Below are 575,566 nucleotides of genomic sequence, written 5' to 3' on the forward strand. Positions count from 1 at the left end.
AAATGTTCTCATAACTCATTGCTGGGGAAGTTAAACTCATCTTGTGTTTCTCTACTGGGAGAGATCCCTTGAAGCTTGCACTTACCTTCTTCTAGACTACCTCCATGCATCTTTTCTCTTTGCTAGTTTTGCTGTGTATCCTTTCACTATGAAAATCTTAGCCATGAATACAAGTAGGTGATGAAAAACCTAAGAGTCCTCCTAGGAAATCACTGAACTGAAGGGTGGTCTTGGGGACCCTCCAACACAGACAATAGAATCCCTGTGCTTTTAATTATATGATAACATAAATACAAATTTAAGGATATCTGTAGAGAAAAGAGAAATATAAAAAGTGACCTAGGAGACTTGAAAAAAGAACAATATTGAACTTCTTAAATTAAAATTCAATAAACAAAATTACAGTGTTGGTGGTTCAGTTTAAACAGATAAGACAGCTGAAAATGGGATTTGCAAACTTATGATGGCACACTTAATTGGTTTTAAAACAAATATTTTCCACTTCAATATCTTTGGAAATTATGTGCATTTTATATCAATGGGATAAGAAAACATTTTGTCATAATTTATTTCTCTTAAAATCAATAGTGTCAGCCTGAATCTCATATGTTATATGTCAATCATATCTCAATAAAAAAATCAATGGTGTCTGATTTGATGAGATGCAGTAAATCAGAAGAAATTATCTAGAATGCAATACAAGAAAAAATGAAATGGAAAATACAAAAGGAATAAAACCTTGATTTTTTAATAAGAAAGATCAAAAGAGGCAGAAGAAAGAATAGAGCAAAATAGGAACAATACTAGAAAAGATATGGCTGAGAGTTTTCCAGACATGATGAAAATCACTATTAATTATCTAACTGCTGCATAACAAATTATCCTGAAATGTGACTTAAATAACAAAATTTACTGTTTTTTCAAAAACAAGATCAGAAATTCAGAAATGACTTAGATGGGTGATTATAGCACAGTGCTTTACATGAGGTTGCAATTAAGACATCTGCTAGGGCTGGAGTCATCTGAAAGCCTGACTGGGCTAAAGAATCTCTTTCCAAGATCAGTAGCATGGCAGTTGGCCGGAAGTTTCAATTCCTCATCACATGGGCCTATCAAAAGGGCTGCTTACAATATGGCACAATATGGCATTTTCCCCAGAGAAGATAATTCAAGAGAAAACAAGAGTGAGATACAGAGAGGAGCCAAGACCTAATCTTGGAAGTGACATACGATCACTTCTACCCTGTTCTATTGGCTACATGAACCAGCCCTGGTAAAAGTGGGAGAGGACTATATAAGGGCAGGAATGCCAGGAGACAGCAGTCACTGGGAGGTAGTCTGTCAGATTCAAGATGCCCAACAAATATCATAATAAGAAATGAAAAGAAGCACACACCTAGACACCTCATGGTAAAGCTACAGAAAAGAAATATAAGGTAGAACATCTTTAAAACGGCAAAGAAAAAAGATTATCTTCAAAGAGACAACCTTTAGAGTGAGAGGTGACTTTTCAACAGCAATATTGGAATCCGAGGGATGCTAATCTTTCAATCTGCCAAAATAATATACCTAGAAACACTTTCCTCAAGAATTTAGGTTAAACGAAGACATATTCAAATAAGAAATGAGAGAATTTGACTCAGTAAACTCTCATGAAAGAAACTTCAATAAAGGTATTTCAGGCAAAAAGAAAATTATGTCAGATGACAGGTTTAAGATGCAGAAAGAAATGAAGGGCCAAATATGATGAATTGTGCATATAAATCAGAAAGAATTTCAACTATGTAAAATAATAATAAGACTAATGTTTCACTGGGTTTTAACAAGAAGATAAGAGATCAAACAATAATATTTATGTCATGAAGAGAGTAATTGAAGTTAAATGTTCTAAAGTCTTTGCATTTTCTTTTTCTTTTTTTAAGATTTTATTTATTTATTTGACAGACAGAGATCACAAGTAGGCAGAAAGACAGGCAAAGAGAGAGGAGGAAGCAGGCTGCCTGCTGAGCAAAGAGCCCGATGTGGGGCTCGATCCCAGGACCCTGGGATCATGACCTGAGCTGAAGGCAGAGGTTTTAACCCACTGAGCCACCCAGGCACCCCAAGTCTTTGCATTTTCTTAAAGAGTGAAGGTATTATATATTAGAGTTTGAGAGATTAAAGATAAATGTAGGAATTTTTAGAAGAACCACAGAATGAATAGAAACAAAATGGATATCATCCAAATCATTAGTGGGGGGAAGAAAAAGAAGTAATAAAAAAATAGTTATTAAAGAAGATAAGAAGGTGTATGGATATAATAAGGAGGAAGGGGTGATGGGAATAGCGACTTATAGGTAATTAGAGAGTGCACTGTCTTTAGATAATTAAAAAGTAATAAATAAGGAAGACTAAACTGTAGTCTGCTTTTTATTTTCATTATATACCAACAATGCTAAATAATAATCTTCAGTAAAATTTCCTTACCACCAGAACAGACTGCTCCCACCACACTCCTTCTCCTTGGCAAAAAATTAATAAATAAATAAACAGAACAAGTAGGACAAGCAGCAAACCTGACTGCTGTCACTTGGTACATTTGTAAGATGAGACATTTAAATCTAATGTATTGATAATTTATATTAAATACAAAAGCACTAAATGGTCCAGATAAAAATTGTTAGACTGGATAAAAAATAATATCCTACTACCATATATGCTGTTTATAGAAGATACATCTAAAACATGATACATATAGTTGGAAATATAAAAAAGGAAAATATACACTGTGCAAAGTAAAAAACAGAAAAAAAAAGCTAGTGTAGCAATGTTAATATTGGACAAAATATAATTTGAAGCAAAAGCATTAGCAGCCATAGATAAATATGCTAAGAAAAGTTTTTTAATTCACCAATAAGATAAAACTGTAATATGTCTGTACCTAATTAATATTAGATCAAAATATAGAAACCATAAATTAACAGATCTATGATGGTGAATAAACAGGTCAACAATCACGGTAAGGGATTTTATATATTTGCTTTTTTTTTTTAAAGAGTAAGACATAGAAGATTTGGACAAGATTAACAAATTTGGCATAACAGATGTATGGAATACTATGCTCAACAAATGAATATATCATTTTGTTTATATAACATTCAAATACAGTAAAATTATGATTTAGAAATGTATACAAATGTGGGAAAAGTATAAAGAAAAATAGAAAAGGATCATGATAAAAGTCAGGAAAATAGTTACTTCAGGTAGGATTGTGGAGGAATAGAGGGATATCTGGAAGGGACAAATGGATGAGTGCCAGGAATGGCCAGCAATTCCATACCGACGGATAAAAGATTACTCCAGAGTTTGCTGTTGAAGAAAGAAGGCAAGGGGGTCAACGCTCAGAGACAAAAGACCCTTTGCTCTCACCTTTATTTGTGCTTCAGGATAAACATAAATCTTTATTACTCTGTCTCAAGCAAATGATGGTGCCAAGGGGTCTTACAGAAAGTAGAAGAATCTAATTATGGAAAAGATACTATGTGCTGATCAAGTTGTTCTACGAGTTCTGCTAAACTTGGCTTTAGGGGACAATGCATACATCTCATAGATCACAGGGCAGCTGTTTGGGCTAAGAAAGCTTTGGGGAAGGTAACTCCCTGCAGCATTCCTATGGCACAGTGGTCTGGCTGACCTAGGCATTCTAAAGGCCTACACCCTTCTTTGAAACCTTCCATCACCTCCAGGGACCACTGTGTTACATTTTAGCAAGCCGATAGTAGGAATGATTTCATGCTCACTGTTAACCCCAACAGGTGAGGTCTTCCAGGTTCTGCAGTGTTGTATTTAGAACATTGTCAATGTTGATTTGGGTAGTGGTTTTCATAGATGTTTACTTTAAAATTATGTGTCAAATTTTTATGCATTTATATATATACTTCACATATGTAAGTGATTTACATTAAAGACAAGGAAATATGGAGGCCAAGAAAATATAAGTAACTTGCTGAAGAATAAAGCTTACTGAACTAGGATTATAACCTAGACATTGTCATTCCCAAACTCTCTTTCTGCAAACTATTTTTCTTCTACTTTACTAAAGTAAAACCATAAAAGTCTTTCCCCCAAATTCAAACTTTATTTAACAGTCTCCACCAGTCATTTTGCACAAAGTAGCCATATGAAAATGTGCCTGCCGTCTCCTTGTTTGGCTTCAAGCAATTATTGAAATTTATATTGCATCTAAAACAACTTCTCTAGACACAGAGAAGCATACTGTGTGAAGGCAATTACCTGATCTGTCTCCCTTCTATATATATTTTTATCTTTATTTTTAATTGAAGTATAGTAGACATACAATATTATCCTAGTTTCAAGTGTACAGCATTATACAGCATTGGATAATTATAATGCTCACTGCAATAAATGTAACTACTCTTGTCACCATACAAAGTCCCCTCTCCCATACTGATTCTAACTTCCTTCTATTTCTCAGGCCCATCTATACTCACAAAGCCAAAATACCGTATTAAAGCAAGATCAAATATTCTACCCAATTGGAAAACTGATTAAAGTTGTTCTTTTAGCTACAGATTAGTGACTACGTTTAAGATGTACAAAGAGTTAAAATAATCTGTCAGCATAAAATCAGACTAAGTGGCAGAAAATTATTAGAGCAGATTAAAATTTTCTCTTTCTGTAGAGCATAACAGTACAATGAAATAAAGCAGGCTGAGTGAGTAAGTTTGCTGGTCAAATTGTATCGAATAATTTTGATTTGGGTACATATAAAAAGAGCTCCTCTATATATAGAATTTTATCTAAAAATTTTTATTTTTTGATAAAAATAATGTATACCCCCTTGTAGACGGTTCTTTCTTTTTTGTAACTAGAGATTTTTTAATAAACTATTTAGGGGTGGAGGGAACCATTGATCACTGTGGAACTGTAATTAATAGTTAAGATTCTGATTTTCTTAAAATAATCATACTAAGGATGGCAAATTCTGGGCACTGAAGCCACAAGCCTTTCCCTTCCAAACATAAGACAGATGCTACTTCTCTGCCCCAGAATCCTTCTCAAACAAGTACTTTGAGCAGCCCCCATCCATCTATTGGAGTTAGCACAGGAGTGAAAACCTATTAAACAACTATTCAAATTATTCCTTAAAGAACATGCCATGCCAAATAATATGTTGAAAAACAGAATGCTACGTCATTAAAATATATAGTATAAGAGTGTAGAAGATAAAACAGGGACGTTGGAGTCTAAGTGCCCTGGGTATAAATCCTGGCTGCATCCTTAATTTAATTAATGTCCAGAAACATAATAGGGCTTCATTACATGGTAACTATTACTCTTATAGTGAAAAGAGCATGGATTTTGAATCAGGCAGACTTAAATTCAAATCCCCATTCTTCCTTTACTGTGAGTTTAGGTAAGTTATTTACTCTTAGCCTGCTTCCTCATAGGCAAAAAAGGATAATAACTGCCTTGTTGGGTTGTTTTGTAATTCTCAATGCTAATGTGTGGAAATTGCCTAGAAACTGGTCAAAGCGAGGTGCCTGGGTGCCTGGGTAAGTTAAGCGTCTACCTTCAGCTCAGGTCATGATCCCAGTGTCCTGGGATTGAGCCCCTCATCGCATCGGGCTCCCTTTCCTGCTTCTGCCTCTCTCTCTGCCCCTACCCTCTGCCCATGTGTGCACTCATGCTCTCTCTCACTCTCACTCTCAAATAAATAAATAAAGTCTTAAAAAAAAAAGAAAGAAATTGGTCAAAGCTTGACCAATGATAACTTCCATGTTTCTAACATCCCTATTATTATTATTCTTCCCTCCTCTACAAAATAAAAACATATATATATATGAAAAATAATTGAGGGAATGGATGCCAAACTGTTGATGAGGTGAGGGTGAAGTGGGGAGGGAGAGAACTTGGAGAGCTCTCAATATCGGCAATTGTTATTTAGGGTTCATTTGTGTTTTCCAGCTCTTGATTTATACCTGAAATGAAAAACCAATATAATATTAAAACTTTAAAAATATGAAATGCTTATTAACTATACACAAAAAAAAATTTCAAATATTAATTCAACAGTAATAAGATAGAACTCCATATGATTGGGACACAGCTTAGCATTTGCCACCATTGTATAATTTTCATGTTACATTATTAGAGAAGTTTAAACCTCAGCAAAGTGTACACACACACACACACACACACACACGCACTTTACCTAGATTGAGATGGGAACCTCTCTTTATTCCCTCTTTCCTCTTAAGTTAGAACAAAACATGATCTATAGTTTGCTATTTTAAATGTAATTCTTTTTTAAATTATCAAGATAGATACTAATTATCATTTCTCATATTGTAGAGCATGTTTTAGACAAAATTTTGAGACCTTCCTCATGATTCCTCAGCATTTCTTTAAAGGATGAAATTTATTAATTAAGTTAAATTATAGCCCAAAATTTTCTTGATAGCTTGTCACCAACTTTGGAATGACTTCTCAAATAACCCAGGCTGGCTTTTCTTTAGACAACCAACTTTAGTCTGTTAAGCTTGCCTGTATTAGGATTTAACTAAATTTGAAAGGGAGGGATTTAAAAACTATATTTAAAGTATAAGGCCATATAAAATGTTCTGGATACATGTCCACCTATTACATTCTCCCAAGAGTTAGTGGAAATTGCTTCTTTTCCATACACACAATAGCCATAGGAACAGTCATTTTGTGCACCATTACCTGCCCTCATAGAATAGGTGTCTGCCAATGACAATTAGGTCAATCAGTGACCCAAAACTGGATCTGGAACAGAGATCACTCTATCTAGAAGTCTAAATTGCAACATGTTGGCTTCCAGGTGTTGTTGGCAGCCAATTTCTGTTGTGTAGATGGAGGAGCAAAAGAAAGAAAAACTTATAAGTTATATAGATGAGACTCAGAGAAGATAAAGCCTTTGAAGAACGCTGAGGGCAAAACAACACTCTCCCTGGGATCTATGTATCATTCCTATGCCTCTTAAGTTCCCCTTTGTGATTAAACTAGTTTGAGTTGGGATTCTCTTATATGACATCAAAAGTACATTAACTAACATAAAAATGATAACAGTCCCTAATATACCTATAATAAATTTATTTCTGGTTTGTAAAATTTTTCTGAAAACTTATTCCAGCCAGCCTTTCCTTCTGCTACTTGAAACTGTTATAAATTCCATGACTGGACTTGACATTCTTACTTAACTACCTGTTTACAAATTACTTTGCCTAGGATTTCCTATTAAAATGTGTTTTCTGCCAAAAAAAAAAAAATTATGTTTAGAAAAATGAATATATAAAGCAACTTTTTGAATAGAAATTTTGATATAGATTACAAAAATGCTGTTATTTTCTTCCTATCAAAAGGTAGAGTCTACCTTTCTAACTATTGAAGCTGGGTTGAACATGTGACTTACACAATGGGATATTATAGAAAGTGTTGCAAAAGACAGAAAAGAACTTACATATAGAGACTTGATTTCTTGCTAAGACCACCATATAAAAGAGCCAAAACAAGGTAGAAAATGACAGGCCAAATGAAAGAGAATCAAGAAAGCTAAGTCAACATCCCACCAACCCCTAGACTATCAGTGGAGCCATCCTAATCAGCCAACCTCTAATGTTAACTGATGGGCCTGCTGACAACTGATGCATGAGAGAGCCTAGAGATCAACCAACATGGCCCAGAAAATTGTGATATAAATTAAATGGTTGTGGTTCTAAGGCACTAACTGGTAAGGTGATTTTTTTATGCAGTCATAGATAACTAATGCAGAGATTTAAGCTCTTTTCCTATAGTGCAAAAGAACAAATTCCTAAGATTGACCAAGCTTCATTTAAATTCAGCTCAGTCTCTTAAAATTTACAATGCTTTTTCCCATGCCCTGAATAGTCCCCTGAACACCTTCATGCAACTGAGCCCCTCCCTCCCTCGCTTGCTCCCCACAAGTTTCTACTTAACTTTCAAAAATCAGCTTCTGAAAACATCATACACAAATAAATAAATTATTCCATCCTTTGTGCTATTCCTTCATAGTATACATACCTCTCTTGTAATATTGGTGTAATTGTGTATCTATTCCAACTTTTTTACACCATACCTCCACCAGGATGTGACCCTCTCAAGTCTAGGCCTTTGATTAATCCAGACATAGAATGATGCCTCAAAGTAGAAAGTATTCAATGTAGATATAGATATAGCTCTAGTACTTTATTGAATTTTAATTAATATACAATAAAATACATAAATTATTAAATTTAGACTCCATTAAATTTTGACAAATAAAATATACCATATAAGCATCACCCAGATCAAGGTAGAGTACAGAGAGCTTTTCCATCATTCCAGAAAGCTCCCTCCTGTTCCTTTCCAGTCACATCTCCCCATACTCTGAAACACACCCCACCACTTAGCATAGATTACTTTTGTCTGTTTTGTCACCTCCTATAAATAAAATCAATTTTGTGTTATTCTTTGTTTGGCTTCTTCCTCTCAATACAATGGTTTTAACCTATATTCATATTGCTCAATGTATCAGTTGTCTGTTCCTTTTGACTGCTTCAATATTAATTATTTTTTAAGGTTTTATGTAAGTTCCACTTAGTTAACATACAGTATACTCCACTTTCAGGTGTACAATTTAGTGATTCAACACTTCCATACAACACCTGGTCCTCATCACAAGTGCCCTCCTTAATTCCTATCACCTATTTCACCTGTCCTCCAACCCACTTCTTCTCTGTTAACCATCACTTTGTTCTTGATACCTAAGAGTTTGTTTCTTGGTTTGCCTCTCTCTCTCTCTCTTTTTGTCCCTTTGTTCTTTTGTCTTGTCTCTTAAATTCCACATAGGAGTGAAATTACATGGTATTTGTCTTTCTCTAACCGACTTATTTTGCTCAGCATAATACTCTTGCTCCATCCATGTCATTGCAAATGACAAGATTTCATTCTTTTTTATGGCCAAGTAATATAATATTACATTGTGTGTGTGTGTGTGTGTGTGTGTGTGTGTTTACCACATCTTCTTTATCCATTCATGAGTCACTGCAGCCATTAGGACACCCGTGCTGTTTCCATTGTTTGGCTATTGTAGATAATGTTGCTATAAACATCAGGGTGCATCTATAACTTTGAATAAGAGTTTTTATGATCTTTGGGTAAATACCCAGTAGTGCAATTGCTAGATCAGAGAGTAGTCCTACTTTTCGAGGAACCTCCATACTGTCTTTTAGAGTGGCTGTACCACTTTACATTCCCACCAACAGTGCAAGACAGTTCCCTTTTTTCTGCGTCCTCACCAATACCTGTCTCTTCTCGTGTTGTCAATTTTAGCCATTCTGACGGGTTAATTGACATCTCATTGCAGTTTTGACTTGCATTTCCTTGATGATGAGTGATATTGACTGAGCATCTTTTCATGTGTCTGTTGGCCATCTGGATGTCTTCTTTAGAAAAATGTCTATTCACGTCTTCTGCCCATTTTTAAACTGGGTTGTTTGTTTTTTTGGGTGCTAAGTTTTATAAGTTCTCTATGTATTTTAGAAATTAAGCCTTTATCAGATAATGTCATTTGCAGTATCTTCTCCCATTTCATAGGTTGCCTTTCAGTTTTGTTGATTGTTTCCTTCACTGTGCAGAAGCTTTTTATTTTGATGTAGTCCCAACTATTTATTTTTACTTTTATCTCTGTCATCTCAGGAGACATATCTAGAAAAATGTTGATATGGCCAATGTCAAAGAAGTTATTGCCTGTGCTCTCTTCTAGGATTTTTATGGTTTCAGGTCTCACATTTAGGTCTTTAACCCACTTTGAATTTATTTTTGTTTATGGTTTAAGAAAGTGATCCGGTTTCATTCTTGTACACCTGAAACTTACGAAATGTTATATACCAATTTTATTTCAGTTAAAAAAAGAACTGTTAAGGGAACTTTATTTTTTTACCGAGAGCATAGATAAACTTTCTTAATATTCTGGGCCATTGGATGAATTTTTTGGTTTTGTCAGTTTACCAAGGATGCATTTCTTTTAAGGGGGTCTTATCTTTGTTTTATTCTGTTTTTAATGGGACCACTTCTTTTGTGCACTTTCCAATGAAAACCAAAGCCTTTAAGCATTAAGACTACCCTCCACATCCCCTATACCCAGGGCAGCCTGAGTTAACTCATTAAATACCTCTTCTCTCTGTATTTTTGAAAACTGGGGGTTTCCTTATGATACCAGTTATGCATTTTAAAGTATATTTGTTACAGTTTATGGAAGAAAAAGTTTTAAGTACTTGTCAAGAAGAATTTTAATTTAGTTTTCCATATTTTCAATGCACAAGTCCCCTACTGATTTTTAAAATAAATTAAAGTTTTAATTTTAGATTCATTGATTGAATAAGAAAAACCTTCTGTAATAAATAACTTGATAGAGGTGTACCTGGGTGGCTCAGTGGGTGAAGCCTCTACATTCGGCTCAGGTCATGATCCCAAGGTCCTGGGATTGAGCCCCACATTGGGCTCTCAGCTCAACAGAGAGCTTGCTTCCTCATCTCTCTCTGCCTGCCTCTTTGCCTACTTGCAGTCTCTCTCTGTCAAATAAATAAATAAAATCTTTGAAAAAAATAACTCAATAGACTGTATGATTTGACTTGTACATCCTGAAAATATAAAATTATTTATTTTTTGTTCAAAAAATGGGTGTTCTTTGTCTTAAAAGGCAGAGTTTTCTTTTTGGTCACACCATTGCTTCAGAAATAATTCTGAATGAAATATTAAATATATATGTAATCATTTTAGGAATTTCTCAGATAATCCTCTAATCCTATAGTTGATTATATTTTTGAACTTTGGATATAAACATTAAAGGGTTGACAGCAGGCTTGTGACTAACCACCTCCCTTCCTGGGACCTGAGAAGTGGCCTCATCAGACTTCCTTGTATACCTACTCATAGTATTAACTAGTGGAAAGATACCAGAGAGTTCCTATATATGAAATGTGTTTAGTAGGGCAGTTTTGGTCTCTCTAGATTGCTTATTACGAATAAACCTGGAATTTATAGATTTATGTGGCATGGCTGGTTGGTGATTGGGGGAGGGGGAGGATGTAAGCTTTGTAAGGGAGTATAAAATGGAAATGTCCTCACATCAAACCATCTAACTTTTGTGAGAAATGCTTTTGAATACAATAGTCAAAAACTCCTTATATATCCAAAATCAAAATGTACCTACTGCAAGAGAAAACAAGCAATTTGGGATACTGTGTTGTTGGTTTTGAGTTTTTCAAAAAAAGCTATTTTGGCTATATCTGATGGTGGCCAGTATCCATTGAATAATTAGTGAAGTTTGGTATTAGGTAAACTTTATGATTCTGGGAAGTTGGCTTTGACAATTTAACACTTAGGGCAAAAGAAGAGTGTTACAGATATTAATTCAAGAACCTTTCCAAGTTATTTTAAGTACCTCCAACAACTTACCTTTTGTCAATAGAATGGTATTAACACAGGCATTAAAATTACAGATGAATACTTTCACTTTGTCTAGAACTGGGGTCTCAAAGTTCAGAAAATGGACAACTGGAAAGAATTCTGGAATGAGAGAAATGAATTTTTGGCTCTTTCTTTTCCACTGAATAGATCTCTTGCCTTACCATGGAAATGATAGGATTGGGCAAAAAAAAAGTTAAGTTTCCTTCTAACTCTAAATTCTGTGATTTCGTGTTGTTCTGTAGAGGATCTCTTCAGCCAACAAGAAGACAAGGGAAAGAAGAGTGTTGCATACTCTAGGTGAAGTGGCTGCTGGAATTTCATTGAGAGCACTCCAAATTTTTTGTACAAAGTTGCCACATTGCTGCAAGAGTATATGTTAAACTCTACCATGTAAAAGCAATCATTCTTCAATGTAAATCTGATCATAAGTCTAACTGAAAGCCCTCAGCAACTCCTTCTGCCCAATGGCTTAAAATCTAAACTCCTAACCACGACATTCCAGGCTCTTTATGATCGACTCTTGTCTACATCTCGAGTTTCACCTGCAACCCCTACTTCTTCCCAATCTCAGCTTTTGCCATAATAAATTATTTATGGTAACTTAAATTACTCTGCTTTTTCTTACACCATTACCATCTTTGCTCATATGCATGATTATCCTGCCTGAAATGCTGTTCCACTTCTTGTCTATCTAGCTCAAGCTGAGTATCTCCTTCTCCTGTCTCTTTTCCTTGTTTTAGAAGGTGTATTTATAGTGATGTTGAGTATGTTTTCTTGTGCCTGTTGGCCATCTGTGTGTCTTCTTTGGAGAAATATCTGTTCATTTCTTCTGCCTATTTTTAAATTGGGTTATTTGTAGTTTTTGGTGTTGAGTTGTATAAGTTCTTTATATATTTTGGACACTAACCCTTTATGAGATATATTATTTGCAAATATCTTCTCCCTTGTTTGTTGCCCCTATTGTGCTTTGGATCATACACACATCTCTACATTACTATTTCTCATTTTACAAACATTTTAGATCTGTTTTTCCTTTGCGAGTGTAAGAAGCTCGTTCAGGCAGAGGTTATACTCTGGCTACCTTAATATCCCTTGTGCATATTCTAGTTACTCCATGACTGAATGAATATGGAGAGGGGGAAGCTCTGCACTGAGTGTGGATCCTATTTGGGATTCTTTATTTCCCTCTTCCCCCTCTGCATGGCCCCCCTGCCTGCACTTGCATGCACACTCACTCTTTCTCTACAAAAAGAAGGGGAAAAAAGAGTAAAGAGTTTCTCTGTGGTAGAGGCTAAATGTAAGAAGTGGAGAAAATCTGCCTGAAGGAATAGAGATGTTATGGGCTCTTTTTTTTTTTTTTTTTTTTGATCAGTAGTGATTGTATACAAGACTTCATTTGGGCTGGGAGTCACATAGACTAATGTTGTTTGCTTTAATCTTACTGATTTTTAAGTTTTACATTAAGTTTATAAATGAATTTTAGTTTCATAGTTACATGAAAGTTGTAAGCTAGTTTATATCTAGTTTCAGGCTTGAACATATTTTTACATCATTCCTATGAAATTATTCAAATAACTGCTGGAGGATTCATAATAAATTTTCCAATTAATAGGAACAAAGTTGAAGACATGTTAAGTTCCTTTGAAGGAGCTTCAGTGGTGGGATTTCAGACATTGCCATTAAGTGATTTTGGATGGGGAGGACTTTCTAGGAAAGTTCTCGAATCACAGCCTTTGCTTCTGGGAGGGAGCATGGGTTGGAACCCTCTTTTTATCTGGCAGACTATTGGAAACAAACTAAAGGTTATACTTTTTCCTACATCTCCTAAAGAAAGTAACATTTAAATAATTCTTTGAGGTTCCTCTGAATTAAATTTAAAAAATCTGAATATTGCATTATTTCAATAAGACAAACTGCGAAGTTATAAAGAGAACAACTGGTTTATAGTAGATAATCTCAAGCAGTAACTTCAAACAACCAGAAGCTGTTTCCACGCCTCCAGCTTTTGTAGGGGGAGTTCTATTTTGGGAGAAGAGAATAAACTGATAATAAACCTGAACACTGGCTAATTTCTGAAGAATACACTGAATTGAGCACATTGTTTTCAACTCTGTAAGGCAGGAAGGTAAATAAATTAAGAGCATTTTTTCAACTATAAGGCTTTAGAGGAAAAAGCATTGGACATGTGAACCCAGTTTTAGTTATCTGTAAAACAGAAGCTAGAGTAACAAACTCTTAAGGATTTAGGGACAATTAAATGAACGACTGAATATATGACATATAAGAACTATCTTATGTAAGTTAAGTACTCAACAAATATTTGTTAATTAATTGAATAAAACAAGTGTTTTTGGAGAGCACTAAAATTTAAAATACTCTGCTTACTAAAGCGTATAAATGTTATGGAGTGGTTAACATTTGAGTTTTTACAGTATTTCGGGTGCTTTTCTTGCTGTTGTGGGGTATGTTAGAGATGACTAATAAATGGTGCCTACCTTGGATACATTCACATTCTTCAGAGAGAAGATGTATAAACAATCACAACTTGGGGTGCCTGGATGGCTCAGTTGGTTTAGCATCTGATTTTGTCTCAGGTCATGATCTCAGGTTCCTGGGATGGAGCCCTGCATCAGGCTCCACACCCAACAGGGAGTCTGCTTCTCTCTCTCTCTCTCCCTTTTCCCCCACCCCCATTTGTGCACTCTCTCTCTCTCTCTCTCTCTCTCACAAATGAATAAATAAATAAATAATCTTAAAAAAAAAACCCACAACCACAATTCAACTTCTGTGATGGAAGTGAGTAATGTTATATTAGTACCAAAGTGCAGGTAGCCAAGTCTGCTTGAGTGTGAGCAGACAGTAAATGAGAGTAAAACTCCACAGAAGAGTTAATGTTCATGATAGGTTTGAAGAAGGAGGAATTCACTAAGTAGATGTGGAAAGATAGCACATTCCATACACAAAAGACATCCAGTTAATCGAGGTATTATAGTAAATGATATTTAATGTGGCCAACATAGTACCTTAGTAGCCATGTAACAAAGATTTGTTGAGCTCTTTTTTTAATATTAACAATAAACATGAAATATATACATAACTTTCTTTATAGTAAATATGTCATAGTACATATCATTTCCAAAAGGGACCAAGTACACTGATTTTCTGTTCTTTTCATTTTTGTAGGGTTAGCAAAACACTAAGTTCAAAAAAAAATCCAAAGAAACTTCCAAATATTCATTTTTCTTGAGTTGAGGACATTAAATATTTAATGATCTTACAAAGTGGATTTATAGCAACGTATACTTAGAGGAAATTTTCCATCATACAATATGTATAACACTCTAGAAATATTTGCCAGTGTGATTTTATGTGATGACAAATTTAGAGTATTTAGATTTTTTTTCAGTCACCTGCAGGTATAATGTGACTAGATGTAATGCAACTCAGCTAATATGAAGAATTTCTAAAACTAAAATAATTTTAAATATAGTGTTTCATTTAGAAATGTTCTCTGTTTCTCTGATTATAATATTTGAATTCCTTTTAATTTATAATTAAAATGCATGAGCAGCGAATGTAACAGATATTAAGGGTAAAAATGCCTTCAGGAAATTGCTAATAACTAGTGGCATCTGTGACTAATGAATGCTATATTGGTTTAAACTGTTACTAATAGAATAAATGTTTGAAAAAAAATTCTTATGTTAGTATTTTATAAACAGTAATCAGGTCGTGATGGATTTGTTATGTGAATATGTACAGTGTAACTATGTGAAGTTTCCTCATTCTTTTATATTATTTTGAAAAGTTGATTATCCTGCTTCAGTATTTGTTTCCAATTATGGACTATCATTGTTTATTTATTTATTTTTTATCACCTAGTGAGCTAACTGAAAGCACTTCAGTTAATTAAACTCATGATCTACTGTTATGTAAGGAGATTAACAGTACGATTTATAAAGAAGCTTGTCTATATACATTTAGCTTTCTAGCTAAGCCACTTTTAACTGGATTTTTTTTCTATATTCTAAATTTATCAATGATCTGCACGTAATATTTTAGAAATTTCTGAGCTATTATAGATTGCTCTTAGTTCTAATTTAAAAATACATCCAACAATGAAAGTGATTTTGGGTTTATCAATAATAATTGTTGGTTATCTCAACAATAAAAGCCCATGTATATGAGGGAAATACATTAATCATCGACCCAACATGAGAATGTTATTACTTTTCAACGCTCAAATTTACCAATGGTGAAAACTTTGTTGGTCTCTTAGGTTGAGACAGGAAATGTAAAACATAGTAAATGAAAATCTGAGAATGATTATTAGTTCTTTATTTAGAAGCCAGAATCTATCTCACCCTTGGGTTTTAGCCTCAAGGTTCCTACAATCTGCTGGATATTTAATTTGGACTATCTTGTAATCACTTTATGATCAACCTACTTAAAAATAAATTTATCTTCTTTACCACCAATCTCAAAGCTCCTCTGACTTGCTGTTTTGCTGAAGGCACTAGCATTCCTTTATTTCCTCCCTTATACTTATTATATAAACTAGTTCCTTATTTCTTAGATTCTTTCTTTACAACTTCTGCTCCTTATTCTTCCTTCTTCAATCTCATTTCACCACCATATCTAAACACTTAGAGAAGGCTTTACTGTTGTAATAACTTCTGGGTTGTCTAGAAGAAGCTGCAAGCAACGCATTTGGAGTTCAGATGCCTACCTCACATGTGTTGGGGGAGGCAGAAATCCACCCCCAAAAGACATTGAGGAGTCCTGCAGAACAGTTGTTTTGAGCAGTGTTTTCCATATTTTTCTGTAATATCAAGTCACTAGTTTCATTGAATTTAAGTTCTGATATTGATTTTTAAATATCTCCGATGTTGAACATCCTAATGCACATGTTGGAAAATTTTAAGTCACTTATTTTTAAATAATATAAGATTTATAGAAAACGTACAAAAACACTGCAGAGAAATCAGTATCTGCTTCATTAAGATTCCCCAATAGGATCACATTTTACGTTTTACCACATTTGCTCCCTATCTGTCTCACTCTCTATATATATGCTAATTGTCACTAGTCATTTCCTGAACCACTTGAGAGCAAACTGCAAACATGATGCTCCATCACTCTGAAGTATTCCAATCTGTGTTTCCCAAACATGGGCACTCTCATATATGACTGCCATTCAAACCTCCAAAATCAGGGATTCAACATTGATATAACACACTCTATTTAAATTTTCTCAACCATGTCCCTTTTCCATTTCTGATCCAGAATCCAATACAGGATCATGTGTTGCATTTAACTGTCATGACTCTTCAGTGTCTTTCAATCTGGAATGAGTCCATCTTTTCCTGTATTTCATAACCTTGACAGTTTAGAAAAGTACCAGCCTATCTTTCCATGGGATGACATTGTCTATTTTTTACATCCTTGTCAAATTAATATTTTTGAAAAGTTTAATCAAATCTCTCAGCTAGCACAAGTCTAAATTCTACACTGACTCTCATATGCTTACACTTGAGTTTGGAGGTCAAGAATTTTCCAAATATTATTTGTCACTTATATGTCATTTATTGGATATTGCTACATATTTATGCTTATGTTCATCTATTTGTTGATTCATATATTCATTTATTCAGTCATTAGATGATTCAATAAACTTAATAATCAGAGACATTGAAAGCCAGTAACATTATGAATATTATTTCACTTACTGCTCATAATTCCTTATCAGACAGGTTTCATTATTGGCCCCAATATTCAGATAAAAAACCCTGAATCTTAAAGAAGTCAAGCAATTTGCCCAAAGTTGCATAGTTAAAAAACTGCAAAGCTGTGACTCTGATGTCAAAGCTATATATAGTGCTTTGTGAACTTATCTAATGAGCACTGGAGATGTAGAAATTGAGACTTCCTGTCTCACAGCTTAGTGGAGAATACGGGCATGCAAATACATAGTATTAAGTATCTAGATGCAGGGAATATAATTCATCCATTGTAAGTCCTGGCAATGTTTTGTAATACGTAGACATCCAATATGTCTGTTAAATAAATAAATGTATTAATGGGGAAGGGTTAAAAACCACCTTAATTAATTACTTAATTATACCTAAGATTTGTAAATGTATTTTAAATTTAACTCCATTTTATTTGAATATTCATTGAAAATAGCCAATATTTAAAACTGTATGTAGTTTTCGTTGGGGAGGGTATGTGCTATGGTGAATTCTGTGAAATGTGTAAGCCTGTTGATTCACAGATCTATACCCCTGGGGCAAATAATACATTATATGTTAATAAAAAAAAAACTATGTAGTTTTAAAAAGTGGTTGCAAACTGTCTCTACATATTCAGACAAATATGGAAAATTTTGATCATTACCAGTAAATCTGTAAGATAAATTATTAAATGAATCTTCTTGTGGGATGTATATTACCTGAGTTAAATTACTGCATTTAATTCATAATATACTTCTGAATTCATAACATTTAATTCATAACATACTTTCTAAATTCTCTACATCACTCTATTTCTGTAGTGTACTGCTAGCTATGTAATTTCACTTGTGTAAAATTTTGTTATGCCCATTCCTGATTTCACAGAACAACTGTAACTAATTTATTAATTTGAACTAGTCCAATCCTCAGTCCCTAGGTGGTGTCCCAGAAAGAAAATTATTTGTATTATTATGGAAATCTATAACAATGAGCTCACATTTTCTTAACATTTTGATATTTAATATATTTATTATTTGAATTAAGTTGAAATAGCAACTTGACTCATTAGAAAGAGACACAGTTGACTTATGAGGGAAAATAAAATATTTGAAATTAGAGAATGGGAATTGAAGATTAAAGTCCAGCACTTAAAACTGTATGGATTTGAGCAACTCACAGTTTATGTGTAAAAAGGAGATAAGCATGACTCTTTTTTAGTATCCCCTTCCATAAAAATCTTTTGATATTTAATTAAATGATATGTTTATGATAGTGATCTAAAACTTTGAAAATGCTTGACAATAGAAACATTTATTTATTTATTTAAGAGAGAGTGGGTGGAGGGGCAGAGAGAGAGAATCCTTAAGCAGACCCCTCACTGAGCCCAGAGCCTGACACTGAGCTTGATCTCAAGACCCTGATAGCATGACCTGAGCCAAAACCAAGAGTCCGACATTCAATAGACTGAGTGAGTCACCCAGGTGCCCCTACAATGGAACTTCTAATGATAATTATAAATAATAGGTTAAAAATTTATATTAGCACAAACTGAGCACCTTATATCAGGAGTGCCAAAAATAGATTACATTATGTATACACACACACACACACACACACACACACACAAACACTTAGTTGATAATATTGTTAACCCTTGTTATAATAAATCAGGATAGTTATTTTAACATTATTTTCACCAAGACTCTCTTAATATTTATTATAGAGGACCAGTAACTTATTCTATAAATGCATATCGAGACCACAATGAAATACCACTGCCTATGCACCAGAATTGCTATGGAAAAATGGACACTCATACATTACTGAAGGGAGTATAAATGTCACACCAACTTTAGAAAACTGTCAGTTTCTAATGTAGCTAAATACATATCTACACTGTGGCTCAACATTTCTACTCCTATAAACAGACCCAAGAGAAATGAATGCTTATGTCCACATAAAGACTTGTATGGTAATGTTTAGAGCAGCTTTATTCATAATTAGCTCAAAACTGGAAACAACCCAAATGTTGTTCATCAAGAAGATAATTAAAATTATTGTACCCAAAGCACTCTACACATTTAATGCAATCCTTATCAAAATACCAACAGCATTTGCACAGAGCTAGAACAAACAATCCTAAAATTTGTATGGAAGCATAAAAGACCCCTAATAGACATCTCAACCTTGAAAAAGAAAACTGAAGCTGGAGACATCACAACTCTAGACTTAAGTTATACTAAAAAGCTGCAGTAATCAAAACAGTATGATACTGGGACAAAAATATACACATAATCAATAGAACAGAACAGAAAATTCAGAAATGGACCCGCAACTATTTGGACAATTAATCTTCCACAAAGCAAGAAAGAATATCCAATGGGAAAATGAATGTCTCTTGAACAAATGGTGTTGGGAAAAGAGGAGAGCAACATGCAGAACAATGAAACCAGATCACTTTCTTACACCATAAACAAAAATAAATTCAAAGTGGGTTAAAGACCTAAATGTGAGACCTGAAACATAAATTCTAGAAGAGAACACAGACAATATCTTCTTTGACATTGGCCATATCGACATTTGTCTAGATATGTCTCCTGAGATGACAGAGATAAAAGTAAAAATAAATAGTTGGGACTACATCAAAATAAAAAGCTTCTGCACAGTGAAGGAAACAATCAACAAAACTGAAAGGCAACCTATGAAATGGGAGAAGATACTGCAAATGACATTATCTGATAAAGACTTAATTTCTGAAATACATAGAGAACTTATAAAACTTAGCACCCATAAAAACAAACAACCCAGTTTAAAAATGGGCAGAAGACGTGACTAGACATTTTTCTAAAGAAGACATCCAGATGGCCAACAGACACATGAAAAGATGCTCAATCAATATCACTCATCATCAAGGAAATGCAAGTCAAAACTGCAATGAGATGTCAATTAACCCCTGTCAGAATGGCTAAAATCGACAACACGAGAAGAGACAGGTATTGGTGAGGACGCAGAAAAAAGGGAACTGTCTTGCACTGTTGGTGGGAATGTAAAGTGGTACAGCCACTCTAAAAGACAGTATGGAGGTTCCTCGAAAAGTTAAAAATAGGACTACCCTCTGATCTAGCAATTGCACTACTGGGTATTTACCCAAAGATCATAAAAACTCTTATTTAAAGTTATACATTCACCCTGATGTTTATAGCAACATTATCTACAATAGCCAAACAATGGAAACAGCACGGTTGTCCTAATGACTGCAATGACTGATGAATGGATAAAGAAGATGTGGTATACTTAAAGGCATTGGGGAGGGTATGTGCTATGGTGAATGCTGTGAATTGTGTAAGACTGATGATTCACAGACCTGTACCCCTGAAACAAATAATACATAATATGTTAAAAAAAAAAAAGAAGAAGATGTGGCATACACATACACACACACACACACACACACACACACACATAAAACGTAATATTATATTACTTGGCCATAAAAAAGAATGAAATCTTGTTGTTTACAATGACGGGTGGAGCAAGAATATTATGCTAAGCAAAATAAGTCAGTCGGAGAAAGACAAATACCATATAATTTCACTCCTATGCGGAATTTAAGAAACAAAACAAATGAACAAAGGACAAAAAAAGAGAGACAGAAGCAAACCAAGAAACAAACTCCTAAGTATCGAGAACAAACTGATGGTTTCCGGGGGTAGGTTGGTGGAGTGTTGCATTAAATAGATGATGGGGATTAAGAACTGCAGTTGTTATGATGAGCACTGGTGTTGTATGGGTGTTGAATCACTATATCGTGTACCTGTAACTAATAGTACACTGTATGTTAACTAACTAGAATTTAAATAAAAATTTAAAAATAAAAAAAATTTAAAAAATTCTATTCAGTAGAGACTTGAGTTTCTTTTCTATATAAAGATAGAATAAAACATGGGAATAAAATAAGTCTCCACCTTCAAAAAGTTTAACTTTATTGGTTCAGAAAAAAAATCTGTGGTGTGTTAAGATATATATATTCTTTTTACAATTTATGAAATTAATGATCCAGTGGAATTAGGTAGGCTTATAAAACTAGGAATCACATATGTAGCTTTTACGATAATCCAGTGATTCGTAAGAAAATTGTGAATTTCTAGGAAGTTTTAGAACAAATTGCTTCTAAGCAACAAAATACATATGCTCTAAACTGTTTTTATCAAATTTACTGTCTCTATTACAGGCTGAATTATATTTTCTCAAAAATGCATATTGAAGTCCTAATCCCCAGGACCTCAAAATACGACTACATCTGAGTTGGGGTCTTTAAAGAAGTAATTAAGTTATAATGAGTTATAATGAATTATAATATATAATAGTTATAATGAGTTCACTAAGGTGATCTGGCATCACCTTATGTGATATGACTGGCATCCTTATAAGAAGAAGGAACTGGGGACACAAACATTATCAGGGGAAAGACAAAGTGAAGACACAGATAGATAGCTATCTATAAGCCAAAGAGACCTAGAATACTTCCTTCCCTCATGACCCTTGGAAGAAACCAATCTTTCTGACACTTTGATCTAGGACATTAATAATTCTTCCAAAATTGTGACAAATAAATTTCTGTTGTTTAAGTCATCCAGTCTGTGGTAATTTGCTTTGGCAGCCCCAGCAAACTAACATACTCTTTGATTAATTCTAATATAATCATCATTATGAATCTGAGATGAACATTTAGGCTAATGGGAATGCAAAGCTTCATTTTATGACTTTCCATTATAATTTCTAAGAGTTTCATTAATCTGATCAATTAATAAAATACTTATAAAAAAACCCAAGAAGGACAGAAAAAGGAAAAAAAAAATGTTATCTCCTGATGTAGAACTAGAGATGGGAACTTTGGGGGGAATGAACTGTTGTTCCTTATAAGCCCTTACACACTTATTATTTTTTAATCATTTACATGTTACTTTGATTAAATTAGATAGATGGAGATGGGTAGGTGGGTAATTAGAAAAGAAAAATAAATAAACAAACCAGTGGGCAGTGTGATCACATTTAAACACTTCAAATCAACAATGAAGTTTCGTTTAATCCTCCACTTGTAAACTATTCTCTTTTTTCTCTTTAAAGTTCATAAACAGAATTCAAATCACCCAAGCAGAAGTAATTTGCTGCTTTTAAGCCAAAGCCCTGACTGGCTACAGAGTTGCCTCTAGGAATTAACGAGAACAAAATCCTGATTAAACAACTAATTGGCTTGTCTACTAATGAAAAGAAAAACAAAGTACGTTGCTCTACCCTGAGACAGAGTCATAAAAACGGAAGTTTTCAGAACCACCTCAGAGAAAATGTTTAAATCGTTAACAATAAAATCCAACAAGGTGAAGCCTAGAGAAGGGAACGATGAGAATAAACAAGGTCCTGATCCAAGCAATCAGCTTCAGCAATCCACAAGACAGGTATGCTACTTACATTCCTAAATCAGTCTTGATTATCATCATTTTTTGTCTAGTGATTGATTTTTGTCCAGTGTTTTAATATATGCTGTGGTATATAAGATTGCTGTTTCACCTGCCACCATTTGGGTCATGCTGTTTGTCTTTGGAAGTTTATCTACATTGTTTTATACATACTATATATATTTGCTTTTTTTTTAATGTATTTGCTTTAAAACAGGTTGATAGATTTTTAGAAGATTACAGTAGGAGTTGGAAAAGCCAAGAAAAACTTCTCATTGCTGATTTACTCTTCTGCATAATTCAAAAAGAAATAATTTCTCAAATATCAAGTGGGCTATATGAATTAGTTTCAACAAAGAATGTTAAACATCCTGGCTGTGGTAAATTACAATTTAACAATAATTGCTTTAGACTCGGAGTTCCTGAAAAGGAAATAGTTTTGCCATTCAGGACAATTGGCAACGTATGGAGTTACTTTTGATCATCACAGCTCAGGGGTAGAGATGTTACTTGCATGTAGTCAGTAAAGACCAGAAATGCTGCTAGACATCCTAGAATGTACAGGGCAGCCCTTCACAATATAGAATTATCCAGTTCAAAATTTCAGTACTACCAAAGTGGAGGAACCCGGCTCTAGATAAGTTTTTTTCATAAGTTCTAGGTCTATTCATCTGTGAAATGATGATAATACCTGCTTCATAGCCTGTTTTATAAACTAGAGAGAATATATCTAAAGTGCATACTAGAAATTAGCAGCCTCCCTTTCAAGTAAGTGTGGCCCTATTGTGAGTTCTCTCTAGTGGAATGCGAGTGACTAGTGTTCATATGATAATAGTATAGCATCATATGATAATAGCATTGTATTATATAGGAAAAGGTCTCTATTTTCTAGAGACACATACTGAAGCATTTAGGGATCAATTATCATGTCTAAAATTGACTCTTAAACATTTCACCAATAGGGTGATGATAAAGTACTGGAAGGGGCACGTGGTGGCTCATTCTGTGGAGCATGTGACTCTTGATCACAGGGTTGTGGGTTCAAGCCCCATAATGAGTGAATATTACTTAAAAATAAAATATTTTTTAAAAAGAAAAAAAAATAAAGTTCATGGTAGAGGCTTCCCAAATAGCAATTAATATTATTATTATAATAATTTGTGTTTATATGATAAATATAAGTCCAAAGTGATAAATATATGATCAATAGTCACTTATAACTATCTATAGAAAATTTTCATAAATTACTGACTAGATTTACCTAAAAGTTCTGTGTAAAATTTTTAGAGCAATAATTATTTTCCCATCTAAAAGACTCAGATGAAGGATGTGAAGTACAAGCAGGAGTGTACCTCAGGGACTAAAATAGCATGGTCTAATGACTCAGGTTTAAATGAGCCTAGAGTATAGAAAACACCAAGATTACTTAGCATTTGCCCTGGAAAATTTGTCTTTGATTTCCAATTAACAATTGACTATGTTTGCACTGGAGAGCAGATATGGACAATGTGCTTAGCATTGCTTCATGAGAGTACCCTTGAATTTTTTCTAATTCTTATCCTAATATAAATATTCCCACATTTTGAAAATTATTTATATGTTTAAAAACTCATGGAATATCACAGATGTTGAACCGGTTATTTTCCTTCAGCTAGTCTTGTGTTTCTTGCTGGAAAAGTCACTTCAATGATATTTAATCCCTGCCTGTCATAATTATTTTCCAACAGAACACATAAAAATAACTAATATATTATTCTCTCAGAAAAAATATAGCTAACAATAATTACTATATGCCAGGGAAGTTGCTATCCTGTTCCATGTACTATTGTATTAAATCTTCAGAGTAACCATGAGTCCTGTTATAATTTGTTGCTTACACACAACTAACAACTGGCAAAGCTTGGACTGGAGCCCTGTTCTATCTGACTGTTGCACCTGAGAGCTAAATCTCTAGGCTATACTTCTTCAGAACAAATGAATTATAGTTGAATCAACTTTCTAAATACTCAACTCACTGGATAAAGGAATGTTAGAGAGAAGGCAAAAAGAACTGAGACTCCTTACACAGTTCTTTCCTTCAGAAACAGTAAGGTGGTCTTCAGCTTCCAAGTGTTTAAATTTCTTTCAAACTTTTTCTTGTGACTGAGTTCCAGTTTCACCACATTGTGGACCCTGAACCACCAAGGAAATGTTGGGAAAAAACAAACAAAAAAGACTGGGGGCATGACATTGCCTGATTTCAAGCTATATTACAAAGCTGTGATCACAAAGACAGCCTGGTTCTGGCACAAAAACAGACACATACACCAACTGAACAGAATAGAGAGCCCATATATGGAATTTCAACTCTGGTCAACCAATCTTTGACAAAGCAGGAAAAAATATCCACTGGAAAAAAGACAGTCTCTTCTATAAATGGTGTAGAGAAAATTGGATATAGCTATATACAGAAGAATGAAATTGGACTATTCTCTTACACCATACACAAAGATAAACTCTAAATGGATGAAAGACCTCAGTGTGAGACAGGAATCCATCAAAATCCTAGAAGAGAACATAGGTATTAACCTCTTCAATATCAGCCACAGCAACTTCTTTCAAGACAGGTCTCCAAAGGCAAGGGAAACGAAAGCGAAAATGAACTTTTGGGACTTCATCAAGATAAAAAAACTTCTTCACAGCAAAGGAAACTGTCAACAAAACAAAAAGGCAACCCACAGAATGGGAGGAGATATTTTGCAAATGATACTACAAACAAAGGGCTGATATCCAAGATCTATAAAGAACTTCTCAAACTCAACACCCAAAAAACAGATAATCAAGTCAAAAAATAGGCAGAAGACATGAGCAGACACTTCTCCAAAGAAGACCTACAAATGGCTAACAGACACATGAAAAAGTCTTCATCATCATTAGCCATCAGGGAAATCCAAATCAAAACCACATTGAGATACCACCTTACAACAGTTAGAACAGCAAAAATTGACAAGGCAAGAAAAAACATATATTGGAGAAGTTGTTGAGAAAGGGGAACCCTTTTACACTCTTGGTGGGAATGCAAATTGGTGTAGCCACTTTGGAAAACAGTGTAAAAGTTCCTCAAGACATTAAAAATAGAGCTACTCTATGATCTAGTAATTGTACTACTGGATATTTACCCCAAAAATATAGATGTAGTGAAAAGAAGGGCCATATGCACCCCAATGTTCATATCAGCATGTCCACAATAGCCAAAATGTGGAAGGAGATAAGATGCCCTTCAACAGACAAATGGATAAAGAAGATGTGGTCCATATACACAATGGAATATTAGCCATCAGAAAGGATGAATACCCAACTTTTGCATCAGCATGGTTGGGACTGGAGGAGATTATGCTAAGTGAAATGAGTCAAACAGAGAAAGTCAATTATCATATGGTTTCACTTATTTGTGGAACGTAAGGAATAGCATGGAGGACATTAGAAAAGGGGAAAAATGAAGGGGAAGAAATTGGAGCGGGAAAAGAACCATGAAAGACTATGGACTCAGGGAAACAAATGGAGGATATTAGAAGGGAGGGGTGTGGGGGGATTGGGTGAGCCTGGTGGTGGGTATTAAGGAGGCCACGGATTGCATGGAGCACTGGATCCATGCACGAGCAATAGATCATGGAACACTACATCAAAAAATAATGATGTACTGTATGGTAACTAATATAACACAATAAAAATAAATAAATAAATCCTTTAAAAATATAATACAAAAATATAAAAAAATATAGAAATACTGGAAAAGTACTTAGACTAAACACAGGTAGAACAACTCTGGTGTATATCCCATGACAGTAATACTGGAGAAGTACTTAGGCAGAATTCTGGTGTATATCCCATGACATTCTGATGGTACCAATTTATGGATGTTAACATGAAGCCTATGGGCATCACATTATATCTTAAAAGGCATATTTTGGGAAATTATTTGCATCTATTCTTTAGATGTAATAATACGTTGGTTGAGGAAATAGAGTTATTCTCTAGTTTCAAATATGCTAAATATTAAAGATGACAGAAAGTTAATCATTTTTATCAATAGGATATAACCTTTTAAAATGACATTTAAACAACAAGTTTCTGAAATACAAATAGATGTTTTGAGGCCTATAGGAAGATATTCAGGAATGAATAAATCGATTTACATTGTTCTTTTAAAGTTTCATTTAAAGAGTTTGTTCTTAAACCAAAATATCATAGGTGACTTCCATTGGTCAATAACCAATAAATCAAGATCTGCAAATTAAGACTATTCCAAACTCTCATACTACAGAATAAGACACCATTCACATAAATCAACATTTGTATACATGAAAAGACTATGATGGAATGTTTATGAATAACATCATAATATGATGTAAAAGTACTTGATTGAAGTCAGAGGGCTTTACCACTACTTCATAATATATCCAGGGATCCATATCTTTCTAGCTACTTAATCAATTTCCTACTCAAGAACATAAAAACAATAATAGCTGTCTTGCCTAACGCATATGGTTACTGTCAGGCTTAAATTAAATCATCTGATTAATTTATTTTCCAGTTTAAAATGTTCCTGACATATAGTGCCTATAAATAATGTCAAACGCCACATCAACACTTGTGAAATTCTCAAGGCCCTTGTCCCTGCCTATTTAGCTAGTCTTATTTTCTCACACTATTTCCCATTCAACCACTTCTACTTTAGTCTCCCCCAAGTATACAATCACACCTTGGACTACTGTTAAAGAGGCATCCTCTGCCTGAAATATTTTCCATATCCTGTTCATTCAAAAACAAAATCATCTTGATTTGTAATACTCTCCTCCCTTTCCTTCTCCTCTTGTAGAATTGACCATTCCACCCTTCTGTCCTGTTCTATCCTCTACAGACATTGTCTCATCACCTATAACATTTCCTTACATTTACATTTTTTAGTGTTTGTTTCCCCTTCTAAACTGTGAACAGCTTGGGAGTCAACATTTCCATAGTCTTTCCTTATATCTCCATCCCTGTAGGAACATCCTCAGACAAACACTGGCCACATCCAGTCAGACATACACACATTTCAAAGGAAAACTTAGAGGCTCAGACAAATGAGACAGAAACAAATGAAATCACAAAGAGAAGAAAGAAGAGAGCTCTGAATTAAGAAACTAAACTACTTTCTTCTCTCCCTCACTTTAAGTTCTACTACTAAAGACATAGACCAGAGCTAACACTGGAGCTGTGGGGAATGAGGACTGAAATTGGGTGGAACATGTGCCAGGGAGATGCAGCAACCACACAGACAAAAAGAGAGTGCCTGAGGCCAGCAAGCCGTGAAGGTTAGGGTTGATTATTCAATAGTAGAGCCAAGAATATTCATTTAAGTACAAGAATTATCATTTGTAGTATACCATAAACAAATGATAAACTTTGATGATTGGCTTGATCACTGAATGAAAAACTCTGTTATATTTTACATTTAGATTTCTTTTATGTAAATCTGTCATGTACAATCTTTATTTTGTTTCTTAAAGGGAGAAAACAAAAGTGAAAACAAATCTCTCCAAACCAAGATGAATGTGACTCCTGTCACATCTGAAGATTCACACGCCAAAATACAAGGTCAGAATCCAAATCTATAGGAAAAAAATCTATAAAGTAAAATGCATCTCTCTCTAAATGTGTTACCTTGACTAGGTAGATCACCTGGGGTAAACCATACTTGAGATACCTAAGGATCTGAATGTTTATAAAAACATTATTTCTTCATTCAGTCACTTAATATATGTTTTTTTAATACCTGCTGTGCACCAGGCATCAGTCTATGGACTAGAGATATAGTAGCAAACAATATGGGCCAAGTCTGTGTTAACATAGGCATATAATGAACAATGTAATTTCAAATAAGTTTCATGAAATAATAAAATTGATGTGGCTTGTACATGTTTAAAGTTTCAATGATCCTTTAAACTTTCTTCATTAAAAATCTTATCTACTCCTAAGGCTACCATAACTCATTCCTATATCAGTGATTCCACAGCAGGCCCAATTCCTTTTTGAAGACCATGTCCAATATTTTGTAAGTAACCATTGGACATATACACCTGTACATTCTGCTACTATTCTGTTTTACTATGAGTTATTTTATAGCAGTGATGGTTTCAAATCAACATTTCTTCTCACATAAAAATACAACCTTAATGGTAGGAAACCAAGGATCACATCTTTGGGATGACAAGTTTATTCTTATCTTTGTTATACTTTTTTTGAAGTGTATTTGTAAGCTTAATTTTTCATAGTTGGTAGTAAAAACTCTTGTGGAAGCTTCATTTAACAGAGAAGCTTTTTGAGTCGACAGGAAAAAAATTAGTTTCATTTAAATCTGCAGAGTTAGCATGTCTTCAAAGGCTTTAATAAGAATAACAGTTATATTTAAGATATTTTGTTTTGAAAAAGCAAAATTATTAGTGTTTAAAGATAGCCTTTTATATGTGCTTGGTATTTTTATATTCTTCACTTCAAAACATGCAGGTGCAATGTCACAATATCTGCAGATGTTGATTTCTGATTATAGAACTCTTATCTTCTGCAGAGCGTGGTTTAATTTTTATCTGCAATGGAAATGAAGAACGTAATATATCTTGGATTCAAATAGAGATAACTTTCTAAAGTCCTCTTTTGATTATAATCATCTTTCTTAGGCTTTCACTTCACTTATAGTACATTAAGTCCTTCTTTAAAAAATGTTTTGGTACCAGTAGAGGATATATAAATGACTTCCCTAATAGTTTATGATATTGGAAGGTGACTTAGTGTGGAAATGGATCAAAGTTAGGTGCCCATAGCTAGTATGGTATGGTAGGTTGACTAAGGGCTCTTCAAAGACATCCATACCCTAATCTCTAAAAACTATGAATTTTTTACATGAGGGAGAAAAAAACACTGATGTTACTAAGTTAAGGATTGTGAGATGGGAAGATTATCCAGAAGGTCTCAATATAATTAAGGAGTTCTTGTAGGAAAAACACGGGAGGGTCAAAGATAGAAGAAGATGGGATGATGCAATCTGAAGACAGAGGAAGGGACACAAACCAAGGAACACAGGCAGCCTCCACAAGCTAGAAAACAATAAACCAGTGTTGTTCTAAGCCTTTAAGCTTGTTTGCTTTAGCATCAGAAAACTAATCTATTTGGCTTTAAAATACTCTGTTCTTAATAACAAAAGAGAAATAAGAAATTGAGTTTTACTCCAATCAATAACGTAAATTCAGTACATTGACAGTACATAGTACTAGCAAGAGCACTGGTTTTAGAGTTTGACACGCTTGAATTCAAATTATATCTCTACCACTTAATAGCTTTGAGTGACCTCAGTCAAGACAGTTGACATCTCTGAGTCTCAGTTTGCTCATGTATAAAATAAGAATAATACTGTCATCAATCTTGTAGGTTGAAGGTACAAATTAAATTAGTTAATATATGTAAAACATTTAGCACTGAGGTTGATAAATTCCAATGTTGATAGAAGTCAAATAGTGTAAATGAGGATCACGCATGCTCTGTTCAAACAGTCCAGAGGCCACTCAGCTCCAAGCAATCACTGCCATGTGGATGAGAGACGAGTGCTGCCAGACATCAAGAGCAACTGCAAATACAAATTTTAACTTGAAATCTCCCAATTTTTAAATACCAACTTTTTTAAATGTTTGAATATTCTCTTTTTAAATTACTGAAATAAAAACTAAAATCTTGTCATATGACCATTTTGTGATCTCTAACCAACCACATGGTAGGTACTTGGTGTTATTCATGTATGTATTCATGTATGAACAGTGACAACCCTTGACAGAATTCTGAATCTTGCAATTCAAGATTCTTACTCTTCCCTTTCTTTCACTCATGCCCTCCATCCCATATTTGTGTTGCAAACAGACTGCAACTGCGCCAGATAGCTGTCTACAGCCAAGAGCTCTAGGTTCCAAGTCTAATAAATTTCCAGGTCTGCAGAGGTGCCCCAGGCCTTGCCAGTCCCCCATCACCATCCAAAATGATCTGCGCTGCATCTCAGCCAACTTAGTTTGGACAAAAATCTGGGAAGTTAAAAACCGCTCTAGAATTTAAAAAATACTCTAAAAAATGAAGTATATTAATTTTTAAAATATAGCAGGAAAAAAGAAGGAAAAATCCTAGCTTGTTTAAATAAGAAACCACTCTTTAATTCTTGATAATCACAGTTAACTTATACAAATTTCATTTGCCTTGTATGAAATAGGAGAATAGCCAGACTATGTACAGAAATTTAATTTTTAAAAATCAGTAAAGCTTCCCTGTATAAGATCAATCAGTTCCATTGTCATGCACAAGAGCTGCTATGGCTAATTTTAGTAGTATAGTCCACTTTCTGTAAGTGTCGATTCTACTCATCAGCCAAAAGAAAAGTGGGAATATAGGAGTAACAACAACAAAATGAATGAAACTTTTTATCAAAACTACTTAAGCATATTTTTCTGCTTCATCCAAAAAGAAAAAAAAAGGAGAAAGAAAAATCCCTTATAATGTAAACATTATTATATTACTATATGTAATATAGTAATATAATATAATATATATAATATGTATATAATATATAATATAATAATGTAAACATTATTATATTACTTACCATTATTAAACTTAATAAGAAATATTCTTTCAAAATGATACCTGATGTGATGATGAACAAAAGAAATGAGAAATGAATCAACACAGCATGTGAAATTTCTGAAAACTTGGTCCTGAAAAAAGATGAATTTGATGTTCTTTATAATTTGACATGATGAAGGAAAGTGCTAACCATGCGGATTTAGCAAGGGACAGGGATGTAATTTGGCAAGGGATGGAGCCTTCAGTGGCAAGGACTCCAGGGTAAGAAAACCTATGGATAACTGGAAAACCATTCAAGGGACAGAGTCAGCCCTAGGAGCTAATTGCTCTCTCTGCCTCTCGCTCATAGTCATCATGGCTTAATTTCTCATGTTTGCTGCATTTCTCTCTGCATATCTACTCTGGACTGCTCTCACTCCCATCTACTCATTTCCCAGTCTAAATTCCAGAGAGAATGGTCTGACAGACTTAGATAGCAACCATTATTCCTATTGGGCAGAGCCTATCATACCACCACCCAAATCACCAGCCAACTGTGGACTGACCACCTTCTTTAGATCAGGTCACCATCTGTACGCACAATCAGTAACCATTCCTATGTATAATACAAAACAGAGATGCCTTGTTAAAGGTGGAGAAGTAAAGAGATCTGATCAGCTAGGAGAAGCTAGCTGATCAGCTAGCTAGAAGACCAGACTCTTAACTGAAAAACTTCCTCAGTTTCCACCTATTTTACAAACTAAAAACGTAAGAGATTCTAACCAATGTGGATAGGATATTTTTTATTTTTACTTTTTATTTTTCTGATAAAATACTATATATTTTATAGTTTTCATGATTTAAATATACCTGCATAATTCAATTAAATCAAACTGTTTTGGGGCTTTTTTTTTTTTCCTGCTAAAGAATATAGATGATTTATAAGAAATTGCATTCTGCTTTCCTGATTCCTGAAGTAAATAACAGCTCCAGCATGCTTCATTTATGTCAATGCTGTGCAGATTTGAAAGAGTTAATATACTTTTTTTAAAGCTAATTTATCCCAGTCAAGCTGGTGGAACACTGTGTTTATATTGCATTTTTCTTGAATGGAGTCTTTATCTAATCCTCACAGAAATACCCATGACAAAAGTATTTCTCATTTTATGGATGAGGAAACTGTTATAGAAAAACAACTTATCCAGAGTCACCCAGAGAATTAGTGATGTAAGGATTAGAGTTCTGAATTTAGTACCCAGCACCAGTAACTCACCACAGTCTTTAATATAAACTGTACATTAAATCTATTTTCTAGATGAACTAATCCCAGTACAAAAGTACCTGAAACTAAGCATGACATTGAGGGAGGACAGGATCTGTCATTTTGCACAGTACAAAAGCTACCTTAGATGGATCTGTATTTTTTTTTGATTAATTCATTTCTTTACTTGTGATGATGTATCTTAAAATTAAAAAAGAAAACTCCCTAAATATAAAAATCTCTTGGGGCACCTGGGTGGCTCAGTGGGTTAAAGCATCTGCCTTCGGCTCAGGTCATGATCCCAGGGTCCTGGGATCGAGCCCCGCATCAGGCTCTCTGCTCAGTGGGGAGCCTGCTTCCTCCTCTCTCTCTCTCTGTCTGCCTCTCTGCCTGCTTGTGATCTGTCTGACAAATAAATAAATAAAAATCTAAAAAAAGAAAATCTCTTTAGGACTTTCTAGCACATTAAGGCTGAGTAGAAGACTTCTAACCTCCGATCCAATGCAAGGACCCCATCTTACCTTCTTAATGCAGTCTCCAGCATCTGTCTATCTACCTCCAGCAACAGAGGTTTCCCCGCCTCACAGAGCCATATGTTTCGCTGTGAGACAAATGTAGTTGTTAGAATGTCCAGGATTTTATTTGTCTGTTGTATAAATCCCATTGATGGATCTTTCTTCTGCCTTCTGCTAATATGAAATAATATACCAGATATTATATTATTAAATTAATTAAAATAATAAAATATATTAAAATAATATTCTCTTCTATACAACAGACCTTCAAAGAATCTGAATAACTGCTACATCACTAGTTGGTCTTCAGTACTTTAGCTAAAGACTCTAAGTTCCTTAACCATGCCTTATGAGATGGTTTCCAGAACTCTCACCTACTCTGATTCTCTCTCCTCTGGATTTTTTATAGATTGCATGAGCATTTCTAATATAAAATATTACATTTTTCAAATTGTGACATTTTAGGACACTTCCTCAGTTTCCATTTTATACACATCGGTATAATGTTTGCCAGCTTCCTCCATGTCATTTGACAATCCACAAAGATATAATAAAATGTCAAATATGGTCAAAATGTTATAGTTAAAATTTTTGTAAGAACACTAAATATCCTAGTAACAACAAAATTAAACACAGGCTGAGTCAAAAATACAATCTCGAGTACCAGAGACTAATCATAAATTATATGCTTCTTAAAACTGTTATTTACCATTTTATTGCAAATGTTCATTAAGATGAAAATGATAGTGTCACTTATGCATATAATCAAAGTACTCAGACTTAGTTTTTGTTAACTCACCTAACATCTAATTACTCAGATATTGTTGGTGTCTAATAAAAGATTTGTTTTTGAGACAGAACCCACAATGTATTTGGTGTTTTAAGAGTTAGAAATTTAACCAAGTGATATCATCATCCACATCAAACATTTCAACAAATGAAAGCATTTTCAAGTCTTTTCCTTTTTATATCCACCCAAAAAAAAAAAAAAAAAAGCCAACTGAACCAACACCTGTCTAATTCACAACCTTATTCCCAAATTAGGTTCTTTGGATTCCTCCTTTTCCAGCAATTATTTAGTGCCACTGATAAAATGTGGAAGGTTAATGGCTTTCTGCATCACTTATTTCCTCACTTGAAGATGGAAGCAGATGTTTCACACCTGCACAGGTCTCTTCAATGTGCTGCTACAAGGGGGGAAAGCAGTTTGAAAATGTATTATAGAGGTCCAGAGCGAGATGCTGCCAGGCCACAGACAGAATCAGCCAGATGTGGGGAGGGCAAATTCAGTCCTCATTCTTGCACATTCAGTAAAACCAACCATATCAGAACACTTTGATTCCAGATTTTACTATCTGCCATGGGCACACATTCCAGGGCAGAATTTGACTAAGTATACTGATGAGATCTGGCAATTGCTATGCAATGTGCAAAGAGCACAGTTGGCAGAAAAGACATACACTATTAGTTTGGGCAGCTACAAAACAGGGAATCCTGCTGTCCATGTGTGAAGCAGGGGAAAACTACAATGTGAGGGTGACAAAACTTCACCCAGATGCCAGACCAAGATTTGCTGTGTATTTTAGATTTCTTCCATGATGAGGATGATGCAAACAATCTGGCCATCTGTTCCCACAAACAAATAACATGTTGCATAGATTAAAAAAAACACCCACACTGACTATAGTTGACAGGGATCCTTTTGTTTTAAGTCCTCATGAGTATGTTTAAAGTTGTTCTGCTTAGAATCCAAGAATGGGCAATAACTGGTTTCTCATTTTCACCAACGAGCTATGATTAAGAATTTATTTTGTAATTAAAATGCTTATCCACAAAGCAAATTAGGCTGGAATTAATTTCTAAATAGCCTAAACTTGCCATAGTAGAAGCAGTGTCATTTTAGAAGGTGTTGGTAATGTCTAGAAAAGATCTGGTAAGATATAAGGATCTAATTAGAGTTAGTTTAATCCAAATGTTATGACAATAAACAGAAATTCCTTATTAGAAGAGGAAAAGAGAACTGTTACAGAATAGTCATTTAATTGGTACTAGCAGAAAAGTAGTACTGTAAATGCAATGCATATGCTATAGCTTGAATGAGTAATGGAAGTATGCAATTCCACTTATATTCATTTGCTTTTATAAGAAATGGTCAATAAAAGCCTCTTAAATACTCTGTTTTATAGATTATGCTTGTTTTATTCAGGAGGGATTTTTTATGATTCTTTTACTCATATTTCATGCTCTATTTCAATACTAATTTGGGGGCAGGGGTGCAGGTGCTCTTAGAAAAATATATGAACACAATGGTTCATAACCTTTTTTGACCCAGACTTCTTGGAGGAGCTCATGCTAACCTTAAATCCTCTCCATGTAAAAAATGCATAGGCAGCATATAGTCTCAAAAGTTCCAATCCATAGTTGCACTAGACAACTGTGGCCAGAGGTTAAGAACTCTGCTCTAAAAGATCTTGCAGTAATTACGCCAGTGTTTGTAGATATGGGAAAAAAGATTTGGCTTTCACTTTCCTAGGCAGCAGTATGTAGTATAATGCTAGAGATATGAAAAATGATTTTTTGTTAGATAAAGAGAAATAGGAAAATATTGCTTAAACCGAATACATAGGGAAAATAAGACCTTCTCTCTTATTTCTACCAAAAGCTTCTTAGTACAAAATGACATATTGAAAGTGCATTTTTTTTACTCTGAAATCTGTTCAGTACTGATAAGCTTACTAGTGTACCACATGTGCTTGTGTAAGAAGGACCCTATCCTGCACTCTCAGTAAGATTCTGTATTTGTGGGAATATTTCATTTGGCATATAGACTCTAGACACAGACTCCAAGAACACGATTACAGTAATGGTTCTTTGTATCCTAAGTAAAGTAAGGAATTTGGAGGTTTTTCATTTAAACATACTACTGTGGTTTCTGTCTTCTAGCCAGAATTACTGTAATTCTGAAATAAATGTAGGTAGGAGATACATAATGAAGAAACTTGTCTTTGGAAATCCAGATATTTCAGCTTTCTTAGTCATAAGCTTTTTAAAACTCTAAGTAGTGAGTCCATTTTGTGATTCCCTTTATTCCTGAAACATGTTCCTGAAAAGTTTTGTACTTTGGAAGATTTAAATGGATCATAGGAATTTTCATATTAAAGGACTTACGTGGTAAAAACTTTTGTGAAAGTAAGTGATCACACATGATTTGTCATTTTTTGTGAATCCAGATTTTCAATACTGGATTGGCTTAAGTTTTTCCAATTATAATGTATTACAAAAAATAAGTTATGATTTGAGCATTGATTCTAATTTCCTGAGCACAGTACATCCAATTAAAAATAAATTAGAAACTGTAGACAATGAATAACCATTAAATTTTGTTCATTCTATTTCTTTGCTCCTTCTATATTTTCTTTTTATATTAAGCCATTTACTTTCATTAAAATCTTCTCTATAATCCAAATATTTACCAGTGAATTGATTATTCTCTTGGCACACTACAATTTAAACTATTTTAATTAGAAATTGTATTTGTAGGCTTGAAGGGAAAATTTTAACTTTTGGACTAAAAATGAAGCTAGTACATATTAGTTTTTATTGCTTATTCAGAAAAGATGTCATAGCTAAAGATGATCAAAACAAAACCAAAAATTTTGTTTCATTAAAAAATTAGAATGCAAAATTCTAAAATAATGTCAATGATATCACTTCTCTCTGTTTTATTCTTCTGAATTTTATGAGGCTTCAGTTTCAGCCACAAATTACGAATAATACCATAGCAGAACTGAAATGCCTTTTGAATGATTATTCCTTATTAATCTCCGTTTAGCCAGTTTCAAAGAGAAATATACTAAATGAACCTTTTGCTGCATAATACACCAACTCTAAGTATACTTTTTATCAGCCTGAAGGTATCTACAAGTTAACTTCACCTGCAGGAGGTCCCACTTTGTTTAGCAAGAATCCTAGGGAAAGCATTCCTATGACTATTTTGGAGAAACAATAAGCATTTTTATAATTTATACTGTCCAATATGACTTATCAAGAGTGGTATATATTCTTCTGTCTAAATGTTGTTTCCTTTCCACAGATAAAATCTCCAAGAAAAATTCACTCAAAGATCTGACCCCAAGCCCTGACCATCAAAATGCAACAGAATCAAAGGGAGCAACGCCAGAGCAGAAAGAAATGGAGACTGGGAAAGAAGACTTAGTCAGGTGAGAACTGAATAAAATGCACATTATATGTTAGATATATTGTTCAGGCTTCAGTGAAGAAATCAAATGTGTATTCCCCACTTTAGCTGAACAAAGGTTAGGACAACAGTAGTCACATAAAACAGAAGAACTGGCTGAAAGTTAAAGGTTGTTTCTGTCCAGTTAACTGTCCCTTACTAACTAATCCTGGTCACTAACCAGGATCTCTAGACAACCATTTAGCTATAGGCCAGATCACACCAGCAAAAACATGGCAGTCACACGTCTGAGTCATTAATATCATCAAGGAAACAGCCTACATATTTACTAGACATGAATTTTTAAAAAGAAGAGATTGAACAAAATATATGATTCTTTTACAAGTTCACAAAGAAACAGCCAATCCAATTCTGTAAATATTTTATTGTTTAGTTGTTATTTCCTTTTATCTGCTAAAGAAAGTGTAGCATGATAACCAAGAATAATTACTGTAACAGGTAATCTTTATGCCACTGAAGAAATACAGTTTTATAAACACTTCCCACAAAATTATTGGAAATACCACAAAAGAGATGACGATTTCAATGTGAATAAGTGAATCCACAATAAAACACAACTAGGAGCCCCTTCATTTTGCCACTTCTTGGCATGCTATTATGTGCCTGCTGATCCAATTTGAATTGCTTAATTATAGTTAATATAATTGCAATAGGCTTATGGAATAATAAAAGCATACTCTTATTTAACAGGCAAGAAGACTTGTCATTTAAAAAGAAATTAGAAGTGCCTTTTCCTCCCCCTAAATCCCCCTCCCTACTTCTTTCTCAACAGCTCCTACACTGTGTTAAACCATGTGCTGCCAATAGGAGTTACAGTGACAATCTAGGACACAGTGTATTGCAGACTGAACAACAGGCATCAGAAAGAGAAGGTACACTTTCAATAAATACAAATTTGGCTATATATGGAATTAAATATGAGTTCACTCTATCACATGCATATACATAAAAAGCTGTTTAACAAAAATTAAACCTGACATACTATTTAGGCCGAGAGATGTTTAAACTCTGGGTTAAAGACTAAAATCTTATAACTGAGCTAAGTAATTATTTATATTATTTTTATAACTGTTGGTGTTTATAGAATGATTTGCAGTTCTTTTAGTGGGTCATTATTATCTTCACTTTACAGATAAGCAGTCAAGGCACAAGGAGGTTAATTAGCTTGCCTATAGTAATAGGGTCAGCTCAGGCAAGATTGGACTGCACAAGACTAAAATTCCTCAGTGGAACTTTTTCCTCCCTCTCATGAATACACTATTTCAATCAACAACTTAACCTCCTGAACCAATCTCTCCTTCTGGTATTTATTTTAGTATACTTAATTTTTTGTAATAACCAATGGTGATAGACCCGTTTTCAAAGGACTGAAGTGGAAGCCATAGCTAACATTTTAGGGATATATTGCTCTTAAACCAAATCCATTTCTAGTATTGTACTCTTCTAAAATATGAAAATGGAAAACTTTCAGTTACCCAGAAAGTGGGTCAATCAGTGTATCTCAAAAACAGAAAACTCCTTGAATGATCCTTAATACCATGCCTGGTCTGTCTCTTCCCCTGCTTTCCTATCCTTCTACTCCGGTCACAGTGGCCCTAATTCAGTCTCTTGTACCTGTGAATTGATTTCTTTTTTCTGGAATAATTGATTGTTCTTTCTGCAATATAGGCAGCAAAGTGCCTTGAGAATTATTGACAAACTGAGTAAATCCAAATTAGCTTAAAACTCTTTCTTTGTTGTTAGATGGCTGGTCACACTTTTCCTCAGGAATGAGTGAAAACCAGCTGCATTGAAGGAGCAACTTTAATGGGTCACTAAAAGTTCCATTGTCACTTTTGACTAATATTATGGGAATCCTAACATCCGAATACCATGTACAACTTTCCAAAGACTTCCTATTTCAATTTCATTGGCATTAATAGTACCACATCTAGAATCCTAGACAACAGGGTTTTTGTATATCAATAGAAAATATCAATTACAGGGCGCCTGGGTGGCTCAGTGGGTTAAAGTCTCTGCCTTCAGCTCAGGTCCTGATCCCAGGGTCCTGGGACCGAGACCCACATTGGGCTCTCCATTCAGCAGGGAGCCTGCTTCCTCCTCTCTCTCTGCCTGCCTGTCTCTCCTCTCTCTCTGCCTGCCTACTTGTGATCTCTGTCAAATAAATAAATAAAATCTTAAAAAAAAAAAAGAAAATATCAATTATAAAATGACTTCCAATTGATAGTGTTATTTCATAGTACTCTCAATGAGTAAAGATCATTTTGGTATTTGCAGTTATCAAAAATCAGCAGTATTTTTTCCTAGAAAAACATTAAGGATTTGATTGATTACAGGCAAAGGATGCTTGTGAGTGACTGCTTCTCACCTCAATTTTTGAATTTGCAAAAAATTAGATTATTAATAAATAAATTTAAAAGTGGATTTATTGCTCCAAGTTTATTTACATTATCTTCTACCTTAAGCCCCATATTGAATAGGGATTATGTGTCTAGGCTGATCAATAAATATTGAGGAAAATGCATGTTGTGGATTTTGCTGTCTCTGTGTGTGAAGCACAGTTTGATATTATTGATTATACCTTTAATTTTTGTCACATTCAGAAGATGGTCAGAGGTGGATACCAAGAGAACTAACAGTATATATATACTGTACTATATTTACTACAGTGTATATAGTAAATCTGTGGATATATTATATAACAGATTTATTGTAAAGAATTGGATCACATAATTATGGAGGCTGAGCAGTCCCAATATCTTCAGTCAGCAAAGCTAGAGGCCAAAGGGAGGCAATAGTATAGCTCTAGTCTGAATATGAAGGCCTAAGAACCAAAATTGTTGGTGTAGTTCCAGTCTAAAAACTGGCAGACATAAGACCCAGAAAGAACCAATGTTTCAGTTTTAGTCCGAGGGCAAGAAGTCCTCAGCCTGCAAACTGGAAGAGATTTCTAAACATAACCCAACTACTCTGGCAAGCTGATGATGGATTTCCAGTCCCCAGATCTGTAAAAAAATAAATTTCTGTTGTTTACATACTAACCAGTCCCTAATACTTTTGTTACAGCAGCTTGAACTAAGACATCACCATTCCCCAAACTCTTTAACATAGAGCCTCTGTAATGTTCCCTGTCTCAGATATTGTTTTCTAATAAAGGAGTATAGATTTATGTTTAACCCGAATTCTGATATTATGTCTACTTAGCTATTTATATAAACACAGAAAAAGGTGAGTATGGTTTATATTATTATTATAAAGATATAAATTCATAAAATAAAAATCACTTCTGTGATTTTTTCATCCAGTCTTCAATAAGATTCTAAATAAAGTTTAAAACTAATTTTCTAGCTGCAGGAATAATATTTATCTCAAATACATGTCAGCCCAGGAGGAGATATTCTTCAAGATATCCGAGTATTATATGTCCACAGTTCTGACTAGAATCCATTTGTATTAAACTAGCTTTCTTTCTTTATCCTTTCTTTTTATATCCTTTCACAACATTTTCTAAATTGTCTATCCAGGGAAAAGAAATTCTTTGAAATCTTCCCTGAAAAAAAAGCAACCAATTCATTATCTTGTCAGATGAATCATTTAACATCTGAAAGACATGGCGTTCACCCCTGGAAGGTCCCATTGATGCTATTTGTCCATTACCAAGAAAAACTGCCTGTTTCTGGCATTCCATTTCAGCACATTCTTATTTTTTAATATAAAAAAGTATATTTTGATGGACACTAATGAATAGCAAGCAAAAGAAAATGTGTTTTGCCTGGAAACATCAAATAGCTATGTCTGGAAAAGGAGACAGAGTTGAATCGCTGATAGGTTAAGTGGTTAAATGATGAACAAGCAAGTGAGTGAAATGTTCAGTGCCCGTGACTGGGGTGCACTGCAAGACTGACTTTTACAGTATAGTATATGACTTTTCATCACCATTGCTACCCATAATGCCAAGAAGGAAGGTTATTTCTATGAATAGTCTTCTTTGTTCATAATAGCAATCAGTCTCTATTTGGGTGGTTTTAAAATAGGCAATCATTTCACAGCAGGAACAATGAGGACAGAATAGAATTCAGAATCTTATCAGCACTCATAAACACTGCCGTTTATTGTCTTGTAGCTAGAAAAAGCAAGAATCACTGCAGTAAAGTTGCTTAAAAATCCATATGTGATTTTATAGTTGAAATAGAAAAGGAATGTCAGCTCTCAATTTTAACTAAAATAAAATATGATTTATACTTGAATAATTTAAAAGCTTGTGAAAAAGGAAATCAGTTACATATTTACCAATTTTATGTAATGCATAATAAAAAGGATAAACTGTTACTTTTAGCCCCATATTAAAATTTTCCTCTGTGATAACCAATACCTTTATAATTAGGCATTGCAAACACTTTTAACAACAGATTGGCATCTGTTTTTAATAATGGCGTCATTTTTAATAATGATTGCTAGTTGCTATTTCTAGCAATATGGCAGACTAAACATTTATAGAAAATTCTTTGGAGAGAACATAATTAAAAATACTAGATAAAATATAAAATCTACATTTGAATGCATGCCTGAGCTGGTGGGAAGTAATTCTATTGTTAGAAAGATTCACGAATTGGTGTTTGCTCTGAGAATTTATTCCAAACTTTTATGGCCTAGATCTGAGTTAAAATGTGTGATCGATGACACAAAACCTAAGGTTAAACTATATATGAGGACAGGTTGGAGACTCCTCCATAAAACTAGAATTCTAAAGTGTAACTCACTGGAAGGTAAACTATCTTCTAGAGAGAAATAGTCTTTGTCTATGTCCTGGCTCTGAGTGGATAAAAAGGAAAGAAATTTGAAATGGGGAGAGGAAAAGAGAGAAAAAAGAAGAGGAAAGGAGAGAAGAAAGGAGTGGGGACAAAAGGGAAGGAAAGGAAGAGAAAGAAAGGGAAGGAAAGAAAAAGAATTCTTAGTCATAAGCATTATTCAAATAAATCTGGAACCAGAATTCCCATTACATTTGTATCCTAGTAAGAAAGACTGAGGCTAAAATAAAATATTTAAAATGGTTAGGTTTGGGGGCGCCTGGGTGGCTCAGTGGGTTAAAGCCTCTGCCTTCAGCTCAGGTCATGATCCTGGGGTCCTGGGATTGAGCCCCACATTGGGCTCTCTGCTCAGCGGGGAGCCTGCTTCCCTTCCACTCTCTCCGCCTGCCTCTCTGCCTACTTGTGATCTCTGTCTGTCAAATAAATAAATAAAATCTTTTTAAAAAAATGGTTGAGTTTGAGAACTGAGATTCTGTCAAAAACAACAACAAAATTTGGGAAGAAAACGTCTTTAAAACCATGTCTCAAAGTATGCACACAGATAAAGTTCTAATGAACAAGAATTCACAATCAAAAATTACTAGATACATCAGGAAACAAATCATTGTGAACAATATAGCAGAAACAATAAACTTCAATATTAGACTCTTAATATCTGCAAAGGGTAAAATGATCAAAAACAGCACATAAAATAAGTATATTGGGGTGCCTGGGTGGCTCAGTCAGTTGAGCATCCCACTCTTGGTTTCTGCTCTGGTCATGATCTCATGGGTCATGAGATCAAGCCCCAAACTGGGCTCTGAGCACAGTAGGTAATCTGCTTCTCTCTCTACCTCTGCCCCTTCCCGCACTCTCTATCTCTTTCTAAAATAAATAAATAAATCTTTTAAAAGTAATACATTTAAAGAAATGGAAAAAAAGATTGAAAGTAAGGCAAGGGAACAAGATATTGTTAGAAAAGACAAGGCATTTCTGCAATTGAACTATAGAAATAAAAACTATAATCCCTAAAGTTAGGAAGTCATTGGGCCAGTTGGATAATTAGACAGAGTTGAAGCCTCAGTAAAGTTGATGATAGATTTGGGGAAATCACCCAGAATTGTACCATGGAGAGAAAAAGATGGAAAAATATGAGAGAGAGAGTAAGAAGCAGGGAGGAGAGTGTGAGGAGGCACAAAAATGCATATAATCAGAATTCTAGGAGAAAATAGATCAAATGGTAGAGAATCAATATTCAAAGAGAAAATACAATTAATGGAAGATGGTAATGCTCAGATTCTGTAAACCAAATGAATACAAATCAGCATAAATAAAATTAGTTAGGGGCACTACCCACCATTAGTGGGTTAAGTCTCTGTCTTCAGCTCAGGTCATGATCTCAGGGTCCTGGGATCATCAGCAGGGAGACCACTTCCCCCTCTCTCTCTGCCTGCCTCTCTGTCTACTTGTGTTCTCCTCTCTGTCAAATAAATAAATAAAATCTTTTAAATTTTTTTAAAAATAAATAAATAAAATCAGTTAATCCTAAATATATTTTAGTAAAAGTTAAAAGTGCAAAAAAAAAAAAATTTTTTTTAACTTAGCCAGAAAGACAATATAGACTACCTAAAATAGGAGAAGTAAACTAATATCTGACTTCTGACATTGACAGTAACAATAGTAACCAATAGACAGTAAAATGACTTTATCAAGATTCTAAAAGTAATTACCAACCTAGAATTCTATACCTGGCAAATTATTCAAAAATAAGGGAAACTATAGATATTTTCAGTCCAACAAAATGAAGGGAGTTTAGAAAAAAAAATTTTTTAAGATTTTATTTGAAACAGAGAGAGAGATCACAAGTATGCAGAGAGGCAGGCATAGAGAGAGAGAGGAGAAAGCAGGCTCCCCGCTGAGTAGAGAGCCCAATGCGGGCCTGGATCCCAGGACCCTGAGACCATGACCTGAGCCGAAGGCAGAGGCTTAACCCACTGAGCCACCCAGGCACCCTAGAAAAATTTTAATGTATAATGTAGAGAAAAGAAAAATGATCTAAGAAGGAAAGACTCAAATTGGATTAGTCAAAGAAGAGTCAGGAAAAAAAAGTTTATTCTAAATTTTTTCAAAAAGAAAGAAATTAAATACAAAGAATGTGGTAGGATAAAAATTGCTGTAAGAAAGAGTGGGAGGGACATCCTGGGATCGAGTCCCACATCGGGCTCCTTGCTCCGCAGGGAGCCTGCTTCTCCCTCTGCCTTTGCCTGCCACTCTGTTGGCCTGTGCTCGCACTCTCTCTCTCTGACAAATAAATAAATAAAATCTTAAAAAAAAAAAAAAGAGGGTCACCTGGGTGGCTCAGTGGGTTAAAGCCTCTTTCTGCCTTCAGCTCAGGTCATGATCTCAGGGTCATGGGATCGAGCCCCGCATTGGGCTCTCTGCTCGGCAGGGAGCCTACTTCCCCCCTTCTCTCTCTGCCTGCCTCTCTGCCTACTTGTGATCTCTGTCTGTCAAATAAACAAATAAAATCTTAAAAAATTTAAAAAAAAAGGAAAGAAAGAAATTAAGGAAGGAAGAAAGGAAGGAAGAAAGGAAGGAAGAAAGAGTGGGGGAGCAAAGTTCAAAGGTGGAGATCGCAACCCAGAAATTAGGTAAATGCAGAAAGCAGCAGCCACAGCTTCCCCGTGAATTGAAAACTGGAGACTAGCAGTAGAATATGGAGTTTGAACAAGGTTCAAGAAGCAGCTGTTGGTTCTGGGGAAGTATGCTCTGGTTTTCTTTTTTTTTTCTGGACATTTTTGTTTTTTCACATTTATACACACATTCTAATTGTTATTTAAATGCTTCTTTTAAATATACCTGATAATAAGAAATTTAGTGCACGTTGTTATTCATTTTCTTTTTTTTTATGTTCTCCAAAAATTTATTTTCATGTCTGTTATTTGGTATTAAAAATACAGTTTCCTTTTAAAAACAAAAGGCACACAGAAGTCTGGGTTCCAAAGTCAGGAGCAAAAGTTTAGTTGAATATTCCACATTATTAACTGAAATAGGTATGATTTCAAGAGTGTTATAATCTTTTTTTGCCAATGTGTTGTACATTGTGAATATAGTAAAATAAGGGCATCAGCCTTGTTTTCATACCATTCCAGGCTCCAATCCTGGGAAACCAGTCAGGTAACTCTAGAACATCCTAACAATATCAACCTTACAGGATTGTTGAGAGAATTCAAAGCAATAGTGAGTGTAAAACACTTAGCACATTGCATGATGAGTAGAAAATAATCAGTAATTGACAGTGGTGGCTGACATTGTTTTTTTTTTTTATTGTGTTATGTTAGTAACCATATAGTACATCAGAATCCACCTGACAAGGTATTCTCAAAAATAAGTTTCTCAGGCTTTCAGCCACTCTTAGTGACATGGGAGAGTGTAAAAAGGAACAGAAATACTATTGACTGAAAATAAACAATCCAGCACAGAGATTCAAGAAGTGAGCAAAGAAAATGCAAGCATATGAATAAATAGAAAAAAAATTATACCATAAAATAATCACAATAATGTCTAAATTGGGGGTAAAAAATTGAGATAGAATTAACTATCCCCTCTACAGTGAGGTGATTGACATACAAGAGAATTAAAAGTTTGACTAATTTTAGGAATTCTTAATTAACATGTTAAAATGCCTTTGAAAAAACCTAAATTAGTTAAAGTGGAGTATTTAACCTCCATATGCTATATTTATATGGTTTTAGTACCAAAGATAGTAGATGAGAGAGAGAAAGAGAAAGCACACAAACAGTTCTGCTAATTACAAAATGAAATTGATAATTCCATACTCCTAGAGAAAGTGATTTTAAAATATAAAACACACTTTTAAGTGACCTCTAGGTCAACAAATAAGTCATGAGTGAAATGAGAAAATACTCAGGAATGGGGTGCCTGAATAGTACAGTCAGTTAAAGTGACCAGTTTTGGTTTTGGTTGAAGACATGATCTCAAGCTTGTGAGACTGAGCCTTGTGATGGGCTCTGCACTCAGCCTGAGTCTGCTTAAGTCTCTGTCTCCCAGGGTGCCTGGGTGACTCAGCCTGAGTCTGCTTAAGTCTCTGTCTCCCAGGGTGTCTGCCTTCAGCTCAGGTCATGATCATGGGTCCTGGAATTGAGCCCCACGTCAGCCTCCCTGCTCAGTGGGGAGTCTGCCTCTCCTTTTCCATCTGCTTCTCCCCCCGCTTGTGTTCTCTCCCTCACTGTTGCTCTCTCTCTCAAATAAATAAATAAATAAAATCTTAAAAAAAAACCTCTCTCTCCCTCCTCCCTCTAAAATACATAAATAAATCTTTGAGAAAAAAAATACTCAGGAACAACAATGAAAACACTGCATATCAAACTTGAATAATAATCTGTCAGGTATTTTTTGTTTTGCTTTTCTGTTTTGGACTTTTTCTTTTTTCTTTATTTTTTTTAACTAGAAAATGTGTTTATAAAGTTCACTTGGAAAAATAAACAAAAATGACCAGAAAGACCCTGAAAAATAATAGTAATGGATGTGGTATTAGTCCTACCAGATACTAAAACCTATTTAAAATCTCTGTAATTAAAAAAAAAAGTGTGATATTGGCATATGAATAAACAAATAGAATAGAATAGAATAGAATAGAATAGAATAGAATAGAAAATATAGGCATATAACTAACAGCATGTAAAAATGTGTATCTGATAAAGCCATCATCAAAACTCAGCACAAAAATGGTAGATTCAAATAAGTGATATTAGAGTAACTGGATAGACTTATGAAAAAAAAAACTAAAATTGGATCTTTCCCTCATGCTACACATGAAGATAACTTCTCAATAGATCAGAGATTTAAATGTAAAATAATTAAAACATATAAGAACTAGACAGACAGGTTAAAATTTCTCTATAATGTGAAACATACATTAAGTCCTAATATTAAAAATTCAGAAATAATGAAAGAGCTTGATACATTTTACTACATTAAAAAAAAGGACTGCAGTTTTTTAAAAATCATAAACAACAACAAAAAAAAAGATCAGAAGCAAAAGACAAAAGAAAAAATCTAAATATCCAGATATGAAAATTCTCATTGCTACTTTCTGGGGGAATTAATAATTTTATTTTGGGATTGATGGCAGGCTTTTAAATTTTGTTTTGTGTTAAGATACTTTAAGATTGTCAATGGCCCAATCAACTTGATATCTCTGTGATATATCAAGTAGTGTGTCACTACTATAATTTCATTTTCCTCTTTTAAAAATGTATACCAGAAGTATAATGTACTTAATTAATAGCATAGAGTAAACCAATATATCATGTAATTCCAGGAGTAAAACAATGATCCTGATAGTCCATATGGTGCAATCTGAAGGTCCATCTTTACCTCAAAAAAAAGTAATTATTAGTAGTGTGTATATAAGCATATATTATAAATAATATTCATATGTTATGCATGTATTATTCAAATACATGTAAGTATATATTTGGTGGTAAATTACTTGCTAGAGATTCCATCCGTGCTTTCTACTCTAGAGTCGTTAGTAATGTGCCAGAAATGAGATGTGGTATGCCAAGATGAAACAGGCTAGTATTAGAAACAGCAAGAGTAATTTACTGATAGGTGGTTAGACATGAGTCAGCTGACAAGATGAAAATTTTGTGAGTATGCATAATAGCCTTGAGACATAACAAGCCTACAGACAGTTTGTGGTCCTGTTTTAAACTGTTCCGCTATTTATCATGGAGAGACAACAAATTAGTTGCCCAATACCGTAGAAAAGCAGATAAAACTTGTGTCTACTTTCTTCTTCTTTGCATAGAAAAAAGAAAATCAGACAATTTTTATTGTCTTATGACACCTAAGTTATGACTTCTTAAAAGTGAATCTTCATGTTTATCTAACAAAATGAAGGGAACCAAAGGATAATTGAAGCATTGATTGAAATTTTTGAAAATTTGCAAATGGGGATGCCTGGGTGGCTCAGTTGGTTAGGCAACCACCTTTGGCTCAGGTCATGATCCCGGGGTACTAGGATCGAGTACCACGTGGGGCTCCCTGCTCAGCGGGGAGCCTGCTTCTCCCTCTCCTCTGCCCGCCCCACTCATATTTTCTCTCTGACAAATAAATAAAATCGTTAAAAAAAAAAAAAGAAAGTAAATTTGCAAGTGGACAAATTCCGATTACTATGAAGCAAGCAAGACCATGAATAAAGTATACTGCAGGGATGGAAACAACAGGGCAAGCCTAATGAGAAAAGAGACAGGAGAGAAGAGGTTAGTAGGGTGAACTTAACAACTAGAGCTTCTTCCTATTGCAAAAAGCCAATCTGAGAGTTGCCATATGGAAAAGTGGGTCCTGTGATGCCAATATCATCTGATTTTTTTTTTTCAGGAAAACCCCAAATTCTAGAAGTCCGTATCTTGAATACTACCAAAATAAATTGAAATTCTTTTGAACTATAGGCCATAAAAACACAGCTACAGGTCATCAATTTACCATCTCTGCCTTGAAATAATATACTGTTTCTAAATGAATTCACTGTTTAAAAACTATAATCCCAGGGGCACCTGGGTGGCTCAGTGGGTTAAGGCCTCTGCCTTCGGCTCAGGTCATGATTCCAGGGTCCTGGGATCGAGCCCCACATCGGGCTCTCCGTTTAGCGGGGAGCCTGCTTCCTCCTCTCTCTCTCTCTGCCTGCCTCTCTGCCTACTTGTGATCTCTGTCTGTCAAGTAAATAAATAAAATCTTTAAAGAAAAAAAAATATATATATAATCCCATAACAGAATTAGAGGTGTGATCTATTCCCAATGTAAAGCAATTATAGAGAATAGAATTAAAATTAAAGAAGACAATTTTATGTCTTTAACAACTTTATTGCATTTCTTTCAAGTGTTGTTTTTATTGTTAATTTTTGGATTTGGGCTTATACTGTAATCTTTTTAGATATTTTATTTTATGTATCTTTGACATGATTTAATAAGTTGTCTTCCATGTGACTAGCACTCTTGTAGCCAATCTCTTTAATGCATTTATAATAGTTCGAATATACATCAATAGCAAGAGCTTAGAAAAGTGGTTTGATTGATTCCATTTTAAAGTTAATTGACTGATGGAGGCTGGAAGATCTGCTTAAAATAGGTAAAATGGAAGCTCCCCATTGTGAGAGAATAAATGGAAGACACACTGTGTTTCTTAAAATCTTTATCCCCTTGGGAAGAAGAAAGAGACTGGCCTGCCTGGGACTGGCACTAGCAGGAGACAAGAAAAAATTAAGGGGAAAGGAGTAAAGACCAGGATGGGGGGGTGGGACCACGATACCTCCCTACCAGAGGATAGCAGCAGATAAGAGTTGAGTCATTTGAGAAAGAAAAGAAAGAGCTTTCCACCTAGTGAGAGACAATTTCAGGCATGGGAAGTGGCAAAACCAGCACATTGGTTTGCAGCATATAGATTTTCAAGAAGCAGCAAAAATGCTCTGCAGGTAAGTTAAGAGAAGCAATCTAAAGTAAGCTGGCCTGTGAGGGTCAGGATGGGGAAATTTATAAGACTCTCCCATACTCTCTCCTCCTTTTCTGAGCAAGAAAGCAACTTGAATGTTTCCCAAAGTCAGCAAACAAAGGTACGGCGTCTTACTCATTTACTAGAGTGAGGCAATTGCCAGAAGGACAACCTTATCTCAAAATTTTGTCTCAAATGTTTAACACAGTGTCTAGCATCTAGCAATCAAAGATAACTGCTTTGTGAATAAAACATTGTGTGTTTTACTCTACTTCAAGTAGATTCCTAGAAGGGGAATCTCAAAGTGAAATACATAACATATTTTTCAATTCTGATGGAACTTTTATGAGTACAGTTTTTGCCTTAAATATTGTCCACATTTTAAATATAGGAATCTTCTTAAATATGTCTCCCTTTACTAGCCATGAAATGCCTGACAGTTCTTCCTTATATGGAAGGTAATGTTTTTATTTATTGTTATCTTCTTCTAGCATCCCATAGTGCCTGAATAGTTTGCTAGATAACAGACTAAAACATGAAACTAGGTGGTTAGTGTCTAATAATTCTATACCAATAAATGTTCACCCTAATTCTGCTGAGACAAGTAATACTCTAGTAACTAGTTTGTGTGCCAGCTGTCAGCTAGGAAAATCGTTTCTACCCAGCCCGATGATTCATATCATCTTAGTTGTTCATATACAACTGTTCACCAGTGCCTTTATTTGGACATCCAGTTCACAGAAACAGGGCTCTTTGAGCACAGCCAAGCACTAGTTATCGTAAGACATTGGCAGACATAGAATAAAAATTATGTTTTATAGGAAAAAAGCAGCAAGAGGATAAGTTGACAAAACAAGAGCAGTAAGAAGAGAAATTCCACATGCTTCCACGACCAAGTATAACAGGTGTCAGTGCCTGTATCTTTAGCCATTTATTCAGCCTTTGCTCCTTCTCGCTTTTAAATAATAGCAACAAAATGCTTCCCTTAGTTCCAACATAAGCACCCAGCAATTGTTCTATTTCTCTTCCTGCCTTTATAGCAAATCTCAGTTACCCATATTTATTTTTTTCTACTTCTTCTCTTCCTATGTTCTCCTGAACCTGCAATCAGAATTTGATTCCTTCATTTGAAAAGCTTTTATTTACTTTTATGAAAGTTTATATTGGTTTTGTCCACCTTTACCAAAGTCGGCAATGCCCTTTACACTGCCAAAGCCAATGGCCAGTTGTTCGTTCTAATTTTTTTGAACCATCAGCTGCAATACACAGTTAGTTGATCCCTCACTCCTTCCTTGAGACACTGTCTTCATTTGGCTTCCCAGATACCACTTTCTCTGATTGGTACCCTACCTCACTGGCCTCTCTCCCCATCTCCCAATGTCTAAACTTAGAAGAGCACAAACCCAATCTTCAGACCCTTTCTCTGCTCTACTTATGTCCCTTTAGTATATGATTTTATCTGGCCCAATAACTTTAAGCAACATTGACACTCTGATGACTTCCAAATCTATAGTTTTAGTCCAATCTCTCTCCCCATCCCCAGTTTGAATTCCAGTTGCCCACTTAATATCTCCACTTCAGTGTCTATTTAGAAATGTCAAAATGCATGTATCCAAAATCAACTCTTAATTTCTTTCACCTCTTCCAAACCTGTTCCTCCTGCAGCCTTCATTATCTTAGTATAAGGCATCTTCAATCTTCAGTCTTCCATTTGCTCACGCCAAAAATTCACCTGTTCTTTCTCTCATACAGTACAGCCAATCCAGTTGCAAATTGTGTTGGCTCTTCTTTTGGAATATAATCAGAATTTTATCACATCTCAGAACCTCCGCTGCTACTACCCTAGTCAGTCCATCATCTCTCAGCTAGCTGTTACAATATCTTCCTAACCATTCACCTACTTTCTATTCTTTGCCCCTCTGTGGTTTATATTCAACACAGTAGCCCAGGTGACTTTTGTTGAAATGTAAATCATCTCTTTCTCCTCCAGATCCTCTAATGGTTTCTCATCCCATATTGAGTAAAAGCTGAAGTTTCCACAATGGCCCATAGGGCTCAGCAATATCTGTCTCCCAGGCTACCCCTGCTTCTCTGACCCTAGATCCTACTTCTTTACCCTCTCTTTGTGATCCAACTACACTGGAACAATCTTTCCTCAGATATCTACATAACTTCCTCCTCACTTCTTTCAATGTTTCTGCTCAAATACCACCTTATTGGGGGGGTCTCCCCTAACCCCTATAGAAAATAGCAGTCCCTTTCACTCTATCTCTTACCCTGATTTGTCTTTCTTTATAGCCTTCATCATCACCTGGCATACTCTGTATTTTTAAAACGTGTATATTTCTCTCTCTCTCTCTTATAGAAGGTATAAGGTACTTGAGGGAAGGGCTTCATTATGTTTACTTCTAAATTTATAAATAAATGCTAAATGAATGAATGGGATCTCCAAATTACATAATTTTGGAGGGAAGCTAAGGTTTTTCCCATAAATTTGTGACTTCATTCTTAAATTCATAAATTTAAAATATTATAAAGTTAATTTAAGTAACTCCACATCTTTTTCTATGAATATATTTGATTAAATTCCATGTCTTATTTCACAATTATTTTTATCACAAAATACCACCAAGTCTTTCCCAAAGGCGCATAGCAAATTCATAGTTTAATGTGCTTTTAAGCTCTTTGGGGTCAATAACAAAATTGAACCCTCATGTTTTAACTGATTCCACAAGTATAAGTGTATGAAGTAGAAGTTACATATTCAATTTCCTCTCTGTAATTGTTGGTTTCAGTTGCGATCATTCTGATGACTCATGTGATAACCAGATTTGGAGAAAGCACTGTAATCAGGAGGTGATTGCACTAGGTGTTTACCTCAGAGTTTAGGGCATGACTTAAGACTTAAATGAAAGGAAAACAATGGTTTAAATCTGGACTTCAGTAGGCATCAGTCCACATAACAAAAGTACCAGAAAGTGGGACACAGTAAGCCTCCTGTTCAGGGCAAAGCTAATTGAAGAAAGGTTTTGCTTCTCCCCAAAATTAAGATACAAATGGTGGCCACATGAAAGGACTCTCAAGGCTGTTGCACTTTTACCCACTTGGAACTCAGTACAGTGCTTTTCTTGCACTAATGAGCAATGCATTTACTCACATGCTTTTAAAATTAGAATCAGAGGTATTTTTTAAAGTAATGAATGTTTTGCTCAAACCATACCAACATGTGTTTTGAAAGGAACTGGAAATGTAACATATGGTTCACATAGACCTTGTTCAGACATTAATCTGAGAAGAGGGGCTGTTTGCCTACTCGACTTCCTTAGACACAGTGATCTCTACTCAATCTAATTTCCTTATATCAGATATTTTATTTTCATACGAACCAAAGAAGTACTTCACTACCTACTTTATAAAGACAATTTTTAAAACATTCCTAAGGAATATAAACTACAATATGGAAGGAACTTCGTATTCTGATTCTTAACAACTATTTTTACAAGGAACTACAATTAAATTAAACAAGGAACTACAATTAAACAAACTTAGATCACTGTCACTGCAGGACCTTAATAAAGAAAATTCTCAAGTTAACAATCTTCAATGACTTGGTGAAAATGTAGCCAGGTATAACAAGTTTCTGTATTGGTTTCTACAGATCAGCATCTGGTTCTGCATCACCCATTATTCCTATTCCCTGACTCACTATGTCCCTACCATTTGGATCAACTCCACGCATAGAGGCAAATACAAATTTAGCAACTCTAGCAACTTACCTTCTCACTGCCCACCTGAGACCAAAGCCTCTGATGCCATATGTAAACCGTATGTTTGTGGTATGTGGCTCCATCTCAGAAGCTCAAAGTGTAACTCTTCTCTGAATACTTATGTATTCACATTGGGGGTGTCCCTGATATCCAGTCTTTCCTCAGTATTTGAATTTGACTACTTTTTGTGTATGCATCCCCTCTTCCGCTTACAATCAGAGGTTTTCAGCTTCTAAGGGCTTACATGATTAGATTGGGCCCCACTGGGATAATCTCCCATTTTAAAGTATATAGCCTGCAAAGTTCTTTTTGCCATTAACATAACATAGTCACAGGTTCCAAAGATAAGAATGTGGACATCTTTGGAGGAGCCATTTTTCACTTTTATTCACACCTGAGGCTTATTGAAAAATCTAAAAAATTTAAGTAGTTATGGACCCATAGTGTACTTTTGGCAGATAAATTCCTTAAAAGACTGAATAAGATTTAAACAATGAAAATAAAAACTCCTCAAGACTTGAGTTTTAATTGGCCAAAAGAAAAGGATGCCTACTCACTGACATAAATACATATGAGAATTCTACTCAAAGTGAAATATTGGCAAAGGACTTCAACAGATAATTAGAATTCTTAGGCAATTTGCTCCTTTCAAGATGCTTTTTGAGAGGTGTGGGGAGGGTTTTGTTGCCTGTGGATAGCTTTAAATGCTTGGACATGGGCTAGTTTAACTTAATTGCAAATTTAATTTTTAACTCTAATCTGTCCTTAAAGGTAGCTGCTAACACCACATTATACTTCCAGGGTTGCTAGTGACCCCTGAATGAAAGAGACCTACTACCTCCCTGCCATTCTCTCATACAGATGACCCTCCCCACCCTCCTTATTAAAAAGCATAGATGATGTTTTGAAAATCACTGGTTGTTTGAAACTCCCAATACATTTATCCATTGGAGAAATATTAAAAATAACACTCAGCTGCCAGAGTAGGCCTGTGGAATACAATTTACTTAGAACAGAACTGCTTGAAAAGAACTATAGAACTAATCTGTGAGAAATTGTATTCTGAGTTCCAGTTTAGAACACATCATGGCTATAGTGCCCCTGACGTGGAGCTCACTGTGTCAGCTCCCACAGTGGATCAAATCAGTTAGAGATCAATCTGCTAGAGAGAAATCTCCAAGTCCTTGATGTGGTTTCCAAAGCCTGGACACAAAGTCTTTCAGAGCAATGCCCACAAGGAAGTGGCAAAAGCTACAAGGCTTTGGAGATGAGGAGCAGCATGAGTCAGAACTTGTCACGTAGGGAGCCTAGTCTCCAGTGATTTACATCTTTCTTTTCTTTTCAACTTGCCCTTTCCACTGGCTCCATTAATGCCTTATAGCTAAGTTTTTAGCATCCCTTGCTAACAATATAGAAAAATACAGTTTAATGGATTTTTCCTCCCCTTCTGTCCCTAACATAAACACAATCCTTTAATAATTTTCAATCAGTTTTGACTGCTAAAAACAATAAAAGATATTATTTTTATAGCATTTTTTTGTTTTTCATAGTATATTTTACACCTGTCCACGATGGCAAATTTGAACAACTAGCATAAAAGGAAAGTAAAAATTATTCATAATTCCAAGACTAGATATATTTTTCAACTGACTCTGTTGAAAAATATGAATGAATGAATGAATGAATTCATAGAGTCAAACCAAAACGAGGCTTTCCTTAGGTGTACAAGCTCCCTGGCAGTAGACAATAGTCTGCTCAGCACTAGTTCCTACTATGCAATAGACTCCTGAACCAAAGCATGGATTAAATTAAGAAAAAGAGACACAGCAGCAATCAGTCACAACAAAATTTGAACTTAATTCAGAACTGCCTTTGAGTAATGTCAAGTTTTGTAGCCATAAACCTGCACTTACACTGCCCTCTAGTGCCCTCCCGGTAGATCTAATGCAGCATTATACGTTATTGAAATAATTGTAAAGCTGAAAAGAGATCAAAGGAAAACAATAATCAAGGAGTAGAAGAAATGGTTAGTAAAGAAATTCAGTTGTGTAGACTCACTTAATTCCTATTATGGAAAAATATATCAGAAAGCTCTTAATCTCTTCTCCTTCTTCCCAGCCTATTCCCATCCCCATCTCTCCTTACCAACACAATGCACACGTTTTCCATTCTGACCAGGCCTATAAGTGGAAGGGAATTGAGCCCTGTAATAAAGCTATGAATTAAGAATTATATATTATTTGTAAATATTTGGATATATGTGACAGATTAATTAGCCTACTTTGAAATAGGAATCTGTTTAATAGAAAAAGAAGAGGAATACAGTAAAGAAAAATGAAGATGACATCATAAATCACAAGAAAATGGAAGATTATTCAAAGAATTGTATTAGGTGGTGAGCTATTTGAAAAAAAAAAAGTGATTATCTTTAGACCCTCTCATCAGGCCAAGGGCTCAAATAGATTTCAGGGAAATGAAACTTCAAACAAAATTAATTTTTGAAAATTAAAGTTAGTCTTTATCTAATATATGGAGAACTGTCCAAGCTGGAAAATGACAAAGAAAAATGTTGTAATTCAACAAAACAAAAATTAAAACTTCTCTCTGTGTTAGAGAAAAATATTTGCATATATATAAAAAATATGAAATGTTCATACAAAGAGATGAGCAAAAGAATATAACCTCAAAACCAGCAATTAACAAGTGAAAAGAGTGACTTACAAGTAAATGCAAAACCATTCACCTGCAGAGTAACCAAAACCTGCTAATCAAAATTACATGCCATTGTTCAGCCTACCAAATTAGCAGAAATGTTGTTAAATGAGTTTCCAATGTAGAAAAGAGAGGGTAAAATAGACATTCCCAAATTTTTCTGACTCGTCTTTAGAAAAACAATTGGCATGTATCAGAATTCTTAGAAGTAGCAATACGCCAAAATATTCAGTGCCACCATTTTTGAGAATTTTAAGGAAATATCCTAAATGTGTAAAAAACTTCATGGTCAAAGATGATATTGCAAGATTATATGTAATAATACAAATGTATAATCATCTTAAAAATTAGAACAATACAGAGAAACCTTACAAATTGCACTACTGGTGGTTCTATCACACTGTAGATGGGATTGCAGAATCACTGATCGTCTTAGCCCTCAAAGATAATAACAGGGTCTGTCTACATGGCCAGACCCCCAGGGCAGTTGCCACTGGCCTCAAGCTTCATCTATTCACCTCAGCCTGTCTTAAAAATATTAATTTTCTAGTGTGCCATGATATGAAAAAAACTAGAAAGCATTTTACAGTATACACATTAAATATGGTTACTATGTAACTATTAAAATGTTTACAAGGAAATTCTAATTTTATAAAAATGTTATATTATTGGGGCACCTGGGTGGTTCAGTTGGTTAAGCGTCTGCCCTCGGCTCAGGTCATGACCTCAGGGTCCTGGGATTGAGCCCCGCATAGGGCTCTCTGCTTAGCAGGGAACTTGCTTCCCGTTCTCTCTCTCTGCCTGCCTCTGCCTAATTGTGATCTCTCTCCGTCAAATAAATAAAATCTCTTTTTTAAAAGTTATATTATTTATAATAAAAAGGAGAATAGAGATTTGTACATATCACCTAATCGCAAGTATTTTTCAACCTGTATATAGAACAAAAACTTTAAAAATACATCAAAATGTTAATAATGATTTTTCTTTGACTAGTATACCTAAAACTCCTATTGTTTTCTTTCTTCATTTTTCTGTATTTTCTGAGTCCTCAATAATAATTATGTAGTCACTTCTAACAATTAAAAAATAATTTAAGGTCTTTAACTGTAAAATATATAACAAGGAGCACAAAAAATAGGGCAGGAGAATGAAATTCCAACTGATTATCTATTGAATTTTTTTTTAAGATTTTATTTATTTATTTGACAGACAGAGATCACAAGTAAGCAGAGAGGCAGGCAAAGAGAGAGGAAGGGAAGCAGGCTCCCTGCTGAGCAGAGAGCCCGACGGGATGACAGGCTTGATCCCAGCACCCTGAGATCATGACCTGAGCTAAAGGCAGAGGCTTTAACCCACTGAGCCACCCAGGTGCCCCTGAATTTTTTTTAAATCTAATATAAAATGTCACGATGGTGATGGTCCAGTAAGAGAGCTATTTTAGACAATACACTATTATACTATGATCTTATTTTTACAATCTTTTAAATTACCTCAAGAAGTCAACAGAGGATCTATCCTGAAAGACTGAATATCTATCTAGACATAATGTAGAGAGGATTCTTGTTTAAGTAGAATTGGATTAGAAGACTTCTGAGACGTCCTTCAAAGTTTACCTTACACCCCAAATACATCTAACACTAACACTAAGAATAATCAATAATTTATATTATTGGATTATGTTAGATGTTCTGTACATAAATTTTGATTTAGATAATTATTAGCTTATAGTTGGTAAAATAGGGAAAAAGTTCATTTTCATAGATTATCAAAGTATAAGAAAATGACACATTCTTTCCAGGCTGAGGAGGTAGGGATTTTTGTAGAGCCTAGGATTTAATATATGCAATATTTTTTAATATTTTGAGTTACATTGAAAATGGCAATTACCCAGAAGTTGATAATCCAGATTTGGAAACTCTCCTTCACTTTTAGTATACCAATCCACCTACTTTGAGGCTCTACTGGTTTTGAGTTGTACCATAACCTAAAGGTGTTAGAGATGGGGAGAGAAAAAGAATTGGAATTTAAACAATTTAATCTAGTTAATTGTAACTGAGAGATTTCTTTGTAAATAGAAACTAGCGTTAAAGATATGTCTTACACTAAGAAAAATTACCAGAATTTTTACTACAACTACTTTTTAAATACAACTTCTCACGGAAATTCCCTAGTGATGAATTTCCCATATGGTCAGTTAAATGGTGCTGAGAACATAAGTGTTTGAAAATGGCAAACAATATACTTCAATAATTTCCAAGATGTTATATAAATGTCCTAGACAGAGCTGAGTTAATCACTGACAAATTTTTTAAAATAGCACAAAGAATTTCAGACATTTATATTAAAGTGAAATAACTCTGCAAAAAAAAAAGTATACATATATATGTATATATATCTGTATATATATATAGTTTCTCCTAGAATATTGCTCTTATTCTGTAGTAATTTGTTATGGAAATACTTAGGCTTCCTTTTGTGAAGATAAAATAAATATTTATAGCAATTAATTGTCTTTGTATTACAAAAACAAGAAATTAAACATGTTAAGAAAATTTGCAAATATCTTGCTATTTTATTTGGCTTCATTTTGATTGAAAGGGAAAAGGAAAGAATGAAGAAGGAAAGGGAGGGAGGGAGGAAAGGAGGGAGGGAAGGTCATGAGCATTGTACAAAAAAAAAAAAACAAAACCCCAAAACAGAAAAACTCCAACAATTCTAAAATTTAGCAAAAGACATTTAACAAAATGAGATTTGAAAATATGGAAAATTAAAGTTCTATCCAAACTCACAGCAGCTTTCAAATAATGAAAGACTTGAAAATTTTCAGTAATTTTTTTCTTTTATTGATGTGAAAATGAGGACATTATTTGTACTGAGTGAACATCACATATAATATTCAACAAGAATCAATAAGTATTAATAAATGTTCTATCAAAAATGGTACTCATATGCAGTATTTTGACATTCAGTAGTCTAAATTCTATTGTTTATTTGTAAAATAAGAGCCAATTAATTTACAATTAAATTATTTATAATTACACCAATATAAGATAATAATGGAGATGATTTTTAAATTCTGTTATAATTTCTAATATGAGAAAATATATTAATTCTCAAAAAGGAGTATGATTTAGAATTTGGAACTGGATCACAAAGTTTTACATGAATCCCTGGTGGAACTCTAGAATAGATTGTTAAACATGATTTTTGAGCACTTAGAAAATAAAATGGTAATCTCTAGATAGCAAGTGGAGGTTGCTAGTAAAGAAGTCCAGTCAACTTCATTTGAGAGAAGAATTTGACAACCTCAACTTTTTGTGTATGGGTGACTAGGATAAAACTATAGATGATAGAAGTCCAAAATCTATAAATGAAACAAAGTAAGAAAAGAAAGGTAATATATCTGTGATAGGGTCAAAAGAATAATAAATTGGAATAATAGGTTAATGGCACTAACAAATGGCAGTAAAAGAATGTGATTCTATTCTTCATTTTCCCACTTATTGTTCTTTTAGACTTGGACATATCTCTCAGTTTCTAGAAGCTCAGTGTCCTCACTGGAATGAAGGATAATTTCATTTGAACAGCCTTATTCATGGGGTTACAAGGATCAAATAAAATGAGAAAAGTATAGCATAGGGAATATAGTCAATAATAACATTGTATGGTGACAGATGGTGACTACACTTATTGGACTGAGCACTGAGTAATATACAGAGTTGTCAAAGCACTATGTTGTACACCTGAAACTAATAGAACATTGTATGTCAACTATTCTTCAATAACAAAAAAATGGTGAAAACTCTTTTGGAATCGTGAAATGCAATTAAAATATTTTTGAAATATACCAGATAGAGGTGTAGAGTTCCAAATAAAAATTTAAAGTATTAAATCACTTGAATGTAGACTGAGAGAGAGCCACATAGAAATTGCTGGAAGACCCAGTCGAGGAAAATGACTCAATATGAGTCAACTATTTTAAAACAAAAATAATAACAATAACATAATATTGCATGATATTGCAGAATGCATAACATAATATTGCAGAATGCATAGTACCACTCTTATTTGTGTCGATTAAAATATGTCTATAGTTATTGTTTGCTTCTTGGCATCACTTCATAAAAGGAATATTGACAGAATGCTTCCTGAGAAAGGCACCCACGATTATGATTAGGGGGGTCTCAATATCATACCACATGAAAACATCCTCAATAACATAGTATCCTAGCAAATTAAGACTCATTATGGGAAGGAAATGAAAATTGTCTTCAGATATATTCGTTCACTGTAAGGAAGAGGAGTTAGATTTGTCCTGTGTAGTTTCAGAAAACAAACTGAGGATCAGTGTATGAAATTTGCCTTACTCTAGTTCACAATAAAATTTTCTCAGTTAAGAGAATGAAAAGACAAACGATAGACTGCAAGAAAATATTTCCAAATACATATCTGATAAAGAATTATTACCCAAAATATACAAAGAACTCCTAAAACTCAACAACAGCAGACCAAGAACCCCATTATCCAAAACAAACAAAAAAAAAGAAAGAGCTGAGCAGACACCTCACCGAAGAAAATATACAGATGGAAAGTAAGCATACACTTGACATCATTGGTCATCTGGAACTGCAAATTAGAACAAAGAGATGTCACTATACATCTATTGAATGGCAACACCAATGCTTGCAGGAAGGCAGAGCCATAGGAACTCTCCATCACTACTGGTGGGAATGCAAAATGTTCCACACAGAGATTTATGATAGCTTTATTCATAATTGCCAAGAACCGGAAGCAACTAAGATGTCTTTCAATAGGTGAATGGATAAATAAACTGTGTATATCTACAGAATAGAATATCATTCAGTAATTAAAAGAAAGATTATCAAGCCACAAAAAGACATAGAGGGAAACTTTAATGCATTCTGCTAAGAAGCCAGTCTGAAAACGCTACATACTACATGATTCTAACTATATGACATTCTAGAAGACAAACTATAGTGACCTTAAAAAGATCAGTGGTTGCCAAGCATTCAGGGGAGGGCGGGAGGGGTGAATAGGTAGAACAAGGAACTTTAGGACAATAAAACGATTCTATATGATATGTACTGATGGACTTATATTAATATACATTTATCAAAACCTACAGAAATGTATAACACAAAAAGTAAATCCAAATGTAAACAATGGACCTTACTTAATAATAATGAATCAATTTTCATTCAATTATAACAAATGTACCACACTAATGCTAATGCACACTAACAGAGGAAAATTTGGGATGGGGTGGGTGGAGATAGATATATGGGAGAAGCTTTCTTTTCTTTCTGTTCAATTTGTCTCAAGACCCAACCTGCTTTAAGAAGTCATTTGGAAAAATAATAAGAAATTCTGTACATTTTTTTACTTAAGTCTTCTTAGTAATGAAAACTACTCATATATGAAGTGGGCTGCTTGCAATGATGATTACTATACCTGAGAAAGTTCAAAGAGAGATCAAACACCCATCCTTCCTGGATGAGGTAGACTTTTTTCTTAGAGTGAAATGTTCTACTACATGACCCCTAAAAGACCTGTTATATGCCTTTAATCCATTAGAAATAGTCAAGGTGCAGCTCTCATCAAATTACTTTGCTTCTCACTGCTTCTAAAGCCATCAGGAATCTGTATATTTCCACCATTTTCTCTCTCTTTCACTCATAATTCTAACAGTAGTGGGAGGGAAGGGTTGTTTATGTGTTTGTGATAGCAAAAAGATGTTCCCTTTCCAGGAACACCACAAAATGCTTTGTTTTCAACCACAGGTATGAATCACTCATATGCTAGTGGAATTGATTGGAGTTTGGTTATGATACCATGGTTTTTTAGATAAGAATCACCTGAAAAATTGATTCATAAAGATACTTCTCATATTTCATACCCAATGTTAAGCATCTGGCTCTATGAAGAGCAAGAGTTCCTAAGATGCAAAAAGAAGAATATTTGCTAGCTCCTTTTACCCAGCAATATGTGAATTTTGCTATATCTTAACAGTTGAGGTGTTACCCTTTGAAAATCTACTAAACATACACAAATATTTTCTCCAGAAAAATATATATGCACATTTTAAAAATTACATGCAATTTCAGGGGTTCATGGAATTTCTGAAACTAATAGAAGAACTGTTAAGTAGTCCATGAACCCTGAGTTAAGAATCCCTACAGGAGCTATTCAATACATAACTTGATAGTTCCCATCTCTATACCTTTACTCACACTGTTTCTTCCACTAATATGCCCTACCACCTGCCTTCTGCTGGGACACAAATTCTACTATCTGACCTCATTATAACTAACCAACTTTACACCTAAATACCAACCAAAACATTCCTTCTCTGGTCCTCTCTTTAATTCCCATGAGACCCAAACTTGTTCCTATCCCATCACTTCCCCCCATAATTTCCTCCATTATTTAAACCCACTGACCCATCACAAGTATCTCAAACCTATTTGCTTTGTGAAGCTCTGACAATTCCTTCCTTATCACTCATTGTGAATATCACATAATTCTATAAATGTGTTAGCATTCATAGCATTTTTTTTAATTTTGGTAAGAAATTATTAAGAAGTAATGTGACTTACCTTCTTAGTGTATCCAAATACCTCTCTCATAATGAGTACTCCATAAACACTTGATCACTTCTCCTTGGCATTTTGCACACTATAATTCAATGTAATATTGTAATGTTATAATATTAGTAATAATCAGTTACTAATGAGTAAATGAATCACTGGTGGATTTTTAAAAAAAAATAATTGACGTGAAATTCACCCATTTTAAAGAGAACAGTTTAGTAGCACTTAGTATCTTCACAATGCTATTCAGCTGCTACCCACTGGTCCATGTTCTCTCTCTCCAAATTCATCTATTCTGGATATTTCATCTAAATGGAGTCATGCAATATGTGACTTTTTGTAACTGGATTCTTCCACTTAGCATAGTGTTTTCAAGGTCCACTCATGTTGTGGCATGTAACAGTACTTCATTCTTTTTATGGCTGAATAATATTCTATTGTGTATATATATACTATATTTGTTTATCCATTCATCTACTGATGAACAGTCGGCTATTTCCATCTTTGGGCTATTGTAAATAGGAATATTATACATGCTTGTACATGTACTTGTTTAAATGCCTGTTTTCCATTATTTGGGGTATAGACGTAAGAGTGGAATTGTAGGATTACATGATAATTCTGTGGTTAACTTTTGGAGGCCCTTCTAAAGTGTTTTCTACAGCCCTTGAGCCAACTTATATTCCCAATAATGTACAAGGTATAACGGTTCTTGTTTCTCCACAACCTTGCCAACATCTAATTTCTACTTTTTGTATTATATACTTCCTACTAGGTATTAAGTGGTACCTCTGGATAATGTTTTTTGAAACACTGGGCTGTTTTGAACACATCTTTACACCTTACAGAAGTGAATTTACTGTGAAGCTAATAAACCTTGTGTTTCAGAATACCTCATTGAAGACTCTCTGTTGAAATTAGAATTCATAATTTCTATTATTTTTCTTTAAAAGAGCCCTGTAAGTTACAAAAGTTTCCAGCCCCACAAAACTTGAATTTCCTCTACATACAAGTAAATTAAAATATCTACCATTCATGAGTATAACAAAAATATGCCTATCTCCAGCAACGTGGTATATTCTTTTGCTTCTAGGGTCACCATGCTTAACTTAAGGGCTTTATGCAAAATATCACCTGAGTAACAAATTTAAGAACCTAGTGTTCCAGGTAACATGGCAGGAACCATAATAATTCCAGCCACTTATTAATCGCAGGTCACCCTGAGTCCAGGCTCTTGCTAGAAAGCCAAATATAAATTTCTGTTTCCAAGAGGATAAATACATAATTCTTCTAGCAATTACCTCTTTTCAAATATCAAATTAAAAAGAGCAAAGCCATAGAATGCCTGTAATATTTTTAAGCTATATTGTCTTTTACTTTACTTTTGTAGTTTGCCTGTCAATAGGAGGATTCTGTCACATTCACTAACAGAAATCAAGTTGTAAGTGCAAATTTATATGATTATTGATGTCCCTGATTTACATAAAAATCTGTGATGCACATTCAAAATCTGCACTGACTACAAATAGATCAAATAGTGAGCTTCTTCAACCATGCCCATATGATTTATGAATAAGTTTTACCGCTATGTGCTGTTATGCCCTTCAGAAACTAGGTTATTCGAATTGAATATTCAGTGTAATACAGTATGTGACAGACTATACAAATTATGTGCACAAGACATGGTAAGTAATTTTAGCTGTAAAATTTGATGATAATGTTCATCAGGAGAGTGCCCTGCCTCTCTGAAAAGGCTTGAAAATTTATGTTATAGTACCATATGGTGTTCTTGGTTTTCCACATTTTCCTCTTGAAAATTCAAGTGTTTTCTCATCTTTTATCATAATTTTATCCTGTGCAAAATATTAGCTTTACCTTGCATGTAAGCAAACTAAGTTTAAGTCACTGTCATTCAATTTTAACAAACTCACCTTCCAGCATGTATTGCTAAAGTAGGACCTGAATGAATAGATTCTCACTCAGTTGTGTTCCATATATCTTGAATATTCTCTACTTTTTAGAAGATATTCACTGTCAGACTAGTTTGGCTTTTTAAAATCAAAATACAAAACTCAAAACATTATTATTTATATATATTTATAATTATTTCCAGTTTTCTCTTCTACAGCTTTGTCATAATTTGTTTATAACCTTCTATCACCTATTTTCATGCATGCCTTCTCAGTCAGACAGGCTGGGCTTTAGTTCATCTGAAAAGATATATAATAAAGCCCATCTCATTGAGTTTTGTAGGAATCATGTGTGATATTGACACAGCTAACATTCAAGAAAACTGAGGATTTTCTGCCTCAAGAAGAGAAAAAAAGTACCTGAGCCAAGAAAAATTGAGGATCCTAACCAACATTTTACAGATTTAAGCTTGCAAGACTACTATTAATGGAACAGTGTTTCTCTTACCTTAATGCACATACAAGATCTGAAAAACTTGTCAAAATGCAGATTCTGTTTTAAAAGTTCTGGGACAGGGCCTGATATTTTGCCTTTCTGACAAGCTCGGGAGATGCTGATACTACAGGTCAGCAGACCACTCTTTTGAGTAGCAAGGTTATAGAACTCCAAGTTTCTACCCAAATGTGCTGAACTTAACTAAGCAGGTAGATGGTGTTTTTCAGGTTAATGATGATTGGTTGTTCTTTTTTTTTTTTTTTTTAATTTGGGGTTCTTGTAGATTTATACATAGTTGCATAAAAATATAAAACATAAAAATATAAAAATAGAAATTATATAGAAATCTCCCCCATGCCCTTTAACCAATGGTAATATCTTATAAGATTCTAGTACAGTGTTACAAAGGATATTAACAGAGATAATCCACTGATCTTATTTAGATTTCTCCAGTTTCGCTTGTTCATTTGTGGATTTGTGCGTGTTTTATGTGACATTATAGTGTGTAAATTCATATCACCACTGTCAAGATACAAAACAGTTCCATCAAGGATTTCTCCTGGAAAGGATTTGCCCTTTTATAACCACATGTGTCTCTTTCCCTATCCCTACCCTGTCCCGTCCCTTCCTCCTGACAATCACTAACGTGTCTCCATCTGTATAATTTTGTCATTTCAAGGACATTATATAAATGTAATCATAAATGGTATTTAACCTTTAGATATTGGCTTTTAATAAGTATAATTTCCTAGTGAATCATTCAAGTTGTTGTGTGCTTCAGTAATTTATTCCTTTTTTCTGAGTAGTATTCCATTATACAGCTGAACTGAGTTCAGCCATTCAGTCATTGAAGGACATCTGAGTTGTTTCCAGTATTGGATTTTTACACATAAAGTTGCTATAAACATCTGTGAAAAGGTTTTTGTGTGAGCACAAGTTTTTACTTCTCCAGGATAAATGTCTAATATATCATATGATAATTGCATCATGTAATTGTATGTTTAGTTTTATAAGAAACTGTCAAACTGTTTTCCAGAGTGACTGTACTATTTTACATCCTCACCAGCAAAGTATGAGTGATCCAGTTTCTCCATAACCTTGTCAGCATTTGGTGAGGTCACCTTTTTTTATTTTAACCATTCTGATTGGTGTGTGTTGATATGTCATTGTGGTTTTAATTAACATTTCCTAATGGTCAATGACACCATACATCTTTTCATGTGTTTATTTACCTTTTGCGTATCCTCTTCCATGAAATGACTATTCATGTTTTTACTTACTTTGTAAACAAATTCTTATTTTTTTAAATATATTTACTTAATTTACAGACAGAGAAAGAGAGAGCGAGCAGGCACACACTTGCACACAAGCTGGGAGAGGGGCAGAGGGAGAGAATCTTCAAGCAGACTCCCTGCTGAGTTTGGAGCCTGATAGTGGGGTTCGATCTCACAACCCTGAGACCATGACCTGTGCCAAAACCAGAGTGGGATGCTCAAACAACTGAGTCACCCAGAAGCCCCAAATTATTTTTATTTTTTGCTGTCATGTTTTAGTGTCATTTATATATTCTAGATACTAGATTTTTGTTGGATATGTTGTTTGAAAATATTTTCTCCCATGGTATTGCTTATCTTTTCATCTTCCTAATAAGAGTATAAGTTTTTAATTTTGAATAGGTGAAATTTTCTGTTTTTCCTTTTGTAGATTATGATCTTGGTGTCAAATTTAAGAACTCTTTGCCTAGCCCCAGATCCAGAAAAGTATCTTCTACTTTTTCTAAAAAGTTTTCTAATTTTATGTTTTATACTTAACCTTATGATCCATTTTGACTTTATTTTTATATAAAGTCTGAGATTTAAGTTGAAGTTCACTTTTTTGCCTTAGATGTCCAGTTGCTCTAGCACCATTTGTCAAAAGGGCTATCCTTTCTCCTTTGAAGTGCTTTTGCACTTTTGTCAAAAATCAGTTGGTGTGTTTTTAATGATGACATGAATGTCCTACAGGTCTGTCCCCAGCAGTAGATAACTGACAGCAATCAAAACTATGGCAGTGTCCCAGTCTGTACAAATTTCTTTATGAAAATATAATTACTAACTGAGCAGGAATGCTATTATGGTCTTCTTACATCATAAGGAAAGTCCCAGTGTAGAGCCAAGCTACTAGCACTGTTCTCTCACTGAGTTTCAGCAGTTATTAGCAACTTATAATTTCATCTTGTTTTTTACTAACCTACTACTAATAGACATTTCATCCCTTCATTTATTAGTTTAAAAGTAAAAATTACTTAAGTTTTATCCACATTCCTCAACACCTTCTTGAACATGTTTAGTTTGGCTCTTCAGTGCTTCAGATCAATTTGATGTCTCTTCCTAGCATTAAGAAGAAAAAGAAGAAGCTGTGAATTTGGCACTCAGAATATCCCTTAAATGTATGCACCGTCTTCTCCTTTATGTCAACATCAAACTGAATATTCATTTGTTATTATTTCTTTATTAGATACTGTTAATTGTGCACCTGAAATACAAATGATGTCTCTCTGCTTTCAGAGAAAAGAAGTTATGCAAATATTTTCCAATCAAGGAAATGTATTCCTGCTAACCATTTACTACTCACTCACTCTTAAGGAAGAATCTACCTAAAAACTTTGCCCTGTCAGACACTGAACCTCCTAACTTCTAGATGGGCAGGGACTGGGAACCTGGAGCTCTGGGGCACTAAGAGCTAACCACAATCACATACAGCCACCAGAGTGTAGACTTCTATTCTGCAGTCTTGTACCCATTGTGCAGAATTGTGACCTAACTCACTGTGCTGATGATTAGCACTCTGACTTCTACTCCCTTTCCTAGTCTGACTTGCTTACTATATCTGGTTTCTCTGAGGATGTCCTCTGATTTTGCTTCATCAACTTTTGAATGATTTGCTAGGTTTCCCTCTTCCTACAAATTATTTCTCTTCACGTTTAAATTATTGAATTAACCCAAATGGAACCCCTTCCTGCCAAGTACTTTCTATGTACATCTCCACTGGCATCTCTTTAAAAGAAACCAATCTCTGCTCTGAATCAGAAGATTATGCTTCTGTCTCCAAGCCACAGCCACACATACAGCTGCCAAGACAATGACAAATCTGCCTCAGGGTAACTGACATTTGTTTGGAGGCATTGAAATAGTTCCACATCCCCCTTGTCACATCTGCTTCTTGCTATCCACTCTCATTCCTAATTTTCTCATAGCAGGAGAAATTGCCAATCTAGTCAGAAACCAAGACATTGATCTGCTATGGTATGCTTAGTAGTGATTGGGATTCCTGTGCCTTAAAGGCAAGAAACCAGACACTAATCCTTTCTCTGGGTGTTTTTCCTCTTCTATGTAATAAACCCATCTGGACATAGATTGCCTCTTAGGGAAGATTTCCACTCAAGATACGTAGGTGGGTAAATAGACCCACACTCTGATCTACCAAAGAGCGTATTTCTCTTCAGCGTGTGGTTCCCAAACTTAGATTCGGGGCAAGATTTTAGCATCTACTTTAGCCTCAAGACCTAAACTGAATTTCTCAACAGAGATTTTTCCATAAATCTACATCTTCTACCAACTAAAATCCAAACTCCTTCATATTATTCCTCTTTTTAACCATTTTACCTTTTCAATTCTGTTCCTAATGTCAAAGGAAGAGGCCACTATGCAATACATGACACAAAAATTAAATGTATTGCTCGCTAAGCCAGACAGGGTTATACTTGGAAGGTAAAGTCTCCCAGAGTATAGCAAAAATCTGATTTTGTATAGGGTTTGGCAGTATGGAGTTCAAAGAAAATTCATTTTCCCTTAGAAATTTTGAGATGTTGCTTTATTAGCTTCTAGTATCCAGTGGTTCCAAAGAGAAATCTGATGCCAGTCTAATGCTTCTGAATATATAGGGATTTTTTTCCTACCTCTCAAAGATCTCAACACTTTTCGCTTTAATTTTAGTGTTCTGAGATTTATAATGGTTTGGTCTTTGTGTTTTCTCTTTTTTGTTTCACTTGGATTTGGTGACCTTTTTTAATCTGAAGACTTGCATATTTCCTCAGTTATGAAAAAAGGTTTTTCTATAATATCTTTCACTGTTTTCATTGCTTTTTTGTGGAGGGGGGGTCTGGTCAAACTCTTTATCTCCAAGTTTGGTTCTCTTTCAAAATAACCTATTCTGACTAAATATCTCACTAAAAATACATATCTTCTCTTATCTCCATTTTTTGAAAGATTTTATTTCTTTGAAAAGGAGAGAGAGGGAGAGAGCACGCAAATGCTGGGGGTGGGGCAGAGGAAGAGGGAGAAGCAGGCTTCTCACAGAGCAGGGAATCCATACAGGATCCAGAGATCATGACCAGAGATGAAGGCAGATGCTTAACCAACTGAACCATTCAAGTGCTCCTCTTTTTTTTTTTTTAATTAATATATAATGTATTATTAGCCCCAGGGGTACAGGTCTGTGAATTGCCAGGTTTACACACTCCACAGCACTCACCATAGCACATACCTTTCCCAATGTCCATAACCCCACCACCCTCACTCTACCCCCCTCCCCCCAACAACCCTCAGTTTGTTTTGTGAGATTAAGAGTCTCATGGTTTGTCTCCCTCACAATCCCATCTTGTTTCATTTATTCCTTTCCTACCCCCCCAATCTCCCCACGTTGCCTCTCAACTTCCTCATATCAAGGAGATCATATGATAATTGTCTTTCTCTGATTGACTTATTTCACTAAGCATAATACCCTTTAGTCCTATCCACATCATTGCGAATGGCAATATTTCATTTCTTTTGATGGCTGCATAGTATTCCATTGTGTGTGTGTGTGTGTGTGTGTGTGTGTGTGTGTGTGTGTGTGTATCACATCTTCTTTATCCATTCATCTGTTGATGGACATCTTTCCATAGTTTGGCTATTGTGGACATTGCAGCTATAAACATTTGGGTGCACGTTCCCCTTCGGATCACTACATTTGTATCTTTAGGGTAAATACCCAGTAGTGCAATTGCTGGGCCATAGGGCCGCTCTATTTTCAACTTTTTGAGGAAACTCCATGCTGTTTTCCAGAGTGGTTGCACCAGCTTTCATTCCCACCAACAGTGTAGGAGGGTTCCCCTTTCTCCGCAACCTTGCCAGCATCTGTTGTTTCCTGACTTGTTAATTTTAGCCATTCTGACTGGTGTGAGGTGGTATCTCATCATGGTTTTGATTTGTATTTCCCTGGTGCCGAGGGATGTGGAGCACTTTTTCCTGTGTCGTGGGCCATCTGGATGTCTTCTTTGCAGAAATGTCTGTTCATGTCCTCTGCCCATTTCTTGATTGGATTAGTTGTTCTTTGGATGTTGAGTCTGCTAAGCTCTTTATTGATTTTGGATACTAGCCCTTTATCTGATATGTCGTTTGCAAATATCTTCTCCCATTCTGTCAGTTGTCTTTTGGTTTTGTTAACTGTTTCCTTTGCTGTACAAAAGCTTTTCATCTTGATGAAGTCCCAATAGTTCATTGTTCCCCTTGCTTCCCTTGCCTTTGGCAATGTTCCTAGGAGGAAGTTGCTGCAGCTGAGGTCAAAGAGGTTGTTGCCTGTGTTCTCCTCAAGGATTTTGATGGATTCCTGTCTCACATTGAGGTCCTTCATCCATTTTGAGTCTATTTTCATGGTCCAGTATAAGGAAATGGTCCAGTTTCATTTTTCGGCATGTGGCTGTCCAATTTTCCCAACACCATTTGTTGAAGAGGCTGTCTTTTTTCCATTGGACGTTCTTTCCTGCTTTGTTGAAGATTAGTTGACCATACAGTTGAGGGTCTATTTCTGGGCTCTCTATTCTGTTCCATTGATCTATGTGTCTGTTTTTGTGCCAGTACCATACTGTCTTGATGATGACAGCTTTGTAATAGAGCTTGAAGTCCAGAATTGTGATGTCACCAACTTTGGCTTTCTTTTTCAATATTCCTTTGGCTATTCGAGGTCTTTTCTGGTTCCATATAAATTTTAGGATTATTCGTTCCATTTCTTTAAAAAAAAAATGGATGAGATTTGGATAGGAATTGCATTAAACATGTATATTGCTTTAGGTAGCATAGACATTTTCACAATATTTTTTCTTCCAATCCAGGAGCATGGAACATTTTTCCATTTCTTTGTGTCTTCCTCATTTTCTTTCATGAGTACTTTATAGTTTTCTGAGTATAGATTCTTTGCCTCTTTGGTTAGGTTTATTCCTAGGTATCTTATGGTTTGGGGTGCAATTGTAAATGGGATTGACGCCTTAATTTATCTTTCTTCTGTCTTGTTGTTTATGTAAAGAAATGCAACTGATTTCTGTGCATTGATTTTATATCCTGACACTTTACTGAATTCCTGTATAAGTTCTAGCAGATTTGGAGTGGAGTCTTTTGGGTTTTCCACATATAGTATCGTATCATCTGCAAAGAGTGATAGTTTGACTTCTTCTTTGCCAATTTGGATGCCTTTAATTTCTTTTTGTTGTCTGATTGCTGTGGCTAGGACTTCTAGTACTATGTTGAATAGCAGTGGTGATAATGGACATCCCTGCTGTGTTCCTGACCTTAGTGGAAAAGCTCGCAGGTTTTTTTCCATTGAGAATGATATTTGCTGTGGGTTTTTCATAGATGGCTTTGATGATATTAAGGTATGTGCCCTCTATCCCTACACTTCGAAGAGTTTTGATTAAGAAAGGATGCTGTACTTTGTCAAATGCCTTTTCAGCATCTATTGAGAGTATCATGGGGTTCTTGTTCTTTCTTTTATTAATGTATTGTATCACATTGATTGATTTGTGGATGTTGAACCAACCTTGCAGCCCTGGAATAAATCCCACTTGGTCGTGGTGAATAATCCTTTTAATGTACTGTTGGATTGTACTGGCTAGTATTTTGGTGAGAATTTTCGCATCTGTGTTCATCAAGGATATTGGTCTGTAATTCTCTTTTTCGATGGGGCCTTTGTCTGGTTTTGGGATCAAGGTAATGCTGGCTCATGAAATGAGCTTGGAAGTTTTCCTTCCATTTCTATTTTGTGGAACAGTTTCAGGAGAATAGGAATTAATTCTTCTTTAAATGTTTGGTAGAATTCCCCTGGGAAGCCATCTGGCCCTGGGCTCTTCTTTATTGGGAGATTTTTGATGACTGCTTCAATCTCCTTACTGGTTATGGGTCTGTTCAGGTTTTCTATTTCTTCCTGGTTCAGTTGTGGTAGTTTATATGTCTCTAGGAATGCATCCATTTCTTCCAGATTGCCAAATTTGCTGGCATATAATTGCTCATAATATGTTCTTATAATTGTTTGTATTTCTTTGGTGTTGGTTGTGATCTCTCCTCTTTCATTCATGATTTTATTTATATGGGTCCTTTCTCTTTTCTTTTTGATAAGTCTGGCCAGGGGTTTATCAGTCTTATTAATTCTTTCAAAGAACCAGCTCCTAATTTTGTTGATTTGTTCTACTGTTATTTTTGGTTTCTATTTCATTGATTTCTGCTCTGATCTTTATTATTTCTCTTCTCCTGCTGGGTTTAGGCCAAGTGCTCCTCTTATCTCTATTTTAATTATTGTCTATTTTATTTGTTTCCTCTCATATTAGTTTTTCATTTGTTTACTTTAGTGTTTCTGACAAAGTTGATTTTGCACAATTGTTTGGTAATTCTTGGTTTTTGTTATCATCTTTGTACTTGAAATTCCCCATAACCTGTGTAGATCAGTAGTGTACAAAAAGGGAACAATAGGAGGGGTCTACCTTGGAGGTAGAAGTATTTTATTATCAACATTATTCAGGATTATCAGCATACAGTGATAATAAAAAAGAAACTAACTTTCAGTCACTTCTAGCTTTTACTAAATTGTATACAGCCAATACCGCCCCTTTACTGCCTGCACCCAGAGAAAATTATTCCCACTCAACCCCCTCTTATTCTACGTCCTTACCTCACTCCACCTTGTAGTAAACCATTGCTATAGATTCTGTTCCATTTACAATTTTCTTTCTACAGTGATTGTGGGAAAGAACACATTGCCAAGAATTTACCACTAACTCATCTTCTGGACAGAGTCCACCCAGGTCTTCTTATTCTTGCAATTCACCTGGGATTCAGCTCAGCTTTTCAAGCCCAAATCCCATCTCACTGCTACATCCTGGAGGCAGTGACTTCTGCTTCTATCCACTTGGTGAAGGTTAGGGGTGAAAGAAAGCAACCAACTTCATTACTCTGAATGTTGTTCCTTATGTAATCATTTTAATGATTGACAGTGGCCCCTTCTCACTCCTTAAATCCACCCCCAAAACTTCCAGAAAGTCTCTTACTTTGCAACAAATATCTTTTGTCAGTGTTTGGGCAGTGTTTTTCTTCATTATTAACAGCAGTGTTGTACACATCATAATTTGTGAGAATTGAATGAGTTAACATCTCAACCCACGTGCTTTTTGTCTTTAAAAAACTTTTCAAATTTCTGTTTTCTAGCTAGCACTTTCCTGCTTGTTTTCCAGTATTGTGGATGTTTTAAATCTTTTCTTTTGTCATTTCTAGACATTTATGGCTTTCAGCCTATTATCTTGATTTAATTTTTCATCTGCTTCTAAAATAGTGTTACCCCTTTTTTTCTAGACATGTATGCATTCTGAGATAGTCTGCTCAGGCTGCCATAACAAAATCCACAGACTGAATGACTTAAAAAACTGAAATTTATTTTCTCACAGTTCTGCAGACTGGAGATCAAAGTGCTGTCACAGTCTCTGGTAAGACCTCTCTTCCTGGCTTATAGATGGCTACCCTCTCCCTGTGTCTTTACATGCCTTTCTTCTGTGCATGCAGAGAGAGCCCTCTTTTTCTTCTAAGGACACCAGTCCTGTTGAATTAGGGCCTAACCTTATGACCGCATTTGACTTTAATTACCTTTCTAAAGACCCTATCTCCAAATACAGTCACATTGGGGGATAGGACATCAAAGTATGAATTTGGAGGGGGACACAATTCACTTCATGGTACCTTCTAATCAATCAGTTTTTAATTTAAAAAAATCAGTTTTTAATTAAAAAAAAAGCGCCTGGGTGGCTCAGTGGGTTAAGCCTCTGCCTTTGGCTCAGGTCATGATCTCAGGGTACTGGGATCAAGTCCCACATTGGGCTCTCTACTCGGCAGGGGGCCTGCTTCCCCCCCCCACCCCGCCTACTTGTGATCTCTCTGTGTCAAATAAATAAATAAAATCTTTTTAAAAAATAAATAAATAAATAAAAATTTAAAATCCCAGAAATTTATTCAGAAAAAAAATTTTTCAAAGAATCTTTAAAGTCAATATAGGACATCTCATCTTTCCTGAAGCAACGTAAGTGCACAATGAATATCCATTAAATACATGAATGAGGCATTCAAAATGCACCTTAGAACTTTCCCAAGGCACCATTTTTCAGGAACATTCTTGAGCACATTGTTTGACTCTTTCAGGCTGCTACTATATGAAAAAATGATAAAAACCTAGTTGTTTCTCATTTTACTCTCAAAAAATACCTGAAATCATTAGAGAATTTAACATGTTTATCAACATGAAACATGTAAGTATTATGATTATTTTAGGTATGTATTGATATGTGTATTCATTCTCCTTCCTAATGGTTTAAGATTTGGGAAGGATTGCTATTACGCATGTTGGTGCATGTGTATGTTGATGTGTATGCATACATGTGTACATATGAGTCTTATGGATATAAATGTATAAACTATGTGATAATATTTTTATAACTTTTTTGTTACTTTAGTATTAAAATGTTTAACTTTTAACGACGTTAGGCACCACTATATTTATGGGCCATTACAATGTGATTCACTAACAATAAAAATAAATATCTTGGACACAACCTCCAGTACTTAGAGATTAACAGAGGAAAAGATCTAGAGAGTGGACTGCTGGCAAGGATTTAGAAATAAACTCTGGAGTCACAAATGTATTGTAGCCTATTCTAGACAGATCAAGAATTTGGTTTAAGAAATTGTGCATCATAACATCCATATGTACATTTCCATATGTACATTTCCATATGTAGAAACTAATGTGTACAAACAATACCATATGCACAAGTGAAATGTGATAAACAACTCAAAATCTTCACAGTATTTAGAGGTGAATATGAGAAAGGAGCCAAGTAAGACTTGGTTGAGTTATAACTATACTAGCCCAAATTTGCTTAAAATTTGTAGGTTTTATGGTCAACCACCAGATACATTAGTAATAATCAGAATTTTATACCAATTTCAGGTATTTTCATTCCAAAATTTACTCCTATAAAAATGTCATTATTCAAAGCAAGTTTCTTTTCTTCAAATGTAACTTTTGAGAACTGTCTGAATTTATCATTAATTATTTAGAAAACACAACAAAAGAAAAAAGACCTGCTCCTCTCTTCCCCCATATCTTCCTAAATTGGAATATAATATTCTTTGCCCAATCCCTATCTTCAACAAGACATGAATAATGGTTTTAAAGGACTTTGATCAACTGGAATTTTTAAAGACTTAAGTCACTGAAAAATGAATTGAATTCTTAATTAAGCATTAAGAATTCAGTTAAGTTTGCAAAAGCCAAAGTTTATTCAATGTTTTACTAGAAGGAATAAATACCACTTTTAGCTGAGCTTAGGAAATAATGAATGGAAATCTAAAATACCACTTCGTGAACAAAGGCAGAGTCTGTGCACCTTTACAAAATACTTATGAAGGCAAAAATGACAAAATTTGCAGTATCTGTGCAGCATGAGACACCACTGACCTCCGTTTCCAAACTCTTAGCTTCCCTGATTTTTGTGACATTTTTGTCTCTCAGATCTACCTCTCTAATTGCTACTTCCCAGTTCCTTATCTTATGCTATTCCTTATATGTCAGCAAATTACAAGGTTTGACCTGCCAGTCTTTTCTTTTTCTATGCAGGCTCTTACCAGTAATCGGATCCACTGTATAATTTCTGCCATCGCCTCTAAAAAGGTGATACCTCGTTCAACATCTCCATCCACCTCAGTTCTCACTGCTGAATTCCAAACCCAGATTCTCAACTACCTGCTTACAGAATGTATTTCAAAAGAATTTGTTCATCCACAAACATATACTAAATTGAATGAATTTGTAGTTATTTTATAATATAGACCTCCATCCAAGTTGCCCATGCAACATCACAGTCACCCACTTTGCTAACTTCCAAGAGTTGCCACAACAAATTGCCATAAACTGAGTGGCTTGAAACAACACAAGTTTATCCCCTCACAGTTCTATAGGCTACAAGCCTATAGAAATTCAGGTGCCTGCAGATCTAGTCCTTCTGAAAGTCTAAGGGAGAAACTGTTCCACACCCTTCTCCTAGCTTTTGCTGGTTGCCAGCAATCCTTGGTGTTCCTTGATTTGTGGTTCATCACCCCAATCTCTGCCTCCACTGTCACATGGTGTTCTCCCTGTGTGTCTCCTCCCTGCCTTTGCTTGGTCTTCTGTAAAAACACCAGCCGTCAGGGGCACCTGGATGGCTCAGTCAGTTGAGCAGCTGCCTTTGGCTCAGGTCATGATCCCAGGGTCCTGGGATAGAGTCCTGCACCGGTCTCCCTGCTCAGCAGGGAGCCTGTTTCTCCCCCTTTCACTGTCCCTCTCTGCCCAACTCATGCACTCTCTCTCTCTCTCTCTCTCTCACTCTCTATCAAATAAATAAATAAAATCTTAAAAAAAAAAAAGATACCAGTCATTAGATTAAGGGCCCACCCAATTGCAGTATGACTTCATCTTAATTTAGTTACATTTGTAAAGACCTTATTTTCAAATAAGATCACAATCTGAGGCTCCAGTTGGAAATGAATTTTGGCAGAACACCATTCAATGTAGTCCACTATTCAAACTTGAAATTTCCACTGTTATATTAACCCATATATTTCAACTCAGCTCTCTCCTTTCTTCAAGTCAGACTTCTTCCACACCACAACTAATAATCATCTTTCTTTTTTCCATTTTTTTTAAATATAGCTAATACTGTCCCTCTCCTGCTTAGAATCTTACTCTGCTTCTCCATTGGTCTCAACTAACCTTTCAAACCAAATCATGGATGATTTGGGATTTTATGTTAAAATGTTTGAGTCTTTATTACACTCCATAGAGCAGCAATTGATACACTTTTTCTCCAGCTGTATCCTTTGACTTGACTATTTTCCCTTTATATTGTCAAAGTGCCATTCATCTTTCATTGTGAAATCATCCCTGACTACAACCATCCATTTTACCTCATCAAAAGAAGTCATCCCTTTGTATTATACTAAAGCAACAAGTTTAAGCTAGAGCATATGTATCACTGAGTGTACATGAAAACTATCCAAGAGTCTTAAAAAATACAAGATAGTTTTAAAAGAATCAATTTCAAGATCCACATCTTACTTAGGTATTCTTTCTTAAAACTGATATCCCGAGTACACCCACAGACCACAAGTTTCCCTTTCCTATCTCCCCTTTCACAATGGATTTTCTCCTGTTTTGCAAAAGACAGACCTACTTCTAACCCATCCCAATATTACTATGATGCATTTGCCATGGAGGAGCAAAAGCTCCTGCAACCCAAGAACAATTGTCAAATATGTAATTTTTTTGGCCTATATCTCTAATTGAACTTCTTTTTTTTCTAATTGAATTTCAAGAAATGAGGACTACTGTGATATTATTTTTTTATCAGCTCTTTTTTAAAATGAGTGTTCTCTATACTCTTATCAAAAAAATTAAAAGAACAAATGTCATTCTAACTAATTTTTTATTCTTCCATAGATACATAAACAAATTTTAAAAACCTCACTCATCTCAATAATAGTTTCAGTAAGATTTTCCTTCTATTTTTCTTTACCAAAATTTATAAAATGTTTGCACATTTATGTAAAATATGGTTCATTAAGGAATTATGAGGAATAATTCTTCAAAAATTATAGTTAGTAATATGAATAAGAAATATCAAATATCACTCAAATGAAGCATAGTTACATAAGGCATAGCCATTGCTTCTCTCTTCTACCCTCATTTGTTTTTTTTTGTCTCATAAAAACACAAGTTTCTTCTTCTTTTTTTGCCTTTTTTCATTCAGTCACAAAATTACCTCAAGAAAAAATACATTCATATCTTCTGTGTATATGTAGGTAAGGGAGAAGATGGACAGGGATTACTCTACATGAGAAGCTGCGGGAAAAAAGATGAAATAAATTGACATATTAATGCTCAGCTAATACAAAAAGAAAAATATATAGCTATTGAAAGACAGCTATACATTTAAAATGCAGGCATGCTTTCTAATATAATTTTCAGCATTTTAATCATGAGGTAGGTTTGCAAAGTAAAAACTAGTGTGATTAAATGGCAATTATATGGTCAATTAGGGCTTATCGATGATTCAGGAAAAGAAAAAAACATGCTTCTTAAATCTTAAGGCTTGAGTTAGACATTTTAACAGTTTGAATACCTGACTTTTCAGTTAATGATCCACCAGCTCTCACCTTCACTTCTTATAGATTTTTTTTAGTGCACTGAGGCACATCACATAAGGTCAAACAAAAGGTTGGAGGTAGTGGGTTTATTTATTCAATAAAGATTTATTAAAGCCTATCTTGTCCTAGGTCTTGGGGAGTATAAAGTAAACACACATAGTTACTGACTTTGAGAACTTCAGTCTATGATGATGCCATCTACATTCATCTCTTCAAACATCCCATATACATTGATGAACACCAAGGTTTTGTCATAAGAACTGGATTTCCAAATATCTCCTCACTAGCACAATCAAGGTCCTATCACACAATGTCCTACAAATGCTTTGAATTAAATATATACGCACAAAAAAGTGATTTTCAACATACCTACTATATACAAATATCTCCTTTCTAAATTCCTTTTTATATTAATGTCATCTTCATAAATCTAGACTCTAGTAATAGAAACTTAGAAGTTATTCTTGATTTTTTATTTGGATTTATCCAAAAGACCCAGAAAGTTCAACTCCTTTCATTTCTGCCTCTAAATTATTTCTTTAGTCCCTCTCCTTTTCCCCTATCAGTTCTAACTTAATCCATTCACCTCTTTCCTTGTTTCCATGCATTTACACTGTTCCTCTTCAACTTTGCCCCTATTGCTACATCTCCAAAAATATCTTCTCATACCCTTCATTTGCTCAATACTCTGCATTGACTCCCATTACCTTACAGGTTAATGTCCAAACTCATAAGTATGTCATACAGAAACATCATAACCTGACTCCACTCACCTTTCCATACTGCCACTTCCACCATCCCTGGTACCTGGCTTCCTGCATGTACACATTCTGTTCTAGTCACATCACATCACATTAAACTATGAGCATCCATAGAGTTACTCTCCATCTAACTCATCTTTTTATTCCAGTATGTAAGGTAAAAGCTCAATAACTGCTTGATGGATGAGTAAACTCCTAGGCATGCTAAGAGTTTAAGAAGAAATCAGTAAAATGATATATATGACATTTCTTAATCAGAAAAAAAAATTTCCAGTTTTGAAGACCTAATGTCTTCCTACTTCTATATTTTCAAAAATATATCGGATTGTTCTTCCATTGCATCTCAGTCTTCACCATTCTTGAGAACACTTATAAAGCTCTTAGCGTGACATGCTTGAAGACTCTCAATGATGAAGCAGAACTTTTAAAAGAGCATAAATTATACTATAATAAGAAGGGAGGAGAGACACACTAATGGTATGGGAATCTCTACTGGATAGAGAATGGAGACTAGTGGAAAGGGGCTCATATTAAGGTCCTCTTTAAATACAACCCACATATTAACCAGTTCTAATGTGAACCCCATGGGTTCCAGTTTGGTGAGGTGGAAAGGGCAGATATGAATGTAAGGAAGTAAGAATGGATTAGAACCTATGTGGGCCTGTGTAGACACGGTGTCAGACTTCAGAAGAAAGGTGGAGAATGAGTTAGAAGTCTGAGGAAAACCTTTGAGGGAACTCAGATCCTTATGAAGTATACCAGTTGGTATATTATACCTCATACTAATCTGTTTGTATGTTTTCTTAGAAGGGAATTGGATTAAAGCATACTAGATATACTCCTCTTCTATCGCCACATAAGAAATTATCACAGACAAACCATAAGAGACTCTTAATCTCGCAGAACAAACTGAGGGTTGCTGGGGGGAGGTGGGGAAGGAGATTGTGGTGAGGTTATGGACATTGGGGGGGTGCTGTGGTGAGTGCTGTGAAGAGTGTAAACCTGGTGATTCACAGACCTGTACCCCTGGAGCTAAAAATACATTATATGTTTATAAAAAAATAAAAAAATTAATTAAAAAAATTATTACAAACTTCGTGATTTAATGTCTATTTAATACCTCACACTTCTGTAGATCAAAGGTCTGAATGACTCTGGGTGCTCTGTTTTAGGTCTCACACAGGTGAAATCAAAGTGTCAGCCAGGCCAGGCTGGGCTCTCACCTGCAGGCACCAGAGAAGAATCCACTTCCAAGTTCATTCAAATAATTGGCACAATTCAATTCCTTGTGATTGTAGGACTGAGGTTCTTGTTTTCTTGTTATCAGATAGCCAGAGATCAATCACTCTCAGCTCCTAGAGACTTCATGTAATCTTATCAGGGGGCTCCTTTGTTCTCCAAATCCAAAAATGGAGAATTTCTCTCAAGTGAAATCTCCCTTATGCTTCAAACTTCTCACTTTCTGCTCTGTCACTAGCTGGAGAAACTCTCTGCTTTTAAAGGGCTTATCTGATTACATCAGGCCCATTTGTATCAACTTCTTACCTTAAAGTCTACTGAGCCATATAACACAAACTAATTATGAGAGTAAAATCCACCATATTTATTGTCTCCAACATTATGCAAGATATTCACACCAAAGGGCCATCTTAGAATTCTGCCTACCATGCCAGGTGAAGTTTCTTTTCTTTCTTCTAATAATACAATTTAATAGCAGAATCCTAGTCATCAAGATCTAATATTATAAAGAATGGACATTTACTATTTGTGGATTCTAATATTTCACTAATAAATCTGTATTCCATCAGTACTATTTCCATCAAACTTAATTTTTGAATTTTTCTCTTCAGTCGCAGAAAGGAGCAGATAATAACATAGGGTGTATAACAAGGGTGAAAAAACTTAATCTCTTCCCTGTATATATGTCTGCATGGATCCATCTTTACCGCCATTTTTTTCCTCATTTAGTCCAAAAAGTAAACCATTTGGAGCCCCTGTTATAAATGAGTATGCTGATGCCCAGCTACACAACTTGGTGAAAAGGATGCGTCAAAGAACAATGTTCTACAAGAAAAAGTTGGCAGAAGGAGATATATCGTCACCTGAAGCCAGCCCCCAAACTGGTAAGGTTTGTTACCTCAAAGTACTGGAAAGAAAGAGGTTATGAGGGGACATGTATTTTACAAACGTCTTAGTTTGTGTTCCCCAAGAGCAGACCCTGAAACAATGACTTAGGTGCAAATAGTTTATATTGAGGGTGATCCAGGAAGGTGAAAGCAGACAAGAGAGATGGAGACAAGAGTTAAGACAATGAAGATGTATTAATGAGAGGGCTTCTTCTGTGGGCCCTCAGACTTGATCCAGTTAAAAAACTGGATCCCACTTAAAAATTCTCTTGAGAAACCTCCCCACTGTTTCCCACAATTGGTTGCATCAATTAACATTCCCACCAACAGTGCACGAGGATTCTTTTTTCTCCACAGCCTTGCCAACACTTGCTATTTCTTGTCTTTTTTGATACTAACCATTTTGACTGATGTGAGGTGGTACCTCATTGTGGTTTTGATTTCTATTTCCCTGATGCTGAGTGATGTGGAGCATCTTTTCATGTGACTGTTGACCATCTGTATGTCTTCTTTGGAAAATTTGTCTATTCAAGTCTTCTGCCCATGTTTTAATTGGATTGTTTGGTTTTTTGGTGTTGAGTTGTGTAAGTTCTTTATGCATTTTGGAGGAAGTGGCCAGGGTATCATTCCACCAACTCCTGTTCTCCATTAGTTAAGGGTTACGGCTGGGGCATGTTGCTCACTCTCCAGCACTTTAAGCAAGCCATCTGAGAAAAAATGCTGAGGGAGACTGACACAGGGAGCCCTCTGCAGAGGACCTTTAGACCAGGTGTTGCTTTGCTCATAGTATAGAAGCAAAGCAACAACAGTATCTGCTATGGCAAGTTTTATTGTAAATATTAATTAAGAATACCCCTGATAGGGGTGCCTGGGTGGTTCAGTCGATTAATGTGATCTGCCTTCAGCTTAGGTCATGATCCCAGTGTCCTGGGATCAAGCCCTGCATTGGACTCCCTGCTCAGCAGAGAGTGATTCTCCCTCTCCCACTCCCCCTGCTTGTAGGCATGTGTGTTCTCTCTCTCTCTCTCTCTCTGTCAAATAAATAAATAAAATATTTTAAAAATACCCCTGATATACAAAGCACCTATAAAAATACAACACTACCTTAATACACAACATAGCAAAGAACATCAATTAATCACATGGCAGACTGGGGCAATTATCAGCCTCCCTAGTAATTGCAGAAATGTCTTTATGAAAAATTAATAAGTACAATAAAGCAGACCACAAAAATGATATATATTATGGTTATATCTTTGTAAAAATATTTATATATGTATAGATAAAAATAGAAGAAAATTTTGTTGTTTGATAGCAGTTAAGAATCAAACTGTTAATTATATAAGATGGAGCTGAGGGTTTCCTTATAATTCTGTACAAGATAAAAGGGATTTTTAAAATAAACTATGTATTATATAGTATATATATATACACACTATATTGTATATATTATATACATTTATATAATAATATATTTGTAATTATATATATTATGTAGTTTCTTTTTTAAAAGAAGCTATAATAAATCAGTCATTATATTTTGATAAAGGTAAGTTAAAAAATATTTTGAGTTTTATGCATAACTTGAAAGATATGTGTGAGACTAAAGAGGCATGAAATTAAAACCTGTGGCATGATGTATATTTGTAATGATACTTTTCAATGTAAATCTAAAGGATTCTAACTTTATTTATGCTACAAAATATGTAAGAACTAGCTTGTTAAATGTTAAAATAGGATGTTAAAATATCCTAATTTTGGAGTGCCTGGCTGGCTCAGTCAGTACAGTATGCAAATCTTGATCTTGGGGTTGTGAGTTTGAGCGCCAGATTGGATGTAGAGATAGATTGATTGATTGATTGATTGATTGATTTCTCTCTTTCTTTCTCTCTTTCTCTTTCTTTCTTTCTTTCTTTCTTTTTTTCCTTTGAGAGAGAGAGACAGAGTACACATAAGCAGGAAGAGAGGCAGAGAGAGAGTGAGAGAGAAGCAGGCCCCCCACTGAGCAGGGAGCCTGACATGCAGCTCAATCCCAAGACCCTGGGATCATGACCTGATGATCAGGATCATGACCAAAAGCAGATGCTTAACCAACTGAACCATCCACGTGCCCGTAGAGATTACTTTAAATTAATTAATTAATTAAAATACGATATTTGTAACACCTTTGGGATAATTTACTGGGAAGCTTTAAATCTGCTGTTTATTTCCAAATTTCAGTATTTTTATTACCTGGATATTGTCATTAATGTAGCTATTTTCAAAGTCATAACACGCCTTATCTACCTAAATTGAGAAGGGAAGATTCTGAAATGTTCTGACTCGAGAAATCCAAGCTTTTCTCATTAAGCTAACCTAACCTCTTAAAAATGTGTTCTTTTTTTTTCCCTATAAAGCAAAGCCCACAGCTATACCATCAACACAAGAAAGTAATGCTAAGCTAAAAGAAGAACATTACTATCACATACTGTGTTTTAAATTCCAGAAGATGCCTCTGACAGAGTACTTAAAACGAATTAGACTTCCAAGAAGCATAGATTCATACACAGGTACCAACAAACGGTAGACTATCCCAGTGGGAGGGCTAGATATTACCAAAACCCCTGTAACCCAAGGTCACAGATGGCCTCCATTTCTCCCTAGTCCACATCCTGAATCCATCTAGAAAGCAGAATTTAAACTATATTAAATATGCAATGGATTGTTTGCCTCTTTCTGGTGAAGGGAAGATAAAATATTCCTGCCTGTTTTTAAAGGGCATGCCAGGATAATGAGGAATAAAATAAATCCATAATCATCAAAATAGATAAATGATTGATTGATTGATTAATAAAAATAAATAAATAAAAGGCAGTCCAGGTTCTATGCTGCCCATAATTACTTTTGAAAAGAAAGTCCCAAAGCATTCAGTGATATGTACACTGACACCCTTCACCCAAAAAGTCATTATGAAGTGTCTGTCTTCTTCCATGCCTTCATGTTGTTGATTATTCTAACTGAACAAATCCTTTCCTATGGCCTCCCTTGGGCAGAAGAAAGCAATGTGTAAAAGGACATAGACGGCCTTAATGGGCTGATTCTCTGCCCTCTCCAGGTCAGCCATACTTGGCAAGATGTAGACAAAAATCCATGGCAAGATGTGGCTTTTTGTCTACCTTCCTGGGTGACCCTGCATCTTAACTACCAGTGCACAAAGTGCCTGCTGCTGCATTTATCCAAACAGGGCATCTCTGGATTCCCTGGGTCTCTTCTTCCTTGATCCATGTAGCACAGTTACTTATAGGGACAGACTTAGAAAGGCCACCTGTCAACAAGAGAGGAATGCCTCTCTCCAATGTCAGAAGAGCTGTAAGATCACTCAACAAGCCTTGTAAAGCTCAGTGCTTTCTACTGTAGAGTCAGAATTGCACTGAATTTTAATAGACCCTCTTATAACAATTTGCTTAGCTCCAGACGAAAGGGCTCCAATGTTACCAAACTAATCAAGAAAATTATTTTAATGCTTGTTACATGCCATTTGGATTTTTCTAGATCGACACTATCTCCTGTGGCTTCTGCTCGTCACCATTGCTTATAACTGGAATTGCTGGCTTATACCACTGCGCTTCGTCTTTCCATATCAAACACCGGACAACACACACTATTGGTTTATTACAGACATCATATGTGATATCATCTACCTTTGTGATATGCTATTAATCCAACCCAGACTCCAGTTTATAAAAGGAGGAGACATAATAGTAAGTGTAACTGGGGAAAAGCAGAAACTGACAAATATCAGATTGAACTACAAAAGTAAATTTACAACACTATTTAATGTCTGACTGGCTATTTCTGCCTGTATGAGTGTTTAACCACTGGAAACCACCAATACAGTAATAACGACGACAACAACAACAACAACAAAACAACCATTGAGAACTCACTATGTACAGGGGACCATGAATATCCCTGTGGTTTAGTTTCCTCATCTTAAAAATAGTAATAACAATAGTACCTTCAAGATGTTGATGGAAAGACTAAATGAAGTGATGCCTGGAACTATGTTGAGTGCCTAATGAGTGTATATTAAATGTTAGCTATCACTATTATTCCAGCTAATTTCTTTATAATGTCTCTTTTAATCCTTTCAGTCACCCTATAATAAAGATATTATTAAGAGGAAGAGGAAACTGAGGCTTGGAGAGTGTAGGTAATATGCTCAAGGCACAAAGTTGAACAGCAGCTGAGGCAGAATTTAAATCCAGATCTTGACCCCAACACCCATGCTCATTCCAACTACACCATGTTAGTTCATTTGGCAAGTTTTTCAGAATTTGATAATATGTGAGGATAGAAAGATAAAACCAGGTCTGGAATGTCAAAACCATATACATATTTTACCTAAATAATGTTTAAAAATGTATAAATTATGTATGCAAAAAAAGTGACTTAATAAATATTTCTCTAGTAAGCACACCTCAAGTAGTCTGAATAGAATAAGGCAGGTATTATAACACTCATTATTATCACTCAGCGTCCTCAGGAGACAACCTGGTGTTGTGAGCACTAGGCTATAATATTTCTAGGACACAAACTTTACCTTGTTTATCATTGCATAATCAGCACTGAGCACAATACCTGTACATAGTGCAGAAAACAAGTCTTAGATCTTGATACTTTGGGTAAACCTAACTTAAAAAGAAAAGAAAAGCTGTCATGAACCTTTTAATCAGTGTAGGTTCACTGCACTGTCCAATATAGTGGCCACTAAAGAGACGTGTCTATTCAAATTTAATTTTAATTAAGATTAAATAACATTAAAAATTCATTTCTCAGCCACACTATCAATATTTCCAGTGTCTAATAATCACATTTGGGTAAAGACTACCATATCAGAGACACAGGATATTTTCACCATTGCAAAATGTGCTATTAGAGAGTGCTCTAACAATGACCCATCAAGATCTTCACTGAGACAGCCAGACCATAAGTAGGAAGCCACACACCCTGCAGACAGGTGTATATCACAAGCACATAAAACACACCTGTGGTTTTGTGGGTTGTCTTAATTAATATGGTATCTGCTGGCATCTCTTCTATTCACTCTTCCACGTTCCATGTTTATCACATCCTAATTCTCACCATGAAATGCGCTGACCTACCTCAGAAACTACCATTCTTACCCTTAGGAGAAATTATTTTCTCCTAGATTTATTCTCAGTGTTGAGTGAATTTCATAAGCAATCCAGTCAACCTAACAGAAGAATACATTTTCACAAGCACATACCCAAATCTCAAAGCCTCTACTCCTCAGCCCCTTCCCCAGCTAACTAGAAGGATGCTTCCTTTCCAACTGATGTCCACTGTAATATCCTCCTCACAATCTCAGTGGTAACAGCACAGAACAGACCCTCCAATAGCTCTGTCACAGTAGGAAGAGAAGACTGAGGGAATACATGGCTCCTTGGGTTCATACATATTCTTGAAAAATAAAGATGGGTTCTTTAATCTCCTGAATATTTTCTTTTGAGTCTACACACAGTGTTAAATTATCATAAAGCTGAAAGGAGAAGTTTTGGTTATTGTTTTCTTTTAGAAAAAAAAAATTCCTGAAGAAATCCTCTTATTATTTGAAATCTTCCTAGAAAGAAATTCTAAAGGCAAGAGCTATAGCTGTAGCAAGAATCTATTCAAAATAGCCCTTATGTGGACTTCAGAGCACTAGTCAGCTCACCAGTACTATCCCCAGAGCTCACTGGCAACTTGATAAATGATGATGGTGGTGTACAAATAAGAAGTAAACAACACACAAAAAAAGAGCACTAATTTCAACCTCCATTAGATGCACAAGGGGGGAGAAAATCAATGTTTGACAAATGGAAAATGACAAAATCAGTAAGGGGAGACTTATTTTCAATTTTCTAAAAGGCCCTTTTACACACAATGGAGTGTTAAAAACAAGAAAAATAACCAATAAAAACACACTCAGTGGGCTCTATTTAAAATGCATTATCACAAACTACAAATACAGAGCAGGAACTAATTGCTTTGTTTGTTCAAAAGAAATCTAATGGTTTCTTTAATTCAGAATAGGTGGTGTTAGCCTTTGAAACTTGATTACATTTTGGTAAGAAGACTATGCAAGTCAAGTACCCAAACTGAACATCTGACTAAATTTAGCTATCTATGCTACTTCTGGTACACTGTCAAATTATTCATTCACTTATTCACTCATTCATTCATTCATTCAACAATATCTTCAGTTGCCAGGTATTTCAGGGCTGGAAGATGGAAATATTAATTCCCCCAAGGCCTTGGAAAACATATAAGTAACAAAAGTGCAAAAGGCCACAACAGAGGAAATTAGGAGGGTTTACAAGTTTTGCACAGTATTCATTTGCAATATCCTTCTGAAAATGGTACTACACAAATAGAAGAACTTTGTATCAAAGACCAACAAAAGAGTCTCTTATCTGTAATTTCCTTCATAGACATCAGAAATAAAGCTGAAAATGACAATGAGGATTAGAGATATGAGAATCATACCCACAACATTGCTAAACCTACCCATCACGATTCATGGAAATGCTCAGTGCTGCCTGGTGACAGTGTCAATCAGACCTGATGTTGTAGTCAACCATTTTTGGTACTTCGTCTTCTCAGTTACTGTTTAGAAACTGACCTGAAGAAAATCAACCACTCCCTTCTCCATGCTCTGTACATTTTATACATACTTCTATTATTTATTTGTTAAATAATAATGAGGCTAATTATGATGTAGTAGAAACAAACAGACCAGGGTCAAATTCCACCTCTGCAATTTATTAATAGCATTACTTGAAGACAATAAATGTAACCTTTCAGTAAGTACTATCTTTTCATCCATAAAATGGGAATTATAGTGCCCACCTCATAAACCTATTAAGATTAAATAAGACAATGTGTACACCTAGGCCAGAGTCTGGAATCTAGAAAATGTACAGTAAATTGTTAAATGAATCAAATGAATGAATATCCATACATTTAACTTCCCGTAATGTCTCCGATTTGTATCTGTAGTTCTCTTTCTTACCTGATAGTTTCTTGAGTGTAAGGACAGTATCCAATTCATTTCCCTCTCTATCTTAGGAACTCAGAGAGTATATTCAAGAAATGTTTGAAGGAGGGGATAAATGGCAATTTTGGTTCAAGGATCTTCTCTCCTTGAATAATTATTTAATCTGCATTGTAGTTGCTTCAGATGATATTATTATTTTTGAAACACATCCATCTGTTCTACATGAAATTATGGCATTTCTATGAATTATTTATCAGAAGAGGTAAATATAATAGTACCTGTGTAGAGCTTCTTCAAAAACTATCTTTTGGAGGAAGACTTAGGTGCAGTCAGCATATCCTTTCTAAAGTAAGCCTCTCCTGAAGAAATGTTGCTTGCATAATGATAAGGCTTAAAAAGAGAAAGAGAATTAAATGGGTAACATTGGTTAAGTAAGTGCCTAATTGTTACCAGTAAACATGCTGGTCGTCATAAAACTAACGACCCCAAATTTAACGATGCCAAATTTATTTAGTGCTCCAAAGAAGAGATATTTTAGAATCACTAGATCTCATTTTTATCTAATCAAAAAGGTTTTCATTTCATTTACATTTATTCAATCATAGAATCATAGACAAACCTGAAAGTAAAGGGATAAAAGTGCTAAAAACATTCTTTCAGGGTTGGAGGAGAGGGTGGTATTTTAACTTTGTAGCACTTGAAATGTTTCTGTCAGTCCCAGATAAGCTTTGAAGGAGCTAACTGATTTTACTCAAGCTTGGTACATGATTCAGCTTAAACTTCTATCTATGTCTACCTGTGGTTCAGTAAGCCATTGAGTTTTACAGTAAAAATCATTAGAAGAGCATGTCTTATATATCTACTAATATATTTCTGTAAGATTTAGTATATATGTATGGGTAAAAATTACAGCCAAAATAGGGTGTGGGGAGCAGGAATTAGGGAGCTGGCTAATCAGTAGTTAACACTGCTCAGCAGAAGTTTAAAACTTCTGAACTTGGATAGTCTGGATGGTAATTATTAAAAGACATTACTTGCAGGCATCCAGGTTCTAATACTTTGGCCAACTCATTAATAGCACAAAGACTGTTCCTCCCTACCTATAACCAAAATCTAAGAAAGCAAATCCAATATTAGCATTAATTCTTTTAGGCCTGAATGGTAACAAATGCCTCTTAATCTATCACCTATCACATATTTATTGGGCACCTACTATGTGTTAGACATTGCTTGCATTAGAAACTGGAAAAACAAGACAAAGATATGGACCTCACCCTCAAGTAATTCAGCACATGAAAGACAGACAAAAGAAAAATGGTAGGGTTTGTAATGGGAGTCATGACAGTGATAAGCCCTAAGGGTTATGAGGCACAGAGAAAACCATGTGAAGGAGAGGACACCTGGTCCAAATCTTAATGAATGAACTTCAGTTATCTGCCCACCTCCACCCCCACTAAAAGGGAACAAAACATATGTTCTAAGCTCTGAAAACAGCATAGGAAAGTCATGAAAGTGAGAAACTCTGATGCTGAATAAAGTGGATGTGGGATGCTGTAGGAGGCGAGTGAGACAGAAAGTAGAGCCTTTGTAGACCATGAAAGGGAGCTTGTATTTTTTTTTTTAAGTCATGTCAAATCAGAGGATTTCGCATAAATGTTGATTGTTAAGTAATCTGATTTAGCATGATCATCTAGCTGCCATTATAGAATGGACCAAGGGGAACAAGTCTTAGGGCAAAAAGACCCATCCCAAAAGGATAGAATGGACATGAGGAAATTGTACTATATGCTGGCTAATTGAACATAATAATAAAAAATAATAATAAAAAATTGTGGAAAGGAGAATCAGTAGAATTGTTGCTGGATGGATGAGGGGGGCTGAGGGAGAATGAGTGGTCTGGGATCACTGACTGGTATAGATGAGGATGCTCATAGGATTACCCAAGAAGAGGAAGGGTTGGAGGTGGGAAGATAGTTAGGCTAGTGGGGAGTGGAGAGTGATGATGAATTCACGTTTGGTGTAAATTAAATCTGAGATAAGCAGCACTGCTAAGTGAAGACAAAAGGCAGTTGCTTGTCCAGGTCAATAGCTCCAGAAAGTGACATTAGGTGGCAGTAGATACTTGTAACCATATAAGTGGATGAAATTTTCTAAGAAGCAAGTATAAAAAGGAAGAGAAGAGAGCTGAGCCCTGGGGAATGCTGGCATTTAAATGGCTATCCCTAGAATCAAAAAAGGACACCAAAAAGTTAGAACTGAAGAAGTAAACCAAAAATGGCGTTTCAGAGTCTTTAGAAAGAAAGAGTTTCAGGAACAAATATCCCACCAAATATCAAATGCTTTAAAAAGTTTTATTTATCTTTTTGTTCCTTTATCTATTCATCCACTCAATAAGTATTTATTGGTTTCCTAATATATTCTAGCCACTAGCTATGTACAGTTGCTAAATGAAGTCAACCCTGTCCTGAGATAGATTACCATTTAATGGAATAAACTGATTTTAAATAAATGAGCCAAGAAATACATGTGTGATTTCAAAACACAGTAAATGCCATAAAAGAATGCTAAGTATTATAGAGGATTCCTTGGGCATGATCATGAGGAGGATGTTAGTGGCTGGCTTCTCATTGGCAGTCTTAATGGAATAAGAGAAATGAGCAAAGGTCAAATTGCCACTAATTTGCCATGGGTTGAGGAATAAATATGACGGAAAGATGCAGAATAAAGCAATGCAGACAACTTTCTTAAGAAGCTTGAGTATGACAAACAATAGATCAATAGCAAAAAGAAAACAAATGACAAGGGAGATTTTATTCTATTTAAAGAGATGAAAGTATAGAGCTATTTATTGGCTGAAATTACAAGGAACCAGTTGAGAGAAATAAGTATAAATATTTATTAAATTGAGAAAATAACTGATGAAATTGAGTATAATTAATATAAAATATAAATATAAAATTTCAGGTGGATTCAAATGAGTTAAAGAGACACTACAGGAGTTCTACAAAGTTTCAGGTAGGTGACTTACTGTTTCAGAATTGTTCAAATAATTCATTACCATTTTGATTTTAAGTCCCATTTATAAATTTCTTTTTTTTTTAATTTCCTTCATAGCCTTTGTAACAAAGTTTATACAGATGAAGTTCTAGGCAAAGGCAAGCCTAAAGTTTTTGCTTTTCAATAATTACATGATAGACTTCCATGAATGTGCAAGTGTGGAATTTAACATTTGGATCTTTATCAAGCACAACAAAATGTTAGCGCTCACATTTAAATTCTGATGAAAACGTCAGTAAAGGAGTATGGAGTATACTTTGTCTTGTCCATACAGAATGCTATCCTCCAATTCATGTACCATGATGATGTAAAAGTCTATCTAATTTTTTCTAGTCTTATTTCTTTCTTGTTCATATAAACAAAATTTTAAAAAGAAGCCAATTATGTCAATAACATGAAACCTTTCTTTCCTCAAATAACAGTATAATTGTATGGTTTTTTCACTCATAATTATTTATACCCAAGTACTTTGTTATCTTTTATTTGTTCCTCCTAACTATGAGAAATAGACAAAGGTTTGGGGGTTATCCAAAGTTACCCAATATGTATAGGTAAACTGCAACCTCCCATTTCAAGAAAAATACTTTTGTGGCCTCAGATTTTGTATAACAATACAAAGCTGGGGTTAGGTGTCAAATTGTCCCCATTGGTGATCTGTGGTGATTAAAATCTCTTTTAATTTGTTTTTATCTGCACCTAATTTTCTTTGTAAAAAAATTGCCACATACTCAGACATACTCATAATCTACACTACTTTGATGAACTCCACAAGAGGATGACTATTCTTAAGTGTCACAAAACTTATTCCAAATTCTTAATCATTTTCTTGAATTTGAATAAGTGCAATTAACTCATATATTTAATTTGGATGTATAAATGTAAAATTTTACGTTTAATTGTGGTCACTCCTTTTGAATTCCCTTAACACATCCTGCTTCTCTAGAGCATTGTATTATAGCTATTTTTGTGTTTCATTATTCCACTATTAGATTGTGTACACAGAAACATTTTACTTATTTCAACCTCAACATGTTTTGCAAAGTGCCTTGTACAAAGTTCAGTATTGGTCAGTTCTGACTCAATTCAACTTTCTACAATTCTATGAGAAATAAATCATCTTTAACAAGTTACATATTAATGTGTTAATATCAAACATGAGTAATGACTGCATAGATAATTCCAGTGGGCATTTGAGCAATTGGATACACAACAAGTAAAAAGACCACAATTCTGACGCATTAGTTCTAATACATTTCTTTTAAAAATTTTTAAAATATTATTATGATTTGAGCCGGAAAACATGGGTACCACCGCAGCTCTAGACAAGTCAACAGTTCCATGCTCCTGCTTTCTTGCTTATAAGACATTATTTTAGTAACTACTTTGTATACCTCTTAACTTGTTACAAACTCAATATCTGTAAGGTAAAATTAATGAGGTTTCAGGATATGATGTAATTTATAAACCAATACTTTCAGTAAGGATTTTTTTATAATAGCCAATGTGGTTAATTCAAACTGAAAGTTTTATTTCTTTTCAATAGCATGAAGCTATTGTGAAATTCTGATATGTAATTAACTACCTCAACCTTCCCTTTTAATATGTGTGGCCGATAACAGAAAGCTCTTAACTGTTCCTATATGTCTTAAATACATTAAGTGTTTTTAAAATGTACTCTGTTTCAAAACCATGGTTTCAAAACCAAGTAAAAATGAACGAAAATTAATAAATCAATGAAAATGAATAATTATCTTACATAGAAGAATTTCTTACTGTCATCACTACAATCAAGAGGTGATGTTGCATTTTCACAACTACCCAGGTAACAGAAAACCAGAATAATTAAATACGTGACAAATTTTAAAATACTTTTTTAGTTATAATAGTACTTTCAAAAGCTTCTTCTCTTGGAGTTACTGATTAATTGTAAATGGGACTGACCCTTCCCTCTGTCTTACCCTGCACACTATCTAATAGGTAGATTTCATAGCGGTTTATTGTTAGCAGTATCATCCCAAATGGAGAGCAATAGAAAGAACTGAGGCATCTGGATGAACCACCAACAATATAATCACCCCGAATACAGGAGAATAGGCTGAAACATAAAAATATACAACTGCAGGATGCCTGCGTGGCTCCATGGGTTAAGCACTTAAGAGTCTGGCTTCCACTTGGTCATGATCCTGGGGTCCTGAGATCCAGCCCCACATCCGGCTGCCTGCTCAGCTGGGAACCTGCTTCTCCCTCTCCCTTACCTGCCGCTAGCCCTGCTTGTGTGCATTGTCTCTCTCTTTTGTCAAATCAATAAATAAAATCTTTTAAAAATATATATATACAATTGCAGTTAATGTGCAGTGATCTCAAATAAAATCAAGAGTAGACTTGACTTTCAGCCCGAGTCCCATTTAAAATACATGTTAAAAATGTATTTTAACATTAGTAGCCATGCCATCTCTGAAGTGTGTGTGACACTCAACAAAAATTGCAGAAAATGCAGTGCCTAAAGAGAGCTCAGATGCATGAAGGTAGAAATGAAATACATTGGAAATAGTCTACAAAATCGTTTTCTTATTTTCATGATGCAAATATACCTTTCAGGGGCACCAGGCATACTACTGAAGGCAATTTTATATTAAACAACAAATAATTCATGGTGACTGGTCAGCTTATATATACATTGATATAAATCAATCCATGTCCAAAAAAGCACATAAACACAATATGATTGCGAATGTGTTTTTCCAACAGCTGGATGTTGCATCAGTAATGCCATTTGATGTTTTCTACCTCTTCTTTGGGTTTAATCCAATATTTAGGACAAATAGGATATTAAAGGTAAGATAACTATATTTAATTTTCTTTTATAGTAATGGAAGTCTTGAAATGTTTTTAAATGTCTGAAAAGTATAATATTTTTAATTTTTCCCAAACTGTCCGTTTTTCTGCCCTCATCAATACTATGAATTTTTTAAATTTTTTTATTCATTATTATTATTTTTTATAACATATAATATATTTTTATCCCCAGGGGTACAGGTCTGTGAATCACCAGGTTTACACACTTCACAGCACTCACCATAGCACATACCCTCCCCAATGTCCATAACCCCACCCCCCTCTCCCGACCCCCCTCCCCCCAGCAACCCTCAGTTTGTTTTGTGAGATTAAGAGTCACTTATGGTTTGTCTCCTTCCCGATCCCATCTTGTTTCATTTATTCTTCTCCTACCCCCCAAACCCCCCATGTTGCATTTCCACTGCCTCATATCAGGGAGATCATGTGATAGTTGTCTTTCTCCGATTGACTTATTTCACTAAGCATGATACCCTCTAGTTCCATCCACGTCATCACAAATGGCAAGATTTCATTTCTTTTGATGGCTGCAATTACTATGAATTTTTTTTAAAAAGGCAAAACATCATTGTTTCTACTGATGGAAGTTGCTCTTGATTGTTTTATTCTATATCTCACAAGAGGTATTTTTATAATCTATGATAGGAATGCCTTTATACTTATAATGCAACTATAATAAGAAAATGAGTCTTTCATAATCTTACATAATAATCTTTCATAATTGTGTTCTTTCCCATTTGTCTTTTTTCATTAGACAGTCACTGAATGCCTGGAACACAGGCAGTAAAACGAGAGATTAGGTTACCTCTAAGTTATCTTACTCATCTAAGATTCTATAATTCTAAAAAAAAAAAGCTGCAAACACTTTTAGTAACAAAATTATTTACATATTTGGATACAACTCAAATATCCACCAACAGAAAACTACTTAAACAAATTGCAGGACGTCTAAGTAATAGATGACTTTGTAACACAAGAAGTTAATAAATAAAAAGGACTGTTTTCTATTAATTTATACAGGAAGATCTCTAAGATAAATTGCTAATTAAAGCTAGTTACAGATAGTTTATGGAACAATACTAATTTTTGTATAACACAAACGGAAAAATATTCCATTTATTTGTATTTACATAAACAATGGAAAATTACCAAAACTGTTTAATAAAAATGGTTAACTGAGGTGGGGATGGGTGACAAGAGAGAAAATCAGAATGAATAGGGGCAGGAGTGGGAGCAAGTCCTTTTTGTTTTTTTTTAATTTTTTTTTTTTTTAATTTGACAGACAGAGATCACAAGTAGGCAGAGAGGCAGGCAGAGAGAGAGAGGAGGAAGCAGGCTCCCTGCTGAGCAGAGAGTCCAATGCGGGGCTCGATCCCATGACCCTGGGATCATGACCTGAGCCGAAGGCAGAGGCTTTAACCCACTGAGTCACCCAGGCGCCCCGGGAGCAAGTCTTTTAAAGGCATATATTTCCTGTTGTTTTTGAATTATGTGAAGGCATTACCTATTCAAAAAGATTTTAAGAAACATTTTCTAACTCGTAGCTTCATCAGACAACTCAAAGAAACCTGAGGAGAGTGAGGAGGTGAAATTTCATGTAAATCTTTAACAATAGCAACAATAGCATATATCCAAAGACAGCCTTCGTAAAAGGAACACCAAAGATTTTATAAATTTTTGGTGGTTATCTCTCTCACACATTGGAAAGACAACACAACACAACCTGGGGACACAGTGAAACCTGACGACAGCAAAAATAGCAGCAACCAAAAAGAAGCAGCAAATGCTCTTTGTTGGATACATACTTGGGGTTGCATACTTTGTTCAACTTAATATTCATAATTTTATTTATTCCTTCAAACAAATTCATTTTAGAGATGAAGAAAATGAGAACAGGGTGGGAAAATGTGCATTTTATCACATATTTTTCTGACTCCAAATTCTTCACTGTAATCAGATTGGCAAATAAACCTCAAGCTGAAGGGGCTTTCCTTCCATGCCCAAGCCCTTAAGGGAAATAGCAACTCTGAATTAGATGCATATATACTCATTGTATCTTTTTGAACAATGTCAAAAACAGCTAATTAATACTAATATTACCAGACTTTAAATTTTATTGAAATTAATACACATTTAATGCAACTTGCTTAAAAATAAAACTAGTGTTGAGCAACAGGACTTAACATGTATTTATAACTTCAATGGATTATATTATACTTTTCCTATTTTGCTTATGTCTTGAGTGTGGTACGATTTTAATTATTGTAAAATAGGGTTCTACTAGATGCTTTAAAAAGAAAAAGGGAAGAAATGTTTTTAGACTTGCTTTTCAACAAGCATTACAAACAAGACTATAACTAGAGAGTCAAGATAAAGCAAGAAACCCTGGGAGATTGGCACCATTCTAAAAAGTAGGGGCCAAAGGAAAATGCAACTAAACAGACCCTAGTTTGTTTGTTTTAGAGACTTATGAATGGAATCATTTTCAGTAACAAAGTTTATTTTACATAGTTTTATTTAAATAGATGTATTTAAAACTAACACACTTTTGGATTTCTTTTGTTTTTTTTCTACATAGTACACTTCATTTTTTGAGTTTAATCATCACCTAGAGTCTATAATGGACAAAGCATATATCTACAGGTAAAGTAAACTGCATATACTTCTGGGGGTGGCAGAGAAAGTAATGGTGCAATACTTTAGCCAGCATTTGAGAAGAATATGATCTCCCTGCCAAAGAAAACAGAAATTAATAAATAAAAATTAATTAATTAATTGAAATAAATAAAAATAAATTATTCTGCTATATAAAATAAAGGGTTATGTTCTAAAACAGACTTGAATATTTTGAAATGAGATAAAAGCATGAAAATCCTATTAGATTTTAGAAGAATACAGAACTAAAAATAGAATGTATTACCTGTTCCAGTCAGAACAAGTACAGATAAGCATGCTCCTTCACAAGTTGACTTTGCATCTCTGTCATGACAATTCATTCTAATCCGAATTTCATTCATTTGCTCTCCTGAACTTCACTTGCACAGAGACTCCTAGTCGCTATTAATCGTAGCATAAAGTCCCATGAGCTTTTCAGAGATACCCAGTTAAATCAGTCTAGCGTATTTTATGAGACTCAAAGTGGAGAGGTGACCCCTGAGGCATGTCTTTCAGGGGGTTGATTCATACCATCTGTGAAAAGAGAGGAAGGTTTTTTTTTTTTTACGCTCTGTCAGTCCCAGTCAAGACACTGCAGTTAGAAAACATGCAATGGCACCATCATTTTACACTGTACTAATGAGAGTTAACAGTTCACAAATTTAAAGCAAGGAGATTCCATGGAGACTTTAAGGAAAAGAAAATGTTAAAATAGGCTGTATTCCAGGAACAACATGAGCCCTTACTTTGCATTTCTTCTCCTTGGCAGAGTCATTCGAACAACTGGATATTTGCTGTTTACTCTGCACATTAATGCCTGTATTTATTACTGGGCTTCTGACTATGAAGGAATTGGAACTACTAATTGGGTGTATAATGGTGAAGGAAATAAGTAAGTTTTAATTTGAAGGAAACAATTTTATGGATTCTTCTTAACTTTTCTGTTTCAGTGTATGTGTTTTCATAAGCCGGTGTTTTTGGAAAACTATAAATCACAACCCATTAATGGCCAGTAAAAAGTTTTTAGATCAGTTTACTTTTAAGTGAAAGAGAGTAAAGTAGAAGAGAATAGAATAGAAATTATCAGTCTGTCATACCTAATAGATGTGTGTGTGTGTTTGTGTGTGTGTGTGTATCCTGGATTGACCTGAGAAATGCATGGATTATGCATACCTGGATTATGATCAAAAAAGTTTGAAAGCCTCTGCTTTAGACAACTGAGTGGTAAGGTAACTTTTAACAACTTCAATGCTGATTGTTAGTAATGAACAATGTTAATTATTTGGAGGGCAGGTGCAGTAGCTAATTAGTTTACCACTGAAGGGTTTTATGGGTTTATGAGTCAGCTATAACCACTAACTCAATTAAACACTTACAGAGTAACAAGGATCATAAATTAAACTTGACAATTAGATATGCAAGTATCACAGGAATAAAAGAAATTATTTGAAAATCTTAGGGCCGTAGAATTGTGATTCAATAGTAACAGCTGGGTTATTTAATAGTGAGATTTCCTTTTGGTAGATACAGGGGTCTGGCATAAAATTAACTCTCCTAACTTTATGCTCCAATGAAATGACATTGAGCATATTATAAGGCAATGTCCTTACTGGAAAAGGGCCGGTCCCAGCATGAATTTGAAGAGCAACTCACAGCAGCCTTGGGAAGGAAAGCAATTATAGGATAGAGCAAAGAGAGTGAAAATACCTCACAAAATTACACACTACCTAGAGTGAGCGGGATGCGTGTGAGGGATTATAACAACAGTCTTTGAACTTTTAATCAGAATTGATTTTAGAAATTTGGAGTCAGAAGACCCACTGATTAGGAAAACATACACATATACATACACACACACAGAATAACTATTCCTGGAAAGCTTATAATCAAATCTATTAGTAATTCCATTTAGAATATGTAGTTTTAAAGATTTATTTATGTATTTATTTATTTATTTATTTCTCAGAGAGAGAGAGAGAGAGAGAGAGACAGAGGCAAGCATAGGGAGATGCAGTCTCCCTGCTGAGCAAGGAGCCGAATGTGGGATTTGATCCCAGGACTCTGGGATCATGACGTGAGCTGAAGGCAGACGCTTAATCAACTGAGCATTTTTATATATTTTTAAGATAATTTTCTTTTGACAGTTATTAATATACTTACTATTCCTCAAAGTTTTCAGACAACACCTTCTATTACTATGCCCCTTCTATTACTTCATATTATTCTGTGACCTCATAAGCCCAATGCGTTTTTTACTTAGCTCTTTTGATGATGTCTGATGACCTATAAAGTGAAGGTTGCTTATGAGGTCACTGGACGTACATACTTTGCCCTCATTAGAATAAGGCAGCAAATTGTGGGTCATAAGTGAAGTATTGTGAACATTTAAAAAAAGAGTCAAATTTAATACCATTCCATTAATCCTCACCACAATAACATACCTTTTCATTTTAATAGAAGTCAAAGAGTCATTTCATTTATATTGAATAGGCATCCTTCTTTCAACTGCAAAACTTGATAAAGAAGAAGGTTTAGCTCAAAAGAAAAACATATGTAGTTAAGGTTATTTTGTACCCCAAAATATTCCCAGTATAACTTTGTTCTTTGTCCATATGTACCACGGTTTACTTATTTATGGGCCTAAATTTCCCAGTTTCCAGAAATGTCTTAACAAAAAAAAAGAAAAGAAAAAGAGTTTAAAAATAAACAAAAAAAAAGTTAAAAAACAAAACAAAACAAAGCTGTCATGAGAATCATGGCTTCAGACAGGGTGATGAAGGAATCAAAATTACTAGGCCTTGTGCTGGGGAAATTTAGGAAGACTTACCTCCCTTCATTCTACACATGAAAAAAATGAGACCAAGGTAGATGAAGGTATTTTTTCACAGTTTCCTATACTTCAGGTCATACACTAGCAAAAGGAAAGGAAAGGGAAAGGAAGGGAACGGAAGGGGAGGGGATAGAAGAAGGGGAGGGGAGGGAAGGGAAAATAATATACTCAATATTTTTGCTTTTATTGTATTTTCAAAATTTAAAAATAACTCTATACAAATATTGAACTCTGGCTAATATATCTGTTCTGAAGCACTGTATTTAGAAGGAAGTGCTTACTGTCTGCAAATTATGTTGAAATGCATCCAAAAAATAAGATGGAAGGAAAAGAAAATGGATTGCTGAATGGAAAATTGGAGGGATATGTGACAAAGTAGGTAGAGTAAAATGTTTATATAGTAGAATCTAGGTGTTCACTATAAAAGGTGGGGTTTCACTATAAAATTCATTCAATTCTTTTGAAAGGGAAGGGAAAATAAGGGAAGGGAAGGGAAAAGAAAGAAAAAGGGAGGGAGGGAGGAAGAAAAGAAAGAAAAGTCTTTACACTAGACACTATACACCCTTTGGATGTAACAAAACACCAGAACAGCAATGAGTTCAGTGGACCAGAAAGGAGATGAAAGCCATCTGGCAGCACAACAGGGAAGAGTCTGCAAGTGGATTCCACAGATGTGCTCACAGATGCAGTCTTCCTGTGTTCTTATTTCAGTAAGTCTAGGTATGCATAACCATTCACTTATTCTTTCATATCATTCAACAAATATTATTAAACTCTTATTGTGCTAAGTCCATAAATACTTTTGTGGAACTTACCTTTGAGTGAGACCATTCTCCCTCATACCCAGTACATCCAGTGATAAATTTATAGACATGTGGGACTAAGGTGGATAGCAGTAGTTAAGAAGGTCCACTCACAAAGTATTAAATTAGATACTTTTAAAAGTTACATGTTCCACTGTACACCCACCACAAAGGCTAAAAATTAAAAAGACTGAAAATGTCAAGTGTGAGGGTAAGAACAAGAAACAACTGGAATGCTCATATATTGTTGGAGAGAATGCAAAATAACAACCATTTTAGGAAAAGATCTGACAGTTTCTTTTACAATTAAACATACAACTTACACGTTGTATGTAAGCGAAAAATCTCTAGATTCTACCCCTGAAACTAGTGTTATGCTGAATGTTAACTAACTGGAATTCAAATAAAAACTTGAAAAAAATGTACCTTACAAACAAAAATTCAAGCCTAAATATTTACTCAAGAAAAATAAAAATATGTGTCCATTATAAACTTACATAAGTACATTGAAGAATGTTTATTCATAACAACCAAAAACTTGAGACAGCCTAGGTGTTCATACATAAGAGAATAAACAAACTGTGCTATATTCGTGCAATGGATTCTACTCAGCAATGATAAAGCAAAAACTGTTTTTACATAAAACAACATGAATAAATTTCAAAATCATTATTCTGAGTGAAAGACATCTTGCAGAAAAGTGTAAATATGGTAAATAAATAAATTTCATTTATGTGGAATTCTAAAACACGCAAAACTCATCTCTGGTCGAAAACATTAGAAGAGTGGTGGCCTCCGGGAAAAGGAATGACAGAACTTTCTAGAGAGATGGAAATGTTCTCTATCTAGATAAGTGTTTGAGTTACACAGAAATATATATTTGTCAAAATTCATCAAATAATATACTCAAGATTTGTGCTTTTATTGTATTTTCAAAATTTAAAAATGACTCTATACAAATATTGAACTCTGGCTAATATATCTGTTCTGAAGCACTGTATTTAGAAGGAAGTGCTTACTGTCTGCAAATTATGTTGAAATGCATCCAAAAAATAAGATGGAAAAGAAAAGAAAATGGATTGCTGAATGGAAAATTGGAGGGATATGTGACAAAGTAGGTAGAGTAAAATGTTTATATAGTAGAATCTAGGTGTTCACTATAAAAGGTGGGGGTTCACTATAAAATTCTTTCAATTCTTTTGTTTGAAAGATCTTATTAAAAAATGTTGGAGGGAGGTTTCATGTCATGTTTGTTTCACAGAAGAATTTCTATTTTCACACTAAATGTTTTTTATGGTTTTATGTCAAATTCTGCCTTACTGCTCTAACTTGGAACTGTATGTATACAGCCTATTAGATACTTCATGTATTAAATCAGCCAGATAGAATCTCCTTGAAAAGATCTATCTTCCTGCCATGTTAATATTAGAGGTGGACACACTTGACTAATTAAGCTAATCCTAGAAAAATCAATAAGGTGCCATCTAATTAAATTACAAATCTTACCTCTGGTTGTGCATGTCTGAGTATACGAGACATGACTGAGGAAAGATCCAAAAATAAACCTCAAAGCATTAGGGCAGAAAACTTCCAATTAACATAGCAGAATATTTTGTACACAAAAAAATAATAGTTCAAGGCTAACACTTCAGATTCAAAAAGTCAATGTCTATATTTCACATTTGATTCTTTTCTAACATCTGTAAATAAGAAAATGAAAGTAATTCATATTTATTCCTGCTAACACTGTAGTGACTTTGAAGGGGACAGTAATCCCAACATTTGTAATGGAGTTGGCCATGTAGGGAGAGAATCTAGACCCTGTCCCACTCTTGGGTAGTATTGGGTTCAATATATTTCCTTAATTTAAAGAGACCCACAAGTCCTAGGCCTGTGACCAAATGAAATCAGTAATAGAAAATTATAAATTGGAATTTTAAAAATTAAAATGCAATCTATAAAATTAATTCCATACTTCTTCAAGGTGGTTCTCTTTGACATCCAGCTCACTATAATGTTAGCAAGTCCAAAGAAATCTGCTAGAAAAAATTACAGAGTGGTAATATTTTTATTCTCTTGGCACAGTGGTTTCAAATCTTCCCAAAGAGTTAATTATTTTTCTGTTCCTACATCTGCCAGGTTAAAAAAAAAAAAAAGAAAGAAAGAAACTCATGTCCTTCAAAAGGTATTGAATTTCAGAATAAGTGATTTCTTTCTAGATCTGCTTTTGAATATTGATTTTAACTGCAGTTTGATTCTTTGCAAACCTCCAACTCCCTACTGTTTAAAAATCTGAAAACTATAAACTTTTTCACAAGAAAAAGACCACCCTCGTTCAAAGACTAATACACAATTACTTGAAGTGCAAATATTTACATGGCACACGTAATAAAAGAAATAAAAGCCAGACTAGGACCAGAATTCTGTAAAAATTACTGCTTTTCTGTGTCTACCCTAGAAACTAGAACTGCTATTTGGAATCCACAAAATCCAGTGCCTCCCTGCAGCAATATATGGAGATGTTGTGTATATATAGCAAATTTTTCTTCAAGGATTCAGTGGGAATAGCTGATTCAGACCATGTTATCAGAGCTATATGAAATATATCAAGTACTGTACCTAATGCACAAAAATTATAATAAATGTACAATGAGGTTGTAATACCAACTTTCATTCCTACCTTACTACAGACTCTATGAAACCCTTGGCCAAATGTAGCTAAGTCAATCTTAGAAGTTCTGTGCTGATCTTTAACATACTCTTTTCTGCTGCCTTGATTTCTAATTCTCTTCCTATCTGGGCTGTATTGATCCCAGTCTCTCTACTTGCAATTGTTAAAGTACAGAATCTTTATCAAGTATATTTCTAAACTTGATTATTATAGTAATCAAGTATATTGTTATTATACCTGATTTTCTTCAATACTAAATTTCTAGATGAATTACATATTACACCCAAGAGAAATTTCCCTTTCAATATTGAGGTCAGTATGCCTCTATCTCTGTTATGGTTATATATTCAATAATTTAATAAGTATGGGTAGAAAAGAGAGAGGAGGAATATATCTGCTCTATTTTCTATCAGTAAAAACAAGTGTATCTAAACTATAAAGGCTCTCCAATCTTTATAAATATCCTTGATCTCATAAATCACTAGTGTGGTAAAGATGCCCTCAAATTCTTTGCTGCTCCTCTCATTGTAAGGATTCTGTAAAAAGTACTGCTATCCTTTCCCTCAACTCTGTAACAAAAGATTAAGGCATTATGGAACTTCTAAGTTATAAGAAAACATAGCTACTGAGCTGCTAGAGCCACCATGTAAGAAGCCCATCTACCCTGAGACTACCATGCTATGAGGAAGTTCAAGCTAGTTGTACTGAGAGGCTACTTGAAAAGAGGATAGCCAGACAGACCCATCCATCCTAACCAATCCAGCCAAGGCTCAGAAATGTGAGAGAAGACACCTTGGGCATTCCAAACAAACATAATGTGTAGAACAGAGGAACCCAGTCAACAGTTAGAATCAAGGCCCCAGGTATTTGGCCTCAATAAGTCTGCCCAACTATCTCCAGACATTAAAGTCACCCCAGCTGAGGGTCTACTCATCATGGAGCATTAATGAACCCTCTCTGTTGGGTTTTACACAAATATCCAACCCACAAATTTATAAGTCTTAATAAAATAGTTGTTTCATAACAGTAAATTTTGGGGTGATTTTTTTGCAGCAAGAGATAAGCAGAACAGCTAGTAAATACCTTCCATTGAGACTAATTATTTAGCTATTTCATAATATTTATCAAGAAGTTTGTTAATAACATGGTATTTGCTAATGTTTCCTATAGAAAGAAAACCATGATTAGGAGGAAATGTGTTATAACTTAGTAGTAATCTATACTCCCAAGCATAGTGGTCTTTTAATGTAATAGTAAAAAGCGAAATGTATATGTTTTCTTTTCACAGGTATCTGAGGTGTTATTACTGGGCTGTTCGAACTTTAATTACCATCGGGGGCCTTCCAGAACCACAAACATCATTTGAAATAGCTTTTCAACTGTTGAATTTTTTTTCTGGAGTTTTTGTGTTCTCCAGCTTAATTGGTCAGGTAAATAGAGATGTGAATCCCTAGATACATAATGGTACAATTTTTGAAAATCTAATAAGTCTTTATGATTTTACAAAAGAAAAATCAAAATCCATCTAGTGCTTTCTTTATTTTTACTAATGTTCATCTATTTTAATGAATTGGAGGAAGATGTGAATGAGCCAAAACTGCCTTTCAGTTTTTAAACTGTTATATCTCTCAGAAGACCTATCCACAATGAGTGTCATGTTAGACTCAGAGAAAATCAAGTTTCTAAATTGACTTCTTGGAATTTCCTGAAAAACTTTAAAATCTCCCTTCTTTAATTAAACTTCAAGTATTGTCATACAGTCCCTAGATTAAAATCAACTTCAGAGGTTACTGAAACCAGAGGCTACTAAATGCCATCTAAATATATTTAATTAATAAGTCATTGGCTTATAAATGCTATACTATGACATCTCTTTGTCCTTATTTTCAAGGAATCACAGTCTGGTAAGAAAGTAAAACAATTGCAAATAACTATTGCAAGATAGTTGGCATTTGCAAGGCATAGAGTCCAATATCTTTGTGGACTCCCAGATTTACAAGAAATAAAAACCTGAAGAGCATAGCATTCTTAGAAGGTATACTTCCTTAGGAGGTACTCCATATACCATATGTTTGAGAACAAAAAAGTCATGTTGAGATTCGTATCCTGGGTAAAGAGTTAGGCAAAATCACAAAATTACTATCATCACTAGATACATCATTAGTTCTTACCACACTCACTGTGGTATGAATAAGACTCATGCTTTAACAAAATTTAGCAATAAAAACTATTTTTATAACATTTGAGGCTGACCACAATAGTCAAAACTCAACTCCTACACCCATGAATATCAGGGCCTGCTACCCATGGTAAGTACAAAAAGAAAGTTTGAAATCTCTATATTAGTTCAGAATAGGGAAGTTTCCCAGAAGAATGTATTTGCAACATTAAAAAAAACAGATAGGATCCAGTAGTTATAGACAGGTAGTCCAATCAATCAGAAACAGTGTGAAAGATGGCAATGATAAAACACAAACATGTTTGAGGAAAGCGAGTACAGAATGACCAGAGTGAATGATGCTTATAAATAGGTTAGAGATGTACCTAAGGACAAAATATTTTAAGGGCTCCAAATATTAAAGATACTGAACTTTATCTTAGTGGAAATAGGAAGTTACCCAATGGGACATTTTGAACAAAGGAGAGATTCAGGAAGATTAATCAAAATATAATATGAACTGGAAGATATGATACTGTTTTTAAAAGTAGGTTTAATTCCAGACTCTTGTGAGGGTTTTTTTGGGCAACCATCTTGGGAGAAGCTCATTATAGGGGTCAGATAAACGATGTGAAATAAAGAAATTACATTTTTATTGCAAAAAAAGAAAGTGGGTTTTATTATGGGGTGCGTGGGTAGCTCAGTTGGTTGAGCGTCCAACTTTTGATTTTGGTTGGGGTCATGATCTCAAGGTCCTGATCTCATGATCATGGGATCAAGCTCCACATTGGGGCTGGAGATTCTCTCTCTCTTTTTCTCCCTCTAACCATCCCCACCACTCTCTCTCTCTCTCTTTCTTTCTTTCTCTCTCTCTCAGGCACAAATAAATAAATCTTTAAAAAATAAAGTATGTTTTATTATTATTTATGTATGGTGAGGCCAACAAATCAGGAGACAACTGACCTTGAAAAGATAGTTTGTTATACAAACATACCCAAAAAAGAAGGGTCACAACATGACAAGGGGCCACGTGGGGAAGCACCAGGGAAGGAACAGGTGAAGCAGGGTAAGCAGATTTAGGATTGGCTAGTTTGGAGAAATTTCACAGGTTCTGGGGAGTAGAGGCTCTGTCTGGTTGGCTGGTACTTGGCTGTGGGGTAATTAGGTGGATCAAGTGAATAGTAGCCTGGAATATGAGAGTCCAATAAAGAAGACTGTTGGGAGTATAGCCTCTGGATTGGTTACTTTGTCTATGAAAGGTGCACTCCCAGTGGAGTTGTTTGCTATCTCTAGGAATTAGCTAACTCTGGGAGAGATAGTACCAGATATCAAAACATCAAAATACAGAAAATTTTAAAATATGGTTAAAAAGATATATAGGGATATGGGCAACTCAAGGCTGAACATGGTAACAGAGTGGAGAGAGAGATTGTAAAGGAAACTCTAGAAAATATTTAGGTTTGGGAAAAGCACATAAGCAGTTAAAAACTGTAAGTATAAAATATCATCATCTTAATGGCTTAATCATTACACTGACAATGATTGGATATAGAAAGCTGGCTTAGAGAGAAATGCAATTAATTTGAACATAAACAACAGAAATCTTAATATTCCTAGTTTCTCATAAAATCTGTGTGAGGTAGTCATATCCCTTGCTGTCTTACTTTTATACATGAAGCAACTCCAGTTCAAAGAGATTAAAAGGCATCCCTAATTCCTACATGTAATTCACAGTTGTATTGATAAAGCCATATAATATTGTTAGTAATAGTAAAATTTTAACATGTATTTAGCACTTACTATGTCCAAGACAATGTCTATAAAATTAAAAAAATTGTATCTTGCTCCTATTAAATTTTCTTGCTACTCTGAATATGGTCTTCGGACTAAGAGCAGAAGAGCCACTTGGAAAATTTAGATTTCAGACCTCACCCCAGAACGAGGAAGTCAGAATCTGCAATTTAACAAGATCTTCAGGTGATTTATATACACATGAAAGTTTGCAAAGTGTTGCTTTACACACCACACCACATCTTCCTCTACATTGAATTTGAGGTTCCAACAGGAACAGAAAGAAATATCAAGCCACTGAAAATGTACTAGAGTCTCCCCCCACCACCACAAAAAAGAGTGAGAAAGGAGATACAGATTTGTGTCTTAAACTCTCATAGTAAATACAAGATGCTGAGGAAAACAGTTAAAAACAAAAAAGGGACTGGGACACAATCTCCATGTATTCAAAATTCCCACATATAACCGCACCAAGTACTACATCCTGAATCTGATGATGACATTTTAACTACAGTATTCTATTCTCTGATACAACTCATAGAGACTAACATTTTCTCCCCCTAATCTGGAACACATCATAGAACGCATGTCTTCTCACCAATGCCACCAAAACCCAGTGCTGCTGAAGGATAGCGCATAAACCATTCAGATTACTGTCACTATAATTTCTGTGTCCTCAACATTGATCAATAATGCTCTTAATTATCCTTGGCTCCCAATTTAAAACTCTATTAAATCTCCAAACCCAGCCACTAATACTCTAATTCTCATGGCCTTCGGTGACTTGGTAATGTGTTCCATCTGTCAAGAATGGCTTGTAAAAAGGAGGTCTAGTAACTGAGGTTATGAAGGGTATTTAGAATAGCACCAAGGAGTAAGTCAGGGACTGAAATAGATGTATCCAGTTGGACTCTCTGCATAACTCCTCAGCAGATACTTTTGATAAGAAGAAAAATCCATTGACTCTAAAAATATAAACTGAGGAAGGCACCAAAATAAAAGAGCCATTTGAAGTAGACCTCAAAAGAATAAATAGTTTTTCTACAAGCAGAAAAGGCTCAGCTACTAGAATGAACGAGCAAAGTCTCAAGAATGTAAAAGTGAGACCCTGGTTTTCCTCCGTATTATAAACCCACAGTCAAAGCAAATTTACAACCACTTGCTTCCCTCTATGTGAGAGGAAGAGTCAAGCTATATATCTTTTTTGTGCTGAGACCTTAAAGATCAGCTTTTAACCTAGAGTGGGTTTTTATGGCTGAGTTATAAACATCCAAGAACTAAAACCTGACAGTTCCTTAAGTATTGTCACAGCAGTAGATGATGCTTCAGTAATTTCAGCACATTTCAACTTCTGCTGAATACTGTGCCTTAAGCATGATGAGATTTGATTTTATCTGTCTAAACAACACAAAGGGAAGTACAGAGGTTGCAATTTCATGATGAATTGAGTCCATAAAGCCAGACACACTGGATAATCTATGAAGGATGCTTTCAAAGTGAGACTCACAAAAGTAGACTAGACATTCTAACAGGAAATTGCTCAACTTTCTTTGTGTATACCTTGAATAAGCACAAACTGTATAATTTTTAAAATACCAACTAGCATCTTTGCAGTAATATACAGGTTTGCAAAGAAGATTGGGTGCAGTCACATGCATTATGTGACTGAATCTTCATGAAAACTTCACATGGTAAGTAAGACAGGTCCTATTGTTGTCCTTATGGGGTCAGAGGGAGGATATGATTTGCCCAATGTTTTATATAAATGGTTGAAATTAAGATTCAATATCAGTGTGTTAAAAATCAAGTAGTGCTTTGGAGTGGGATGTATCTCATAAAAACTCGTAATTCAACTGGGCTTTTAGTAACTCTTGCAGCTCCTCTGCCAGGTGTGAAATGACCGTATTTGTGGTTTTAGATGCAAGATGTAATTGGGGCAGCTACAGCCAATCAGAACTACTTTCGAATCAGCATGGATCAGACTATTTCCTACATGAACACTTATTCCATTCCTAAGACTGTGCAGAATCGAGTTCGGACTTGGTACGACTATACATGGGACTCTCAAAGAATGCTAGGTAAGCAAGGCAAATTACCAATTAAATCCCTGCATAGCATGTCCCTATAATGCAAGTTCTATAAGTTAGAAGCAGAAAGTAATTGGATTTGAGCAAAAGACTGGAAAACAACTAAATGATCTTTAGAGTATTAGTTTAATACCATGAGATTTTCTTTCACATATCCAAACATAACTTACCAGTTATGCAAATGCTGAAAAAACTATTCCTGAGGATGTGTCAAGTGAGGAAGAACAGCAAAAGAAGCACTAACAGGTTCCTTCCTTCTCTCTAACTGTAGATACTGCTCCAACTCCTTGGTTTAGGAGGAAACTAAGTACAAACAGTCCTTGGAAACAAGGAGTTATGTTTTTACAGAAAGGATATTCATATTTAGAATCAATATTGGAATCAAAATAAGGATATATCAATTCTTTTTTTTCTAAATGGTTGTAAGGAAACATCAAAAATAATCAACTCTCAGAAATTTGTACAACACTAGACTAAGAGTGGACAGATTTGTTTATGGGACATTTTATCAGCCTGAAGGCCCATCATTAAATTCACATACAGAAAAATCATTAATGTATTTGCATTCTTCTTTGAGTTAATAAGAAAGTAAATAACAATAATTTAAATTTACTCAGCATATTTCTTTTTTTTTTTTGATAGAATTTTTTAAAGATTTTATTTATTTGACAAAGAGAGACACAGTGAAAGAGGGAATACAAGCAAGGGGAAGTGGGAGAGGGAGAAACAGGTTTCCCACTGAGCAAGGAGCCTGACGTGGGACTCAATACCAGGACCCCGGGATCACGACCCAAGATGAAGGCAGACGCCTAACGACTAAGCTACCCAGGCACCCCAGCACAGTTCCTTTTAGATTTCATTCCCAGCTGAGCCATCTACCAGTTATGCATAATTGAACAAGTCACTTACAATCTTTCTGAATCTCAGTTCTTTTTTTGTTTCTTTTTTCTGCAAAGCAGGAATGAGAACACTTACCCTTACGGTTGTCACAAGGGTCAAATAAGATAGTGACAGAGCTCAGTGAGCTTTCAAATGCCACATGGTACTCATTATAACTTGCCATCCTCAGGATGTTAGAGCTGGAATCTACAGAATCAAGACAAAAACTAGATTCTTTTTCCATTAGGTTGTTCACTAGCCATGTCCAATAATCACTAAACTTTACATCTTAAGTTTCAGTAACCACAATGTCCTGAAACTATTCAGAACTATTATGTCATCAATAGTTAAAATACTACTTTTCTCCATGAAAGTGATAGTGTGATTTTGATACATATGTATGTCCAATAGAAGTAATAAAAGTATAGAATTTGATGCAGCTATTTATAAAAAGAGTTGGCACTTTATTTCCTTAATTTTTAAAATTTCTCTTACACTTACGTGATTTTTTTATTAATTATTCTGCTTGTGGGTTTCTGTGTTTGTCTTTGTAAAGATGAGTCTGATCTGCTCTGCACCCTGCCTCTCACCATGCAGTTAGCTCTCACCGTGGATGTGAACCTCAGCATCATCAGCAAAGTCGAGTTGTTCAAGGTGAGTGCTTTTACAATGAATACGAAAACACCATATCAATTTCTCCATAAAGTCAAAGCTCTTGCTGTATATGGCATTTATTATTTTTATTGCCTTATGTTTTAACACAATCAACAGTCTAGAATTTATGTGGAGTTAGATTCAAATAATCTGTGGGTCTGTCTTCAACAGATGACTTATTCTTTAGAAGCCACTCTCTCCTAATTGGTGTCAGAAAAGAGTTCTTCAGGCTCTTCTTGAATTAATTTAAATATAATTAAACTCTGTCTTTGCTACTATGCATGCCATTTCCCATTTATGAATGTACCTTGACAATGCGTGACAAACCCCAAATTAGCTCTGGATTGGCCTGACGTTCAGAGAATTGTGTCTAACCATGTCTTCTATTACTAATGTTTTGGATTTAGAGTTTTTAAATGGCCAAATTCAAATTTAGAGGCTTTTTTTGAAGATTTTATTTATTTGACAGAGAGAGAGATCATAAGTAGGCAAAGAGACAGGCAGAGAGAGGGAAAGAGGGGGAAGCAGGCTCCCCACTGAGCAGAGAGCCCGATGCAGAGCTCTGTTCCAAAACCCTGAGATCATGACCCAAGCCAAAGGCAGAGGCTTAACCCAATGAGCCACCCAGGTGCCCCTAGAAACTTTTTTTTTTTTTTGTAGAAAAAAGTGCATGACAGAAATTTTTTACTTTTGGATGTTTTTAATTTTACCATCCTCACCTCTTCTTATTGCACTGTACTGCATATAAGCGTTTCTCATTAACGTTTAATTCTGCCTGTAGTGTTCACTGATTCATCTATTCAATTATCTGTTCATTCTGTTCATTCAGTGGCATTTATTAAGTTCCTACTATGTTTCAGGCATCATTTTAGCCACTGGGAATACAACAGTTGAAAACAAATACTTGCACACATAGAGCTTAAATCCCAAAAGAGGGGGATTAAAAAATAAATATGAAACATGTTTGGAGGTGATAATGCTATGAACAAAATTGAACAGGCTAAGGAAGATTACCAGTCAAAAAAAGGCTGCTCTAATGAAATACAACTGAGTATTTAAGCAAAAGACTGCAAGAGGCAAGGAAGTGAGGCATGCAGATATTGGGGAAGGGAAGGAAGAGATGGACAGGACAATATTATAGGAAGACAGACAAAATGAGGCCCTGAGTCAGGAGCATCCTAAAGAAGCCAGAATAGCTGAAGCAAAGGTAGAGTGATAGGAAGCAAAATAGTCAGAAGACAGTAAAAGAATGGGAGTCTGGGGCATCAGGGTGGCTCAGTGAGTTGAGCTTCCAACTCTTGATTTCAGCTCAGGTGTTAATCACAGGGTGTTGGGATCAAGACCTATGTCAGGCTCTACGCTTAACACAAAGTATGCTTGCTCCTCTCCTTCCCCGCCTGTCCCTACTCCTGCTCACACACATGCTCGCGTGCGCTCTCTCTCTCTCTCTCTCTCAAATAAATTGGAAGGAAGGAAGGAAAAGAAAGAAAGAAAAAAGATAGGAAGGAAGGAAGGAAGAAAGAAAGAAGGAAAGAGAGAGAAAGGGAAGCTGGGACACCTGGGTGGCTCAGTCAGTTAAGTGTCTAATTCTTGATATCAGCTCAAGTCTTGATCTCAGGGTTGTGAGTTCAAGCACCCTATTGAGCTCTATTTGAAGGAAAGAAAGAAGGAAAGAATCAAAGAAGGAAGGAAGAAAGGGAGGGAGGGAGGGAGGGAGGGAGGGAGGGAGCGAGCCAGGCAGGGGGTGCAAGTTAAAGGAGGACCTTGGAGGCTCTAGGATAAACCCAGATTGTACTGTGAGATGCAAATGCCAGTGAAGAATTAAGCAGATGACTATTTAAGATCAGTTTGAAGGGATCTCCCACCTATAATGTGGAGAATAGACTGTGGAAACAAATGTGAACAGTGAGGAGACCAAAGAGTGGTTACTGCAACTATGCATAGAAGAGATGATCACGACCAGACCCAGAGTAGTAAGAGCAGAGTTGTTAAGAAGTGGCCAAATATTGGATATATTTTATATATATATAACATATAGTGTTTTATTAGTTTCAGGCATACAGTATAGTGATTCAACACACCCATACATCACTTGCCACTCATCATGACAAGTGTACGCCTTAATTCCCACCCTTATTATACTTTTGATTACAGCCATCCTAGTGGGTGAAAAATGGTATCTCATTGTGGTTTTGATTTGCCTTTTTTTAACTAAATTTTTATTTACTTTTTAATTTCTTTTCAGTGTTCCAGAATTCCTTGTTTATGCACCACACCCACTGCTCCATGCAATACGTGTCCTCCACAATACCCACCACCAGGCTCACCCAACCTCCCACCCCCCTCCCCTCCAAAGCCCTCAGTTAATTTCTCAGAGTCCACAGTCTCTCATGGTTCGTCTCCCCCAATATTGGATATATTTAAAGAAAGGGGCCAAAGTTTTTGCTGTTGCTTATATGAAGAGAGAGAGAAAAAGAGAGAGAGAAAGGAATCAAAGCTGACTCCATGGATTTAAGCCTGAGGAACAGGAAGAACAAAGATACCATTTGCAAAATAAGAAGTTTTTAAGTATAGGGTGAGGGGGAGAGAAACAGACTATTTTGGGATATGTTCATTTGAAGTGGGAGTTAGACCTCCAGATGAAATGTCATGTAGGCAGTTTGATGAATAAATCTAAGTTCAGGGGAGATGTCCAAGCTGGAGTAATAAATTTGGGCATATTAACACATTGATGTATTTTAAGCCGTGAGACTGGATGTGATCCTCTAAGATGAAAGTGAAGACAGCAAAAAAGATGAATCCAGACAGAAATCTATGTCTTGAAAATACATAATCAGCACCATTGGGGACAATATGAAGAAGCAGAAGCTGTATGGTAAAATGGTTGGGCAGAGTCACTTCCAGTGCTAGGTGTTTACCCCTGGCTCCATAGGATACCAGTGTTAGGTCAGTATCCTAGGACTCTTTTCTTGATATAACCAGATTTTCTTTTTAAGATTTTATTTATTTGACAGAGAGATAGAAAGCACAAGTATGCAGAGCAGCAGGCAGAGGGAGAGAGAGAAGCAGGCTCTCTGCTGAGCAGGGAGCCCAATGCGGGGCTCTATCCCAGGACCCTGGGATCAACACCTGAGCTGAAGGCAGCCACTCAACCGACTGAGCCACCCAGGCACCCCTAACCAGATTTTGATGAAGATATGAACCATGTGATTTTCAAATAGGCAGATGACACAAGGTAAAAAGGAACAGTTTAAAATGTGTTAGATTGCAAAACTTAAAAATAATTGAATACTTTAAACAATAAGCAAAGTCAAGATTAGTTTCAACAGCATAAAAGTTCCAAATTTATGCCTAAAATTGAAATATTACAAATATAAAAAGAGCCACAGTCAGTTTTATAATAAATTTTTTACACTTGGGCATTTTTGCTCACCTCTAACTCTGTATGAATCAACAGAGTTATGTATTACAATGTCCCAAATTTTTAACATAATTTGGTTTTCTTGATTATTTCAGCAACATATCACATTGCAAATAACCAGTTGTAAGAATTTTTGCAAGGTAGATAAACCAAGGGGTAAGAGGTAGGAGCTGAATAGTGGACCAAGGAAATAGTAAAAGGATGATTTTTTTAAGATTTTATTTTTTAAAAAGATTTTATTTATTTATTTGTGAGAGAGTGTGAGTGAGAGAGAACATGAATGGGGGAGGGGCTGAGCAAAGGGAAAATCAGGCTCCCCATTGAGCAAAGAGCCCAATTCAAGACTCCAAGGCTCAGGCTCCCTGCCAGGACACCGGGATCATGACTGACCCAAAGGCAGATGCTTAGCTTAACTGACTGAACCAGCCAGGCACCCTTGTAAAAGGAGGATCTTATAAATAACATTGTTTTATGATAATACAAACCAAATCAATGATTGCTTCTAGTGAGGTGTGAAAGCCACAAAGCTAAATTATTTTCACAGTATTTTAAAAATGTTATAACACTCTCTATACTTTGATGACTAACTTAACTAAGAATAGGTAACAACAATTGGCTCTCTTTAAAAAAAAAAAAAAAAAAAGCTTTAAGTTATATACCAATGACTTTTATGGGATTATCTCTAATTTGGGAAGTTATCGGTTTCTAATATCAGAGTATTTTCCTTTGTTTTTACATATATTTCTTTAAATCCATAAAATCAGCAACATCTGATTGAGAAAAAAGGTTAAATCTTCACATCTTATGTTAGTCATAAACTTAGATTCATTCTTTTCTGACATTTCCATTAAAAATACATTTTCTTCCAGAAAGAACCCATTTCCATTTATATTTCTATTTTTTTTCATTAACATATAATGTATTATTTGTCCTGGTGTAAAGGTCTGTGAATCATCAGGCTTACACATTTCACAGGCTCACCATAGCACATAACCTCCCCAATGTCCATAACACAGCCACCCCATCCCTATACCCCTACCCCCAGCAACCCTCAGTTTGTTTCATGAGATTAAGAGTCTCTTACGGTTTGTCTCTCTGCCGATCCCATCTTGTTTCATCCCCCCCCATAATCCCCTGCCCTGCCTCTCAAATTCCTCATATCAAAGAAATCATATGATAATTGTCTCCCTCTGATTGACTTATTTCACTTAGCATAATACCCTCTAATTCTATCCACATCGTTGTAAATGGCAAGATTTTGTTTCTCTTGATGGTTGCATAGTATTCCACTGTGTATGTGTATATGTATATGTATATGTGTTTGTGTGAATACACACACACACACACACACATATATATCTTCTTTATCCATTTATCTGTTGATGGACATCTAGGTTCTTTCCATAGTTTGGCTACTGTAGACATTACTGCTATAAACATTTGGGTGCACATGCCCCTTTGGATCACTACATTTGTATATTTGGGGTAAATACCCAGTAGTACAATTGCTGGGTCATAAGGTAGCTCTATTTTCAACTTTTTGAGGAAACTCCATACTGTTTTCCAGAGTGGCTGCACCAGCTTGCATTCCCACTAGCAGTGTAGGAGAATTCCCCTTTCTCTGCATCCTTACCAACATCTGTCATTTCCTAACTTGTTAATTTTAGCCATTCTGACTGGTGTGAGGTGTTATCTCATCATGGTTTTGATTTGTATTTCTCTGATGCCGAGTAATGTTGAGCACTTTTTCCTGTGTCTGTGAGCCATTTGGATGTCTTCTTTGCAGAAATGTCTGTTCGTGTCCTCTGCCCATTTCTTGATTGGATTATTTCTTCTTTGAATGTTGAGTTTAATAAGTTCTTTATAGGTTTTGAATACTAGCTCTTTATCTGATATGTCATTTGCAAACATCTTTTCCCATTCTGTCAGTTGTCTTTGGTTTTGTTGACTGTATCTTTTGCTGTGCAAAAGCTTTTGATCTTGATTAAGTCTCAGTACTTCATTTTTGTTCTTGCTTCCCTTGCCTTTGGTGATGTTTCTAGGAAGAAGTTGCTGTGGCTGAGGTCGAAGAGATTGCTGCCTGTGTTCTCCTCAAAGATTTTGGGTTTTATTTCTTCTCACATTGAGGTCTTTCATCTATTTTGAGTCTATTTTTGTGTGTGGTCTAAGGAAATGGCCCAGTTTCATTCTTCTGCATGTAGCTGTCCAATTTTTCCAACACCACTTGTTGAAAAGACTTTACCATTGGACAGTCTTTCCTGCTTTGTTAAAGACTAGTTGACCATAGAGTTGAGGGTCCATTTCTGGGGTCTCTAGTCTGTTCTATTGATCTGTGTGTCTGTTTTTGTGCCAGTACCATACTGTCTTGATGATGACAGCTTTGTAATAGAGCTTGAAATCAGGAATTGTGATGCCACCAACTATGGCTTTTGTTTTCAACATTCCTCTGGCTATTCAGGGTCTTTTCTGGTTGCGTATGAATTTTAGGATTATTTGTTCCATTTTTTTTGAAAAAAATGGATGGTATTTTGATAGGAATTGCATTAAATGTATAGATTGCTTTAGGCACCATAGACATTTTCAGAATATTTGTTCTTCCAATCCATGAGCATGGAACGTTTTTCTATTTCTTTGTGTCTTCCTCAATTTCTTTCATGAGTACTTTATAGTTTTCTGAGTACAGATTCTTTGCCTCTGTGGTTAGGTTTATTCCTAGGTATCTTATGGTTGGGGATGTAATTTTAAATAGGATTGACTCCTTCATTTCTCTTTCTTCTGTCTTGCTATTGCTGTATAGAAATGCAACTGATTTCTGTGCATTGATTCTATATCCTGACACTTTACTGAATTCCTGTACAAGTTCTAGCAGATTTAGAATGGAGTCTTTTGGGTTTTCCACATAAAGTATCATATCATCTACAAAGAGTGAGAGTCTGACTTCTTTTTGCTGATTCCGATGCCTTTTATTTCTTTTTGTTGTCTGATTGCTGAGGCTAGGACTCCTAGTAATGTTGAATAACAGTGGAGATACTGGACATCCCTGCCATGTTCTTGACCTTAGGAGAAAAGCTCTCAGTTTTTCCCCATTGGAATGATATTTGCTGTGGGTTTTTCATAGATGGCTTTGATCATATTGAGGTATGTACCCTCAATGCCTACATCATGAAGAGTTTTGATCAAGAAAGGATGCTGTACTTTGTCAAATGCTTTTTCAGCATCTATTGAGAGTATCAGATGGTTCTTGTTCTTTCTTTTGTTAATGTATTGTATCACATTGATTGATTTGTGGATGTTGAACCAAATTTGCAGCCTTGGAATAAATCCAACTTGGTCGTGGTGAATAATCCTTTTAATGTACTGTTGGATCCTTATTGGCTAGTATTTTGGTGAGAATTTTCGCATCTGTGTTCATCAAGGATATTGGTCTGTAATTCTCTTTTTTGATGAGGTCTTTGTCTGGTTTTGGACAAAACCATTTTATGCTGGCCTCATAAAATGAGTTTGGAAGTTTTCCTTCCATTTCTATTTTTTGGAACAGTTCCAGGAGAACAGGTATTAATTCTTCTTTAAATGTTTGGTAGAATTCCCCTGGGAAGCCATCTGACCCTAGGCTCTTGTTTGTTGGGAGATTTTTGATGACTGCTTCAATCTTACTGGTTATGGGTCTGTTCAGGTTTTCTATTTCTTCCTGGTTCAGTTGTGGTAGTTTATATGTCTCTAGTAATGCATCCATTTCTTCCAGATTGTCAAACTTGCTGACATATAGTTGCTCATAATATGTTCTTATAAATGTATTTCTTTGATGTTGGTTGTGATCTCTCTTCTTTCATTCATGATTTTATTTATTTGGGTCCTTTCTCTTTTCTTTTTGATAAATCTGGCCAGGGGTTTATCAATCTCATTAATTCTTTCAAAGAACCAGCTCCTAGATTCATTGATTTGTTCTACTGATTTTTTGGATTCTATATCATTGATTATGCTCTGATCTTTATTATTTCTTCTCTCCTTCCAGGTTTAGGCTTTCTTTGCTGTTCTTTCTCCAGCTCCTTTAGGTGTAGGGTTAGGTTGTGTACTTGAGACCTTTCTTGTTTCTCGAGAAAGGCTTGTATTGCTATATACCTTCCTCTCAGAACTGCTTTTGCTGTGACCCAAAGATTTTGAACAGTTGTGTTTTCATTTTCATTTGTTTCCATGAATTTTTTAAATTCTTCTTTTATTTCCTGGTTCACCCATTCATTCTTTAGTAGGATGCTCTTTAGCCTCCATGTATTTGAGTTCTTTCCATCTTTCCTCTTGTGATTGAGTTCTAGTTTCAGAGCATTATGGTCTGAAAATACACAGAGAATGATCCCAATTTTTTGGTACAAGTTGAGACCTGATTTGTGACCCAGGATGTGATATATTCTGGAGAATGTTCCATGTACACTAGAGAAGAATATGTACTCTCTTGCTTTGGGATGGAATGTTCTAAATATATCTGTGATGTCCATCTGATCCAGTGTGTTATTTAAAGCCTGTATTTCCTTGTTGATCTTTTCTTAGATGATCTGTCCATTTCAGTAAGGGGGTGTTAAAGTCCCCTACTATTACTGTAGTATTGTTGATGTGTTTCTTTGATTTTGTGATTAACTGGTTTATATAATTGTCTGCTCCCATGTTAGGGGCATAGATATTTAAAGTATCAAGTATTAAGTATTTAAAGGGTCTGTCCAACAAGAGGATCTAACAATTTAGTGTCCTTCCTCATCTCTTATTATAGTCTTTGGCTTAAAACCTAACTTATCTGATATAAGAATTGCCACCCCAGCTTTCTTTTGATGTCCATTAGCATGGTAAATAATTTTCCACCCCCTCACTTTAAATCTGTAGGTGTCTTTGGGTCTAAAATGAGTTTCTTGTAGACAGCATATCAATGGGTCTTGTTTTTTGTTTTGTTTTTTTAATCCATTCTGATACCTGTGGTTTTTTATTAGGGCATTTAGCCCATTTATATTCAGGGTAACTATTGAAAGATATGAATTTAGTGCTATCGTATTGCCTGTAAGGTGACTGTTACTGTATATTGTCTCTGTTCTGTTCTGGTGTGTTACTTTTAGGCTCTGTCTTTGCTTAGAGGACCCCTTTCAATATTTCCTGTAGGGCTGGTTTGGTGTTTGCAAATTCTTTCAGTTTTCATTTGTCCTGGAAGCTTTTTATCTCTCCTTTTATTTTCAGTGACAGCCTAGCTAGATATAGTATTCTTGACTGCATATTTATCTCATTTAGTGCTCTGAATATACCATGCCAGTCCCTTCTGGCCTTCAAGGTCTCTGTGGATAGGTCTGGTGACAGTCTAATATTTTTACCATTGTATGTTACAGACCTCTTGCCCCAAGCTGTATTCAAGATTTTCTCTTTGTCACTAAGACTTGTAAGTTATACTATTAGATGGTGGGGTATGGACTTATTTTTATTGATTTTGAGGGGGCTTCTTTGTGCTTCCTGGATTTTGATTCTTGTCCCTTTGCCAAATTAGGGAAATTCTCTACTATAACTTGCTCCAATATACCTTCTGCCCCTCTCTCTCTTTCTTCTTCTTCTGGGATCCCAATTATTCTAATACTATTTCATCTCATGATATCACTTATCTCTCGAATTCTCCCCTCTTGGTCCAGTAGTTGTTTATCTCTCTTTTTCTCGTTTTCTTTATTCTCTGTCATTTGGTCTTCTATATCACTAATTCTTTCTTCTGCCTCATTTATCCTAGCAGTAAGAGCCTCCATTTTTTATTGCACCGCATTAATAGCTTTTTTTTTTTATCTCAACTTGATTAGATTTTAGTTCTTTTATTTCTCCAGAAAGGGATTTTATTTCTCCAGAAAGGGATTCTCTAATATCATCCATGCTTTTTTTGAGGCCAGCTAGCACCTTGGTAATTTTCATTCTGAACTCTAGTTCTGACATATTGCTAATGTCCATATTGATTAGGTCCCTAGCTGTCGGTGTTGTCTCTTGTTCTTTTTTTGTGATGAGCTTTTCTGCCTTGTCCTTTTATCCAGATAAGAATAGATGAACAAATCCTAAAAGGGTATCAACAACCCCAGAAAAATATACACTAACCAAATCAGAAGGGATCTGAAACTGGGGGGAGAAGAAGGAGGAAGAAAAAAAAGAAAAAAAAAATATATATACATATTAGACTGGTGAATAGATCAGACCCACACACTTGATTTTGAGTGTATTTTGGTCTGTTAGAAAAAACTACCTCCCAAAATTTTAAAGAAGGAAAAAAATATATATACAAAAACAAGGGTAAACATGATGAAGGGATGGAATATAACTGTAAAGATAAAAATCAAAAAATATTCTAAAAAAGGAATTAATAAGATAAGAAGGTTGAAAAAGAAAATAAAAAAAGAAGAGGAAAGAATGTGATCAGGCTGGAGACTAGAACAAAGCCATGTGCTAGATTTAGGATATATTTTGATCTACTAGAAGAAATTGTATCCCAAAATTTTAAAGGAAAAAAAAACAAAACCTGTATGTATACAAAAAATAAAGTTAAATACAATGAAAGGATATGACTATACCAATGAAAATTTGAAAACATTTTTAAAAATGTATTGATAAGATAAAATAGTTAAAAAACATTAAAATAGAAAAGAGGGAATTTTTTTTAATTAGGATAAGAAAAAAATAAAACTAAAAAAAATTAACTTTGAAAGACTAAAGGATCATGGAAAAAAGCCGTGAATTCTTTGTGGTTCTTTCTCCTAGCTCTGGAGTACCACAGTTCTCATTGATTAGTGAACTTGGTCTTGGCTGGATGTTCTTGCTGATTTTCTGGGGGGAGAGGTCTGTTGCAGTGATTCTCAAATGTCTTTGCCCGAGGCAGAAGTGTACTGCCCTTGCCAAGGGCCAGGCTAACTATTCTGCTTGGGTTCACTCTCAGTAGCTTTTGTTCCCTGAACACTTTCCGTAGAGCTTTGGAGGACGGGAATGATAATGGCAGCCTCCAAATTTCCAGGCCCCGTAGGAGCCAAGAGCTCAGGGCCCCACTCCTCAATGTGCCCTCAGAGATAAGCAGTCAATCCCTCCCATATCTCTGGTCTCTGGCTGCACTCTGAGCTCACCCAGCCTGTGAACAACTGTTTCTCTATGTGGTGCACGACCCTGTTTGGAGTCTCCAAAGTCAGCAGATTCCTGCCTCACACTCCCGTGCTGCTCCTCCCAGAGAAGATAGGAGGGGGTCTCCCTGGATCTGCCACTTGTGGGGTCCCTGCTCAAAGAGCAGTGGCTCAACTGTGCCTTGGATCATGGGTTAAGGTAATCCCAAAATGAGAGCCCACTTCTTGGTTCCATCTCTGCAGCCAGCTTCTCCCCTCCAATACCTGGGAGCTCTACCACACTCAGGCCTCCCTGGTCTTTTTGTGACCCTGTGGGTCTTGAGACGACACTATCCCCGCAAGGGTTCCACCTCCCATTTAGCCTCTGGAGTGACATCCCTCAGTGGAGCAGACTTCTAAAAGTTCTGATTTTGTGCTCTGCTGCTCTCTCACTTGCCCAGGAGTTGTCCCCTTCCCCTGTAGTCTATCTTCCCATTGCTTCGGATTCACTTCTCTGCATGTCCTACCTTCCAGAAAGTGGTCGATTTTCTGTTCCTAGAATTGCTGCTCCTCTTCTCTTCTGTTTCCTGTTGAGTTTGTAGGTGTTCAGAATGGTTTGGTAACTATCTAGATGAATTTCTGGGACCTGATGATATTTCAGTCTCTTACTCCTCTTGCTCCTCCTTTCACCCACTTGCTCCTCCTTTCACCCACTCTATATTTCTATTAAATTTTTTTTAAAAAATCTTGCTCCTCCTTTCACCCACTCTATATTTCTATTAAATTTTTTTTAAAAAGTTATCTTTTTCTAAAGCTAAATGAAGTAGAAAATAAGTAGGTGTGGAATCTTTCTAATTTTATTTTTGCAAAGGCAGTCTTAGTAGATTATACAAATTTGTTATTTTTTTAAGGAGAAAATAGGCTGAATAGTGATCCTACACCCCTACCTCATAAATTATACCAAATTAACTCTTGTGTTGCTTCTGAATCAGTTACATACATTCACAGAGTGTCACCTATGCACTCAGGCTGAATGCACAATGGAGAGAACATTTGAAGTATGTATGCCCAAAGGATGCTTAGGAGTCTACAGAGTGAGAAGGTAGAGGCTCCTCGCCAGGAGCCTTCATATGACTTATTATTACAAGTGTGAGAAATTATAACCTGTTCACAGGATGAGAAGTTCTTTATGACCAGAGCATATGATAACCACAGACAAATCTAGAAAGGTCAGTTGAAGCCAGGCCCTGTAGTGTGGGCCCAATTCTATAAGCAAAGGAAGCTGGAAAGGAGGAAATTCACAGTGTACATTTCAGTTTTACAAAGACAAGAAATGGAACTACAATGAATAGACCAAAACATTCAAGGGTAACAAAGCATGACTGTCAACTGTCAAAAACATCCATATCTTGAATTCTTCCTGAAAAATGAATCTTCCATATCTTTAAAAGGTAGGCAGACAGGAAGAGAGAGAGAAAGAGACAGAGGGAAAAAAAACAGAAACAAAAACAGAAATCTGGCACCAAGATTGGAGGCTGACAAGCATGTTTTGTGCCTTCCCAATGTTCAAAATTAAGGGAAATAAAAGGTTCTTGAAAATCACTTAACTTACAAATATTTATTTTAAGATGTCTTAAGGAATATTTTAGGTTTTTAGCTTAGGTCTTCAGTCAAAAATTTCACAAGGACTTTTCTCCATTTTGTAAATTTGAGAATGGATACAGACGTAATAGAATTTGTTTGCAGTGCAGGATCAGAGAATGATTCTATGTTAAATAACCTTGCTTCAGTTTTTTCAAAAGACATATATCTGTTCCTTAAGTTTTGTATTATATTTAAATTTTGTTTAAACTGCAACTGCTCTCTCTCTAAAAAATAAATGAATACATCTTAAAAAAAAAAAAAAGGAGGGGGAATGCCTGGGTGACTCAATTAGTTGAGCAATTGAGCGTCCAACTCTTGATTTCTGCTGAGGTCATGATCTCATGGGTCATGGGATCAAGTCCTCAGTTGAGCTCCATGCTCAGCAGGGAAGCTGCTTGAGATTCTCCCCCTCTGTCTCCCTCTGACCCGCAGCTCGTGCACACACACACACACACACACATACTCTCTCTCTCTCTCTTTCTCTCTAAAAAATAAATGAATAAATCTTTATTAAAAATTAAAAAATAGGGGCGCCTGTGTGGCTCAGTTGGTTAGGCCACTGCCTTCAGCTCAGGTCATGATCCTAGAGTCCCAGGATCAAATCCTACATTGGGCTCCCTGCCCAGCAGGGAGTCTGCTTCTCCCGCTGACCTCTCTCCTCTCATGCTCTCTCTCTCTCTCTCTAATAAATAATTTTTATTAGAAAAATATTTAAAAATAAAATAAAATAAAATAAAAACTTCAAAAAGCACACTGTGCTTATATTCCTTTCCTTTTAGCCTTGTGAAGTTTGTGTATATATTAGTGGAGCAATGACTATTGTAATGCTTTAGCAAAAGTAATACAATGCTGGAATATCATAAATTATAATATGAACAATGTCCCATGAAAGTTGTCCACACTATACTTGATCCTTCAATCCTAATACTATCACCATAAACCTTGTTATACCCAATTCTTTTTTTTTTTAAGATTTTATTTATTTATTTGAAAGATAGAGATCACAAGTAGGCAGAGAGAGAAAGGAGGAAGCAGGCTGCCGTCGAGCAGAGAGCCTGATGTGGAGCTCAATCGCAGGACCTGGGATCATGACCTGAGCCGAAGGTAGAGGCTTTAACCCACTGAGCCACCCAGGCGCCCCGTTATACCCAATTCTTACATGACCTCTTTGTTAGTCAGGATAGTCCGGAGAAATAGAATGAACCAATAAGATAGGCACATATATAGAGAGAAAGAAATATTTGTTTTAAGAAATTGGCTAATATAATTATCAGAGCTGGCAAGTTCAAAACCTACAGGGCAAGCCTGCAGGCTGGCAACCCTAAGAAGAGTTAATGTTGCAGCTCAGATCCAAAGGCAGTGTGCAAACAATTCTTTCTTCCTCAGAGAACTTCTGGGTTTGTTTTTTTTTTTCTCTTCAGGCCTTCAACTGATTTAATAAGGCCCACCCACATAATGGAGTGTTTCCACACTTTACTCAAAGTATAATAACTTAAATATTAACCTCATCTAAAAAATACCTTCACAGTAACATTTAGACTTATGTTTGGCTAAATATCTAAGAAGGCTATAGCCTAGCCAAGTTGACACAAAATTAACCATCACAGCCCGCAAGCACTATCAGAGCTGTAGGGAATATAATTAAGTCAAAAGTAAGAAACCAAGCAATTGCTAATGGCAAATTTGAAAATTGATACATGCATCTTCTCAAAAATAATAATAGCTGCTCTTTATTTTTATTCTCACTATGTACTACACTGTATTATCTGCTTCAATACATTCTCTCAATTAATTCTCACAGCAAACCTCTAACAAAAGTTTTATTAGTATCCCCATTTTACACAAAGTGCGAACTACTTACCTGACTGAGGCCATAGATCTCAAAGCTGTGGGACAGGGTTTGAGCACAGGCTTTTCTTACTCCACAGTCTATGAACTTAACCACTCTACAATGCTATTTTTCAGTTCCCCACCAGTCCTATGTGAATAAATGATAAGATGTTGAGGAACCAGAAAAGTTTTCCTAGGGTCAAAAATTTTCACAGAATTAGTACTAGCACATCAGTTTCACACCCAGAAACCTAAATTCACACACACTTTGCTACTTTCTTACTAAGAAAAGACCCTCAATCTCATGTGTTTGTTTGTTTTTTTCTCTGTCAAAGCAAGTAGAATTAGAATCATAGGATTTTACTAAAACTTTGCTTCAATCAATTGTGGTTAATTAGTAAGATTTGCTGCTTCTACATGGGGTTATCAGAGCTTCCAAAGAGCTTCAAGATGAATAGTTATATTATAACATTTTCTTTAAATTTTTCTACAAAAAATGGCTCTCTTCCTCGCAAACTGCATGTTGTTACTGTCCTAGCGCGAGTATTAAGCTAATAAGGAACAATTCATTTCTATAAAGTTGGGAAGCTTTCTCTACTTTCTGATGATGTATTATTTTGATTTCGATTTTTAAATATCGTTTATCAAATCAAGTGCTAAGGAAATCGCATTTTGCCGCTACAACTAAATTGCCAGAAATTGGAGAGAATTTAATAAAAGTTCTATTCCGCCACCTAGTGACCAGAATCTTAAATCTCATCCTTTAGAAACAAAAAAAGCTTAACAGTAGGAAATCAGGGATCTAGAGATACCGAAATGAGAATGGAGGCACCACCAGACTGCCAAGGAAAGCACAATGTTTCTCACTATTTGCTGCTCTAGTAAAAATTCAGGACAGATCCAAAACAGGACACCTCACTGGGACCTGTGACTCATTGTGATTATGTGGCAAATGAAGCTTGAAAAGGTTTTGACTTCAGTGGTAGGAAAGAGGCAGGGTGGGGGTGACAAACTATGTGAGTGACAGACTGAGTCAGGAATGGAATGGAAATGACGTAATTATTTCTACTAGTCACACACAATCCCCCAGTAGTAACACCCTAATCAGATGTGCCATCACATATTTTCTCTGAAGGGTTTCAAATCAGAGCATTACAGTAAGACTTAACTACATTTCACTTTTATTAACTTTATTTTTACCCTGGTGGTATCAGTAATAAGACACTGTTGCTAGAGTTTTTAAAGTATTTTGAACAATGAGTTTCTGACCCAGATGAACTCCATTCAGCGACACGCTCTGAACAGTTTACTCTGTCTAAAGCGTGAGGCACTCCAGATACGACACCCACAGAGTCTCTGCTCTCCAGTGCCTCCCAATAAGGCAGAGAAATTCTAAATAATAATATTTAGTTTGGTTGTGTGATGATTATGTGACTCAAAACATATAAAGTGTTTATATCAACACCTGCCACATAGTAAATTCTGTATTTATTATTACCATATTACTAACTGGAAGATAAAACTGGTTCAATCACACGGGAGTTTCTACACTGGTAAAATCAGGTCCTTCATGTGGCCCTGCTCAAACCTATTTTCAAGATGGATTAGATTCATCCACAAGGTTGTGACTTCCCACTTCGACGGTGTGATACTGAAGCTCACAGAAAAATAGAATTATTGTCAGTTCTCAAGGAAATCTTGATGGAAAAGACTTTTACTAGTGTTTGCAAATAATGAGCATAGACTTGGGCCCAACATCACTTAGAACTCAGTAAGTTATGGCATAGTAACATGCAAATTATTTATCACATTTGACTTTGCTGCTCCCAATAGGAAAGTCAGTGGCATGGGCAACTGGATTCAGAATTCTCTGTTCTACACATATTACCCATCACTTCCTTAATAGGAATGGAGTTTAAGATGGGATAAGACACTTCCTTTTATAATAAGTAAGGGTAAGTTGGGAAAAGCCCTGGAGACTATCGTTTATACTTGAGGGACACCTGAAGTCACAGTGAATTATAAGTTACCGGGACTATCTTAAGTTCTGTTTCAAAAAATTTAAGCAGAAATAAACATAGAACTGGAGAAATCCTACAGGACTGAAAAGGTAGTCATTCCAAAAATAAATTTTACCGGCTTTTCAGTTGTGCTCAGAGCTTAGTCTTATTAAAAGAATTTTCTAAGTACAGGAAGCACCATCTAATTTATATGCTATGTTTTGAATTAAGTAAAAATAGAGGGGTACATGGATGGCTCAGTTGGCTGAGCTTCTGAATCTTGGTTTTGGCTCAGGTCATGATCTCATGGGCTGTGGAATGGAGGTCCCCCCTAGCCCCCACATTAGGGGTCTGCACTCAGGAAGGAGTCTGCTTGGGATTCTCTCTCTGCCACTCCTCCAGCTCTCATGCACTCTCTTTCTCTCTAAAATGAATAAATAAATCTCTAAAAATAATAATAAAATAAAAATAAAATTTCTCTATTTCTTTTCAAATCACCAGAATCTTTATTCAAATCTGTAATATACATTTATATAACACTGAATTTCCCATTTTTGAAAACGGAATAATATCTAACAACTTCATTTTATACATCACCACATATTTACATAGTGCCTAGCGTGCCCCAAACACTGGTGAGACATTGAGGGTACAGAAGTGAATAATACACAGGTCTTACCCTCAGTTGCTCCAAATGTAGATTTAGAAGACAACAACAACACATACACTTTGGTGATTCTCTTTCTCTGACATCTATTGCATGTGTGACCTTAGGAAAGTAGTCAATAGACCTCCTGAGCTTCCACACCCTCATCTAAAAACCAGGAGTGATAATATATTAATTAATGCCAGACATCACAGGAAGGTTAAAAGAATAAAACAGGTAAAGATAAGAAAATAGCAAAATTTAATACAAATATTATTAATATAATGTTAATGTTGATACTAGTGCAGGTACTCTCACTTTATTTTTAAAAACGACATTTATGAAACAATGACTGAGCTCTGACCTTCTGTAAATCAGAAAATTTCCTAATGGCCTCTATAAAAGAAATGGTGCTGCATTACAAAGTAAAAACACTAGCCCTGGGATGTAATTCTTTTTAATCACACAATAGTGGAACAAAGTGTATCTCAAGAAAATAATCATTTCTGAGGGGTAGGGGGTGGAGATAATTGTTGTCAGACACAAACTATAACAACTTCATAATGCAAATGGCATTCACTAAGCCTAAGTACGGATAAGAAGGACCTAGTTCTCGATCACAGCTGCCCCAAGGCCAATGGCACCTGTCCATAAAACAATTAGGGGACAAAATCACTTAATTGGTAAAACTTAAACTGTAAGTTTTTATTACATACAGCTGCTATGTGCCATTTACATAAATTGATACACACTCTATGCAAATGTGTTAATAAAAATTCATATTTATAACAGTTCAGATGGTTTTCTCTGAGGAAATCCAAGCTATAAGCTAAAAGTTATTCATGTAGGCACTTGCACATTTCTACTGAGGAAAGCAGTAATTGTTTGCTTATCTATTTTAGAGCTCCTCTCCTAGTTTGGTCTAACACTTCCATGGATTGGGTTTCCTTTATTAGTGCTTTCTGCCAGTGAGCTAACCTGAAGGTAGAAGAGAAAAGATGAAATGTGTTCTTCCTCAAATGGCATTCTGTTCCTACAGACGATCTTGAGATATGTGTTTTACTTCATTTTCATTAAAATTAATAAAAGTCAAGCTGACATCTCATCAGTTCTTCTCTCCAGTTCTAGTCTCCCACCTTCCCCAGAAGGGACCACTAAGATGATTTCAAGGGTATCCTTCCAGTCCTCATTTTTATAAATTTACTTTATATCTATACAAACATCAATGACTATTTTGTGTAGTGTTTTCATAGCTAGAGTCATATTGATTGTATTCTACATCTTGCTTTTGTGTGCGGCTCAATTTTTTGTTGAGTTCAATCATATCTATATACAAAGAAAGGTCTGATTTATTTATTTTAACCACTCTATGGTATTCCAACCTACAATTATTCAACATTTTTATCTGTCCACAGATTGACATTATGTTTTTTCCAATTTTTTCAGGACTAAAAACAGTACTGCCACACACATTTCTGTGTATTTATAGAACAAGAATTATGCTCATAGGAAAACATTTAAAATCATTAATAACTCCTATGAGTACAATTTAATACAGTTGGGAATTTTCATCAAAGTTCATTGTGATAGGAATTGTTCAAGGAATGAAAAGTTTATTTCGGCCTACAAATTATAACTAGGATCGTAAAAATTAATGCCAAAAAAATCAAATTGCACAAATGTAAGTAGGTTTTTTCAGTCTTCTGTTTCTGATCATTTACAGTGTTATTCTTCTCCATGGATATGACTGATTGAGAATTAGTTTCATCACAGTGATATTTCAAATGTGTTTATGCTTAAGAACTTCCAAGTATATTTCTAATGAATTTTCTCTAAAACATCAAGAACATGAACTTGCTTTAGTGAGGGAGATCCTACAATAAATCCGAAGTTTGTTTGTTTTTTTTCTAAGAATTCTTAGTGATCAGAACACCAATTTCCAAAATGAAATTACTCCAAACCAGTTACAGCTTTAAGAGAAATCAGGCACTGGAATATTAGCCATCAGAAAGAGGGAACATTTACCATTTACATCAACGTGGATGGAACTGGAGGTTATTATGCTGAGCAAAATTTGTCAGTCAGAGAAAGACAATTATCATATGATTTCACTTATATGTGAAATATTAGAAACAGGGCAGAGGACCATAGGGGAAGGGAGGGAAAACTGAATGGGAAGTCATCAGAGAGGGAGAAAAACCAGGAGAGACTCTTAACTACAGGAAAAAAAGTGAGGGTTGCTGGAGAGGAGGTGGGTGGGGGTATGGGGTAATTCGGTGACAGGCATTAAGGAGGGCACGTGATGTGATAACAATGGGTGTTTTACGCAACTCATAAGTTACTGAACACTACATTCTGAAACTAATCATGTACTATAAGTTGGCTAATTGAATTTAAATTTAAATAAAGAAAAGAAAAGAAATCAGGTACATGATGGTGTGCCTGGGTGGCTCAGTCAGTTAAGCATGCCACTCCTGATTTTGGCTAGGATCATGACCTCAAGGTCATGAGACTGAGCCCCAAATCCAGCTCTGCCCTCAGCCCAGGTGTCTTCTTGTTCATTTCTCACTCTCTCTCGCTCTCTCTCTCTCCCCCCCCACCCAATCTCTAAAATAAATAAATAAGATCAAAAAGAAAGAAAAGAAAAGAAAAAGAAATCAGGCACATGAGCTATATATTTATAGAATTTTTACTAAAAACAAACCACAATTTTTAGAAAGAAATTAATGTTTGTCATTTTCTTTAGCAAATATGATAACCTATGAGACACAGTAAGAATAAAACAGATATAAATAAAAATTATATACCTTGCACAAAACAAATACATAACAAGGAAAGAAAAGGTAAATTTTCCTTCACCTAAAAGGATCTTTCTGTGTTTTTGCAAATACAAATCATACCATCTTCAACAAACTCAAATTGTGTTATCCACATGAGCAAATTCTTGGTGCTTTCCCCTCTCTCCTGTCCCCACTCCCAGGAAGTAGTAACTGCTCCACCTCTTAAAAGTTTTATGGATATTTAACTGGAATATCTTATGACGTGATTCACTTCTACCATCAATTACAGCTTTTCTGTTTACTTAAAATATCATCCCAACTAGCTTACTTTCTTTCATCTTTCATAGCTCCAAGGGCATGTACAAAGGCTTGCTCATAACAGCCTTTCATCACTATTGGTTGGGCTGTATTAAGAAGGTATTCCTGTCACCGTTGGCCTTTTTTTTTCTATCCTGGATAACCAAAAGCTATATTTTCTCACATAAATGTTTAAAATTCTGACTTTAAGTTCATTTGAGTGCTCCTTACCAATGGCTACATGAAGATACTTCAATCATAAATTATTAACGTTCCTTATCAGTCAAATAGCCCTGAAGTCTAAATTTCAGATGGATCTAGGTCAAGTGTTTGCTACTGAAATGATTACGGAAAACTGGTGATTGCCGAAAGAATGATTATCCAATCCACAAATTGGGAGCGTGCCCTTTACGTCTCCTCCTCCTTCCTCTGCTCCTGACTATGATTAGTTCTCCACAAAATAATAATTCCCCTAAGGGATGGAAAGGACCAACCACAAAAGGAAAGCAGCTACATGCTAGCAGTTCTGAGAGAAAAAAATTAAAATATTTGGTGAAAGCAAAAGATTCCACACCACTATATAAAGTAACATTTTAGAAGCATCTATCAATTTTTCTTTAGCCTCTCATAGAGATAAATTATAATTCTTTGTGTACAACACAAATATACACGCCTATTCTAACAAATCAAATGTGTCTCTTACACTATTAAAGTGGATATGAACATCATTCACTCAACAGATATTGCTGTTGTATCCATTATGTACAGTTACTCTGCCTTGAAGAAGATAAATAAGTTGGTAAAGAAAGACAAACAAGTTTGGAAAGTTAAATAATAATATCAAACAACTGTATGAAAGATGTTATGACAAAGAAAAATGTTCAGATTTTTATTTTGCTCTAGGTCAGTCTTAATACTAATAATTATTATCACTATTATGTTATCATAAGCATTAATAGCAATCATTAATTAAACATTATATTAAGTTTTACATGAGTAAAATTTTTACCATTATGAAATGTATTCTTTTAACTCCCACTTAACAATTAGAAAATGTTCTGTAGTAATAGGTAGTGGAGACAGGATTAAAACCCAAATCTGGGGCACCTGGGTGGCTCAGTTGGTTGAGCCACTGCCTTTAGCTGAGGTGATGATCCCGGAGTCCTGGAATCAAGTCCCGCATCAGGCTCCCAGCTCCACGGGGAGTCTGCTTCTCCCTCGGACCTTCTCCCCTTTCATGCTCTCTCTCACTGTCTCTCTCTCTAATAAATAAATAAATAAAATCTTAAAAAAAAAAAAAATCTGACCAGGTTCCAAAGTCTTGCGTTCACACTATAGGTTTGTTTGGGTTTCTTCCTAAATTTTGGGTCAAAACCAGTCCACATCCATTGGCAATTAATATTTTAGTATTAACACAGACTTTTATTACTACTTATTTTCATGTCATTTTAAAATTATTTGGAATGTTGTCTTTGTAGCTGTATAAAAATTATTTTTTCTTTGTTATTTTTTTTCTTTAGGGTTGTGATACACAGATGATTTATGACATGTTGCTAAGATTGAAATCCATTGTTTATTTACCTGGTGACTTTGTCTGCAAAAAGGTGAGTGCATGGTATCTTTTGAATGCACAACTAGTAAATAAACACATTTAAGTTCAGATATAGGTCAAGAACATAGTTTAAACAGAATTTCCAGGGTGAATCCCATAGTATAGAAATAATTATGACAGAGTTTTATACAAAAATAATCTACTCTAAGTTCAAACTGGAACAAGACAATATGGATTTCATTACCTATAGGATATAAGTGTGGGAAGTCTGAAAAGTTGCTTTGTATAAATGTAAATCATCAACTATCACACCCCATTAATGCCAAATATTTAAAGTGAATAAAAAAGTTACAGAAGTGAAAGGTGGTTCTGCCCTTTTTATATCTTCAGCAAGCTATCAGTTACCTCGATTTAGCTCACCCAATTAGTGGATAATTAATGTCACATTCTTTCCAAGTTTACTGTAATTTTTATGATTACAAAAGTAATACATGCTCATTATTTTTAAAATGGAAAACACATAAAAAGCATAAAAACAAAAATTCCACCACCCAGAAATAATCACTACTCATATATTGCAGTCTATCTTTTATACTGATTGATGGATAGATAGCTTGTTTTATAAAACTGACATACTGTATTTATTTTTTATCATATAACTATATATCATAATTACATTTTACTATTCAGTTATCTTCTACCACCTTATTTTTAAAGTTGCATAATATTGTAATCTATAAATCAATTTTCAAATGTTTGCTATTATAAAATAACGCTACAATGAACATTTTTGCACATCTCTGGTGTCTAACTTAAGGGAGGAGAGAAGGAATGCTGACTTTGGGTTTTATATCTTGGGAATCTAAAGCAGTAGTGAAGTCAATAATCAGAATAAAAAGGTACACCTGGGTGGCTCAGTCAGTTAAGCATCTACCTTCAGCTCAGGTCATGATCCCAGAGTCCTGGGATTCAGTCCAACATAGGGCTCCTTGCTCAGCAAGGAGCCTGCTTCTCCCTCTGCCTGCTGCTCCCTCTGTTTGTGTTCCTCTCTCTCTCTCTCTGACAAATAAAGAAAATCTAAATAAAAATAAAAGTAAAAAATAAAAAATAATAATAATCAGAATAAAAAGTAGAGGAAGATGAGTAATTTAAAGAATGAGAAATGATCCAAAACCCTGGGGAGCTCACAAGCAAGTAATAGCACCTATATCATTCCAAAATAATGTGTTAGGTGCTATGATAGACATAAACCCAAACTGTTAAAGGACACAGAGTAAGGACACTTGTCCCACTGGGGTACTAGCAAGACTTCCTGGAGAAGATGGTATTCAAGGCAAGTCTTAAAGAATGAATTTACATGGGGTCACTTGGGTGGCTCAGTCAGTTAAATGTCCAACTCTTGATCTCAGCTGAGGTCTTGATCTCAAGTTCATTGGTTCAAGCCCCATATTGTGCTGGGCATGGGGCTACTTTAAAAAAAGAAAAAGAGTCAAAAAAATGAATTTACATGAACCAAGAAAAAGAAGAAGCTGGCATTTCAGATAGAGGAAAGAATTAACATGAGCTAAGGCAGAGGGAAACTCCCTGCAGAGGAAGTTCAGAAAACTACAGTAAGTCCAAAGTTAGAACATTCTAGTATTATTTATTTTAAAAAGTCAATATTTTTGAGTACTATGTCCAGACACTGTGTTGAGTACTAGGTATAATCAGCAGTGAGCAAAAAAAACCATGATTCTTGTCCTCCAAGGACTTACAATCTAGTCCAAGGGTATTCAATTCACAGTGTACATCAGAATCACCTGAAATTAGAAGCCTGGACTGCATCCCCAGCAATTCAGTGGGTTAGGGTGGAGCTCACATATCAAGATTTTTTAAAAGCTCCCAGACAATCTAAAATGCAACCAAAGTTGAGAATCACTGGCCTGATGGAAGAGACAAATAATAAACAAATGAAGTTAAATAAATACATAAACTCCAAAATATGCTAACTTCTATAAAAATGGAATTTGCTAGGGATGCGTGTGGTGCAACAGCACTTATTTAGATTTGAGGGTTGAGAAAGAGGGAGGTTGTCAGCCATGATCTTTATAAAATATAAAGTGAAATATTTATTTAGTAATAAGGTGGAGAGGACAGCATTTTAGATGAAGGCTTGGAGCCATGAAGTAGGACAGAGCTTGGCATATTTACTGAATGAAAGTAAGTGATCAACTGGAATGATGGTGTAAAACAAAGTTAAGAGTAGAAGATATTTCAAGGCATCTGGGTAGAGATACCTGGTGCACAGATAGAAAGAAATCAGTCTAGTTTGTGAGAGAGGATAGAACTGGAGGTAAATCTTGGGAACAAACATGGAAACCAACTTCATTAGAAGCTTAAGAAAGATAAAAGAAGAGGGCCAAGGCCTATAACTTTGGAAAATACCATTATTTATGGAGGAGATCAAGGAAGAAGAATCAAAGGAGGAGCTATCAGAGGTAGAGGAGGAAAAATGGAGGAGAGATTTTGACATAATAGTAACCAAGAATATGCAATCCCACATAAATTAGTCCAAGTTAAAAGCAGGCAGGTTGGTGATATGAAATCATTTTCACTGAAATGGGAAATACAAACCACAGCTCATTTTAAAGACCCCTTTAGGGCAGTGTTAGATTTGAAATGACATGGCCTTAATGCACCAAAATGGCCTTTCAATTTGTTCCAGTAACAGCAGGGACTGGAAATTGAGATAACTCATAGAAACTTTAGCACCCATGCCCCTAAGCAGTGCAAATTTGCTTAACAAAGTGTGAAATGCAGAGTAGATACAGCCTTCTCATTTCTAATTTCTTCCTCGCATACCTCCAGCACTCAATAATAAAAACAGATCAGTGAACACAAGTGAGGAAAGAAAGGAATAAGTAGGAGAAATAGCAGAAATAAGAACGCATGAGACTACCTGCCACATTGCTTTGCCTTTGCTTTTAAGAGAGGAGGATTTAATTCATAGTAGATATTGGCAGAGATGAAAAGTTGTTAAATTCAGCTTTGTTTTTGCTTATCATTTCCACAAATCACTGTAGGAAACAGGAAGGAAAAAAAACTCATATTCTATTGGTATTTGCCTTAATAATTGAAGGAATGTCAGGGCTCAGGATGAAGTTTGCTGACCTGCCTAATCTTCAAGATGACTCCCAAATATACTCAGTGCATAGCTTGAACCATTTCAGAAAAAACTGGGGAATTTTCCCAGAATTAATTGCAGAAGTAATTTGAGTGTCAGAATGCCCCTTCTGAAGAATATATTCTTCTAAACAGAAACCCTGAAATTTGAAGTGCTCTCTCACTAAGGGTTACCTCACTCTACATGAGGCTCTTGCATTTGTACACTTTCTCCAAATTAGTACATAAACCAACCACAGAAGCTTGGTTTGGTCTTAATTTTGCACATGCTGTCAGAACCTTGTTCTCTGAGGAATGTCTACTCCATTTGAATACTAATTAAACTTGCAGGAAAGGCTTAAATTAGCCTAGAAATATGCAAGAAATCATGAAAGTTTTGGTTCGTTGATTATGCCAGATCTCCTTGGAAAATTACTGAAATGATCATTAAAAAATAATTAAAAGTGCTGAACTATTTTTAAGTGCCCATTATGTACTTCTACCTCCAGTCAGATGTAATAACTGCCTTTGAAAAGTCATTCTAGTTCCCGGAGAATTACTTCATGAAAAGAATAAGGAATATACCCTTGTAGTAATCATTACTTCCTGGAGTAATCTCTTGGAAAACTAATATTCAGACACTTTTCCTTTTTTTTTAATAATTCATCATCATTTTGTTTTTTTAGAGATTTGTGTTGATACTGGATTTATCATTAGGTATGCTCTATCTGTACATATTCTACAGAGTCAGGTGACATACGTGCTGCTAGTTCTAATGCTATCATCTGCCAACCTTGTAAATTTGCTCAAGACACTTAACTTTTCAAGCCTCTACTACCAATTTTTTAAATATCTTTGACCTCACTGGGATTTTTGCAAGAATTAAATGAGTTAAGATCCCTGAAAATGTTTTGCAATTATAAAGTAGCATGTTCTGATAGAAGAAATGCAAGTATTAAAATAAGGAGTAATGTAAATATCAGATATTATTATGATTTTTTAAAGTACTCTGTAAATGTTAGATGTTATTAACATTGATATTATAGACATAATTGTAATAAGATCCATCTGTCTTGGAATTTCTACTTTGATCTATGTTTGAGAATAAATACATGCTTAATATTCTGCACAATGCAAAATTTAAAAATATTTGCTTTGCACACTTAGGAGATGCGCATTCTAGGCTTCCTTTTGCTTCTAATTACAGTCATGGAGTTTTGGTTAGTCAACCATGCTGATCTGTGCCTTTATTTTTCTTTCTGTAAAATGGAAATAATAGTGCTTACTTTACCTTCCTCATAAAGGTAATAGGAAGATAAAATGAGAAATTCAATGTCACAGATGTTAACTAAGAGGTAGAATCCGAAAATTTTAAATTTTAAATTTAATATGACAAGAATTAATATTCAGGAAAGGGAAACAACTGGGATGCCTGCGTGGCTCAGTTGGTTGAGCATCTCACTCTTCATTTTGGCTCAAGTCGTGATCCCATGATCAAGTCCATGTGGGGCTCTGCACTCAGTGAGGTGTCTGCTTGAGAGTCTCTCCCTCTGCCCCTCCCCTGACTTGTGCTCTCACTCTCTATATCTCTAAAATAAATAAATCTTTTTTAAAAGGGAGGGTGGAATGAAAACAAACCTTGGTATTAAAGGATCTTAAAACTTCACAGAAAATGGTTAAACTATATTTACCTCGTTCATAAATGAGTGCCTATATCAAAAGTCCTATGGTCAGCACTGAAACAAAGTAAACATTGCCTCAGCCATCACAGAGCATAAACTATAATCAACACTGTTTAATCCTGAGTTAATTTTAATGTATTCTAATCTTTCGAAAATATGGCTAACAGGAAAATTTAGTGAATTCAAATAACCAGTGCCCTCCTGAACCAAGTAAGTAAATTCACTGCGTTCATGCTATTATTTTATACCTCAGGGTGATCAAGACCCAATTTATTAAGACTTATAGGTGTTATTATCCAAATAGTTTGCCTAGTATTACGCAAACCAGCTTATTTAGAATTTAACAGCTTTTCTTGACCCAATTGCAATTTAGGTCTCTTATCTGATATATTTATTCTTTCTGGATTTTGGAGTGAGAAGAGATATTCAAAGAGGCCCACAATAACCCATTAGTTTGGTGATTTGCATGATTCAACAAAAAAGTTACATTCATGGCTTAAGATTTATTATAGCAAAGCATACAGTGTAAGAACAGGAAGAAAAAGTTACACATAGGCAAAGACTAGAAAAATCAGGTGCAGGCTTTCTAGGTCCTACTTCTGAGAAGATCATAAGGATACATTTTTCTCTCCAGCTGTAGACCTAAAGACAAAGAAAAAATGTCTCCACTTAGGGAAACCCATCAGAGTCTTGAGGTCAAAAGTTGTTAAATGGTGCTGGTCACATAGCTACATGACCAGCCATGATTCAGACTCCAAACCAGATACCAAATACACATCATAAATCTTTGTGTTTACATTAAACAATGTTGACAGCCTGGTATATCCTGCTACACTGCCCCAGGCATACAGCATAACACTATTAACCAGTGACTCTGTGAACATTCCAGGAGTTTAATTCTCAGGGCTTGAAAAAGCATCATTGCCCTGGCTCCAAGAGTCCCCAGAGATAAGCAAAAGAGAGTCCCCAGAGATAAGCAAAACTGAGTAAAACAACCTGATGCATTAACATTTTCTTTTCAATATGGAACAAGAATAATAGCTTAAAGGTCTCCTGTGCTCCAATTACTAAATTCAGACCTCAGTGTTACAGGCATAAGAGTGGAGTTGACCTTTGAAAGACTATAGCCCATGCTCTTTTTAAACACCAAGCACTTTCTTCTAAGCATAGCAGTAGCCACCAAAGCCTGGGTGACTATGGTTACAACCAGTTATTTCCTCTACCTGTGCTTGTCCCTGAAACTGTGTGCTGACTGAAACATCTTTACCTTGCCAATGGTGCCATACAGTGCTTACCTGTCTAGTAGTGGCATACAATGCTTCCATATTGGGAAGTATCACTTCCCTACTAAGTTCCTTTCATGTGATGTGTCCAACCAATATCCATAACTACCTCAAGTCTTAATCACTTTTACATTGATATTTCTTGCTTTTTTATTTATATTTATTCCTCTGGAACATTTTATATTTCTTAATTTGGGGGCATAATTGTCAAGAGTTAAGTAACTACCATTTCCTCTTTATATTTGGCATACAGGGAGAAATTGGCAAGGAAATGTATATCATCAAGCAAGGTGAAGTCCAAGTTCTTGGAGGCGCTGATGGTACTCAGGTTCTGGTTACTTTGAAAGCTGGAGCAGTATTTGGAGAAATCAGGTAGCTAAAAGATACATCATAAGTATTAAAGTCTATTATTTGTCATGAAAGAAAAATCTTGGGTCATAAAATAACTAAGCTTCCTGCTCAAATTTGACAAATGTTTGATTGTTCTAAGAGCATTGGCAAAATAAGGATTTTCACATTTCTGTTTATCCCTCCTTCCCCCAAAGACCTAGCTCATTCAGCTCCTTAGTGCCAGGACCTAGCCAGTGCCTGGCAGAAGGTAGATACTAAGTATATATTGAATATGTATATATGTGAGTGAATCAATGATGAAACAAGAGGTTGGGAGAGTTAATTGTTGGAAAACTTAAATTTCAGGCTAACAGAGCAGTTTTGAGTGGGCCAAGGAGGTGAGTAACAACCAGATTTTACAGGTATTTTAGGCCATGGTATGGAATTCATTTTATGGAATATGCATTTTGTTTTAAATACAAATGGATGCCAGTGGAGGATTTTAGGCAAAAGTGATACAATTTGAATTATGACTTTAAACAACCACTCTAACAGCTATGTGGAGAAGAGACAATAGAAGAGCAAGTATAAATAGAGGAAACCAATTCAAAGTCATTGTGGTTGTTCAAGTGAAAGATGATGGAGTCTTAAACTAGGATGCTGGCTCTGAAGGGGAAGAGAAGTGTGTACTGTCAGGCAGTTACTGACCTAACAATTTCATAGCTGCTAGGAAATTATCTTCAGGGTTCCAGAGAGATGGGCAATTTCAGATGACTTCATATTAGTATAAGAGATTTCCTGAGAATGTTGAAGCACGTTATATCTCTGTTAATAATGTGACCTCCCTTTTTAAAATGTTTTTCTCCTTGCTTAAAACAGAATGGACACTTCTGTGAGGGTCCTGCTTTGGGGCAGTGCTGGAAACACTTCTCAGAATATTCAAGATTTTAGTTATTTGCCTATTTTCTATTGCTTCCTTACTAGGAATCCTTACAAAAGTGATTTAATATTTTAGTGACTTAATAACCACTGTAATCTTCAAGGCCATAAAACATGAAACAGTCTAATCTGAAACATCACAGAAATTAATTAGCTGACCCCTCCCAAGGTTTGAGTGCTCCCTGAAGAATAAAGCTTTATAAATACAAGTATGTTAATTGCTGATACTATCATCACAGGAGGAAATACTCTAGGAGTAGTATCCAGGTGCTGCTGAGCTGCAATTGAAAAGAATCTTTAAGAATCTTTAAGATTCTTTAAGAATCTTAGATTCTTGACAATAACTTCTCAAATAAATCTCCTATTACCCATTTGGTTTCTAAGGCCAAATTGAAGCCAGTAGACCAGGCAAGCTCTATACTTGCTCAGTAGTCTAGTTGATTCAAGCAAAAGGAATTTTGCCTTGATTCTCTTCTTGGCTATCGCTGAGGAGAAACAGGGTGCATCTGGCTCTTTCCAGATACCCACAGGCTTCGTAGGTCCACAGCTGTAATATGCCCCTGGAGCTCTAGTTATTTACTCCAGTGATGGAAGCATGACTGCCAAACATCTAGATACTGGAAAGATCTGGTGATCATGTTTACTACTCAAAAATGCTGTGACCTTTGTTAAAATGATCTATATCCAACACTATCATACAGCTTTTTAAAGAAGGTTCTTTTTTCTGAGGCAAAAAAGAAGAAAAGAAGAAGAATTGAGGGCTTTCAAAGACATGTATAGTAATCTAAAAGAGCAAAACCCTAACTAAAATATAGATTTACAGCCTTTCATGGAGAAAACCCAGACCATACTTCCAATTAATATTGAAGAGTACAGACACCCCATTTTTAATAGAGAGACCTAGGGTCTGCCAAAGGATGGTTTTGTAGTATCTCTGACTCCATTGTTTTCCTTGCACATACAGTAAGTGCCAAGTCTTATTCACCAAAAAAATTTAACCACTTCCTATTCTCCTTCTGTTTCTCACCATTCTTGAAACACATATGAACTTCTACCATTGGTATCGTTATTGTGATTTCAATAGAATTTCCTACTGGTTTCATATTTCTTTGGAATATCCTCCCCCCTGGAAAATATCTACTCACTCTTCAGGACTCAATTCATGGGTCACCTTTGAAGCCACCTCTAATCACCCCCAAAACAACTAGAGGCTCCCTGTTCTCTGCTTCCATACTATTTTATTCATAACTTTATTATAGTAGTTAACACAGATTTAATTACACTTAATTTGTTCAGATGGATCTTCCCAACAGATGAAGTTATTAAAATATAATAACTAGAACTTTCCATCTTTATGTCACCAACAGCTACATAAAAATAATACAGTAAGCCAATACAGTAAGCAACATAAGTTCTTCCTCACTTTGTTCCTCCTCACAAGCACAATTAACAACTATTAGAAAACAAGACACTACTGAGAGAATCCTACAACATGTGGGTGAGGCTGGAGTACCACCTGCATTAGAAGGGAAGGGGCGCCTGGGTGGCTCAGTTGGTTAAGCAACTGCCTTCAGCTTAGGTCATGATCCTGAATTCCCAGGATCTAGTCCCACATCAGGCACCCTGCTTAGCAGGGAGTCTGCTTCTCCCTCTCTCTCTCTCTCACTCTTTCTCTCAAATAAATAAGTAAAATGTATAAAAAAAAAAAAAAAAAAAAAAAAGGGTAAGAGAAGTAACTACACAGTGACCACATTGCCCCTTCCCAAGGTCAGCATAGTATCATACAGAGGTTTCCCCTGAGCCTCCAGTTTCTCCAGTGTGAAAAGAGAACCCAAAGGGGACAACCATCTCCCAAGCATTATGGAGCCCCATACCTTGATCTTTCACCACAATGATTGCAGGAGAACCTGTGTCTCAACCACTGGGAACCTGACCGTGATGGAGAAGAGAGGAGAGGCTTGCAATATCCAGCAAGTGGATCTTGACAGACTAAGTTCATATATGCCATGCCCAAGTAGAAATCCCAACTAGCAGCTTTGCAGAACCAAACCAGGAATGCACTCACCTGGGAACTCAGCAGAGTGTGGAACCCTCTGATTCTGATCTTCAAACAAGGTTTGCAGACCTTAGAGCCCCATTTGCCCTTGTTCAGGCAAGGAGCTAAACCAGTCCCACCCACTATGGAAAGGTTTTTGGCCCCATCTGACCAGAAAGGCTAGTAACAACTGCTGGAATCAGTGTGGGCCAGCGGCACTCAAGCCAAGAGGCAGGCAGGCAGAGGTGAATGGTCCCAGAAAACCAGTACTGGGCATTGAGCATTCCCATGATATGCACAGGCAGAGGGATCAATTCATAGATTCATATTCAAGGCTAAAAGAGGCTTTTCAATTACAGGACCTACTTGGGAAATTTAGAATAGCCTAGAGCAGTCCTTTTCCCTCCCATGCAGGCAAGGGAGCTAAGGCATAGCCCTAACTCCTGTGAGTGCCTTCTGGCCCCATCTGACCAGTAAGGGCTGGAGACAACTCCTGGAAACTACGCTGGCCCAGTGGCACTGAAGCCACTCAATCGAGGTAGCCAGGCAGCAAAGCTAGTGGCCCTGTTCACTCAGGGAACTTGTAGTGCAGCTTGGCTTGAGTTAGCAAACAATGAGCTTTACCTGCTTTAAAGCTACTTTTCCCGCCGTGCCCAGGTAGGGAATCTACTGTCTCCTCGCTGACTACAACCTTTAGCTTACCCAACTAAGAAACCTAACCAGAGTACATAGGAGGCTACATAGCCCATTCAACTGCCCTACGTACAGTGGCACTTGAACAGAGAGTACAGCCCACAACTTCCCCCATCCAAAGGGAAAAATCAGTGGTCTCACCTGAGCAAGGAATTCAGTACACACTCTGGCCTGATTCAGGTCCCCAAACAATAAGCTGGGTTCAATCTTGCTGCCTTTCTACATCAGGGAAGCTCATTTATAGTTCCATCTACTACTGAATCCTGTACCCAGTCTAGACCATTTAGTAAGACTCACCAGAGAATCCAGGCAACCATGGAGCCTGTCCTCCAGCCTCACTTCGATAGAAAACCAAGCCAGCAGTCCTATCCAGCTATTCTCAGCCAATGGCACAATCCCCCATCTCCTTCCTTAGAATTTGAACAGTTGTATCACATAAAAATTGACTGTAATAGCATGCTATATCTGCCCAAGGACATACCAGCAGACACCCAGAAACCCAAACTGAACTGACTGGTGAAGAACTGAGTCTGTCAAAGCAAACCTGTAAAGTCTAATTATTCAAATGTGTAGATAATAATGTAAAAAAAATCAAGGATCATGAAGGCAGATATGACAACACCAAAGGAAATTAATAAAGCTCTAATAACTGATCCTAAAGAAATAAACATCTATGAACTGTCAAACAAAGGATTCAAAATAACCTTCTTGTTTATGCATTGACAAAATAAGAAGTTCAACCAGAGACGCGTGGGGTTGTGTCATCAAGAGTTCTTGAGACCCCTGGATGCTCTATGTCTCTCCCTGGTCTCACTGCACTAAGTCTATGCCCCTTTCTCAACTTGACCTCAGTTGGTTACATCGAATAAGAAGTAATAGTCATCCAAAAAAAAAAAAAAAAGAAGTAGTAGTAATAGTCATCTCTGCATTAACAAAAACTAGAACATTTCAGGATGCGTCCTCTGGCTCAGTCAGTTAAGCATCTGCCTTCAGCTCACATCGTGATCCCAGGGTCCCGGGATGCAGTCCTGCAGTGGGCTCCCTGTGCAGCAGACAGGCTACTTCTCTCTCTGCCTGCTGCTCACCCTACTTGTCCTCTCTCTCTCTCCCCCTCTCTCTGACAAATAAATAAATAAAAATCTTTAAAAAAAAAAATCTAGAACCTTTCTAAATGCCCACCAAGAGGACATTAAATACCCTAAATTGTGTTGTAGTTTTTAAATGGAAAACTATGGAGCCCTTAAAAATAATCCTATGGTCAAGGTGCCTGGCTGGCTCAGTTGGTGGAGTGTGTGACTCTGGGTCTCAAGGTTGTGAGTTCAAGTCCCACACTGGGTATAGAGATTACTTAAAAATAAAATCTTTTAAAAAGTTCAAACAAAGAAATAGAATAATGAAAAATATATATATATAATATAAATGCAAGAGTTGAAAAGCACATAATTGAACTGAAGAATTCAATAGATAGTTTCAAAAATAAATTCAACCACACAAAAGAATCAGTGATCTGTAGGATAGGACTTAGAAAATTACCCAGAGGAGCAAAGAGAGAAAAGAATTTAAAAAGTGAAAAAGGCCTACAGGAATACACAATGATATCTTGATACATTAACCCTTTATCATTATATTATGACCTTCTTTGTCTCCCTTTACCATTTTTAACTTAGAGTCTATTTTGTTTAATATGATTATAGCTACACTAAAAAAGGATATCTGCCAACCCATGTTCATAGCATCATTATTTACAATAGCCAAGACATGGAAATACCCTAAGTATCTACTGGTGGATAAATGGATAAAGAAGCTGTATTCAGAGGCACCTGGGTGGCTCAGTCAGTTAAGCTTCTTCCTTCAGCTGAAGTCATGATCCCAGAGTCCTGGGCTCTAGCCTCACATCCAGCTCCCTGCTCAGCAGGGAGCCTGCTTCTCCCTCTCCCTCTGCCACTCTCCCTGCTTGTGCTCTCTCTCTCTTTCAAATAAACAAATATTTTTTTTTTAAAGTTGTATTCAGGGTGCCTGGGTGGCTCAGTGGGTTAAAGCCTCTGCCTTCGGCTCAGGTCATGATCTCAGGGTCCTGGGATGGAGCCCCGCATCAGGCTCTCTGCTTGTCAGGGAGCCTGCTTCCCTTCCTCTCTCTCTGCCTGCCTCTCTGCCTACTTGTGATCTCTGTCTGTCAAATAAATAAAAATTTTTTAAAAAGTGTTGTATTCATATATGTATGAATACCCATATACGTATATGAATATAATTCAGCCATAAGAAATCCTGCTATTTGCAACAACATGGATGGACCCTGAAGGCATTATGCTAGGTGAAATAGATCAGGTAGAGAAAGAAAAATATTCTATGATTTCAGTTATATGTAGACTCTAAAAGAAAGGAAGAAAGAAAGAAAGAAAATATTCATTAAAAAGGCTTGGGGTTACCAGAGACAGAAGGTGGGGGGAGGGGAATTGGAAGATGCTGGTCAAAAGGTGCAAACTTTCAGTTAAGATTTTATTTATTTATGTATTTGTCCAAGAGATAGAGAGAGAGCACAAGTAGGCAGAGCTGTAAGCAGAGGGAGAGGGAGATGCAGTCTCCCCACGGAGCAGGGAGCCCAACGTGGGACTTTGATCCCAGGACCCTGGGATCATGACCTGAGCCAAAGGCAGATGCTTAACTGACTGAGCCACACAGGCACTCCCAAACTTCCAGTTATAAGATAAATAGGTACTAGAATTGTAATGTACAACATGATGACTATAGCTAACACTGCTGTATGATAGATAGGAAAGTTAGGAATAATTCCTAAGAGCTCCTATCACAGGAAAACTTTTTTCCTGTTTTCCTTTTTCTTTCTTTTTTATTGTACTTATATGAGCAGATGAATGTTAGTTAAACCTAGTGTAGTAACCACTTTATGATATATGTAAATCAACTCATCATGAAGTAGGGCCTAAATTTATACAGTGACTCATGTCAATTGTTTCTCAATAAAACTGGAATTGAAAAACTATAAATAAATATTGATTTTCATTTATATCCCACTTCCTTTCAAAAATAATTTGTAGGTATATTCAGTAATTTTTGTTTATTTTTTTTAAGATTTTATTTATTTATTTGACAGAGAGAGAGATCACAAGTAGGCTGAGAGGGAGGCAGAGAGAAGGAAGCAGGCTCCCTGCTGAGCAAAGAGCCCGATGTGGGCCTCGACGATCCCAGGAACCTGAGACCATGACCTGAGCTGAAGGCAGAGGCTTAACCCACTGAGCCACCAAGGTGCCCATATTCAGTAATTTTTAGTTAATTAATTCATTGTGATTTATAAAAACAACTGAAATTTATATCCAGGACCCCTTACAGCATAATGTGAAGTGTCTCAAAGAAAACCATGCATGACATGGTAAACAAGGATGGCCAACAAGAAACAGTTGGTTCCCTGAAGAGACTTACAAACAGATGAGACAAGGAAACGAAAGATTCCAATACCAGGTGATGAAATGTATGGATTACATCCAAAGATGGAGTATACACAGGATGTTAAGGAGTACAAGGCTTCAAAATGACCAGTGTATCCCTTGGATTTGGCAATTACTTGAGCTTATTTGGGAACTGATGGAAGACATTTCAGTGTTCCTCAAATGACACATGCAGACAATAATGTTGCACAAAGGTCAATGCTGGTAGTCCCTATTGTAGGATATGTAAATGATTTTTCACGTAATGCCTATAGTGGTTGCATGGCGGCCCCCACAGAGATATATCCATGCCCTAACCCCTGGAACCCATGAAGATAAAATATAACCTTACTAGGAAAAAAACAAAAACAAAAACCAAAAAAGGCTCTTTACAGATATAATTAAGTTAAGGATCTCAAAGACAAGATCATTCTTAATTATCTGGATGAGCCCTATTTCGAATGACAAGTATCCTCACGTGAGACAGAAGAGGAAAGACACACAGATGCAGGGGAAAGAGGGAAAGACCATCTGAAGACTGAGGCAGAAATTGGAATTATGTAGCTAGAGCCAGGGAATTCCTGGAGCCACCAGAAGCTGAAAGAGGCAAGAAAAGATTCTTTCCTAGATTCTTTGGAGGAAGCCCAGCCTCGCCAACACCTTGATTTTGGACTTCGACCTCCAGAATTGTGAGAGAATGCATTTTTATTGTATTGCCACTGGTTTTGCGGCAATTTGTTAAAGCAACTCCAGGAAACAAATACCAAACTCTTTAAATTGTTAACTTTAACACTTTTACGGGGGGGTGGGGGAGGGCATGCTTAATACCTCCTTCTACTCACCCTACATGGCCAGTGTACCTCTGAGACCTATCAGTCTTACCTCCTTGATAAATCTCTCATCATTTATATCTTACCATCTCCAATGCTCCTGCTTTGGTCCAGCCCACCTCCACTTCTCACTGGACTGTAGTGGCCTAGTTTGCTTTTCCTACTCCAATATCTACATCTTCTGCAATCCAGTCTCCACTCTACAGCCAGAGGGATCTTTGGGAAACACAGATATGATTGTGTCCCCTCCACTTCTGCTTAAAACAATTTGATGCTTTTACACTGTTTTTAGGAATAAGAACAAAGTTCTTATCCTGGCCTACAAATTTCTACAGAGGCTAGCCACTGCTCACCTCTCTACTCACATTGGATCCCACTCCCGTGCTCTCTTTAATTCAGGCTTCAGTTCCCTGAATATGCCACATGACATATGGCCTTGGGGAGTTTTTCACACACACTGTTACCTCTGTCTGGACACTTTCCCATCTTCTTTACTTAATCTCAGCTTCTTTCAGAACTTCCTATATTCTCCACTATAGGGACCTACCAGTTCTCTTTGCTATATGCTCTGGTCAGATGATATTCCTTTCTTTCTGAGAACTTATCCTTGTAATTAAGCCCTCCCTGGTGCATTTATTTCTTTGATGTCTTTTCTCCTCACTAATTTGTGGGCACCAGGACTATTGTGTATGGCTGTTCCAGTTGTGCTGTGCATCAAGATGACCAGTGAGGGACCATATTCCACTCCTGAGTCGTGATCTCTGCTATTGTGCTCTTCTTCATGCACAAATGGAAGCATTTTTCTGGCCCAGATTTACACCCACAGGACTGCAGGTGCCCAGAGAAGCTACATTTTTCTATTTTGCACAAAGGCACAGGTTTCCAAGGACAATAGCAGACACCACATTTGGTTTGTTCTGCACTCAATTCCCAGCCCTTAGGGCAGTGCCTGGCCCATATAATGACTAATAAATAGCTATTCAATAAGTAAGTGAATAAATAAATAAGTGAATGTAATTATCTTTCTATCTTTGCAAATGTACTAATACACATTCATTTTTGTCATGAATATGCAAATTCAGCCATGTGCCCTTTTAGTCAGTTTTTATTATTAAGAATAGCACTGCTGTGTTTATCTTTATAAAATTACTTTGCTTTTATTTCTTTTAGGTTTATTCCCAAAAGTGAAATAACTAGGTCAAAAGGTAGAAACATTTCTATAGCTCTCGTATTATATGGGCAGATTGTTTTCCAGAAAAATTAAATCAATTTACAATACAGCATGCACATGTAGCTATTTTTCCCTAACATCACTGGCTTTACTTTATTATTCTCATTGGTTTTGCATTTTAATAAGTTGTTTTAATTTGCATTTCTCTAAATAGTGCCTAGAAAATAATAGGCATGCAATAAATATTTTCTAAATGAATTAATGTTCTATGGACCTATTTATTTTTATAAATGTGATCATTTGTTTAACTTCCATTTTTCTTTCTTTTTCATCATCCTTTTTTCATCATATATAACATGTTATTAAGTAGAATTTAGACATTTTGATATATTCTTAGGTATTTTAGATAGACATTCTTATGTATTCTTATGTATTTTGATGTATTCTTATGTATTTAAATTTAAATATTTAAAATATTTAAATTCACATCAATTTCATTGGTCAAATCACCCATTCTGAGAATGCTTTTTTGATATTTACCTTGTATTATAGTGAAAAGTCCCAAAATTTTGAAAAATAACTTTAAACATTTTCCCCCTCTATACCGTGTTTGCCTATTTCTCCTGAACACTCAGTTTTTAAAATAAGAGTACCAGAGAATACTTCTAGTTCTTCAGATCATTTTAATTCCATATTCTTACACTTTATCAGAATAATTCAATTATCCCTTTCTGGCCCCCAACCCAGTGTCCCCAAACCCCCGTGCCCCCAAAAGCTGCCCTCAACCCCTCTTCCTAAAGACAGAGAAAGTAGATTCATTAGAAACATGAGCAAGGGTAAGATATTTTGATTAATATTGAGAAAGAAAATTCTTTATTTTTATTTTTTTATCTAACCTGTAAACACTACCTGTGTTAAAAATATATATTTATATTTTCACTGTATCATTTTGTAGGCCATCTCCTTGGTTGTGTAGCACTTTTTGCTTAGAGCAAAAAGCACACCTCATCTAAGTTTCACAGTATTCCTGTAAACAACTATATTATCAGTACCATTATTAAAACATGTATCCAAATATCCTAAAGACACCTCCTAAAGTAACTTTGTCCAATGTCTCTAATTCTATGAAGATCATAGTTTCTTACCACCATTTGGAACAGCAGGGAGGGGGTCAAGATTCTGACAGTCAGATTTCGGCATATCTTATTATACCAGCCTGACTGGCTTTCTCCCTTATTTTTTCTATTGTCCACGGCAAGTAAGTATGTGTCATTAAAATAATACCAATGCCTTACTGGCAGCACTAGAATTCAAGTGTAAAGAAAATTTCTCTTAATTAGTCAGCTCCAGCCTTACATTTGAATTCCAACAATGAAACTCATAGTATTTGTTTTTTAGTAAGTCACTTCACTGATTCCAGAACTCAGTTATTAAGTCAGTAGGTATAGGTAAGAACTTACATCACCAGATAGACATGGTCATTAATATATTGTTGGCTATTTTGACTCCAAAGAAACTTTTAGTAAACTACTATATAGTTTGCTTGATATGGTATTTTCTAACCAGAGTATCAATTACAGAGAATTCTCCTGAGCACTTGAAAGCATGTAGATAAACAGAGCACAGAATAAAATGTACCTTTTATTCTTTTTTTTCCTCTCCATTTCCTTAGACTTTTTACCTAGATTCTTCATTGTTCATCCCCTTCCTCTGAAGCCAATTCAACTCTATTATCAAGACCTGGGGGGAAAAGGGCTTTGTGTTTTGTATCTGTGAAATCTAAACTCTCTAACTCTGATGAAAGTCCACATACACAGATTTTTCTCAAACTATTCAAAAATAAATAAATAAAACCCCACCAAATTCTAGGTTAACATGTGTTTGCCTTGCAGTAGTTTTATGAATATCAAAGTATCTGCAAAGAGCAAGCAGCCTGGGCAGAGGTGACACTAGAACATCCTCTGATATTGGCTCACCTACAAAAGTTTTGTTAGAATTATTTTTAGTGAAGTGGTAAAAATTTTCAAGCAACGAAGTGTTTTCCAGTAATACTGAAAAGGATAAAAGAGTTTCTCAGAGAAAGCTACACAGGTGATCTAACCTCCTGCTCTCTAAATATCATCCACTTGGAAATTTGCTTAATGAGAACAGACATTTGAAGTTTTAATCTCTCACTCAGCATTGGATGTAATACTCTTTCCATCACCAGTATTCAGAGACAGTTTTATTTCTATTCTAGGAAATGATTCTTCTACATGGGAAAAAAAAAAATGCTTTTAAACTAGAAATATCTTTATTTTAGGAAACATTCTCATTTTTTTTACATTTAAAGCATTTGTCATTTGTTTTTTTTTTTTTTTTAAGAGTTATTAATTTATTTTAGGAAGAAAGAGTGCGAGTTGGGGGAGACGCAGAGAGAGAATCCCAAGCAGACTCCCCACTAGCACAGAGCCTGATGCAGGGCTCAGTCTCATGATTCTGAGATCATGACCTGAGCCAAAATCAAGAGTCAGATGCTTAACCCACTGAGCCACCCAGGTGACCTGCATCTGCCATTTTGAACTTCATTTACCTGTTTGAGAAATCTGTATAGGTTTGCATCCCAATTCCACAACCTATGAGATGTGTGACGCTGAGGAAGTTACTCAGCTGAGACTTCATTTCTTCATCAGTTAAAATGGATTAATAATAATATATAACTATCCCATAGAATTGGAAAGCATTATATGTATTAATACAGAAAAAAGAACTTGGGGGGTGCTTGGGTGGCTCAGTCGGTTAAATGTTGGACCTTGGGTTCAGCTCAGGTCATGGTCTCAGTGTTGTGCCGTTGAGCCCCACCTCAGGCTCTGCACTCAGCATGGAGTCTGCTTGAGATTCTCTCTCCCTTTTCCTCTGCTTCTCCCCCACTTACACTCTCTCTCACTCTCACTCTCTTTTTCTCCAAAATAAATGAATAAATATAATCTTCAAAAAAGAAAAAAAACTTAGAAAAGTGTCTAACTCATAGTAAGCACTCAAAAATATTAGTTAGTAGTAATACTATATTTTCTAGTCTGACAATCCTCACCCACACTTATCCCACTCCTAGATTATAAGCAGTTTATGGACAGATGTTAATCACCTTTATAGCCCCAGAACTTAGCATCGTATCTAGCTCATTATGGAGTATGATATTTCTACACACTCCTAATTTATCTCTAATTTCTTTTTTTTCTTTTCATTTTATACAGTGAACTCCTCACATTCTCCCACATGATAGACACCTAAGGCGTAATGTTCCGTACAATGTCAAACTCATATAGAAACAGTATTTATTGAAAGTCCAGCTGAGGGGCGCCTGGGTGGCTCACTGGGTTAAAGCCTCTGCCTTTGGCTCAGGTCATGATCCCGGGGTCCTAGGATCAAGCCCTGCATCGGGCTCTCCACTCAGCAGGGAGCCTGCTTCCTCCTCTCTCTCTCTCTGCCTGCCTCTCTCCCTGCTTGTGATCTGTCTGTCAAATAAATAAATAAAATCTTTAAAAAAAAAAAAAAAGAAAGAAAGTCCAGCTGAAAAAGGCAGTATTTAAGAGGGATTATTTGTTCTCTGTATATTCTAGGTACAACAAAAAGAGTGCAAGTTACCTGGAACGCATCATACTGATGCCCTTCCTCACCTACAGAATTATTCTTACTGAACTGGACCTTGGAGTGACACACAGCCTTTAATGAGGAAAATAGCACAGTTTTAGCAAACTTATTTTTGCATCTATCATAAAAATATGAGGATGGGGGCACCTGGGTGACTCAGTGGGTTAAGCCTCTGCCTTCAGCTCAGGTCATGATCTCAGGGTCCTGGGATCGAGCCCCACGTCGGACTCTCTGCTCAGCAGGGAGCCTGTTTCCTCCTCTCTCTCTGCCTGCTTGTGATCTCTCTCTCTGTCAAATAAATAAATAAAATCTTAAAAAAATATATATGAGGATGGTATTCACCATTTACATGCAGTCTCTCTACTAAGCCCTTCAAGAGGCATTCTTATCTTTCTTAAAGCTAAGAATTCATCTTTTTTGAAGAATAAAAGACTAAGAGTCAAAGTTGAAGCCCTCTTATAGCAAAGTTTGCATTTTTTTATGAATCCCATTTATGTCTCCATTCTAGTTTTTCTTTTGCTCTTCCATTCAATTTACTCCCAATTTATACCCCTCTGCATTCTACTTATCTGTGTGAATGCTTTCTGGATATGCTAGCTCTGCTTAAGAGGGCTGTGCAGGCTGTGCACTGCACAAGTCCAGGGAGCTTCAATCCATATGTGGCAACTCTTTTAGCTCTCTGTGATTTATATATATCACATACATCTGTATTAAATATATGTATATCATATACGCATAATGTGTATATATATGTATATGTGTATGTACACACATATATGATCTCCATGTCACTATTTATTCCTGACATTTACAGAGTTTTGCATATATAGGTCCTCTCATACTGAATATACCTTCTCTCTGACATGAACACATCTGATTTCATTCACTTATCTACACATTAGTACTATGAATAGTAACACTAGTACTATGATGGTTAATTTTATGTGTCAACTTGCCAGAGCTAAGAGATGCCCAGATAACTGATAAAACATTATTTCTGGGTGTGTCTGTGAGGATGTTTAGGGAAGAGATTAGCATTTAAATAGAGTGGAGAAAATCACCCTCACCAGTGCAGGTGGGATCATCCAATCCTTTGAGGCACTAAAAAGGTAAAGGAAAGGCTAACTGGCTCTCTCTGCTTGAGCTGACCCATCCTTCTTCCCCTGCCTTTGGCCATCAGACATCAACACTCTTGGTTCTTGGGCTTTCAGACCCAAACCTGGATTTACGCTATAGGCTTCCTCCAATCTCCCCTCAGTCCAATGACACCACCAGCTTTCCTGGGTCTCCAGCTTGCAGATGGCAGATTGTAGGTCTTCTCAGTCTCCATAACAATTCCCATAATAAATCTCCTTATATATATATATATATATACATACACATATATATAAAATATATATACTTAATATGTATATTAAACACATATAAATATATATACACACATATGTACATATATTTGTATATATCCTATTTGTTCTATTTTTCTGGAGAGCTCCAAGTAATACAAAGTTATATTTATTATTACTTACTACAGTTACACGCCACAAATTAGGAATTAAAATTTCTCAGCCAGAAATTTTACCTAATAACACTTTCTTCATAATTAAACACCAGGAGTCTATAAACACCTATTTCTCCCTAAAGATAATCAGATACTTATAGTAGGTAATAAAAGATGGCCTTGTTTCCTAAAAGAGTGATTAAGTAACCTGCTTAGAAATGTGTGTAATAAGGATATCTGGGTGGCTCAGTGGGTGAAGCCTCTGCCTTTGGCTCAGGTCATGGATCTCAGGGTCTTGGGATCAAGCCCCTGCACTGGGCTCTCTGCTCAGCAGGGAGCCTGCTTCCTCCTCTCTCTCTCTGCCTGCCTCTCTGCCTACTTACGATCTCTGTCAAACAAATAAATAAAATCTTAAAAAAGAAAAAAGAAAGAAATGTGTGTAATAAATGGTAGAGTTATCTGGTTACAAAGTCTATATTCTTTACACAAAATCATACTAGGCTTGAATAATTCTTCCTTTGCCCTCTAACTCACTCCACTGAATACATGGTAGGTGCTCAATGAATACTTATATGGTTGGAATAAAAATCAAAAAGATTTAGGGGTGCCTGGGTGGCTCAGTGGGTTGGGGCCGCTGCCTTCAGCTCGGGTCATGATCCCAGGGTTCTGGGATCGAGCCCCGCATCGGGCTCTCTGCTCAGCGGGGAGCCTGCTTCCTCCTCTCTCTCTGCCTGCCTCTCTGCCTACTTGTGATCTCTGTCTGTCAAATAAATAAATAAAATATTAAAAAAAAAATCAAAAAGATTTAGTTATTAAGTTATTGTCTAAAGTCACAACACACAGAGGTGGATCTAGAATTAGAATCCACTCCTTTCTTTCCTGGGCCATTACTCTCTTGGCTATTTTTTGACCTGCAGACACTTATCATTAACCTCCACTATTTATCCTCTAGTATGTGCTTTCAGAAACTATATGGGGTTGGGCATATTTAGGGATCTTCTTACTAAGCTATTTAATGCATGAAACTTTCCATTGGTGGAATGCTGGAGAAGCATTTTGTGGACAGAAGGAAAAAAAAAGGAGGCTATTTTAAACATTGCTGAGAGAGTTTGGGCAAAATCCATCTGGCAAACAGACTATTTCTTCTGTTCAAAAACTCATCAAGCACTCTAAACGTGTAACCTGTAGGCAAGTTTAATTAAAGCTTGAGAAATCTCAAAATAACCTGACATTTAAATATGTTATTTCCGTTCTGCTCTCATTGTCTGACACACACGGAGACATTCTTAGGCCCAAATTAAGCTCCCCAGTGCCATCTAGCCCTGCCTAACTACTGGATTACCCTGTGCACAAAGGCAACAGGAATGTAAATGAAATAATCTCATTCTATCATTGGCCTTCAAATACCAGCATCCATTTCACAGAAAGACAAGTAAGAAGATAGATAGGAAGTTGGATGGATGGAAATAGATTGATAGGCAGGCAGATAAGTAAAATTCATTCCTCTTCAATAAAAAGAAAAAAGTGAAAGCAAACTTGTCTTGGGAAGAACCCCAGGAAAGGAGTAAAGAATAAGTTTTGGGGGTGTTGTGCCTGGGTGGCTTAACAGTTAAGCCTCCAACTCTTGATTTTGGCTCAGGTCATGATCTCAGAGTCATGAGATTAAGCCCCATGTTTTGCTCTGAGCTGGGTGTGGAGCCTGCTTGAGATTCTCCCTGTCCTTCTTTCTCTCTGCCCCTTTCTCTTGGAAGGAAAGAAGGAAGGAAGGAGAAGGGAAGGAAGAAAAGAAGGGAGGGAAAGAATGAGGAAGGGAAGAAAGAAAGGCTGTTTTTACCATGGAACAAGAAATTTAAAATGTGAAGTCACCAAACAAAATAAGCAGTCACTTAACATGGTCAACATTTATGGATTCCAAATATCTTCTTTATGTATTGAGGGAGTATTTCCATTTCTAAACATCCTGGATAGACCTGGACCAAAGTTCAGTGAGAACTGCTGGAAAGAGGCTCTGTTTGATTCCTTAAGGTGGCCTAATTAGGATTTTTTCCTCCTTTTTTCTGTCTTCTCTGTTTTCAACTGAGCATTCAACTCTCCTCTTTTAGCATGTCAGTTATACTTCTTTTAAAGATATTTTAGTGATAGCCCTAGAGTTTGCAATATACATTTTTTTTCACTTTTTTTTATTAACATATAATGTATTATTTGCTTCAGAGGTACAGGTCTGTGAATCCTCAGTCTTACACAATTCACAGCACTCACCATAGCACATACCCTCCCCAATGTCCATAATCCAGCCACCCTATGCCTTCCCTGCCAACCCCCCCAGCAACCCTGTTTGTTTTGTGAGATTAAGAGTCTCTAATGGTTTGTCTCCCTCCCGATCCCATCTTGTTTCATTTTTTTCCCTCCCTGCCCCCCATGACCCCCCACTCTGCCTCTCAAATTCCTCTTGAATGCAAGCTGGTGCAGCCATTCTGTGATACACATTTGAAACTAATTTAAGTCTACCTTCACAGAACACAACCTACTGAGCAAGAGCCTCACACAGTATTCCCAATTCTTCCCTAGCAGCCCTTAAGTCATTCATTTCATTTATCCATTTTCTATAAATCACCCAAAGCATTGTTATTTTATTATTTAAAATTATTTTTAGATCAAAATTAAGAATAAGAAAACCAAAGATTTTAGTTTTATTTTACCTCTATTCCTTTTCCAATGTCCTTCCTCTTTTTATGTAGACCTGAATTTCTAACCTACATTATTTTCTTTCTTCCTGCAGAACTTCTTTCAACATTTTTGCAGAGTAGGTGAACTAATGTTGAATTCCCTCTGCTTTTATTTTTCTAAGAAAATCTTTGTTCTTTTTCACCTTGAAAAGGTAATCTCACTGTACGTAGAATTCTAGGTTGCTGATTTTGTTTCTTTCTTGTTTTTTTTACTATTTTTATTTTTATCAAAATACATAATTGGCATATAGTATTGTGTAAGTTATAGGTGTACAACATATTGGATTTAGAAATTCATATATATTGCAATATAATTACCACCACTTCATTAGCTAACTTCTATCATGTCTAGTTATGATTTCTTCTTTGTGGTGAGGACAATTATGATCTAATCTGTTAGGACCTTCAACACTATATTTCTCTCCCCTCTCTTCTTAATTGCATGGCCTCTCATGAAAAGACTGCTGATTATTATCCTTGTTCCTCTTATAGGTGTTTTGTGCCAATCTAAACTTATCAATAACCCAATGTTGTGGTTGGACTGGCCTTTCTGGTTTTTATTAAGATTGTAAGACACAAGGGTACCTGGGTCGTTCAGTTGATTAAGTTTCTGCCTTCAATTGAGGTCATGATCTCAGGGTCCTGGGATCGAGCCCTGCCACACTCCCTGAACAGGGAGTCTGCTTCTCCCTCTCCCTCTGCCACTCCCCCTGCTTACTCTCTCACTCCCAATCTCTGTCAAATAAATAAAATCTTCAAAAAAAAAAAAAAAAGATTGTAAGATGCCTTTCAGCAACAAACATTAGGAAACCTTGAAAAAGTACAAATTTATTACACAAGACCTCAAAAATTACACAGCCCACCTGATGCCACACACCAAGGTCACAGAGAGGGAAAGAATGCACAGACCTGAGGTTCTGCTTCTATTGGAGTTGAGAATGGGGGTCTAGGATTTTGTGGGCTCACTTTTTATTAGTGAATTTAAAATATAAGAGCAGAAATTTAAAGTATGGGAAGTGAAAAAAAAAAAAAAACAAGCTAGCCCAATGGTTAGTTATTAAACTAGATCTCTAAAACAAAGCCTCACTGGGGGAAGGCAGTCTGGCTTTTTATATAATTGGGTGGCTGGCAATGTATTTAGTGAAGATCAGCTTCTTTGAAGTGAATGCCTCTTTGAAATGGCAATCAAGCTTAGGTCAAGCACCTGGATTTCAAAAAAAGGAATAAAACACAACTGTCAGAGGTAGGTTTTTATTGTTGTGATAATCTTCAAGCCTCCTGGATCTGTGGTTTAATGTCTGTCATTAATTTTGGAAACTCCTTGGCCATGATTACTTCAAGTATTTTTTCTGGTATTAAAGAATGATGTATGGTATGTATTTATTTTATGTATATGTACACACAAAAGTTACATATTTACTTATACTTTTTGAAATTGTCCTATAGTTTTTGAAGTTTGGGAGCAGGTTGTTGGGGGTTTTTTTCATTCTTTTTTTCTCTTTACATTTTAGTTTGGGAAATTTCTACTGACCTGTCTTCAAACTCATCTGTTTTCTTGATTATGTGCAGTGCACTGATAAGCCAAGCAAAGTCCCTCTACATTTCTGTCACAATGTTTTTTATTTCTAATCTTTCCTTTGAATTGCCTTAGAATTTCACTCTCTCTCCTTACATTTCCCATCCATTCTTATATGATGTCTACTTTTTCCATTAGATCCCTTAACATATTAATCAGAGACATTTTAAATTCTCTGAGAATTCCTATATCTGTGTCATATCTCAGTCTGGTTCTAATGCTTTCTTTGTCTTGTTATGCTGTGTTTTTCTTGTTTTTTTAGTCTGCTTTATAATTTTTTGTTGGAAGCTGTACATGATGTAATTGGTAATAGGAACTGAGGTAGATATGTCTTTAGCATGAGGTTTTATGTTAATCTAGCTAGGAGTTAGATTGTGTTTAATATTTGCTGCAGCTCTAGGTGTTAGAACCTCCAAATCTCTCTGAAATGCCCTGTTTCTATCTCCCCTTTTGACTTTGGCCTTCCCTAAGTACACTTCCTCAGAGAAAGTCTGCATCTTGCAGCTACAATCCACTATTATTATACAAGAACCCCATTAGTTAGTTTTATGGGGAACAAAGAGGATGGGGAAGATGAAAAGTGAAGCTAGAGAAGCAAATAGAGGATATCCAGTCTAAAAAGACTGTGAGCTTCTGGAATCTGGGGTGGAATCTCATGGGGCACTGATGGCTACAAGTCCTTCATTTGAGATGGGATTTCAAAACAAAACATGTTGAAAACTGTTGCCACTTCCATCACCACCACATCTAACTTCCTCCACACAATCACCTGAACTCTCATCTTCATCTTTCCAAAGCAGTGTAAATGGTTAAAATATTTGATATCTATGTTTTTTTTTTTAAATTTTGGTAGAAGAAGACTGAAACTGGTGATAAAGATTCACTTTTCTCCTCTTTCAGCCTCCTAGCGGCAAGAGGAGGAAATCGTCGAACCGCCAATGTGATAGCCCATGGGTTCGCCAATCTTTTAACTCTAGACAAAAAGACCCTCCAACAAATTCTAGTGCATTATCCAGATTCTGAAAAGCTCCTCATGAAGAAAGCCAGGTATGACCTTTAAAACCCCGTTAGAGTTTGGGCAGTAATCAACTTTCTCCATGAGATGCAGTTAACAAACAACTATATATGCAACTATCTATTGAAAACTTATCAGATTAGGAGAAATGTTAGTGTTTTTGATAGTTTTTTCCAGAATTCTTACAGTACTATCTAAAGTAGCCTTTCTCAGGGCGCTTGGGTGGCTCAGTGGGTTAAAGCCTCTGCCTTCGGCTCAGGTCTTGATTCCAGGGTCATAGGATCGAGCCCCACATTGGACTCTCTGCTCAGCAGGGAGCCTGCTTCCCCCCCCACACCAACTCTGCCTGCCTCCCTGCTTACTTGTGATCTATCTTTGTCAAATACATAAATAAAATCTAATAAAATAAAATAAAGTAGCTTTTCTCTTCTATTACAGTGTGCTTCTAAAGAAGAAAGCTCCAGGCACAGAGGCAACTCCTCCAAGAAAAGGACTTGCCTTTCTCTTCCCACCAAAACAAGAGACACCTAAAATGTTTAAAGCTCTCCTGGGAGGTACAGGAAAAGCAGGACTTGCAAGACTACTCAAACTGAAGAGAGAACAAACCATTCAGGTGATAAGACAGAGTGGATGGAGGGCTATAACAGACTATTGGACTAAGTATACCCAGACAAGCTCCTGCTTTAATTCAATTTCAGACACTGGGATAGTTTGGATGCATCTAATGTGAATAATTACTACTTTATTTATAGCATTTATTATCTAAACTATATCCTCATGTATCATTACATTTAATACTCATGTTTTATTATAGATATTTTTAAAACATATGTATATATAAATACATTCAGCTCTCATTATTTGTATATTCTGTATATTTGCATATCTACCTACTCACAGAAATTTCTTTATAAACCCAAAATCAGTGTTCAACATGGTCATTTGCAAACATATGTATATGCAGAGCAGTGAAGAATTTAAGTTGACCAATGCACATGTTCTCAGCTGAGGTTGAACAGGAAGACACTCTACTTTCTTGTTTTAGTTCTCACACTGTAAACAAGTGACCTTTTCATGGTCTATTTAAGTGCTTTGTTTTTCTCATTTTTGTACTGCATAGAGCTAAAGTACTACCCTGTGTTCATAAGCACAAAAATGCTCTGATGTGCGTTACAGAGAAAAGACACATGTTAGGTAAGCGTCATTCAAGCATGAGTTACAGTGCTATTGGCCTTGAGTTCAATATAATGAAACAATATATGTTGAATAAATGTCTCTAAACAGAAATACACATAAAACAAGGTTATGTATTGACTTGTTGACAAAAATTTGTCAACAGAGGCTCATAGGAACTAAATCTTGCATTATCTCTAGGAGCAATGGTTCAGTATTTGCTAATTTTCTGTTTGTGGCATCTTTATAGAACAAAACTACCAAGAATAATTAGAATCAATTGCATATGTATAAGCACACATATAAACCTATAAATATATAACATATTTTACCAGTGAGCCAATAAATATTTTCACAAATATTCAATCACTTATATATCACAAATGTTAATAGCCAAAAATAACTTCATAGATTTTATCCAAGCCCTTCTTGTTATAGATGAAGAAACTGAACTCCAGATCAACTTATTTGGATAAGATCACAAAAAGTGACAGAGCAAAAACTATTACTCAGGTACTCAGACTTCTAGGCCTACACTGAGCTGCCTCTCAATTCTTAGAAACTTCAAGATACTCAAATGTTATTCTTTTTCTCTCTTGATTTTCATATTTCTTTGATTCTTGTAATAAGCCTACGAGGGCAGATATTGAAGACGGAGCAGGGATTCGGGTTTTCTGGATCTAGTCATGTTATCTATAACAACTGTAAGAAATGGGTGGCTGTGGATCTTTCAGAAGATCATTAAGCAAATATTATAAATCAGTCACACTCAAGAGACCAAAACTTGCCTCTCCTTTTTCACACACAAAGGCTATGGTAAAAATCAGGAATAAAGTATAAACCAAATGCCTCATTTCATCAGCATGGAAGTAATAAGTTATGTAAAAGACTTATGGGGTACTGAAATATAGGTCATTGTGTTAAATAAGTTTCCCAGCTTTACATGTGCACATTCATACCTTGTACAAACCTTTCTTAAACTGACCTGAAGCAACATCAGCAAAGAGCATAGTATATTTTTTTGCTATGAAATTTCTACAGATGATACTAAGCATAAGAGTTCCTAAAATCATAGAGCTCAAGCACCCATGGGACAAATGGAAAAGACTATATGAAGAAAGAGAGAGAAGTTTCTCCCTGAGATTCTCCCATGAGCTTATGCAGCAGGAAAACCATACTTTCTATAGTATTTTTATGGTATTTGGTTCACCCTTTTTTATTAGAAAATAAATATTTAAAATTTCATCTTCATAAAATAAATAAGTACATACTTTTAAGGCAAAAGCAAAGAATCCTGAGCACTAAGTCCAATAATTCAGAGAGCATAAGGACCAATGGGAAGAGAATTTCTTGTCAGGGACAAAAATGAAATCCAGAATTACTCTGTTAAGTCAAATGTGACAGCTCAACCTCATTCTTGCAGCACATCAGAAAGTTATCAAATGATAGTCAAATGCAAGGCAGACATGATTCCCACATTAATTCAGAGAATCTGTCTTGGTAGTGATCCTTAGCCATTGTATATTAATCAAAAGAGTCCAGTGTCCTTTATTATGATCTCAAAACCAATTCTTGTAACTGCTTCTTCCAGAAAACAAGTGAAATTTCTGAAGAAGGAGAGGGTAAAGGAGCAGAACATGAAAATAAAGGAAGAGAGCCATCAGAGAAAACACAGGACAGCTCTGAATGTAGAGCAAATTCTATTACAGCAGAAGAACCCCAGCCGATTACAAGCGGAGCTTTACCCGGAGGAACTACTCATCAATCCCTCATCATCAGCATGGCCCCTTCTGCAGAGGCTGGGGAAGAGGTTCTGACGATTGAAGTCAAAGAAAAGGCTAAGCAATAAATGTTTGATTATCTTTAGATATAATCTAGCTAATTCCCAAAGAGATTGTACCCAGGATTGTAGCTTAAATTAATGAAGGAAAAAGACCTTGCCAGGACCCTTGAGAAACCATAGACAAATCCCTAGCTTAGTTTCTAGGACTTATCTGAGAGTGTGATCTTGTACAGTAGTAAGAAGATTATTTCAAAACCATCCCTATTCTCTGTTGTCATTAGCCTTGTGCAATTGGTATTTTTCCTAATTTTATGTAGTAAGGTTTTTTCTCCCATTCTCTCTCGATGTTTCTTCCTTCCATTTTTATTATTTTGGTCTTGGCCCTGAAGTGATTCACTTACCTTTCAATTTGTGTGTGTGTGTATGTGAGAATGTCTTGCACGGCACTGTTAGTCTTGACTAAATGTCCTATGTATATTAATATTACTTCTCACTTGTAGGGGATTATGAGATTTTAGTAAAATGTTGAAAGTAAAATACCAGGTAATTTCCATGCAGACAAGGGTGATGAGTTACTCAAATAGCAAATCAACCCAGCAGCAGGGACTGAAGGGAAACATAGATAATGGAGTTCATGGATGTGAAATCTGACTTGCCAAAGTCCCCTAAAAAGCAATATTGTTCAGTGGTACCAACAAACCCACAGGGGTGGGGTGGGGGGGAACATGGTGACATATTATAGCAACATGTTGGGAAAATCATTCCCTTTGCTAAAGAAACAAACTAACATTTTCCTGCATACCAACTTGAAAAGCAACAATCTACCTAACCCATCCGGCTCCACAGACTCAGACTGGAGGAATCCCACGGTTCCCATCTTCAGATAAGCTAAAGTGACATTTCTCAGAGTCTTCCTCAAGCATTTGCTTCAAACGGTGCCAGACCTGAGCTTCTTATTGTTTTCAGCTTTAGTAAAAAGTGATGAGGTTAGGAAGGCAGACTGTACACATGTCAGATTGACATATCCCTACAATTTGCAGAACCTACATGTACAGCTGTTTACAAAATCTCCAAGTTAATTAAGTGCACTTTAGGAAGTTGTCCTCGTGAATCAGCTAACATTAGCATAATTACTAAAGTCTCATGCTGTGAGGAGACTAAAAAAGCCAGGCTGATGTCGGAAGTAATAATACATATAGAATTCCATTCTAATAAATGCCATTAGTGTATAACATTAAGTTCTGTATAATAAGGCTATTCCCAAGTCCCAGAAGGTGGTCATTGAAACAGCACTTTGCTGAGAGAGTTTTAACAAATCATATTAACCAAAAAGCCTATAACATAGATGCATTCCACAAACAATGTATAAATCGATCACTATAATAAATGTATCATTTGGTTGAGTCACCATTTTTTTGTTTTTGTTTTTGGGTTCTTTTTTTAAGATTTTATTTATTTATTTGATCAGGAGAGAGAGACAATGAGAGAGGAAGCACAAGCAGAGATAATGGGAGAGGGAGAAGCAGGCTTCCCGCTGAGCAAGGAACCAGATGCTGTGATCAATCCCAGGACCCAGATCATGACCTGAGCCAAAAGCAGATCAGCCTCATCCCTGATCTCCCCAAGGGCATGCTGTCTCCTGTGCGCTATCTGTATTTGTGAAACAGACCAGTTTCTACTTGTCATTGACATGCTTTCTTCCAGGACCAATCTCCCCCACTTATCACTGCCTACACAGTGTGATCTCCAGCAAATGCAAACTAAATCTAGCATTAGCTTAAACCAAACATCATTAAGAATGTGAAATGGTTGCCCTACTACAATTTTCTGAACACACACTAAGGCATTTGAATTTTGCTTTTTTTTAGCACTGTAGCCCAGCATCACTTACACACACACACACACACACACACACACACACACAAACAGAGAGAGAGAGAGAGCAGGGAGGCTCAGAGACAGTTGAATGGAGAGGGATGCCAAGGTCTCATCACACCACAAACTTATTCTTAGTTAAGGAGTTGCTCTTGGTGGCTGTGTCTGCGTGGGCCTGATACCCAATGACGATCTTCGTGGAGAGGCCCAGGCGCTCTTTGTAGACTTGCCCAATGTGCAGCACGCATGCCTGGTTCTCTGCCTCCCTCGTCCACACGGCGATCTTGTCCCCCTTGGTTTGGATGTTGATGACAGCCCACACACCTCCCGGCTGTGCTCCTCGAAGCTCTCCCCGATCAGGCACAGCAGAGTCTCCAGCCATAGGCGGTCCAGCTCGCTGTGGCACTGCTGCTTAGCGAGACTGACCAGCCAGCGGCCACCCCTCTTATTTCTGCTGTCTTCCCACATGGGCTCAATTCCATCCTTGAACAGGGCGTAGTCACAGCTGGAAGAGAGCTTACTGGCCAGCTGGATGTGACTGTACATTGCCCAGAAGTCCTCCACAATGTCAAACTTGGTGACCAGATGCAGGTTGTCCTGCCAGGCGCGGCTGTGGTCATTCTTGAAAAACCACAGCGCCCACCTGTTCAGCAGCGGGTATAACTCCAACTTGACCCCCTGGGGGGCCCCATCCTGGGCCTTCCTCCTCTGGGACAGCAGGGCCCCGGGGGGATTCAGAGCCCCCTCTGCCACCAAGACCGGCCCTGCTGCCGCCTCTTTCTCTTCCTTTTTCTCCTCCTTCTCCCCCACTTTCGGATTCCACCCTCAGCCTCTCTGGCAGGGCTGGTGGCGGCCATAAGGCAACCCCAATAAAAATGCTAAGGTTCGGGGCACCTGGGTGGCTCAGTGGGTTAAAGCCTCTGCCTTCGGCTCAGGTCATGATCCCAGGGTCCTGGGATCGAGCCCCGCATCGGGCTCTCTGCTCAGCGAGAAGCCTGCCTCCTCCTCCTCTCTCTCTCTCTCTGCCTACTTGTGATCTCTGTCTGTCAAATAAATAAATGAAAAAAAAATGCTAAGGTTCCCCCATGCTAAGTTTCAAATAGCTCAAAATAATAATAACTAATATATAGCATTGACTCTGTCCAGCTCTTGTTCTAAATGTGGTACCACTACTAAATCATTTAATCTTCTTAACCATCCTCCAAAGTCGTCATTATTCTTAACATTTTCACCATTTTCCAGATTAGGAAAATGAGACATAATAATCATTAACTTGCCCTAGGTCACTGAGAGTGCAAAGATTTCGTAAGTTAGGCTACTGGAAAGGACTCACCATGCTCCACAGAGCCTATTCATACCCACATACTCATATTCATACTCACACTCATCCTTGCTGTTTTTATTCAAAGGCAATGGACATAACGCAGGAAGAGGAAGACCCCAGGCAAGCACTGAGGGGTCTGACTGGCATCCCATGAACAAGCTTCCAGCCTTCTTAGTCACACAAGGATCTGATCATACTCTGTTTAAGGACTGAACCATCGAAATCTAGGCAAGGAACTCAGGTTGCAAGAGAGCTCAAAACTTTATTTCCCAGCAGAGGTCATAAACCCCTCTAGCCACACAAGGAAGGCAGGCTGACTAATCATTTAGAACAGTAGAAAAACTTAAGCGAAGAGCAACTCTGGGGGTCACAAAAGGAGTTGAGCCCTTGAAATACCACATCATAAATCCCATCACCCTTATCTTAACCCAAAGTCAAAACCCAGACATCCAGGGATCCCCAGAGGCAAAGACTGAGATTTTTCCCTACCACTTTTCTTGTTTCCCCTACACCTGCTAACCCACATATCTCTTCTCTGGATCCCTGATAGAGCCATGTTCATTAGTCATTTGAGAAGTCAACAAGTAGTCTGGTGACTAACTGGCTAATTGATGGTGCACAGATATATGAAAATTCTTCCTCAACCCCCAGCTGGGTCTGATCCCAGTAATCAATTGTCAAAGGTATAGTGCAGAATGGGCTGGTTACAAGGGATGTATCTTGAAAAGATCCCAGAAAAGGAAGAAGGAAGCAAGAAGTCTCTCAGCAGAAGTTCTACACTTCATAAACATTACATTGTTAAAGAAGTAAAGCAACATCTCTTTATACAAGTAAGTTTTTTTCTGTGAGTCAGAGTGTTTATTCAACAAGCAATTTCCTCTGACTCCCTGAAGGCATCTTCAAGTATTATTTGCTCAAAAGTGATTACAAAAATTACATCTTCTATTACTTTCACATGTAGCCCTCCAAATTCTGCACAACCTATAAGCTGTCCGGTGGTCCTAAAAAAAATGCCCAGGTCTGTTTTACATTGTTAAACTGTATCAACATGCTTTTGCTGACTAAAACTAAGTGGCTTAAAATAATAATCAGGATTCTGTAGGTTGCCAATTTGGGCTTGGTTCAGCAGGTGGTTCTTCTGGTCTTAGCTGGGCTAGTCCATGCTCTATAGTCAGCTGCTGAATTGGCTGGGGGCTGCTGGTCTAGAAGTCTCAGATGGATTGGCTTCTGTCATCCATATAACCTCCTATCCTGGGCTTGGAGGCTGCAGAGGGTTCCTAGAGAGAGAAGGCAGAAATGAGCATGGTTCTTGAGGTCTAGGCTTAGAATTCTGTTAGCCAACTCACAAGACAAGCCTACATGCAAGGGCCAGAGAAACAAAATATACCTCTTGACAGGAGGATTGCAAAGTCACATTGCCAAAGTAGTGGGTACAGAAAGGGGAAAGACTGTGGCCATTTTTGTAATTACCCAGACAGGATATTACCAGATAAAATACAGGACATCTAGTCAGTGAGTATTGTTTTAGTATAGGTATGTCCCATGCCATATGTAGGACTTATTTATACCAAAAAAAATTATTTATTATGTATCTAAAATTCAAATTTAATTTGATGCCTGTATTTTTATTCACTAAATCTGGTAATCCTACACACAGACCATGTCAAAAATAAACAAAACCTTTCTTTATCTAAAAGAACTTTGGGGTGCTTGGCTGGCTCAGACAGTAGAGCATATGACTTTTAATTTCAGGGTTGTAAATTTGAGCTCCATGTTGGGCACGGAACCTACTTAAAAAAGAGAGAGAGAGAGAACTTTGAACTTGAAATTACTGCTAAAGTGTATAACTATATCAAATGTTGTATTAGAATAGCCCAAAACCCTAAGTCACCCACAGAAAAGGAATAATTTGTACCCCTACTCATATTCTAGGAACCATCTTTGGTGAAACACTGCTCATAAATAACCCTAAAATAATATATAACAAACTGTTTCATTTTAGTTATGCATTAGATGATAAATTGCTACATGGAAGAGCAATGAGAGAAGAATCTGTACTTTCTGTAATTTGGACCTATTCTGTACTTACAATAATTCTTTTACCTTCCTATGAGGAATTTTTTAAATCTCTGGAAGATATTAATCATTATCCTATTCTGGAATTTATTATATCTAATCAAAGCAAAGGTACTTGAAATTCACATTTTAAGTACCTTACCCATACACTGTAGTAAAATTTGATGTTTTCCTCCATGAGTTTTTATGACTGGCTGTATTTTTCCTACTATAACTTTTGTGACTAGAAATGACAGTGCAAAGGTCAAATAAATGTGCATCGTTAAGCAATACAACCTGACATTTCTAGACAATAACTCCCTCAGATGAAGAAAGGGAGGCCTACCTGAAAGGTCACAGCCCCTCTTACTGTCCCTGTGTAGCCCTGGTCGTCTCTGCCTACTGCACACAATGATTCTGATACAAATTTACGCGGAGCCTATCTGCTGGAAACTTTAAGTAATATGAAATTCAGCACACGGTGCATGCTAAGGGTTATTAACCCGGCTTGTGATGCGGTTTCTCGCATCCAGCTTTAAATAAATCAAGCTCTGTTGTTCACACCAGAATCTTAGACTTGAAAGGGAATTTAGAGATTACTACAGCAAGGCCCCATTATACAAAACACGAAACAAAATTCTGTGCCCAGGATCATACCACAGTATGGCAGAACCCAAGGACAAAGATACCACATTGTTTTTCAAATGTGAAGATCATGGCCTAACTTGATAAAAGTAGTATCCACCTGAAGAAGGAGTTTTTCAAATAAGTATATTTCTCAAAATTTCATGGGGCACGGGGCCCCTGGATGACTCAGTCGTTGGGTGCCTGGGTGGCTCAGTTGTTAAGCGTCTGCCTTCAGCTCAGGTCATGATCCCAGGATACTGGGATGGAGCCCTCACATCTGGCTCCTTGCTCTGTGGGAAGCCTGTTTCTCCCTCTCCCACTCCCCCTGCTTGTGTCCCTTCTCTCGCTGTCTCTCTCTGTGTCAAATAGATAAAGAAGATATTTTTTAAAAATATTTTCATGGGGCAAAATGATAGGAAAGCCTGCCATGTAAGGACCATATTTATATTCTAAATCTGAGAGGAAAGTTTCAGACTTAACTTGCACTTCAGAAAAGTACCAACCACAGATTTCACTAAAACAGGAATATGAAAAATTAATAGAACTAGAATTTGACATCCCATTTGTAAAAGTGGGTAAAGAGATTTTGTTATGAAATAGAAAAGTTATGACAAACACGTATTCTTCTCCCTGTACCAACAATGTTTGCAAACCACACTGTTTTCTGACTTCAAGCCATAGACAATGTCAATTTCTTTGTTTGCAGTTTAATTTGCTTTCTTTACATTAGAAAACCCCAAGTAACATTCAAATATCAGATGAAATACTGAGCCACCTGTGAAGCCCTCCAAGATCTCCCCAGTGTTCTAGGTGCTCCCCACAATGAGAAGAAAATCTCCCCACTCTAAACTTCAACATTTTCTCATATAATTTCCATCCTTGCATATGCTCTAACACATACCTTATTCATTCATTTTTTCCCCATGTCTACTAAATGCCAAGTTCTCCTCCAGGCTCATGATGCAGCAATGAACAAAATAACAAACAAACAAACAAACAAAAAAACCCTGATTCTTGGAACTGACATGATAGTGGGTGAAGAGGACAAGAAACAAAATAACAAACCTAAGCAGAGAAGAGGATAGATGGTACTGGAGAAAGAGGTATAATTTTATTTTTTTTATTTTTTTATATTTAAAAGATTTATTTATTTATTTATTTGACAGACAGATATCACGAGTAGGCAAAGAAGCAGGCAGAGAGAGAGGAGGAAGCAGGCTCCCCGCTGAGCAGAAAACCCAATGTGGGGCTCGATCCCAGGACCCTGGGATCACGACCTGAGCCGAAGGCAGAGGTTTTAAACCACTGAGCCACCCAGGCACCGCAAGAGGTATAATTTTAAACGAAGTGATCAGCAAACACCTTACCGGGTATAACTGAATGAAGACCTGAAGGAGGTGAGGGAGCAAAGCTCACAAGTGACTAGGGAGAGTTCTTCAGGAAGGGGCAACAGCAGGTGCAAAAGACCTGAACCAGGGATATGTCAGGCACATTCATGTAAGAGCAAGAAAGCCCAAATGCTTGGAACAGAGTGGCCAAGGCAAAGATCAGTAGAAAAGAATTCTAGAGGGGCACCTGGGTGGCTCAGTCAGTTAAGTGTCTGCCTTCATCTCAGGTCATGTTCCCAGGATCCTAGGATCAAGTCCCACATCAGGCTCCTTACTTAGTAGGAAGCCTGCTTCTCCCTCTCCCTCTGCCTGCCACTCTGCCTACTTGGGTTCTCTCTCTATCTCTCAAAAATAAATAGTCTTAAAAAAAAAGTCTAGAAAAGGAGCAGGAGCCTTTGAAAAGTTGTTCGGATTAGTAACTTGAAGGTAGTGACGGTGAATGATTTGTTGAAGTTGTGGTACTATAGGGAATGAGCTGTAAAGTGCGTTGTCAATGGAAAATGGGATACTTGAGATTAGGAAAGGGTTTGTTGTGGGTAATAATAAAGTCTAGAGTGAGGACTGAGGTAAAGTGGAGGACAAGATTATCACAAATGAATAGAAAGTGATCTAAACTAATGATAAGAGATTCAAAGCTGGAGGTTTTAAAGAGGAGGGAGGGGTTATCTAATGCAGAAGGAAGGGCCAAGGAGGACACTTAACCCTGCCTCCAAGCCCAACTAGATCAGGAAGAGAAAATAACTACTTGAGAGGACTGCAGAGGTCCTCTCAAGTAGTTCTTCAAGAGTAATAGGTTTTAATTAGAGTAAAAACACGAGGGGATTGTTCAGAAAAAACACTGATAAAAGGGATTATGCTAATGAATGGCCCAGTTCCTAAGGGCAGAGTGGAAGAGTTTGAGCAGTTGCAGGGCATTGGGTTGTGGTGAGAATATGGATTGTACAGAGGAGCCAGAGATGGGTTGGAGGGAGGAATTTATGACCTGAGCTTCTTGTGAGGACTGGCAGGATCAGTCCTAACAGTTGCAGGACAGCAGGAGAGAGAAGTAAGTGCTGGGAGGAGGGGAAGGAGGAGCATCTGGCCAGCCAGAAGGCTCCTCTGTAGTCTTGACTACAGATGCCTAAAGGCATAAGAAGAAACAGTCTTACTTGAAGCACAAGGGGCCACCTCGCCTTGTTTATTCTTCTTTTACTTTAGCATCACATACTGTCTCCTTTTCCATATTAGATCATAAGCTCTTTGAAGTGACTAAGAAATTTTACTCATTTTGATGTTGCTTATTGATTGCCAGTACTAAGCTACTCGATAAATATATGCTCAAAAACAAGTCATACTTCTTACTGGATGGAAGGACTGGTTGAAAAAGACAAAGTATTTCCTACTCAATCTTCTAAGAACTCTCTAGGGCTCCCCAATTCCTGATATTCTTCTGAGTCTAGTCCTAGAAGACCAGGTGCTGTTACAAAACCTGTTGTGCCCAGACTGCTTGTGAAAAGGCCAAAGATATCATGGCCTCCCTTTCCCTATGGTAAGAAGTAAAAATTCTGCTTATAATGGTATTTCTCTCACTGATCACTTCTTTTTTTTTTTTTTTAAGATGTCTATTTATTTATTTGACAGAGAGCGTGCATAGAGCAAGGGGAGCAGCAGGCAAAAGCAGGCTCCCTATTGAGCAGAGAGCCCAACACAGGACTTGATCCCAGGACCCAGGGATCATGACCTGAACCAAAGGCAGATGCTTAACCAGCTGAGCCATCCAGGTATCCCTCACTGATCACTTCTTCTTCAGGAGGTGAGAATCAAAAGCCAAGCCAGAGTAAAATTCTCCAAGGACACTACAACCTGTTGTGAGTTTTCTGGGGAATGTAGCCAATCCTCACACGGCCATGCTTGGTGACAAATGACAAATGTCATGGTCTTGTTACAAGAAAGGATCTGGCAGTCCTGGACATCTATATCACCATGAGGTACAAGCCAGCCTCTGAACCACTAAGGAGTTGATAAGATAGGGGCCTAACGGATGATTTGAGGTGGAGACAGGGTCGTGGCAGGAAAAGCAGAGAATTCAGAAACTGACCTAGAATCAGAAACTTTACAAGTATGTGACCAAACAGCTGAGTCTCTACCATAAGGTGACCACCACTAACTGTCTCATCAGGGCCTCACCAAGGCAAAGCCTCTGTGGCCAGGCCTAAGTTTGGCGACAGGCATCCATCTGTCTGACCTAAAATGCAAGGCTCTCCAGTTTTTCAAGAACATAAAACCTGATTATATCGTTCTTTTGTTTAAGTTGATTCAGTGGCATCCCATTACCTTTAGCCTAAGCCTGAACTCCCTTGCATGCCCCAGAAGTCCTGCAGGTTGTAAACTCTACCAATCACTCCATTTCATCTCTCCTCTCTTCTACCACTTTTCCTCCCACACTTCATATTCCAGCAACTTTAAGTTCTTTCCATTCCTAAAACATTCAATTTCATACTTGCTGTTGACCTAACACCTTCTAAATGCTTTTAACCCTCTTCACTCAGCTAACTTTAAGGTCTTAGCGTACATGGCACATGCTCAGAAAAGTGCTCTTTGCCCACTAGATGGGTCAAGTCTCCTGCTACAATATTTTACATCATACACTGATCTCATGTCTCTGTAATTACTCATTTAATGTTTTCTCTCCCCCACAGTCCATTATTTCTACGAAGGCAGCAGCTGTGGCTACTTAAGTTACCATTGTATCCCCAAGGCCTTGTCCAATGACTGCAATATCACAGACGCAATTTAAAAAACAAACAAAAAAGTGAGGTGGGTATGCTGTCCTGCTGTCCTGCTTAACACAACTGATTGTGAGTGCCATATTTTTCAGGCTACCGAGCTATAAGCTGAGAACATTTCCCTTACTGCACCCAGAAATCTATCTTCAGGGATGCCTGGATAGCTCGGTTGGTTAAGCATCTGCCTTCGGCTCAGGTCATGATCCTAGGGTCCTGGGATCAAGTCCTAATCGGGCACCTTGCTTAGTGGGGAGACTGCTTCTCCCTCTGCCTATTGCTCACCTGCTTGTGCTCTCTCTCTCTCTGAAAAATAAATAAATAAAATCTTTTAAAAAAGTAAAAAGAAATGTATCTTGAATGCATTCAGCATCTTTTAAATGAATAAATCCCATAAAATAATTTTTAAAAAAACCCAAATGTTCAATTCAATAAAAGAGAATACAGGCCACCTAAAATACTATATTCACTTTATTTCTAATTTTTCTACTGGTTTTGATAACATTTAGAGAAAGGATAAATGAAAACAAGGCACTACTGTATCACATCAAGAAATAATTTTATCCAACGAGAATTCAAATGGAAGATATATTTAACATCAACTCATATATTAGTAACTTATATACTTATTATTAAGTATGACATCATTAAAGCACAAAATAGTCTCTTGCAATCCCAACCAGACTTCTGGCCTCCCTTATGTGTCACTCCCATGACTACCAACCACACACATAAAGAGACTAGGGAAAATTTATTGAAGATGGTTTTCCTGGAAATTCGTAAAATGAGAAAGATAAAGTATGTCAAATAAAGCATAAACAGCAATGGGGCCCAGAATTTACCCTGGAAAGGCTGCCTAAGGCACTACCAAAAAAACAGTTGTAAATCCCTGATCTGACTTTGAAATGTTATCTTAAAAATTTCAGTTTGAAGCACAAGATGACATGACCATACTAATTGGTATGTTATTTTCTCAGTAAAGGCATATTTGAAAAATATTATGTCTGTCCAGACACTGTTACCCCAATATGTGTTTGTAATACAGGTGTTTATATAAGGTGTGAAATCAACTTGGTTATTCTTTTAATGCATTTTAAGAACTAATGACACTTGAACGAATGGTGGCACTATAGGGAAAAGGACTATTTTTACATAAAACAATACTAAATCAGCATGTGATGAAGTGAATTGGTGAGATTGTAAGAATTTTACAAAATGGCAATTTAGAAACTTTAAATGCTTTCATTCAGAACTGCAAAAAAGGAATCAATTATTCTCATTTGCTGGAATCACAGTTCTTATGAATAATAACATCTACTAATGAACCTGATCAAGAATGAGTAAAAAAAAAATTAAAGATTGGAATGAAAAATAAAATTAAAATTGGAATGATTCTGGTTAAGACCAGAATACAAAATTATGAAGACAAAATCAATTTGACAGTGGTGATAGAAGTATTTGGCTGTTATTTGGCTCATGAAAACAACGAATGCTCCTGACCAGTGGTTTCGGAGTGACTCGGCTATAACCAGGAGCTGGTTAAGGAGACTGAGAAGGAGGCCGCAAGAGTAGGGCTCTGGACCTGCTCTGGACCTAGAGAAGCTCTGCTTCTCTTTTTTACCATACAGTGAGAATGTGTGTGTGTGTGTGTGTGTCTATTTTAAGGCTTCAATTTGTTAAAAAAAAATCCTGAAAACCACAGCAATATATACATGCTATTCCCCAGCACACAAAGAGAATTGAAATCAGGACATATGAGACAAAAAGGCTCTAAAATTCTGGAAGAATGATCAGTTTTCTTCTGACTTAACTAATGTTAAAGTGACTTGTCAACTGAGATATGCCACAGGGTACAGACTACTCATTAGGTACCTTCAGCTAATAGCACATATGCAGAGGCAAGCTAGCTAAGTGGGAAAGGAGGAACTGCTCACAGGAGCTAGACAATCACAACAACAAGCAGGTCTCCTCTTTGGCCTGACCTTGGCAACAAGCGGTTTCTGAGAAGCCAAAGTTCTTCATGGCTGAGAGCTCATCTCCTTTAGACATTTCAGAAAACGAGCTGTACGAGCTGTGGTACAAGTTTTCAATAAGACTGAAAGGCATGTCAGCAAGGCACTGGTGCATCCACTTAAGGACAGAGGACAAACACATAACTTTTAACATTAAATTGTTAGAGATGATTGGCCAACCTACGAATATGCATAGTACTTGGCACATAGGTCCTTTAATAAAATGTTACTGAATCTATTCTGAAAATGTCATGTTTGCTAAGTAATATGTTCTAAAGGGTAAAAATCAGGAAAAAAATTCTGCTCTAAAAAGAAAAAAAAAGGATGTAAAGTCCACTCTATCCTAATGTAGCAGTGGGGAATTTTTTTTTTTTTTAAGTTATAACAGGTTTTTAGGCTTAATACATACATTTTGGACTTGGGAAATAACATAATTAAAAAGCAAAAATTGATTATGATTAATATATAACCACTATCATGAGTTTAAAAATCAGACTAAAAATGTTACTAATAAAAGGGAGAAAATGTTTAAATGAATCTGCACAAATGTACAAATCAATGTGTGAAACCTTAGCAAGGAAAATATAAAAATTGTCTTTTTTAAATAAGTATTTCATTAGGAAGTGGAATTCTGAATTTCCCATTATATATTTGGTCCTCATAGCTTTCCTGGATAAAGCAGTCCTACACATTTTAATAAACTCCAATTAAAATACTCTAATAATGTTGAATCTAGGCTAACCTATCATCTACACAGATATAAAATTCTGAATGTCACATACAGTAAATGAAAAGGTCAAATCTGACTATGTTTATAGTATTCTACAATGAAAATAAAAAATCCAGGAAGGCAAATAAAAATGGCTTACTTACATGAGGTTCTTTTTATTTGTTGATTGTACATTTTGAGAATTGGATATATGCCTTCCCTTCTCATCCAGTATTTTTTAAGAAGTCTAAGTGAATGCATACTGTTTTATAAACTGCATTGTCAAAACTGCAGCAAAATTTAGGCAAAGTGAATATAGTTTTATCCCATGGAAAAGCACTGAATACAGTTACAGGAACAAATTCAGTATCATTTAATTTAAGAAGTTCTTGTCACCAGGTCGGTTATGTTGGTTTGTGAAACATATATTGCCTAGAACAAAGTACACCAACCTGCAAATCACAATCCAGCAATTTTCATTCTTTCTATTGACAAACATTCAGAAACAGTATTTTTACCATATGAAAGTAAACAACCACAACCACCAAATCAACTTTTCTCACACGAGTTTCTAATCCCAACAGTGTCACTGCAAGTCACTAGCAATCACCACATTATTGAGCAAAGATTAACTTAGCACTTCCCTCCAAAAAAAAAAAAAAAGTATAAAAAGAATGCTTTTTACATCATAAATGCTGGCGATGAAAAGCATGTAAAATAATAGATTCATGATTCAGGGTGGGAGAGGAATCCATTGCTCCACACAGCACAAAAGAATTCTGCTCAGGCGGCCATAGCTCTTTTCATTTCTTAGCTGGGTTCTTGGGAGGAAGGAGTTTATATGTGTTGAAGTAGCCCACCACCTGCTGGGGGATCTCTGCCAAGACACACTGAGCGAGCGCTTCTTTCGGAGCCTTATGAAAAAACAAAATCAGAGTGACTTTATTAGTAACCAATTTTTACTGGCATTTTGATAACAGACTAGGAATACCTCACCTGTCAGTAAAAAGCAGTAATTCCCAATTCCTAGGCTTATATCCTATCTTAGGAAAAGTCTGTAAAACACAGAATGAGCTAAGTAACCAATGTTACTTAGGAGTGCTATATTACCCAGTAATATTTATCAAGTCCTTTTTTGGTGCCAGCATTTTGGCATTTGATAATTATTTTTTTCTTTAACTTTTAAAGGTGGGTTTTTTATTCACTTGGTATTAATTTTTTTAACTTTTTATTTTGAAATAATGACAGATTCATAGGAAGTTGCAAAAACAATATTCACCCAGTTTCTTTCAAAGGTAGTTATCTTTCATAACTACAGCAGAATATCAAAAGCAAAAACACTGACAATGGTACAGTTCACAGGCCTTATTCAGATTTTACAAGCTTTATTTTACATGCACTTATTTTCACATGTGGATATAGTATTCTATATAATTTTATCACCTGGATAGATCTGTATAACCATCACCACAATCAAGATACAGAACTGTTTCATCATGACAAGGATCCCTAACATTAACACTTTTAATCACCTTCCCCCACACTCATACATTGGCTCCTGGGAACGTAAAAAAGCATAACCATTCTGGAAAAGTTCAACATTTTCTTTAATAATTAAACAGGCAATAATCATACGACCCAGAAACTGCACTTCTGGGTATAATAGAGAAATAAAAATTTATGCCCAAACAAAAACCTGTATATGAATGTTTATAGCAGCTTTGCATATAACAGACAGAAACTGAAAACAATTAAAGATGTCCTTCAATGGATGAATGGTTAATACCTACACCGTGGAATATTCCTCAGCAATAAAAAGGAACATATGCAGAAACAACCCTGCAGAAAATCATGCTGAGTGGGAAAAAAAAAAAGCCAATCCTAACATTTCTATAACATTTTTGAAATGACAAAATTATGGAAGTGGAGAACAGATTAGTGGTTGCCAGGGGTTACAGGGGGTTGGAGGTGCAAGAGAAGTGGGTGTGGCTATAAAAGGGCAACTTGAGGAGTCTTGAGAGGATGGACCTTCATTGCTTATCAATGTGTATACCCTGGTCATAGATTCTGTGCTGTAGTTTTGCAAGATGTTACCACTGGAGTGAACTGGGTAAAACAAAGTCCCGAGAGATTTTCATCAGATTAACTTCCAGTCTGGCAAATTCATAATATACTTGTATAGAGTTTTTCTGTTGTTACATACATAGGTAAAGATGAAATACATTTTAAAACATTCACAGCAACACCACTTATAACAATTCATCATACAGACGGCAAGAAGCATGCAAGTATACAACTTGAAGCAAAACTGCAAAATCTAATCAGGGCTCTTCAAACCAAAACTCCATGCATCCTCTAACCCCAGACACCTACTTCACTACGTGGTGATGGACTGGTGAAGGTCTGTGTTCAAACTCCTTACTGTGCATGAAGAATGAGGAGGAGTGGTACTCACATTCTGGAATTGTCTGAAAGGCACAAACTGGACGATATCTCGGATGGCTACCTCGCCTGATGGGGAGCGGAGACTCCCACCATCACCATCCAGAAACTCCATGGCACTGAAGTCAGCACCTCCTACTCCCACAATGATGATGGACATAGGCAGCTTGGCGGCATTAACTATAGCTTGTCTGGTCTCATCAAGGTCTGTTATCACACCATCAGTAATGATCAAGAGCACATAATATTGCTGCCAAGAAAGAAAGTTATATCCACTGAGCGGGTCAAGCTCCCAAACAATAAAAGCAATGGTTAAAAACATCTCCAGCGTGATGAGTCATTCAAGTCTCTTTCTTGCTCATTTTCCTTGCCAGTCTCTACCCAGGATACCAGCTACAGAAAATATTCTAATATTCTCTAATGACAAGGAAATGTATTCATACAAAAATTACAGGCTTATTAAAAATGAAACAGACCACAAAGTAGGGTTAGCATAAATATAAAGAAGTAAGACATCGAAACGTCAAAGATTAAACTTTTAGTGAGCATAGGAGTAAATACGTTAACATAAGTATTAAATATGTTAAAGTACTGATCAAGGGAGTAAGTGGTAACTCTGTTTCTAAAAGGTCAAGTATGGAAGTAGAATTGTTTATCAAACTAAAGTGCATTTTTAAAAAAAACAAATAGGTTTGGGGGGCGGAATCTTTCAATTCTCTCATTTCTGATAAACATTTTTAGAGGTTGGTAAAATATTACGTAAAATTGTAACTCCACCTTTTGGGTCATTTAAATCTAGAATGGAAACAAGTTTTATAATAAAGCTAACACATGCTGGGTGTTTACTCTGCCCCAGGCACTGTGCACTTTATAAGAATTATCTTAGTTCACATTTCAGCAGTCATATGAGGTAGTTATCTCTACCCTACTTTTGGATATAAAAAGTTATGAAGCTAAGAGAGATTTGGTATCAAGGTCCAACAGATAATGGTTATCTAATCCAAACCCTTTGAATACAGTTAGTGATTTTTCATCAGCAACTGAAATTGTAAATGTTCTCAATTTGTTAATTTGTTAAGTCTACCTTTGAAAAGGCAGATTTTAATCATTTCTTTTTAGTAAAACCTATTTACAAAAATTAATTCAAATGGCAGAGAAAAGATTCACGAGTATAAGGGTTATTTTTTTGTTGTCTTGTACTTAATGATCACTAATATAAGAACAGTTGTTACTCCCGAACCAAGGATAGCCATATGTTATTACTTCATTCTTTGTATATCAATGGGCCAAATAAATGGAAAAATGGCACCAGAAGCAACTACCAATCCAAATTCTCCTTGTCCCCTGGTACTATAGCACTTACAGAAGCTGTCTGTTGTTGGGTGGCTGCAGCAGCAAACCTGGCCACATGGTTTATGATTGGAGAAAAATTAGTTGGTCCATAGAGTTTTATCTGAGGAAGGCAGGCCCGATATGCCTCTACAATGCCTTGGATTCCTAGGCAAAAAAAAAAGCAGAATTAAAAATCCTCAAACACAATTTAATTGTTCATTGTTTACCATACTGGCTAATTTAATTAAATATATATATGTGTGTGTGTATATATATATATATGTGTGTGTGTGTGTGTGTGTGTGTGTGTATACACATCTATTGCTTTAGTTAAAAACTCTATATTCAAAACTTCCTCTTAAACCATGTATTATAAAACTTCATAGCTATGCTCCATTGCAAACACCTATAAACATTACCATCCTCCAATAAAAGACATTTATTTTCATCTCAGCCAAATTATTCATTAATCTACAGTGGGATTGTTATATTGCATAATTTTTGTATTTTAGGAATAAGACTTTAATGGGAAAAGAAGCATGAAAAAGTTGCTGCATTTCACAACTGACAACAAGAGGTAAGAAAAACGTATTGAATAAATAGAAAAACTTTTGCACATGTGGCCAAAGATTCTACAAAGTCGGATGGTTATAAACCTAACTGTTAATTGTAGTCAAGAGTTAATAGTCAATAACTTAAATGTTAAGCATGGTACGGGAAATTGTATAGTCATAAAAATTCATTTCCAGGTTATGTATTACATTTTGCTGCAGAAATACCAATGTGTGTGTTTGTTTATGCTGTACTGTCTGGGCCTGCTGGGATGCTGTATAGTGAAGATTGGGCATGGCCATTCAACTAGCTTTAACCAAGCATGTAAATGGACATGACATTCATGTCTAAGTAGACGTTTTAAGAGCCACTGCCTGTTTTCACCAGCGATCTGGCTATTTCCCTCTGCAAAGGGAGTAACACATCCCAGATACAGTCCTGAGTCCCAGAGAAAGAAGAAACATAGAGCAGACTAGCTATATGTAAAGGGATATATAAATAAACTATTTTATTTATATATAAATAAACTATTTGGGGGCGGACTCTTTCTCTCAATTCCTCATTTCTGATAAACATTTTTAGAGGTTGGTAAAATATTACATACATAAAATTGTAACTCTATCTTTTGGGTCATTTAAATCTAGAATGGAAATAAGTTTTATAATAAAGCTAACACATGCTTTATAAAATATACTATTGCTATTATAAATAGAAATAGAAATAGAAACCATTGCTATTATAAATCACTGAGGGTTAGATTGTTTATTACAACAGCACAACTTAATGGAAGCTAAGTGGCATTCCTGGTAAAAGCATTGCTAGTAAGTTTTAATGCAACATACGCGCCTGTGGAATCCAGCCCTTAAGTCAGAGTGTCCAGGATGCAGGTAAGATACTAGAAATCCTCAAGAACTTCCCCCATACTTGTCGAGATCATCAAGGAAATCTGCCTAAAAAGATTTTTAATGCAGGGGCACCTGGGTTAAGCCCCTGCCTTCGGCTCTGGTCATGATCCCGGGGTCTGGAATCGAGCCCCGCATCGGGCTCTCTGCTCAGCAGGGAGCCTGCTTCCCCTCTCTCTCTGCCTGCCTCTCTGCCTACTTGTGATCTCTGTCTGTCAAATAAATAAAATCTTTTAAAAAATAAATGTTACAGGAGAAAAAGAAAAAGATTTTTAATGCAAACCAAAACAGGTCTGTTGCTTAAAAGATCCCCAACAGAGCAGAGATCAAGAAGGAAAAGAAGTAGATACTTGACTTAAAACTTTCACAAGACCAACTCTCTTAACATTTAAGAGTTCTAATTCACTCCTCTAAGTCACTTTGAACTAAGGAAGAAGTCAGTCCAGTACTAACAAAAATAGTATTAACATAGGCCAGCAGTAGGATCTTACCACAATGATACATACTGCAGAAAATTTGTACCCAGAGCAATAATACTCTTTCATTTTTACCATCTCAGCTTGCTTTTCAATCTGAAGATATATAAACTACTAATTAAATTTCTTCACAAATATCAATTGCGTTGTTACTCCACTAAAATTAAGTTATGCCAAAATCCTTCCTTGCATTAAAGGAACATTTTGTTGGAATAATTTGTATTAGGGTTTATTTGTTTGTTTGTTTTTAAGATTTTATTTATTTGTCAGGGAGAGAAAGAGTCACAAAAAGAAAACTAGGTAGGGAATGTAAGTAAATCACAAGTAACAAACTAGTAACAAGTTTGAAGAAAAAAGACAAGGAACAAGACAATTAACAAAAAGACAAGTAAGAAAAAAACAAGTAACAAACTAGTAAGGTATTCAGTATAAAATCTTCCTGTTTTTTAGCTTACCGTTGCAATAAGGATTGGATGGATTAAAGTTCATTGGAAATTCATGTGAAACCTGCCAAAAGAGGAAAGGACTGATGAAGCCTGTTTTGCTTTTGTGGGAGGCAAATACTTAAAATAAGATTTCCTCTTACCTGCCACTGAGGAGGTATCTGAGCTCCAAAACCAAAAGCTGGAAACATTTTATCACTAAAAAGAAAATGTGTAAAAAACTGAAAGATCAATTTTTTTCAAAATAGAAAATTTTATCTTTACTCTTAATAAAACCTATAGTTTATGTTTTTTTTTTTTAAATTCAAAAATCTTAGGAAAATATAAAGATTAAACCCATAGTAACCACCAGAGAGAACCAATGTTAACATCTGGCAACAATCATTCTAAGTATTTTTCTGTACACTGAGGGAGAAAAATGTTTCTCTCTTTATATTTATAAAAATGGAGTTTGTATTCATTTTATAATATGCTATTTTCTACTTAAATACTATATATCATTTTGCTGAATAAATATGTAGATAAATCCATAAAGCTCTGAAAACCATAAGTTCATTGGCTTATAGCAAATGCATTTGGCAGCAAAACCTGACCTCAACTGACACGAGGTTATTTATAGCTTTTATTCATGCCACTGATTATGAATATTCATACATTTGGCCACAGAAACATGGTGCAAATGCCACATATAAAATTCTCACATTTTTTGTGCAAAATGTATGAATATTTGGTCCCAATTGTTTAGGGAGAAGGGATTATGCACCTGAATATATAACATCATGTGAATGGCTGCCATGTATTCCACCACTTTATGGATATTCTCCCCCAACTAATAAAGATCCAATGTTTTGCTACCACAAAACACTGTAATGAACATACTAATCTTTCTGCTAGGATATTAATGTATATTATCAGATATATATATATATATATATATATATATATCTCAGAAAAATTAGTATGCTCATTATGTTCATTATGGTATGGTCATTCATTAAAATATATATGTATATATATTTTAATTTACTCATCGGAGAGAGAGCACACAAGCAGGGGGACAAGCAGGCTGAGGGAGAAGCAGGCTCCCTGCTGAGCAAGGATCCCAATGTGGGACTGAATCCCAGGACCCTAGGATCATGACCTGAGCCAAAGGCAGATGCCTGACTGACTGAACCAACCAGGTGTCCCAAAAGGATATATTTTTTTAAGATTTTATTTATTTATGTGTCACAGAGAGAAAGCACAAGCAGGGGGAGCAGCAGGCAGAGGGAGAAGCAGGATCCCTGCTGAGCAAGGATCCTGATGTGACTTGATCCCAGGATCCTGGGATTATGACCCGAGCCCAAGGCAGACACTTCACCGACTGAGCCACCCAGGCGTCCCAGCTAGGATACTCTTTTTAAATTAGTTTTTAATGGTTCTTTTTGCATTGAGGATAGAACCTGAGTCAGACACATCAGGAGTATTTTTCCCAGTTTGTAGTCTGCCTTTAACTTTGTTTAAAATATACTTCCTTTTATAGTTTTGAATATTAATGTGAACAAATAAAATTTCTTTCATGATTTCTGCCTCTGCTGCCTTGCTTAGCCTTCCTCACTGCAAAATTATAAACAATTCACACATATTTATTCCTAGAATGTCCAAGGTTTGATTTTGATATTAAACTTCTAATTCACCCAGAAAGTCTTTTGGGGTAGGATATGAAACAGAAACTGCCACTCTCTATCTGTATCCATTCTCTCCCTTCTTAATAATGGAACACATGAGCTAGAGACCACACTAGCTCTGCTGCAGCTTCTCTGGGCTGCCTGTGGCCAGGTGGATAGATTCTAGTTAAGAAAATATGAGTAGAAGTTGTCATCAGTTAATTCTGAATCAGGATGCCCCTGGGAGGGAAGTCACCTGTACTCCCTCCCAGTTGCCCATCTCCTCCTCCCGCTGACTAGACAAGATTAGAAGCACAGCAGCTGCCTTGGACCCAGGGGTAGAATCTAGGACTTGACAATGGTAGAACTGCCCTATCAATCCTATACGATCTCTAGACTTGCAACATGAAAGGGAAATAAACTTCTGTTTGGGTAAATGTACTTTGTTTCGGGGGTGTCCACTCTAGCAGTTTGTCTATACCAAATAGTATCCTAACAGGGGCACCTGGCTAGCTCAGTTGGTGGAACATGTGACTCTTGATCTCCAAGTTGTGAGCTGGAGCCCCATGTTGGGTGTAGAGATTACTTAAACATAAAATATTAAAAAAAAAAAAAAAGGTACCTTAACATATACCAGTATGAGTTAGGGATCTAAATTCACTTCTTGTCTAGTTTAGCAGCTGTGACAACTCCTTTCCCCTAAAACGTCATCTCTATCACATACTAAGTTCACATACACACTAGGGTCTATTTCAAGACTTCTTGCTTTGTTCCACTGGTCATGTACTAGTTCTGAATATTAATAATATAGCTTTAACATGAGGGTTTCTTTAAAGATCTTATTTATTTGTCAGACTGAGAGAGAGAGAGCACAAGCAGGGAGAACAGTAGACAGAGGGAGAAGCAGGCTCCCCTCTGAGCAAGGAGCCCAATTCGGGATACAATCCCAGGACCTTGGGATCATGACCTGAGCTGAAGGCAGGCGCTTAACCGACTGAGCCACCCAGGTGCCCCTAAAATGAGTTTAAATATCTGCTAAAACAAACCCCCCTCATTTTTTTTTTTTCCTAAAAAATTTCTTGGCTATTGTGACTCATTTTTCTCTCCAGGAAGTTTTAAAAATCATTTTAGCATGGTTCGACTGCAATTTTGATTAGAACTGATTAATTCTGGGAGAAATTTTATCTCTTACATCATTATGACGTCTGCTATCTAGAATCATAGTGTATCTCTCCATTTAAACAAGTTTCCTTCTTTGTCCTTTAGTACAACTTTGTAGTTTTCCCTCACTAAAGATACTAGACCTCGCACTTAATTCATTCTTATTTTTTATTGCATTTTGAATTGTGATCTTGTATGTGCTATAATCTCTTGAATTGGCTAGTGAGGAATTGCTTGTTTTTAAATTTTACGTTGTATCTGACTACCTTTCTGAACTCTCTCTACTTTCTAATTTTTTTTTTTACTTGATTATTTTAGGTTTAAATTCATTCCTTATAGGTTTGCTAGAATTTATGTATGAAATTGTCTTGGCCTCGTGCCCTTGTGAGGAGTGGCTCTGTGACCAGCTATCCCACTCCTTCCATGATTCCAGGTCTACTCAGGCTCTTTAAATCAACTTTGGTAATTTGAAGCTTTTCTCCCCATCCCCCATCCCCGCAAAATCCTTTAATCCAGATTTTCCAATGTAATAACAAAGTTTTATATAGTATTAACTTCTAGTTTTTAATGGTTTTTTTCTTGAATTTATGCTTATACTCTCTGTCTCATTACTAATATTCTATGCACGTTTTTTCTCTTTCTTGGGGGTCAGCGTTGGCAGATTTGCCTGAGTTTTGTTGAACTTGCAAAGAGTCATCTCCTCATTTAATTTATTCATTTAGTGAGGTTTTTTGTTTTTGTTTTTGTTTTTTTTTAATTTTCCAAGTCTTTACTTTCAGTGTTTAGAAGAAATACATCACAGTACATAATATACAGTTTGGAAAGCATGTCTCTGGAGCACACAGCCCAGGCTCAATTCTATCTCTGCCAGTTACCAGTTGAGTGACCTCGGACAAGTTAACCTCTTATGCCTCAGTTTTCTCATCTGTACACTGTAGATGATAATGGATGATAACAGTACCTATGTCACAGCAAAGTATGAGGATTAGGTGAGTATCATGTAGAAACAGTATTATATTGTGCCTGACATGTCATAGCTAATTTATAGATAGAATCTGGTATTATTGTTATATCTTTATTTTTTCTCCTATTCTTTAATTTTATTTTATTGAAAACCTAGTTCATTTATATTCAATTTTTCTTGTTTAAAAATAAAAGCATGTAAAGCCAGAAATTGTCCTCTATAAAGACAGGACCACACTGTATGTTAACTACCTAAAATTTAAATTAAAAAAAAAAGGGGGGTTGCTCCTGGGTGGCTCAGTCATTAAGCGTCTGCCTTCAGCTCAGGTCATGATCCCAGGTTCCTGGGATCGAGCCCCACATGGGGCTCCCTGTTCGGTGGAAAGCCTGCTTCTCTCTCTCCCATTCCCCCTGCTTGTGTTCCCTCTCTGGCTGTTTCTCTCTGTCAAGTAAATAAATAAAGTCTTTGAAAAAAATATTAAAAAAAAAAAGATAGGACTATGTATAGTCTTCTTGGTGCCCCTATTTCTAAGATAGTCTGTTATTATACTTCAGTTTCTTCTTTGTTTTTGTTTTTAAAGATTTTATTTATTTGAGAGAGAGAAAATGAGAGAGAGTGAGCATGAGAGGGGGAAGGTCAGAGGGAGAAGCAGAGCCCTTGCTGAGCAGGAAGCCCTCAGGACTCGATCCCCAGACTCCAGGATCATGACCTGGTGGGAAGGCAGTCGCTCAACCAACTGAACCACCCAGGTGCTCTCAGTTTCCTCTTTGATCTAAGAACTTGTTAAGATTTTCTTATTTCCATATGGTAAATTTTATTTTAGTTATCCTTTTGTTAACTTCTAGGTGGCAGTCTGATAAAGTAACTCTGTAAACTTTTTATTTTTTATATAATCACCACTATAATTATGTTACTTTAAAATTTTTATTGTACTTCTAACTACTTTCAATTGAAATACTTTGATACTCTTATCAAACATGTCCATGGTTATATTTTCATTTTGGATTATAGTAACGAAGTTTTCTATAAAATAGTTTTTTTATTATATTTAATGACTTTTGTCTTAAATTCTACCTGGCTGATAGCAGAATTGTCACCTTTGCTTTAGATTTGTTTGCATTTGCCTGAAAATTTACCTCTTTAAATATCATAGCAGATTAATGAAAAGCTCCATCAATATATGTAAGGGCTTTAATCATAAAATAATAGGCAAAGGTAAGTGAAAATTTATACAGTGCCCTAAGAGATCCAGAACAAAAAATTATTATGGTGGACTTTCTTTTCTATTGTTTGGTAAACCTTCAAGAGGGCCTATTTAATCTATTCAAAAATCTATACATTGAGAATCTATTCAAATTTTTAGAGCAATCAGGTCAAGTTTTCTTTTGCCACTTGTTCAAAGTTGCCATTAAGAAAATAATTTGAGGGGCTCCTGGGTGGCTCAGTTAGTTAAGCATCCGACTCTTAGTTTTGGTTCAGGTCATGATCTCAGGATCATGAGATCCAGTCCCAAGCAGTGCTCTGCACTCAGCAGGGCATCTGCTTAGGATTCTCTCCCTCTCCTTCTGCCCCTTTCCCCCACTTGCATGCTGTCTCTCTCTCAGATAAATAAAACTAAAAAAAAGAAAAAGGAAAATAATTTGACAGTGACTGCCAAGAAATAGACATGTTAATAAACAGTGTCTATAAATGTTTACAAAATATGTCATCTGGACTTCAATTATACAGATAACTTATCCTTAATAAATAAACCCCAAGGAAACAGTTGACTCCAGTCAGCTGTTATATAAACAAGCTATATATAATATATTATAACTGATCACAGCTAGAGAGAAGAGGTCAAAAGTAAACCCTAAGACTGTCACAAGGAGAAAACTAGAAAAGAGAACACAAAAGATTTTAGGGAGAAAGTTATTCCCACCACACCCCCTTTTCTACCCCCAGTCAACCCCAGCAGCCCTATCACCACCAATTATATCAATTGGTGATTGATAGCAGATGAAACAGAAACTGCCCTTTCTGGAGAGCTATGAAAACAAGTGTTTTAGTCATACTCACGTATCATAATCTTGAATGACCAGTCCCACAGACCAGATAGCAGTCAAATACTCATTAACACCATTGGGGCTAATGTAATGAAGGGAGTCAGGAGACCTTGGGTCGCCATTAGAGCCAGTGAAGTCCACTCCCACCTGCCAAATAACAATCACAGCCCTTACTAAGGAGAAGCCATATGTTCAATGTCCAGGAGACAGACAGACATTCATCCCAGAGCCTGCTGCTGCCATCTCCTAACAAATGCCCAGGCCTACCAGTATTTCCACAGACAATTAAACAGTTAAAGCTTCAGCCTGAAACAACCTGCTGCTATTCATATTTTTTCTAGATGACTCAATCCATGAATTGTTATACCCAGGAGTTTAGACATAGGGCTTGTTTTGTAGGTTGTTTAACTAATGCTTTCTGTAATTTAAATTACTCCATCAGAAGGAACAGATCTTATCAACAAAGTTGAAGGCTTCCTGATGAACTTAGACAACCTGTCTGAGGAGACCATACTAAACGGCTTGGGTAAATTCCAAAGCCGGTTTTACAAGAAAATAAAGAACAGTGCGAAACTGTAGGAAAAAAGTAACATGTTTCAGCCTACTTTGAGAAAGTCAGTGTTACTTACAGTAAAATTCAGTTGACATCCTCCCATGATATAGTCAAGGAATGTGCACTCCACTGTAATCTAAAAACAAAGAGCAAACTCTCAAAATCAAAAATCTCTTACTGGGGTTCCTGTGTGGCTGAATTAATCGAGCATCCAATGCTTGGTTTTGGCTCAGGTCATGATATCTGGGTCATGGGATCTAGCCCCACAACAGGCTCTGCACTCGGCAAAGAGTCTGCTTGGGATTCTCTTTTCCTTTCCTTTTGTCCCACAACCCCCCATAAAAATAAATAAATAAATATTTAATTAAAAAAATCTCTTACTATACAAGAGATACAAAGAGCTCTCTGGCATATATTTTTAACAGTTTAGACACTGAACAGAACCATGATATAAGCAGGTGGAAACCACACTGGTATTTGAGTTTAAGTATCCCTGTCCCTACTTGTCATAAATCTGTAAGATCTTACTTTGAGATAATTAAAGCAATGTTAAGATTAGATTTTTTTTGTTTTAAGATTTATTTATTTTAGAGAAAGAGATAGAGAGCATGAGCAGGGGGAGTGGCAAGGGGTATTAGGGACAGACATAGAGAAGCAGACTCCCTGCTGAGATGAGAACCCAAGTTGGGGCTCAATCTCACAACCCCGATATCATGACCCGAGCTAAAATCAAGAGTCCAACACTGAACCGAATGAACCACCCAGATGCATCTAAGATTAGAATATTAATGGCCAAAGATGAAATACACTAACTTCAAGTTTTAAGAAACTAGTAATGAGTCTAATATGTTGAGAGCTTGATAATAATCAAGATTTAAAAACAAAAAACAAAAAACAAAAAATCCATTTATTTGTTGCAAGAAAGCTCGTGAATTTTTCGCTGTATTTATAATATCTCAACTTGAAATTATGACCAGGATAGATGCACTGGGTTAGATCATTTCTACTAATACCCTGGGAAAATACCGTGATGTTTCACATTTCCTAAAAATAAGAATAAAAGGGGCACCTGGGTGGCTCCGTGGGTTAAAGCCTCTGCCTGCGGCTCGGGTCATGATCTCAGGGTCCTGGGATCGAGCCCCCGCATCGGTCTCTCTGCTCAGCAGGGAGCCTGCTTCCCTTCCTCTCTCTCTCTGCCTACTTGTGATCTCTGTCAAATAAATAAAATCTTTAAAAAAAAAAAAAAGGAAAAAAAAAAACTTCAATATTCTTTGTCTTTTGCCAAAAAGTTATCAAACCTTAGAAACAAAGTTACTTGGAAAGATTTCTATACTATTTCCTACTCTCTTCTTTTCCCTAAGGGTGTCCAGATGATCAATTCACATTTCCTAAGATAAGGAAAAATTGTAATATTCTTGGTCTGGTTTAATATACACCATATTGAAAAAAGAACTTGAAATGTGATCTCATTATACTATAAATGGTAAACATCAACTAACCTCACACTGTTTCACACTGATAACACCTGAATTCTTGTAGCTTTTCTTCTTTTGCCTCTTTTTTTCATTTATGCATTCAAATTCCACCTGTAGGAAGAAAAGACAAAATATTAGTTCTTACTAGTGATATAAAAAAATGCCAATGTTGGGGTGCCTGCGTGGCTCAGTCAGTTAAGGGTCTGCCTTCGGCTCAGGTCATGATCCCAGGGTTCTGGGATGGAGCCTGCTTCTCCCTCTGCCCCTCCCCCTGTTCATGCTTGCATGTGTGTGCCCGCACGTGCGCTCTCTGTCTCTCTGAAATAAATAAATAAAATGTTTTTTAAAATGCCAACGTGAATTTAAATGAATGGCTTTTTTTCGCTTGGAATCGAACCATCCCCTGATATAGGTCTGCTGCAAAATATAATTTTGAAATAATTACATAATAAAATATGTGAAATATTTTTAACTGAAATTTGTAAAAGGCATTCCTAAGATTGTATACCTTTTAAAATGGTTCCTAAGGGAATAAATAAATAAATAAATAAATAAATAAAAATAAAATGGTTCCTTAGTATAAATTTTGCCTCTATAGATGATTTCCTTGCAAATGCTTCAAGTAACATTCTTTATTTTTTATAATAAGGGAAATAAAATATTACTTTGACCCATTATTTTCAAAAAAGAAGAAAAATATGCTGCTTAGAAAAAGAAGGGAAAAAAACCTACCATCAGAAAACAGAAATATATGGAGCCTAACTATATGGTAAAATATGCAAAGATCATCTTTTTCCCCTGGGGATACTTTCAGAGATAAAACTAATATCTTACATCTTCTTTCCAGTGTAGCTCCTTTCCCCAAACAGAAGGATCTTCTTTTCCACCTTCTAGCCACCTATCCATCCATAAGGCTTGGCTCAAGCTGCCCTCCTCTATAACATCAACTCCTATTCCAGTTTTCTATCTCCATTCATCTCTGTAAACTTCTACAACTATATAAAATTTAGTTACATACTTTGTGTTATTCTTAATTGTTTCATTTCATTAATTTTGTTTCATACCCGGGATATAATCACCACCAAATTATACCTTCAAATTTTCTCTATCTTGATCAACTCAATGAATGAGTTGATGAGTCACCTTTTCTGATGAATAGAAAGTAACTTATATACTTTAGACAGAGTCATTGCTAATTTTCTAGGAATCAAATATTAAAAAGTACAGTAGATACAACAATAAAAAACAAAATTATGTTAAATAAATTCTTTCATAGTTCAGGATCCTGCCAGACTTCTCAGTCATCATGATTATTAACTATTGAATATTTGAGATGCGGGAAAGCCCTAAAGAGAATTCTCATTGGTAAAAGACTGTGTTACTTCATTTCATTTATTCCCACTTTGACAGAATGTCTACCAAGTGGCAGGTACTATTCTAGGCACTGAAAACACAGATGATAAGATATGGCTCTGCCTCTGAAAAACAAAGCGGATAAACGTTGTCATTGCAGCAATATTAAAAGCTGCATTCTGTCGTGGAGAAGGGAAGGATCAAGATAGCTAGATTTAGAAAAACTTTACATGACCCATAAAGTACTATAGAGTTAGTTGTTCATTATCTTCTAAAAATAGGTCATTTACTGATTCTGCAAGGTAGCGACAAAGTGAAATTACTAAAACAACAATCCAGACCACTCCTCTTTAGTTCTTATTTAGGTAGCTTGTTTTATTTGAACTGTTCAGACTTTTAGCATTTTCCATTAGTTCTGCTTTTTAAAAAAAAAATTATTTGAATAGGTATTTACAGGGGCACCTGGGTGGCTCAGTGGGTTAAGCCTCTGCATTCGGCTCAGGTCATGATCTCAGGGTCCTGGGATCGAGCCCCGTATCGGGCTCTCTGCTCAGCAGGGAACCTGTTTCCCCCTCTCTCTCTGCCTGCCTCTTTGCCTACTTCTGATCTCTGCCTGTCAAATAAATGAAATCTTAAAAAAAAAATAAATAAAACTAGGGATTTTCAATCAAACCAAATATATTGTCTGAAGCTAAAGGAAACCAAACCTCTAACTATAAATATAAACTTATACTCCCAAGTATGGATCTTGGATCATCCAATTACTACACAAATAAAATCCACAGATTTCAGAACATTTTAGAACACAGCAAAAACATGGCAAACAGTTTGCCATACCAAGGGAAAAAATGAAATAATAAATACATGGCCAAACAGTAAAGTACATTCAAGTAACAAAGATGCAACTTACAGGTGAATTTCTGGAGGCTTCTTTCAGTTTTGTCATGGTGGTTTGAAATGTTCCAATGAGATCATGTGACCCATCATTATCATAATCATAACACTCTACCTAGAATTAAGTATAATAAAAATGTATAAAAATCAACCTCATTTTGTTTAAAAGGATTGCCTGCAATAAACGGGACTTACCAAGAAGTGTCCTATTGATGTAAAAAAGTGAAAATGTTTAATAGGAGAAGTAGGAACTAACTTCCTGGAGGAAGTTAGTGAACCACTTTCAAACCCCAGCAATACTTGCAACGGGGATCTAGGATAGATCATAGGCAGATGAAAAATACAGATACTGTCTAAATTCCACATTAAACAGTTTCCAGTTCACCTATCATGCCCTTTGTAAGAGCTGATAAAATCAAAATGGAATTACACCTTCTTTCTCATCCACTTCTTCACTTCGTTATCACTACACAGTGACTAAAAGCCATCAACTGCAGGAGGAAAGGAAGTCAGTATCCTAGACAACTAAAACTTGTATAATTAAATCCTAGATGATTTAGAAATATGGCAAATATATTTCATTAGCTGCAATCTGGTAAGGCTAGGGTTGTATTCAGAGTTAGACATGATGAAGTCAGATTTGCATCCTTCTGAAAATCACAACTCTTAGAATGAAAAAGAAAATTCAAGGAAAAGAGTACATTAACCACTGAGGAAGTATCTAGACTGGGTCATATTAACTCTTATTTCCATGTAAAACAGGGTGAATTCTATTCCTATCTATGGCTCTCACCAAATGCATGTTCTTTCTTAAAGCAGACGGAAGAGAACTGAGAGTACCTGATGTGCATGCAGCTTTGTGCCAAGTTGACAGCATAGCCAGAGGGTAAATATTCACAAGAATACCTGATTACTCATTGCAATGAGAATATTAAGATGGTGTGAACTGCTAGCAAACAGAGGTGTTTATCCAATTTTTTATAGTGCTTTGTAAATTCAGAACAGATTATCTCATTTCCTCATTTATTATGTGCACTGCACACATTATCTACACAGGCTTGTGAAGTAGGCAGAGGAATTAAATAGTGTTAGAAGATGATATGTTTTATTTGGTAACCGACATAGGTAATATAAAGCTGTGCTAAGGACACTTTTGAATTTTTCTAGAGATTTAAAATGAAAGCCTGTAACTGAGAGTACTTGCCAAGACAGTATCCTTTACAAAGTTATATTAATTACCAAGTTAAAAAGCTTAGGATTTATGTGTTCATCCAGAAAAGTGAATTATTTTCTTCTCGGTTCTATGAAAAGTGAACTGTCTGCCTATTATAACAGGAAGTGTTTCCTTCCTTACTAATATTTTGATTATTATTCCAGGGAGACTATAATCAATCAATAAAGACAAGGTCTAGAATTGCAATTTTGATTAACTGTAAAGGATTTTTATTTGTTGTAAACAGTTTGGTCTCTTACCAATTATGAGAATTTGATTCTTGCCTTACACATATCAGATATGTACTTTTTAAACCGAAGTCCCTTTTTCTGACTCTTTATTTAAACTGTGAGGGGAAAAGAAAATGAATGATCTTACTAATTTTTTTCCAGAGAAAGTAAAATTAAGATAAAGACAAAAGCAATCTTAGTATTATCACAATTTTACTTTTTAATAGATTTTTTTTATATATGGAAAGTAGAACTTGATTTTGTTTTTCCTAAGTAAGCTCTATACCCAAGGTGGGGCTTGAACTCACCACTCTGGGATCAAGAGTAGCATGCTCTACTGACTGAGCCAGCCAGGTGCCCCAGAACTTTGCATTTTAGATTTGCATTCAGAAAACTCCAACTTCTATCTAGGTTAAGATCAAGCTTTGATAAGGCCAATTTTATTTATTTATTTTTTTTTTTCAATTTTATTTTTAAAGAAAGTATATGAACACCTAAAACTCTTCATATGCCTGAGACTTCAGGGAATGTAAAAAGATTTGTAAGTTGGAATTTCTGAGAGCTCACTATAATAACTACATAGGAAAATTATATAGAAAAACCATACAGAAAACTATATAGGAAAAATTCACTGTTTCCCCATTGAAGGCAAATATTTGGTGCTAAAGAAAGATGTGACATTTTTATGCAGGCCTATGTTCAGATATAATTTCAGATAAATGATGTAATGATTTGCGTCTTTTAATTTCTCTCCTCAAAAATTCAAAAACTAGTACTACTGGCTGTTTCAAATACTGATACAGTTATCAGCAGTGCTTGTGACATTGAAATACATGCATATATACATATGCACCTATGTATATATGTAAGAGAATGCACGCACCACAAAATACTACATTCACTAAGGCATTCCCATTTTAGGCAGGGGGGCAGCATGCAGGATTATGTCTTTTATTCACTTGATCTCATGAGAATAATAATACATGCTGGAGTGATAACACTGGCACATTCACACAGCAGCAAAGAAACTATGGATGATTCTGACTCTATCCTCTGCTCTAAAACCCTTTACCACACCTCTAAACGATTTCCAAACACCAAGAGACTCACAGATGGATGATTTCATAATATTGCAAAGAAATACAGCACTAAAGAATGTAAAGACAGTCATGATGTGGGAAACCAAATTGTGTGTAGTTAACACAAACTGAGAAAGTTTTAAGAACAGAAGACATTCATCAGAGAAAACTCAGAAAATCAGTTTACTTACTATAATAAAATAGCCCTGTAAGCATGCCACTGTGCGAGAAAAAAGTTTAAAAAACATTGTTTCATTGTTAACATATTATTGCAAGCAACCAGTTATAGTTTAGGCATTTCTTTTCCCCAGCCTTTCCCTGTTTCTCAAGTCTAATAAAGTTTTAGCATATTATTTTTAATGTGAAAAGCAAAAGTTTTAGAGGTAGTATAATTATAGAAAGTAATTTTTAAAACTACTGTTCTACTATTTATTTTTTACCTAAATTTTCACCGTTATTTGAAATAACAAATAAATTCTACTTATATTGATTTTTAAAGTTCTCTGCCAAGTTCTCTGAGGACAAATTTTTTTGGATCTAAGGAATTAAGTCATTTTAATGTAACAGCATCTGTGCTTTATATAATGCTTTAGAAAACTTTCACTTTCATTAATTTAATCCTTCCCTTTTTTATAATATAGACATTATTTTCTCTATTGTGTAAGTGAAGAAGTTAGATGACCTGCCCAAGATCCCTTATCTGGTTGAAGGCCTAAGTCAAGACTTGGACTATAGCCTGAGACAAAATCTTATGCTCCGTGTCATCACTTTTCCTGTTTTTACCATATTCATTACCAAAGGAAAAAAAACTAAAACAAAAACAACAAACTCCACTTTGGTTTGCTGACAACTAAACACAAGAAGAGGCTTCTATCTGGACTCTTATGAGACTCCAGGATAATGTGTCTTAAATGTGTCTTAAAAATAATAAATATTTTTATTATGTGTCTTAAAAATAATAAATATTTTCTAATAAATGGCTATAAATTAAAACATTAAAAAAATTCTTAGATGCCTGATACTTCCTGGTCCCACTCTGCTTTCCTAATACTTTATAGTAAAGCCATCTAGAAGTTTTCAATGAATATCTTGCTCTGAAAATAAGCGATGGAAAATGCCACCACTATTCTCCTCTGCTGCTAATGGCAGAAGGAAGCTCTGGGTTTTTAGTCAAAGTAACATCTGCTTCTATTTGCAAGGGACATGCCAAAGGCAAAGATGGCAGTTAAAGTTTCCTATTTGCAGAAAAAAGGAATCTTATTAAAAGGAGGAAATATTTAAATTGGACATTTTATTTTTTTTAAATGAAGAGTAAAATGAAAATCACAATTTTTGATTAAGCATTAGGCCAACAGATCAGTCAAACGTATCTACCCTTCAATTTACTTATCAGAGACATTTCTATCTTAATATTCCTAAATACAAATAAAATATAATCCTTACAGGTATCTATTAGATCACTTACTTCTATTAAATACTATCTAATCAACTAGTGTGTGTGTATACATAACATATATATAACTTTAAAGTACCTTGATCGTTTTGTCCATATCTCCATAGCACAGGGAGTTAAGAGAGATTTTAAAAGGCCTCCAAACAGGATTCAAGTTATTTTTAATAACCTATAAAATGAAGATACAAAGACTAGTTAGAAAAACATTCAGTTCTTGCTACACTCTCACTAATCAACCTCCACCTTTTCACCCAATTTTTTCAATGAAAAACTATCTAGGACAATATTATACAAGTGTTAGAAGAAAAACGTGATAGATACAGTCTGAGAAAAGAAGAGAAACTACTTGGAAAATATATTTCACCCATTACAAGGTACACTTAGAAACTACAGATTGTTGATTTTGTGGGAAACCAGGGTTTTCATTGCAGGACACAGAAGATTCAAATTTGGAATAAGCAAGGATGAGAAAGAACCTTGCTGGGTTGGGCTTGAATTGAAGAAATAGTCTAAATTCATGATTTAAAATTTTTGTAAATATACATACACATAATAAACATATACACAAATACATGTTTCCCAGCTATGTCCTTTGAAAAGGCATAAGTCAAATGACATCTCAGTAGCAATGAGTACATCTAAGACTACTCTGTTAGAGGAACAGGGTTCCAAGAGAAAGGGCTCATTCCAGACCTGGGAGAGAGTGAGCATAATATGACCTGAGAATATAGTTTAATGCAATGTAAGAGAATGCAGGGCACCTGGCTGGCTCAGTCAGAGGAGCATAAGACTCTTGATCTCGGGGTGGTGAATTCAAGCCCCAGATTTGGTGTAGAGATTACTTTAAAAAATAAATAATTAAATAAATAAATAATTAAATAAATAAATAAACAAATAAATAAAAGAACTAAAGACTAATGGGGTTATGTTAAAGGGACCCAAAAGCCTTTCAACATCACTCTCCCTGGTCAAATTTGGGTTAATCGGAACAGCTAAAATGACAGTAGTGAGTTATAATATAATGAATATACCGTGTTATAACAGTCATGAGTCTACAATGATACCAAAAATAAAAAAGGAAGTGAGAGGAGAGATGAAAGAGGTGTATCTGCTATTATATGTAAAGGGATGAAAATTTTAGAAAAAAATCACTATTTTATAACCCCTAATATAAAAATTGACTTAGGTATGGATCATCAGTAGATGGGTGATACGCAAAAGAACAGTTTAATCATGCATTCTCAAAGTGTCACACCACAGATCACTTATTAATTACAAAGGGGAAAAATGGGACTTTATCATGGCAAGATCTGGTGGTCACTAGCTTAATCAAGTAGACAAGGTTGGCAACATCAATACTGGACAGCTTGAGACCATGAGTCCTCTGATGATACAGAGCAAGGTATACATACATAATGTTCTGGATGGATTTGTTTGATTTGGATATAACTGTAAGGAAATAGTAGACTTAGAATGTTGGACACACTGGTCTTCATTATTCAGGAGACTCAAGGGCATTAAGACCTAAGACAGATAGGGAGAAGAATCTTATATATTGGGAACATAAGAACCCAATGCAAAATGTGAAATGCAAAATGTGAACCTTTAATCAATCCTAGACAAAAATATGTGGAGGTATATATATATATCCCTCCATATGTGTGTGTGTGTGTGTGTGTGTGTGTGTGTGTATACACACACACATATATATATATATATATCTCAATCAACTGCAGAAATTCAAAGTTATATGATACACTGATGTTATAAATTTTAAATTTTGAGTCCTAAACTTCCAGGTGTAATTGTATAGGAGAATGCCCTTCTTCTCAATAAAAGCCTGCTGTGGTAATAAGGTGATGTCTGTAGCCTGCATTAAAATGGTTCTGCAAACGGGAAGTATATGTGTGCATGTCTGTGTATATGTATATGTGTGTCTGTGTGTGAAAGTGAGTGAGTGAATGAGAAAGAACACACATGCAGATAATGACCAGGTGGCAAATCAAAGTGAAGGATACACAGGTATACATTTTAGTGCTTTTTATAGGGTCTTAAATTTTTCAAGATAAAAATTTTACTGACAGGTCAGCATGGTAGTACCTCCACATGAAAAGAAAAAAAAAAAAAAAGAAATGAGTATGTTGATCTTGTATCTCTGGCTCTATATGTCTGAACTCAGATTGATATTTTTACAAGTACATAATTTTTAAAAATTTAGATTACTACAATTCCAATGGAAACCTCAACTCTACTTTTTCAAAATCAGATATTCACCTCTGTTCGATGAACCATGAGCCAGTTTCCATCAGATGTCTGCTTGTGGAATTCCAGGTATGGATCTGACTTTCCAAATAGATCCTACATTTAAAAAAAGTCAATTATTCTCCTCTGAAACCATGTGAAACCACACTTTATACATGTTACATGTTAGCAGTACCTGAAGTCTAACTCCATAGTACAGATATATAAAGTACAGTACAGTAATAAATACAAATCCCAGTCTTCCTCACAAACTTACCAACCTGCTGATGCCTACAAGGAGAACTACTAAGGCATTTGTGATAAATGCTCATAATCCTGTGTCTCACACCTTCACTTCTCAAAAAAACTTGAGAACATGGCTTTAAAATATGGTGAACAATAAGACCCATAATCAGTAAGATATGTTCGGGGCTTGTTTTCATTAGTAAGAGTATTCATTCACATAGCACTGAATAGTTTTACATAAATGACATCCCAAACATTAGCCATACTGACACCATGAGGGACAGCAGTTATCAGCAATAAAATGGATTCACAGGGGTTAAATGACTTTGGCAAGATCATACATCTAGTAAATTCATGGATCTGAGTCTTGATTTTATATCTTATTCTTCTATTTCCAATACTCTTCCACCAATTCCACACATTTCTTTACACACAGAAGGGAGTAGAGGTAAATATGTGAAGTGCATAATGGAATTATTCCAACGGTACAAAGTACATCTTCTTTTTCCACTGTAATTCACCACAGAACCCCAGTATAATGCTGAAGCACAGTGAGTGCTCAAAAATACCCTTATCACTAGCCTCAATACAAACACACACATACACACACACACAAATACACATACACACACATACACAGAGATAAAATTCTGGAAGATTGACCAAATCACTTTCAGAGGTCAAACTCAAGTGAGATTATAAATTATTTTGTTTTCTCATTTTTGTTTGCCCTTAATTCGACATTGTCATACTCTTTAGAATATACAACTTATTATTTGTTAAAATGAAAGGACACCTGTTAATTCCATAGTAATATATGCAGCTATGTCCCTGAATTGAAGATTTCTTGAGTCCTAAATTAAACGCAGTATTAAATTAAGAACTAAGATAATATTATTTCCTTCCTCAGCAGTTCAATGTCAAGCAAGTAATATATATGGTACAGTCAAAAATATAAACACGGGGCTGGGTGGGGGGACAGGAAGGACCTGGGAGGCTCAGTTGGTTAAGTGTCTGACTCATGATCTCAGGGTCTTGGGACTGAGCCCCATGTTGGGTTCCCTACTCAGCGGGTAGTCTGCTTCTCCTTCTCCCTGTGTCCTTCGCCCTTCTCATGCTCTCTCTCAAAAATAAATAAATAAAATATTTAAAAATATATATAAACATGGTGGGGGGGACTGGTTGGCTTAGTCAGAAGAAGATGTGACTCTTGTTCTTGCATCATGAGTTTGAGCCCCATTTGGGTGTGGAAGATTACTTAAGTTAGGAAACTTTTAAAATATAGATATAAATATAGATACATATACACACACACACACACACACACAAACAAAGGTTATCCAGAACTCTAAAAAAAATTAAGATTTTACTTATTTATTTGAGAGGGAGAGACAGCTGTCCCAAGACAGCTCAGGAGAGGGAGAAGCCGACTCCCCACTGAGTAGAGAGCCCAACTCAGGGCTTGATCCCAGGACCCTGAGATTATGACCTGAGCCGAAGGCAGACACTTAACTGACAGAGCCATCCAAGCACCCCAGAACTTTTAAAATTTAACCGTATCTAATAAGAATCTTAAGAATCAATGTGATTAGCCTCTCTGTAAACCATTTAATAAAACTAATAGCAGCACTATACACAGAGAAGTTAACTTTCTAAAAACACATTAATGTACCTTGTGTGACCTATCTTAGAAATAAACCAAAGAGAAAGGCAGAATATCATTATTACCATTTTGAAAGTCAGACAACAAATCTTTGAAAGTTCATTAAAATGTCAGTAGTAGATCTAAAGTAAGAATTAACTGACTCAGATCTCCAGAACATGTTAAGTGAAAAAAAGCAAGGTGGAGAAAAGTGTATATATGCATATCTAGAGAATATATATTCATATGTGTGTCTGAATGCACAACTATGGGGGAACGTGGGTGGCTTAGTTGGTTAAGCAACAGACTGTCGCCTTCGGCTCAGGTCATGATGTCAGAGTTGTGAGATGGAGCTCCAAGTCAGTATCCCCATTGAGTGGAGCCTGTCTAAGATTCTCCTTAGAATCTTCTGCACCGGGGCGCCTGGGTGGCTCAGTGGGTTAAAGCCCCTGCCTTCAGCTTAGGTCATGATCTCAGGGTCCTGGGATCGAGCCCTGAGTCGGGCTCTCTGGTTTGCAGGGAGCTGCTCCCCACCGACCCCCTGCCTGCCGCTCTGCCTACTTGTGATCTCTGTCAAATAAATAAATAAAATCTTAAAAAAAAAAAAGAATCTTTTGCACCTACCCTGCCCACTCCCCGCCCCCAACTCACATGTGCACACACACACATACACATGCTCTCACTCTCTCTACCTCACTAAAAGAAAAAATGGTATATGTATGTAGTATGCTACAGCTACCCAAGAGCTGAGGGTAGAGACTATAAATACAAATACATAAATACACACACACATACATATCTATCTACATAAACATATCAATACACATACATATATACATATATGTATATATACAGAGGCATACAAACACATACACACACAAAAAAGCCTTAGTTTTCTTTTAGGAAATTGAAAAATTAAACCATGAAATATAAATTTTAAAACATTATTACTACAGGGACAAAGGAAGAAAAAAACATAGACAGGGAAAGAAGCTAAATTTCTTGAAAATATCTTGTTTTATAGATTTGGCTTTGGAACCATACAAATCTCTTATATAATTATAAAACAAAGTTAAATTTTTAAAAATTGAAAACAATCCCTAAATATCAAAAGTAAAATTCAAATGTGTCATTGTGATAGAACAATAACTGAAAGATTTCTTTAAAACACAAGAATTTGAATATAGAGCCCACATAGAATATATAACCCTAAAGACAAAAAGAATTTCAAAGAGGAATGCCTAGTTGGCTCAGTCAGCAGAGCACATGACTCTTGATTTCAGGGTAGTGAGTTCAAGCTCCACACTGGGTATAGAGATAACATAAATGAACAAATAAAGTTAAAAAAAAAAAGAATTTCAAAAAAAGCTCAATCTGTTTTCAGTAAAAATACTGTTAATTATAATATGGATATTTTTATTCTGAAAGTATTAGATATTATAAAAGGCAAACAGAAGCAATTATGTTAACATCCTTAGGAACTGAGATTTTTAGCATAAGAGAAGGCAGGCACAAATATAGAATTAAAGAAGTAAGGCCCTGTAATTCTATATCTGAACTGGAAATAGTTGTATAAATTTATGATTTAGTTTTTCTTTAAAACAAAACAAAACAAAACAAAACAGTCTTTCCTCTAATTGTCTACTAAAAAGCCTTAGAAACAGTAAGTGGCAATAATCGACAATAAGCACCCCTAGCACCAGACTGGTCTCTAAATAACAATTTCCACTAAAATATAATCAGGCTCTTTTTACTCTGCAGTCTGGAGCAGAAATTAGATAAAAATAAGCCTGGAACATCTTGTCATGCCACACAGCAAGGAAGCTATCCAAAGACTCCTGGAGATGTGCCAATTGATTTCGGGAACAAACTTCAAGAGGTTTTCATAGGCCAAAGTCAAGATAATTTAAGCATCTATAGGAGTTCACTGATAAAGAGTTCATAGCAATACTAAAAATAAAAAACAACAAACAAAAACAAAACCCTCATTGTCACATTTAGAGGATGATAGGGAACCAACTTAATCTGTGAAATGGTATATATGAAGAAAAAAAATCAAACATTTTAATTTGCTTCCTGTACAATCATACCTCAGAATAAATACATACGGAACATGGGTAAGAATACTTTTCTCTATAGAAGTATCCTCATTAATAAATGAAGAAGCAATGATAGCATGAGAATCTCACTATTTAACAGACTCTTAATAAAATAATATATCTAGGCAATATAATTATCATCAATGTTCAGATGTCCCAAAAAGACAGGACTCAACAATGGGAGCCTCCTATAAAGCTGCCCTACCAACAATTCAAAATACCATCAGATCATTCCTCTAGACTCCGTTACCAGCTTACAGAAATCAGGAAATAAAGGTGGAGAGAAGAACATGTTAAATGACACCACAAGCATTTAATCAGTTATAAGCAGTGTTACAACTTCTATAGGACAAAGGAGTCCATTTCTTTATTGAGTAAGTTTCATGATGGACAGATGGATGGATGGGATGAAGGAAGAAAATGAGAGGAAATAAAGGAAAGAGAGAGGTAGGAAGAAAAGTAAAAGAAAGGGGGAAATGTATGGATTAAAAAAGACTGGAAACTGGGGCACCTGAGTGTCTCAGTGGATTAAGCCTCTGCTTTCGGCTCAGGTCATGATCTCAGGGTCCTGAGATCGAGCCCCACATCAGGTCCTCTGCTCAGCAGGGAGCCTGATTCCCTTCTCTCTCTCTGCCTTCCTCTCTCTGACTACTTGTGATCTCTGCCAAATAAATAAAATCTTTAAAAAAAAAAAAAAAGACTGGAAACATACCAACCAATTATACTATTAAAAGAATCTTTGGAGATACACCAGAATATTTATGGATGAAATGACATGATGTCTGAGAGGAGAGAAGGCCGAGAGGGGTGGTGATGAAACAAAACTGGCCATGAGTTATAAGTGTTGAAGATGGATGATGGGGACATGCAGGGTTTTTAAAGACTATTCTATTTAAATTTTTCCAAAATAAAAGTAGTCCCTGGCTACTAGTCTAAGATGTTTGCAAACTAAATTGTAAGGCAAATAAAAATGATTTTAAAAAATTGATTGGTTTATGTGATTAAGTATAAAATCATTCGAAGAATTATTCTAATTCATGCTATATACTAAGTTGTTGTATTATTATGTACTGCATTCATTCTTCATTAAAAATAAACATTGAGGGGCACCTGGGTGGCTCAGTGGGTTAAAGCCTCTGCCTTCGGCTCAGGTCATGATCCCAGGGTCCTGGAATCGAGCCCCACATGGGGCTCTCTGTTCAGCAGGGAGCCTGCTTCCCTTCCTCTCTCTCTGCCTGCCTCTCTGCCTACTTGTGATCTCTGTCTGTCAAATAAATAAATAAAATCTTTATTAAAAAAAATAAATAAAAATAAACATTGACTTTTGGAAACAAAGAGAAAAATCCAATAGAGCATGGAATTTCTATTTCTTTCCTTAAGGTAATCAAACAACACTGTCTTGAATGACTTTTACAATAACCTTAATGCTTTTAATAACTCTTCTTTTAAGCTAATCAAGCCCTTTGATAACACCTAGAAGAAAGAGGTAAAAGAAAATGGCTTCTGCTTAAACATACATAGGAAAGCACAATCTGGAAGTAACTAAATACTCTAAGTGATGCTTAGATGACAGAGTTAATAATACTAATTGCATCATTTTTTTTTCAAAAAGGAATCAATGTGAGGCAAAACATGATATCCTTGTAGAAATGTGCATCAGTTACCCACCTTATTGTCCAGTTTTCTTGCCTCCATTTCAAACAAGACCACTCTGTTATCCTTTATTTCTTCAGCTGAAATCTATGAGGAGATATGGTAAGTGAAAGACAATATGTTTTAGGGATTCTGATAAACTCAGAAGTACTGATTTATTCTGTTATCTGATAATAGATATAATCTGTACTAATATAAATGAATTTTTTAACCTTTTATAAGAAAAAGTACCATTCAGAAAGATTGATCATTATTTCTTTAATGTGTATAAAATATTTTCCCCAAATATGCCAAATCTGGATTACACAACTTATTTTTCAAATGCTGTTGCCCAAATTAGATCTTCCCTATTCCAGTGAAAAATCAAAGCCCCTGGGGTGCCTGGGTGGCTCAGTAAGTTAAGCATCTGCCTTCAGCTTATGTCATGATCTCAGAGTCCTGGGATCGAGGCCTATGTCAGGCTCCCCACTAGGGGACTCTGCTTCTCTGTCTTCCCCTCTGCTCACACCACCCCACTTGTGCTTGCTCTCTCCCTCTTTCTCTCTCTCAAATAAATAAATAAAATTTTAAAAAAGTAAAAGAAAAATCAAAGCCCTGAAAAACTGCATGACCCTATCTAAAGTATGAGCAAGTCATACCTAGAGGATACTTTAAATTTTTTTTTTTTAAAGATTTTTTATTTATTTATTTGACAGACAGAGATCACAAGTAGGCAGAGAGGCAGGCAGAGAGGGGGGTGGGGGGAAGCAGGCTCCCCGCCGAGCAGAGAGCCCGATGTGGGGCTCGATCCCAGGACGCTGGGATCATGACCTGAGCTGAAGGCAGAGGCTTTAACCCACTGAGCCACCCAGGTGCCCCCTAGAGGATACTTTAAATTGAAATGTCAGATCAACGTTTTTCATTCAATGTCATTGAAAAACTTATTCTAGTTAAAAACAAATTCCAGGCTATCATGACCCCAAGAGCTATAGAGCTAACTACTGTAATGTCCTGTCTCACAGAAGTCAACACCCCAAAGACACTTAAAATTCTTATGCCTCAGGAGATTTAAATTAGAGCAAAATAGTTGCTTAGGGAAATGCCCTCATAATGACAACCCTCAAACAGGAGGGAGCCAGCCCTCCATTCTCAGAGCTAAAGTTAGAAAATATTGCTCCAGGCAGTGATAACCTGGACAGAAACTCTAGAAGATAATTATTTTATCCTATTATTTAAAGATATTTATTTAATAAATATTATGTAATTTGAAATATAAAACAGTATAAAGCATATATTCATTTGCCTAGGACCAGTAATTAGCAACAGAAAAATCTGAGTGGGAGGATGGGCAGGAGAGCACGAGCACAGAAAAGATGGTTAAGAGTTGAGAGGCTCATGGGTGCCTGGCTGGCTCAGTCAGAAGAGCATGTGACTCTTGATCTCAGCATCATGAGTTCAAGCCCCATGCTGGGTACAGAGGCTTAAATAACGAAATAAAAACTTTAAAAAAAAAAGGGGGTTGAGGGGTCCAATGGTCATGGCATAATATAAGATTCATTTGGAATTAAATCCATTATACAGTTTCTGTCCTATTGGGGGAACTTTGTAGAGGGTCAAATTAATCCATTCAGATGATTAAGTCATTTCTCTCTAACTTGGGGATTTACACTTCCATGAGGGAGAGATAAGCATCACCAAGCTACATTTGATTCCATGAGCAACTTAAAAGACTCAAAGAAGGAATTCCCATACTGCATTTTCTCCTTCTTTTTGACCCAACGTATTTCCCATTTGTGATCATTGTAAGGCAAGTAAGGATGAAGGACAACATTTGGGATGAAATGATAAAGCATGGCTATAGAGTATTTGTCTGATATGTACAGTTTCAGCATGTCTTATCATGTTAAATCTTTTCAGGCAAAAGACAAATATCTTATTGTTACCGTAATGCTCCCTTTCCCTGCAGGTCTGCCATTTTTAAGCACCAGGGGTCGAGTTAGCTTCTTACTGGAAACAATCTGTTAAAATTGGAAAGTGATACAAAGAGCTATTTCACTTCAGTATGTGAATTTTTAAACGGAATGATTTCAAAAAAAGTTGAGTATAAAGTCAACTTAAGTCATTAGAAATGGAACCATTAAGTCCATGCCTTAAAGATTTAGAGATTATAAAACACATATTTAAAACCAAGATTTCCAAGGAGCCAGTCCTGGCAGATACGATCTCCCAACCACTAGTTTCTTTATCAATTACTTCAAAGTTTAACTTCCTCCCTGTAATGGAAAAAGAGGAACGGGTTCTCTTCATATATACTAATCACTGAGCTGAAAACCCTATAGATGAGAGGTGGGCCTCAGAACACTCAATAAATGAGATTCAACTTTTCAACTGATGCATAACTTGAATATATAACCCCCACAAAATATCATTTTTGATTAAAATAATATAGTAGAGGTGTCTGAGTGGCTCAGTGAGCTAAAGCCTCTGCCTTCGGCTCAGGTCATGATCCCAGGGTCCTGGGATTGAGCCCCGCATCGGGCTCTTTGCTCAGTAGGGAGCCTGTTTCCTCCTCTCTCTCTGCCTGCCTCTCTGCCTACTTGTGATCTCTGTCTGTCAAAAAAAAAAAAAAAAAAAAAAAATCTTAAAAAAAATAATAAAATAAAATAATATAGTAGACCTAGGTACTCTCAAATAGATGCAGCTATCAAATTCATTATAATTTAGCTACAATGCGGTTTTTTTTCCAAAAAAAATCAATACTTTAATTTTCTCTTTGACACTCTTCATCAAAGTTTTAGAAAACTGATCAACTTCAGCTTCATATTGTCCTTGAGACATAGGAAATACCAAGATCCCCAAACAGTACACGGAAAAATAAACAAATCTAGGCAATAATGTCACCCACTGAAAAACAATGAGTCTTCCCTCCTGAGGCCTTCCCAGCTCTATTACAAATGGTCATGATCTCTCTTCATTTTTTTTTAAGATTTTGTTTATTTATTTATTTATTTATGTGAGAGAGGAGCATGTGGCAGGGCGGGGCCAGGGGGAGGGTGCAGCACACAGAGAGGGACAAGCAGATTCCCTGCTGAGCGGGATCTTAAGACCCTGAGATCAAAACCTGAGCTGAAATTAAGAGTTTTACAACCAACTAAGCCACTCAGGTGCCCTGATTTCTCTTTAGAACTCAGACTCTGAGAAAGAAACAAAACGGTGAGCCTACAGGCACACCTCTACCCTGATCAAATCTGTCACATAGGAAAGACAGATAATTAAGTAACTATGGATGGATGGTTGATGATCAGGTAGAAGCAGTAGAGAGTACCGGGGTGAGCACAGGGTGGCGCTCCAAACTACTCAAGGGGATCAGAGGAGGCTTACTGGAGAGGAAGGCTTACACTGGTACACCTAAGGTTGAGGAAGATCAGGCCAGGTAAAGGGACAGTGTTGGGCCATCAAGGATCTAGAGGGATCAGTCACGTTAGTTAGAACATTAGAGAGGTTGCTGTTACTTTGAAAACATGTATGACTTAAGCATAAGAACAAAATTGTAGGGGTGCTTGGGTGGCTCACTCTGTTAAGCCTCTGACTCTTGGTTTAACCTCAGGTCATGATCTCAGAATCTCAGAATCTCATGTGCTCAGTGTAAAATCTGCTTGTCCCTCTCCCTCCCCATCCGCCCCTTCTGACACCCTCTTTCTCAAAAAAGTAGGTAAACAAAATCTTAAAAAAAAATTTTTTTTTTAAAGAAAAACCAATAGTACACAAAGCAGCTAGAGCAATGGTATTATTTACTGCAATGTTAAACGAAACACCCCAACTCAAAAGAATTAATGGGTTTTGCCAAAAACACATAGTCCCTGCCCTTATGAAAAATAAGATAAATTCTATAATGTTCAAACCAAACATACTAATATATGAAACAGGTCTGTAATGTGATTACATATATCTCAACTCTAAAAATTAAACTAATGAACACTTATAAAAACGCCCAATTCTCTGGTTAAAAATTTAGACACAATATACTGCAGTAGCTAATTATACTCACTTGTCCAAGGGTACATTCAAATTCTCCTAAGAAGTCATCATCATTCAGCTGGATGGTTTTGTTGTCAATGTCATAAATCCCAAATTTCAATTTCTGAACCACTTCAAAGTAGTAATCAATAACAAATGTCTTGGAAAATGTGGGATTCAAGCAATTCTTAATCCTTTCTGTGCGATCAACCTATACTCACCCCAAAACAAAAAGTTTTGTCAGATTAAAATGCACTTACATTTTAGCATCTTTATGTACTATAGGTAACTAAATATAAGCATAACAGATAGCTAAAGAAAGTTTCCATATGTAGATGAAAAATTCCACAATCAAGGACAAACTTGCCCCCGAAAAACTGCATTAAAATATGAGCTGTTTTCATTATTTTTAACAGTTGTAATAAGCACTTCACATTATCAAAAGAGCAATTCAGAATCCTCTTCACCTACAGTATTTAACATTACCTCATACCACTGTTGACCACTTGTATTTAAAAATAACACACATAAAGGGTCCGACTTTGACCCTACATCCATATCCAAAAGATTGTCACAGGAAACATTCAGCTCCACCTTTGTAACGCATTGGGCAGCCATCTTGAACTGTGAGAAAACCAGAGAAACAGGATGCTAATGAAATGGCACCTTTAATAATAAGTCCATGCATTCCCAATGAAACAGCTGAATTCTTAGGAAAAGCTGTCAAAATAGGATCCCGGAGTAAACTCGCTGGAATAAGACTGTTAATATGTGGGGCACCAGGGTGTCTCTGTGGGTTAAGCCTCTGCCTTCGGCTCAGGTCAGGGTCCTTGGATTAAACCCTGCATGGGGTTCTCTGCTCAGAGGGAAGCCTGCTTCTCCCTCTCCCACCACCATCCCCGTTTGTGTTCCCTCTCTTGGTGTGTCTCTGTCAAATAAATAAATAAAATCTTAAAAAAAAAAAAAGGGCAGAATTATCCCTTAATAAGAAACAAAATTCACAAATTCCCAATTTGCCTACTAAATACCCGACCCAGGTATTTTGTAAAACTAAATCAGATTTCTTTATTTTGTCATCTTACGTTGTCAAAATTATTAAGTGCCAAAATATACAGTGCTGACAATATGTGCCAAAGATCTAAAGATCAAGAAGTCACTGAAGCAGACAGAGAATAACTGACAGTACCAAGAGTGTGGGTCAGACTGACATTCCCTGGGCTTTGAAGGACTCCGTTAAGTGAAGAGAGAGACAGCACAGAGTAGAAAAGAATCAAGACATTAGAAGGCACAGTGAGGACACCTCATCATCACGTGTCACAGAAGTAAGCATCCATGTTGGGAGAAACCAAGCTGGACAGGAAGAGGGTCAAGTTTGGTGTCCTGAGAGCTAGGCTGAAGGACTGGGGGGAGGGTGGATAGGAGGTACTACTGAAAGTTCTCACATTGAGGATAATAGAATGAAATGGTTTATTTTTAAATGTCACTTGTGTCAGGGCACCTAGGTGGCTCAGTTAGCTAAGGGTCTGACTCTCGACCTCAGCTCAGGTCTTTGCTCCTTCCTCTTCATCACCCCGTATGATAAGCTCTGGAATCAGACAGATGAGTTCTCATCTGGATCCCACACTGACTTCATGTGTTACCTCAGGTGAGAGTCTCAACCTCCTTATAGCCCCTCGTTTTCCTCATCTGCAAAATGAAAATAGTATTTCTCATACAGTCGTTGCAAGGATTAAATGAGTGAGTATATTTAAATAGTGCCTAGTACATGGTAAGTGTTCCAAAGTTATTTATTACTATTATATTATTTTAGGACTACTTGCCTCCAGGTCTGATCTTCTCCCATATATCCCATGTTTCTTTTTTTTTCTTTTTTTTTTTAAACTAGTCTATTCCATGACGATTTCTCTAATGATTCCAAACTACATCAAGTCATTTGAATTCCTGCTGCAATAATAGTAATAGCTAACTACAGTATAGGAACAAGATCAAATCTGAAGTACATTTAGAGTAACACTTGGGTGAAATCCTGCATCTGGTAAGACCTGTGTGACCTCAAATAAATTATTATTTTTTTTTAAAGATTTTATTTATCCATTTGACAGACGGAGATTACGAGCCGGCAGAGAGGCAGGCAGAGAGAGACGGGGAAAGCAGACTCCCCGCTGAGCAGAGAGCCCCATGCAGGGCTCAGTCCCAGGACCCTGAGATCATGACCCAAGCCGAAGGCAGAGGCTTAACCCACTGAGCCACCCAGGTGCCCCAAATAAATTACTTTTTGAGCCTAGATTTTCTCATCAGTGAAAATGGAGATACTGTAAGTAAACTTACAAATTGGGCATGTGCTGTGCATCTCGCTTTCATATCTAACATAGAATCTATGGAATAAATGCTTAGTTGTATAATTTTTTTCTTAAGGTAATTTAAGTCTTATAAATTGTATGTCAGCTGTACCCAGGATAATGCAGTACCCTGTGGACAGATTTAGAATGAGTAAGGATTTCTAAAGCTCCTGAAGAACATGTAAAGAATTGTCTACCAGCAAGCAGAAAGCCCTCAAATTCCAAAAATGGAGAGAATTCAACAGAAAATGTATTGTATCTATGTGTGAAGTCAGCCTCATAGCAAAAAGACACAATACATCAGAGGAGCATTTTTTTTTCCCTAACAATGCTCATACAAGAGCCACGAAAACAATATATCAGACACACCCGATTATTTAGTAAATCGTTGACATTACATTACTATATTGCTGTTAGGACACAAATTTCCTCTATTAACAGCATTCCCCCATGAAAATGACTCTGAATGCAGCCTCATTTTTTTCGAGAAATTCATTATGGCTGAATGACAAATGGAAGAAATTACATAAACAATCAGGTCTGGAACCTTGTTAAAAGCAACATCCCCGATGATGCTTTTCTCAGTTCTTTTCAGTGTCATCAACCAGCACATGATACGCAATTTTTTTTAAAAAAGCAATAGGGCATTCTTTTATGATGGAGGAAAATAAGGCAAATGTTTTGTACCCTTTGAGTACGGAGAATAGGAGATTTGGCTGGGATAAGTGACCAGGCAGAGGAATGTGTGTGTACAACTAAAGAGTGATTCTACGTGTTTTACTACCCAAATGTAGGATGATAGAAAAGACAGAAAGAACCTCCTCCAGGAGTGGACAATAGCTTCTTACAACACAGATTACTTACTGGAGAATTGTCTAGTTTCTAAAATGCAAATAACATCTGGAAATACTAACCCTATCAACGATTCTCCCAGTAACTCTAATTTTCCTGAATCAACGTTATATAACACAGTTCAAAGGAATTAAAAATAAGACCTAATCATTGAATTTGGGCTGGATGTATGAAATTTAAAGCATATGGTCACTCCTATACCTGAAATTTCTGAGGTCTAGCTGAAAATTCTTAGGTCTTTTGTGCTTTCTCTTTTCCCATCTTTCCTTAGAGGTACTCCTTAGGTCTACTCAGTAAAGCAGATTCTGCCTAGAACAATTTCAAATCTCTCTCAACTATGGAGGTGTAGAACCTTCCCTATGCCTATGGTCACAATTTCTTCAGGTCTTTTTTTTTTTTTTAAGATTTTATTTATTTGACAGACAGAGATCACAAGTAGGCAGAGAGGCAGGCAGAGAGAGAGGAGGAAGCAGGCTCCCCACAGAGCAGAGAGCCTGATATGGGGCTCGATCCCAGAACCCCGGGATCATGACTTGAGCCGAAGGCAGAGGCTTTATTTACCCCACTGAGCCACCCAGGCGCCCCTCTTCAGGTCTTCTGTAGCTCTACCTGCCTACTTAACGGTCTCCAGACAGGCACTCCCACTGCCATCCTCTTTCTATTCATATCATGATTTTATCACTTCTGATTTAAAAAAAAAAAAAAAATCTGATGCCTGAGTGGCTCAGTGGTTAAGCATCTGCCTTTCACTCAGGTCACGATCCTGGGGTCTAGGATCAAGCCCTGCATTAGGCTCCCTGCTCAGCAAGGAGTCTCCTTCTCCCTCCCCTTCTGCGCCTCTCCACCCCTGCCCACCCCGCTTGTGCGCTCTCTCTCTCTCTCTCTCTCTCAAATAAATAAATAAATAAAATCTTAAAAAAATAATAAATTTTTTAAAAAATCATTACTGGCTATACAGAGTCTACCCTAGTCCAATTAGTTACACCTGGAATTCATGGCTCTGTCTACATCTGCCCCCAGCCTGTCATCTAAACTCGTCAAGATCCATTTCAAATGACATTTTCTCCATCAAGCTGTTGCTGATACCCCTGTAGGGCAGTTATGGTACTGATGCTATTTTCTTACCACTATTGTTACTTGTATGCATGGCCCACACTCTATCTACCGTGTGCAGAGGACAAGGGCCTGTTTTTTACTGCTTCCTCTGCATCCTGAAGCGTGCTGTCTGATGTTTGACACAGGTTTTTCATGGCTGAAATACCAGTAACTTTGGAGTCAGCAGAATTGGTTCAAATTTCCTTCCCATCATTTATTTGGGTGTGTCATCTTTACCAAATTGTCTGTCGGAACCTCAGTTTCCACATCTATAAATGGGGATAAAAAAATTACCTGACAATTGTAGGTTTATAGGGCACTCACATTTTTAGATATTCTATGAATTGTAGCAATTATTATTTTATAAACTATTCAAATACTTTAACTAATAGTCTAGCCATCAATGGCTTATTATTCAATAGTAAGACATAATGAAACTTTCTCATCCTTGTTTATAAAGAACTTCTTAGAAAAATAATAAAAGAATGCCTGGGATTTACACAAAATTAATTTGCCAGGCAGGCAGCCTTTCTTATAGATAAGTGCTAATTTTCCTAAATCCTCTCAGAAGATTTTGTTTAGCTGAGCTACCGCCCAGTTGGTGCATGGGGGATAGGGGACAGAACCAGTGTCAGTGACTCATTATTTGTTGTAGAACAATTGGGAGGGAGAAGTCAGTGCCCAGCCACCAATGTCTCTAGGAAATTTCACTCTTTAGCTACTAAATGAGGAGGCTGGCAACATTACAAAGTTCTCAAAGGTTCCTTCTGGTTCTAATACCATGATTCACTAACTGCTATCCATACTGCATCCTGCATGACCTCCACTGAAAGCCAGCAGGGTAACCTTGGGGCAGCTGGAATGAGGCCCAGCAACATCAGCAGGACACACCCCATGCAGTGTTTCTCAAATTGTGTGGCTCAGAACAGTAAAAGTGTCCTCCTCAACCTCCCTAAAAAAGTGGGGGAAGGGTAATATGGCAGTCAGTTTAAAAGCTGCCACTACTTGGAGGTCTCAGTCAAACCAACAAGTGTTTACATTAAGAGGTTACTGTGTGGAACACCTGGGTAGCTCAGTCGTGGGACATCTGCCTTGGGCTCAGGTCAAGCCCTGTTGTCGTTGTCAGGCTCCCTACTCAGCGGGAGGCCTGCTTCTCCCTCTCCCATATCCTCCCCCTTGTGTTCCCTCTCTCTCACTGTGCTTCTCTCTGTCAAATAAATAAGTAAAATCTTTAAAAAAAAGAGAGAGATTACTGTGTACCCATTATCATGCTAAGGACAGTGGGGACCTGATACAGCAACAGAAGACCTTGGAACTCATTATAATTCTATTGGGGAGTTCCATTCATTCAACAATTATTTACTGAGTATCTTCAATGTGTTTGGCCTGGGGTGGGGAAAGAATGCAAAGCAAAAGCAAAATACCTAGCTATGCACATATACACGGAAATAACACAAACAATATAAAACACTGTGGTGCAGAGAGAAAGCAATCAAAGTGCCCTCAGAGCTGGAGAAGAAATCTACAGATTTCTATTTTTACCAAGGATTAAAACTACACTCCATTATAAAATAATTTATATTCATGTTGCCACTTGCTACTGGATCATTTTTTTCCCTTAAAAATAGAGAGTGGGAGAGCGGAGTATGGAAAGAGTTAGTAAATACATGTGGCTGGATAATTTCTGGCTTTTGTTTTCTACAAAATTCTCAAAATGCTTCCAAATAATATATTATCTTCTGAACTTTACCAAAAAAACAAAAAAAAACCTAGTAAATTGGGCAAGACAAGGAATAAGTACTATATGGCAAGAGATCAATACACCAGAGCTAAGACTATAATATCTGGATTGTCCCAGAATGTTAATAATATTCAGTACATTGTTAACTTTTAAAACAATACATCGTGTCTACTAGAAAAAATAATAATAATTTGCCCAAACATTTAAATTACTTGCCCAAGATAAACAAGCTAATAAGTAGCAAGGCCAGAACAAGAACCCAGATTTGTTTCCCATCATGCCAGAATGCCCTGAGAGCACTAAGGCCTGTAATTAATCATTACTTAGTATAACAGCAATATTCTCTAATTAATTTCCCTATAGCTTTCCAGTTAGTATCTCAAATGTAAATATTCAGCCTGACACAAATTAACGAATATGATCTTACAAAATTAGAAGATTAATTTTTAGGCTACAACTATGATTATGTTTCTTAAACAAAAATAACCAGAATAAACAGTAACGGCCAAACAGTGGAAGAACTGGAATGGTGTGCATTTACATCACAGCAGTTCCTCCTCAAGACAGCACATTACACTGTGAATTACTTAGGGCTAAGAAAGCATTTTCTTCTTGCTAGAGTCTCCACAAACACAGATCTACATGGGGGACACAGAATCTCGGTGCTTTCTGAAGGCAGAAACATTAATTCTCAGGAATATACCACACTTAATAGCCAGAGAAAAACTTACATTAAAGGAATGTACGGTGAGCCTGCCCTGCATTTATTAAGAAAGTGATGCCCAGGGACACCTGGGTGGCTCAGGTGGTTAAGTGTCTGTGTCTGCCTTGGGGGTCCTGGGATTGAGCCCTGCATCTGGCTTCCTGAGCAGGGAGCCTGCTTCTTCTCCCTCTGCCACTCCCACTGCTGCTCCCCCTGCTTGTGCTCTCTCACTCTCTCTCTCTGTCAGAAAATAAATAAAATCTGAAAGAAAGAAAGAAAAGAAAGAAAAGAAAGAAAAGAAAGAAAGAAAGAAAGAAAGGGGGAAAGAGATGCCCACATTTTTAAAAAATACCTGCAATGGAATACTAGCCATGGGGATAGAGAATTAGAATTACGCCAAGCATTAAAGCACATAAACAGTGAAAAAGGCACGTTTTCTTTTTAAATGTTAAAAAGGGAGCAACGGGAAGGGTCACTGGACCAGGAGTGTGAAAAAAATGGAGTATAGTTCTCCATCAGTTCTACCATACGTGCCCCAAGGGCTATAACTGCTCTAGGCCTCTGGTTTTTCAACTGTCAATTCTAAGAGTTGAGCCAATCACTTTAAGTAACTTTAAAGCCTCTTCTAGTTACTATTCCATGACTAATTACAGTGAATATGAACTTGTTTAGGAAGTGGTACTAAAAGAGTAGAAAAATAAAAAGTAGAAAATAGCAGAAAATTTATAAGAACCAAAAAGAGAAATGTAAGGAAAAGAATAACATTTCTCAAATTCAGCTTCCATCTCCCACCACCAAAAAAGCTATACCTGAAAAAATATATATTAGATACTTCCCCACCAGTTAGGTACCTTTGCTTGAAATTCTTAAATTCTCTATGCCCGGATAACTTGAAAAAGTATAGTATACCAACAAACAGAACACCAGCCCCCAATCTATTAGGTACATGCAGCATAAAGAGGAAGCGAGTTTTACTACCATCTATGGAATCTCACATTATTAAACTCCCAGCTCGTATTACAGCAGCAAAAGGAACCAGCATTTCACCACCATTTTTAAAATGAATTTCCAGATTCTTGAATAATCCTGAATAAAATCTGGATAGCAATGCTATTGCTGATATCTGAACATGCAGAATTGGGAAAAGATATATTTTTGTATTACTCTTATTTTATTATTTTTTTAAAAGATTTTATTTATTTGTCAGAGAAAGAGAGAGCACAAGCAGGGGGAGTAGCAGGCAAAGGGAGAAGCAGGCCCCCGCTGAACAAGGAGCCCCAATGCAGGACTCAATCCCAGGACCCTGGGATCATGACCTGAGCAGAAAGCAGATGCTTAACCAACCGAGCCACCCAGGTGTCCCTTACTCTTACTTTAAACACAGAAAGCATGTGCAGTTTTACCCTGTCCTTACTGTTACAAAGTGAGCAATTAACTAAGGCTCCTTCCTTGATTTCTCTAGAAAATTCCTAAGATTATACTGATCTGTTCTATGACTCATAGCAGGCTACAGAGTTCATTTCACATGCATTTTCTGGTTAGACTGCTTTACTAATCCCAACGGCTGCTTTATACACACTTTATGTCACTGATTATATTGTCAAGCTTATCTAATGAACAGTTCATAGTATATGCACTGTTAATAAAAGTTAGAAGCAGTTGCAACATCGCAATGTTGCCTCACTTTAGGAAGCATGCATCTTGGCAAAATTAGCTACAAAGTAAGTATCTACAAAGTGAATCATCTTTTACCAAAAATGGCATTGATAAAAATCAGAGCTACATCCCCTAGCAGAAATTCCAGGATGCTCAGTTGAAAATGTTAAAATTCTAAGGGCTCAGTAAAGCTGCTGGCAGTTTGGATACTATAAAAAAGCAAATCGACCTGCTGAGACTGCTGTCCCTTGGTGTTCAGAGCTATTTAAGAACTCCCCACCTTCTGGAATCTCCTAGAGGTTGGGCCAGCCATCAGAACTTCTCACCTGTCCCTACTATCCAACTATGCCCAACTCTAAAAGCACGCTTCCTAAAACTCGGCTCCCTTCCTTCTCTTCCTAGCTGGGCCATACAATATTTAACTGGGCAAGACAGGCATTTCACATTTTGTCACTCTGTGCTCCTTTCCAGTTCATGGTGAACAATGACACAAAATAATTCTTTCAGTTTAAAGCTGGAACAACTACAACTACTTCATTCTTAAGATTTAAGTTTGTACATTGAACAGTGGCACCTGGCTGGGCTTAGTAGAGCATGGGACTCTTGATCTTGGGGTTGTAAGTTCAAGCCCCACCTTAGTTACAGAAATTACCTAAAAATAAAATATTTTTTAAAAAATAATAAAGTTTTGTATGTTGAGCAAGGACTGTTGAAATGTTTATACATTTCCTGATTTCAAGAATATTCCGTTTACAGTTACTTGGCACATAAATGTCAACTGGTTTTAACTTTCTGGCAACCCTCTTTCTATTTCCCAAACATGAATAGTTTAATAATACTATTCAATCACTCAACACATATTTATAGAGTATCTACTGTGGGTCAGGTCATGTTCTGAGGTGTTGGGAGAACAATGAACAAAACAAATAACCTGCCCTCCTGAGTTACACTATAGGGAGAAAGACGATAAAGAAGATAAGTAAATGGGGGTGGGGGGGACACCTGGCTGGATCAGTCAGTAGAGCACCGGACTCTTGACCTCAGGGTCATGAGTTCAAGCCCCATGTTAGGTGTGGAACTACTTCCAAAAAAAAAAAAAGGTAAATAATCAACCTAATGAAATTATATAAGCCTGAAATGGTGAATACCTAAAATGGGGAAACCAGTCTCTTCTGAACAACATATGTTATGTGATATTTGATTCACAGAAAGAGTTTATGTAACATATGTGTGATATGTGTGGTTATAAAGTATAACAGTCAAATAAACATCTGTAAAACCACTACCCATCTTAGAGTCTTTGCATCTCTACATCAAGGGCCAGTAAACTTTTTCAGTAAAGGAACAAAAAGTAAATATTATAGTTTTGGCTGGTCAAGAGGTCACTCATGGTCTCTGTCACAACTACTCAATCTGCCCTGGTAGAATGAAAGTGGCCACAGACTAAACAGGCATAGCTGTATTCCAATAAAACTTTATTTACAAAAACAAGCCATGGCCTTGATTTGGCCCACAGGCTGGAATTTAAGTCAAAGACTCTGAAGTGTTGGAATCACAGACTCTTAGAACATTGGAATCATAGGCTATTTGACCCAAGGGTCCTACAGCATTAGTTACTATCTGAATCACAGGATTCTAGAAAGTCACCCTCAAGCCTCAGAGTGTTAGAAGTATAGAGCTTCAGTCCTTAGATGTTAGAATCACGTAGATGGTCTGGACATGAGTCAAGGAGTTCTAGCCCTTAGTTGACCAGTATGGTAGCCACTGGTGACATGAGGCTACTGAGCATTTGAAATGTGGTGCCTCTGAGATGACTGAGCATGATTTCAAAGACTAAAATGAAAAAGAAATGTGAGAACTCTCAATAACTTTTTAGATTAATCACATATTGAAATGATTTTTAAATACATTTGGTTAAATAAAATATATCACTAAAAATGTTTTAAAAAGATAAGTTAGTAAAATATACCGTATGCTAGGTGTGAAAGTGCTAAAGAAAAAACGAAGCAGGGGAGGACTAAGAAGTACTGAAGCCGGGGTACAACTCTAGATATTTTATAACCTTAACTTGACAACACAATCGGGAAATACTTGTTTTGATTTTCACTTCTTTTCAAATAATCCTGATCCCTAAACAGATGAAAATGTGACCAACAAGTTCCTCTTTACAGTTGTAGATATCTATTTTAACGTGTACTACCATGTTAGAGGAACAGTGAGCTAAAGCTCAGAAACCTGAAGTAGCCTGATGAAAATGCGTATTGCAACCATGCTGTGCTTTGGTAATTTTCACAGGAACCAGACATAATACACCCCCTGGCAACAGGACATTTCAAAATGATTTGCTAAAATGAGTAGTATTTCCTTCTACTTTTCATGGGAAAACTGTATTAATATGCTATCCATCTAACTTATGTTGGTAAATTTGACCAGTAATATACTGATTTTAATTTTTTTAAAAATATGATTGGAAAAGCAATGATTGCCCACTGATAAGCCGTTAAATACTAAAAGAATACAGCTTCTTCAAAAGAATCCCAATATTCTTCCACTAGCCTCTTCAAATGTAAGCCAGCATAATCAACCTAAATGTAGTTATCATCATCGTACCAAATGTATATATAGCAACTGGCTTTGATTACATCAGACACTCAAGTAATGTAGTTAAATAAAATCTATGATACTTATAGGGGCTCATTTAAACCACCTTCTCAGTCTATCTTGCAACAAATCTTCAACCACATATTCTACCTAATTGTTGGCCTTTAACCTGCCTAGCGATCCTTATAATGTACATAAGAACACGAAGGAAAAACATTGGTGGGAAGGAAGCTAACCTGTAGGGTAAAGATAATAGTGGGTACATTAAAGGAATGTCCAAGTCTGGGGTCTCAAACTTATTGAGTACCACCAACAGATGGTGTCATTGATCCTTACTAAAAGATCCACCTAAGAAATTATGTTTTTGGTGATCAGTGGTGGCTCATTACAGATCTTCGAAGGTCAAATGTCATTGACTTGTATTTCATATCCAACACTATCGTTCTCAATTTTGCTGACAGGCATACTTTCTCGCATAATAACTCAATGACTGAAAAAAAATGAAAAAGGAGAAAAGAAAACTAACAATTGTAGGGAATAAAGCACAGCAATAGTACTGAGAGAGAAGGAGGATGAGGAAAACTATGTCAAAAGCTATAGCAAGAATTGCTAGGAGGTAGGATACAGTGTGAACTGGTTATCTGAACAGATGCTGCAAAGGAAATATTCAGGACTGCAGTGATAGCATTGGAAAGAGTATACAAAAAATACATGAATATGTGTAAACTTAGGGTGCCTTAAATTTATATGGAAATCAAGACCACTGTCTATAAAGTGTTTACAGTTAGAAGTGAAAGTAGAAGAGGTGTCCAGTCATTAGACAGCCCTAAAAAGACAAAGAATCCTTTTGTTTCCCCCATCCTGAAAACTCCTCTCCCTCTCCATTCTCCAGGAGCTAGATCTGACAGAAGAAATCCTGAAGGAGAACCAACTGCACACTTCATTGTGTCATCGTGCCAGAAATTCTGGGGAGTGCTGAAATTCAGCTCCCCCTTACATCCAGAGAGTCTCAACATGGTCCAGTCCCCAAAACTTGCTTTATTTGAATATTTTCAGCCCAGACTGAGATGCATTTTTCCAAAACATCAGCCAAAGGCAACTGCCTTTAAAAAATATCTCAGAAAGGCAAAAAAGTGGCCCCAGGTACTAAAGGTTAATCTACTGGTCTCACTATAATTGCCGTCATATATGTCATCTGTTCTTAGTTCTCCTTTCTTATCCTTCCTTGCTTCTCTCTACCTATGCTCTATGCCCACATAAGTTGTGTTTGGCTCTGGCAGGCAGCACTCAGAACTGGAGTTTGCAGACCCCAGATAATGACAACAGCAAGATACATGTAGCTATACATGTGGCAGGTGTCTTGCTAAGTGTATTACAAATACGATTTTATTTAATTCACTTAAAAATCCATATGACATAGGATGCATTTTATCTCTATTTTACAAATGCAGAAACAGGCCCTAAAACGTTAAGTAACCTGTCCAAGGTCACACAGCTAACAAACGCCAAAGCATACACTTGAAACCCAGCTAACTGTCTTATCCCAAGCAGAAATGTTCTTTACATTAAGCCATAAGGCCTGTGCCCAGAAATCATACAGAGACCTGAAATCCAGCCCTAGGAGTACTGTTTAGCACTTTTGTAGTTTGGTAAATTATTTAATCTGAGTCCCGAGTATGAAACAGAGTAACAATACCACCTAAGTCTGTGAGCATTAAATGAACTAACAAATACAAACATTTTCTAGTACAGTGTTTATGGGTCACTAGCCAAAAATCGCTATATACAACCCCGTATTCCTTTTGTTTCTCTATTTGATTAATTGAGGCAGCCACAAAAAGATTAAGCAGAAGCTGTGGGTCATCAACCAAGTGCAACGTTAATGGTCTGTATCCTCTGTCTCCCAGAGGTTCTGGCACTGCAAAACCAATGCAACTGCATTTCCTCCACGTCCCGGCTTGTAGTGAGTCCAAAGCCCTAGACAGAAGAATGTGGGAGCCAGAGCCGGAACAGGAGCTCTTAGGAAACCCTGTCTCACAACCTTCTGCTCCGCTATGAAATCAAGAGTTACCTTTTCCCGCCCCACCTAGCTGCTTCTCTTGGAACCCTCAGCGGCTCTGAAGCGTGCCTGCTCCTCCGAGCATTCGATTCTAAGCGAGGAACCCTGACCCAGCCCCTCACCCCACTGGGCGCTGCGGATTTTTCCAAGCGTGTCACCTCCCCTGGGCCTGAGGCCCGACCCTCCCTGCTGGGGTAGGCTGGCGAGCTGGACACCGCCCGCCCAGGTGCACAAACGCCAGGCCCAGGAGGCTTCTCGCGGCCCACAGCTTAGCCCCGAACTCTGGCTTCTCCGGAAGGCGTTAGCCAGCCCCAAGCCTCCCCAGGCTCGTAAGCTGAGGCTCGAGAGTCCCCTGCGCGCTTCGGCCGATCCCTCGCCGCACCAAGCCCAGGGTGCACTTCCAGCGCGAGGGCCGTGTGGGCCCCACCGCGCGGAGCCTGCGGGCCCGGTTTGTCCCCGAGCGGGCTCTCTTTCTCCCCCAAGGGATCTGTGGGTTGTTGGGGCCCCGCTACACCAGCCCCGAAGCAGACAGAAGCCCGCACTCACATCCGGCTCTCAGTGGGGTAAATCTGGCAGGGGTGGAGACCAGGCAGGCAGAATCCACTAGATAGCCGGGGCGCAGGGATTCACAGGAACCCGAGGCCGAATGGGCAGAGGGGCGGGGCGGGGAGGGGAGTGGCTAAGGTGAAGCTCCGCCCACTATGGCCTCGGACCGCCCAGTACTGACTCTTACCTGCGCCTAGGGAGTAGACCGGTGCTTCCAGGTCTTTTAGGAGATGGCTTTGCTTATATGAAGGCCCCAGCTGATTTTAGACACAAAAATGAATTGCTTGGTGCACAAAAAAAAATTTTCAGAAGGATAAACGAATTAAAATATTTGAGAAAATTTATACTACTATCTGAAAAACAGGGAAAAAATCAGAAATGCGAACTCCTAAACGTTCTTATTTACAACTTTTCAATGTACGCACTACCCGAGTCATTTTGCATCTGACTCTCATTTAATTCTCACAATTTTGTGACGTAGTTAGTGCCATTAACCCCATTTTGCAAATGAGAAAACTGTGATTGAGTAACTTGAAATACGATAGCTGAGTAATTGGTCTACTCGCCTGAAGTCACAGATTCTAAGTAAACTAATTTCAAAGCATCCTGCTTGACTGCTACTTGATGCTGCCTACAACTAAACAAACTCCCACGGAAAATATTGCTACACTTGAATACTAGAAATTGAGAACGTCTGCCCAAGGAAAACAGGGACAAAATCATTCAGCAAACACATGAGAAAAATATTTGCTACAAACCTGATATTTAAGGAAGGATTAGTATCTAAAGTATAAATTGATTTAAAAAAATAATAGAAAAATGGGGTGGCTCGGTCGGTTAAGCATCTGCCTTCAGATCATGATCCTGGGGTCTTGGGATCAAGTCCTGCTTTGGTCTCCTTGCTCAGCAGGGAGCCTGCTTCTTCGTCTGCCTGCTGCTCTCACTGCTTGTGCTTACACTCTCATTTTCTCTTTCCGACAAATAAATAAATAAAATCTTTTTAAAAAATAGAAAAATGAGCAAAAGATATATTTTTTGTAACTGCAGAAGACAGGGGCACCTGAGTGGCTTGGTCCCTCAAGTGTTTGCCTTTGGATCAGGTCCTGATCCTGGGGTCCTGGGATGGAGCTCCACAGCAGGAAATATTCTTCTCCCTTTCCCCCCTGCTCCTGCTTTCTGTCTGTCTCTCTCTCTCTCTCAAATAAATAAATCTTAAAAAAAAAAAATCGCAGAAGACTATGGAAAATGAAACAAATGAGGACTTTCCTAAGTAAAAAAAAAAGACTTTTAATCCAAAAAATGCAAAAAAAAAAAAACCAAACCACTTTTCAATAATTATATCATTGTAAGTGAAGATTCATTCATTTATTTATTGAACACCTATTGGGTGCCTACTACAGGCCAAACATTGTTCTAGACTTGTGATTAACTAGTGACATACAGAGTTTTCTATACTGGAAGAACAAATAAGTTATTAAAAACAAATGAGATGATTTCAGATAGCCATAAGTACCATGAGGAAAGTAATATAGGGTAATGTGATAGGGAGGACATTGGGGATAATGGAAGGTTTTTGTTTTGTTTTGTTTTGTTTTGAAGATTTTATTTTTAAGTAATCTCTATTCTCACCATGAGGCTCGAACTCACAACCTGCAAATCAAGAGTCACGTGCTCTAACGACTGAGCCAGCTAGGTGCCTCAAATGGGAACTTTTTTGGATTGGGTATGAGGGAAAGTCTCTCTGAGGCAGTGATATTTGATTGAAACCTGAAAAATAAGAAAGAGCAAGTCATTCAAAGATCTGAGATCACGGGAATGATAGACAAAGACAGAAAAAGACTTAGCAAATTGCAGGGACAGAAACAAGACTTTCATGGTTGGAGGACAGTAGGGAGAAGGAAGAGAATTGCTTTATTTTGTTTTTACTGAAGGTTGTAAAGACAAATTTGCTTTACTTTTGGTTCTGATTTTACATTTAAGTGAAAGTCCTCAGATACCACTAATTTAGGTGAAAGTTTCAAAATTTCAAGAATACATATCCAGGGCACCTGGGTGGCTCAGTGGGTTAAAGCCTCTGCCTTCAGCTCAGGTCATGGTCCCAGGGTCCTGGGATCCAGGCCCGCATTGGGCTCTCTGCTCAGCGGGAGCCTGCTTCCTCCTCTCTCTGACTGCCTCTCTGCCTACTTGTGATCTCTCTCTCTGTCAAATAAATAAATAAAATCTTTAAAAAAAAAAAAAAACGAATACATATCCATATCCATACCGAAACTTCCCGACTTTTGGCTCTACTAAAATAGGGAAAGAAGTAGAGATGAGAGTGGTTTTACATTTTTATATTTTTTATATTTTTATAGTTTTAGTACCCACTATGGCTTCAGCTCAGGTCATGATCTCAGGGTCTTGAGATTGGGTCCCATGTTGGGGCTCCTTGCTCAGTGGGGAGTCTACTTCTCCATCTCCCTTTGCCCCTCCCTCCATTCTCACACACTCTGTTTCTCAAATAAATAAACAAAATCTTTGAAAGAAATAAAATAAAGAAAAGAAAGATGAATGGAAATTAACTAAGTAAGAAAGAGTAGAGTGGGATGGGAGCAAGGAGGAGGGTGACAAGTGTAATGGGAAGGAATCCTGACAGAGAGAATATCATGTAGGGAGGTCTGAAGCTCATTGTAGAAAAGAAAAGATAGTGTGCCTGGAGTCAAGAGAGAAATATTACAGACTTACAGAAACTAAAGAAACATCATAGTTAAATGCAGCACATAAACATATAATCAGGATTTGATCTGATTTGGGGAAAAAATGGTTGCTATCTAGGACAGCTTGAGGGCAATAAACAAAATTTATTTATTAAATAATAGTATTCAGTCAATTTCAATTTCCTGAATTGGATAATTGTACTGGGACTAAATTAGAGAATATCTTTGTTTCTAGGCACAAAGCATCATGATATCTATAATCTACTCTCAAAAGACTTAGCAACAAAAAATAATAATTGGAAGATAATATAAATGTTACATGTAATATATATAAAGAAACATAAAGAAAATTTGACAAAATGTTAACAATGGCTGAATCTAGGTGAAGAAATGTGAGTTCCTGCAATTTTCCTAAGGATCTAAATTTTTTTTTCAAAATAGAAAATTTCATTAACATTTCACCCCATTGGGATGCCTGGCTGGCACCGTAGGTAGAGCATGTGACTCTTGATCTCAGGGTTGTAAGTTTGAGCCCCATGTTAGGTGTAGAGATTACTTAAAAATAAAATCTTTGAAAAAATTTACTCTGGCTAAGATATCAGAAACTCAATTTCAGGATTCTCATGGCATCCAGTTATATGAACATATTATTTAGGAATATTGAGGTAACTATCGGAAGAAATATGTAAAATGGTTCCCTCTGGAAAAAAAAGACTAAGGTTCAGAAAAAAGTTAAGAAGAGACTCCATATGTTTTTTAAAATATACTTTAAAAGCAAAGAAAATAAGGATATTACTAATGCAATCTTAAAGAAATGTGAGGGATTTAATGGAAAGACGTGGGGGCAGCAATCATATAAAAGCACTGGACTTGGAGTTCAAAGACATGGATTATAGTCTTCTAGTCTTCCAACAATATCTATTACCTATGTATCCTTGGTTAATCTATTTGAGCTATAGTTCTTTTGTTAATTAATTTGGCATACCCATTATTTCACAAGGTAGTTGGAAAGAACAAATGAAATAAGTATGTGTTATTGTACTATGTAATACTATATAGGTAATACATAAATGTAACCTAATTCTAAAAAACCTATGATTATCTTCCCTTATTGCCCATAAAAAAACACTTACGTAATCCGGATAGTATGTACTCCATTTGCAGCTCATGTTTTCACCCACATCAGTCTTGAAGTAAGATTCAAAACCTCTTTGATACTTCCCAAAATATTCCACCCTGGTGAGGGGTATTAATCTTTTTTTTAAGATTTTTTTAAATTTATTTATTTATTTATTTATTTGACAGAGAGAGAGAGAGAGAGCGAGAGAGATGACAAGTGGGCAGAGACGCAGGCAGAGAGAGGGGGAAGCAGGCAGAGACCCAACCCACTGAGCCACCCAGGCTCCCGAGAGGTATTAATCTTGCTAAATATTTTGAGGAGAAACTGAGGGCTTGTACCACACATCCCACGGCAAACAAGGTTGTCGCGGCCGGCGAGACAAATCGACCAGGAACGTGAGGGTAAGAGGATGGTGAAAAGAAATTAAGAGACAAAGAGATGGGGGCAGGAGGAGCACTGAGAAGGATGTCCAACAGTGCCGATTTTATTCCGCGTCTTACAAGCATTTATAAGGCAGACCACAATAGAAGGAGTAATACATCAGTATCTAGTCAGATAACCGCAAGTTCCTATTACAAGTTTACATTAACTACAAACAAATCTGGTGATGCCAGGTAGTCGTGGCTAATGCCTTTAGCTACTATTGATAAAAGAAGTTACAATCAACCAGGGAGTGGATTATGGGAAGTACAGGAACAAGGACCAACTAAGAATTTATGACCCTGACCACATTGTTCCCTTCTGTTTGGGGAAGGGAGTGAAGTCACATAGGCGAGCGCAAGACACATAGCACAGACCCTTTCTCAGTGCTACTGAACTTTCCTGTCCTTAACCCCTTATCAAGGCGTCTGGATTTAAAGGAGACACAAGTCAGGGCCTGGTTTGGGCCTCGTCTCAAGCCTTATTGTGGCCTCCAACACAAGGTCATCAACTTTCTCTCAAGAGACCTCCTCTCCCTAGTCTTTTCTGATGTGAAATGTTGTGGTTTGGAAGCAGTCAAGAAAGAATTATTGAGACGACTTCAGTGCAAAAAGGGTGGTTTTACTAAAGCACAGGGACAGGACCTATGGGCAGATAAAGCTCTCTGGGGTTGTAAGGAGAGGCTGATTATATACTTTCAAGTTGGGGGGGGGGTTAGTGATAGGGTAAGTCTCTAAGGAATTTGGAAGCAAATTTTCCAGGACCTGAAAGGGCTAGCTGTTAGGAAAAGGTCATTTAATACTGTCCAATAAAACCTTAGTCATGAGACCCTTCAGATGTATATTAGTGTGCTGTATGTTTTGAGGATGATTGCTAACATATATACATATATCTTGGGGGAGGGGGAAGGTATAGATAAAGGAAGTTTCCAAAGGGATTTTTATAGTGTCTTAGAGGTTAGGCTAATGTCAAACTAAGGTTGCCTGAGGTAGCTAAGCTCCTTGAGGGAGGTACTTGTCAATGGGCTGTAAGTTGTATGAACATTTAATTTTTTTTTCTTTTCCCTCTGTTCCCCACATCGTTTTCTACTAAGACCAGCTTGGGCTTCACATTCTTTATCTTCTCTGGCTTCTCTATCCCCTCAAAAACTCCTCCTCCTGTCAATCTCTTATTTGCTTTCGTTATGTGGAACAGTTTAATTCTTCCAAGTATTTATTTCCAAAAAGGACCGTCTATTACTCTATCTTTAAAGGCAGCAGAGAATTATAAATAATAGATCATTTTTTTTCTTACATACTTAAATTATCGGGTCTATCAGAGAATTTTCAGTTCTTTTCTGGTGATTAATCCTATGCCAAAGCCATGACAGGCCCCACAGGGTACGGGCAGAAACCATACAGCATGCAAAAGGGAACCGTCGTCTGGGCGCAGGCGCGAAAGGGCGGCAAAGTCCCACCCAATCCGGTATTCCCCTCCCCGTGAACCCGTGGACCGGAAATCGTTTAGCGGAAGAGGCGGCCTGGAAGTGGGAGGTCGCGTTTTCTCGGGGAGGATTGGGGAGAATTACTCTTCGCTGCGCTCCACAGCGGCCCAGAGGGGTGAAGGGTCAGTCCGCGAGTTGTAGGTCATGGCGCTGGCCGCTCGCCTCTGGCGCTTTCTGCCTTGGGGACGTCGCGTCTTTCCGGGACCTTGGCTCTCGAGGGGTGTTGCTGGCAGCCGCGGGCTGTGCTGTACTAGGCGACTCCGCGGCTCTGAGGTATCCCCGCCGACCTCCCGCTCCCCTCACTACTGGCTGGGCTCCGGCACCCTCTTGTTCAGCCTGGCTGCGCCGTATCACCACGGGGAATGTGGTGAACTGAGGAAGGTACTCAGGGCCAGGTGTTCCTGGAGCTCCCCAGTGACTGCGACGGACAGGTCCTCTCCCTTTCGCAAGGCTATTTCTCTGAAAACTGGGGTCGGAGGAGGAATGAGGCCTCCAGCCCCTTCTTCCCCGACAGTCCGGGAATCCTGCTGGTCTTTCCTGAGTGAAAACAGAGAACTTGGCGGGGGGCGGGGGTGGAACTTGACCGCTGTGAAAATGTTTACTTTTGGCGATACTGTACAGCGCCTAAGGCTCTTAGTCTCCCAGACTTTGAAAAGTTTGTGGTGTGATTTTGAAAATTACTGCGATTTAGAAGCAGATATTTTGTACTATTTAGGTTTAAAATTTTTCATTTGAGTCCTTTGTTTTATGTGCATAATGTTAAGGAAAGGATGTCGGATTATTGTCATCCTGTCAGTGAGAAGTGTTATTTTAACCACTTTTTAGAAGAGGAAACTGAAGTAAGGTTAAATGATGTATCCAAGTCACACAGCTAGAAATATCTTGGATTTGATGGCTGGTAAGATATCTACATGTATTGCATATAGTCACTGTGCTAAAAAAAAAACAACTAGAGAAGATAGAAACGGATAGAAAAAAATCAAGAGAGACTAGAAAAATTTTTAAGTAATAAAACTCCACTCTAAGCCAAAGGCAATAAAAAACATTCTTCCCTGGGGCACCTGGGTGGCTTAGTGGGTTAAAGCCTCTGCGTTCCGCTTGGGTCATGATCCTAGGGATCCAGTCCGCATCGGGCTCTCTGCTCAGCAGGGAGCCTGCTTCCTCCTCCCTCTCTGCCTACTTGTGATCTCTGTCTGTCAAATAAATAAATAAAATCTAAAAAACAAACAAAAACATTTTTCCCTAAATAAATTGAATTTTGGGGGAGTTGAAATTCATATTACAGCTTTCTAGTTTTTCGTGAGTTTTTGGAGCCCTTTTCATTTGTTTTTCTTTTTCCTAAATCTTTCTCTCAGCATAATGTTAATGAGTTGGAGATATGTTTCAGGAGTTTGTTGAGATTGGGGGGTAATGCTGAGTGGCTGAGATTTAATTTTTCTGTCCTTTTCTGTATGTAATCTGTGTTACAAAACACTTCTCTGAACGTTTATTTTTCAGCAGACTTGACTGTGCTTACTATGAATAAGGGTCTGTTCTAAGCTCTGGAGATACATTGAACATGAGAAACAGAAACACTTTTCCTCATTGATCTTACAGGTTAGAAGGGTAGTTGAGTAAATGTAATTAGTGCGAAGTGTTTGGAAAAGAGAAGCAAAGTTATATTTAACTTGATCTTGAAGGGAGGAAGGGGGAAAGTGTGAACAATTAGAGATGAGCTCTAAAGAATAATTGGAGATTAATGAGTAATGGAAGATGAGGAGAAAAGAATATTCCAGTGGAGAGAGTAGCATGATATAGGCCCTGAGGTAAGAAAAAGTGGTATTTTGGAGGACCAGAAATTATGACTGGAACCTGAAATAGGAGAATAAACAGATAAAAACCGTGGCTGAAAAATCAGGCAAGCGCCAGTTTATTAGTTATCTATTACTGCATAGCAAATTATTGCACAGCTTAATGGTTTAAAACAGCAAACATAATCTCACTGTTTCTTTTGTTATCAAATCCAGGTGAGGCTTAGCTGGGTGCCTCTGGCGGAAGGTTTCTCAGTTAAGGATTGAATCCGTGTTCAGCTGCTGAGGTTTCATTTGAGGGCTCAATTTAAAGGTAGAGGGAAAGTTATGCTTATAACCTCACTCATGTAGTTGTAGGCATGCCTTTGTACTCACTTGGAAGGCTTCTCGAAAGGCCTGCCTTAAGACACAGCAGCTTTCCCCATGCAGGCAAGCAAAGAAAACACAGGAGAGAATGAGTGTCAAAGATGGAAGTTACAGTTTTTTTTATAACCTACTCTGGAAGTAATATCCCCTCACTTTTGCATATTCTGTTTCTTTAAAGAGAGCCAGTAAGTCCAGCCTACATTTAAGGGAAGGGAATTACAGAAAGGAGTGAATATTAGAAGTACAGAAAGGAGCAATCTTTCTTCCCAGGATTCTTCCAGCTGGTTTCGGAATTAAATTGACATGAGACAAAAGGAACAAAAACCAAAGTTTTATTATGTGTACATGGAGGTCCAGTAGTAAAATTGAGACCCAAAGAAATGACCAAGGCAGGCAGTTTTTATACATCTTAGACTTAATAAATTTGTGAGTAATTGGCGGGATAAAGAAAACAGATGTTTGGGAGCTTTAATTAGTAAGGAATTTTAAGCAGAATTTAGGTTGAGGTAGTAGATTTGTAACAAGGCTTGTTTCTACTGCTTTCTAGGTTTTAACGTACCTATCTCTGATGATGAGGGTGTCTTTTTACTTCTTAGTACAAGGAGGGTTTTTCATATGGGAGATTTATTTCCTGTTTTCGGGGGATCAGAGGATGGTCTCAGTGTCGTTGGACCAGCAGTTTCCCAACTAGCTTCAATTAAGAATAATCAGTATACCATTGTGGTACATTTTGGGGTAGCCTACCCTGGGCCCTGACAAAAGGTAGGAATCATTTGGGGCCATTTTAATTAATATTTCTGTATATTTTTAAATTGAGATATAATTGACATGTAACATTAGTTTCAGGTGTATGACACAATGATACAACATTTGTACATATTGCCATATTTACACAGTAAGTAAAGTTAACATCTGTCTCTGCAAATTTTTTTCTCCTGAAGAAAACTTTTAAGATTTACTCTCTTAGCAAATTCCAAAAATACATATAGTATTATTAACTGTATTTACCATCCTATACATTACATTCTAGGATTTATTTTGTAACTGGAAGTTTAAGCTTCTTGGTCACCTTCACCCATTTAACCAGCCCCCTTCTATACTCCCCCTCTGGCAGCCATCAATCTGTTCTCTGTTTATAAGTTTGGATTTTGTTTTAGATTTCACAATGAGCTCATACTGCATTTGTCTTTCTTGTCTGACATATTTCACTTAGCATAATGCCCTCAGGGTCCCTTCATGTTGTCACAGATTGCAAGATTTCATTATTTTATAATTATTTTATAATAATATATATAATATATATAATAAATAAAATTAAATTAAAAAAAGAATGAAATAAAATAATGAAAATAAAATATGTAATGCCATGCTACTGCAAATTTACTAATTCCTTTCTGATTTGGATATCTTTTTTCTTTTCCTTCCTTTTTTTAAAATCCCTAATTGCTCTAGCTAGGATTTCTAATACCATGTTGAATAAAATCGAGAGTGGGCATTCTTCTGGTTGTCATTTTAGAGGAAAAACTTTTATTTTTAAGGATTTTATTTATTTGACAGAGATCACAAGTAGGCAGAGAGAGAGGAGGAAGCAGGCTCCCCGCTGAGCAGAGAGCCTGGCTCGATTGCAAGGCCCTGGGATCAGGACCTGAGTGGAAGGCAGAGGCTTTAACCCACTGAACCACCCAGGCACCCCTTAGAGGAAAACCTTTTTTGCTTTTCACCACTGAATATGATACTGCCTGTGGACTTGTCATGTATTGCCTTATTTATTTATTTATTTAAAGATTTTATTTATTCCTGGGGTGTCTGGGTGGCTGGCTCAGTCATTAAGCATCTGCCTTCAGCTCAGGTCATGATCTCAGGATCCTGGGATCCAGCCCTGCATTGGGCTCCCCACTCAGCAGGAAGCCTGCTTCCCACACTCCCCCTGCTTGTGTTCTCTCTCTCACTCTGTCTCTCTCTCTGTTAAATAAATAAATAAAATCTTAAATGAGATACCCACATATTTTTAAAAAAAGATTTTATTTATTCTTTAGACAAAGAGAGTGCACACATAAGCAGGGAGTAGTGGCAGGCAGAGGGAGAGAGAGAAGCAGGCTCCCCGCTGAGCCAGGAGCCATATGCAGGATGCAGGGCTCATCCCATATTATGTTGAGGTATGTTCCCTCTGTATCCATTTTATTGAGAATTTTATCATGAATGGATATTGCATTTTTGTCAGGTGTTTTTTCTGTATCTATTGAGATGGTCATGTGATTTGGGGCCTTCATTTTGTTGTGTCACATTGATTGGCTTGCAGATTTTCGAATCATCCTTGCAGAACCTTTGAATAAATCCCACTTGATTGTGATGTATGGTATTTTTAATAGATTTTTTTTTTTAAGATTTTATCTATGTATTTGACAGAGACACAGTGAGAGGGAACACAAGCAGGGGGAGTGGGAGAGGGAGAAGCAGGCTTCCCATGTGGTGGGGAGCCCGATGTGGGGCTCCATCCCAGGACCCAGGGATCATGACCTGAGCTGAAGGCAGACACTTAACGACTGAGCCACCCACGCACCCCTCAATGGATTCTTAAAAAATTTAATTCTAGTGTAGTTAACATAACAGTGTTATATTCATTTCAGGTGTACAATACAGTGATTCAGCAGTTTCGTGTATTACTAAGTGCTTAGCGAGATTAAGTGTACCCTTAATCCCCTTCACCTATTTCACCCATCCCTCCAGCCACCTCTCCTCTGTTGAGGAAAACCATCTGTTTTTTTTTTGTTGTTGTTCATTTGTGTTGTTTCTTAAATTCCACATATGAGTGAAATCATATGGTATTTGTGTTTCTTTGACTTATTTTGCTTTACCATTATACTCTCTAGATCCATTCATATTGTTTTAAATTTCAAGACTTCAGTATTTTTTATGGCTAAATAATACTACATTGTGTCTATATACTGCATCTTTGTTATTTGTTCGTCTATGAATGGACTCTTGGGTTGCTTCCTTATTTTGGCTATTGTAAATAATGCTGCAGTAAACATACATGTGCATTTATTCTTTTGAATTAGTGTTTTCATATTCTTTGGGTAAATACCCAGTAGTGTGATAGCTGGATCCTAGGGTAATTCCATTTAAAAATTTTTGAGGAGGGGCACTTGGGTGGTTCAGTTGGTTAAGCATCTGCCTTCGACTCAAGTCATGATCTCAGGATCCTGTGATCGAGCCCCACTTCTGGCTCCCTGCTCTCCAGGGAGCCTGCTTCTCCCTCTTCCTCTGCCTGCCACTTCCCCTGCTTGTGCTCTCTCTCTGTCAAATAAATAAATAAAATCTAAAAAATAATTTTTTTTTTTTGGAGGAAACCCATACTGTTTTTCACAGTGGTTGTACCAGTTTACATTCCCACGAAGAGTGCATGAGAGTTCCTTTTTCTCCACATCCTTGCCAAGACCTGTTGCTGCTTGTTTTTTATTTTAGCCATTCTGATAGATGTGCAGTGGTATCTCATTGTGTTTTTGATTTGCATTTTCCTGATGCTGAGTGATGTTGAGCATCTTCTCATTTATCATATTGGCCATCTGTATGTTTTCTTTGGAGAAATGTCTGTTCATGTCTTCTGTCCGTTTTTAAATTGGATTATTTGTTTTTTGGGTGTTGAGTTATATAACTTCTTCATATATTTTGGATACTAACCCTTTATCAGATGTGTCATTGGAAAATATCTTCTCCCATTCAGTAGGGTTTTTTTTAGTTTTGTCAGTGGTTTCCTTTGCTGTGCAAAAGTTTTTATTTTGATGTAGTGCCAACAGTTTATTTTTGCTTTTGTTTCCCTTGCCTCAGGAGACCTATCAAGAAAAACATTGTTACAACCAATGTCAGAAAAATCACTGCCTGTGCTGTCTTCTAAGATTTTTTATGGTTTCAGGTCTCACATTAGGTCCTCAGTCCATTTTGAGGTTTTTTTTATTGTGGTTTTTTTTTTTTGTTTTTTGTTTTTTTTTCCTGGTATGGTGTAAGAAAATGGTCCGGTTTCGTTCTTTTGCATGTAGCTGTCCAGTTTTCCCAATATCATTTGTTGAAGACGACTGTCTTTTTCACATTGCTTATTCTTGCCTCCTTTGTCATAGATTAATTAACCATGTAATTGTGGTTTATTTTTGGGTTCTCTATTCTGTTCCATTGACATATGTGTCTCTTTTTCTGCCAGTACCATAGTCTTTTATTTACTATAGCTTTGTCACATATTTTGAAATCTTGAATTGTGATACCTCCAGTTTTATTTTGTTTTCAAGATTGCTTTGGCTGTTTGGGGTCTTTTGTGGTTCCATCCAAATTTTAGGATTGTTTTGGGGCACCTGGGTGTCTCAGTCGGTTAAGTGACTGCCTTCGGCTCAGGTTATGATCTGAAGGCCCTGGGAGCAAGTCCCACACCCGACTTCTGCTCAGTGGGGAGTCTGCTTCTCAATCTTCTACTTTCCCTGCTTGTGCTCTCTCTCTCTCTCTCTGATAAATAAAGTCTTAAAAAAATTTAGGATGGCTTTTTCTAGTTCTGGGAAGAGTATTATTGATATTTTTGTTAGGGATTGCATTAAATCCATAGCTTGCTTGCGGTAGTATGGGCATTTTAACAATATATCTTTCAGTCCATGAGCATGGAATGTCTTTCCATTTGTTTGTGTTTTCTTCAATTTCTTTCATCAGTGTTTTATGGTTTTCAGAGTACAGGTCTTTTACCTTATTGGTTAAGTTTATTTCTAGGTGGTTTTTTTTGGTGCAATTGTAAATGGGAGTGTTTTCTTCCTTTCTCTTTCTGCTGCTTCATTTTTAGTGTGTAAAAGAGCAACAGATTTCTATACATTGATTTTGTATCTTGTGACTACTGAATTCACATATCACTTCTGGTAGCTTTTTTGTTGGAGCTTTAGGGTTTTCTACATATAGTAGTCTGTTACCTGCAATGAGTAAGTTTTACTTCTTCCTTACCGATTTGGATGTCTTTTATTCCTTTCTTTTTTCTGATCGGTGTGGCTAGGACTTCCAGTACTATACTGAATAAATGTGGTAAGAGTGAACATCCTTTTCTTGTTTCTGACCTTGGTGGACAAGCTCTGAATTTTGTTCCATTGAGTAATGATATTAGCTGTGCAATATATGGCCTTTATTATGTTGAGGTATGTTCCCTCTATACTTACTTTGTTGAGGGCTTTTATCATGAATGAATGTTATACTTTGTCAAATGCTTTTTTCTGCATCCTGTTGAAATGATCATAGTTTTTATCCTTCCTCTTATTGACGTGATGTATCATGTTGGTTGATTTGTGAATATTGAATCACTCTTGCATCCCTGCATGAATTTCACTTGATTGTGGTGAATGATTATTTTTAATGTATTTTGGATTTAGATTGCTAATTAAAAAAATTTTTTTTAAAGAATTCATTTATTCATTTGACTGAGAGAGATAAAGTGAGAGAGGGAACACAAGCAGGGGGAATGGGAGAGGGAGAGGGAGAAGCAGGCTTCCTGCAGTAGGGAGCCCAGTGTGGGGCTCAATCCCAGGACCCTGTGATAATGACCTGAGACGAAGGCAGACACCCAACGACTGAGCCACCCACACGCCCCTGGATTGCTAATATTTTGTTGAGGATTTTTGCATCTGTGTTAAAAAGGTATTACCCTGGAGTACTCTTTGGTAGTGTCTTTATCTGGTTTGGTATCAGGGGAATAATGCTGGCTTCATGGAATGAATTGGAAGCTTTCCTTTCTCTTCTGTTTTTTGGAAAAATTTGAGAAGAATAGGTATTAACTCTTCTAAATGTTGATTAGAATTCACCAATGAAGCATCTGGTCTTGGACTTCTGTATTTTGGGAGTTTTTTGATTAGTGATTCAGTTTCATTGCTGGTAATCCGTCTTCAGACTTTCTGTTTCATCCCATTTTTGGGAGATTATATACATTTCTTCTGGGTTGTCCAGTTTGTTGGCATGATTTTTCATAATCTTTTATAACCCTTTGTATTTCTGAGATGTCAGTTGTTATTTCTCCTCTTTAGTTTCTGATTTTATTTGACTCCCTGCTCTCTCTCAACGAATCTACAAGTTCTCAGTTTTGTTGATCTTTCAGAGAACCAGCTCCTGGTTTCATTGATCTATTCAATTGTTTTTTTAGTTTCTACATAATTTATTTCTGCTTTAATGTTTACTGTTTCCTTCCTTATGCTGGATTTGGGTTTTGTTGTTTCTTGTTTTTCTAGCTCCTTAAGATGTAAGATTAGGTTTTGGTTTTTTTTTTTTTTAAGAATTTATTTATTTATTTGACAGAGAGATCACAAGTAGTCAAAGAGGCAGGCAGAGAGAGAGAGGAGGAAGCAGGCTCTCCGCAGAGCAGAGCCCGATGTGGAACTCGATCCCAGGACTCTGAGATCATGACCTGAGTCAAAGGCAGAGGCTTAACCCACTGAGCCACCCAGGCGTCCCAAGATTAGGTTTTTTACTTGAGATTTTACTTGTTTTTTTGAGGTAGGTCTGTATTGCTATAAACTTCCCTCTTAGAATTGCTTTTGCTGCATCCCAAAGATTTTGAACTGCTGTGTTTTCATTTTCATTTGTCCCCATGTATTTTTTTATTTCTTCTTTGATTCCCTGGTTGACTCATTTATTGTTCAGTAGCACATTATTTAACCTTCATGTATTCGTGCTCTTTTCCAGATTGTGTGTGTGTGTTCCAAAAAGATACGTGGTATGGCTTGTCTTTTTTGGGGTTTCTTTCAGAGGAAATTGTTTGGCATGTAGCTGTAATTGGTGTCTCCGTGAGAGGATGGATGTTCAGGATCCTCCTACATTCCCGTCTTGAACCAAACCCATTATGGGCCATTTTAAAGTCTGCTTACTTGAACCAGATTCAGAAAACCTTATAAACAATGTTAAGTATTTCTGATTTTTATTCTAAAGATTACAGGAAACCACAAAAAAGTTTTAAACAGGGAAATCAATTGATCAAAATGATGTTAAAAAAATAACTTTGTCTAGGGTCAAGAATGGATGGGTTAGAGTGGATGCTATAGACCAGATAAGTGATGATTAGTATAGTACAGTGAGAAATCTGGTGATTTGAACTTTAATGATTATCATGGAAATGGAAGTAAGTGGATGCATTCAAAGTACATTAAGGATGTAAGCTTAGTGGACCTAAAAAATAGCTTTGATGTGGGAGTTCAAAGGAAAGAGTCAAGGAAGATCTCAAGTTTCTGGCTAGAGCAGTAGGATGGATGGTGATGCTCTTTACTGGAATAGGGCTATAGAAGGAGTTGGGGTGGGGTGGCAAAGAGGGAGATGAGAGGTTTTGGGCTATGTTTTGGTCTAGTTATAGTGACCAATAAGATAACTAAGTTGACATATAGCATAGATAGTAGGTGGATAGGTCTGGTGTTTACCTTCTGAGGTCTGAGCTGGAGATCCAGATTCAGGGGTCATTAACATATGATTGTAAATGAGAACATTGTAGATGTTAAAAGTACTTTATAGTAAGACTAGAAGAAGGCCAAGTACCTACCATGGGGGAATTCCAATATTTAAGAGAAGGAGGAGCTGACAGAAAATTAGGAGGAAAACTGGGAGATGGTAGGGACACATTCCTTTCCGTCTAGTGATGAGTTTGTATTTTGGAATTCCTTCTAACTTGAACTTAGTATAATTAGTGTTGAAGAAAAGTCTTATCTAAGAGATAGCCTCTTTGGTTTAACAAATACTTTTTGAGAATTTTTATGTGAAAGGCATTGTCAGGTATTGAAGGTGCAAAGTAAAATGGCACATTCAGGCTGTCTCAGACAGTTTCACAAGTTGTTAGTATCTTCAGGGGTCACTGAGTCCTGATTATTTTAATTGGTTTTTTAGTTCCAAAACATGATTTTTATCTGTTTTCTCACAGATGAGCAGAAAGCTGCTTTATATAACTAAATTAGTCAGAGCCCCACTGGAAAACTGTCACTTTATTAATTTACAGTAAGAAATACAAATGTTAGCTGCCCAACAGCGAATTTTCTCCACTCTCAGAAAGCCACAATATTGTTGAGCATAATACCAGCAAGGGAGTTGAACACCATGAATGTGTAGTTTTCTCAAGCTATAATAGTCTATGCAAACTTTTCATACATGTGAAATACCTGCCATAAAAATAGGGAACCAGGGGCATCTGGGTGGCTCAGTGGGTTAAGCCTCTGCCTTCAGCCCAGGTCATGATCTCGGGGTCCTGGGATGAAGCCCTCATCAGGCTCTCTGCTCAGCACGGAGCCTGCTGCCCCTCCTATCTCTTGTCTGCTGCTCTACCTACTTGTGATCTCTCTCCCTCTGTCAAATAAATAAATAAAATCTTTTAAAAAAGTAGGGAATCAGGAAACTTACTGATGATATCTTTAGTCTTTTTCTTTTAAGTACCAGCACCATAGATCACATCCCCAAACCCTCTGCTCCTAAACCTATCTTGCTTCTCTTTGGTAAATATGAATAAACTCAAGAAGTTAAATGTTAAAATTGTGATTATGTCAAATTCAGTTTTCCTGTTTTGCTGTTGATTTGTTTTGAATCCAGTTGTGTGTAATATCTTGAATATTCATGCGCAAGAAAGTAAAGCACTCAGCAAATTGGAATATGTTGGATTCCTCATTCCTATCCTCGATCCTTATGAAAAGTTAAAATATGGGTCAGATATAAGTCCTGCGAGAGAGTCAAGAATGGCTACAAGGTTTTTGGTTTGCTTCTTTGTTTTTTTAACCTAATAGAGGAAAGAGTTGCTTTTTAACATGAAAGGGAGAGTTGTGAGGTTGGTAAAGTTGAGGGAAATAGTACCTGTTTTGGCTAATAAATGTGAGATACTTGGCTGTGTTTCATGTGGAAATAGATGTTGATTAAGCTGCTGGATATATGATTCTGAAGTTTAGAGGAGTCACTCAGGCTTCATATTACATTTGTCAGTTTTTGGCACATTGATGGCTATTTAAAGACAAAATCACCAAAATGATAGAAGTAGAAAAAAGAAGGTCTGGGGACAGAGCCCAAAACACACCTGGCTAGGGAGGAACCAACCAAAGAAAAGCAGCAGCTGTTGAAACCAGAGAAAATGAATGATAGTAGTGTTCCCAAAGCCAAGTGAAAAGTGTTTCAAGAGTCAGACAACCAGCAAGTGCTGAGGGAAGGGGCTGGATGTATTACAGAGAAGCTTGAGGATGAGGGGGGAGGGGTTTACAGATATCTTTTATCTTGATTGTGGTGATAGTGATGGTTTCACGGGTTTATATGCATGCCTTAATGAATTATACATGTTATGTATATACAATTTATAGTATGTCCTTATATGTCAATAAAACTTTTATTTTTTTTAAAGATTTTATTTTATTTGAAAAAGAGTGGTGCACAGGTGGGGGTAGGGGCAGAGGGCATGGGGGAAGCAGACACCCCTGCTGGGCAGGGAGTCCATTGTGGTGCTAGATCCCAGCACCCTGGATCATGACCTGAGTCAGAGGCAGAGGCTTAACCGACAGCCACCCAGGTCCCCCTCCATAAAGATGTTTAAAAAAAATTAAACATCCAGGGGTGATTTGGTGGCTCAGTCAGTTAAGCATCTGCCTTCGGGTCATGATCCTGGAGTCCCTGCATCGAGCTGGGCATCATGCTTCCAGCTTCTCCCTCTGCCCCGTCCCTTGTTCATGCTCTCTTACTGTCTCTCACATAAGTAAATAAAATCTTAAAAAAAATTAAACTTCCATTCATAACTTAAAAAAAAAAAAGGATGTGATTAGCTGTCAAATACTGTTGATAGGTCAAGGAAGCTGAGAATTCAGAATTGACTATAGGAGTCCTTGATTACCTTAACTGCAATACCATGAGTGGGTGTTGTGGGGATAAAAGTGATTTGTGTGAGTCCGAGAGAGAAAGTGGAGACAGAGTACTGATAACTTTTTAAAAGTTTTGCTGAAAAGAGAAGTTAGACATGAGACTAAAGGGAGGAGTGAATTCAAGAGGAAGCTCTTTGTTTTTAAGGGAGAAATAATGACTTAAAAAGATATTATAGCTCATTTTTTTATCAGTGGGAATGAATTAACAGAAAGGGAGAAAAGGTTACTATCTTGTGAAAGAGAACAAACTGTTGTAGGAAAGAATTGGTAGAGTGATATCTGTATACTCCTTTGCCATTGGTCTTGAGAATTCTGGCCATAATACTGAAAATTAATTTACGAATCTGTTTGGATATGCTCCTTATTTTATTCATTGTTTATTTCAAAACTGTGGGTTTTGAAGATATCTTTAAATCCATGTACATTTTTATATGTAGTAATCACCATATTTGATATTTTTCATCTTGTCTGGTCTTAGGATTGGTACTTATTGTATATTAGTATCTCATATTTTATTTCATAGTTATAATATCCATGTCTCCTCAAATAAAACGTAGATCTTATAGTCCAGCACTTAGCATGACTGTTATTTTTAGATAAATTTCTATTGTTAGCCTTAGCCATTGTTAAGAATCTTTTCTTAAGAGTATGCTCTCCCTCTAATGTAACTATGTGAAATAATTTTTTTGTTTTTTATATTATTTTTATTAACATATAATGTATTATTTGCCCCAGGGGTACAGGTTTGTGAATCATCAGGCTTACACATTTCACAGCACTCACCATAGCACATACCCTCCCCAATGTTCATAACTCAATTACCCTCTCCATACCCCCCCCACCCCCAGCAACCCTCAGTTTGTTTTGTGAGATTAAGAATCTCTTATGGTTGTCTCCCTCCTGATCCCATCTTGTTTCATTTTCTCCTTCCCTACCCCCCACAACCTCCCACCCTGCCTCTCAAATTCCTCTTATCAGAGAGATCATATGATAATTGTTTTTCTCTGATTGACTTATTTCACTCAGCATAATACCCTCTAGTTCCATCCACGTCCTTTGCAAATGGCAAGATTTGTGAAATAGTTTTAGTGAAGAATTTGATGAAGTACATTTTGAGCTTCCAATATTCTATTTAGGATTGATTGCTTTAGGGGTAGAAGAAAATTGTAATTTTTTTTTAATTGATGTAATTTTTGCTTAAGGTAGCTGTTCCTTCAACATTTTGCTTTTGATTTAATTCTGACCATAATTGTTTCCACAGGTGATGGGAAATCTAGGAGCTTTCAAAAGAAGCCTTTTATTCTCAGCTTTACCTTATTTGGGTTTTGAAGCATACCAAGTATTTTCCCAGGCTGCTATGGTTCATGCCACAGCCAAAGGTAAGCCTAAGCTAAATATATGTACTACTTCGAGTTAATTATGTTTGTTATATTTTGTTAGTAACTTTGAGTTATTTTTGAATAATGAAACTTTGTTCTAATATTTCTGCTTTTCTCTCTATTCATCGAGTCTGATTTTATATGTATGTATTATATATATTATATATGTTTATATCTCTGTGAATATATATATGTGTGTGTATTTGTAATTTCTTACAGCAACTACAGCTTCTTCAGTGGGAAATACTCTTTTATTTATTTATTTATAAAGATTTTATTTATTTGACAGAGAGAGACACAGCAAGAGAGGGAACAGAAGCAGCGGGAGTGGGAGAGGGAGCCGGATGCAGGGCTTGATCCCAGGATCCTGGGGTCATGACCTGAGCCGAAGGCAGATGCTTAACGACTGAGCCACCCAGGTGCCCTGGAAATACTTTTTTAATACTTTGTAGTTTTATGGGACCTTTGGACTAAGAATGTTTTTTACATTTATAAGGGCTTGAGGGATTGGGAGAGAGGGATATAACACGGAGATTATATCTATATCTGGCCCTTATGACACAATAATTCTTTTGTTTCCTTAATTCCAAGGTATTACACTCTTCTTGATATAGTTAAGAAAGGCCCAATTACTTTGAGGTAAAAGTATTTTCTAGTATTACTATTTTTTTTTTTACAAACAAAATGCAGTTTCATATTAAATATCAAGTAACTGATTGAAAAATAGAAAAATTCTATCAGATTTCTTATTTGATATACTTTAGGTAAGTACATAACAAGACTTGCTATATTTAAAAGACGTTAATTAAACCAGTTGTGTGTGTTGACAGAGGCAAAATTTTAGTATATTAGAGAAAAATTTTTAATACATGTGTCAAGCTTTTTTTGTTTTTTATAGTCCCCACCTTTTAATCGTTAAGAAGTGATTGGGGAAAGAAGCAGAGATTTTATTTTGAATAGATGTTCTTATTAAAGTTGTAATAGATGAATATGAGAATATTAGGTAAAAACTGCTAGTCATTGATTTCAATTTCCCATGATTATTCTTGTCTTTAAAAGAGCAGATAAGGGGTGCCTGGATGACTCATTTGGTTAAGTGATTGCCTTTAGTTTAGGTCATGATCCCAGATCAAGTTCCGTATCAGGCTCCCTGCTCTGCAGAGAGCCTACTTCTCCCTCTGCCTCTTTCTCTGTTTCTGATGAATAAAAAAATAAAATAAAATCTTAAAAAAAAAAAGAGCCCATAATTGACAATTGTTTTTGTTTTATCTTTCCTTTTTTTTAACATATAATCTTTGTGATGGATAAAGTAGAGGACTTGGTTCCCTAGAGTTTTCACCTAACTTCAGTTCTCACAGCAACCTTGTAAAGTAGTAAGGACAAACTGTATTATGACGTGATAATAATTTTTTAAAATGTATCCCTGAGAGATGTGCCCAGTGGTTGCTGTTATAATATTTTTCTCTGTGTGTTTGTGTGTGTTCCATCTTAGGTGTTTTTTATTTATATTATTTTTGTTTTTCTGTCTGTTTTTTATTTTTTAATTTTTTTTTATAAACTCTATACCCAACATGGGCTGGAACTCAGGACCTGGAGATCAAGAGTCAGGACCTCTACTGACTGAGCTAGCCAGATTCCACGCATTATAGTATTAACTTTTTTTTTTAATAAATTTTTTTTAAGATTTTATTTATTTGACAGAGAGATCACAAGTAGTCAGAGAGGCAGGCAGAGAGAGAGGGGGAAGGAGGCTCCCCACTGAGCAGAGAGCCTGATGTGGAGCTCGATCCCAGGACCCTGAGATCATGACCTGAACTTAAGGCAGAGGCTTAACCCATTGAGCCATCCAGGTGCCCCTATAGTATTAACTTTTGAGAAAGAAGTTCGCAGTTTAACTTCTTCAAAGTCAAAGTGTCAGAGCAGAGATTAGTACTCTAATCTTTTTTTTTTTTTTGTCTGTCACACTTAGTTTCAGTGTGCTTTAGCACTCTTTCTGTACAGAAATGAGTGCAAAGATGTAAAATATGGCACTTTGAAAAGCAAAGCTGAAGTTAACTTTAGCTTTTAATGGTGATAGTCCATTTTTTCAAAAGTGCTTTCCTCCATTCCCTTCCTTCACCTCTTGAGCCAGCTGCTATGAGCTGGGCTGGGGGAGTCCTGCGGTCAAGCTGGAGACTAGGCCCTGTAGGAGCGAATGTCTTTTGCCTAGGGATGGTTTTGCGTCCCTGCCAGGTGGCATGCACCCCCCTAAGGGACAGTAGGTCCTTCATCCCTGTCTCCAAAATGGGAACTGTCAGGTGTGAATTTACTAAGAATTTAACTTCAGAGGAGACCATTTATCACAGTAAGATCTCTACTATAGGAACTGGATCAGTTGGCATAGCATGTGCTATCAGCATCTTATTAAAAGGCTTGAGTGATGATTTGCCTTTGTGGATGCTGATAAAGGCAAAACGAAGGGTGAGACAGTGGATCTTCAACATGGCAGCTCTTTCATGAAAATGCCATATATTGTTTCCAGCAAAGATTACCATGTCACTGCAAACTCCAACCTAGTGATTATGACAGCAGGTGCACGCCCTGGAAAAGGAGAAACATGCCTTGATGTAGTTAAGAGAAATGTGTCCATCTTTAAATTAATGATTTCCAACATTACCTGGTATAGTCCCCAGTGCAAAATGATAGTTGTTTCCAATCCAGTGGATATCTTAACTTACGTATCTTGGAAATTGAGTGCAGTTCCTCAAAACCGTATTATTGGAAGTGGCCGTAATCTGGACACTGTCCGTTTCCATTTCTTTATTGGGCAAAGACTTAGTTTCCACTCAGAAAGCATGGATCCTTGGAGAACATGGAGACTCGGGTGTAAATGTGTGGAGTGGAGTTAACATTGCTGGTATCCCCTTGAAGGATCTGAATTCAGATATAGGAACAGATAAAGATCCTGACTGGGAAAATGTCCACAGAGAAGTGATAACCTGTGGTTGTGAGATGGTTAAAATAAAAGGTTATATTAATTGGGCTGTTCGCCTCACTGTAGCTGACTTAACGGGAAACATTTTGAAGAATCTTAGGAGAGTGCATCCAGTTTCCACTATAACGAAAGGCCTCTATGAAATAAATGAAGTGTTTGTTAGTGTTCCTTGTATCCTGGGAGGGAATGGTATTGCAAACCTTAATAAGATCAAGCTGACCCCTGAAGAGGAATCTGTTTGAGAAAGAGTGCAGAAAAACTTTGGGAAATTTAGAAAGAGAACAAGCTTTAAAGTTTAGAGCTACCATCCTGAAGTTATTAAAGGAGAGATAGTAGTTGTAGGATTGTATATCAAACTTTTGATTGATTGATTGATTTGACAGAGAACACAAGTAAGCAGAGAGGCAGGTGGTGGGGGGGAGCAGGCTCCCTGCTGAGCAGAGAGCCCAGTGTGAGTCTTGATCCCCAGGACCCTGAGATCATGACCTGAGCTGAAGGCAGAGGCTTAACCCACTGAGCCACCCAAGCACCCCTGTATAACAAACTTCTGAATAAACTTGAATTCGTGTGTGTGTATGGTTGCTATTTGGTCTAGAAGAATGATGTATGTGTTTAGTGTGTTACAGAAATTCTGGTTCTTTTCAGCCAGTATATGCTAATTCTTTCATTCTGGCTGGCATATATATATATATATATATATATATATATATATTCATTTATATGCTTTTAAAAAAAAGTTATAACTTCCTCTACAAATGTAAAAGTTTATACAAATAATTCTAAATGTTAGTTCCAGTCCTAACTCCAGATGAAACCTTGATTTGACCTTAAAAAAATAACATTTTAATATTCCAAGGTATAACTTATTCTGAAAACTAAACTGGCTTTATTATAGATTTTAAGGAAAATTGTCTTATATTACAGAATCCTTCCTGTGTTTTCAAGCATATTTTGAGCACTTAGAAAGTAGATACAAAGAACAGAGTATGGATTTTGATTTAGCTTGCTTTGATTTTTCTTTAGCTTTGTTTTCTTAAATAAAATGTCACTTTATAATTAGTTGATTGGCATGTCCATTATAATTTGTGCGACTAGGCCAAAGTCCTTGAAAAAACATTAGTTATTGATAAAATACAGAGATCAGATTCTTTTAAACTTGGAAAATGATCCATGTTTCTGTAAAACTATAATTTCATCAGTCCTTACAAGTTTTACTTTGGCTTATATCTCTCTCCTATTTGCTATACTGTGATCTTTATTTTTCATATTTTTTAGGAAATGGTTTTCAGACAATTTTGCTCATCAAAACTGCTTACTTCTCTTTAGGGCTGTTTCATTCTCATTGAGGCCAATTAAAACATTTTTTTCCTTCTTCATTTATTGGGATACAATCATATTCTGAATCATTTTTAACAATTAAGGGCATATACATATTTTTATTTTTAGCAAAGTTCAGCAAGGTCTTGGGGTTTTTTTTTTTTTTTTTTTTGGTTAAACATTTGTTTATTTGATAGAGGAACACAAGTAGGGGGAGTGGCAGGCAGAAGGAGAGGAGGGGAGAAGCAGATTCTACTGCTGAGCAGGGAGCCCGGTGTGGGGCTCCATCCCAGGACCCAGAGATCATGACCTGAGCCAAAGGCACCCACTTAACTGACTGAGCCACCCAGGCGCCTCAAGGACATATGTATGTTTTGACATTTCAGTTGGTTGGGGTTGTGGGACTCTTAAAATGGTAACGTTTATATTTACCACAGGATAGGGCATATACCTACTTATCAGCCATAATTGAAAAACTCCATTAGGAAGTTTTTCATTATTTCTTTAAAATAGATAAAATTTAAAGCCCTTCAGGGTATGCCACTACAGTCACAGTACTCGTGTGTGTGTGTGTGTGTGTGAAAGTTCACTTGTAAATTGCCTAAAAGATAAATCAAGTGGCCCATCTTAAGTAAAGGTTGTTCATATAATCACTTCAATTGGCTCTTTTCATACACTTCCATTGATTCCACTTTGATCAGTCTACAGACCCGGGGTGAGTGCTCCTTCTTCTGTATTCCTTTGTAACTACTACAGGGCGTCTCAGGAGGTGTTGCTTCCAGTGCTCCTGAGACACAGTATTGTTGGTTTGAAAATTTGCCGTAAATTTTGATTATGTAGTTGCTACTTAGAGCCTTCTAGCATCAGAGAAAAATCCTCAAGTATCTGAAGAATCTAGATGTTCATTTTCTACTTTATAATTTCTATAGGGAGAAGTTTCCAGAAGTAGAACAATTTTGCTTACTTTGAGGAGTATTTTTTTGTCCAGATAGATCTCACGTGGCTGAGAATACACGGAGCAAGAAAACAAGTAGACCAAAGTTTACTAACTCATGTCATATCAATGACATTTTTAAAAATTCTGAGAATTACGATCTTGGGCATATTCATTTTAGGCTAAATTGAGATTTTGTACAGATGAATTAATGTCTCAGTTCATCTTGGGATATTCATTATTACATTTACTTTAAAAGTTTAGTCCATTTTAACAGTATGGTCTCTTTATGTCAGTAACATAGCTTATTTTTAAATATTTTCAGGAAAAGTACAGAGCATTAAACAAGCAAAAAAAACCCTATACAGCTGATTTGCAGATATGAGTGGTCTACATGCTCCCATCTAGTACCTATGTGAGTTTGTAGTATCAGAGCAAGTGCATTTTTTCCTGGTAAGTTGCACACTGTATGATTTTTGAAATTTCTATTTAAGAATCAAGGAAAAAACCCACATATTTAAAGCATAGATATTACAGCTTATGGTACTATGCTGTATAATAAAAAATAGATAAGTGATTTAAGATGTTAAGAAGGAATAGTATACACGAAAAGGATTTAAACTATTTTAAATTATTCACTTAATTTCTATATTTTTCTTTTAATTACGTGGGTGATGAGATGCAGCATTCCTAGATCATGTTAAGGACAGTAATCTCTATCAGTCTTCTCAGAAAGTCTGAGAAGAGTCAATGAATAGAATTAAATGTAACTTTGTTATTTACACATACCATGTATACATTCAAATATGCCACATCAATATATTTAATATTGTATAAGCTTTCTGTCACAGCAGCTGTCACAAATTACCACAAACTTAATAACTTAGAACAACATAAATTTATTATCTTACAGTCCTGTAGTTCAGAAGTCCAAAGTGGGTCCCACTGGATTAAAATCCACAAGTTGGCAAGGCTGTGTTCCAGGCTGTAGGGGAGAATCTTTTTCCTTGTTTTCAGTTTCTAGAGGTTTTCCACATTCCTTAGTTGAAGACCCATTTCCTCCATATTCCAGGCCAGTAATCATTTCACTCTGGCCTTGTTTTCATTGTTATACTTCCTCTGACTTCCTTCTTCTGCCTTCCTCTTCCACTTTGAAGGCCTCTTGTGATTATATTAGGCCCCCTGGCTAATCCAGGATCATTTCCTGTTTTAAAGTTAGCTGATGAATAGCCTTAATTCTAGTTACAAACTTAATTCCCCTTTCCCATGTAACCTGTATGCTTTCACAGATTCTAGGGGTTAAGATGTAGACATTTTAGGGCCATTATTCTACCTACCACAAATACTGATGAAGAATGCTAAGATTACTGTTTTCTCTTTTTAAGAATCTTTGGGTTTATGGGGCATCTGGCTGGCTCAGTTGGTGTAGAGCATGCAACTCTTGATCTCTGGGTTGTAAGTTTGGCCCCAGGTTGAGTGTAGAGATAACTTAAAAAAATAAAATCTTAAAAAAAAAAAATCTTTGGGTTGTTATAACCTTAATTTGGAGAATCAGCCACTGATAAAAATGTAAAATGAAATGGAAGCAAATCTAAGAAAATCAACCAGCCATATGAATATTGAACTATGACACCTAACCAGATTGAAGTAGGATTAAAGAAGAATTTGTTGTTGTCATTTTATTTTTATTTTTTTTAAGATTTTATTTATTTATTCATGAGAGAAAGAGAGGCAGAGGGAGAAGCAGGTTCCCTGCAGATCAGGAAGCCCAATGCTGGACTCAGTCTTAGGACCCTGGGATCATGACCTGAGCCGAAGGCAGATGCCTAATGACTGAGCCATCCAGGTGCCCTGTCATTTAATTTCTTTAAACTAGTTTTATAATTACATTATGATGTTAACTTAGTAAAAAGTACTTCATTTTGTTATTTAAAATTCAGAAGATTTTTTTTTCTCTTCTAGGCTTTAATTTTTCAAAAATTAAATTCAACCTGAAATATGCTGTTAGAGCATTACATTGCCTTAAAAAATATATATATTTTGTAGTAATGTATAAATAAGTTAATGAGTTGGTTGGAGCAGAGTGCTAGTGAGGTAATTTCAGATGCTCTGTGTAATTAAATTAATCTAAGTTTTTGATGACAAATTTTTCTTTAAAGATTTTACTTATTTGAGTGAGAGAGTGGGAGAGTGCCTGCATGAGTGGGGAAGGGGGAAGGGAATTGAGGCAGAGGGGAGAAGCAGACTCCCCACTGAGCAGGGAACCCAATCATGACAACATGGGGCCTGATCCCAGGACCCTGAAATCATGACCTGAGCCAAAGGCAGCCACTTAACCAACTGAACCACGCAGGCACCCCTCAATGATAAATTTGACTCTTTTTCCATAATACTGGTAAGTTAGGTCATAAAGAGAAATCTAGTGAAACAGTATGGTGTAGTCCCTGCAAATTAATAATTTTCAGTGCTGGAAATGGATGTTATATCTCGTTATTTTCTGCAATGGATGACACTTAGCAACAACAACAAAGAGGTTGTGTGGAGGGTAAGGGTACCATAAATTCCTCACAAGAAATTGCGTCTTCATTTTTGAAAACGTATCATATTTGGTTAGTTCCACAATAAGTTTTCTAATTTTTTTAATTTTTGTGGTTTCAATAAGTCACTTATTGTGACAGCTTCATCTTTATCTCTACTACACTTACGTCTAGATTCTTCAGAATTTCTGATCCTTATTTTTAGGTGATTTTTATATCTAATTTCTTTTGCTTATATATGAAAATGTTTCTTAGATTTGTTGCCGTTTGGCTTGGGAAAGCCTACTTTATTGTGTCTTTGTTTCATTTTTAGTCTTCAGAGTTGAAGAAATTCTTGAGCAAGCAGACTACCTATATGAGAGTGGAGAAACAGAAAAACTTTATCAGTTGCTGACCCAATACAAGGAAAGGTAGGCAATGTATGATAAGCCTGGGTTTGCAGTTTCCTCAAAATCTATGTTATTTAACAATTAAAACGATTCCTGGTGCTTGAAATTTTTACAGTTTTTGAAGTTTTTACTGCAAAATTTTTAGAGTTTAATTTATAGTATGTTTCTTACAGTAAATGATTCACAAGTGCCACATGTATCTCATCGATTTAGAAAAAGTGACTCTCCTTACTCATTTTTTCCATTTTGTTATTTTGCTTTGGATCATATGAGGTAGTTGTTGAATATATGGTTATCTATATTGTATATTTCTCATTTTTTAAGTTAATTTCTTATTGACATAGATGTAAATGAATTAGGATGTTTGTATGGCATCATTGTATAGTATGTGTGTATCACTTTAGAAGCAGTTTTTTAGAGAAACTAAAAATACCTTCTTTTTCTATTTTTAGTATTAGATTACATGGTATATAGATTTAGTATATAGATTACATTAGTCCAGAGTATCAGTGTGCTGTCAGTTTTTGGGAAAATGTAGGCGGAAGGAGATTCTGCCCGATAAAATAGGTTTAATAAGGCTAAATTGGCATTTCCAGACCACAAATCTACCTAATCCTAAACTAAAAATGTTGTCATTTTCAGCTACCTTTCTTAAATTCCTAAGATCAGTTCTCTCTTCATGACCCATCAATTTTGCTTCTTAAATGTCTGTAGATCCACTTTTTCTTCTCCATTTTCCCCTTAGTTACTTGTAGTGTCATGTTTGGCATTTTATAGACAATTCAGTAATTACTTGAAAAGTAAGTTGTAAGATAGTTACTCCATCTTTATTTAATTATAAATACACTGTTGCTACCTTTAGTTTCAAAATTTTATGTGAATACTGTTTTTTGTTAAATATATAATGGGCTTAAAGGCAAACATTTAATAAAATCATAAAAAGGAGTTTTAATGTTTTTAAAAATATTTCTAACTCTTAATTGTGATTACTATTTTATTTATTAACCATTTCTTACTTTATATAAGTATATTCCTATGGAAATTCTTCAAGGAGTTTAGTGCCCTTCAAATATTTCCATGCATCATGGCATGGATGACACATTCAAACATAAGATTTATTTTGAGATTCTGTTATATTCAATCATTTGTTAACACATAATTACCATACATCTATTATGTGCCAGTTACTATATTTGGGGCTAGGGATATAGCAGTTTTGTTTTGTAGAGCATGACCTGCTCTCCAAAGTTTGTGGATTTTATGGTACTATCTGAGCCAGTTAGTGAGTTGTCTGAAGTGTCTCAAGCCTTAAGTTATATGTTGAATTTTGTAATGCAAATAATTTAAAGAATTCATTCTAAGGAAGTTAGTATTTTATTTATTTATTTAGAGATTTTATTTATTCATTTGAGAGAGAGTGAGAGTGAGAGAGCACAAGCAGGGGTTGGGGAGCAGCAGCAGAAGAGGGAGAAGCAGGGAGCCTGCATCCCAGGACCCTGGGATTATGATCTGAGCCGAAGGCAGACGTTTAACTGACTGAGCCACCCGGGTGCCCCAGGAAGTTAGTATTTTAGATGATATAGGAGAGTTAATATTTATGTATAATACCGGATATTTTGTAGGAAATTTTAGCAAATAAAGTTTTTATGTGAAAATACAACATTATGAATAATGGCTTTTGATATTGCTATATCCTCACTGACCTGAAAGACCGTTACATGTATTCATTAGTGATGTGACTTTTGACAGTTTTTAAATATGAGCTAAAATGGTTATTTTATATTTATTTCAAATTAGTGAAGATGCAGAGTTACTGTGGCGATTGGCACGGGCATCACGTGATATGGCTCAGCTTAGTGGGACCTCAGAAGAGGAGAAAAAACTCCTGATTTATGAAGCCCTAGAGTATGCAAAAAGAGCACTAGAAAAGAATGAATCCAGTTTTGCAGCTCATAAGGTGAGGGGCTTAAAGTAATGCAACTGTTACCATGTGAGAGGTAGGTACATTGGTCTATACTTACTTATTATTCCTAATTTACAGAGGAAAGAAAATCTGTCTATTTTAAAGAAATTTATCTTTATAACATTTTTTCAAAAGGAAGGAATTTTTTTTCTTTGTATTCTTGAACATTTATTATAACTTCATTAGTGTGTTGATAAATTACTTTTGTGAATGCTTATTTTTAAACGAAAGTGTTAGTTGTTTCATGAATTGCCTATGTCTTTATTCCTAGTAATATAAGGATTTGACAAATGTTTACTCATTTCCCTTACATTATATATTTCCTTACATTATATATTTTGTATATTTTATATACAAATATACAGTGTGTCAAGAAGAGAGTTGTCCATCTCGGAACCTTGATTCCCCTTCAGCCAGAGCAAAAGGTGACTGCTTCATAGGCTTGTGGCTGCAAGTAGGACCCTGCAGTGGCCATCAGATCCCCTGTGGGGATTTCAGAGACACTGAAGGAGGAAGGAGGAGGACTCTTGTCTGCACCGCTCTAGACAGTTCTCCACCTTTCTCCCTCCACTCACTGCCACTAAGGAACCGCTCACCCCAGTGGTCCAGGAGGAGTGCAGGGCAGACAAACCAGAGCTGCACACATGGCCCCTTCCCCTCCCAAGCTCCAAGACTGGCAGGGTGCCTGTCACCTGAGCCCTCTCCACCAGGGGTCTCATTCTTCCTCTGGGGCTCTGGTGGAGGTGGGCATCCTCTGCCAGGCCCAGCACATCATGTGAAGAATGAATTCAGTGCCCAGTTCTTACTGTCAAGGTTTGATGTGGAATCACAGCTGCAGTGATACATACTTTTATCAGCGCTTGGTTGGTTTTAAATAAAATGCACGCTATTTTATTACGTCATATAGTACATTATATTTTTATGTAGAGGTGAGAATAGAGCAAATGGACAGCTAAGAGCTGGTATAACTTTCACATGTAACTCTGCTAGTTCTTGAATTTCCTGATTTAAAATGATGCTTTTCAATTGGCACTCTGGAGACACATGGGACATTATTGGTATTTTGTTATTAGGACATCACTTTATGATGTTGGACTGTCCTCAGTAGATCTACCAAGTCATGTGACAAGCAAATTTCATCTCCACCCATTTCCAAATGCTCCCTTTAGGGGCCAGTCTCCCTCAACACCCCACTAATACTGGTTTTTATTAAAAATAAAATAGATATGGATTCTTCAAATTTGTTGAGATTTGTTTTATGGCCCAGAATATGGTCCATCTTGTTAAGTGTTCTTTGTACACATGAAAAGAATGTTTATTCACCTATTGTTGGGAGTATTTTATAAATGTCATTCAGGTCAGTTTGGTTGATGGTGTTGTTCTTTCGTACCTTTTGTATCCTTTATGATTTTCTACCTACTTGTTCTATAAACTATTTAGAGACACATTGAAATGTCCAAGTATAATTGTAAGTTTGTCTGTTTCTTTGCAGTTTTTTTTTTTTTAGATTTTTATTTATTTATTTGACAGAGAGATCACAGGTAGGCAGAGAGGCAGACAGAGATAGAGGAGGAAGCAGACTCCCTGCCGAGCAGAAAGCCGGATGCAGGGCTCGATTCCAGGACCCTGAGTTCATGACTTGAGCTGAAGGCAGAGGCCTAACTCAGTGAACCACCCAGGTGCCCCTGTTTCTTTGCAGTTTTATTAATTTTTGCAGCATGCAATTTAAAGTTTCTATTGGGAATATAAACATTTAGGATTATTATATTTTCCTGATGCATTAACATCTTTATTACTGTAAAATGATCCCCCTTATTTTTTGAAATACTCTTGGTTTTATCTTCCACTTTGTCTGATACTAACATAGCAACTCTTGTTTTCTTTTGCTTAATGTTAGCGTGTTATATCCTCTGTCCTTTTACTTTTAACTGTCTTTATATTTAACATGTATGTGTAAACAGGTGATGAAGTCTTGCTTTTAGTTTTACTTATGTACTTCACATTATATAAAATTCATCATTGCAATGCATATACTTTAGTGGTTTTTCACATTTTCCCTGTGTTGTGCAACCATCAGCACTAATTCCATAATATTTCCGTTATCCCCAAAACAAACCCTATACCTTCTGCCAGTTAATCCCAATTCTCCCCTGCACCTGTCCCCTGGTAAGCACTAATCTACTTTATGTCCCAATGAATTTTCCTATTCTAGACATTTCATATAAATGGAATTACAATAGGTGGCCTGTATGGTCTGGCTTCCTTCCCTTTGTATAATATTGTCAGGGTTCATCCATATTGATCATGTGACAGTACTTCATATTCCATCGTATGGATATACCAGTTTTGTTTATCCATCAGCTGGTGAACATTTGGGGTATTTCCACTTTTTGGCTGTTACATACAATTGTATATAACTTGTATACAAGTTTTTGTGTGAGCATTTGCTTTTACTTTTTTTCTTATGGAGGTAAATTCACACAGCATAAAATCACCCATTTTATAAGTGCACAATACAGTGACATTTAATACATTTATAGTGTTGTACAACCATTACCTCTAGTTCCAGAACATTTTTATCACCCCAGAAGGAAACCCAGTAAGTCCAATTAAATAGTCACTCTCTGTTCCCTCTTAACTACCCTGACAATCACTAATCTGCTTGTTGTGTCTGTGGCTTTACCTACTCAGGATATTTCATAGAAATGGCATCATACAGTATGGGATCGTTTGTGGTTAGACATCTTTCACTTACCATGTTTTTGAGGTCCATCCACATTATAGCATGCATCAATATTTTATTCCTTTTTATGGAAGAATAACATTCCTTTGTATGGATATACCATATTCTGTTAACCTATTGATTAGTTGATGGACATTTGAGTTATTTCCACCCTTTTGGCTATTGTTTATAGTATAAATATACATCCATGTATAAGTATTTTTTAAATACCTGTTTTCAGTTCTTTTGAGTATATGTCTAGGAATGGATTTGCTGGGTCATATGTAATTCTGTTTTTTTTTTTAAAGATTTATTTATTTTGGGGGGCAGAAAGAGAGAGAATGTGAGCAGACTCCCTGCTGAATGCACAGGGAGCTTGATGCAGGGCTCAGTTGCACGACCCTGAGATCATGACCTGAGCTGAAGGCACTTAGCTCAGACACTTAACCAACTGAGCCGGCCAGGTGCCCCTATGTAATTCTTTCGGAAGAACTGTCAAATTGTTCTTTAAAGGACCTATATCATTTTACATTGCCACTAGCAATGTGTGAGGGTTCCAGTTTCTCCACATCCTTGGTCACACTTGTAATTATCCATTAAAAAAAGTTAAAACTAGTGGGTGGGAAGTGCATGGTTTTGATTTGCGTTTTCCTAATGAGTAATTATATTGAGCATCTTTTCATGTGCTTATTGGACGTTTGTATATCTTCTTTGAAGAAATGTCTATTCAAATTCTTTTTTTTTTTTTTTTCAACTAGGTTTTTTTCAACTCAGTTTGTCTTTTTATTGTTGAGTTTTAAGAATATTTTCTGGCATTTACTCTCTGGTTAGAAACAGGATTTGCACATATTTTCTGCCATTCCGTGGATTGTCTTTTTACTTTCTTGATGATGAGCTTTGATGCACAAGTTTTTTTAATTTTGAGGAAGTCCAGTTTCGTTTTCTTTGATTGCTTGTGCTTTTGGTGTCATATCTGAAAAACACAGATTTTCATCTATGTCTGTTTCTAAGAGTTCTGTATTTTTTAGCTCTTACATTTAGGTCTTTGATCCTTAAAAGAGTTAGCTTTTATACATGGTTGAGATAGGAGTTCAAATTCATTTTTTTGCATATAAATATATAGTTGTCCTAGCACCATTTGTTGAAAAGACTGTTCCTTCTCCATTTTCATCTTTGATGAAAATCAGTTGAACATAAATGTGTTGTTTATTTTTGAATTCTCAATTCAATTTCATTTGTCTGAGTGTAGACCTGTTTGTCTTTGTGCCAGTATCACAGTGTCTTGATTACTATAGCTTTGTGGTAAGTTTTGAAATAAGGAACTGTGAGTCTTCTAGCTCTTCTTTTCCAAGATTGTTTTGACCATTCTGAGTTCCTTCAGTTTCCATACATATTTTAGGAACAGCTTGTAAATTTCTGCAGAGAAGCCAGTTGGGTTTTTGATAGGGATTATATTGAATCTGTAGATTAGTTTGAGGAGTATTGCCATCCTAACAGCATTGTGTCTTCCTCCACAGATACATGTTGTCTGTCCATTTATTTAGATCTTTTTCTTCTTTCAACACTGTTTTGTAATTTTCAGTCTTCAAGTCTTGTACTTCTTTGGATTTAAATTTATTCTTTAAGTATTTTATTCTTTTTGATGCTACTGGAATTCTTGATTTCATTTTCAGATCATTTATTGCTAGCATATAGGAGTGTAACTAATACTTGTATATTAATGTATATTAATTTTATGTCCTGTAGCTTTGCTTAACTCATTTATTGGTTCTGTTGGTTGTTTTGTAGATTATTTAGTTTTTTTCTATATTATCAACATGTTTATAAATTATCCATAGTTTTCTTTTCCAATCTGGACACCTAATATTTCTTTATCTTGCTCAATTTTCCTGGCTAGAACTTCAGTACAGTGTTGAGTAGAAGTGACAAGAGTGAATATCTTTGTCTTGTCCCTGATTATAGGTAGGTAGCTATTAGGCTTTCACCATTTGCTATGATGTTAGCTGTGGGTTTTCCATAAATGCTCTTTATCGATTGAGAAAGTTCCCTTTCATTCCTAGTTGTTGAGTGTTTTTATCATGAAAGGGTGTTGGATTTTTGTCAGATGCTTTTTTCTGTGTTTGCTGAGATGATCATGTTGGTTTTTCCCCCCTTCATTCTATTAATGTGGTATCTTGCATTAATTAATTTTCATATGGTAATCCACCCTTGTATTTTGGGATAAATCCCATGTGGTCATGTTGTGTAATCCTTTTCATTTGCTGCTGAATTCAGCTTGCCATTATTTTGTTGAATTCTGCATCATAAGAGATACTACTCTTCAGTTCTTTTTTTTTTTCCTCTGATTTTATTGGGAAAGAATTGACATATTATTGTAAGTTTAAGGCATACAGCATGATGGTTTGGTTTGCACATATTGTGAAATGATTACTGCATTAGGCTCAGCGGATGCCTATCTTCTAATATAGATGTGATAAAAAGGAAAGAAAGAAAAAAATTTTTTTCCCTCATGATGAGAACTCTTAGGGTTTATTCTCTTATGAACTTTCCTATTATATCATATTTCAGTATTAACTGTAGTCTTCACATTGTACATTACATCCATAATACCATTCACCCTTGAACAACGTGGGGAGAGGGACGCTGATTCCTGTGCAGTTGAAAATCCACATAGAACTTTTGACTCCCCAAAAACACAACTATAATAACCTGTTGACTGGAAGCTTTGATAACAAATAATCAATACATATTTTGTATGTCTTACATACTGTATTCTTACAATAAAGTTATAAAAAAGAGACTATTCCAAAAGAAATGAAAAGGACAATAGATTTACATTACTATATTTCTCACAAGAAATCTGTATATAAGTGGCTCTTGCATGGTTTAAATTTGTGTTGTTCAACTGTATTTATCTTATAACTGGAAGTTTGTACCTCTTGACCACCTTCCTCCAATTCCTCCTCCCCCAGCTCTCTACCTCTGGTAACCACAAGTCTTACGATTTTGTTTTTTTTAAGATTCTGCATGTAAATGAGATCATACGGTATTTTTATTTCACTTAGCATAATGCCTTCAGCGTCCCTCCATGTTGTTGCAAATGGCAGGATTTCCTTATTTTTTATGGTTGAATAATATTTCATTGTGTGTGTATGTGTGCGTATACACATAGCACAACTAATTTATCCATCATTTGTTGATCTGTACTTAAGTTGTTTCCATTTTAGCTATTGCAAACAAGCTATGAACATAGAGATGCAGATATTTTTTCAAGTAGGTGTTTTCATTTTTTGTTTTTTATAAATTCCAAGTAGAATTGCTAGATCATATGGTAATTGTATTTTTAATTTTTGAGGATTGGCTATCCCAGTTTAGAATCCGAACAGTGCATAAGGGTTCCCCTTTCTCAACATCCACGCCAGCGTTTATCTCTTGATGGTGGATATTCTAACAGGGGTGAGGTGATACCTCATTGCTATTTTAATTGCATTTCCTTAATGACTATTGACGTTGTGTATCTTCTGTTGGCCTTTCTAATATCTTCTTTGGGGAAATGTCTATTAGGACATTTCTCTGCCCATTTTTAAATTGTTGGTTTTTTGCTATTGAATTGTATGTAATTGTATGAATTATAATTCAGGTATTAAACCTGTATTAGATATATTGTTTGCAAATATTTTCTCCCATTCGGTAGGCCTTTTCATTTTGTTGATGGTTTCTTTTCCCTTGCTGAAGCTTTTTAGCTTGATGTAGTCCTTTTTTATTTGGTTGCCTGTGCTTTAGATGACATATCCAAAAAATCATTACCAAGACCCATGTCAAGAGGCTTTATTCCTGTTTTCTTCCAGGAGTTTCATAATTTCAGGTCTTAAATTTAAGCCTTTACCTCATTTTGAGTTACTTTTTGTGAGTGGTATAAGATGTGTCTAGTTTATTCCTTTACATGTGAATATCCAATAATGCAGTGCTATTTTTGTAGTCTGCCCTTTCTTAATTGAATATTCTTAGCTCCCTTGTCAGATATTAGCTGACTATATATTCTTGGATTTATTTCTGGGTTCTCAGTTCTGTTCCATTTGTCTATTTGTTTTTATGCCAATACTATGCTGTTTCAATGAGTGTAGCTTTGTAGTTTAGCTTGTTCTTTTTTCTCAGGGTTTCTTTGGCTATTCTCTGTCTTTTGTGGTTCTCTGTAAGTTTTAGGTGTTTTTTTCTACTTATGTAAAAAGTGTCATTGATAATCTTGATAGGGATAGTGAATCTATAGATGGCTTTTGGTAGTACTGCTATTTTAACAGTATTAATTCTTACAGTACATGAACGTGGGTTATCTTTCCATTTACTTATATCTGATTTCTTTCAATATCATGCTAAAGTTTTCAGAGTAGAGATCTTTCATCTTCTTATATAAATTTATTCCTATTTGATTTTGATCCTCTTATAAATGGGAACTATTTCTTTTTCAGAAAATTTGTTGTTAGGTTATAGAATTGCTACTGATATTTGCATGTTAATTTTATATCCTGCAGCTTTACTGAATTTATTGATCAAAAGGCTTTTTTTGTTGAGTCTTTTGGACTTCTTATGTATAAAATCATGTCATGTGCAAATAGAGGCATTTTTACCTCTTCCTTTCCAAATCTGATACCTTTTATTTTTTTTTCTTGCCTGATTGCTCTAGGTGGACTTAAGTACTGTGTTGAATGAGAGTGGTAAGAGTGAGCACCAGCACCCTTGTCTTATTCTTGGTCTTAGAGAAACTTTCAACTTTTCATCATTGAGTGTGATGGTAGTTGTGGATTTATCACATATGGTCTTTATTTTGTTTAGATATGTTCCTTCTGTCTCTAATTCAATTTATTGGGAGTTCTTACCATGAATGGATGTCAAGTTTTGTCTTAATGTTTTTTCTGTATCAAAATGATCATAAGATTTTTTTTTCTATTAATGTGATGGATCACATTGATTGGTTCGTGTATGTTGAATTATTCTTGCATTCCAGGGATAAATCCCACTTCATTGTGGTGAATGATTTTTTTAATGTTCTGCTGAATTCAATTTATTAGTATTTTATTGAGAGTTTTTGCAACTCTGTTTTCTTTTATTGTGATGGTTTTGGTTTCAGTAACATTGGTGTCAGAGAATACTTAAGAAATGTTCATTGTTTTCCTGTTTTTTGGAAGAGTTTAGAGAAGCTTGGTGTTAATTTTCTTTAAACATTTGGTAGAATTTGTCAGTGAAGCCATTTGATCCTGGTGTTTGCTTTGCTGGAAATTCGTTTGATTACTAACTCTGTATATTACTTATTATTTGTCAGATTTTTTATTTATTCTTAAGTCAGTTGGATTGTTTCTTGTTTCTAGGAATTTTTTCATGTTTGGTGGATCACTTAATGTGTTCCCGTACAGTTGTTGCTACTACTCCCTTTTAATCTTTTATTCCTAGATTTATTACTGAGGTTAGTAATAATAGATGTATTCTTTGAGTCCTCATTTTATTAATTTTTCTTTTTTCTTTTTATGTTTAGCTAAAGGTTTGTAAATTTTGTTGATCCTTTCGGAGAATTAATTTGGTTTTGCTACTCTTACCCATTTTTCCTATATTTTATTTATTTCTACTCTAATCTTCATTATTCCATTCCTTCTGCTTACTTTGGGTTAGTGTGCTCTTTTCTTAGTTTTTTTTTTTTTAAGAGTTTATTTATCTGACAGATCACAAGAAGGCAGAGAAGCAGGCAGAGAGAAAGGGGGAAGCAGGCTCCCTACTGAGCAGAGAGCCTGATTCAGGGCTTGATCCCCAGGACCCTGAGACATGACCTTAGCTGAAGGCAGAGGCTTAACCCACTGAGCCACCCAGGTGTCCCCTTTTCCCAGTTTCTTAAGGTGAAGTTATTGACTGGTAACTTTAAGGTAGCTTATAGCCATAAGTTTCCTTCTGAATACAACTTTGCTGAATCCCTTAAGTTTTGTTATGTCGTATTGTTTTTGTTCTTCTCAAGGGATTTTTAAATTTTCCTTGTGATTTATTTGACTCATTGGTTATTTAGGAATTTGGGTTTTTTTGTTTTTTTGGTTTTTTCAAAGATTTGTTTATTAGAGAGCAAGTGAGAGAGATGGGGAAGGGGCAAAGGGTGAGGGAGAGAGAGAATCTCTAGCAGACTCCCTGTTGAGCACAGAGCCAGACGCAGGGTCTCATCTGGTCTCATGACCCCGATATGACCTGAGCTGAAACCAAGAGTAGGACATTTAGCCAACTAAGCTATCCTAGGAATTTTTAAATTTCCACATAATTGTGAATTATCCAGATTTCCTTCTTTTATTAAAATATTTTCATTTCACTGTGGTCAGAGAACATACTCTGGTTTCTGTCTTTTAAAACTTGAGACTTTTTTACAGCCTAATATATTCCCAACCTTGATCTCAAGGTTGTAAGTTTTTGCTTAATGAGAATGACTACTGAGGAATAAATATTCAGTTTTACCTTGTATTGAATGGAATATTAGTAGATTATATTCTTATATTATTTTATCTATTTTATTTATTTTTTTATTATCAGGAGACCTAGCTTTTATTCTGGCATCAGAATTTATTTTATCTAATATTGTTATATTATATTCTTATATTATTCTTACATGTTTTTTTCTTCTGTTTTTAGTGGTATGCAATCTGTATTAGTGATGTTGGAGATTATGAAGGCATCAAGGCTAAAATTGCAAATGCCTACATTATCAAGGAGCATTTTGAGGTACTGATGAATTTTAAAAGTAATTAGCTTTTTAAATAAATTTGTTTTACTTATCTATTGCTGTATAGCAAACCACCTAAAACTTAGAGGTCTAATGCAGTGACAGCTTATTTCTTAAAATTTTGTGTGTTAACTCTGTAGTGGTGCTTCTGGTCTGTTTGGTGTAGCTGAGATCATTCAGACGGCTGCCTTCACCTCAGTCTTCAGCTGGACAGAATGTACGAGATGGCTTCTTATATGATGGGATCTCTCCATTTTCCATTGCATTATTTAGTAGTCTAGCCCCAGCTTCATTACAGCATGGTAGCTGGCTTCCAAGAATGAGCATTCCAAGATAAAATTCCAATGTGCAAACTTTTATCAAGCTTCTGTTTTGCATCACACTTGGTAATATCCTGTGAACCTAAACAAGTCATGTGGCTAAGACCAGAGTATATGGGAGGGAACCATATGAGGTCCTGAATACCCCAAAGTGTGGTCTGGTATAAAATCAAACCCAACTGACAAACCACTCCCAATAGTAATAGTACTGTTTACAATAATTATCTCTGTGTATTTTACGTGTTTTTTTTTTTTTTTAAGATTTTATTTATTTATTTGACAGACAAAGATTACAAGTAGGCAGAGAGGCAGGCAGAGAAAGAGGAGGAAGCAGGCTCCCGCTGAGCAGAGAGCCCGTTGTGGGGCTCGATCCCAGGACCCTGAGATCATGACCTGAGCCGAAGGCAGAGGCTTTAAACCACTGAACCACCCAGACGCCCCTATTTTATGTTTTAATATTTCCCCTGAAATTACTTCTTTATAGTAAGTTCTCCTTAGATGTCACATATTCTCCAGGAGTTTGTGTATTTCATGATGTGCCATATACACTACCTCATTGTCCTAAACAAAACTAAACAAAAACTCTAGAAAAACTGCCACTAAAAATTCAGCTTATTTATTTCTCTTTTGATATATTAGACCACTTCAAAAATACAAAGGAAGAGTGCTGGCTTCGGCAGCACATATACTAAAATTGGAACGATACAGAAATTAGGATGGCCCCTGTGCGAGGATGACACACAAATTCGTGAAGCGTTCCATATTTTTTTTTTAGTTTAGTTTAGTCTAGTTTATTCTTTTTTTATTTTTATTTTCTAATATTCATTTAGAGTTAAACTTCAAGGTAATCCCCTTTCCCCAATCAATGCTACCCCTATAGGTATACCAATTCTTAATCCCCCTTTATCTTAGGAAAGTTGAGTCCTTTAACAAAGATATCAAGATAGATCCAGGAAGAATCAAAGTAACCTTCCTCACCCACACTGAGAATTTATAACCACTCTCCCATCTTTTTCTTCCGCCAGTGTTTCTGTGTATTTGTGTTTGTCCTGATAGTATATAAATCTTATACTTGGGGTTCTTTTTGATGAGGTTCTTCCTTTTTTTGCATATATATATATATATATTTTTTTTTCTCTTGTCATATACTTTTATCAGTCTTTTTGTTTGTCTGTTTTTGTTTGTATACTTCATAAATCTTACCTTGGGGCCCATTTGGGCTGAGCCTTCTCTTTTATCTTCCCTTTTTTTTCCTGTCTCTCTATTTTTTTCTTTTTCTTTTCTTTTTTCTCTCATTTGGGTGGAAAATCCTGATTGCTCAGAAGCATTCCAGGGTGCACCTTGACTGCACCACGGTCGATACATCCAGCTACATCCGATCAGTCATCTCTCACCAAAATGACTAGGAGGAGGAATGCCCAACAGAAGAAAAATACAGAGGATGGACCTTCTACAACAGAGCTAATGGCTATCAACATAGACAATATGTTGGAAAGGAAATTCAGGCTAACAATTATCCAGGCAGTAGCTAGGTTGAAGAAACCCATGGATGACCATACGGAATTGATTAGGACAGAACTGAAAGCCACCAGGGATGATGTTCAAAATGCTCTCAATGAGTTCCAATCTAATCTAAATTCTCTAAAAGCTAGGGTAACTGAGACAGAAGATAGAAGTAGTGATCTGGAGGATAAACAGATAGAAAGGATCAGGAGGAAGCCTGGAACAAACAGCTTAGAAGCCACGAAAACAGAATCAGGGAAATAAATGATGCCATGAAACGTTCCAACGTCAGAATTATTGGAATCCCTGAAGGGGAGGAGAAAGAAAGAAGTCTAGAAGATATAGTGGAACAAGTTGTCCATGAAAATTTTCCCAATCTCGTGAATGGAACCAGCGTTCATGTACTAGAGGCAAAACGGTTTCCCCCCAAGATTATAGATTCTCGAAAGTTTTCGAGACACCGGATAGTAAGAATGAGGAATTATAATTGTAGGCAGACCTTCTTGAAAGCAGCCAGGACAAAGAAGTTCCTTATATACAGAGGAAAGCCCATCAGAATGTCAGACCTGTCCACAGAGACCTGGCAAGCCAGAAAGGGCTGGCAAGATATATTCAGGGCACTAAATGAGAAGAACATGCAGCCAGGAATACTTTATCCAGCAAGACTGACATTCAAAATGGATGGAGAAATAAAGAGTTTCCAAGACCGGCAAGGCTTAAAAGACTATGCAACCACCAAGCCGACACTGCATGGAATATTAAGGGGAGTTCTATAAAAGAGAAAAAATCCTAAAAATATAATTGAACAGAAATATAGAGACAATCTACAGAAAGAAAGACTTCAAAGGTAAAACGATGTCAATAAAAACATATCTATTAATAATCACTCTCAATGTGAATGGCCTAAATGCGCCCATAAAATGGCACAGGGTTGCAGATTGGATAAAACGACAGGACCCATCCATATGTTGTCTACAAGAGACCCATTTTGAACCTAAAGATACACCCAGACTGAAAGTGAAGGGATGGAGAAGCATCTTTCATGCCAATGGGCCTCAAAAGAAGGCCGGGGCAGTGATTCTTGTATCAGATAAATGAGATTTTAAACTAAAGACTATAGTCAGAGATACAGAACTACATAATTCTTAAAGGGACGATCCACCAAGAAGATCTAACAATTATAAATATGCCCCCAATATGGGAGCAGCCAGTTGCATAAGAAAACTTTTAATCAATATAAAGAGTCATATTGATATGAATACATTAATAGTAGGAGATCTTAACACGCCTTTCTCAGTAATAGATCATCGAAGCAGAAAATCAATAAAGAAACAAGAGCATTGAATGACACATTGGCAGATCAACCTCATAGATATATACAGAATATTCCACCCTAAAACAACAGAATATTCATTCTTCTCAAGTGTACATGGAACCTTCTTCAGAATAGACCACATACTGGGTCTCAAATCAGGACTCAACTGATACCAAAAGACTGACATTATTCCCTGCATATTCTCATATCACAATGCTTTCAAACTGGAGCTCAATCACAAGGAAAAGTGCGGAAGGAACTCAAGCACCTGGAAGCTAAAGACCACCTTGCTTAAGAATGCTTGGATCAACCAGGAGATCAAAGAAGAACTGAAACAATTCATGGAAACCAATGAGAATGAAGACACTTCGGTCCAAAACCTATGGGATACAGCAAAGGCGGTTCTAAGGGGGAAGTACATAGCCATCCAAGCCTCCCTCAAAAAAAAATGAAAAATCCAGAATACACCAGCTGTCTCTACACCTTAAAGAACTGGAGAATCAACAACAAATCAAACAAACTCCACACATAAGAAGGGAAATAATCAAGATTAGAGCAGAGATCAATGAGGTAGAAACCAGAGATACAGTAGAACGTATCAATGAAACTAGAAGCTGGTTTTTTGAAAGAATCAGTAAGATCGATAAGCCATTGGAAAAGAGAGAAAGCCCAAATTAATAAAATTATGAATGAAAGGAGAGAGATCACAACTAACACCAAGGAAGTAGAAACAATCATCAGAAGTTATTATCAACAGTTATATGCCAATAAGCTAAGCAACCTAGATGAAATGGATGCATTCCTGGAAAACAGTAAACTCCCAAAACTGAACCAGGAAGAAACTGACAACCTGAATAGACCGATATCCAGTAACGAGATTGAAGCAGTGATCAAAAACCTCCCAAAAAACAAGAGCCCAGGACCTGATGGATTCCCTGGGGGAATTCTATCAAACTTTCAAAGAAGAAATAACACCTATTCTCCTGAAGCTGTTTCAAAAAATTGAAGCAGAAGCAAAACTTCGAGACTCTTTTTATGAAGCCAGCATTACCCTGATCCCCAAACCAGGCAAAGACCCTACCAAAAAGGAGAATTTCAGACCAATTATCACTGATGAATATGGATGCAAAGATTCTCAACAAGATCCTAGCAAACAGGATCCAACAGCACATTAAAAAGATTATCCACCATGACCAGGTGGGATTCATCCCTGGGTTACAAGGATGGCTCAACATTCGCAAACCAATCAATGTGATAGAACAAATCAATAAGAAAAGAGAGAAAAACCACATGGTCCTCTCAATTGATGCAGAAAAAGCCTTTGACAAAATCCAGCATCTGTTCCTGATTAAAACGCTTCAAAGTATAGGGATAGAGGGAACATTCCTGAACTTCATAAAATCAATCTATGGAAGACCCACAGCAAATATCATCCTCAATGGGAAAAAGCTTGCAGCCTTCCCGCTGAGATCAGGAACATGACAAGGATGCCCATTCTTACCACTCTTGTTCAACATAGTATTAGAAGTCCTAGCAACAGCAATCAGACAACAAAGAGAAATAAAAGGTATCCAAATTGGCAATGAAGAAGTCACACTTTCTCTCTTTGCAGATGACATGATTCTTTATATGGAAAATCCAAAAGACTCCACCCCCAAATGACTGGAACTCATACAGCAATTCAGCAACGTGGCAGGATATAAAGTCAATGTACAGAAATCAGTGGCTTTCTTAAACACTAACAATGAAAATACAGAAAGGGAAATTAGAGAATCGAGTTCATTTACTATAGCACCAAGAACCATAAGATAACCTGGGAATAAACCTAACCAAAGAGGTAAAGGATCTGTACTCAAGGAACTACAGAACACTCATGAAAGAAATTGAAGAAGACACAAAAAGATGGAAGACCATTCCATGCTCTTGGATCGGAAGAATCAACATTGTTAAAATGTCTATCCTGCCTAGAGCAATCTATATATACTTTTAATGCCATTCCGATCAAAAATCCACTGGTATTTTTCAAAGAGCGGGAGCAAATAATCCTAAAATTTGTATGGAATCAGAAGAGACCCCGAATCGCTAAGGAAATGTTGAAAAACAAAACTGGTGGCATCACGTTACCTGATTTCAAGCTTTACTACAAAGCTGTGATCACCAAGACAGCATGGTACTGGCATAAAAACGGACACATAGACCAGTGGAACAGAGTAGAGAGCCCAGATGTGGACCCTCAACTCTGTGGTCAAATAATCTTCAACAAAACAGGAAAAAATATACAGTGGAAAAAAGACAGTCTCTTCAATAAATGGTGCTGGGGAAACTGGACAGCTATATGCAGAAGAATGAAACTCGACCATATTCTTACACCGTACACAAAGATAAACTCGAAATGGATAAAAGACCTCAACTTGAGACGGGAATCCATCAGAATCCTAGAGGAGAACATAGGCAGTAACCTCTTTGATATCAGCCACAGCAACTTCTTTCAAGATATATCTCCAAAGGCAAAGGAAACAAAAGCGAAAATGAACTTTTGGGACTTCATCAAGATCAAAAGCTTCTGCACAGGAAGCAAAGGAAACAGTCAAGAAAACAAAGAGGCAACCCACGGAATGGGAGAAGATATTTGCAAATGACAGTACAGACAAAAGGTTGATATCCAGGATCTATAACGAACTCCTCAAACTCAACACACACAAAACAGATAATCATATCAAAAAATGGGCAAAAGATATGAACAAACACTTCTCCAGTGAAGACATACAAATGGCTATCAGACACATGAAAAAATGTTCATCATCACTGGCCATCAAGGGTGGCTCCCATCATAGGCAGATTCAAATTAAAACCACATTGAGATACCACCTTACACCATTTAGAATGGCCAAAATTAGCAAGGCAGGAAACAGCATGTGTTGGAGAGGATGTGGAGAAAGGGGAACCCTCTTAGACTGTTGGTGGGAATGCAAGTTGGTGCAGCCACTTTGGAGAACAGTGTGGAGATTCCTCAAGAAATTAAAAATAGAGCTTCCATATGACCCTGCAATTGCACTACTGGGTATTTACCCCAAAGATACAGATGTAGTGAAAAGAAGGGCCATCTGTACCCCAATGTTTATAGCAGCAATGGCCACGGTTGCCAAACTGTGGAAAGAACCAAGATGCCCTTCAATGGACAAATGGATAAGGAAGATGTGGTCCCTATACACTATGGAGTATTATGCCTCCATCAGAAAGGATGAATACCCAACTTTTATAGCAACATGGATGGGACTGGAAGAGATGATGCTGAGTGAAATAAGTCAAGCAGAGAGAGTCAATTATCATACGGTTTCACTTATTTGTGGTGCATAACAAATGACATGGAGGACATGGGGAGATGGAGAGGAGACGGGAGTTGGAGGGGGAGATGAGCCATGAGAGACTATGGACTCTGAAAAACAACCTGAGGGTTTTGAAGGGGCGGGGGGGGGGGGGGGGGGGTTGGGGGAACCAGGTGGTGGGTATTAGGGAGGGCACATACTGCATGGAGCACTGGGTGTGGTGCAAAAAACAATGAATACTGTTACGCTGTAAAGAAATTTTAAAAAAAGATTAAAAGCTGAAATTACCATAAATGTGTATAACAAAGTACAGCCATAATAGTCAATTTCCCCTTAAAGTATAATGTTCAGAGCCAAAAGAATTAAGTAGATGGTTTTGAAATAATAAAAATAAATTTTCTATAAATTAAAAAAAATACAAAGGAAGAGAATATGATGGAAACATTAATAGGTAGAATGCTAAATAAGCTAATAGCTTTTCTGAATTTTATGGTAATAGTCTCAATTCCTGTTTGACACAGTGGGTAATAGAAAAGAACATTGGACTGGGAGTCAGGACATCTAGCTTTTATTCTGGCATCAGTAGTATATATACACAGACTCGTGTATGTGTGTGTATGCATATACATACATATTTTTCAGTTTAATAATATGCAACTTTTTCACATTGTAAGACCTTTGAAATCACATGCATTATATAATCAGTGGTATCTTTTAATAGGCAGTGCTTTTTTCTTTTTAGTGATAAAAAATGATATGTAGTAATTTTCATGGTATCTTAGATTCTGTGAAATGTCATAATTTGCTCAGTGGCATTAAATAAATCACCTGAGTTATTGTGCCATAGTGTGTAGAATATATGACAAATATCTTCCAATATAAATCATGAAAAAATTGCAAAAAATATATTAGTGGAAACAGAGACTATAGATTATTTTTTAAAAACTAGTATTTTGGGACACCTGAGTGGCTCAGTTGATTAAGCATCTGCCTTCAGCTCAGTTCATGAGCCAGGTTCCCGGGATTGAACTCCACATTGGGCTCTCTGCTCAGTGGGGAGTCTGCTTCTTCCTCTGTCAATAAATAATAAAATCTTAAAAAAAAAAAATCGATGTTTTGCAGATCTCAAATGTGTATGTATTAAGTATATTTTAAAAATGATAGTATTTAGTATTTATATACTAAAAAGATCATTTATACTATTATTCCTAATTCCATTATTATATTTAAAACCATAAGGAATTATCATCTTTGGGTTATTTTTGTTGTTTTTTTAAGATTTTAAGTAATCTCTACATCCAACATGGGGCTCAAGCATGGTCCTCTGACTGAGCCAGCTAGGTGCCCCTATCTTTGGATTGTTTTGAAAACAAACTAATGGGAAGAATTAAAAAAGAAAGTGTTTGCTTGAGAGTAGTCTCTCTCAACCCATCCCATAAGAAAATTAAATTCCCCAAGGCATCCACTGCATGTTCTGAATTAACTTCTCTCCCTTGCATCTAGAATGGGACTAGCTCTGTACCATTCTTGGTAGATTGAAGAAAACAGTTATTCATACAATTTTTTGTAGGGTTTAATTTTCTAGTGGAACTCTAATTAGGAAAGGTTTCTTAGTGTATAAGTTGTGTATATTTTAAGACATATTTTGCTATGACTCATATCACTGTTTAATGGAAAAGTAAAATAAAGTCAGTGCTGATTCTTTATTCATATTAATGAAGCAAGATTTCTGCTAAGTCATACCTGGTTATTAGCCTTATTCTAGCTATTACCTCTACTACTGCTACCATTCATCAGCATCAGTAATAAATTAAGTGGTACTTTTGAAAAGTAAAATTATGCTGGTTATAGAAGATATTACTGTGTTAAGTACCTCCTGTTACTTGCTCATTTAATATTTAGCACAACTCTATAATGTAGGTATATTACTCTATCAATTCTATAAAACAGCAAACTCAGGCATGGCAAGAAGAGAGAACTTGCCAAGGTGAAAACTTGGAGCTGTGATCTGAACCCTGGTAGTCTAGCTTCAGAGACCCTACTGGTAACCAATACAAATACTTCAAAATGTGTATCTTACACATTACTGACTGAAATGAAAATGTGGGTTTACAGAAAAACACAAGATAGGAGGTCTCAGGTTTTTTTTAGAAGGATCTCTTATTTTTAATAGGATTAACATTAATCTGAGATGTTTCTCAGAGACTTTCAACAAAATAATGGGTAAAAGGAGAAATAGTTGCTTTAAAGTTGTTCCGTAGTTGATGCTTCACATTAATTCACATAGGACTTTCATGTAGTAAATTGAAATTAGGAAGACTATCAATGTATTACATTGTACATAATTATTTTACTAATAAATTCTGTAAATTAGTATTTTTTTTTCCTTTGTTGAGTATAGATGAAGTTGAACAAAACGTACATAAAGGAAGAAACTTTGTAAAAGTATTAAGTACTTTGTTCTCCTTTAAGGAAAGAATACCATTTAGTCCAGTATTCATGTAGAACTTGCAAAAAAGAACCTCCTTATTTTTCCTCTAATCTAGAACATTGAGAACTATAGATTAGTTTTCAAAATCAGATTCATTTAAAAATTTCATGTTTTTTCTCATACTGATAAATCCTGTTAGTTGCTGAACTTTGTAAGAGTTAACTCTAATACAAGTCATTAACAGTGTATTGAAATGAATTTAATCACATTGAAGAATGAAGAGGGGAAAGAATTGGTATTATCATGGAAGAATTGAAATGTAGGGTTGCCAAAAAAAATTTTTTTATCATGACTTTTTCAGCAAACATAGTACTCATTTGTGTTTAGAAAACAAGTATGATTGACTTTCTTATTTCTTGTTAGAAAGCAATTGAACTGAACCCAAAAGATGCTACCTCAATTCACCTTATGGGTATTTGGTAAGAACATTTCTTTAAATAAATATTTCAGTGGTAGTTACTATGATCTTATTTTGTAGTATATAATACCAAGATGTAAAGTATTTAAAAGTATTTGGCATTCATGAGTGTTCAGTTCATTATATTAACTAGTAGTTGTGATGTATCACTAAGTTTGATTGTGATGTTAACCATTGTAACTCATTTAGAAATATATGTTAAAATGAAAAAGGCATTAAAATTTTTGCTAGACTGAAATTCCTTTTGTTAGGAAAGACTGTTTTTACTTACAAGGCTAAATGAAATTGGATTAATCTAACTATATGGCAATACAGTTCGATGCCCTAAGAGGGTCTTTGCATCTTCAAGGCCTGTCAAATACAGTCTGACTCATCTGAGGAATAAAATAATCTGACTTTCAGTATCTTTCCATTTGTCCAGTGTATAGCATTATTTTGCTGGTATGAGCAGCAAACTTGAGACAGGTTTGCTGCTGTTTTCTTTGGGTGGGTGTAGTTCGCAGACCTGAGTATTTTATTGTCTTATAAATAAATGGTGTAGACAGCCCTGTATCTGATTTTTTTTTTAAGATTTTATTTATTTATTTGACAGATCACAAGTAGGCAGAGAGGCAGCCAGAGAGAGAGAGGAGGAAGCAGGCTCCCCGCTGAGCGGAGAGCCCGATTCGGGGCTGGATCCCAGGACCCTGGGATCATGACCTGAGCCGAAGGCAGAGGCTTAACCCACTGAGCCACCCGGGCGCCCTCCTGTATCTGATTCTTTTTTTTTTTTTTTTAAGATTTTATTTATTTATTTGACAGAAAGAGAAGGATCATAAGTAGGCAGAGAGGCAGGCAGAGAGATAGAGGAGGAAGCAGGTTCCCTGCTGAGCAGAGTGCCAGGTGTGTGGCTTGATCCCAGGACCCTGAGATCATGACCTGAGCCAAAGGCAGAGGCTTAACCCACTGAGCACCCAGGGACCCCCTGTATCTGATTCTTAAAAGGATTCTTAAAAAGGAGTTAAATATCCTTCAGGACAAAGGACAATATTAAACTAACTAATGATAATGGCTAGACAGTGCTAGGGAGTAACCAAGAATGAGATACAGTTGCTCCCTCAGGAGTTCAGACCCTTAGTCAAAGATGCAGTACTTTTTTCCCTACCTGTATCAGAAAGTTGTCAAGATCGTTGGATGTTAATCATTTGCCTTACTCTTTTTAGTAGGCAGACTTAAATTGTTTTTTGCCATTGTTATTTATACATACCATGTTTAGTTTTGTTGGTTTTTTTTTTTAACTACTCTTAGTTTTTCTTACCTAAAAAAATAGGGGTAATGATCCTAACTTATTTAGTTCCTTGTAAGGAGTAAATGAGAGATAATCACCGAGCACCTGGAACAGAGTGAGCACTGAGTGATGAACAACAAATACTGTGTTTTCATTACTAGTGCTGTTGCTTACTTGTATTTAATCACAGAACACATCCTAATTGATGGATCAATATAAATCAGTCTGGGTAATTCATTGGGAATATTAACCTATTGGATGTTATGTAAAGGGCAAATTGTTTAAACATACCAACAGAAGAAACTATCTTTTTATCTGTTAAGATGCTTAGTTTTTCTGTAGGAGGAAAAAAGATGCAACTGAGAGGTCTGTTTTTTCTCTATAGGTGTTACACATTTGCTGAAATGCCTTGGTATCAGAGAAGAATTGCTAAAGTGCTGTTTGCAACTCCTCCTAGTTCCACCTATGAGGAGGTAGAGTGCTGTCCTTTGTTAAGTTAGTACTGATTTCTTAACTGCAGTGCCATTCTACAGTGTCCAGATCTGCAGCTCTGAGCCGTGAGGCCTTTGAGCATGTTTCTAACCATCCAGTGCAGCAATCTTATCACAAAGGCTTAATACTTATAATCAATGACTGGTGAGTGTTTTATTTAGGTGAGTGGCTGATGATTCTGGTATAATGTCAGTTGTAATAGCTCGTGCCAAAAATCTACCATTGTTTTCTATTTGAAATCCACACCGTATAAAAGTCATAAAATGGAATAAATTCAGCAGCTGTTACTCAACATGAGTTTTAGATACGTGTTCTACACATTAACAGTAATTTACCTGGGAAATCACGTATTTGTATAGATAAAGGAAGAGTAATTTATAACTTTTTTAGAAAGCAGGGTTGCAAGGCTTATATGCTCATATTTTTAAGGCCTTTTGCTTTTCTTGTTGAAAATAAAATTTGAAAGGGATTTCTGGGCAAACACTAACTTACACCACTAAAATGTTCAGAGTAAGGAAATAAGGCCACTGAAAAAGCTTTCCTAGTACTTGTATCATGACAAGGAGCTATTTTTTCTTCTGGCAGGCTATGGTGTAGAATTTAATATTAAAATATTTAGCTGATGGGCGCCTGGGTGGCTCAGTGGGTTAAAGCCTCTGCCTTCGGCTCGGGTCATGATCCCAGGGTCCTGGGATGGAGTCCCGCATCGGGCTCTCTGCTCAGCGGAGATCCTTCCTCCCCTCTCTCTCTACCTGCCTCTCAGCTTACTTGTGATGTCTGTCAAATAAATAAATAAAATCTTTAATAAATAAAAAAATTTAAAAAATAAAAATATTAACTGAATATTCAGAACACAGTTGGGAATATGTATTATTAAAAATAATGTATTCTAAGGAAAAAAGATACATTTGGCTCTACTATAACAAATCAGTTATGTTTCTAGGAAATCATACTTTATAAAACAGCTTAAGTGGGACAAAAAAGTTTCAGACTCAATAACATTTTATGTTTGAATTTCAATAATAAAGGACTTTTAAAAGTTTATTGGTACAACCTATGTATCACTGAGTAAATTTAGCTTTTGATTTTACTAAGTTTTTACGGGTAGTGACTGTTAAGACTTAAGAAGGATCAAAGTAGCTGAACTGCATATGGTAATGTTCTTTCTTCTCTGCACTTGATGCTGGTTTGGTTCAAGTTCTAAATAGCAATCAAATTATTACTAGAAGTTGTCCATCTCCTGTAATCTGTGCTCTGATGATTTAAAAACGTTCAATTTTGCTGTGTTAACTTTCACTGTTGATAAGTTGACCTTTATTTTAATATGTTTTAATTTACTTCCTGACTTTTGAAGAAATATTTTTTTAAATATTGATTCTGTTTTCATTATGTTTGGACTCTTCGTGTTTTTAACAGGCATTAGGCTACTTTCACAGGGCAGAGCAAGGTAACATTTTTCTATTTCATATACTAATATAGCTAAAATTGTATGAGTGCTTTATAATAGGCATTTTTAAAACAAAAATGTTACTTATTCTAATATACTTCTCTTTGCACTAAACATTATCAAACAATTTTTAGTCTTTATTTTATAAAGATCACAGAGTAAGAAGTAGACTGCTACTGAGTTTAGAACGACAGTTCTGGAATGGTCCTTTATTTGATATGATTCAGCTTTCTGAGAAGAGGCTTTGACAAGTTAACTGTGTTATTCCAAGATTATACAGCCGTTTAGAATCATTAATTTATTTAAATGTTTAGTTAAAGTTTTTTTTTGAGGTATAATTGACAACATTAGTTTCAGGTGTACAGCGTAAGGATTCAATAATTGCACATGTTGTAAAGTGATTATAAAATCAAGTCTAGTTAATATGTCACATTACAAAAAGTTTAATTTTTTTTCTAAGATTTACCCTTTCTCTTTAAAGAGCATTTAGATGAGAAATCTTGTTTTTAAAACAAGCCAGTTTTTGCTTCGTTGCAAATATTGTCGTCTTTTATGAAGTTTCATGTCACTCTGGCTTTGAAGAAATGGCCAGTGTACAAAACTGACATCAGCCATCCTAAGTTCATCCTTTTTAATATTAGTAGCACAAACTAGAAGAGTAAAGGACATAAGCATATGTTACGAAATACACCAAAAAAAACACTGCAATTCTATTTCTGTAAAATTAGAAGAAAATTAAAGCCTGTGTATTAGAGAGCCTACTCATATGGACTTGTTCAGATGCTTTTAGGATAGCAAAGCATTTATTTTTTTAATTTCTTCTGAAGAGTGGTGTCTGAATGTTAAACCATGTTAGTAATATATTCTTGTTTGTTCTGTTATGCCTTTTGCTGATAACCTCTTATGATCATAGTTTTTATATCATGAATATGAATCTGGGAATAAAATGTCCTCAAAGGGATTTAGAAGCATAACTGCAAAATAGAAATAGAGCCTTAGTGAATTTTAAGAAAAACATGGTCAGTAACTCCAGTCATCCTTGAGGTTTTAACACTGTAGGTCAGTTCTTCCAGGTGGTCTGAACCATATCTGGTTCAGAAGCTCCTCCTAGGCTCTTAAGTACCTGTTACTTTTCTCATCATAGCCCTTATCACACCGTAGTATGAGTATGTGAGTTGTGAGTATTGTTTACATGTCGAAGACTAAATATGGGGATGATGCAGACTTTGTTGTTTTGCTCAGTTTTCCTCAGTGCTTAGCATAATGCTATTAAATTTGGTGAATGACAATATTAAACAGATGAATGGATGAACCCTAAGGAAACCTTAAGTACATCTACACACCACCTCATAAATACGTTCAGATTAAAGAAGTAAAACAATTTTGGGTTAAGGAGCAAATGGAGTTAACCATAAATTATATCCAGGGAAAAGTATGCATTAAATATAGAAGGTCCCAGTTGATAAGAGGAATCTGTATAAAGAATTAATGAAGTTAGTGAGACTGTCCCATGCTTTCATCGGCTTTTTGTTCAGTTTTCCCTGGGCCAAGAATGTTCTGTTTTTCTGTTAAAATCCTGTTCAGCTGCCAAGGCAGCCCAGATGTAACTTCTTAGTTTCTCGTTGGTTTCTCATAGCACTTTAAAATGTGTACATCTGTCAAAGCATCCCTTTCATTTTTCTGTTACATTTTAATCCTCTTTTGTCTCTCATCTTCATGATGGATTTCAAAAGAACAGAGTCTTTGTTAAATCTGTATAACCCACATTTAGTAAATATTAATCAAATGTATGTATGTACACCTGACCCTTAAACAATGGTAAAGGGGTACATGGCCACCTGCATAGTTGAAAATCTGCATATAACTAACTTTTGGTTCCCCTCAAAGCTAACTCCTTAAATATTCTACCACTGACCAGAACTTTAAACAGTTGTTTAAAATGTATTTTGTATGTTCCATGTATTATAGACTGTATTCCAGTATAGTAAGCTAGAGAAAATTAAATGTTAAAAGTAAGAGAAAATACAGTTGCAGCACTTTACTGTATTTATGGGGAAAAAACCCTGCATATATTTGGACGTGCATAATTCAAAACTGCATTGTTCAAGGGTCAACTGCATATATATCATGATTTCATTTGCTCATACAGTAAGTATGTATTGGGTCCATGTTATGACCTAGGTAATTAGGATATAGCAGGTGATAAAAGACATTAATAAAAAGAAAACCCCTGTCTGTTTAGAGAGGATACATTCTGTCAGGTACTTCAGTTTCTCATCTATTAAATGGAGTACCTACTTTATAAAATTGTATAAAAATGAGAAATGTAATAGAATGCCTAGCACATTAAGAGACATTGAATAATGGTACTTAACTAATATTTGAGATTGGAATAGTTGAACAAAAGAGAATTCTAGTTAGCCTAATCTTATATGACCACACAAATATATTATTGGAATTTAGACTGAAGAAATTAACAACTCTATTCATCTAAGATAAATTTTTCTTTCTTATGTGTAGTGGATCCAAATTTCTACAGCAAAAACTTGCTGCTTTTAGGAAAGACCTATTTGAAGTTACACAATAAAAAGCTTGCTGCCTTCTGGCTAATGAAAGCCAAGGACTATCCGGCACACACAGAGGAAGATAAACAGGTAAAGTATCTCCAATAAATTAAGGCAGGGGCACCTGGGTGGCTCAGTGGGTTAAAGCCTCTGCCTTCTGCTCAGGTCATGATCTCAGGGTCCTGGGATCGAGCCCCGCATTGGGCCTGCTTCCCCCCCTCTTCTTCTGCCTGCCCCTCTGCCTTTGTGATCTCTGTCAAATAAATAAAATCTTTAAAATAAATAAAGGCAGATAGGTTTCTGCTGAGGGACTATTAAGTAAGGGTGAATTAGGAACAACTTTAAAAGTATAATTTGTCTAAATGTATCTTGTTGAAAACTGTTCATTTTGAACTCATTAACATTTCTATTTCTATATAGTATTTAGTTACTGTCATAGAGATTATAAATTACTTGCTGCCTTATTCCTGTTTGACATACGTGACAGATCAAATAAGATTTCTACAATAAAAGGCACATGATGTGTACTAATGTGGACGAATTCTCTTAAGAGTCTCACCCAGTTCCTGTTTTATTCTCATAATGTGCTGTCTCCTGGTGGGAACGCTTAGAAACCACAGCCCGCTTTATGAACTTACTAGGTTTTGCAAGTTGGTATCTATGCCATACTGTTTATTTATAACACATATTTTTCCATTTTAGATACAGACAGAAGCTGCTCAGTTGCTTACAGGTTTCAGTGCCAAGAATTGAGAATTTTTCAGAGAAGAAAGCCCACGAAATATCTAAGAAACATTGCCTTTTCATGAAATTACAAAGATAATATGTGAACTGTAACTGTTCTATGGCTGTTTTCTTTTAATGTGACCACTTAACAAATTAAATGTACAAAATTCTAAGTTTCTTCACAGACAACAAGGCAAAAGAAATAATTACCAAAAAATTGGTAGAGACTTCTCCCTGGCTCAGAGGCAGAGATACTGCACATTTAGGACACTAGCAATACAAAGTGGTGTAAGATTTCTGAGGAGGATGGATCACATCAGAATGGGAGATCAAGAAAAGAAAAAGCTTTGTGGAAGAGGCTTCTTTGGGGGGTGTGCATTGCCAAATTGGACTGATGCAAAGTTGAGATCTTGCAGAGAAGGTGCAGTGAAAATTAGGAGGTTAGGATGTTGAGGGTTCTTGGTATAAAGTAGTTAAATGATGGATCTTGGAACCAACCTGTGTAAGGAAAAAACTTAAGTCAGGAGAGGACAGAAAATGGAGTGTTTTTTTGTTTGTTTGTTTTTTTAATGTGACATGGTCTTACAAGTGAAGGATTGATTTTGTTACTTGACTAAGCCCAGATTCTCTTCCCTAATGTGGTGAAAGGAACACAGAACTCAGGGTGAAACAGAAATGATGATGTTTTACATAGGCAGGACCGTATTATTACGTGAGGCTGCAGAACTGTTTATAAAAAGGATTATCTTGAATCCTTTGAATCACTTAGATAAATCAAGAGTGCGTGCATAGGTGGGTTTTCCCCCAAGGGAGTTGGGGAATTGTAAAGTTAACAGTGAACCGTGAGGGTGTGGGCTGTTTGTGTTGTCATGCATATTTTCAATCAAAAAGGAAAATGAAAGTCCTGGACTCTATATACCCATCTCCAATTGCTAATCTTCAGCTATATTTTACTGGTTTTGTGTGTGTGTGTGTGTGTGTGTGTGTTTGTGTATTTCTAAACTTTTGAAATTGTAGACAACATACTTCATCCCTAAGTACTTAAGCATGCATTGTCTCAGAATAACATCCTTCTAAACAAAAACCCATTAGCACAACAAAAAGTTAACAGTAATTCTTTAAAACCATCTTCTGATACCAGCCATATTCGTATTTTCTCAAATGTCCCAGGAATGTCTTACCAATTTTAAAAACCAGGATCCAATCAACCATACATTGTATTTGATTTTCGGCCTTAGTTTTTAAAACTCTAGAAGAATTCTCCCATTTTTTTTTTTAATCCCACCATTCATTGATTTTTTTTTGAAAAGGCCAGTCATCTTAGATTCTCTCTCATTCCAGATTTGCTGTACCCCACTTTGGGAACCACTGTTTCATCTTTTCAGTGACTCTAATTTTATGTAATTTGATCTTCTTTCCCTAATTTTTTATCACTTCTCTGATTTTTTACCTCTTTCCGTTTCATTTGCTTGGCTCTTTGAATTTCTGTCTTCCATGTCTCTATTGTTTTCTTCCTCAGATACCTTTTGTCTTCACTTGAGATGTTTGTCTTTTTCTTCCATTATTTCCCCTGATTTCAATCAGCAGGCATTTCACATTTTCATGTAGTTTGTCCAGTTCTGAGTTTTTAAATTTGAGTTGATTTTGATTTTTTTAATTTTTAATTTGATTTTTTAGTTTTGATAGTTACTTACATTTAATTCATTAGTATATTGTGTTAAAGAATGTTTTCTTCTGTTTTGAGTATCTTCATATGAAATTCTTCCTTTTCACTAGAGCGACTTTCAGTATTTTCTGGTGTGTGTGTGTGTGTGTGTGTGTTTTGTGTTACCTGCAATACCAGGTATCAAATGGGAGGTGAAGGATTTTGATTTGTTCAAGAATAACCTCTATGAAGGAGTTTTTGTGAAATGAGGTATCTTTCAGTAATAAAGCCTTTTATGGGTGGGGTCTGTCTTCTGATACTCTATAATGCTTAAAAAATTGTTTTGCTTTGTAATCATTATAGATTCATAGGAAGTTTGGGAGTGGGGAGGAAATAGAGCGGTCCCAGAGGTAAACCTCTGCCTCCAAGTTGAAAATCAGGTTAATTGGTATAGCCCATAAATCTTACTCAGATTTTACTTCTAAATGCCCTCACTTGTGTATGTGTTCTATGTAATTTTGTCAGTATGTGTTTTTTTTTAAACTGCGGCTACAATCAAGATATGGAACTGTTTCACCAAATTGTGTAAATCCCTACTGCTATGCTAGCCCTTTATGGTCACATCCATCCACCACTTTTCCTCCTTACCACCATCCCTAATCCTGGCAACCACCAATTTCAATACTGTTATATAAATGGAATCAGATTATGTGACCTTTTGAGAACTGGCCTTTTTCATTTGATGTAATTTCTTTGAAATCCATCTGCATATAGTCAGTTGATTCTGTTATACTGTTGATTATATTTCATGGTATAAATGTACCCATTTAACCATTCACTGAAGGTCATGTAGGTTGTTTCCAGTCTTTGACTCCTATGAACATTGGGTACAGGTTATATTAACACCCAGGAGTACAGTTGCTGGGTCCTAATTTATAGAGCTATTATCTTCCCTTTTTCCCCCCTTATAAACTAAGGGATAGCTAGCTCCCTTCACCAAGATGCCATACATTCCTAAGAGTCTGATTGTGTGCACTTTGTCTCTTCCTTTTGACTTCCCAGGGGTCTGATTCACCAGGTCTTACACTGGTTCTTGGCATTTCCTCACTCACAGTTGAGACCTATTACTTCTGGGAACAAATCCTCGGACCCCATTATTCTCCCTCCTGTGCAGTCCCTACTTAACTGTGTGTGTTCCAGATGTGACTGCTAGCTGGAGATGCTTATTTCCCCACACGCATGATGTGAACGTAAGTTTGTAGTCGTCTGTCTTGTAAACATATTACCGACAAGGGCTATAGGTAATTATAATTACCTCGCCTTACGGATATGTTTACTTCCTTTATAAAAAATCTGAAAGCTCTCCATTAATAGCAAAATTTTCCCAATTGAGAATTTAATCCAGTGAACTATGAATTTTGTAAAAATGACTCACTTATCTATAAAATAAGCATCATTACAACGAAGAAAAAGCAAAAACACACCAAACCTTAGGAGTTGTGAGGATGAAAGAGAATACATAAAGTATATACTGTTATCAGTAAGTATTTTTAAATGCAGTTATCTGATTGTATTCTTCTTGGCTGAGATTTGGGAGAGAAAATTTGGACTTAAGGAGATGCCACTTTTTCAGTTGTACATTTTTGCTTCTGTTATTTGAGGGTTTTTTTTTTTAAACTTCATGAGGTATTTACCATACAACTTATTTTGGATTCTGTGTACCTGGGCATTACTGTACCTTAAGTTTAATAGGAAGAAGAAATAAAAGGAGGGGTGGATAACTTTGCCAAGGGCCATGAACTTTTAATGAATGCCTTGTTCTGACCCACTGCACTGCCCTGAGAATGGTCGACTGTTTTATCCTTTGAGGAGTAAACAAGTCAGTAAAAAGCCTCCTTAATGTAGAAGGCTTCTCTGATACGGTCTGGGCTTTTTCCTTGAGACCATTTATCTTAAGTTTGACTTTAAAGTTCAAAAGATTAAGAAGGAACTGGGAGTATTTACAAGACCACCTTTGTTCTCTCATCTACATATTTAAATGAGAGGATTTTTGACTTCCGCAATATCATCCACCAGGGTTCAACAAATACTCAAAGTCCGTACCAGTCTTACTCAGAAGGTTTAAGATAGGAACCACAGTTGAACCAGCAAGTCAATGTCAGGACTCCTTAACATTTTAGAAGATGAGCTTATAGCAGCAGTCTGTTTAACAGAGCATTCACACAGCTCCAAGAACAGGTCACAGCTCAGGGACCTCAGAAGGGACATGCAGTTATGGATTTCCTCTGGCAAATCCAAAGGTGTGGTTTATTATCAAGTAGGAGATTTCCCAGTCCAGATGAACTTACCAGTCAGGGTCATTTTTAATAGAAATAGTACTGCCTAATAGTATTTTGACACATAACCATGCCATCTAGTTTTAAAAAAAATAGGCAGGTGATTAACTGAAGGCTGTGAAGTTAAAAAGTTTATTAACTCTTTGAGCTTTAACTGCCACTTAGAGCTGCTTTCCTAGGAAGACAGACAACTAATCTGATTGATGGAATGAGAAATTATGTTGTGCCTCTTATCCATTCATTGGGCTCAGTTTGGTGGTGGTGGTGGTGGTGAGTGTACTGAAATGAAATAATATGAATTTGTCTCTGAGCCTCATTCTTTGCCTGTTTCATTTCAGGCATAGTGAGCCTGTCTAGCCCAGCACAGGACAAGGATGGGAAAAGAGAGAAGGTGAGAGGAAACCCACATCCTTGGTTTTCTCTCACCGCCCCTTGAGTGTATGAATTAAGATATAATAAAATCCTGCCAGTAGGCTTGGTTTTCTATTGAGTTTGAAAGGTGGAACGCTCCGAGTTCTCCAAAAGAGCCTTCTTCAGAAAGCTGGTTTGGTCTCTGTGGGTTCTGTGTAGCCTCAACTGGTACACAGTAATTTCTTACCTGAACTGAGGGGGTGGGGGGGGCCAGCACCCTGAAAGCCTCCTGTCTTCAATTAAATCTGGTAAATGGTATACTCACATTCTCACCTCCACTGAATGATGTTTATCAATAACTTCTGTCATGTCATGCAAAATTCATTGAGCAGTGGTGCTTTCTATGGTAAAATTTAAGTAGCCACTTTGAAGACTGGTCATCCTCTATCACATAATGTCATATACATTAGTATTTGTTTTTAATGCTTTATGCTTCAAGATAGCCCAGTGTCAGATGAGGATTTGGGAAAGGAGTCTATTCAACATAGTGGATCACTGCCTTTATTTCGTCTTTACTATGAACTTTGAATAGAAGTGCAGAACACGATCTAGTATGTAGAAAAATAAAATTTTGGCAAAACAAAAACTGTTTAGGGAAATTAAATTGTATACTAGTATTTTCCATATGTACTTAGCAGTTAAATATGTTACAGATAACATTGTAAGATGTCAGTTTGTGGTTATAAAAAAATTTTTAACTTCCTGAAATTTACACTGCATATTGAAATGATACAAATGGAAATTGCAATTTTTGTTAATAAGGAAGCCCAGTTTTGCTAAAATAGCATTAATATCATTCACATCAGATTTTAATTTGTTATACATCTTTGTAGTTCAGCAAATGCCCTTGATAATGAAAAATTAAAAAGTTATTAGGACAAAAATAATGATCTATGTAAAAAGGGGGGTGGGGACCGAAAGAGTCTTTAATATGCCTATATAATTCAGATCATAAAATTTTCATGAATTTAAGAGGAATGAGGATATATGAACACTAATAGAAAATAGTTTTCATTTGCGTGTTCAAATGCTTATACAACTCTTCAGTCCATCTGGTTTTATAAAACCAAAACTCTGAACACAAAGCAAAAATGTTCACATTACCTTATTATATGTTCCTAAGTATCAAACTGCATCAATTTATTATGAGTTAAATTTAAAGAACATCACAGATTTAAAAACAAAAGTACTTAAGTACCTGATTCTTTTTAACTCCACAAATACCTAGCATCCCAAAGTAACATGTAAACAAACCTCTTTGCTGCTTAATGAATTCTTTCCAATCTCTAGAATAAACTAAATGGCATCAGATATAGTGTATGACTCACATGTACATTATGGTTTCATTCATTACTTTGTATTAGTGATGTAGCAAAGAGGGAAAATTTTCAACTATTGTATTTATTTAAAATGAGCTGACAGGTTCAAATGCCTGTCTTCAGAAAAGCCAGCAGCATTTTTTAACATACTCAAAGTAAGATTTGGCCTAAGCCGTTAATACCTTCCTGAACAGCCATGCAACTAAACACCCTCAAAAGGTGTTATATAAGGGAGAAGATCATGAAGCAATTTGTACTTTTTCCTCTGGATACTAGAAACAAGGTAAAGCAAATCCAGATTATTTTTTGAATGAACGGCTGTCATGTTTAATATACTCGGAGCTCTATAAAACTAGAGCCACTATCTTATATGCTTATATAGATATACTTATTTTTAATAAAGTCTCTTGCTTGCTTCAAAATTTAAGGATGATCTTTTTCCTGGTCAGTCACTTCAAGGGAACAATAAATAAAGTAGAAAAGGATGAACTGTTTTGCATATTTCTGTGGAAGAACGGAAAACATTTATACTTTGAGAGGTTCAGAAAATTCACTGTACAGAATGAACAGCTTATATATACACTATCTGTGCAATTTTTCTTGGCTGGGGTATTTAAATGCAAGAGCTCCTCCAAGACAAGAAGCCACATTCATTCTTGTCCAAATCCCTCTGTCTCTTCTATTGCAAAAAGAAGTTTTTCCTTTAGTTGTTCATAACTCTTATATGGTGGTAGATCCAAGCGATTAAAACTGAACAAAAACAAAAACAGATGTGTTTTCAATAAAACAAACTCGAGAAAGATTTCTAATACAATATTTCTTAAAGCACATTTGAAAAACTAAATGGATAGAGGAAGATACAAAAATTTTGCTGGAAGTATTCTAAAAATGTACTACTATATTATTTAATATTAACATATACAGATTTCTTATGGCAAGCTACTAAAATGAAGACGTACTCATAAAAATATTTTAACAATTCCCAGAGAACACTGGAATTACAAATTCACAAGTCCCCCTAACTTCTCTTGGGTTTTTAAGAGAGTCCTTTTCTTTCATTCACTTACCAGTTATTAAGAATCTATTAGTTATTTTTCTGGGAACTAGTATAGTGATAGAGTGCCAATAAAGACAAACTTTGGTCTTTTCAATCCTGCCAGACTCAAAGAATTCCCTGTGCTGAGTTCAACTGGATTTGGGTTGACGGGGTGGGGGGTAGGGGGTCCAATTCCCACTCTTAAGTGTCCAATGAAATAGCTCTAATGTAGTTACAATCTTTCTCTATTTTCATTTTCTCATATAGAAAGTTTTAGGTTATCCAGGTTCCCTCCTACCACCCCATCAGTCCCAACTCCTCTATAAGAGTCAGAACACCTGATGAGAGCCTTTTGAAACAAGGCAGCCAAATAAAATGGTGTTCTCAGACCACTTTATTCTCTTTATATGAGAAAATTAAATGGTAGCCATTAAACAGACCATGTACTTTCTCCCCTCCCCCCACTTCATGCTTCAAGGTACAATGACAGCAGAGGTCAACAAAATATCTTTCAGTAGAGTCCTAGACTAAGAATCTGTCACTTTCGAGTTCTTACATCTTTCACATAAAGCCTTGTCAAATTCTGTCATTCTTTCATCACATAAAGCCTTGTCAAACTCATTCTTTCTACTGAATCTCTAGCCTTCTACCATGGCCAGAAATACTTTCCTCAAAAGACATGGCAGTTTAAAAAAACCTTTGCTGTGCTCTCTTTGGCAGCACATACACTAAAACTGAAACAACAGAGGTTAGCATGGCCCCTGCACCAGAATGACATGCAAGTTCGTGCAGTGTCCCGTTAAAAAAAAAAAAAAAAAAAAAAAAAAAAAGCTTTGCTGCTTCTAATTCCTATGGATTGAAGGTATGGGGGAAGGAGGCCTGCCATGCTGTTTGGTACAGCCCCCTACCACTTATTTAATGTTCTCTAAGCATAACACATACTTTTCTGTCTTACGACATGTTCTATAGCTCTTTCATAATGTGGATACCTTTTCTCACTAAGAATCAGTCCAAAGGTTACAACTTCCTTCCAAGAATTATCCTTTCCATAAATTCTTTTTATTTCTATTTTGGCACTTACTTTGTATGATGACTGGTTTCTTACATTAGTTTCTAAAACCCATGAGGGGCAGTCTTCCCTACTCTCCCAACATTGATCCATTTAGTAAATGCTGAATTGAACTACATAAAAAAGTAGATTACTTGAAAACATCCAAAACAGGGTTCTGTTTTAAGACATCAGCGACAGGATGGAGACATACTAAAATCTATTCATCTTTTATTAAGTACTTACTATGTGGCTATCAGAATACTGTTTTAAGTTTCAGTTTAGCTTTTCGTTCCAGCTTTAAATCAAATTTGCTATTTTTGTCTATAAAAAGGGAAGACACTAATACCCTTCCAGTGGATTAATGGATTAAGGAAACAGTACCCTGTTGGTTTGCTGTATCACTGTATATAGTCGAAGGGAACCACTGCTCTGCAAGTTAACCACCTCAATAAGCAGCAAAGCATTGGAGGTGATAGCAGAACTCTGAGAATTATCAAGACTACTTTTCACCATAGACTGTAGCACTGCTTACCTTAGTTACTACTAAAAACTCGAGTGTCTCTGGATCCTCAACAGTATTCCACCCATCTGAATGAAATCCCCACCTCTTCCCTGTCCTCCACTCAGATATTCCATCCTTCTAAACTTCTGTTTTATGATTTGCACTTTTCTACAGTCTGAGTAACTCCTCTCTTGCCTTAACTAAAAATCCAGCTAGTCTGAAACATAACATTTCTGCGGCCAATCAACAAAACTTTTCCCCTCTGAGGCATACACAGTCTAGCTATGCAACCTTCTTTCTGAACTTTTTGCTCTCCTCTGTTAACTTCTTGGTCCTATTCCTTTCATTCACTGAAAGCTCTGGCACCTGGTTCATGTCTCCTCTCATTCTCTTGGATGATATGCAACAGCCACGCATGGCCTTCCAGTTCTCATCTTCAGTGACCTGTTCCTCTATTTGTTACTAACTTCAAGATAACACCTTGAACCTTGTAAAGGAAATTTCTAATTAAAGGAAAGGTCTAATTAAAAACTCTATTGTCTTTACAGCTTCCTTCAATTAAAATGGCAACATTAGCCCGTTACTTTCTCACCATCCTAGCCTGTCTTCAGACTCTTCCTATCCTTACTTTGTACTTAATCCACAGCCCCGCCTTATAACCAGTACCTTGCAAATACTTTTAAATCTGTCTGTCCCTCTTTTGAACTTACTAATCAAAACTCCAACACCTTATGAATTCACCCTTCAAGTGTTTCATTCCTGGGACCTTAACAGCTGAAAGTTACTGGAGGGGAGAATACTACAACTAGACAGATGGTGTCACTTTATAAAGTTCCAAGTAGGCAGTCCAATGTTGTGCAGCATTTTTAGTCGTATTTTGCTAATAAATCTGACAGCTCTTTCTCTTCAAAAGTTTTTCTTTCTTCATTCTTAGCCAGTGACCTCATCTTACACTTTGAGAAAAAAGAAACCAACAGTGGTAACTATAGTTTACATCAAACTTTTCTTCCTCTCCTATTACAACAACATAAGTGTTCCTGTTTGATATCAAAGTCCAATTCCTTAGCTTATACTAAGCATCCCAATTCTTTTCATCTTTCTTGAACAACTATCTCCTTTGGTTATGGACCTCTCCCCTGCCTCAACAGTTTCTCTTATTGGATTTACCAGTTTAATCTAGGCTGTTGTTCTCTATTTTTCATTGTTATTGTTATGATCCCTTTCCACACTTTATGTGTGCATTTATTTTGTTGCATTGTATATGAAATTTTGTCCCACATAGATATGCAGTTAGAAAATAAAGATGTACTCCAGTAATTTTTTTCAGGTAACTGTGGCTATTATTCTTAGATACTGTATTAATTTGACAAGGTAACACATAATAAAGTTCTGAAATCCTAAAGAACTTTTTCTACCTACTTCCATAAAACCCAATGGTTTATCTTATACTCTGAATACATCTTTTACCTATGTGTGATTTTTTAACCTCATGCACCGGTCATTTGGAAAGAACAGTTCACCAAGTTATAAAGTATTTCCAAATGTTGACACAGTTAATTATGTAATAGAAAAAAAAAAAACTACATTGGTTAAATACCACTAATCTAATCAGAGAAGTTTTGAGAAGCTTTCAAGCTCATGGTGGGTGATATCTTTATGTTTTCCCAAATTTTAATTTTTACCCAAAACTTCAGCTTTCGTTATAGCCAACAAATGCTGTCTGTTGTTTTCTTTGAAGTGATAAGCTTATTACTTCATTAGTTTTCAAGAAAATGTCTGCCAAGTAAACAGTTTTGGCAAAAACAGCGTTCCATTAAAAAAGCAAGCTGGGGGCGCCTGGGTGGCTCAGTTGGTATCATGACCTGCCTTCGGCTCAGGTCATGATACCAAGGCCCTGCGATCAAGACCCGAGTAGGGATCCCTGTTCAGCGGACAGCCCACCTCTCCCTCTCCCTGCTGCTCTGCCTGCTTGCGCTATCTGTCAAATAAATAAATAAAATCTTTAAAAAACAACCAAAACAGCAAACTGGTTCAGCTTTCAACTCAGCTGCTAAGATCTTTCCCCTCCAGACAACCACAATTCTCATGTGTAGAAGTGCTTTATGCAGGCTTCCCATTCTGTCTTACAGTATATTAAAAAGATACATACTCAAGCATCAAGATTTAATTTTTCTTTCTTTTTTTTTTTTTTTTTTTTTTTTGCTGCTTCAGAAGAACAATCATGAAAGAAACTGGCTCCCCCTAACCCCTTGCTTTTAACTGCAGGTGTGCAGTGCTGAAGAACAGAGACAGCATTTTGGTGCCACTGTCTTGATTTTTGCTGAGGCACCAGCATTTTTACCCACTGTTGCTTTTGTACCTGTGAAGTTCAAGTGTCAAACAATAAAAAGGCAAGTAATTGCTTAGTATGAAAATAGTTCTGACCTCCTGAAAGAACCATGTATCTCCTAAAGCTATCCTCATCTTTCGCCTGGATGACTCTAACAGTTCTGTCAACTTATCTCCCTGCCTTCAGTCTTGAATCTGATTCCCCCCTCCTCTGTTGCCAGAGTGATTTTTCCTTAATCTCATTAGTTGCTATTTAAGCCTCTTCAAAGGCTTCTAATTGCCCCTGGAGTGAAATCTAAGTTCCTTATAATAGCCTAGAAAGCTCTACATAATTTAACCTCTGCCTACGCTTCTGAATTCTTTTTATCCCTACCTCCCCTCACGACTGCTATTCACACCAGTCATCTTTCATTTCCTTGAAAAATGATTTCTTACTCCAAGGTCTTTGGAATGCACTTTTCCTGTTCATTCCTGCAGCATGTTATTTATCAGACTGAAGCATTATCCTTTCCGAGAACTCTCCCTGACCACCCAATCTAGTAGGTTCCCTCTAGTTCTTTTTATTTCCTTTGAAGGACCTTCTTAGTATTCAAATAGTTGACTTGTCATCTGTGTTCCCTTCCCCCAGTGGAGTACAGACTTCATAAAAGGCACTTTATTCAGTCTTATTTTATACATAGTAGTGATTCTAAATACTTGTTGCATCAATGGATACATTTCTTACTATAGTAACCAAGTACAAATCATTCCCAAGTTAAAGAATCCCGTATTAGTCTATTCTAAAAACTGAAATTCTAGCTACTTTAATGAGTAGTAACTTACAATGGGTCTCACATATTTAAAAAAAAAAAAAAAAAAGTTTCTGTGGCCTTCGCCTTCCTATTTAGGATTCATGAACTTACCATGTGTGGCTTCTTGGTAACCAAGTGTCTTTGCCAACTTTTTCAATGCAAAATTTTTGAGGCCCATTACTTCCTAAACCAGGAAAATAAGACAGAATTTATCTGGTTCTTTAATGTTTTTGGTTTTGACAACAAGTATATAACACAATATGTCACATAATCCTATGACTAATACAGAATACAATGTAAATCACTTCTGTCTAGAGAAGCTTCTTAATGCTGCAGAAATCCAGCAATAAGAAATCAGGGGAAAGAGAAGTAGCTCTAAAGAATTTTGCTCCCTTCACAATCACCCTAAGGAGCAAAGCAATGGCCAACCAGACTAGGTAAGCAGCTTCCATTTTTGTCTTATAAATGTAGTTGATAATAACCATTAAGTAGTCTTTCTTCTGGTAGATACCCTATAGAAAGCCAAGATGAATATCCTTAAATTCAAGTCTATTGTGTGTCTAAAGCCATTATTATCACAAAATTATCTACAGAGAAACTGCAGTAAAATTGCATTTACCCATGAGCTCAGCAAATCCTCCTAGAGGTAAACGGCAGGTTCCAGTGACAAACTGTAATAGTCGCATCCTTACTTCATTGTCTGTCTCCTTCACAAACTGTGTAACAAAATCAAACTTACTTTAATATAAATACTAAATTATTTCTAGTACTTAAAATAGTAGACACTTAAATTAGTCTTAAATTTCTTCGAGAATTTATTAAGGTTAGGCATATGTTAAGTACACTATGAATCTTCAGTTAATCCTCACAAGTATAGCACTGGTTATCCACTACTATTAGTTTTACATCCATCTTATGGAGAGGAAAGTGGGAGGTTCAAAAGGTCATACCACTAAAAGGTAACAGATGTTGATCAGCTATCATATTATAGCTTACCAGCTATTTGGGGCTCCTGCCCAGCTCTGTACCTATGCTTTTTGTGTGTTTAGCACTTGCAGTACTATTTGGAGATCGATCATTAGCATCCCTACTGTATAAATAAGCAAACAGAGGCCTCAAGAGATAAAACTTTGTCTTTCTCAAACTGCTAGTAAGTGGCAGAACATCTGAACTCCAGTCTCATCGAGCTCTGGCCCATTAATCCTGACCTGGGTCAACTACCCTCCTCTCCGATAGGTTACCAAAAACGAACACTTCCCCAACTGCCATTCTCAATAGTCTGTGGCATTTTCTCCCACCAAATGCTATTTCCTCAATTCTCTGGATTCTTTGTACTTGGAAACTTAAACGATGCATTTTGTTAAAATACTTGGTAAATTTACTATCTTTTCAAAGAGTGACATAAATGTGTAATGTAGTGGAATACAGATTGAATTGGTCTGAGTATCTTGTAATAGAAGACAAGTGAATTTATGGGCCAGTCTGAGTAGAAATGTATCTTAAAAAATAAAAATTATAAAAAGTAAAAATATAATTTAAGGATAAGACAACAAGTGCTAATGATGATCCAAAACATTTCTGTATAGAACTGTGCTGAGGTACACACTGAATCTAGACACAAGAAACAAAGCTTATTACCACATCTGGCTAAACCAACCCTTCTCCTAAAACAAACCTGATCTGGAAAACACAACTATTCACTTGGATTTACACGACCCTAAGCTCAAGCTCCTCAGGTTCACAGATACAGATGTCCAAAGGGAAAGTCAGGGAACATGAAGGAGTGAAAAAGCTAGTAAAGAGCCTAGAAAGGAAAATTGTAGACACCTGCATGCATTCTGTATGTGATGCAATTCAGATATTTTAGGCCTGAATATGGATCTAGTCCTACTTTTTCATTTTTTATTCATTTATTATTTTTTTTTGCAAGCTCTATGCCCAGCGTGGGGCTTAAACTCATGACCCTGAGATCAAGAGTCACATGCTCTACCCACTGAGCCAGCCAGTCGCTCCTTGTTTATTTATAACAGGTAACAGATACACATAGTACACAGTACAGAATTCAAAGGTAAAAGGTAAACAGCATCAAGAGCAGCTTTCATGCCTCGTGGCCAGTTTTTTCTCTACCTTTTCAGAGATAATGTATTCATATACACTTGACTTTGAACAACACAGGGATTAGAGGAGCTGACCTCGGGTGCAGCTGCAATCTTTGGAAAACCCACATACAACTTTTGACTCCCCAAAATTTAATTAATGGCCTATTGTTGACTGGAAGCCTTGCTGATAACATAAACAACACACACATATATATATATAGTATATACTATATTCTTAAAATAAAATAAGCTAGAGGAAAATTTACTAAGAAAATCCTAAGGAAAACACACTTACTGTGCTGTACAAAAAAAAAAAATCAACATATAAGTACACTGGCATATTTCAAACCCTCAAGGGTCAACTATTCTAGCATATACTTTGAATATATAATGGCACATTATATGCACACCTTTCTTTTCCCTTTAAATTGTATAGAAACATCTCATTCTCCAATATTTTTGTTAATTTGCATTAAAGTAAAAGAATGATTACAAGGTTCAGAATTATAGAACAGGTATATTATAATTTATTTACTCAGTCCCCTCCCAGTCGACATTTAGGTATTTGAAGTCTCTGTTAGTATACCATTAATGGTACAAAAAGTACTCTATCTAGTATGTGACATTTTGCATATGTTGAAGTATATCTATAAGATAAATTTGCAGAAGTGTCTTACGAAAAGATTCCATTTCTGGAAAAGTCCTTCTCTAGTAATAAAATCCCAGGCTTAGATTTCACTTGAAAATGAAAGTTTAGCATATATAAGCCTGAAGTTCAGTCACTGAATTGCTCTAATGAGTCTTAATTAGCGGATTTTTGTGAAGAATATCCCTGGCCTAGAGATTTTAAAATTCTTTAACACACAAAATGCAAAATCTAATAAAGTGTGCTTCAGGATTAGTATGCAAAACTTGGATGAGACCACCCTATTATAGTTTAAGCTAAAATACCAACAAAAGAGAAAGGGAGTAAGGGAGAGAAAGAAAAAAATAAGTAATTCTTGGGCATTATCCTCTAGATTATTCTAATTCTTTAGCGTATTATCGCCTTCAAGTAACTGCACTGACTTTCTCATTAAAAAAACATACTACTGGGAGGCCTGGGTGACTCCACTTTCGATCTCAGCTCAAGTCTTGATCTCAGGGCCAATGGTAAGTTTAAGCCCCACACTGGAGTCCACGTACTTCCTCATGTACTTCCACAATTAACTAGAATTTATAGAATACTTTGATACTATTAGAAGAAATATGCTATACCTACAAGTATTACCACTGAACTACTACTTAAAGAAGATTCTGTCATTCATTCTCCCAATTGAGAAAACAAAATAAGCAATGGAAATTCCTTTAACAAATGTTCACATATTCAACTTCTGATTTATAATTCAGAGACTAGAAACCCTGTCCAAAGGCAGTTTCAGTTTAAAAAATGAACTGTTTTTTAAACCACTGTCTCATGAGAAAACATTTTCTTTGAACCCTTTGTTTCAAAAAGATAAAAGCAAATACCTGCCAAAACCAAATGATTTGCTTGCTGTTTCTTGTATAATGTCGATACACAGTATTTCTCTGCCAATCTGCCAAGTCAACCTCCTGCATGCCACACAACATCACCTGGGAAATGAGCACAGTAGCAGATCAAGTACACAGTTAGTGAAGAGAGTAACTGAATGACTCTGACTTTCTAATGAATGCCGAGGCACATGCCTAATTATGTGCAACTAGGTGCACAACAACTAATGATCACAGTAAGCAGGTCCAACAAAATCTGTAGCAATTTAGAGTAAGGATTCTTTGGTATACTTTATCTTTTCCATGTTTACTGAACTCACACTGAAAGCATTTAAAGTTATTGTTCTTCAAGAAAAACATTAGCTATGCTAAAAAAAATCTCTTACAAAAAAAAAAAAACAAATTAGGTGTCCAAATTATTGTTAAGTTATAAACTTAAATATCTGGTTCTTTTTTTCTTTTTAATCTATGCTACCTTCTCTATTTAAAGTTAAAAATAATTTTTCCAGGCTTTGGGAATAAAATAGTCTATGTAAAATTTTCAAATAAGCCCAGTGTATTACATATGGAATGAAAGCTATTTTCAGCATAATGAGACAGTCTGATACTTATTTCCTTTCTCATTAACTTTGAGCTACAATTTATATGCAATAACATGCAGGTGTTTTAAGTAGAGTTAGATGCATTTTGACAGATACATACACCTATTTAACCACCACCACAATAAAGATATAAGATGCAGAATATACCCATTAGGTCCCTTTTTGCAGTCAAAAACACCATCTTCATCTTTGGCTCTAATATATGTATGTATGTATGTATGTATGTATATGTATGTACATACATATGAATATATGTGTTTTACTTCACTTGAGTAAATACCTAATAGTAGAACTGCTAGGGCATAAGAGGCTGATATATATGTTTAGCATTATATGAAACTTCCAACATCCCCAAGTGGTATTTCACTTAGTTTTAAACCGCATTTCACTGATAACAAATGAGTATGTTTCATATGTTTACTTGTAATCATTGGTTCCTTTGTGAAATGAGTCTTTGACCAGTCCAGAAAATTTTTATCTTTTTACTGAGTTGTAAGTTTTTACATATATTATATATATGAAATATATAGTAATATAATGAATATATATTATATACAAAATTTTTATATAAAATAAAATCTATAAATCTAAAATATGCAATAATTATATATGATACATATTATATATGAAATATATAAAAATAAAACTATATGAAATAACTAATTTGTAATGAAATCTAATACTTAATTCCTCTCAATGTTTAATGTAATAATATATGTAATATAATGTGTGGCTAATTGTTTTGTGTTCTTCCCAAGAAACTTCTGCCCATACTAAGATTTTTCTCCTTTTTTTTCAGCTTTCATATTTAATATTTACATTTATGTTTTAAATTAATCTTTCTGGGGCGACTGGGTGGCTCAGTCGTTAGGCATCTGCCTTTGACTCAGGTCATGATCCCGGGATCCTGGGATGGAGCCCTGAATTGAGCTGCATGCTCAGCGGGAAGCCTGCTTCTCCCTCTCCTACTTCCCCTGCTAGTGTTCCCTCCCTCACTATATATATATATGTGTGTCTGTCTGTCAAATAAGTAAATAAATAAATAAATCTATCTTTAGAAAGAGTCTTTCTTCCATGGGCTAAAATTGGGGGTCAAGGGGAATTTTCCAATATATAGACAGCTAGTTGATCCAGAAGCATTTGTTTAAAAGATTTTCTCTTTCTCCACTAAAAAAAAAAATTAGCATTTGTGTTGAAAATCATACACCCACATATGATAAATATATATGTGGGTCTATTTCTGGATTCTCTCAGTGTTCCACTGATGTATTTGTGTATCCTTTCAAAAATACATTATCTCAATTACTGTGGCTTAATAACAATTTTTGAAATCAGATAGTGAAATCCCCCAAGTCTATCCTTTTTCAAAATTAATTGTGGAATGCCTGAGTGGCTCAGTTGGTTAAGCGTCTCCTTCCACTCAAGTCATGATCTCAGGGTTCTGGGACTGAGTGCTGCAATGAGAATCCATGCTCAGCAGGGAGCCTGCTTCTCTGTCTGCTACTCCCTCTATCTGTGTGCACCCTCTCTCTGACAAATTTAAAAAAAAAAAAATCAGCTTATCTAACACCTTCGTATTTCCTTGTAATTTTAGAATCAGCCTATCAATTATTACAAAAAATTCTTCCAGGATGCTGACTGTGATTGCACTGAACATACAGATCAATTTGGAGAGAAGTGACATTTTGTAATATTGAGTCTTATAGTACATAACATGTATTTCTTCATTATTAAAGTCATCTTTAATTTTTCTGAACAATGTTTTGTGTTTTTAGGTATAGAGCTCTTGCATGCTCTTGTTTAAACTTGTTTATTTTTTGGATACTTTATTACATAAAACTTTAAGATTTCAATTTCCAAGTGTTGCTGGTACACAGAAGATATACTTGATTTTTAAATTACTGGCCTTCTATTCTGTACTCTTGCTAAATTCACTGTTATTTCTAGTAGGTGGTTTTGTTTGTTTTTTGTTTTTTTTTTTTTGGTAGGTTTGTTAGGATTTTCTAGGTTGACAATCATGTTATCATCCATGAATAAAGGCCACTTTTTACTCCTTTCCAGTCTCTATGCTTTTTATTTCTACTATTGTCTCACTGCACTGGCTGGGCCGTCTGGTACAATGGGGAATATAAAGGATGGGGTTAAGTTGCCCTCTTCCCAACCTCAATATGAAATATTCATGGTGTCACCAATTAGAGTGATGTCAGTGTGTATCTTTTTTTGTTGATGCCCTTTAACAAAATGAGAAAGTTACCTTCTAGTCCTAGTGTGATAAGAGTTTTTACAAAGAATGATTGTTACATCTTCTCAGTTTAAACAGATTTTAACTTGTAAAGAGCCAAAACTATGATAACCATTATTTGGAGTAATGATATGCATGTCCATTACTGTGGTATTTTTCATGGTTAAGAGAGATGATGACTGGAAGTAAAAGAGCAATAGACTAGGAATAACAATCAACATAAAGCAAAACAACAAAAACATCCATATTTTCTCACAGCTCTGTACTATGAGCTAACGCCAGATCAGTAACCTATAAGAGCTTTAGTTTCTTTATGTGTTAAAGGAAATTATCATATGGCCCAACTATTTTACAGGGTTATGTGTGAGGCAACTGTAAACTCTACCAAAGGCTATATAAAAGTATGCGCCTATTTATATCCTTTTACGTCTACTGTCTTAGTTTCATCTGTGCTCTAATGTTGGACTCTGGCCATGACGTTGCTCTTTAACTAGGTGGGCCTCTAAAATAGGAGCTTTTAATGGGTGTATGGAATATTTTACGTATATGCATTTTAAAGACAAAAATTATTTTCTTCAGATTCTTAATTCTGTGATTAAAAAAAGATGAATAGTACTCTAAAAAATATCTTCCATTTTATTCTTCTGATGTGTTTCTGCTAATCTTACAGTCAAGCTATTAACAGAAAGAGACGTTCATTAACCAGATTTACAGAGTCTACATCATCATCCAGTCTCAGTCCTGATTTTCATGTACTTGCCGGTTTCCAGAAGGCTAGTTTCTATATAGGAATATTACTGTATATAATATGTAATGCTAATTTTTCATATGCACATTTGAGTGTTATGAACAAACCAAGTTTCTTAACAGAGAACTGAAGATGGCTAAAGTTAAGATATTGCATCCAAAGGAGGCAGAGAATACCAAGGAATACCCTAACAGCCCTGCCTATGTTCTAATCTATATGGCAAAAGAAGACTTAAAGAATTCACTATAACTAATCATTAGAGAAATACGAATCAAAACTACAATGGGGTTATCACCTTACATCCATGAGGGTTGGCTACTGTAACAAAGCAAAGCAGAAAATAACAAGTGTGGGCAAAGATGTGCAAAAATTGGAATCCTTGCACACTTTTGGTAGGAATGCAATATATGGTATAGCCACCGTAGGTAACAGGGGTAGTTCCTAGAATAAATACAGAATTACTTTATGATCCAACAATACCACTCCTGGGTATATACCCCAAACAACTGAGAACAGTCTCTAAGAGATATGTAAAATATCCATGTTCATAGCAGTATTATTCACAATAACCAAAAGGTAGATGCAAACCAAATATCCAGTGACTGATGAGTGGATAAACAAAATGTGGTATATACATATAATGGAATACTACTCAGCCCTAAAAAGGAAAGAAATTCTTACACATGCTACAGTATGGATAAACTATGATGACATTAAGTGAAATGAGCCAGTCACAGTAAGCTGAATACTGCACGAGGTCACTTACAGATTATCAACAGTAGTCAAACTCATAGTAAGTAGAATGATGGGGCCAGGGAAGGACAAAAGGGGAGTTGCTTAATGGATATAGAGTGGCAGTTTTGCAAAATGAAAATCCTTAAGACTGGCTGCACAATAATGTGAGTAATCTTAATATTACAGAACTGTACACTTACAAATGTTCAAAATGGTAAATTCTGTTATGTGTATTTTACTCTCTCCCATCCCCCAGAAAAGAGTTTCTGATATACTTCTAAAAAGTCTAAACACAATTAAGACCACTAAGAACTTATGACCTAAAGAAACAATCTTTGGGGCTACTCATCAGAAAACCAGAATTTCAGTAAGTTCCTCAAGTTATTAATAAGGTAACACTCTTTAGGCTCCCTAACAACAGGCACTGATTAGTGTTTTGTACCCATGACATCATTATGATTAAGAGAACTTAAGACCATCACCCCATGCTAGGATTTCAATCCCCCCTGAACACTGGCATGAATAAGAGGATTCAAGACTATGCCACATCATTTAAAAATGTGTGGACATCCTCCTGTAGAAGCACAAAAACAGTTCATCCTCCCAGTAACATTTCCTAAATAGCATAATAAAAAAGCCTCACCTCTAATTCTTTCTCATCAAAGTACTGCAGCCATTGAAGAGGGACGACTTCATTGAAACCATCAAGGAAGGCTTTGGTCTGTTCCTGCACTCCTCGAGAAAAACGCCACTCTGTCATTAAACTGCAAATAAAAATGTTATTTAAATATAATTTGTCATGAGAGGTGAAAGCTTAGAAGCACCCAAGTACTTCTGAAATTCCTTCTTTTTCCAAGTATATATATATATAACACAATACATATATATGTTGATGTTGTGTATGTAAGTAGTTTTAAGAGTTAACACATGCTTCCCCATGAGGAAATCAGTTCCAGCACATCAGTAGCTAAAAAGGATGCTCTTCAAAATAGGAAGTTTTTTGTCAGTGAAACAGCCACATTTGAGCACTTATTTCCTGTACGTGTGTAAGCAAATAATCCCAAATAGTGTGTGCTGACACAGTAAGGGAAAGGCTACAGTCACTCAACAGGTTCTCATTCCATCACCAAGGAAGACCTGAGAATGTCTGAAGCTGGAGAACTGGTTCTCTACATGCTCATTTTATTAGAGAAAACATGAAGATTTCCTAACAGAACAGAAAAAAGAAGATGAAAATAAAACATTCTGAGGAGACATAAAAAGCAGAGGTCGAGGAGGGAAATGTAATGAAGCAATAAGGAAGAGAATCTGTATGACAACGCAGAACCTCCACAAGGGGCCTCTCACTGATAGTAGTAAATGGGTCTGGAGGTCCCTGAGAGGAACAGCACAGGCTACTGATGAGAAGCCAGCGATAACCAGCAGATAAAAGAAAGGCAATTTATCCACATTCCTCTGCTTCTTGGGTCATCTTCTCTGCTAAGGCAAACCTTTCATCCTTGCCGCCTCCACAACTGTTATTTATCAAGTACTCGTCCTCTTTTGCCCATGTCCTCAACTCTACCCCTCTTCCCATTTACCCACATAGGTGCTCAGACTATTATTTTCCAAAACCCTTCCTTCAACCCAGTATTTCTTTTTAATTATTCTCTCTCCTCTCTTTACCACCACTCCAATTAAAAGAGTACTCTATATGTCACTGCCTCCACTTACAACCTCCTGTTCACCCAAATTTTAAACCACTGTAATGGTCTGGGACTTTCAACATCTTTCCCAGGGGGAAAAACAAAACAACTTTCTTCATAAATGTCACCAAAGAGCTCTAAATTGTCGAGATGCCCTCTTCAAAATTACTCCCATCACATGAACTTCCTGAACACTGGGCATCAGCATTCCCAAGCCTCATGTAGTTCTTCTTTGGTCAGTATCACCATTCCTGATCTGATCTAACTTTGGCTACTCCTTTGTTTTCTTTACCGGTTTCACTATTCCAGAAATGTTTATCACTGAGATCTCTGCCTTCTTTTCTCACTATTTACTACCTGAAGATGCTATCATCAATTACCTGTTTTAACTATCAGAGAAAAGCCAGTAAATCTTAAATTCCCAAATCCTGCTTTCCTCCTAAGATATTAAAGTCCTCTCTCCTTGGACATCCTGCTAAAACATGCAACTATTAACCAATCCAGAAACCTCAAATACTTCATTTGCTGGTATTTTCCCTACTACATGTAATTGGTCATGGAATCTGAACTATTCTATTCCTGTAATATCCTCAAAACTCCATTCCCTCACTTTCATCTCTACAGTATCTTGTTTCAGGCCTACAATACTCAATTTCTAGGAGAATGAAAGAGCCTCTGTGTTCTGATCTCTGAGTACTTCTTCCATTCATTCATTTATCCCTCCCAGTTTGTCCTCCACAAAGATACCAGAATAAGCCTTCCAGAAACGATTCTGATCATCCCATCTTGATTGTGGTTAGTTTTTGATCACTCTTATACTAGAGCACATTTAGGAAATGGAGATTTAGATAACCATCATTACACAATAAGTGAAGAAAATCCATATGGTGCAGGATCATGGAATTCAAGGGAACAAAGAGTTTCAAGACAGAGGCTGTGGCAGGTACTGTGAAAAGACTAAGTTAAAGAGGAAAAGTGAGCTGGAAGAGCAACTGAGCATCAGCCTGCTGGGCACAGGCTGGCTGAGGAATGGGCTTCGCTACTACCTGACAGAGCACCCTGGGTGCTTCATTTAGAAATAAAGAAACTGCACAGTCTTTGCAAAGCCCTTTTTAGCCCCACAGTTCCATAAATTTTGATCTGGACAAAGGTGAGAATGCTTAGAGCAAGCAGAAGTGAGAGAGTGAAGGTCACCATACTGTCTTATTTCAAGAACACTGATACTGTCGAGAAGAACTTAAATAAGGCAAAGAAGTTATTCTAGTACATTTGAATTTTTGAGTCCTGTCAGAGTAGAGAGCCATTGACAAAAAAGGATAAACGGAAGGAGGAATGAACGTGCAACAGCTTCCCAGAGGAGTGAACATGGGGTCAAATTAAAGGCACAGATAGAGGAGTTAGTTCTGACATACTCCAGAAGCTCTAGAGATTAAGGTCAATCAGGTGTATCACCTTACCCGATATATTCATCTTTGTTCTCCTCAGTCACCAGGATATTGGAACCTCCTAACTTCAGGTCATGCGAAGTAACCTTTCCCAAAATTTCCATGTCAACAGAAAAGTACATTTCTAAGCCACATTCTTCAATGTTGTTATCTCTGGGTGATACAAATGTATATCAACTGATTAACATGGTATCTAAACTGACTTCAAGAAAATGTGTTATTGAAAGATAAATCTTCAAACCTTATCCAGATAAGGGAGTTGTAAAATTCAGTATCAATAGATTCCAAATCCTTAATAGTCAATTTTTTACTTAGCATACGCTTGTAGAATGGTAAAGAGAAACCAGTATCAATAAACTTCCCATGAAAGAGTGCCTGCCAAGAGAAATAAAAAATTTTGCTTAAAAATTTATAAAACAGTATTTTTCTTATTCAGAGCACAATAACAGAAATCATGAGGCTTCACAGGCCAAAATAAGCACTTAATAAAAGTAACCAGGATAAATCATGAAAACCAAAATATTATGTAAAATGCGAAGTATGAAGCACAAATTACAGAGTTATATGACTTCAAACACTTAACTCTATCATGTCCTATCAATAACTGTCAACGAGAATGGTAAAAGAACAGTACCAAAACCGCACTCTTTCTAGTATGTTTTATAAATTAAATTAGCCTAAATGGATGCAGAAATACAGATGGAGCCTCAGGGCTCCTGTGCATGCACCTGGCAAGACTGACCTCATCTGCCTTCCTCCTGCTCACAACAGCCAACACAGGAAGCACCAGATCCCCTCACACCCCGACTCTCACCACCAACTGCCCATCCATCTCAATATCCAATTCCATTTCTCACACCTCCCTAACTCCCAAAACCATCTCTATGCTTGCCTTCTAAAGCTCGTGATCCATCATTAACAAAATCCCCCACATACTCCTTCCCCGAAGATACTTTAGCATCTTGATTTAACAAACATCTTTGCTTCCACCCCAAGTCCTCCCACAGGGGTGCTGTTTCTCTCCCATCCCCCTCATGTCAACAGCCCTGGAAGTAGGGCAGGTGTTGCTCATTACTAATTCCTTCTCCCCAAATCTGCCCATCTTAAAGCTCATAGCTTCATACTTCCATGAGTGGCTCATAGCCACATCCCTGCACCCACTTTGCTGCCACCAACCCTAGATCTCTGAGTTTCTCCTTATTACTCCCTCAATGCTGTGTTCTACACCACCATCATAATTTTAGACATTTCAGTATCTACAATGATGATTTGCTTAATACCCTTTTTAGTCCTTTCAGTAACCTTAGTCTTTCACTTAGCTAAACATTTTTGACATCAGATACTGTTACTAGCAATAACAGCATTCTTTCACAAACTCAATTTCAACCAACACCTAATTTCCTAGCTTACTGCCTTTTGCAGTGATATTTGCAATTTCTGATCCCCCTTGGATCTAAACAATACATGCAACCTTATCACTATCTCTCAGCTTCTCAACAAAGTTATTCTCTCCTTATTCAGTTTTGATTCCAGCATCAAATCACTAAAATTATTCCAGTGTATACCTTCAAACCCAGCCTCTCCTCAAAGAAATTCTGGCAAAATCCAAAGCCCAGGTAAACACAACCCTTAACCTACTGCATGCCTATGCCTGGGTATTGGAACATGCTAGAAATGCATACACAACCATCCTGACTAGTTCATGACCAACAACCTCCAGCAGGAACTTACTGCTGCCTGATAACTGTATTTCCCCACTGTACTCTCTCCCAGGTGACTATTATTCCTCACATACTTTTCCCTACTCTTCACTCTGAGCTAATGATCTTGCTTTCTATATCACTGAGGAAACAGAAGCCACCAGAAGAGAATTTTTGTGTTCCATCACATCTGCTCACTACTAGCATCTGAATCTATATACTCTATTATCTCATACTTCTATGTGTGCCACACAGATCTCTTCATCTCTCCTACTCATTGTCACTGCTCCCATATTCCCTATCCCTTTGACTTCATCAAATTCTTTCTTATCATTATCTGCATGTAAATGTTTTATTCTCATGACATTCCCTGCTCTAAACCCTTTTGTGAATTTCCAGAAGTCCCACACAGTACCTTTCAACCCCATCTCCCACCAAATTCTCTCTCATATACTCTGTTCTACACATGCCATTTTTCAATCAAAAATATAATTCTCAGTCATTAAGTGGCTGCCTTCAGCTCAGGTCATGATCCCAGAATCCTGGGATCAAGTCCCCACCAGGCTCCCTGCTCAGTGGAGACCCTCCTTCTCCCTCTCCCTCTGCCTCTGCCTGCCACTCGGCCTACTTGTGCTGTCAAATAAATAAATAAAGTCTTTAAAAAAAAAAAAAAAAACAAAAAGAAAAATATAATTCCACACTGGAACCTTTTTTTTTTTCCTGTTCCTTTATGTCTAGAATGTTATTCTCCAAGATATATGCATCATTCAATCCCTTGCTTTCACATTTCTGTTCATGTGTTACCCCCCCAAGAGTCCATCTCTAATCATGCCATATAAAAAAGCAACATTCCTTTTCCCTCAGCACATATTTATGTGTTATTCTGTCTCCCTCTGATAGAATTTAGATCCCTGAGAGCAGGGACTGTGTCTTTTTATCATGGTCTCATCTCTGTCATACAATGATACCATAGTCGATGCTTAATAAATATTTGCTAAGTGAATAGACAGAAAGTACAAATACAACATTTCTGAAAAGACAAGAGTCCCACAAGAGTTTCTGCAAAGCTCTAAGAACTCCCAAAACATCAGTCAAGTGCAATTGTTAATACAACTCAGATTTTCTCTTTATTCAGAAGTAGTCACACCATAATTAAACTTTAATTTATAAAATAAAAGGACTTTTAAAGACTAAGTGGCTGCATTGATAATCCTTGTATTCCTAATCTTGATTTCATACAGGTACTCCAAAAATATGGTACTCTCCTTTCTACAAACTTCCTTGGTAACAGAATGTGTGAATACACATAACCAAGGATAACATGGATCATTAAGTCCACTCCAAAATACTTCTGAAATAAGTTTAAATAAGTAAATGAATAAATAAATAGAAGAAAATAAGAACTTACCATAGCAATAAAGCGACCAATAAAACAGAAGTATGAAAGATGGTCTGGGTTAATGGTTGATGCTGGATTTATTTGAAGACAATAGTTGTTCTTGCCAGCATACTCAAATAAGCAATACATGGGGTTCAAAACTTCATGTGAAAGCAAGAAAAACCATTCTCTAAAAGAAAGTAGTATTATTTTTTAGCATTCATACATACATGAATTTAAAAACAAATCTTAAATACACCCATACACACATCATCTCTCTGCTCAACAGCCTTTCGTAACTCTGCCGACCAATTCCTTAGCCCTCCAGTTAAGTCCTCCTAAGATCTGGCCCTCTACTCAGTTACCTGCAGTTCCTGTGATACCCAACTACAAACTTGGTGCTACTCACAGGTAACAGGCTTATTTCTCTGCCACACTTTTGCTTGGGTATGTCTCCTCAGTGTCAACTCAGCCTCGGTAGGTCCCACTTTTGCTTTCAGTCCAACTGAGACTCATCCCACTTTCATCATATTTGTTTGTATCAATCACTGAACGCTTTGTGGTACTGTGATAACAATCACAATATTACTCATTTTCCTGCACAAGACCTGCCCATCAACGAGACTAAAAGCTCCTCAAAAGCAAAAGCCATGTCTTCATATACATTTTTGTATCCTTTTTGTATCATAGGCATTCTAGGATCTACCTGCAGTCGGTTTTAGTTAAGTATCTGCTGCTGATACTGACATACACAGCACTGCTGCTATGCAACCGTTTTAGTTTTATTGCCAACAAATTACAAATGGAACTAAAACTAAAAACATGGCATCTTTAAATGTGATAAGCATTCTGTAACTTATTTAGCAAATAAGTTATTTAGCAAAGTCTAATAATGAAATCCAACTAGATAAAAGAGGAGTAATTCATATCACAAAATAAGCCCAATCTGCAAGACTTTCAATAGTAATTTCTTCTAAGCAGGGTTCCAAGCTCAAATGCTTATAGTGATCAGTACACATGGCTTCTTTCTCTGTATGGGCTTCACATTCTCTACTTAGCCACAGTCCCCTCCATTAAGGAAGAATCCTTTCTAGGCAGATAATCACCATCCTTAGATGACAGTGCCATGGTGTGCAGAGTGAAAAAGTGTATCTCGCCCACAGGGCTGAATCAGCTATGCAGATTCAGCCAACTGATGCCATGTGAGAAGGTGGGAATGTGGGTCTAGGGTTTTTAAAAAGAAGCCAGAAATCTTGATTCTTAAGCATAATCTGGTGATTTTCTCTAATGCTGTCAAATAATGGAAAAAAATTTAAAATCACAATGGGAGCCATTATTACTAAATCTGGCCTGGAAGCCCATTCACAAAAGCTTTTCTAAAGCTTTAAAAATACCATCTCAGAAACTGCCTGACTGGTAGAGAAGAGAGTCTTTTCCTAAACAAAATCAACTAAGAAACGATAAACACCAATTCACAAAAACTAAATCCAGTCCCAAAGTAGTAGTTGAACCAAGTGACTTCCCACTGTGACAAGGCTCAGGTTAAAACAGGCCCCCAGGGGAAAGGACGGACAGATCTGTGATAATGGGTTCAGACGCAAAAACAAAACAGAAACCTAGAAATAAACTTTCTAGTTGCTGCAGATCACTTTTAGCAAACAGCAGCCCAGAGAAAACTGAATATATTCAAAAGAAGAAAGCCTATACTTGGTATCTGACCTATATACCCTGACATTGAAAGGAAAGAAAGAAAAATTATAACAAGAAGTGGAAGAGTTCACTTTCAGCATATCCTTTACTGTACTCTCAAATAAACTAAAGAGATAGTAGAGGTTAAAAAAAATTATGAGACAACAGATGATGTAGCAGAGCCTAGAGAAGAAAATGAAGAAAACAGTAAAGCCACTAATGAAGAAAAATCACATTAGAAGCAACAAAATGTAGGGTAGTACTGCATACAGTGACATGAGGACAGGTTTGAGAAAATAAAAAAAAACTGAAGAGAAAGATAAAAATAATCAGAGAAAAGATGACAGACATGTAAGACTGACAAAGAAGATTCCACATACCCATGATTGATGTTCCTGAAGAAAAATGGAACAAATGGAACAGAAAAAATATTCAAAGACATAATAGAAGAAAATTTCCCTTAAGTTAAGAAAGATCTTAATATGTTCCTAAGAAAAGATATAAAACAATCACCAATGAAATTAACGAACTTCAAGGAAAAGGACTGTGTGGGCATCCAAAGGAAAAAAAAAAAGTTTCCTACAAGGGGCTGGCCTTCTACTTCACCTGCTGTAACATTCAATGGTAGAAGACAGGGAAGTAATGTCTACAGAGCAGTCAAGAAACTACTGTTGCATAAGAAATTTGTACCTAGTGAAGCTGTTTATATATAAAAGCAACAGAAAACACATTTTCAAACATGCAAAACTAAAGGAGTGTATCACCCTTGTGAACTCCTAAATAAATCAAAACATGAAAACATGAATCAAAACTAAGAATTCGGGAATAAGAAAGTCATGTTACCGAGTAACTGAATATATGCATTAAAACCCTCAAAATATAAAACTAAACCCAAACAGCTGAGGTAACTCTAAGTACAGACAAACATACGAATGTTACAAAGTCAGACACTGTAAAAAATAAAACTGTATTTCATTTCTAAGGTAGATCTTTTTAATATCTGAACATTCCTGAAATTGAGATAAATCACAATAGATGTGATATGATAGGTAGTGTTTCTTTTCGAATAAGCTTAATAATGGACTAGCGAAGAAAATATGCTAATTAACCAACTCTGATAATTCCACAAATATGCTCCCATCTATCTCTTTTTGCCTGCTATACAGAAATTGTGATTTTGTAATTCTGTACACCTCTGAAATATTAGTTTAAAAAGATCTGTTCCTATGAAAAGGTTTAATTCTTTTAAAAGGTTTAATGAGGGTGTTCTGCTAAAAAACAAATTGTTGTCAAATTATATTTGGGCAAAGCAAAAATTTTTATATAGTTATTCATTAAAAAAATTAAAAATTAAAAGGATTTCCCACTCATATTGCTTCCCATTTTCTACTGTTAACAACGTATTTAATGAATGTGAAAAACTATTCTCAAAAGGACTGAGACTGGATTAAAACACAAACATAAAACACTGTTACATAGCAAAAATTCAGAAACAACCTTATGTATGCTGATCCATTAATTACGGTATCTACATAAAACGTAATATTACACAGAGATTATTGGCACCATCAAATAAAGGAGTATTATTAGCTCCATATAGGATATGAAAAGATGTCCATGAAATACAAAACAATAAAATCAAGTTGCTATATTGTGCATATTGTATGATCATTTGTTTCAAAAAACCAGCAAATATTATATTACACATACATACAAATTTTTATATATGCACAGAAAATGTATAGGATAGGATAACCACGATAGTTATAGTAATGCTTACCTCTAGAATTGCACTAATATTTTTTTTTTTAAATAACTTTGGATTGCTACTGAGAAAATGTATGTTCTCAAGAATACATCCATTGCATACAATGGAGACATACTTATTTCAAAGCAGATGTGTGTTTTTTATTTTACCTTGCTAGACCACCATAATCAAGTCCTTCTTCTCCTCTAAATATTACATATAATCGCCTTCTCAAGTCATAGGGTTTTAATGCCATAATCTAATTAAAAACAAAAACATGGATACTTAAAACACTCATACACAGCATAAGCTTCTTCCAAAACAATTCAATTTAAATTTCATCTGCATTTCCAAAATTATACATTTCCTTATCTCATACAACAATGCCTTTAACTCGAGATCAGCTGATGTGTTCCATGAACTAGTAGATATATTATACCTTACTCTATTAAGCTTTCTGTAATTCACCTTCTAAAATCTCTTTCCCCTCTTCTACTATTAAATGGTAGTTCTACTTTGGGTTAGTGGCAAGAGAGAAAGAGTGACACAGAAAGCTTTTAAGTTTATAAAATATCCCTTCCCCTGTTGCTCCTCAAATTATACCAAAATCTTATAAAAAGTGATTTGCAAATTTTTCAACATTTGATGAGAAGCAAAAGAGCTTGTTTTGAGCCCTGCTTATACCACTATTCCATTTCTCAGTACTAAAGGAACTCAGCTAAACCAAAGGATTTATATGATATGTAAACCCAATTTTCATAATCCTTAAAAGCTTACAGTAGGATTCTAGCAAACAGGCTTTACTTCTGGATAACGATTACTTCCACCACACATGTCAAAACCAAAGCCAAGACCGCCATGTCTGAGTGACAGCAGAGCTGACCAGCAGGACTTCGCCTCATAGGCAGTCACGCTTGTCAAACAGACCATGCTTCTCCCCACACCAGAGAACAAAGCAAAATAAAATCTTTCATGAATCTGGATGATATACACTTACTACAAGAAAGCTCAAACAGCTTATAACAAGCTAGGAATTTGTTAAAACTCAAACCAAAAAAGTTTTGATAACAACTGTATTACGTATTTTGCCCAAATTCCAACAGCTAGTAAAGTTAAGTTAGAATTCGAACATCTCTAATTTTTGAGTGCCGCTATTTCATTTTGGCTTGTTTATGTAAAACTCCCTGTGTACTTGTATACACAGGGACTTTCAGTTCATCATTGTAATACTTTGTGTGTGGGGGCGGGTGGGAATGAGAAGACTTAGGAAAATTCTCCACAACATCAGAAAAAAAGAACTGATAATATTTTGATTTTTTATCTTTAAATATTCTGCAGATGATTCAGGAAAGGCAGACACATTACATTTAATTCATTCACCATTGTTTACTGAATACCTCCTATGTGCAAGGCACTATTCTAGATACTGAGCATAACAGCAGTAAATGAAGTGGCTGGTGTTCCCATGGGAGCTCTGGTAAGGGAGACAAAATGGGTCACGCAGTGCTACGTGTTACTAAAAAGAATACATAAAGGGCTAGAATGGGACTATGAGGGAGGTGAGCAGGGACTCCCATCTTAACTAGTGTGGCTCAAACGAGGTCTCTCTGGGATCATAATCTTTAAAGTGAAAATCTTTAAAATGAAACCTATAGGAGGTATCAATGAACATTAGGATTACTGAAGGGATACTTAAATGGAATAGACTATCTATACTGATTTAATTTTAATTTGGTAGTATTATCAAGACTTAAGTTTGAGTTAATGAAGTCTTAGAAAAGTAACTGTCAGAATGTGTCAACTTGTTCCAGAAGCTGTTTAAGCTTCATTTAAAATGGACTTAATGGTAAGAGTTATCTCAAAGGAATGTTGTGAGGATGAATTAAATGAAATGATACTTGTTAAGAAGCCAGTGCCAAACATATGGCAATCACTTGCTCCATGATGGGGTTTATTATGACTATTATTATAAGGGACACTCAGTAAGTGGCAGTCATGGTTTAAAATTTCTAAACCCGAACTCCCTTTATATACATAGAATATAATTGTTTATTCTGATAAAATCTTCCTTACCTGTTGGAAGGAATCTTCAAATAGTGTCTGCCGGGATACATTGATCTTTACATGACTGGGTAGTGCATTAGACTAAAAACAAAAATAATACCACGATATCATGTATGGTGTAGTAAAGGTAAGTATAAAGATAAGACTAAATGATTATGAACATAAGATTTATTTACCACTGTAGTACCTGGCACAAATAACGGAAGTGAGCAAGTTTCCACCTAAAGCTGCGTTCATAAGCAATCTGTGGACCACCTTTAGTTCTAAAGGAGAAAAAAAATATATATATATTAATCTGAAATAAAATTGGATATATAATATTCAGTATGAAACTGGAGTATACCAGAGTCCTAGAAATGACCACAGGAAAGTTATTTGCTGGGAGAGCAGATACGTTTGGTGGGCCAAGAGGCCTGCGCAGCTCAGACACACACAGAGAGCAAGACTGCATGCATGTATGGGTCTTTTGTAAAGAAGTCAGTTAAACGAAATATTAAAGTTTATTACTGACTATTTAAAAAAAAAAAAATCAAACCTTTGATAATACTTAAAACTAAGGAGGACAGAAGCTCTAGGTAGAAGAGACAAGAAAGGAAATTCTACCACAACTTATACCTAACCTCAAACTGAAAGAAACACTGCTGAGATGGTATGCAAAGCAAAAGCAATTTCTAAGAACAAGGGACATCCAGGTCACACAGCTCAACTGATCACTGAGGGAAGAGGCAGAGTGGGTGGTATGGAGGGATAGGTTCGATTCACACTGAGAAGGCCTGGGTATTCTGCCTTTTGAGGGAGAACCTAAGATACAAGCACAAAGACCTTTCATGATCTTAGGGAACATTTTGGAATGGATGGAAAATGTTCTCTTATGTTGTTAGGTTCAAGTGAATTCACTGAACAAATATCTGTGAAATATATAGTATTACCTGACATTCTTGTAGCCGATTAGAGTATTTGTTAATAAAATAGGTAACAAAACCTGTTTTTGTGGAGGTTATATACCAGTGAGGTTATATACCAGTTATATACCAGTGAAGACAGACAACATACAAAATAAAGAAGTAAACTATATATGCAGTGTGTTCGAAGCGGATAAATTTTTTTTAAAGATTGTATTTATTTATTTGACACAAAGAGATAACAAACAGGCAGAGAGGCAGGCATAGAGAGGGGAGGAAAAGCAGGCTCCCGGCTAAGCAGAGAGCCTGACACGGGGCTCAATCCCAGGACCCCAAGACCATGACCTGAGCCGATGGCAGAAGCTCAACCCTCTAAGCCACCTAGGCACCCCAAAAGGGAGTAAATGTTTTATCACTCCTGCTCCTCAAAGAGGAGGAGGAGGGAGGGAGAGAGAAAGGGAGAGAGAGACAGAAAGGCAGTATAAAAAAGATATGGAGTGGGGCGCCTGGGTGGCTCAGTGGGTTAAAGCCTCTGCCTTTGGCTCAGGTCAGGATCCCAGGGTCCTGGGATTGAGCCCGGCATTGGGCTCTCTGCTCAGCAGGAAGCCTGCTGCTCCTCCTCCTCCTCTCTCTCTCTGCCTACTTGTGATCTCTGTCTGTCAAATAAATAAATAAAATCTTAAAAAAAAAAAAAGATATGGAATGGTACAATGAGAAGTTTAAATTTCTGAAATGGGTGAACAGTGCTGAGTTCACGGGCAAATTAGTATTTGAGCAAAAACATGGAGGGCATTAAGTCATGTACATATTTGGGGAAAGAGCAGAATAAAAGCTAAGACCCAGAGGTAAAAGCCGAGGTGCTTGAATAGCACCTGGGGGTGCTACTGAATAGCTAGGGGGCCCGTGAAGCTGAAGGAGAGTGAATGAGGGGAGAAAACAGAGATGAAACTGAAGCAATAACAGGTCACATTCTGTAAGGCTGTGGAGGCCACTGTGAGGGCTCTCCTTTTCACTACGAGATGGGAAATCACTGAGAAGGTTTTGTATGAAGGAATGACTTTATACTCAATAGAGGGGGGAAAAAAAGTCAATCCTGTTGCTGTACGGAGAATTACATTATAAGAGGTGTGGTAGAAAGCAGAGAGACAGAGGCACCACTCCAGCTGACCATGTGGTGGCAGTGAATATGGTAAGACCTACGTGGATTCTGGACATACTCTCAAGCTGAGGTAGCTAGAAATGTATTGTGTCAAATGCTCCTAAATTAAATGAGACAGGAACGTAACCAACCCCTGAATTAACAATTAACAATGGTGATGGAGATCACTGGTGTCTTAACAAATTCAGGGTCAGTGGAACTTCCTTATAGTCTGTTTCAAAGAGAAATTAGAAACAGCAATGTAGAGATAATGCTTTCAAGTACTTTTTCTTTAAAGGGCAGCAATAAAATGAATTTTCAAAGAATTTAGAAGGTAAAATGTTGTGTTTTTATTTGTTTTTTAATCTAGGAGAAATACCAGTTGGTGAGACTTAATTCAGTAGAAGAAAAACTGATGATGGAGGACAGCAAGATGGTAACTGCTAGAGCAATTAAATGGGAAAGAGGGGGGAAATAATCTAGAGTGCCAGCAAAGGGACTGGTCTTTGATAGGAACAATGATAGTTCATCTACAGGATCAAGAAGGAAAACAGATGCTGGGAGGTGAGCAGATGTGACCGTAGGAATTAGCAAAACAAACAAAAAACAAACAAAAAAACCTTTTATGGTTGCTTCTATTTTCTTAGTGATGCAAAGATATCACACCTAAGAGTAAGGATGAAGGTGAGCTCTATTTTAACATATTTTTATCTGGAAAATTCAAATGTGTTAACATCTCATTCCTTTACAAATTATAGTACCATAATATGCAGTTAAGAGCACAGACTCTGTGAACAGACTGCCTTGGTCTGAAACCAGCTCCATTCCCTTCTGTCTGGTTTTGCGCAAGTTAGTTATGCTCCATAAGCCTCAGTTTCTGCACTGAAAAAGGGAAAATAATAGTATCTCTCTCAAGGGGTCATTGGGAGATAAAATGAGCTAGTTTATACAACACTCTTAGAGCACTACGCTGCACACAGCAATCATGAGATAAATATTTGCTAGCGTTACTATTAACACATTATGTGCTACAAATTCATTCTCTAGTCATGTAAAGCAAAAATGGGTATACCAGGCCATTACTTACACAGGTTTTCTTGATCCACAAAGTACAATCTGTTGCTAAACTTGAGACTAAATTTTTAGTATATGTGCTGCAGAAGTGAGCACTTGAGGCTAAATTTTTATGTCCTCATTAAATAGCATTTAAGAACTTCAGGTTTTCACTTACACAGATGATTTCCCATTGCGAGGATCTTTGAATGTTGTTGTTCTTGTATTATGATCAACAAAGTACCTAACACCTTCCCGAGTATACCTAATTTCCCAGCCTTCTGGCAAGGGTTCTTCATTCTGTAAGCTAAAAGATAACGTTACAGTCAGAAGGTGAACATCTTCTAGGTACTAAAAACATTAGAATCAAGGTTTACTTGATTTTATCCATAGATCTATGTAAGATGACTTGGTTAAGGCCTTAGTACGCACATACCCTTGAGTTCTGGGATCTTCCCACTGGGTTGTTTTTGTGTTATGATTCACAAAGTAAACCCTGTCGGTTGAATCCACTCGTTTTTCTAAAAAATAGAGTGAGCACAGCATTTAATCACTCTTTACTATATATACCTTTAGATATTTTTACCAACAACATATTAGCTTACCCCAGCCTGGTGGCAAAGGCCCATATGGGTCATTTTCTGCAGCTAACATTGAAGCCTGATTGGAGAAATGGTTGGAGGGAAAAATAAGAACATTAATATAAAAAGCAGAGATAAACTAAATACTTGATAGAACCATATTTCATAGTAATTTTCTAAAAAATATAATAAAGGAATGTAAATATAGTGATTTCAAGATACAAAGTACATTTAAAAATGTCATGAGTTAAGAGGGGCCCATCAGTTGATAAAATCATTAGTTTTTCTAAGATGATTTAGAAATAATATACTGAGATTAATATTTTAATTCTTTAAACATTTTAATTTAATTAAATTTCAATCTAATAATTATTTTTTAATTTTTTTAGCCCTTCTATAATAACTTGTTGGGAGTGAAATGAGAAGAGCATATAGAAAATTTGTGGTGTTTAAATGAAAAATATTACTTGTTTAAAAGTAACAACAATAATCACAGTTCCCTGTAAGACACACCTATTAATAAAATCAACATTAAAATCCAGTATCATCTTTGTACAAGTAAACTTTTATCTCAGTATTATATCTTTTATATATTTATAAATAAACATTCATGCCTACATATATTATTGCCCAGAAATATATTCAGAAGAAAATATAAACATTGCACTATCAATTTAAAAGAACGATAAATGTAAAAATCATCACCTGAAAAATTACATCTTAATGACAGTTATACATAATATTTTATAACCTTATAATAGATGCTGTTAATTTTACCTAATATCCACTTCCCACACCTCCTTCCATGACACTCAAATCACTGTTTTGTTCGAGACAGCAATGTGTCCATCTAATATTCCACTCCCAGCCTTCCTCACAGCTGAGTTGGTAGAATGACCAAGTCTAGCCAGGGAGTACGGGTTGAAGTCCCTGGTAAGGACACCCCTTTTCAAGTAAAAAGGCAGGGCTTGCAAGATAAAAGCCATCTGCCCTTCTCACTCCCCTTTCCCCATCTTCTTGTGTACGCTGGGGAATGAAGCCCAAAGGGCAGCAGCTCTGTATGACTGAGGTAAGCATGAAGCATGGTAACGATGCACAAAGAATCTGGGTTAACAGGTGGCATTACTGAGCTAATGTATGCATCAGCCTGGACTTTTATCCCAGACTTGTGCTATACTTAGATAATTACACCTCAACCCATTTAAGGATGTTCTCTGCAGAACACACTTCTATTACAACCCTATGACCCGATTCTGCCCTGTTTCCCAGAGGCTTTCATGTATACAGCTAAGATGACCCAGAACAAAAGCACACAGTACCTAATTTCTTGTTTACTATATACAGCTAAACAATGAAACCTTACTACAGATTTCTCTACAAGTTACCAAAGAACCAGCTGGTGGCAGCAGGAAATGCTATGTAAGCTGGGTTGGCCCCCTCCCTCTCTGCTGGCTATAGATCACCAGGAGAATGGGTCAACCTGCAAATGAGAACTTATTATTTAACCAGTGAAGAAAATGGAGCTGAAAGAGCCAGCCTGAGGCAAGATAATGGAAAAGAGTTATTTAAGTTTTCTTTTTGTGTCTTTCCTATTTCCTCCTTATCTGCTAGCCTCTATGTTTCAGGTTTTCAAGTTGCCTCAAAACACTCTCTAGAGGTGTCCGGTACTTAAAATTTGTATTTTCCACTTCCTGTGATCAAACCTATTTAATGAAGATTTCTCTTTACCCCAAGTCTTCTTGCGGGTGTTTGCTTTGGCAATAAATGAACCATCAATTGGTCAAATTTTCAAATAGCTTAGATATTTTGGACAACACTGTCTCCAATCCCAGGAATATCTCTGGTACGTCAAACACATGAAGCGGTTTCTGACAATCTGGAATGGGAATCAGAACAGCTGGAAAATGGCAAGACTGGTCTTAAATAAAATCAGGAGCAAACAAAATGATTATAATTAAAGGCAAAGAACTGGGAATTAGTACAGCCATATTGTTTCATTAAGAAATTTCCCTTACAAACTACCACTTAAAAAAGACAAAAACTGTAATATTGCTAGTAAACCAGAATTAAAAACTTAGTATGTATGTATGTCAGAATTATTTATTAAAGAGTTAATAAAAAAATACCTTGCAGTGCAGTCTATAACATTTAAAAATCACCGAAGTAGAAAAGAGCAAATGCCTGGAGGAAAGAGCTATACTGACATCTTACAATCTGCTCTTACCGAATAGAGGTATCTCTGGTTGAACTGTTGCATAGCTCCTTGCAACTGGTTCCGCTGAGACTGCCACTGCTCAAAGTTTCGAACAGACTCCATGGTAGGCCGCTGCCAGGTTGTTGTTCTGGTGTTATGATCCACGTAATAAACTCTGCCACGATCATCGACTCTTCTTTCCCAACTACCACAAACAAAACAAGCATTAATAAAAATTAAACAGAAACTGGTATTTAGTTAATACTTCACTCATATAATTTAAAAATCAAAGACACAACATCTTTAAAATTTCAAATATGTAACCTGCTTTTTGGGGGGCTAAATTGCCTTCCCATTCTACTACTGTATGATTTCTGAGAACTGTCTAAAAAAGGGGCCAAAGACTGAATAGTTCCAGTTACCAATCTGGCTAGCCTCTCTCTTTCTGGTTAAGAAGCTACTGAGTGTTCACTGTACACCTAGCAATCTGCCCCTTAGCACCTGCCCAAGTTCAGGGCTGAAACTCGATCCTTACAGGTCTTTCATCTTCCTGCTGTTATCCGGCTGCTGAACACAAATGCAGATTCAATCATGTCATTCCACCTATCACAGCCCTCCCACATGGCATTAAAATGAAACCCTTCACCATTTCAGCCTCCTCTACCCTAAGATCTTTCAAGGGACCTACATGAGAGTCAAATAACTACTTGCTGGTCCCAAGTGCATAGTATGTTTCCCTTTATCATCTCTTTGTCTGAATATTCCCTCAAAACAAAATGCTCTTTCCTATTTCACCACCAACTGAAGTTCTCCCCATCCTCCCGCATTCAGATAACTGTAAGTCAATTTGTGCCATTGATCTTGTTATGTAGCTTATTCGAGGGACAAGGCAAGCCTATAGAGTTCTACTTGCCCCATCTCAGCTCCCTTGCAAACACATCTTCTCTGTGCCATTAACTCAATGATTTAAAAATCCTTTCAGCAACAAGTCACACAAAAATAACACTTATGCTTTGAATTTTCTGGACTTAGAATGTGTGCTACATTCGTTAACTTTAAGTTACATCTGGAAGGACAGATATTCTGAGTGAGCAGCAAAGACAATAAGGAAGATACTGTAGGAACAGGCAGAATGGTTTTTTTTTTTTTTTTGGTATGTATGTATATATGCATGTATTTAAAAGATTTTATTTATTTATTTGAGAGACAGTACAAGCAGAGGGCGAGGGGCAGAGGGAAAAAGCAGGCTCCCTACTGAGCAGGGAGCCTGATGCAGGGCTCCATTCCAGGACCCCAGGATCATGACCTGAGCCGAAGGCAGATGCTCAACAGACTGAGCCACCAGGTGCCCCTCAGATAGTGTCTAAGAATATAAATAATATAATTGAACTAGCTATCAGCACAATATGTATAAGGAGTTATGAAAGATAAGAACACAAATGAAAAGGAAGGTCTGTTTGTGAATGACCATGAATGACAGCCTAACAGCATGAATTTATTTAGCATGTAATAGAAATGTTTTTATTCATTTAAGCCATAATGTGATACAATTTTAGCCATAATGTGATACAATTTTACTTAGAGTAATCTTTTAGATAACTTTGAAGCACTTTCACATCTCTTGTATCATTAAATGTCATTGTAATATACCTTAGATCACTATCTCTGGAGAACCATACATACAAATTTTCCTAAATACACCTTTCATTCCTTAAAAACTAATGACAAGCACTAAAACTGGATCAAAATTACAAGTACTCTCAGTAACTCTTGCCAATGTTTGACAATCTCTTGAGGAAGCCCCTTCAGACTAACTGTAGAAGAGATACAATATAACAAATCTCATTAACTGAAATGATTCACAGAAGTAAATGAAGGAAACAGAACATGCACAATGAAGAATCATTAATAAATAACTTTAAGAAATCACATGTATGATAAAACACAACTGGAGATGCATAAAGCTGTCACATTACCCTGGAGGTAAAGGTTGTGGCCTCTCCCATGTAGTTGTTCGAGTGTTATGATCCACGTAGTAAGTTCTACCATGAGGATCTTTTCTCTGTTCCCACCTTTAACAAAAATGCAAAACAAAAATATAAGATAACTAAGATAATCTGAAAAATCATTCCTTATATATGATCAGGAAAATTACCAGTAAGTCTTACTTTAAAAGGATACATATACACACACACCTTAAAAGGTGTATATATATATATATATATATACACACACACATATAAAGTTTCTTTTCCCAATTATTAGTACCCTTTAAGTTCTTATTCCTTTTCTATTAACAGTATTGGGAATAATAAATATAGTTAGAAAAGGAAGATAAAGTACTACCTAAAAGTTTTAAAAAGTTACTAATTTATAGAATTTATCACAGAAAATTTATCATCAGAAATTTATCATCAGAAAAGACAAATGTAGGTAGGGGCGCCCGAGTAGCTCAGTAGCTAAAACGGTTGCCTTCCACTCAGGTCATGATCTCAGGGTCCTGGGACTGAGCCTCGCATTGGGCTCCCTGCTCAGCAGGGAGTCTGCTTCTCCCTCTCCCTCTGCCATTCCCCCTGTTCATGCTCTGCCTCTCAAATAAATAAATAAATAAATAAAAGACAAGTTTAATCACAAGTAGAGGAATTTCCAGCCCAGTATCACACTCAAGGCACAAAATGTTAATGAGGTAATTATCCACTTTTGCTAGCAATTTAAAAAATGCACATCTAAAAGATTTTAGGAGAAACTGCATTAAAGAAGTATGTGGTGAAATTGCTCTATAATAATTCTTCTATATGCATACAGTGTCTTTTTGTATACAACTATCTCCCTCTTGTTTTTGATAAAACTCCTCAGTTTTTGGACATCCCAATTTCATCTTTTTCTGTTCCATTTCAAAGACTCAATCTCTTATTTTCCCCACTCTTGTTTTCTCCCCTGTGATTCCTGTTTCCTCCTCTCCTTTCTTTCTATAATATGGTATAGAAGAAAAATGTTAAATATAAAATATAAAAACCTGCTTATTTCTGATTTTAACATTCTTGTTTTCAATTGAAAGTAGAAGAAATGGAAGTATTTTTCTTTCTCTTAAACCCAGGGACCCAATTTAATTTGATTCTTTATGGATTAGAGAGGTCTTTAATAATTAAACACCCCCTTTTTTATTTAAAGATGTTTATTTATTTTAGAGAGAGAAACAGCAGAACAGGTGGAGGGGCAGAGAGGGAGAGAGAATCTAAAGCAGACCCCACTGAGCATGGAGCCTGACAAAGGGCTGGGTCTCATGACCTTAGTCAAACTCAAATCAGACACTCAACTAACTGAGCCATCCAAGTACCCCTAAATTATTTTCTTACACAACAATTACACATATTAAAGGTATTCCCTAAGCAAAGTGCACACATATACACATACTTTAACGTAGAAAAGGCATGTAAAAAAATTAATAGTTTGCTTAAGCTGCATCCAGTAAACATAAGTTATAAAATGCTTCCAAACTAACTCAGGATCATGTAAGTTATTAAATTTATCTATTAAAAAATTACTACTGCTCTCTGCCCTTTTGTGGCCACCGCTGAAGCACCAGGAGCCAAATGAAGTTCAATCCCTTTGTGATTTCTGACCAGAGCAAGACCCACAAAAGGCATTTCAATGCACCTTATCACTTTCAGAGGAAGATCGCGTCTTCCCCTCTTCCCAAAGAGCTGAGTGAGACAGAAGTACAGTGATCGATCCATGCCCGTCCAAAAGGATGATGGAGTAGAGGTTGTGTAAGGACACTACAAAGGTCAGCATGTTAACAAAGTCGTCCAGGTTTACAGGAAGAAACACATCATCTACACTGAACAAGAATGGCGAGTAAAGGTGAATAGCATGTCCATGTGGGTATTCACCCTAGCAAAGCGATTACCACTAGACGAAAACTGAACAAAGACCGCAAAAAGATCCGTGAACGTAAAGCCAAATCTCACCAAGTCAGGAAAGACAAAGGGCAAATATAAGGAAGCAGCAACTGGGAAGATACATACATAATGAAGTACGCTTACATAGGACTTTAAATAAAAAACTGTTGAAGTGGAAAAAAAAAACAACAAAACACTGTTGTATAAAATCCTATACTGGAACAGTCATGCTACCCTGTACTACAAAAATTTAGGTATTTCTTACAAAAAAGGATTTCACTAAGAAACTCCTGAAATTTCAGATTTTATTTGCTTTAAATAATAATATAAGTTCATGGGAGGGCAGGATTCAAATATGGAATTTCATTTTAAAGACATTTCAGGAATATTTGTAACACATAACAATGGGCTACTGATTTGTATGAAAGGTTAACAGCCCAAAACAAATACCTTCAAAATGTATCAAGTTTCAAGAACTTCCTGATAATGGTACTTCTGCTATTTTTAGATATTAATTCTAGTAATCAGTCCTTGGGTTTTTGTTGCAATTTCAAATTTCTAGGTTCCCATCCTTTCTTTACAAATACTTGTTACCATGTTTAATTCAGCTTTAATTTTTATCAAAATTATATATACTTTTACATAGCTGTATACCCTCATAGCTACATACATCTTCATACATAGTCTACAGGGCTCACTACAAGAAACAGTGCCTGCTGTCCTCTTAACTTCATTTCCCACTCCACAAATGCAACCTTTTCAACTGTTTTTAGCCAATTCTTTCAGTATTTACCTCTTTTCACATTAGTAAGCTTGCTCTACAATTTAATATTTAATTTCAAACAAAATATATTGATTTCTCACTGTGAAAAATGAAGCTGGAAGTCTCTTTTCTGCACACATATACATACACACACACTCTGTAACACTTAACCCTCCTCTGACTATTCCAAACACATACACATATTGTGTCCTTCCCCTTACAGTTATGCGATATAAAACCCTCCTGGCAGCTGAGTCATGGAACACATCATCTTTGTCTCCTTTCCTCCCATTTCCGTATTTCCTGTATTTATTAATTTAACTCCAAATGCTTTTCCAGCCGCATAATGTCCTCTCAAAATATTCAGGCTCATTAGGCATTTATCAATCACAGTTGCCACTTGATGAGCTGCTGGTCTCGCCCAGCCAACTGTGAAGACTGAGGTACACCTGCCCTCTTGGGTTTCCTTTCACCATCATGCTGGTGATCCCTTTCCCTCCCTTTCTATCAAGACACCTAAGATTTAGAACCCACGTCTTTTACATTCAGTAGCTAATTTTAGAGAAACAAGAGTCCTGTCAGCTTCCTAAGAGAGAATACACAGGAAATAAACTTTGGAAACCAAGGATGTCTGAAAACGTATTTATTCTATGCACACACTCAACAGTGTGGCTGATTACAGAAATTTAGATTGCGTTTAATTTCCCTCAATGTAAGTTGCCTAATAGCTTCCTGTGTTGATTCTGAGAACTCTAATGCCATTCTGGTAAGTATGAGATCTGCTTCCAGTCCCTTTTTAAAATCTCTGGAAATTTAAAAAATTTTTTTCTTTGGCCCCAACATACTAAAATTTTCACAACAAGGCATCTTAATACAGATTTATTTTCACTCGTTAACCTGATTTTGGTGGGCCCTTTTAATAAGAAAATTTATGTCCCTCATATTTGTTACGGTTTTAAGGACTTCCTCCCATTTTCTCTCTTTTTGGAACTTTTCTTACTAGACCCTTTGAATTGGTACTCTAAATTTTCAATTTTATTTCTTTTATTTTAAAAATCTTTTTGTTGTTTTTTGGGAAATTTCTTTACCTTTATTACCCAAGTCTTCCAATGAGATTTCTAAGAGCTTTTGGTTCTTGAGGTATTCTCCTTTTACACCTCCTTCTTTAATGTATCTGTTCTATCTACTCTTATGTCTCTGAGAATATGAAAACTGACTGGGACCTTTGTGTGGTTGGGCGCAGATTGTGGGATTGACTAAAGAAGTAGAGAACAAGGCTATTTCGTTAGAGGACAAATAGGTATCGGTATTTTTAGTCTTTTTAGGATAGGGGTTTCAATAGAAGATAATTTCAATCTGGGTGAGAAGGTAAAATCCTGGTGTCAATATTCTGGGATTTGAGTAGGTAAGAATGCTGAGGTTTGCAAACTCACTTACAAATTTTATTCACTTACTAATCTCCTAAAGGTTCACTTATGTCCCAATTTAGCACAGTTGCTGCCCTCAAGTGTGCCTGGTGTTCCCAAGGGTAAAGAACTTCCAGAGAAAACACCTGTAGGCAAGATACTAGTCCGGGCTGCAGGGAGGAGAATTAAGGATTTATTTCTCAAAGTGACTTTCAGTCTTGCTCTTTGTAGTGCCATCTTTACTACCACTTCCTACCATATCTGATGGTGCCAATGCAGAGACCAGGCCTGTCCCCCTTGCAGGCCAGAATTCAGCTCTCCTGGGTTTGCTAGGTCAGCTCCACTTAATCATTTTCCAGGTGACCGCAACCTCATGAGAACCTGCAGAGAAGCATCCAGCTAAGCCACTTCCAGATTACTAATCCTCAGAAACTATTTAAGATGGTATGTTCTGTTGCTTTAAACTGCTAAATTTGGGGATAATTTGTTAAACAATAATACACAAGGAAATACTATAAATCCATTCAACTCTTGATCTCAGCTCCAGTCTTGATCTCAGAGTCTTGAGTTCAGGCCCCACGTTGGGCTCTACACTGGGTGTGCAATCTACTTAAAAACAAATCATTAAGAACTTTGAAAAGAATTAAGGTAAACCTACAAATTTAAAGCGATAAGCTTCATGAAGGTTTAGGTTTAAGTCTATATTGCTCATCAGTGTAAAAATAGCACAGTACCTGCAGAAGTGCTTAATAAATACTTACTAAATATGTGCTGAATGTGAGTTGTACTGACATGGACATATAACCAAATTTTAAAAAGCACTACCAGGTATTTACCTACAGGTTACAAAAGCACCTGGGTGGCTCATTCGGTAAGAATCCGACTCTTGATCTTGGGTCAGGTCATGACCTCAGGGTGCCAAGATCAAGACCAACACTCGCTCCACGTTGGGCATGGAGACTGCTTAGGATTCTCTCTACCTCTGCCCCACCCAACACTCATACTTCCTCTAAAACAAAAACAGACTTGAGGGGATACATACATCCTGATGTTTATAGCAGCATTATCAACAATAGCCAAATTATGGAACAAGCCAAATGTCCACTGACTGATGAATGGATAAAGAGGAGGTAGTAAATATACACAATGGAATATTACTCAGCCATCAAAAGGAGTGAAATCTTGACATCTGTAACAACGTGGATAGAGTTAAGATGGTATTAGGCTGGGTGAAATAAGTCAGTCAGAGAAAGACAAATACCACATGATGTCACTCATATGTGGAATTTAAGAAACAACTGTCCCCAGACGAACAGTGGGGGAAAAGAGAGGCAAACCAGAAAACACTCTTAATTACAGAGAACAAACTGAGGGTTACTGCAGGGGAGGTGGGGGAGAATGGGTTAAGTGGCTGATGGGTATTAAGGTCAGGACTGTTGTGATGAGTGCTGGGTGTTACATGTAAGTGATGAATCACTAAATTCTATACCTGAAACTAATACTATACTTTATGTTAACTAACTGGAATTTAAATAAAAACTTGAAGAAAAAAAAAAGGCAACCAAAAAACACTGTGCAGAGTATTTTCTTAAAATAATTATACAAGTATATACATAACAGTAATTTACATAGCTACTCACTAACCTCTTCACCTATTTCTATCTCTCCTCATAGAACCTGTCACTATGTGACATTATGTTGTGTGTGCAAGGCCCCAGGCTGGTCAGCCTGCTGTTACACATACTTCACAGCATCAGAGGCTTAGCCTCTCTTGGCCCTCTGAACACCCAGGGCCTAAAGTCTGACACAGAAAAGCTCTTAAATACTTACTACTGGAATAATATAGGGACACCATTCTCTGAGTGTTTTTTTTATGACTTAAAATATTTAACTTGGTCCATGTCTTGGCTTGTGAGCAGGAATACATTATACTATTGGGGGGGGGAAAAATAAACATAACCAAGTGTTCCATTTATATAATGAGCTAGGAAGCTCTATTCTAGTTTTATCTCAGGCAAACTGCAAATATTTCCAACTTAACATTCAATGAATATTCAGTAAGCTCTCATGTTGGAGCCCAAAGTTGGGCTCAATCTCACGACCCTGAGATCATGACCTGAGCTGAAATCAAGAGCTGGACACTTAACTGACTGAGCCACCCAGGCATCCCTAGCCAACTGTTTTTAATTTTTCCAAAATAGGGGTTCACTTCCAAATTTCAGTGTTTTTGCTCCTAACAGAATTGATCTTCCTCAAACTTTTTCTATAAAGTGCCAGATAGGAGTATTTTAGGCTATGCAGGTGAAAAGACAAAATCAGTAATATTATGTAGGTCCTTACATAGTAAGAGCAAAAACTCCTGTCATGCCCCACCTCATTTTTCCAACAGCTGGTCCAAGAAGAGATTAACTTGCTGAGCTGTCACTCCCAAAGTGAGATTCTACCTCTTGGGGCACAACAGTTGTCACAACTGAGTCCCCAGTGTGTAGGTGGTAACCAAGGCCTTGGGCAGCAATGATGGAAGAAGGTACTGGTAGGGGAAGGGGTGGTGCAGAGCAAAGGATGATACTCTGGATTGGTCTGGGTGACTCACAGTGACAGCCTACTAGAGCTATACCCATGGGTCCTAGAAAAGAGGTGGGCTGGAACTGACAAGAGATCAAAATATCCCAATAGTGGAAATTCATGAATACTTCCCAGTAGGTACAAATTACTTGGCTGAATGAGACTTCGCAATAAAATTCTTTAATTTTATGGATCTACATGCTAATTTATAACTGCCACACATCTCTTCAACCGTAATACTCACCTTTCTAGTATTTAGGTATAGTCTCTGTGTCTCACTAGAACATTATATATAAATTTTCAAAATCTGCTACTGAACTAAGACCTTGCTTTAAAAAAAGTAAATGTGGAAGAATTTGGTGAAATGTATTATAATAAAAATTACCACATTTAGTTACTGACTGAATAACTATTGGTTTCAAACTTGGATAATGGAATAGATAGGAAGACCTGCCTTCTCATAAACTACAAAGGACAGTTACCTCATTCTCTTCTCTACTGCTAACCACTGTGTCCAGACTCCTCACATCAGAACCTGATTACCCTTTAAAGTCTCTCCAATTTAAACAAATAAACAAACTTTAAAATCTCTCCCATTTTATAAAACAAAAACTAACCCTCAGTTCTCTATCTCCTCTTGCACGTTTCCACCAACCAAGCATTCCTTACTCTGTGTGTTCACTGGTAAGAAAGCTTTACATACTCTCTTTAAATGTTTTCTACACACTTCTAACCCTCCCGTTCACCCCATCACAGAGCACTCTGAATACAGCTCTATTTCCCAGAAACTGCTTTGTCAAAGGTCAACAATAAATCATCTCTTTGTTGTTAAATTCAATCGGTGCCTTTCAGTTCTTATCTTACTTGAAATTTTTAGTAGTTTTTGACCTTGTTAATCGTTTCCTCAGAAACATTTACAAGCCAGGGCCTTTGCCCAGTTGCTCACTCACTCAAAATCATTTAATCAGGCACAAATTCACTTATTTAACAAAATTTATTGAGTACCTGCTATGGGGCAGGCATGGTTTTCGGAATGAGAAGTACAGAAACGGACAAAATAAAGCCCTTTCCAGTCCAGTGGAGAGAAAATGGACAAGACACAACTACACGTCATGTGGTGATTTAAGTGTTATGAAGAAAAATAATGAAAGTTATGCTGATTAGAATAATCCTACTCCAAAGTGTTCATGCTGATTCCACCTATATTAAGTACTGTAACAGGGAAAACTGATCTTACATCTATAGTGGAAAAAAAATCAGAACAGTGATTGTTGAAAAGGTACTTAGAGAACTTTCTGGGATGATGGTAATATTCAATATCTTGCTAAGGGTTTGGGTTAACCAATGTATGTGTTTAAGACTTGTGCATTTCCTTCTATGTAAACTCTACCTAAAAAACTTTAAAAATACTGAACTCTAGGGATGCCTGGGTGGCTCAGTTGGTAAAGAGGCTGCCTTTGGCTCAGGTCATGATCCCACCGTCCTGGGATCGAGTCCCACACTGGGCTCCTTGCTCAGAGGGGAGCCTGCTTCTCCCTCTGCCACTCTGCCTGTGTGCTTTCTCTCTCTCTCTCTCTCTGACAAATAAATAAATAAAATATTTAAAAACACTGAACTCTAGTTAATGATATACAAGCTGAAGTACTGAGGGGCAAAAAGTACTGCTGTCTGCAAATCACTGAACTGCATCCAGGGGTACAGGCCTGTGATTCATCAATCTTACACAATTCACAGCACTCATCATAGCACATACCCTCCCCATCACTCAGCCACCCCATCCCTTCCATCCCCCTCCCCTCCAGCAACCCTCGTCTGTCTCCTGAAATTAAGAGTCTCTTACGGTTTGTTTCCCTCTCTGGTTTCATCTTGTTTCACTTTTCCCTCCCTTCCCCTATGATCCTCTGTCTTGTTTCTCAAATTCCTCCTATCAGTGAGGTCATATGATAACTTTCTCTGACTGACATATTTCGCTTAGCCTAACAGCCTCCAGTTCCATCCACACTGTTGCAGGTGGCAAGATTTCATGGATTTTTTTGATGGCTGCATAATATTCCACTGTAAAAAATACATCTTCTTTATCTATTCATCTGCTGATGGACATCTAGGCTCTGAAAAGTTAAATGGACAGAGATGAAGACACAGGATAGCAAGTAAACAGTAAAAGGTCAATTACAGAATCTACTGGTAGACATCAGGGTGTTCACTGTCAAATGCTTTACATTTTTCTACAGGTTTATAAATTTTCCTAGTGAAAAGCTGGGGAAAAATAAGGCAGGGTAATGGGATGGGTGCAGAGGGGCCTGATTTAACCAGGGGGAACCAGAAAAGGCCCCTGGAGTAAGGTAACATTTGAGCAGAGACCTGAATAAGTCATGCAGGTATCAGAAGAATAACATTCCACACAAAAGTCTGAGCAAATGCAAAGATCTTTGGGTGAGATAATGCTTGGCCTAACACTCAAGCATCATTTCCAGACTGAAATACTCTTCTTTCAGAACACTCGTGATTCCACTGGTAATTAGATATACAGCTGAGTAAGTTACAAAGAAAGGAAACACAGGAACTAGGAAAGCTTTCTTTCTTTTTTTTTTTTTTTAAAGATTTTGTTTATTTATTTGACAGACAGAGATCGCAAGTAGGCAGAGAGGCAGGCAGAGAGAGAGAAGGGGAAGCAGGCTCCCCGCCGAGCAGAAAGCCTGACGTGGGGCTTGATCCCAGGACTCTGGCATCATGACCTGAGCCAAAGGCAGAGGCTTAACCCACTGAGCCACCCTGGTGCCCCCTAGGAAAGATTTCTGAGGAAAGAGAGAAGATGATGTAAATGTGAAAACTGCTAACTTGGACAACTACACAAAGACCTGCCTAAGCCAGAAGAATCAACCTTGGTTCCACTCCTCTAGTCTACTACCTCCTCACAACTACTCATCTTACGAAACTAGCGTCCACCTTAATGCTATTTTAAGTTTTCACCTGGATCAGAAGCTTCTACTTTTCTTTGTTTAAAGCAACTTTTTTTTTTAAAAGATTTTATTTATTTGAGAGAGAAAGAGCACGCGAGCAAGGGTGAGGAGCAGAGGGAGAGGGACAAGCAGACTCTACGCTTAGTACGGAGTCCGATGCAAACCCAGGACCCTGAGATCATGACCTGAGCTGAAACCAAGAGTCAGATGCTTAACCAACTGAGCCAACCAGGTACCCTTTTTTGATGACAGTTCACAGAATAAGAAATATGTTTTATATAAATATCTCTGTGTATACTAGACTGCTATTTATTTGCAGAATTTATACACACAAACCCACACCAGAAAAATAAACTTTCTGGAAACAATGTTTACTCTTACTACAACTAACACTTCAGTATTTCCTATTCTGGTCTACATTGATTTACTTCAATTATGTGTTCAAATGCTGGCCATAATCTGCTAATGGGGTACAGCCTACAACTTGAAAATCACTTATCTAGGTTACCACAAAAGTCTCCTAACACGAACATCACATATGGTGGCGCTACAGGCATGGTGAAGTATTTATTTGGACTCGAGAGAATTAAGTTTCTGAGCTTATTATCATTTTAAATCATAATGCCTGCTTCTCTCATTTATAAACCAGCCTGGTTGCTATCCTAACTTGTCTCCTTGACTCCTAAAATCTGTCTGTACCACTGCTAGAATGAAATGACCTAACTAAAACGCAAAAAGGACAATGCCACGACCCTGCTTAAAATTCATTATAATGTTCATTCATGGTTTTCAGGAAAATACTCCCACACTCTTAGAAAAGTATACAAAATTCTTCATAGGACTGCTTACTCTTTAGTACTGCATATGTCAACTTCCTCGAATGCTGAACTCAAACTAACAAAATACTATTTCCTGAATTCTACTTACACATTTTTATGGATGCCAGAGATCTGAACATGAGTTGGCTCTACTGAGAATGAAGCCTTTTACCACCAGCACTTACTTACATTATTGCTCTGCTAACTCCTAACCCTCTTTTAGACATCCACTTAACCGTCACCTCTTTCAGAAAGTATTCTTTGATCTCAATAGTGTAGGCTACTCCCCTCAAATATCTCTGTGTATGTTCCCACCCACAGCCTGCTAAACTTAGGTCTAGCCCAGCTTCAACTGTACAGTATAGCTGCTGCTTACTTATCTTTACCCTCCCATCAGACCATGAGGTTCTCAACAGCTTCTTAAATGTACCTGTCACAGTGGCAGAAACATGAAACTAGGATAAATGATTAAGCTGCCAAAGACTGAAAACAAAGAACAAGGAGAGATTTTTGAGAGAGGTCTGAAATGCTGGCAGGAAAAGGGGGGATTTCCAGAAGCAGTTGAAAATGAACTCTGAAAAAGGTCTGGCTCAGACATACATATTTGATAGTTACATTGATGGGAAAGCATGACCGCCAACAGAGGAAGACAAACGTGCAGGCAGAAGAACAAAGGCTAAAAAACCACTATTAGGCAGTAGGCAAAATAAGATGCAGCAGCAAAAACTGAGAAAAACAGTTCAGAAAATAAGACAGGGCCATGAACACAAGGACTATGATGAGAAACGGAGGACAGTAAGATTAAGACCTCTAGCAGTGCAGTTTCCACAGCTCTAAGATGAACCATGCTAACTGCTGAGAGCTGTGCAGGAAAGCACTGCATCCATACGTCTATCACAGCACTGTCCAACTGTACTGCATCTATGGTTATAAGTCTGAGCCATGAGAAATAAACTTTTTGAAGTCAGAGACAAGGAATGATTAAGTCATATTATTATCATCAAAGCCAAGTAAAGAGTCAAAAAAACCTGTTCAGTAAATCTAGGAGAGATGACCAAATGGAATACACACACAGAATAATTCTCTAAAGGAAATTTGGGGAAGCTAGATATTTTCAATGGGAAAATTTAAAGGGAACTAAGAATTATTAAGCAGCAATGAAAACCCAAGTTTGTAACAGAGGTAATCAGAGAGTTAGCTGACTTTTCCAGCACTCAGTACTAACTGAAAAAAAGGATGGCTATATTGGGGCCTGGGGAGCAGACCATAAGGGAAGCTAGAGAACTGAGGTAATTATGTAGTATTATGGTCATTCTTCCCTAGAAGTAAAAATAAACCAAGAATCAAATCAAGTGTGTCTTGCACATTAACATTAGGTTTTTTCCTTCCCCTTCATATTGCACATACTTCATTAGTAATTGTTCTCAGTTTTAAAAAGTACTTAGTTTGTGGCAAGTAAATTTTATCAATCAGATTCCAACTTTGATTTCAAATTACTAAACAATGGAAAAATTTTATATACATGTTCAACAGTCCTATTATTAAAAAGTTGCCATTCAAATGTAAGTCAAACTTCTAAAACATATATTTAACATACCCTGATGGCAAAGTTTCTGTGTTGGTACTTCCAGACTGTTGCCGTACAGGTTCCACACACCCATCTGGCTGTCTTAATTTGGCTGCCTCAAAAGCAGAATTATTTCCAGAATTAGAGGCAGCAAGGTCTAAAGTACTTCTAGTTTCAGATCCAAATGCTACACTGTTAGAAAGAATACATTCATTGTTTTCTGAGGAAGTCAGTATTTCTTGAACTGGAGGATCTTCAACAGTAGTATTAGTGCAATTTGAAGACAAGGCAGTTTCTTCAGATACTATTGCAGTACCCGTGGTGGAAGCATTATCGGTTGGTGCAGATGAGGATGATTCTCCATTAACTGAAAAGAGAAAAATCAGTAAGACGAACTATCTAAGAATGACAAAGCAAACAACTCACCACTTACACTTATTTGGTACCTAATTTACTCTGAGTAATGTATCAGGTACTGATGAAAATAAAGTAAGATTGTATTTTTTCTTGCTCACATTTTAGAGATGAACATATAAATAATAAAAATTTAAGAATAAAGTTGACCCTGGAACAACACAGCTTTGAACTATGTGGGTCTACGTATATGCAGATTTTTTCCAATTAATATAGTACAACTCTTCATGATTTTAACATTTTCTCTACCTTACTGTACTGTAAGAATACAGTATATAAGATATATACAAAATAAGTGTCAATTGACTGTTTATGTTACTGGTGAGGCTTGACAGTCAACAATAGACTCTTAGTAGTTAAATCTGTTGGGGGGACTCCAAAGTTATACAAAGACTTTCAATTGGCAGGGGTTAAGGGGTGGGGTGATGTTGGTGCTCCAAATCCCTTGTTGCTCAAGGATCAACTGTGTATATACATACACTAATAGCTTTAACTTAAGGAAAAGAGAAACCAACATGAGTATAACATGTTCTTCCTGCAAATGATCAATTTTCGAAGTCTGCATGGTTTATATAAAAACTTTAAATGATCCCTTTCAATCTCCCTTTTCATATGCAAATGGAGCGAATATCAAACAGGTAGCTGATATCAAAAATGCCAATGGGGGAAATACACAGTGGCATTAATTTAGTACTACAGGGGACTGCCAGAAAGATCCAGGAATTCATTCTACACTTTCTGAAGAAATGACTCAGTACTGGGATCCACTAATACAATTTTCTTAATATTCTTTTTAAATGTGACTGCTGAATTTCAATTATGTATCACTACTAAAGTGAGCCAAATTAAAACTATAAAGAGAATAGATTATTGGCCAAAATGAAAGAAAATTCCACATAAAATTCTAAATGAAATGGGGGAGGAAGACCTAATTAAGAGTAATGGACTCATCAGGTAGATTTTTAAAGAAAGAAAAAGATTTAAACACTGGAAAGGAAATGTATATTAAAGGAATTAAACTATAATTACAAAAAAAAACAAGAGAATGAATTAAGTTCTGTCCAAATATGGGGGAGAGAGTGGCTTTGGAAGAAAAAAAAAAATACAACAAATAAAATATTTATAGTTACCCTGTATCAAACACTGTTAGATAACACAGAGAAATGAAAAGAGAATGTGCACAGAGAGACTAAGTTCTGGTATCTTGTATATGGTGCTCGCTTAAGAGAATTATTTCATTTAATATTTACTCTTCAGCAGTACAGAAATTAATTTCTAAAACTGGAAAAGCTTAGCAGTAGTCTCTTCAAAGCAAAATAACTTTTTAATGGGAAAAGAGGAATAATTGATAAAAGATAATCCAGCCCAAGAAGAGTCATAAACCTTTATGCATACTAAAACACAGCACACAAAACACAAACTGTTAGCAACAAAGGAAGAAAATGAAATATTAAACAGCACCATTCAGTTGTTCATGGCAGAAACTTCTCTTCTACAATAATAATTCAACAGTAAGTGCTCTCAGCTCTTCTATTTGGACCACTACCTCCTGGTCCATCATTTTCTGCTTTCAATACCACAACAGCCTCTTAATTTTAGTCTGCCTGCTTTTTCTCTTGCCCAACAACAACTCATTCTCCAAATGACAGCCCAAAGAAATCATTTCCAAAACATGTAACTGATCTTTTCACTCCCCTACTTAAACACACCAGTGAATTCCTACTACTACTAGAATTCCGAACTCTTTAACCACAGCCTATACAGACTACATTAATCTGCTCCACAGCTACCCTTGATTTCTCACAATGGCCCTTCCTTCTGTTCCTTGAATAGAGCGAACCCCTTCCCATTCTGAAGATGTGCACTTGCAGTTCCCATGGTCTCTGAAATATCTCATGACTGGCTTCTCCTCATCATTTAGAGTTAATGCTCAACTCCATCTTCAGAAAGCACTTGAGGCAGTGCTTGAGTACCTTATTTAATGCTGTTCCTAACCTGTTTAGTTTCTCTTGTTCTGAAATCGTTTTATGTATTTGTTTTTATTTCTTTTCATTAAACTCAGAGGGTGAAAACTTCATCAGACTTGTTTACTCCTGTATCCCCCAACTGTTACAAAAGGCCTGGCATATGAAAACAATAAATATTTGTTGAATTAATAAATTAAAGACAAATCATAGAGGAAGAAATGAATTAAACATATCTCCCTCAAAACTATGCAGATTAAAGAGTGTTAGTAGAAATGTTAAATACATGAAGATTTAATAACACAATATATCTGACTTAAATTATAGTTAAAAAGTTTCTTACATACATATTCTATCCAAACACTAAAAATTTTTAGAAAAACTGACATGTCAAAGACCAAAAGAAAATCCCTAATTACACAATAAGGAGGCCACATTCTAACTACCATAAAACTAGAAACAAGTAGGATGCCTGGGTGGCTCAGTGGGTCAGGCATCTGCTCAGTGGGAAGCCTGTTTCTCCCTCTGCCTGACATTCCCCCTGCTTACGCACGCTCTCTCGCTGATAAATTAAAACAAACTAGAAATAAACAATATAAATACAACATATTAAAATGTTTACCTAAAGTCTGACATAACTTGCTAAACACTTTTTAAGGGTTATCTTATTGGGTCTTGAAAGAATAATGCTGAGACAGATACCAGCTTTATTCCCATTTTACTAGTGAGAAAACTGATACTTTTTTGTCCATAAAAATTATAGTTCTCCCCCAATCCAGAATCAATTTCCTTAAACAATAAACTACTGAGTTAAAGAGGAAATAATAATGAAATTATAAACTTTAGGGAAATTAAGGGCAATGAAAACACTTGAATCAAATGCTAGTGGACAAAGCCAAAGAAGTATCCAAAGATACAAGAAAGAATGGCAATAAATGAGCTTAACAGTCAATTCCAAAGCCAGGCAAGAAAAGTGGTACAAGGAATTAAAAGAACAGTAAAACAGATCAGAATTTCCAAATTTACCTGCTAAGAATCAGTTGAGTAGGAATGCTACAAACCGCTTTATATCAGTAAGTCTCAAATACATAAACTACAGGGGGCCTGGCCGGCTCAGTTGGTAGAGCATGCGCCTCTTGACTCCTGAGCCCCACTTTGAGTGCAAACATTGCTTTAAAAAGAAAAAAAAAAAAAAAATCTTAAAAAAAAAAAAAAAAAAAAAAGCTAAGCTTTGAAATATATTAACTAAATCAAAAGAAAGAAAAATTGAAAAGACCCCTCATAGGGCACCTGGCTGGCTCAGTTGGTGGGGCTTGTGACTCAATCTCAGAGTTTGAGCTTGAGGCACACAGTGGGTACAGTGATTACTTAAAAATAAAATCCTTAAAAAGAAAAGGAAAAAGAAAAAGACTCATCACAACAGAAATGAAAAAGGTGATATAAGATCTAATATTATTCTACCAAAGAGCACAAGACTCACTTGAGTTTTCTAAGAAAATTCTATGAACCCTTCAATGAACAGATCACTCCCATGTTACTTAAAATAGTACATTAGGGGGGCACCTGGGTGGCTCAGTGAGCTAATGCCTCCGCCTTTGGCTCAGGTCATGATCTCAGAGTCCTTGGATCAAGCCCCACATGGGGCTCTCTGCTCAGCAGGGACCCTGCTTCCCCCTCTCTCTCTGCCTGCCTCTCTGCCTACTTGTGACCTCTCTCATGTCAAATAAATAAAATCTTTTAAACAATAAATAAATAAATAAATAAATAAAAATAAGATAGTACCTTAGGGAAGAAAAAGAAAAATTCAGTTTCTTAATTTATTATGGGGGAGTAATACAACTCTAAGGTTGAAACTAAATTAAAAAGATGGCTCAATATTAGGAAATTATGTTAGGAAATCAACTATGTTATTAACACATTTAAAAAAAAGCCACATGACTATTTTCAATACAAACAAAAAAGCATCCAATAAAACCTTGATAAAACACCTGATAAGAGGAATCAAGAGAATTAGTAATCTTAGTTATCCATCAGAAACTCACAGTAAGCATCATATATTAAGACACTAGGAGAATTTAAGACATTAGGAGAATTTCCATTAAGGTCAGGAACAAACCAAAATCAGAAACAACAAAGAGGATCATAATCACCACTCTAATACTGCTGGGAAAAAATATTGGAAATAAAATGATGAAACTCATTCACAGAGGTTAAGTTTATTTAGAACACTACAAGAATCAACTGAAAAACTCTTAGTACCATTTGACCAAAATATTTTAACACAATAACCCTATGTAAGTTCAACATTAAAATTATACTCAAGACCTACCTAAACAAAACCAGAAAACATTACTAAGAGGCATTTTAAAACACAGAATGGATGGAGAGAGACATAATCTTCCCTGGATGGGAAGATTCAGCACTGTTAAAAAAAAAAATACTAATAACAATTAACTCCTTAAAATGCAAATACTGGTAAGGAAGGAGAGCAAGAGGAATTCTCATTCATTGCTAGTGGGAAAACAAAAAGGTAGAGCCACTCTGGAAGACAGTTTTGCAGTTTCTTACAAAAATAACCAAACTCTTATTATATAATCCAGCAGTCACAGTCCTCAGTGCAGTTAAAGTAAAAAATTTATATCCACACAAAAATCTGCACATCAATGTTTATATCAGCTCTCTATGTAACTGCCAAAACCTAGAAGCAACCAAGATGATAAGCAAATTAGAGTATATCCACACAACAGAGTATTATTCAGCAGTCCCAGAAATAAGGTATCAAGCAATGAAAAGATATGAAGGACGCTGAAGTGCATATTGCTAAGTGAAAGAAGAATCCTAACTATGTGACCTTCTGAAAAAGGCTGAACTATAGAGACATTAAAAAGATGAGTGGTTCCTAGGAGTGTGGGGAAAGGGATAAACAGGTGGTGCACAGGGAATTTGGGGAATGGTAAAACAATTCTGTATGATACTGTACTGGTGTGTACATGACAGCATTTATTTTCTTTGCTTTATTTATTTTTAAAGTAGGCTCCATGCCCCAGGGTGGAGCCCAACACAGGGATGAACTCACTACCCTGATATGAAGACTTGAGGTGAGATCAAGAGTTGAGCATTTAACCCACTGAGCTACCCAAGGGCCCCAACAACATGCATTTCTTAAATGTCACAAAACCCATATAACACAAAGTGTGAGCCTTGATGTAAACTATGGGCTCTAGTTCATAATAATGTATTTATACTGGTTCATTAATTATAACATATATACCACAGTAATGCAAAATACTAATAGCGACAATTCTGAGTGGGCATATCTTTGATTGGAGAAATTATTTTTGATATGTATCTGTGGTTCTCAACTGCAGACGTATTTGTCCGCCACTCCAAAGACATTTTAGCAATGTCACAGCTAGGGGAAAGAGAGGATATTACTAGCGTCTAGTGGGTACAGGTCAGGAATGTGCAATACATTAGACAGCCACCCACAACACAGAATTATCTGGCCCAAGATGTCTTAAGCCCAATAGGGCTTAAGTTGAGCAACTGTGATGTGTATGTAAAGAGCTGCAAGCAGTGCCCTGCAAAATAAACATCTGTCTACACTAGCTGCGAAATAAATACCTGTCAACAAATGATGAAAGGATGAGTGAAAGGACAAACTACCAAAAAGGCAAAAAGGAAAGGGAAGGTAGAGAGAGAAACAGAGGGAGGGAAGTCAGGATCATAGGCTCTTTGCTCGTGAAAGAATGTGGAAAATTTTATGTAAGCTAGTATTTAAAAATGTGACAGGTAGGATAGAAGTTCATGCAAAGCATTTCCTTCTCTACAGATGTAAGACCATACCAACTGACTTGGGTGGTTTTTTTTTTTTTTAAGTTTTTGTACATTTTTTAAAAAAGATTTTATTTATTTGTTTATTTCTTTATTTAGTGAGAGAGAGAGAGTACGGGGGGTGGGAGGGGGAGCCAGAGGGAGAGGGAAACCCAAGCAGACCACAGGCTAAGTGCAGACAAGGGCTCGATTCTAGGACCCTGAAACCACCACCAGAGCAGAAATCAAGAGTGGAATGTTCAACCAACTGACTGAGTCACACAGGTGCCACCCACTAACTTGGTTTCTTAATGAATGCATCCCAATCCTTACTTTCAGCTGTTATAACATTTTGTTTACAAGACATATCACCCTACTTTCCCGTTTAATCCTTGAGAAGTTTCTCTTGTCTTTTATGATAGGCCCCTCTCAAAGCACCATGCATCTGTCCTTACTATAACTGTTCAAGGGAAGTAGAAAAAGGCAGAAATGCTGGAGTACTTGAATATCATTTTTAGTCCCTTTTAAAGGCGTGACAAAGAACTGCTTCTATATATGAACCTTAAGTTTCTTTAGTCAATTCACGCAAATGTTCGAGGGGGCCTTTAGGGATGATGTGGTTCTTTATCTTGACTGCAGTGGCAGCTCCATGAAGCCAGACATGATAAACTGCACAAAACTAAAGGCACACACAATGCAAATATAACTGGTGAAATGCAGATTTTGTCAATGCCAATTTCCTGATTTTAATACTGTATTATAGTTATATACTGTATGTTAACACTGGGGGAGGCTGGTGAAAGGAACATGGGACCTCCCTGTACATTTCTTGGCAACTTTCTGTAATTATCCCAAAAGCTATAAACAAAGTTTAACAAACGTGAAATCAGTTAGTTCTGCCTGAAACTTACAATACTGAGCACTGATCTATGTTATTAATAAGAGAATAATTATGTATTAGAATAAGTCATTTTGCACTAGAAGTTTTGGGACAGTGGGAAGTTGAGAAGAAAACTATTTTTCTTAAGTACCTACCACCATTCAAAGACTATGGCAGATATTTTAGAATATCTCATTTACTGTTTGAAAAAAATCCTACCAGGTAGTTAATTATTACCTCCTTTTTATAAATGGAAGAGCTAAATTTTGATATGAAATTTGTCCAAGATCACACAGTTAACACATTAAATGATAGACCTGGGATTTGAACAAAGTCCTATTAGAAGCAGAATCTAATCTTTTCAATCATGACTGCTTCCTTTCCTAGCTTAAAATAACTAATATTTACAGCAACTAAACTTACAAATGGACCCTGTTAATCAAAACCCAAACGAACAGGAGGGAGGAAAAAAAATCCCCCCCCCAAAAGTCCTCTTGTATAATACCATCTCCGGTAAAATGAAATTATTTGTCTTAAAACTCCTTAGCACAGGCCCACAATCCCTTATCTGAAAACCCTGGGGCCGAGTGTATTCCAGAATCTGTAAATTTTCAGAATTTAGAAAATTAATATGGCACATTTGTTCTATATTACATCACTATGTGAGCAGATTTTGGGGGTTACACATTGTCATCACACAGTAATATTTCTGCGGCAAAATAGAGAGATACACCACGCATGATAAACTATGAATACCTTCAAAACAGTTCTAGTCATTTTGCCATCAAAGGAGTTTACCAAAACATCTTGATGGTTTTAAAGATTTTAGGACTTCGAACTGTAACTAAGGGATTAAAACATGTAACATGTTATACACAGAATATGCACACTCCTATTCCGTACCCACACTCCAACATGAAAACTGATTTTAAAGTTCTAGATTAAAAAAGGAATACAATGTTTGCACTGATGTCTTAAAGACTACTACCCCATTCCTTGAGAAGTACCTGAATTCATCCTCCTAAGAGATGACTGATCACACAAAACACACTGGCAGAATGGTTGCTACCAACAGAGGAGGTTCCGGAAGTCTTTGTAAACTGGCCAATAGAATGATGACAGATGGGATTGTTTTGTCAGATGCCACCAACAATTATCAGAGGAGGTGAAAACACAGTCACTAAGTTGGATAAGGGAATATTATTTGAAGCCTATCATAGTATGAAAGATGAACAGTACAACTTTGCGACACTATAAAAATCACACACATCAAAGTGAAGCAGAGGGCAGAGAGCTGAGAGAGCTCTTCTACTCCCTAGCTGTATTCTCTCTGTGCCTCAGTTCCTCCTGGGAGAAAGGGAAAGACTTTAGTATCTATTTCAATTATTATGGTGAGCACTTAATCAGTAAACAGACATACAGTGTTTAGAACATATATAGCACAAATATTAGAGATTATGATTTCCTATGTTTCCTAGCATTTAATGTGAATGTTGTGGCAATTACTTACAATGGAGCCTTCAATTCTAGTTCCTTATGTGTTTTAACTTCACCTTGAAATTTCAGGCAAGGATAAATAAGAGAAGAATGGGCCTAAAATTAACTGGCAAGCTGTGGAATATATATATATGTGTGTGTGCGTGTATATATATAAATGTATGATCCTTATTTATATCTCTGGGGAGATATAAATATCCCCAGCTTCTAATATTATAGCAATGGGGGTGGGGAGCCTCGGTAAGTATTCCCCTCCTTTTGCATCAGCATCTGAATATACCCAAACACTAAACTATGCAACTAACCAGTGGTCAATAGGTATTTTCACCAATCTACTCAAACAGCTAAATATTTTAGGAAGAAAAGCTAACTTACCAAATTCCACAGAATTTAAATGGAGGATGATGACAAGAATGAAACATAGTGGTGATACAAGCCTTTCTGAAATGAGCATTCATCATTCTTGTATATTTCATGAATCAGGAGTGAACTTAGTAAGTAACTGGCCCTTTATCTAATTACTTCCAGAAATACCTGTGGTATAAGCCTAAGAATCTAATTATAATATAAGTGCATGCTTAGTGAAATGTACTATTACTTCTAAACTGAATATATATTTGGAATACCCTCCTAAATAATCTGGAAAAATTGAAGTTATTCGAAAATATTTCAGGTATTGTGATCTTTAAATTCCTAGCATAGAACTAAAGATTAAGAAAGAATATACAGTAGGAAGTGTAGGCACAGGTTCATAAAGTTTAATTTAGTTTTCATTTAAACAACACATTATAGGAGCGCCTGGGTGGCTCAGCCCCTGGATGTCTGCCTTTGGCTCGGGTCATGGTCCCAAGGTCCTGGGATTGAGCCCCACATCAGGCTCCCTGATCAGTGGGAAGCCTGCTTCTCTCTCTCCCACTCCCCCTGCTTGTGTTCTCTCTCTCACTGTCTCTCTCTGTCAAATAAAATCTTTAAAAAAATCCCAAAAACAATGAGTCATAAATCACCATGCTTACCAGTGTCATTGGCAGGCTCAGATGTGAGTGGTTTTGGAGCTGGTGTGGTTTTGGGTCTGGCAGCAACCTGAGACGGAGATGAAGGTGTGCTGTCTCCATTAACTACATATGAACAGCATGAATTTTGAACTAGAGTGCTTGTGGGTGCATGATTATCTGTTCCACTAGTACCTTCAACAGCCAATCTTTAAAAAAAAAAAAAAAAAGATGCTTTCTTTAACAAGTAAAATTAAATAACTTTCCATAAGAATTGTCATTAAGAAAGATTTACCAAATTCTTAATATTCAAACAAAGTGAAAGGTAAAAAGAGTAATGAACAAATGATATAGCATGCTTTTATTACATTAAAGTTTACATTACTTTCAGTTCCAAGTGTATCCACACTGGCAGGTAACTGTACACTCAGATACACAAATACACTAAATCAAAATGAATTCAGTCCCTCACAGTAATGATCAAGTCATACTTAAATATTTAAGTCTAAGATTAATCTTTTTTTTTTAAATGCTCTAAAAGTATTTTCAAAAAGCTTATGGAACTTTAAAAAATCAATTCCAACCTACTGTAATTTTTAGAATCCTGGAAAATAAACTGAAAGGTCTTCAAATATTGATTAAAAATTACAATGTACTGGCACTAAAATAATGAGCACTTGAGAATCAGAAAAGCTAAATATTATACTACAGAGTTAGAAGGATCTATAGTACATACATGAACTGCAAATAAATAAATAAATCTCCAATTACAAAATTGAACATTTTAAATCTTACTGGCAGTGGACAGGGAGTTGGGCGGTATCACATAAATAAACTGTTTCTCCAAATACACAGGCTACCCTATATGCACCCCCTCCACAAAGCAACCTTAATGTTTTTTAAAAAGACATAATTATATCAGGAACACCTGGGTGGCTCAGTAAGTTGAATGTCTGCCTTCAGCTCAGGTCATGGTTCTGAGATCCTAGGATCAAGCCGCCCCACACTGGGCTCCCTGCTCTGTGGAGAGCCTGCTTTTACTTTTCTCTCTGCCTTCACTAGTGCTCTATCAAATAAATAAAATCTTTAAATAAATAAATAAATAAATCAGATCAGATCATGTCCCTAAGCCCTGCCCATCTATCTCAAATCTCTTTCTCTCCAAGGTTCCCCCGGCTCAGCTTGCAGCAGATATACTATGTATCAATTTTACTGAATATGAAAACATGCTGTAAAGTCTTCAAATGTTTATGAAAAATTATTATACATAGGCAGTAATATTATAATGATTATAGGATTATCAAAAAAAGGTTAAATATTATATTCTAGAGCTGGAAGAATTTGTAGAGCATAAATTAACTAAAAATAAACTCACGGTCTTTGCACTTGCTATGCCCTCTACCTAAAATAATGCTCTTCTGTCAGAACTCTGCATGGATAGTACATTTTTGGCTTTTTAATTGTAGCTCAAATGACATTTCTTTAGAGATGATTCCCCCGACATCTCTCTTTAAAATAGGCTCCCTTCCATTCCTGTCACCTTATCCTATTTCAAGGACTTCACAGTTCTTATCACTATCTCCAATTAGTTAATTTATTTCTTCACTTGTTTACTATCTACTTTATCCCACCAGAATGCAATTTCACAGAACAGGGCCAGTACAAACATGTGAAAAGTATCTGATGAAAAAATAACAAATGAATAAATGCCACTCTCCCTTCCTTTGTCACTTATATATCTGGAAGGGGAGGTCTTCAGGAAGTTTGGACAGGTGAAGTCTGAAGGAATCTCCCAAGTGATTCCTATGATTTGCACAGCCCTCCCCGCCACTCAGCAAGAATCAGTGACCCAGAAGTCTAAGTAAAAGAACTCATGTGAAGATCTCCTGTAGATCTAATCTTTCCTTCAAAATGTCTTACTATATGCAGTAAACAACATCAGGTTTCAGACTGGTGGTGATTCAAACTCCTTTACCCATCTAAAATTGTATTTCAAAAATTATAAAAACAGATGTGATTACAGATACACACAAAAAAATATTTTAATCTACCTAATTTTTCCACCCTTTTAGTTCTTAATTTTCTCATATGCTAAGTAAATACATTTATTTAAGCCAAGTATATTTTCAGAAGATATATTCATCTGTTCAAGTGCTCTATAAGAAATTCAGGAATAATGTTAGTAATTCTGTGTATTAATAGAAGCAACACTTTGTCATACACCAGTATTTTTTTTAAAGTATTCCTTTTTTTTTTTTTTTTTGAAGATTTTAGTTATTTGAGAGAGAGAGAGAGCACAAGCCAGGGGAGAGGGAGAAGCAGGCTCCCCACTGAGCAGGGAGCCCAATGTGGGGTTTGATCCCAGGATCCTGGGATCATGACCTGAGTCAAAGGCGGATGCTTAACTGACTGAGCCACCCAGGTGCCCTATTTATTTAATTTTTTAAAAGATTTTATTTATTTGTCAGAGAGAGAGAGGGCACAAGCAGAGTGAATAGCAGGCTGAGGGAAAAGCAGGTTCCCTGATGAGCAAGGAGCCTGATAAGGGACTTGATCCCAGGACCCTTGGGCTCATGACCTGAGCTGAAGGGAGACGCTTAACCGACTGAGCCACCAGGGCATCTCCAGAAAGTTTTTTATTAACTGTCATCAAATGTGAATGCAAGGGAGTTTCTGAGATGGCAGGGTGAGTTCTGAAGAAAAAACTAATCTGTGGAGCATGTACCTTATAGTGATCTACAGGAAATTGCCAATTGAGACAGCAAAAAGATATCCATTTTCCACATTATCTGAGTCTATCTATTTACTGATAAAAATATGCCTAAATACAGATTTTAAGAAGCCATTACCAATAAAAAAGAATGAAGGACTGATACATACTACAACATGGATGAACCTTATGCTAATTAAGAACAGCCAGTAAGAGAAGGCAACATATTGTATGAATCTATTCTTAAGAAATGGCCAGAATAGTCAAAGCCACTTGGGACAGAAAATAGATTAGTGGTGCCAGGAGATGGGAGGAGAGAGGAACAAGGAGAGACAGCTCATGAGTACAGTCTCTTTTTGAGGGTGATGAGAATTTCTGAAATTAGATAGTGGTGATGTACCAAAATCTACTGAAGTATATATTTTAAAAGGGTAAACCTTTTGGTGTATGTATTGTATCTCAATGAAGTTCTTACTTCTTTAAAAACTACTTAAAAAAAAAAAAAACTACTTTAAAAACTATTATTTCTTTAAAAAATTTTACAAGAATTCAAACAAATGACAAGTTTAGAAAGAAATTTTAAATTCTATGGCAAACTCTAAACTAAGGTTAAAATGTAAAACTTTATAATATGGAAAATGTTACATTACCTTGCCACAAATACTAAAATAAAATATTCTACCTGGAGGTTGGTCTTGTTGAAGGGTCTTCATTTTCATGTAAGGCATCACCATTTTGCTGTATTTCTACTGAACAACAAGAAAGCAAGCAAGCAGGTTTTTATATACGTCTTGCTGGGGTTTTTTCCTCTTCAAATTTTAAGAACACATAAAATTATCTTACTGGTTGGAGATGAGCTGCAGTTTGTTAGATTTTCTTGCTCAATCACCAGTCCATCAAGCACAACTGTTAATTCACCAGTTTGCACTATGCCATTCTTGTTTTCCAAAGAAAGTTTTAATTGTTCTTTCACTCTTTCCACTAGGGAAAAAAAAATCTTAAGTTAAAAGCTTTTGCCACATACAAAATGATGTGTTAGAAATCAAAACTACACATCAAGAATTACTCTAGTTCAGTACTTGATGGCTACATGTGGGAAGAATTATTCCACTTTTATCTGTAGACCCTTCTATATGATATCAGGCTCACTCTCTTTCACACCAAGTTGAAAGACTCCTTGCCCCTCACCCAAGCTCTCAATGTCATCTTTAATTGCTCATCTGCACTGTATAAAGCACAGAGAACATATAAATATATGCATATAATGCACACAACAATTACTTAAACTTACTCTTCAGCCCATAAGACGTGTGGTTAAGGCAAAATTTCTGCATGGAAGCCAGGCAGTCTGGTTACTGATTCCAGCTACTACTTTGAGTAAGTAGTCAAATTATAAAAAAGCCTCAGTTCCAGTCATTATAAAATGGAGATAATAAAGGCATCAAACTAAAAAGGACTGTCAAAAAGCCTAAATGCAAAACCACACAAAGTTCTTCGTACCACACTTGATACATGTTAAGCACCCAATAAATTATAAATACTATGACAATAGTTTATTATTTCTTTTTCATAGAAGACCAAATATTTCCTTCCTGTTTTAGGATTCCTAGTTCTTACTTAAACTCAAGGTCATTTTCTTTTGACTTCTATTCCACAGAAATACAAGTTTTTACTGATCCCTTTACTATTCAAAATGAAGCCAATTACTTCAGTCTTATATATTTTTTTTTTTTTTCATTTTTTTCAGTCTGGTATTTACTGGCTCTCTCTGCAGCTTCTTGAACCATGGAATATAGTTCTTCTTAGATTATGTCCTTAACTTTGTTCTTTCCTATATTTAACAAATTTGAGTCCCCCTACATTGATCAAAATGTCCAGCATAAGCATAATTATCCAAATACAGTAAAGACAAAAAAAAAAAATCTGGAACCACTATAATCACTGGACAGAAATTCTTTGCAAAAAATTTAAGAACCATATAATAAAAGAAGACCTTTTAGATTGCCTACCCCAAACTTTATACCATCATAAACCTCATTTCCACTGCGCATCACAAAAATATTAATAAAGGCGATTAGAGACTAGACAAAATACAAAAGTGTGGAAAAAAAAAACCTACAAAAGCATGAATTTCATCTTTACCTAGATTCTAAAAATCTATATCTGAAGAAAACTATACTGACCACCATTCTATTTCATTTTTGTCATCACTTTATTTAAAGTATCTGGAATGTGGAGATTTAGTTCTTGTTCCTAAAATATTTAGCTTGAGTAGATTCTTAAAGAATACCCTTTCCAAAATCCCTTTAGCGTAGGCCTCTTGGTGGTAAATTCTCTCATTTCTTAATCTGATTCTCATCTTTAAAAGATCTGTTGAGCACACTATTTTATATTGATGATAATCTCTCACTTTTTGAGGATATTTTTACCACTATCCTCTTCTTTTACTGCTAATTCTGTAATTCTAATTTATAAATCCATCCAAATCATCTCTTTCTCTAAAGCTGTTTTTTTGTCTTTGGGGTCATGCATTTCACTTGCTGAAATCATGACTTGCTCTTTATCATTTTGCTTTAGATATAATGGACTGAAGAATTTATTTTTCACTGTTATTCAAACATAGCCATTAACTCGTAAAATATCTCCTCTACTCCATCCTCTATTGCAGGGTTTAGCAAACTGGCTGCAGGCCAAATCTGACCACCTATGTGTTTTTGTGAATAGTTTTATTTGAACACAGTCATATTCATTCATTTACATATCTTCTACGCCTGCTTTCCCACTACAATGGAAGAGCTGAGTATGTATGAGACTGTATTACCTGCAAAGCTTAAATACTTACTATCTTAGCCATTTAAAGAAAGTATTTGCCAACCCCTGCTTATAATGGCTTCTTCTTAAAATTTATAATCTTTGGTGGTGGGTTCATTCTCTGATATTAGACTAAGAATAATATTTGGGCTTTAGTACTGTCAGGGTCTGTTTCTAATTCTGTCAGTGGTTTGAGGGCACCCCCAAGAGTCAAGAGTATAGGAGTCCAAGCTCAGCTCCCCTATCTGATTAGCCAAAAGCTCAGTATCCTGAAAACTGCTATCAGCATCATCCACTATTCTAATTCCAGTTTGTAAGATTTTCCTTGCCTTTATTAATTATTATTATTATTATTATTAGGAAGAAGAGGGCCTTGAAGAACACTTTGTCTCTTTGTAAAAATCGTTAATGCCACAAAAATTTGTTCTATCCGGGACATATTTGCTCTGCAGCAGGAGGTTGTTTACAAACACCTAGGCTTCCACAATTCTGAACTACTGGATATATTCACGATTCTGGAATACTGGGATATAACATTTCTGAGTCATAAAATTGGGAGGACTATCACATAAATAGTTCCCATCTACACGTGCATGTATGTATGTTGGCAGGGGGAATAACAGTATTATTCTAATATATAAACAAACCAATTCAGACATACTCATCTATTCAACATATAAATGCCCAATGTGTACCAGATACTATAATGAAAAAGCAGGATAAACACTGACCAGCCTAAAGTAAACCTCCATACCATTACTCCACTTAATTCTTTTAACAGATGTATCACCAGAATTTTGGGGGAGGTGGAGAGGACCTGACCTCCCCAACTAAACTGAAGTCTCTGAAAGAGCAGAAACTGTGTCCATCTAATTTAGTGATGTATCCTCAGTACCTGACAGAGGTAGGTGCTTAATAAATTTTTTTTTTAAGATTTTATTTATTTATTTGACAGAAGGAGATCACAAGTAGGCAGACAAGCAGGCAGAGAGAGGAAGAAGCAGGCTCCCTGCTGAGCAGAGAGGCCCAGGCAGGGCTGGATCCCAAGACTGGGATCATGACCTGAGCCGAAGGCAGAGGCTTTAACCCACTGAGCCACGAAGGCACCCAATGTTTTAAAAAATTGTTAAGAAAGGACTGTCCTCAGGAAACTTACAATTTTACAACTTTTAATCTATAATCTGATTTTTCCTCTCAGACATTCTTTCTTAGTTTTAGTAGGGCAAAGAACAATCTAAGCCTTTGAGAAGCTAGGTATACAACTAGATGATTTAGTCTTCTATCACCAATTTGTAAAACAAAACAAAACAAAACAAAACTTACACTCATTCTTTCCCCAAGGAAAATAAAGTATCTCCAAAAATTTGTTTTTTAAGGTGTTTCACATATTTAGATTTAACTCAGTCATATTCTGAAGCCATTTTAAAAAACTGCTATTATCTACTACTAAGTAACAAATTACCCTTTAGTCACTAAAAATAACAATAATCATTTATTAAAGCTCAGTTTCTGAAAGCTAGAATTTTGAGAGGGGCTAGAAAATCTGCTTAATTGATGGCTCATACACATAGCTAACAAGCTGGTGCTGAAAGCTGAGAAGAGGACTCAGCTCCTCTCCATTTAGGTGTTTCTATAGGGCTTCTTGGATCTTCACAATGGTAATTTCTAGGTACATAATCCAAGAGACCAAGGCAAATACTGAAATGTCTTTTATAACCAAGCATAGGAGGTCCTATACCACTACTTCTTTTTTTTTTAAAAAAAAGATTTTATTTATTAATTTGACAGACAGAATCTCAAGTAGGCAGAGAGGCAGACAGAGAGAGAGAGGAGGAAGCAGGCTCCCTGCCGAGCAAAGAACCCGATGTGGGGCTCGATCCCATGACCCTGGGATCATGACCCGAGCCGAAGGCAGAGGCTTTAACCCACTGAGCCACCCAGGCGCCCCTGTCCTATACCATTACTTCTATCATATTCTGTCACAGACCATCTGATTCAATGTGGGAGGGACCACACAAGGTGCAAACACTAGAAGGCAGGAATGCTTAGGGCAGGTTTTGAGGCTGGCCAACACACACATGTGTACGAAGAAAGTAGATAAATGAAATACAGGGATTGAAAACCATTCTCTGAGCATAAAAAATGTAAGTTGGATAAACTTTAAGGATGAAAAAAATTATAAACTTCTGTCAACCAAAACTAATAAAAAAGTGGCAAATGATTAACTGGGAAAAAAAAGAGCTTTTATAAGTCAGTGAGAAAACAAGGAACAATGAATAAAAAAATGTAAAAGGAATACAAGACAATGACAAATGATGAAATACGAATGATCAATAAATGTGACTTTAATTATTAAAAAAACACTGATAAAAATAATCTCCATTTTTAAAACCCATTAGCATGGCAAATATTTACAAATGGGCACTTTTATATGCTTCATTGTACGTACAAATTAGAGTAATGGTTTCAGGAAGGCAATGAGACAGCTATGCACAGCTGGAAGCTTCAAACTGCTCACTCCCTCTGACCTAGTCATTTCAATCCTAAAAATCTTTCTAAAGAATAGAAATGCATTTATATCACTGGGTATGAGAATATTATTTGTTCAAAAGCTTGGTTTTAACATATTTTAGTCTGTGCTGATACGAAGTAAATTTAAAAAAAGAACTTAAGACTTAGAAAACTAAACAAATTAGTATTACCTAAGTAAGATGAAAGCAAATTTTTAAATAAAATTAAATTTGACTTACGCTCTGTCCTCTGTCATAAATGACATTTCTCTGCTGTGTCTCCCTACCATTCAATGTAAAGGGATAATTTTCAAATTATCTGATTACTATAAATCACTTGGGACATAATTCAATTAAAAGTGAACTTAATGGATTTCAAAATGCTTTCCTCAACAAAAGCTAAGTTCTTGGTTCTACTAAGACCATAAACAAAGAAACAAAAACCAACACAGTTGAGTCCCCAGGATTTGAGTGGCAGCTATCTGACTCCTCCCTCAGGTGTTTAAAGTGGCTCCATCAGTCTCAAAATTGAAATACCAAGTTCTATACACACTCTGATGTGGATATTAGCTATGCTGCTCTTACATTTTTCACCCATGAATGGTGACAAAGATTCTCTCCTTAAGCAAACTCTAATCAGACTCCTCTGAGTCATCCTCTTGAGTGGGCCTCAACCTTGGCCTATAAAAACTGCAAATGCTCAGCACAAATGACCTCATCCATCACTTCTCCCCACATTGAAAAACTTGAACACACACTAACAGAGCTAAGGATGATCGTAGCCCCACTTGTACTGCCTACCTGAGAAAATTCAGGGCTGTTAATAAAAATTTCATGTTTGTTCCAGTCTACACCTGTGAGAGGACTCTGACACCCCAACCTTAGAGCATTTACTAAAAAGGGCTTACAATAATGAATTCTTCCACTCTCCCTCTGTGATCTACAGCTCACCCTTGAACAATGCAGGGTTCAGGGGCACTGACTCGTGGTACAGTTGAAAATCCTCCTTTAACTTTTGACTCCCCCCAAATTTAATTATTAATAGCCCACAGATAACCAGATGCTTTACTGATAACAGAAACAGTCAGTGAACATATATTTAAAATGATATATATGTATTATATACTGTAATCTTACAATAAATTAAGCCAGAGAAAAGAAAAATATAACTAAGAAAACCATAAAGAAGAGAGAATGTATTTATGGTACTGTAATGTAAAAAATCCAAAAATATAAGGGAACCCGTACCATCCAAACCTGTGTTGTTCAAGGGGCAACTGTAATGTTATCCTCTATAACTTGGGAGTATCTTTGTCCACGATGTGAAAGCCACTCCTCGGAAATGTAATCATCAGGAAGGACAGGGCTTAGGACTCACTGTCTATGTGGGAGAAGAGAATTCCAACCAGCAGAAAAAAAACTGGCCTAATCACATTTATACCAATAAACCCTTCATCATTTTTTACTTCTCTGACTCTACTTAGCTTCCACCCATACCCACCCACTCCCCTTTTCCTCACTGTCCCTTTGAAATGCCCAGTTACCGCTATACAAATACAAGTTTAGCTCAGATCAAGCTGAACCGTCTTCCTTATTGCAACAGTGTATTACTGATTAAAATCTGTCCTTATCATTTTAACTAGTATCAGGCTTTATCTTTAATAATGGAGGGATTCTTCCTTCGGAGTTTAAGAAATAGTGGGATTGAGAGAAAGAAATGTATCTCGGATATCAGTATCCACGGCTGATGACATAACACATACCTCTGCAGAGCCAATTAAATAACTTCTATAATTTAGAATGGCATCCGCATGATCTAAAAGCATAACTAAAGGTTGGAGTGCAAATAAGTGCTTAAACCTACATAACTTCTCACACAATGTATCAGAGGACTGCATGAGCAAAAACTCTGGTCATTATCCAACCAGCTTATGACAAGAAAAAAAAATGAAAGTTCACAACTGGAAGGCCTGCTGAGATTTAAATGTGAAGAAATGAGAACTTCCCTAGTAAGCTCCTACTGGGTATTTTGGGGGAAAATATAAGATGATTTTAGGTTGGTTTAGTTGCGGGTTTTAAGGCTATCACAACTTAAAACAACCATGAAGGCCAAAGAATTAAGTATCTTCAAAACTGGGAGATATTATCTATTCAAGTCAATTAAGCCTCTACTCTCACCTCAAATTTATCAGGAAAAGGGATAGAAAAACATGAATTTATGAGAAGAAAATGTCAGGGCCTTAAGTACAGAAGAAATTAGGCCATAAATTTGAAGAGGGACAATGTCTAAGTGCCAAACCAAGAGGCTAAATCAAAGGCACCCAAGAATTTTATCTATTATGAGTGCATTTTTAAATTCTACAAGGCTATCTAGAACTACACTAACTTTCTTTTATTCTAATTAAAATTAAAAGCTAAGGTTCAGAAAACCAGTGTTCTAGTCAAAACTTCTGTTCTTGAGCAAGCCACTTACATTAAAAGTTACTAAATAAATGAGTCACTCGGATTAATGCCCAAAGGGTTCTTTTACCTTTAAAGCACTATGATTCACAAGCTTTAAATTTACTTACCTTCTGTTATAGGCTGAGTTATGTTCTGCTTCCCCCTCCCCCAAATTCATAGTTTTTGAAGTCCTAACCCCTGGTACCTCAGGGGGTGACTCAATTTGGAAATAGCATCTTTGAAAAGGTAATTAAATTAAAATGAGGTGCCTCTTCCAATAATGACTGGTGTCCTTTTACAAGGAAGAAATTCTGATATAGACACATGCACAGAGGGAAGAAAATGTGAAGATATAAGAAGCTGGCCATCTATAAACCAAAAGGGAGGAAGTCCTCTGAAGAAACCAACACTGCTGACATCTTGATTTCAGCCTTCTAGTGGCCAGAATTGTGAGAAGATACACTTGTTATTTAAGACACGCAATCTTTGGTATTTGGGTATGACAGCCCAGGCAAACTAATACACCTTTCAATAATTTAAAAAAAAAAAAAAAAAAAGGACTGCCAGGGGTGTATAGGATGCTACTACTAGCATTTCTGAAACCATCAACTTCAGACATGTATGAAGGTTTACAAAATTTTATTTTTCCTCTGAGCATATTCTGCTCAATTAAATTCTAAGAAATAACTTCAAGTTAATACAATTTATCAAAGTTTCCTTTCAAAGAATACTGACATTCTGACCTTCCTACAAAATTACTTTGGCAGATAAATATCATAATCTTTGTAGGGAAGATAATTTTGCAAAGAATACCACTGAATGATACGGGAAATGCACATAATATTAAGAGAGCTAAGCACAATATGAAATTGAATGAAGTCCCAATTGTTATATACACACAAACAAAATTCATCAAACTGTTAGCAATTATCATCTCTGGGTTGTGAGTTACAAGAAATAATTATGTGTACTAAAAAAGAGGTGCCATGCACAGCTAAACACAAGACCACTCCTTCAAGTTAAGGAGAGACAGCTATATTAATTTACTTATAGAAATTAATGAACAGAGAAGGTCAAGCAAAACATTCTAAACACAGAAGGTCGAGCAAAATGAGAAAACAGGAATATGCTCTAAAAAAGAAAGAGACAAAGCCTCACAAAAAATCTAAATGAAATGGAATCAACCAATCCACCTGATAAAGAGTTCAAAATAATGATCATAAAGATGTTCACTGGACTTGAGAGGAAAGTGGTTGAACTTACTGAAAACTTCAACAAGACATAGGAAATATAAAGAAGGACCAACCTGGGATGAAGAATACAAAAAAAACCCAAAACACAAAATATATACTAGAGAGAATAAACAATTAGATAATGCAGAAGAATCAATCAGTGATATGGAAGGAAGGGTAGTACCACCCATGCTAAACAGCAAAAAAAGAAAAAAAAAAAAGAATTTTTTACAAATGAGGGTAAGTTATGGATCTCTTAGACAAGATAAGGTAAACAAACATTTACATTAGAGAAGTCTCAGGAGAAGAGGAAGAAAGGGATGGAAAACTTCATTTGAGAAATAATGGCTGAGAACTTCCCTAACCTGGGGATGGAAACAGACATCAAGGTTCAGGGAGCACAGAGTTCCAAAGAAGATGACCCAAAAGGGTCCACACCACAACATAATAATTAACATACCAAAGATCAAAGATAAAGAAAAAAATTTAAAAACAGAAAGAGAGAAGCAAACTAGTCATGTAATTAAGAAAAGCCACAAGGCTATCAGTTGATTTTTTTCAGAAGAAACTTTGCAGACCATTAATTAATTAATTAATAATATTTTACTCTTTTTTTAATTCAAAGTGCTGAAAGGGAAAAAACCTACAAGTAAGAATACTGTACCTGGCAAGGTTATTAATCAGAATAGAAGAGTTTCCCAGACAAACAAAAGTTAAAGAATTTATCACCACTAAACTGGCCTAATAAGAAATGTCACAAGGACTTCTTTAAATCAAAAAGACAAGACTATAATTACAAGTAAGAAAATTATGAACAAAAGATGTAAAATATGACAATATATACATAAAACCCGGAGGGGAGGATTAAAAAAAAAAGTTCTTTTAGAACGTGTTTCAACATAAGTGACCAACAATTTAATATACAGGCTTCTATGTACTTAGGATTTATATGTGAACCTCACAGTAACCACAAACCCAAAAACTAATAGCTACACAAAAAATTGAGAAGAAGAAAGTCAAGCATAACCTAAAGAAATACATGAAAATAGATACTAAAAACAAAACAAAACCAACCAAACAACAACTTCAACAAAAAGAAAAGATCAATAAATCTAAATGCTGGTTCTTGGGGCACCTGGGTGGCTCAGTGGGTTAAGCCTCTGCCTTTGGCTCAGGTCTTGATCTCAAGTTCCTGAGATCAAGCCCCACATCGGGCTCTCTGCTCAGTGGGGAGCCTGCTTCCCACCCCCCTGCCTGCTTGTGATCTCTCTCTCTCTCTCTCTGTCAAATAAATAAATAAATAAAATCTTTAAAAAAACAAAAGCACAAACTAAATGCTGGTTCTTTGGAAAGATAAAACTGCCAGACTCATCAGGGAAAAAAAGAGTAAAATCACAAATGAAAGAGAAGTAACAACCAACTCCAGAAAAATACAAAGGATTAAGAGAGACTACTAAAAAAATTATATGCCAACAAATTAGACAACCTAGAAGAAATGGATAAATTCCTAGAAACACCATCTTCCAAAACTCAATGAGGAAGAAACAGAAAATCAGAACAGAACAATTTCTAGTAACAAAATTGAATTGGCAATCAAAAAACTCCCAATAAACAAAGTCGAGAACCATACGGAGTCATAGGTGAACTCTATCAAACATTTAAAGAAGAAGTAATACCTATTCTCCTCAAACTACTCCAAAAAAACAGAAGAGGAGAGAAAACTTCCAAATTCATTCCATAAGGCTAGAATTACCATAATGCCAAAACCAAAGACACTATGAAAAAAGAAAGGTCAATATTCCTGATGAACACAGACGCAAAAATCCTCAACAAAATACTAGGAAACGGCATTCAATAAAACATTAAAAGGATCATTCACCACTATCAAGTAGGATCTACTCCAGGGAGGTAGGGACAGTTCAATATTCACAGATCTGTGATATACCACATTAACAAAATGAAACATAAAAACCATATGATTACCTCAATAGATGTAGAAAATGCGTATGACAAAATTCAATATACATTAATAAAAACTAAACAAAGTGGGTTTAGAGGGAACGTACCTCACTATAATAAAGGCCATATATGAAAAACCCACCTAACATCATACCCAATGGTGAAAAACCGAGAGCTTTTCCTCTAAGATCAGGAACAAGACAAGTATGTCCATTCTTGCCACAACATAGTATTTAAAAGCCTTTGCTTATCTTTTAAACTTGTCTTTTCCTCAAGTCTTTAACCCATTTTGAGATGGTTTTTGTGTAAGTCGTGAAATTAGTGTCTCTTACCATCTTTTATGTCTATATCCAGTTTTCCCAACACATTTTGAGGAGAATATCCTTTCTTTGTGTGTATTCTTGCCTTTGAAATGAAACATGATGTATATGCATGGGATTATATTCTTAGGATTACTTTTCTCTTCCATTAATCAATGTGTCTGCTTTTTTATTTAAACTCAATCAGCCAACATCTAGTACATCATTGGCTTTTGATATAATGTTCAATGACTCATTAGTTGCAAATAACACCCAGTACTCATTACATCATATGCCCTCCTTGATGTCCATCACCCATTAAAAAAAAGAATGAAATTTTGTCATTTGGAATGACATGGGTGGAGCTAGAAAGTATATGATAAACAAAATAAGTCAACCATACAAAGACAAATACCATATAATTTCACTCATAAGTGGATTTAAGAAACAAAACAAAGAATCATATGGGGGAAAAAAGAGGGAAAACAAAACTAAACTAAATTAAACAAACACTTAATGCTAGAGAACAAACTGACGGTTACCACAGGGAAGGTTAGGGACATGGATTAATTAGGTGATGGGGATTAAGATTACACTTGTGATGGGTACCAGTTGTTTTATGTAAGTGTTGAATCAATAAATTGTACACCTGAAACTAATATTACACTGTATGTTAAATAACTGGAATTTAAATAAAAACAAAACAGTACTCAAAAAATAAAAATAAAAATAAAAATAAAAAAAAATCCTTGCTACAGCAATCGGACAAGGGAAAAAAAAAGGTACCTAAATTGTTACCATTTGCAGATGATATGATACTAACACAGAAAACCCTAAAAACTCCACCAAAAAACTATCACAACTAGTAAATGAATGCAGTAAAGCTTCCAGACACAAAACTATTATACAAAAATCTGTTGCATTTCTATACACTAAAAATGAAGTAGCAGAAAGAGATATTAGGAAAATAATTCCATTTACAATTGCACCAAAATAATAAAGTATCTAGGAATAAACTTAACCAAGGAGGTATAAAGACTGATATTGTGAAAACTATAAAACACTGATGAAAGAACTGAAGATGACACAAATGGAAAGACATACCATGCTCATGAATTGAAGAATACTGTTAAGATATCCATACCACCCAATGCAATCTATAGATTTAATGCAGTCCTTACCAAAATATCAACAGTATTTTCACAGAACTAAAACAAACATTCCTAAAATTTGTATGGAACCATAAAAGACCCCAAACACCCAAAGCAATCTTGAAAAAGAAGAACAAAGCAGAGGTACCATAATCACAGACTTCAAGATATATTACAAAGCTACAATCGAAATAGTACGGTTCTGGCACAAAAACAGACACATTGATCAATGAAACAGAACAGAAAGCCCAGAAATAAACCCATTCTTATATGGTCAATTAATTAGTCTATGACCAAGGAGGCAAGATATACTAGGGAAAAGACAGTCTTTTCAATAAATGGTGCTGGAAAAACTGGACAACTACATCCATAAGAATGAAACTGAACCACTTTCTAATACCACACACAAAAATAAATTCAAAATGAATTAAAGACCTAAATGTGAGACCTGAGAACTCCCAGAAAGAACTCCCAGAAGAAAACATAAGCAATTACTGCTTTGACACTGGCTTTAGCAACACTTTTCTAGGCAAGGGAAACAAAACAAAAGTAAACTACTGGGACTACCACCAAAATAAAAAGCTTTTGCACAGCAAACAATCAACAAAACAGTCTACCAAATGGGAGAAGATATTTGGAAATGATATATCCAATGAGGGACTGATATCCAATATACATGAATTTATACAACCTAAAAAAAACAAGTAATCTGATTAAAATGGTCAGAGGACCTAAGTAGACATTTTTCCAAAGAAAATGTACAGATAGCGAACAGACACATGTAAAGATGTTCAATATCACTAATCATCAGGGAAATACAAAGCAAAACCACAATGAAATATCACCTCAGCGTTGTCAAATGGCTTTAAAAATGAGAAGTAACAAGTGTTATAAGGATGTGGGAATGTAAACTGATGCAGCTGCTGTGGAAAACAGTACAGAGACTCACCAAAAAATCAAAAATAGAATTACCATATGATCCAGTAACTCTATTATAGGGCAATTACACAAAGAAAACAAAAACACTAATTCAAAAAGATACATATACCCTTATGTTTACTGAAGCATTTGAAACAGCCATGATACAGAAACCACCTGTGTCCATCAACAGACAAATGGATAAAGAAAATGTGGTAATAAACAACAGAATATTACTCAGCCATAAAAAAGAATGAGATCTTGCCATCTGTAACATGGATAGACCTACAGGTTAGTATGCTAAATGAAACAAGACAAAGAAAGACAAACATCACATATGATTTCACTTATAGTGGAATCTAAAAAAACAAACAAAAAAGGAGAAACAGACCCATAAATATGGAGAACAAACTGATAGTTGCCAGAGGGGAAGGGATGGGGTATGGGCAAAACTGAGTGAAGGATAGCAGGAGGCACAGGCTCCGAGCTATGAAATGAATAAGACACAGAAAAAAAGGTACAGCACAGGGAATACAGTCAGTGGTACTGTAACAGCACTGCATAGTGACAGATGGTAGCTACACTAGTGGTGAGTATAGCATAATGTACAGACTTGCTAACATTACTATATATACACCTAAAACTAACATAATATTGTGTGTCAACTATACTTGTTTAAAAAAAAAAAAAAAAGGGTCTCATGTAAATGCTTAATCCAGGGCAGAAACAGCATATAAACTGGCTAAACCAAACATTTAATTCTGAAATAATAGAAGTTAACTGAGGTATTATGTATTTACACCACTAATGCTATATAGCCAAGAAAAAAAATAGATATACAGCAACCATAAGACCAGGAAAGGTATTTATGCCTTTAAGACATTTCTATAACCAAGATGAACTGCATGAACAGAAGCCATGGCACAGCAGAGAATTAAACTTTCACTGCTTCAGAAGAATATATATTTTTTAAAAAATCTGTGTATATAAAAATTAGCATGGCTTTTACATTTTTTGACTCATAACTCTTTGTCCAAAAACTACATCAAAATAACAAAAAAAATTTTTAAATCCCCTTATTATTTAAAACATTAGCATTTTTACCTGTAAAACTCAGCATACCTTTAGGAATGAGAAAATTTCTAAGAAAATAAGATGAACAGAGGCATTGGTTTGAGTGAAACTGCCTAAATGTCAAAAAATATGAGATTAGTTGAATCATAAACTGGAACTCTGGCTTTTAATCTTTGGATCACACATTATTTTTTAAAAATCGCTGAAAACAATAAATTCTCACCCCAGAATTATAAAAGTATGTATACCCCCCGATTTTTGCATACAATGATAGATTTACAAATATGTGAAGCTTAAACCATCTTACCCAGGCTAGAAAAATGTCATTATCTGGAAACGTATTCATATTAAATTATTAGATGAAAAAAAAGCAGGGGGTAAATGAGTAGATAACAAAGAAAAATATGTTTATATCTATGAACAGGAAAGAGACAAGAGACTAAGTTATTAGGAATGCTTAACCTTGGATAGTGGAATAACAAACAATTTATTTTCCTCTGTAATTTTGTATATTCTCTGTATTTTCCATAATGAACTAGTTATTAGTAAGAAAATTTAAGAGTTAGAATTTATTTTGTACAAATTATCAACCAAGTTAGAGTAGGCTCAGATTATGATCATTTTTTCAAGTTTTAAAGTACATAATTAGTAAATAATAAATCCTTCATGATCACTGGTAACAGGGTACTCGTGGATGACTAAGACCATTTTGTAAATCTGTTAGAGAAAGGCCAGAGTATGTATTTCCTATTTCAAACAGAGGCACAAACTTAAAAGCAATCACAGGCAATAACTAAAGTTCTCTTTTATAAATACAAACCTATTTTTGCTTTTGCACTTCAGAATACTTTGAGAAGTATCTAAAATAAATTGCTAAAGAAACAAAGATTAGAACTTACATTTTCTATTGTGTATTAACAGAGCTTGTTTCAGGTCTATTGTTGCTCTTCCTAATAAAGCATCGGCTTTTAAAGTATAATGACTCCAAACTCGAAATTCCAATGTAGACTGTGGGGTCACATTTCTGTAAGGGCAAAATTATAACAAAAATACAGGAATATACATTTATTTCAGTAATTTTTAAAAAGCCATGAATTCAGTTTTGAGAAAAAATACTGTATGAAACAGCAAACTATCTGAATTATAAATAAAACCAATTATTTCCCTTCAAGTGCATTAGGACTTCAATAACTAGTTAAGGATTCCTATATTCACAAAACCAAAACACCACGAATAGATAAGAGTCTTGCTGAGATTTCACAATAACACTAGTTCTGTCTGAACAAACTCCTAAATATTTAAGAGAACTGATAGTTATTTTTAATAATTTTACTATATACAATTTATAACATTATCTTTTAGAAAGGACAAAATTAACGGTGATTTTGTCTTTTTTTTACAAGACAATAACAGAAAATATGGCTGTATGGAATAATTCAGCAAAAAGCAAGAATTACTATGCTTCCTCTCTAAAGAAAACAAAACTAACCAAAAATCTTTTCATACTTAAAATTGTCTATTCACACTGGAAAATACCACTACTTCCTTCGAGATTATCCTACAACTACAACAGAAGAACAACCAAAAGCATTCTAAGGGAGCATATGCCGCCCCCCGCCTTTTGGAAATCCTGCATTCTCTATACACGGTACTTACACGGTTAGCTGTTCATCCCATTTTGGATTAGAAGAACTACTGGATTTTGCTGTTTTCTTAATTTCTCCATCTACAATTACTTCTGTATATACTGCTGTTCCAAACCAGTTCTTTTTTCTTTTTAGTTTGGCACTAGAAACTAACAGAAACATGATAACCACTAGTGAATATAGGTACACAAAAAGTAGTACTTTGTAGGAATCAATCAATAAAAACGAACTGTGGGGGAGCCTGGGTGGCTGAGTCAACTGAATATCTGCCTTTGGCTCAGGTCACGATCCTGGAGCCCTGGGATCGAGGCCCATCTCGGGCTCCCTGATCACGGGGGAGTTTGCTTCTCCCTCTCTCAAATATGTAAAATCTTAAAAAAAAAAAAAAAAAAAAAAAAAAGGAACTGTGCTTCTTAAGCAACTTAAACTCTTTTCATTGGAAAATGAAGAAACAATACAAAAGGCCTATTGATAATGCCTGAGAACCACTTGAATTTTTAACAGTTTTACTGAAATGTAATTCATATACCATGTAATCCACCCATTTAATTTGTACAATTCAATGGTTTTAATATACTCACAGTTGTGCAACCATCACCACAAGCAACTTTAAAAACATATTCATCACCCCAAAAAGAAACCCCACACAGTCACCACATTTCTTCCTAGTCCCCCACCTCAGCCCTAGGCAACCAACAGTTACTCTCTCTCTCTATAGATCTGCCTAAATAGGGACGTTTCACAGAAATGGATTCACACAACACATCGTCTTCTGTAACCGGCTTCTGTCACTCAGTATGCTTTCAAGGTTTATCCATGTTGTAGCATGTATCAGTACTTTAATCCTTTTACTAACAAATAATATTCCCACTGTATGGGTATACTTTTTATTTATTGATTCATCAGTTGATAGAGATCTGGGTTGTTTCTACTTTTTGTCTATTGTAATACTGCTCAACATTTGTGCACAAGTTTTTATGTGGACATATATTTTCATTTCTTTTGGCATACACCTAGGAGTGGAACTGCTGGGTATAATAACTCTGTGGAATAATGCCAGACTGTTTTCCAAAATGGCGGTACCATTTTACATTCCAACCAGCAGGGTATAAGGGTACCCGCCAATTTCTCCACATCCTTGCCAACAATTTGAATTTAATACTGAACTACATCAAACCTCAAAAGAAAGGAAGTATTTTCAGATTCAACATACCTATGAACCTCTCTGCCAGGTAGTGTTTCATACTTGCCTACTGAAAATTAGATAAACTTAGGCAATTTCAAAAAAAATGCTTTACCAGGAAAGTTCGTTTCCAAAAAAGGGGAAGTACTTGCTTTTTCAAATAAAAACATTAATTTCAAAATGTCATTTGAGAAATTAATCACAACCATTCATGAAGTGAATTTTTTATCAGATTTGCCTGATTTGGAGGAAGACCTGTTTAATTTAGGCTAAACAATTACTTTTAAATATTATTTTTGCAACTACTAATTCAAATGAGGAGTACAAATTTTCAGGGCAAAGTACTGACTACCAAGCAGCAGTAACAACTTACCAAGATCACCTCTACAGTCTATTACTTATGAATACTGTGAGTCTGAGAAAGGGGAATACCCTTCCCCTTCCATGCCACGCCTGTATCACATGTTAAAGATAGGAACATAAGCTAATGTAGGCTTCTGTTCTATGATGAAAGAACAGTAACACAGTCACATGAAGAAATCATTGAAATATGAAGTGATAAATGCTGCAGCAGAAGTAGAGTATTTGAAATACAGTAGAGTCTTCAATTAATTTTTCTTTTTAGAAAGAGAAAAAGAGGGTGGGAGAGCGGGACACACAGGGAGAGAGAAAATATCTTAAGCAGGCTCCAGGCCCAGCATGGAATATGATGCAGGTCTTAATCCATTTCACAACCCTGAGATCATGACCTGAGCCAAAATCAAGAACTGGATGCTTAACTGACTGAGCTACCCAAGTGCCCTAGAGTCTTCAATTAATATCCCAAGAATAGAAAGAGAGACTCAAAGGAAAATACTGTATTTAAGAACTAACAACTATTACTCTACTATATTAATTACTACAAAGTATTAACTCTTCTGAGTTAATTGCAGATACATTCAAAATATATCCACTGTATACCTTTTATTGGCAAAGTCTTCAATAATATTAGGTGTCGGCAAGGTAAGGAAAGTGATTATTAAAAGATTAAAATTTTTAATTTCACAAAAAATGTATAATATGATGGCAAAAAATGTACATATAAGTAACTAAAATGCTACAATTTTAAGTAATGATAAACCTTATTAATTCAAATAAGAATCCTAGTTAGTGAGGTAAATAGGATAAACTTCATTTTCTCATTTATTAAGTTGCCTTTGTGTTATACACAAAATGTCATTATATAAATACCAAAAATCTATCAGAAAGAGTCCTGTATATGTGTATGTAAAGAGAGAGAATTTAAGAATCCCACTCACAGTAACACCTCCCCTCAAAAAAAAACCTAGTAGTAATCTTAATAAATGTATAGGATCTACATGAAGAGAACTATAAAACTTCACTGATGGACATAAAAGACTTAAAGGGAATGACATGATATATTCCTGGATTTGAAGTTTTACGCTGAAATATTTCAATTATCTCTAATTTAACAAGTTATTTTTAAATAACCTAAATGAAAACATTAACATGGTTTTGAGGGAGTTTTTTGGGAGGCACAACAACAGAGGAAAAGGGAAGGAGACTCTAAAATTCAAATGAAAGGTAAAGAAAATTCAATAGTGAAGATATATTTTAAATTACCAAGTAATGAGAGATTTTTCCCAATATACTTTTGAAGTACTATACAACACAAAAAATAAAGTACTATAAAATGAAGTTATTAAAACAGTCTGACTATGATGTAAGGACAGAAATGAAGAGAAGAGAATAAGATATTTGTGTAGGACAATGGTGGCATTTCACATCAGTGGGAAAAGACAGATTACTCCATAAATGTTGAAGCATTTGAAAAGAGTAAAGTTAAATTCATAATTCACTACATTCATACAAAAATATGATACATATGAGCACAATTAAATTTAAAAAATGATAGTAAGGTACTAGAAGACACAATACCTAAACAAATCGTGAATGAATGTAAGAGCCCATTAATTTTTCAATCTCAAGTCTGTTTTAACATGCCTTGCATTTTGTTTCTCACAATTTCCTGCAGAAAGCCTGTAATCTCAACTACTAAGGTTGATACTCGTCTGGGTGCTATTATGTTTATGTGCATGCTTCCTTCCAGTATTAAAACCATATTATGGTGGGTAGCTTTCTCTTCTATTTTCCTCTGTTACACTTTTCCTGCTCTGCATGATCAATGTTCATGTTCTTATTTATTATTGCCAAATCAGTTATGGGTTAAAAACAGAAATAGGAATAAAAATAAATCAGCTAATAGAGTAACTCAGTTTACAGACCATAACCTGCCAGACTGCAATAGGAGAAGGGCCTTAGTCATGGTACTGATTATTCTAAAAGTGAAAGAAATATCAATACAAAGAAAGGAAGGAAGGAAGAAAGATCAACACAGAGGTCACTGTTCTCTAATAAAAGGAGCGACAACTTGGGAGTCCAAAAATCTTGGTTGCTTTCCTATTACTAACAGAAGGAACTTACTCTGATTCTTGGTCTTAACTGGTAAAACAGTAAATATTTATTCCAAAAGGTATTGTTAAATCAGTAAGACTGGATTTTAAGGTGCTTTGTATTTAAAAAAAAAATCAGATCAACAAAATGAAAGAAAGGTAAAGACAAGAAGAGAAGAGAAAGGAGAAAAGCCTAAAATCTGGTACCATCTAGCATATGTCCCAGTTCAGTTTCCCAAGAGCATCACCGTATTTCAAAGGAGAACAGTAACTGATACTCAAAAAGATAAATACCATATACTGGCACTACTTGCACTTCTCTGGTCCACACCTATTTACCAACTGGTTCTCTAGACTTCTGGTGATTCCATGAGCTACCTGGTAGCTGCTCAGTAAGTTTCTTTTTGGCTCAATTCAGTCAGATCAGGTTTTTGTTATTTCAACTAAGAACTCACAGAAAGGTCAAGACCAGGAAGAAAGTTACACATCAGGTAAGGTGGCCACAGGTAGGTCCTGCACAAATAACACTGAAAACTAAAAATGTGGCTCTAAGCCTCTTATATTGAACAAAAGAAGAAATCTCAGGAATTATGTAAGCAGGTAAATGGAGTACACATCAGAATCATCCAGGGAATTACTTCAAAATATACATCCCCACGGTTGACTGAAAACGAAATACAATATCCCTTAAACCTGGCTCAACCTCACTCATGAGAGAAAGATATTTACAATGACACTATCTTAAATACCACTTTTTACCTATCAACAAACCAAAGCTTGATAACATATTTTGATGAGGCTATGGGGAAACAGGCACTCTCTTAGATAGCTGGGAACAGAAAACGGTACAGATCTTATAGAGAGGAATATGGCAATAACTGGCAATATTACATGTGTTTACTCCTTGACTCAGCAATCTCATTCTTGGATTCTATCCTAATGAAACATGAGCAAAAACAAGAAATGGCATTTGCATAAAGCTACTTATTGTAGTACTATTTGTAACAGCAAAAGAGTAGAACCATGATGTCCATCAACAGAAGACTAGTTGAATTAGCTTTGGTACATCTATTTAACAGAGTATTTATTGTGCAGCAACAAAAAGGTATATACCCTACTATGGAGCAAACCTCAGGAGATTACTACTGTTACATGGAAAAGTCAGGTGCAGAAAAGTACCTTAAGTGCCAGGTTGGGAGGAGATATATGAATATATAGATTGTACACATCTGCTCATATTTTCAAAAAGCAATGGGAAAATAAACTGAAACTAATAAAAATGTTTATGTACGTTTTTAGGTAATGGAGAGAGGTGGAAGGGATGGCATGGAGTAACCAGGCCTCTTCAAATGTACCTTGATTTAACAGTTTTAACTCCAGAGCTATATAAATGCTTTCTTTACATGCAACAGACAAAACTAAATAAAAATAAATGAAAGCAATAAACCTAACCGATTATCCAGCTGATGGTAAAACCAAATGGAAATTACATTAAGTTACTTTCAAATGTGCGATTCTGACTATACATCCTGGTAAGGGGGTGGGGGGTACTCACAAAGAACTCTTAGGATGCAATGAGTGGGCCTGCTGTTTTCAGTAATTTTAACATTGCCTATGTGTGTGTGTGTGTTTCAGGATAACACAGATACAATTATGTTATTGTCATTTGGAATTAAGATTTCTGGGCTAAGAGAAAAGCAACAAATACAAAGTCAAATAAGGTAAAAATATCTCTTTTCTCCTTTTAATGGAACATGTTATTTAGAGACTACAGCTATTCTGACTTTGAACTATCAGCATGAACTCAGGATTTGTTTTTTCTTTCTAAGACAATAAACATTTCCTAGCTCTGGTCACTGAAAATTCCTAGAGACCTCAGAGCACTAAGTACCATAGGAATTACAGTCTTCCCACTCTGGCTTCAATCCCACCCTTCCCGAGACAAATATAATTTCTAGTATTTTTAAGCACAGAACTGCATACACAACCCTCCTTTTTTTTTACATCCACATGGTTGTATACTATGCACACTACTCTATACCTTTGACTTAACAATACTATCTTAGAACTTGGCTCCTTTGGGCACATATACTTATTTCATTGTCTAACTAGGATTCCATTGCCAGTCTCTCGCTATTACAAACTTTCTTCCTTTCTTCCCCCACCCCTCCAGTATATATTCTACCTCCAGGTATTTTTTTTTTAATCTTACAGGTATTTATATTGTTTATATATAATGAATGAATGATCTGAAGTCTCCTAACCAAGACTCTCCCATCTTCTGCCAAATGTTCTTCTCCCTCTAATGCTTTCTGCCTTGAGATGAATTCTGACTCCTCCAGGAGTTAAAACTGTTAAGCCCTGTGAGTTCTTCTCTTCCCCTGTTTTCCTGTGTCTGCAGGCCATCCAGATCCCAAGCAGACGAAAGACACCTTACTCTCAGTTCTCACTGCATCAAGTTAATAGTCACTCTGCATGGCAATTCTCCACATAAAACAAACCTGTCTCAACACTATACAGTAAATTCCTGGAGAACTAGAGCCTTGTGTTTTCATACATGTAATTCCACTTAAGTATTTCCCAATGATTAGATGCATGAATAGATGCAAAAAGGCCTTCAGCATCCTTCTCCATCCTAATAACCATTTAAGGACCAGTTCAAAGATGCTTATTCTAATACCCAAATTCTCCCACCACCAAAGAGGATGTATCTTCTCTTCATCCAGCACAGGTACAATAAATACTTACTGAATAAATAAAAAAACTTTTGGGAAGTTTCTATCTTTAAGGCCTGTTGCAACAAATACATCACAGTATGAATCTAGAAGAAAAGATAACTGCGGAGTAAGTTTACTCAATTAGGTCTCAAAAAAGTTTTATCAGGGAATCACTATTTTAAGTTATTATGAACATAACTTACCAGTTACCTGTAACTGTAACCTTCCACTGTGGTTATTACTAGTATCAGACCGTGGTGAAGCAGTGGCCATGTCCCAATATTCAGCTTATACCTATTAAAAAGTCAATTTATTCATGTGTTAGATAAGAGTATAACTTTCAGTATGATTAAAACTGTTTGAGTCAATTAAAAAACCAAACCTAATATATTTTCAACTCATCAAATGATATATTCACAGCTGTCCTCCATTTAAAATTATAACTTAGTACTAAAGCATTACAGAAGAGTATGGCCAATGAAAAATATCTGGGTCAATTTGAACAAAATACATAATGATGCTAAGAATCCTGCATTACGTGTTCATTTATTTATTTATTTTTATTATGTTCAGTTAGCAACTGCATAGTACATCATTAGTTTTTGATGTAGCATTAAACAGTTCATTGGTTGCATATTAACACCCAGTGCTCATCACAACACGTGCCCTTCTTAATACTCAGCACCCAGCTACCCCACCCCCCAACCCCTCTGTACTTGTTGACTTACAAATATACAATTTTTATATATTATATACTGTATTTATTTATTTAGTTGCTAGATTACTTATCTGAACCACCTAAGTAAATTGCCCCTTCATCTTTTAATACTTCAGTGTATACTTCCTAATAAAAATATGCTCTTTAACAACAGAACAATGATCAAATTCAGGAATTTAACTAGTACGTTACTATTCTCTATTATATAGCCCACATTCTGTAATTTCATCAACTGTTCCAAACAAGGCATTTTATCATACTTTTTCACCACAGTATTTAGTTCAGATTTATATACTGCATTAGTTGTCATGTCCCCAGTAAATTTTACACGTTTCTTTTTATCGATAAATTTTTTCATGTTCTGCTCCCTTCCTCCACTTGTACTTTTTAAATAAAATACTTCCTCATGACAAAATTTTAAAGCTAAAACTTCTATCCCCCCTTAACCCACTAAAGGATGAAGTGGAACATTCTGTTCAAGACTGAGAAATACTAATGAATATAACATTTGTCTTGTTTTTCCCTGTTTATAGTATTTTCTATGCTCCATTTAGATCCTTCCCCCAAATTCAGGAATCTAATACTTTAAAATCATTATACTCTCTTATTTGTAGTTGCATATATTATGTGCCTGTATATATGCATTTGTGTGTATAAAAAGATGAACAGCTGCATACTATTTGATCAACTAATTCTAGTTAATACAAATTCACAGATTGTGAGATGTCATTCAGACCAATGCTGTCATTCTGCAGATGAGAAAACCAGCTCAAGGATTACATCACCTACAGACACCTCAGGTGTCATGTGCATATGAGAAAAGCAATGGGAATAGAAGCTTTAGGTGATCAATGGACAATGAAGAAAATCAATGGAAACTGAAGGTTTTCAATTTCAAGCAGCTGGTATACTAAATATTTTGAAAGGTCCTCCTGCTTCAGTGTAAAAGATCCTGAATAAATTAAAACCAGTGTAGTTTCTGAACACTGCTATGTTCTCAAGAAGTATAAGGAAGTATCAAGCTTATACCCACCCCACGTAATAGTAGCAAAAATGCTTTTTTTTTTTTTTTTTTTTAAGATTTTATTTATTTATTTGACAGAGAGATCACAAGCAGGCAGAGAGGCAGGCAGAGAGAGAGGAAGAAGCAGGCTCCCTGCTGAGCAAAGAGCCCGATACGGGGCTTGATCCCAGGACCCTGGGATCATGACCTGAGCCGAAAGCAGAGGCCTTAACCCACTGAGCCACCCAGGCGCCCCCTTTTTTTTTTTTTTTTTTTAAGATTTTAGCAAAAATGCTTTTTTTAACTGAGTTGAAAAAGAAGAGGACAGTGAGTAGTGGTAAGTGAAAAAAAATATTTTTTTTAAAACTAGAGTATTGCCCTGGATGTGCAAGCTGATAGTAGTACTGGGATCGAGAGAGAAAGCATTGGCCTGCTCCAAGGTAAGGGAGCTGAGACTCCCACAAGAAGCAAAAGCCCAAATCAGCTGTAACCTGTAGCACAGAAGCAGCATATACATGATGCTTGCAGGAAAGCAGCCCAATTTAAGCCACTGGGGTTACCCAAAACAAAGAGCAACCAATTATGAGCCTACAGTTAAAAAAAAAAAAAAAATCAAACTTACAAGAAAACAAGCTACCACGACTGAGCAGAAACAAGAAATAATAGTTTCTGACCCTACATGGATTTTTATGTATTATAATTATTAAGTATAAACTTTTAAAAATTTAGTTTTAGCAACGAAAGATAAAACATGGTCAAGCAGAAAGAAAAATGGCATTGCATATTTGAAAAAGAGTCAGAATTTAACTCTTTTTTAAAGATTTTATTTATCTATTTGAGAGAGAGAGCATGTTCAGGGGGAGAGGTAGAGGGAGAAGCAGACTCCTTCCATACCCTGCGTCCCCCCCAATCAGGAAGCCCAGCACCCTGGAATCATGACCTGAGCTGAAGGCAGACACTTAACAGACTGAGCCACCCAGGCACCCCTGTTTTAACTCTTTATTTTTGAAACAGTTTCAGATTTACAGGAAAGTTGTGACGATAACAGAATTCTCATATACTCCAGCTTCCCCCACTACTAACATCTCACACTAGCATGCCACATTTGTCATAATTAATGAGCCAATGTCAATATAATTAAATTCCAGTTTTTTTCAGATTAGATAGAACTTGAATCAGCAGATTTGAATATGAATCTGAAAAAGTCATTTATTAAATAGTACTGAAATAAAGAGATGGAAAAAGCAAAGGAAGGCTAAAAGACATGAAGCTAATTGGACATATATTTCTACTCATATCCCTGGAAATGAAAAAAGAAGAGGTCACACTAGGAGAGAAAATGACTTAATTTCCTATAAACAATGAAAGACATTTATCCACAATTCGAAGAAATACAGCATATATATGTATGTGTATATATACATTCATATATGTATCCACATATACATAGACACATATACATATATGTATATATATGTATAAATAAATAAATAAAAGGTGGGATAAACAAAGACATTCACAGGTGGCCACAGAGCAGTGAAAATGCAGGACACCAAAAAAGGACCAGGATAAAAAGTAGTCAGAGAAAAGACACTGCACACCAAACAAGCGACTAGTGTGATAGCAGAATTCTCAACAGCAACAATGAAGGCATAGAAGGTAGAGAACAAGCTTATCTACAAAGAACTGAGTCAAAAATTATTCAACCATCAAAATTCTCTTTGGGGAATATGAAAGGCATTAAGACATTGCCAGAAAAACCAATATAGAGTTTATCAACAGTAGACCTTTAAGAAAACCTAAAGAACATGTTTCATAAAAGAACAAAATTACCACAGAAGGATGCTCTAAGAGGCAAGAAGGCAAAGATGAGTGAAGAAGCTGGTAAGCATACAAGTATATCTAAATAAATTTTGTCTGAATAAAATAGCAACTTCTTATTACAGTATTTAAAGAAAGCTAGTATAAACCATTAATATATGGAACAATGAACAGAAGCATATAAGAGAGGGGGCAGGGCAGGGGAGAAAAGGATAGGAGTTAACTGTGTAAATCCTTGCATTGTTCAGCAGAAGGATTACAATCTGCTTTAATTTTAGACTGTACTGCATTCCCAGCAGAATTTCAAGGGTAATCATAAAATTATAGAAATAGACTATAATTTCCAAGCTAGTAGTATAGAAGAAAATTTTAAAAAACTAACAACTCAATCCATCCAAAAAGTCTAGACAGGAAAAAAAAAAGCATAAATAACCAAAACTATCAGAAAGCACAAAGTAAGAGAGTCCAAACATCGAAATAATCACAACAAATACACAGATACATTCAAAAGATAAGAGATACCTATCAAGTAAAGATACCATCAGATGAAAGCAAAATAGGGAAAAGAACATACTAGACAAATGTAACAGAAAGCTGGGATCAGTGATAATAGCAGACAAACAGCATTATTAAGGAGAACAAAGAAAATGATACAACATATAAATAAGTGACCTAAAACTGTAAATTTGCATGCTTTAAAAAAATGCTTCCTCACATAGTGGCCTCAGCAAGGAAGATGAGGAAGGCTATCTCCCTAACAGACTTCCTGGCTGAGGATGGCAGCACTGCTGGGGGAAACATACCTGTCCCCAAACCAGTAAGCCAGACTGATCTGGAAGATGTTTCAACCACGTGGCATAGTAATGATGACAATATGTGTAAGGTACCTCCAAATGACCACTGCTCCACAGGCTGCCTGGGCAAGCTAGTATCAAGCAGAACTATCTTGCAAAATTGCTGCTTCTCTAGGAAACACAACTTGTGATAACATGACAGAAGTCCACATTAAGGAATTCTTAAGAGAATTAAATATCAGTGGAGTGCATTTACCATATGAACCCAGCAAACCAGAGAGGTTGAAAGGTTTTGACTGCATAGAGTTTGAGAACCTGCCTTCCTTGCTTGGTACCCTGAGCCTCAATAGTCTCTGGTTAACAAAATTCCAATGCAGACTATACTTTCAGGGATCATTTCTATAGTTTGTTACAAAATTCCAATGGACACTCTCGACCAAGCTCAAGATAAAGACAAGGATGCTCATTCTCTTGACGGAGAAAGGAATCAGGATTCTCACAAAATACCCAAACAGATAGGCTGGGTGACTATCTACCCAGAAGAGGTGATGACAGCTTTGAAGGCAAACATCATGATTATTATGGAGGCCAGGATTGCTATGATTACTAACATGATTACTAACAGAGACTATGATTGAGGGTATGACTCCAGGATGAAACAGCAGCAGAAGAATATGTGGTAGTGGGTACAACACGGATGATGACTACAGAGGAAGTGGGACCACCAGGAAGACCAATATGATAGACATAATGTTCAGCTGAGGAGCTCCAAAGATGATTATTCTGGGGATGATTAAAGATGCGATGACAGAGGTCATCCTAAAGAACCAACTGAATCTAAAACTTCAGAGTACTCCTAAGGAAGACGACTCCTTGGCTACTACCTCCCAGTCTAGTCAAGTAGCTTCTATGTTTGGAGCAGCAAGGCCTATTAACCCAGCTATAAGAGAACAACAAGTTGAAAAGTAGCTCCAGGAAGAACAGGAGAAATCGCAGCATCAGCTAGATGAACCAGAACTAGAATGACAGCCTTAGAAGAGACACTCAAACTGGCAAAGTGAAAAAACTCGGGAACGAGAATGGTCAAGGGCAGGAAGTTTCTCATCTCAAACTGGGACCTCAGCTACATCAGCAGCCAGAGCAGGAGGCACAAAGGAGAGAAAGTGAGAAATCGAGAAAATGAAATACTCGTACAGCAGAAGAATGCTACTCTCCAACTTCTCATCTTCCCAAACCCGATCAGCTGCTAAAGGTAATGCTGCCCCTTCCATCAAAAGTGGATGCTTGAGAGAAGTGAAGTGTTAATTCTTAAGCTTGATTTCAGAGCTCAAACAGAACAGCAATCTCCTACAAAGGATCAGAGGAAAGTAGCTCCAGCTCAACCATCTCAGGAAGATCAACCTAGAAAGGTAAAAATAAACTCGATGGGATGAGTGTCCAAAAAGGTAGAAGCGGGAAGTCCATCAGGGCCCAAGATATGAAGGGAACAAAGACAAATGGAAGGAGTCTGAAAGGAAACATGGCAAAAAGGATCAAAATTCCAAATCTGGGGGCGCCCGGGTAGCTCAATCAGTTAAGTGTCTTGATCTCATCGTTGTTAAGTTTGAGCCCTGTGTTGGGCTCCACATAGGCTTGGAGCCCACGCAAAAAAAAAAAAAAAAAAAAGAGAGAGAGAGGGAGAGAAAGAAAAAAAAAAAAAGTCCAAATCTGCACCTGAGCCAAAGACAATTGAGGAACCCAGCCTAAGTTCAGTACTCTAAGTATGTCACTCTCCGAGCTGATGGATTAGGTTAAAATGAAGGGGAAGTTTTATAAAGAATAGACCTCCACATCCTGCACTTTTTTCCTACTCTCTAGCTACCCTGAAACATTCCTGAGCAAATCAAGTATCTAGCCAAACAAGACAAAATATCCAGACAAATTCAACATATCTTGGTGAGGGGCAAAAAGCCTCAAAGGATTTTTGTAGCTACAGAAAGAAATTTACAAACTGGCATTGTTGTGGGTGATTTCAATACACTCCAATTTTTCATAGGTTAAATAGACCAAAAAATAAAAATAAAAAAATGATGAACAAGAAGGACCTAACAAACATATACAGAACCTTACACCCAGCTATTAGAAAATAAACATTCTTTTCAAGCATAAATGAACATACAGAAAATGAATACATACTGGGACATAATGAAAATCTCACTGAATTCAAAGAATATGTATAATGTTGTTCTGAGGCATGTGATCAAACACAAAACAAAACAAAAAACACAATAATAGGGGGCACCTGGATGGCTCAGTTGGTTAAAGGCTTGCCTTTGGCTCAGGTCATAATCCCAGGGTCCTGGGCTCGAACCCTGCATTGGGCTCCCTGCTCAGCAGGGAGGTCTGCTTTTCTGCCTCCCTCTGCCCCCGCTTGCGTGCGTGCACATGCACGCATACTCACACACTCTCTCTCTCTCAAGCAAATAAAATCTAAAAAAAAGCAATAATGGAAGATAATTTTAAAAACACAAATAGAAAATAAAACTTCTAAATATTTTATGGGTCAGAAGAAACTATGCTGAAAAAAATTTTTTTAAATATTAAGAACTGAAGGTACCACATAAAAATTTGTAGGATACAACAGGATACAACAAAAGTTAACTTATAGGCAAATCTATGGCCTTAAAGATTTACACTAGGAAAAGAAAGGCTGAAAATTAGTAAGTTAATAGGCCAGTTTGTTTAAGCTAGAAAGAAATCAACAGAGTAAACCCCAGAAAAGTACAGAATAATAAAGAAATGAAACTAATGAAGTAGAAGAAAGGTAACAAAGGATTAACAAAAGGGAGCCTGGGTGGCTCAGTCAGTTGCTCACTGGACTCCTGATTAGTTTGGTTGGTAATCTTGGAGTAGTGGTATTGAGCTCTGCTTCCGGCTCTGTGCTCAGCAGAGTCTGCTTAGGTTTCTCTCTCTTCCTCTCCCTCTCCCCCTCCTCCTGCTCACACACATGCTCTGAAATAAATAAAATCTAAAAAAAAGAAAAAGAAAAAAGAAAAAAAAAGGATTAACGAAGTTTGAATTCTTAGGAAACACTAAAACAAATAAATGTCTGGCAAGACTGATGAAGGGTAAATAAAACAAAACAAAATACGGACCCCAAAAGAGACCCAAGGTACGTAAGGATATCCTCACATAACAATGCAGATCTGAGGCATAAAAGCGACAACTAAATAGTACTAAAATTATCTACATGGAAATATTAAATTGGATCCTCACATCATACACAAAATCAATTCAAGATGGATTAGTGATGTACATATGAAAGACAAACTTCAAAATTTTTAGAAGAAATTTGACCAGAAAACTCAAAAAAAATTTTTTTTGTGCCCTGCCAGGGAAGGATTTCTTAAACAAGTATACCAACCAAAAAAGAAAAGTTTGAGTAATTTGACTATATGGAAACCAAGAACTTCTGTTTATCATAAAACATAATAAAGCAAATTAAAAAGATAGCTACAAATGGAAAGATATTTGTAAAACTCAAAGCTGATTCAAGACTTGTATTTAAACTACATGAGAAAGTCTACAAAAGCAGGATATAAGGCCTCTGCCTTCAGCTCAGGTCACGATCTCAGGGTTCTGGGATGAAGCCCCGCATCAGGCTCTCTGCTCAGCGGCGAGCCTGCTTCCTCTTCTCTCTCTGCCTGCCTCTCTGCCTACTTGTGATTTCTGTCTGTCAAATAAATAAATAAAATCTTTAAAAAAAAAAAAAAGCAGGATAAAAACAACACAAGTAGTCAAATGGGCAAAAAACTTAACAGAAATTTTATAGATCAAGGAAACTTCTAAGGCCAATTAGTATATGAAAAGATGGAGAATCACATTATTCATCAGTGAAATACAAGTTAAAACCACATGAGTTGTTATTTTTAAACTCATCAGAAAAATAAATAAACTCACTAGGATGATAAAAACTAGAAATGTTGACAGTACCAAAAAAAGGGCAAAGAAGGTGTTCTTACAGACTGCTATTAGTTATTTAAATTGGTAAAATCCTCCTAGCAGGTGTTAAAATTGGTACAGTTGCTGGAAAACAACTAGAAAATCTGTATGTCCTTCAATGAGCAATTCTAGGTACATAGTACAAAATTTTGTAATTGTGTGCCAAATATAAGCATACTTAAAAATAAAAAAAAAAAAAAAGAAAGAAAGAAAGAAAAATACTCAAATGTCCACTGGTAGAAAAATGGTTAATTAAATGAATTAGGCTGACTTACACAATGGAACACCATACAGCAGTGAGAATGAACTATAGCTGTAGGCAACATGAATGGGTCTTAGAAACATGACAGTGAATGAAAAAAAATACAAATACAAATACAAATGGAGTTCTGAGTATTAACATCTTCCCCTCACACAGTCCCACCTCTAAGATTTAACATTCTACACTGAGGTTATCAAGAAATGTTTCCAACTCTTAAACAAAAAGAGGAAAGAAATGAATTATTTTGGCAGTCATCATGACCTCATCTTTTCCTATGCATTTCCTTTGAAAATACCACAATTCCATGATTGAGAAAGAAATTCAGGTACATGGAAACATTGTGGATCCTGAGTCTCAAATGCTTATACAATTAACAAACAACTGAATGAAACCCACTAAAGAAATGCTGAGGTCCAAAGGGCAATCAAATGACTTACTGTCACTCTTCCAAGGAGTACACTGTGAATCTCATCGAAACATTTCTGCACAAACTAAGAAAACTAGTGTATGGAAATACTTCTGCTGTATTTCTACATTGTGGATAAAAGCACTTTATTTTGTATGTAGCACAGCAATAAACCACACAGTCCAAAAAGAAGTCACCACCACTATTTTGTTATAAATTAGGATGTGCACACTGAAAATTTTTCTGTTTTCTTTTATGATACCACCTGAGTGTTTCCTTTGGAACGTATAAAGATTTATAAAATAGGTCCTCCTCTATAATAAAATACCATTTGTGCGAAGTTTACAAAAGCTGTAAACAATTATTAAACTCAGAACAAAAAAATACCTTTGTAGTATTATAATTTTAAAAAGAGGATATAAAAAATCTAGAATAGCAGTTACTTCAGGGGTTGGGGAAAAATAGGAACATGCAGTTACAGAGGTGCTCACAGGTAGCTCTTCAACTGTATTGGTACACCTAGTTAGTTCTTAAGTGGTTAGTTCCCAAATGTTTGTTTTTATTATTAACTTCCGTATATTACACATAATCCAACATGTTCAAATTACAGAATTTTTAAAAATTTCAAGAATACATGGAAGGCAAGGACTAGATAAAATGCAGATCATTAATTCATCAAGTGTGATTGTAAGGGAGTACGTCTATAGCCTATGTAGGAAAAGAAGGAAAGGACATAGCTTTCACACAGATGATGTGATTAGTCATCCAAGAAAAAGACAATTCTTCCTCTGAACAAAGGACGAGTGATCTAAGGAAAGGCAAAGATATTAATTCATTTGGAGGTAGATTAAAAGAAAATTGAGGAACTTTATTACTGAATTAGAAACGTTAACTGCTTGAGAATAAAGAAGATAAATAAGCACAGGGTTTATTATTTTGAGTACATGTTTCTGATCATCAGTAACTGCAACTTTAAACTGCAAAATACAACAGAGATTGTTCAAAATTGGTACCTTTTTGTCCTAAAAGGGAAGGAACAAAGCAAATAAAATCATCAAATTCAACATACAATTAGTTCCCATACTCCACTTAATAAGATGAAGTTGTGTGACACTTAAAATACAATGTATGCTATATATATTCACTAATCTGGCATTACAATAATGCAGCATGAGTAGGGAGGCACTGTTCCCTCATTTTAGATGAGCAAATGGTGCCTCAAAAGTGTTTTAAGTCTACAGTCATATTTTTTTATGACAATGTAGGTCTAGAGAGGTATAATTAACTATCAATATATGGAGTCTGAGTGCTAAATAAGTTAAATCTTAGTTAAAATCTTAGTTAAAAAAGAAGTTGTTCACCACTTACTATGTACCAGGAACTGTGCTAGACACTGGGGATATAAAGATGAGTAAGACACGATTCCTTCTTTCAAGGAGCTCATAGTCTAGTGAGGAGACAAACCTGTAAACAAATAAATAGCTCTCAGTGTTAACAGTTACTGAAACAAATGTGAAATGTGAAGTAGTACATCTGGGGCACATAAGAAAAAGTGGATAATCCAAATTACAGGAATCAGGAAAGGGTTCACAGAAGATAATTTTTGAATGAACTGTGTCTTCAAGTATAATTCTTTAAGAGAAAACTACAGAAGGCATGGAGCATTCAGGGAGCTATTGGAATGCCTGAAAAATGTAAAGGATATTATCAAGGGATAAGGCTAACAGAGCAATCTAAATTGTAGAGGATCCTATGGGAATAGTTTATATAGCATTCAAAATATACCAAACTTAGTTTGAAGTTTATCATAGAAGTATCTGATAGGTAACAATGGGTTTCAACAACGAGAATCACATTTCAGAAAAGTAACTTTGGCAACAGTGGGGTTACATTTAAAATATTGAGTTTCTTGAGTTTCTCTGAATCAGAGCAGGTAGCATGACGGAAAAAAACTCACTAAATATGGTTTTGGGACAGCTGAGAGTTAGAAAGGATTCTGAACAACTAAAATTCACCACTTCGCTATCTGGGTTAAGGTGCCATAACCAGGACAGGGAGAAGAGGAGCAAATTGTGCGAGACAATACAGTATGAAGTTTAGGAGCCAACTCCTCAGTCTTACTATTTTGATTTCATCTCCTATTCTACCCCTTAACAGCTGTGTGACCAACTATGGCAAAAGGAAAAGCCAAAGTCTGAGTTTTAATGAACTTTTGAGCAAACTGGTTATTCATCCAAATGAATTTAGGCCATAAACTATGCCCAGAGGATATGGCCAGTTATATGTAAGATGATTTTGTCCAGCTCAAGCCTTTAAAAATGCCACAGAATTGTCTAAGAGTTATTATTCAACCTCAAAGAACAGGGAGTCCTGAATACAGATACTTAACTATGTTTCAGTCCTCCAAGGTTATAGGCCTATTGAATCCCCACTCAGAAGATGTACCTTAATTGCCTATTTACTTCAAGTCAGGCTTTTTTTTTTTTTAAGATTTCATTTATTTATTTGTCCTAGAGAGAGACCACGCATATATAAGCAGGGAGAATAGCAGGTAGGCTCCCTGCTGAGCAAAGATCCAGATGCAGGACTCAGTCCCAGGACCCAGGAACATGACCTGAGCCGAAGGCAGGCACTTAACCAACAGAGCCACCCAGGTGTCCCAAGATGGCTTTCTTTCTTTCTTCTTTTTTTTTAATTTTATTTTATTTATTTGACAGAGAGCACAAGTAGACAGAGAGGCAGGGGGGGGGGGGGGGGGGCGGCTCCCTGCTGAGCAGAGAGCCCGATGCAGGGCTCAATCCCAGGACCCTGAGATCATGACCTGAGCCAAAGGCAGAGGCTTAACCCACTGAGCCACTCAGGTGCCCCAACCCACTGAGCCACCCAGGCGCCTCTGGCTTTCTTAAGTAAAGAACACTTTTACTTTCAGAAGCAATATTAAGAAAAAAGACCAACAAATCTGATCCATTTTGCATGCTATGCATGGAATCAAGAGTTGGAAAAGCCAGAAAACTACTGTCACATATCTACCTGCCTGAATCAATTTCACACTTAATGGACTGCCTAGTTTGTAAAGTGGGCATGGTAAGGACACAAAAATGGTGGAAGACAAAAATCCGAACTTCAGTACTTAGTCTAGTTTTGAAGACAATATTAATACATAATAAAATTTTAGTAACAAGACAGGATGGTACAGAATCAGGTGCTAGAGATGTTCCATCTAATGAATGTGGAACTTGGAGGATTAGAAAGCCTGCAGTTAAGCAAAGCTACTGTATCAATGGCACAAAATTTAAAACTCAATGAAAGTGGCCAATATACAAATGAAAAAAGCAGCTTTCCTGCCCTAAAATACCCAAGATTTAGCAACTCTAAAGCACAAAATAAGTATTTCCTGAAAGTACAGACTACAAAGTAGGGGATTTAATTTTAATAATATAGGAATGTTGTTTCTATATAGAGATCATTTATAAAAAGATATTGTTGATCATTGCAATTCACTTATAAAAGGGGACAGTAAATGAGAGGGTGACTGACTTACACAGATTTGCCAGGACCATCCACGTTTTAGTTCTGTTCCCACACAAACCTCTCACTTCAGGGCACACCATGGTATTTGGTAACCTTAGTAAACAGTATAATGGCTCTAACTGTGTAAGCAGCTTTTTTGATGTATCTCAAAGAGATTTTTCTGTGGAATAATGTTATAATAAAAAAGCATCATCCTGTTAAATTTTATATTTTTGGATGACCTAAATATTCAGAAAGGAAAAATCAATTTTATAGGGACAACAACTCATGAGCAGGCTTCAATATCACACCACTGGGATTATATGTTAGGGGAAGGGAAAAGGAAGGAACAAGAAGTTTTCTCAATACCTAATGCCTTTTAGCCCTCCAAATAATCACCACTGTGGTCTCCTAAGGATCCAAAAGCATTTCCAACTTCCTGACTAGCTTCTTAATACTCAGGCCCATGGTTCTTCCCCACACCACACACCATCATCCTTACTCTTGTCTCTGCATGTATTCCAACAACTCCAGGGCCTTGTATTCCACTGGCCAATCTCATTCCACTGGCCAGCAGCTGGCCCAAAAGTTCTACCACCGCACATACCCTTTACAATCTGACCACTTAACTCAGGGTCTCCAGTCCCTCCAGCTCTTCTTTGTTCTACCAGTATCTAGTGGCAATATCATCACTACCCTATGTTTTCATAGCTCTTTGCAGTTTCAAAAAACAAGCCAGCTGATTTCTTAAAAAGTTTACTCATCCACACCGACCTAAGTATCACTGATTAATCCTCTTAAACACAAAACAGAGACACATCACCATCCTGATAATTTACAAGTGCCATTGTGTTAGGGGAAAAAAAAAAATCAACACTTTTAAACTTTGTCATTCCAGTGACTTACAAAGCACCTGCAGTATCTACCACACAAAGGACAAATAAAGATGGGCATCCACAGGTACTTTGTAACTTCTGACTATGGTTTGGGTTTCTATCTTACTCTAAAAATGCCTACCTAATCACAGGCTCTAATAAACTCACCTTTCCTCCATCCTTCTGCACTTTCAGTCAATTTTAAAGTTCCTTTTAGTGAACTATATTATGGCACTTCACAGAAGGAACACAGTAAGTTTCTTTTTTAATAATGAAAAAAATGTATTTATCATCAAAATGCCAGATTTCCTAAATCACTATCTCCAGCTCTTATTATTATTATTATTATTTTTTAAAGATTTTATTTATTGATTTGACAGAGAGAGATCACAAGTAGACAGAGAGGCAGGCAGAGAGAGAGAGGGAAGCAGGTTCCCTGCTGAGCAGAGAGCCCGATGCGGGACTCGATCCCAGGACCCTGAGATCATGACCTGAGACGAAGGCAGCGGCTTAACCCACTGAGCCACCCAGGCGCCCCTCCAGCTCTTATTATTTATCTCCACTCAATTTCAGATTTTCAACCAGATGAGGTAAATACATTAATTTTCCCCCAACTTTTTGGTTCTGTTTTTACTCATTCTCCAATTTTTACCTCTACTTTTCAGCAACATAAATCTAGACTTCTTGGGACACCTGGGTGGCTCAGTAGGTTAAGCAGCTGCCCAGGGTCCTGGGATTGAGTCCCCTATCAGGCTACTTGCTCTGTGAGGAGCCTACTTCTCCTTCTCCCTCTGCCTGCCATTCCCCCTGCTTATGCTCACGCTCTCTCTCTGACAAATAAAATCTTTAAAAACAAATAAACAAAAAACCAAAAACAAATCTGACCTCTTTTCCTGACTTTTTTCTTCTAGATATTTCACATCTTCCCTTTCATAAATTTACTCTATTTTTAAATCTCAATTTCTTGTGTACAGTGGTTATATTCAACTGTATCTTTTAAGTGTTACTCCTTGCAATTACACAGAAAACTTGCTTTACCATAAACTGATCTAAAAGTTTACCTCTCATTAATGTTATCTGACACTTCAAGCTAACAAGCAAAAATAAATACAAATCTTACACTAAAATACCATACACAATTTTAATTTCCTGATAAGCACTAAATCTTGATCCATCTGTAGATTCCCTGTCTATTGCCAATTTTAACCATTTCCACACTATGTGAACTCTCTGCTCTCAAAATTACTCTATGACCAACATAAACATTGGTTATACAGTTAATACAAACTTCTTTCCCCTCCTCAAATCAACATTCACACTGTTACTGTATACCCTTACTGAGACAGTCAAAAGCCTTGCTGAATCCAACCTATGCCTCCTCAAATTACCATGGCACACACCCTAATGAACTGCTGCCCATTAAATTCCTGCAATTTACTTCCTCATTGTCTTCACACAAAAATTACTCTATTAAAATCATGTCCAATAGCTAGTCACGCTACTTAACTTAATTCTTTTTCTCACTCTAGTTAGTTCTAATCAAGTTACTTCTTGATTCTGGTTACTTCAAATTCCATCTACTTCCCTGCCTTCAGAACACACTTGCATTGCACCCAGCAAGATTCCTGTCACAGCACAAAAATGATCACAGTAACTTAACCTGCTTTTCTTATCAAGATGCTTGCCTTCAATTGATGAGAAATATAGTTACCTATCCACTGCAAAATTAACCACCCATCCTTCCAAGCAAAATAAGTTTCATATAAACTTCCAGCCAGCAAAACTTCTAGGGTCTGTTGGCCTATACAGAATGCAAATTCCCTCCCAAAAAGGTAATAAATAATTAATAATAGAATCTGGACAGTAGACCAGAGGTTCAACTAACAATACTGATGACACACCAAAATAAAAGCCAGTCCAGAGGATCAAATAGCAACGATACTTGTATTCTGAACTGAGAGAAGTGCCAGTTTCGCTCTTTTCCAAGTCTGAGGTTAACAATTAAAAAAAAAAAAAAAATACACTATTGCAAGGGCGCCTGGGTGTCTTAGTCGTTGAACATCTGCTTTTGGCTTGGGTCATGATCCCAGAGTCCTGGGACTGAGCCCCACATTGGGCTCCATGCTCAGCAGGGGAGTCTGCTTCTCCCTCTCCCTCTGCCTCTTTCATGTTCTCCCTCTCTCTCCCCCTCTCTACTTTCTCAAATAAATAAGTAAATAAAATCTTCAAAAAAAAAAAAAAGTACACTTATTGCAAACTTAACTGATTCTGAACATCTAGCAACATTTGAAGTTATAAGAAACAAAATCAAGCCCTGTGAACAACTGAACTGTCACTTACAGAAGCCTTCCAGTCTGTCTGGTAGTCCAATTATTTCTAATGAGCTGGGGAAAGTAACAAACTATTGAAAATAAGAAGCTATCATTCACCAAAGTCTAATTTGAATTTGGATTTTAATTTCTATTCCCACGTTTACTAAGTGGCAGATAGTGATTAAGAGTGTAAATTCTGCAGCCGGACTGCCTAGACGTAAATTCTGGCTCCACTTGACTACCACATTCAACTTTTGGCAAGCTGCTTTACCTCACAGTGCCTCGGTTTTTAAATCTATAAAATGAATTCATACCTACCACCTTATGAGTTAATAAGTTAATACTGACAAAGTGCTAAGAAAAGTACTTAGCACACAATAAACAAACTACATATTGGGCATTTCTTTTAACAATTTTTCTGAATTAAGTCATTCAGCGTATATATACCAGACATGTTTTCAGGTAATGTGTTAAACAGCAGGAATACAAAAATCATCTGAGATACGCTCTTTGCTCTCAGTGAGTTTATAATTTAGCAGTGGAAATAGACATGGAAATCAGCAGCTTTAAGCTCACTGACAGGGTTGTACAGAGGACTACAGAAGTACAGAAGAGGAGCATCTAAATCAGATTTGGTGGGAAGAGGTGAAGAAATGCCAGGAAAGGCTTCTGAGAGATGATAACAGTAAGACAGGAAAAAGAGAAAACTGTCCACTGTACAATATGGATTTTAGCAGGCATTTTTTAGGGCAGTTTTAACAGAGTGGTAGGACCAAAAGCCAATGGCTCTATTTAGATGTTTAACTGTAAAAGAAAAAAAAGATACAGAGTTAAAGTGAGGTATTCATAGGTTTGTTTTTGATGGAAGGTGGAAGAGACTTGAACATATTTTCAGACAGGAAGAAGCTAAAGTCACAGAACAAATGACAAGAGCTCTGAGAAGGCAGGGCTGTTGAGATTTAACAGAGGTATACACATAAATAGCCTGCACTGAGGCTAGACAGAGAAAAGAAATGGGTGAGAATGCAGATTATCTCTGCGAGTGTCTGAGAAGAAAGTTAAGGAGGAGGTTTTACCTACCAGCTTCCTCACTGAGGGAGGCAATCTTTGAGACACTAGGAATACAATCCATTACCTGTTTTAACAGCATATGGCTAGATAAGGAATTCGAGACAAAAACAGCAGAGACTTGGGTCCAGGGGAGTAGCAGTAACAATCCCAGACATGTAAATTTTTTTCCATTTCATTTTTAATAGTTCATATTTAGAACTAGTCCTGCCTCAGGATCCTTGCTCAGCGGGGAGCATCCTACTCCCTCTGCCTGATGCTCCCCCTGCTTGTGCTTGAGCTTGTGCTCGGCCTCTCTGACAAATAAATAAACAAAATCGAAGCAATGACACTAATTATTGGAGCCATTTAGAGCACAGGTTCAGGAAGAGAAAGGGGCATACTCTAGCTACTATCAAACTACTCCTGGTTATTTAACTGCATCATGTATACATATGCTTTCTGCCACCTGCATTCATTAAAATTCAGCTATAGAAAATAAGGTAATTGGTATTCTCCAGAAAAACTCTTTACCCCAAACTCATTAATGACACATATTTCTAATCTACTACCAGTTTTCCCCAACCTGGCTGCATGATAGAATCATCTGGGAAACTGCTGGTGGTTTGAGGTGATTCTCACAGAAACATTTGGGTACTCTCAACTCTGATCTACATAATTTCTAATCATGATTCAGCTCAAGTGTCATTTCTCCAATTTTTGACTAGTTAGCTGCTACATGTTTCACAGCACTGTAACCATGTTTCTTTATCTCCTTTATTACACAATAAATTTCTTTATTACAACTCATCTTATAATTCCAGCCCCTAGCTTGGTGCTCAGCCCTTACTAAACACTCAATAAATGTATGTTCAATGAAGATTCACAATTAATAAAACATTAACCCTGTAGAATTGGTTAGGGTGGTTAGACTTAAAAAAAAAAAATACCCACATAGCACAAAACTAAAACTTTAACATTCTATAAAGAAAAATCCTGTAAGACCTTATAAACCACCTATACCCTATCCCATCTTTGCCCTTCTAATTCTGGGCTTGTCTAAATCCATGTCCACCTTACCAATGTGATTTCATTGCCACAGCCCACAATAGCAGCACAATACAAAATATCCAATACAAAAATAAAGCATAAATGTCACCTAAAATACCCATTTGATTTATGAACTACTTAAACAACCAAATGTATAAAAACAAGAGAAAGCTCAAGTTTCAGGTTTAAACTTGAAAACTTCTAGCCCTAACTAAACATGCAAAATAATTCAGAAGTCATATGCTAATGCCCAAATTATATACCAATTAGACCCTAAAAGTCTACGGAGATGTCTGCTTGGAACACAGTACAAATTTTCCCACAGAAATTTTATAAATGGTGGTAAGATAACAAGACCAAGCCACAAAAGCCTACCAGACCCAAAATAGCTGAACCACTTGTACTGTACAAGGAAACCTATTGTTCCACAGACATGTTTCTGAGGTTCCACAAACACTTGTGTGTATATGCACCATCACTGCAAAAATTCCAAAATAAATTTCTGACGCTGAAAAGTACTGAGAGCATTTTGCGTGGTGCCTGGCACACCGTAAATACTCAAAAAATTACAGCTATTTTTATCCAGAATCCTTGTTTTCTACCTTTTGTTTTCCTCAAAACAGCTTTATTTTTCTCACTGCATCTGCATTCTAGATTGTAAATTCCAAGAGTGCAGGACAAATCTTCACCATTGTATCTACCCTGCCTACCAAAAAGCCTGCAACACAGAGGTGTTTAATACTTGCTTGCTAATGAACGTTAATTAGTATCAACCGAACCTCAAAAACAACTGAATAACCTCAGGGTTAAAACGAAATAGCCTTATTTAGTTTTTAGGTACACTCTTAAGTCAACTACTGAACTTCTCGAATTATTTTTTCCCCTTTAATATTATCATCAAAGTGAAAAAAAAAAGTGTAAAAATTCATGTTGAAAATATTCCTCTAGGGGCGCCTGGGTGGCTCAGTATGTTAAAGCCTCTGCTTTAACCTCTGCTTTTTCAGGTGATGATCCCAGCGTCCTGGGATGGAGCCCTGCATCAGGCTCTCTGCTCAACAGGGAGCCTGCTTCCCTTCCTCTCTCTCTGCCTGCCTCTCTGCCTACTTGTGATCTCTGTCAAATAAATAAATAAAATCTTAAAAAAAAAAAGATGAAAGAAAGAAAGAAAGAAAGAAAGAAAGAAAGAAAGAAAGAAAGAAAGAAAGAAAATATTCCTCTAAGAGTAACCCAGCTTAGAAAACACTGCTCAAGGCAACAGTCTCACTAAATGGCATAGTGAGACAGGCCACCTAAATTTCTCTGGGGTTTGGTAATCCTATTAAATGACAGAACACAAAACATATTGAGATTTTTCCAGCTTACAAATGCTTGTCTAAAAACACTGCATATTTCATGAAAACATAAGAGTAACAGTCATCCATAATCTTTGCACCAAACCAACCCACAACTGTTTTCATTTTTAAAATAGTATTATTTTCCTCCAAAAACCTTTTTTTTTTAACAAAGTTACAATCCAAGTATACAAATCATTTGTTTTCTACTCCCCACCCCAATTATAGTAAGAATTGCCTATTACAAACTTGATTGAACCCTTGGCCAACATCAGAGAAAGCTTGTGATTTTAAGTGTTAAAAGTGTTGCTACTTTTCTAGAAGGCCACAAGATGGGGATATTGCTCCATAAAATGCACCTTTAAAAAATATATAATTAAATGCATTATACCAACTTCCCCAAAAATGAAATTAACAGTTTTCCTCTACCGGAAGTAAGAAATATAAAAAAAATCCTTGTAGTTTGTTTACTACAAAACAATAGTGATGACAAAAATATTCATGAAGTTTAGCAGGAATTATTCTAATTAAGCTAAAGAGTTACGGTCCTTAAAAATAAAACAAAAACACAGGACTCTGGCACTATTTCTGTATCTTTTATCACATCAATCCTTCCTTCTCTCCTTGCTCTATCCTCTTCCTCCTCAGGTCATAATAAAAAAATGAAACACATTTTGCTTATGCATTGACTAAAGTTATTTTTCATAATTATTCTTAGTTTCAGGAGATGATTCTTATTTTTCTGTTTTAAAAGAATTGACATTAATATTTATTTATATCAACAAAGGAAAATTACACTAAAATATTATCAGTAATGAGAATGAGACAGATTTTCTAAAATGTGTTATAATTTCTCAGTTTCTCATAATATGCAATATTATGTTTACAACAGAAAATACCAAAACTTTTCCAACACAACATTTTTGTATTTGATAATTTTTTTCCCGTCTTACTGGATATCAGCAGAAAACTCGTCTCCCACTCCTGTGCTGCTTTATTCAATTAACAAAATAAAATGAAAGTAACACCGAGCATCTTAAAACTAAAGTTCCACGCTCACAGAATCAACGTTCAGTAATAAAAAGAGCTGTGTAAACACTTAGTAAGCAGAAGTCTAAGATGACAGAGTTTAACTACCTGGGGCCATCTGTACTACATGAGTGTCTCAGTGAGGCAGAAATATAGCCAGTCTTTAACCTGGAATCTGAATCAGGTCTTTGAGTCCAAAACTAGTAAGAATACCATAACCATCTATCTGACTCCTATTATTTATCAAAATAATATATTTATAATTTATCAAAATAAAATATTTATCAAAATTTTTACCAAAAAACCCATCTCTAATATTTTCAATTAACATTCAGAGTCAATTATCCCTACTGAGAAATGAAGAAAATCAGGTTTTAAGAATTTAAGTAAATTGAGGAGGGCCATAAAATCAGTGAAAGGATTTTGAACCCAGATCTCCTGGGCCCAAAGCCAATGATCTTTTTACTATAAAACAGAATATAAAAAACAAAATGCTAAGCTAAACCTATGCCTTGAACTGAGCATTTCACTGTAGCAATCTGACAGTACTATTCTCTCATGTTAATCACTTCAAGATTAAACAACTTCGTAATAGGGTGGTTTGTGGGGTTTTTAAGTTAGTCATTAAAAATGCTTTTCCTAAAAATTGACAAAGAACAAGTAATCTAAAAAAGATAATGTATAAAACATAAACACGCTAACAATTAAAGAGGTAAGCTGTTGGGATCATGATTCATAAATTCTGGGAAAAACATCCAAGGTACATAACATTCTTACTTTTGCAAGGAGAAAACTTAATGTAATTATATTATGTACAAACTCATTATTTCAAAATGACACAAACATTTCCATAAATAATTGGTTGTTTGTTTCAAAGTATGGCATTTTAATAGCATTAATACTTGCTTTCCAGACTTGTTTCCTTTGAATCCAGTATTTTAACATTTGGTATTCTTCAAATACACAGTATTTGCTACATCTCACGAAAGTTTAGAGTCAAAGTTGAGAGGCAAGTAAGAGACTTACTCAGGGACCCAAAGCTTCTCAATGTCAGGCCAAACCCAGGCCAGCTGACTGTGTTGTTCTGCCCGGCATTGCTCACTAGGATATTAGGACGCAAAATTAAGTTCATGCCAAAATATTTCCTGATTGTTTTTTAATACATGAAAGATTCTAATTTACTAGCACTTAACTAGCCATGGAAATTTGCAAATTCTTCAATTCCAAATTCCTAGTGTGAGAAGAGCATCTTGGAGTAATGTAATACAGAGAACATCTTTTAGGGTCAGACAGACCTAGGTCCAAACTTCAACTCTACGATTTGTTTATAATTAACCTAAGTCTCAGTTTTCTTTTCTGTAAAATGCAGATAAAAAAGTGAATTTTGAGAAGGGGAAATGAAGTGTTAATATTAACTCTAGGAAACTAGAACTGTTTCTAAAATCTGGAATATAGAAGGTGTGCAATGAGTATTCATTTCCTAACACCATCCCATCACCACCACCATTCTAGCCACACTCTCAATACTCTGAAGCAGAAGAACTCCAGTATTTTTCTACCATCCTTCTACAATTGTAGAGGAGAGCAGATTAAGAAAGACGGTAGTTAAGAAAGGCATTTCAGTCACATGGCCATGCTGCAAAATGCTACGTAGCAACCCCTCCTCATACCTGCAGTTAAGGATCAGATCAAAATAACACTTGAGAACACAGTACTGCTAAATGTTTTGTTATAAATACACACAATTTCCGGTTTTTAAAGCTACAAGTAACTGATACACAATGTTAGTTTACTACTCACAAATATTCTTCCTAAGAAGTTAAGCAGACTGCTAAAAACAAACTTTCACAACATATCCCCCCACTCTTAAGAGAAAAGTATCAGAATCCAAAATACCCAGAACTGTCCAAAATAAGAAAATCAACTGAACAGCTAAAACTTTACTCCTAGAATAATGTAATTCTTCTCAAGTTTAAAATATGGTAAAAATACAGGACCAGTCATCTATCCACAAATCCAAAACCCAGAAAGCTATAAAAACATAAAGTTACTTCATAACTCATTTGGTGGCAAAAACTAAACTGACCTGGACCATTTAACAGCAAAATCTGACTGATGTGTAGCTTTTTATTGCCTTATTTCTCCACACTTGAACATCTGCCAAAGACAATACAGAGTGCAGCCAGAGAGTTCACTGGGGTTCTACCCAACATAATATATGGAGTGCTCTACCTTTCTAAATTAAAAAATAAAATAAATTCTGAAACTCATTTGACATCAACAAAGTATTGTGAACACATCCCAGTGAAGAGTCATTTAATTCTAAGTGCTAGGTTTAAGTCACACAATAAATCTATCAATTAGGTATTAGTACTGCTACTTTACATATGAATACTAGTTTACATATTATTAAACTAGGGCTTAATCCAAGGTTAATCTGACCAAGATCACTTAGCCAATAAAGAATGTTGAAAACTCGGTACACCTGGGTGGCTCAGTGGGTTACTCCTCTGCCTTCGGCTCCAGTCATGATCTCAGGGTTCTGGGATCGAGTCCCGCATGGGGCTCTCAGCGGGGAGCCTGCTTCCCATCTCTCTCTGCCTGTCTCTCTGTCTACTTGGGATCTCTCTCGCTGTCAAATAAATAAATAAAATCTTAAAGAAAAAAAAAAAGAATGTGAGAACTCAAATCTAAGTACATCTCACTTTAAGGCCTAAAGCAATTAAAAAGCCAACATTTTAGAGGAAAATTAAATCACAAAGAAAGTTTAAGTTACAATTACCAAAACTTTTAACTTAGAACAATGAAATTCCTGAGTATAATGTGCACTTTCCATCCTGGGTATTGAAATCTAAACACTGACACCTTATTTCACAGCTCATAGGACAAAGAGATTAGTTTATTGTTGTTTTTCCTTCCCACAGCACTAGCCACAAAGTCAGTGAAAACAAACACAAAAGCAATATGCTCCTCAAATGCCAACTAATCCTCTCCAGTCAAATTTAAGAAAGAATCATGGATCTGGCATGTTTGTTTGTTTTTTTGTTTGTTTGTTTGTTTTACCATTTTTACCACAATATACTAAACACAATACAAATATGATTGATATAAACATAGGTCAAGTTTTTCCAGGAATAGCTCAAACATAAAGATCTGCTGTTTCACTCTCAGATATGGTCACGGGACTGAGAAAGGCTTTAGTGACATAGACCCAGGCTGTCACCATCACTGCTCTAAGCAAAAGTTAGAGAAAATAAGCATCAACTTTTTTTCCTGGTTGATCGATTTAAAATTTAATTTTTTCTCACAATATTTTTCATAAGTCAAAGCCCTTAAACTAAGCAATGGCTTTTTCCCCACAAGAGACAGATTATGGCCCCCAGCCAACCTACTTTCTACCCCAAAGACCAAATTCTAAAGTAGATGCACTTTAATTTAATCAGAATCTCTGTTTTGAGTAGATTATTTAGCTAAGTGAAAAAGCAATCAGATTATTTGATAATCACAGTATCTAATTTAACTGTTTCAGTAGACTTTTTTTTAGAACAAATATCTTTACTCAAAAGAGTATTTTCTTTTGTAGAAGCATGGGGAAATTTTCTTGAACAAGGAAGCCTGATGGATGCCTCTTGCAGGATTACTTCTGCCTACTCCTTATATAATCACTCTGTATCAGGTTTCTATAGTTTGTTTGGATCAAGTCCTTGGCAATTATCTTAAGCCTCTTTAAACATATGAAAGGTTCAGATGTTAAGCTCCCTTTGTTTACACTATACATGTGTGTTTACAGAACACTGTAGCTCAAAAAATGGACTGGGAGAACACTAGAACCCCAAATTACTGCTTCGGTTTCCAACAGCAGTTCTCAAGCTAATATGTATAAAATCATCTGAGGTATTTGTTAAAAATGAAGACTACTGAGCTACACTATCAAGGACCATACCAGTTCTCAAATATTCAGGCATCTTGCTTTTTAACAAATATCCCAGATGACTGTGATGCAGAGACTACACACTGACAAACTGTTCTATACTGTAATTCATCTAATGATGGTGTTAACAAATTCTAGTTCCCAACTGCACAGCCAAACCATTACTAGCTGACAGACTACCAGCCACGTTGAGTCAGTATCCTTCTCAGATTGATTCCTAACATTTTAGCACCTATTTTTTAGGTTAAGAGGTGAAGTTAGACATGCAGCTCTGACAATGCCAAAGCTAAGCTACAACTATCTCTGATTGAAATGAGTGGCTCACAGAAAAAGTGGATTACTTGTTTGAATTTTAACTTATTAATAATAATGAAAAGCTGTAAGAATGATGTAAGAGCTGCTTACATCCCAGGGACCAGCCTTCCTGCTTTACAAACATTATGTTAATCCTTACAAAAATTCAGAAAAATATTCTCTACATTTTACAGAAGAAACTGAAGTAACACTGTGTTAAGCAGCATGGACAAGCTCTGCCTGACTTTAAAGCTACAGCGCTTAACACATGCCAGGATGCCTTTAGTTCTAGAACTTTTAGAGTATAGCGATCTAGTTTATTACTTCTATGGTAAAGTATGTCCTGATTTATACAGAACACATTCATTTAACTAGTTCTCTTCTCAACACTAACTAAGCACAACTTGGCAAACAGGGGCTAATATAGGGCCAGAGGATCCTACTTCAAGTCAGGAATCAACAGTTTGTTTCTACCCATTCTATTTAATCATAATTATGGGTTTACTAGACAGCTATCAAAAGAACTTAGTTAAATTAAAAAAAAAAGCTATCACACCTACAATTCTGTTAATGCTAGTACATTTTTAAACTACCCTGTAACTACCATGTAACTTTGGGCAGGGAAGAGTCATAAAGAAACACCTTAAGGTAATTCTATCTGTCCCCTTCCTTGTGCCCCAGCCTTTCCTATTTATATAAATCGTGTTCCTCAGTACATCCAATTACCAAACTCCTCCCCACAACAGCCAACATATTATTTCCAGAAATTTGCAAAGACATTTGTACTAGAATGCAGGGGTTCATTGCTCAGTTATATATGAAATGCTTCAAATCTACCTAAATGAAATACATTGATCTATTATTCCACTCAGAAGCTATAATGTAATAATAATGTAACATTCATTTTCTTCATTCCAGTTAGCCATAACATTACACAGTAGATAACTTGGGGGGGGGGGTAACCCACTACTGAGACTAAGATAAACTGATCAAGTGATGAGGATAAAGTGAGAGAAACCCAGCTAAGCAATCAATGAATCTACCTGTTCCTGGTAAGGATGAGCATTATCTTATGCCTTACATTTCCCTAAGGACAGAGAAGTTACATCCCATTCTCCACAAGGAAAGAGTATTCTTTCCACTATGACTCCTCTCCAAGGAAGAGTGGCTCATTCTAATCTTTTTCTAAGACACTGCAAACAGAAAATAGTATTTGTGAGGCACTAGGTTGCTCAAGGGTTGTCAAGGACAGAGTGACTGGCCAAGGAGCTCTGCTACCCTAAGTGTCACATAATCATAAGGACAAGGGGGATGGGCCTCTGCCCACTCATAGCCCACTCTGCACAGAGTGCTGACTGCAGTATTTGTCTCATTCAATCTGTGAGACTTGGATAAATCACTGCTACAGAGCAGCCTGAGGTCTGCGTCCTGCACTTTTTTAGACCCCAATGCCCTCAAGCAGAGCAAGTCAATCCTGCCCCATTATGGTAGCATATAAAGTTAAACCCAGAGGTCCAAAATTTTCTTTTCTACCCAACGCGACAGTGCCAGCTACTTCCAACTATGTAATAAAGCCAAATATGCTATTATTTGAATTTCAGACTCCACTTTCCCTTTGACAAGCCTAGGCTCAAAGTACCAAAAGTATTAGGCAGCTTAAAATCTCAGCTTCATAATGTTTTCTAGGTGCCCCATTTTTGGTGTAATACAGCTGTTTGGGTTAATTTTCAGATTCTCATACTTCTCTAGTCCTTTTCTCTTGAATCTGGGATGGACCTGTGAACTGCTTTCACCAACAGAATGTGGCAAAAATGATGCTGTGCCCAAAGAAGGCCTGGTTGCTTTTTTTTTTTTTTTTTTTTGCCCTGTTGAGTCCTAAGCCACTATGCAAGGCCAGCAACACTGCTGGAAAAGCCACTTAGGAGGCAGGGCCCTAAAACTATAAGAAATATGGAGTAAGAGAAAAAAAGAGAGAAGACCAGCTCCTAGCTGAACTATAGCTGAAAGCAGCCTTTAGAGTGACCACCAGCAAAACCCAAACTGCTCAAATCAGTCCAGCCTAGGAGAGCAAAACTACAAGCAAATAAGACAGTTGTTTTAAGTCACTTACTTTTAGGTTGTTACACAGCAATAAATGACCAAAACAATGTTTACCTGGTTCCTTGTGTTTTTGCATAATTTGTTCAAAACTCATAGAAAAGGAGAGATTTAAGTAATTATAACTCCAAACATTCATACAAACTCAGAAGATAAAAGTCTTATGCCTTTTTAAATGTTAGTGACCATGCCAAACTCTGAGTTTCAAAAGGACAGGCTTCATGTTTGTCCTCTCAGCACTGGACCCCAGCACCCAGCACAATACCTGGCATGTAATAGGCACAGAAGGCGGTGTTATGAACAAACAATAGGTTTAAGGAATGTCAAGACAAATGTTAGTCCTCCTTATAACTTAGGAGTTATCTGGCATATGGTTTTACATAATATGTTCCAGAAGTTGTTTAATCATGTGTATCTGAAGTGTATACTAAGAATTTTCTAATGGCAAATCATTTTTTTAATGATAAAGCTCTTTATGTAATAGTAAAAATCATGAAATACCATGATAAAAACTTTTGGAAATCACATCCTGATTAAATGTTCCCAAAATACCAATTTCCATTGAGTAGGCTTTTATAAGCAGGTTTTCAGAAGGAAATTAAAACCTACATTTCACCCATGTACTTTTTCAGATAAGAAATCAACTTCTGCTCTTTTCTTGATGGGAGGATAACTAATTTGTGATAAATACTTAAAATTTCAAAATTATCCACCAACAGCCACTGTAATGAGGTTACCATTTTAACACACTCCTCATATATCACCTTCAGTTAAATTCCCATTGTAGATGAAGTGTTAGCAAAAAAAAAAAAAAAAAAAAAAAAAAAAAAAAAAATTACTGACCTAGGAACAAAAATATGGATTTTAGTTCTAGTTCTAATTTTAGCCACTTACTAGTCATATACTTGGAAATTTTTTCCAACTTCTTTGAGCATCAGTGCATTCATCTAAAAAGCAATGATTATCTCCTGACATACCTACTACTCAGCTATCATGAGAATCAGATGATAAAGTCTATACAGCCATTATGGAAAAATGTCAAATGCCATACAAATATAAGATATGATATTCTTAATGTCAGCAACGAGTAGAAAAATCATCTGTGTATGTGCTTTTGCTAAACATTTTTCTACCATTAAGTATTACCAACTAGTTCCTTCAATACTACTATACAGGCCAATTTATTGGTTTTCCACTACTTGTTATTACATCACATTTTTATAGAAAGAGTAAAAAGACCCCAGTCTTTCTAATAATTATGGAATCAAAGTTTTCAGAGCTATAAAAGATACTAAGTAATAACTTGCTCAAGTTCCCTACTAGGAAGATAATCTTATAGGTGGAGAAAAGTCGATTATTTACTAATCAACTTATGCTTTAACCATACTGGGGAGAGTAAGCTCCTTAATCCAATGAAGAAATGCAGTGACTAGGACCCTGTACTTCATTACTTTTATGAAGTTTCCATTTTTATTTGATAAGTCTTCATGAATGAAGTCAAAGGATTACTCTTAAGTAAGGCATACTTGAATACAGAAAATACATTAAAGATAAAAATGTTTAAGGTTTCTTATTTCACTTTTCCCCCTTCCCCCAAACCCAAACTAAGATACAAAGGAAATATAAATAAATACAAAGGAAATATAGTTATTGCTATATGCTCTCCATACACCCAATTCATGTCTCCTCTCATCAGCTCTCGTGCATATGGAAAACAAGAAGGGTATAGAAAGTCCAATGAAAATCAAAGACCCAGGAATCACAAGATGTGAAAAACTGAAAGGAACCTCCAGGATCATTCAGTCTTACTGATGAGGTCACTTAAAGTCAGTAACTATATGTAACAGATGGTAAATCATATACCTTCTTATAAAAAAGAAAACAATCATTGTCAATTAGCTCTTAATTCCACTTTACCCACTTGCTAACTGAAATACTTAGGGCAAATCATTTAACTTCTTGGTCTAGTTTGTTATATAATAGCAAATAATGTACCATAGTCAAAATTCTTTGTAAACTGTACACCACAGCACAAATGTAAAGAGATATTGTATCTAAGTGTATATAAGGTATGTCTCTACAGTAGGGGTCATCAGCAAACGGAAGAATCTGAAGATTCTATTTTTTTAAAAAGCCTCCAGTAATTCTGAGACCTGGTCTTAGCCCAACCCACTGACTCACGGGTTCACGAGCGAGCTTCAAGAGGGTTCATGGACTTTCCTAAAATTATATCCAGAAAGCATAGGTGCATATGGAAATTTTCCAGGCCAGATTTTTTTTAGTTTCACCAAGGATTAGTAACACCAAAAGGCTAAGAACTACTACTGTAAAGTAACACTGGTGTGCCCAAGATAAAGCTTCCACTGATACTGCTCAAAATGGTACCATTCTTTTTTTTTTTAAACCCCAGTTTTTTGGGTTTTTTTTAAAGACTTTATTTATTTGACAGGCAGAGATCACAAGTAGAGGCAGGTGGAGAGAGAGGAAGGGAAGCAGGCTCCCCACTGAGCAGAGGCTTTAACCCACTGAGCCACTCAGGACCCCCCAAATGGTACCATTCTTTTCCCAACCTGAATCAGAATCTCAGTTATTTTTACTTTCTTCATTTTCTCTCTCATCATCAAATTCTCTCCATTCAATTTCCTTCCTCCTTTCTATTCCTAGTATTATAGCCATAGTTCCAACCCTCATTACTTTCGACTACAGCAATCAAGAAGTCTTTCTGGGGGCGCCTGGGTGGCTCAGTAGGTTAAAGCCTCTGCCTTCAGCTCAGGTCATGATCCTGGGGTCCTGGGATTGAGCCCCACATCAGGCTCTCTGCTCAGTGGGGAGCCCGTTTCCGCCTCTCTCTCTGCCTGCTTCTCTGCCTACTTGTGATCTCTGTGTGTCAAATAAATAAAAAAAAAATCTTTAAAAAAATCTTTCTGCCTCTAGATTTCTACTTCAATTCACACCACACATTGCTGCCAAATTAATCCTCTGAAAACAAAAGTTTAATAAGTTACAACTCAAAAATCATCTGTAAAACCCCTAACACCTACTAAATCCAAGATCATTAGCCTGGCATTAAAAGCAATCATAAACTGGTTCAAACTTCTCCTTCAAGTTTTATCATCCTTTGTTAGTACAAATACTTTTTGTTTCACTGAATATAATACTTGCCTCTCCCCAAATGTATAAACTGTACGCTCTAATCTCTTAGTCCCTTATCTTTGCTTGCATTACCTTTCTCAGCTTATAGAAAGTCATAGTCATCCTTCAAAACAAAGGTTTCGTAAGCCAGCTCTATGAATCCCTTCTTACCTCCCCTTGCCAAGTAAGATGGGGGCTCTACCCCTTCTGAATTTGAACTCTATATGAAACTTAACTATGTATTAAAAGATAAATAAGCCATTTGTGTATAGTCCTACCTGCCTAACTATTCTGGGAAGGCAGAAACTGCTATAATCCTTAATATTCCCCCAAATATCTCACACAGTCATGCAGTAGATGCTTAATAATTGTGAAAGGAAGTAAAAGAAATTTCAGCCTTCGTGGGGGTAAACAGCAAAGATTACGATCTCTCTGAAGGCAGAGAATTTCTTTGCAACAACCTCTATCATCCCAGGCTTCCAAAAAAACATAACCCTTACTTACTGCTTTTTAAGTCCTGGTATTGGATGTTTTATAAACAGTTTTGCATTTTAAGGGAAGAACTATTTGAAAACCTTAATAAGCTACATACCAAATAACTAGTCTACATACTTTACACTTCTCAATTTGAGTAGCTCCCAACACTGGGCTACTAAGTTTTCAGCTTAAAAAAAATATATTTATGAAAAGTGATTAATCTGCAGTCACAGATAATTATCTGCTTTATAGTCAAAAACAAATCACATGAATAAAAGAATGCCTTTATTTTTTCAAAAGGCGCATTTTGCTTGTATAGGACACAGAGCCTTACTTAGTGAGACAGGTAAAGTGGATTTATACATATGGATGAATTCTTGCACAAACCCGCATACAGTGTACACCAGCCACTTCAGGTAAACACCAAAGGGGGCAAAAAGCTAACTTTGTACATTATTCTTTCCCACTATTAACAGTAGCTTTTTAAAGCAGAAACTCAAATCTTTTTGCACATAAGCCTACACAAAAAGATAAAAACTTACCAAGCAGAAAAAGAAAGCCACATCAAGCCCCTGGAAAATATTTTAACCTGGAAGAGTAAGGATGTCAAAATAATAGATACTCGTCTTTGTTACGGAAGGTTTCATGTAATTACAGGAGCATAGGACGCTCAACTCCAAACGATGGAGTAAAGAAAGGACTGACCATTTAAAGGCTGTAAAAACAATGGGCAAACTACAAAATCAAAACATTTTTTTTTTTTTTTAAAGATGAAAGAAGGTCCAAGTCACAGATGAGATAAGGACTAGTAAAAACTGCAAGGTCACTGGGACCTACCAGGTCACAAAGGTGGAGGTGGGGGTTGTGGCGGGGAAGTGGGGGTGGTGGTGACTGCAGAGTCAGTGAAGAAGCAGGAGTGACAAAAACACGTCAGAAAAACACGTTCTAAGGCTGGGAGTCTTTGGTTTGGGACGGCGAAATTGCGGTGAAAGTCAGGGCACGGGCAGTAAGTCCATACAGTGCTGTTTTTTGGAGAGGCGTTAGGGAAAGGAAGAGAAGGTAGACGGAATGCTAAGACAAGGCTAAGGAAGCTTGAGAACCGCGGCTGCAGAGTCACGGAAACACTTCGCTCCAGTATCATTAGCTCGGGCCTGTGTCAGGGCCAACTCGGGGCAAGACCCGTGACCCCACCCCAGAAAACTCCCGGCCCCTGGGCTGGAAAAGGCAGCCAGGGCGGCGCAGACCGTCCCCGACCCTCAGAGGGTCCCGCCCCGGGGCGGACTGTGCCGGGCTACCGGCACCGCCGCTAAGGCTCTGGGCCGGCGCCCCCACCCCACCCGCGCCCCGCGCCCCCCCCCCGCCCGACCTCGCGGCGTCCTTACCCCGAGCAAAGCTGTCGGCTCCCGGCGGTCGGGCGACCACAGCAGCGGCGCCTCCTCCAGCGGCGGGCGCCCTCACCCTTCCGCGCCCAAGATCGCCATCTCGCAGCAGGCGCAGCGGCGGCGGCGGCAGCAGCCACCCAGGCGTCGGCCCCGGCAGCCCAGGCCGCCTGCAGCCACTTGGAACCCGCTTGCCGTGCTCGGCGACACCCGACCCTCCCCCCACCCCCACCCCGGCCACGCGCCACCCCCAGCAGACCCCACACCTCCCTCCTCAGCAGCGCGCCGCGTGCTCCCGTCGACGGCGCCGCGCCGCGAGCGCGCGCCTCCCCGCCGGCCCCGCACCGCGCGCTCTGCCGCGGCCGCCTAAAACCAACTCCGGACCCGGAATCCGGCTTCCCGCGAGCATGCGCAGCGAGGGCGCCCCGATGATGCTTTTGGAAAACTCCGCTCCTCCGGGTCTTCGGAGCGGTCGAGGAGAGGTGGAGGGCCAGCCAATGGGAGAGGGGGGCGGGGCCAAAACCTGTGGAAGGGGCGGGGCGGCTGCAGAGATTTGGGAAGAGGCATTTCTAAGCCGGAGGTGGGTGCTGCTGACTTAACTTTTCTGGTTCGGAGCAGAACCGGTGAATGACCTGATCGCGAGTAAAGCCCTCCGGCACTGGCGTTCTTTTCTTGAATGCTTTACAGCAAAATTAGGCTGTGAATAAATAGTCCTTAACCTGAGTATCTAACTTAGTACCCACTGCAAGAGTAAATACTGCATTTAACAGATGGCCATGCCAGAAGACTTCCATTTTATTTCTATTAGTAATCAAAACCTTCACTCCCTCTACTCCTATATGAGTACAATGCTAAAACTAATACTAAACAAGTACAGGTGTCAGTGCAACCAAGTCACATGGCAATACCATTAAAAAGGGTCTATTATCCTCATTTATACAAACGAGTCAACTAGTCTCTAGAAGTATTTTTGGTTCTGTGTGTTGCTTTTAGAAGAAAGGCCACACTGCAGGTAGAAATCAGTGGTGACCACATTACTCACCAGATGACCTGGTCTTCTGCTTCAGAAGTGATAAACGCCATCAAGCACAGCTTTCTACAATTTTAGCCCAACTGCCTCACCCAAGCCCCACAAATTACCTAGATCTACACCCAAGCTTACTAGTTTTCCTTCTCTCTCGAAGACTGGGTGTCCCTGCTCCTCTCCAAGCGAACCTCTTTACTGTCCACTACCTCCTGTGCCCCCTCAGCACGATCATGTTTTAATTCTTTTCTGTCTTAAATTTTCCCTTGACTTTAGAACCTTTCTAATTCTTTCTCCATCCTAACTAAGCTCTTGAAAGAATTGCATACCAAGAACAGCATCAACACCCCATGAATAATTGTAAGATTAAATAAATAACTTTTTTTTAAAGATTTTATTTATTTATTTGAGAGGAAGAGTGACCATGAGGGAGAGAAAAAGCATGAGCAGCAGCTGGGGGTGGGGGTGCTGGGGGCGTGGAGCGGGTGGAGATGCAGGGATAGAGGGTGGAGAGGGTGGAAGTGGGGACAGGGAATGGAAGGACGCATAGGTAGAAGTACACTGCCCACCCAGCAGGGAGCTGGATGCTGGGCTCCGTCCCTGGACTCTAGAATCATGACCTGAGCCAAAGGCAGACGCTTAACCTGAGCCACCCAGGTGCCCCTGAATAAATAACTCTTGAGTGAATGTAAGTTCTCTTACTCTCTGTTCCATCAGTTTCTACACTCAATTCAGACCAGGGTTCAATGCATACCATGTCCACTATGATTATTCTAAAATGCACATCTGAGTATGTCGCTTCACTGCTTAAAATCTTTCACTGGTTCTTCAGAACTTTCAAGAGAAGGATTAACATGATCTTCAAGGCCACTTTACTCTTGCATGCTCAGTCCCTCCATCTTTCAGAACTTTTTTCAGAGTTCCCTGATTGTGTTCACTGATCTGTTTTAATGAATACTGTTTCCTCTAACCCTCTCCTCACTGTTTTGTTTGCCCCCTTCCTTTAAAAATGAATTCAAGAACATGCCCACTCTCAAATAGAACACACACATACCCCGCACGCCATCTCCAAAACGCCTACAGGCCTCCTTCCACTTCCGGCTCACTTTCAGGTCCCCTGAGTCCTCAGTTTCCCCGCAGTTCAGTTCCATTCAGAAGCTCCTAATAGCCACCTAGGCCCCTAAACTGACGGTCATTGTTGAGCCAGCTTTTCATTTTTAAATATTTCTTTGGTTTCAAATGAATACTGTTATAAATAAGTATCTTTTTATTAGATCATTGTGTCCTTACATGTTATCTTGAGTTTAAATCCTTTAAAGTAATTAGAGGTGTGAACAATTTTAGCCCTTTCGAAACATATTGGCAAGCTGCCTTCCAGAAAGAACATAGGCTTCGGTATCACATTGCCTGGTATCAAAATGCAGCTCTGCCACTCAGGAAGGCCACATTCAGACTTTCATGGGTCCCAGATTCCTTTACCTTTGTGAGCCTCTTCCTCCATAAAATAATATTAAAAATTATATTTATAACTGCACTGATATAAAAACAAATATATTAATATTATACTATAATATATTATATATTATAGTATAATATATTAATATTATACATGAAAACATTTTCTTCAGCCATTCCCTTCTGATTTTAAAAGAAATATAAAACTTTTCATGGACCCTAAAAGTAAGGTAAGCCTGAGGTACTGAACCTACTAACAATTAGATAAGTCAGTTCTGCCACCTACAAACTATGAGATTTGGCCAAATTCCTTAATCTGACAGTGCCTCAACCAGAAAATTGGTATAATGCTACCACATGATGTTGAAGCAAAAAGCAAATGAATTGCTACAAATAAAATATCTAGAATTACGTGACACATAATAAATTACTGTTGTTATATTGTTATCAATTTTCCTACAGCACTGTTTGAGAGTATATGATTGTCCTTTACTGTGCCCAGGTCATCATGGTATATTTTGATATGTACAAATATGGTATCTACTGTTAGTCCATTGTTCGTTTCCTTATTGGGGTAGTCAAAAAAGGCAACTTATATATAATATATTGATCCCAGATGAAATGATTGGCCTTTTCCATTTTTGTTGTCTTCTGTTATTTTATGCTTCACAAGTCCTTTCTCATCCTGAGATCATATCATTATCTGTCTTTATTTTTTTCTATTTATTTGGTGATTTCACCTTTTTCATTAAACAATTTAATCCTTTCAGATTCATTTGGAATGATGATCTATTTTTTATTTTCTCTAAGTAGTCTGTGATCTTCCCCAGCTTGTTTGTTAAAAAATCCCTCTCCACATACTCTAAAATATGTCTACATATTTATTCATATTCCCTCCTTTAAAAAGTAGAGACTAATTCCCTCCCAAGTGAATGTAAGTTGTACTTAGTGACTTGCTTCAAATGTGTACAATATAGCAGAAGTGACAGACTGTCACTTCCAAGAGAAGATCTTAAAAAGCTATTGTGGCTCCTCCCTACTCTCTCTCGGATCACTTGTTCTGGGGAAGGCAGTTACCATGTCATGAGGACATGTCAGGTAACTTTATCAGATGCCCACAGGGCAAGGAACAGAATATCCTGCCAAATAACAGCAAGGATCTGAGCCTCCTGCCAATCTCCATGCGATTGAGTGATCTTGGAAGCAGTTTCTCCAGCCCCAGTCAAGCATTTAGATGATGCAGACATTTTGATTTCAACCCCATTAGAAAAGTTGAACCAGATCCCCCAACTAAGTCACTTGCAAATATCTTCCCCATAGTAACTGTCAGATAATAAATGTTTATTGTTTTGATCCACCAAATTTGGGGGATAATTTGTTACACAGCAATAGATAACAAACACACTAACCCAGTGGTTTTCAACTGGGGACAATTTTGCATGCCAGGGGACATTTGGTAATATTATAAGATATTTTTGATTGTCACAACTGATGGGGAGGTAGGGGCAGAGATTTCCATTGCCATCTTGTGGGTAGAAACCAGAGAGTGCTACATTTCTTTCAGTGCATAAGACAGTACACACACACACACACACACACACACACACACACACACCACACACCCCTGCAGCAATGAAGAATTATCAGACTCAAATGGCAATATAGTGCCAAAGGTGAGAAACCTCACACTTACTTGTTTTCCCTGCACCTTAAAATTTCCCTTTCTCACATGTACTTATGAAAGAGGTGGATTTGCTTCATATCCTTTGTTCATTTGGGTGCTGCTTTACCTTGTTTTATCCCCAGTCCTAGGCTTTCTGCTTTCTGCCACTGGATAATAATTTCACTTTTTCAAGAATTTAGTATAAATTAAATAATTTACTATGTACTTTTCTGTGTCTTGCTTCTTTAGTTAGGCATATTTTAGAGATTTGTTCATATTGTTGTGTGTAGCAATGTTCCTTCTTTACTGTTTACTACTATTCTATTGTATGGATTTGCCAAATTGTTTAAATGTTTGTTCTATTCATGGACATTTTGTTTCCTATTTTTGGTTATTATGACTAAAGATTCCATGATCATGTGGTTAAAAGTCTTTGTGTTGACATACGTTTTCTTTTTCTTGGGTAAATAATGCCTAGGAGTAGAGTTGCTGGGTCATGGGAAGTACATATTTAGCCTTATAAGAAATTGCCAACCTGCTTTCCAAAGTGGTTGTACCATTTTACATTCTTACCAGCAATGTATGTTCTAGTTGTTCCATTTCCTCTCTAACACTTGGTAATGTTAGTCCTTTTTGATCTTAGCCATCAGTGGATGTGTATTGGTCATTGTGTCATTGTGTTTTCTCTTGTATTTCCCTGATAACTAATGATGTTTAGCATCTTTTCATTTACTTATGGGTCATTTGTATATTTTCTCTTGTGAAGTGTCTGTTCAAATCATTTCCCCATTTCAAATTGTTTTTGTCTATTCTACGTATAATTCTATATACCAATCCTTCATGAGGTATGTATGTGTAAAATCTTTTCTCGCAGATTGTGTCTTACTATGGTGGTCTAACTACATATACAAACACATATAAACTATATGCCTATCCAAGATGAACTTCATTGATCCTGGCCCTGGTATCAATACTCTTGTAGAACCCCCTCCCCCCCTTGGGATGATGATATGTAACTTCTGAGGCTAGGTCATAAAAGAGATTGCAGCATCAATCTTGCCCTCCTGGAGTGCTTGATCTAGAGAAAGCCAGTATTTTGAAAGACCCATGCAGAGAGGAACTAAGGCCTGTTGATAAACAGCTAAGAGCAACTTGCCTTCTCATGTCACAACTGCAATCTCATGTGACACTCTAAGCCAGAAATGGCCAGCCACACAAGTCACAGACTCTTGATCCACAAACACTGTGAGAGATAATAGTTTATTTCTATTTTCAGCCACTATTTTTTGAAGAATTTTTTACACAGAAACAGATAAACTTGCATTTTCATTTGTTAGCAATGTCTTTTAAAGAATAGAAGTTTTTAATTTATGAATTGTTTGTTTTGTGGTTTATGTGTTTTATGTTTTCTATGACATATTTAAGAAATTTTACCCACTCCAGGAAAATGAAGATTTTTTAATCTTTCTTCTTGAATTTTAAACTTTGAGCTTTTATCTTTGAGTCTATAATACATTTAAGATCAATTTTTGCATATGGTGTGAGGTAAGAGTCAATATTAATTCTTTTCCAAATAGATACACAGTTTTATCACCATTTATTGAAAAGATAATTCTTTCCTCATTGAACAACTTTGCCAAATTTAGTAAAAATTCAATGTCTATTTTAGGACTCTACTCCATTTCATTTAACTATATGTCTGTCTATGCAAATATCACACTATATTGATTAACTGTAATTTTTAGAATGTCTTGAAAGTCAGGAAGTATAAATAGTCCAAGTTTGTTCTTTTTTCTCACAATAATTTTGACTCTTCCAGGTTCTTTGCATTTCTGTATGATTGTTAGTTAACTCATTAATTTTTTTTAAAACATACCTTGAGGGGTTTGCTTGGGATTGTGAATATGTAGATTAATTTAGGAAGAATTGACCTCTTAACAATAGTTAGTCTTCCAATCCCCAGATATAGATCTCAGTTTATTTAGATGGCCTCTAAATTCTCTTAGCAATATTTTGTATTTTTTATAGTATTGGTATTGCATACACTTATCCTTACATATTTCACGCTTTTGATGCTGTTATAACTGTTATTTTTTTAAAAAAGATTTTATTTATTTATTTGTCAGAGTGAGCGAGCACAGGCAGAGTGACAGTCAGAGGCAGAGGGAGAAGCAGGCTCCGGGCTGAGCAAGGAGGCGGATGTGGGACTTGATCCCAGGACGCTGGGATCATGACCTGAGCTGAAGCTCAAGGCTTTAGCCCACTGAGCCACCCAGGTGCCCCCATTCTGTATGCTTTTATTTCCTTTTCTTGCTTTTATTGCACTGACTAGCACATCCAGCAGGGTGCTGAACAGAAATGGTGAGAAAGGACATCCTTGCCTTTGCCCTGACTTTAAGAAAACCATTCAGTGTTTTACCAGTAAGTATTATGTTATCCATAGATATCTATCTATTTATTTATTTATTTATTTATATATGCCCTTACCAGGTTGAGGAAGTTCCCTTCTTTGCCTGTCTGCTGAGAATTCTTATGATGAATGAGTGTTAAGTTTTATCATATGCTTTAGGAGGGAGCATCTGTTGAGATGAACAATTGATGGATTCATCCTGGTATGAACCCATCTTGATATGATGGGTTAAGTTGATTGATTTTTCAAATGTTAAAACAACCTTACATTCTTGAAATAAACTAACTTGACCATGGTGTATTAGACATTTTATTTGTTGCTAGGTTTTATTTGCTAAACTTTAAAAGATTTTAAGCAATCTAAGTTCATTAAACATATTGGTGTAGTTTTTTTTGTTATGTCTTTGTCTAGGTTTGTTATCAGGGTAAGGCTGGCCTAATAAAATAAGCTTGGGAATGTAGACTCTTTATCTAATTTTGAAAGAAATTGTGTAGGATTTTTATTATTTATTTCTTAAGTGTTCGAGAGATTTTACCGGTGAAGCTATCTGGGGCAAGAGTTTTCTTTCTGTGAGAGTTTTAATTATGAATTTAATTTGTTTGTAGATAAAATACAATTCAAATTTTCATATCTTCTTGTACTGGTCTTGGTATTTTGTGTCTTTCAAGATATTTTTCTATTTCACTTAAGTTGTCAGCTTGTTGACCTAAAATTTTTCATAATATTACTATTATATATAATATTATATATTATATATTATATATATTATAATATAATATTACTATTATAATATTCATAATAGATGAGTATTATTCTTTCATATTTGTAGGAATATAGCAGTGTCTTATTTTTTATTCTAATATTGGTATTTTGTGTCTTTTTTACTTTATCAGTTTAGATAAAGATCTTTCAGTTTGACTGATCTCTTTAAAACAAAGCTTTGGTTTCATTAATTTGTCCATTTTCTGTTTCATTTGTTTTAGCTTTCATCTTTTTTATTGCCATATTTAGACTTATTTGGGGTTTATTTGCTCTTTCTTTTAAAGTGTACATTTGTCCTGGGAACTTACCTTTTTTTTTTTTTTTTAAGATTTTATTTATTTATTTGACAGACAGAGATCACAAGCAGGTAGACAGAGAGAGGAGGAAGCAGTGTCCCTGCTGAGCAGAGAGCCTGATGCAGGGCTTGATCCCAGAACCCTGCGATCCTGACCTGAGCCGAAGGCAGAGGCTTTAACCCACTGAGCCACCCAGGTGGTGCCCCTCCCCCCCTTTTTAAAAGTTTTTATTATTTTTTTAGTAATCTCTACCCCTAACATGAGGTTCAAACTCATGACCCTGAGATCGAGTGGTGCATGCTCTTCTGACTAAGCCAACCAGGCACCATGGGACCTTAATTCTTTTCTAGCATTAGCACGTAGAGCATAAATTTCCTTCTCTACACTGTTTTAGCTTAATCCCCCAAATTTTGATATATTTTATTTTTGTTTGTCCTAAATATTTTCTTATATTTTATGTGATTCCTTCTTTGACCCATGAAGTATGTTGCATAATTTTCAAATATTTGGGAACTTACCAGATATCTTTTTGTCATTATTTTCTAATTTAATTCTATTATGGTCAGAGAATGTGCTCTATTATTTCTGTCTTTTTAAATTGTTGATACTTGTTTTATCCCTCAGCTTCTCAGTGAATTTTTCATTTGCACATGAATAGTATATTTTCTGCTGTTGTTGGGGAGAATGAAAATTGTTCTATACATGGTTATTAGGTCAAGTTGAATGATAATATTTTTCAAGCTTTCTATAGCTTTCATGAATTTCATCTACTTGCTATTATCAATTATTAAGAGGAATATTGAAATCTCTCGCTGTAATTGTGGAAACACCATTTTTGCCTTTGTGTTCTATTATTCATGTGTTTTAAAGGTCTGTTATTAGATGTATATATATTTAGGATTATTTTTTCTTCTTTATCATTACAAAATTTCCTTCATAATCTGTTAGTATTATTTGTTTTGAATTAATAATAATATTGATTTATCCACTTCAAGTTTCTTATGATTAGTATTTGAGTAATATCTTTTTCCATATTTTACCTTTAATGTATCTATATCTTTATATTTCAAAGTAGTTTTGTTGTAGACAGCATTGGTTGAAACTTGATTTTTTTATCCAATCAGGACAACCTCTGCCTTTTAACTGAAGTGTTCAGACCATTTAAATGTAATGATTATTGATACAATCAGCTTTACATTTATGTCTTTTAAAACTTCTTTTATTTTTATACCATCTCTTCTTGTTTCTTTTTCTTTTTTTTTCTGCATTGCAATGGATTAGATGAATTTTTCTAAAAGATTTATTTATTCATTTTAAAGAGAGAGACAAGAGTGGAAGGGGCACATGGGGAGGGAGAGAGAATCCCAAGCAGACTCTGTAACAAGCACAGAGCCCCAGGAGTCCCTTGGGATTCCACGTGGAGCTTGATTCCATGACCATGAGACCACGATCCCAGCTGAAACCAAAAGTCAAATGCTTAACCGACTGCCCCACCCAGGTGCCCCTAGATGAGTATTTTCTAATATTCCATTGTATATCCACTACTGACTTACTACCGATAGCTCTTAGTAGTTTTTAATTGTTTGTTTTAGGACTTATAGAATGCATCTTTAACTTACACAGTCTAACTCTGAATACTATTATACCACTTCGTATTTAATGTAAGAACTTTATGGCAGTGTACTTCAACTTTTCCCTTCTTTTTCTTAGTGCTGTTGTTGTTGTAAGTTGAAGTACTACACGTTGTATCCTCTATAGTACATTACTAACATTTTTACTTTAAAAGAATCACTTTTTTAAATAAAAAAGTTTATATTTATGCACATATATATTTTTCCAATGATATTCACTTCTGAAAGTTTTTTTTTCAAGTAAGTTTTTTTTTTTTTTAAGATTTTACTTATTTATTAGAGAGATGGAGAGAGAGAGCACAAGCAGGCAGAGCAGCAAGCAGAGGAAGAGAGAGAAGCAGGCTCCCCACTGAGCGGGGAGGCCGATGCAGGGTTAGATTCCAGGACCCTGGGATCATGACCTGAGCCAAAGGCAGCCGCTTGACTGACAGAGCCACCCAGGCACCCCTGAACAATATTCATTTCTTTGTGTGGGTCTGGATTACAAGTTGATTCAATTTCCTTTAGCCTGAAGGTCTTCCTTTTATATTTCTGGTAGTAAAGTTCTACTGATAATAATTATCTCAGATTTTATTTGTCCAAAAAAGTTTTATTTCACTTTCATTTTCTAAGGAATTTTTTTGCTAGGTAAAGAATTCTACTTTTATTATTTTTTTTTTTCCTTCAGTTTTTTAAAGATGTACTTTGTCTTCCGGCCTGCAGTTTCTGATGAAAGTTCTGAAATAATTTAACATTTTTGTTTCTCTGTAGTAGTACACCTTTTTGTTGTTGTTGGAGGATTTCTGCTGCTTTTTTGTTGTTATTGTTTCCTTAAAAAATTTTTTTTATCGGTGGTTTTGAGCAATCCGATTAGTACATACCTTTATGTGATTTATCCTCCATGAGATTCATTGGGCTTCTTGGATTTATGGGGTTTTATGTTTTATCGTATTTAGAAAAGTTTTGGCTGTTATTTTTTCAAATGCTGTTTTCCTACTTCCTGTTGATCTCCCTTCTGGGACTCCCATTGAATATATTGTAATTAAATATGTATTACATCATTACTGTTTAGTTTTTCCCCTCCCCCCGATAGGTCACTGAGGCTCTGCTTTTGTTGTTAATAGTTTAATTTGTTCATTTTTAGAGACTTTTTTTTTTTCTTTTTGCACTTCAGTTTGGGTGGTTTCTATTGCTCTGTCTTGAGTTTAACTTTTCTTTTGTAGTACCTAATCTACTGTTAAGACCATCTAGTATATTTCCTATTTCAGATATTATATTTTTCAACCCTAGAAAGTACATTTGGTATTTTAAAAAATATCTTCCCTATCTTCATTATATTTATTTTTCCTTTAAATTCTTGTACATGTTTATAATAACTCTTTTATCATTCTTTTCTGCTAATTCCATCATTTATATTATTTCATAGGTTTTTTTTTCTATGACAGATTATTCTAGTGTGAGAAACATATTTGTGCTTCTTTGCATGTCTAGTAATTTTTTGCTGCCTGCTGGACCTTGTCAGTGTGTGCTTTTTTGAGTGCTGCTTTGTTTGTTCTTTAAGAATGCTAAAATACTAGGTAAGTTACTTCATAATCAACTAGGTTTTTTTGAGTCTTGTTTTTAAGCTTTTTTTGGTGAGCTGATGTAGAGTAGACTGTACTCTGGGTATTCAAAAAGGCTCATAGAATCTGGCTGGCCAGACTCAAACGCCTCTAAGCTGTTTGTGAACTTTGAGAATTATTCACTTTACAGCTCTCTGGTCCATTTTTTTTGTCTGGCCTTGGAGAGTTTCACCTTATGCATGTGTTAATTATATTCAATAACAGTCTCAAGTCACCATGCAGGATTTAATATCTTTTCTTCATGTTGTTTTCTCCTCTCTAGCTCTCTACTCCACAAAGTCTAGTAATCTTCCCAAACTATATTTTCCTTCTCTTCAACTCAGGGGGTTAATTTTACCTTAATATCCAGTCTTTCCTTACTGCTACTCCTGAAGCAGTGCAATTCCCAAGCATAAGTCTTCCAGTCTAGAGCAGTGTTCTGGGGCCCCGGAAGTTCCATTCATGTTAGTTTTTGGTCCTCCAAGTCTAGTAGAATTGTCTCGGAAGGTGAGGTGAGCTTGGTACTCAGTCTACTGTGGCCATGAAAACTCCAATACCTTCAGTTGTGGTGGCTATTTCACCAGTGTCATTTACACAATCTTAACTCATTTTATAATCCAGGACATGGATATGGATACGATCCATCTCACACAAACATACATTTCCATACATGCAGGCAGACACAGCCAAACACAAGTATGCACACATGTGGACAAAATGTATGTTCAGAGGCTGTAAATACATATCTAAAACATTAATTTAGTAATAGTGACTAACAGTTTTTGAGAATTTATTATGAGCCAGGAACTGTAAAAAAAAAAAAAAAAAAAACAACAACAAACCAGTTTATATGCATTATTTTGTTTTCCTCTTATGAACTACAAACGTTAGAGAATTTGGGTAATTTGTGCAAAGTCTTTCATCCAGTAAGAGATGAAGTCAAACTTGAGTACAGGCATCCTAACCCTAGAGGAGGGGTTGGTAAACTATGGTGGGCAAACTGATACCCATTTTTGTAAGTAAAGTTTTATACCAAGACAGGCATATGCTCATTCTCTTTTGTATTGTCTGTGGCTACTTTTGAGCTACAATAGCAGAGTTGAGTAGTTGCAACATAGACTGTATAGTATACAAAGCCTAAAATATTTATTAACTAACCCGGGGCAGGATAAGTTTGCTGACCTTGTTCTAAAACACATATTAGGGATGCCTGGGTGGTTCAGTTGATTAAGTATCTGCCCTTGGCTCCCGTCATGATCCCAGGGTCATGCAATCAAGTCCTGCATCAGGCTCCTTGCAAGGAGCCTTCTTCTCCCTCTGCCTACCACTCCCCCTGACTGTGCTCTTTCTTTTTGACAAATAAATATATAAAACCTTTTAAAAATACACAAATTAATTATTCCATCATTTCAAGGTCATTTCCCCTGCTACTTTGAGGTAGTTTTTCATGTCATTTTGCTGACCATGTAAATTCTCCTCACTCATTTTTCTCTGAATTCAAAATACATTTTTCAGCATACCAAAAATAGTGCATCACGAAGATGTATGCCCCTCACTTAAAAAAATGGCTATCTCCATCCTCTAGAATGAAAAGTTTCTAAGAGCTGATATTTTGTCTACTATGTTCACTACACTATCCTCAGTGCCTAAGACAGAGCCTAGCATAGAGTAGGTCCTAGGCAGAGTAACTCTTAATGATGATCTCTTGACTATACAAATTATTATCTGATTAAACTCTAACGTAGGACTTTATCCCTCCCTAGGTCAACCTATAATAAAAGGTAGTTCTTTATACTTCCTTTTCCCACTGATTCATAATGCCAACTTTAAAAATTATTATTATCACAGGCTGAATTGCCACATGTACTAGTTAACCCAGTTGTCAGTTAAGGTTGGCCTTCCCTTTGATATTTAAATAAAATTGGCTCTAACCCCTTAGTCAACATCCTATGAGAAATCCAATCTCCCTCTTACAAATTCTCTGAATCCCCAAAAGAATTTATTTACATGGTCTCTTCTGGCTTTGTGAATCAGCTTCTAATTAACTACTGCTTTTACATACATCTCATCCCACATGGCTGACCTCTTCTCTGCTTCGCACTAGACATGAATCTCAAGATTTTTTTTTTGGATTCCTTATCACTACTCCCACCCCCTTAAAAAAAAACCTCACTCGTGAGAGTTATCCTCTGAGTGCAGCATTCTTCGTTGACAGTTAGAGGGAGACAAAGGGGATTTTCATGCAGCAATACAAACAATTTAAAATTGATCTTAAAAATCACAAAATTCTACTACTGACACTAATATTACACTATACGTTAACTAACTGGAATTTAAATGAAAACTTGAAAAAGAAAAGTTAAATAAATAACATTGATCTTAAAAACTCCCTGTTGTCAAAAAGCCTTCAGCCAATCTACAGCCAGGAATTTCTCACTGGCCACCTCTCTCCACAAGCATGTGAGTCTTTCTCTATTTACTTTCTTTTCATACAAGTTTTTCATTTTTAATTTTTGGGGCAGAGTAGTGTGTCTTTCTTTTTGCTCCATTATCTTCTTCCAGCCTATGCCCCGAGGCTCTCACCTTTTACCCTTGTGCAATATATTAAGATATCTTTCTCAACAAAAGGATTTCTTTCCCAAGAGAAATTCTAGTGTAAAATGTTAAAATTAGTTTTTTTTCCATTTCATTAAACAATAATCTATTTCTAGGCCATCTATTCTCTTCCTTTTATCAGTCTTTCTATTTTTGCAATCACTAATATCACACTTTTTAAATTACTATAGCTATAGTATATAGTTTACTACTTATAAGCAGGGTTAATATACCAAATGCTTAACAACAGGTAAAGCACAAGCATGAACCACATGAACTAAGCAATCATAACAGAACGCTGACATGGATCACAAAGCATAACCATAAGGGTACATACAGGCTACCTTTAAGGGAAATGTTCATCATTACTCTTCATTTTCAAAATTTCTAGTTTTTTTTCTCACATAATGGTTATTATCAGTTACATGTGTCCTTTTGTCTAATTAAAAAAAAAAAACTCATCAGGTTTGCAGTTGGGATTGCACTAAACAACAAAAACATTCTCCTGATCTCTGAGAAGGCTAGAGAGGCTGAAGGTTGAATCAATGACCAAGGACTGATGATTTAGTCAATCCTGTCTATACAGTGAAGTTTCCATAAAAACCCAAAGAACAAGATTGGAGAGCTTCTGGGTTGGTGAACACATGAAGAGTTGAGGAGAGTGGTCCATTGGAAGAGGGCATGGAAGCTCCACACCCCTTTCCATATACCTTGCCCTATGCATCTCCTCCATCTGGCAACTCCTGAGTTATATTCTTTTATAATAAACTGGAAAAGTGTTTTTCAAAGTTCTGTGAGCCATTCCAGCATATTAATCAAACCCAAAGTGGGAATTCTGGGAACCTCCTATCTCTAGCCAGCAGGTTAGAAAAACAGGTGACAACATGGACTTGGGACCGGCAGCTGTAGAGGAGCAGGGGGCAGTCTTATAGGGCTCGCCTCATAAACTATGGGATCTGATGCTATCTCCAGGTAAATAATCTCAGAACTGAGTTAAATTGTCAGATACTCTGTCAGTGTCCCCTGAGAATTGGAGAATTGCTTGGTGTTGAAAATAAAACACACACTATGATTGTATTAATAGGTTACCTTATTGTGATATATCTTTGCATTCCTGGATTCTTCTTTTCTTGTTTGTTGTGTTTTTATATCAAACAATCTGTTGAAAGCCCTTAACACATTGGCTACCCTCTTCTGAGAGGCCGCAGAGTGCAGGGAATAATTACGGCCTCAACTGAGGGGCCTTTTTTTTTGCCCAATAACACTAACATTGGACAATAGCTGAGCAGAACAATGATGGGTTCTGGAGCCAAAGATACTCATTTAAAAATTAGCCTGTAGCTTAGGACATGGCCTGGAATAAAGACTTTGCCAACACCCTCCTGAAGAGTGATGGCAGAATTAGACAATGTTGAGAGAGATACAGGTAGCCGGATGACATGGAAACAGAGAGTCTTCATAGAAAGACATAGTAATCAGAAGTCAAGAGGTAAAAGTAAAAACAGGTAGAGGGAAGTGACAGTGAGACAGAAACAGTGATCGCAGAAGCAGAGGTAAGTTTAGCTCTACAGGAGAGAACCTAGAATAGAAAGCACTTTCTTTCTTGCTGCTGAGGGACAACAGGGTAAACCAGATAGCCGCTGGATCACTGTAGTTACAGAGACACTGAGCACCAGTGGATCTTGAATGGCATTTCAGTTTTTCAGGAAGCCTGACCATATGACTGTTGAGAGATTATTTTGCATAGGTCTTCCGTATCCACAGAAGTTACCTATGTAAGGCTTTTTTGCTGCCAGAAAAACCTAACTCATGCATTGTTTTCTTAAAGTATTGCAAAGTCTAATTTTCTAGTTTAAGCAATTTTTTTTCAGTATTCATTTGGAAGCTTTGGCTCTAATATTTCATGTGTGTATGTGCATGTGCTTACGTGCACGTACACACTCTCTTTGTAGGTTAAATAAATATTTTTCTGTTACATCGATTTCCTTCTTTAGTGGACCCCTTGTATTACCTGTCTTAACAGGTTTACTTTGCTGGATTTCACAAAATCAGTTGTAGTTTATAATTGCTATTATTGCATAGTTTTCCTTTACCCTTATATTTGATAAAAGTATATCAGATGGAGAATTTATTTTAAAAAACCTATAGCTTTGTGAAACTGAATGCCAAATTCCAAATAAAATTCAAAACTTTAATACACTGTAGTTGGGGTGTCTGGGTGGCTCAGTCAGTCAAGTGGCTGCCTTCGGCTTGGGTCATGGTCCTAGGGTCCTGGGATTGAGCCCCATGTCAGGGTCCCTGCTCATCAGGGAGCCTGCTTCTCCCTCTGCACCCCCGGCCTCGTGTGCATGCTCTCGCTTTCTCTCTCTCAAATAAAGAAAGAAAATCTTTAAAAAAAAAAAAACAAAAAACACTGTAGTATTTTCTTAGAAAACTCTACTTTCTGAAGTATCCAGAATTCTTTATATGGAAATGTCATGCGATTTTTCAATGTAATATCATGGTAGGTTCAGGAATCCAGGTGCCCATAGATTGGTTGTATTAATGACCCCACTTAATGACTTCTTTGAATCTACAATGTTTTTCCTATAACTTTAAAGTTCCAGGGATGCCTGGGTGGCTCAGTTGGTTAGGCCATTGCCTCAGGTCATGATCCCAGGGTCCTGGAATCGAGTCCCGCATCGGGCTCCTTGCTCAGTGGGGAGTCTGCTTCTCTCTCTGCCTCTGCCTGCCACTCTGCCTGCTTGTGTTCTCCCTCTCTCTCTCTCTCCCTCTCTGACAAATAAATAAATAAATAAATAAAATCTTTAAAAAAATTAATAAAGTTCCACTTTACTGTGACTCTATGCTTGGGCATGTGAATTGTTTTGGCCAATAGGATGTTAGCCAACATGACACAAACAGAGGCTTTGTAGAAAGGTGCATGTGCTTTTCTGTTGCCTTTTTGCATGATTGGCCCTAGTCACTCTTCTCCTCTGCCATGCTATGAGAACATGTCCAGCTGCTCTGCAGGAAGAATATGGCAGACATGAGGAATAGGGCTAAGTTATTTCAGACATCTGAGCTTGGGCCATCCTGATTCATCCAATTGCCAGCCAGCCCTCAGATACATCAGGAAATCCAGATGAGATCAGAAGAAACTTCCAGCTAAACCTATTCAATATCAACAACTGTATTTTTTATTTAGTGAACTAAATAAATGTTCATTGTTTTAAGACACTGGGTTTTGGTGGTTTGTTATGAAACATTATTGTGACAACAGATAATGCAGAGATACCAACGTAATAATTAATCAGTGAAGGGAACTCACTATGTATACCTCACTATGTATCTGATGTACCAAGTCAGAGATAATATTCACAGATGGTATTTTCATACACTCATAATTCTTTTTGTATTGTGTTTCTGGAAAAATTCATTTATTACCCCAGGAGTGGTAATGGCACAGAGAATGTTCCCCTGTAGCACTTTAGCAGCATTTTAGACGTGAGACTTGCCAAAAAAGAAGTGTGACTTTGCTTATTATGCAGTCTTTTAGTACTTGAAGTGTTAAGAAGATAAATAGATTTCATGCGATCAGGATGGTAAAGATATGTTACATTCTCTGCCTCAAATTCTCATGTGGATTTAAGCTGTTGGTGAAAAGAAATGAGAATGTAATCAGGTTTGTGATGCTTGTAGCTATGATTTTTCCTGATGACGAGCAGATTGCAGAATGCCTTTTAAAGAAAGCTTGGAAATACACGCAGTCAGGTGAAGTCCTACTCTTATATTAGACAGATAGCTCTTTCAAAATAGAGAGTAGGAGTTTCAGCACCAGTTAACAAACATTTATTGATCATCTATTCTGTACCAGGAATTACAAATACAAAATCAGTGAAAATTAGCCTCTGCCCTAGAGGCACTTAGAGTTCAGAAAAGAGACAAATAAATCACGATCGACAAATAAATGCTATTGTAAGTACAAAGATGGTCACACACACAAAGGTGTTTGAGGGGGTATCAAAGGGTGAGTGGGGGCTGTGCTTGTCCAAAAATGTTAGAGGATAAGTAGATTTGGAGAAGTAAAAAAGGCTTTAAGTGGGAAAGTCTTCCAGAAAGGAGCAAAGCATGAACAATGATCCAGAGTGCGGAAAAGCCTGTTATGCAGGAAACCACAGAACATAATGTGGGAACTGAAGTTACACATATGTGACCAAAATACATATGTATGCCAAAATACAATCAAAGACTTGTTAGGTATTTGCTTGTGTTATCAAATATGCAATTATTTTTGGTAATAAAGATTTTTGTTTTATTTTACATATTGGAAAAATAATCTTTATGCCTTTTAGTACCTTCTACATATCTGTAAATTCCATGTGGACAGAGAACAAGTTTATCTTACTCCTCTGCATCCCAGCACCCAGTACAGTGCCTGAAATTTCATATGAATTCAGTACGTATTTGTTGAGCAAATTACTGAATTCTTGAACTTGCGGCCATTGTCAAAATCCAACAGAAACTTATCTTTTAAATTACTCTTTTTAATTTACTCATAGAGTACTTTTCTTGAACAATTTGTCTGTCTCAAGTTGTCTTCAATAAAAGTTTAATCTTCTGTTTTATAATTCTCCCTATTTTTGGATTTTAAAATATATGCTGTCAGTATTGGTTTTCTCCCCATACATTCAACTATGTATTCATCCAAGATAGACTTACTGACTACTTGGTTATGTGCCAGCATTGTGCTATACCCCTGGGTGGAGTAGTAACAAGTCAGGTCTGGTCTGAGCCTCAGTGGGACTTACTTTCCAGTGAGGAAAACAGACCAATATTGAATAAATAATTTATAACCACATTGGATGTTACATATAAAATTGAAGAGTTTTATGAGAGTGTGTAACAGCTTCTTTTTGCCTCTATTCAATATGGATTATTATATATGATTATATAGCGTGTATATCATATTTTTAGTTTGTGTTCTCCACTTTCTGTATTGCTATGCCACAGTTGTAATTAATGTGTGGTACATAGAAAATGCACTGTAAACATTATTTGATGGAATGAATGAGTGAAAGAATGCATGAATTTTATTAGAGCCATGATCCATAGTTTACTGGTTTAATTTCTGTGTAAAATGAGGTCATTAGTCAAATCTATTTTGTTATCTGGTTTTAGTCAACAAATGTTCATTGGAGGTTCATATAAGTTATGCAGCTGATGTGGGGAATTCAAAGAAGAACAATAAGTCTCCTGCCCTTACAGAAATTGTAATTCAGGCAAACAAGATAATAGCATATGAGAAGCTAAACATTTAGCACAAGAAAACATACTTATCATATATCTTCTAGACAAAGGCCTGTGCTGGGTAATGTGAAGAATAAAAGAGGTGCGCCTGGGTGGCTCAGTGGGTTAAAGCCTCTGCCTTCAGCTCGGGTCATGATCCCAGGGTCCTGGGATTGAGCCCCGTATCGGGCTCTCTACTGCTTCCCTTCCCCTCTCTCTGCCTGCCTCTCTGCCTACTTGTATTCTGTCAAATAAATAAAATGTTAAAAAAAAAAGAATAAGAGAAAAGAGTATACCATGACCTCCAGTTACTTATAATTTAGGTGAGGAGACAAGACAAATATATTTACAATGAAAATAATACCAAACAGTAAATGATACATTCTGGTGCTCAAGATGATAAGACTCTCAGGGCTTCAGCAGATGGAAATCGTCCAAAACGTTAGCACGTTTTCTCACTCAACCAAACATTAGAACAGTTACTCCAAAGTGAGGTATATGTATTTCAGGAGAGCACTAGGCTATCCATTGTACTTTGGGAAGAAAATATTAAAACTTCTAGTTATTTAAAAATAAGTTAAAAGAAACGAGTCCTTCCTAACATTTAATTAAAAAGATTGACAATGGGCCATCACGGTCTGTAGCTCGTGAATGTCTGGTGTTAGGATTTAACCTCGTATCACATGGGAGCAAAGTAGTGGGAATTGCATTCCCCAGAACAACGGGGCACCTCCTCCCATTTCTTCATCATGAGGTTATCTGGGTTGTTTTAAGTTCTTCCTAAACTAACATTCATGAAATGGACAAATGACTTAAAAAATCCTTCAAAGGAACAGCAGATAAAGTTAATACAAGCACAATTGGACTAAAAAGAAAATCTTAGCTGTGACACTTTTCTTTGTGAACATGCTTTTTGGCAATTACAGTATTAAACAAGATTTATTCAGATATAACAAAAAGTCACCTCCCCTAGGGTTCAAAGTTATGATGAAACTATTTGAAGTGTGGATTTTTTTTGTTGTTATTGCTAATGAAGATCCTCGTGTCATATACTGTGCCTTGAGATAGCTCATGATTAGCAAGACATTAAAAAACTAAGCATCCAAAACATAAGGACAAACTTTTGCAATTTTTTCAGAAGTTTTCAAAGTCAAGAATTACTCAATCTGGCATTTAGTGAAACTTTACTAAACTCAATAACAAATAAGTTTACTTATTAAAAAAGACCACTTGGGCTTTCCACACCACACAGGGAGGGGTCCCTATGGCATTGTCTTAAATTAAAGGGAATCTTTCACAATATCTGGAGCCCCTGATGTCCTGTAAATGAAGGAGGAGAATGTCCTCAAATTCCTTGCATCAGGAACCCACCTGGCTGGCACCAACCTTGATTTCCAAATGGAACAGTGCATCTACAAAAGGAAATGTGATGGCATCTCTATCATAAATCTGAAGAGAACCTGGGAGAAGCTCCTGCTGGCAGCTTGTACCACCGTTGCCCTTGAAAACCTGGCTCTTGTCAATTTCATATCATCCAGGGATACTGGCCAGTGAGCTGAAATGCCCTGCTGCTTCCAGAGCCACTATTCCTGCTGGCCGCTTCGTTCCTGTAGACTTCACTACCTAGATCCAGGGAGCCTCTGGGAGCTGAGACTTCTGGTGGTTACTGATCCCAGGGTTGCCCACCAGCCTCTCACAGAGGCATCTTACATTAACCTGCCTACTGTCGCTCTATGTAACACAGACTCTCCTCAGCACTGTGTGGACATGGCCATCCCTTGCAACAACAAAGGGGCTCACTCAGTGGGTCTGATGTGGTGGATACTAGGCTGGGAAGTCTATGCATATGTGGCACCATTTCCCGCGAACACTCCTGGGAAGTTACACCTGATCTCTAGTTCAGAGAGCTTGAAAAGATGGAAAAAGAAAAGCAGGCTGCTGCTGGCGAGATTGTGACCGAGGAGGAATTTCAAGGTGAATGGACTGCTCCAGCTCATGAGTTCACCGGTACTCCACCTGAAGTCCGAGACTGCTGTGAGGACATCTGTGCTGATTCAGCAGTTCCCTACTGAAAACTGGAGTGCTCAGCTGGCTTCTGAAGGCTTCTCCCACTGCTCAGGCCACTGAAAGGGTAGGAACGACCACTAAGTGGTCGTAAGCTGCTCTTCCACAAAGGCAGACAACATGGAAATAAGGCTGATGAAAAATAAATAATTTCTTAAAGAAAAAAAAAAAGAGACCACTTGGAAAACTGTTTTCCCTTCCAGGGTGAATAAGACTGGAATAATTCACGAAGCAATAAGCCACACTAACATCCATTTTCCTTTGTCACCAGTGTTGGAAGATACATAGAAAACACTGCCAAAGCTGAAGACTTCAAGGAACAGGTAAGACAAATTATGTAGCATTAGAATTTATGTCATGATAGAGCTGGGTGAATATATTGGCATTTCTATTCTGTCCAGATTCTATTGGCTAGATTGTATTAAAAAAAAAATGCATGATTGATCACAATTTTGTGCCTCTAAAAGAAGAATTTACTGTACGCCTAAAGCTCATATTATATGCTAACTAACTGGAATTGAAAGAAAAAAACTCTAAAGAAAAAGAAGAATTTACTGGAAAAGGTAAATTCTCAGCAGTAAGAAAAGCCTTACTAAATTTCTTTTAAAAATGTTTTATGGGAAACACATATTGTGATGGAGCTGATGCTTTGCCTGCAGTTGAAAATTCAAAAATATTTTAGGTGATGTTTTTATATGTGAATTCTCTTAACTGCATCATTGATAAGCAAACTTTTCTTTCATCAGAGAAACTGAAGCCAGAAGCGCATCAACATTAGTTCTTAATTTCATAAAAACATGAGCCTTTAAAATATTGTCAAATATTGACATGACTTAGTGAAATAGGAAATAACAATAATATTTGCAACCATAGAGAAGTTACTGGTTATTTTAATGAAAAATACTTAAAACTGCTGTTGAATTTAAAGACAAATTTACAAAAAGGTTTTTAAAATTTGCTGACCCTTTCCCTGATAACAAAAGATTTATCAATAAAGTGCTACTTAACAAATATTTAAAAACAAGCATGCCTATTCTTTAAGTATTATTAAAGTAAAGAAAACTTTTTTTTCAGTAAATGAGAAAGTAAACAATTTTGGGGGAAATAGTATTATGGAAAAGGTATTTGAAAAACAAGTGTTTGAAAATATTTTTATTAATATATGATATTGTGGCTGAAAAATGATGCAAGTATGTCACTTCTAAGGATGCTTATAGTTGCAAACTTTACAACCTTTTTTATTATGAGGTATAATTGACATACAATATAATATTAATTTCAGGTATATAATGGTGATTAGACATTTGTATACATTACAAAATGATCACCACAGGAAGTCCAGTTACCATGCATCATACAAGTACAATATTATTAACTATATTCCCCATGCTGTACATTATATTCCTGTAACTTATTTATTTTACAACTGGAAGCTGTAAATTCTCCCCTTGAGCACCCCTCCTCCTGGTAACTATCAGTCTGTTTTCTGTAACTATGAGTTTGGGTTTTGTATTGTTTTGTTTGTTTCATTTTTTAGATTCCACATGTAAGTGAAATCATGTGGTATTTGTCTTTATATGTCTGACTTATTTTGCTTAGCATAGTACCCTCTAGGTCCATCCATGTTGTCACAAATATAATCTTTGAAATAGAATTTTCTACCCTAGCTAAACATCTTCCAAATGAAGTTTTGAATCTTTTTACTTTTTTTTTTTTTTTTTAAACACAATGCCTACATCAAGATGACCTCAAGGAGAACTGAATTTCCTGTTTGAATTTCAACAAAAAGTTTTATGTAATTAGTGCCTGGGCATAAAAAACGAGCATTTTACTTAAATAACTAAAGATTAAGTTATACTTTGTCCATTTGAAGTATTTTTTTCATCTATGGTAGCCATTAAAATTAAGCATTACATCAATTGAACCTAAAATCCAAACCCTCAAAGTATTCTATCATTAAATATTATAACAAGGTTACAAGAAGATGATCTTACAAAGTAAGAGCAAAAAACTTCATGTTATTGATAAACATAATAAAATATCACTTTAGTTTAAAAATATTTGCTTTATTATCATCTAATCTTTCTCTTTTTTCCCTTCTGGTTGTGAGCGTACATAAAATATCAGTTTAAAATACATGCATTCAAATTTGTAAATAAATGTGTATAAATGTATACAAAAATTTACTCTCTGTCATTTAGTAGAGGTGTGGGTTCAAATATTTTCTACTGATCAAGATATGTGATCAAAAAAAATTGGAAATCATTGGATTGGTAAAAGGGATGTAAAGGGCCTTCTAGATGTACTCTGATGGAGTAACATGATATAATTGGGGGAAAAAACAGAAGCAATATAAAAAATTCTAATATTATAAAATAGAAAAAAGTGGGAATAATTTAGTGTAGAGATTAAGTTTTACACTTTTCAAAACTCTCTTGTAACACGACTATGTTCATTTCAGTTCAACATTTGTTGGGCACCTAGTGTGCTCTGCTTGGCCCTGGCAATGAAAAGATGAATTAGATGGGGTGTTCTGTCCAGAGCTGCCCACTGTCTAATGGGGAAAATAGAGGTGTGTGACCATATGAAGTTGTGGAATCATGTGAATTAACAAGTAATTTCCATAAAGTATTGTAAGCAGTATACAAGGGGGTTCTATGAATAATATAAGATGATATATAGTGAAGCCTGATGGGATAGGGCTAGAGAAGGCTTCCTGGTAGAGGTGGTGCCTAAACTAAACTTTTTTGAGAGTACATTAGAAAATAGTATAATTGATTCAAAATGAGGAATTTGAATAGATTAAAAAGTATTCATGATGTTGTTTCATTTTGTTTAATGAGGCAGAAAAATCTGCAAGGCAATTTATTAAGATTTCTGTCTTTATAAACCATTTTAAGTTTTGATTGCTGGAGGTATAAACTTCAATTATCTGGAACATTCTTCCAACTACATTTGTGCCAAATCAATAATATACTTTCCTTTACTCTTCCTCATTCAGTCAACAATTCTTGAATACCGACTCTGTTTCAGGCACCAAGCAAGGTGTCCAGGAATATGCAGTCAAATAAGACAGTGTTTCTGTCTTTAAGGTACTTAAAGTAGATTGCAGACATCGTGTTGTAAAGCAATACACATAAGTTAGCATGAGAAGTGCTGAAATAAAACTGAAATGATGATGGAGCGCCTGGGTGGTTCAGTGGGTTAAGCCTTTGCCTTTGGCTCAGGTCATGATCTCAGGGTCCTAGAATCGAGCCCTGCATCAGGCTCTCTGCTCAGAGGGGAGCCTGCTTCCCCTTCCCCCAGTGCCTGCCTGTCTGCCTACTTGTGATCTCTCTCTCTGTCAAATAAATAAATAAAATCTTAAAAAAAAAAAAAAACAGTTAAAGTGATGTACATGTTGCACTTGATCAAAGGAGAGACTAATGATCTTTGCCTGAAAGAGAGGAAAGTGGGCCATGTCAGAAAAGGCTTTCCAGATGAAATGATCGTTAATCTAGGTCTTAAAGAATGAGTGAGACTTTGCCAAGATGGTGGAAGGAAAGACATTCCAGGGAGAACTATCATATGTAAGTGCAAGCAAGCCTGCCACCATTTTCTAGCCCCTTATAAATATTTTCTATTCACATTCTTATTCACCATTACTTAACAACTTCTTGCTTAGCTAGACTCTTCTGTTAGATCAAGATTTATAAGATGTCTATCTTCAGCGTGTCTACAATTCAGTTTGCCTTTGGGAAGTAGAAATATTTAGATTACATTCTCACTAACAACGGACATTTAAAGCATTCATGTAAGTTGGAAACACGAGATTCTTTATGAATAGTCATTAGCCTGGAAAGTATGGCCTCATTGGTAGGTGTGGGTGATGACTGTACTTTATAGCATCACTAAACTTGTTGGCTCATCATTGCCTACCTCACCCTGCCTTCCATCTAAGAAAAACTCTCCCCTGACCACACACATGGTTGCCATGTTTGTAGCATGGGTCTTAACATCCTTATCTCTAGGGTGTCACCACAGCTGACTGGACAGATAACTCGGAGAAAAACAACCTAAAGCACATTTGGGCCAAAGATGTTATGCTTTGAATGCTTAGTGGTAGAGTCTTGAATGCAATATCCAAACTCTGGGCAGAGAGAAACTACCCATTAGTACCAAAAATGTCAACCATCTCAGAGGTATACCTACGGGCACAGGTAGAAGTAGCGCAGGTAGCATGGGAATAACTCCCGATGATTTATTAGGCCAGGGCAGTGATCCTTATACCAAAGAATTTGAGATACCCTGAAATGCCTATGTAGCTTCTGACTCCAAGGATACTTGCTAGGGTGCTGAGAAAAATTTTCCCAATAGACCAGGTGAAAGGGAGTTTATTTGAATGCCATGTGGGAATCTCACATAATCCAACTGTAGATAGTACGACTAGGCCTCATAACTGCTGGAAAAAAACAACTTCAGAGAAGCCACCTTTTTAAAATTTTTTCTCTCAGGCAACACCATTTCTCTTCTCTGTGTCTTTCTATCCGTACTAACATTTCTTTCTCCTTTAGGCAGCCAGGTTTATTTCAAAAGTCTCTTAGTTTCTGTTCCTGAGTAACTTCAGTTTAACATGAGCCTCTGTCCTACCCTGGAGCCATTTTGGCACAGATCTGCTAGCCCTGCTCCAGTTACCACTACTGCTTTCTAAGTCAGACTTTTCTGTCACTTAGTTTGAGTTCTTGTGCCCTGAGGTATGCCTCTGAGATGGTCGATATTTTTGGTATTGATGGGTAGAGTTTTTCTCTGCCAATCAGCAATCTTTGTTTGGATATCTTACTCAGGACCCTCCTCTACCAGGTATTCAAAGCATAACATCTTAACCTCAGTTGGCAAAATATCCTAGATAGTACAGATTTCAAAAGCCTTGCTGGAGCATTTGTGAGAATAGGCAGGTTGGCAAAAGTCCTGGGTGCTGGCACAGGGAAAGCAAAGACCAGCTTCTGCCAGGATGTCATCATTGTGCAGCATGTCAGTAGCAAGTTTCATCCATGTTACAACTAGACAGAGTTAGGTCCAGGATAGGATTAGGCAAGCTTGCCATGTTGCTGAAAGAAAGCAGGAGAATCTAGGTAGGGCAGTAGAGAAAGGAGGTGAGGCTCAAGGTTAAGTGGAATTTGATATCAACAACATGAAGGCAATCAAGGAAACTAAGCCGGCCGTAAATCAGGGCATGGTTGGAGGGAGCAGTTATTTTAGTCAGGAGCATCTGCTGAAAGAGGCCTATAATTTCAGAGCAGCTCAGAGCTATTGGACAGCAGTTGCTTCTGGATCATGAAGAGCCTTTTGTAGCCAGTGTAGGTCTAGGAGACTTCAGGGCTGTTGTCCCATAGGGATGAATACACTGTCTTCTGCACAGACTTGGGTTTTGAGCGGTCCGTGATCCCCATAGGGGCTATGATGGGTCACACCCCAATGAAGCCAGTCTGGCACCTTGAAGAGGATTTTATTCTACTGATTGTCAAAGTCACTCCCTGTTACATCACCTTAGTTTAGTTTCTTGGCAGTGCTTATCACCCTTCAGAAAATCCTATTTCTGTGCTTGTCCTGCCTCCTCCTAGGAAAATATAAATTCCTTTAGAGCTGAGACATTAATCTGTTTATCCCCCCATTGCTGTGTTCTTAGCACCTTGAACAATATTTGGCTCTTGGTATGTTCTCAGTAAATATTTATTGAGTAAATAAACAAAAGTCCATGAACTTGGTGACATGGTCATGAGCTAAGGGCCTGGACAACAGTCCAAGCCCTGGTGATCCTGACAGTTCTTGATTAAACTGTCTACGTTTTAAACATACTTGGAAAACTTAACTGAGTGCCAACAACTGTCACTGACCTCCCACCACATCCACACCCAAATTCTGTCCTCAACTCTGATTTTGCAAATGTTCTGAGAAGAAAAAATGTGACTGTGCCATTCTGGTAAGAAATCACATCTACTTGTTTCTGTTGAACAAGCCCTTGGCCACAAACATTTTCTGTTTTTCAGCCTCCTTCTGAGATGACTCCCCAGTACCTACTTCTCCCTTCCCCATTTTCTTTCTTCTTGATAAAACAAAGTCCTCAGTTCTAATAGGCCATAAACAATCTCTGTATTGCGGAAGTGTGAGTGAGCATATTTTCAGGAAACAGCTGAAATTTCTCCATGTACTTTGCTTTTTTGAAAAACAGCCGCATGGCTCAATATGCTCAATATTTACTAATTAGCAAACAGCCTCCCACTGAGTCAGCCTCCTTCCTCTCCCTATTTCCTTTTCCTTTCTCAGAAGATTGTTTGCATGCATACAACTTGGCCCAGCACTTTTTGACATGTAGTGTAACAATGTTCATTAGCATGAACACTGTCCTCTTGAAATACACATTTCTTTTGATGCTGTAATCAAAGTGAAAATAGCATTCTGTTAACAAAAGTTAGTTTTGCTGATAGCAAGAGATCATCTACTTTATATCACGATCATGATGTGATCTCTTTCTTTGAAAGCAGGATGCTAGAATAAATTCTATTAAGTTGCATAATGAAATAATGAGCTTTAAAATTCAGAAATGAAATTTTCATTAGTGATTAAGTCAATTGATAGTTATTTATTGAACATCTACTATATAAAATGGTCTGAGATGTGTACTCAGCATACAAAGAAAGATGACTGTGCCTGGGAGTTGAAAGATCTATGTGGTAAAATAAGATGCTACGTTACCTCATTGGCATCTCAAACTTAATGTGTCCAGAACTGAGCCCCTCATATCTTTATTAGAACATTTTTTAGTGTTCCTTATTTCAATAAGTGGTTCATAATCTAGTAGAAGAAATAGATAAAAATCAATATTTATGGAACAGTATTAATGCTTTCATGGAGTTAAGCATAAGATATATATGTTTAAGAAGGCACTAAATGCAATGAAACGTGAAAGTCAGTGTTCTTCGTCAGAGAAGGATATCCTGTGATAATTTAAAAATAGATTAAAGCAGGGGTGCCTGGGTGGCTCAGTTGTTTAAGCCTCTGCCTTCAGCTCAGGTCATGATCCTAGGATCCTGGGATTGAGCCCCGCATCGGGCTCTCTGCTCAGTGGGGAGCCTGCTTCCCCTGCCCTCCAGCCTGCCTCTCTGCCTACTTGTGATCTCTGTCTGTCAAATAAATAAATACAACCTTTAAAAAAAAAAATAGATTGAAGCGTGCATCACTGGTGATTCTTTTTAGGATTTTTATTTATTTCTTTGACACAGAGAGAGAGAGAGAGAAAGCACACAAGCAGGGGGAGCTGCAGAGAGAGGGAAAATCGGGCTCCCAATGTGGGACTCGATTCCAGGACCCTGAGATCATGACTTGAGCCGAACGCAGGAGCTCAACCGACTGAGCACCCAGGAGCCCCAGTGATTCTTTTTAAATATATTTTTTCGTCTCTGCAATTCTGTGTCTGTCTCACAGGCTAACAGAATTATCCCCTCAATAACATGGGTCATTTTTTTTGGCATTTTTGCCTGAGAATTTAGTGCCTTTCTGACTGATGTATTTTCCTTACAAAAACTGAATTGAACTGCCACCGAAAAGGGCCAGTTGCTTTTATTATTCACAAAGTTTAAAGTTCCCTCTTCTCCAAAAAATAGATAAGTATTAAAATATTAAAAATTAAAATAAAAAATGCTGCAGTAAAAAAAATAATAAAATAAATAAACAAATAATGAAGTTCCCTCTTATTTAGCTATGACTGTATCATAATGATTATGGTGGCAACCATTTTGATTATCATATCCACTTATTTGCTTTGATAAATTATCTATACTTTGCAAATCTCCTTTGGACTGCATAATTAGTGATAGGACTGTTAATACCAAAGACCCAGTTTTTTGTTGTAATAGACTTTATAATTTGTCTTCTGTTTGAAAAGACAACTTTAGTTCTATGATACCGAAAGAATATATTCAGAACCTCAATATAAAGAATTATTTGCAATTCAACTAATTGTAAAACATACTGTGATAATGTAGTCTAGGTCTAATTTTCCAGTGCACTGGTGTATAGCATATATAGGCCTTATTCAATATAAGGTCTCTGTAATTCAGTGCAAAATATTTTCTCATGAGAAGGGAGATGGTTCCTGGAGCAGTTAGGCAAAGATCATTATGAGTCTCATGACAAGAAGATTAGTTTTTATTTTTGTGGATTTATTCATGCATACAGGTGAGATTGAGAAAAAAAAACTAATGAATTGCTAACGAAATAGTATTCTCTAGTAGGCAATAGTCAGTTTCAGATTAAACGGTAATTAGTAGAATAGATAACTGCCTGTGAAAATTAAGATCTTCTGTCTGGTAGACATAAACCCATCTCCTATCATTTTCAGTATTTTGTCTTCATTCTTTTGAGATTGGAAAACTTTTTGGTATTCAAAGTCCTGGTAGATAGGAATATTTGAAAGGAAAAGAAGAGCATCAGTGGGTTCCTAATTATAAAAAGATAAGTGTGCAAAAATCTAGAGGCCTGAAAAAGATACTTGGGAAAAGTTGTTTTATTAGGTGATAACTTAGAAGTAGTTTAATGGTTAATATTTGTTATATGTATATTATATACCAGACATTCACAAGAGTAACTTTACATGGACTATCATGTTTACTCTATATAAATCCAAACTTTAAAGATGATCCCCTTTCAAAGTGGAGAAAAATAATCTTAGAAATGTGGAGGTTTGAACCAACAAATCCTTTGGGCTTTGCCTTTAAAACATTTCCAGAATTGGGCCACTTTTACCACCTTCATCACTGTTGTCTAAACCATCTTCATTTAACACCTGACCATTGCAATAGCTTTCAAATAGTCTGTTCTTCACATTGCTTTCAGAAAAATATTTTTTAAATTGATATAAGATCAGGTCACATTTTGCTCAAAACTCCCCAAAGATTATCCATCTAAAATAAAATCTAGGGGCACCTGGGTGGCTCAGTGGGTTAAGCCTCTGCCTTCCGCTTGGGTCAAGATCTCAGGGTCCTGGGATGGAGCCCCGCATTGGGCTCTCTGCTCAGTGGGGAGCCTGCTTCCCCCTCTCTCTCTGCCTGCCTTTCTGCCTACTTGTGATCTCTCTCTGTCAAATAAATAAATAAAATCTTTAAAAACTAATAATAAAATAAAATAAAATCTAAACTCTTTACTAAAACCTCTGCTACATGGTTCCATGCTTTATAGGTGCCCCTATATTACAAAAGCACAAAAATGGATTTCTGAAAGGACAAACAGGCAATCTTTATCTCTGAGGAGCCAGATCTCACCACTGGCACAACACAGCCCCATGGTAAACACACACTCTTAAAACTTACATCTTCAGGCCCCAAGGAAATGTCTGTCCACATTTTTTACCTGTGTCTTCAAAATAAAAGGCAACTTGTATGCCGCGAGTGCTGTGAATATTTGCAGATTGCGCTGTTGCCAACATCTGAGACTGATGTGACTTCAAAAGGCAGTGGAAGAATTTTAAGACTCATTAACTTCTCAAATCCTTTCTCTCAGCTAGCATGGATACAATAAATTCTTGCATAATGAAACACTACTTCCCAATAGTGCCCTGCATCGTTTTCCTGTTCCAATTTATGGTTCAGAAAAATGACATGTGGGACCTGAGGAACAATAATTGCATATGGGGCCTGAGAGATATTTGCAATATTAAATAATTTATATTAATTCTAAATTTGTATAGAGAACTAAATATAATTTACAAAGCATGATACTAGTTCTTTACATTGGCTTTAGACATAAAATGTAAAGTTGCAGTTTTTTTTCTTTGACAAAAATTTAATAAGATTTCATTAAAACTTTGAAAAATAAAACTCAAATGTTAGCTTTACTTATGTAATATTTGTTAAAAATTTTATGTTCATTAATCACAATTTTCAATTTTGCCCTTTAAAGTTAATGGGTAATTCTAAACATTTTAGAAAAAATAGAACACTTTTGAAAACATGAAAGAAAATAATTTTAATTTTTATATTTATTTTATTTTTGGATAAAATGTAAATTCAAATTATGAGTACATTGAATACAATTATGTATTTTTTATTCTTTAGGTCTTTAAGGATGAGGACAAGTTGAAAGCATGATAGAAATTCAAAAATGCAAAACTGGGGGCGCCTGGGTGTTTCAGTGGGTTAAAGCCCCAGTCTTCAGCTCAGATCATGATCTCAGGGTCCTGGGATTGAGCCCCACATGGGGTTCTCTGCTCAGCGGGGAGCCTGCTTCCCCATCTCGGTCTCTGCCTGCCTCTCTGCCTACTTGTGGTCTCTGTCTGTCAAATAAATAAATAAATAAAATCTTAAAAAAAAAAATGCAAAGCTGATCCCCCAAAATAAAAGGAACCTGAAAAGAAAGATGAAATAGGAAAGCCAAAAAAGCAGACTTCTTAAATTTTTAAAAACTAGAAACAATAAGTCAAGTACAACCCACATAAAATTTATGAAAACACATTATAAATTATTCAATAAAGAATTAATTAATGATCAAAACAATAAAAACAAATAGGAAAATTATTCTTATCAAATTCACAATTTATACATGTCATTAATCTGTGCAACTTCATATTCTTCATATTCTTTGCTAAATGAAGGTTTAATTACTAATTAAAACAAAGACAATATAGGTGGTCCTCCCTTTGTACTCTTGCTATGATTTCATAAATGTTAATAATAATGGGTTAAATAAATAAATGTTTATTTATTTATATAAATAAATAATGGGTTATAAATAAATGTGTTATAAATAAATAATGGGTTAAATAAATAAATGTTCATAAATATTTGTTATTTTTCTTCACTGAATTTATCATGGAATGGCATATTATATATGGCATATGATATATGCCATATATTATATAATGTATACTATATAATATAATGGAAAAATTTATTTATTTGCTTATGGTATGTTTCCCGGGAGATTTTAAGTTCAACAAGAGCAAGAAATTTGTTTTCTTCATATTGTCATCTATTCACAATTCCCAAACAATGTCTGTCACAAAGTTTGGGTTCAAGAAATTTTTCTTTAATGTAGAACGGTCTTAAGTACTATATTGCATTCCTTGGATAGGGCTGTGTTATCCTCTGGGAAGATATTGGGGAAAATGAAAACAAAGTTCAAATCACAGTATTAGCTGGTATTACAGCAAACATTTTAGCCTACCCTTCTAATGTTATTATTAAAACTCAGTGATCACTAACTGCTTATTTAGTCTTACCATTAACCTAGTACTAACTATGTGCAAAATACTATCTTGGGTGATGTGAATTTAAAGAAAAGTAAGACACGAGACACATTTTTGTTGATTGTATTAGTGTCAAAATACTTGCTGTCCCTCCTTACTGGATCTCTCTTGACGGGGGAAGCCTACTTCCCAACCCACTGATGTCATGCTTGCTCAAGTGATGTGCTTTGGCTAGTAAAATGTGGGTAGCAGTGACTTATGTCAATTCCAAGCAGAATCATTGAATCATCCCATGGTTCCACTCTTACTATTTTACCTCTACCACTGATTGGCCTGTCCCAAATAAAGGCACCTCTTTCAGCCTATATCCTGGAATGAAAATGACCTTAGGCTGAATAGAAGCTAAACTGCAGAAAGTATGTACCATGAGCAAGAAATAAGGCTTTGTTGTTCAAAGCCAGTGGTGTCCTAGAGTTGGCTTGTACTGGCTTGTGGGAAATGATTGTACTCTTCTCCTCCCAATTCTGCATTAGGTAATGCCATATTAGTAGCTTAAAATTGGCCAAGGTGAGAGTATTTACATTTTGGAAATTGCTGAATACTACAAATCAAGACTTTGATTCCTGGAGAGCTTGTTGTTAAATGTTTATCAATACTCCAATGTTTAGTTGCTAATACTTGAGATTGTTTGTTACCACTTCACAACTTTGCCTAAGTCGTCTGATACGGTGTTCTCAGTTTATAATCTGTGGTAGATATTCATAGGCCAAAAATAGAATAACATTATAGTAAGAGCTACCTTAAGACAAGAATAAGATTTTGTGTGTGTCAGGAATTGTGAATGATCTGAGATTTTACCCTTCTTGCAAGCTCACAGATTAGCCTGCCAATTTCATGGATGTTGGCAGAGGACATGGGACTTCTGGATCAGAGACAAAGGACTATTACTCACAGCAAAAAAGCAGCATAAGCTTTACGTTTATGTGTGTTTCCCTTGTTCCCAAAGTCACAAGGGAAGTGGAATAGCCCAGGTAATTGTACAGGCAATGAGCTTGTGTCACTGCTAAGGAAACCTAAATCTTTTTAAATGCACTGCAAACAAACCTCCCCAACTTTTGCCCTGAAGGAAACATTATCTTTATTATGCTTGACAATAAACAAACCTGCCTTCTCTAGAGGAAGACACCACTTCTATCTTCCAAGGCTATTTGCTATACAAAATTCTTGAAAGACAAACCAGAACAGAAGTCATCAGTGACTCTGCACACTAGTGCAAAAGTTTGAGAGACGAGGGTGCCTGGGTGGCTCAGTGGGTTAAGTCTCTGCCTTTGGCTCAGGTCATGATCTCAGGGTCCTGGGATTGAGCCCCGTATTGCCGGGGGGGGGGGGGGTGTCTCTGCTCAGCAGGGAGCCTGCTTCCCCCTCTTTCTCTGCCTGCCTCTCTGCCTAGTTGTGATCTCTCTCTCTGTGTCAAATAAATAAATAAAAGCTTTAAAAAATATATATGAGAGACCCCTAGAGAATGGTCTCCTTGAATAAATACAATCCCTGAAGAGTACCTAACTTTGACAAGAAGGTTTTCATGGTCCCCCATTTTAGCATATTTCTAGGGTCTCTCTTTAAGAGTAACACATGGTATTTTTCTCCCCCTCTTTTCTTTGCTTTTCTGTGTCCTAGACCTTGGTGAGATCTTCAAACTTAACCGGTCATTAAACTTGGTGAAATAAAAATTGAGGTGTTAATAATGGATGGTGGTTTAAAAAAAATTTTTTTAATTGGGTGATAGTAAAGTTTGCTGAATGATAGGGTACCAAAGCTCCTGAAGGAGGGGACCCAAGAGGGTTGCCTGGGGATGGTGTTTTGTTGCTTCCCTGAGTGAGAGTATAAATAAGGCGAAGTAAGTCTCAGACCCTGCTGTCAGTTCTACTTGAGAAAAATCCCAGATTTTTCACTCACTAGCCATTAAAACCACGGACAGTTTTAAGTAAAATAATGTATGTGCAGTGGAAGAATCCTTGTGTAATATTAACAGAGACATTCTGCGTTCTTGCTATTTCCTGGGATTTACCTACTGGCTCTGGGCTTCCCCGTTAGAGTCAATATAGGGATGGAGGATTCAGCCTAGATTTACAAAGTATTGCTTAACTTTAAGTTTCCAAATGGCCAGTTAAAATCTATAATAGAGACACTAACCTGAGAGACAGAAAATCAGGCTAGAGAAACCGTAATTTCACAGTGGAGGCCTTTGAGCGCCACAGGAAGGCACTGAGTTGCGCCTTCCTCATCTCACACCACTAATGGAGAAAGGATAAAATCAAGGGAGAGGTTGAAAGTTTATACTGACTGAGATTAAATTCTGAATTGACTTCTTTTAAAATTAGAAGTGCCTGGAATTACTTTGGGCATGTTTAAATTTTTCCTCAGTTAGTGGACATAGGTGCTTACAGACTGATTTGTATTCAATTCTAGAAAAAGGAATGAAGCATTTTTGGAGCATCGGAGAGCATTTTGACTGGAAAATTTCAAATCTGCTCCCCATGTGAGGAGTTGGTTCATTGCCACATAGAATGTGTTCAATTAGCATTATTTATTGTTACTAATAGTATTATGCGTGTAAATTTACAAAGCTTTGGGAACAGCTGAGAAGTATTTGAAATCTGGCTCAGGTGTACCCTGCTTAGTGCCTTCCTTTAGTGTTGCTTCAGACCTCTCACTCCCTTATTTAGTAACTAATTCTCTCTAAAGTGTTAATTGACAGATTTACTCATCCCAGGAATGTTTTCCAGTTGCATAAGACAACAAAACACAAAAGCCCTTCTGGATACAGAAAGAATGCACATCTAATTATGGGGTACAAAATCTGAGACTAGCCGTGGAGATAATTTGGGGTAGAGGAGAGAGCTTGCTTTTATCAAATTATATGCCTACTTTGTTTTTTTCCCCCAAGCTTCACAGTTTAGTGCAGGATTCTCAAAGCGCCATATCAAAGAGAGGGTGATAGTGGAGATTTATGTTTCCGCTGGCAGCCTTTAAGGAGAATTATTTTGGCCAGATTTCCAAATTTCCTCTCTACACTCTACCCTTTCACAGGCCTGAAATTATACCATTTGGTGTCGATCTTGTTCAACTGCGAGTAACAATAGACACAAATATATTACTTGTGTTTTTCATCATTGATGCTTTCCTGCCTTGAGATTCGTCCAAGGAAACGTATTGATACTTATATTGGCTCCATAGGAAATCCCATAAATGATCATTCTACTTTGGTCAGCAAAATGTTTAGCCTGATTGTTGTAGTTCCAAAAAAGGGACACTGCTTTATCAATCTAATTCTTAAACATTAATATTTGGACCAATATTCTTTATTTGACAGACAGAGATCACAAGTAGGCAGAGAGGCAGGCAGAGGGGGAGGGGGAAGCAGGCTCCCTGTTGAGCAGAGAGCCTGCTGCGGAACTCGATCCCAGGACCCTGTGGACCAATATTCTTTAAAAAATAACCTATAATGTCTCCCTTGAAAATTAGTATTAGCCAGCAACTTAATATTAGCTCATTTTCCCATCCATTAGATCATTTGCTATTTCTCATATCTTTGGGAGAGGATATATAAAAAGGTATCTGGATTTTGATAAGTAGCATTTTTTTTTTTTAAGACAGGGAATACTTTATTCAAACCCATCAGAGAAATGGACAGCTTGGGTCTGTAACAAAGCGTTGTGTTTTAAAGCATAGGTCAGTAATTGTATATGAGAGTATACACTGCTACATACAAATTAACTGATCAGAGCACAACTTTTCAATATTCAAAACAGAATAAGCTTCCCTGTAAAAGCAGCACCTTTGTGACATTTTTAACTTTAGTATTCCTCTCCTTCTTCTTCACCCTCACCTTCAACAGAATCCACACCAACCTCCTCATAATCCTTCTCAAGGGCAGCCATGTCCTCACGAGCCTCAGAAAACTCTCCTTCCTCCATGCCCTCCCCCACATACCAGTGAACAAAGGCACGCTTGGCATACATCAGGTCAAACTTGTGGTCCAGGCGAGCCCAGGCCTCAGCGATGGCTGTGGCGTTGCTCAGCATGCACACAGCTCGCTGGACTTTGGCCAGGTCTCCACCGGGCACCACAGTGGGAGGCTGGTAATTAATGCCCACTTTGAAGCCAGTGGGGCACCAGTCCACAAACTGGATGGTACGCTTGGTCTTGATGGTGGCAATGGCGGCATTGACATCTTTGGGAGCCACATCGCCACGGTACAACAGGCAGCAAGCCATGTATTTGCCATGGCGAGGGTCACATTTCACCATCTGGTTGGCTGGCTCAAAGCACGCGTTGGTGATCTCTGCTACAGAAAGCTGTTCATGGTAGGCTTTCTCAGCAGAGATGACAGGGGCATAGGTGGCCAGAGGGAAGTGGATATGGGGATAGGGCACCAGGTTGGTCTGGAATTCTGTCAGATCAACGTTCAGGGCTCCATCAAATCTGAGGGAAGCGGTGATGGAGGACACAATCTGGCCTATCAACCTATTTAGATTAGTGTAGGTTGGGCGTTCGATATCGAGGTTTCTATGACAGATGTCATAGATGGCCTCGTTGTCTACCATGAAGGCACAATCAGAGTGCTCCAGGGTGGTGTGGGTAGTGAGGATGGAGTTGTAAGGCTCAACTACAGCTGTGGAAACCTGAGAGGCTGGGTAGATGGAGAACTCCAGCTTGGACTTTTTGCCATAATCGACAGAGAGACGTTCCATCAGCAGGGAGGTGAACCCGGAACCAGTTCCCCCTCCAAAGCTGTGGAAAACCAAGAAGCCCTGAAGACCTGTGCATTGGTCAGCCAGCTTCTGAATTCAGTCCAAGACAAGGTCAATGATCTCCTTGCCAATGGTGTAGTGCCCTCGGGCGTAGTTGTTGGCAGCATCTTCCTTGCCTGTGATGAGCTGCTCAGGGTGGAAGAGCTGGCGGTAGGTGCCCGTGCAAACTTCATCAATGACTGTGGGTTCCAGGTCTACAAACACGGCCCGGGGCACATGCTTGCCAGCGCCAGTCTCACTGAAGAAGGTGTTGAAGGAGTCGTCTCCTCCCCCAATGGTCTTGTCACTTGGCATCTGGCCATCGGGCTGAATGCCGTGCTCCAGGCAATAGAGCTCCCAGCAGGCATTGCAGATCTGGACACCAGCCTGGCCGACGTGGATGGAGATACACTCACGCATGGTTGCTGCTTTGCGTCTGCCGAGCAGATGGCGGAGAGGAAGAGGAGAGATAAGTAGCATTTTTTAAAAAACTGTTTTTATTCTATTGTTGAGAATGACTTTATTTCTGCTTGACTTTGAGCCTATTGATCAAGTCTCCATAGATATATTTTAATCTTTGTTTTTTTCCTTTTTCTAGATTTTTTTTGAAATTTATTTGAAGTGTTTTCAATTTTATTCCACTTAGTTTGGAAAAATCACTTAATATTTAAAGTTACTATTGAATGCTTCCCTCTCTGAAGTGTCTGGAAATGGATTCTCTAAATTTTACATAAAGATAAATCCTTGGTGAAACCATTGATGTGAAAGTTCAATATACTTTTTTTTTAAGAGTGAGATCATATATATATATATATATATATATATATATATATATATATACCTAAACCATGTTAAACAGTAAAATTCAACTGAGTACATTTGAAGATCTAATAGATCTAATTTGAAGGTCTAATTTATTCAGTGATTCATGAATTGGGCAGCATACCATCTAGCAAATAGAAAGGAACTCCAAGGAGCCATACAAAATGGAAGGCTTTTACAGGCAGAAGAAGGTAGGAAAAGGGAGCTTCCTGCAAAAAAGTGGATTGATTGTTTCAGGCAAGGTCACCTTCTTATTTTTCTTTTCTTTTTTTTTTTTTTTTTAAGATTTTATTTATTTATTTGAGAGAGAATGAGTGAGAGAGAGTATGAGAGAGGAGAAGGTGAGAGGGAGAAGCAGACTCCCCAAAGAGCTGGGAGCCCGATGCGGCGCTCGATCCTGGAAGTCCAGGATCATGACCTGAGCCAAAGGCAGCTGCCCAACCAACTGAGCCACTCAGGCGCCTGGTCACCTTCCTACTGGGGACAGCAGTAGTCTACCCAGCATATTACCTCACTAGTGCTGACCAGGTAATTCCAGACTGACTAGTTAAAGGTTACATTCCTGGGACAGGCAGAAACTCAATTAAGTTAGGTATTAATTCTTTGTTTGCTGACATGGGGCTTAGAGTAGGTGACTCCATTTGGGGGCTGTGGTCCTTTTTTGTTTTAACAATATATAGTGTCAAGCATATGGTGGTAACTGTTTTTTTTTTTTTAATTTTTTAAAGATTTTATTTGTTTGACAGAGAGAATGAGCACAAGTAGGGGGAGCAGCAGGCAGAAGGAGAGGGGGCAGCAGACCTCCTGCAGAGCAGGGGTAACCCGATATGGGACTTGATCCCAGGACTCTGGGATCATGACCTGAGTCATGAAGGCAGTGGCTTAACCAACTGAGCCACCCAGGTGCCCCAGCAGGTATATTTTTAAAAATTGCACAGAATTTATACTTAAAAAGCACTTCCTATTGTTAAAATGAAAAGCAAATGCCTTTATTCACAGGACTGCTTCTTAAGAAGGTGCAGGTTAGTGGGGGCTGTAATCCAAACAGCTGGCACGCACATTTGCTTTGTTGCCCACAAGGGGAAGCTCCATCTGCCCCTAAAGGGTGCCTCTTTTATGGTACAGACCTTCCATTTTCATATCTTGGTAAATTATAACCTGCCTCTCCCACTCATCTGTTCTTTCTGTTCTCTTGCCTGTCTCTATTAAATCTATACAACACTCTTAATAAAAGTTTCTGAAAATAAAATCTTTTTCTCTTTCCTAAAACCTATTTTGGGCCCCGATTTCAAGTGAAGAGGACAACTTCATTTGCTCTGTTGGCTTGTTAAATTTCTGGTACCGCCATCTTAAACCTTAATTTGTTTTGTTCTGCATGTATTTCCTGGTATTCTTAAATGTCTGAGAAAAGAATTACCATGTGTTTATACAATTATAAATAGGATACATGCTTAGAACTATTTTATCCTTGTAGATTACTAACGTTAAGCCCCACATTATTTCGTATGATATAAATTACATAGTTGCTCCCATCAATTCAACATCAGTTTCAGATTCAGACATGGAAGATATGTAAAAAACAAACAAGAAGAGTTAGAGAGAGCATCTCAGAATGAGGAGGACGGTTATAATTCTCTAGCATGCCTAGCTTGTATAGTTCCAGTGATGGGGAATACTCTATTTTCACAATCACATTTCAAATTGGTGATAAATTGGTGAGGTCTAGGGTGCCTGGGTGGCTCAGTGGGTTAAGCCTCTGCCTTCGGCTCAGGTCATGATCTCAGGGTCCTGGGATGTAGTCCCGTATGTGCTCTCTGCTCAGCGGGGGGTCTGCTTCCCTCCTCCTCTCTGCCTGCCTCTCTGCCTACCTGTGATTTCTCTCTGTCAAATAAGTAAGTAAATAAATAAATAAATAAATAAAATATTTTAAAAAATTGGTGAGGTCTAATGATTTTTTTATTTAAATAGTTGAAGGCAATCATCGTCATGCTCCTTAGTCCACATTTCTGTAGGCTAATCATTCCAAATTTCTCTGTAAAATGTCTACTTTTTTAAAAGATTTTATTTATTTATTTGACAGAGAGAGTGAGATCACAAGCAGGCAGAGAGGCAGGCAGAGGGAGAGGGGGAAGCAGGCTCTCTGCTGAGCAGAGAGCCCGATGTGGGGCTTGATCCCAGAACCCAGAGGTCAGGACCTGAGCCAGAGGCAGAGGCTTAACCCACTGAGCCACCCAGGCGCCCCAAAATGTCTACTTTTGATCTGATTTATCAACCTGCTCAATTTTCTTCACTCTATACACTTTTTAAATGTGTCATGCCCAAGAACGGATGCAGTTTCTTCAGATACAATCTCACAAAGGAAGTGTAGAGCAGGACTGTATCTTTGCTAATTCTAGATAATAAGGGTTCTGACCCTCAGTTCATGTATAGGTTTTTAGATTTCATAAATCTTTTACAAAATCTATAGCCTGATTGTTAAATTAACCAAAGTTAGCAAATAAGGCCTCCTATGAAATATCTTCTTTCAGAAAAATATAGAAATTAGATAATCACGTCAGAAAAGAAAAATATAAAATTAGTCTTGGAGGGAAGTAAAGTAAATTTGCAATATGAATTGCCTATTATATTTTAAAATAAGCCCTCACAGAAAATTTGTTTAGTAAATTTGTTGTCTTCAAATTCTGTCTGTACAGATTCTGAACATTCATGTTTGTTCAGGGAGCCATGGTTATGTTGAGTGGTGTGAGGTTTGGAGCCAGGGTTTTTAAATACATATCCCCTTGAGGACCTGAGGGAAGAGATTTAATTGCTACACTTTTCAAGATGGGGCTAATAGCATTTCCAGCAATACCCATATTTGTTGTCTAGATTTCTCTACTGATCTGTGTACCATGCTTTGAAGATAAAATGTAACAGACACCCTGACTCTGGGGTAAAGTACATCTTTAATGACTGGTTTCTCAACATATAATTTAAAAAAAAAAAAGAGGTGGTATCTTGTGAGCTTCAATATTGGTTTAAAATTGTCTGGGGAGAACAGAATTGGGTTTTCCAAGTTTTTCAATTAAATTCCACATTTGTTGCTGTGGATCCCCTAGTGTCACAGATGCTTGCCTCCACAGGCAGAAACTCATTGACACAATAGAGTTTGGACTACAAGCGAAGTAAAAGATTTTAGACTCAGACCTAATAAAGGAGCATTATTACACACTCTTATCTGTTATCATGATTTGATGGCAGCCAACAGAAATTAACCTCAGTTAACTTAAGCAAAGTCAACTTATTGGAAAGATATGGGACATTATCCTGAAGAACTGGACTTGAGAATGGGCAAGAACTGAGGACACACATTCAATGGACTCATGGCAGGAATTGTCTTCTCTGGATGCTATTGACCCAATGGGATGCATTCTCTTCATTTTTAGAGTCTATGATTCTCTGCTCAAGATTCTGTTTAGTTCAACTTGTTTATGGAAGAAGTATGACCCTAATCACTATCCTCTAGATCGATGGTTCTCAAGTTTTTTTGTTCTTCTTTTTTTTTTTTTTTTTAAAGATTTTATTTGTCAGAGAGAGAGATCACAAGTAGGCAGAGAGACAGGCAGAGAGAGAGGGGGAAGCAGGCTCCCTACTGATCAGAGAGCCTGATGTGGGGCTCGATCCCAGGACCCTGAGATCATGATCTGAGCCAAAGGCAGAGGCTTACCAAGTTTTTTGTTCTTAAGAACCCTTTACACTCTTACAGATTACTGAGGACTCCAAAGAACTTCTGTTAATATAGATTATATTCATTTATATTTACTGTATTATAACCTAAAAGTGAGACATTTAAAAAAATTCATTTATTAATTTATTTAAAATATCACTATGGGCTTATTACATGTTAACATAGATAGCATACTTTGGTGAAAAACAATTGTATTGTCCCAACAACAAACTAGAAATATTTGGCTTGATGGAAGACAGATGAATTCTCATATCTATTCTCTATTCAATCTTTTGCAGTATACTATTTCAGTTGAAGTATATGAAGAAAGTTTGGTTTTGCACAAATAGTTAAAAAAACAGAGGAGTATTTTTTTTTCTTTTTTAAAGATTCCATTTATTCATTTGACAGAGAGAGACACAGTGAGAGAGGGAACACAAGCAGGAGGAGTGAGAGAGGGAGAAGCAGGCTCCCCACCAAGCAGGGAGCACAATGCGGGGCTCGATCCCAGGACCCTGAGATCATGAACTGAGCTGAAGGCAGATGCTTAACACCTGAGCCACCCAGATGCCCCAAAACAGAGGAGTATTTTTAAAGCCTTTCCTAGTTAATTGTGGAAAAATTATGTAAAGCTGTATAATAGAGACAATAATCAGAAAGCCTGAAGACTAATCTAGTGAAGCAATACCTCTGTGGAGAACTTTGAGGACCAGAAGAAGGCATTGGAATGGGACATCTGCTCCTTATGCCTCTTCTGCGTAAAGCTATATAAAACATCCCCTTTTGCCCATCACCATCTTTCTCACACCGTTACTGGGAATGACATAAAATCAAAGCAAAGTTGAGAGTCTTGGACTGGCTGAGATTAAATTCTGAATTTACTTCCTTTAAAATCAGAAGTATCTGAAATTGAACATGGTCACATGAACGTTTTCCAGCCTTATATAGTGAACCCATTCTAGTGTGCCCACTTCTCTAAGCCTTTCAATGTCTTCTTCCATTAAAATGACATAGCAGAACAGGCATCCTTAGTTTGTTTAATAATAAGGGACATCTTTCTTTTTTTCCTAAGCTCCCTGGAACTATCCCAGTTGTATACTAGAGCACTTACCCATGGCCTGACCAAGATGTTTAGTTCTGTATTATGAAAGAATGTCTCCATATTGACGAACACCCATATTCTGTTTTATATTCCATCTCTTTTGATGTGACACTTTCCAGATACACTCACTTTCTCAGTTCGTGCTGAACATATTAGCCAGGTCTTCTAGCCACTTCAGCATATACCCTCTCTCCTCCCTCAGTAGGCCCTGCACTTCTCCAGTCTGGTTATATAGAGATTTGACCCTAGTTACGTGTCTGTAGCCGGGGAAGTGGAGGCAGATCTTGAGGAGGACAATATAGTCGTCTAAAGCTTCTGGAATTCTCCACGTAGGCTTCAAGCAAGGAAGTAAAAGTGGATCTATCTTCCAGTAGGAGAATGTAGGTCAATTCTGTGGGCCCAAAGGGTTCAGGTCAATTTAGAGGTTTAAGGTTCTGAAGTGCATCTACCCAGATATCCCCATCCCAAATTTTGGTTCTACTTCCCCATCAGACCTAGACTTTGAGATAGAAGTTTTGCCAGAATGAGAATTTGCCTTCTCTGTGGTTCTGCCACTTTACAATCAAATCCTGTATCTACTGTTCAATGTTTCAACAACAGGAAATGAAGTTATCTCTAAAGACAGGCAAGGAGTGAGGTGCCTCAGTGGTGTAGTCGGTTAAGTGTCCAGCTCTGTGTTTCAGCTCTGGTCCTGATCTCAGGACTGTGAGATCATGCCCTGAGCTGGGCTCCACGCGCAGTGAGGAGTCTGCTTGAGGTTTTTTTTCCTCTTTCTCTCCTTCTTCCCCTCCCTCCTAAAACAAATAAATAAATTTTTTAAAAAAATTATAGCCAAGGAGGTCCTTTAACTTTCAGGTTTTGCTTTAAGTTGTAGATTAATAAATCTGAGACTGTTAGGTTTTCTTTCTAGCCAATTGATAACACTTAGCAATTCATTCTAATCTTTTCATCTGCTGTTTCTTTAATGCTTCTCAAATGCCCAAAACATAGCACCAGCTTTCATATGCCCTTACAAGTCTTTACAGTTTACCGAAGGTGAAACTTCATAACCGCAGGGTTATGGCAAGCCGGTGACTCTGAATGCTTCACATGTAACCCATGATGTGTCCTCATTGCCTTTTAGCAGGGAAGAGGTCCAACTCCAGAATCTCATCCTTAGAGGCTTTTTCTTAGGATCGTATCCTAGAACACAGAACCTGAGTCTGAGGATCTTACTGATGTGATTTGCTGCAGGAATATGCTCAGAATAAGGAAGGAAGGAGGCAGGATAGGGCAGTGTATAAAAAGCTAAGCAAAACTGGTTTCAACTTCAGTCTCCCCTAGGGGAGCTCTACAGCAGAAATTGTGTCATCATGTCTCCTTTTTAAAAATATCCTTCTAGGCAAGGTGGTTCTACTTTGGCTGAGGGTGACATTCTGGAGAAGGAAACAGCCATTAGTTGTTATCGTTCAGTAACAAAAATTAAAAAGGTTATTGGCAACAATATTTACCAGTGCTTGGAAGGCACAATAACACAATATTGCTAAAACCAATTACAGAGAGGAAAAACGTCTCTGGTTTTCTATACATTACAATTTTTTTGAAAAATCATCATATTTGTGATCTCCTTCTTCTTCTTCATTTACTTTTTCTCTCCACTCTTCATCGCTATTATGAACATCTCTGCAAAAAACTGAGCAAACTCAATGTGTTATTTTATAAACATTCACAGTATTATTTTTTTGCACATTGACCACTTTCACTAAAACAGTGTTATCAACCCATACAAACACTTCCACTCTGGAAGAACTCCATGAGATTTTATTAGTAACATTAAAGAAAGAAGAAAAATTATTTAATAGACTTTTTCTCTCTCACTCTCCTAACCTACTCCTTTCTTCTTTTGTTCTACTCTCTCTCTCCTCTCTTTTCTTTTTCCCCTTCCCTTCACTCTCTTTTTCCTTTTCTTCCTTCCTTCTTTCCTTTATTCTTCTATCTTAATCTCTAACTTTTAATCTTGCTTTTACTTGGTTCATTCTATGATGCAATGTGACTTTTTTCCATATATAAATGTTTTCTCCCCAGGTGTTTTCTTTCTGACATTATCTGTCTTTGCACCAGACAGGTTTTCTCTCATGATTTAAGAGCTCTTACCAGCATGCTATGAAACAGATGAAATATAGGGAGAATTTCCAGATTTTCAATTTCTAACCACTTTCTTTGAATATCTCTATTGGACAAAATGAAATTTTTTTTGGAGTATATGCTAGCTATCACAATTGTAAGTTTTTAGTCCAGCCAAAAGGAAGGGATAAGAAAAAAATAAGGTAATTAACTTTTATAACTTAGAAATTTTTTTCTGTAATTATGTAATATCAATACCTTATGTTTTAATTCCATGGTACTGTACTGGTTTGCTAGTCTGCCATAACAAAGTACCACAGACTGGGTTGCTGAAACAACAGAAATAAATTTAACCAAGGAGGTAATAGATCTGTACACCGAAAACTGTAAAATATCAATGAAAAAAATTGAAGAAGACACAAATAAATATAAATCTATTCCATGTTAATGGATCAGAAGAATTAATATTGTTAAAATGTCCATACTACATTAAATGCAATCTAATTCCAAAAGACATTATTGCAAACATTGCAAAATTCCAAAGACATTCCTATAGAACAAATAACCCTAAAATTTGTATGCATCTTAAAATGACCCTGAAAAGCCAAAGGAATACTGAGAAAGAAGAACAAAGCTTGAGGTATATTTCTTGATTTCAGACTATACTACAAAGCTACAGTAATCAAAACAGTGTGGTATTTTAATCAAAATACATATAGATCAATGGAGCAGAAGAGAGAGCCCGGAAATGAACCCATGCATATATGGTTAAATACATCTCAACAAAGGAGTTAAGTATATATAATGGAGAAAGAATAGTCTTCAATAAATAGTGTTTGGAAAACTGGATAGCCACATGCAGAATGATGAAATTGGAGTTCCATTTCACATTATACACAAAAATTAATTCAAAAGGTATTAAAGACTTTGATATAAGACCTGAAACCATAAATTTTTTTTAAATTTTGTTTCATAAAACTTTTAGAAGAAAATATAGAGGGTCAGCTCCTTGACATTGGTCTAGGCAATGATTTTTTTAGATTTGATACCAAAAACAAAGGGGAACAAAAGCAAAAATAAACAAGGGGGACTACCTCAGTCTACATATCTTCTGCACAGAAAAAGAAACCAGCAACAACATGAAAAGACAATCGGTGTAGTGGGAGAAAATATTTGCAAACCACTAATTCAAGAAGGGGGTTAACATCCAAAATATAAAAGGAAATCGTACAACTTACAGCAAAAACCAAATAACCCAATTTTAAAAAGGGGCAAAGAATTTGAATAGACATACAAATGGCCAACAAGTATATGAAAAGGTGTTCAACATCACTGACCTTCAGAAGAATAGGAATCAAAGCCACAAAGAATTATTACCTCTCACCTGTTAGGATATCTAGTATAAAAAAAGACAATAACAAATGTGGGGATATGGAGAGAAAGGACCTCTTGTACACTGGTGGGAATGAAAATTGGTGCAACTATATTCATGCAACCAATGTAAATTGGTGCAGTATGAAGTTTCCTCAAGAAATTAAAACTGCCATATGATCCAGTAATCCCACTTCTGGGTATATATCCAAAGGAAATGAAACCATTATCTTGAAGAGGTATCTGTACTCCCATGCTCATGGTAGCATTTTCACGACAACCAAGGAACGATCTTAGTGTTGTTCACCAACAGATGAATAAATAAAGAAAATTTGGTATACATACTATGGAATATTCTTTAACCTTATCAAAGAAAGAAGTCCTGTCTATGACCTTCTGAGAGCTCAGATGGGCCTTACCTACAGCTCAGATCCCATTTTTCAGCATCCTTTTTGCCTTCTTGCTGTGCCAACAGGGAAAGGGAGATCCAGCTTTCCATCCCTACCGTCTTCTGCTTGCCTCCATGACTGCCCAAGTCTCTGAAGAAAGACAGGTGATATTTCACTTTTCCATCTGTATTTTGGGCACTTTCTCATAGTGGAATTCCCTGATTTGAGACAGCATTGCTCAAAGGAAACAAAAAAAAAAAAAACTTGCAAGCAGCTAGGATGTTCAGGTCCTGGCCCACTTTGTAACAGTTCACAGTTGAGCTCTGAGGATCTAATATATAACATGGTAAGCATAGTTAATACTGTATTGTATAAGAGAATTTTTCTAAGAGAGAACTTTCATATTCTCACTAAAAAAAAAACCACGAAAAAATTAATATGGGTGTTCATGGTAAAGAATGTTCACTTCCATTTGTAGAAGGTTTTATGGAGAAGGTGGCAACTTAAGCTGAGTTTTGAAAAATGATCTTGAAGAGATCATTTTAGTCAGAGCAAACAATAGAAGGGAGGCTGTGGAGACAGGAAAAAACAAAACAAAACAAAACAACAGGATATGTACTGAAATTGTCATCTAACCCAAGCACACAATAATATAGGGCATCTAAACACCATGGAAATGACTAAAACCCTGAAGGAAGTGTGCGATGAAGGAGACAAAAGGAAGATGACATAGGGAATGCATACTCTTAAAATACAGATCCAGCTGAGACACTAGACAATTATGTTCAGAGAGAACTAGTCTAGTTCCATGAAGGAAGGTCAAAGGAGTCACATGCCACAGAGAAATTAAAGAGGCTGAAATAGGAAGAGGCATTTGGGATTGCTCTGAGATTACTAGTGATCTCTGAGAATGAAGGAGAAGGAAGCCACACTGCATGGATTACATGGTAGAAAGAGGGAGTTATTTTTGTGACATTTGTGATGAAAGAAAGGCATGATAAGATGGTAATTTGAGGGGAGAGCAGAATGAAGAAAACTTCCATAATAACAGTAAATCTTTCTGGCTGCAATCAGAGCCAATTTCTTCTTGTTCCACTGTTAGATGGGGCAGGATGGAAGTCAACATCACTTTCCCTAAAGACAGTTTTAGAAAAGTTATTAACAAGCAAGTTATCCTCTAGTCTGTTCCCCACTACTGCTATTTCAGTAGAAATGAATCTGTCAGAGAGCTGCAGTTGGAAAAATGTCAGTGTTCACTGTTGGCATGGGTGGCATTTTTCATTTGAAATAAAATGTTTCCTCTACAAGGATAAATGTAAAGGCAGTTAGGATTGAAATTAAAAAGAAAAAAAGAAAAGCATTTATTCTATTGTCCCTTAGGTTCAAGCTTTAAGGATAGATGATAATGTTTAAACATTAAAAATAAATAAAATGTTTTTCCCTTTATCAACAATAGTTCTTTCTTCTTACAAGTTTGCATTTGAAAGATTCTATACTGAAGATTAATAGAAACACATGTGAAAATAAGTAATTCCTGATATCCTTGTGGGTATTTAATGTAAAGTCAGTTTGAAAATGAGTCTTTAAAGTAATGACAATTGGATAGAGCAGTGTTTTAGAGTCCCTGTTAAGTAGAGAAAATGGACAAAAAATAAGAAAGTACACCACAAAAATCTCAAAGGTAAGAACATATATTAAGAACAAGAGTAACATATCTGAGGAAGAAAAGGAAATTTGGAAAAGAGAGAGATAAGGAAGTAGGAAATTAGTAATTTCCTAAATAAAACTCTAAACTTCATTTACTTCTCTACTATAAACACTGAAAGCAAATTCCTTTGAATACATGACTATTACCTCTTCAGTGAATGTTTAACAAACATTTTGATGTTTCTTAAATGTTCTCAAACATTTGTTTGAGAAAGTTTATGTGACACTCTATTATAGTTTTTTAGTTTTATTTCTGTTCTTAAATTATGTGAAGAGTAAAATATGTTGGATTTTAATGATCTAGCCATGCTAGGAACATGTTCAACTAGACAAAAGCAGGATTGATTTTTCTGGTAACAAAATTTGAAAATATTATGTATGAATAATTATCAATTAACTTTCGAGAAGAATGAATTGTGAATAGAAAGTAATTTTTATGTAGTACAAGAGTTTTATTTGGTTGAGGAAATGAAAGTATAAAGTATAGTGAATAAAATATGACTTGTGTTACTTTTGTTTAAAATGCCTACTCTTTTTTTAAAATATTTTTATAAATTTTTAATTTTTTTAATTAACATCTAAAGTATTATTAGACCCAGGGGTACAGGTCTGTGAGTAGCCAGGTTTACACACTTCACAGCACTCACCATAGCACATACCTTCCCCAATGTCCATAACCCCACCACCATCTCCCTACTCCCTTCCCCCCAGCAACCCTCAGCTTGTTTTGTGAGATTAAGAGTCTCTTATGGTTTGTCTCCCTCCTGATCCCATCTTGTTTCATTTATTCTTTTCCTACCCCCCAAGCCCCCCACATTGCATCTCCACTTCCTCATATCAGAGAGATCATATGATAGTTGTCTTTCTCCAATTGACTTATTTCGCTAAGCATAATACCCTCTAGTTCCATCCACGTGGTCGCAAATGGCAAGATTTCATTTCTTTTGATGGCTGCATAGTATTCCATAGTATATATATACCACATCTTCTTTATCCATTCATCTGTTGATGGACATCTAGGTTCTTTCCATAGTTTGGCTATTGTGGACATTGCTGCTATAAACATTGGGTGCATGTGCCCCTTGGATCACTACATTTGTATTCTTAGGGTAAATACCCAAGAGTTAAAATACCTACTCTTAGACCAATTTTGGGCATAGTTAAATTTTTAGAAGTTTAGTATAGTCTTTGAGGACACCTGGCTGGCTCAGTTGGTTAAGCATCTGCCTTTGGCTCAGGTCATGATCCCAGGGTCTTTTATAGTCTTTAATTCTACTTTTGTATGCTTATTAATATATAATCTCTATTGAGTGCTAACCGTATGCTACACACTTTTCTAGGCACTGGGATCTCTTAAGTGAAAAAATAGATTAATATCTTTGTTTTCAGAGAACTTATATCTTAGTAGAAAGAAAGACAAATAGTGAATATAGCAAATAAGTAAATTATGTTAAGTATTCTTTTTTTAAAAAGCAGGATGAAGGGAATGAGAAAAATGACAAAGTTTGGGTGACAGCTTCAAGTGTGGGTAGGGGTCACAAGAGGTTTTATGGGGAAAGTGACTTTTGAGAAAAATCTTCAGTGAGGTAAGAGATGAAGTCATGTGAGATATCTCAAGGAAGAGTATTCCAGACTTAGAAAAGAACCAGTGCAGTGTACCTCAGGCTGGAATGTGCCTGAAATTTTGAGGAAAAGCAAGGAGACAAGTGTGGCTGAAATAAAGAGAGGAAAGAGTGAGAAGGCAGTAAGTACTAAAGAAAAAAATCAGAGGTGCACAAAAGATTTATGTGTATTGATGCCCAATAACGGGTATTATTGAAAAAATTAGAGTATCAACATGTGATGGAATATTACACAGCCCATGTTTATGTAAAATATTTAATGACCTAATAAAATGCTAATAACTTAATGGTAACTGAGACATGCTATATAACGCATAAATATAATTATAGAATAGATTTATTTATGGATATATAATTACACCAAACAAGAGTAATGATTTGTTGTTCATGTTATTATGGGCAATTTTTATTTATACTGTATTTTTAAATTATTTATACATCATTTTCTTATTTTGGAAAAGCTATTTCCAATCAGATTTTCCCCAAATTTAAAAAAATGCTGGAATGAATGTTTTCAACCAACGAATGACATCAACGAGCTGTGAATGGCCACTATAATGTTGAGCAAACTAGTCTGTGGTAGTTTGTACAGTTGTTTAAGTACTCACCCTCCTCCCCCTCACACTGTAGGTGGAATATACTTCAGCAATCCCAGGATATTGGGTTTGGCCATGTGACTTGCCTTGACCAATGGAATGTTAGTAGTCATGATGTAAGTGAAACTTTAAATGTGCTTGGTTCTTAATTTGGCTTGGTCCTGATATTCCAGTTAGGTGCCTTGAGGGGAGCACACCTTGGGTAGATCAAACATGTAAAACAAACCTGAACTTATCTTGCAGTCTGCACCCAAGCCAGAAGCAGAGCCACCCAGAAAAGCCCAGTTTAAACAGATGAAATGCCATTGACCTATAGATCTTTGGGCAAAGAGTAAGTTCTTGTCTCTGTAAGCCATCGAATTTGGTTTGGTTTGTTATGTAGTGTTACTGTAGCAGTAACTAATATATACACAGTGTGTTTTTATTGGTCAACTTATCTAAAACCGTAATAAATAAAGAGAAGATTGAAAAGAAAAGATACAAGGTTATTATTCTTGTAGATTTTTATACCTGGCACAGAATCTGAACTGTGAACTTTTTGTTTACGCATTCCTTCATTAATGGATTTGAATATTAATCTAATATGTAAGTAACTTCTGGTAGCAAGGGCGGGGTAAATTGGGCTACTATCAAATTGTGTAGAATCACTGTGGTTGCCAAGAGTGGCCTGGATACCAATCTTCTTAGCATCAGAATTCAATTTCTTGGGACACCTGGGTGCCTCCGTCGATTAAGTGTCTGCCTTCGGCTCAGGTCATGATCCCAGGGTCCTGGGACTAAGTCCCGCATCAGGCTCCTTGCTCAGCGGGGAGCCTGCTTCTGCCTCTGCCTGCTGTTCTCCCTGCTTGTGCTCTCTTTCTTGCTCTCTCTCTCTCTCTCTGACAAATAAATAAAAATAAATAAAATCTTAAAAAAAAAAAAAAAAGGATTCAACTTTTCCCTGTGTCCAGTCTGTTTCCATTATTCTTTCACAGGGGCTGTTCCTGAGATCACCCAGCTGTGAACCTCCTGCATGCAAATCCCAGGGCCCTGGGATCAAGTTCCACACAAGGGTCCCTGCTCAGAGGAGAGCCTGCTCCTCCCTCCACCTCTGCCCCTCCTCTCTGCTCATGTGCTCATACTCTTTCTCTCTCTCTGACAAATAAATAAATAAAGTCTTAAAAAAAAAATCTTTACCCCAGATGTCTTTCTACACACACACACACACACACACACACACACACACACACACATATATACACATATGGATGCATAGGAATATAAATTGGTGGAAACAACTTTTTAATGAGATTATAGTCTAAATGAAAATATTTAATTTAAATTTGAGTTCAAGAGAAATGAAAATGCTGGGATATTCTAAGAGATTTCTCTAAGCTTGCAAGAGATAATAAAACACATTAAGAAGTTGGAGTCATTCTTAAAAATTATTTCCATTTTAAGCAGTATCGATTGAAGTCCTTGCAGTGGGAAATGAGGTAATTTCTAACAATAGCTAACACTTATTGAGTGATTACAATGCCCTAAGTATAGTAAGCCATATCATCCCTGAAACAAGCTCATGAAGTGGAGGTATCATCCCTGTTTTCTAGATGAGAAAACTAAGCTAAGGAAAATTCACATAATTGCCCAGGGCCACACTATTAAGAAAGCAGCAAGGCTAGAATTCTGATCTGAGCCCAGAGGCCTGGGTCCTAACTCCTACTTGTCTCCTTTCACATTAGTGCCTGCATCCCCCCTGGTCAGTGGAACTTTTTATTTTGCACAGTCAGACTATATTACTTCTACTGTTTTACCTGTCATTGCTTTTTGACCATACCATTTAGTATTTATTGTGTAGTTAGGTGGATTTCATCCCATCCCTGGTCTCTTTACATGGCTTTTCCATTTCTGAGATGAGTAGTTTGATTTTGGTCTGTGTGTGTGTGTGTGTGTGTGTGTGTGTGTGTGTCTGTTTCTTCTCTTTCTCCTCCTTCTTCCTCTCCTCCTTTTGCCCAGTAAGAGCCTAGGAGTCCTATATTCCTAGAATTCCTTCAAATTTGTATGGTCTGTTTGATGTTCTGACATCTTGATTGAGTATAGTCTTCTTAGGCTGTATGTTTTTTTCTTTTTCCTTTAGAAAATTTCTTCATATATTTCTCCCCTATGTTTTGGCTTGGATCACTCTGTTCCTCGATTTTTTTTCTTTTTCCTTTTCAGAGATTTTTTGTTTTCTGCCTGAGGCCTGAAGAATTTCCTCTTTTCCTCACTTTTCCTTTCTTTGTTTTTCTTTCTCTATCTCCTCCCTTTTTTCTTCTGTGTTCTTTATTTTTAAAATATAATGATTGTACTAAGCTATGACTTAATTAGTGGTAATCAGATGGATTCAGTGTGCTGGAATCATTCTTTATTTGAAGGTTACTTGTTGGTAATAATTCTTTGAAGGCTTTTGGTTGCATTTGTTAAGTTCTCTAGGTTCAGGAAGCTTTCTGTTGAATTGTGGGTGTTTATGCTCCTTATCTATTTGTTTATATTTGATTGTTTCAATACCAACCACCCCTTTCTTATTTTTTAATCTGGTGATTGATTTTATTGGTGACTTGCTCAAATTTTTTGTCTATTTCAGTAATTCATCTCAGTCTATTCTACTTCTAATTTATCTGTAATGATGCTGTTTTGGCCCTCAATTCAATTCTTATAATCTCTTATTTATTCTCCTATTCTTCTCTTATCATTTTGGGGTGGGTTTTTGTTGTTGTTGTTGTTGTTCTTATTTTATTTATTAACATAGGAGACTATCTTCCCATTTCTTTTCACCTGACTTTTGTTTGGGTACTATTGTTCAAAACTTATCTTTGCTCTATTATATTTAACTTTTGATTCTCTTTCCACTGTCCCTAAAAGGAGTTGACTTTCTTTTCTGTGATACAATGTAGAGGTGGTTTGTTTTTTTTTTTTCTTTTCAGCACAAGGCATACTGGGAGGCAGAAAGGGATTACTCAGAGGAAATGGTATCCAGTATTTGTTACAATACCTAAACTGTGCTCTCATATCTTGTTTTCTTAATGTTCTGTACTGGGCTTATCTATCAGGATAAGCTATCTGCTGTAAGAAGTAATTCTCCAACCTTGGACATTTAATATAATAAAAGTTTATAATAGTTCACTTATGTTCTAGTCCAATGAGGATATGTGGGGGAAGAGGACCATAGTCATTCAGGGACTAAAATCCTTTTATCCTGTGAGGCTATCATTTTCAGCCTGTGATTTTTATGGTCATTATGGAAAGGGAAGAGAAAATAGAGGATCTGCTATAGGTCTAGAAGTGGCATTTGTAACTTTTGCCACATTCCTCTGGCTGAGTCTCAGTTTCATGGCCCCGAGATAGTTGCAAAGTGGCTTGGAGATGCAGAGAAAATGTTGTTCCAGAGGAACAGTAGATGGATATGTTGAACACAGGTTCAATCCCTGCTTTGGTAACCATAAAATCATTGTAAAAAGTGAGTACCATCAGGCCGCTGATCCATTCTTCAATCCGGTGTGACTCATTGCGGTTAGTTTCCCCTACTGAACGAGTTTCTCCCATCACTCGTTTCTATGACAAAATAAGATGACTCACTTAGCTTTACTCCAAAAGCTAAGTATTGGAGTATTAGAGAGAATTCTCAGGGATTTGTGGACTCAGTAGTATAGAGGGTAAGACATAAAACTTCAAGTGCTGTCATGACATCAGCGAGCCCCAAAGGCCTTCCTGTGAGTTCTGCTCTTGCCAGACAGAAACGACTCCCACCTAGCGGGAGAGGTGTCTCACCTGACCAGTTCCTCTGTCAGCTGGACCAGCTGCACTACACCTAGTCCTCAACCTAATGAATTTTACTTCCATGTTAGTCTGCAAAATTTTTCGAACAAGCCAATCACATCCTCCAGTGAGAAGCAGAAGACACCTCATCCACTTGTTACTGCAAAGCCTGACTTCCACAGCTTTTGTTGGCTCACTCTGCTCCTGAGTATAATCCCTGTGTGACCCTGCAGGGCGTGTGGTGTCCTCCTCCCCTGGGGTGTGAGTTACATGACTAAGGAACGGCTATCATTCTCATTTGCCCAGGTTAGCTGTCATGTGTTTAGCCATCTCACACTATTTAGGGCGAAGGATCCCTCTTTTACTAATGAGATGAATAGGAAATGGTCAGAACAGGAGGGTTAGGAGTCTTACTGTATGAGTTTGCCCAATTTTGCTTCAGCATCTTGAGTTTTTCTACCTTCTCATTTTTGTTAAGAACACAATATTAGAGGGCACCTGTTTTATTGTCTAGTTTTGTTTCTAGCTTTTTTTTTTTTTTTAGTTCAACTAGTCAAATGTTGGGGAGACAGTTTTGAAACTATTTTGTTTTGTTTCAAAATTCTTTATAGACAATGATTTTGCAGAAAAGTATAGAAGGACAATGTGTAGAAGGAAGGGTATCCAGGAGCAACCAGCATCAATATCATTATTGGGTATGAACAATAAGTGAGAAAGGAAGAAACTCTAGGTAAGAATGAGACTATTTGAAAAAAAAAAAAAAAAAGAATGAGACTATCTGTATACTGCATTAGAAAGAGAACAAACCACCTCATAAACCTTTAAAAACCAAACTCAGTGAAGTTATTAAAGTGTCTGAACCATATGATGTCATTTTAATTTCATCATGCTGAAAATTTTTATGTTTTTATGAGAGGACAATATGTCAATGCCATCAAAGATAAACTGGGGCTACTGAGTTCCTGAGAGCACCAGACAGAGCAAACGCACCCCTGGGAAACTCTGTATCCTAGGATCTAACTCTGCTTCTGAAGAACAGTTATGCAGCCAGTCATGCAGAGCACTTTGAATCGCACTAATGAATCACTCTTGAATTAACTCCCTGTATTCCTTCTTAATCATATAGCAAGTAGAATAGGCACCTTCTTAAGTGGTACTCTGAGAACTCCTACTCCAAAATGTCAACCTATCAACTTACAATTTCCATCTTAGCCTTCTTACCTTAGGGTCTGCAAAACTGTTTGGTCTTCAGTACCTCGAAGGATAAGGAGGATTTCAACAGAAAGAATGAGTGGCTAACAATGGCTTTATTATGCAGAATTATTGGCTAAAAAGTTATTGACTTAAACCAGTCAGGGCAAGATGCTCTAATTATAAGCTGTGTCAAGTACCTAAGATAATAATAATAATAATAGCTAATATGTGTGAGGCAATTACAAAGTATTAGGTCTATTGCTAAGAATGCAACATAAATTACCATATCTAATGCATCAGCAAAAAGTTGGACGCTTTTATTGTCTATATTTTGCAGATAAAGAAGCTGGGGCTTAGAGAGGTTGAGTAAAGAGCCATGAGCATATAACTAACAAGTTCTGTGACTGAGAATCTCACCTTAGATTTCTGACTCTGCTGTCAGAGCTCTTAACCAATGCTCTGTGAGTATTATGGGCTGTAGGAAAGAACATCTGGAACAAAGATTACTTAGGCTGCCTGCTTCAAAAATGTTTTATCTCGGATTCTAACTTAATTGCTAATTTATTCATCCAACCATTATTTGCTGCCCACCAACTTTGGTCTTGAGACTGTGTTAGATATTGTGAATATAAACACAAATGGAAGTGAATCCCTTCCATCAAGCAGTTCATGGCCCAGTGGAATGGTTAGAAAATGAAACATCTTGGGTTTTTCTATGTATTCTTCTGTAGAAACTGATAAAAGTAGTTAATTACAAGACAACAAACTTCACATTTTTCATTTAAAGAAAAAAGAAGATAAAGAATTGAAAAATACAGCATGGTAAGGACCACGTAGGGACAAGCAAGGAGTGCTAGGGACCCTACAGCTAGCACTGAGGAGGTTTATATGACTGGCAGTGGGGGCACTACGCTATGATTCTTCCTTCTTTAGACATTCTAAGAGGTACAGTATTGTCTCTCCCTTTCTTCTTTGCTATTCTTTGTCCCACTCTTTCATCAAATAGTGAACATAATTAAATGAAAATGATCATGAAAGCCACACAATAGTTAAGAGTCAAGTTCACAGGACACCTGGGTGGCTCATTTTGTTAAATATCTGCTTTCTGCTCAGGTTATGATCTCAGGGTCCTGAGATGGAGTCCCAAATCAGGCTTTTTGCTCAGTGGTGTGTCTGCTTCTCCCTCTGCCCCTCCCTCCTGCTCCTTCTCTCTCTCTCTCAAATAAATAAATGAATAAAATCTTAAAAAAAAAAAAAGTCAAGTTCACATTGATTTGGACACATTTGCTCCAAGTTTCAAGTGTTCATAGAAAATGAGAATATTAAACAATCCCATTTTTTCCCCTTAGGAGCAAGAAGAAAATGTATCCCTAAAGATTGTTAGTAAGGGGAAGGTAGGGAGAACTTGGATTTTGATCCTCTTTTAGTTGAAATGTGACCTTCAAGAAACTTCTGATAACCACAGAAAATAGTTTTACTAAATAGCTTCACTGTCTGTCTCCTGTTTTTCAAAGGGGAAAAAAAAATCATCCCTGCAATCATTTCTTGGAATTGTCTTGATTTTTCAGCAATTTAAATTCTAACGTAGTCCTGTGTAGAGAATATGACTATAGTTTGAGTGTATATGTGTGTAGGTGCTGATAATTTTGCATTTTCTTTGGGAGTGGAAAAGGAAAACAATTTAAGCTGAGAAAATTCTTAAATATTCATTTTTTAAAATTTTACTTTAGAACTTTGTTAAACCATTGTCATAAAAATACTGTGTGACTTTGCTTTAGTTACTTATTCTCTCAGAACCTCATGTTTTCTCACTTGTACTTCTTAGGTTTGCTCGGAATATTAAATGAGATAGTGACATTGATTTCAAACCATCTTTCCTGTTATTTTCAACATAGCTTTCATCACCTATTGATACATTGTTTATCAGCTTGTTTGCTTTCTCCCCACTAGTAAATACTTTATATCCAGGAAAGCCTGAATAGTATCTACTGTCTTCATTAGCATAACCCATGTACAAAGATTAGTATTGGGCACTTAGTAACTGACTAAATAAATGAATACATGACGGCAAAGCACTTAGTACAGTGTCTAGCTCATAGTACACATTCAATAAAGATGGGCTTTTATGATCATCATTGTTTCCTGACATACATTTGCATTTTAAAAGTAGCAAAGCTAACCTGAATTAAGGAGAATTAGCTGACGGTTTTCTTGTGTGTCCTTGTTATTTCTGCCTGGTCCTCTTTTTTTGTTAGTCTTTGTTTTTGACTGCATTTTAATGTATTAGGTGAAAGGTTTACCTTTACACTGATATTTAAGAATTAAAAGAAAATGCCTGAACACAGAATGATTCAACACCAGAAGGATAAGTCCTTAATTATGTGGTTGAGATTAGCGGCTGAAACAGCAGCACCATCAGTGGCGGAATTTGGGGGAGGGGAAGAAAGAAAGCTCAGAACTGGCCGGAGGGAATTGTTGGTGCAAGCATCTCTTTTTATTCTTCACCCCCACCACACACCTCTCAAATCACACCAGTAACCTGCTATATTCAGACTGTCACACAGCTGGATGATGTGTTATAGGTTAATAACCTAAACACTTTCTAGCATGAGATTTGATGACTTGTGTTGCCTTGAACAAAATCTCCTTAAGCACATGCTGGGTTGGGGGAGCAAGTAAGTGGCCATAAATGTGACACACACATGGGGTTTGAGGACTCACGAATGCTCCTTCCCTTTAACCAAAATTTGGACAAAGATGCCCTCTGAAATCAACTCCTTTTAATCAATTTCATTGTAGAACCTCAGAGGTAGTTTAAGTTGCTTTAGGTCATTAACCCAGATGTTGTTCTCTGTATCATCAGAGAAATATGCAGATACCTTTTAATGGGTTTTCATATCTAAACTGTTCATCTGTTTTGTTTTAGATACCAATGATCATGTCTCCATATAATCCGTGTATAATATTTTCCCTACAGGATATGTTTCATTTACTTTAGCATTCTTTCAATTATATTTCATTTTGTTTTGATGAAAATCATTGATTTATAATTGCTATCAAAGGCTTCTTTATCAGATGTAGCTGATGAATCGTTACTAGAGCAGGAAGCTATAAAACAACAACAACACAGCTTTGTGAGGATGGCCCATGTTCCCAATAAAGATTAAATGTCTGCTAATCAATAATGGTGAAAATACTAGAATACATTATTTCTGAAATGAGATACTATGTAAATGTACCTAAATTCATACTTTATTATAGGTTCATACTATTTTAAACAATGTGTATTTCTTTAATAATGATCTGCATGATTGTTCCATTAAATAAAAGAGTTGTTCATATTCGGTCCTTTCTTCCTCTATTTTCACTATTGAATTTGTAAATTATGCTTAATTAAGAGGAAATAATTACAATAAAATAAAATTCTCTCTTCAGCTTTCCTGAACGTTTCTACTGATACTATTTTGAAGATGAGGGTAATGCCATATACCCAATCAACATTTTTGCTCTATTTTATTCCTGGGAGAAGGCTGATACATGAGGATATTTATATCTATTTTCTTCCCGCGTGCATTAACAAAAAATATCTCAAAAGCCTTATAGAAACAATGTTATTTTGTGTGTGACTCGGGTTAAAATAACACTCATATCAATTTCCTGTTCAAGTACCATAATTATATGGCAAAACTTGATTTTTGTAATTTAAAGTTTATTGTTGTTATCCCCATTTTTGCAGATTCGGTCTCACAGCTTCAAATTCACATGTCTGGCAGATATTTAAATAACAAATGAGAATAATCATAGAGCAGGATTATCATCTCTTTCATTCTAGATATCAAACTTCCCTTAATTGCTTTAGAAGCCTCATAAACAATTGAGTCCCATGTAACATTGTTTTACAAGTAAAACACATTAGTCTTTCACATGTTTCTCTCTGTCAAATCACTCGCTGTGGGGGAGCCGGCTGCCACATCCTGAGGAATCTTCAGAATCTCTATGGAGAAGCCTACATGGTAAAGAACCGAGGTCTTTGGCCAATAGCCAGTGAGGACTGAGGTCTCCTGCCAACAGTGACATGAGTGACCTTGGAAGTGAGTCCACTAGCCCCAGCCAAACTTCCAGATAATTGCAGCCCTACTGACATCTTGACGGCAGCTTCATTAGAGACCCTGACCAACAACCACGCAGCTAAGTTGCTCTTGAATTCTGAGCAACAGAAAATGAGATAATACATATTTGTTGTTTTAAACCACTCAGTGTTGGGGTAATAAGTTATGCAGCAATGATGACTAATGTCATCTAGCACCAACAAGAGGCAGCTGTGATAGAAATGGTGGTGTAGCATGTTTGAGCAAAAAAGAGCATGAGCTAGTTCACCCCCCTGCCCAAATCTTTTTGGTTAGGAATTAGATTCGAGAGAGGAGCTTAGTGCTAAGGTCATGGAGCCTATGTTAGGGTCTGTGGGGTGGACTAGCATGCTAAGGCAACAGCTTTCATGTTACACCAGCTGAAGACAATATGGAAGACAGTGGAGATAGAGGCAAAGCCCAAGGTCAAGTAGCCCAAGCTTTACCCTGACTGCAGTCACACATGAGAGAGCTCAGAACACCCTTCCTCTCCCACAGGCACAGGACAAATCTCTCAAGAACTTATAAAATCTTAAAATCGCTACACAGCGGGGGCACTTTGGTGGCACAGTTGTTTGAGTCTCCAACTCTTGGGTTTCAACTTAGGTCATGACCTCGGGGTCATGGGATTGAGCCCCACATCAGGCTCTGTGTGAAGTCTGTTTGAGATTCTTTCACCCTCTCCCTCTGCCCCCACCCGCACTCTCTCTCTCTCAAATAAATAAATCTTAAAACAACAACAACAACAACAAAAGAACTTTATATAGGGGTATAGGGGACAAGAGAGAGCTGAGAGTCATAAGAGACTGAGTTTTTTTTTTTTTTTTAAGATTATTTATTTATTTATTTAATGGAGAGAAATCACAAGCAGGCAGAGAGTCAGGCAGTGGCGGTGGGGTGGGGGAGCAGACTCCCTGCTGGGCAGAGAACCCCATGTGGGTCTCGATCCCAGGACTCTGGCATCATGACCTGAGCTGAAGGCAGAGGCTTTAACCCACTGAGCCACCCAGGCACCCCAAGAGACTGAGTTTTAAATGAAAGTGATTAAGTGACCTTGAATTTGTAAGAAAGAACTTTCCACCAAAGAAGCAAATTAGGGCTTGAGAGTAAAATTAATTTCAGTTGTGGAGAAATAAAAGTTATTTACACACTTTTGCAATATTTGTAGTTACAAAACTTCACACCCGCTATTTCACAATTGATAGGGACACCTTTATTTCAGAGCAGGATAAAAGAAATAGATCATTGTTATCACAGAAGAGCAATGCCAATTTTCTTTCTTCAGAGAGAATATGTATCTGAAATTATTTTGGGGAAATAAGTAATTTTGGAGAACACGATCTCTTGCTTTCTGCTAATGGTGGCTAATACTTATGATGTACTCACAATGTTCCAGAGATTTGTTCTCACCATTTTACAGATACTAAACTCATTCTGTACTAACAACAAATCTGTTCTGTGCTTATTACCATCAGCCCCATCTAAAATAGGGAAACAAGGGGCACCTGGGTGTCTCAGTGGGTTAAGCCTCTGCCTTCGGCTCGGGTCATGATCTCTGGGTCCTGGATCTAGTCCCGCATTGGGCTCTCTGCTCGGCGGGGAGCCTGCTTCCTCTTCTCTCTCTCTCTGCCTGCCTCTCTGCCCACTTGTGATCTCTCTCTGTCAAATAAATAAATAAATTCTTTAAAAATAAATAAAATAAAATAAAACGGGGAAACAAAGGGACAGAAGAGCAAGGAAACTGCCAAGTGTCCTAGCCAGTCTGGTTCTGGAGTCTATGAACTTAACCACTGCCTTCTCATGCTCCCCAAGGTGTATCTTATATTTCTTCAAAGACTTTATTTCTGGGACATCAAGTTTATGCTGAGCATTTTGACTAAGTTGGAAAAATGTAAGATTTGAACTCAGATAGAATGTGAGTCCTCCTGATGACACTAGACAAAGCGCTTATTGGCTGGTCTCTAAAACTGCACTCATCTGTATGCGCAGTTATTTATGGAGATTATTCCAATAGTATCTGGATTTCACTTTAAAGGTGAATAGCATTAGGTGTCCTGGCTGTGGCATGAAGAGCCACACGGATCTTTAAGGACTGGCTTGTAAACATGTAATCAGAAGATCTGGCGTTGCCTGAGAATCCAGAGCAGGTTTTAAATAGCTTACAAAGAGCTCAGCTGGTCTTTCCAAGTCCAAGTTATCAAAAATAGTTTCCTAGTTTATGTGTGTGACCTTCCCTGGCCACAGACGCGGAGCCATCAAGACTATTCCGCCTTTGCCCTCTCTGGATGCAAGAGCAAACGCATGACTTTTTCAAATATGAGCTATAGTTTAAAAATCGATATAATCACAAACATGGAGTGAGCATGGAGCCCTGTGAGGCCCATGGATTTCCCTGAATTCAGTACAACCCCTCTTTCTACAAAATACCTCTAAGGTAAAGAACAAGGCCTCGGCGGCCAGGTCCTGCCTCCATCAGAATGTTCAGCCAGAAACAAAGACCGCCATAGAGAGAGGCTTGAAGATTCGTCTATAGACAACTTGAGAATCTCTAATATTATTCATTAATTCATTTTACCTATCTTGTCTAAAGATTTTCTGGAAGAATCATCAATATGATCCAATGGCTTTTCTCCCTTCTTGTTAGTCCTAGAAGATAGTTTCCAATGTTTCTGAATCTATTTTGTGAGCTTTCCCCCTGAGAACAGTTCTGACCAACATCTGTATGTGAAGCCAGTGGAGAAGAAGAAAAATGATTGCAATGCTGAGGTATTTTCTAGAATGCTAGCCATGTAGAAATACTGTAAAACAAGATAAAGAAATGACATAAAAATAGAAATAAATATTCAAAATACTTAGGGAGCCACACTTTGGCACTATTCTCCACTTAAAAAAAATAATGCTACTTTGTTCCAGAAAAAAAAAAAAAAGTGTTTCAGTGTTCTTTTCGGTAAAGGGATTTCTAAGTTGCCACCTGGTAGAACTTGGTATATTCCTATGAAATCCTGGGTTTCGATCTTCTAATATCATTGTTAATCAACATAGGATTGGATTTAATTTTCTAGGTGAGTTGGTCGGAATTTAACACTGTTTATTTGGCCAATAGATATTTTCCTGGTAGAACAGATGTTGAAGGAAAGCAAGTTCTCCTAGAAAGAGGTTTGTAACACTAGGTATGATTGGCATTTGGGGTACAATACAAAGTAGAAACCTAAAGTTTAACCTACTTCCTTGAGTATTTATTTCTTTTGAAATAAATTTCTTATAATTTATTATGGAGCTGTTGAATACGATTTACTTCATAATTAGGATCTTAGGACAAATAATTAAAAACAGATATTAAAAAAGTATTGCTAACAACTGTTGGTAGGATGACCCAACAGTTTTTCCTACCCATGGAGTTGGAGAATTTTCAAGAATTTCCTTGAATCTCTGACAAAAGAAACATGAGAGCTAGCACTGCCACTTTTCCTCTTGCCCTGGTTTCCGGTGCTATGCCAATACTCTAGCAGCCATCTTGTGACTGTTAGGAACCTTAACAGGGGTAAGCCATGGAACTGATGTCTACCTCAGTTTTCCTCTGATGCAAGAAAAAAGATGGCTGTTTTCAAAAGCTACTCAGATTTTATATAAGATGATTTGTATGTATTCCTAGCTCATACAATAAAGTATAATTATACCAAATATGGTTATACCAAAGACTTAGAAGATGGTGATACTGAAGCCAAACTGGACAGTGTCCCATTTTTTTCAAAGCAATGAAAAAATTTCAAGACCAATTTCAAAACTGAAAAGTGCATTTAGTAGTTTCCCCTTTCCATTTACCATCTTTGTCTTTATAAGTCTAATTGCAAGTACCACCTCATATGATCTGGAGAAACTGTATGTATTTTATACAGGTGGTGGTCTTTATATATTAGCCATTTCCCTTAAAAGATCATTATAGATCAATACAAAAACTTCTACTTTGAAAGAACTCTTGAGATTTGAATAGTACAAATTTAATTAATAACAAAAGGATGAATTAGATCTCCTTTCTTTCCCCATCCTTTCCTCTCTATTTCATTTTCTCCAACTCTTTCTTTCCTCTCAGTGTTTTTCTTTATTTAGTCTTCTCATTGTCCATGTTTCTATCTTTCTTAGAATACCAGTGTAATGTGATATATTTTTCACAAAGGATATCGATATTATTCTTAGTATTCATGTACTTCAAGACAGATATTTTGTCCTTATGCATTTTGTGGGGGGTTTTGCCAATATGCTACACAACAGAGCCAGTAGTGAAAACGTTTTTAAAATATTTAGTTTCAAGTAATTTTCCCCCATTTTATTTCTGTAGAAATAGAATCCTTGTTTGAGGTACATGCCGTTACATCACAGTTGTGGATTTTTTGTCCAAGCCAAAATATGAGATCACAAATGATAATTACATTGGATTATTTGCCAATATTTTTCCACTCATGTGTACAAAAATACCGTGTATTTTAATACTATACCTACTGGCTAAATGATGAAATTCCATCAGTGTCTGAGGAAAAAAGATAGGATTAAGTAACATAATTTGGTATGTTTAAATGTTTTAAACAGAACAGGATCAGAAAACATGCTTAATGCTGAGTAAAACATTCTGAAAGCAAGCCTATACCATTTCCTTGCATGAGAATGGTCACTTAGTATTATTAATAAGAGAAACAAAACAGTTTTCCAGTTTTCACTAAATTCAAGAAAACTTAGAATAATGCATTGAAACAATGTTTCTCTGCCCACATTAATCTGAAAACCTGAACAGACATTATTTAACCAGAATCCAAAGTTCAGGGGCAAGACTGTTGAAAGATCTCTAATTTTAAAATCACTGTTTGTAGAAGTAAACCTTTGTTCCCAGTCTGTAAATTATTAAAATGAGTATGTAATGAGTTCCCAGGTCTCCTCATTAAATCTTCTTGCACATGCAAAGAGCTGTTTCCTGGTACATCTCACTCTCTGGCACTTCATTACTAGTGATGGTGTCGGCACTTTTAGATTTATTTGCAAAGGATACACAGGGATTCAATGACTGCCAGCACTTATCTTCATGCAAATTACAGGCCATCGGTTCTGCCACATTCTCTGAATGTTAAAGTTTGAGAACCTCAAGTGGAAGGCAGAGTTCTTGCTTTAGAAACTCCTCAAATGTCCATTCCTTTATTGTCTATAATTCACTTTGATTTTTGTCTCAAAGTTCTTATTTTGCCTGAGGCAGAAGTCTTAGTTTAGTCATTTTGAAGTAAAAATAAATTGTTATTTTTCAGTATTTAATTTTGAAATTTAATTATATTCAGGAGCTTCACCTCCCTGTCGATTCCATCTTTTCTTCCTATACTTTTCCCTGGGTGGGTTTTTCAGTTTTAGGGGAATATATATCTGCCACTGTGGGTGGTATGAGAGAGGCCTGATCTCATCCAGTTCTTGATTTGTTCACTCCCAAACTGGATCCTTACTTTCTATATAATATATTCTATCAGATTCATGGCAAAAGCTAAGTATGATGATTTCTCAAACAGCAACCTAGGTAGAATGTGCCCTTATCTTGGCATCTACCCTGCTTCATAGCACTGGTGATTCCTTGAGGCCATTCTTATCCTCTCTTTTGAGGATGGCCAACATAGACCCTGTTGGATATGCCTCTCTTCATCCTAATTTTGGACATTCACAAAAAAAAAAAACCCATAAGTTAGCTTCCATACCCCATGCGGGACCCAAAGGAACTTTTAGACCCCCTTTCGTACCCTACGGTTGCCATAGGTGTCCTGGGATGGTGTGTATGTCTCTTTAACTTCTAAGTAAGCCTCATTACCCTGTCTAGTTGCCCAACATTCCTATCTCCTTGAGGGTGCAGTGGCTCCTGACTTTCAGAAATCCCAAGTAGAAACCAGGACACAAGTTTCTTTTATTCTTGGTTTCCCACTAACACCCCTGCATCAATCCCCCAGGATATGACTCAGAAGGTGTGAACTAAAAGTAGGGTGACTAAATCTCCAGATTTGACCAAGAATGAAAGGGTTTCCAGGATGCAGGACTTTTGGGTTGAAAACACAGAAGGTCCTGGAGCTGGTCACCTTACAGGAGGCATGTCTGCTACAGTGTGTGTAACTCTTTTTCCCCCCTCTGAAGTCTCCTCCTTTTTGTTCAGAAGATTTCTTATCTAATGGAGGCTTGTTCAGATCATTTTTTTCTCCTTTAAATACTTTCTGTCTGGAAAGGGTCTTTGAAGCTTAGAAATAAATTTGGCATCCATTTTCCCCCTTTGCCTTTGAAATCACTTGAAGAAATACATACAATTTCTGCAGGTAGTTATACTTGGGAGGATCAATAGGAAACCAAGAGAGATAAGGGAAACTACAAACTAATACTTCACATATCATGTTAGCATACTTTTTATTTTTTATTTTATTGAGGTATGTTTTACATATCATAAATTCATCCCTTTCAAGTGTATAACTCAATGGTTTTTAGCCATTTTACCAAGTAGCATTACCATTCCCATAAAACAGTTATAGAACTTGTTCCTTTTCTCCAAAAAGATCCTTCATGCTTATTTACAGTTCATTCTTTTTCCCACCTTTAGCCCCAGAAAACCACTAATCTACTCTATATCTCTTCAAATTTGTCTTTTTCAGGCAATTCATATAAACAGAGTCATACGGAGTGGTTTTTTTTGGTTTAGCATTTCATTTAGCATAATGTTTTTAAGGGCCATCCCTGATGTGTCGGTATGTTGTCCTCTTTATCGGTGAATAGTCTTTCATTGTATGGATATACCACATTCTTTTCCTACATACCAGTTGATGGACACTTAAATTGTTTCCAAGTTTTGGTTATTATAAATGATGTTGCTATAAACATTTTTGTGCAAGTCCTTGTGCAGATATATATTATCATTTCTCTTAGGTGTAGGAGTAGAATTGCTGGGTAAAATGGTAGTTTAACATTTAACATTTTGAAAAATGACCAAACTGTTTTCCAAAATGAATAGATTATTTTACATTCCCATGAGTAATGTAGGAGGATTCCTGTTTATCCACATCCTTGCCAATGCTTGTTACTGCCTGCCTGACTTATTATAGCCATTCTGGGAGGTGTGAAATAATATCTTATTGTGATTTTAATTTGCATTTCCTTAATAATTAATATTATTGAGTATCTTTGTGCCATTTTTACATTAACCATTCATGTATCTTCTTTTATAAATTTCTGTCCACATGTCTGTCCAGTTTTGATAGACTGTCTTCTTATTATTGAGTTGTAAGCTTTCTTTGTAAATTCTAGGGCCAAGTCCTTTACTGGGTATGTGTTTTGAAAATATTTGTTTGCTTTCTATTGCTTGTCTTTTCATTTTGTTAATGATGCCTTTGAAGTACAAAAGGTTTAATCTTTGGTGAGGTCAATTTTAACAATTTTGTCTTTTATGAACCACACTTTTGGTCTTTGTCTAACACAACGTCTTGAAGATTTTCTTCTAAATGTTTTATTATTTTAACTCCTACATTTGAATATATGGCCTATTTTGAGTTAATTTTTGTGTACGGTCTGAGATGAAGGTCTAAGTCAATCTTTTTGTATGGGATATCTAATGGTCCCAGCACTTTTTGTTAAACAGACTGTCATTTCTTTCAATGAATTACTCTGGCACTTATGTAAAAAAAAAAAAAATCAGTTAACTAAAATAGAAAGATTTATTTTGGGGCTCTCAGTTATGTTATTATAATTTGTATAATTACATGTCTATATATTGTACCATACTATCTTGACTATTGTATCTTTAATAACAAGTTTTGAAATTAGGAAATTGAAGTCCTCCAAACTTGTCCTTATTTTTCAAAATTAACTATCTTAGGTGTTTTGCATTTTCATACAAATTTTAGGATATGTCAATTTCTTTCTTTCTTTTTTTTAAAGATTTATTTATTTATTTATTTGGGAGGCAGGGGAGAGGGAGAATCTCGAGCAGATGCCCAGCTGAGTGCAGAGCTCATGGGGGCTTGATCCCATGACCCATGAGATCATGACCTAAGTTGAAACCAAGAGTGGGAAACTTAACCAACTGAGTCAGCCTTGTTTGTCAATTTCTGGGGAAAAAAAAAAAAAAAGCCCACCAGCAGTTTTTTTATTAATATGTATTTGACATATAACACTGTATAAATTTAAGATGTGCAATGTGTTTAATTTGATACATTTATATATTGTAATGATTGCCATTATAGTGATTATTGGCATCTCTATCACATTACAGAATTTTGATAGGGATTTAGTTGAACCTATATAGATCAACTGGGGAGACAGAATTTTGATAAGGATTTTGTTGAACCTATACTTCAATTTGGGAGAGAATTGCCATCTTAACAATATTGGCTCTTCTAATTCATAAACACAAAATGCATCTCTCTATTTATTTAGATCTTTAATTTACTTCAACGAAGTTTTATAGAATTCAGTGTATGTTTTGTGCTCTTGTAAAATTTATTCTTAAATATTTTATTCTTTTTAGTGCTGTTGTGAATGAAATTATATTCTTAATTCTGTTCATATGTAGAATTACAATTGATTTTTATATATTGATCTTCTACCCAGCAATTTTGCCATACTTTAGTTTTAATTAATAGCTTATTTTTTAGAGCAGATTTAGGTTTATAGAAATTGAACACAAAGTACAGTTCCCACATACCTCCTCTACCTGTCACCTCCCCACCCTTCCTACAAAGTTTCCCTGATTATTAACATCTTGTATTAGTGTTATACTTTTGTTACACTTGGTGAGCCAATATTGGTACATTATTATTAACTGAGGTCCATAATTTATATTAGGGTTTGCTTTGTGTTTTTCATCTTGTTTGTTTGTTTGTTTTTTCAATTGAAGTATAGTTGCCATACAATGTTACATTAGTTTCAGGTATCTTAAGGGTTTTTACAAATAGAACTATCATTACATGGTCATACAAGTAGGTTTACTTCTCTAAAATATCTCATGCTACATCCTTCTCCTTCCAAATTCCTAGAAGACACTTTTCTTTTTACTGTCTCACTAATTTTGCCTTTTCCAGGATGTTTGCTGTGACTTTGTAAAATTAACATTTGTTAAGTACAATCCCAGAGGGTCAAATGGTGAGCGCTGGTTCAACAAAAACCACAAGGGAATTAAAATAGAGAAGTACATTATTCATAGGTCATGGGGGAAGTATACAGCCTACCTTGAGGGGCCACATGGAGTGGTCAAAGCAGAGTATAGGCAGAGAGTGACGATCTGGGGCACACGCTTATATTAAGGTCCAGAGATGGAGTACTTTGGGGTTCCCAGGTTCTAGTCAGATTGGTCAACTCACACCAAAACAGCAGTGTTTTGATAGGATACATGGTCTTTCATCTCAGGTTACACAAGGGGAAGGCCCTGACAGGCAGTGGTGACTTCATCACAAGGGGTATTGGAGAAGCCCAATCAGGAACTTACATTTTTCTGGGGCATGTGCTTCCATGAGGGGCTAATGTCAGTTTAAAGCACCTGAAGGCCCCTTGGCCAAATAAAAATAGATGCCAAGGCAGCACACTGTGGAGTAGCTTAGTTCAGTTCTCAGTAGTCATACAGTTGGAATCATGTGGTATGTAGCCTTTTTAGGTTGTAGTTGTAGTCTTTTTAGATTGGCTTCTTTCACTTAGTAGTATTCACTTAAGGCTTCCCCATGTCTTATTCCATTTAATCACTAGATAATATTCCATTGTATTAATATACTACAGTTTCCTTATTCTTTCATGTATTGAAGGATTATTGGTTGCTTCCAAGTTTATAGTAAGTTATTTATTTATTTATTTATTTGACAGACAGAGATCACAAGTAGGCAGAGAGGCAGGCAGAGAGGGGGGTGGGGAAGCAGGCTCCCTGCTGAGCAGAGAGCCCAATGCGGGGCTCGTTCCCAGGACCCTGGGATCATGACCTGAGCCGAAGGCAGAGGCTTAACCCACTGAGCCACCCAGGCGCCCCAAGTTATTTATTTATTTTAAAGATTTCATTTATTTGTTTGACAGACAGAGATCACAAGTAGGCAGAGAGGCAGGTAGTGAGAGAGAGAGAAAGAGAGGGAGGAGGAAGCAGGCTCCCTGCTGAGCAGAGAGCCCAATGCGGGGCTTGATCCCAGGACCCTGAGATCATGACCTGAGCCAAAGGCAGAGACGTTAACCCACTGAGCCACCCAAGCGCCCCAAGTTATAGTAAGTTATGAGTAAAGCTTTGTGTATAGGTTTTGTGTGGAGGTAAGAGTTCAACTCATTTAGGTAAATACCAAGGTATTCAATTATTGGATCATATATGGTAGGCCAACGTTAGTTTTTTAAGAAACTGTCAAGCTGTCAAACTGTCTTCCAAGGGGGCTGTACCATTTTTTTGCATTATCACCAGCAGTGAATGAGAGTTCCTGTTGCTCCATATCCTCACCAGCATTTGCTATATTGCCAGTGCTCTGGATTTTCGTCATTCTAAGAGGTATGTAGTGTTAATTTGCAATTCCCAAATTACATATGATGTGGAGCATCTTTTCATATGCTTATTTGCCATCTGTATATCTTACCTGATAAGATTTCTAATCAGTTCTTTTCTCATTTTCTAAATGGGTTATTTGTTTTCTTAGGGGCGAGTGTTTTAAAGAGTCCTTTGTATATTTTAGATACAAGTTCCTTCTTGGATGTGTGTTTTGCCAATATTTTCTCCTTAAGTTAATTGTTGTGAAAGGTGTAGAGTCTCTGGATTCCTTTTTTTTTTGCATTTGGATGTCTAGTTGTTTCAACCTTATTTGTTGAAAAGATTCTATTTTCTCTATTGAATTGCTTTTGTTTCTTTGTCAAATATCAGTTGATTATCTTTGTGTGTCTCTATTTCTGGACTCTCTTCTGCTTCTTTGATCTATTTGTCTATTCTTTTGCCAATACCACACAGTCGTGATTACTGTAGCTTCTTTCTGTCTTTGATTTCTAATTTAACTTCACTTGTATGATTTAAATCCTTTTTAACTAATTAAATAATTAATGAATTAACTTATTTCATGGCTTAATGTATGTATTATCTGTCCTGGAGAATGTTCCAAGTGTGCTTGAAAAGAATTCTGCTGTTAATAGGTGTTAGGTCAAATGGTTTCATGATATTTTTTAAGCTGTATATATTCTTGCTGATTTTCTTTGTAGTTTTTCTATCAATTTTTGAAAGCAGAGCATTGAGATCTACAATTATTGTTGAATTTTCTGTTTCTACCTCCAATCCTTTCAATTTTAGTTTCATATATTTGGGACTCAATTGTTAGGTGTTTATAGCTTATAATTATTTGTTTCTGCTAAGTAGATCCTTTCATCATCATAAAATGTTTCTCCTATCAAGGAGCAAGTTTTTCTTAAAGTCTTTTTGTCTTTTATTAGTATAGCCTCTCCAGCTCCTTTTTGGGTACTATTTGTATCACATGTTTCTTTTTCTATCTTTTTACTTTTAACCTTTTTTTTTTTTTATGTAAGGGCTCTTTTATAGACTGCATATAATTGGATTATGGGTCTTTTTTTGTTAATCCATTCTACCAGTTTCTGTAATTTGGATCAGAACATTCAATTATTTACATTTAATGTACTACTGATAAGGTAGAATGTACTACTGATAAGGTAGAATTTATACCGGCCATTTTGCTCTTTGTTTTCTGTACTTCTTTTTTATCCCTCTGTTCCTCCATTACTTCCTTCTATTGTGTTAAATACTTTCCAGTGTACCATTTAAATTCCTTTTTGTATTTTAAAATATTTCACCATGAACTTGCAGTTGTAGCACATCTGGGTTACCACCACCCTCTGGGTCAATGCTGAGGTCCCCGGTGCTGAGAAAGAGCCAGAGCTGTGTGCTTGGAGGATCTGTGGTGGGCTGGGACATGGAGATACCCAGGAGCTAAATATGCGCTGACCTATGATCTCTTCCATGGTCTCTGCTCCATTACTGCTTTCCTGGGCTCCCTGACCTAGCCTCTGTTCACTGGACCATTAGAAGAGATGGAGCTCAGGCTGGTCTCAAGGGATGAGGACAGAGGAAACTGCAAGGTCACCTTCCCCGACTATTCTTGCTCAACCACCAGGGTCACATTTTACCTCTTTACTCTTTTCTTAAAGCTGCTTTTTTAGTGGTTGCCTTGAGTATGATAACTAGCATCCTAATTTAAAGTGATCTAGCTTGGGGTTTCTGGGTGGCTCAGTTGGTTAAGCATCTGCCTTTGGCTCAGGTCCTGATCCCAGGGTCCTGAGATTGAGCCCCACATCAGGCTCCCTGCTCAGTGGGGAGCCTACTTCTCCCTCTCCCCCAGCTTGTGCTCTCTCTTTCTCTCTCTCAAATAAATAAAATCTTTCTTAAAAAAAGAATTTAGCTTAGATTAATATTAGCTTAATTTCAGTAGTATACAGAAACTTTGCTTTAATACAACTCCATTCCCTTCCTTCTCTTCTGTAATAGTATTGTGATACAAATTACGTCTTTGTATGTTATAAGACCATCAATACATGTTTATATTAATTGTTTTATATAGTTGTCTTCTAAATTAGACAGGAGAAAAAGAAGCTGCAAAATTTCATTTGTACTGTGTTTTGTGTTTATCTATGTAGTTACTTTATTGATACTCCATTTCTTCATGTGGATTTCAGATACCCTCTAGTGTCTTTTCATTTTAGATTGAAAGCCTTCCATTAGGACAGAAGTGATGGTTGTGAATTCCTTTAGCTTTTGTTTACAGTGGAATATCTTAATTTTCCCCACAGTTCTGCAAACTAGTTTTGCTGGATGTAGAATTCTTGCTGGATGTAGGCTCTTCCTCTCAAACACCCCCAGCGCTTTAAATATCTCATCCCACTGCCTCTGGACTCCATTTCTGATGAGAAGTTAGCATTAACCTCATTGAGAATTTCTTATTCATGATAAGTTGTTTTTTTCTCTTGATGCTTTCAAGATTCTTTCTTTGTCTATGTCCTCCTACAGTTTGACTATGATGTGCTTAGGTGTGAACCTCTCAGTTTATTCTACTTGGGGTTCATTTATTTTTCTTCAACTTTGGGAAGTTTTCAGGCATTATTTCTTTAAATATGTTTTCTTCCCATTTCTCCTCATTCTTTCTAGTATTTCCATTATATGTATATGTTTGTGTGCTAACTGGTATCATACAGGTCTTTGAGGCTCTGTTCATTTTTTAATTTATTTTTTTTTCTCCTTAGGCTGTATAACCCTACTGATCTATTTTCAAGTGCACTGATTCTTTTTTTCCTGTCAGCTCAAGTTGGATTTTGAGTCTTTCTACTGAATTTTTCATTTCACTTATTTTACTTTTCAACTACAGAATTTCTATTGGTTTTTTAAATACTTTATATCTCCTCATGAATGTTTTCTATTTGATGAGATATTGCCATACTTTTTTTTTAAAGATTTTTATTTATTTATTTTGACATAGAGAGAGAGATCACAAGTAGGCAGAGAGGCAGACAGAGGGGGGGGGGGAAGCAGGCTCCCTGTGGAGCAGAGAGCCCGATGTGGAGCTCTATCCCAGGACCCTGAGATCATGACCTGAGCCGAAGGCAGAGGCTTAACCCACTGAGCCACCCAGGTGCACCCTATACTTTCTTTTCATTTTTAAAATTCAGTTTCTTTTATTTCTTTGAACATGTTTTTGAGAAAACTGATTTAAAACGTTTATCTGATGTGTCCAACATCTGGGCTTCTTCAGGGAAATTTTCTATTGACTGCTTATTTTTCTGTGTATGGCCATTCTTTCTTGCTTCTTTTATGAGTCATTTAAGTTTTTATCAAAACTGGACATTTTAGATAATATAATGCGGCACCTCTGAAAATCAGATCCCCTGTTCCCATAGTTTGTTGTTGTTATTGCTGCTGGTGTGTGTGTGTGTGTGTGTGTGTGTGTGTGTGTTTGTTTAATCACTTTCCCTGGACTAATTCTATAAAACTTATATTATGGGTTGAATTGTGTACTTCAAAAAACATATGTTTAAGTTCTAGCACCTAGTACCTCAGCATGTGACCTTATTTGAAAATAAGCTCCTTACAGAGGTAATCGATTTAAAATGAAGTCTTTAGGGTGGACTCTGATCCAATATGACTGGTATCCTTTTAAAAAGGGAAATTTAAACAGAGACAGGCACAAAGGAGAGGCAATATGAAGATACATAGGGCAAAAAGAGCATGTGACTGGAGTCTTGCATCTATAAATCAAGAAATACTAAGGATTGCCAGAAATCACCAGAAGGTAGAGGCAAGCAGGAAAGATTCTTACCTAGAGCTGTCAGAGAGAATATGGCCCTGCTGAGATCTTGATTTTGGACTTTAAGCCTCTAGAACAACTAGACAGTGAGTTTATATTGTTTTAAGACATTCGGATTTTGGTACTTATTACTATAGCCTTGGGAACCTGATACAGTCTATATTCCCTGGAGTGCACAACCACTGAATTTTCTACTGTGCAGGCTTGGTAGTCAGCTAACAAATGATCAGAGGTTTCCATAAATGCTTGGAAACAGTAGTTCTTCCACTCTGCCAAGGACTTCTGTGTATATACTGAGGCTAAGGCATTCACTAGTTTGCCTTAGGCTTCATTTCCTGTTTACACTGCCTCAAGGTCAGCCAGAGATAAGGGATTTGGGTCCTGTTAGGTCTTTCCTGGGCTTTGGATGGGCCTGAACATGTACTGGCCTTCTAGATGTTCAGAAGTATGGGAGCTCTTTTCAAAAGGCCCTTCTGGACATTTCTTCCTCTGGATCTGCCTTTTAAATTTTAGGCTGGGATTTTTTTTCATTAAACTGGCATTGTTTCCAGTTTTAGGTAGTTGTTGCGTTAATCAACTGCCCTTGATTGTTTCAAACAAATGCCCTGCGGACAGGGATTTTCCCAGAGCAAGCTCTTAGTAATCTCAAAGCCCTGCAAATGGGAGTTTTTCAAAGATAAGAGATCTTCACAGGAGAAGAATGCACTGGAGATGGTACTCTTTAAGGTGCTCTTGGTTTGTCCCTTTTCAGTGTCAGCCATACTGCTGGTTTTCACAACAACCATGATTGCAGGGCTGCTGGTTTTCAAGGTTGCTTTGAAGCTGGGGAAAGGAGGATGGGAGTAGGCCAAGTTAAAAAACTCACAAAGTACAGACATTTTTCTTTCTTTTTTTTTTTATTTTAATTTTTATTCCTTTTTATTTTTTAAGAAGATTTTATTTATTTATTTGAGAGAGAGCAAGAAAGTGAGCATGATGGAGGGGAGGGTCAGAAGGAGAGGGAGAGAATCTCAACCCTGATCATGACCTGAGCTGAAACCAAGAGTTGGCTATTTAACCAACTGAGCCACCCAGGCACCCCCAGACATTTTTCTTGAATAAACTCTCCTCAGATTGTTACAAGTCTTATATTACCTTCTAAAGTAAAGGTTAATTTTGACAAACTTGCTAACATTTTGCTGGTTTTATTAAAGAGCAGACAAGTGGGGATCCTCAATCTGCCATTGTGGTTATCAAAGTTATTTTTTAAGTCAGAGCAACAAAAAGTAGAGTTCAGACAAAAAATAGAGTTAAGATCATGGACTCTGGAATAAGACAGAACTAGAGGCACATGAATTAGACATGTTCCTGAACTTCTATAAGTCTTTTTTTGCATATCTGTACAACTGAGTTAATGATATACATTCAATTAAACCAACACCTTTCGATCTGTCATCGTGACAGATTTTCTCTTAGTAGATCAATTATAGAAAAAGAAAAATAAAGATAAAGGAATAACACTGCAAACCCTTGAGCGTGGCATGTCACTGTAAAATTTGATGTCCTTCGAAATGTCTCCTCTGCAGTTTCCAGTCTCCTGTTTCTTAAGCTATGTGTAAGAAGGCACAGGCATGGCATTTTCTTGTTTAGCCTTCTAGAGTTTCTGTCCAATGGCTAAGCTTGCCTATGTATATGCTGTGTGGAAGATATTCCTCTGGGCTCTGCAGGAGCTATGTCAGTGAACCTAATATTGGATGATCTGCACATTTTCCCTTTTGATGTAGTAGTACCACATAGGATTTTCAAGTATATGCCCCTCAGACTGGGGATACTGTTTAAAAAGTGCTTTCCCTGAGTTTGGAGAATCTCTGTTAGTCTTGAGAAAGCCAAAATGGGGATTGGTACTCCAGGTCAAATCTCTTTTTCATATTCTTCATTTTCAGAATCACAGACATACCTGAATACTGAATACTCCAGGGATGCATGAAATGGCACAGTCTTTTGCTTTTGGTATCAATCAGAGCTGCAGAACCACTAGGAAACCTGTATCTATATCTTTGTCTATTTACCCATATCTTCATTTACATCTGTATCTACATCTACATATATATCTATTTATATCTTCAGCTGTGTCTCTATCTAATTACATACCTCTATAATTACAAGGATTTTTTGTTACAGAGTTTGACATTATCCAGTTGTAGGAGCTGATTAATTAGTCTCTGTTAAGGCTATTGTCTTCGAGTCTGCTCCTGGGAATTAAAGTTCAAGCAATCCAGAAGGAATGTCAGATGTAAAAGAGGGAAGACCAAGAACAAGCTGGAACCCACGAGAATGAACTGAAATCTGTATCAGTTCTCATTACCATTATCCTTGATGGTGTGGCTATATTGCAGAAGTTGGGGCCCTTCATCATAGAGCTAAACACCTACTTGACCCTGAAGTTGGTGAAGCTGGAAGAAGATCTTGGTGAAGGTGGAACACTTGAAGGCTTGGTCACCACTTCTTACCAGTGAAGTAAGCCACTGGACACATGATAACTACAGAAAAGAGGTAGCCTATTATATATAAGGCAATATATGTTGTAACAGAAAAATTGCACAGAACACTTGTTAAAAATGGAAGAACCTATTTTATTTGAGCTACTGAGGTAGAGAAAAGAGAGACTTCAGTCTAGAACTGAGCCTAACCCCAAATATAGCAAAGACAGCTAGGCAGAGTGAGGGGGTCAGCGGATGGAAAATTACTAAGAGTAACTTGATTAGATATCAAGGGTGTGGGCATTCTTGTTGAACAGTCCAGGGATGCAGCTTAGTTGAGAAGAGGCTTGACTAAAGAGTGGGGCTTGACTAAAGTTTGGTCAAGGAAGCATTCCTTGTCAATATGAACTATCAAAATAACTGCTGCTGCACTTGAGTACTTCAAATCTCACACAAGAATCCTCCTTATGGTCCGTTCTAGCTGAGAGTGGCAAATGTAGTTCAGCTTAGTCAAAGTGACACACCACAAAGCTACCACACTTTTATTTGGAAGCCATGATTCTTCCTCTGGCCTTATTTTCCTGCTGTGAAATTCAGAGCATGGGTAATGGATTCCCTCACTATCTCTCCTGAAAGCAGCAGGTAGGTGGGAGATGGATGGGCAGGACATTGGCTAACTCTGCCTCTTATTCTTACTTTTTTTTTTTTTTAATGAGTTAAATTATATTTTACTCTTTTAAAAAACATTTTATTATGACAAAAACAATTAACATGAGCTCCATTCCCTTAAAAAATTTTTCAGCTTGCATTATTATAAACATAGGTATGCTTTGGTACAGCAGATCTCTAGAGTTTATTCATTTTATTTAGCTTAAATGTTATGACTGTTGAGTAATGACTCCTCATTTTCCTCTCAGCCCCTGATAACCACCATTCCAGTCCTTGATTTTATAAATCTGACTATTTTAGATTTCTCATAGAAGTGAAATCATATAGTATTTGTCTCTCTGTGTCTGGTTTACTTCTCATACTTTGTTTCTATCTTCTTAAGGTGAGCTTTCTGGTCTCCTTCCCTCACTCCCAGGTCTTTGTTTCCTGGGATGGGATGAGAGGCACCGTTTCATTTGGGAGAGGACCTGATCATGTTTATGGAGATCTATACAATATTTTCAGTGGATTTTCTTGGATGCAGTCTACCAGGAAATAGCCATAACCAGAATGAAAACAGAAGCAATTTTGGTTTTCATTCATTCTTAAAGGATAACTTGAAAATAATTTACTCCTGAAACTGGTGGTGTGTCCCAAGCTTATAAGGTTTTGGAGATCCTCAGAGCAAAGCTTTGCATTATAAAATCAATGTATATAAGAGCTACTAAGGCCGAGGCCTTGCTCAGATGTTCAGAAACTTCCTTCCCCCTGTCTGTGGGGTCAGGCTTTCTCCTGTACTTCAGGTTCACATCTTTCTGCATGTAATCCAGGCTATCAGAATGATGGCAGGTTAAGGGACAGTCTTATGTTGCAAGGAATTTCACTCTCCCACCTTTTTAATTGGTTTCCACAAGCCTGAAGAAGGGTGAATACTTTGTATCTTAAGAGCTTGACGATAAAAAATGGGAGGAAGAAGTAGTTTAAGTAAGAGGAAAGTAAGTGAGTTGATTCATCGGTGTTTATGGGAGGAAGTTAATAGACTCTCTCCAAAGTTGAGATATTTGTGAATTTAAAAAAAGACTTTTCATATTATTCAGAGTTATGAAGGCAACTACCAAGAAGAACTAATACCATACATAAATGGTTTGTTCCCAGAGAAAAGAACTAGAATGTGTTTGGGAAAGAGTGAAATAGAGTAAGAAACTCCTGTTTTGTTGTAATACGCTGTTTTTTGAAATTCCTTTTTTCCATCTGAATGTATTAATTTTGATAATAATTAGAAACAAGTTAAACTGAATCCTTCCAATCAACTTTACACTATTTTACTTGGATGCATCACATATATTTTGTTAACAATTGAAAATAGGCTGTATTTAATAATATGGAGCAAAAAAGAACAACACTTTTATTTCATGAACATCCTTTTCAGCAATATAGGCAGAAAAATTTAGAAATTATGATTTATATATTTTTAAAATATTTTAATTACAGTGGATAAAGGGAAGAAGATACGACTCTAGAGAATGATTGGATATTGCGGGAGCACAAGTTTTTTATTCATTAATATCATTGGTACAGGACTTTTTGTGACCCCCCGCAAAGGGGCACTGAAGTACTCTTGCATAAATGTGGAGTTTTCTTTGTGTATTTAGGCTGCCTGTGCCCTGTTTTCCATGATGACCACTTTCTGCTCAGCAGGGATGGGTATAACCTTCCCACGCAGAGGAGCTCAGTATTTTCTCAAAAGATGTTCTGACAACTTGATCTCTCTCCTGAATCTCTGGACAGCTTTGTTTCTGGGGCCAGGGTTAGGTCCAGCCTACTCCTCACTGACTATAGCATTGAGCTTTTTTATCCTAGCTGCTCTGCTCTAAAGCTACCAAAGAAATGTCTGGCACTAGCCATGTTGTGGACTATGGGAGTTCTGAATTGTTGAAGTGTGAAAGAGGTGATTTGGCTTCAGACAGACAGCCTAGTGCTGAAAATGGCCCTATTCGGTCTTATTTCCTTACGCAGAGTGGTACTGCTGATGAAAGGAAGGAAGAATAAAAATATATTATATGTTTATAAAAAATAAAATTAAAAAAAAAAGAAAGGAAGGAAGAGAATGTAGAAAGCTTTCAGAACTCTTTCGATACTGCGTTTCCAGAAGCTTTCCAGTTTATAGATGCTGTTTTCCAAAGATATTTTGCATTTTCAGGCAGAGGGTATTTTACATTTATAGCAGGTAATTACCAATTCATTGAGAAAGAAAATCTCAAGTCATGACTTACTGCATGCAATGTGAAATGTACATCTTTTTAAAATATATTTTGAATTTTATTTTAAATACATGATGATTCAGTGTTTATTTTTCTTTCTTACTTTCTAAATTGAGTCAGAATATGGCAGTCTCGCACTTATCACCCAATCTTAATGTTTTCCCCCATTCATTCAAAAATGCTTGTTTTATTGAACAACTTCTTTTTTTCAGCTTTCTTTTCTGGGCCCACATTTATGGGATCTCCATGTTAATCTAGTTTCCTTTCTGTTAATGGATGAATTCTGGGGTTGTGGACATGTTCCTCAGGAGTGATCCAATGCCAGACTTTGTTTGTGTTGTGAGTGGGTGTGACACACTTATGCTCTGAAGTACTTTTAAAGAGAAGAGAAACATAAATATAATTGCTCAGAGGCTGGATTTAGCACTCTTCCCTTCAATGTCAAGACAAAAGATTTCTCTCTTCATTTTTGAGATCAGTCTCTTCCTTTGAACCCTCTTCTTTTCCTCTCACCTCCTCAGGGAAATTCCCTATTTATTTCATTTTTTTCAACTTCAACCTTTTTACCAGTTCTTTTCCTTGACATTCAACATGAAGTAGGTTCTAGTCTTAAGCACATATTTCTTTTAATCATAAGACCCTCTGAGTCACTGATGTGTCCCTTATGTATTAAATAATTTGGTAAGCAAATATTTTTTAAACACTGGGTATTTTTGAAACCCTGTAGTAGTTCCTTAAGGTGAGTAAGATATATTCTTTACCCTAAAGAGGCTAGTAGTCTAATGGAAAAGGCAATATCTAAATTTTCATCTGACCTCTGCCACTTAATGAGCTGTGGCAAGTTTCGTCACCTCTCTGGACTTACTTTTTTTTTTCCTCCTTCATGTAAAAAACGGTCATTATGATTTAAAATCAGTATAATTCTGTGCTTATAAACAATGGCATGATAGAATTTAGTAAGTGGTAATAAGAGAACCATGTGATTACAGTGAGAATTCAGTAGATGGTAAGAACACCTTTGTTGTGTTATCAAAAGGTGGCAACTTTCATTGAGCTCAAAAAATTCCAGGAGCAGGAGCCTGGGTGGCTCAGTTGGTTAAGCATCTGTCTTCTGCTCAAGTCAAGATTCCAGGGTCCTGGGCTCCAGCCTCGGCATCGGGCTCCCTGCTCAGCTGGCGGAGAGACAGCTTCTCCCTCTGCCTGATGCTCCCCCTCCATGTGCTCTCTCTCTTTGTTGAATAAATAAAGACAATATTAAACAAAAAAAATTCCAGCAGTAAAATACTAGGAGTGAAGCCTGTGGAGACCAGAAATACTGCAGGACACAATGTGTAACCTTGGGTGGTTGCAAAATGGTTTCCATCTGATGAGTTGGTTTGTAGATAGGATTATTAAGGCAAGTATATAGAAAGAAGTAGAATAAAGTGGCATAGGGTTGGAGACTGGAGAAGGCAACTTTAAGGGGGTAGGTGGAGAAAGCAGATGCAATGAAGAAACCAGAGGAGGTTGAGAGAATTATGAAAGAAAATCACTCTATGTTCCAAAAAAGAGGGTATGATCAACCTGGTGAAGGGCTTGAGAAGTTGAGGAGTGTGAGGACCGAGTAGAAGATGTTTCACTGAGTAAGAAGTCACTGGTGAACTCTGGACAGAAGAAGAAAGTCTGCATTGAGTTAAACAGTGAAATACTGCGATAAGAATGCTGTGAGATGAGATTACTTTTCTAAGCAGTTGGTGATTAAATGTACCACTGCAATTTGAGAGGCTAGCGTAATTAGCTTGACTTTCCCTCTCTCTCTCTCTCTCTCACTTCGTCACTCTCTCTTACAAGGCTAGAAGAGATGTCTTTGGCTTCTGTTTTATTCATCTTGTTCCATTGCCAGAGATGTTTCACTGCTAGATAATTCTTCTCTGCTGAAAACAGATTCACAAAATTTACTAACCGTTCAACTATTGTAGAACTCTTTACAAGTGGCTGGCAGTAAACAAAAGCAGGAGGGATTTCAGTATTTCAGGATTGTTAATTTACTTAATAAGCTTTAAGTACAGTGAAGTTTCAAGTAATGCTTTTAACTGTAAAATGGTGATATGTAGGCGGCTGACTTGGCGTCTTGTAGGAACATCTATCTTCTAAGTTCAAGACCAAGGATATTCACTGTCTGGCTATTATAAACTTGAATTATGTTATATTACATTATATTACATTCCTTACTCTCTGTAAATCTAATACATAATAAGAAAGAGTAAAAAGCCCAGAGGAAAATGTAGTTAATCCTAAAAGTTGCTTTTTCCTTGTTCAAAACCTTTGACTAATAACCATAGTCATTAATAACTTATTAAGTGCTAGACGTTTGATTGGAATTTTATTGTCATATTTTCTGTTCTCCCCATATACTGGTAAAGAAATTGAAACCTTAATAGTCAATAAATTGTCCAGAAGCCCACTAGTAAATGCTTCAGACATCATTTAGCTGAGAACACTGAAATTTCTTACTCTTTAAGTGCTCAATCAGCTCATATTAGTGTACACCATGGGTAGTGCATTCTACCCGTGGGCAGATGCAGATAAAACAGATTTGACATATGTCAAAGCACAGATATTTATTGGTCAGGGGGATTAGTCTTTAAGTAACAGAAACCCACACACATTGGCTTAAACCATAAAAGTACTTGCTGGAAGAATAATGTATTTCAAGGAACACCTGAGCAACTAATCTTCAGGAGCAACAGGAGTTAGGGAAGCTCTATGACATAAAAACTAGATTTATCAGCCACCTTTCTTTTTTGCTATGTTATGTTGCTTTTTTCCTCTCTCTTGGTGTTATTGGCATTTGGTTCAAATTCTTAAGAGGAATCTTCTTGTATACTGGCAGTGACTGGCTTTCAGTGAGACAGAGGTCTACACAGTTCTATTACCAGTAGCCAGGGCACAGGGTCACGTGATATACACATGATTATAATGTTCAATTCTTTATGTCAGGGATAATTTTTACAGAATGGCAAAATTGGGGAAAACGGAGTGACAAATGGGACAATATTTGAGAATAAAACTATCTTAGAAAATCAATTACCTATGATGCTAAATCATGACCTCTTTTCTTTTTTGCACTTAATAGTGACATTAAGGGAAGGCAAAGAACCTACAGGAGAAGAGAATTTATGACTGATTCTTTTACTCTTTTCATATATGCTATGAAAATGTATGCTATGATGGTTTTTGCTAGCCAAGGGGAGCTTCCTCTCCTATGTTCCCAGGAGAAGGTACGATGTTGTTGCGATCTGAAGGAACAGTAAGTGTCAGCTCAGCAACTAGGAAAGCAAAGAACATTCCATATGGGTATAGGGGCCATGACATTTTTAAGAAACTGAAGACAAGCCCGTGGGCCTATGACACAGATAGATCATCAAATTATTATGTAATATTTTCTCAAAGACCTTTATCTCTTTTAATATTTACCACATGTTTACCATAGGGATATTTACCACAGTCACTATTATCATTTTTATTTATGTGATCATTTAATCCATGCATCTGTCTTCTTGAGGTTAAGCTTCCTCTTTGTTTTGCTCACTATCATATTCTACTTCCCAGACTAAATGCTTTCTACCAAACAGCTGAGGCTGAAGACACAGGTAGGCCCCAAACCATACAGGGTTCTATGGGATCAGTTTTGATTTTCATTCTTGTGACTTTCTTCAGAAATGTTACCATCTCTAAGGAAAATGAAGAAAATTTCCCCCTTTTCCGCACTTATCACCGAACTTAGAAAGGCAATAGCTGTGTAGTAGTTCACTAATATGTTTGTGTGTATGTGTTTTAGTAAGTGTGGTGGTGGCCTGGGTGCATTGGAGGAATCCAGCCCAATAATTAATGCATAAAGCAGTTTTAAAGATAAACTCAAGAAATAATTTTGCTCTTTTATGTGTTATAGGGGAGCTGAAGAACCCAGAGAGACAATTCCAAGATGCATATTAACTGCGTTACTTCTGGTGACTATCATTTATCTACTAGTTAGTATTTCCTACCTGACTATTCTGACACCCAGAGAAATTCTCTCTTCAGGTTTGTATACAAGTGACTGAAGCAATAAATAATAGTAAAGACCATTTGGGTCATCAGTATCCCTTCACCAGTCAGACTGCTGTTTGTTCTTCATTATTTCATATACAGAATCAACTTGTAATTTTCAAAAAATAACAAAGGGGCCAAAGAGTATGATTTGGCTTAGGAAAGAGTTTTATAGTTAAGCATGATAATATGGAAAACCGTATTTCTGGTGATACGGAAAAAATACATATATATAATGTTGACATATGATGCAGACTAGGTTCAAAATATTTGTATTCCTTTCATGATCTTTCCTCACCAGAGTGATACTCTGTAACCAGTGCTTGGTCTATTCAAACTTTTACCATGTTGATTTTCTAAATGTTCTACGTGACATAAAGAATGATAAACTGGAAATGTGGGCTATTAGCAGTTAAAAGAGTAGATGTTAATGGTAAATTGATGGCTATAATTAATAGTATTAATATGTAATATAATGTTTCTTATAAATGACTCTAAAATTTATGGTGGCAAAGGGGCCCTGGATATAATGGAAATATGAAATAAACTTCTGAGATAAACTAGCATCCAGTACCATTAGGACTAATCTCTTTTGAGTAGCTATTACTGTTTTGGTAAATCTTTGAGGCACTGGGGGTAAATCTAAGAGAGGTTTAATATAAGAGTCCTAACACACTTTGCCTCCATTCTTGTGTTACTGGCTGAGCAAGAAGCTGCCATATCCATGGTATCAGTGTTGATTCACATGGTCTAGTGCACTTAGGGAACCATAAACTAGAAATGACCAAGATTCTGAGCATTTGTGGAACAAACCAAATGCTAAATTGCATCAGAGCAAGTAGTGATTTATTAACTACTTTGATTATGTAAAGAATAAATGAACAAAATTAATTATGGGTGTGGTCAGGACTGCTGATCAGCTGATCCTGACGTTATGGTTCATTGAATTTGGCATCTGTTATGACTGCCAGTTCTCTGGTCATATTGGTTGTTAAAAACTATGGTTATCTCATCTGGTGTGTCCTAACAGTTGCAGCAATTTTTTGGGTGGTGCAATTGTTCCATACGTGTAGAAGACCCATGAAGTATTTTGACCATAATGCTTGTGATTAGTTTTTTTTTAAAATATTTTATTTATTTTTTTGACAGACAGAGATGACAAGTAGGCAGAGAGGCAGGCAGAGAGAGAGCGGGAAGCAGGCTCCCTGCTGAGCAGAGAGCCTGATGCTGGACTCGATCCCAGGATTCTGGGATCATGACCTGAGCCGAAGGCAGAGGCTTTAACACACTGAGCCACCCAGGTGCCCGTGATTCGGTTTTTAATGCTTACTCTTCTAGGCATATAATCCTTAGACCATGGTTAGATTCTGAAATAATTTTCTTGGATTCAAACATACATCTTTTATTGTATTAGGAATTTAAATTAAGAAAATAATGAGAGTGGGGGCTGGGGTGGTTCAGTTGGTTGAGTGTTTGCCTTGACTCAGGTCATGATCCCACAGTCCCAGGAGTTCCTACAGGTGGGAAATACAAGAGGCAAGTACTGCTGTGTGGTCACAAGTGATAGCATTTCCTGTCCTGAAACATCAACTCAATTTGGTCATCAACAAATTCCATCCTTTCTACTTTACTTACTTTAAATTTACTTTCAGTCTGCATGAGGAGATTTGCTTGTTTTGTTTTGTTTGTTTTTATTTTAATTTTTTTGTTTTCTTTACAAGAGAACCCTTGAATTACAGAAGAGGAAATAAGCAAAAACTTGGCAACATCAGGATGTTATTGGAGAAAGGTGACCTCGATCCTCTGATCATCAGAATAGTCCTGGTGGACTAGGCATCATGTTAAAAGCTTTCCTTGCATTATCACATTTACTGCTCTCCATAACACAAAAGGTGGATACTACTCTTATCCCCATTTTATAGATGCGGAAACTGGTTTAGAAAAGTTGTTACTTTCCCATAGCATGAAGTAGAGCCAAGACTGAAATCTAGGCAGTTTCTTTAGAGTGTTTGCCTTTTAGCCCCTACAAACAAACATAAGAAATATATAATATAAGAAATTGAAGAAAGAACACAGTGGAGGGCCACCTGGGTGACTCAGTCGGTTAAGTGTCTGACTCTTAGTTACAGCTCTGGTCATGTGAGATGGAGCACTGCATCAGGCTCTACACTCAGCTGGGTGTCTGGTTGGATTCTCTCTCTCTCCCTCCCCCTCTGCCTCTTCCCCTGCTTGCTCTCTTTCTCTCTCTCTCTCTCTCTCTCTCTCAAATAAGTAAATAAAATCTTAAAAAAAAAAAAAGAACATAGGGGAAAAAAGCAACCATCAACGTTGGTTGACTTAAAACCATCTTTCCTTTCTAGTCCTCACTTCTACTTCTTCCATCCAGCCATCCCCTAACTTTGAATGTTTGAGTATCAGTTATTGAGAAGCAACTAAATTTTAAGTATCTTATTAGGTATTCTGGGTGCAGAAAGGAATAAGATGTGGCTCCTGGCTTTAGGCAGGGTATAATCTATTTGGACAGTCAGATGAACCAAAAATCATAACATGATTATTGCCATGTGGTGACCTCCAGAAGGTGTTCAGAAAATACATGGGGAAGGAGGAATCATCTTGTTATTTTTCCTCTGATCCTCAGTTTCTTCAGATCTAAAAATGGTAATAAATAATGCTTACCTCCTAGGAATGTGGAATGTATTAAACAAGCTAAAACGTGCAAACAATCCAGAGTCTCACATTGATAGTTATTATGATTTATATAATTATTTGATACACATTTGGATCAAAAAGAATGGCAAGGGCAACCATAAGTAAAAGTAGTTAATGTTTGTCATGAATCCCATATGAATGCTCTTTTCTTTCCCTTCAGTTATTTGATCATTGATATTGAGCTGTGAGATGACAAATTATCTTTCTCAGAGGTGTTTTACAAATTAAGAGGGGATTATTATTATTATTCTTTTTAATATAAGCTCTACACTCAACATGGAGCTTGAACTTACAACCCCAAGACCAAGGGTCTCATGCTCTACTGACTGAGCCAGCCAGGTGCCCCAAGAGGAAATTCTTAATAAGTTCCCAAGGGAATGACCTTCTAATCAAAGGGTTTCATAAATATGAATATAGCTATATTTGGGGTTATAGACTCAAATCTACTTATTAAAGATGTATCAAAAGTGACTGCCTATTGAAATTTCTCCCTAGGTTGTGTAGTGTTTGGTGCAGGACACTTATCAATCCTAGGGCAGAGCAGGTAAGAACAGGGCTTCAATTTTTTGGCTAAAACAAAAACAAAAGCAAAAATCCACCCAAAATAGGGAGAATTGCCTTGGCCAAAGTTTTTTGTTTTTTTTTTTTTAATTTTTTACATAGACTGAGCCTATAAAGTTATAATATTTACCTGTCAATATCTGCCTGAATAACAGAGGGTTTGAGGATGTTCTGTGTTTTTGACATGAATTTCCTACAGCCTAGATATTTCCCCAGGAAAATTATAACTTTCTTGGAGCCCTAGGAACTCCATCTTAAGGAATTCATTCCATCTAGATCAGAAGATGGTTCTCTTACGACCAAGTGATCATGACTATTTCCACTCATGAACAGTCAAAACACTTAGATGTTCAAACCTTCAACCAATAATACCCTGAAAATGAAAGTCTTCAACATTCTACTAAGCCAGATTTATCTACACTCAGATAATTTAACCATTTTCTATCACTAGTTTTTATCTTATTTTTGTTTGTATAAGTATGCAGATACATTATATGGGTTTTCATATCTTATTGTTTGAATTTTGCCTTTTTTTCAGGTGTCTTTTCCATTACCATTGATAACAATCACCATCAGCCTATGTTTGGCTTTGATCCCTTTGGTGAAGTCTCCACATACACATTATATCTATGTGTGTTTCTTTGTTCTCAGCCTCAATTTAAAATATATTAAAGGTATGTAAAACTTCTGTTTTATATATTTTACATATTATATATATAATATATATTTTAAATTGAGGCTGATTTGGGTTGAGAAGATGACATGCTATTTATAATTGCAGTTTAATATTTGCACCCCTGATGTGTCTGAAGAACAGATATCAGAAGTAGAAACTGTTAAAGAAAATAGTCTTTTAAACATGCCAAGTTAAATAAAAAAAAAAATCAAGCACATGATAGAACATTAATGATGAAATACCCATGGTAACTTTCTTTCTTCAAAGAAATAGTGTATAAAGAGGTGCCTTTGATAATACCTAGCTTTAAAAACCATGCAGAAATCGTTGTATAACTAAAGCTCTGTTTTGGTTTGCATTGGTTGATACTTTGGTATTTTTCCCTCTTCCATTTTCTTTTTTCTACACCCCAACCTTTTACTACTGAATTTGTGGTGACTTTGTGATAAAATTTAGCAATTAAAATAAAAAAGCAATCTCTTCATCATACTTGAGTCCTTCTATTGGTGCTGATTTGAAGATTAAAAAAAATAACACCATTTGTTTTATCAGCTGCTCCCTACTAGTAGTATTTTTTTCAACCTAAAAGCTATTTTGAAGCATGGGTTTTAGGTTATTTTCCTTCATATTCCTTCCTCTGAATACCGAGGAGCCTTAGACGAACAAGTTTACTATGTCTTCAACAGCAACCCTGAAATCGTGACCTGAGCTAAAACCAAGGGTCAGAAGCTTAACCAACTGTGCCACCCTTCCAAAGTTTTTCTTAATAAGAAGCTGAATTTCTCCTATCAAGTGAAATCCCCTTTCACATTATATCTTTTTAAGTATTTGGTGATAGCTATCTCATAGATCTGAGTCTTCCCTTCTCCAGATTTATACACACCCCCCCACAGCCAGTACTCAAGAATTCCTGCTTTTGAAAGCCTTGATTCCTTCACTTCTCCCAGATAGGATCTTTTTATGTTAAGAAATCCTTAATTTTTTATGTTGTAAACAATGTAGACTTCCTAAATATGGTCTGATTATGGCAGGGTAGAACACAGCTATCATGTCCTTGTTCTAGATGTTAGAGTTTTGTTCGCAGTTTTGGCACCAAAGTCTTTCCTATAAATTATGGCTTGGGACATACCTGCTCTAAGACTGTGTGGGATAGATACCCCTGTGCAAGTCTGTCAGGTCAATAAAAATTCTCAGGGAAACTTTTGTTTCACAACAGGTGACAAGAAATTGGTTGATGATAGCAAAAGCCAGGGTTTAAAGATTTGTCTTTCAAGGAAAATAGTAGCAGGAATTTTATATAGTTTATATATATACTATATATGTTATATAAACATTATATATATATATGTTTATATATAGAAAATAAGGCCTTCTAGAATGTTTGTATAGCAAACCTTCTGCTTTCCAATTCCTTTTGTACCACTCCTGACCATGAGTGCTTTACTTTCCTGTCATATTTACTTTAAGTGGAGTCTGTCTTGAAGCCACTCTGTCAAGAATTCCTTTGATGACATTAGGCAAGGGGCTTATTTGCTACACTCTGAAGGGCAGTTAATGACACTTACCCATTTGACCCAAGTGTACTGTGGGAATTAATAAGTGGTATATGACTGTACTTTGAAGTTTAAAAGTGATCTCGTCTCTATTGTGTAATTAGGGCCTTTGAGATATTAACTCTTGCTTGCATCATGAAATCGGCAAAGCATATGACATTTGAGGATTTTTCACTTCCTTTCTAGCCAGAGCAGGTTTAGAATAGCTCTAAGAGGGTGTATTAGTTTCCTAGGGTTGGTTGCCATAACAAATTATCACAAATGTGGTGGCTTAAAAAAACAGAAACTTGTTCTCTCACAATTTTGGAGCTAGAAGTCCAAAATCAAGGTGTTGGTAAGATTGGTTCTTTTTGGAGGCCCTCGGGGAGGATCTGATCCATGCCTTTCTCCTAGCTCCTAGTGGTGGCTGTATTCCTTTGGTTTCCTTGGCTTTTAGCCGCAATCCTCCAGTGTCTGCCTCTGTCTTCTCCCCTGTGTCTCTCTGTGTATCAAATCTCCTTCTCCTTTCTCTTATAAGGGCACTCACTCTAAATCCAGGACGATTTCATCTTGAGACTCTTAATTCCACAAAGACCCTTATTCCAAATTAGATCCCATTCTGACGTTCCAAGTGGGTATTTTTTAGGGGAGCTGCTATTCAAGCTACTAAGCTAGGTCTTCCTACTTATCAAATTCAATTCCCTATTTGTGTGGTAACATCTTACAGCCATAGAGGCTGATTCATGTAGGCCCCCTTATTTTTACTTCTTTCTGTGGGGGCAAATTCATCCACATGCTAGAGTTGGAACTAAAATATATAATCAGGAAGAATCTCAAACTCCATGTCAGGATGTAGTACTGTGAGCCTCCATGTTAGCAACATGTCCTGAAAGGACAGAATCAGTATTTCAAAAGAGACCATAAACTAGACTTGAAGATCAAAGCCAGGTAATCTCTAGAGCTGGATTATTATGATCCTGATGTCAGAGACCCTAGCAGACAAAGAGAGCACCCTGGGAATTCTTGACAAGCAAGAATCTTGATGTTGCTATTTATGCCACATTTTGTTGTCTAGGCTAATGATGTGGTTGTAAAGAAAATAATTGTGCTTCAGTGGCTCTGTTTATGTCTTTCCATTAGGCCTAGAAGATGGGATTCTTGGAGATGTTACCTTTTGTTCAATTTGTTTAAGTGTCAACTCTATGCCAATGGCTTAGGCATGTTGGGATATTTCCCAGCATATAGCTATGTGCTCATTTAGAAGCATGGAAAACAAACTACCTGAATATAGAGAAGTCACACAGTAAATTGTAGGGACTAAAGCTTCAGCCTTATGTTTCTGTATAAGGTACTTCCATAACTTTGAGATGAGAGAAAAAACTAAGCTTTCCTTTATTTTTACCTGGGGTGTTAAGCCTTTGAAGAGACTTTTCAATATAGAAAATACTCTCTTTTGGTTTTGGGGAAATTTTCTTGAATCATTTCATTGCTAAGTTCCTTTTTTCTATTTATGTTGTTTTCTTTTTCCAGCATTTTTATTATTTTGATGTCGGAACTCCTTGACTGGTCTTAGGATATTATCTTTTCTTTCCTATTTTTAATCTATGTTTTTGTTCCTATTCTCTGGAGATTTTTTTTCATGCTTCCCTCTTCCTTCATCCTAATTATTATATTTTTAATTTCCAAGGTTTCATTTGTATTTCTTTTTAATAACATATCGTTTTTGGCTCGTAGATTCAATATTTGCACCGGTATTTCTATTGTCCATGTTGAAGTAGAGCTTTTCTCAGATGCCTTGTATGCTTTAACTGTCTCCTTATGATTAATGAGCCAAAAAGTTGATGGGAATTCTGAATGTATGCATAAAGTCTACAAAATTAAAAACTGACTATTGTAGTTCCTCTTTATTCATAGTTTCATTTTCTGCGGTTTCAGTTACTTGCAGTCAACTGTCGTCTGGAAGCAGATGCCTCTCCTACATCTTGTCAGAAGGTCAGTAGTGGCCTGACATAAAGTCCCAATGTCTATGTCACTGACCTCTCACTTCATCTCATCACGTAGGCATTTTATCTTCTCACATCAAAAGAATGGTGTGATAATACAATAAGATACTTTAAGAAAGAGAGAAAGAGGGACCACATTCACATAACTTTTATTACAGTTTATTGTTAAAATCATTCCATTTTATTACCAGTTTCTGTTGTTAATCCCTTACTATGCCGAATTTATAGATTAAACTTTATCATACTTAGGTGTACATAGGAAAAAACAGTATATGTAGAGTTTGGTTCTATCTTCGGTTTCAGGCAGCCAGTGGGAGTCTTGGAATGAATAATCCATGGGTTAGGAGTGACTACTGTATATGGTGATATGGGTGGGCTAATTGTTAAGGACCCCCCTCCCCCAAGATAAAATCTGTATATCTGTAGTCTTGGGCTGGTCAGCTTCCTCAGAGAAATCTTCTAATCTTCTCGCTAAAGGGCACCTGAGTTGAAAATTAGAAGAACCGTGAGAAACAGATAGAACCCTCATATTGTCAACCTGAAAATTTAACCATTCCTGAAACTGCTTGTCTGTAACTTCTTGCTTTGTGACTTAATTGCTTATGATTTAAGACACTTTTTACCAGTTTTCTACTTTAAGCTAAAAGCATTTTAACTGGCAGGGTGCCTGGATGGCACAGTCGGTTAAGTCTCCAACTCTTGCTTTAGGCTCAGGTCATGATCAAGGTCCTGGGATCAAGCCATGTCAGGCTCCCTGCTCAGTGCAGGGTCTGCTTAGGATTCTCTCTCCCTTTCCCGCTGCCCTTCCCCCACCACACACTCTCTCTCTCTAAAATAAATAAATAAATCTTTAAAAAATATATTTCAGCTGGCAAGAGTGGTAGAATGCAGGGTGTTTGGTAGTGGTCGCTAAGTGATGAGAGATGGTAAACAATCTCTTTAAGCCTGTTTTATCATTTACAAATTGGAGTTAAACTTACCATGTAGGTTTGTATGGGAATTATATTAAAAATAAGATAAAGTATTTTTCTCAGTAACTGGCATATAGCAAACTCTAAATAAGTAGTGGTTAACACTTTTAAATTAATTAAGACCTCTACCTTTTTTCACTTTAAAAAACTGTCTTACTAATAATACTCAAGATTTGGCTTAATGAGACTATGCTAATTGGAGGCAGGCACAGCCTTATATATAAGTATTTTCATGTTCATATGTGGCATATGGTAAATTTTCTATAAAATTTATAAAACAAAAGAACACAGTAGATATGTAATACATTTTATTAGAGGAACAAATAAATGAATAAATGAGTAAGTGAACGAATATTGATATCAATAGAAAAATATTAACTCTCCATAGAAGTTTGCATTGTGCCATTTACTGCAAATTAAGTAGTCCATTGCATCATGGGAAATTATCCTGGAGCTCCTCCTGAGAAATCTCTTTGAACTGCATTAAGGACAGACCTTGTCTCTCACCCTATCTGAGATTTTATCTAAAAATCTTACAGGCTTGAATAGTATCAAATTTCAATTTATGTAATATGCATTTAGCATTTTGCCATAAACAGAACTCATTAAAACAAATTGAGTGCATCACAGAAATTTCTACAGAACAAGGTGTTCTTTATAAAAGCCTGTGGCCTTTATAATTCTCTTCCTCTTCTGAATTGATGGGCTCATTCTGGGCAGCAACCAGAGTTCCAACTTGAATTTCATCATCTGTTGGTCTCAATCTTGTCACAGCAGTCTGTACTTTTAAAAGACATACATAAAATTGAAAGATAATATTATTTTCTTTTGTTTACAGGAAACACACATTGTGTTTCTCACTGAAAAATTCTGGCCCACATAACTCTTGATGTTACAACTGAACTCAAAGCCCATTCTCGTTTTGGAATTTTTTAAAAGCTTGATGCAAGCTGTACAGAAATCATAATTTAAAAAGTAAGAGCTCAAGACTGTGATGTTTTGATGCTGGTTCAACAGCATCTAAGTTACCTCAGGTCAATATAAAGGAAATGACCTAAACCAATGATTAAATTTGTGTAAAATCTGCTGGAAACAAGTAAATGATTTATGTCTAAATATTTTATGAGCCTAAAGGCATAATCTGAGACTTTCGGTTTTGAAAAGCCAAAGCCATCGAAGAATTAATGCTGTAGTTTCTTTGGTCACTCTTCTGGAAAGCCATTGAAAGATTATGGGCACACATCTGTGGTTGAGAGAAAAAAGCCACTAATGGGACAATGCCATATGCTTTCTTCATCTTGTATATGAGCTGAAAAATGGCCTTTGTGGAGTCTCATGGGATGAGTAGTCTTCAAACCCCAGTCAGTGGAAGACACAGCTTGTGGTCTGATGAGGGAAAATGTTTATTCACAAACTGGTGAATCAGTAATGACAGGAGGGATGGTGTGGTGGATTTAGTTAGACCCTGATTACACTGAGGAGATTTTAGCTATGGTACAACTAGTAAAATGATGGCTTGGATTCCAGTGTGAGAGAATATTCAGTCAGAGTTTTAAAATTAGAGTCTAGAAAAAGTCTGAGAATGACAATTATCACTCTTCATATTGGAGGTGGAGATTTTGTTTGCAGATTCACATTGATGGTGGTGTGTCTGACCATATTCCATTCTCATAGCATTGTTGTGAGCCTTGAATAAAACTATGCATGTAAGTTGCAGAACCTATAATAAGTACCCCACAAATGTTTATATATATATATATATATATATGCAGCAAAAATAGTCATTCTACAGATGCAAATTATTTAGATTTTTAAAAAATTTAAATTATTTATTTTTTAATTTTTTTGTTTATTTATTTGACAGAGACAGTGAGAGAGGGAACATAAGCAGGGGGAGTGGGAGAGGGAGAAGCAGGCTCCTTGTAGAGCAGGGAGCCTGATGCAGGTCTTGATCCCAGGACCCTGGGATCATGACCTGAGCCGAAGGCAGAGGCTTAACAACTGAGCCACCCAGATGCCCCTATTTAAATGATTTTTAGACGCTACTCCAGATCAGGCACCTATGAAATGAGCAAGTCAGCCATTCGATCTCAGACATCCATGTTCTACTGATTCTTATTTTTATAGCAAGATAGAATGGATGAAAGAATTTCTGACATTTTGGGAGAGAATTACCTTTCATTCCACAAGTGTCAAGGCTCCTTAAAACAGCACTAGGCAATTTCAGCAAAGTTGAAAGCGATAATGCTGATTACTAGAACCAGAGCTCATTGCCAAAGTGTGTCTGAGATCCTGCAGAAGTTACCTGCCAGTCTCACCTGTCTCAAAACTTCTCTCCTCTCTCTCCCTTCCCACTACATCTTGCCAACTTTCTATTGCCAACTTTTTATTTCTATTACCAATGGTTGGCAACTTGAGAAAAAAGTTAAGTATATTAAAGAACACAATCAAGCTATGTGTTCTTTTCAAACTTTGAAGGGGCACAGAAAATCAGAAAGAAGAGAAAACCTTGTAAAGCTAGTGAAAGAGCAAAGGAAGATATGAACCCATCTTCAGAAATATGACTATAATTAGCATAGCACACACACAAAAGCATTCTCTAGCTCTTAGGTCAGTGAAAGACATTTTCTGGAAAGTGTCTAAAGTTAAGTCTTTTAAGGATTCATTTATAATTTATATTTTCTTCTTATTTCTTCTATTTCTCAACTTACTTTCTTGGTAGTGAAAATTACTTCCAAATGTGTGAGTTTCTTTCAAAAGTTGGAGATAGAGGGGATATCAGATGGAGAGGATAAAATGTCAACATGTCCCAAAGTTTCGTGTGGGTTGATCCAACCTCAAAGGAGCAGTTTTTTCAATACAGTATAAAATTGTTACCTAACTTTACTCTAATATTGTCATGTTCCTACTTGAGCTGTTGTACTAGAATCTTTTACTGGTATTTCAAACTCGGGATGTATAAAATTAAACATCTTCCTTACCAAATCCGCTCTACTTTTACTTCTTAGTAGGCAGCGTCAATATCTTCTCAGCAATGTAGACTCATACTTAAGGGTCATCTTTGAGTCCTCCTTTCCCTCACTTCCCTGTATTTAATTGACCGTCTACATTCTATTAATTTTACCTTGACAGTGTTTCTCACATGATTGCTTTTCTCCTTTCCATTGTTGCATCTATTTTTCTAGCACAAGCCTTTAACTTCTGACCATCGATTATGGGGTTTTTCCAACACCAACAACCGATGTCTTTTTTTTTTTTTTTCCTTTTTTTCTAGCAGTTTCTGCAATATTCTTCTGTGTTGTCATAGAAAAACATCTGGTCTTTGTCCCCCGTTCTTGGCATTCTTCCTAAATGCTTGGAATTTCCTGAGTGATAGGGTGATAGGAGCTTCTTTTGTTCTAACAAGGTGACTCTTGGTGGGACCCTAGGTAGCTTAGGGATGGGGGCTAGTCATGGGAAACACCAAGTCTTAATTAGAATCTCAGACCTTTCAGCCTCACCTTCCCAATCTCTGGTGAGGGGAGAGGGACAGGCGATTAAGTTAATCACTAATGGCCAATGAATTACTCAATTGTGCCTATGTAATGAAACCTCCATAGAAACCCCCACGTGATGGAGTTCAGAGAGTTTATAGGTTGGTGCCACCCTCCTGACATAGTTTATGTCAGGAGGGTGGCACTCTGTATCTCTAGGGTAACAGAAGCTCCTGGGAGCAGGACCCTTCCAGACCTTGCCCTATGTGTCTCTTTATCTAGCTATTCATTTATATCCTTTAAAATGCCCTTAATAATACACCAGTAAATATAAGTAAAGTATGTTTCTGAGTTCTACTAGCAAATTATCAAACCTGAAGAGGGGTAATGGGAACCATAGTTTTGTAGCCTGTCAGTCACAAATATGGGGGAGGCTAAGGATTTTTGATTAGCATCTGAAGTAGGGGACAGTCTTGTGGGACTGAACCTTTAACCTGTGGAGTCTGCACTAACTTCAGTTAAGTATCAGTATTAAGAATCAGACTATGGACTCTGAAAAACAATCTGAGAGTTTTGAAGGGGCAGAGGGGTGGGAGGTTGGGGGAGCCAGGTGGTGGGTATTATAGAGGGCACGTATTGCATGGAGCACTGGGTGTGGTGCATAAACAATGAATTCTGTTACGCTGAAAAGAAATTAAAAAAAAAAGAATTAGTATTGAATTGAATTGTTGAACACCCACTTGGTGTTCAGAGAATTAGATAATTAATTGACTGTTTCATGTTTCGGAAAGCACACTCGAGTGGGTGCCCGAAGTGTCCTTACCTTTTAATTAATTTTTCAGCATCGAGTTGTATTCTTTTTCAGTATATCTTCCTCAGTGGTATTAATTTATCTTCCTGAAGGAGAGCTATGAACATGTCCTTCCCTTGTTCAAAAATCCCACAGAATCTATCCTAAAAAAATTTGTGTAATGTTTAAAGTTCTTCCATGACACTTAGATATGGTTCTGATCTTTATTTTATTTTATTTTTTTTTTGTGAGGTTTTATTTATTTATTTGTCAGAGGGAGAGAGAATGAGCAAGCAGGGGCAGAGGCAGGCAGAGGGAGAAGCAGGCTCCCTGCTGGGCAAGGAACCCATTGCAGTACTCAGTCCTAGGATCCCGGGATCATGACCTAAGCTGAAGGCCAAGGCTTAACCGAGGGAGCCACCCAGGTATCCATGGTTCTGATCTTTAAAATTTGCATCATTTATTGAGCTTCCATGTCAAGAACAGGTGGAGGATTCACCTGTGTTACCTTTTGTTCTCATTATTAGGTCAGCGTGGTAAGACTCTACCAACAATTCTCCTACTCCTTGTCTTTGTGGGGTGGGTAGGTATATTCTGGTTATTGGGAAGATACAGTTGGTCATGGAGGCCTCTCATGATGAATAAATGCAAGAAAGTTTTGAAATGCAACCAAGGAGAGAAGAAGCTCTTTAACACAAGGACTTGAAGTTATGCTAGTTGGAGAGACAGGAATCTCTTTGGGAGCTGCAGGGAGGCTATCTAATTTGTTTCATGTGCTTGAGGACAACCAAAGAAAAACAAACCAAAGACCCAAACTCCAGCTCACATTGGAGGATTATCCTCCTTTCCTCCCTGATCCTGAGACTTGAAGCTTCCTCTTCTTGCCTTCCCAGCAGTGAAAACCAAGGGCAGGAAGGAAATGACTATGATTTACAACTTATACTGGAAGAAAACAAAATTTCCCAGGTGCTAAAGAAACTTATGAATAGCTAACTCTGGGGAAATTGCAGTGCTCAGGAAGTGGGGAAGGGGGGAGAGCAATATGATGAAGAAAGTGGAGAGAAAGTGATAGGAGAGAGAGGGTAAGGACAGGGCAATCTCCTAACTTAGGAAGCATTCATTTGGGGACATCCTGAAGAGCTAGGCAGCTCAATTCTACATTGTTTTCTATTTACTGTGGTAAAATATACATGACATAAAATTTACCATGGTAATTATTTAAAAAATGTATAGTTCTGAAGCATTAAGTACATTTCACACTGTTTGCAACCATTACCACCATCTACCTCCAGATTTTTTTCATCTTTCCCAGCTAAGACTCTGTACCTATTAAACACTAGCTCCCCATTTCTCCCAACGCCCAGCTCCTGAAATCATTTTTTCTTTGTGTCGCTATGATTTTGACTTCTCTAGTTACCCCATGTGAGCGGAATCACATAATATTTGTCCTTTGGTGACTAGATTATTTCACTTAGCATAATGTCTTCAAGGTTCATCCATGTTGTAGTTTGTGTCTAAATTTCTTTCCTTTTTAAGACTGAATAATATTTTATTATATGTATGTGCCATATTTTGTTTATCCATTCATCTGTGGATGGACATTTGGTCAACTTTTTATTTTTATAAGATAACTAGAATAGATTGTAAAATACCACCCCTTTCCCTAAGTCTGTGTCATTTGGATTTTATCCTTGGAACCTTGTGCATAGTAGACAGGGCTTCTTGAACTTGGCTTGGAATTTTCTCTGTGGGGTAATAGAAACTCCTCACTATGCCCAGAGGCCAATTGAATAGCAGGGTACTGGGACTCTTCCATTTTTATGTGAGAAAGCTGAGCTAGAAAAAAAATAATGCCAAATCTCTGACCCATCTTCTCCTTCCCCAGCTTCCCTATCTCCCAGACTTGCCACCCTAAGGCCAGAAGTGAGGACCTCAAGACTCAGATGCAACTATTTAACAGAAGATCCTGAAGCTCTCTACACCAGAGTTAGTAAGTGACAGAGTCAAGAGTTGAACTGAAATCTGTCTGTGTCAACACTCATAATATTTCCACCATGGTATTACTTTTACCTTGAGGTGGCCAGACTGTAACATTAGAGAGGGGGTGTCTGGGCCTGGAAAGAGAGGTTACACTGATGGCAGGGGTGTGTGTGTGAAATGCACAAGGATTGGGATGTGCTGTATATACAGATAGCAGCACTCTGACTTTTAAGTGTTCAGGCTGCTGCTGCTTTCACATTTCTCCCTCTGACGTATTTTTATCTTAATCTTAAAAGTCATCATGTGAACATGTTACCTTAAAAACCATGAAACAGTATGAATTGTGGAGGGATGCCCAAAGGAAACAATTGCTCTTTCTCTCCTGCCTCGTCTCCCTTCTTGGCTTTCATTTTACAACTCCTCTGTGTACACCCATGCTCTGATTAAACTGACCTGGTTGCTGTTCCTTCAACATTCAGTTTATTTTCTCTGTGTCCATGTATTTGTTTATAATATCCCTACCTGGAATGCTTTCCTTTATTTCTTTGTCATCAGAATACACTGGCCTGAATCCTTGCTTGAAATCTTTGCTCCAAGTAAAAATAATCTTTCTAATGAATACACAATTATTATAGGGAATTTCCCAAATTCTGACATGTGTTATGGATATAGTACATATGTATATGTACTATATATGTATATGTACATATGTATATGCTTCAGACTATAAGCTTCTCGGGGCAGGGATGTATTTCACTGTTAAGGTATACTTTTCAAAATAGTGAAATCATGACCTATATACCATTGAAAAAGGAACATGTAGAAAAATTATTTAGGTCATTAATGAGAGAACCAGTAAGATGTTAAAAGTGTTTCAAATTAGAATTCGATTTACAGAGATTTAGGTTCTCCACAGAATAAAACTAATTTGCACTGGCAGGAAGAGAAGTAATTTACATTGTTTATCAGTTTTCTACATCTTTGCTTCTGTCTTCCTTGAGTTGCAAAATACTAGTAAACCAAAGAGAGTCAAAGGCCATACGTCTATACAATCAGATAACCCCTAGAGGGTCTTCCTTCTAATACCCAGGGCTCCTCTGAAAGGACACCCAGTAGTACCTCCTGGTCATCTCCAAGTCCTTGATAAATTTTCCTCATATTATCCATCTTCATTTCTTATAAAACACCAAGAACCAGGGCCTTGTAAAGACCATACTAGAAAACAATAAATCATTGAATAAATGTGATTATGGCAGTGTAGTAAATATAAAAAAAAATTAGCAATGTGGGAAGAAAGCTCCATGATTAGATAACTCCTAGAAATATATTTATTATATTTTCTAATAAACCTAGGCCATATATTGAATTCAAAACTTTAAAGTTTAACTTATCAGGCCTTTAACTTTAGAATGATTTTTAGTAGTATTTAAAAACTCTTAGTTTGAAAATAGAGTGGGAAAACCCAACTCATCTGGTTTTAATTAGCTCAGCCAGGGTATATTGAATTATGATGGTCAATGAAAATTAACACTGATTTTTACAAAATAAAATAAATCATGCTCTGAGCATTTGCAAAATATCTTGTTCTGATCGTTATAACCTTAAACAACCTAGTTCTCTGAAAAGTTTCAGAAAATAAGCTTCTCTAATGTTAACTTACTTGAGGCTTCTCAAAAATATCTGGTCACAGGAAGTCTTTTAATTGTCCTACTTATTAAAACAAAATGGTACACAATTTGGAAAGCCTACACATAAAATAATAAATGAAAAAAATTTTGTCCTAGGAAGTATAAAACCAAGATGATTCTCTTATTTTAGGAATATTTATAGGCCTACTGTTTGCCAGGCAAAACCTTTTTAAGACTTCAAATGTATTCTGAGGGTAGAAATGGGAAGTAATTGAATAAATAGGAGGCTATAGTATCATGCCCCATCCAACATGATTAATCCTCTCTCCGCAGTGTTGCTTTCCTGGTACCTGGAGAAAATGCCATGAGTCAGTGTGGAATTTATATGGTACAGTTTCAGCTATGACTAAAGACAGAGGTACCAAAGAGGCCAGGTCAGCATAATGCCTTGTGTAGGACCAAACTTATTTCGGTAATTAGTCCAGCTAAAAGTTACTTAATTCATGAGGAAATAATCTAAGTTTATTGGCTTAAAGCTTAAGAGGAAAATTCAGATTAACTGGCTAAAGTTTTTTTTTTTTTAAAGATTTTATTTATTTTATTTGACAGATAGAGATCACAAGTAGGCAGAGAGGCAGGCAGAGAGAGAGAAGAGGAAGCAGGCTCCCTGCTGAGCAGAGAGTCCGATGTGGGGCTTGATCCCAGGACCCTAGGATCATAACCTGAGCCGAAGGCAGAGGCTTTAACCCACTGAGCCACCAAGGTGCCCCTAACTAGCTAAAGTTTTAAGAAACGTCTCACAACTGACTTCCTGCCAAATAGTGGGTGGAAACGCAGATCTGGTCAGACACGAAAGTGGCAATTCCTCTGTGCAACTTGGTTCACATTTCTCTGAGTGTTACCAGTGATGGCACTGCACTGATCTATCCATCTAACTAAACATTTAGGAGCCAGAGAACTTTCCAAGGATCTGGGGCCATGTGTCACCTTCGCAAATGGTAGTCCCGGGAGTTGTTTCTAATTGGTGGTGGTGGTGAGGGTTGGGGAGCTGCTCCTGCCTGAGGCTAGTGAACCCGTTTCCAAACAGTGGAGGGGCTGCAGGCGTGGCCCTAAATACAGCTTATTGTAAGAAACCCTGGGAAAAGTCTTGAAGCAGAAGGAAGAGAAGTGCAGACAAATGACGAGCAAATTCTGCTGTGGGAGCCTTGAGATTTCATTTTTGCTGCTGGAATTCTGCCATGGGGAAGAGAATCCATCTCTGCCGGATGAGAAGAAAATGTTGAATTTAACTCATCTTACCTCCTAAATTACCATTAACATGGTCATCATCAGTGTATAATTATTGAGTGTCTTCTGGATAGCTGCCCTTTAACCAGGAATATGCAGCCTTTATAAACCACAGAAGAGGGGTTGAGACTTTCTAGGAGATTTAACAGAGAAATGAGCAGTTGCATATTAAACATAAACATAAAAATTGAATGTAAATACACACATCCATGTAAAACGAATGCATATTGATAGCCAAATGGCTATTTTAGCTTTGAATGAGTGTCCAGACTGGAGATGATACATTCAAATTGAGAACAGGTAATAATGAGTTTACATGGAAAGCAATATAACTTTTAAAAAGCCTTTCATAATCTTTTTTAATAGTTAGTGAACTATTTACTGTGATGTTTAGCTTAGGAAATAAATGATATTTAATACAAATCCACCGTGAAACTGCCTTAGGTCCTTAGAGTACTATGTTCTATAAATGCAGAGCTTTGTTATGACACCTAGCTTCCCACCAATGATCTCATGGATCTCTGGGACTACTTAGATAACAATGACAAACATAAATTGTTTAATATCTGTGGGCTCTCTGGCCTTTTACTTCTAGGCAAACACTTTGGAAATGAAAATGTTGAGAACAAAGTGAGCTACAGTTATAGTCCTTTTCAGAAATCTGAAATCGGAGAGGGAGAAAAACTATGAGAGACTATGGACCCCGAGAAACAATCTGAGGTCTTCAGAGGGGAGGGGGTTAGAGGGAGGGGATAACAGGGTGATGGGTATTAAGGAAGGCACATGCTGTGATGAGCTGTGGGTGTTATAAGTAACTAATGAATCATTGAGCACTGCATCAGAAACTAATAATGTACTATACAGTGGCTAACGGAACATAAATTAAAAATAAATAAATAGAATTCTGAAATCTCTGAACTTTTTGACATGTTAACCCAAATGAGATTGAAACAAGGAGCAATTTAGAGAAAAATTATCTGCCTGTTGGGGAAGGAGATCTGCTTTCTGTGATTTGAAATCTTGCCTCCTGCTGTGTGGGAGTGCTACCCCTGGCCCCCATAGCATCCTTGCCCTCTTCTGGCTCTATCCCAGGCCTGGGGAAAAACCACAGGGCTCTGTCCATGGGCACCAAGGTGGGCAAGATTAACTAAGTGGGCTTACACTGTGACCACCACTATGGTACAGAGAATAACTTTCTCACACTCGATTACATAACTCGCTGTAAGTCAAGGGTGTTACCAAGTATGCACCAAATATGACCTTTCCCAAGGTCCATAGCGACAGCACCCAAGAAGCTGAAACTCCTCATAGAGGACCCCTTTCTGACACATCCATGTTTCTTTTTTTTTTAAATCTTCTTTTTCAAAGATTTTTATTTATTTATTTGACAGAGAGAGAGATCACAGGTAGGCAGAGAGGCAAGCAGAGAGAGAGGAGGAAGCAGGCTCCCTGCTGAGCAGAGAGCCTGATGCGGGGTCTCGATCCCAGGACCCTGAGATCATGACCTGAGCCGAAGGCAGAGGCTTTAACCCACTGAGCCACCCAGGCACCCCCACATCCACATTTCTATCTGGTTTCTTACACCCCATGATTCATTATCTGACTTCTGCCCTGCAAATCTTTACCTTCCTTTTGAGAAATCATGCCTCTCAACTGTAGAGGTTGATCTCCTCCCACAATCCATTCTTCTCTTCACTGAAAGTACATTTTCCCAAATCTGAGTCATCCGTTTCAAAATAACATTCTGGGTGGGTGGGTGGGAGGTGGGGAGTCAATGATCTGTGCGGACACTCCCTAAGTAGCTGGGTAACAGCCAGAATAGATATTGAGTTTTCCATGAAAGCACAGTAAGTTCATGGAATGGCAGTTTCTTCCCCCAGTCTTGCATGGAGGAATACTTAAAATACATACACTCACCACCTCCCAAAGCACACCCTAATCCTGATAGATGGTAATTCCAATCCTATAATAAAATAGAGAAACATTTTTCTCATCCATAACCAAATTAATACTTCACAGTTTTTAGGTTAAGCAGAAAAAAATAATCTTTCCTTCTTCCTTTGCTTCCCTTGCTCCCTCTCTTGACAGAAGAGAGGAGAAGGTTTTATTTTTCAAGTTACCTTTTATTCTGTCAGTAACACAACTCAGGAGATTCTTTATTCAGTCATTAATTCCTCATTCATTCAGTGACTCATTTAACAGATATTTGTTAAGTACTACTGTGTGCTATGTAGTATTTGGGGGATTATATAAATATAAACAAGATATGCTCTCAGTCCACAAATATCCCATAGTGTAGTTAACTATAATACCCTGTGATAAGTGCTAGAGAGGGTGCTAGGTGGGAATGGAGAAAGTCACAATTAAATTTTCCTGGAAAGTCATGGTCTTATTTCTCATTTATTTCAATTGATAATGGGAAGTAACAATTCAGTTGTGAAAGAGAAAAATGTTTCTTTTCCCATTGTATGTTTACTGCCTATCTCTCAGAATTAATCTATGGTTTTTGGAGATATGTGTGTCCTTTTCGACAATCCTGTGTGTTCAGCTGGAAGAACAAATTGGCACCCCTTCAACTTAAGAGTGATGGGTAATGGCACAATGAAAGATGGCTTCACCTGGGTAGATTCTGAAACATCTTCATTTTATCTTAGGGATTAGTGATTTACGCAGCCTGAGTCTCAGTTTATCTCATCAGCTTCTGCCTTGCAAAAAGGCTATTTCCTGGTGGCTCCTGGGTCTCAGTTAAGCCTCAGACTCTTGGTGTCGACTCAGATCATGATTTCAGGGTCATGAGATCGAGTCCCACGTTGGGCTCTGTACTCAGTGGGGAGTCAGCTTCCCCTCTCCCTCTGTACCATCCCCCCCACCCCTCTGCCCCTGCTCACACACTCTCTCTCCCTAAAATAAAAAAAATAAAATCTTAAAAAAAAAAAAAAAAGCTGCTTTCTGGGCTGCTTGTTTAGCTTCTTTCCCAAAACTGTAACTCCCCTGAGCCTCCTGATCTTCTGGGTCCACAGCTATCAAAGCCTGGGGAAAAGTCAGTGATGGTATGAAAATGTGAAATCCATTCCTCCATTCGTCCTTAAAAATATTTACTGAGAGTTTGCTATGGGACAGGCACTGGAGTAGGTTCTGGAGGTAGACTCTGTAGTAATAACAGAGATATTGTGGCAGACTGCTCGCTGTCCCCTAGATTTAATTTCCCCTTCTTCCCTAGGATAGGTGATTGCCAGCTAAAGACTACATTTCCCAGATTCTTTTGTAATTACTTTTGGTTCTGTGACTAAGTTAGGGTTGATGAGTTATGAGTAGAAGCAGTGTAGGCTTTAGTGGTCTCACCCTTTAAAGTATTGACCTTGTGCTGCTGCTCTGGCCCTTTTCTCCTTTAATTGAGAGGGAGATAGTAAGAAATTATCAGTTCCCTTGACTTAGAGAAGGAAGCCGTGTGTTGAGGAAAGGAGAGCCATCCCACCAGCTCCACATTGCCCTTAAGTGGAATGTTATATGAAAGAGAAATAGGCTTGCAACTTGTATAAATTCCATTATTTGAGGCTCTCCTTGTGAAAGCATTTTAGTCTGTAGCCCAATTAACACAACCCCTGCCTTCGTGGATCTTAAAATCTGCAGAGAAACTTAGACGTTCATCAGTGAATCTCAAAATAAGTATATAATTACAATCTGAGATACAGTTATGTAAGAAAAGGATGTGGTGTTTTAAGAGCATAACATGAGATCTGACTTAGTCTTGGGGGTCGGGGAAGATTGCAGAAAGATCAGGAATGAAATGAGCATCAGACATGTGTCGGGTATAGTATTTGACAACTTATAAAACAGTGATTTTACAATAAGCCTTTTGGAAGGCCATGGCCTAAATACTTTTCTGCATGAATTTCTCTGCTTGACGTGGTCCTTGGACTTGAGGGAGCAATTACAAATGTTAGTATGTACAGAATAACCCAGTGAAGTAATATAATAAGCTAAAAAGTATCTAGCATCTTATAAGACAGTGAATTAGGATGAAGTTCCAAAGAGTAGTGTCTAGTAAGCTATGTAAGCTATCGGTCTTTTAAAAGGAAAAAATATTAAATTCTTACCAGGCCAACATTATCAGTATTTAAATTATAAAGCTCAGTTTAAAAAGAAAAAAAGCAGGGAAAAAGGTTCTATAAGGTAAATCAACATAGACAACCATATGAGGACAGCTGAAATGCATAAGAAATTCAAACAGAAACTTCAAGCTATTTCTCTTATTAAGGAAAAGAATGAAGTTATTTTTGTTCTAAATTGTTGGCTTGTTGTCCACAATGATCAAATACAACCGAAGGCCTGTGCAACTGTCTGTTCGCTTTGTGTACACTTGGAAGCAGAGACTAATTACAACTAATAGTGTGTACAAACAGGGAAAGACAACATAAAATTCAACAAATGTTTCACTGAAGAACAGAAGACACTTTTCAAATGATAGAGACATAGCAACTTTAATAAGATGATGCGCAAATATGCCATTTTACAAGTGACACTTCATTGCTGAATCACATCCAGATATAAGAATAAGAAAACCAGTCGGGAGAGACCAACACATGCATTAAGAGTTGAGCACATCTGATCACTCTGGTTTAATTCCACTGTGGTCTGAGAACAGACACTGTATGATTTCTATTCTCCTAAATTTGTTAAGATACATCTGATGGCCCAGAATGTGATCTATCTTACTCAATGTTCCATGTGAGCTTGAGATGATTATTCCATACAGAATCTTTATTTCTGTTATGCCCAATATGGGGATAATTTGAATTTGGAACCACAGAAGATTAACTAGATCCCTAATATTAATCTAGAATATACCTACTCGATCACACCTGGTACCAACATTAAATACAACAACAAAACTAGTGATTATGGTAAAGAGCAGCAAATTACTCCATATTACTTTACATATTACAATCTTATCCCATATTATTCTATGATGGAGCCACTTGTTCTTCCCAAAATTAAGTTGCAATTAGGTGGAAGAAATAATATATATAAAATAATATATATTAAAATAGATATAATATGTATTTTAAAATATATAATACATTATTAAAATATATTTATATATAAATAAATATAAATATATATTTGAAAATATATATATTATAAAATATAAAATATATATTTTTAAAAAAACTATGATGTTTGTAACAAAGTCTTGCCTTGGCTAATTAGCTCACATGCTAAAATAAATCTGATTTGCACTTAGTGCCTTAGGGACAAAAGAAAAATATTCATTGTTAGGAAAAAAGTAACATGAAAAATGAATGAATAGTTAAAAGCATTGATAGAGACATAGTCATGAACATATTTCTTTTCCAATGGAAAATTCTACTGGTGGACATAATCTTAATAATTATGATGATGATGCAATTTTCACTTCATTAGAAGTTACTGGAAATGTTTTCCAAGACAGTTCTGATAATTTAAATAATCTCTTTTGAGAGGAAATAGTTCACATTATGTTTTAACTACCTCACTGTATAAAGGGGAAGAATATGTGTTTCTGGAAAGCTGACTTTTGAAATGGGAAAGAAGAAATTTCAAAGAATTCATTATTAAATATTACCCTCATCTGATGTAATTTTATTATGATAATAAAAGGCACATATAATTCAAGTTAAATAAACATTAATATCATGGTTCAGTTATGACTGTTTCATAGAAATAAAAATTCATCATATAGAAAATGAATTGTGATACTGTCTTAGATGGAAAATAAAAAAGCTAATAAAAATAGGAATACATTTGTTCAAGAAGCAACACATCTTTTACTATGCATCATATTTAAATATTATTTTATCATTTTCAAATCATTATCACAGGTACCACTTTGTTTTGAAATTTATAGTATCCATGTGAGAACAGGGTGTTTATTGAGCATCTACCCTGTGCCAGGTACTGGTAGGCACTGATAATATAATGTTGGGCCAATAGGTAGAGTCACTGACCTTTTAGAATTTATAATGTCCTGGGAAAGAAGGGGCAATAGATTTGATATTAGGAGGAAGTATGATATATTAGAGGAACTTAAAGGGCCAATAGATTTGATATAGGAGGAAGTAGGACATATTAGAGGAACTTAAAGTTAGCTAGTGTGCTGAAAGCACAGAATTCTAATGGGAGTCTGAGGCTGAAGAGAGAAAAGCAGTGCGCTGATAAACCGGTTCTCCCGGGGGAAAAAGAATACCCTGTTTTGTAACATTTGCCTATTTCTCCCACTGCATCCAACTTTGAACTAGCAACTGTTCAAAAATCGGTTTGCAAAATTCTGGAGAACTTAACCATCTGTATGCCATTGCCAGCAAGTATGAGCCCACCCCAACACACACCTTTTCTCACACAAGGGCCCGATCATCCAGAGCCTTTTAGGCTGTGATAAGGAGTTTATTATCTTAAGGAACAACAGAAAGCCATATAGCTTTGGCTATAGTCTGAAGAAAAGATAGAAAAATATGATAGCATGTAATGCAATTACTACTGTTGCAGGGTCCTGTGAAAGACAATGATGGCTTGGACAAGGGTGATGGCAAGGAGAAAAAGAAGTAGAAAAACTCAAGAAATATTTTGATGGGATAATCAACAAGACTTCGTGATGGACCAGGGCATAAGGAAGAGAATGGTCTGTAGTATAACTTAAGAGTTTTCTGGCTTGCAAAGCTGAATAGGTGGGTGGATAGTGGTATCAAGACAGAAAACCCTGGGGGAAAACCAGCTTTGGAGGGAAAAGATCATGAGATCAGTTTTGAACTTGGAGGTTGTGAGTCACCTTTGAGATCTCCAAGTAAAATGTTGAGTGGGCAGTGAGATATGTAGATTTGGAGATTAGAGGAGGTCTGGGATAAAGATAACCCTATGGGAGTCAAGGGTTCAATTAGGTGATCATTGACACCATGAGTTTACATCATTGTCTGGGAAGAAAATACAGAGTAAGAAAAATGAGGACACATAGGAGTAAGCCTTGAGGACAACAGCATTTAAGGGACAGGCAGAAGAGACTGAACCAGCAAGGGAATACCATGGCCAGAGAATTAGAATTCAATTCCAGGCCCCACAAAATAATCCAATCAGACAAGCTCATCTAAGACATATATGGAAGTCAGGTGCCTTTTCATGATCCAAACAGCTGTGTGGCCAGGGACTGAGGTCACAAAGACAGGAGGGATTTGGGACTTTTAGTTTAAAGGGAGCTATGCGGAAATAGGATTGCTGTCTGGGATGCACTCTCAGTTCTGTCTTTTGTATCTTACCTTTCTCTTGGGTCTCTTTCCTAAACATAAAAGCATGTTCCTCTCAGTATTAATTGAACACTTCTGATGATGGTAAATGACAGAAGCTCAGCTAGCATTCACTGAAGCAGAAAGGGGGAATTTCATTATAAGGATCCTAATGATCTCATACATCTCAAGAGAAAGAATGTTGCTGGATGTCAGGAACAACCAGAAGCGAGGATCTAAATGTTTCTAGGACTCTGATCTTTTCTTTTTCCTGTCACTTTTGTGCCTTTATATTCCTTTTAATCTTGGTTTCGTTTGTCTTTCTCATCACAGGTTACTTTTCAACCCATGATAAAAACATGGCTGCAAACTTATTTTTACAGCTTACAGTTTCAATCAATGGAGTGATATTGACTCAATATTTCCTCTGGTATGAAATATAAAAATCCTACAGTAGAGACACTTTGGTTCATTTGAGTAACTTAGCCATTCCTCATTGATTCAACTGGTTCATGAAGTAGGATTCTTTGGATCAATTTTGATTAGATTTACCCTCTACCAATTAACCTGGACCAAGAAATAGGTCATATAAGAATATAAGATCTCAAAAATCCATAAAAACTAGGAGGAGGTGGGAAGAGGAATCAGTTTCTGGAAGAAGATCACTCCATTGTCCTCTTTCTCATGACTGTCTTCCTGCCCTTCAGACTGCACAGAATGAACTCCATTCTCGACAGTGCTGAGTTAAGTATGGTCTTAACCTCTTACCTTCCTTTTCACAGGCCAGCTTGTTGAAAGAGGAATCTATATTCCTCTTCATTTTCCTTATCATAATGTCAGGCTTCTATCTACTGTAATTTGACTCACATTTTCATGAGGTAAGAAATTACTTTTGCCAAGGTTGTCGCTGACTAATAACAGTAAACAATTTAAGTCCTTATCTTAAAAGAACTCTCTTCAGTTTATGTCATTATTCACCAATTCCTATATGGCAGAGACTTCCAGTTGCTTCCCTGGATCCATTTCCCCTGTCCTCTTTAGTAAATAAAATAGAGAACCATTTTTAGCTGGACTCACAGTTGCCCAAAATATGATGTGCCTTTTCCAGTCTCCTTTGAAATCGGTGTGGCCATGTGGCTAAATTCTGTCAATGGATTGGAAGTAGAAGTGTTATACAAAGTGTAGAGTAACTATCTTAAAAGGGAGTGGTGCTCCCTTCTTCAATATGTCCTCCTTCACACTGGCCTAAATCTTGGACAACCAACTTAGACTGGTAAGATGCTGAGTATAATAGAGAAAGAACTGGATGATAACAGAGCCCCTGCACTAGCACCAGCTGCCTAACTCCACCTATGTGAGAAAACCCTGCAACCTGCAGCTAAGTCTGATCCTAACCAATGAGGACTCTTTCTTGAAACACCTCTCCTTTCCCTCTGTTTGCTTTCTCTGATTTCTGTTCCTTACTGGTCTTCTCCCTATTATTCCTAAATTTCAGCTCTGTCTTTTCCTTGATCTATCCTCCTTAATTGTCTCCAGGGTTCCATCGTGAGGCCTATGCTTATTCTTAATATTCTACAAGTGAAACATCATAAATATCCATACTCTAATAGCTAAATTGTGTTTTTAACTCAGAAATACAAGTCTCTGGTCTTTCTATCTTCTGTTGACTGCTGACCCAGCACTTAACCTCTGAATACTTTGACCTTCTGAACATTCTTTTCATTAATTCCACATCTCCTTTGGTGACCCCACTGTCTAGATTATTGCCTGAGCATGAAGACTAAATTTCCCCGGACCTCCCTTTTCTGTTCTGCTGTGGTGGTATTCGAGCTGGTATTCTTCTCTTACTCAGACTCTCCTCCATCCTTACTGCCGAAAGTAGCTTTCCTAAAACCAAACTTGATTATGTCAACTCACCAAATCATAAATCATTTAGACTCTCCATTATCTAAGGCATTTAGTCCATTCACCATAATGTTTCATAATAGAAACTTCAGGGAGTTGCCTTTCTCTTCAGACTTATTTTCAGCAACTTCTCCTTCAGATTCTGAAATTCCAATGATACCAAACTATCACAGCCCCCAAATGAGCCATGCTGTCCTTTTCTTCTATCCTTTGTAGGTGCTGCATGTTTTTTTTTTTAAAAGGTTTTATTTATTTATTTGACAGAGACACAATGAGAGAGGAAACATGGCAGAGGGAGTGGGAGAGGGAGAAGCAGGCCCCCCGAGGAGCAGGGAGCCCAATGCGGGGCTCGATTCCAGGACTCTGGGATCACGGCCTGAGCCGAAGGCAGATGCCCAATGTCTGAGCCATCCAGGTGCCCTGGTGCTGCATGTTTTAAAAATGTCCCTTTGCTATAGGACATGCCCCTCTTCCCCTGTTACATAACAAATTCCCATTGATCCTTTAAGACCCAACTTGGGTAGTTCCTCTAGGAAGCTTTCCCTGACATCTTCAGGTGCATTTGGATTGACACTTTCCTCCGGGACTTCTTGCAACTCCCTAAATACGCATAAGCCTGAATGTATTTCTTATGATGCAAGTTACATCACTTACACATCTACATCTTGTTCTGGAGGACGAACTTCTCTTTTTGGGCTTGGAATTTCGTCATCTCCCTGGCACACTGTATGTACTTACTAAAGTGTTGAAATTATTTATTAATTCTAAAAGATAAAAATATAGGAAAATCAATGTTCTGTGATGACTACATAAATCTAGAGCCTGATTATAAGCTCATCACCAAAGTGGTGTTGCTGCTCTGTGCAGAGTGATTCTCCAGTTGGTCCTGACTATACTGTCTTTGCTTATTCCTCACCTTATTCTTGGCATTGGCTGTGTTGTTAATCCAAAGCTAGAGGTGCTAAATCTAGTTGGGCCCAGAGGATATTCGCTCCCCAGACATTTGAAAATAAATTAAGATATGTAAAAACTGAAGGTTCTAGAGTTGAGTCATCTGATGTGAGTGTCCTGGAGAGAAGGTTCAGGAACAACCAATCCCTGTGATTTTCCTGCATCTGCTTGGATTTCTGTCTTCTTCAAGGTTGATGAATCCTGCCCTTCCTTTGATTTTGAGGACAACCCTTTTAACACAATGTCGTGTTCCATTTGAGTTAGCCAGTCAGTTTCTTTTGCTTGCAAATAAAAGAATCTTAACCAGAGTACCCACTAGAAAAGTACTGAAGGATTGGTAGATTCTCTGTTCTGTGGTTTAAAGATTAGGTTCTCCTAATCCCACACAGTGAAGCTCTTTGAATTTACAGATTTGATCGCCCCTGAAGGGATTAGGTTGAGCAGAAGCTAAGGCAGGCAAATACACAATAATCTTTTCTACAAACCATATCAACTCAACTTAAATCTTTTTTTTTTTTTTTCCCTTCTCAGGTGTCCCATTTTCTTTTTTTTTTTTTTTTTTATAAAAAGAATATTTTTTTCCCCTTCAAGAAACTGAATTTCCACTTCAAATTTAAAATGCCATGTCAAGTTAGTAAAGGATTTTGGCTTAAATTGTTCCTAGAGATTAGGTCTACTTTCCCTCAATGCCAATTAAAATGACACGGTCTAACATAATGCAGTATCTGACGTTTCCATAGCAGCTTGCACTAAGCAGCTTTCCTTGCTAATTAGCCCGACAGCGCCCTGTGAAATACCTTCTACCCAAAGATGATACGACCCCTTTGTAAATAGAACCTCATATGACAGGAAACCAGAAAAGCAAAATTTATCCAGATGAAACAGAAAGGGGAAATGCTCACAGCCAAAGTGTTAAATCCAAGCTGAGAATTGGCAGAACCCTGGGAAGAAAATATCCTCTCCTGTTTTGTTATCACACACTCAGCGGAATACTTAATAATCAGAAGGAATTAAAGGCTTGGTTTTGTAATGCCGTTTGGCAATTGGCATCTCCGCTACCCACAAGTCTTTATGTACCAACACAGACATTATTTAATACTGATTTAGAGGACATATCAGTCTGCTGATTCAGCCCCACCACTTCCTGTCAACAGGAATGTTAATATAAAAACTCTTCACGTACCCAGCAGTTATTTAACAAAGTAATCTCAGGTCTCAGGAAATAGAAGATAATCCATCAAGCCAAAGGGTTTACTGAGAATTCAAAGCTGCAGCACAGTGCCAGGAATTAAAGTTTACACTGAGCTCTATTTACTCTTCTTTTAGACCGAATTTGAGTTGGTATAAAAATTTAGTTTTATTGCTTCCCGTTAGGTGAGCAGCAAATCAGGTTCAATAAAAAGAAACTAGAGAAAATGATTAAAAAAAGAAGAACACGTAATTTCTATTACACTGACAGTCAGAGAAAGGAAGGGGAAGTTATAGAAAAAGCGATCCCCAAACTACAAAACATTTACTTGTCTGGAGCCATTTCAGAGAAGAACAGGGGTGCCTGGCTGGCTCACTTGGTAGACCATGTGACTCTTAATCTTGGGGTCCAGAGTTCAAGCCCCATGTTGGGTAGGGAGCCCGCTTAAAAAAAAAATGAGAATAAAGAAGGGCAAATGGGCTTGTTCAGTTTAGCAGCCCCTGAGGCAACACTGTGTTATTATTATTTTGCCTTTTTTACGACTTTTTATATTTTGAAAATTAGAATGAAAGATATTTGTTTTCTAACAGTAGTTTTTTGGAAGGGAAGTATAAATTTAATTCTTGAACACAAGTAAATACTATGCACTGAAACTAAAACACACATATATACAAGCCGTTAAAGGGAGGGCTATAGAGAAGGTGCTTGTGTTTGGGTGGGCTCTGGTGTGGGGACTTGCCTCCAAGTTTTGGGCAGGAGGCTTGGGACACAGCGAGATGTACTTATGTAGTGGGGCACATTCAGGGTGCTGATGGCCCAATGGACCCTTTCACCACTCCTGGTGCAGGGAGGTGCTCCATGTCCCTAAGGACTAGACAGGGGCAGAACTCCACCTGTCCAGATTCCCTGGGACCTCTCTTCAACTCAGTCTTTGGGGCTCCACAGATACTTCCTAAAAAGGCAAATCATAAAAATATAAATTATGAAAACAAAAAAATGGAGGTAGAGGTAGTGGAAGAAAGTATCTTGAGACATCCAGAAGAATTGATAGCCAGCATGGAGGCTTCTGTTTAAGAAATAGGGATATATTTGCCTAACTTTCTATTAGAATTGGTTGTGGGACTGAATTGAGGAATGGGGAGGGAAGGAATAAAAAAAAAAAAAAGGAGGAGGAGTGATGAGTCCGCAGAAACAAAATAGGAGACTTGACTATGTCCCACACCCTGGAAGGCAGCAGCAGGCAGTGGGAAAGGAGAACCAGGCAGAGTAACTGTAACTGCAAGGCAAGCCCAGGACCTGCTCTAGGAGTTTGGGAGGGGAGGCTTTGGGTTGGAAGCAAAATAAAGTACTGTATACAAAAGGGACCATTCAGGGTTGTGCAGGTTGATATGAGAGGCAGTAGTCCTCATTTATTTTAATTAATTAATCTTTAGCCAGCTGTAATCTGAGAATAAAGTAAAATTACTTAGTCATATGTCTATATCGGTTGAGATCAAGTAGCAAATGTCTGACTTTATTTAAAAAGCATGTATGATTTATTTTAAGCAAACATTGTTTTGTGAGACACAAAGAGATGGTCTTCACTTTCCGGGTCCTTTCAGTTGAGTGACTGGGATAGACATATGCACAAGTCAGTCTAATGTGAGTCTGTCCAAAGGAATAAGAATAGAACAATTATTGAGCTTCTACTTTGTGCCTGGCTGTGTACTAAGCATTTAAATAAATTATTTTATCTAAATCTTATAGCAATTGTAAGAAGTAGATATAATTATTTCACTTTCACAGATGGGGAAACTGAATCTTAGAAGGTCAGTTAGCTTGCCTGGGGCCACAATGTTCTGGAAATTAGAGAAGATAGCTTCAAATTCCTCTGACTCCTACTCATTCCTTAAGGCTTTTTGCTCTAACCAATTAATTTCTTAGAGTTAACTTGTGTTTGTTTGATGTCTGACAAGATTTGAAATATTTATTTTTGAGGCCTTCATCTACTGAGTTCTGCCTAGCAGAGTAAAGGCAATCTGTTTTGGAGCGTGGATCATTATCCTGAAGGGTGAATATGGGAAATGAAGCTTACCTCTGAAACCGTTTTACACTTTGATTTTTTTAACTCCCCACTCCCACATACTGTCAAGGCAAATAATAGTGTTTGAGGTACCTTGTCTCAGAATATTTCTCCATGACTCTGAAGTAGGTTCTGGAGAAAGCAGTTAATGATAGAAGGTTAGAAAAATAGCAAAATAATGACCAGGAAGTTCAAATATCTTTGATAACTTTCTTGCACCTAGGTCTATGCTTCACATCTTCCTAAGCTGAAGTAAATTAAAGTATTAATCCTATCGAACTGGTTAACTTGGGGAGCGGTACTTGAAGCTCTCTTCTTTGGAATGATGTAATTGAGAAACATTTAGCAGATTAGATATATTATTTAAGTGTCTGAGAAGAGCAGATGTCATTGAGGAAACAATGACAGTCCAGAGTGAGTGCATTTTTAGCATTCTTCACCTTGAAAAAGTATTGTAGAAGGACAGAGGTTTCATAAGACGCCATGCATTTATATGGCTTTTACTTATGGCATGATTTACTTAATCTTCACCTATACCTGAAGGACGCTATTGTAGAATAACTCTCCTGTTCTCTCCAAGGGTTCCACATTTAAGTAAAGAAAATTGTTTTGAACAGATGTCTAAATGCTGCCTAGTATCAGGAGACCATATTAAGAGTAGGTAATAAATGTGAAACCCCCAGAACAATTATTTCAGAACACCTCTGCTATTCCTCTAGTTGAAAGTAGAGTAGCCTCTATGAATACCTTTCTGTTCTTGATAGGATGAATGGGGTGTGGCTCGGTGCCTGGTAGACCAGCAGACACTGGTTTCAGTAATGTTGGGGACTTTGCAATTAACCTTGAATGCCATTTGCAGTTGTTTGAGATAATTTCTATCTCTCTCCTTTTCTAAATATCATTTGCCTTTTACCCTCTTAATATACTGATTTTCTTTTTTAAAAAATTTTATATATTTATTTGAGAGAGAGAGAGAGAGAGAGAACACAAGTGGCGGGGTGGGGCAGAGGGAGAGGGAGAAGCAGACCCCCTGCTGAGCAAGGAGCAGGACATAGGCTGGGGTGCGAGGTGTGGGGCTCCATGCCAGGACCTTGGGATCTTGACCTGAGCCAGACGCTGAACTGACTGAGTCCCCCAGAAGCTGCATATACTGATTAATTTTCATCACTGAAATGGAATATTCTGTACTTCTGCTTTTATCTACATGTTTTGAACCCTTTTGAAGGAGAGAGATTATATAATTAGTTGATAATATATTGATATTGATATAGTTTATAATATATATCATATATATGATAATATAGAGATAATAGTTGAATAAACGGTGCAAAGCAGAGTAAATCTCACTTGATAATTCAGTCTAATTTTTTTTCTTTCAATACACTTCAGAACAGGGGAACTAACCAGTTCTTTATAAATTCTTGGACTCCAATAAATTTCAAAGTAAATGTTAGGTATTTAAGCAGGCAGGCAGATTGGATTGAGAATCATTACTCAGGTTTATCTTGGTGTTCAGGGAACACCATGAAGCAATTTTAGTGAATTTCCCTGTCCTTTGAATTTGTCCTTTGTAGACACCTGTGTTTTTAAGACCACGGGAAGTAGGCTCCATTTAGTTAAGTAGTTCTTGGCCAAAGTCTATTTCTGTGATCAAATTGGCTTGGCTTCTGACTATGAGTGCTTATGCCAGATGTGAGTGCAGGCAACAATGGCAATCTGGCTGCTCCCCTTGCTCAGCAAATGCTCTGCTTGATACAGATCCCACGTCACTGTTTCCCCCTTTTGCTGCAAGGGTCAGATGTGGGTACTGATAAAATACTTGCCTCACATATGGGCTTATTCATTTAACGGATACATGTGGTATGCCTATGAGGGGGCCGAGTATTGCAGTGCAGTCCACAAGCCTCAGTGCATCAACCAGCAAGGTCTCCACCTTTCAGCGTTGTTTCTATATTTTCACTGAGCGAGACTGTGGCATTCTTTCAGTCTAATTGTTTTGCTTTTTCTGTCTTCCTGGGTGCTGAAAATACCTGTGCCCAAAGGAAATTTATGGGTCCTCTAGCCTAGTTATGTTTTGGTCCTTCCCTCTGTTAAATGTATTAAACAAGGAGGCCATTAGCCTGAGGTGGTTCTAATACCTATGTAAGGAAACCCAAACTTAGTCCTATAAATGAATCAAGGTTAAAAAATCGGAACCTAAGGACAGATCACAAATAGCCAATAGGCTTTTCCAAAGAAGGCAAATGCTTAAGCTATAGCCAATTGAATGATTTCCTCCTTTTCTTCAGCATTTTCTGTATGTCCTTCTCCTCATTCCTGTCACTGGAGTACTTCTAACTACTTCCCGTGTGGAGCTTCCCAGATGGAATCAATTTTTGCTTAAATAAACTCAGAACATTTGTAATATGCTTCAGTTTATCTTTTAGCACTTCTATGACTTGATTTATAGAATTTTACTGGTGGAAGAATTTGCTCATTCATTAAAGAAATATATATTAAATGTTGCCATATGCCAGTCTCTATGCCAAATATGAAGGACACAGCAGTGATCGAAAAGAGAAGTTTCCTAGTCTCATAGAGCACAGTTGGATGGAGAAGACCAACATTACAAAACAAACACATTCATGGTTACAAATTGTGATAGGAATTATGAGGTGAAAAAAAGGGGGGGGAGAGAAGAATTATGAGGTGAAGAGACCAATTTGAGGTATCTCCTTAAGACTCGAGGACCTCTTTGAGGAAGTGAATATGCATGATTATTGTGTACTGGTGGTTTGCACAATTCCAAAGTTATGAAAGGTGCCCACGGGAGTTGGGTGACATGGTGACATTAAAACTGGTGGTGGGTATTAACAGGGCACATATTACATGGAGCACTGGGTGAGGCGCATAAACAATGAATTTTGGAACACACACACACACACACAAAATTAAATTAAATTAAATTAAAAAACAAACAAACAAAAAACCTGAAGGAAATGGGCCCTACCATGTGAACATACAATGAAAAAGTTTCCCTGTAGAGAGAAGAACATGGATCATGGCCCCAAAATGGACAAAGTTTGGGATATTTGAAATCTGAAAGGCCAGCGAGAGTGTATTGGACAGGGAGAAGCCAATAAAGACAATGGAAAAGCAACAAAGACCTGACTAATCCGGGCCTAATAGGCCATAGTAAAGTTTTGCTTCTATTTCATAGTTGATGGAAGAGTTTTAAATAAGAGAGTGATAAGATCTTGGGTTTTAAAAAGCTCTCTCAGTTGTAGAGGGGATAATGACAGGATAGGGACCAGTTAGAGGTTTATGGCCCTAGTCTACACAAAAATGAGATTGGATTTTTTTTTTTAAATGAGATTGGATTTAAGTGGTGGATTAAAGAAATATTTTTTTTTAGTAGAATTGGGAGAATTTATTATTAATGGGTTGTAAATGACAGGTGAGGGAGATTATGATGTCATGATATAACTTAATTATTAACATTTTAAATTTAACATCTTAATAAATCAAAGCTTTGATAACTAGCATTCCAAATAATTTTATGTATTTGGCACTCAGCATTGAACAATGGCAAAATTATTTCCAACTGGAAGTCTTAAATTACGCTGAGTATATTATAATATGTATACTGAGTACATATTAAATGATTAATTAAAGTACTAGTGTTTCTACTATTCTAATAACGTACAAAAGTCAATGCTCAGGTACATATTAAATGACTATAAAAACTAGGTACTGTTTCTACTACTCTAATAATTTATAAAAGTAAATTAACATACTTTTAATAATTCTTCCTGATTTCTCGGTATTAGAGTAATAAATACTATAACTGCAAAACTGTACATGAAATGCTTTGACAGATCAATCACTGTAAAAATCCAGAATAGGTTTGCTGGTATTGGACAAGAAGGACAGTTTCTGCTGGGCTGAATGGCTGGTAGAATGTGGCCCTGAGCTGCTGCTGGTCACCTGTGACAGTACATGGGGAAGACAAAAGGACAATGCTTAACGAAATCTTTGATGCCCTGGGTCCAGTCCCATGAGCAATTCAAATTCCCAATGACACGAGGCAATACGTTTCCTTTTTGGATTTCAAGCTGGTTTGATAGGATTTCTATCATTTTTTAAAGGTTATATTTCTTAGTAATCTCTATACCCAATGTGGGGCTCAGACACACAACACCGAGATCAAGAGTCGCATGCTTTTCCAACTGAGCCAGCCTGGCACACCCGATTTCTGTTGTTTTTCACAAAATGTATTTGGACCAAACAAGAACCCTAGTCTTAGACTGGAGGCTGTAACTTAAGGAGAAAATAAAAAATGAAACCACCACAAAGAAAGCAGAATACGCACACAGACACACACACACACACACATACACACACAAAATGGAAGAGTCAGGACACTTGAAATAATCCAGTTTTGATTCGTCTACCCTTAGCCCTTCTGATTATAGTTCCCTTATTTGGAAAACTAGTGTCCACTCTGTTTCTGAAACTCTGTTTCTTGTTGCCAGTTTTAGTATTTTAGTATCCAGCTTAAATCATCTATCTTATTTCTTGGTCTTTTTAGGATAGATACACCAATGAGGAAATAAAAATGTGTTCCTTAGAGGGCTATATTGAATAAAGAAACAAAAGAATATTTACCCTAATGTACTTAAGTGGTCAGATTAGAATATAACCATTAAAGTAGAGAAATTTACTGTAAAAACTTAGTGGATCGTACATATATGTCAATTTTTTTATGGAGATGTGCTGATACGTAGTTTGAATTTGTGCTGTAAGACAAAGACTCAGCTGCAGAGAATGGGGAGAATGCTAATCCCTCTGCAACCTACAAATCAAATTGTGCTGACCAGGACTTCTCAAGTCCATAAAGGGTATCATAAAAATATAAAAATGGGCTCTGCTAGTATTGCTTCTATCTCTTTAGAGGAACCATGGCTTACTCATCTGTTATCTTACTTGGTTTCTTTCCATATCACTGTGTACACAGAAAATGATAGCATTTGTTTGGCATCTGTGACAACCAGCAAAGACTGCTGTGGATCAGAGGAGACTGGAGACCATGGGCACCCCAAGGCTATTGGAATCACCATCTCTACCTCATCACCCATGCGAGGCATAGCTGTGGGCTTTGACGTTCTGGCTGAGAAACTCTGGTTTAAAAAAAACTCTAACTTCTCACAAATATTTTTTAAACCAGAGTTTCTCAGTCAGAACGTCAAAACTTCTCACAAATATTTTTTAAACCAGAGTTTCTCAGCCAGAACGTCAAAGCCCACAGCTATGCCTCGCATGGGTGATGGGGTAGAGATGGTGATTGACGCCTGGGTGGCTCAGTTGGTTAAGCAGCTGCCTTCGGCTCGGGTCATGATCCCGGCGTCCTGGGATCGAGTCCTGCATTGGGCTCCTTGCTCATCAGGGAGCCTGCTTCTCCCTCTGCCTCTGCCTGCCATTCTGTCTGCCTGTGCTCGCTCTCTCTCTCTCTCTGGCAAATAAATAAATAAAATCTTAAAAAAAAAATTAAAAAAAAATATTTGTGACTTCTATGTCCCCATGGTCACTACTTTTCTTAATGAGCGTTCAAAAACCTTTTTCCTTAAATTCTTGCTTTGGGCTTACATCAGGTATAGTATCAAAGGTCCCTGAAACACTTTAGCAGGGATGTTGGCACTTTGCAATCTGGAAAAGAAAGACCCTGAGTTGGCATCAGCTTTAGACAATAAGCAGGCTCTTTTGTGATGTCTGTTTCATGAAAAGGGAGCTTTTCCTTTATACCCGCAAACACATTCATAGAATGCCAGAGGGGGGGGGGGGGGGGGTGTCACTTTCTATTAACCACTTGCTGATTTTGAGATAAGCCTTCATAAGCTCTGTGTAGAGCACTTAAGTTGCTATTAGGATAGGTCCTTTGGATGCACAACAAAAGATGTCATACTGCCTTACCTTGGTCTCCAAGAGGTTAAACCCTGCTGTTTCCATAGTGCCTGTGAGCTACATTTGAAATCAGCATTTATTTTCTTGTTCTGAGCCTATTCTTTCCTAATTAACTTATTTATATCCTACTGGGAAAATATGTAGGGAAAACCTAAAAGGACTAAGGTAGAAAAAGGTTAAAGCATTAATTTGAGTTTAAAAGAATATGCCCCTCATTCAACGTTCATGACATTTACTTTTACTTATTTTTCCTGGGGTAAGTTATCTTTAAAAGGAGTCTATTCTCCAGACTTCAACAGAGAGCTGATTTTGAAAGAAGTCATTTTCTCTGAATTGAGTGCTGACCTTTGCTTTATTTTTACAGAGGCATCCCTTCTCTCCTTGCTGCTGCCCTCCCATATTTTACAATTACGCCTGTCTTAAGTCGATTTATGCTTTCTGTGCGGCTCCAGAGAGGGTTAGCCTATGCCCAGCTGTTTTGGATTTACATACGACTTGTCTCTGCGAAGTCTTGCCCGAAAATGGCTTCATCAATGCAGGATAGCACAGGTTACTTTGTGAGCATAGAGATATACATTTCCTTCTAGGAAATACACCGATTTAAATTTCCACCTGCTCTTCCTGGATTTATAATATTTACCAAGGAGGTTATGCATCTGTCCTGCCTACTCCTCACTATTCCACATGATTCACTTTTACTTGGCTGTAAGCAATAACAGGTGATGAAGAAGATAGAGATGATTCATTTCTAGGTGCCATGAGGAAACGTGAGAGCACAGTTTTCTTCTTTTTCACCGAAGATGAAGGTTTAAAAGTAATTTTTCCCATTTGATCATTCAATCCTGAAGATAAGCTTCAGGAAATACCAGCTGCTTAGAATTTACTTTTTAAGACTTTTTTTTAAGAGCAGTTTTAGGTTTGTAATACAGCTGAGAAAGAGGTACAAAGATTTCCAAATTATGCCCTTGCTCCCACTCATGCATAGATGGCCTCCCCTGTTATCAACATCGTTCACCAGAGTGGTCCTTTTTTTTCCCTTTTTACCAAGGGTGAACCTATACTAACACATCATCATCCCCCAATGTTCATAGTTCACATTAAAATTCATTCTTGGTGTTGTATATGATAAGCTTGTGGACAAATGTATAATGTCACGTACCCATTATTATATTATCATAAAGAGTATTTTTACTGCTCTGAAAATCCTGTTTTGCCTATTCATCCCCGCCCCCATCCCCACCACCTCTGGTAATCACTAATTTTTTATTGTCTCCATATTTTTTTTTCAAAATGTCATATAGGTGAAATCAGATAATATATAGCCTTTTCAGATTGTCTTATTTCACTTAGCAATATGCATTTAAGGTTTCTCTGTCTTTTCATGGCTGGATAGCTCTTTTCCCTTTAGTGCTGAGTAATATTCCATTGTCTGGATGTACTCCTGTTTATCCATTTATCTACTAAAGGGCATTTGGTTGCTTCCAAGTTTTGGCAATTATGAATAAAGCTGCTATAAAGATTTATGTGCAGGTTTTTGTGTAGACCTAAGTTTCAACTCCTTCCTACCAATAATGAATCAGAGTTCCTGTTTCTCCCTATCCTTGCCAGCTTGGGGAGTTGCCCATGTTCTGGACTTTGGCCATTCTAATAGGTATGTAACTGTACCTTATTGTTGTTTTAATTTGTATGTCCCTGATGACATATGCCATGAAACATTTTCTCGCATGTTTCTTTGCCACTTGTATGTCTTCATTGTGGAGGTGTCTGTTAAGATCTGTGGCTCAGGGTGAGCAGGTGGCTCAGTTGGTTAAGCACCTGACTTCAGCTCAGGTCATGATCTCAGAGTCCTGAGACTGAGCCCCTTGTTAGGCTCCCCACTCAACAAGGAGTCTGCTTCTCTCTCTCTCTCTCTCTCTCTCGCCTCTTCCCCCTGACTGTGTTCTCTTTCTCTCTCAAATAAATAAAAAAAAAATCTTTTAAAAAAAGTTCTTTGGCTCATTTAATGATCAGGTTGTTTGCTTTCTTATTTTTTTTTTTTTAAGATTTTATTTATTTGACAAACAGAGATCACAAGTAGGCAGACAGGCAGGCAGAGGTAGAGAGGAGGAAGCAGGCTCCCTGCTGAGCAGAGAGCCCATTTTGGGGCTTGATCCCAGGAGCCTGGGATCATGACCTGAGCTGAAGGCGGAGGCTTTAACCCATTGAGCCACCCAGCTGCCCGTTTTCTTATTCTTGAGTTTTAAGAGTTTCTTTTTATGTATTTTGGATAGCATTATTTTATCAGATATGTCTTTTGCAAATATATTCTCCTAGTCTATAGCTTGTCTTGTAATTCTCTTGATTTTCTCTTTTGCACAGCAGAAAATTTTAACAAACTCTAGCTTATCAGTTATTTCTTTCCTGGATTGTGTCTTTGGTGTTGTATCAAAAAAGGCATCACCATACCCAAGATCACATAGGTTTTCTCCTATGTTATCTTCTAGGAGCTTTATAGTTTCATGTTTTATATTTAGGTCATTATATAGGTCATATATTTAAATCATAATCCATTTGAGTTATTTTTGTGAAGGGTATAAGGTCTGTGTCTAGTGCCTTTTTTCTTTTCTTTTTTTGCATATGGATGCCCAGTTGTTCCAGCGCCATCTATTGAAGGGACTATCTTTGGTCTATTGTATTGCTTTTGCTTCTTTGTCCAAGACCAGTTGACTCTATTTATAGATCAGCATTTATTTTTTAACCAATCCGCGAAGTTTTCACCTACTCTTCTTGCAAAAATAGTAACGTTGGTTAATGCATTGGATGGATATGAACATCAATCATTTCAAAAAGGAAAGTTGGATCATGTTTTGGATCATAATTTCAGTTTAGTATGACAGCAAACTGATTGTAACCTCCGTCCTTCCATCGTCTCCAAGATTGACATGACTGACCTTGCTGGCCAGGTGGGGAGCCCTTTCTACCCAAGCATGTGGCTCCATCCTGAAAATGCTTGCTCAGCTAAACAGGATGCCCTTCCAAAAGATGGAGGGGTATATGAGTACTTATATTTTATTTAAATTAAATCCTTTCTCATCCATTACTTTCTAACCTGTTTTCTTTTATTCCTTGGCCTATGCATGGAAGTTTTTAACCTGGAGTCTATGGACATCTAGGCTGCACTTGAATGGATTTTAGAGGATCAACAGTCTTTTCAGAAACCACTTTGGGGAATGTGCAGATGTCTATTATTCTCAGGGAAAGTGTTCATAGTGCTTATCAGATTCCTAAAGGGTCTTGTGAACCCAAATGATTAAAGCCACTGTTAACCACTCATGTTAAATTCTATGGCTCAGATAATTCTGATATTTTACAGAATTATACCTAACACAAGGGGCAATTAAACTGTGAAGTATTAACTCTCTATAACATGATTTATGTTTAGGTATTTGCATGTGTGGATATTGTATAACCTTCCTTTGATCTTTCTTCTGAAAAGCCTTTGAGGCTTTGAAAGTTTGGTTCAATATAAATCACTGTCATCACACCACCAAGGTGAATCCTTGTGTACAGCCACACGATCTGGACACCGAGAGCTGAGAATCACCATCATCTACTCTTCCATGCCTCCATAAATCTTAGGAAAAATATGACTGAATTAAAAAGTCTAATCATAAAGATTATTAAAATCTTAGCTATACATTTCCTTTTAATTTCCACTTCTATGTGGAATCTAAAAAAGGGCAAAAAGTTTAACTCCTAGAAATAGCGAGTAAGAAAAGTGGTTGCCAGAGGCTGGGGGGTGGGGAGATATGGAGGGGTTAGAGAAGAGGACAAACTTTCAGTTATAAGATGAATAAGGTTTGAGGATCTAACTGTACAACATGGTGACTATAGTTGATAACACTACTGTATAACTGAAATTTGCCAGGAGAGTGGAATTTAAATGTCCTCATGGGGGGTGCAGGGGGGCTGGGGAGGCAACTATGTGAAGTGATGGATGTATAACTTACTTGATGGGGGGAGTCTTTTATATATATATATGTATATATATATATATATATACATATATATATATCTCAATCAAAAGATTGATTTAAAAATCAATGTGATGATTTTATATATATATATAAAATCATGTGATGATTTAAAAATCAATGTGATGATTTTATATATACATATATAAATAAAAATCATCACATGATTTTATATATATATGTATATATATATATATATACATGTATATATAAAATCTCACATTGATTTTTAAATATCACATTGACACTTTAAATATCTTACAATTTTGGGGTGCCTGGGTGGCTCAGTCACTTGAGCATCCACCTCTTGGTTTCAGCTCAGGTCATCATCTTGTGTGTCATAGGACTGAGCCCTGCATTGGGCTCCATGCTCACCGGGGAGTCTGCTTTAGGATTCTCTCCCTCTGCACCCCCTCCACTTGTGTGTACATGCACTCTCTCTCTCGTTCTCAAAAAAATAAAATAAAATAAAATAAAATCTTAAAAAGAAAAGAAATACAATATTTTCAGCACATATGGTCAATACTGGCCTCGCACAACCCTGGATTTTTGTGGACCTAAGTGAAGGAAAAGTAAAGCAGATAGTAATTTGGGCCTGTGGAGAAGCAAGGGAAAGCAAGAGTAAAACACTTTAATTAGATCTGATTGTTAATACAACCAAACAAAAATAGGAAAAGTACCATAGGGTTAATTAGAATTAATGTCTAAGGTCTGGTAAAGAGTGAGACATAAATGTGGAAAAAAATTTAAGGCTGCTGGAAAAAAAAAAAAGAATCACTTTGTTTCTCTTGGTTTACTATGTTCCTAGTGGATCTGCAACTCATGAAGCTGCAGTGTGAATTATTTTTGTGTAACCCAGAGAATATAACACAATTTTTAATTTCCTTGGAACCTCTTCTTAATAATTAAGATGTTCTGCATTGGAAGCCCCACACTGGCTTATAAAATTGGAATGTAACTGTTAATTTTAGTTCGATGTCTTTGTGAAATGCATTCTGCTATCCACACAATATTTCTCATCTCTTGTTCCTTCAGCTTTGTGTATGCGTAAAACACGCCATAGTGGAACTGCCTGTTGAATGCCAGCACGTTCATTTGTACCTGAGGAAGGAAAAAAAAATAATAAAGACCGTCACTTATCAGGAGTATACAACATTTATGAAATGATATTAAACTTCAGACTGGCTTGTATTTGTACAGTGCTTATTTGTATTTAAATAGGCAACGTCCAGGGTTGCCAGGGTGGCTCAGTGGGTTAAGCCTCTGCCTTCAGCTTAGGTCATGATCTCAGGGTCCTAGGATCGAACCACTGCATCAGGCTCTCTGCTCAGCAGGGAGCCTGCTTCCCCCTCTCTCTCTGCCTGCCTCTCTGCCTGCTTGTGATCTCTCTCTGTCAAATAAATAAGTAAAATCTTTAAAATAAATAAATAAATAAACAAACAAACAAACAAACAAACAGGCAATGCCCAAATTGGACCAAATACAGGAAAATGGTAGCAATTCATCAAGTTCTAAAGGGAACTTTAGTGTCACTCTACAGATAAAGATAGACAATAGTAGTTTAAAAAGTAACTTTATAAAGAGTAAGTAAAATAAAGTGGGTTTATAGAATCACTAGACTAACTCCAAATCTTCACAGCACTGCTAGCACAAAGATTCCTGGGAAAATCTTAGTGTTTGTGTATGTATGTGGGGAACTTTGTAGCAAAAATATGGTTGGCTTCTAGCTAGTGGGCTTGCCTCATTTAGGTAAACCATTTTTCCTAGGCCACAACTTTGAAAATGTTAAAAAGGTTTGCAGGCTGCCTAACTCTCCTCCAGGGCAACGTCACAGGCCCCTGGAATTTGGAGTGAGTGGCATAAGGAGCGTTCTTAGGATGCTTGGTAGCAATCTGACATTCGGTTAAATTGTTGTTTTTGTTGTTATTGTTGTTTTTCTGCAGAAGGTACCTCAGTAAAAGACAACTTAAAAAAAATTGTGTAACTGATGCAAAGTCGAAATGGAACAATTCTTCTATTCCATTCCATTTTGAAAAAAGGATGAGAGGTACTGCGTCCCTCCTGCAGTTCTGAAAGCGTCAAGCTAAGTATTCAGGAAGTGGAAGACTTCCTGAAGACTTTTAGCAACAGACACTTATTTTTTCTGTGAAGGGTCACTTTCTTAACAGCCTTCTTTGAAGTGGTTGTGCAACAGTGTGAAATTTTAAAAACCTCCCTAATATATGGGATATATTGCATTGTTTTTACTTCTTTGTATGACAGGCACTAGAGAGGTCATCTTGGAGTAGGACTTAGAGAAAGAGGCCTGAACTGCTTTCTGGAGCCAGTCCTACTCTAAATTTGGGTAAAATTTCAGGGTTTTCTGTCAATCAACTGAAAGGGAAGGGCCAGTGGTTTTAGAGAAACGAATAAAACACACTAGAAAAATTCTCCAGATTTGAGAGAACTTATCTGGTATCCTCATCTCCCTCAAAAAAAGCCCTTTGTTGAATAGTTAATAGCCCAGGAATTGACTATAAATGGATTAAATACTCTTCTGTTTTTCAGGGAAAGAGAATAGTCTAGACTCTCCAGATAGAATTCCAGGCAAATAATTCCTAAGTGTTATAACTGTGTTCCTAAATTGTATTATAACCATAGACAAATCCTTCTTAAGGGATGGATTAGGGTGAGATGCACATAACAGAGTGTACACCATGAGGATAATCCATATATGATTATAAGAATGTCCTACTTCTGATTCTTTAGTTAATTATGGAATAGCTGCATTCTTTCCAGAGCTTCGCTATGAGTTCTGGATAGGACACACTGTGTTTTTGGCTAGGACAAGTCAACAGGAAGCCATCATATGTGAACCACTGGGCTTCCAAGGCAGAGAGACACTAAAACCCATTTGGCTGTCAAATTGTGAACGTACTTAATCAGCTGAATTGATCAACTGAAAAAAGAAGCCCCCCAAAAGAAAACCCAAAGTAAGAAACATCTAAAACTCAGAGTAAAAGCACACATAAGCTAATAGCATTTCCATTTATATCATACCTCATGCTCATAAAACACATCTTCCAATGTCTTTCCTCCACTGCCATCACCCACAGCCTCAAACAAAGGCTTGTATACCTAAAAAACAGAGGCTATTTTTAAACAGATTATCATTTCTTATAAATATGTATGAAGATATTTTCCTAGCAATATAGAAATGATGTCTCTCTTCTAATCTACCCAGAAGGACTGAATGTTTTTTTGTGAGATCTTTGGCCTCCTGAAAACAATACCAAAAAACCAAGATAAAAGAGTATGGATGGCTATCTAGCCTACTGGCTTATTCGGGTCTACAGGGCAAAAGGCAAGAGCAAGTCTACTCTGGATATACTTAGATGAGCTAATTTCTGCATTACGTTCTTAGGGCTGGCTAGGCACATTTTAGAGGATAAATGAATGCTATGGGTTCATGAACCCATCATGGGATGGGTTCATGGGTTCTTTGAAATGAAATTGATAAAATTCACATGGAATTTCAAGTGTGGGAGGGGTGGAAACTGGGGAGAAGCTCGAAATGTAATATTATGCTAAAAAGCCTCTTGTGATGACATAAGCTACTACAAAGATTTATGCAGTTTGCTGACTTCTCTTTCCCAGAAGGCTTCAGAAACCCATAAGAAAAGATAAGAGTGTCATCCCAGTTCTGGAAAAGTTACCCGGAGGGCATCATGTCACCATAAGTCAGAAGGAATGGAATTAGGGGATGAGCTGAGAAGCCGCAGGCTCTTAAGAGAGCATTTGGATGTGGAGTAGGGGAACAACATAGCAGCCCTCCTTTCATCCCCTATTTCTGGCCCTGATTAAAGGGAATGGTAGAAACCAGTATGTCCATATTCTCCCTTGCATTTCAAGTAGACATCCTGTACCTGAGTGTGTCTACCCAATGGGTTAGGACTGCTGGGTCAGGCTCTTTTTTTAACTTTGACATGAGCTCACATATCCAGAAAACTGCACCAGTCCCTTGGGGAACTTGCTCTATGAAGCACTTCAAAAGACCTGCTCAAATGACTGCTCCTTGGAGATTTAAACAAGTACTTGCTTGGCAGGAACCTCCAAAAGGAAAAAAAAAAAAAAAAAAAAAAAAAAAAAAAAAAAAAAAAAAAGAAAAACCCATGGAAATTTGAAGTACTTCTTTGGGAGAAGTTCTAGAATGACATTGCTTTCTACCTTAAGAACATAACTGCTTTAGAGAAGACATGTAAATTTAATGTGTGAACTTCTAAAGTACAGGTGATGAAATGTGAGAAATTCAGGGTGCCTGGTGTAGTTACGTACCCCATAATGCTCTGCTACTCTCCTCATCTGATCAAAGTCTTCTGCTTGAGCCAAAAGGCGCAACCCTTCAGGATAGAGCTTGCCACAGGTCGGGTAGAGGGTCTCCCGGTCGTCTTTGCTCAGTTCAGTGCCAAAGGAGTTAAGAGTGATGATAAAAGCACGCCTGTCAGCCTCAAACTGAATTTGCAAGACATGAAATCAGTGAAATCTAACCATGTATGAAATGCTATAAACAGAACCCTAAGTAGACAAATTCATTTCCACAGTGATTTGCTTTTCTTTCCAGATTTTTGTCTAATTATAATACAAACATGTGTTATTATGTTCCCTTAGCCTTTGTTTTTTTTTTTTTTTTAAGATTTTATTTCTTTATTTTGACAGAGAGAGAGAGAGAGAGAGAGAGAGCGCCAGCATTAGCAGGGGGGAGTGGCAGAGGGAGAAAGAGAAGCAGAAGCCCCTGCTGAGCAGGGAGCCCAAGGAGAGGCTGGATCCCAGGAGCCTGGGATTGTGAACTGAGCAGAAGGCAGCTGCTTAACCAACTGAGCCACCCAGGTGCCCCAACCCTTAATGGAGTAATTTTGCTTGCCAGAGAAGGATCACACAGTGTTAATGGTCCATGACTCTTGAAACCCCACTGAACTTTACCTCCCAGGCACTCTGCAATTAGGTACTCATGGGTCTCTTTCACATAGGTCACTAGAATCTCAAATGTCTCTTCCATAAAAATGGGAATAGTACCTATTTGCTGGGGTCTGTCCAGGGATAGGACAAGATAAGTGGAAGTGCCTGGCAGGGTGTCTGGTACAAAGAGTGTGTGTTGTAAGTGTTAACATCTCTTTCTGGTTCCTGATGTTAGGATTTTTTTTTTTTAACCTAATGAAGCTTTATGCTACTTACATTTGTTTGTACTTTGGTGGTTTTGGTTTTCTTCTTGAAAGTCCTAGGTTGGATATCAATCAGTCTAACTGTGTAGCTCAGGTTCATTTGGCCCAGGACAAGGTACCTTCCTCTCAGGCCTATCTCCTCACCTGGACCTCATGCTCTCCCAGGTGGGTCACATATACTCAGGTCCTGTCTTTGTGCTGAGCACCACTGGACACCTGAGCAACCAGCTCCATGTCAGGCCGATTTCCTCTAACCACTCAGTTTTTCTTGAAATTTCTTACTATTCCTTTCAACTCCATGTTTCTTCTGTCTCTTGGTTCTCTTCCTACTTCCTCTGACTATACCTTCTTAGTCTGTCCTTCATAGGATCCTCTCTGCCTATCATGGGAGTTTCTCATAGGGTCCTTGAGCTGAGAAATTCTCCATCTACCTGAAACACCCTGCACTTACAGTATTTTAAAATCTGGAAATTATTTTTCTCCTTACTACACTGTAAAATCTTTGAGGGAAATCATGTCACTCTTGTTTATTGTTTATTTTTTAATATCCAGTGCTTGAAATGTACAAAGACCACAACTATTTACTGAATCCAATACAGTGATCTGTGATTCTACTACTTTCAAAATTCTCCAATATTCTCTATAATGTTGCTACTCAAGGTGTGTTTCTTGGATGGGTAGCTTTGATGTCACCTAGAAGCTTGTTAGACATGCAGTCTTGGGGTGGCTCTGTCGGTTAGGAGTCCCACTCTTGTTTTTGGCTCAGGTCATGAGAAAAAGAAATGCAGAGTCTCAGGCCATTGTCCAGCCCTACTAAATCAGGGCTTGCATTTTAACAGGATTCCAAGGTTATTTGTATGCAAACAACAGCTGAAATAAATTGCTCTACTTTGATCAGCTTACTTTTGACGAATTAACAAATCCAGACTTGCAACAGATTTTACTGGAACTCTCTGGAACTCTCTGGTTAGAACAGGTGTTTCCTATCAGGAGGGTGAGAGTTGGTTCCTTCTGATCCTTTTGACTGACCTCATGGCAAGTATGGGTGACCCACAAGCAGGAAGAGACCTCATTTAGAAGCAAAGGCAGCCGTTCCTGGACCCTGAATGTAACTGTCAGGAATTTTAGGCCTTCCAGGGACAGAAGAAATGCAAGAGGGAGATTTCAAGGCAATCGGAAACCTTGAAATAAAAATTAGAGCAGGAGGACCAACAATAGAGTTAATTGTCCCACATGCCCTTTAATGTGCTTTCTAGTTCTAAGACGTTGGAGTTTTGTTTTTTTTTTTCCACTCCCCCCCACCCCAGTTTTATTGAGCAATCATTGACATGCACTGCTGTAGAAGATGTTAGGGTTTTCAGGAGAGCAGCAGGGTGGACTGTGGACTAGACAGCATTGCAGATGAGCCAAGCAGCAGAGGCTGCTGTAGAGGAGGAAGGCACATGAAGTTAGAGCACGACGCATGGAGGAATGGTCTTGGGCAAAGCACTGGGAAAGCAGGTGAAGAAGTAGGCTGCACTGGGTACCTGGACATGTAGTTGGGAAGAGAAAAGGCTTCACAGGCTACGCCAAGAGAGGACTTTGATTGATACAATAGGTTCTCTGAACTTGCCAACTTCATTTTCTTGTAAATACTTCTTTCTCTTTGCCTACAGTGTGTGTCCTTCCTTCCAGAAACCTCCATGTTGAAACCTTATGGGCACTGGAGGGTCCCATCAAATGCCACTTTTTTTTTTTTTTTAACAAGAAGCCCTTTTATTTCCTCCCCAATTTGATATGATTTCCTTTGAATTCCTATTATCCTTTAATTTCCCTTTTACTATAACTGCCTGATATATCTACCTTAGAAATTTTTTCTAGTCTGGAGGTTCTGTGCGTGCGTGCGTGTGTGTGTGTGTGTGTATTCTTAGTGAAAGGAGCTATAGTCTTGAAATTGTAATAGGGCTATCTTGTGTTTGACCATCCCTAAGCAGACAGTTTGACACAACATCTGATTACGGACGAGAGTAAATGGGTGGTATTCGATTTCACTTAAGCCTTCTCTGTCATTTATGGAGGGCTGGCTTCCTGTGTGGCACAGATGATGCCAGATGTCCTATGTCCTTTCACTCTTCCTTACACTCATTCATTTTAAAACCATAACTTATTTTGTGTTATTGTTGCAAAAGTATACCGTTGATGTATTCAAAATTATTATCAGTTGCACATGATCGAGTTGGGCTGATCAGGACACATTCTTGCCAGTTCATTATTGGAGGGCAGGAATACCTCGTGGGGGCAGTGGGTAGAGGGGCTGATGGCTGTGGAAGAGAGGGAAGCTAACGGGAATCGAACCCAGCCTCGCTAGCTCGGGAAGATGAAACACACTTATTCTAAGCTTGTTTTTCACTGTTTCGTTAAACATACAGGTTGTCAGAAGGGCAAATACAAATAATAAAAGGCACAAAGGCAAACGTTAAACTGCAGTACACTTGTCTTGAACATAAGTCAATTTCTTTTTTTTTTTTTTTCATGTGAAGTCACAATCTTGTAATTAGATCAAATTTTTGCATGCAAGGCCAGGTTAACAGTACTCTCTTCTACCATACTGAGTTTTCTGAAGTATCCTGTCAACTGAGATTAAATAAGGACAGACTTGGAAGAACTCTGTAACTGGAAGTGCGCTACTGGTGCACAAGTAAAACGGGGGCTAATTACATGATCTGATATATTTATGTTAATATGTCAATTTATTTATTTATTTTTTAAAATACATCAATTTATATAAATCTGACAGATCTCTTCTGATCATATCATTAGAAACATCATAACTGCATGCTATTGTAATAATGCTTTTACATAAAGATAGTTAAATGTACTTTTATTTTATTTTATTTTTTTAAAGATTTTATTTATTTATTTGACAGAGAGAGAGAGAACACAAGTAGGCAGAGAGGCAGGCAGAGAGAGAGGAGGAAGCAGGCTCCCCGCTGAGCAGAGAGCCCGATGCGGGGCTCCATCCCAGGACCCTGAGACCATGACCTGAGCCGAAGGCAGAGGCTTAACCCACTGAGCTACCCAGGCACCCCTGTACTTTTATTTTTAACACAGCTTGAAGAAAACCTAATCTAATGTGGTAGTATCATGGGCATAGGAAAGGCATAATGGGAACATTGGGTATATAGTTTGATCAAACCCTTACAGTGATAAGGATTCTTCTAATACTGTGCTGTCCTTTCTACATTACTGAGGATTACAGAGACATAATTCTTACCTAGTTCTTATTTTTATAGCACATGCAATATGATCTTGCTCATGAATTAGCACTTTAAAAGAAAAAAGATTTTATTTATTTGAGAGAGAGAGAGAGCACAAGCAGGGGGCATGGCGGAAGGAAAGGGAGAAGCAGGCTTCCCACTGAGCAGGGAGCCCAATGCAGGGCTGGACCCCAGGATCCTGGGATCATGACTCGAGGGGAAGGCAGATGCTTAACTGAGTCACCCAGGTGCCTCGAATTAGCACTTACTTTTATCCAACAATTGCAAATGGTGAAGTTAATGTAGAGGTAATATAGTGGACAAACACAGAGGATCCGGAGCTAGGCTACCTGGGTTCAAATTCTGATGTTACCACTTATCAGCTATGTGTCCTCTGGCAAGTTACTAGCCTTCTTTGCACTTCAGTTGCCAGTTCAGAGAAATAGATACTAAACCTCATGTTGTTGTGTTGTTTTTTAGATTTTCATTGTGCTGTGTTTTTTTTTTTTTTTCAGATTTTTTAATTTATTCATTTGAGAGAGAGAGAGAGCACGAATGGGGGGAGGGTCAGAAGGAGAGGGAGAAGCAGGCTCCCTCCCGAACAGGGAGCCTGATGTGGGACTTGATCCCGGGACCTGGGATCATGACCTGAGTCGAAGGCATATGCTTAACCAGTGGAGCCATCCAGGTGCCCTCATTGTGCTGCTTTGAGGTCCAAGTGAATTCAAGTATATAAAGCAGCTAGGAGATTATCTGGCACATAATAAATGTTAACTATTAATAGTGTCATTTTACATCTTCTGTAAGGTTATGAGTTTTGCCATAGCTCTTATTTCACATATTTTGTATGTATAAAGCACACAAGCCATTTCTAAACCACAGGAATTATGTCAGTAGAAATTACATTTTCAAGCCATAGATAATGTGGCTTCTTATAGGGTAGCTAGCAGTTAAAAATTTATGACAAGGAGAGTGCTTCATAGGGCCAGCAGGTCACTTATGTTATGTGATCAGAATGTCTGAAAGAGACTAGCTCACTTTCTGACATTTAGTATACCATAAAAAATGTTATTTATTTATCCATGCCCACTTCCTGTGTAATATAGATAAAGGCAAAAAAGATTTCTTGGAGTTTTCCAGTGATAAATTGTTACTTCAAGGACTGCTTTTGCTTGAAGAGTTTCGACAGGGGATAGCAAAGTATCTTTAACTGTAAAATTTTAATGATTAGATGTTTTGAAGGAACTAATTTTATCATATGCAGTTTTAGAAATTAATTTAAAATATATGCAGATGAAGTTATTCAGGTTTTTTGTTTTTTCCTTTTTTTGCCTAAAGGGCAGTTCTTATCAGGCTTTTTCTTTGAAATCAGAAGTCATTGAACTATTTAATCTACCTACCAATGAAGTCACTGTGACAGGTAATCTAATGATTAAAGACATTCTTTTTTTTTTTTTTAAGATTTTATTTATTTATTTGACAGATAGAGATCACAAGTAGGCAGAGAGGCAGGCAGAGAGAGAGAGGAGGAGGAAGCAGGCTCCCCGCAGAGCAGAAAGCTGGATGCGGGGCTCAATCCCAGAACCCTGGGATCATGATCTAAGCCGAAGGCAGAGGCTTTAACCCACTGAGCCACCCAGGTGCCCTGATTAAAGACATTCTTTAGACAAAACTTAGTTTCACAGGGCAAAGCAAAGGGCTTTTTTAAGTCTACAATGGTGTCTGCCTCCCGGCTGCCCCTTATCCAAGTGAAGCCAGCAGAAGAGATTTGTATGAAACATAATACAAACTATGCCCAGGATATCCCCAGATCCTTCTGAGCTCTGGCCTGAATCTCTGAGATCCACACATGCAAGCAAGAACATCTCTGAGCACAGATGAAATCTGTGATGATAAAGAAGAATTAAAAAGATTATAGCATCAGTCAGAGAGGCAGGTTAGAAAGCAGTGGTGGCGCCTGAAATTTAGTGAGCATGCCATCTGTGAATCACCTAACCCAAAGAGTTTTCCTACCCAGAGCAGAACACTTGAGGATTGTTTGAGCCTCCTTTATTTTAGGATTTATATAAGGAACAAGGCCTACAGTGGACTTTGGTTCCACATTGTGAGAATTCCCAGCTTGCCCAATGTTGGAGGGAAGTTGCGTTATTATTACAAGTACTCATGGTCTACCAATTGCTCATAGTATACCCAAATTTTAACTAATTATAATCTACTTCGTTTATATTACATCAAAATGAATCATGACCAAACTTCTATAAGCATTATTCTTTTCTAATTCCAAAATTAGAATTTCTATGTAGAAAACTTAGAAAATGTCACTCTTAACTGAAGGCATGAAATGACATATATGATGAAATATGTTATTTTATTTTTATTTATTTATTTATTTATTTTTAAAGATTTTATTTATTTATGTGACAGACAGAGAGCACAAGTAAGCACAGAGGCAGGCAGAGAGAGAGGGGGAAGCAGGCTCCCTGCTGAGCAGAGAGTCCAATGTGGGGTTCGATCCCAGAACCCTGAGATCATGACCTGAGCTGAAGGCAGAGGCTTCAACCCACTGAGCCACCCAGGCGCCCCTATTTTATTTTTAGATAAAGGAGCTTTTTAAAAAAATTTTATTTATTATTTGAGAGAGAGACAAAGAGCATGAGAGAGAACAGGCATAAGCAGGGGGGTGGAAGGAGAGGGAGAATTAGGCTCCCTGCTAAGTGGGGAGCCCAACATGGGGCTTGACCCCAGGACCCAGGATCATGACCTGAGCCGAAGGCAGATGCTTAGGTGACAGCCACACAGGAACCCGCAGATAAAGGAGTTTCTAACATAAAGATATATAAGTACAATTATGTAAATGAAAAGTGTGTAAGCACATTATTTGGCATAAAGAAATTCAAGGACTTTCTTACCTCAAGAATGGGACACATGATTTCTGCTGTGACATCACCATGATTCTTACAGAATTTATAGAATGCCTCGAGGTAAGACTTAAGAAGAAGAAAGATCATAAAACAATAAAATGAAGATATTTTCCTTTGGAAATTTGTAGATCAGCTTTTCATGGCTTATTAAATACTTTAATGGAGCTTGAATTACTTGGGCGATATTTTATTACAAATTTGATACAAACTTTCACATTGAAGCATGCTGCACAGCTTTAAAAAAGAACAAAATTGTATTTATCGTACCTTATGATTCCTTAATAAGCACTTTTTTTGCATGGTTCTTGGGTTTATTTCACACGGTTAACTTTTGGTACTCTAATAAGAGTGCCAAGCTCTTTTATGAACTCACCAAGGAGTTCTAGATTTGGTCTTGTGCTGACATTTAATCTCTCTTGGTGCCCAGGAGACATGTTTGGGATGGCTTTGAACATGAAGGACACATTGGAAGGCAGAGTCTGGGCTAAACAGTTAGACTGTTTGCATCCCAACTCAATTACTAGCTAACTCACTTCTGCCAAGTAAATCTTACCTCTCCATGTCTCTGCTTTCTTATCTGAGGACTGGGGAGAGCAGAGAGTTTTGCTGGCTAGATTAGGTGAATTAATGCCTATAATCTGCTTAGAACAGTGCCTTCTGTTAGCTGTATCTCAAGGATGCCTTCTCTAAGTCCATACATTTCTTCACAAAAAGGAAAATTACCTGCGACACAGTGCTTTTGAAAGGACCATATGTTTTAGCATAACCAGTTATATAAATGGCATGAGCGCATACACTCATTTAGTTACTCTGTGAGATTGTCCAAAGATTCTATGGTTGTATGAGTGAAAATAGCCAGATTTTGCTCAGCCCAAAGGACACAGAGCTACTCAACATAGTTCAGACAGAGAGCTGGCCTGGTTGGCAAGGTGAAATTCAAGGAGGACAGAGATGGATACTGTGTAACACAAGGATCACTAGGTATGCTCATTGTTTTATATTTTATTTTTCAAAATTTTTTATTTTTAAGTAATCTCTACACCCAACATGAGTCTCAAACCTACAACCCTGAGATCAAGAGTTGCAGGCTCCACCAAATGAACCAGACAGGCACCCCTGTATGTGGGTTTTTAAGAAATGGATATGGTTCACCTTCCTCATCTGTCCACCCACCCACATCCATCGATCCAACTGCTACCTTTTATGTCCCAGGCAAGGAGCTAGGAATGAAGAGAAGAACGGGGTACATACTTCCTCTCAAAAATCTTGCTCTTTCAGGGGAAGCTGACATTTACGTACTGAACTAGAAGACCAGGACCATAAAAGCTGTATTACAAGCCCGCAAAGCTTCATAATTGCAGAAATTGGCTAATGCACAAAGTAACTTTTAATGAAGAACTCTGGTTAAGATGTATTATGTCATAAAGAGACACACAGTATTTTGGGAGACACTTACTTTGTACAGTTTGTTGCGCAGTAATTCAATATTCAGTTCATCAAGGGTATTTTCAGACATACAGTCTTGAAAGAATGGAGCTGAAAGCAGAAATTACCACACAAAATAAATTAATTCAAAGCATGATTATTAACTGTAGAAAAGATTTCCTGAACATCTCACCCTGAGCTCACTCCTGACCAGAACACTGTGCAGTGGCAAGCCACAGACTGGATCCAGCTACCAGTAACGATGAGAATAAGAGTCATTATTTACTGAGTATTTACTGTGTGCCAACTGGTCACTGAACACTGCATCTATTTCACCTTATTTGATCCTGACGACACCTCGGAACTATTCACTTTATGGCTTACTTTTTGAAGCCCCCTCCTCACCCCTCATCTCATAGCAGCATTTATCATTTGCAGCCTTACTATGTGCTAAGCATTGAGTTGTACTAAAACTATGTCCTATTTAGTTTTCAAAGCTCTTTTATACTAAGATACTAATATTTTTAAAATGAGGAGACTGAGGGGGTACTGCACTGCTCTACCTCACCAGGTTGGGACCAGGCAGAGCCTGGAGTCAAATATCCATGATTATAGACTTACCCTCTTTCCACCACACTCCCTTAGCATCACACATTTAATGATGGCCATTTTTTTTTTTCTTTTTAAAATTTCTGTTTTCGGGGCACCTGGATGGCTCAGTGGGTTAAAGCCTCTGCCTTTGGCTCAGTTCATGATCCCAGGGTCCTGGGCTCAAGCCCCGAGTCAGGCTCTCTGCTCAGCGGGGAGCCTGCTTCCACCTCTTTCTCTGCGTGCCTCTCTGCCTACTTGTGATCTCTTTCTGTCAAATAAATAAATAAAAATCTTTAAAAAAAAATTTCTGTTTTCAACAGCAAAAATTTTGTCACATGGTCAACAGTGAATTGCTATGAATTGCTACCCTCCAGTTTTCCTGACAATAACATATATAAAATGATCCTGCTAGCATTTTGAATGCTAGAAATATTATCAGTGTTAAATTATAATGAAATTAGCATTTATTTCATCATTGCTTCAGGTCATTTGACAGGTGCCCCAAGCATCTCAGAAAAATGGCATTCCTCAACTTCCTAAAACAAAACACTGCCACGATACAGCCTTATTTAGACAGAAGTTGAAAACCAAATGATAAGGAATTAATCATATAAAACCGAATTAGAAAATTAATTTTTTTGAAAAATTACAAGTTCTATCATTTATTTACTATGATCTGGCACAACATACAAAGGTTTGGAGGTTGGGAGGTGAGCCCCAGATTCTACTTAGCTACCAATGGTTCTTATGTGATTCCGGGAAGGTTACTTTCATTTGTTGTCAATGAGGGAGCCGGACTAAATTATTTCTTAATGTCCCTTCCATGCCTAGGAATCTGTACAGTATGACATCGGACTCATGGAGAAAAGGAATTGAATGTACATGTTCTGATGACTATGAAAACATGCAGAGGGAGCGATATAATTGCTTACATGTTCATACCTAGTGGTGTTTCCACCAGAACAGCATTAAAGAGATCAGAAGGTGTCTCCGCAATGTTGACTGCTTCCATTTCTGTGAAACGGCCCAAAGGGTGGCACTTGACCAGAATTTCTTTCACAGATTTTTTTTGCAATGCACCATTCATCAGTAGGATCACATTGTCTATCATGTAACTGCACCTGGTTTAGAAGAAGGCTCGAGCATTAGGAAGTCAACTGTATGAGAATATGAAGCATACCAAAAGTTAAAAAAAAAAAATATATATATATATACATATATGCATATGTATATATATATAGTTCAGGCACATATTCTTTCACTACGGAAATATATGGGGTTTGAGAGCTGTGAAGGGGGTAAAATATCTGACTCTCTGGAGATATCATAGTTTGAAAAATCAATGTTATTGTAACTAAGTAAAGCTAAATAAAACCTAGGCTGGTGGTAATAGGCAGAAAACGACCCATATATTTTAATTGCCAAATGTAGTAGGGTGAGGATGAGTGTGAAATTGTGTGTTTTCTCAGAACAGACTATGATGGGCTTAGGAAGTTGAGAAACACAGATCTGGAGCATTTCACTCTATCTTAAAAACTTACTTTTTAGATCGCAATAAAGCCCAACGCTGATTTGGAATTTGAAATATTTTAAAATAAATAAAATACTTATTAAATTTAATATTAAATATTAATATTTTATTTATTAGAAATTTAAAATATTCCATATTCTTTTCCTCCTATGAAGACTAGGTAGTGAACTTTCTAGCTGTTTTCTCCCAAGTTCTCCAAAAGTCCACAGGTTCATATTTTATGTGATTATGTTGCTCAATATAAACTCTGTCTGGGATATCCTGGGTGCATATGCTTGTTCAATCATGTGCTCATCGCCCAAGATATTCCAAGCAGTGAGGCTGAGAAGCAGAAGAAAGAGTTCTTTACTTTGCAGAGAATATAGTTTGAGGGAGGAACTTGACAAAGAATCCATTATGGTAAATTGTAACAAAGCACGGATGCTAGACAAATTATAGGGTGGTGTGGAGATTCAGATCGGGGCACCGAAGCAGTCTGGGATCAGACTTCCTAGGGAGTGATATTCAGGCTGAAACTTGTAGAATGAGTAGGAGCTGTCCAGGCAAAAATGGCTGGGAATTGAGGGAGAGAAGTATTCAAGGCAGAAGGAAGAGCATGCAAAAAGCCCCAGAGAAAAGAAGAGAAGAGTTTTCTGCCTGGCACTGGGCAGTGCAGGTGGGGCCAAGGCTGAGCATGCAGGGTTTTGACAGACAAAATGAGGAATTTGGGGGTGGAGGGCGATGGAGGGTGAATGCCTTTAAACAGAAGCGGGTGTTATGATCTTGCAGAATAATGATTTAAACAGGAGAAGGGATAAACAGTGAGGTGCTTCACAAAACTTATTTAATCAGGATAACAACACTATGATGATAATAGGTACTGCTCTTCTCTCCACTTTATAGATGAGGAACAAGACGGGCCCAGAGAGGTAAAAATTCCACTCATGGTGACACAACTAACAACTGAGACAACTGAGAAACTCAAGAAGTCTGCTTTTGGAATCTTCCTCTTAGCCATTATACTATGCTGGGTTTGTTTAGCTGTCAAAGATGATCCATAGGTTTCTAGGTTTAACAGATCGTGAAGCCATTTACTGACATGAGAGCATTAGAGGACGAGCAGGCTGTAGTGAGAGCCGATGCTTTGGACAGAGTGAGCTTAGACGCCTGCGAGATATCTAAGAGGAGATGCTAAATAGGTTTCAGAAGTCAGAGTCCTGAAGACAGCCAGGACCAGACATTTGGGGGTTTAGTAGCATAAGTTTAATGGTGGAAGCAGAAGTCTTGGGATGGTTGGGATCACATCTTAGAGTGCACATGAAGAGTTCTGCCCTGAGAACCCCGGAGAACCTCAAATTCGAGGACCTTGGTGGAACCTGAGAAGGAAAGACCAGAGAATAGGAGGAAAACCCAGGGATGGGAGGGAATTTTAGAAATTCTAGGAAGAAGTGGCCAGAGCTTCAAATGCCACAAGAAAGTCAAGGTAGACACTGAAATGTCCATAAGATGCAGCAACTTACAGGTCATCTGTCAACAGTCAAAACACTTCCAGGACAGTTTATTAGTGGAAGGGAAAGGGGAGATGGTGACAGAAATGTGACTTGTGTATTTAAAGTGACCAGGAAGTAGGGGGACCTGGGTGGCTCAGTGGGTTAAAGCCTCTGCTTTTGGCTCAGGTTATGGTCCCAGGGTGCTGGGATCGAGCCCCACATCCAGCTCTCCGCTCAGCAGGGAGCCTGCTTCCTCCTCTCTCTCTGCCTGCTTCTCTGTCTACTTGTGATCCATCTGTCAAATAAATAAAATCCTTTTTTAAAAAAATAAAGTGACCAGGAAATAAAGAGGTCTAAAAAGAAAAAAAGAATTCAAACTACAAGCTGATCTTAAAGGAAGGGAAAGATAGCTCCACGGAGACCCAGGGGCCAAGGGGCTTTGAACTTTGGTCTTTTTTTGTTTGTTCGTTTTTTAAGATGGGAGAGAAGAGAAGGTGTTCCAGTGCTGTGAAGAAAGGAGGAGCTGAGAGGGTGAGGTTTTGGATCAAGACACTGAAGGGGCTGTCACCTGAGGAGCTGAGGTCCTTCAGGTCTGACAGTGATGGGACAAACCACAGCCACAATTCAGGCTTGAAAAACAACCAGGTAAAAATAAGCCGAGCCCCTTAGAAGCACTGTCACTGGAGTCCGGCTGCATGGGTCACAGACCTTGCGCGCAAGACTGCATTTCCAGCTGGAAGAGAGTCTCCCTCATTGTGGACCTTTACAATTTACTCCAATAAAAAATTCTATCTGAAGAAATTTAGAAGCAGGCAATTATCCCTTTACAAAAGGCACATGACTCTAAAAATTTCTTCATCTCCCAAACAGCAGTACCAAATTTAGCCATTACAGAATTTTAGATTCCTTTTTATCTCTTGAAAATGATATTAAAAAGGAAGTGCTTATTTAACTGTCCCTTTATGGCTCAAAAGCTATTACCTGAGAGGAGAATCGCTAGCACTTAATAATCCTTAGCAGGCTCCAGACATTTAATTGTTCCCCACAGCACCTCTGTAATGTAAAAGCCTATGAGCTATCAACATTCGCGACTTGCAGAGGACTATTAGACCACGCTGACGGGCAGCCAATGTCTATGCTATACGGATTTAGCCCACAGGTAACACTCACGCCTATGTCTTTGCAGTGTGTGTGCCCATGTCTGTATTGAGTTAAACATTCTTTTCAGGGGCATCTGGCTGGCTCATTCCATAGGGCATGAGACCCTGATCTCGGGGTCTTGAATATGTGCCCACATTGGGGGTAGACTTCACTTAAAAAATAAAAGAAAATAAGAATCAAAAAATATTTTTTACTAATAGGCTAGACTCTATATACTGCAAAGAGCAAGGACTATAGGGCCTGGATTCTGTTTTACTTCTACTCACTATTTAAACTGCTTTGTTTCTAAGAAGGAACAGTGACACCAGTTCTCGTAGTGTTGTTCAGAAAATGGGAGTGAAAACGCAGGACTCAGGCCATGGCGGGAGGCAGAAGGAGTCCTGTCCCTTTCCTCATCCACATTACACATATGCACTGGGTATATAATTCTCGTTGGCTCTCTGGGGTGGCTCTCTGGGGTGATGCGGCCAGAAATGGTTTCCTTTCTTCTGCCTATAACCTTTGTAGACCCTCAGAGCCACACACAGAGCAGTTAGGAATAAAATCACTGCTGATCTTGCTTGAGTAATTTTTGAATTTAAAGACAGCGGGGCGTTACACTAGTTCAAAGTCCTCATGTTTTAGATAATCGTGCTCGTGTGTAGTGACAGAGCCAGGAGGAGCTGGGCTAATTTTTCTCTCACTAGTGGTCTGGACAAACACCCTCATTTATAGCCCCTGCTAAATATTTTATTCTGTAACTCTAATACTGGCATCTGTGAAAATCATGAAGTCCCCCTAAAACTGGGATGCAGTTACTCCAAAAATTTTAGGCTGTAAAAATTGTAATTTTTAAAATGCCAGCCCTCTTGGAGGTTTTTCCTGTGTGTCAGGCATTACATGTGTGTTCTCATGCAAGCCTCACAACTCAATACTGTAAGGACCGCTATCACCACCACTTTAAATACCTTGTCCAAGGTCACACTGTGAGAAAGAGGCAGAGCTGGCACCCCAAAACCAAAACTCCAGCTCCCATCAGATTTGGAAAAAAACAGCTCAAGGCAGGTGATATTTTAACATTTCCTTTTGATCTTAGTGCTGTTCTTTCTCTTTTTTGCCCCTGAACTTATTTAAGGATCTTGAAGCTAACTAAAATACATTTCCTGTATGTTAACTATCCAGTTCTGGGCTGATACAACAGCAGCTGAATGGTCAGACATGCAGAGCCATAATTTGGTGAGTTAGAGAAATTACTCTTCAGCTCTAGTCAAAACTTCTCTGCCCAGCCCAGCTCTCTTTTACTTCCTCCTTGTGGCTCTGACTGCCTGGTTTTCTTATAGACACCTCAGTTACATTATCTCAAAACATAAAGCAGAGATTTCTCATCATTGTATGCAAAGCTCTCTATTACTTGGCTTCTGATTATTTCTTCAGCTATGGATGCGAATAATACCATTTTTTTAAAAAGTATGCATTTTAGGGGCACCTGGGTGGTTCAGTGGGTTAAAGCCTCTGCCTTCAGCTCAGGTCATGATCTCAGGGTCCTGGAATGGAGCCCCGCATAGGGCTCTCTGCTCAGCAGGGAGCCTGCTCCCTCCACCCCCACCTGCCTCTCTGCCTACTTGTGATCGCTGCCCATCAAATAAACAGAATCTTTAAAGAAAAAAAAAGTATGCATTTTAGAAAAGTGAATAGAACAGACCACCCCCAAATTCTTCAGGGGCAGGAAGAAGACTTTGCAAGGAAGACTGAGGAAGGGCCAGAATGGAAAAAGGAGCAGAAAGAGAAAATGTCATCCCAGAATGCATGGGACAAGGACATCAACTGAATACAGCAGCGAATTGTGGAAGGGCTGAAAAATATATCCACGTGACCTCACAACCAGAGTGGTTTGGGGGGTACAATGAGGAAGGAAAGAAGACTGAAGTGGTTTCAGTAAACAACTGAGAAAACAGATGAGTATAGACTATCCTTTTTAAGAAGTTTAGCATCAAGGTGTGGGAAAGGGTAGGATATCACTGCCTTCATACAGTCTTTGTGTAAACTAAATCAAATCATACATGTGACATTTTATAAATCATTAAGTTGTCACAGTAGAAGGAGCGCAGGCTTTGAAACAGAGAAGCCTAATTCAAATCCCAACTCTGTCACCTAAAAACCAGTTTAACAAGAGCTCCATTTTCCCAGGCTTAAAATGGAAATATTTGTTCTACTTTGAGTGGTTGGCACTGGATTAGTAACACATATGAAATCCTGGTAGAGTGCCTTGGATAAAGAAGGAGGGTGTGATCATAAGCTCTTAGAAGATAATAAACCAGACTCTGGAGGAAGGGGAACAGGAAATTATAAGCCACCTAATCTTTGATATAAAAAAATGTACAATGTTTAAATTCTTTTATCATCTGAGATTTCTACATCTTTGTAGTTTTATGCTTAGTTCTAGCCAATAGAATTTTTATTCTAAATTTACCCATTGCTCTTAGAAGATAAGAAGTTATCAACCTTTTTGTGGTGTAGAGACAAGGAACTGAGTGGAAGACTGCATCATACACAAGACCATAAATTATGTTTTCTGCTGGGATATTAAATATTAAATCTGACTTATACCGATTTTAGGAAACCTGTTCCCATCCGGTTCTGCATCACACCACCCTAGAATGAGCCTTGTGTGGTCATTACTTTAGGATGTTTCCTTTAAGATATCAGCACTTCAAACAGTTTATGTTTATCTTTTGGGAATGTAATCATTAATCTCAAAACAATGTCCCTTAACTCATGGTCATAAATGGTAACTGCTTTTATATACTAAAAGGCCTGAATCCCTTTGTTAGAAGGAGGCTCTTCAAGACTCCATCTGAACTTCTCCATCTGGGTGCAGTTGGATAGTGACTTGGTGATTACAACAGGTTCATTATCTGAAAGCCATTGTTGACTTGGCCCTGGTTTCATCCCAAGAGCCACATCCTGGTATCAGGACTTGTTTGCTATAGGTTCCTTCCTACCAAGAGGCTGGGTCAGCATCCTTTCATCTGCAACACGTGATATACGGTGTTCTTGATGACAACAATTCTGTTTTAGGTGACTAGAACTGTGATATGATTGCTAGGTCACACTTGTATGTATGGAATATACCGGGAAAGGGAAATGAAATGCAAAATCAAGAGAAACTCTTCATGGGAAGGACTGGGCTATGTACAGAATACACTCGGTGTACTTGAAGTTATTTCATTCCCCATGAAAGGTGCTCCTGATCCGTGCTTAACAGGCCTGACAGTATTTATTGTGACATGAACCATAGGGCCATGTGGGAAGTATTTGCAAATGAAAGTTTCCTCGATCACATTGGTAAACATTTCTGCCTCTCCAGATTCATTTAATCCAATGCTAACTCTATATCCTCACAGGGGGCAGTTCTGCTATTTTGTCTGACTTGCTAAATAGACTGTTGAGATTCAGAATATCCCCCATAAACATCTGCTCCCTCTTGAAATTTGACTTTTTTTGGGTAGCATTTCTTACTTCCCTAAAGTTTCCCTTTTTTAAAATAGAAGAAGTGAAAATTAAAATAATTTCAAAAAGCAATTAATTTTGCTGTCACACTCATTTTTTTCCCTTCTCACAAAATACTAAAAAATTGCTCAGAAGTCAGCATTGCCTAGAATAGCATATTTTAGAATGAGAATGTTGATCACTAGGCATTTCCCAAACCCTTGGTAGATCTGGAATCTTTAGAAAACTCTTTTCTCTAGTACTTTTCTATAATCTTGGTTTAACCCATCTGTTTGGATTTAAAAATTCCTCAAACATACTTGTCCTTTTCTACATCAGTGTCTCTGTTATATTGTAGATGCATAAAACCTTCCTTCCCCACCAGTGGCTAGAAATCGAAATCCTTCTCATTCTTTAAGGTCATATTAAATTCCACATTTTTCATTAAGCTTAGCTAGAAGTGATCTTTTTTTCCTCTCTCTAAATTTTTGTATTTATATTTATCCTGGGGTGATATTAACTTTCAATATATACTGGCAGTATCAATGGTGAACATGAACCATCGGCTCATTCATTCACAAGTATTTACTGCATATCTGAGGAAAGAAGACCTGGACTGTAATACTAATTCTGCCACTGTTCAACTGTGTGCTTTTAGATAAGTCATCTTACATATTCATTTCAAATATAGTTATTTGTTGATAATTCTTACCAGTCTTTCTTAGTTACATTTTTTGTGGGGTCCAAGAAGCCTGAACCATACTTGTACAGCATAGGGACAATGATGATTTTTTTCAATCAATGAATAAATTCTTCTTTATCGTCATTCAAGTACATTAACTCTGATACTGGGTAAACAGAAGTGAAGGAGATAACTGGCTACCTGGTAGCTTAGCCTGAGCTCCCTTTCTAGGGGTCATAGCTGTCTCTTCCTTGCCTTTTCTATGCTTTTCCATTGAGGAGAATGTAACACTAGGGACATTCCTCCACTACCACCCCTTCGCTCACCATGCATGTAAATATTATGGGAATTCACAGGAAAACTCCAGTGGAGTGATTCTTCTCATCAGTTAGATGGGTTTAAATAAGCTGTGTGTATCACAGCCTATTCATTTGGTCAAGAACAGTTAATAGATGGAGCTCATCTTTACCATGTTCAAAACACCAGTCACAACAGATGTTGGGAAATCTTGTGTCTTCCGATGGGGAAAGAAAAAAAGAGAAAAAAAAAACAGCTGAGAGGCTAAGGAAGAAAACTTTCATATATTGTTGGAGTATGAGAGAGCAATCTGCTAATATCTATCACAATCTAAGACCTGCATGTCTACTGATAATTTCACTCCTGGGAATCCATGTCAAAGAAATTTTGGCGTGAGAAAGCAGAGATGTGTGTACAATGATGTTTGTTGCAGCATTACCTGGGATAGCAAAAAAAAAAAAAAAAGAAACGACCTAAATGGATAAAAGGGAAATGGTTAAACAAACGATGGTAGACACAATGGGATGCAATATATGCCTTAAATAAGACAGACCTTGTATGCTTATGTAGAAAATTGACTAGATTTTGTAAAAAATGACCAAGTATAGATAATACATGTAATATGATACTGCTGTTCTAAGACAAACAATAAAACCAACTATGTATATTTATATTTGTTTACATATAAACATTTGCATACTTATAAAACTTTTTTTCGCATAGGAAGTAATTATGCATCAAACTAAAAAGGGTTGGGGTTCCTTGCTGGCTTAGTCAGTAAAACATGTAACTCTTAATCTTAGGGTCAAAGGTTGGAGCCTCACCTTGGGTATAGAGATTACTTAAAAATAAAATCTAAAAAAAAAAAAAAAAAAAAAAAAACTAATAAAAATAAAAACAAGAGCAAAAAACACTATTAGGGTTACCTCTGGGTTTTGGGAACTGCATTCGGAAATATAGTCTCTACTTAATCTGTTTCCTTATTCCTAAAACACCAATATTAGTGCCACCCATACGGATGTCATGAGAATTAAATGAATTTAATACAAGTAAAGTCATTATGTAAGTGCTGGCTCCTAGTGAACACTAAAAAATTTTTAATAAAAAAAAACTCTTTAAAAACACAAGCACGGGCTTCTTTTTCAATTAAAAAAAAAAAACACGATAAAATAAACTATGACTGAGGCAGTGGATATCTGGATCAGTACCAGGGTGGATTTCAATCCTTCCAGGTTATGAGACAGTCTCAAATTTCTTTTACTAAACAATTATTGGGGAGGGAGCAATGCTCTGGGAAACAGGCTACTGGGATCAATCATGCCCCCTGGTGGTTGATTATCATCCCCCACCTGGAATGCGGACGAAGAACGAAGTGAAAAAACATGTCTATCTTGGCCCTGATTATTTCCCCCTCAGGGAGAACTGTTGTAGGAATAGCATCTTAAGCTCTTTTACATCCATTACCTTAACATCCCTCACGGGCAGACGCTAATTTTGCCGATGTCACGTGGCACGGGCAACACAACAGTAATACTGGGTAAGCAGTTCCGTGTTTCTGCACCCGTTGCTTTGCCTCCTCCCAGGCACGTCCGTGTGCAAACACGGTCTCATCCTTCAAGTCTTCAGCTTTGGCATCACCTCCTTTGTGCAATCTTTTCTCGCCTTCACTGATGATTATACTCTATGCAAAAAATTAGCTGCATTTTTTAAAAGTATGTGTATGTGGATATGTTGTAAGTATGGATATATTCATATACTGTGTAGATATATTCATATATTGTCCATCAGCCAGTTTCATGGGTGTGCGATCTGTGTAGTCACACAGGGCCCAATGTGGAGAAGGGCCCCATGCTTGGTTTAATTTTCTGCTGTTGCTCTCTTTGAAATTACTAACCGTTTTTTTTTTTTTTATTTTTTTAAACAAGGGCCCTGTATTTTAAACAAGGCCTTGCAAAATACATAGCTGGCCCTGTTTTCAATTACATTAACAATTACAATTTGAATACAATTATTAGTATTCTAGATAAGGAAACCAAAGCTTTGAATGACTAAGGAACTTTTTTTCAAGATCCCACAACTGGCCTATTGTAGACTCAGGTGAGCGTCTACCAAATGGTTCTAAGACTTTCTCACCTGCAACAGAGTCACCTGGAGGGCCTATTCAAAGTGAAGAAGGGGGCCTGGGTGGCTCAGTTGGTTAAGCAACTGCATTCAGCTCAGGTCATGATGCTGGTCCAGCTCCCTGCTTCTCCCTCTGACCCTCCCCCTCTAGTGCTCTCTCTCACTCTCTCACTTTCTCTCTCTAATAAATAAATAAAATCTTTTTTTTTTTTTTTTTATAATTTTATTTTTTATAAACATATATATATATATATATTTTTCCCCCAGGGGTACAGGTCTGTGAATCTCCACGTTTACAAACTTCACAGCACTCACCATAGCACATACCCTACCCAATGTCCATAACCCCCCCCCAACCCCCCTCTGCCCAGCAACCCTCAGTTTGTTTTGTGAGATTAAGAGTCACTTATGGTTTGTCTCCCTCCCAATCCCAACTTGTTTCATTTACTCTTCTCCTACCACATTAACCCCCCATGTTGCATCTCCTCTCCCTCATATCAGGGAGATCATATGATAGTTGTCTTTCTCCGATTGACTTATTTCGCTAAGCATGATACCCTCTAGTTCCATCCATGTTGTCGCAAATGGCAAGATTTCATTTCTTTTGATGGCTGCATAGTATTCCATTGTATATTAAATAAATAAAATCTTAAAAAAAAAAAAAGTGAAGATTCACAGACCACATTCCAGGACCTAATAAAACATAGTTTTTAGAGAAATGGTCTTGGAATCTGCTCCTTAAGTAACTATCCCACTGGCTTAAAGGACAAGTTTATGTTCAATTCATCTCTAATTTTAGAACCTAGCATAGGCTTTCACTCCTAGCACTTAGTATATGGTGTGCTGATTAAGTGAATGTCATTCAATTCCAGACAGATCAAGTATTGCTACTACAAGATAGCACAAGGGTTTTTCAATTCTCCAAGCGCTGAGAGTTTTACATGCTGGAGGCCTTATCAGCAGCTACGGATGAGACATTTTTGCCCTGAACTTGCTTGCCACTGAACATCCGTATGGAATCTCTGGATATAAAACCTTTAAAAATGTTGCAGTCTTTAAGATTTCAGAAGGACTTTTCTGGCCAGAGATTCAGAATCACAAATGCAAAGTGGTATCAAATGGTCAATCTCATAGTATTATTGGGAACTTGATTACAGAAATCAAAATTTAATAAATTAAATACCGTGGGGACTTTAGGTAAGGAATACACAAAACTCAGCCCTTCTAAAATGTTCATGGACAGATGGAAGGCTATATAGTCATTTACAAATGTCAGAAAAATTTTTGACATAGAAAAAAATGCTGATAGTATATATAGAAAAGTTAAAATTTGAAATTGTATTTTGAGTGATTTTTAGTTCTTTTAAAATGTATGAAAGAAAGAATATGAAAAGGATAGTGAGGTTAAGGGTGCTTTATTTGTATAATTGTCTCTAATTTATAGTGGGCTTCTTATTCTTTTTGATTAGAAATAAAATCAAAATCCTTTATCTAACTTGAAGATTCTCTTTCCTTAGCTTAGAATTTGTAGGAGTTATTGCCTGTTTTCTCTCACTGATCATAAATCAAGATGCTAAATTGTGTTACGTCTATCTCCCAAATGTATCTAACCACTGTCCCCTCCTTTCTATCTTGGCTGCTATTTCTAGTCTAAACTTTTAAAATATCTCCCTCTGGCTTCTCTGTTTCCAGTTCCATCCCTTCAAGCATCTTTCACAATTCGAGCAGAATCATCTTTCTAAAATAAACGTTAAGATCAGTCCCCTCATTTTTCAAGGCAGTGTTAAGTGTTGAAAAGTAAAAACAAATGAACAAAGGGAAAGTAGCACCTATGGAATGCTATCAGGAGTGACCTGATGTCACATCTTACTTAGCTTCTCTACTTACCAGCTACAAGGTCCTCACTTGGCCCAGAAAATGGGCATCATAATAACAATTACCAATTACTGAAAAAACACTATGTAGACAATAAGAACAGATACTTTCTATTGGTTAGAGGAGAAATTAATGCCATGCTACATTGCCTTAGGCAGAGGGGCTGTCTGTGTTCAAAGGCTCTTCCAAATGGCTTCTCAGGACACTATGCCCCACCTGACAAGATGGTGACCATTTGGTGAGGGGTTCAGTCAATAGCACATAAGAAGCATGCCGGTGGTGGAACCCTTTCTGAAAACCCTTCCTTTTTTGACTTTTACTCATAGAAACTTAAGGGTCATAGAAAATTAAGGGTCAGAGCCCTTAATCTGTCCAGACTCTCTGTTCCCAGCCCATGCTCCTGTTCTTGTCTCGGCTCCAGGCACATCTGAGCTGACTTGTCATTTCCAAATACAACATCTTCTCATGCCTCACTAATGTGTAAGTTAGTCCTTCAATGTAATGCCCATTTAATATTTTGGTTCAAATTTGACTTTTTTTCTGCAAATCTTTTTTTTTTAATATTTTATTTATTTGTTTATTTATTTATTTAGAGAGCGCACGAGCGCACTAGTGGCAGGGAGAGGAAGAAACAGGCTGCCAGCTGAGGACTTCGCTGGTTTTAGCAGAGGGAGACCCACGTCCTGAGAAACCCCTCTGGGCAAATGAGGGTATACAGCCTCCTAATGTATACTGCAGTAAAAAGCCTGAAGGAGGTTTGTAATACATCATCTGAATAGTCAAAAACTTTGATTAGCCTTTATGAATAAATCTTTGAAGATTTTTTTCAATGTGTGGTCCTTAACCTACAGTTCTTGGCTAATAATAGTCCAAGTACTTAAGACTATGTTTGACTTTGATCGTGCTCTTCCTTGATCTTCCTATATTCAGAAAATGTACATCCCCTGAGGTGGAGTATTTTGAATATTGAAAGATTATTTGTAAAAGATGGCTCATCTCAAAAGGGATGGGAAGCTGAAAGGCTGCCAGAAAGTGCTGAGTAGGAGGGAAGAAAATAAAACAATATAGTCCTATATTAAATAGTCTCTTCATTAAAATGCTATGGATTCATTCCTTTGTTTCACACAACTGTGTATAATTATAGTATACAAAACCCCCAGATCTTCCTGCTATTAAGCATTTAAAAATATCCATTCCAGATTTTCAAAATAAGTTTCACATATACAGTAATTATATCACACAAATGTGCAATACTTAGATTGTATTTATTATAACAACTTAAATTTAGACCATCTCTATTAGGGTTGACTTCCCATTTCCAAAAGGATGCTCTGGGCAATTCCTGATAAAATAGAAAGTAATCCTACCTGATGATAGTTTGTGGGTGCTACACACCTGACTTCTGAAAACATTCTAGAAGAGAAATAAGTAGTTTCAGGACTCTTTTCCATATGTACACCTTTTGTTATGGTTACACATGTCAAGGTTCTGCCCATAGTGACTGGATGCTGCCTGGGCAGGCAACTCACAGGATTGGGTGGGACAAATCATGGAGTAAGATTTAGAAGACCTAGGTTTTGGTGCAGTTGAACTATCTGGTCTTTGACTGGGAGGTGATGCTGTCTGTGCAGATAACTATAGAGAGAAACTCATGAGAATAATTGTGAAAGTGACTTCCAAGTCATAAAGTTGAAGCACCACAATGAGACATTGTTAATCAAAGGTGTTCATCAGAATAACCCGGGTGTCTTCCAAAAGGGTGTCTGTCCCACTCCAAGGCCAACAAGGTCAGAATTTTCTGGAATAAGGATCAGGAATATACTTACTTTTTGAAGGGCCACAGACAATTCTGAATTACTCGCCTTTTAATAAACTACTGGGGAAGTGCAAGATCTTTAGCTTTCTAGATGGATGGACCCAGAGTCAAACCCCTTCCAAATCTCTTAATAGTATTGTGACTTTAGAAAATTCATTAATTGGGGCACCCAGGTGGCTCAGTCGGTTAAACGGCTGCCTTCGGCTCAGGTTGTGATTCCAGGGTCCAGCATCAGGCTCCCTGCTGATGCTCCCCCTGCTTCTCCCTCTCCCTCTGACACTCCCTCTGCTTGTGATCTCTTTCTCTCTGTTAAATAAATAAAGTCTTAAAAAAGAAAAAGAGAAGAAAATTCATTAATTCATTGACCCTCAGTTTCTCTAACTTAAAAAAATGGAGATATAAACACCTTCTTTGCAGAGTTCTTGAGTGGAGATGTAAATAAAACATTTAAGTGAGAGTAAGTATCTTCAGGGATCTGATAAGTAACCTAAGATCATAAGACACAAGATAGAAAAGATGATCATAAGACAAAAGACAGAACTGTTAGAGACTGTGGTTAATTGAAGAATGCAAGCTCAACTAAATACATTTTTTAAATTACTTTAAACACTGACCTTGTTATTCAAAATGTATCTGCAGGCATGATATCTGGTTTTTACTCCTAACATATTGGCCAATAAATATCCAATATTCAAGTGGTATATAAAATATAAAATTCCGAGTAGTCTGCAAATATTTTCTAGCTCTGTGTAAGATGCGGCTAAATATGGGATTATATACTAATGCAACAAATATTCAGTGCCCATTACATACTAGTAAGTACAAAATCAAATACTAAAAGAACTAGTTCAAAGAATTTATAGATGAGAGAGAGAGAGAGAGAGAGAGTAGATAAGTCAAAACATGTCCATTACCAATACCACTATCAATACTGATACCACCCAAATTACATTTCCACTTTCAATTTTGCATTAATATTCTATGCAGGGCTTTGTGACCACCTGTATTCTTATATGTAATTTTTAAACATTGTTAATATTTGGAATTTTAAGTAATTTTATTTTATTTTTTAAAGAGTTTATTTATTAATGAGAGAGAGAGCATGAGGAGAGAGGTCAGCAGGAGAAGCAGACTCCCTGCTCAGCAGGGAGCCTGATGTGGGACTCCATCCAGGAACTCCAGGATCATGACCTGAGACGAAGGCAGTTGCTCAACCAACTGAGCCACCCAGGCACCCCAAGTAATTTTATTTTAGAAACAGTAGATTTTCCTTTTTAAAATTTTATTTATTTATTTTCTCTAAGTGGAGTCCAACATGGGGCTTGAACTCACGACCTGAGATCAAGAACTGAGATCAAGAGTTGGACGCTTAACTGACTAAGCCACCAAAGTGCCCCTAGAAACAGAATACATTTTACCTGGATCAACATGGTTGTTTTCTGTGAAATAAGCAAGCTTGCTTAATTAATGCTAAGGCTTCTCCCAGGTTTAAGATTCTATAGTTAGGAAACACTAAACCATGGAGTCATCACATAAGAGGAAACACTAACCAAGTGACTCAGAGTCATTCTTAGAGCTAAAGTACTTCCTAATACATTTTGAGCAAGTTTCTGTCATGTGAGACTCGTCTCTCAATGCAAAAAGTACAAAATGTGGCAGCTTTCTGACTCCATTAAAATTGGACTGTCCTCTGTTACTATCACGGGTTAGATTTTCTGAACTCTAAAATCTGAGCAAAAGATGTTTACAAAGCCTATTTCTGACGTTCATTTTATTTTTATTTTAAAATAAAATATTTTTTTTAATCTGTTGATTCATGACCCAGGCAAGCTGCTGCAATTAACTTTTAGTTTCCTCATCCTCAAAATGGTGAGGATAAGAACTAAGATTTATCAGATTTATTATTATTTTTTTAAAGATTTTATTTACTTATTGACAGAGTGCAAGAGAGGAAACACAAGCAGGCCTCCCACTGAGTAGGGAGCCTGATCCACTTCAATCCACTTGAACTGATCCAGTTCCATCCAAGGACCCGAGGACCATGACCTGAGCCAAAGGCAGCACTTAATGACAGCCACCCAGGTGCCCTGATTTGTCAGCTTTGAAGGAGACAATGTTTGCAAAGCACTAGCAGAGCCTTGGCATGTAGTAATATTCCATAAATATTGTCCAGTATTTTGATTGTCATTTCTCCCTCCACACAGATAGGGCCCTCTTGCCTGTCTGAAGAATCTTTAATGATGTCTCCATAACTACCCTTGTCAGACATTTTTGCTGGAGGCATCGCTGCTTCGAAAGCCCCTCTCCAGGCAGTCACTGAAGATTGGATATGAACCCGGAGCTGACTCAGCCTAAGCCCAAGCACTTTGTTCTTCACCCCAACCATTACGAGGAGGTAAGAGTCCTATGAGCAGACCTGGCCTCTTCTTTTGTCTCTTTTGCATTTTGGGTTTCTGCTTCAGTTGTATGTATGTATGTATGTATGTATGTATGTATGTCTGTATGAAACTATTTTTTAAGTAGGCTCCACACCTAACATGGGGATTGAACTCATGAACCCAAGATCAGGAGTCACAATCTCTACTGACTGTGCCAGCCAGGCACCCCTTCAGATTTTTAAGGAAGGGTCTTGGAGATACCAACACACACACACACACACACACACACACACACACACACACACATACCTCTCCAATGTGATGGAGCCCAGTTTCCTTAGCCGCCACTGAAGACTTGCATTATCTAGCTGGAACTGACTTTTCTAACCTCCTCTCCCTGTTGCTCCCCTCCACTTCCAGCACAGCCCACTCCTGCCCAAACTGACCTGTTATTCACCATGCATGCTGTGTCCTTCCCATCTACATGCTTCAACCCCAGATGCTCAGCCTTCTCCCTCATATCCAAATTCCACCCTATTTCCAGGATCAAAAGCAATGTCAGATCTTTGGAAGGCTTCCCAGAATCCTTCCCAAAGAAAGTGCCTGGGCTTCAAACCGAGTAGACCCAAATTCACACCTAATTTTCATCTCTAACCAACTGTGTATTTGTGATTCTTTAAAAAATCAGCACCTGGGGTCTTGCCAATAAATAAAAACTTAGCCTCTAGCACTGACAGGAGGTCTAATTACACAGACAAGGTATATAGGCATTAATCACATACCTCAGGTATACCAATGATTACTTCCTGCCTCAAACTATGGTCATCTCTTCTACTTACTTATTTATAGACATGGTATAGGAATAAATGGATAGCTATTGGGGAAAAACAATTTGAGCTGAATCCCTAGTCTCATTCCCTATACTAAAATAAATTCTAGATGAACAAAGGTTTTAAATGTTAAAAATGAAACATCAAAAAGAAAAAAAAAAGAAAGAAAAGAAAAGAAAAAAAATCAACAATAATGAATGAATGAAATAAAAGGTAAATTTACCTACAAATTGGGGGTGGAGAAGGACTTTCTAAGCAGGACACAACAATCAGAAGTCAACAAATGAAAGGACTGATGGGTATAGCTAGTGAAAAAATTCAATGTTTCTACAGAAAAAAGAAGCTATAAAAATTAAATCATATCACACTGAGGAAATAATTTTTCAACCTATATTATGAAGGGCTAACTTTCTTAATTTACAAAGAGCTCTTCCATACCAAGAAAAACTGCTGAATATATCAATAACAAAAAGACAAAGTGTTTGGTCAGGTAGCAAATACACATGATTAGTAACTACAAAATTATTCGATTTTCATAATAAAGAAATATAAATGAAAGCAAAAGATACAATTTTTAACATACTGGACAGGCAAAAACTAAAAAGATAATATTCAATGTTGGTAATGGTGTAAGGACACAGGCTTTCTCATGCACTGTTTTGGGGGTACGAACTGGTGCTACTTTTGTTGAGTACAACTTAGCAAAATTTGCAAAAATAAAAAAAGAACACTCCTTCAATTCACTACTTCCACTGCTAAAAACATATCTTAAAAATAAATTCAAGACCTACACAGTAATAGGCTAGTTGCAAAACTTTTTGCATTGGAAAAAAAATTAGTTATTTGTTAATAGATTCCTGGTAAATTGAGTCATGATATATATCAAAATGGAATTCTAGGCAGTTGTAAAAAGAAAGATGTTGACAAGGATATTTCTAAGAAGTACTAGGTGGGAAAAGTGTGGAAAGAATATGACCCCATTTGCATAAATCTGAAGTATGGAAGTGGGGTGGGTTGAGTGAGTATCAATGAACATACTCAACTGTAAATATTTTACTAGAAAATACATATGAAATGGAAGCATTTACTTTTGGGGAAAGGAATCAAGTGCAGAAGAAGGGGACATGTGGAATAGAGGAATATTTTTATTTTATACTTTTCTAATCCAGTCTAGGGCCCAGGTCTAGTATACATATCTGTGTATATTACATTGGAATGGTATATATATAATCATCAGCTCCTCTACTGTGGACATTTGTTCCCAGCTTATCTATTAGAACAACTGGAGAGGCCCAAAGTTTTGAGCCCTGGACAGGATTTATTAACTGGATTAATAGAAGTACAATGCATTACTGTGTGAAAATTCAAGCATTTTTAGAATGAAAATCCTTGACAGTGAGAGATTGAAACTACTGGTTATGGAAAGCGAAAAAAATAAAACATATATAACTATGATGGGAGTTACTTCTGCTGTTGCAAGGGAATCAGGAAAGGGTAGATATGGCTTTACAAACAACTTTGATGTTTCAGCTCTAGCCTGACAATTGATCCAAAATGTCACATAGTATTTACTTTCAGTATCAGCAGGCAGAACCTTTAAATAGCACACTTACCATTTTTTCTTAAAATGAAAACTAAAAGCACTTTTTTTTTTTTTTTAACTAATCTTTAGGCCCAGTGTGGAGCTTGAACTCATGACCCTGAGACCAAGAGTTGCATGCTCTACTGACCAAGCCAGCCAGACAGCCCTGAAACCATGCCTTTATGATGGAGGCTGCCATCACCTACATAATCATGTTTATAAATGAATGAAATCTCTTTTCCAACAGTGAATATGAGGCTCTGTGAGTTTATTAGTTGCGAAAATTTGAATGTATTCAAACTTACAAAAAAGAAAAAGGGTTTTAAGCTTCATGCCAGCCTAATGCCCTCCCTGTAACTGTTAGGAGTCATTTGTACAATCATGCAGGAGATTAATTGGGCTTCCTGCTACCACTTACGTCATGTACGTAAAAAATGTGCTCAGGGGTTCCAGGGAATGATTCCGGAAATATTCAAATTCTCTGCATAGCTTTTTCCTCATCTCCGTGTCAATTTTAGAAACAGTAAGAGGATTTGTTTCATTAGCCAAGAAGTTGCCATAGTCAGTGGTCTGGAGATGAATTTTCACATCTGAAAATTAAATGAAACCTCAAATCAGATTAAAGTTTGAACATGCATACATAGCTTTTACAACATTAATTGAATTTATTGTGACTTTATGATAAATGTATATTAAATTATTATTATCTTATTAGATGTGTATGCCTATGTATGATTTAGCCTTGAGTGTTACTCTCTAAAGCAATAAAAAATTCAGTGTTAGTACAGATATTCTAGTACAACAACAACAAACTCAATTATCAAAACAATCTAGAACTATTTAATACAGCTGAAAAGAACACTAACAACCACCTAATCCTAAATTTACCTGAGCCTGTTGTAGTCATTTGGGATTAGCTGCTCAGAAAGCTGTTGAGAAGAATCCTAAAGCTTCATCTCGGCTTGATGGAAACAAGAAATTTATTAGTGATGTTTACCATGGGTACGGGAGGTGGAATGGGCAATCAATAATATCCTTTTAGTATAGATGAAGAAATTGAGTCTCAGTGGGGGCTAAGTGGTAGAGTTGTAGAGAAATAAGGCTTGAATTGGGAGATGGCTCCCCTTACTCTTTTTTTTTTTTTTTTAGAAGATTTATTTATTTGACAGACAGAGATCACATGTAGGCAGAGAGGCAGGCAGAGAGAGAGAGACAGGAGGAAGCAGGCTCTCCGCTGAGCAGAGAGCCCGATTCGGGGCTCGATCCCAGGACCCTGAGATCATGACCTGAGCTGAAGGCAGAGGCTTTAACCGACTGAGCCACCCAGGTGCCCTCTCCTTACTCTTAAAATCCAACATCATTTCCAGAAGACCACACCAGGCATCCTGTAAATGGCAATGTTTTTCAATGCTAGGTAAGTGCTGAAGCATTACATGGGACAGGAGAAGAGGTAAGAAATGGAGCTAGACCAGTAAGCAGGAGGTTGTCCCCAGGAACATGGGGCTTGGCCTTGACGTGGCTTCCTTTTTATCCTGAGGCTTACCGGGAGCCCTTGTTGGCTATGAACCGATTGCTGCGTTAGCTGATCGGACGGTGAATTTGCAATTAGGCCCTCAAGTGATTGTTAAGTATCTGAGAGATTCAGAGGATAGGCATGCTTCCTTAGTACCTGGAAAAGATTATGCACTGAAATATTCTTTATCTGACTGCAGAATTTACTTGTTCAAGTACTTATTTAATTAATTTAATTTTAAAAAAATACATACTTTTTTTTTTTTTGGGGGGGGGCCATGTCTTGTTTGGCTTTTCTTTTGGCAGCTCAGATTTTTTATACAGTTTGACAGTTTGCTTTCTCAGCACTGAGGAATATTTGCCAACAGAAGAAACACAAATGTTATTTCTTTCAAAACCATGATATTTTGCTCATGCGGCATATGTTTCTTTTAAGCAAAAGAACTCCCAAACCTTTCAGCTGCCAGTGAGATCCTGAAATTCAATGTCTCAAGTGTTTCAGACCCCATAGCAATCATATAATACTGTAGTCAATGGAAAGGCAAATGAAATAGAAGGAACCTTTTTTCCCCAGCACCAAAACAATCCAAAGGACCCTTGCATTGAGATTCTCGGAGAATCTCAAAATCTGAAATGTTTGCTCTGAGATGGTAACAGACTGCTAATAATATCAACAATGCTTATAGTTGTATAGTTTTCAAAATGGGCTCACGTAATTTTTTCTCTGCATTTCCCCAAGCGCTTATTTAAATAGGTATGTAATAAAAAGGACTCTGTGGTCAAATAAATTTGGAATAAACGGGCTTCTTAGCTGTAGGAACTGAAAGCCTTTAACACATTACTTTGAGTGATTTTTGAAAAGAGTATGTTCAGAACCTCCCAAGCCACTAGGAAACAATGGAGCCACCACAGAGCACACTTTGGAAAATTACACCACTTTTTTATCCAGAGAAGTGATGTTTTCTCTTTTTCATTCAAATGAGGAAATGGAATGTTTTCCAAACTGGGATCACTATCAACTGAATCAGTTTAATAGGTCCCAAAGAGCAAAGAATGGAAGTATTAGATTAGGCCATTGTAACAAATATGAGCATATAACACAGCGTAGCACCCATACGTGTGCCTGTGTGTCTATGGGGCAGCGTAAAAATGTGTCCTCTGTGGTTTGCAGTCACTAGGGTCAGTGAATTCTTGGAGATCACTTGGTTAGTGAGGTAGGTTGATGCTCTGCGACATCAGGATTATCTTCTATTAACTTGTTGGTCAGATTAGTTTTAGACTATTTTTTTTTTTTTTAGTTTTTTTTAGTTAGTTTTAATTAGTTTTTTTTTCCTGTGCAGCTTCCAGTCTGGGGCTCTCTCTAAAAGCGAACATCCAGACCTTTCACATTCCAGGTAGGTTTTATGCCAAGGAAGCACCTTCTAGAGGAACCCACAAGAGGTGTTTTCCTTGAGCCACCCCCTGCCTTTTCCCTACACCCTACAGGCGCTGAACTTCAGAAGTTACCTGGCTTTTCTGAACTCTGTTTCTTCACCTATCAAATGGATACAGAAAACATGCTTTCGGATTGATGTGGGGATTAAACAAGTGGAGGTAAGTGAAGAGCCAGCATTCCTATGGAGGAGCTACTCCATAATGTTACCTTTTCTCTTCTCCCTTGTACCCCCCTACTTCAGCGATAATCTGATTCAGTTGGCTGAAGACTTTGGTTCTTACTGTCTGCACCAGAATATTCTCAACCAATACACTGGCATCAGCCATCAGATCTTGTAATTAGTCAGATTTTAATACACATACCAATTTCTATAAAACCAGGACATCTCCCTCCATTTTTGCTTAATTTACTGCCTTTCTTACAGTGATAAAGCTTCAAGTCCTTTTCAGTGTTTTCTTACTCCCAATCCCTTGCACTGTTCTTTATTGTCCTCTCTGGTTTCCACTCCACGTGCCCCTGGTTTAGAATGGCCACCTGACATCAAGATTACTGCTGTAAGATCTTAAATTGAATCTCCCAAGCTCCCTTCTCCTCATGTACTCCCTGCCTCAAACTCAATCTTTCCTAAGAATTATTTGGAATCTTGGAGTCACTGACAGTTGTAGGGAGATTAAAAAGGACTTTGCTAAATTTGTAACATTTTACCACTGACAGAATGGCTCTCATGGACATTATCTCTTCACTTGAGCAAATATTCCCATTTCATAGATGAAGAAACTGAGGCCCAGAGAAGTATGTTTATGTTTTCTATGCTTGCAAGTACTTGACTGAAGATTCAGACATGCCTCTTGGCCTCATTTATTTTCCTAAAGCTCCACAATCAGATCTCCAAGGTCCTTCAAGATTTTTTTCCCAGTCTAAATTCCGGCCTTATCTTCAGGTATTCTAGTATTGCAGCCAAACTGGTTTACTCCTCACCCATATGCTTTTATTTAAATATAGGAATCTGTAGTTCGTTAATTTTCCCTCCTGGCCCGGAACGCCCAGCCACCTCAACACTGTTTGCTAGCATCTCACTGGCATTTTCCTAGCTTATAGCCCTGTAGATCTACTTTGCTTTTGAATATATGTTTGATCTATAGGTTTAAATTGTTCTTGTATTTTAGAACTTTTATTGTTTTTACTTATTTATGATATCTTCTCAACTAGAGAGCTGTTTAGGGAGTGCATAATATTTTGTTTATCATATTCTTTACATCACCTAATACAATTTTTATCACATAGATTAGCTTCAAATATTAGTAGATACAATTTCTTTTTTTTTTTTTTAAGATTTTATTTATTTATTTGTCAGAGAGTGAGCACAGGCAGACAGAGTGGCAGGCAGAGGCAGAGGGAGAAGCAGGCTCCCCGCCGAGCAAGGATCCCAAAGTGGGACTCGATACCAGGACGCTGGGATCATGACCTGAGCTGAAGGGAGCCGCTTAACCAACTGAGCCACCCAGGTGTCCCAGTAGATTTAATTTCTGATTAAAACCTAGGATCTTGGGGTTCCTGGGTGGCTCAGTCAGTTAAATGTCTGCCTTTAGCCCAGGTCATGATCCCCATGATCAAGTCCCACATCGGATTCTCTGCTCAGTCGGGGGTCTGCTTCTCCTGCTCCCTCTGCCACTTCCTCCCGCTTGGGCTCTCTCTCTCTCTCTCTCTCAAATAAATAAATAAAATCTTAAAAAAAAACACAACACACACGCACACACAAAACAACAGGGGCACCAGGGTGGCTCAGAGGGTTAAGCCTCTGCCTTTGGCTCAGGTCATGATCTCAAGGTCCTGGGATTGAGCCTTGCATCGGGCTCTCTGCTCAGCGGGGAGCCTGCTTCCCCCTCTCTCTCTGCCTGCCTGCTTGTGATCTCTCTCTCTCTCTCTCTCTCTGTCAAATAAATAAATAAAATCTTAAAAAAAAAACACCAACAAAACAAACAAACAAAAAACCCCCAAACACCCAAAACAACAAAACACCTAGGGCCATATAGCACTTCATTATATAATTCCATGCATGTTATCAGGATTGAAACTCCTGGCTCTTATCAGGATTGAAACTCCTCATTCTGGCACCAAACAGGTGCTCTCTGAAGAACACAATCAGCTACACAGGAAACTGAAACACCATTAATCATAACCATGAGATGGGAAGAATTATTTCAGGAATTCAAAAGTCTAGCAAAAGAGGGAAAACTAGTTCTTGTTGTATACACACAGTTGTTCAGGGAGGGGCTTATGATTTCCTAGGAATTCTTATGATTAACAGTTTACAAAACATTTTCAGAAATTTCTGATGCTCCTGATAACTGGGAGTTAGGCCAGGGAGATATGATCTTAAGTATCAGATAAGAAAGCACCATGTTAAAAGTTAAGCAGTCTGGCTTAATATCCTAGAGCCAGAGAGTGGAATTGCTAGGACTTGAACCCAAACATGTACACTTTTCTAATGTGAATTTTCAGATTCTTTCTATGTGCAAAACATAGCCTTAGGGCAGGGGAACTAGGACAGTAAAGTAGACAGTCTCTACCCCCCTTTTTTTTAAAATGGGTATTTCTTTTTAAAATTTCAGTTTTATTGAAGTGCATCTGACAAAACTCTAAGGTATTTCAAGTATACATCTGATATACATATACAACGTAAAAGTACCCCCCCACCTATCTGACACTTCAGTGGCCTCACATACTGATACTTTATGCCTTTAAAGCAGCTTGTAACACAGAAGGAGATAGATTCATTTATTAGTTTATTAGTTAAGTCCTTAACTGTTAATTCAGGGTGCAAGATAGTCAAGCAAGACAAATGTACATCCCCGGTCTGACACATCTATGCAAATGTCACAGAATCAGGTCCATCACAAGGTACAACAGAGTATGAAGTTAGGGCTTGTCAACTGTACCCCAACATGGCTGCAGTAGGAAACGATTTACAGAGGAAGTAAACTGAGTGGAGACTGGAAAGAGGAATGAGTGTTCTCCAGGCACACAGGATAGAGAATGGAATTTGTGACTGAAGGAAGAACTTTACAAAAGGTAGAAGGGTTCTAAGGAAATGCTTGCAAGGTAGAGATCAGCAAGACTCCTCACCCTTTTGAACCAAGGGTGAAGGTGATCGGGCCTGATGAAAGCCACTGAAGTATTTCTGAATAGGAAAGTGACGGCATTGGATATGCATTTTTAATACAAGGTGGAAAAGTACTATAATTAGAGGCACAAGTAGTATTTAAGGGAGCACGAAGAAAGTTCTTTAAGTCTTCCTCCTATATATATATTTTTTTTCCTTTAAAAATAGATAGTAGGTATAAATATAGGTAAAAAGTGAAAGGTCGCCTAAACTTGTCAACCACCGCCGCCCACTCACTCCTAGATGCAGGTAGTTACTATTTTTAGTTTCTGTTGGATCCTTTCAGTATCTAGACCATCATATAGAAAATGTATTTTTAAATTTATCTGCCTTTTTACTAAGGAGTACTATACCACACATAGTTCTTCCCGTTGCTTTCCTCCCTTAATAGAGCTTGGTGGTCTTTCCATATCAGTCCTCGTAACGGGGTATCCTCATGCCTTTTTTTTTTCCTTTAATAGTTGCAGAATATTCTGTTATGTGAATGTTATATAATTTGTTTAATCAGTTCCAGGCAGATGGACATTTGATTTGCTTCCATCTTTTGCTATTCTAAACAATGCTATATGAAATCCTAGGCCAAGTGTATATGCCTTTGGAATTTTGATAGGTACTGCCCAATTGCCCCATTAAGAGTTCTTATTTTTCAGTATTTTTATTCTCCAGAGTGGGAGCCCTTTTAGGGCAGGGATTATATCTTATTTAGTTTTACTTCCTCAACTCTAGCTAGAAATGCTTAACATGTTGTTAAATTAATTCCTATTGGAAATAAAGGAAGGCTGTGTCCCCTAAAAGGGACGTAATTGTTAGTATGATAGAATCAGAGTCCCTCATTCCCTTTTAAAAAAATATAGCAGAGAGGACAAAGGAAAGGTTCAATCCACAGAGCCAGCAGACACTTCTCACCATGTATTTTAAGAAAATATCAAGTACTAAATTCTAGAGCTCTAAAGTGTTAATTTTACCATCTTGTCTTTTTTGAAGAGGAACGAATATTTAACAGTCTTATTTGTCATTAAAAAAATTCTAATGGGGGTGCCTGGGTGGCTCAGTAGGTTAAAGCCTCTGTCTTCAGCTCAGGTTATGATCTCAGGGTCCTGGGAAGGAGCCCCGCATCGGGCTCTCTGCTCAGCAGTGAGCCTGCTTCCTCCTCTCTCCCTCTCTGCCTGCCTCTCTGCCTACTTGTGATCTCTGTCAAATAAATAAATAAAATCTTAAAAAAAATTCTAATGAAAATAGCCATATTGCCATCAAAAGAAATGGAAAAAAATGCATGTTATTAAGTGAGAGAAGCCAATCGGAAAAGGTTGCATGCTGTATAATTCTAACTATACCACGTTCTGAAATATGCAAAACTATGAGACAGTGGAAAGACTGATGACTGCCAGAAGTAGGGTTGGGAGAGTGGAATGAACAGGTCCAACAGAGTACTTTTAGGGCAGTGAAAGTACTTTGTATGATACCATAATGACAGATACATGTCATTATCTATTTGTCCAAACCTGTAGTGTGTAACACCAAGAATGAACCACAAGGTAAACTATGGACTCTGAGTATTATGATGCATCAGTGCAGGCTCATCGATTATAACAAATGCGCCCTAGGCTGTGCTGGGGAATGCTGACAATGGTGAGGCTGTGCGGGTGTAGAGGCAGGGGGTGTACAGGAAATCTCGGTACTTTCTCCTCAACGTTGCTGTTAGCTTAAAAGCTGCTCTAAAAAAACAAAGTCTTAATTCTTAAAAAAAAGTGTTAATTCTCTAAAAGATTATTTCATGTCCTTTTAGCATTATTATTTCGCTGCAAAGTCACTTTTAAAAGTTTTAAAGTTTCCATATGGTACAGAGTTCCAACACTACCAGTGGGACGCGCCATGTGCACTAGCCTTGCTCTTTTGTCTCTGGGAAGGACTGAGTCACCGAGTGTCCTAGCCAACTGATTCAGGTCATTGTGAGTCAGGGGCAGACCTTGGAACAGATGAGTATTTCTGATCACACTGGCACAATTATATACGCAGTTAAGCACAAGAATGAATTCTGGGACGTTTCAAAGCTTTGCTAGACAATCTTCATTTTCTCTTCTAAATTTACCTGAAATCATATGTATTCTTTCTAAGTAATTCTAAAATAATTTGTCAGTATCAAAACACTTCTGAAGTCTAGAGAATTTGAAAAGACTAAAGGCAAATTTAATCTTTGCTAAGTTAGCTTTTCTTTTGCAGAAAGTGTCTGTGTCAACACAGGGTGCCACAGTGACAGTCTTACCTACTCTTCTTCATCCATTACTGGCACAAGGCATATTTTGTGCAAATGTAAACAGAAATCCCAAAGTCCTTAACATCTGTTCCAATAAATGACCTTGATTTCTTCTCTCCAAGTCTCTCTCTTTTTTTAAAGATTTATTTATTTATTTATTTATTTGACAGAGAGAGAGAGAGAGAGAGAGAGAGAGAGAGAGATACAGAGAGAGATAGATAGATTACAAGCAGGCAGAGAGGCAGGCAGAGAGAGAGGGGGAAGCAGGCTCCCTGCTGAGCCCCAGTGCAGGGCTCTATCCCAGGACCCTGAGATCATGACCTGAGCCAAAGGCAGAGGCTTAACCCACTAAGCCACCCAGGCGCCCCTCCAACTCTCTTTTTAAAAATATTTTATTTTTAAGTGATCTCTACATCCAATATGGGGCGTGAACTTAGAAGCCCAAGATCAAGAGTCACATGTTTTACTGATTTAGCCAGTCTGCTGCCCCTCTTCTCAATTCTCAAAATATCCAGCTCAGGAGACGGTTGGGTTTCTCTCAGCACATTTGCAGGTGCAACAGTTGCACTGCTTTTCACAAGTTATTTCCCAACATCCTATGGAATAATCAGTAGAGCAGACCTTATTATTTTCTTTATCAAAATGGAGCTGGGGTGCCTGGTGGCTCGGCTGTTAAGTGTCTGTCTTAGGCTCAAGTCATGATACTGGAGTCCTTGGATGGAGCCCAGCACAGGGCTCTCTGCTTGGCAGGAGTCCGCTTCTCCCTCTCCCTCTGCCTCTGCATGCCATTCCCTCTTCCTACGCTCTCCCTCTGTCAAATAAATAAATAGAATCTTAAAAAAAAAAAGGTATCAACATAGACAATAATCATTTATTTTCAGTTCATGCTCAGGAGACATGGACATTTTAGTGGAAAAAGAGATGCGGATATGCCTGCACTCCTTGACTAGAGCGTCAGACTAGCCGCGACCATTTTAAGCATCGGTGTGCTTAACTGTCACCTGCAGACGTGAAATCCTTATTTAGATTTCTTTTCTCAGCAGCCATTAGAACGTGCGGTTAATGACTCACACATGATATTCCTGGGAGTCTCCAAACAGACTGGCCCACAGATTCAAACATAGTTGTGAAATGAATGGTTGAAAAAAATATATTATTAGGAGGGAAGTAAGATAAAAGCTGAAGCACAAGGACAATAAAGCAATGGTGTAGGTGTCAGGGTTTCTTAAGAGGGTGCAGGGACGGCTCTGGGTGGTCCATGACCCCTGATAGTACATGGAAAATTCTGTATGCATGCACCTGTGTATTTTCTTTTTCTTTCTTTCTTTTTTTTTTTTTTTAAAGATTTTATTTATTTATTTGACAGAGATCACAAGTAGGCAGAGAGGCAGGCAGAGAGAGAAAGAGGAGGAGGCAGGCTCCCCGTGGAGCAGAGAGCCCGATGTGGGGCTTGATGCCAGGACCCTGGGATCATGACCTGAGCCGAAGGCAGAGGCTTTAACCCACTGAGCTACCCAGGCACCCCGCACCTGTGTATTTTCTAAGAAGATTCTTTCTTCAGGTCTTCAAAAGGGTCTGAAACCCTTTTTTCTCTCCCAAATTGAAGTTGAGGGTTCTTTAGTGAGTTGGCTAAACGTGATTTCGTATCACATTTTAGGTATCTTATGTATTGTTTGTGTTAAAATTTGCATTCTTTAGCTCATTTAAAAGCTTGGCTGGAGGTGCCTGGCTGGCTCAGTTGGCAGAGCTCAGACTCTTGACCTTGGGGTCATGAGTTCAAGCCCCACGTTGGGTGTAGAGATGACTTAAATAAACTTTAAAAAATTAAAAAAGTAAAAGCTTGACTGAAAAATAAGTACAATTCTTTTAAGTGGCTTCTGTTAGAAACACTCATTCTTCCCTGTATTCATTCACTTTATATACTTCAGTTTAAGTACATTTTCTCTTTTTATTCAAGTATAGCTGACATACATTATATTAGTTTCAGGTTTAGGACACAGTGATTCCACAAGTATACACCCTTATGAAATGTTCACCGCAGTAAGTGTAGTTACTATCTATCACACTATGAAGTTACCACCATACTTGCACAGATTTTCTGTACGCGATTCACATTCTCTAGTCACCAAACTCCTCATTTAATATGCGGATGTGATTTAGGGTTGGAATTATATTGTGCTTATTTGCAGCTAACAGAATTATTTATCATCTGAAAGATTTTTCTAGCTGTCTCCGCTGCTAGGGAAAGGAGAGCATCTACCTCCGACTGGCCAGCTCTGCCTTAACTCTGGCTCTAACTGCTCAGAACCACAAACAAGTGACCCAGGACCCCCAGCCTCTGCCAAGTCACCTTCAGGTTTGTTTTGTTTTGCTTTTGCTTTTAACACCTTTCCTAGCAGTTTTGATCCATATTGCTTCCTTGTTTTTTTCTAGAATAATCTTGTGGTCTTAAAGCACCTTATTATTGACATGTTGATTTTATAAGTACATTTCAAAATGAACTAGTGTAGCTGTTTTTGTAATAAAAATACTGTATTACAGATGTGAAATCTTTGGTAAAGTTTTGAAAATATTGTAGCTTAAAGATGATTTCCAGAATAAAGGGAGAAATGGGGAGATGTAAGTAAATAGGTTTGAAATTTCAGAAACACAAGGTAAATAAGTCCCAGAGATCTACTGTATAGCATACAGAAAGTAGTTAACACACACACACACACACACACACACACACGCTCCTCGCGCGCAAACAAAATAACAGAGGGCAGGAAGAAACTTTTGGAGGTCACAGATTTATGGCATCGATGATGCTGATGGTTTCATGGAGGTATACTTACCTCTAATCTTATCAGGTTGCATACGTTAAATATATACAGTTTTATGTCTGTCAATCATACCTCAATAAAGTGCTTTAAAAAAGTATTTTCTATTTACACAGTGCTTCATGGTTTCTAATGTATCTCTCAGGTATTACTTCATTTATTTCTCCAAACAAAGCAGGCAAAGCAGACATTACCATTGCATTTTACAAGTGAGGACTCAGCCTCAGAGGCCATGAGCCTTAGGCCACCCTACCTAGATAGAGCAGAGGTCAAAGTCAGTACTTTTGAATGCAGGGCTGGCCTCACCACCCACCCATCTCTTGGCTTTTTCCTTAAGCTTCAGTTAAAGAGAAACCTCAAATAAATCTCATATCAATATATACTGAGAAACTGGGTATAGAATAAAATTTTCTAGCCCAAGTTTCTTAGCATTTAGTGGGGGGACATTCGCCCCTGGGCACTTTGACTAAGTCCTTCTGCAAATATTATTTATAAATAATGAAATGAAAATACATACAATTACAAAGTAAACACAATATGTTAAACTATGGTTATCAAAATGTTTTAATATGTGTGGTTTGAGCATCCTGCTCTCGATTTTGGCTCTGGTCACGATTTCAGGGTGAAATCCAGCCCCGCCCAGAGTCTGCTTAAGATTCCCTCCCTCTCCCTCTGCACCTCCCCTTCTCTTGCACATGTGCTCTCTCTCAGAAAAAAAAAAAAAATTAAAAATAAAGTATGACATTGTACTTCTTTCTTAAGAGATTAAATACCAAGATTAAAGAATAAGTGCAATACTGGGGTGCCTGGGTGGCTCAGTGGGTTAAGCCTCTGCCTTCGGCTCAGGTCATGATCTCAGGGTCCTGGGATCGAGCCCCGCATCAGACTCTCTGCTCGGCAGAAAGCCTGTTTCCCTCTCTCTCTCTGCCTGCCTCTCTGCCTACTTGTGATCTCTTTCTCTAATTAAAAAAAAAAAAAAAAAAAAAGAGTAAGTTAATACCTAGTATAATTGTGAAACCATGAAATTATGATATTTCAAAATATCTGCAAGAATTGTACAGAGATATGAAAACATCGAATTTTTACTGTTCGTTGACAAAGTACTAACCACTGTGATCTGTTGCCTCCATTCATAATAAAAAGAAATGCTGAAATTTTACTTAGAGAAAACTGAAAAGCAAGATGTAATTTTTTTCCCTATCCAAGTTCACGGACCCTGAAGTCTGGACCCAGGGAATAAGAACCTATTCTGGACTCTCAGGCCATGGGAACACAGTCCCTTCTCCATGCTTCCAATGAGCAGCATCATTTCCTTTTTCCCCTTTGTAAATGGGGAGAAGAGCAGCACATACCTTCCAGGGTCTCACACTGGACCAGGTTGATGTAGTCCTGCTGGGTCAGGAGGCTGGCTTTGCACCCTCGCACCAGGCCTTCCAGGTAGCCATGGTCCACGTTAAAGTAGAACTCGGCGCCCTCAAGCATGGGGAAAGAGATCACAGTCAATTTGGGCTGAAGCAACTCTGGCTGCTGGTTTGCTCCTGAAGATCTCCTCTAGTCTGGAAAAAAGTAGTAGTGGCAATTATCAGGAAGAAATCTATCAGCTGAGAGTCAGGGTTTTCGTGACTAGTTTCCTCTGGTTTCTGCCACTTTCAACAGCGTGCTCATCCCTGTTTTCACAGCAACAGTGAGTCAGCGAGATAAGCCCAATAAACCCGAAGCAAACCACCACAGGGAGAAGTGGAGTAGGAGAGAGGGAAGGTCAGGTCTCTGCTCTTTCCCTTGCAGGGGAGCTGGTCCCCTCCCAGCTTTGCCATTGCAAGTCCTGAAACACCTGAAGCTTCTGTGAACATTTCTCCCCCCATCTGAGCTTTAGAGCTTTCCATTGTGAATCGCATTTGTCCTGAATTTCTTGAGGTCAAAGGGAGGGCTTTTTTCTCTTTTTAAAAATTATGTTTGTAAATAGATCAGTTGGGAACAGGCAGTTTGAAGAATCCTGAGAAGCTAATTCAGCAATGCAGTTGTTCATAAAATGAATGTTTAGTAATGTCTTAACACTGCTAAAGCTGATAGCTCTTAACCCCCCTCATCCCCCCTCCCCCGCCCCCGCCCCCGCTCCCTATCCCCTGCCCCCAGCCCCAAGTCTGGGAGCAGAGCCCAGAAAGCTATCCTGGAGGCAAATACACAGAGCTGTGATTCTATAAGTCTCTACCTTTACAAAATTGGACCGTTCATAAGGCACTCTTTATTTTCTTTTCCCATTTAAATCTCACAATCACTGGAACATGTATCTGGGCAGATAATATTATTACCCGAATCACAGATAAGAAACCAGATCTTAGAATCTGTGAGACCGCTCAAAATGCACAGGTGGTATAGTGCAGTATGTACTTAATTAAGCCAGGACAATTACTGAGTTTCATGCTCCAAAAACAGTGCTTGTTCTCTCCTATACTTAGCTCAAAAATTGTGTCAAATATCCTGAATGCTATTTTACACATATAGTGTTTCACTTTCATATATATTGTGTTAAATTCTTAACTGAATTAAAAGTGTCAGAAATTCTCCAGTCTCTGTCTCAGTATTTTCCAACTGGGAGAAGCTAGATAAGATCGAATCACAAGAAATTCTGCTGTAGTTGTTGAAAAATCACAGATAGCCGGACTTGGTTTAGCACAGTGTCCTGCACTTTGAAAGCTTAATTTAATAGACAGTAAAGGTTCTTTTGATTACCATCATCATTATCCAACCCTCCCTCCAATAATTCCACCATCTCAAACTCCCTGAGTATGTTTTAGGTTGAATTGTATGAACTTAACCTTTGTAGATCAAAAAATGGTTGCCTATCAGTAATTTTATACAGTTCAATTTAATACAAACTTACAATTAAATAAATTATAAAACAAATTCATCATTCCCTAATCATTTCGGCATATTACTATAATTTATGCACTTGAGGTTATGTCTATTATAGATATATGATAGATTTCTGTGTAATGGCTTATTACCATGCAATTTTTTTCAAGTAAAGGTTTAATGATATCATTATTGTAGTTTGAAGTTGACCATGGTGGGAGTGCTTAGAACAGGGAAATAGCCAAATGGTATAAATCAGGGCTTGATTTATTGCTGGTTGTTTGTCTAGACTTGAGAAAATGTTAACAATGCAAATTAAACTCAAAAGTATGTGCTATCTCTCTAGCCATTACATTGTGAATCACAAATTTTGGGGAAATAGTCTTTCAGTATTCAAAAACCATTATCTGATTTAGCAAAGACAGGATTCCCGTAATAAGGACTAAGTGAAGTCCTGATATACGTCTTTATTGTTTCACTTTCATTCTACTCTTTAGTATAAACGAACACATCAACCATCATTCATCTTGTAACTGAATTTATCTGTTGGTTGAAACCGAAGTTTGACTACGGATACTGGAGTTGAACAAAGATCAATGAAAGCATTCTGTGAAAATTGATTGACTATATGGAATTTACAATACAGAGTATTATTTTATTGTTATTTGTAAATTGGCACACATTCTTTATAATAGTAAAAATTATCATATAGACACATATTTTGGGAGGAGAGCCAGTTGTTAAACACTTATGGTACAACACGCAGTCCTCATGATAGTTTTGCTCAGAGCTAGCCTTGCTTGTCAACGTGCTCAAAAGAGAATTTTGTGGATGTGGGTGTGCAAAAAGACTTTTTAAAGATTTTATTTATTTATTTATTTATTTGTCAGAGAGAGAGAGAGAGAGAGCGAGGGCATAAGCAGCTGGCAGAGGTGGAGAGAGAAGCAGGCTCCCCACCGAGCAAGGAGCCCGATGTGGGACTTGATCCCAGGACCCTGGAATCACGACCTGAGCCAACTGACCGAGACACCCAGGTGTCCCCAAAAAGACTTTTTAATTTGCCAACTTTTACATTTATATGGAGAGCCAAGTTCCAGTGTTTCTTTAAAATGGTAGATAGAAGGACTCCTTGGCGGCTCAGTCCACAGAGCATGTGATCTTGATCTCAGGGTCACGAATTTCAGGCCCACGTTGGGTGCAGAGGTTACTTAAAAGACTACAGAATAAAAAAACAATGATAGACACCAACTTCCCCTGGGACTACAAAATTCATGATTGAGGCAGGCCAATTTCTTCTCTTCACATAATCCTTCAAACTTTGCACAAACAAAAATGTCTCATTCCTGCGGCGCCTGGGTGGCTCTGTCACAAAGCGTCTGCCTTCAGCTCAGGTCATGATCCCAGGGTCCTGGAATCGAGCCCCACATCGGGTTCCCTGCTCAGCGGAGAGCCTGCTTCTCCCTCTCCCCTTGCTCCTGCTTGTGTTCCCTCTCTCGCTATGTCTCTCTCTGTCAAATAAATAAATAAATACTCAATCAATCTTTAAACAAAAGTCTCATTCCTATTAAAGTTACTCCTCAGAGATGAGATCCAACTCATGAGAGATGAGGGGAAACCCAGTGCAGGGACACGCATCTGGAGCTTCTTTATAAATGCGTCCCCACGGTGCAAACAAAAGAAAAATGTTCATTTCGGCGTTTAAACGACCAACAGTATTTAGGAGAGTAGCTTGGACTATGGCAGAGCATGGGTGTAAGTCACTTCCTCTCTAAGCACCAGTGTTTCCATGTGTAAAATGAGGGCAATAATACTTACCTCACAGTTGACTGTAAAGATGAAGTGAGATAAAATCCTTAGAATGTTTAACACATGCAGGTATGTGTACTAAGTACGTAATAAGAGAAACTACTGCTATGGCTTCTCCTCTTCCTCTCGTTTCTACGAGCCGCTGCAATCCTAATCCTTTACCACCAGACCCTTGAGGCCAGGAACACTGTTTCACTCATCTTTCTGGCTCTCAGCGGCTCAGTAGCACACCTTGAGAGGACCTGTTTGCTGGAGCAACCAGAACTGGACTTCTAAAATGACCTAACTTGCTCTTACAGTTGTTAGCTCTGCGTTTCTCTAGGAAACCCCACATTTGGTCAATGTATTTGAGGAAAGAGGTTATTTGGGGGTTTTGCAGCATGATACATACGTGTGTGTATGCTTATCTATAAGATATATAGGATTTATCGTGACTATGTTTCAATTTTGATAGCTTTCGTGTCATTAGCTTCACAGCATTAGAGGATCAATTTATTTTTCCAAGAAACAGAGATACTCCTTGGAGAGGTACAGTGTCTGTTATCCTGAAAACAAAGGGTTTCTTTCTAGAAACAGCAAGCTCTTCAAAGGACAGTGAGTAAGCAAAGACGATCTAAGCTGCTTCCTACAAAATCTTCTGGATGTTTTTGTTTCTCTTTTGTTTTGTTTTTAAAGATTTTATTTATTTATTTGACAGAGAGAGACACATCGAGAGAGGGAACACAAGCAGGGGGAGTGGGAGAAGGAGAAGCAAGCTCTCCACTGAGCAAGGAGCCCAAGGCGGGGCTATCTCAGGACCCTGGGATCATGACCTGAGCCGAGGGCAGATGCTTAACCGACTGAGCCACCCAGGCGTCACTGGACATTCTGATGTGGCAGACTAAGGCAGGCCAAGGTCTTGCTAAGCTCTGAGGTAGTTCTCAAGGTGGACAGACACACCACATTTGAACAGTCTCTGGGAGTGTCTTGAGTGTTGGGGAGGATGCACTATGGGGTGGAACAAGGATTCCATCCTCAGTGATAAAGTCAAGGGCCAAGTTAAAGCCTTTTCCTAAAGCTGTATGTACTGGTTGGTTGGTTTAGATTTTAAAACATTGCATGTTCCATAATACAGTCTCTGATCGCCATATAAGCATCACCCAGCTGTGCTTATAATCCACTCATAGCCCATTTTGATTTTGCTATACCAGGTATCAGAAGCTTTTTCTGCATAGGGCAAGACAGCAAATATCTTAGGCATTGTGGGCCATATTGTTCCTATCACAACTACTGAACTCTGCCACTGTTGCAGGAAAGCACCCACAGACCACACATAAACAAATGAGCATGACTGTGTTCTAATAAACTTCATTTGCAAGAACAGGCGGTGGGCTGGATTTGGCGTTTGGGCCATAGTTTGCCACCATCTGAGCTATAACCTTGACCACTTACTCCTCCCCAGAATCATTTTCAAGAAACCCAATATAGCATATTATTTTGTGCACAAATTTCAGGATCTCTAAAAGATAAAGGCCCTTTTATGATATATTATTTATTAATCTTAAATATCCACTGTTCAAATTATCTCAGGTTTTTTTTTTTTTACATTTGGTTAGTTTGAATAAGGAGACATGACAATTGGTTTACGTGTCTCTTAACTTTCTTATAGGTATACTTTCTCTGCCGCTCATGCTGTTTTTTGTTTAAGAAGCTGGGTCACGTGTTTTATAAAGGCTTCCACAGTTTGGTGATTGCACCAGAGGTGTCATTTACCTTGTCACTCTGTCTCCTGTAATTCCTATACACTGGTAGATCCAGAAGCCAGATCACTTTTAAATTTAGATTGTTTTGTAAGAACACATCACAGCAGTGTTGAATATTTCCATGAGGATACATGTAACATCTGCCTCTCCCTTCTCTTTTTTAAAGATGTTTTTATTTTTTATTTTTAAGTAATTTCAGGAGTTGGATGCTTAGCAGACTGAGGCACCCAGGGACCCCTAACTTATAGTTCTTATACAGAAAGGCAAGCTAAATGCTTAATTAACTACTACTTACCACTTTCCCATATAATGAGTTTGTTCCCCTGCATCCTCCAAAAACGACCAATAAGAGCTTTATTTTTATAAACAATTGTGTTTTTAATTTATGTATTTAAACATAGTCAGCATGTTCTTTTGCTATAACTCTGGTAGTCTTTGACAGCTTCCTTGCTTTCTGTAACGACAGGACGTTCCATGCTCATTCTGCAGTTTTTGCCCAGGCCTGGAATCAGCCATTTTTCAGAAAGCTCTGGTTTCACCCTGCGTGCAGAAAAAGGCACTGGGCAGCATAGTGGGCGGTACAGGTGGTGATGGACCCACACTGTTCACCAGAAGCTTAGGTCAGTAACCAGGAGCTGTGGATTGTTCAGAGTGGATGTGCTTGGTAGATGCCCCATGTTTTTGTAGATGCGTTTGCTATTATTACCTTTCAGTAACATTCCCAGGCACGTGAGCCGTTCTAATCAGAACTTACCAAAACAAAGCAAACCTCCCATGTCAGTCCAAGAAAAACATTATCCTGGTGAAAATGAGTTTCAAAGCCACATGAACTGAACTCCTGTGTATGTTCTTCAGGAATCTCGACTTGATTAATGTGGATGATGGTGAGAAAAAACAGAAAGCATGTGACTGAATTCTGAATTCGACTCAGGAACGCTGTAAGCAAACCGAGATTGCTCCCTTGTCTTTGATTCCGGACAGAACAGCTCTCGTGTTACCCCACCAGAAGACGGTTCTGGGCTCACCTGCCTCTTACAAACAGGAGAATTTGCGAACTGTCATCAGAATCATTGACTTTTCCAGGCTACTTTACGCTTGGGATCAGAAGTGGAACTATCTATGCTTTGTTGAGTTTGGAAATTCAAAGTTTTAAGGGTATTTTAATACATTCTTCTTCCTGAAGAGAAAATGACAGTGTTTCAGGTGTTGGCTGGCTCTGAAACCCATTCTGTGAGTGATCTGCAATGTGCTGTCTGCCCTAACGATTCGCTTTCTGTACTTAAACAAAAGAATATTTTTGCTTTCATATACTAATTAAATCTGGATCTAAGACAGTACATGCCTTCCTTCATAATATCTCATTGTTCTTCAGTGGCCCTATTTCATTTCTTATTACAAACCCGGTCTATGGCAAAAATTTTTAATCCGATTAGAAAAGAACAAAAATCAATCATCACTCATAATATCCAGATACAATATTTACGCAAGTATGACTATGCAAAGTTAAAAAGTTCAAAATCTTGGAATGAATATTTGTTTCCAGAGCTTAAGGACATTAACTAGTACTTTAATCCAAATTCCATATTCTGAATAATTACCTGAGAAAGATCATTTTCTCTTACATTTTATGCTTTGTTCTTTTTGTTTTCTTTTCTGCTCACCAAAGCAACGCATGGTTTTTGCAAAACTTCAGCCATTACAGAAATACATGAGATGAAATTTCCTCTAATACCACTCTGAAGAGATAACCACTGATAACAGTTTGGATGGACACTGGAAAAGGTTATTTAAGCTCCAACATATTTACCGCTATGGTGCCAGATTTGATTTTTCAAAGAGAGGGTCATTTTGGTTTTGAACCACAAGAGGTCACCATAACATTATAGTAAGCCTCTTTGTTTGCCTTACCTTACCTGTAAATCTTTTCTTTGAAAAATGTCACATCAAAGTTTAAACAAGTGACTTCCAGTTGTTTATGTTAAAAGATTTCTTTTAGACATCTCACTAAGCTCAAGGAGTCTTGCCATGACCTGTCTTTTACTCCATTCCCCTAGTCATCATTAGTCTTCTTAAATGCAAGCCCTTCTTTTCTTCTTTCTGGACTACAAATTATTTTTTTTTTTTTACCTTTTCATCTGTTATTTCACAAATTGGTTTCATTTAACCTTTATATTCACAGCAACTTATCTTGTTTTCAGCATCCCTGAGAGATGGTCTTGGGGAGGGAGGGGAAGAAAATCTCTGTGGACAAACAGGTTTGAGAAATGCAAGAGATAAGTGCATCCCATCTTGGACAAAGTGCATATTAACAGAAAAAGTCTCTGAGAAGTCCTTTGGTGACTTAAGATGGTTAACTTTAAAAGAGCATTTTTCAAACAGCTGGTTGGATGATGGCTCCTTTTCTTTGGGTAATTCATGCCTTTAACAACCAGAAGTAGTATTCTTTGGAACATTAGGGAAATCCTGATTTATAACATTAATTATTTTTTAAACGTTACAAAGCTCATATTGCACTATTATATAAAAAAACTATCTGTAACTTGAAGAAATTATATATATTTTTAAATTCATATGTATTTTAATATGTAACAACATTACAGTGTTTTCTTCTCTCCTATAAGTATTTCCCATTTTTAAATTTTTTCAATCTTGATGGCAGAAATCCCAGGACCTGTCTTGCTATAGCAGTAAGCTCTTATAGTAATTACATGAACTAATGATGGAAAATTCACCACTAGATATAATAAATGGCATTATTATACCAAGAACATTTTTTCTATAAGAAAGTATGAACTGAGAAAAATAGATTATTATAGGTAGAAAAGTCATTATTTTACATTATTAGAAGGCTAGAAAAATGTCACAGAAGAAAGATTTATAATCAGAAAAGATTTTATACTAATAAACCTTACAATCAGAATAAGATGGGATCTTGGATGTCACTTGACTTAATGTCAAGCCAACTGCAGAAATAAGGAGGAACTCATGGTTTTTTGAGGCTAATCATTACATTTTCAGATATTTCCAAGTATTAAAAATACCTATTTTCTAGTAAAGAAAATCATGCTTTCATAGAACTCCAAATCACTAGTTCTATTTCAGCAAGGTTGGTTTTTTTTAAAAGATTATTTAGTTCACCATTACAAAATGGCTTTTAAAAAACATTTGATATATGATTATTTTTTTTCTGGAAAAGAAACCTTTTGATGTAAGAGTGCTTCAAATGCCACATGAAATAGAGTTATAAAACATATAGGGAAATGACAGAGAAGTTGGGAACATAAAAAACATCCTTCTCCTCTTAAAAAAACTGGAAACACAGCTTCAAAAGAGTTGAGCTTTTTTTTTTTTAAACAGACATGAGAAACCAATAATGGCAGAATTGGGGATACAGCAAAGATAGAGCAAAGATGTTCTGAAAACAGGTTTTATGATTCATTCCACTATTTTAAAAGTGATTTATAAATTGTTAATAATTTTACACAATATGAGTTTATTATTCAATTGTCCTTAGAGCTATATTCTGATATGGAGTTGTTCTTTGGGGGAGAAAAGCCTTCTTCTCTATTCGCACCACTAGATGGAAGTTTCCTGAATGACACGCAATATGCTCGGGACCTCCTATAGATCTAGAGTGGGAACTAGGGTCATTGACAAGAGTAGTGAATTGCAAAGTCACAAAAGATAGGAAGTTGTAAAGATTTAGGTGAAAGGGATTTGCTTGCTGAGAGAGAGGTCATCATTTTCCCCCACTTCACTTCACTCGGAAAACAGTTAGAGCCATTTCCAATGACTCTTGAACCCTGACATACAATTTGCTTTGGTGATCTCACGTCTGTGTGTTGAGTAGAAAATGGGAAGTTTCGATCAAAATTACAGAGACTGATTACACAGTGCATTTTGGCATCAGAATGTTCCCACTGTAGAAGACCTTTCTCAGTACAATGTAAGGGGCAGAAACAATAAAGGAACAAATTGAAAAGACTTTTCCACAAATATTTAAAATACTTTTATAATGGAGCACCTGCTTGGCTCAATCCCTAGTTCAGGAGACTTTTGGTCTCAGGCTTAGTTAGCACTTACCTAAAAAAAAAAAAAAAAAATCCTATGTGTTGAAGGTGATGTTGGTAGCACATTCTAGTGTCCTCTACAGAGTGGAATGAAATATTCAATAACAAAGGAATGCTTAATCACATTGTAGAGTGTGTACATGATGGACTGCTGGTCAGCCATTTAAAATTCATCCTTTAGAGGAGTGCCTGGGTGGCTCAGTCAGTTAAGTGTCCGCCTTGGGTTCAGGTCATGATCCTAGCATCCTGGGATAGAGCCCTGCGGTCAGGGAGCCTGCTTCTTCCTCTTCTCCCAGCTCCTGCTCTCAGTTGTTATCTTTGGCTCTCTCTCCAAATAAATAAAATCTTTAAAAAAATCAATCAAATCATCCTTTAGATAAATGTATGTTTTTTTTGACATGGGAAAATAAGGATACTGACAGGCAGAAAAAATGTTACTTTGCATTATATACACCACAATATTTTTAATAAATAATAAGTTACAAACATGGAAATGAATGACATTTATATACATCTATAAGTTAAAGTTGATTCTCTCTCTCTCTCCACTCCTCTCTATCCCCCTGTCCTGTGGTGGCTACCTAATATCCTCATTTCCCTAGAGGTAAGTCATTTGGGGTCTATGAACTAGATGGCCAGTTTTGCCATTTATGAGTTATAGTACTGAGTATGGCTGTAAATTTTTTTTTTTTTTTGGCCGTGAATCTTTGGGTTGCATTTTAATAACCTTTAAATTTGAATGTCTAAAATAGTATTTTCAAACTGTAGTTTATAGACCATTTGCACTGGGTTAAAAATGCAGATTCTTGGGCTCTTTCCCAGGCCCAGTGAATCTGAAGTTTGGGGAATGGCATTCAGGAATTTGCCTTTTAAACTAGCTCCCTGAGTTGTTTTTAAGTACATTAGAGTTTGAGAATGATTGGTAATGGCTGGGATCAAGGGTGAGAAAAATGAGAGCAAAAATATTTGAACTAGTGAATGATTTTCAGCACTGTATTTTATTTATTAGACTTCTTGTCTGAACCATTTTTCTGGCAAATGGTTCTATACTCAACACTTTAAAAGGCACAAACATATAGGGACAAACCAGTCATGTAATTTTAATAACCTGAGATCTTCCCACCAGGCAGCCCAGCAATTTACTACTTCATTAAAGCACCAGCATGATTTGGAAATTGAAGTGAATAAACCAAGAAAGAATGTCTTGAAAAACAACACAAAACAGCATTTCAGAAATGAAGCCTTACATACTGGAGGAATAAAATCTGGACTTAAACATTCTCTCTTATAGCTGAAGCCAAACAGCACCTGACACATTGGACACCAGAAGGGTTGATAATAGAGTGAAGAAAATTAGTCTTGAAAGCTTTCACAGCTGGCTTCAGCTTGACCATGGGCTCCTCTTGGGTAGAAGGGCTTTGTTCTACATTCTGAGAGTAATGTTTGGAAGGAAACTGTGACCTCCAATTTCAATCCACAGCAGGTTCTCCAAAATGCCGGCGTGAAAACATTGGTCACAGACTAACAGTTGGAGAGAAAAATATTGCCAAGAATGCAGTGGACTGTGTTGTAGGAAGAGAAAGCTACTTCCCTGGAGAGAAAGGTTTGTGTGCGAATTGTTATCTCGTACCTGTGGAAAGGCCCCGAGACCACAAGTCAATCAAGAACCAAGGTTCTTTTCCCTATTAACTTCTTTTAAAGAGTTTGGTTTGGTTTAAATAGTACAGCAAGGAAATCCAAGGCATGTTTCAGTAAGTAGGAAGCAAAATGTTGGTTTAAGTTAGATATCAGTCTCTAAACCACTGGTGTTTGAGAGATTTATGAAAACTTTGCAAAAATTCTTTGAATACAAGTTTTGATTTTTGTTAAAATGCTCATCTGAAAACTGTTTGTCTAGATAATTCAAATACTGCTTTTTTCCCCCTAGTAATTGTATTGGTAGTTGGTATCTGAGGCAGCCATGAGAACTGCATCTTGAGAACCTCTTACTTCCAGGAACTTGACTGAGGTCCAGCCTCTGCACTTTGAAATCCACCGTGTTTGCCCAGAGGCCACCTGCTCCCCCAACATCGCTGTGGTGGAAATCCTAAAACCTGTTCCTGAGAGATAAGGGACACTTTTCTCAGATGATTTGGCTCAAGGACTTCCTGATGACACTCTGCATGTCACTTTAGAACTCAGCCTTTTTTAATGGCTCTTTTAGTCTTTTTTGGCACCCTCCCTGTTTCCTTTTGCACACGCATTTCACCGCATAAAATTCTTGCACATTTAGTCCTATTTCGGCACCCGCTTCTTACAGGGACTGGAATAACACAATATCTCTTTGGTTTCTTCCCTCAGCACTGCATTCTTTTTTTTTTTTCCTTTTCTTTTAAATTTTATTTATTTGACAGAGATCGAGAACACAAACAGGGGAAGCAGCAGAGCAGGGAGCCAGCAGAGCAGGGAGCCAGATTTGGGGCACCATCCCAGGACCCTGAGATCATGACCTGAGCCGAAGGCAGAAGCTTAACCGACTGAGCCACCCAGGTGCCCCTCAGAACTGCATTCTGATGGGAGGTTAAAGTGGTTGAATTTGAAGTGTAGGAGTAGACATGCATTCTTTGTTTTCACAATGGAAGAATATGGAGCTAGAATCTAGACTGCAGGGATGGAAAATTACAAAATGTCCTACTCTGCTGAGATGCCACTGGTAGTCATTTATCCCCTTTGTATTTCTATTCTCCTCTTAAATATCTTGGATCCTTTTTGAAATTTTTATTTCTCTCTCTCCTAGCAACTGCATATTTTCCTTGCGAGGGGTTTTATCTGAAATCACATGTGTTTGTAATTATCACAACTTCATTTTTTTTTTATTATTTCAGTAGTTAGACTCAGACCTTTGAAAAGTTTATAAAATGAAGTCCCTAGAGAAACGCAATGGAAGTGAATAGAAAGGGAGTCCTGGGTGGCTCAGTTGATTAAGTGTCTGCCTTCAGCTCAGGTCATGACCTTGGGGTCCAGGGATCAAGCCCTAAGTCAGGTTCCCTGCTCAGTGGAGCATCTGCTTCTCTCTCCTGTGCTTCCTCTGCCCCTCCCCCAGCGTGTGCTTGCTCTCTCTCCTTCTCTCTCTCCCTCTCAAATAAATAAATAAATAATCTCTTTTTAAAAAGAAGTGAAAATAAAGGACTTACTATGGCAAAATAAGTGTTTGATTACAAAATTATGGATATAAATGTATTTCAAAATGTATAAACATACAGATGTGCATACATTCATTTTGATTCAGTCCAATAGTAGTTTTAATGTCTGTTGGTTACAAATTGAATTAACATGAATTTACGGAGATCTTCCTTTTATTTCAACAGGTGGATGGACACAGCGATCCGGATCCTCAAGAGCCTTACTCTCTAGTAATGATTAGACTTGACCACATGGAAGATCATAGAAACCCAGGCTTCGAAGAGGTTTGAATGTTCATCAAGTCCAATGGTGTCAAATATTCTCTTCCCCAACAAGGCCAAGTGCTTGCAAGACTACTTCATTCCAGTGAGAGAAAGAGCCTACAATTTCATCTCTAGCTATCTTTGACTTTCAAAATACCTCTTCATGATGAAGTTTCCCTCTCTGGTCTGAGCGCTACCTCTGAGGAAGCCAGTTTTCAAGATGGCCCCCTCAAATACTCACCTCTTGGTAGTCATAGCCTTGCACGCCTCCTGCCCACATGAGAACAGAGATGCTGTGTGACCAAGAACAGATGGCAAATGTGATGGGATGTCACTTCTGAGATGGAGTTATACAAGACTGCAGCTTCTGTTATCAGTGCTTTCTTCCTCCTTCACCCGTGCATGCTTACTTGTTCTCCTTCCCTGTCGTAGGGGAAGCTGGCTGCTGTGTGGAGAGGACATTCAGGCAATCTGTGGAGAAGTGCGTGTGATGAGGCTGTTTGTCCAACAACCAGCAGGGAACTGGGACCTGCTAATAATTACAGACATAAAATTGGAAGGGCATTCAGGCTCAGTCTAGCCATGAGATGCCTGCAGCCTCATTAGACAGCTTGACGGTAACTTCCTGAGACGCTGAGCCAGACGCACCCAGCTAGGGAGCATGCCTCCTAGATGCCTCATCTTCAGAACTGGGGAAAAATAAATGCTTGTCTGAAAGCTGCTAAATTTGGGGGAAATTTGTTACCTAATAATAGATTAGTAATATCCTTTGAAGTCATTTATTTATATTTGTTTTTAATGAAACATATAATAATTATATATAATACATAACAAAAATGACATTTATTGAGCATCTATGCTCTTCCAGGCACTGCTGTAAGGGCTTTACATGAGTTAAGTTATTCACAACAATCCTATGACATTTATATTTTTATTATTTCAGGTTCCTAGATGAGAAAAATTGCGGGGGGTGCCCAGAAGGTTAAGCGACCTTCCTAAGGTCATAGAGCTGGTAGAGAGTGTCACTGGGACTTAAACATTTTAGTTCTATTTTCTGAGCCAAGCTCTCAGGAGCTCACATCAAGCTATAGGCTGGGGCTTTAGCCATCTCAAGGCTCAGTGGGTGTTGGGGAATCTGTTCCCAAGTTCACTCACATAGTTGTCAGCAGGCCTAATTCCTTACTGCTTATTAGCCAGAGGCTTCCTTCCTCACCACAGGAATTTATCTCATTAGTGAGTTTAAAAATGATATCACACCATATAGGACTTTTTTTCCACCTGCCAACATACTGTAAATATGTTTTGATATAACTAAACATGTCTAACCATCATTTTTTAAAGGCTTTGGATTCAAATCGCCACCTTGAAAAGACAGAATAGGGGAATCAGCTAAAATAGTGAAATACGGGATGCCTGGGTGGCTCAGTGGGTTAAGCCACTGCCTTCAGCTCAGGTCATGATCCCAGGGTCCTGGGATCGAGTCCCGCATCGGGCTCCTTGCTCAGCAGGGAACCTGCCTCTCTGCCTGCTTGTGTGTACTGGCTTGCTCTCTCTCTCTCCCTGACAAATGAATAAAATCTTCAAAAAAAAAAAAAGAAATTAAAATAGTGAAATACTTTCCCACTTTAACTGATGCGTTAAAATAGGGAAACTTCACCATGATGTCTTTGGTTCGCTACTGTAAAGCACTTCTTTGGTTGGCTACTGTAAACAAAGTGAAATTTGTGTTTTTACTTGACAGCAGAGCTCTTACCTACAGTATAGTACTATATATACTAATAATTTGTCTTCTTTTTTGTAATTGCAAGATAAAGAATGTTTTAAACTTGAAATCATACAAAAGCTAAGTACTCTTTATTTAGTGCCCAATGCAGAGAGAGGCAAGTTAACATGAATAATTCATTGCTGTAGTGAAGGAAAAACATTTTCAGTCATTGAAAATTTCTTCCTGACTTGTCTGGATTATAGTCTTTTTTTTTTTTTTTTTTTTTACTTCTTTCTTTTTTGGTGAGGTGTCGTGAGAGTGAGAAATAATCTACCAAGGGAAGCTGGAAGTTTTCTCCCGTCTCTGACTTCCACACAAAGGCATCCTACTTAGAGACACTTGTATTATTTGTTCATGGGAACAAAGCCCAGCGAGCAGCTTTGCGCTCTTGCTTGAATGCCCTGGCGTCGCTGGGTATGTGAAATTGGCTTGAAAGAGCCCCGTGCGAGTTGTCATTATAATCACAAATCCTACACCTTGGGGGGAAAAAAGGAAGTCAATCAGAGGAACACCTTCAGACTGATGTTTCAGGCGTGAGATCACTTTAGGGAAAATGGATCCCAGCAGGAGGGCTCTAAAGAGAAGCAAGACTGGAAAAATAACCACAGCCAAATTGCAGCTATTCCAGGAGGATCTAATTCTAAATGAGACAAATTCTTCATGTTATCTGTTTAAAATGTGTTTTGGTTAGTTATATATATATAGGTTTTATATACATATTTTGGTTATATATATTTTGGCTATACATATATTTTGGTTATAAATATTTTGGTTATAGATATATATTGTTTTTAAGATATGGGAAGGCATAGAATTGAAGGGTTTCCCAGTGTTTCACTCCTTGTAATATTCTTAATTTCTTGTTTTGCTCTTCTTTACTACAGTGTACCGAAGATTGACAATAGACTAGAATACAAAAATGTTTAAATTTTTTTTCATGTTTTCCACCAATCTT

At 36.8% G+C, this 575,566-nt stretch overlaps 7 protein-coding genes, 2 non-coding genes and 4 pseudogenes across 13 annotated transcripts; 8 read left to right on the forward strand and 5 right to left on the reverse strand.

Moving 5' to 3' along the window:
- The first annotated feature begins 22,570 nt into the window (after window positions 1–22,570).
- On the forward strand, window positions 22,571–161,277 carry CNGB3 (cyclic nucleotide gated channel subunit beta 3). The gene is made up of 18 exons (XM_032869242.1): window positions 22,571–22,681; window positions 28,213–28,300; window positions 37,170–37,296; window positions 81,374–81,528; window positions 83,928–84,080; window positions 85,063–85,271; window positions 91,535–91,585; window positions 94,376–94,462; window positions 97,059–97,123; window positions 97,905–98,027; window positions 104,728–104,869; window positions 109,307–109,466; window positions 110,911–111,008; window positions 132,232–132,315; window positions 138,623–138,741; window positions 158,141–158,287; window positions 158,694–158,868; window positions 161,020–161,277. The coding sequence occupies exons 1-18, from the start codon at window positions 22,571–22,573 to the stop codon at window positions 161,275–161,277; spliced, it is 2,352 nt and encodes a 783-aa protein (XP_032725133.1).
- A 1,924-nt stretch (window positions 161,278–163,201) lies between these two features.
- Window positions 163,202–163,943, reverse strand: LOC116874525 (eukaryotic translation initiation factor 4E type 1B-like). The gene is given in 3 exon segments (XM_032869232.1): window positions 163,202–163,401; window positions 163,404–163,895; window positions 163,898–163,943. Coding segments are annotated over 3 exon segments (738 nt in total).
- Window positions 163,944–173,561: 9,618 nt separating this feature from the next.
- On the reverse strand, window positions 173,562–219,752 carry CPNE3 (copine 3). Its single transcript, XM_032869087.1, has 16 exons — window positions 219,646–219,752; window positions 206,540–206,677; window positions 206,085–206,264; window positions 203,980–204,054; window positions 202,073–202,144; window positions 196,451–196,534; window positions 194,256–194,345; window positions 190,218–190,316; window positions 187,979–188,065; window positions 186,556–186,615; window positions 185,940–186,073; window positions 180,254–180,308; window positions 180,123–180,174; window positions 177,769–177,902; window positions 176,419–176,655; window positions 173,562–174,877 (listed from the first exon to the last, which is right to left on the reverse strand). Exons 2-16 carry the CDS (start codon window positions 206,669–206,671, stop codon window positions 174,767–174,769), a joined length of 1,602 nt encoding a protein of 533 aa, XP_032724978.1. The 5' UTR covers window positions 206,672–206,677; window positions 219,646–219,752; the 3' UTR covers window positions 173,562–174,766.
- A 5,663-nt stretch (window positions 219,753–225,415) lies between these two features.
- Window positions 225,416–274,335, forward strand: RMDN1 (regulator of microtubule dynamics 1). Of its 3 annotated transcripts, none has more exons than XM_032869093.1 (10): window positions 225,417–225,637; window positions 238,657–238,774; window positions 246,850–246,946; window positions 248,723–248,882; window positions 258,265–258,354; window positions 267,674–267,729; window positions 269,381–269,468; window positions 270,904–270,934; window positions 273,455–273,588; window positions 273,938–274,016. In XM_032869093.1, exons 1-10 carry the CDS (start codon window positions 225,509–225,511, stop codon window positions 273,944–273,946), a joined length of 912 nt encoding a protein of 303 aa, XP_032724984.1. In that variant the 5' UTR covers window positions 225,417–225,508; the 3' UTR covers window positions 273,947–274,016. The 3 variants fall into 3 exon arrangements, 2 of the variants coding, with proteins under 2 accessions (XP_032724984.1, XP_032724983.1); XM_032869092.1 differs by lacking the exon at window positions 273,938–274,016 and adding an exon at window positions 274,201–274,335 and having other exon boundaries at window positions 225,418–225,637; XR_004384001.1 differs by lacking the exon at window positions 273,938–274,016 and having other exon boundaries at window positions 225,416–225,637; window positions 269,381–269,631; window positions 273,455–273,519.
- LOC116874446 (L-lactate dehydrogenase A-like 6A) lies at window positions 240,875–242,042 on the forward strand. The gene is given in 3 exon segments (XM_032869091.1): window positions 240,875–241,196; window positions 241,199–241,607; window positions 241,609–242,042. Coding segments are annotated over 3 exon segments (1,077 nt in total). The 5' UTR covers window positions 240,875–240,910; the 3' UTR covers window positions 241,991–242,042.
- LOC116874570 lies at window positions 259,340–259,443 on the forward strand. Its single transcript, XR_004384029.1, has one exon. It is a non-coding gene; the product is annotated as a U6 spliceosomal RNA (small nuclear RNA).
- A 4,766-nt stretch (window positions 274,336–279,101) lies between the features above and the next one.
- Window positions 279,102–391,457, reverse strand: WWP1 (WW domain containing E3 ubiquitin protein ligase 1). 3 transcript variants are annotated; one of them, XM_032869089.1, is made up of 25 exons: window positions 391,253–391,457; window positions 370,154–370,249; window positions 360,004–360,094; window positions 353,458–353,596; window positions 352,701–352,825; window positions 338,249–338,386; window positions 338,088–338,151; window positions 334,720–334,904; window positions 325,169–325,505; window positions 313,134–313,229; window positions 311,188–311,362; window positions 308,988–309,042; window positions 308,819–308,903; window positions 308,561–308,689; window positions 305,477–305,552; window positions 305,299–305,370; window positions 303,396–303,484; window positions 299,820–299,979; window positions 296,953–297,086; window positions 296,724–296,864; window positions 294,225–294,345; window positions 289,252–289,356; window positions 286,263–286,359; window positions 285,755–285,827; window positions 279,102–280,685 (listed from the first exon to the last, which is right to left on the reverse strand). In XM_032869089.1, the coding sequence occupies exons 3-25, from the start codon at window positions 360,071–360,073 to the stop codon at window positions 280,586–280,588; spliced, it is 2,766 nt and encodes a 921-aa protein (XP_032724980.1). In that variant the 5' UTR covers window positions 360,074–360,094; window positions 370,154–370,249; window positions 391,253–391,457; the 3' UTR covers window positions 279,102–280,585. The 3 variants fall into 3 exon arrangements, with proteins under 3 accessions (XP_032724980.1, XP_032724979.1, XP_032724981.1); XM_032869088.1 differs by having other exon boundaries at window positions 338,088–338,154; window positions 391,253–391,456; XM_032869090.1 differs by lacking the exons at window positions 334,720–334,904; window positions 338,088–338,151; window positions 338,249–338,386; ... (3 more) ...; window positions 370,154–370,249; window positions 391,253–391,457 and adding an exon at window positions 333,217–333,280.
- LOC116874577 lies at window positions 281,676–281,777 on the forward strand. The gene has a single exon (XR_004384034.1). It is a non-coding gene; the product is annotated as a U6 spliceosomal RNA (small nuclear RNA).
- Window positions 364,079–391,848, forward strand: LOC116874526 (annotated as a pseudogene).
- A 14,209-nt stretch (window positions 391,849–406,057) lies between these two features.
- Window positions 406,058–412,091, forward strand: LOC116874527 (annotated as a pseudogene).
- A 14,762-nt stretch (window positions 412,092–426,853) lies between these two features.
- LOC116874448 lies at window positions 426,854–428,465 on the reverse strand (annotated as a pseudogene).
- Window positions 428,466–466,697: 38,232 nt separating this feature from the next.
- On the forward strand, window positions 466,698–481,754 carry LOC116874528 (annotated as a pseudogene).
- Window positions 481,755–515,792: 34,038 nt separating this feature from the next.
- ATP6V0D2 (ATPase H+ transporting V0 subunit d2) lies at window positions 515,793–560,578 on the reverse strand. The gene is made up of 8 exons (XM_032869095.1): window positions 560,303–560,578; window positions 548,186–548,357; window positions 529,500–529,678; window positions 527,998–528,077; window positions 526,530–526,607; window positions 519,501–519,677; window positions 518,226–518,303; window positions 515,793–516,287 (listed from the first exon to the last, which is right to left on the reverse strand). The coding sequence occupies exons 1-8, from the start codon at window positions 560,430–560,432 to the stop codon at window positions 516,126–516,128; spliced, it is 1,056 nt and encodes a 351-aa protein (XP_032724986.1). The 5' UTR covers window positions 560,433–560,578; the 3' UTR covers window positions 515,793–516,125.
- Window positions 560,579–575,566: the final 14,988 nt, after the last annotated feature.

This window comes from Lontra canadensis, unplaced genomic scaffold (assembly GCF_010015895.1).
Source record: "Lontra canadensis isolate GAN:19392208 unplaced genomic scaffold, GSC_riverotter_1.0 scaffold37, whole genome shotgun sequence".
NCBI lineage: Eukaryota > Metazoa > Chordata > Mammalia > Carnivora > Mustelidae > Lontra > Lontra canadensis.

Excerpts from the sequence above, each read along its gene's own strand:
- RMDN1 (XM_032869092.1), top strand. The coding sequence starts at position 225,509 with ATGGCGCTGGCCGCTCGCCTCTGGCGCTTTCTGCCTTGGGGACGTCGC. Across the intron at positions 246,947-248,722 it reads CTGACCCAATACAAGGAAAG|TGAAGATGCAGAGTTACTGT; the intron begins GTAGGCAATGTA and ends ATTTCAAATTAG. Across the intron at positions 270,935-273,454 it reads CTTTCACAGGGCAGAGCAAG|TGGATCCAAATTTCTACAGC; the intron begins GTAACATTTTTC and ends TCTTATGTGTAG.
- WWP1 (XM_032869088.1), bottom strand. The coding sequence starts at position 360,073 with ATGGCCACTGCTTCACCACGGTCTGATACTAGTAATAACCACAGTGGA. Across the intron at positions 325,506-334,719 it reads TGAGCCTGCCAATGACACTG|TTAATGGAGAATCATCCTCA; the intron begins GTAAGCATGGTG and ends TTCTCTTTTCAG. Across the intron at positions 308,904-308,987 it reads GCCTTTGCCACCAGGCTGGG|AAAAACGAGTGGATTCAACC; the intron begins GTAAGCTAATAT and ends TCTATTTTTTAG.
- CPNE3 (XM_032869087.1), bottom strand. The coding sequence starts at position 206,671 with ATGGCTGCCCAATGCGTTACAAAGGTGGAGCTGAATGTTTCCTGTGAC. Across the intron at positions 206,265-206,539 it reads GTGGTCAACAGTGGTATGAG|GTTGATCGCACAGAAAGGAT; the intron begins GTAATGTTAAAT and ends GGGTGAGTATAG. Across the intron at positions 204,055-206,084 it reads TTGAATGTACCCTTGGACAA|ATTGTTTCCAGTAAGAAGCT; the intron begins GTGAGTATAATT and ends CAATTTTAACAG.
- CNGB3 (XM_032869242.1), top strand. The coding sequence starts at position 22,571 with ATGTTTAAATCGTTAACAATAAAATCCAACAAGGTGAAGCCTAGAGAA. Across the intron at positions 22,682-28,212 it reads TTCAGCAATCCACAAGACAG|GGAGAAAACAAAAGTGAAAA; the intron begins GTATGCTACTTA and ends TGTTTCTTAAAG. Across the intron at positions 138,742-158,140 it reads GCAGTATTTGGAGAAATCAG|CCTCCTAGCGGCAAGAGGAG; the intron begins GTAGCTAAAAGA and ends CTCCTCTTTCAG.
- ATP6V0D2 (XM_032869095.1), bottom strand. The coding sequence starts at position 560,432 with ATGCTTGAGGGCGCCGAGTTCTACTTTAACGTGGACCATGGCTACCTG. Across the intron at positions 519,678-526,529 it reads TCATGTGTCCCATTCTTGAG|TTTGAGGCTGACAGGCGTGC; the intron begins GTAAGAAAGTCC and ends TTGCAAATTCAG. Across the intron at positions 516,288-518,225 it reads ATGTGTTTTATGAGCATGAG|GTACAAATGAACGTGCTGGC; the intron begins GTATGATATAAA and ends TTCCTTCCTCAG.